Source organism: Loxodonta africana, chromosome 3 (genome assembly GCF_030014295.1).
Source record: "Loxodonta africana isolate mLoxAfr1 chromosome 3, mLoxAfr1.hap2, whole genome shotgun sequence".
NCBI classification, from domain to species: Eukaryota; Metazoa; Chordata; class Mammalia; order Proboscidea; family Elephantidae; genus Loxodonta; species Loxodonta africana.
This window is the reverse complement of record NC_087344.1, coordinates 31,558,889-32,059,669: the sequence shown is the minus strand read 5'-3', so window position 1 is coordinate 32,059,669 and position 500,781 is coordinate 31,558,889. Positions and strand designations below refer to the sequence as shown.

General features: G+C 49.9%; 13 protein-coding genes, 2 long non-coding RNA genes and 1 other non-coding gene across 42 annotated transcripts; 8 read left to right on the top strand and 8 right to left on the bottom strand.

Annotated features, from left to right (window-relative positions):
* Nucleotides 1-11,383: 11,383 nt before the first annotated feature.
* Nucleotides 11,384-33,862, bottom strand: TMEM38A (transmembrane protein 38A). The gene is made up of 6 exons (XM_064280923.1): nt 33,695-33,862; nt 19,282-19,438; nt 18,169-18,353; nt 15,365-15,452; nt 14,269-14,386; nt 11,384-13,581 (listed from the first exon to the last, which is right to left on the bottom strand). The coding sequence occupies exons 1-6, from the start codon at nt 33,816-33,818 to the stop codon at nt 13,360-13,362; spliced, it is 894 nt and encodes a 297-aa protein (XP_064136993.1). The 5' UTR covers nt 33,819-33,862; the 3' UTR covers nt 11,384-13,359.
* Nucleotides 33,863-34,897: 1,035 nt separating this feature from the next.
* Nucleotides 34,898-45,281, top strand: SMIM7 (small integral membrane protein 7). 2 transcript variants are annotated; one of them, XR_010321255.1, is made up of 6 exons: nt 34,898-35,050; nt 35,134-35,175; nt 35,656-35,711; nt 41,313-41,403; nt 42,865-43,029; nt 45,126-45,281. XR_010321255.1 is itself a non-coding variant. In XM_010593240.3 (5 exons), the coding sequence occupies exons 1-5, from the start codon at nt 35,025-35,027 to the stop codon at nt 45,139-45,141; spliced, it is 231 nt and encodes a 76-aa protein (XP_010591542.1). In that variant the 5' UTR covers nt 34,922-35,024; the 3' UTR covers nt 45,142-45,281. The 2 variants fall into 2 exon arrangements, 1 of the variants encoding a protein (XP_010591542.1); XM_010593240.3 differs by lacking the exon at nt 42,865-43,029 and having other exon boundaries at nt 34,922-35,050.
* Nucleotides 41,876-41,946, top strand: TRNAE-UUC (transfer RNA glutamic acid (anticodon UUC)). The gene has a single exon. It is a non-coding gene; the product is annotated as a tRNA-Glu (tRNA).
* Nucleotides 45,282-57,527: 12,246 nt separating the features above from the next.
* On the top strand, nt 57,528-108,607 carry MED26 (mediator complex subunit 26). Its single transcript, XM_003413037.4, has 3 exons — nt 57,528-57,744; nt 103,929-104,003; nt 104,485-108,607. The coding sequence occupies exons 1-3, from the start codon at nt 57,673-57,675 to the stop codon at nt 106,126-106,128; spliced, it is 1,791 nt and encodes a 596-aa protein (XP_003413085.1). The 5' UTR covers nt 57,528-57,672; the 3' UTR covers nt 106,129-108,607.
* On the bottom strand, nt 99,142-108,705 carry LOC135230677 (uncharacterized). The gene is made up of 3 exons (XR_010321254.1): nt 108,594-108,705; nt 102,956-103,151; nt 99,142-102,856 (listed from the first exon to the last, which is right to left on the bottom strand). It is a non-coding gene; the product is annotated as an uncharacterized LOC135230677 (long non-coding RNA).
* Nucleotides 108,706-109,116: 411 nt separating this feature from the next.
* Nucleotides 109,117-119,465, top strand: SLC35E1 (solute carrier family 35 member E1). The gene is made up of 6 exons (XM_064280920.1): nt 109,117-109,534; nt 109,804-109,874; nt 112,474-112,611; nt 113,780-113,905; nt 115,203-115,448; nt 116,980-119,465. The coding sequence occupies exons 1-6, from the start codon at nt 109,117-109,119 to the stop codon at nt 117,208-117,210; spliced, it is 1,230 nt and encodes a 409-aa protein (XP_064136990.1). The 3' UTR covers nt 117,211-119,465.
* Nucleotides 119,466-129,270: 9,805 nt separating this feature from the next.
* Nucleotides 129,271-145,493, top strand: CHERP (calcium homeostasis endoplasmic reticulum protein). Of its 3 annotated transcripts, none has more exons than XM_003413038.4 (17): nt 129,271-129,402; nt 129,700-129,873; nt 134,841-135,025; nt 135,680-135,817; nt 136,080-136,231; nt 137,817-137,928; nt 138,017-138,106; nt 139,096-139,327; nt 140,059-140,234; nt 140,867-141,305; nt 141,413-141,651; nt 142,193-142,326; nt 142,862-142,948; nt 143,209-143,352; nt 143,449-143,565; nt 144,018-144,112; nt 144,327-145,493. In XM_003413038.4, exons 1-17 carry the CDS (start codon nt 129,378-129,380, stop codon nt 144,518-144,520), a joined length of 2,733 nt encoding a protein of 910 aa, XP_003413086.2. In that variant the 5' UTR covers nt 129,271-129,377; the 3' UTR covers nt 144,521-145,493. The 3 variants fall into 3 exon arrangements, with proteins under 3 accessions (XP_003413086.2, XP_010591548.2, XP_010591547.2); XM_010593246.3 differs by having other exon boundaries at nt 137,784-137,928; nt 144,069-144,112; XM_010593245.3 differs by having other exon boundaries at nt 137,784-137,928.
* C3H19orf44 (chromosome 3 C19orf44 homolog) lies at nt 143,518-164,898 on the bottom strand. Of its 6 annotated transcripts, XR_002786618.2 has the most exons (10): nt 164,778-164,898; nt 159,514-160,279; nt 158,652-158,955; nt 155,262-155,335; nt 153,581-154,094; nt 151,230-151,325; nt 147,089-147,255; nt 145,859-145,937; nt 145,499-145,694; nt 144,338-144,447 (listed from the first exon to the last, which is right to left on the bottom strand). XR_002786618.2 is itself a non-coding variant. In XM_023552258.2 (9 exons), the coding sequence occupies exons 2-8, from the start codon at nt 160,276-160,278 to the stop codon at nt 145,866-145,868; spliced, it is 1,992 nt and encodes a 663-aa protein (XP_023408026.2). In that variant the 5' UTR covers nt 160,279; nt 164,778-164,898; the 3' UTR covers nt 143,518-143,627; nt 145,859-145,865. The 6 variants fall into 6 exon arrangements, 4 of the variants coding, with proteins under 4 accessions (XP_023408026.2, XP_023408027.2, XP_064136989.1 ...); XM_023552258.2 differs by lacking the exons at nt 144,338-144,447; nt 145,499-145,694 and adding an exon at nt 143,518-143,627; XM_023552259.2 differs by lacking the exon at nt 145,499-145,694 and having other exon boundaries at nt 144,341-144,447.
* Nucleotides 164,899-165,068: 170 nt separating this feature from the next.
* Nucleotides 165,069-182,790, top strand: CALR3 (calreticulin 3). The gene is made up of 10 exons (XM_064280921.1): nt 165,069-165,215; nt 165,425-165,526; nt 167,748-167,951; nt 171,503-171,597; nt 175,008-175,196; nt 178,978-179,085; nt 179,184-179,315; nt 180,411-180,503; nt 181,397-181,560; nt 181,667-182,790. Exons 1-9 carry the CDS (start codon nt 165,125-165,127, stop codon nt 181,538-181,540), a joined length of 1,158 nt encoding a protein of 385 aa, XP_064136991.1. The 5' UTR covers nt 165,069-165,124; the 3' UTR covers nt 181,541-181,560; nt 181,667-182,790.
* A 1,447-nt stretch (nt 182,791-184,237) lies between these two features.
* EPS15L1 (epidermal growth factor receptor pathway substrate 15 like 1) lies at nt 184,238-292,932 on the top strand. Of its 12 annotated transcripts, none has more exons than XM_064280906.1 (25): nt 184,238-184,325; nt 210,933-210,974; nt 211,477-211,566; nt 212,025-212,072; nt 215,128-215,223; nt 215,404-215,466; nt 222,638-222,763; nt 224,044-224,103; nt 224,929-225,162; nt 228,076-228,233; nt 231,390-231,546; nt 231,948-232,033; nt 233,850-233,922; nt 245,294-245,455; nt 248,167-248,364; nt 250,010-250,147; nt 255,033-255,156; nt 256,472-256,522; nt 257,814-257,950; nt 263,947-264,007; nt 264,892-264,974; nt 270,503-270,635; nt 273,446-273,493; nt 286,151-286,356; nt 292,291-292,932. In XM_064280906.1, exons 1-25 carry the CDS (start codon nt 184,293-184,295, stop codon nt 292,435-292,437), a joined length of 2,754 nt encoding a protein of 917 aa, XP_064136976.1. In that variant the 5' UTR covers nt 184,238-184,292; the 3' UTR covers nt 292,438-292,932. The 12 variants fall into 12 exon arrangements, 11 of the variants coding, with proteins under 11 accessions (XP_064136976.1, XP_064136980.1, XP_064136978.1 ...); XM_064280910.1 differs by having other exon boundaries at nt 286,151-286,249; nt 292,291-292,408; XM_064280908.1 differs by lacking the exon at nt 292,291-292,932 and adding an exon at nt 288,518-290,274.
* A 17,089-nt stretch (nt 292,933-310,021) lies between these two features.
* On the bottom strand, nt 310,022-316,668 carry KLF2 (KLF transcription factor 2). The gene is made up of 3 exons (XM_064280917.1): nt 316,526-316,668; nt 315,025-315,844; nt 310,022-314,334 (listed from the first exon to the last, which is right to left on the bottom strand). Exons 1-3 carry the CDS (start codon nt 316,598-316,600, stop codon nt 314,159-314,161), a joined length of 1,071 nt encoding a protein of 356 aa, XP_064136987.1. The 5' UTR covers nt 316,601-316,668; the 3' UTR covers nt 310,022-314,158.
* An 80,734-nt stretch (nt 316,669-397,402) lies between these two features.
* On the bottom strand, nt 397,403-400,327 carry LOC135230676 (uncharacterized). The gene is made up of 2 exons (XR_010321252.1): nt 399,606-400,327; nt 397,403-397,650 (listed from the first exon to the last, which is right to left on the bottom strand). It is a non-coding gene; the product is annotated as an uncharacterized LOC135230676 (long non-coding RNA).
* Nucleotides 400,328-414,056: 13,729 nt separating this feature from the next.
* Nucleotides 414,057-445,828, bottom strand: AP1M1 (adaptor related protein complex 1 subunit mu 1). 4 transcript variants are annotated; one of them, XR_010321248.1, is made up of 13 exons: nt 445,695-445,828; nt 439,901-440,057; nt 438,423-438,490; nt 436,773-436,903; nt 435,564-435,711; nt 434,204-434,239; nt 425,833-425,959; nt 424,727-424,869; nt 424,175-424,246; nt 423,552-423,710; nt 415,545-415,670; nt 415,003-415,170; nt 414,057-414,877 (listed from the first exon to the last, which is right to left on the bottom strand). XR_010321248.1 is itself a non-coding variant. In XM_064280904.1 (13 exons), exons 1-13 carry the CDS (start codon nt 445,734-445,736, stop codon nt 414,855-414,857), a joined length of 1,308 nt encoding a protein of 435 aa, XP_064136974.1. In that variant the 5' UTR covers nt 445,737-445,828; the 3' UTR covers nt 414,057-414,854. The 4 variants fall into 4 exon arrangements, 2 of the variants coding, with proteins under 2 accessions (XP_064136974.1, XP_064136975.1); XM_064280904.1 differs by having other exon boundaries at nt 415,003-415,078; XR_010321249.1 differs by lacking the exon at nt 434,204-434,239.
* A 2,595-nt stretch (nt 445,829-448,423) lies between these two features.
* Nucleotides 448,424-454,879, bottom strand: FAM32A (family with sequence similarity 32 member A). 3 transcript variants are annotated; one of them, XR_010321250.1, is made up of 6 exons: nt 454,750-454,879; nt 454,503-454,641; nt 451,782-451,835; nt 449,937-450,987; nt 449,800-449,843; nt 448,424-448,684 (listed from the first exon to the last, which is right to left on the bottom strand). XR_010321250.1 is itself a non-coding variant. In XM_003413040.4 (4 exons), exons 1-4 carry the CDS (start codon nt 454,821-454,823, stop codon nt 448,616-448,618), a joined length of 336 nt encoding a protein of 111 aa, XP_003413088.1. In that variant the 5' UTR covers nt 454,824-454,879; the 3' UTR covers nt 448,424-448,615. The 3 variants fall into 3 exon arrangements, 1 of the variants encoding a protein (XP_003413088.1); XR_010321251.1 differs by lacking the exon at nt 449,800-449,843; XM_003413040.4 differs by lacking the exons at nt 449,800-449,843; nt 449,937-450,987.
* An 18,007-nt stretch (nt 454,880-472,886) lies between these two features.
* CIB3 (calcium and integrin binding family member 3) lies at nt 472,887-478,294 on the top strand. The gene is made up of 5 exons (XM_023552266.2): nt 472,887-472,937; nt 473,134-473,168; nt 475,185-475,296; nt 476,664-476,811; nt 477,918-478,294. Exons 1-5 carry the CDS (start codon nt 472,887-472,889, stop codon nt 478,187-478,189), a joined length of 618 nt encoding a protein of 205 aa, XP_023408034.2. The 3' UTR covers nt 478,190-478,294.
* On the bottom strand, nt 472,908-500,531 carry HSH2D (hematopoietic SH2 domain containing). 3 transcript variants are annotated; one of them, XM_023552268.2, is made up of 7 exons: nt 500,402-500,529; nt 489,545-489,688; nt 487,055-487,144; nt 485,599-485,764; nt 484,794-484,928; nt 483,889-483,975; nt 472,908-482,084 (listed from the first exon to the last, which is right to left on the bottom strand). In XM_023552268.2, exons 2-7 carry the CDS (start codon nt 489,667-489,669, stop codon nt 481,515-481,517), a joined length of 1,173 nt encoding a protein of 390 aa, XP_023408036.1. In that variant the 5' UTR covers nt 489,670-489,688; nt 500,402-500,529; the 3' UTR covers nt 472,908-481,514. The 3 variants fall into 3 exon arrangements, with proteins under 3 accessions (XP_023408036.1, XP_023408037.1, XP_023408035.1); XM_023552269.2 differs by lacking the exon at nt 487,055-487,144 and having other exon boundaries at nt 500,402-500,531; XM_023552267.2 differs by lacking the exon at nt 500,402-500,529 and having other exon boundaries at nt 487,055-487,838; nt 489,545-489,658.
* Between the last annotated feature and the right edge of the window lie 250 nt (nt 500,532-500,781).

The following is a 500,781-nucleotide window of genomic DNA, read 5'->3' as shown; positions in this document are numbered from 1 at the left end:
GAATGGTGAGACGGTAAGTTCCCATTCTTTAAAGCCACCCACCTGTGGTATTTCTGTTACAGCAGCACTAGGGAACTAAGGCAGTGAGGAGATAAAATGCACTTACACATACAATGAGTCTAGCACCGTGCCTGGCTCGTGGGGAAAAAAAAACAAAACCAAACCCTTTGCCATCGAGTAGACTCCCACTCATGGTGACCCCATGTGTTACAGAGCAGAACTGCTCTATAGAGTCTTCTTGGCTGTAATCTTTACAGAAGCAGATTGCCAGGCCTTTCTTCTGTGAAGCACCTATCTGTCTGGGTTTGAACTGCCAACCTTTGGTTAGTAGTCAAGTACAAACTGTTTGCATCGCCCAGGGACCTTGGCTCATGGGAAGGGCCCATGACGTGTTGGCCATTGTTAATTACTATTATTACTGCCTCAAGTTTCACTCAACAAGTGGTGGAGCAAGGAATCCAACGCAACTCTGCCTCTAATGTCAATGTTCCAGCCAGGCTTATTTAAACCTAAATCTCTAGGGCTGGGCTTCCCAACCTCAGCACTGGTGACATTTGGTTCCAGAACATTCTCTGTGGTGGGGGCCGTCCTGTGCACTGTAGGGTAGCAGCATCCCTGGCCTCCACTGGCCCAAGTATCTAACCAAAAATGTGTCTTAACGTCACCAAATGCCCCCTGGGAGGAAGAATCATGCCCAGGCGAGGACCCCTGGGTTAGGGGATCCCACTGACCCCCAAGAGACTCTGTGCCCCGTAATCGTCTAGCCTACTGAAGTCCTACGATGCTGCACACCTTCAGATCCACACACTGAGTGGAGAGGGAGAGAGGAGGGAAATCACAGAAGCTGGAGGGTCACCCTGGTTTATATCGTCTAACCCACTGGAATTTATGCCAGTGTATTGTGTGAGCAGGGACAGAATTCAATTTTTTGCTAAATAATTAATACAGGGTGTCTTCCCCTTGGCATTGCTGCCGTTTGGGGCTGGATTATTCATTCTCTGTGGTGGGGTCACCCAGTGCACTGTAGAGTCTGGAGCACCCACTCGATGCCAATAGCACCCCTCTCCCCAAATGTGACAACCAAACATGTCCCCCAGTATTGCCAAATGTTCCTTGGGGCAGAATTGCCCCCAGTTGAGAACCATATCCTTAGACCTAATAATAATAATGTTATGTTTTGAGGGACTCTTAAGTTTTGAGTACTTATATACTGTCTTTAATTTTCCCACCAACTTGGGGGGTTCACTTTACTACCCTGGTTTACTGATCATGAAAATAAGCCTCAGAGGAGTTAAACAGTTTCCTCAGTCTCATAGGATGTGACAAAGCTGGGGGAGGGGGAAGGTCAAACTAAATTGTGATTCCAAAGCCCAACAATTGCTGGTGAAATCGGAATCTGTGGATATTAAAGAATAATGGGCCAAGTTTTCTAAGTGTGATAATAGTATCGTGGTTATGATTTTTCAAAGAGTTTTTATCTTTTAGTAACACATAACAAAATATTTATGGGATGATAAAACACCCGTTCCTTCAAAAGAATACTGTGACTAGTCATTAAGGAAACACCAGTCAAAACCACGATGAGATTCCATTTCACATCACTAGGACGTTGAAGATTTAAAAAAAAGGCAGAAAATAACAGGTGTGATTATAAGGGAAGATGTGGAGACATTGGACCCCTCATCCACTGCTGATGGGAATGCAAAATGGTATAGCTGCTGTGGGAAACAGTTTGGTTGTTCCCCCAAAAAGTTAAACATAGAATTTACCATATGACTCAGCACTTTCACTCTTAGGTAGAAGAACTGAAAGCAGGAACACAAATAGAAACCTGTACACCTGTGTTCATTGAAGCATTTTTCACAAGAGCCCAAAGGTGGAAACAACCCAAGTGTCCATCAACAGATGAATGGATAAATATGATGTGCTTCATCCATACAATGGAATATTACTCAGCCATAAGGGGAAATGAAGTCCTGTTACATGCTATGACATGGATGAATCTTGAAAACATCATGCTGAGTGAAATAAGTCAGACACAAAGGGACACACGTCTTAGGCTGTGTTCTCTAGAGAGGCAAAACTAGCGAGTTGTGTATGTATATATACCTAGAGAGAGAGAAAGAGAGATTGAGATTTATCTCAAGGAAATGGCTTAACACAGTTGTACAGGCTGGAAAGTCCCAAGTTCGTGGGTCAGGCAGCTGAAGGTTTCTTCTGACTCACGTAGCTGAGTCCCAAGATTGGCAGGTCAGAAGGCAGGCTGCTGCCTCACAGGCTAAAGAGGCCAATGAATCCCAAGATTGGCAGGCAATGCAGCAAGCAGCTGGCTCAAGTCCCAAGAATCAGAGGTCAGATGACGACGAGCCAGATGCAGGATCCAGAGCAAGCAAGCGAGCTTTGCCAGAATGTCCATACACATATATTGGATGTAGGTCACACCTCTGAGGAAACTCCTCTTACAACAGATTGGCTGATCACATCATATCACATCATGGAGGATGACTACATCGTTACATAACTGCCAAATTACATCATTATATAACTGCCAAACCACATCAATACATCACCACCAAACCACTGAGAATCATGGCCCAGCCAAGGTGACACATAACTTTAATCATTACAGACACATATTGTATGATTCCAGGTATATGAAATACCTGTCGTTGTCATCAGGTGCTGTCGAGTCAGTTCCAACTCATAGTGACGCTATGCACGACAGAACGAAATACTGCCAGGTCCTGCGCCATCCTCAGAATTGTTGCTTTGCTTGAGTCCATTGTTGCAGCCACTGCGTCAATCCATCTTGTTAAGGGTCTTCCTCTTTTTTTGCTGACCTATCTAGAATAGGCAAATGCATAGAGTCAAAAGAAGACTGGAGTCCCTAGATAGTGCACACTGAACATGCTCGGCTGCTAATCAAAAGCTTAGAGGTTCGAGTCCACCCAGAAACTCCTTGGAAGAAAGCCCTGATGACCTACTTCTGAAAAGTCGGCCACTGGGGAAAAACGTATGGGGCAGAGTTCTACTCTGACACACGTGGTGTCGCCATGGGTCCGGGTGACTCGAGGGCAAGTTTTTTTGTTTGTTTTAGGAGGATTAATGGTTGGGGTAGTGGGAGGGATGAATAGGGAGATAAAAAATAATGCGACGAGTTGGACAAGGGGATGAGGTGATGGTGGTCGGGGCTGGGGCTGGGGCTGGGGCTGGGTGGGGGGTCATTGTCCTATCCTATGTACTTTGGGGAGTGTTTGGAATTCTCCACAGTAAAAGCGTAAAATATGATCGCAATTTTTTGAGTAGGTGTCAAGGCCCAGCTCAGGGGTTTACCATACCTCCTCTGTCATCCCTGCAATGCTAAAATTATTCCCACCCCACAGAAGAGGAACCCAGGCTGAGAGATGTTTAAAAATGGAACTGAAAATCTCAGCAGGAAAGGAGGTGCCTGGGCTCAGCATTAACGGGAAAGCAGCACCCCTGTGAGGCCAATTCGGGAACTGCCGCCTGGATGGATTGAAGAAGCTTGACCCCACCAACCTCCAGGGCCAGGAGTAGGGTAAGGAGAGTGAGGCACTCACCTCCGCCACAACATTGGGGGCCGGGCGCCAAAAAATCCAGCAATCAAGATAAATAATATTTTAATGCAACTTTTTTTTAAAGTATTATGGTGAAATATGTATAACAAAACATTAGTCATTTGGGTCATTTTTAGGTGCACAATTAAATAACATTGATAATGTTTGTCATGTTGTACAACCATTCCCACTATCCATTTTCGAGTTTCTCATCATCCTTAACAGAAACTTGGTAACCCTTTTCCCTCTGACTTGCCGCTGGTAACCACTGATAAACTTTTGTCTCTGGGCGTTTGTCTATTTTAGATCCTTTTTTTATATGAATAGGATCATACAATATTTGTCCTTTTGTGGCTGACTTATTCCACTCAGCATATTTTAAATTTTCATCCACACCATAGCATGTATCAGAACTTCGCTACTGTTCATGGCTGCATAATATTCCACGATATGTCTTTTCCAAGGTTACATATATATTTTGTTGTTAGTTGCCATGGAGTTGATTCTGACTCATGGTGACCCTATATGTGCAGAGTAGAACTGCTCCATAGGGCGTGCAAGGCCGCAGATCAGAAGCAGATTGCCAGGCCTGTATTCCAAGGTACCTCTGGGTGAGTTTGAACCACCAACGCTTCGGCTAGTAGTTGAGCACTTAACTGTTTGCACCACCTGAGACTCCGACCCTCTACCAGTCATGATGTCCTTTTCTAGAGATTGGTCTTCCCTGAGGACATGTCCAAAGTAAGTGAGTTGAAGTCTCACTATCCTCATTTTTAAGGAACATCTGGTTGTACTCTTCCAAGATTGACTTGTTCCCTCTTTTGGCAGTCTACGGTACATTTGTATGTTCAATATTATTTGCCAAGACAACAGTTCAAATATATGTATATACATGACACAAATGGTTAAACATTCAACTACTGAGAGGTTGGCAGTTTGAATCCACCCAGAGACACTCAGAAGTAAGGTCTGACAATCTACTTCTGAAAAGCCAGCCATTGAAAACCCTATGGAGCGCAGTTCTACTCAGACACACATGAGGTCACCAGGAGTTGGAATCGACTCAACAGCAATGCCGTTGAGTCCATTTCAACCCCTGGCCACCTTGTGTGTGCAGAGTAGAACTGCGCCCCATAGGGTTTTCAAAGCTGTCCCCTCTTGGAAGCTGTAGTGCAAGGGATTGCTTTTTTATGGCTTTTTTCACTATGGTCTTGTAACTCCCACCAAATGACTGGGTGGGACTATACAAATAAAGTGCTTGTGGTCCCCCAAGGGATTGGATAGATTGCTAATAATGCAAATAAGGTGCATGGTACCCTTGTGGGAGTGGGACCATGCAAATAAGGTGTATGGAACCCTAACAAGGGGAATGGCCAGTTTTGCCATCCCATTAGGCTTAAAATGAACCATCCCAGAGGCGAACGGTGATGGGGGGAGTGGAGTGTGTCATTTGGACCTGGGGTTTCTGCACTGAGAACTTCCTAGACCCGGGAGATGGAGACAGAACTGTAACACTAGAGACAGCACAAGATGGTGAGAAGTGGCAGCAAGCATGGCAAAGAACCAGTAGCAATAGAACCAGGAGACCAGGCAGGAGATGGCATGGTGGGCTTCCCTGCCTACAGAGCAAGAAAGTTGAGTGCCTTCGGGTAGGAGGCTTGCTGGAGGAGTGGGATACCTCCAGGCACTCCAGAGCTTTTTAACACTTGCCAGAGTGGGGCAGAGGCCAGGCCAAGAGGCCGAAGGCCAGAGAGAAGAGAGAGAGGCCTGCCTGCAGGCATGGCTGAGAAGCTGCCCTGACCAAAGAACTGTACCCTGAGTCGTTCCTGATCCTGAATTGTAACATGTTACTTCCTTTTTAAACCCCATAATTGTGGTGAATATGGTCTGTGAGTCCTGTGTGGCCATTGCAATTAATTACTGAACCCAGCAGAGAAGTAAAAAGTGCCATGGGAGGTGTCAGAATTGGTGAAAAGGTTGAAGGGTGCAGGTATGTTTGGCCTACAACTCACAGGGATCAGCCCTGGGCTGATGTTGAAGGTGATTTTCCCTCCCCGTTGTGAAGTTAGCCAAGGAGGTCCAATGCCCCAAGCCATTTTTGCAGAAGCAGATTGCCAGCCCTTACTTCCAAGGTACCTCTGGGTGGGTTTGTGCCACCAACTGTTTGATTAGTAGTCTAGAGCTCAACCACTGGCACCACTCAGGGATGCATATATCCCTAATCCCTCTATCCATGAATGCATATGACCCTGTTTGGGAAGAGGGGTTTTCTTTTGTGATGTTAATGAGGTCACACCAGTAGGGTGGGTCTTAAACCTAATCTCTTCTGAGTGGTGTCTTGTAAGAAGAGCAGAACAGAAACAGAGAGACATATACAGGAGCAAGGCAGACATCAAGGAACACCAACAACACCTGGGGCTACCAACAAGAAATGACCCTCTCCTAGAGCCAATGCCCTGATTTGGACTTCTGGCCTCCAACACCATGAGATAAGCCGTTCCTATCCTTTAAAGGCACCCACTTTATGGTATTTTCTTCTGGCAGCCCTAGGAGACTAAGAGTCTGGGATGCTCTTCCCCCATCTTCTAATCTTCCCTGTGTATTTCAAAGCCCCTCCTCCAGGAAGCCTTCCTTGATCCTTCCAGGCCCCTCTGCGTCCCCATGGCACTTTCTTCCCTCTCTCAGGGAACCACTTGAGGATGAAGAACGGGCCCTTGCATCTCTGTGCTCAGTGCCCCACATACGGACAGACACGCCATTTGTTGAATAAATTGATGTTGACTCTGATTATGGTCTGTTTTCTTTTTTAGTTGTCTTTTTTTATTATTGTGGTCAAAATATACACACAAAAACCTTCGACAACACAACTTCTGCATGTACAATTCAGTGACATTGACTACATTTTTCATGTTGTGCTGCCATTATCTCTATCCTTTTCCTAAATATTCCACCACCATTGACACAAACTCACTGCCCTCCCCCCAAAACAAACATTCCCCCTTTCCCTCTTCCCTCCCACCCCTGGTAACCACTCATAAGCTTTGGTTTCTACATATTTGCTTATTTCACAGAAATGAGATCATACAGTATTTGTCCTTTTGCGACAGACTTACTTCACTCAGCTTGAGATTTTTAAGATACAGTTCATTTCTTCTATGAATTTTCACATTTTTTAGAGTTAGAAAGAGTCCTAGAAAGCATCTAGTCCAAGGGTTGGCAAACGGTTTATGTAAACGGCTAGAGGGGAAATATTTTCAGCCTTGCGGGTCAGGTGGTCTCTGGTACAACTACTCAATGCTGCCATTGTACTGAAAAAGCAGCCACAGAGAAAACGTCAATTAACGAGTGTGGCTGTGTACCAATAAAACTTTATTTACAAAAACAGACACAGGGCCAAATTTGGCCTGTGGGCTGTAGTTTGACAACCCCTGACCAAGTTTAACATTTTCATTTGACAAGGGAGAGATTTGCCTGGGGTTACACGGGAAGTTAATGGCAGAATCGAGACTCAGTGCTCAGCCCTGCCAACTCTCTTTGTGTCTTCACTTGAACTTCTCAGCTGGCTTCTGTGGGCTCCGTTAGGATCTCGTTTCCTCTGTTAATTAAGCTGGAACTTTTCCGAGATCCTGCAGGCAGGTGCCAATGAGAAGGCCCGATGTAAAGGCAGTGATAACAGCCCACGTCTGTGTAATTGCCGGAGAGTTGCCTGAGAAACACAGAAGCAGGATGGGAACTTACCTTTGCTCAGCAATTGCCCAGCACCAGGGGTTGTGCTTAACTCGCTCCCTGTGTGCATCTTAAACCAAAAAAATAAACTTATTGCTGTTGAATTGATTCTGACTCATGGCGATCCCATGTGTTACAAAGTAGAGCTGCTCCATAGGGTTTTCTTGGCTGTAATCATTACGGAAGCAGATCTCTGGGCCTCTTTTCCATGCTGCTGCTGGGTGGGTTTGAACCGCCAGCCTTTACGTTAGTAGCAGAGTGCAAACCATTTGCGCTACTTGGGGACTGGTACATATCTTACGCTTCCCTAAAAAGATGTGGAAAAATTATGCACTCTGGAATGAGATGGGTGTGGATTTTAATTCTACTCTACCATTAGCTCTATGGAAACCCTGGGGGCATAGTGGTTAAGGGTTATGGCCACTAACCAAAAGGTCAGCAGTTCGAATTCACCAGGCGCTCCTTGGAAACTCTATGGGGCGGTTCTACTCTGGCCTATAAGGTCACTATGAGTCGGAATCGACTTTACTGCAACAGATCATTAGCTCTATGCAACCAAGGCCAAACTACTTCACCACTGAGCCTTGATTTTTGGCCATAAAATGAGGGTAGCAACCTACCTCAAAGACATGTTACTGTTGTCAATTGGCATGAAGTCCACTCTGACTCCTGGTAACTTTATGTATTTGTAACAGAACAAAACGTTGCCCAGTCCTGCGCCATCCTCACGACTGTTGCTATGTTTGAGCTCATTGTTGCAGCCACCCCATCAAGCTCAAAAGACTGTATGTAAAAAATCTGCTTCAGGGTTTGGCATGTTGTGAGCACTTAGTAAAAATTTCTAGGCTTGGTCTTGGCCTGGATTCACTTACGAGACTGGGAAGGAACCTCTAAGATGACCCCATTGGTCCCTGCCTCCAGCCTTGTATCATCCCCTCCTGTCTCAGCTTCCTAGTGGCTTTAAAGAACATAAGCTTATTTTCTCACAGTTCTGGAGGTAGAAGTCCAAATCAGGGTCGATTCCTTCCTTGTTCGTAGTTCTGGTCGTTCCCTGGTGCCTTGGCTTGTTGATGATCCTCACATGACCTCTGTCTTCTCTCCTGTGCCTGTCTCTGTGTTTATTTTGCTCTTTTTATAACTCAGAAGTGATGAGGTTTAGGACCTACCCTCCTCTGGTATGACCTCATTCACATCACAAAAGAAAATCTCCTTTTCCCAAACAGGGCCATATGGACAGGTACAGGGGTTAGGACTTCAACACATATGAGGGGGGACACAATACATAACAGACAGTCACATGATGATGGAGGCAGCTGTTGGAGTGATACAGCCACAAACCCAGGAACACCTGGGGCTACCAGGAGCTGAAGGAGACAAAGACACCTTGATTTCGGACTTCCAGCTTCTAGAACTGTGACGGTAAATTTCTGTTGTTTAAGCCAAGTCTGTGGTCAATTGTTACGCAGTCCCAGGATGCTCGTACACCCCTCCTTGGATTCTTGCAACAAGGAGGAATGTAAGACAGATTCAGTGCTCATCAAAGGGCCCCACGCAGCCCTGGGACGGTGGACACTACTCTTTCTTGTTGGTATTAGACCCAGGCACCCCATGGCTCTGCATCCACCTCATCTTTCATGCTGCTGAACCTTTCTGGATCTTCCTCTCCATTCGAGAAAAAAGGAAGCTACCAAGCAACTCCTGCAACTAAAACCAGCCTGGATTGAGAGCCAGGCTCTGAGTCCTCGCACCTCTGCGGGTGCCAGGGCCAGCCAGTGGCTGCCCACCCCCTTCCCGGAATAGGTCGGGGAGCTATGTTGGTACAGTCTGTGCTCCCAGACGGTGAAGTCCCAGAGCATTCGTGAGGGGAGGCTGGGAGCAGCTTATCTCACCCTGCCTGGTGCCAGAGGATCCCAGGCAGGAGGTCTCTGGGCACTTCACAGAGCTGGGTCTGCAATCCCCACCCAGCCTCCTGCTGATGCCAAGGGCTTTACAGAGACCCCACCCAGCGAGGAAACTGAGGCTCAGGTAAGGGGGGGTGTCCACCCAGTATACACCGTGCAGGGACAAGGCCAGGATGTGAGCCGGCCTCGAAGGCTCCAGAGCTGTACTAACCCCCCCTTTCTTCATCTCCTCCTCCTCCTCTCCTTCTTTCCTTCCTCCTCCTCCCCTCCTCCTGCTCCTCCTTCTTTTCCGCCTCCTTCTAATTAAGACATAACTTAAGCAAGGAAAAACAAGTTGCTGTTGATTTCAACTCACAGCAAACCCATGTGTTATAGAGTAGAGCTGTGTTCCATAGGGTTTTCTTGGCTAAAATAGGGGCCTGGCTGGCACAAGTGGTTTGTGCTTGACTACTAACCTAAAGGTTGGTAGTTTGAACCCACCCAGCAGCACCATGGAAGAAAGGCCTGGCAATCTGCTCCCGTAAATATTGCAGCCAAGAAAACTCTACAAAGCAGTTCTACTTTGTAACACATGGGGTCGCCACATGTTGGAATCGACTCGATGGCCATGGGTTTGGTTTTTACTTTCTGGTTTAATCTTTATAAAAGCAGATCCCCAGGGCTTTCTTCTGTGGTGCTGCTGGATGAGTTTGAACCATCAACCTTTAGGTTAGCAGTTCAGCAAAAACTGCTTGTACCACCCAGGGACCTAAGGTAGAGCTTACATACACAGCAAAACTCACCCTTTTCAGAGTACAGTTCTGCAAGTTATGACAAACACGTACAGCCATGGAGCCATCACCACAGTCAAGGTACAGGACAGTCCCATCACCCTGCAAGTCCCTCTGGGCCCCTTTGTAGTCAACGTCTCCTCCCACTTCCAGCCTGGCAACACTCAATCTGTTCCCTGTCCCTACAACTTTGTCTGTTCCAGAATGTCTTAATCAATGGGATCACACAGTAAGCAATCTTTCGAGTCCCGCTTCTGTCCCTGAGCAAATGCCTTTGAGATTCAGCCTCGTTTCAAGTATCAGCAGCTCATTCCTTTTCACTGCTGAGTAGTGTTTCATCTCGTGGCTGGACCACAGGTGTTTACCCACTCACCCGTTGATGGACGTTTGCTTGTTGTTTTCAGTTTTGGGGGATTACTAATGCTGTGAACATTTGTATACAAGTCTTTGTATGGACGTGTGTTTTCATTTATCTTGAGCAAATACCTAGGAGTAGAATTGATGGGGCATATGGCAGGAGTGTGTTTAACCTTTTAAGAAACTGCTAAGCTGTCTTCCAATGTGATTGTACCATTTTACACTACCCCCCAGCAGTGCCTCAGAGTTACAGGTGCTCCTTATCCTCACCAACACTTAGCATGGTCAGTCTTTTCAATTTTAGCTATTCTAGAAAATTTTTTTTTTTTTTTAGTAAGGGCACTGGTGGTGCAGTGGTTAAGTGTTTGGCTGCTAACCAAAAGGTTGGCAGTTTGAATCCACCAAGCTGCTCCTTGGAAACCCTATGGGGCAGTTCTACTCTGTCCTAAAGGGTTGCTATGAGTCAGAATCAACTTGAGGGCAATGGGTGGGTACCCTGACAGGCAGGAGTAATCACCACCCCTTTTTTCCCGAAAGCGAACTGACTCAGAGAAGAGGTGATGAATTAAACCCAAGCAAAATCCATTTCTGTCTAGTCAATTCCAACTCATAACAATCCTATAGGACAGAGTAGAACTGCCCCATATGGAGTAGAACTGCCACATAGGGTTTCCAAAGAGTGGCTGGTGGATTCCAACTGCCGACTTTTGGCTAGCAGCCGAGCTCTTAACCACTATGCCACCAGAGCTTTGTGGCAGCCACTAGAAACTACGAAAAGAGCAACAGAATTGTTTCTCTCTCAAAGTCTCCAGAAGGAATCAACCTAGCCAAGACCCTGATTTGGACTTCTAGCCTCCAGAACCATGAAACAATAAATTTCTGTTCTTTAAAGTCACCCACTTTGTGGTGTTTTCTTATGGCAGCCCCAGGAGACTAACCCAAACCCCTTGTCAAGTTGATTCTGACTTGTAGCAACCCTATAGGACAGGGTAGGGCTGCCCAATAGGGTTCCCAAGGCTGTAATCTTTACGGATGCAGACTGCCACATCTTTCTCCCGTGGAGCAGCTGGTAGGTTTGAACCACTGACCACCTGGTTAACAGCCAAGCACTTAACCACTGAGCCACTAAGGCTCTTTTAGTAGACTAAGACAGTATCTAATTTTGGCCTTAGTTTATTTCCTTAATTACTACCAGGTTGAATATCTTTCATGTTTGTCAGCCTAATCTCATCTCAGAATTGCCCGTTCACACATCTTGCCCATTTTTCTGTTTGCTTTTCTTTAACTAACTTATTTGTAAAACTTTACATAATTTGTGTATAAATAATTTCCTTGTCAGGTATCAGAATAGCTCAGTCTTTTCAATAGCATCTTGTTCTTTTCTAATTTGAATCCTTCGTTCGCCTTCAATCACTTAAAGTGTATTTACTGCATATTATATTTATGCATCCGGTAATTCTTTTATGTGAAGTTCTTGAGGATTTGAAATTGCTCTACAACACTGGGATTCGAACCCAGGTCCACTTGACCCCAAATCTCACAGACCTCCCCCACTGCCACCATCTTCCCCTGCAATCCACAGCTACCTTGAGCGTCACTCCAGCAGAAGGTCAGAGCATCTGGGGATACAGACCCCACCTATGTCACTCTGTCTTCAGGGTGAGAGCATGACAACAAATCAGACCAGCATCAGGGTTCATTCACAACGGATTTATTTGCCGACCCCTCACAGACATGCAAGAGGACGAACTTGCGGCGTGACAGCCTCAGAACCCACCCAGCTTCCAAGTACCACCCAGAAAAAGGCACTTTCCCAATAGCTGGGCAACCCTTGGGACTGCCATCAAGCTTTGGCCAACCTTGTGCCAATCTCTCGGTTGCCCCCAGCTGCTGGTGGACGCCCTGAGCATGCCCTGAGCACCTACTTATAGCTCTAAGCCCAACCCCCCACCTGAGACTGGAGATGCCCAACCCCTACCTGGACATCTCATGCTATTTGACCTCTCCTGGCAGCCAAGGACCACCCCCTCCCCCACACAGAAGCAAGTCCTGGCCACCCAGCAGCAGCACAAGGCTCAGCACAGAACAGGCGTCAAGATGTTTGTTGAGTTACTGAAAGAGCCACAGTGAAGAAGGCCAGTATGAGGGAGGCCTGACACTTCCAGGGCCCACAGGGAGAGCTCTCCGGCTCCTGCCAGAGCTGGGTCTTAGAATAGCAGCCCAGCCTGCAGCACTTCTTGGGTTCAGGGGCAGCGAAAGGTCAGAAAGAGTCTTCGTCATGCCCCAGGCTCTCAAGTCCAGTCTTCTGGAGGCCTCCTCTGTGCCAAGTTACTGGTGGGCTCCCCCATCTGAAAACTCAAACGATCTAAAATGCAAAGCTGCTTTCAATCATAATTAACAACCCCTCCCAATGTCACTGAGCCTATGAGCTTTTAAAGCTTTTTCATGTCCACTTGAAGACCCTCTCTGGCCTGGTGGCCCTGCCTCCATCAGAGGTGGGTGGGAGGTTCCTGCCCACTGTACAGAGGAGGAACAGGAGGCTCAGAGAAGGCAGGTAACTCCCCTGGGGATGCCCAGTAAGGGCTGGAACTTTCTGGGCACAGGGAAATGGTCCAGGTCCTAGGGAGCCTGGGCAAGAAGAGACTTCGAAATTGTGCCAGGGCCTCTGTGCAGGGAGCAGGGCCTGTGTCACAGCAGGGACTTAGGAAATATCCATCAAATAAATGACTTCAGAGTCCCTTAAAATTCTTTGAGTCAAGATGTGATTTTAGGAAAAAGTAGAACCAAGAAAATGACAGCAGGATTTTTGGTTGGAGCTGCTCCTGGGATTCTGTACGGCTCCCCGAAAGCTAGGAGCCTGGCAGAAAGGGTGACCCCCAATCCCTGTACCCCCATATCTTACTTAATATCTTCAGCTAAGGGAGTGGGTAGATGGCCCCAGTTTACAGACAGGGAGTCAGGGCCCAGAGGGGATAAGCCAAGCCCAGAATGCCCGTTTCCCAGTACCCATGGCCCCTGGGCAGCCCACTAATCTGCTTTCTTGGCCTTCTTCTTCCTGGACCCCTCACTCAACTCCTCCTTGGACTTGGAGGGCAGGGCACCTGGGCTGCTGCCAGGGGACGCCCCATGCCCCCCCTGGTTGTCATGGTGATCATCGCCCTCCCAGGCTTCCCCAAACAGCACAGGGCAGATGTAGCCCTCCAGGACATCAAAGGGGGATCCATGGGAGTGGGTGGCCGTCAGGAACACCTGAAGAGGAATATGGAGGCAGGGAGGCAGGGAACAGGAGGGGAAGAGGGGACAGAAGGTTAACAGGGTCAGGGGTGGAGGTAGCCCAGCCTGAACTCTGGCTGCACACGGGGGACCCACCATCCTGGTGGGGTCCTGGGATGCAGGACTTCTGGTGGTAAAACCAGGACCAGCATACCTGCCCCCTTCCCCAGGGGTTTCCAATGGGCTCAGAGAGGTAAAGGGAGTGGCCTGGGGTTGCACAGCAAACAAGGGGCAGAACAAGACTTGGACCCTCTGCTTCCCTCTCCTCCTCCCCTGAAATCAGGGCTTATGTCAGGGGAGGACACACCCTTGTGCTGGGGCCTTCCATCTCAACTTGGGGTGAGTCCCCTCATGGGAGGCACTAGGCCCAGCATGGACCAGCACCAGCCCTGGTCTAAGTGCCCCAGTGCCTCTTCCTCTGTTCCCTGCAACCTGAGACTCCAGTTCCTCCCGTTTGCCAAATAAATCTGGCATCCCCAGGGCATACCCTCTGCCGGAGTTCTTCTCCCTCCCCCATCCTCACCCTACCCACTGGACCCTGCTCTTCTGAGGCCTCCCCTCAGCCCACAGGGAGACCCTGCACCAAAGCTCCTCCCCTTTCTGCACTGGCCACCCTGGGCCAGAAGTGACATACCCTGAGCCCCTCTCCCAGCCCTAGCTTACCTTGCAGGACACCATGAACATGGTGAAGATGAAGATGAGGCTGGCTTTGGAGACAGGGAGCCAGCGTGTCTGCTGGAGGGTGAAGAGCACAGCTCCGTACAGGCTGGCTTTGGTGGGGCTGGAAGGGAGGCACACGGCTGACCGATCAGGGCTCCACAGAAAACCCCCCACCCCACTCCCACCCCAGCTTCTCTTGAGTGTGAGGTGGGGACGAGCACTGGCAGCTTGGATAAGGTGATGTTGCTCTGCTTCCTAGCAAGTGACAACCGCTCTGGGTCTATGTCCTCATCTTTGGGCTGAGGACAGGACAGACTTCTCACAGGGAGGAAATGAGGTACCCCATGTTTTCCAAAGAGTAGGACGGGAGATGATTTTCATTGGTATATGGGTGAGAACTCTGTCATATTTTAATGGCTATGGCCTTATTTATTATGTATTGAGGAAAATGTAAGTAGCCCAAATCTAAAATATTTTTTAGTAATGTGTGAGGCTAGATGCAATGTGGTGCCCTGGGTTGGGTCCCGGATGCTGCCCCTGGCCTGCCCACTGCTTCTCACCTTGTTCTGGCCACACTCGCCATCCAACCCCATGCCCCGACCTCATCCCAACCAGACTCCCCAGCTCACACACCCCACCCAACCCCACACTCCCACCCACACTCCCAACCCCATGGTCCCGTCCCATGTACCCCACTCAACCTCATGCTCCCAACCCCACTCTTACCCCATGCACCCCCCGAAGCCTATGCTTTCCCCCACACTCCCCCTCATGCTCCCCACCCTTCGTGTCTCACCCAACCACACACTCGCACCCCAATCTCCCAGCGCATCTCCTCTGAACTAGACCTTATCTCTTCTCTTTCCTGACTTGCTGCTTTGCACAGCTGGTGACTGCAGGGCTCCTTCCCTGCTGAAAGCCCTGCTCTCTCTTCAAAACCCAAATCAAGCATCACCTCTTCTCTGCAGTTCTGCCAGTCCTCACCCTGGGCCACGGCCCCCCTCTGGGCTCCCCTAGCCTTGCCCTCTCCAAGTTGCCTAGCCCAGGGTGAGGCCCGAGGCATCCATGAACACAGGAGGGTGGGCGGGTGGCTACTCACAAGGACATGTGCAGGATCTCATTGGTCTCCGGCTTCCAGACGCCCCGAAGCAGCTGCTCAATGTTGGACATGAGGGCGACTCCAGAGCCTATGGGCAGGGGGCGTCTGAAGGAGCCACCCCAGCTCTAGATTCCCGAGGGTAGCCTTCCCGCCCCGGGACTTCCCCCAAGGGGCATGCAGCCTGGGTGTGTGTGATCACCAGGTGCAGGTGGGGAAACAGAGGCTCAGAGGGTCACATGGCACATTTAGAGCAGAACCAGCATGAAGGAGTGTTCCAGATTGAATTGTGTCCCCCCCGCACAAGATATGTGTAGGTGCCCTTGTGGTGCAGTGGTTAAGCGCTCAGCTGCTAACCTAAAGGTCAGCAGTTCAAACCCACTGCCACTCCATGGGAGAGTGATATGGCAGACTGCTGCCCTAAAGATTTACAGCCTTGGAAACCCCATGGGGCAGTTCTACTTTGTACTATAGGGTCGCTATGAGTAGGAATTGACTTGTCGGAGTGGGTTTGGTTTTTTTAAAGATGCATATGGAATCCTAACCCCTTTAACTGTGGATAGGAGTCCCTGGGTGGCACCGTTAATGGCTTGACTACTAGCCAAAAGTTTGGCAGTTTGAACCTACCCAGAGGTGCCTCAGAGGGCTTGGAAGACCTGCTTCTGAGAGGTCACAGCCTTGAAAACCTTATGGATAGTTTTACTCTGACACACGTGGCATCACCTGACAGCAACTAACAACAACATACCTGTGGATACGATCCCATTTGGGAACAGGGTTTTCTTTGTTATGCTAATGAGTATCAGTGTAGGATGGGTCCTAAACCTAATCACTTCTGAGTTAGAAGCGGCAGCATAGATACAGAGGCAAGCAAGCACAAACAAAAGAAGACAGATGTCCCATGGAGATAGCCAAGGAACACTAAGAAGCAGAAAAGCTGAAGCAAGGACCTTCCCCTGTAGCAGAGAGAACCTTCCCCTAGAGCTGGCACCCTGAATTTGGATGTCTAGCCTCCTGAACTGTGACAAAATAAACTCCTGTTCACTAAAGCCACCCAATTGTGGTACTTCTGTTATAGCAGCACTAAGAAACTAAGACAAGGAGTAATGGTTGTATCTTTCCCCCCTCCCCTGCCAAGGTGGGTTTCTCCCCGCTTCTCACCTCCTTGGGCTCTGAGTTTTCAATCTTTCCTAAGCCATCCACCCTCTGGGAGGCATGCTATACCCCCGAGGAAGCTGTAGTAGAGACTTCCTGGAGAGGGAGAATAAGGAGACCCAAGTGGAGAGACGATGGTTAAATTTCTGGAAGAATCTCCCCCATTTACCCCAAAGGAATTGGCTAATGAGTTGGCTTGGGCACCCCCACCTGGAGGAATAGGTAAGCCAACTGGGGGGGTGGGGCTGATATGTACAGGGGGTTCAAACTATACCTCACATGGGCTCTCAAATGGGGGGCAGGGAAAATGGTAACACCTGGAGACATTTTTGGTTGTCACAGTTGGGAGGGTTACTACTTGCATCTAGTAGGTAGAGGCTGGGCAAGCTGCTCAACACCCTACAATGCACAGGATGGCCCCCACCACAGAAAATGATCCAGCCCTGTTATGGATTAAGTTGTGCCCCCCAAAAGAAATGTGGAAGTCCTAACCTCTCTACCTTGAATGTATCCCTGTTTGGATATAGAAGTTTTCTAGGGTGGGTCCTAAACCTAATTGCTTCTGAGTGGTGTCTTATAGAAAGAGCAGAAAAGACACAGAGACACACACAGGGAAAGACAGATGCCAAGGAAAGCAAAGGAACTCCCAGGCTACCTAGAGCCAATGCCTGGTTTTGGACTTTCAGCCTCCAAAACTGTGAGACAATAAATCCCTCTTCTTTAAAGCCACCACTTGTAGTATGTTTTTGTCACTGCATCTCTAGGTAACTAAGGCCACACCAAAAACCAAATCCATTGCCGTTGAGTCGACTCCGACTTATAGCAACCCCATATTCAGAGTAGAACTGAGCTCTATAGTGTTTTCTTGGATGTCGTCTTTACGGAAGCAGATTGCCAGAACTTTCTTTCGTGGTACCATTTGGTGCATTTGAACTGCCAACTTTCAGGTTAATAGTCTAGCACAAACCATTCGCACCACCCAGGGACCTAACCAGCTGGCAATGAGTAGATTCCAACTCATTGTGACCCCATGTGTGTCACCGCAGAACCGTGCTCCATAGGGTTTTCCACTTCGTGATCTTTCAAAAGTAGATTGCCAGGCCTTCCTTCTATGGCCCTGCTGGGTAGGTCAAACTACCAACCTTTAGGTTAGTAGTCGAGTGTAAACTGTTATTGCCACTCAGGGACCTAATCAGTTGCCAATGAGTCGATTTCAACTCATTGTGACTCCATGTGTGTCAGAGCAGAACAGTGCTCCATAGGGTTTTCCTGGCTGGAATCTTTCTGGAAGCAAATTACCAGGCCTTTCTTCCACAGCCTTGCTGGTTGGGTTCCAACTGCCAACCTTTCAATTAGGTAATGAAAACAGGCCCCAAGTATTAACATTGCTGCGGTTAAGAAACCCTGCCCTAGAGACATTAGCTATCGTTGTTGCAGTCATCATTGTCCTATTTACCTCTGGTGGTTAAGTTTTCTGGAAGAATCTTCCCAGGTACCCCAAAGGTATTGGCTAATAAGGAGACGCGGGCTCCTGCTAGAGTTCTGCCATCCCCCCAACCTGGAATAATAGCTGTGCCAATGGCGGGCCTGACTTGTACCACTTGGGTGGGGGCCCCCGACGGGGGCCATTTCATTGTTGCTGTCCTACTTACCTTTGACCCAGCCGGTGGCGATCATGACAAACCAGCCATGGTGGTAGTGGTGGTGCGCATGGTGGATGCCCACCGCAATCTTGCGGACCCTCACCACCTCCTTCATGGCCACAAAGATGAGCTTCACGGGCAGGAAGCAGACGCACTTGTAGAAGAGGTCCATGGGGCAGAAGAAGATCAAGTACCTTCGGGGAGAGAATACCATGCATCGGGGGGTGGCTGGGGCCTTGGGAGGGGAGGTGGTGTCTGCAATTTCATTTTCTTTAAAGGCTGAGTTGACACAGTTTTGAGGCCCTGGCTGGAGGCTGGACTGTCCACCCTCTCTCCCCTCCTCTTTTATTTTTTTTTTTTTTGTAGAGTAGAACTGCTCCATAGCGTTTTCTTGGCATGATCTGTACAGAAGCAGGTCGCCAGGCCTTTCTTCCTCAGCATATCTGAGTGATTTCAAACTGCTAACCTTTAAGTTAGCAGCCAAGCTCAAACCATGTGCACCACCCCAGGCACCTTGTATGAAAAATGCCGCCTTCAAACACTAGAATCACCCTCGGGAAGCTGAGGTCCACACACCATGACAGGCATATGAGAAGTGAGGCCAGTTTGAGGGGATAGCAGGATCACAACTTGCATCTAATGCTTATGTTGTAGTTAGGTGGTGTTGAGCAGATTCCAACTCATAGCGAGCCCACGTGACAGAGTAGAGATGCCCCATAGAGTTTTCTTGGCTGTAGCCTTTACGGAAGCAGATCACCAGGCCTTTCTCACCAACCTTTCACTTAGCAGCTGAGCGCTTAATTGTTTATACCATCAAGGCTCCTAGATGCTTATATACCCTGAGAACAAATATATATGCAAAATTCAGTTCCATTCCATAGCCGACCTGACTCCTCTTTCCTGTGTCACACCTGACTTACCATGCCACAGATTTGTCGGAGCTTGTCCAGACCCCGCCTTCTGCGATGCGTGGGGCCTGGGACAGACCTGGGCGTGGGGCACAGTGGTTGGGGTGACCCGTGTTTGGTGTGCGAGGTTCCAGTTCTTCCTGCTTCCTGGATACCCAGCCCAGGAGACACCCCCACCCCCAGCCCGACTCTCCACCGCCCCATAGCTGCTCACCAGACGGCCGAGGCCAGCAGGACACTGGAGTTGTTGCTGAAGTAGTCGATGAGGGGCTCCCCGAGCAGGAGGTCAGCCAGGATGTAGCTTCCGAAGCAGTGCAGCATGGCGCAGAGCCAGGACGCGACAGGGTGGCGCCGGGAGAGCTCGACCGCTCCTGGGGGGCACAAGGGAGTCCCCCACCATCGGCCATCAGGAAGCCGGGTACATGCTCTGCCCGCACGCCTGCCCATCAGCCCAGCATCAAGGCCCCTGCCCATGCCAAGCAGTCTCACCCATTCCAGACAGAGAACCAATGCTCAGAGAAGTTGTGTATGTGGCCCAAGGATACACAGCAAGTAAAGGCAGCACTAGGTCAAGCTCCTTCCTCCTTGCTCAGTGGTTTGGCTTGAATTGTGCCCTCCCACCTAAAAGGTATGTTAAAGTCCTAACCCTGGTACCTGTGAACCTGACCTTGTTTGGAGAAACAGGAGTTTTGTTTACAGATGTTCGCAGTTAAGTTACTGAAGTCATACTGGAGTAGGGTGGGTCCTAATCCAATACGACTGGTGCCTTATAACAGAGAAAGACACACACACAGAGAAGACCATGTGCAGACAGAGGCAGAGATAGAGTCATGGGGCCACAAGCCAGGGAACACCTGGAGTCACCAGAAGCTGGAAGAGGTAAGGAAGCATCTTCCTTCAAAGGCTTTAGACAGAACAAGGCCCACAGCCGTGGGCACCCTGATCTCAGACTCCCAGCCCCCAGAACTGTGAGGGAATACATTCCCCTTCTTATAAACCATCCAGTTATTGGTACTTTGTTACAGCAGTGCCTTAAGACAGATACAAATGTTAAAAGGACAACAAAGAAAAACAGTATAACTTATTTTACAGTTTCTGCAACCAAGGATACAAATCCCAAAACCCAGTGCCTTCCAGTCAATGCTGACTCACAGGGATCCTATAGGACAGAGGAGAGCTACTCCTTAAGGTTTCCTAGGCTGTAAACTTTACAGAAGCAGGCTGCCACACCCTTTCTCCCAAGGAGCTGCTGCTGGGTTCAAACCACTGACCTTTTGGTTAGCAGGCGAGCACTTTAACCACTGCACCACCAGGGATCCTCACAACTAAGGATACATGCCAGTAAATACTATTAAATGAACTACTACAAACTCAAGGCGACCAAATACAAAGGGGCTGGCTGAGTGAGCAGCAGCTCAGAGCTTGGGTCTTGGATTGTTCACTGAAGTTTTATCACAGGTGTAGTAGACTCGAGTGGCCACACTCAGGATACAGGATGGTGCCACAACCACAAGGAAACTCCCTTTGTGGTTAGATCCTCCTCCCAGCCCGCAGCAAAAAAAAGCAGACCAGCTGCCGTAGAGTCGACTCTGACTCGTGGTGGCCTCATGTGTGCCAGACTAGAACTGGGCTCTGTAGGGTTTTCGATGACTGATTTTTGAGAAGTAGATCACCAGGCCTTTCTTCCGAGGCATCTCTGGGTGGACGTGAACTTCAGCTATCAGCCAAACGTACTCACCATTTGCAAAACCACCCACCTATTCTCCATCAATATGCTTTTGTCCCTTGAAGACTGTTACGTAAATGGAATCGTGCCGTATACAACCTCTGAGACTGGCCATTTGCATGAGGGATAACGCCCTGGCGATCCATCCAGGTTGTGGCGCATGTGACCGTTGCTGTTAGGTGCCGTTGAGTCGGCCCCTGATTCATGGTGACCCTATGCACAATGGAACAAAACGCTGCTGGGTCCTGTACCATCCGTGGTCAGTTAAGGAACGGATCGTTTAAGGATCCATAGGGTTTTCAGTGGCTGATTTTCAGAAGTGTATCATCAGACCTTTTTTACTAGAACGTTTTAGCCCGGAAGCTCTGCTTAAACCTGTTCAGCACCATAGCAACACGGAAGCTTCTACTGACAGATGGTTGGTGGCTGTACCTGAGGTGCGTTCATTGGAAATCGAACTTGGGTCTCCCACATGGGAGGCGAGGATCCTAACACTGAACCACCACCGCCCTCATCCATTGCACGTACAAGTTGCTAAAGAAGGTCTGTAGTTCATAGTATTATACCCATCTCAGTGTCCTGGTTTTAATATTCAGCTGTGGTTACATAAGATCTTGTCATTGGGAGAAGCTGGGTGAAGGGTACAGGGAACTCTCTGTGCCATTTTTGCAACTTCTTGTGAGTCTTAACTGATCTCAAAATAAAAAGTATTTTTTAAAATTTCTACATTAAATGGGGGGCACTCCCTACAGCCATAAAGAGAAAGGAAGCTTTAATACATGCTACAACATGGATGAACCTTGAAAACATCATGCTGAGTGACAAAAGTCAGACCTAAAAGGATAAATACTGTACGATCTCATAAGAAACAGACAAATGTATAGCAACTAAAGCTTATTAGGGGTTATTAGGGGTGGGAGGGAGGCAAGGAGGGAATCATTGCTTGGGGGGCACTGAGTTTCTGTTAATGGCGGTGGGACAGCTTGGAAAAAGGTAGCGGTGATGGTTGCACAGCACGATGAATGTAATAAATGTCAGTGAATGGTACATGTGATAAACGTGGAATTGGAAAACATTTTGTTATATACACTTTTCCACGATTAAAAAAAAGCAACATAACAACAGCAACAAAAAGGGGAGGGTCTGGCTTTTTATAAACAAGCTTACAAAAACACGACACTGGGATGCAGGAATGATATCTGGTTATCAAGTTCTTCCATTTTGTATACCCATTTAACGTCTTTACACTCTTTCTAAGTGGATAGGTTATATCTTCACACTAATACCGTCACAGACTTTTAAAGCCACACCCTAGAGTCTGAACCTGGGTGTCTGCCTCCCTAGGTGTGACAACTGATTTCATCATATTGATTCCCTCCTTCCGGCACTAGTTTCATTTTCCAGGAAGCAACCTCAAGATTGAGTTGTATGGAACACCTACTTGGCTCTCACTGCCACAGGCTAGACACGTTGTTCCTATCGTGATTGTCAGCTGCAGTCTACCTGGCACTGACTCATGGTGACCCCATGCACAACAGGATTGGCCCGTTGTGTTCCATAGCGTTTTCATTGGCTGATTTTTGGAAGACTACCAGGCCCTTTTTCCGAGGTGCCTCCAGGTAAACTTGAACCAAGTGCTTAACCATTTACACCACCCAGGTGTATCCCCAAAATTCATGTCCACCTGGAACCTCAGAATGTGACCTTATTTGGAAGAAGGATCTTTGCAGATACAATTAAGGAGCTCTGGTGGTGCTCAGCTGCTAAATGAAAGGTTGGCGGTTCGAACCCACCAGCCGCTCCACAGGAGAAAGACGTGGCAGTCTGCTTCCATAAAGATTTACAGCCTTGGAAACCCTAGTGGCAGTTCTACCCTGTCCTATAGGGTCGCTATGAGTCGGAATGGACTAGACAGCCATGGGTTTTTAAAAAAAATTTTTAGCAGATAATTAAGGTAAAGTTCAAGATGAGATCATCCCAGACAAGGATTTTAATGACTGGTTTCCTTGTAAGAAGAGGAGAGAACACAGAGATGCACAGAGAAGAGGGCCATGTGTGGATGGAGGGAGAGACTAGAGTGATGTGGCCACAAGCCAAAGAATGTCTAGAGTCACCAGAAGCTGGAAGAGATAAGGAAAGATCCTCTCCTAGAGCCTCTGGGGGACACATGGCTCTGCTGACACCCTAAATTCGGACTTCTGGTCTCCAAAACAGTGAGAGAATAGATTTCTGTTGTTCCAAGCCACCCAGTTGTGCAATGTGTTATAGCAGCCCCAGGACACATATACACCACCTGACAGATGAGGAACCTCAGGCTCCCCAAGGTCAAGTGCCTTACCCAAGGTCACCATGCATCCCACAAGTATTTCTGAGCAAGTATGCCAGGACTTTGCTAGACGCTGGGGGTGCAGCTGAAAGCAAGTTCAGTCGTTGCCCTCCTGGGATTCACAGCCTGGCAGAGATGCAGCACAATCAAGTAATCCCACAATCGAATGTCAACTTCCATAAAGGAGAGGCACAGGGCGCAGTGAGTGGGTCTGCCTGGGGGCTTGGCCTAGGGAAAGCAGTCAGGGAAGGCTTCATGTAGGAAGCGGTGCAAGTTCTTAAATTTCATAAAAAATGGTGCCATACTGAATATATCCTTCTACAGCTTGTTTTTATCCACATTGTTTTCAAGATTTATACACATTGATTCACACTGCAGCTGCATGTCTGTCTGTCTCCAGAGCTATTGAGTCAACCCCAACTTATGGTGACCCCATGTGTATCAGAATAGAACTGTGTTCCACAGGGTTTTCAATGGCAGAGTTTTCAGGAGCAGATCACCAGGCCTCTCTTCTGAGGCACCTCTGGGTAGATTCAAACCTCCAACCATTCAGTTAGCAACTAAGCCTACTAACTGTTTGCAGCACCCAGGGACTATGCATACGTACATCATGATAATTTTGACTGCTGTATAGTATTCCACCTTAGGACTAAATCTCTACTGAGCCATTCCCTGGCAGATAGTACATTTTATAATTAGGAAACATGCCCAGTAAAAGTTGTTTTCAAGTAAACAATCAACATACTCCCCTCTCTCTTCACCATCCCCACCAAATAACCATGTGAACTAGACCAAACCATTTCTTCTCTCTGAGCCCCTTCCATTCTTTGTCAGGTGGGGACCCTAAATCTCCCTTCCTCAGCTCCTAATGAGGGCTGGAATCGAATTTTTCCTCCTCTAATCTCATCCTCCTGGCAACCCTACATGCGTCTGAGTAGACCGGCTCCATGAGGTTTTCAAGGCTGTGACCTTTTGGAAGCAGATCACCAGGCCTTATTTCCAAGGCGCCTCTGGGTGGATGTGAACCACTAACCTTCTGGTTAGTAGGCAGGCACTTAACCATTTGCACCACCCAGGGGTTGCCATGAGTCAGAACAGACTCCATGGCAACTAACAACAATCTCACCCTGGAGTTACAAGCTCAAGTGCATCTTCTCCGCACCCTCAAGGTTCTCTTAAGTCTCGAAATACACCAAGGTCCCCGAGTAGGAAGCACAAAGTCTCTCTTCTCTGATGGGGTTCTATTTAAAACGCTGCCCGCTGAGAGTTAATCCTTTGAACAGCTGGTGGACACTGGGAACCTGAGTTTAGCAGAAATGGATACGTCTCCATCTAAAAATAACCCCAGGGGTTGAATTCTTTCCAGGGCTTTTGCTGTGCCCTCTGGGACCGTCCTAGGGACCAAGGCTGGGATGTGGATATGGAGGCTGGGTTTGTATGCTTGACGCTCCGATCAATGGGCTCTGGGGTGTGCACCACTCCTGCACCCTGACAGAAAAGTCCACGCTCAGGTGCTACTCTGCCACTCCCTCTGGCCTTGGGCTAATAACCCCCACCTTGAGTTTCCTCCATGGAGCCCTGGTGATACAACGGATAAGTGCTCAGCTGCTAACCCAAAGATTTGAACCTACCTGCATCTCCACAGAAGAAAGACCTGGCAATCTGCTTCCATAAAGATTACAGACAAGAAAATCCTGTGGGTCGGTTGCACTCTGTAACACATGGAGTAACTAAGAGTTGGAGTCAACTCAATGGCACCCAACGAGTTTCCTCCATCAAAAGGAGAGAATGAAAGCATCCATCCTTACAGAGTCAGGATGATTCAGCGAGGTCATGTGGTATTATCATTACCCTTTTTATACTAACTGATACCCTCCCAGTAAACCTGGGAAGGAGAAGTCTCCCCATTGCCACAGATGAGAAGACTGAGGCTGACGAGGGGACCCGATGGAGTTTCCACAGCACAGTAGTAGCCGAGAAACCAATTCCCAAGCTCCAAAGCCCTTTCCTTTTGCTACATTCCTTCTCAGTTTCCCCTGCTGGGTCTCAGTTTCAAACCCAGGCTTTGTGTCAAATCATTGGGTGGGCATGGGTGAATCTCCCTCCTCTCCGGGCCTCAGTTTGCTTATGTGTATAATGGGATGATACCTAGGGTGACTAGGCCTGCGAGTGGCACAATCAGTTTGCGTTCGACTACTAATCTAAAGGTTGGAGGTTTGAACTCAGCCGCGGTGCCACAGAAGAAAGGTCTGGTCATCTGCTTCTGTAAAGATTATAGCCAAGAAAACCTCATGGAGCAGTTCTACTCTGTCACACACGGGGTTGCCATGAATCAGAACAGACTTGACAGCAATGGACTATATAGGGTGATCAGCCACCCTGGTTTGCCTGGGACCCAGGAGTTTTCTGGGACTTGGGACTTCCAGCGCTAAACTCAGGAAAGTGTCGGCAAACCTAGAGGAGGTGGTCACCCCAGTGCTATCACTCATTTTGAAGGGCTCTTAGAAGGATGAAGAGAAATTGCTTGGTGCTTAGCAATTATGCAAGCAACGTTCCTGGAGCCAAAGTGAGACAGAAGTTGCCTGTGGATGGAAATTTCTGTATACGGATTTTTTAAAAAATGAGCTCTGTCTTAGGAAACATGGGTCAGTTACCCACCCCCCAACCTCAGTTTGCTCATGTGTATAATGGGGATGCTATCTAGGGTGACCAGGTCTGTGGGTGGCACAAATGGTTTGCACTCAACTGCTAACCTAAAGGTTGGCGGTTTGAACTCATCAGTGGTGCCACGGAAGAACGGTCTGGCAATCTGCTTCCATAAAGACTATAGCTAAGACTTTGGGGCCCTAGTCTGGCCTGAGATGGGCTCTGTGGCTTTTCCTTGCCAGGGTCAGTGTCTCACTTCCAAATGGCAGGGCAGTGCTAGAAGGTTCTCAAAGGTACTGTCAGCACCGCCATTGTTTCCTGCTACTTAGTCTGAGGTCTAAACACATGTGGTCTATTGGAAGACTTTCCCAGCGACTCTAAGTACTATTCTCAGCACCTCCCAGCTCCCTCAGTTTCCTCCTCACCAAAATGGAGATGGCAGCTCTGCTTACAAGGTTGGAGGATGGGCAGTCCCTAACCCAAGGTCACGGATCAGAGATCCACGGGATGTTCTCTTTGGCTCTTACGGTGTTTTAAAAATGTTAGGACAGCTGACATATAAACATGTTGTTAGCAGCCATTGAGTATGCCCCTGACTCATGGCAACCCAATGTGCAACGGAATAAAACATTGTCCGGTCCTGCATCATCCCCATGTTCGTTGGTCTGCTTGAGTCCATGGTTGTGGCCATTGTGTATTTTGAGTGCCTTGCAACCTAGGGGGCTCATCTTCCAGCACTGTATCAGACAATGTTCTCTTGCGATCCATAGGGTTTTCAACTGGCTGATTTTTTAAGTTGATTGCCAGGGCTTTCTTCCTAGTCTGTCTTAGTCTGGAAGCTCTGCTGAAATCTGCTCAACATCCTAGCAACACTCAGGCTCCATTGACAGACTGGTGGTGGGTGCACATGAGGTGCACTGGCCGAGAATGGAACCTGGGTTTCCCACATGGAAGGCAAGAATTCTACCACAGGACCACCACTGCCCTTGCCATATAACAAGGGAACTTCAAGTCCAGATTTCCAGCTTCTCTGGAAAAATCAGCCTTGGCAGTTCTAGCCATAAGCACGTAGAGACGCAGGTTGACTCCCCTGGGGTGTCCCCACCTGACTCATTTCACTTGTATCCCCTGCCTGGCCCCTGGAGGCATTTAAGCTTAAGACCCCTGGTCTAGTGGTTCTCAACTGGAGGTGGCTGTGTCTCCTGGGGGACACTTGGCACTTGTGGGTGTCATGAAAGGGTGGGATGCTCCTGGCATCAAGTGGGTGGAGACCAGGTACACTGCTCAACACTCTACAATGCACAGGACAGCCCCCACCACAGAGAATGATCTGGCCCCAGATGTCAATGGCACCACAGCTGAGAAACCAGGGTGTAGAGAATTGTTCTCAAGCTTGGCTGCATGAGGAAGGTGGGTCAGGAATCGGAAATGCTGTCACCATGAACATCTGCTTCCTGTGCCATGAGACCGGAAGAACTGGATGGTGCCTGGCTACCATTATTGAGTGTTTTGATCTAAAATTCTGTAGAAGAATCCTAATCAAAAGGGAGGAGACAGAACAGAATTACAAATTCTCATGGAATCCAGACCTTCTGGAGCCATTGAGGCTGGATGAACACTCAAAACTATTGTCCTGAGATAATCTTTAAACCTTAAACCTCAAACAAAAACATGTCTCAGGAGTCAGCTTTGAACCAAACAATCATTTAGCCTAATTACTAGTTAAAGTATGTCTGCCTTGAGCATTGTGCTCTCTCAAAGATTTATCTGCGCAAGATCAAATTGACAACAGCATCTGGAAAAGTAACATGAGAAGCTTAGGGGACAGTGACTTTGCGTTCATGGCGGTGGAACAATTTGGAAAAGGATAGTAAGAATAGTTACACGAAGAATGTAAACACTAAACTGTACCTGCAGAATTTGTTGGAATGATATATCCTTTACTGTGTGTATTTTCACAAAAAATAAATAAAACTGGGCTGCTCACTGGAACCATCTGGGGAACTTTGAAAGAGAGTGACTCCTGGCCCTACCCCAGGAGACCCTGATGTACGTGGTAGAGGGGTACAGTTTGGACAGAAGGAGTATGAAAGCCTCCCCAGGTGATTCTAATGTGTACCCAAGTTTGAGGACCACTGGTCTGGAGGATTCTTTGGCTGAGTCAGGGTTTAAGGTATCCAGCATGTCAATTCACTCATTCATTCATTCATTCAAACACAGGGCTGACACCCACTGCTTCCTCCTCTCTCCCCTGTCTGAGACTAGGGGTCCCCAAGATGAGCCAGATCCCAGCCTCCCTGTCCTTAAGGAGCTCCAGGTTTACTTCTTCCTTTCCAGTTTGAATGCCTTTTATTTCTTTTTCTTGCCTAATTGCTGTGGCCCAAATTTCCAGAGCAATATTGGATGTCGTTGTTGTTAGCTGCCATGGAGTGGATTCTGACTCATGGCGACCCCATGTGTGCAGAGTAGAACTGTGCTCCACAAAGTTCTCAAGGCTGTGAGTTTTTTGGATGCAGACTGCCAGGCCTTTCTTCGAGGCACCTCTGGGTGGGTTCAAACCACCAACATTTCAGCACTTAACAGTGTGTGCCACCCAGGGACTCCTCAGGAGCTCTGGGTTTAATGAGCAGCTCTTGCCTCTTTTACTCCAATATGTATGAGCGAGCCTGGGATCTTGTTCAAATGCAGATTCGGCAGGTCAAGATGGGGTCTAGGAGTCTGCATATCTGAAGCTGCGAACCTAAGGACCACACTCTGAGTTTTGTCCCCATTTTAGGATTCTCACGAAAGCCTGCCCCAGAAAACGCATCTCCTACCCAGCCTTACAAATAAGGTGCACGTCAAGGTGCCCCAGACCTACTGCTGAAGGTTTTCAAAACGTCCTCACAATAACCAGGAAATGGCCACAGGGATTATTATACTGATGAACCCATTTTGCAAATGAGCAAACTGAGACTGAGGGCAGTGAAATCACCAGCCTGGAGTTTACCCAATGGTGGAGGGCAGGAGGAGGTCCCTGGGTGGTGCAGACGGTTTCTGCTGAACTACTAATTGAAAGGTTGGTGGTTCAAACCCAGACATCAGCACCACAGAAGAAAGGTGAGGCAATCTGCTTCCATGAACATTACAGCGAAGACAATCATATGGAGCAGTTCTACTGTGACACACATGGGGTCGCCATGAGTCAGAACCAACTTGATGGTAATGGATTTGGGTTTGGGGTTTTAGAGGGCAGAAGTGACTCCTAGTTCAGATATCTTTCGTTCAGGCCAGCTTAGTTCTCAGAATCAGCCAGAGCTGGTTACCCAGGCAGCTGACCTGTGCAGATGCCCAGAACAGTGTGATCAGAAGAACCCCATACTTGGTTTAATGCTTTGCTGTCGCCATCTTGGAGTTGCTGGGTGGTGCCAATATTGAATGTGCTCGGCTGCTAACTGAAAGCCTGGAGGTTTTGAGTCCACCCAAAGGCACCTCGGAAGAAATGTCTGGCAATCTGCTTCTGAAAAGTCAGCCACTGAAACACCCTATGGAACACAGTTCTACTCTGATACACACAGGGTTGCTGTGAGTCCGAGTCGACTCAACTGTAACTGGTAGTGATGGCCGCCATCTTGAAGTCCTCAATCTCAGAGCCAGTGGCCCGGAGTTTTCATTTTGCACCGGATCCTGCAATCGGCACATGAATTCCAAGAAGAAACATTGGTAGTGGTTAAGATTATATACCAAACTGGGGGCTAACCACTCAATCCAATGCCTTGCTCTTTTAGTAATTGTGGTGATTTCGTGAAGTCGAGCAAGCTGGTACTTAACCTTGCTAAGCTTCGGTTTCCCCAGTTTTGAAACGAAAGGGTTGAACTGGGCTGGGGGTTCCCAACCTTGGCAGGCTACTAAAGTCACCAGGAAGGAGGTGCTTGAAAAATGCTCAAGCCTGGGCCCCACCCCAGACCCTCTGATTTAACTGGTCTGGGGTGGAGCCTGAGCCTAGGGAAGAGGGGATTTAAAAGCAGAGACTCTAACAGTACTTGTAAACCAATGTTCAAAGCAGCATTATTCACAATAGCCAAAAGGAGGAAACAGCCCAAATGCCCATCAACAGATGAATAAAATCAACAAACGAATGGATAAAGAATATGCAGTCCATCCACACAATGGAATTAGGCCATAAGAAAAAATGAAGAACATGCATAAATCTGGAGGGCATTATGTTAAGTGAAATTAATGGCAAAAGGACAACTATGAGACTGCTATTATAAAAACACATGAAAAGGTTTAAACACAAAAGAAAACATTATTTGATGGCTATCAGGGTGGGAAGGGAGGGAGAGATGAATTCACTAACTAGGGAGTACACAAGAAACATCTTGCGTGAAGAAATGGATAACACACAATACAGGGGACGTGAGCGCAACTGGACTAAACCAAAAAAAGCTAAGAAGTTTCCCGAACACAACCAAACACTTCACGGGACAGAGTAGCTGAGGCTGGGGTCTGAGGACCATGGTTTCTGGGGACATCTAGGTCAACTGCTGTAACAAAGTTCATTAAGAAAATGTTCTGCATCCCACTTTGGTGAGTGGCGTCTAGGGTCTTAGAAGCTTGTGAGTGGCCATCTAAGATACATCGATTAGTCCCAACCCACTTGGAGCAAAGGAGAATGAAGAACACCAAAGACAGGGAAAATGTTAGCCCAGGAGGAAAAAGGGCCACAAAAACCAGAGACTCTATCAGCCTGAGACCAGAAGAACTAGATGGCGCCCAACTACCTACCACCAATGACCACCTTGACTGGGAACAGAGAGTCTCTTGATAGCATGGGAGAAAAGTGCGGAACAGAACTTGCATTCACATAAAAAGACCAGACTTAATGGTCTGACTGAGACTGGAAGAACCCCTGAAGCTATGGGCATGGGACACTATGTTATTTCAGAACTAAATCCATTCTCAAAGCCCACTCTTCAGACAAAGATTAGACTGGACTATAAAGCCCAAAACCATAAAACATAAAATAATGCTCGCGAAGAGCGTGCTTCTTGGTTCAAGCAGATACATGAGACCAAATGGGCGGCTCCTGTCTGGAGCCAGGATGAGAAGGCAAGAGGGGACAGGAGCTGGTTGGATGGACACAGGAAACCTGGGTCTGAGCTGTAAATTTCACCTAAAGTACAATAAAAAAAAGAAAAAGAAAAAATGAAGTCCTGATAGATGCTACGCATGGATGAACCTCAAAAACATGCTCAGTGAAAGAAGCCAAACACAAAAGGACAAACGTCGTAGGATCCTACTTATGTAAAATTTTTAGAATTGGCAAGTGCATAAAGACAAAAAATAGTGGTTTCAGGGACTGGAGGGAATAGGGAAATGAGGAGTTATTGCTTAATGAATACAGTTTCTATTTGGGGTGATGAAAAAGCTTTAGAAATGGATTGTGGTAATGGTTGCATAACATTGTGAATGCAATTGATCCCACTAAATTGTACAGTTAAAAATGGTTAACATAGCAATTTTGTTATATATTTTTTTACCAGGAAAAAGAAGAAGCCTCAGAAGCTTCAAATGTGCAGCCAAGGTTGAGAACCACTAAATCTTCTCAACCTTTAGGAACTTTCAGGAACCTTCAGGCTCCCGTACTTCTAGCTCAGGTGATTTACTTCTGTGGGCATCTCCCGACCCCTCATCCTGCTCTCCTGGCATTAGGACCTCCGTGGCCACGAGGCTCTTGCCTTCCATTGCTTTGGGTTCTGCTGGTCTCTGGGCAGCATAAATGGTGTGCCCTTGGCTACTTACCTAAAGGTTGTAAGTTCAAACCCCCACCGGCACCATGAAAGAAAACCCTGGCGATCTGTTCCCATAAAGATTATAGCTAAGAAAACCCTACGGAGCAGTTTTGCTGTGTAACACACGGGGTCGCCATGACAGAATCCACTTGCTGGCAAGGGGGTTGGTTTGGTTTTACTGGGTTCTGCACTGGTAGGGGGTCCTGGCCTGAGCCACCAGGTCTTCCCCAGACAGGAAATACAGCCCCTGTTCCCTCTAAGACAATACAAAGCTTATTTTGCTTTGGAAAGTGGCTGCTTTCCAGAATAGCTTTTAAAGACAGACTCTGGGGTGTAGGTAGGCAAAAAAAAAAAAAAAAAAGAACAAAAATTGCAAGGGAAGGAGAGTATCATCCTATTTGCATAAGACCAAACATTATACCTATAACTACATAGGTACAGATGTGTAGGAAGGTCTGGAAGGGTGGCCGCCTGTGATGTTAACTATACTTATCTTTTTTCCTTTGCGCTTCTCAGTTTTTTCTTTTCTATAAATAAACCTGAGCACCTATTTTTATCATCTGGAAAAAAAAAAGCTATTTTCGTACAGAGAAAAAAATACAGAGGTAATTTACATGTAAGAGGGAGAAGGGATCACAAAGTTTTGGGTTGATTGGTTGACTAGCTAAATGCTACTATTCATCTCAGTGTGCTGAAATAATTAAAATACTAGGTAAAGAGAAACATTTGCTCCAGGGAAACTTGCACAAAAATAGAACACAATCTACAGAGGTCATTAATCCTCATTTTGGAAATGTTTATAAAAATCCAGAAGCAGTGTCTCCCCTCCTGAGAGTCCCCAGTAGAGGTCTAGGGCAGGGGGAGAAGGCTGACCCCAAGTCACCCTGCCCTGGGGCCGGCTCCACTCGGTTTAAGTGTAAAGGGTTGGCCAGAGCTGGAGGAATTCGCGCGGCCGGGGCGAGGAGATCCAGCGGCCTGGGTAAAGGGAAGGGAGGGGAGGGCGCCCACAGCGGGGTGGGGACACCGGTGTCACTTGTGCTTAACTGGATCGCAGCCCCCAGTACTGCCAGACCTTATATAGACACTCAGTTGTCGCTCCCTCTCCGAACACCAGGGACAAGGAAGGAGAGGTCACGGCTGGGGGGGCTAGGACATCTGCCTGGGCCCTTGCCGCGACCTGCGCCCCCAGCCCACGACCTGCGCCCCCAGCCCACGACCTGCGCCCCCAGCCCACGTGGGTGCAGTTGGCCTGGCCAGGACCACTTGACCTTCGTCCTCACCCCCAGCGCCTGTTTCCGGTCTTCTGAAAACTCTCCTCCATTTCCCTCCGCCTGCACCTGCTCCCCCTCCCCCAGCCCCTCTGCCCCAGCAAACTGTCCTCGGCCCTCCAGCCCGCGCCCCAGAGGGGAGCACCCTACGATGCCAGAGCTGCCTACTCCCACGAACCAGAACCTGTCCCCGGGCAGAGGCGTAACGAGGGAGGATGGAGGTGGGGGGTGGAGGGGGGCACTTGCCCTGGCGCAAGTCCGAGGGGGCTCCTCCAGACGAGGTGCCAAATGACATTCCAAGGCACCATAAATATGAAAGGTGCCTGACTGAGGAGGCTGGACAAGAAGGGGGGAAGGCGTTTCTGCTGACGCTTAACCGCTATTAACGTCTATTAATCTTGAAATGGGGGGGGCACGATTTAGAGATTGCCCCTTGGCGCTGGAATGGGGGGGCGCAGCTTAGAGATTGCCCCTGGGCGCTCCTTATCCTGGCTACTGTCCCTGTCCCTGGGTCTCCCCACCCTCATCCTCCTCGAGACCCTGGGTTGGGTTGGCCCCCCACCCCCGTCACCTCCCCGGCCCTCATCTTAGGGGGAGCACTCCATGATGCCAGCACTGCCTACTCCCGCAAACCGGCTCCTGGGTCTCTCCACCCCATCCCCTCCGGACCCCCGGGTTGACCCCCCAACCCCTTCACTCGGGTTTACTCCCGCCCCCCCCAGGCCGCCTCCACCCCCAGCCCACGCCCGAGGGGGCGAACCCCACGATGCCAGCGCCGCCTCCTCCCCGGAACCAGTCCTTTGGTCTGTCCCCCCAGGGCCCCCGGCTGTCCCCCATCCCATCCCCCGCCCCCCATGCCAGTCTCTCCACGCCGTCAGTCAGCTCACCTGGCTCATACTTGAGGTAGACAATGGAGACAATGAAGTAGCTGAGGTCGAAGACCGGGAAAAGCGGCACCCGCGAGAAGCTGAGCGCCAGCTCGCCCAGACTCAGCGCCGACAGCAGATCCATGGCGCCCGCCCGCCGGGTCGGACCCCAGCCCCTGGCCGGGCAGCGCGTCCAGCAGCAGCAGCGGCGCCCCCGCGCAGGGCCCGCCCCGCCGCCAGGCACCGCCCCGGCCCGGCCCCGGAGAGGAGGAGCGACGGCCGGCCTTACAGCCCACGTCCGCGACCCCGTTCGGCCCAGCGGGGCGGACTACGGGCCCCCAGTGTTGGGTGAGTCGGCGCGGGCGGCTGTCCCTTCTGGGGGCCTGTCCCTCAAGGAGCCCACCCAGCCGGGACTCCTGTACTGCTGGGGTCGGTTAGGATACCTGTTCCCTGTGGGACCCAATCCATCTGGATCCCCGCTCCTATGGGGCTCAGTTAGGACCCCCGTCCCCTGTGGGACCCCTTCGGTGGGGACTCCTGTCCTCTGTGAGATCCACTCCGTTGGGAACATCGTCCTCTGTGGAGACTGATCAGTCAAGACCCCTGTCTCCGTGGGTCCGGTAGGTCAGGATCCCCGTCCTCTATGGAGCTCAGCTGGGACCATCGTCATCCGTGGAACTCCACAAGTCACGATTGCCATCCCCCGAGGGACCCGCTTTGTCGAGACCCTCGTCCCTCGTGGGATTCGCTCGGAGGGGACCCCTGTCCCCTGTGGGGCTCGCTCGGTCAGGACCCCTGCGCCCACGGGGACCCGCCTGATGGATGCCCACGTCCCCTCTAGGGCCTTCTCGGTGGAGACACCCGCCCCTGGTGGGTCCGCACGGTCGGGGACTCCTTCTCCTTTTAGAGTACAGTGAGTCAGGGGATCCTATCGTGGGGTGCCCACTGCGTCAGGACCCTCGGCCCCTGTGCAGCTCCATTTCTCCAGAAGCCCAATCCGGGTTCCGAGCAGAGAAGGACCCTCATCTGAACTCATTTTCCGCCCGCGGAACCCTCACGCATGCGCGGCTCGCTTCTAACGCGAGGCCCAACCCCGCGCCAGGTGGCTCCGCCCTTAGGTAACGTCACATCCTAGCCCCGCCCCTCCTCTGGCGCCCCTCGTCTCCCGGGGAGGAGGGGGCTCGCTTTCACCTAGGGGGCCTGGCCTGCAGGGGGCGGGTTCCTGCGTGCCTCGGCCTTCGATTGGACCAGCCCTCGCCAGTGTTGTTTCGGTATTCCTCGGCTCCTGCCCTTTTCCCTTCCCTCCCCCGGGCTTCCGCTTCCGGTTCTGACGGACAATTCGGCCGTAACGATGATCGGGGACATCCTGCTGTTCGGGTAATTGGGGGGGCCCAGGGAATGGGGAGAGAGAGCCAGACCGGGCGAGGGGCGGCTCCGGTAACCGCATTCTCCCTCCGCAGAACGCTGTTGATGAACGCCGGGGCCGTGCTCAACTTTAAGCTGTGAGTAGGCCGCTCCGGTCCGCGGCCCCACTCGGGACACTCGTAACCCCGCCCCCACATGCGTAAACCCGCCCCACCTCGCAGCCCCGCCCACAACCCAGGCCCCGCCCTTGTCTCAGCACTTCCCCGGGAACACGCCTTCTGGTAGCGCTTCTGTTCCGCTGTCCTCTTGTGACCCTCTCCGGGCCTCCACTCAGTACCCCGGAGAGTTTCAGACCTTTCTCCCAACGGAACCCCCTCGATGCCACCCAGAAAACTTTTAGCCCTACCCCGACGTTCCGTCCACCACCCTGTCGCCTTTCAGCATCGTAAGTGGTCGCTCAGAGAGAGTCATTGAGTCACCCGAGGTCACACGGGAGGTCAGCAGCTGGGCTGCAGCTGCAGCTGCTGCGTCTCCAGGGGCCCTCTGAGCCTGTGTCAGGGCCAGGGCAGTGCATGTCCTTATGTCCCATCGATAGCGAACACTGCTCCTTTTTGTAGGAAAAAGAAAGACACCGCGCAGGGCTTTGGAGAGGAGTCGCGGGAGCCCAGCACAGGTAAGACCTCTCACCTTCCAGTTCTGGTGGCCGCTTGCACTTCCAGCTGGAGGCCCTGGAATCACATTGTCCATTTTGGAAAGGACAGTTCTTTCTCATCAAGCCTTCTACTCACGTGTGTGCGCTCGTTCCCACGAGGTCTCTAGGTGGCTTAAATGGTTTGTGCTGGACTGAATCTAAGGTTGGTTGTTCGAACCCACCCAGCAGCATGGCAGAAGAAAGGCCTGGTGGTTGGCTTCCATAGATTAAAGCCAAGAAAACCCTGTGGAGCATAGTTCTACTCCATAACACATGGGATCACCGTGATACAGTTGACTTGATGGTAACAGGAAGTGGGGGAGAAGACAGAGCTGATACCTGGTGAAGTTTGGGGGGGAGAGGGAGACAGAGGGGATATTCTGGAGGAGGGGACAAGCTACTATTTTTGTCAGGTGCCATCGAGTTGGTTCCATCTCATAGCGACCCTGTGCACGACAGAATGAAACACTGCCCAGTCCTGTGCCATCCTCACAATTGTTGCTGTGTGAGCCCATTGTTGCAGTCACTGTGTCAATCCATCTTGTTGACAGTCTTCGTCTTTTTCACTGATCCCCTACTTTACCACGCATGATGTCATTTTCCAGGGACTGCTCTTTCCTGATAACATGTTTTCTAAGGAGCATTCTGAGTGTCTTTCTTCCAGGATGGATTTGTTTGTTCTCCTGGCAGTCCATGGTATATTCGATATTCTTCACCAGCACCACAGTTCACATGGATCAATTCTTCTTTGGTCTTCTTTATTCATTGTCCAGCTTTCACATGCGTATGAGGTGATTGAAATGCCATAGCTTGGGTCAGGAGTACCCTCATCCTCAAAGTGACGTCTTTGGTTTTTAACACTGGAAAGAGGTTCTTTGCAGCATCTTTTTTCAATGCAATATGTCATTTGATTTCTTCGCTGCAGCTCCCATGGGTTGATTGTGGATCTAAGTAAAAGGAAATTCTTGACAACTTCAGTGTTTCCTCAGCTTATCATGAAGTTGCTTATTAATCCAGTTGTGAGGACTGTTGTTTTCTTTATGTTGAGGTGTAATCCATACTGAAGGCTGTAGTCTTCGATCTTCATCAATAAGTGCTTCAAGTCCTTTTCACTTTCAACAAGCAAGGTTGTGCCATTTGCATATCCTAGGCTTTTAATGAGTCTTCCTCCAATCCCAGTGCCACGTTCTTCTTCATATAGTCCAGTCTCAAATTATTTGCTCAGCATACAGATTGAATAAGTATGGTGAAAGGATACAGCCCTGACGCACACCGTTCCTCCTTTTAAACCATGCAGTATCCCCTTGTTCTGTTTGAAAAACTGCATCTTGGTCTAGGTACAGGTTCTGCGTGAGCACAGTTAAGTGTTTGGAAATCCCATTCTTTGAAGTGTTATCCATGATTTGTTACGATCCACATAGTCGAATGTCTTTGTGTAGTCAGTAAAACACAGGTAAACATCTTTTTAGTAGTCTCTGCTTTCAGCCAAGATCCGTTTGACGTCAGCAGTAATATCCCTCCTTCCATGTCCTCTTCTGAATCTGGCTTGAATTTCTGGCAGTTTCCTGTTGATGTACTGCTGCAACTGCCTTTGAATTATCTTCAGCGAAATTTTACTCGTGTGTGATATTAGCGATATCGTTTGATAATTTCTGCATTCTCTTGGATGACCTTTCTTTGGAATGGGCACAAATAAGGATCTCTTCCCCTCAGTTGGTCAGGTAGCTGTCTTCCAGATTTCTTGGAATAGAAGAATGAACGCTTCCAGCTCTGAATCTGTTTGTTGAAACATTTCAGTTGGTATTCTTGTCAGTTCCCAGAGCTTTGTTTTTTGCCAGTGCCTTCAGTGCAGCTTGAATTTGTTGTTCAGTACCATAGGTTGTTGATTATATGTTACTTCCTGAATTGGTACAATGACTCTTTGTATTCCTTTCATGTTCTTTTGGTGCATAATTGAATATTTTGCCCATAGAATCCTTCAGTATTGCAACTCGAAGCTTGAATTTTTTCCTCAGTTCTTTCAGCTTTAGAAATGCCTAGCGTGTTCTTCCCTTTTGGTTTTCTAACTCCAGGTTTTTGCACATTTTATCATAATACTTCAGTTGGCCTTCTCGATCCACCCTTTGAAATCTTCTGTTCATCTCTTTTACTTAATCAGCTACTGTACGTGGTGCAATTTGGGGGAGATATGACTCCCTTCCATGTGGGAGACCTGGGTTGATTCCTGACCAACGCACCTCATGTGCAGCCACCCCCTGTCTGTGGAGGCTTGCGTGTTGCTATGGTGCTGAACAGGTTTCAGGGAAGCTTCCAGACTATGATGGATTAGAAAGAAAGGCTTGTGGATCTACTTCTGAAAACCAGTCCTAATGATCTGATCCACAACCAGTCATAGGGACGGCGCAGGTTTGGATAGTGCCTGGGGTCGCCATAAGTTGAGGGCTGACTTGACAGCAACGTGTTTGATTTTTGGATTTGTGTTATGTGTGTTAGGCCTGAGAATGTGATGTTCCTCCTGCCCACCCCTGCCCCACTTTTCTCCCACCAGACTTCCCCAGACAAGTCAGCAGTTACTTCTCTTCCTACAGCTGTAATTTTCTTTTTGGATGCTGTTGTCTCACTCACGTCTGCTCTTGCACTTGATCTGTAAACCAAGAGAAGAGGCCTGAGACTTTCAGGCTCCCAGTCTCAGCGCTCCAACATGCAGGAATGAATGAATGAACGGATGAACAGCCTCACAAGCAGTTCTTGATTGTGGTGTGATGGACTGATGGATAAATGCAAACCTGTTTTTTGGCCTACGTGATGTCATTTTCTTGTTTTTATTAAGAAAAGCAAATCCACTGGCGTTGAGTCAACTCTAACTCATATCAACCCCACGTGTGCAAAGTAGAACTGCCCCATAGGGGTTTCTTGGCTGTAATCTTTACGGAAGCAGATTGCCAGGCCTTTTCTTCTGCAATGCCGCTGGGTGGATTCAAACCGCCAACCTTTTGGTTAGTAGATAAATGCAGACCATCTTTGTCACCCGTTAGATGTCAACATTGCTAGACTTTGAATAAATTGTGACTCCTGCCCTGATTGAAAATCAGGTGTCTTGTTTTCCTTGAAAGATGGGCCCATCCTGAAGCTCAGGGTTCAAGTGACTTCCTGGCAGCTGTTGAGTGGGGTTGAGAAGCCAAAACAACTTCCAGCAGGGCGAGGGACCTCCGCCTCACCCCAGGTCCCATCCCCTCATATTCGTAGATCTCACTGCCTGGCCCTTGGAGGCCCTGGAATTTGTACCACCTGATGAATTGATTCCTGTGACTCTTTGGAGTCTAACGAGACCTGCTCATGACTGTTGTGTCTATTCATGCATTCGTTCATTTGCCAGATGCTTATTGAGAACCTGCTGTGTGCCAGCCATTGGGCAGGGTGCTGGAGACACAGCAGGGAATAAGACGGTGTCCCTGCCTTGTGGGACTTGCCATGGAGGAGCAAACAGTTCCAGGCGGGTTAAGTGCTGACATGGAGTAACAGGATGGTGAGGGAGTGCCGCTCCAACTGTGTTGTGCCAAGGGAAGCCCCCTCTGAGCAGGCAGTGTTGTAGCCCAGGCATCCATGCCAACATGGAGCATTATACAAGGTAACTGGACCCTGAGGGAACTGTCAGACAGCTGCCGTCCCCTGGGGCCCTTCCCACTGGGGAGCTGCTATATTAGAGGCCTTGTATAGGTGTTTCACCCCGTCTCCTGACCCTGAAAGGTAAGGGTTGTCTTCCCATGTGACAGATGAAGAAGTGGGCTCAGAGGTGTAGCTCAACGTGCTAACAGCGAATCTGGGTCTTTCTGGTCCAAGAGATTGTAATCGTGACCACTGACCAACCCTTCATTCATTAATGCATTCAGCAACTATGTATTTTTGTTGTCAGCTGCCATTGAGTTGGCCGGGACTCATGGTGACCCTGTGCAGAGTGGAATGAAATGCTGCCCAGTCCTGCGCCATCCTCACGATCAGTTTGGATTGGACCATTGTAATTCATAGGGCTTTTATTGGCTGATGTTTGGAGTAGAGTGCCAGGCCTTTCTTCCTCATCCATCTGAATCTGTTGAAAACGGCTTGGCATCCCAGCAACACACACTGCTATGTATTGCCTACCCGCCATGCTGTGTGAAAGACTCTATTCCAGGCCTTGGGGTCGCATCCTCCGAGTCTGAATTGGAGCCGTGGTGGGCGAGAGATTGGGCATGAAGGCTGGGAGGCGATGAGAGCCCATTCGGTGATGGGTTGGCTGGCATGGCGGCTGTGCCCTGACCCTGGCTCCCCAGGCTCTTCTGGCTCGATCTTTTTTCACTATGCTTTGTTCTCCTGCAAGGTTCATTCTGGTTGTCTGAGGAACGCTGTTTCTCCTTCCTCTGTTCTCTCAGTCTGACTGACTCTTCCTGCCTTAGCAGCTACCTTTGTGGAGTGCCCCTGTGTGTGGGCACTGTGCTGAGGTCTTATCGGCACCCCCACTTAAATGGGAGAAAACCCAGGCGCACAGAGGCCAAGGGCTGGCTCAGGGTCCCTAAACAAAAGGGCAGAGCTGGGCTTTGAGCCCGCACTTTAAGGTCTAGCTCACAGGGTCCTTGTAGAGGCATCCTCTGACCTGCACCCCTGGTACACACCCTTGATTGGACCTCCCCCGCCACCCAAGTGTAGGTTATTAGGGCACCCTGAACTTTTCCATCTTAGCAGCCATCCTGGAAAATAACCACGTATGTGATTAGTTGTCTAGCATTTGTCATTCCTGTGAACTCCTGGAGGGCAGGGTACCTATCTTGTTCCTCCCTGTGTCCCTAGCACCTGGCTGTTGCCTGGAACCAGGGACCTCAGAATCTGTTGGTGGCAGGGGATCCCATTTACCAACCCTGGCCCCAGGGAAGGAGTCCCTGGGTGGTGCAAGAAGTTAATGTACTCGCTGGCAACCAGAGGGTTGGAGGTTTGAGTCCACCCAGAGACAAGTCAGAAGAAAGGCCTGGCACATTACTTCTGAAAAGTCAGCCATTGAAAACCTTGTGGAACACAGTTCTAATCTGACATGCAATGAGTTGCCAAGAGTCAGAATCGACTCAGTGGCAAGTTATTTATTTATATGTGTCTTAACAAAATATTCTCTTGGTTTTCTTTAATATTAAAAAATGTAAAAACCGTCCTTACCTCACAGGCCGTATGGAATCAGGCAGTGGGACACATTTGGCCCGTGGGCTATGGGTTGCCAACCTCTGCTGAAAAGACTGGGCTTTCAGTTCTCCCAGCTCAGTAAACCTGGCAGAAAGCAAATGCCCTTTTCCTAACTGTTGGGGCAAAAGTCCCAGGGCTGGGTCTCACTGGACAGGCTTGGGTCACATGTCCCTCCCTGAGCCAATCAGGCTGGGGGCTCAGTGCTCTGGGGGTGGGTGTCAGTGGCACTCTAGGCGTGTACGCTGAGGGAGAAGATGTGGAGGCCCAGAGGGGAAGCTGCGGCAGTGGGCACCAGGTGGGCAAAAACCGAGTAGGCCCACCACGGCCATTACAGCAAAAACGCTAGCCGTGTTGTAAAAACGGTTTTTCACTTTCCAGGTGACAACGTGCGGGAGTTCTTACTGAGCCTCAGATACTTCCGGGTCTTCATTGCCCTGTGGAACATTTTCATGATGTTCTGCATGATCGTGTAAGTCTGACGTTTACTTTCTCAGTGTCCTTCTCCAGAACGGCCTGACCTGGTGGTCTTTCTCCGCCCTCACAGTATGCACTTTGTGTCACACTTCTTGTCTTCAAAGTAACATCTCTCTCAGTCAGTCTCAGTCAGTGAGGAGACCGGGGACCCATAGGGAGGGGTAAGCCATGGTGCCACGGTCCCATGAGCCAGGCCGGAGCTGTGGCTGGGACAGGGTGTTCTCTGAGGTCTGCCTGTGTCAGGTGCCTTGTCATGCGCTGGCCAGAGACACCTTACCCTAGTCCATGACCTGGTCATTTCACACCAGTGTGGGACACGTTGCTTATGTGGCCAGTGTGCCATGGTGTCCTGCTTCAGCTCTGCTGAAAACCAGCAGAAACGTATTTAGACTTTATTTTTATTTTCACACCCGTTTTCATTTATGCATTAGGCTAGCAAAAAAAGACCCCAACAGATTGGTTTGGGGGCTGTGGTGGTTCAGTGGTAGAATTTTCACCTTTCACGTGGGATACCCAGGTTTGATTCCTGGCCACTGCACTTCATGCATGGCCACCGCCCATCTGTCACTGGAGCCTGGTGTGTTGCTGTGATGCTGAACAGGTCTCAGTGGAGCTTCCGGGCTAAGGCAGACTAGGAAGAAAGGCCTGGCAATCAGCTTCCAAAAATTAGCCAGTGAAATGGCTGTGGATCACAATGATCCGATCTGCAGCTGATCATGGGGATGGCACAGGACCGGGCAGCGTTTTGTTCCACTGTGTGTGGAGTTGCCATGACTCAGAATAAACTCGAAAGCAGGTGTTTAACTGGTGGGAGGGGAAGAGTCCCTCAAGGAAGGCCTCTACTGGGAAGCAGTGATTTGCTTCCCAAGATATTGAAAAACTGGAAACCACCTAAATATTCAGGAACAAGGGAAGGGTCAGGTAACTTGACGGACGTCTATTTGACCAGCTGTCATGACACCGTGACTGATGACGTTCCGGAAGGTTCCATCTGCAGGGTGAAATGTTTTGAAAGTAAAAACAGCTGGATGATGCCTGTATTCACGGCCTGAGCTCAGATGAGGCTTGCTCTTGGTAAACATGGAGTAAATATTGAATGAGTGCCTGAACGATGTGAGGGAAATACAGCTCAGTGAAAGTGCTAGGAGGACCTGCCCCAGCTGGTCCACGGAGGCGATACCCTGCCATTGCCGAGGAAGCTGGTGGAGCTTGGGGGATGGTTCACTTTTCCCTTCGTCCACTTCTGTGCTGTTTGTCCTGAACTATTTTGGGAGTTTGTTGTTGTTGTTGCCTGCCATCAAGTTGCCCCCAACTCATGGTGACCCCATGCACGATGGAACAAAATGCTTTCCGGTCTTGTGCTATCCCCACGATCAGTTGCAGATTGGACCGTTGTGATCTGTAACGATTTCATTGGCTCATTTTCAGAAGTAGATCACCAGGCCTTTCTTCCTAGTCCCTCTTAGTCTGGAAGCTCCACGGAAACTTGTTGAGCATCATAGCAACATGGACAGATGGACAGCTGCACATGAGGTGCCTTGGCTGTGAACTGAATCCAGATCTCCCACATGGAAGGGGAGAATTCCATCACTTAACCACCAATGCCTTATTTTGAAAATCTGTAAGTCATGAAAAACTTTGAAATGCAGGGAAAAACATGTTGAACTGTTTAGGGTGAAGTGTACCGATGTCTGTGACTTATTTCAAAACACATCAAAAAATAAGGTGGAGGATGGGTGGATAGATTCATGATAAAGCAAAGTGTTAGTTGTAGAACCTAGGTGGTGTGTATGTGGGTGTTCACCAAACTATTAACTCTTCTATATGTTGAACTTTTCATGATAAAATATTGGGGGGGAAGTAGGGAGAAAATGAGGATGTCAAAGCATGGAGTATATACAAGTAAAAAGTGAAGGTCTGTCTTCACAATTCAATATTTTTTAATATGTAATCTAATTCCAGAACATTCTCAATACCCCACACAGAAACCTTATACCCATTAGCAGTCATTCTCCATTCTTCCTTCTCCGATCTCTGGCAAGTCACTAATCTGTTCTCTGTTCTGGGTATTTCATGTAAATGGAATCACACAGTACGTGTCCTTTTGTGTCTGGCTTATTTCATTTCGCATAATATTTCAAGGCTCACCCATGTCATAGCATGTGTCAAGACTTCGTTTCTCTTTATGCCTGAGTAATATTCCATTGTTTGGATAGTCCAAATTTTGTTTACCCCTTCATTGAGATATTTCCATCTTTGGCCACTGCAAATAGTACTGCTGTGAATGTGTACAAGTTTTCGTGTGGTTGTGTATTTTTCATTTCTCTTGGGTGCATACCTAGGAGTGGAATTGCTGGGTCATGGTAACTCTATGCTTAACTTTTTGAGGGACTACCAGACAGTTTTCCAAAGCAGCTGCATTTTAGGTCACCATGAGCAGTGTAGAAGGATTCTGTACATCCTCACGAATGTTTGTTATTGTTATAACAAATAACAATTTTTTTAAACTGTTACTTTTTTTTTTTTTAATAGCCATCCTAGTAGGTATGAGGTAGTATCTCATTGTGGTTTTAATTTGTATCTTCTTAATGATTAATGGGAGACCTGTGGTGCAGTGGTTAAAAGCTTGGGTGCTAACCAAAAGGTCAGCAGCTCAAGTGCACCAGCTGCTCCTTGAAAATGCTATGGGGCAGTTCTACTCTGTCCTGTAGGGTTGCTATGAGTCTGAATTGACTTGGCAGCAAAAGGTTTAATGACTAAAGATGTTGAGCATCTTTTGATGTGCTTATTGGCTATTTGTGTATCTTCTTTGGAGAAATGTGTATTCAGATCCTTTGCCCCCTTTTTTTTTTTAATTGTTATTTTTCTACTCATTATTAAGAGTTTTTTCTATATGCTAGATATGTTTCTTATAAAATATATGACTTGCAAATATTTTCTCCTATTCTGTGTGTTGTCTTTTTACTTTTTTGATGGCATCCTTTGAAGTAACACAAGTTTCTAATTCTGATGAAGTCTCATATCTATTTTTTTCTTTTGTTGCTTATGCGTTTGGTATCATATCTAAGAAACCATTTCCAAATCCAAGGTCACGAAGTCTTACTCCTATGTTTTCTTCTAAGAGTTTTATTGTTTTGGCTCTTAAACGTTTAGGTCTTTGATCCAGTTTGAGTTATTTTTGTGTATGGTGTGAGGTAGGGATTCACCTTCATTCTTTTGCATGTGGTGATCCAGCTGTCCCAGCATCACTTGTTTTCGTTTTGGAAATAAATGTTTTTTGGAATGGTTTTAGATTTGTAGAAAAGTGGCAGAGCTAGTACAGAGAGTTCCACTACTTTCTTTTTAATGGAAATTGGTTTGCCACTGTGAGGCTGAGTCATAATTTATGTACTCATTCTCTGACTGATAGGCATTTATATCATTTTCACATTTTGCTTTTCTAGATTTTTCTTCAATGATCAGTGGCCTTGGGGGGAAAAATCAATTATTTGTTTATTTAAAGTTCTTTTTTATTCATAAAGTCACCACTGACTTGAGGTAATAGAAAATTGACTAAAATGGTATAGGTTTATATGAAATTTTTTTTTTTTAGAGTTACTTTTAAAAATCAGGAAATAAGATAATCTACGTAATAGTAACATAAAATAACTTATAAAAGTGTTTCTAGAGCAGTAACTACCTACTTTCACAGAACTTTCTGCCTTCTGACTTCCCCAGGCTGTTTGGCTCTTGAGCCTCCTGATACGGACCTAGGATCACACCTTCCCAGGTGTCGACTCTGCGCTCCTCTGTTCTGATGACTTCAAGAATGTTTTTGGAACATTCCAGCGACCTGCCCAGAAAGTTCAAGTTCGTGGTGGGTGGATAAATGTTCTCCAAGATGCCAATGATTTCCCAGCCACACCATTTTTTCCTTTTCGTTTCTTTTCAAAGATATTCTCACTTTGGTCTCTGAATTGCAATGCTGTCCACTTGACGAGTGTCAGGAGCGCTGATAAAATTGCATCCCCCGTAGATGAAAAGAACACGTCTAAATCATTTTATCGCACTGGAACCCCTCTTCCACCAAGCCTTTACTCGGTACCTGTTTCTGGATATTTTTTGGTTTCTTTTTAATAACCATTTTTTGGTTAGAATCAGGCAGGTGTTTTTATCATTTTAACCTGGGGATCTGAGCCCGTAAGTTTGACGAAGCCTTTCTTTTGGACAGTGTTTGTTTGGAATAAGTAAGTTGGGAGTTGCTGGGTCCGACAGTGGATCTAGGAGCAGTGAGGGGCCTGGTGTCCGAATTCCTTTCCCATCCTGACAGGCTCTGCTAGGCCCCTCGGTGTACCTCAGGTCGTCCTCAGGACTTTAAAGAGCAGGGGACACTGATTTTCCTGTTTAAACACTAAACTGTTAGCGAGTGGCATGAGATGATTACAGGTGAAGTATTACTGATTCCCACGGGACCGGGGTGGGTGGGAGTGCTGTGTGAAATCTTGCTTTGCCTTGAAGCCCTTTGTGAAATAAAGTAACTTTGGGGCCATTACTTTTACACTTGCCAGAATGAGTGATTTACATGGTGATATCGAAACTGTGTTCTAGAAGCTTGAGTTTATGGGTCTTCTTTTTCAAGTTGGTGATTTCAAGGTCGAGAAACAATTAGCCTTGTTCAGGAAACATGATGATTTCCACATTGTCTTCGAGAGGGGGTCCTGGTTTACTCACCAAAGTGAAATGCCTGCAGTCAGTTGCCCAAATCCCGGAGGCTTTTGATTTGCTTGCTGTGTTTTTTGAAATCTTGACTTGTAAGTAAACCTGGAAAGGGGAAAAGAAGTAAATACACAGGTTTCTAGCACTAAATAGCATTGAAAGTAAAAGCTTGTTTCTAAAAGGGACCTTTTGCTTGTACGTTTTTTACCAAGAAGCCGACTTCAACTTAAGTCGTTTCTAATCGTCCTTTGGAAAACACCTAGGATTCACTTTGGAGGTTGTCAAAAAGCCAAGAGTTGAGGTTAGTTTTTTTTTCTTTTCCTTTTGGATTTTGCTAAATAAACGGTTGATAAAATTTGTACAAATATGGTTTTGACCCAGGCTGCTGCTAGAGGTCATGAAAGTGCCTGGGATTGCTGTGGAGTTTTGCTACACCAGGGTCAAGCCCATTTCTACTTTTGCTCAACTAGCATAAAGGAGTCCTTGGATGGTGTAAGTGGTTAAGCGCTCAGCTCCTAACTGAAAGGTTAGAGGTTTGAGTCTACCCAGAAGCGCCTCAGAAGAAAGCCCTGGCAATTTACTTCCAAAAAATCAGCCATTGAAAACCCTACAGAGCGCATTTCTGCTCTCACACATGTGGGGTTGCCGTGAGTTGGGGTCAATTCAACAGCAGTAGGTTTAATATAATTCTGCTTCATTACTTCTATAATTTTTTCTCCTGTCAAGTCTGGGCCAAGTGTCACCTCATGGCCTGTGAGTACCAGGGATCATAGCTGCTGAATCAGTCACCACCCGGGCCCATGTTCTTGTCCGAAAGAACAGATGGGCCAAGGTCTTGGGTGGCCCGTCTTTGAGGTGTGTGAATGGTGAGAGGGAAACCTTCCACCTTAGTCTCATTGTAACGATGCATTTATTCGTTACGGGGATGAATTATGCTCTAAGAATAGAATGCTGTCTTGAGAATTTTGTCTCAGTTGTTGTATCTTTCTCCTGAGAACTGTTGCCTCGTTGTTCAGTTCTTATGAGCAGCGTAGCTTTTCAGGATGCGGTAGGAGGCTGCCACCATCCCTTGTTGGTGCAAACAGTGTACGTGCTTGGCTGCTAACTGAAAGGTTGGAGGTTCAAGTACACCCAGATGCACCTCGGAAGAGAGGCCTGGCAATCAACTTCTGAAACATCAGCCATTGAAAGCCCTGTGAAATACAGTTCTACTCTGATGCACCCGGGGTTGCCAGGAGTCAGAGTCAACTCCATAGCACCTGGTTTTTGGATTCATAAATGCCTTCTGCTGCTCGCTCTGTGATGTGGAGTCTCGTATGTAAACAATGAAGGAAGGCTGCAGTTTGGAGTTCCTGCCCTTGCCATGTTTTGTTTGGGAGTTCATGTTTGAAACTCTCTTTAGTTCGTCTGCACTTGCCACCTTGAGAAGTGGAGCATGTCTCTCCTTTGTGTGGGTTTCTCATTGTATGTCAGTTTCAGCCGCTGTAGGACAGCAGTTGGCAAACTGTGGGCCACAGGCCAAGTCTGGCCCATCACTTGTTTTTATAAATAAAGTTTTATTGAAACACAGCCATGCCCACTTGTTTATGTATTGCCTGTGGCTGCTTTTACGATACAACAACAGAGATAAAGTCGTTGTGACATAGACCATCTGGCCTGCAGAGCTGAAAATATTGACTGCCTGGCCCTTTACAGAAAATATTTGCTGATCCCTAAGTTAGGAGATGACAGAGAATCTTGCGGTGCCCCTTCCGGTAAAGCCACCCAGATGGATTCATCACCATGCCTTGTGGTCTTATTTTTCTTCCCATGGTTTTTTTTTTTTGGTGGTGAGAATATACATAACAAAACATGCTAACTCATCATTTTCCACCTGTACAATTCAATGACGTTGATTATATTCTTCAGGTTGTGCAACCATTCTTGCTGTCCGCTTCCAAGTGACTGCACCACCATTAACTTAAACTCAGTGCCCCCTAAGGAAAAACTCCCCCTTTGTCCCCTCCCTCCCACTTCCGGTAATCACTAATAATCTTAGGTCCCTATGTATTTGCCTGTTCTAGGTATTTCATGTAAGTGGGGGCATACAGTATTTGCTCTTTTGCAACTGACTTATTTCACTCAGCATGATGTTTTCCAGGTTTACCCACGTTGTGGCATGCATCAGGTCTTATTTTTCTTTATGACTGAGTAGTAGTACGTTGCAGGGGTGGACCACATTGTGTTTATCGGTCATCTGTTGATGATATTTCAGGTGTTTCCACCTTTTGGCTATTGTGGTGTTGATTTTAGCAAACACATTTTCAGACATGTTCTTCAAATTTGGTGAAAATCCAGCCAGCCATTTTCAAGTGATGTGGCTAATGGGCCAAAACCCAATTTTATTTTTCTGGATGGGTGGGTGGGTGGGTGGATGGATGGATGGATGATGGGTGGGTGGATGGGGGAAAATCCCTCTTGGGCTCCTAGGGACTCCTCATAGCAGCTCAGATGAATATGATAATGAGCTCAGATCTCAGGAAGTAGTTAGATTTCAAAAGCAAGCATGACCGTCATTAGTGATCATTTTCCCTTCATTTCAACCACTTCATTATCTCTTTCTTAAACAAATGTGAATTTATGAAATACTCGGCAAGCTTCCTAACGTTTTATTGTTGATGATCTTGTGTTGATGGAGAACGGGTGCTGTTTGTGTATCAAGCTGAAGGCCTGCTGTTAAACAAACAAAGACGGAGATTCTATTTGGGGCTTGTTTTCCCCTATTCCCTTGATTACTAGTGCTATGCAGAGAAAGACTTGATCTGCATCAAGCCCCTCTCTTCTCGTGAGAGTTTGTGGAAATCAGAGTGTTGGTAATCCCAAGTGTTCCTGGATGAGAAATCAGGCAAAAGGATCAGTACCAGTTTCTGTTAAGTGGATTTGACTCCTAGCGACCCCATGTGTATCAGAGTAGAACTGTGCTCCATGGTTTTTGATGGCTGATTTTTTGGAAGTAGATCACAGGCCTTTCTTCCAAGGCACCTCTGGGTGAACTCGAACCTCCAACCTTTCTGATAGCAGCTGACTGTGTTAAACATTTGCACACAGGGACTCCAACCAGTTGCCATTGACTCCAACTCATGATGACCTCATGTGAGTCAAGGTAGAACTATGTCCAATAGGACTTTCAGTGGCTCATTTTTTTGGAAGTAGATTATTAGGCCTTTCTTCCAAGGTACTTCAGGGTGGACGTGAACCTCCAACCTTTCATTTAGCAGCTGAGGACTTAACCATTTACCACCTGGGGACACAGTGCAGCTACCTCGTAGTTTTTACCAGTGTTGCTGCTTTTATTGAGAGACATGTTCAACAGGGTTTTGTGAGGTTGAAATGAGATAGCCGAGTGTGTGGCTTGCAGTAAATACTCAGCAACTCTTGGGCTGGTAGTATGGCTTTGAGGCATTAAAAAAAAAAAAAATCTGTGGTCTAGGAAAGTCCCTGAGTGTGCTGTGAAGGTCTTTGTCTCTGAATGCTCCACGTTAAGGTCTTTATGTTGTAGTGGGCTTAAATATTGTCCGAGGTTTTATGGGGTCAAATATTTTCCAGAGCCCTCTTTAAAAAAAAAAAAAAAGAATAAAAATTCCAAATATAAAACTGCAGGACCTCAGAAGGGACCCATGAAAGTGAGCTTCAGTTGCTTCCTGGTATATCCACTGCCTCTGGCAAGAAGTATTCAGGTAGGGCAGCTCCAGTGCAGGTTTATCCAGCCACTCACCATCCTCAGTATATCGGCCCAACCTGATGCTTGCTTCTCTTGTGGTTTCAACATGGTTGCTTCATTCCAGCCATCACATCCAGCATCCCAGTGTGGCTACATCCGGAATGAAGAGGCCATCCTTTCATTGAGTCTCTTTGTAAAAGTGTGGAAACCTCATACAGAACCACCCCCTCCTCCAGCAGGTGTCCCTTCAGGTCTCGTTAGTCAGAACTAAGTGACAAGCCCACCTTTAACTGTTCCCTGAGAAGGCAGTGTTATGGCCATGATTGGACGAGACTGGCAGGATTCACCCCCAAGCAGGTGTTAGGGAGGTCAGGAATGGGTGTGTGTCTCAGCCACCAAAGTAAATGTGAGAATGTCTTCATTCCTTATTTGTGAGCTGAGTACAGAGTTGATAGCTGCAACCCAGTCATTTATCTTCTGAGCATGGCCCCTAAGGACAGGGACAATGGGAATCTTGTTTTAGTTCTTGGAAATATATATGCACGATTGCCATTCTGGTATTATTTATACAAGAGGGAATTTGAAAATGACTAGAATGTCCAACCTTTGGGGGGATGGTCAAGTAAACAGATACATCCTGCAGATACCTGTACTATTCAGTGCCGCCATGGCCACTAGCCCCACGTGGCTGTTTAAATGAACTCAGTTAGCCCAGTGCCTCAGAGCAACCCCATTCCCAGTAGCATTTCACGGCAGGAAGCTCTAGGGCCAGGGCTGTGTCTAGAACAGAGGGCCTCTAAGGGCTGGTATGAGTTTTCAGTGGCTGCTGCAACAAAAGATCACAAACTCAGTGGCTTAACATTCTGGAAGCCAGAAGTCCAGATTGGGTCTCCCTGGGCTAAAATCAAGGCATCAGTCGGGGGCCGGTTCCTTGCTGGAGGCTCCGGGGAAATTCCGTTTTCTTGCCCTTTCCAGCTTCTGGAGGTCACCCACGTTCCTTGGTGCATGGTCTTGTCCTCTGTCTTCAAAGTCAGCAACATCGGTGGAGTCTTTCTCATGACACCATGTCTGACCCTGACTCTTCCTGCCCCGTATAAGGACCCTCGTGGGGACATTGGGCCCACCCAGATAACCCAGGAGCATGTCATTTTGTGGCCAGCTGGTCAGCATCCTTAATTCCATCTGCTACCTTAATTTCCCCTTGCCATGTGAGATAATGTAGTCACAGATTCCAGGGAGTAGGACGTGGACATCTTTGTGGGATCCTTGTTCTGCCGACCACGGGGGAAGATAGTAAATGTTTTTACCCACACATCACACACATGTGCCACACACACATGCACAACACACATGCACACGTGCCTATCACATGCCACACACATTGCATATGCCGACACGTGCACGTGCCTAGCAAATGCTGTGCGCCCCACGCGTATCAGGCATACACACGGCACACATCGTACATGACAGAAACAGCACACATGCTGCATGTTCCTCTTACCACATGCTACACGTCACATAGCACACACCACACACGACACGCACACATGGCCCTTACACACGTATCGCCTTGCTCAGACCCTTTTCAGATCGGAGGACGTCTGCTGGCTTCCTTCTCCTGGCCTCCCCTTGTGGAAACTCACTGAGATTAGAGCATTTCGTAAAGCCATTTGGCCTTGATAGGACACTGCCGTTCTGAAATTTGCTTTTAGAAAAGTGAACTGTAGTTGGCAGCATGGTGTGGGGAGGGAGGGAGCATTGGGAGTTGGGGGGTTCCCTGTCTGACGACTTGCCATCGAAACTGCACTCTGATCTGTGAGTCTGTGACCTAGGTAACCTTGGAGAGCCAATGGCAGGATGCCTGTGGTTCAGGAAAGGCCAGGAGGAATCTTGTTAAATGGCTCCGTTTGTGCGTGTGTGTGTGACATGCATTTGTGTGGCACATGTATGCTGTGTGTGGCATGCATTGGGATGTGGATGTGAGTGGAATATGTGTGATGTTTGTGTGGTGAATGTGTGTCATTGTGAGACGTGTGGTGTGTAACATGCAAGTGCGATACATGTGTGCGGTGCACGTGTGTGATATGTGCATGTGTGGCATGTACGATGTGGTATGTGTGTTTCTGTGTTATGTGGGGTATGTGTGTGTGGTGTACACAGGCTGTTACAGATTCTGGCTTGCTGCCCCCTCTTGAACTGCGCTTTCTCTTTATAAGCTCAGAACAGCCGCACTTCCTGTGCCAGGGCCTATATATTCACTGCCTCTAGCATGACTCAAGGCTGTAGGGAGTATTGGCATCATCTGGCTGTCCCCATGGGAAGTGGAAGCCAGGCCTAGGGGAGCTGGTGTGAACCCTGGCCCCCTGGCCCTTCTCCCTCATCTGCTCCGCTGCCTCCCCACCTGGGATCTTTCTGGAAAGTTGGGGGCCAGTTGTCTTTGGCTCAGTATACCACCATCTGGGCTTACATCATCAGGTGCTGAGGAGGTTTGGTGAGCTGCTGTGATACCCAATGCATAGTAGGTCCTCAGGAGACACCATTTGTAGCTGCGGCCCCTCCAGAACCCCTTGGCACCAGAGGCATTCCAGAAGTCAGAATTTGCTGGATTTCTAAGAGGTAGCATGATGCGTGGGTTCCCAGGTGGCACAAACAGTTTGCAATAGACCACTAACTGAAAAGTTGGTAGTTCGAACCCACCCAGCAGCACCATGGAAGAAGAGATGTGGTGATCTGCTTCCATAAAGTTACAGCCAAGAAAACCCTATGGAGCTTAGTTCTACTCTGACACACAAGGGGTTGCCATGTGTTGGAGTCACGGCAACTGGTTTTACTGTTTAGGCAAGAAATTTGAGGGGGCATGGTGGGGATGGCTTGACTTGGATTCCTAGAGTGTCAACTGGCGCCAGGACTAAAGGGGACTTCTTGACTCATATGTTGGAGTCTCACCCAGGTATTTGGAGCTCCATCATCACTGCTGAATGGGTTCCTTCATCCTCCATGATGGCCCAGGGCCCCTCCCCTCAGCACATGGCCCCTCCTACAAGGCTGCCAGCCTTCTGACATAGCAGCTTGGTACTCCTAGGACTGCAGATTTGGAAGCTGCCAGGCATCCTCCCCCCCCCGCCCTTTTTTAACCGTTTTATTGAGATCTAACTCATGTACCATAAAGTATATGTTGAATGTGTACAATTCAGTGGGTTTTAGTATATTCAGATGGTTGTGCAACCATCACCATAATCTAATTCCAGAACATTTTTGCCACCATAAAAAGAAACCCCATGCCTGTTAGCAGTCACTCTCCATTTTCTCCTCCCCTTCCATTCCCTAGACAACCACTAATCTACTCTCTCTCTCTACATTCGCCTGTTCTGGACATTTCATTTAAATGGAATCATACAATATGTGTGCTTTGTGTCTGGCTTCTTCCAGTTAGCATGACATTTTCAAGGTTCATCTGTGTGTAGCATCAATCAATACTTCATTCCGTTTTATGGCCAAATAATATTTCATTGTATGATTGGACCACATTGGGTTTACCCATTCATCTGTTGATGGACACATAGCTATTGTGAAGAGTGCCTCTATGAACATTCGTGTACAGATCTTTGCATGCATGTGTGTTTTCCATTCTTTTCGGTTGATTCCTAGGAGTGGGGTTGCTGTTGCTGGGTCATGTGACAGCCAGGCCTTCTTAAGTCACTAGCCTGGAATGGCCAGAGCATTGCTTCCACTGCATTTTCTTGGCTGAAGTGAGTTGCAGGCCCAGCCCAAACTCAGGGGAGGGGCTGGCACAAGGGCCTGAATATCAAGAGGCGGGGTTTGTTGAGGGCCTCATGTAAAGTTCCCAGTGTGGAACCTGATACCCACACTAGGTGCTTAGTAAATGTTACTCCCTGTTATGCTCTTTATTATTAAGAACAATAATATAAAACCAGGGCAGTAAGGAAAACTCAAACTGTTAGGAATCAGATCTGCATCCACCCTCAGCATTTAGGGATCATTGGTACCAGAGCATGGTACCAGATCCACATGGTGAGAACTGTGAAGCCTACTAGAGGTCAGAGACAGACCCCAGCACTTGACAAGATGCATAGGAGGCAATACGTGTTCATTTAGAAAATATGGAACTATAGGAAAAAAATGTAAGAGGAAAATAAAATCAGCTGTCATTTTATCTGTTGGAGATAATTACTGTTAATATTTTGCTTTCTTCCCTTCCAGTATTTTTTCTGTGTGTCGTGTATATAAGCATACGTATTTTTTATGTGCCTTATATGCATGAGCATATAAACAAGACTTCCTGCAAACACAAGCAGAATGCTGAACCCCATTTCTAGGTACTTCTGAGATAACTGACCTGGTTGAATGAGTTTATATATGAGAAAGTGCCTTTTAAAAATTCCCACGAGACTGTTAAAATCAGGACAAACTTATGGGTCAAAGTGGGTTTTGTCACGTTTATTTTTCCCTATTAATCACCAGAGCCTTACATGGCTTATTAGGGGAAGTCCAGTAACTTCCTCTCCTTTAAAGTGCCCAGGACTCCCAGGGACTTAGTATGTCTAGAAGGGCACAGCTGCTGCCGACTTCAGGCTGGCCTGTTCCCACTGTTGCTCCTTACAGCCACATGGTGTCATTGTTGAAGACTGATCCTGCACGGTTTTGGTAGCCAGGCCACTCACTGCTTTCTTACCCAGATTCTTGCTTGGGTCACAGTGTTTCATCAAGGGAGAAAGATCCGACTCCTGTAGTGTGAAACTTGGCTGAGAATGCTCTGCACGTGGGCTTCTGGAAACTACCTCCCCAGCCACTTCCCAAAGCAAGAGCAAGTCATGGACTTAGAGCTACTTACTTGCTCTTCCTTCCTTCTTAGGGGCCACCTCACTATGAGACAGCTTTTTCAAGGGTGTTCAGTACAGAAGTTCTCTCAGGACCACCACCACACAACCCATCCTGACTCATAGCGACCCTGTAGGACAGAGTAGAACTGCCCCATAGAGTTTCCAAGGGGCGCCTGGTGGATTCGGACTGCCAACACTGGGGACAAAACTCTCTGTACCCAGATAATGAAGGGATACATTGCTGGGGAAGAACCATTATGGTGAGAGGACTTAAGACTTTCCACCTAACCTTTGTGTAACTGACAGGAGTCATTTCAAGTGTCCTTTCTTTGTAGCAGAAGGTCGGCTAGGTGAACTGCAGTGTCTACCCTGGACCTAGGAGGAGCTGCTCACACTTTCAGGACTCCTGTTCACTGCCTGTTTTATTTAATCTTTACCATTACAAACACCTTTTTATAGACAATGTTAAATGAATAAAATTATGTATATGTATTTACAGATGTGCGTGTGCACGTGTGTGCCTGCATGCATATACAATATGTATTACATCTTATGAAATATTTCACTCATTGAAGAAACATTTACTGAAGCACCCTGTGTATCCAGTGTCCCTAGTGTCCCTGGGTAGTGCAAATGATTTGTGCTGTACTAGTAACAGGAAGGCTGGAGGTTCAAACCCAACCAGTTGCACCGTAGAAGGCCTGGAAATCTGCTTCTGTAAGGATTACAGCCAAGATTACAGCCTTGTGGAGTGGTTCTGCTCTGACATACATGGGGTCAACGTGAGTCAGAATTGACTCGAGAGCAATGAATCTGGGTTTGTGCGTGTGTGTACCAGATCTATGGAACTGAAAAGTTTGTGTATGTGTGGGTGTGTGTATACAGTTGTCATGTATTTGAGGACATGTTCATTCACTTATTCCACAAATAGCTAATAAGCACTTTTTGGAGTAGAACGCCAGGCCTTTCTTCCAAGGTGCCTCTGGGTGGACTCAAACTGCCAGCTTTTCATTAGTAGCCAAGCATGTGAACTGTTTGTACGACCCAGACACTAATAAGCACTTTTCTATCTACTGGGGATTCTGAGGCAAGTCAGTACCCTCATGGAACTCACAGTTACATTAATGCTGCTTCTTAGTTTAAAACGAACAGGTAAGTTGAGTACTTTTCATAAAACAACCTTTCCTGTGCAAAACAAATTATTTCTATGTAATCCTTGACTTTTCAAGGAGACGTTGTACATCTGAGTTGGAAATTCATAGAGGCAGGACCGGCATATGCTTGGAGGGAAGGCTTGTTTATTTTGCTTATCTGAAGTGAGATAAAGACTATCTCCAAATGGACCATTTTCCAACTTAGACCATATATGCAAAGCACCTCATTTTAGAAGAGAGTAAAGGGAAGTATTTTGCCCTTGTTTAGTTTCTCCTACAAGAGAGATGCAGAACTTTTCACATGTGCAGAAGCAAGAAACCACAACCACGTGCAGAAGCAGCAGTTTTTGCACATAAAAAAAGCTTCCCAGAAACATGACAAATGCAAGACTAACAGGTGTAGCACAGATTCAAGGTGCACATGTGGTTCTCATCAGCTGCCGCCCTTGTGTTTTAAACCTAGGTCTTCCTGTAACAACAAAGTTATTTCCCTGAGGCTGGGGTTGGTAATCCTCCTTTCCACCCCTTCTCATAACAGCATTTCTTACAGAGCTTCCACAGAGAGGAGAGACAGCCAGTAATTAAAGAAGGCAGCTGGGAGGGATGAAAGGGGGGAACCCTTCGACTTGACATCAGCAGTTCTGGGTTTGAACCGGAGCTCTCGGGGTGATCTTGGGCCTCAGTTTCCTCCTGTCATTCAGAGGATGAGGTTTCAATTTTCTAGCACCCCCAAGCAAAGCAGGGTGGAAGGAGCCTTTTAACCAATGGTTAACTGCTCCCCAGGGGACATTTGTGCTTGTCACAACTGGGGAGGGGGCGGTGAGGAGGCTACTGGCATTCAGTGGATAGAGACCAGGGATGTGGCTAAACATCCTGCAAGGCACGGGTGGCCCCAAATGTCAATTGTGCCAGGTGGGAAAACCCAGGTTTGCAACTTCGAGGTCAGCTCAAGGGGGCTGGTGTTTCAGCTTCCCGATCTCTGGTGGCAGCTTCTCCGAGGCGCGTTGTCTTCTCCCGTTAAAGCGTCCTAAGACCGACCCTCGCCTCACACCCACGCCGCACTAGGAGAGGCGGGGACACGGCCCTACGCAAAGCTGCTCAGGTGAAAACCCTGCTGCGCGCAAAATCGCAACGGGGACGTCTGTGGCCTTGCGTCCCCCAGAAAAACCGCTCGAAGGGCTTGGAGGGTTTCCGCGGATGCTCGCGACAGCCGTCCTCTGCCGTCCTGAGGCCAGAGTCTCGATCTGACCCGCACCCCCGCGGTAGCAGCCTAGCGCGCCGGGTTCAAGAACTCGGCGGGCGCGCACGCGCAAAAGGCGCGTTTCCGTAGGAAGCTGCCGGCGCGCGACGGGGGCGGGGCCTCGGGCGGTGGCCGTTGCCCCACCCAACCGCTTCCTAACGGCCCCCCCCGGCCGGGCAAAGGGGCGGGGCGGGCAGAGGGCGAGTGCTCTTGCGCGCGCATGCGCGCGCATGCGCGCGCATGCGCGGAGACACGGGGCGGAGCGCTCGCTCGGTCCCGCCCCAGCCCGGCGTCTGTGCCCGCCCCCATCTCCCAACCTCCTCAGCGTGGCGCCGACGCTGCGTGCGGCGCGGGTTACCCAGTGTGCTCCGCGCGGGGGCAGCTCACTGGAGTTTGCTTCTCGAGGCGGCGGCTCCGGCGACTCCGGCGGCTCCTCCTCCCTGGTGGCGGCGGCGGCCCGGCCCGAGCGCCGGCCCCGGCTCCCCTCTCCCGCCACCCCGCGCGCCCACTCCCGCCCCGGCGCCGCGGGAACATGCGGCTCCGCTCCCGGAGGCCGGCGAGTGAGTGACCCCCGTCCCCCGCCTCAGCCCGCCCGCCCGCCGGCCCGGCCGCTCCCCCCCGCCTCGCCCAGGCAATGACAGCGGCTCCGGCGTCTCCGCAGCAGATCAGGGACCGGCTGCTGCAGGCCATCGACGCCCAGAGCAACGTAAGTGCCAGCCGCGCGGGCCGGGACGGAGGCCGCGTGCGCCCGGGACCCTCCCCCTCCCCAGTCTCCCGCGCCCGCCGGGCCCAGGTAGACGTGCCCGGCGCCCCTCTTCCCCTGAGGGTCGCTGCCATCTCGCTCTCTTGCCTCCTGGGCCCGTACCGGGGCCAGGTGGGGCAGCCCGGCGTCTCCCGGTACGTGAGGCCGAGGCTTCCGTGCGGCCTGGGCGGAGGGAGCCGACAGAGGCCCAAGCCAAAGCTTCTCCTTCCCTGGTGCTCAAGCTCCTGGACCTTCACTGCTCCGGACGGAGCTCGGCAGCCTTGCCCTGCCCCCAGGCCTCGAGACCCCCCGGGAAGCCCTGTCGGCAGGGGGGAGGGGAGGGAGAAGGGCTGTGGAGCAACTGGTGTCTGGGCCGTGACTCGGGGAGCCGGTGCCTCCTGTGTGTTGGCCTTCTGGATGACCAGGGAAGTCTTTTTCCCTCGCCTCCTGGCTGTGAACACCTGACTGGCTACAGAGGGAAGTCCTTGGTCTGCTTTGCCCCCAGCCGAGTGCCCAGGGCGCATGGAGAGCCCCCCTCCGTTCTGCCACTGGACCTGCCTTTGCGGGATCTCTCTCGGGGTCGCTGCGGAGGGAAGATGATTTGGGGGGATGGGGTGGGATCCTTCTTGTTTCTTGTCTGGGCATAGGTGACCGTTGTAGATATGACCAAACCCTACTTTGTGGTAGTGAATTAGAGGTGGTGGTTTTCTCTCCCAGTCCCCCAACAACCCTGCTTTGGGCCACTCCGCATTGCCCCTCCCGGGGGTCAAACCCTGAAGGGTGATTTATGTTCGGAGATGATCAGGGTTAACTCCAGGGTGCTGTTTTCTCAGGTGCACCTCCTCGGAGGCTATTGTTTGTAGAGGGAACCCTCCTCTCCTATGTGTGTATGTAGGTGAAGATCCATGGTGTTCGTCTCATATTTTCCCACAATAGTTTATTGGCAGTAGGGCTCATTTTTCTCTGTGACAACAGCAGGTTGGGCGATGTGGCAAGATGCAGTGGTAGCCAGGTATGGAGTGAACTCCTGCATTTATTGTGTGGCCAGGAAGTGGCCATTGAGGTCAGTTTTTAATGTACTGGGGATGGAAAAAAAAGTCGCCCTGGACTTGGCCAGATAACTCAGATTTTTCTTGTTGTAATAGCTTTAGTTTTTCCTTTACACGAGCTTTGCTGCTTAGCAGTATGCCTTGGTGCTGGTGATTTTGGAATAATTCATGTTGAGTTACCCTGGTGGTGTGGTTAAGTGCTATGGCTGCTAACCAAGAGGTCGGCAGTTCGAATCCGCCAGGCGCTCCTTGGAAACTATGGGGCAGTTCTACTCTGTCCTGTAGGGTCGCTATCAGTTGGAATCGACTCGACGGCAGTGGGTTTGGTTTTTTTTTTTTTTTTTAATACAACTGTGGTAGAAATTGAGGGGTTACGACGTTTCTAAGGCTCTGATTTATGTGTCATAGTAATTCTGTTGCCCTTGGGCGTTAGGTTCCACTAAGATTGACTAGTAGTAATTATCTTCAACAAACGTGGTAGATGTTTTTGTTGTGATTTTGGGGGTGGAGTAGGCATACACTACATCAAACCTTCCAGAATGCCCTCTTTGCGGTGAACTGGTGCTGCTGCAGTTCATAAGACTGAGATATTAGAGGATAAAACAAGTAACATGAGAAATGTAGTCTTGGTGACTTTTGCATCTTTTGTTGAGCCGCAGTCTGATTTCTTGAATTCCACATGCTTGCTTTCCCAGACTCCAAGAGACCTCTAAGGTGTTAGCACTGATCCTTAATGCTGCTGAGGAGAGCTTTGGGATCAGGAGGCACTCTGACAAGTGGTCACAATGCTGTAGATGAGGTGGAGCAGTGATCACAGAGGGTTCCAGGATCTGTCGGGCTGTCACCTAAAGAGTTCTCAGGAGTAGAGGAGGGGAAAAAGGAAGGAGGGCTAACTAAGGGTCGGGAGGGAACAGACTTTAGTTTTGTATGGCTAAGCATGTGCAAACAAGTCGTATTCATTCGTACTGGCCTGTGGTTACATTGCACGGTTTGGCATTCATATTTCTTGTGGCTCATTTTAGGGAGGCTCTGGTGATAGGTATGGAGGTGCTTGGCTGTTAATCAAAAGGCTGGAGGTTCCAGTCTACCCAGAGGTGCCTCAGAAGAAAGGCCTGGCAATCTGCTTCCCCAAAATCAGCTATTGAGAATCCTACGGAGCAGAGTTCTACTCTGATACACATGAGGGCGCCATGAATCGGAACTGACTCAATGGAAACTGTTAGTGATGGGTGTGTTTACAGTCCTGCTGAAGTGTGGGGGATGGAATTGGGAATATGAGGTATGATAAAAGCGCCTCTTTTAAAAACTGCCGTTATCAGTGGTCATCTGTGAGCGTTTTTAAAAGCCACTTGACAGGAGCATGGCTTTCAGCGACCACTGAATAGGAACCTCAGAGCGGTGGCAGAATAAGTGACCTGAGGAGGTGGTGTGAGCCCTGGCACGTGCGTGAGTCTGCAGTTTCGTTCAAGTTGACCTGGCTCAGGTAAGAGCAAGGTGGCACCAGTATAGGCCTTGCTGGCACACAGCTGCTCTCCTGCACCTTGCCCAATCATGAATCTCAGTTCTGGAGAGTTGGTTGACACATATTTAAGATGCCCATGAAATAAAAACAAAACAGAAAAAGGGACAGTGTTGAAGAAACAACACTAAAATTAAACCTCTTCTGAGAGAAGCAAGAAGCGGTAGAGAATTGTGTCGTGTAATGCTTACCTTCATGGGCATGCAATTATGGTTAAGAAACCTAGCTTTTGCTGGAAACAGCAGTCAGGCCGCTGACCTAATATCCACAAGTATCTGCAAAGTTAGAGCTACAAGGCAAAGTAACATTTGCTGACCACCATTCCCTTGAAGGCCCTGCAAGGGGAAGGTTGTTTCTTTGTTCTGAGTTCTAACCTCTGGAGTGTTTAAATTTCTACAGCAGCAGGCTCTGAGTTAATAATTTGTGCCAACTCAGTGATAAAGCAAATCCTCTGCAATCAGTTGTAAAAAGCAGCTAACAGTTTTTCAGAGCAGATGAAGCCTTCTCTCTTCGTGGTGTGCATTAGCCCAGAGGGTGGAAGTCTCTCCAAGGTGCAGTGTACATACTTGTTCCAGCTGAATCTCGTTTCATGATGAGCAGAGTCCAGGGCTGTGCCTTCCTCTCCTGCAGAAGTCATCATTTGTCCACTGGAGCACTGGCTCCCCAGCAGGCGACTGTTCCAGTTTGTCTCAGCATGCGTTGTTTCCCCAGTGTACAGGCTCTGCCTCCTGACCAGAATGCAGGCTGCTTGTGGAAGCCGCGTCTCGCCTCCTCTTGCTCAAGCAGAAGCATCCAGCGCACAGCTAAGTGCTTGTTAAACAGGCTGTACTCCAGGCTCCTACTCGGACCTGTGACTCTGGAGCTCCGCCTGAGCCCCTTTTTACCTGAACCCTTGGGACTGCTGGTTGCCCAGAGCTCCATTGTGGAGTTGTCTAACACTGAACTTGGAGAGTGGGGGAATCACTGATGCCTTGAGACCCAGTTTTGAAACCAGGAGGAAGACGAATGTCAAACAGTGTCTCAAATTTGAGAGACGTCTGACTGAGACAGGGAACTGTGCAGTGTATCCCTGAAAAAGTGAAATCACAGCACTAGGCAGGGCTTGCTAAATGCCAGGTGAAGGCTCTGTGTGTTCCAAGCAGGAGGAGACTGGAGAGGGTGTTGTAGAAGGAGAGAGTGTTGAACTAGCCCTGGACATCCACATACATACTTCTCAAGCAGGAACCTCCTCAGTTGCTGATTCCCACCCCTTACTCCCCCAAGTGTGCAGACATTTAGATAAAGCAATTGAAGTTCTGTAGTGTCCACCTAGAAAATAGAAAAGTTGGTGGCCTCCCTGACAGAAGAGGACAGGCCCCTGAGGGGTGGTTCTGGGTACATTCCTGGTCCTTGCTTCTCAGGGCCATTAGGAGTTCACGTTATGGTGATTGCAGTGACCACAGGGCCTCTGCAGAGAGACATACACAAGAAGAACCTTCTCCCACCTCGGAAACGGAGGGTCAGGATGTTGGCCTAGCTTCGGCTACAGACCCCTCATCTGAAAGTGGGGTTGGAGTGGAGGATCCTTCTGGATCCAAGGCTCCAGCTTTGGAAGGGGCAGCAGGGGCTGAAGTAGGTTGTGATAGAAGGCAGGTTTTTTGTTTTATTTTTTAAATATCTATGTGAGGTGCCTTGTGTGAACCTTCTAAAGAAAGCAGTTCTACGCAGGATAGGCAGGTTACCTCTATCTGTATAGCACTTCAACAGAGTCTCTTTGTTCCATCCAGGAGCCCTGCAGAGGGAGCTAGGGGGAGTATCTAAACCCTATAGTCTCCCCTTTTTGCAGGTGCAAAAAGCGTTGTGATAATATTGTTAGCTGCTGTTGAGTTGACCACCAACTCCTAGTGACCCCACAGGAAGTGGATCGAAATGCTACTCAGTCCTGCGCCATCCCCATGATCGGCCGCAGATCAGACCTTTGTGCTCCAGAGGACTTGCACTGGCTGATTGCCGAAAGTAGATCACTAGGCCTTCCTTCCTAGTTCATCTTAGTCTAGAACCTTCTCCGAAACCTCTGCAGACTCATAGCAACCTGCAAGCCTCCACTGACAGATGAGCGGTGGCTGCGCATGAAGTGCATTGGCAGGAATTGAGCCCAGGTGGTGGGGACCATTGATTTGGTGTCTCCTGTGGCCAGGTAGCAGATAGGATGCTTTTGTTTCTTACTGAGTTAATGTTAAGTGACTTACCAAAGTTAGGGCTGTTATTAAGTGACGGTGCTTCTGACCAAACTCCACCACAGGAGTCTCTGGGTGGTACAAATGGTTAAACACTTGACCACAAGCCGAAAGGTTGGCAGTTCAAATCCACCTGGAGCTGCCTTGGACAAAAGGTCTGGCGATCTGCTTCCAAAAGGTTACAGCTTTGAAAACTCTGTGAAGCAGTCTACTCTGCACGCATGGGGTCACCGTGGGTCAGAATCAACTCAGCAACAACTGACAACAGCAACAATTCACTGCTCACTGCTCTCAAAAGAGAGAGGCGGCTTCAGAAGAGGCACTAGGGGCAGCTCTCTTGCTGGTAAGAAAAGCTGTGGGAGCCTCTTGTGTCCCACACATACTTACATGAATTATAGCTTGGGTTAGATTTACCAGTGACACAACTGACAGGTTGGAGATGTTAGAAGCCTGTCCTGAAACTACCTCAGATGGATGTCCCGCACAGACTCCTGGGCCTGCCGGGGTGGGAACTGCCGCTGATGGCAATTTTCATGACTCTTGTCTTCTAACTATGTTGTCTGCTCCAAAACTAAAGCACTTTGGAAACGAACTTAAAATGCCTCTGATCCTGCAGAAAAGAGGGGTCCTATAAACTGCAGAACTTCGATTCTTGAGTAGAATAGATCTGAAATCTAAACACGCAGCCTCAACAGCGGTCCAGTTGCCCACTTTTGGTGGCTTTCCTGTCTTGCTTTTTGTAACTGTAAGCAGAACATATGAGGAGAGCAGTGTGTCGTTTTTTGACTCTGGGAAAAGAGCAGGGAAGAGTGTCAGTTGTCAGCAGGTGTCATTCCTTGTTTGTGCCTCACTCTCTCCCATGGAAAAAGGTGGACATTGTGCTCTGTCTGCCCAGAGGCCTCGAGGTGGCTCTCTGACATGTCTTTGAGGCAGAGTGTGCCATCCTGGCTGGTGGTCACAGAGTCATGGTGGGCTATCTGGCTGCCTGTGGGAGAGGCTTTTGTCCTGGATAAAGGTGTGAAGGGTATACATGGTCACCTGGCCCCTGGGTTGGAGACACAGGGTGTCTGGTAGGACACTGAGCTTTGGGCCAGGTGGAGAGGCTGCACGCTGTTGTCAAGATTCTGGTGTCCACGGGGCATCTTCACAGACAGAGCACTTCTTTAGAACCGGTCCAGCCCATCTTGGGTGCCTGCACCCACTGGGTGGGCGCCCCCCTCCGGGGATGCCTTCTGGAAGGAAGCTGGTACTTGCTCTGTATTGTAGAAATGGTGCTTTCTCCTTCATTCCTGATAGAGCTGTCCAAGTTGGCTGCTCCCTCTGGGGTCCTGACGCTGAGAGTCACGGGTTTGAGTGGTGGTCCAGCAGTGACTGCGTGGATACTGTGGGTTCAGCCTGGCCTTGCTCATGCCATGCCCAGAGCAGCCTTCTGAAATGGCTACTCTCTGGCCTTGGGCACATGTATGTGGACACGAGAGTGCCTGTCCTGGGGCATCCTGTGATCTCAGGTACACATGTGTGGACACAGGGCTCCCTGCCCTGGAGCATCCTGTGATCTTGGGTATTCGTGTGTGAACACGGGGCTCCCTGACTTGGGCATTCTGTGATCTCGGGTACATGCATGTGGACTGGGGCTTCCTGACCTGGGGACATTCTCCTGAGTCGGGAAGCTGCCAGTGGCCTGCCTGCCATCTTCGAAAGTGCTCTTGGGTGGTTCCAGCTCTCCGGAGGCAGAGTAGCTCCATCTCAGTCACTAGCTGTACCATTGTGTGGAGAAAGAGGGTAAACTGGGAAAGGCAGTTCTGCAGTTGAGTAAACCTTTCTAGCAAGTGCTTCTGCGGCTGGGGGCAGAGGAGGCAGACCCGAATCTGCCCAGCACCTGCCCTCGAGGGTCTTGGAACCTCCAGGGAGGAGGGCAGGGGAAGAGCTAGTCCCGGGACTGGGTCTGAATATTCGGGTGGAGGTGGTTCGAGCAGGATGCTGTGTGAACACCTGGGCGTGGGGCTGGGGGTCGGTGCAGCTCACGGGGCTATAGGTGTTATGTCCAAACAGAGCAGTTCTTCATTTGTTTTATTTCAAGATGGTTTAGAATTCTTAAGAGCAGGAAATGACTTTCCAGACTGTTTTATCAGTTGAGTGTTCAGAGTCTGGTACAAGAAGTCAATTCTTGATTTGTGCCTGGTGAGGGAACCAGTTGCTGATGAGTTGATTCTGATTCATGACAACCCCACGTGTGTCAGAGTAGAACTGTGCTCCACAGGGTTTTCAATGGCTGACCTTTCAAAAGTAGATCACCAGGCTTGCTGGGAGAGGTGCTCTGAGTGGATTCGAGCCTCCAACCTTTTGGTTACCCAAGCACTTTCACCTTTCCATTACCCAGGGTCTAGTGGGAGGGGGAGGAAGAGCTCAAAAGAAGGAATGGCTGGTGGGTCCTTGAACAGTTGTGCTCTTGGCCAGGGGACGGAGGTTGATGGGGCAGGCGTCAGACTCTATCTGTGAGCCCAGGGGTGAGCATGTGTGTGAGCCAGCCGTCTAGCCTGGGTCAGGTTTGTGCTGGGTCAGGTTTGTGCTGTGTGGCTTTCGGGGGGACAAACCTGGGTGAGGAGGTGGGGAGCTGCTGGGAGGTGGGCCCTGGCTGCTCTGAGGGAGGCTACTGATTGTAGTCGGAGCCGGCTCAAGGCAGACTCCCAGGTGCAGGGATGCGCAGAGCAGCCTGGCTCTCAGACCTGCAACCTTCGCGTGCCTTGCGTTTCTGTGATTCTCTGTGGAGCATACTGAAAAGGGAGTATTGCGCCAGATGGCCCTCAGGGACCCACATCTTGGGGACTGCCAGGCCTTTGAAGCCCCTAGGACTACAGCAGCGTTTCTTGGGTTTACCCACTAGAGTAACGTCAGAAGGCCCCTGAATTCGGTTGCGCTCAGTTCTCACGGGGAGCCTGGTCCCCAGCTATGGGCAGAGGAGGCCGGGAGGAGCAGGGACTGGGAGCTAGTGCCATGGGACGTGCTCGGTGTCCCTGCATAGTTCTCTGAACCCCTCCTGGGAGTAGGGGCTGCTTCCTCGTTTGGGGGTGTTTTTCCGGGGTCACAGGGCAGGGCATGGTAGCTCTGGATCTAAATCCAGGCTGATGAGCTCTGAAGCAGCCTGTGGGTTTAACGAGGATGGCTTCCCATCTCCCACACAAGTGGGCCCAAGAGGAAGGTTAAACATGAATGCGTCTTCTAAGTTTTAATCTTACAAATGTGACATGATTTTTAAATGCTGTTTTTTGAATTTTCATTTCTTTCCCATTTCTTACCATGTTTTCTCCTTAAATGCTTCTAGACTGGTGGCTCATAACCTTTTTGAATGTGAGGGTCTATTTTTATTATCAAAAACTTTCCAGAATTTCCACATAATGACAGTTGTACTTGGAGTTGGTCCCTGGATGGCCCAAACGGTTTGCGCTCAAGTACTAACCTAAGGGCTGGCAGCTTGAACCTACCCAGTGACACCCTGCGAGAGAAAGACCTGGCAGTCTGCTTCCATAAAAATTACAGCCAAGAAAGCCCTGTGGAGCAGCTCTCTGTCGCATAGAGTTGCTGTGAGTTGCAATCAACTCAGTGGCAATGGGTACTTGGAATAACTGTTTTTTGAGACAATTCAAGGACAAAAGCTACTCCTAATGCAACCATGCTTAGATGAAATTAAATCTTGTCATCCAAGTGCTATCTACTGAAGTGTGGGTTGGCGTGTGGGGGGTCACCTGGTGGCTCCTGAGGTAGCTGACTGCCCTCCTGCTGTTAGTCTGGCTCCCCTTGATACCACTCGTTTACCTGTCAGCTCCCCGCCCTGGTGCATGGGCAGGCGCTGGTGGGTGGCACTGCTGTGTAGGCAGGTAGTACTGAGGTATAAGCAGTACCACTGACATGTAGGTAGGTGTGTAGTACTGAAGTCAGCATGTAGTGCCCACAGCTGGCGTGTAGACACATGGACTGGCCCAGCTGACCCCGCTCACAGATCGTTTCACAGCGTTTCCTTCAGGTATCCTGTTAGGTGGTTTGCCTGCAGAGTGCCTGCTCTCCTGCCTTTATTCAATTTTGTCACCACTTCTGCATCCAGTGCTGCTCAGGGAAGGTTACCCTGTGCTGGTGATGAGCCTGAGCGGCAGGGGGCAGAGCAGCGGCTATGCCAGTGGGCCCACGGGTGGTCTGTTCTCGGGAACGGCTGGCTTTCCAGTCTCCATTTCTCCTCTGTCCTGTTAGCCTCACATGTAGGTTGTGCCCCAGCCTGCAGCATCAGGTCCCTCCAGTGAATGTCATCTAGGAAAAGGAGAAGGTGACTTTACCAGAAGCCCCTGCAGTACTCTCTGTTACTTCCTGGGGCTCGATGAGACTGTGTGCCAGCCATGACCTCGGCACCGGAGTATGCCAATGGCCCCCTGTAAATCTGGTGGCGATGACCATTTCCCTAGACAACCAGGCTCAGAGCAGACAATCTCCCAGGACCATTAAAAAAAAAAAAAGAAAAAACCCAAACCCGTTGCTGTTGAGTTGATTCTGACTCATAGCGACCCTATAGGACAGAATAGAACTGCCCCATAGAGTTTCCAAGGAGCCTCCTGGAGGATTCAAACTGCCTACCTTTTGGTTAGCAGCCGTAGCACTAAACCATTATACCACGAGAGTTTCCCCAGGACCATTAGGGTCCTGTTAATAGGGGAGGGGGTGGTGGCTGGGGGAGAGCCGGCTAAGTCCCCTCACTGCCTGCTGACTTAGTGGCCCGTCTGATGTGGAGATGGTCATCAAATAGACGTCATGCTGGCAAGAGTGGGTTCCAGAAGACAAAATCGGGCCGCAAAAAAGGCGCAGAGGAATGGGGGATGGGCTAGGTGGCGTGCACGGAATTGTGAGCACTTCCTCTACTGGAAGAGCTCACTGACTGCGACTGCCCCAGGAGGGCCCGGGCAGGGCAAGGCCCTATGGTCCAGGGGCTGCCCCTGTGCCCAGGCAAGAGCCAGCACTGGCCCACTTTTCTCAGCTCAGGGGCGTAGACAGCAGGCCTGACTTGGGCCCGGGAGGGCCGGCCGGATCCAATTACCCAGCCTGTTTCCTGCCCACTGCTGAACCTGGGTGACTGGAGGCTGGTTTCCCATTAGGTTAGCTGAGGGGTGGTGTCAGGGATTTTCAGGCCTCCTGAGGGCCCTGGATGGAACCTTGAGGCCAGCCTGCACCCCAGGTGTGGCTTCTATTCTCAGTTTTGCTGCAGCTACTGGTCTGGCCGCTAGTAAAGTTTGTGTGCGTCTTATCAGGAGAGGAGGTATCTGGGTGACACAAAAGGTTTGCACATTACTGCTAACCTAAAGGCTGACGGTTTTTGCTCACCTAGCAGTACCACAGAAGAAAGCCCTGGTCATCTGCTTCCATGAAGATCACAGCCAAGGCAGTTCTACTCTGTAAAGCGTGGGGTCACCATGAGTCAGAATCGACTCCATGGCAACAGGTTTGGTTTTTAGCTTTTTATCAGGAGAGGCCTGCCAGTGGACATTTCACTTTCACTTCCACTAAGGAGCCTTTCAGGCCTTGTAGGTTGGTCCATACAGATGTGCTACCGACTGTAGGGCGTTACCTCTGAACAGCAGGCGTGTCGCCCTGTGTGGTGGCGGCTTCCCACCTTGTTGGTAGCCTTCTCCTCCACGCATTCAGTTTAAATGGCTGCTTAGGGGTGGGAGAACAGATGAAAACTGGCCTGTTTTTCTGTCAGTGTCCCTGGTGCCGTGTGTGCCTGCATGTCTGTCTGTCTGGTTGTGGACAGGTTTCCTCCACCCTGTGGGACGCACCGGTGTTCCTGAGCTTGACCTGTTGAAGGTGAAGTATTGAAGATGGAGGGACACTCTTTCCTGCATCCAGTCTGCAGACTCCTGAAGAGGTGCCCTGGCCTGGCCAGGGTGGCGGGAGGGGCATGAGAGGGTGGCAGTGCCCGCAGGAAGTAGGGGGAGGCGTTTCCAAGAAGAAGCGAGTCTGTCTGTGGACAGAAACAGTAGGTGTCCACAGATCACTGTGGCCCCAGGTGCCGGGATGAGTACAGTGGGGACACTGGGCTGGCAGGTAAGGGTTGTGGCAGCTTAGATTCGCTTTGATGTTTGGCAGTTTTTATCTGCAGTGTTACCAGTCCACCCTCACCCATCTGAACACACTGTCAGCCCCACGTGGATCCCAGTGACCGAGGGGCAGCTGCTTGTCTGTAACCCCTGGGACAGTGCTTCTGTGTGGAGAGTGAGTGGTTGGGTTCTGCATCAGGATGGCAGGGACATGTCCAGGTTTGGAGTAGGAAGTACATCACTGCTGTGGAAATGAGCGGCCTTGGCCATGTGGGGCCTTGTGTTTGTCATCCCAGGACATCTCCTGGCTGCTGCACTGCTCTCCAGCCCTGCCACAGGGGCAGTGCTGAGTGCACTTATCTGGTGAGTGAGTGAGTGCATGCGTGTGTGGGTGAGAGTAAATGAATGCAGGAGCCCTGCAGGCTTGGCCCTGCTCAGCCCCATCTGTAGTGCCTTCCCTGGCCTCTCACAGCCTTTTCCCAGGTGCTCGCAGAGCCCATGGGCTCTGACTTGGCTCCTGCTGCCCAGTCAGCACCTGCTGCTCTCAGTGTGCTGTGTGTGTCTGTCTGCAGCACCCCAGCCACCCTGAGGTCCTGGCCCACCGCTGCTTCTGCCTCCCTGTGCATGCTTCCCTGTGCTGGCCTGGAGGTGTCCCCTTCTGTGGGGCCATGCTGCCGATGGCCAGTCTAAGCATTCTGGGTGGCCTGTGGTAGAGAAGACAGTACTTCATCTGGTGGAAATTCAGGCCATGGAGCTGGGCAGAGGTGAGTTCACCTGCAGCCCCGGACAGGTTAGGGCCTCACCTGTGTGAATACCTTGCTGCTGCAGAAACTGTGAAACAGGGACATGGCCCGTGCCAGATGTCCTGGATGTGCTTGGTGATGGACAACTGTATCCTCAAGCTATCATCCTGGTGCTGGCCTCTGCTTCCATGTTTCCCTTGGACAGCTGCCCCTTTCTTCCTGCCTCCCTCCTTCCTGCCCATTGGACAGTGTGACCCCATCTAGTGAGTCCTGGGATGGCATCTTTCTGGCCAGTGATTGGTTCAGGATGTGCCTGTGAGAACGTATCCTGGATGTGCTTGGTGACGGACAATTGTCCCCTTGAGCTATCATCCTGGTGCTGGCCTCTGCTTCCATGTTTCCCTTGGACAGCTGCCCCTCTCTCCCTCCCTCCCTCCCTCCTTCCTGCCCATTGGACAGTGTGACCCCATCTAGTGAGTCCTGGGGTGGCATCTTTTTGGCCAATGATTGGTTACAGGATGTGCCTGTGAGAACGTTCAGTCCGTGTGTTCTAGGACTCTGCTAGGGGCACTGGGGAGACTTGGATGGGACAGGGTGGAAACTTGTATGGAGATGCCAACCCAAGGGTGGGAGTGGGGCCTGGTGCCGCTGGCATGGTGAGCCTACCCTGCACTGGTCAGTGTGGTGAGCATGGCTTGCTTTCTTGGTTGAGCCCATCTGAGCTGGATTTTCTGTCACTTGCAACCAGAAGGTCTGGGCACATGCTCGCAGCCCTCTGTTCTGCATGTTCCCACTCCCCTCCTGTGCCCGCCTCGCTTGGTGGCTCCTCTCGCAGCCCCTGACCTGCTTGGGGCTCAGAGCCTGGGCACCTCCCAAGGCTGCTGCCAGCTGACCCAGGAGTGCCACCAGCAGTACCTCTACACCCCCGTTGGTCTTTTCTCCCTGGTGGTAGTAGTGGGGTCTGTCTCTGCTTTCAGCGGTGCCTACACTGCAGGGCTGGGCCAGGCAATGGCAGTGCTTAGCTCGAGGAGAGTGGGCATTGCAGTGGCCAGACTTGACTGGGCTCCTGGAGGACATGGCCCCTGTGGTGGCTGCTTGGCCCTTGCTCAGTATCCTTCCTGTGACATGGAGTATCAGGGGCTGCACACGTCACATGCCTTCCCAGTGTCCTGCTCAGTCCTGGAGGTCTGGGAGTGCCAGGGACCAGACCCTGGGTCTGGCTCTTGCAAAACCACAGAGAGGGAGGCAAGGGGGAGTGGGATGGGGTGGGTAGAGGGAGTGAACAGCTGGTGAGTTCCCCAGGCTGCGCTGCCTCCCTGGGAACCAGGCCTGGCCCGGGCCAAGGTTTCGTACCTGGCTATGCTGTGAGTGTGTCCAGCTGCAGGGCCTGCACTGGTACTTCTGCCTGAGTGGCCGGCGGGGTATTGGGTAGTGTACCTGGGCCTTAGACTTTACTGGTAACCAGATTGGCAGTCACATCACCTCGTAGTGGTGCCCTGAGGGACATAAGATCTGTTGTGGTGGTTAGTCAGTGGAATGGTCGTGAGGGAGATGGTATTATCTCCATGTCGCAGATGAGGAAACTGAGGTAGGGGGTTGTCTTTGCCTGAGGCCATGAGTGAGAAGGGACTAGGTAGGACTCCAGCCCATCAGTGACAAAACCTGCAGGGAGTGTTCTGTTGCTGAGCCCAGGGATGCTGGTGACCAGCTCCCCCTGGATAAGCCAAGTGCTCAGTATCCTTTGGTGTCAGTCTTCATAATGTCCGTCTCTCCGGAGGGAGTTCTCTTTGGGCCCCTACAGAAACAGTCCCGAGGACAACAGCATCAGTGTTCACTGTGTGCTGGCACGTGCTGGGTGTGATCCCACTTTCTAGATGAGGACACTGAGGCTGGGTGGGGTAGCTGGCCTCTGCACTGCCAGCAGATGGCCAGGAGCCTGCGTCCATCTGGCCTCACGGCTGTGCTGTTCACCACAGGGCCCCAGTGACAGGAAGAGGGTGTGGGACTGCTGCTCTCTAACTGGCCTTTGAGCACTGCTGTCCCACAAAGCTGTGAGGACGTGTTGCTCTCTCTCTTATCCCGTGTGGCAGCCACATGGGAGAAGTAGACACTTAACAGGTGATGAGGACAACTGAAAAACTAATTCTGTGTCATTTTACTAAACCTAAGTGGAAATGGCACCTGGCACTAGTGTTCAGGTGACTTGGATAGCATGGTTCTAGGGCCTTGGGTCCCACGAAGAGGTGGGGAGAGAGGCTGTGCCCAGCTGGCTGTAGATGCAGGACAGGGCTCTTGCCCTGCCCCTACCCGAGGCTCTGGTCTCCCTAATGTCTCCAGAGCCTCTGAGCCATGTTGGGCCAATTCATGAGGCCAGAGGTGGACTCTGGGTGGCACATACAGTTAAGCACTCAGCAGCCAACCAAAAGGTTCACAGTTCAAATCCACCTGGGGGCACCTTGGAAAAAAAGGCCGGGCAATCTGCTTCTGAAAGGTTACAGCCTTGAAAACCCCACAGAGCACAGTTCGACTCTGACATACGTGGGGTCACAATAAGTTGGATCAATTTGATAGCAACTGGTTTGAGATTTTTTTTGTCTTCCAGAGAAGAGGGCTTTCCGCCCATTCCTTAAGTGCAGTCTGACGAATGGGGTTTAGCCACCAACTAGAAATCCTCTGACCTCTGAGCCCTTCCTCCTCAAAATAAAAAAGACGGAAGGGAGAGTATTATTTAACGTGTGAGGCGTCGAGAGTCAGACCTGGCTTGAGATCCCAGCTCAGTATTTTAGCTGTGTGTTCTCGGACAGATTACATAGACCGTACGTCGTGCCGTTGTCTGTAAAGCGAGACACCCCACCCTTCTGTGGTGGTTTGTTGGTTCTGATTCACGGTGGCCCTCTGTGTGTCAGAGCAGAACTGTGCTCCACAGGATTTCCAGCGTTGATGTTTCAGAAGCAGATTGCAAGGCTTTTCTCCCGAGGCACCTTTGGATGGACTTGAACCTCCAGCTTTCAGTTAGCAGCAAGTGTGTTAACCATTTGCGTCACCCAGGGGAGGGGGCTTAAACCAAAACCAAACCAGTTGCCAAAGTCTATTCTAACTCCTGGCCGACCCCGTGTGTGCAGAGTAGGAGCTGCTCTGTAGGGTTTTCAAGGCTGTGGCCTTTCAGAAGCAGATCACCAGGCCTGTCTTCCGAGGTGCCTCAAGGTAAGTTCAAACCACTAACCTTTTCGGCTGGTAGTCATGGTTTCCCATCCCACCCTACTGAAGGCTAAATAGTCCCTGAAATAAAACTGCTTCACACAGTAGGCACGAAAGTGCAAGCTCTCCCCTTTGGTGTGTGGGGAGGGGGGCTGTTATTCCTCTGGACGAGTTCGCGGATTTTTAACTTGGGTTTCCACACATTCTGTGCTTTCTCAAAGATAGCCTTTCCTGTAGAGTTAGCAATGAGCAGTTACAAGATAGCATTGCATAGTCTCACACATGTCTAAAAGCTCCCTGGGGGAAAAACAGGAAGAAATAGATGGTATAATAGAATTCCAGAGGAAAAAGTGCCCTCCTTGGCAGGCGGGCTCGGGTTGAGACCCCTAGTCAGGTATACAGCCTTTTTTCAAACTGCTCTGTGCTACGGCTGGCAGACGGTGTAATCAGAAACCACCTTCGTGTGTGAGATTTCACGAAAGTGGTATCCTTCCCACGTGGAGCCCTGGTGCCGCAACTGGTTAAGTGCTTGGCTTCTAACCAAAAGGTTGATGGTTCATATTCACCTAGTGGCTCCACAGGAGAAAGACCTGGCAATCTGCTTCCTTAAAGTTTACAGCCTAGAAAACCCTATGGGGCAGTTCTGCTCTGTAACATGTGGGGTCACTGAGTTTTGGCACCCAACAGCAACAGCAGTCCTTCCCGTATGGAAAACAGACTCAGAATGAAAACGCGTGAGAGCTCCACAGCATCACTGAGCAGAGAAACACTGATACACTTGATAAAGAGAAAACACGCCTGGTACTCAGACCTGTGGGAAGAATGGTACAGGCAGGAAATCAGGGCTGACCGAAAGTGGCTTGTTTATTTTATCTACTAGCCCACTCCTCTCACGACCCCTAAACCCATACCACCCAGTCGCTCACCCTCTTGGAAACCATATATGTAGCAAGGGGCATAGACATGTTCACGCCCTTTGACCTGGTAGTTTTACTCTTAGAAATTTATTCGGATGTTTGATGACTTTTACTCACAGTTACAGTGGATGTAGCAGTATAATCATAATCATTGATGTTATTAATTACACGGCCCGGCAGCCACCTGGGAAACATGGCCTATCCACCGAGTTAAAGGACGGAGACCTGGAGGGTGGGACACCCCACCATGAGGAGGAAATGAGGGTTCTCAGCCATGGACATCTAGGAAGGGAATGTATGGAGACGCAGAACCCCGAACTCGGTAAAATCGGATGCACTTGTGTTGGGGTGGTGGGAACTTTTTCTTCCCCCCCGCCATGCTCCATTGTCTTTTCAATTAAACATGAAAATAAAAATCAGGTGCTTTAGCCTGAAGAGCACTTGAGAGCTATCAAGAGCAATCAGATTGAGTGGATTGTGGGCCTCTGTGTCCTGCAGCCCTTGGAGAGGAGAGGATTAGTGCCCTCTTAGGCATTTCCATAAGGTTCGAAGCAGCAGCGTGCAGTGCCTTACCACAGCAAGTCCACTAGCCGTGTTCTCGGAGGACTGGGGTCTGTCCCACCATCACAGGATACAGGTGGACTCGCAGGCCTTTTTGGTAGTAGTCAGTGGTGCTGCCTCCCAAGGCACCATCTCCTCTTGTGCTGTTAAAGTACCAGAAGTCATCATGGTTCTTGTTCTCCTCCCACCTTAGTAGGTCTCATCCATCTGTAAGTCCTAGTGGCTCTCCTGCCAAAATATATCTTCTCAATTCACCCTTTTTGTGCGAGCTGTTTATGCTGGACCACTGATCTAAAGGTTGGTAGTTCAAACGCACCCAGCAACACTGCAGAGGAAAGGCCTGGTGATCTGCTTCTGAAAAGATTATAGCCAAGAAAACCTTATGGAGCAGTTGTACTCTATAACACATGGAGTTGGAATCGACTTGACGTCAACAGGTTTTTTGTTTTCTTTATCTCTAGTCTAAGCCCAGCCATCTCCCTCTTGGATAGCATCCTCTTGTCCCTTCCAAACCCGTCTCAGATGTCCCTTAAAACACTCCCATGGCTTTCAGAGTGAACAGCCACACTCCTCTTTGTTGTGGCTGCTGAGGCTGTGGGATCTGGGCCCTTCTCTACTTCTTACAGCAGATTGAACCTATCTTCCGTATTCGGACTCTGCAGCCCACCAGCCTTCTTGCCTCTGGCCTTTCACATTTTTGTGCCTATTCCAGGCCTCCTCCCAGACATGGGATGATCAGCCTGTCCCCCTCCACGCTGTGACACTGCTACCTCCAGCCTCATAGGAAACGATCGTGTGGGCACAGTGCAGAGGTGACTGGAGGTGGGATGTGGAGGGGCACATGGGTGTCCCACATCTTCAGAGAGATTACAGGGGAAGTAAAGTTGAGATGCTGGGGGCACATTTAATACTGAGCATGTATAGAATTTCCGAGTAATGTTGATTTTAAAAACCGGGAGAGCACATATCTGGGAACATAACTTAGATAAATCAGGCTTTTTTTTTTTTTGCTTTTCAACTCGACACTAAAATTTTGTTTGCCCGAGGAGGTGGTAAAAAACTTAGAACGTTTTTGAGTAAGCATTCAGAAATTTACGAAAATTGGCATATCTAAAGAATCTAGGTTCTTCTCTCTTTGTTCACGTGTAAAGTTGAAATATGATTATGCAAATGGATTTGTAGTTTCGTTCAAACCTTTTTCAAGTACTTCAACATAACGGAGAAGGTATAAGTTACTTAGTGTGCATACGTAGGTAGAGGCAATAGTGTGTGGCTAAATGTTTGCCAGCTGGCTGGCTCTTTGGGGGAAAATGTATGCAAACGCATGCGTATATACCAGACACCTCAAAGCCATTGCTGTGGAGTCATTCCAGCTCATGGGGACCCCATGTGTGTCAGAGTAGAACTGTGCTCCGTAGGGTTTTCTCGGCTAGTTAATCTTTATGGAAGGAGCCCTGGTGATGCAGCGGTTAAGTGATTGGCTGCTAATCGAAAGGTTGGTAGCTTAGACTCACCCAGCGGCTCTGTGGGAGAAAGACCTTGCAATCTGCTCCTATAAAGATTCCAAACCTGCTGATGTGCCATCAAGTTGATTCAGACTCAGCGACCGTATAGGGTAGAGTAGAACTGCCCATAGGGTTTTCAAGACTGTAAATCTTTACAGAAGCAGACTGCCACACCTGTCTCCCACGGAGCGGCTGGTGGGTTCAAACCACCGACTCTTCAGTTAGCAGCTGAGTGCTGTAACCACTGCAGCACCAGGACTCCCTCCTGTAAAGATTACAGACTAGGAAACGCTATGAGGCGGTTCTACTCTGTCACATGGACTCACTGTAAGTTGAAATCGACTTGAGGGCACCTAACATCAACAATCTTTATGGAAGCAAGTTGCTGGGCTTTTCTTCCCCGGTGCCGCTGGGTGAGTTCAGACTGCAAACCTTTAGATTAGTAGCTGAACACCAACCATTTGCATCATCCAGGGACCTTACATGTACATTTGCAGTGCCATGGTTTGCTTTTATATGGCCTTTCTTGCCGTGATCTTGTAACGCCCACCAAATGATTGGGTGGGGCTATGCAAATAAGGTACATGGTGCCCTTGTGAGGGGGTGGGACCATGCAAATAAGGTATGTGAAACCCTAACAAGGGGATTGGTCAGTTTTGCCATCCCAGAGGCAGAAGGCAGGACCTCACTACCACCAAGAAAGAAGAGCTGGGAGTGGAGCATGTCCTTTGGACCTGGGATCCTTGGGCTGAGAAAACCTCCTGGACCCAGGTGACCAGAGAGAGAGCTGTAACACCAGAGTCAGCAAGAAATGGCGAGAACCAACGATAGAAACGGCAGTAACAGAGGCAGCAGAACCTGGAGACAGCATGGTGGGCTTCCTGTCTCAAGGAGCAAGAAAGCTGAACGCCTTTGGGCTGGAGGCTTGCTGGCAGTGGGGTTCCTCTGGACACTTGGCAGAGCTAGGCTTGCCGACCTATGGAGCAAGAGAGCTGAGTGCCTTCAGGCTGAGGCTTACTTGTGGAATGGGGTGCCTCTAGGCACTTACCGGTGGAGCTAAAGAGCTTTGTAACACTTGCCGGTACGGGACAGAGGCTGGGCCAGCCCAAGGAGCCGAGGGCCAAGAGGATGAGGGCCAGGGAGAGACCTGCCTTATAGGTACAGCCAAGAATCTGTGCTGACCAAAGGACTGAATCCTGAGTCATTCCTGATCTGAATTGTAACCTGTTATTTCCCTAATAAACTCCATTTTCATGAGTACCCTTACTCCTCACTTATCGGCTGCCTCATTATCCAAGATTTCGCATTTAGGACAATATTTTAAAAACTTGCTATCCAACTATTTTGCTCATTAATGAGGTAGCGGGCATGGCGGCAGTGGCTGCAGAGTGTCCCCTACCTTGAGGAGGATCTCCAGGCGGCCTCCGGGAATCTGGGCTGTACTGCCCCACGCCCTCCATGCCCTCCTGCCGGCGCTGTGTCCAGCTGCCGCACAGGGCGGGCCTCCTCTGTGGCCACAGCCTCTTGACAGACACTCTGGCAGCACCGAGCCAGCAGGCGCCAATTCTGGGTTCCCAGGCTGCTATGTGACCTGAGGCCCTGCAGCTCAAAATTGTGAGGTGGGGAGGGAGGAAAAAAAGAGGCAACAGAGAGGGTATTTAGAAGAAATGTGTGTGAGTTTAATGATACTGCAAAGTGAGCCAAACTGGGCCTGAAGCCTCCACCTCAGTGGATCCGGGTGCACAGCCAGATTCCCAGCACCATTGCAGGAAGCCCCTAGCCTCGGTGACTCAACAGGTTTGGAAGGTAGAGCAGGCTCTGGGATCGTGAATGCAAGGCTTTCAGGAGTGGGAGTGGAGCCCTGAAGGCAGCTCTGCAAAGGAAGCTCTGACACAGCACAGGAAGAAGGTGAAATGGTTCCGCTGTGGGCTCCTCCAATTGCGCAGCCTGGCTTTATCCAGCTTTGTCTCCTCCAAACCTCCTTCTCCACAGAGGAATAATCCATAACCGGACTCATCACAATGATGAGCACATTAGCAAATCTTAGCTGGCGTTATTTCTATGCTCATATTTTCTAAATTTAGGGAAAAAAAGGAGAAATGGATGGTCTGAAAACAGAAAAAAAAAAATCCTCCATTTTTGCCTAACGCCGGTTTTCACATAACAACCTGGTCTTTGGAACCTAACCATGTCGATAAGCGAGGACTAGGTATATTGTCTGTGAGTTGTGTGTGGCCATTACAAAGAATTGTTGAACCGAGGAGAGACTGCCATGGGAAGGACAGCTGGTGTCAGAATTGCTAAAAAGGTTGGAGAGAAGAGGTATGTCTGACCTCCACTTCATAGGAATCAGCCTTCGGGCTGTTGATCTTGATTGTCTCTCCTCCACCTCCTGAAATTAGAGGGGTCAGACGCCCTCACCATGCCACCATTTTTTTAACGTGTTTATAAATTTTACTGATATGAAGGATGGCTAGCATACAATTCACAGACGATAGTGAAATACACAGCACTCTTTTAGCATAAATTTCATATAGCCAGTTGGTTCTCCCAGACTACTTTTATTGATTTTTGCTGAAGTTTTGTGTCTATAGTCAACTTTCTATTGTGGTTGAAGAATGAGTGTTCTGATATGAATGTGGGTTGATATTTTTGTTTATGTTAATGAGTCTGCTGAATCAGATAATAGTTTTCAAATAATGGAAAAAATTTCCTCAGCTTTTTGTGCTAGTCACAGTGTAGCGGCTACAGGCCTGACACACTTTTAAGTTTAATCTGCGTTACTGACATTTTCTCCCATCACTTTTTTAATTCGAAAATACACATGACAAGAACATACGCCATCTCAACAATTGATTACATTCTTCAAGTTGTTCAACCATTCTCGCTATCTTTTTCCGAGTCATTGCACTACCATTAACGGAAACTCATTGCCCCATAAGTAAAATTTTTTCCTTTCTTCCTGCCTCCCACCCCTGGTAACCACTAATAATCGTTGGTTCTATATATATCTGCTCATTTCATGTAAGTGAGATCATACAGTGTTTGTCCTTTTGAAACCAGGGCATCAAACCTGTTCAGTCATGGCTGATGAAGCAAAATCGGAGCAGAGCAGACCCAAATTTTTAAATTTTGGTGAAGTGGACCAATAATAGGAATGGGAAAAATTATGGGTCAGAGCCCTGGAATGGGAGTCTTGGAAGAAATGTAGTGAGCCCTTTCAGGAGCCTGATGCAGGAAATTGGATTATCGCCAGAGCTGTGGAGGGTGACACACACTCACAGTGGTGAGGTTGGCGGCCATCTTTGAGCTGAACACTGCTGTTTCCAACTCTGCCAGTCAAGAGAATTGGTTGCCACGCAGCACGCACGCTGCCCATGTTTTCTAAGAGGGAGATTAAGCTTCTAGCAGGGCTTCGATCTGTAATTTTTCCTGTTCTGGGTAGCAGTCTAGTTCACCTACATTTTAAAAATTGAATCTGTTTGGATTTCACTTCATCAGCCATGATTGAACTGGACAGAACAGTTTGAAGCCCTGTTTACTACAACTGACTTATCTCGCTCAGCATGATGTTTTCAACGTTCATCCATGTTGTAGCATGCGTCAGGACTTCATTTCTCTTTATGGCTGAGTAGTATAGTAGTCCATTGCTCCATCACTCCCTTAAGTCTAGACCCTAGGAGTTGGCAAACTTCTTCTGTAAAGGGCCAGATAGTAAATATTTTCACCTTGAGGCTCCCACAGTTTCTCTGTGCAACCCTCCCACATAGCACACAAGCAGCCATAGACAACATGTAAACAAATAGGTATGGCTATGTGCCAGTAAATCTTTACTGACAGAAACCAGCAGTGGGCTGGATTTGGCCCAGGAGTTCGCAGACTCCTGGTCTAGAGTCCATCAACAAAACAACAAAATTAAGCCCTGGTTTTTAGCGTGTGCCAACTGCGATGGTGTAAATACTCCCAACATGGCTGATTTCAAGCTGGTAAGGTGCTATCACTGAATGTGGAGTTGGGAAGAGATACTGAGTAGCACACCATTCCCACCGCACAGAGCCTAGATAATAGTATAATGTGGTGGAATAATTAGAATAAAAGTAATGAGTTTTGAGTATTTCATTACCTTTGTTATAATGTAGCATATTTAAGTATATGTCATTTGATTGTTAATAATGGCTGTGGTTAACAGCTGGCTTCTGAGATTCTTGGTGGGAGGCAACTCCAGCCCCTCTGGTAGAATCATTGTCCTAGCTGACTTGGATGCTGCTAACGGAATGAGTGTCAGGGTGTGCGGATGGAGATCTGGGCCCAGGGCTGACTGTTGGAAGGCTCTCTTGGTAGTAGGGTGGCTCATCAGCCATGCTCCACGCCCCTCGGTATATGGTAAGCCAGCTGCCCCAGGTTCACTGTGGCCCCTTGGGGCTGAGGTAACACTCTCCTGGCCCGACAGTTGGAAGGGAAGCTTTGCTGTTAGCATGTCACACTGTTTATCTTCGTCGTAGCTGTTAGTACAGTCACAGTATCTTTTCTGCTGGTCTCTCGCCTGCCTTCCCTGATTCCCCAACAAGGACATGATTGTAAGCCCCATGTAAGCATGTAAGCCTCACCTAAGCCCTGTGAGGGCCAGGCCCCATCTGCCCTGCAGCAGGTGCGTGGCACACTGCTATGTCTTGGTACGTAAGTCACTGGGATGAGCCCTGGGCCGCCTCCTCACTTGGCTGCAGCAGCTCCAGTGTGCAGGGCGGGTAGCTTGGGCTCCCCCTGCAGAGGTTTTTCCTGGTGTCTGACAGTACTCCTTTGGGGTGTGTGCCCAGGTCCTTCCCCACCCCCCAAACTTGAGCAGCCTTGTCTTCTGGCTTTCTCCCCAGATCCCATGGGCTACCCTTGCTAACTTCACCAGGCCATAAACTCTGCTCTTGGTTCAGCTTAGCTAGTGGCATGTTAGCTTCTTTCCCCCAGAAAAAGAGAGAAAAAGCAGGCCCAGTGCCCTTTGTGCTGCCTTGTGCTGCCCGCCCACCCCCTCCCATAAGGGACCAAGTGCTGTCTAAGAGTCGTGGTCCCGAGCGCTTGCCTGGCACATCCTGCTGGGTTAACACTGAGGCCAGAAGGACTGAGCACACGCCCTTCATCCCCATGTGGACTGAGGGACTTGTATTCCTGGGGAACCAGAGGAGGCACCACATTCCTGATCTGTAGGGACCAGGCATGACAGTCCAGGAGGGGCTGCGCCAGTGCAGTCTCCAGAATGTACCAGCTCGCAAGTGGGCCTCAGTGTGCAGACTCTGGTTCTCCCTGCTGAGGTAACTGAGAAGCCGCATCATCACTGCCGAGCTGACCAGCATGTTGGTGCTCCCAAGCCTATTCCTTCACAGGCCACAGTTTCCGGTGAGGGGAGATATGAAGTGTGAGGGAGGGAATGGAGTGTGAGCATAGGGGAGCGTGTGCACACGGACATGTGGCGTGCACGCGCAAAGGTATGGGAGCGCACACATAGTGGAGTGTGAGTGCGCAGAGGTGTGATTTGTGTACGCAGAGGGGAGTGTGTGCACACAGGTGTGGAGCGCATGTGAGGAGGTGTGGAATGCCTTCACACAGAAATGGAGAGTGCCCAGAGGCAGGCAGGGGAGGAAGGAGAACTTGCTGGTTGGATTACCGGTGCAAAGCAGTCAAGAGCTCCAGCCTTGTAACTGGGCCATCGCTAAGAAGACACATGTGGAAGTGCTTGTTACCGGCAGGGCATTGTGAGAACAACATCACTGTGTTTCTGGGGCCTCCTGTTCTAGGATTCTTCCTGGGACCTTTCCCCCTCTCCTGGCTCCCTTCTCCTGCAGCATCTCCCGTTGGCCCCTTTTTCCAGCACCTTTGCCCCCATCCTGCAGAGGCTCTCTGCCCACTCCATCCAGACCCCTCCCCTCTCTTCTAGTGCAGACTGAGTCAGTGAGGACACTGCGCTCCCAGCCTTGGAAGCAGGAGGCACCTTCCAGCAGTGTGTACCCATTTGTGTGTGGATGTCTGTGTGGGTGTTGGGGGCAGCCTGGCCCTCCTACCTGCCCTCCAGGAATCTGGGTGGCTGTGGGTGTTTCCCATCCCTACCCCAGTGGGGGCAGGCTCCTGGTCTCTCTGTGTTTTCTGACATCTGCTCCTTGTGATGCGCATGTTTCATTCACTTCGTCCACTCCTGGCATGTCTCGTTCCAGCATGAGGGCCTTGTGGCCTTGCAGATGTCCCTCCCTGCAGATGTGAAGGTGTGTGTGACATTGCTGAGGGAGGGTGGTGTCTGCCGTCCCTCACTTGGCCGAGTGGGAACCAGGGGTGTCAGAGTTGGGGCAGTGGTGCAGTACCAGGCAGCCAGTCGGAGTGAGCAGGAAGGGCTGGGGCACCCAGAGGGCTCAGTAGGGCCCCCTGTCTCAAGCAGCGCAGGTGGGGTAAGATTCGCATCCATCTTGTCTGGTTGTCAGTGACCTCTGGGGAGTGCTGTGCATCCACTGTCTCCAGCCTACGGGACACACGCTGCGACTCAGCTACAGGCAGGGGACCCTTCCCAGTCCTCAGTCCCCAGTTCCAGTCTGAGGCTGCTGGCTCTGAGCCCCAAGTCCTGTGTGCAGAATGGCTGGGAGCGAACAGAGATGGGCGATGGGGTGGGGCTACAGCCCAGCTCAGCCTCCAGCACTCCTGCAGCAAACTCTCAGGGCGCCCAGCCTGCTCCCCTCAGATCATCCCAGTCCTTGTACGCCACAGGCACTCCTGACCAGTCCTCCCTGGGAGCCAGGAGCCTACCTGACTCACACCTTGGAGCCTTTGCCAACTGGCCCCTCTCTGCAGGGCCTGCCTGCTGGGTGGGCATTCTTCTCAAGTCCCCCTCCGCCACATGGACTTGGGGTGGCCAGGGCCTGTCCTCAGCTCCGGGCAATGTTGCTGCCCCACTTTTTGCAGGTGCCGGGATCTGTGCCCCTTTACCACATGTTCTTCTATAAATGCAGGGACTGCTGAGGACAGTCCCAGGTGTCCCTCTGATTGGAAAGGGCTAGGGTGTCCTTGTGTCCCATTGTCGGCATGGAGGCAGACATGGTTTCCTTTTTTGGTAGCTGTGCCTCCTTTTAGTGGGTACTAGAAAAACTAGAACCAGCTTGGCAGAGGTGAGATTTCCCAGGTTGCATTACTTAGGACAAGAGTCAAAAAAAAAAAAATTAAAAAAAGCAACTAAAAGAGCAGGGTATGGTAGCAGGTGGCTTCCTCCCCAACACCTCCCCCTGCCCAGCCCAGGGCCGCACAAGTCTGCAGGAGCTGTCTTTAGGATATGCTTGCCTCCATGGGGAGGCTGAGAAGTTTGAGGGGACCAGGAACCCGGAATCAGTTGTTTTCCCAGTCAATGTACTATATTTTTTATTTACAACTTCAGTGTTCTTTGCTGTAGAAGTTCAAGTTCGTATTCAGCAATATCACCAGTTCTCAGCCACAGCGAAGCTTGACTTGCTTGTCATTGTGAGTTTCACCTGACCCTTGTCCTAAGGCCCCCTGACAGGCAATGTGCTCAGCACTGCCTGCCTGCTGCACCCCCTTTGCATGGGGCCTTCTCGATTCCTGCTGTAGTTGAGTGGCCTTTGTGGGACCACGGGTTGGTGGGAGGCAGGTTGGGGACACTGGGGGTGCAGGCTACAGGGGGTACTCTGACTGTCAGTGGCCATGCAGGAGGTGTGGGTTGCTGAAGGGACTCCTCAGAGGTTGTCAGTACTGCGGGTTTGTTTCTGCTTTGCGGGGGGCGGGGTAGGGTGGTCGGGGTTCTGAACCCTGCCAGGCGGGGTGTGCGACCAAAGGGGCCACTGGGTTAATGAGGACAAGGAGGGCATCAGCAAGAAGCACACCAGGCACACTGTCATTGTGTGCCCAGAACCTTTGTGGGACCGGGGCCACAGGGGCAGTTTCATCTGGAAGCTCAGGGAGGTGGTTTCTCATCAGACTTCAGAGAGCAGCCGGGTGGAATGCAGCCTACAGGGCTGGGGTCCCAAAGGCCAGGACAGGAGAGGGCCAGCCCCTCTTCCTTGTGAGTGTGGGCTCTTCAACATTTTCATTGTCAGTTTGTGAAAAGAACTCCCCCAGTGCACATGCACCACGAGGGTCTCAGTTGTCTGTTACCTGTTTCTCATCTCTTGTGCTGTGTATCTGGGCAGGACAGCAGGAAACAGTAGTGGTGAACTGACTACTCAACTCCACAAGGTGCTGCCAGAACCCACTGTGAGGAGTCTGGAAAACTGGGCAGTGTGGGCTATCAGCAGCTGCGGTGCAGGCTCTGCATGAGCCGTGAGATACGGAGTCTGACCACCATGTTGGACCCAGCCTTGCCCCCTCCTCTCTGAAGTGGGGCTGCCAAGCCTGCTTTGGAGGATAGATGCTTTGAGCTGAGATCATGGTTGTCACCGGTGGCAATGAGAAGTGAGCAGTGGCTTCAGGGCTGTGAGTGGACTCTGCCAAGGTCTCTGGGCCTGGCGGGCACAGCTTTGGGCACTGCAGTGGTGGTTCTGAGGGCCTTGCAGCATTGCTTGTTGCCCTCGTTGTCCTCCCCGCTGTATGGGCTCAAAAGGGCCAGAGTCTGTGCTCTGCTTATGGCTGCGTGGATCTTCATGCCCGACCTCTCTGCAAAGTTGTAAAGATCTGACTCCCCATGCTGCCCCCGCTGTTGCCTGCTGCTGTCCTCATACAGCCTGAATCCCGAGTGCCTCTGGGGTGTGGGTGAGGAGGCGGGCCAAGTGGGCAGGGCTGGGAGCTGTGGCCCCGGAGGCTGTCTAGGCTCAAGCCCAAGTTCCCCTGGGAAGTCTGAGAGGATCCCCCAGGTCCTGCCACTTTGTTTCTTTTTTGGAGGGGGGTAAGATGCCATGTGGGAGGGGCTGGGTCTGCCCCTGTCACTTCCCACTTTGAGCTTGCCCAGGGTCCCAGGATATCTATATGTGTCCCACAGGAATTCTTTGACCTTCCCAGGTGGAGTGATAGTCAATAACTGACAGTTGCCTGTCCCCTCACCACTCTCCGAGCTAGTCCTGGGGGCAGGGAGTCTGTCTTCTCTGCAAGGGGGCCGGCCATGCCTGCGCTCTGATGCAAGGGTGGGGTGCAGTGACAGTAGTGTCAGCGGTGTGGGTCGAGGCTCCAGAGGCTGTTTTCATGTGCCTGTGCCAGGTTCACTGTCCCTCCCCGCTGGCCTGCATGTTTGGATTCACCGACCAGAGCCAGCGGTAACAGGGATCAAATGACGGCCCAGCGCTGGGGCAGGGTTCACCAGGCCTAGGAGGGTGAGGGGGGCCCCTTGCCAGGCCTCTGTGGGGAGGCAGGCCAGATCTGCTTTCCTGTTCCCCTTTGTGAGGGGCTCACAGCCTTGTGGATCTGAGAGGGAAAGACAACTGAAGCAGTACCAGTTGACACAAAAACACCTGGACCATTGCAGCAAAGCGTTAACACCTGGGAATCTCTTCCTGAGGAAGAGATGAGGGAAGGAAGTTGTATGTTTGAAGATGTTCTTTGCACCTGGAAAGAAATGAACTCTCCAGTGCTGAGAGGAGGTATTTCATGATGGCGTGTTAACACAACGTGGTCGTTGTGAAGATGACGCAGCAATGAAAAAAGGAACAAGCATCGATGATGCAGTTAGAGCTATGCAATTTTGACTGGTTCTGGACTGGGCATGAGAGCCACCCAGAAAGTGTTGCCAGCGCCCAGGCTGGCAGGAGTACACATCTACACCCCAACTTTCCTCTCGAGAAATGGGATGCAGAGCTTGGTTTTATCTGAGGCCCTGGCAAGGTGTCTGCCCTGCCTGAGTCTCCGCGTCTCCGATGGTAAAGTGGTGTTTGTATCTGCCTCTGCCTCTGGGCTGTTGGGGTTCAGAGGGCCCCTGTCTGATGGCAGTGGTGGCCCAGTAGATGTTCTCAGAGGAGGGCAGACATTCAGGGCGATGGGAGTGACTCCTCGACTTGCTTCCTTCAGTGTCCTGCGTTCTCAGATTGTAAAACGTGCCAGAACCATCATGCAGACAGGACCATGGTACAGACAGACTCAGAGAAAATTAATGCCCAAAGCTGGGCGTGAGGGCAATAATCAGAAAGTAGAGCCCTCCTGGTTCATAAGTACACCCTGATGCGTAGGTTCATAGTGCCTGAAAAGTTCACAGTAAAAACCAGTTGCTGTCGAGTTCACTCCAAGTCATGGCAACCCTGGGTGTATCCGAATAGAACTGTGCTTCACAGGGTTTTCATTGGATGATTTTTCAGAAGTCAATACCAGGCCTTACTTCCAAGGTTCATCTGGGTGGACTTGAACCTCCAATCTCTCTGTTAGCAGCCGAGCATGTTCACTGTTTGTAAACCCAGGGACTGTAAAGGCCATATTAGGAGTTTGAAGTTGTGGTTAAAGGAAGCCTCATGTGATGGGGTTAGTGTAGGTGGGTGCCGGGGGCGGGGGACGGTGCGAGAGAAAGGGATGATGTGTGGTCTTTAGGCTCACCCTGCCCCGAGGCTGGAGATGCTGTTCCCCAAGGCACAGGTGGTACAGGAAAATGAGTCAGAGAGATGGTGAGTGGTTGGGGCATTTGCTGAGATAGAGACAGTGTTGGGCAGTTGGTCCCTGGGGAGGACCTGGGGCAAAGTGTGGATCTGAAGTTGTCTAAGATGGGATTGTCCAGGAAGAGCTGGGAAATAAAGTGAGAGAGAGAGAAAAGGTCTGGGGTGGGTGCTTGAGCTCTGAGTGGAGGTTGATGAGGGTGCACAGGGGGCTGCAGAGATGCAGGGGGTCCAGAAGGAGGAGCTGCTGTCCAGAGGTTAGGTAGAAGGACTGATGGGTCCTTTGCCTTTGGTGGCAAAGGTAGCCTCAGAAAAGCTGTTTGTTTTGGTGTAGTGATAGGTAGGGATGGGAGCCAATACGTTGAAAAATTTGTAATGCTATTTTAGTTTGTTGTGCAAACACAGACCACAATCCCCTCCCTTAGGTGCACTGTTGCATTTATGTTGCTGTTGTCTGGCTTACTTGGAAAGGATTACACACTGTGTGTAGAGAGGATGAAAGTACAGTTTGAGGAAAGGGGCAAAAAACAGACAAACATGTTGAACGGTAGATATAACAGTATTAAGGAAGCAATGTCACAAATGATGTATGGAACTAAGGTGATGTATGGAAGGAACTCTGTCTTAAAAGCTTGCAAGCGGCCATCTAAGATACAACTATTGGTCTCTTCCCATCTAGAGCAGAGGAGAGTGAAGAAAACCAGAGTCAAGGAAGCAATTAGTCTGAAGGATTCATAGCCCACATGAACCACAGCCTCCTCTAGCCTTAGACCAGAAGAACTAGATGGTGCCCGACTACCACTCCTGACCGCTCTGACTGGGAACACAATATAACGTCCTGGTTAGAATGAGTGAAAAATGTAGAACAAAATTCAGATTTATAAAAAAAGACCAGATTTACTGGTCTGATAGAGACTAGAGCAACCCCTGAGACTATTGCCCTAAGACGCCCTTCTAACTTGGAACTGAAGCTACAATCCTAGAGGCCACCTTTCTGTGAAATAATAGACTGGCTTATAAAATAAACAACACCTGAGAGGAATGTGCTCCTTAGAACAATCAACTGTACGAGACCAAAAGGACAGCATCTGCCCAGAAGCAAAGATGGGAATGCAGGGAGGAGCAGGGAAGCTAGATAAATGGAAACAGGGCACCTAGGGTGGAAATGGGGAGAGTGCTGACATACTATGCAGCCAGTGTCGCAGAACAATTTGTGTATGAATTTATTGATGGGAAAACTAACTTGCTGCGTAAACATTTGCCTAAAGCACAATAAAATGTTCAAAAAAAAAAACAGAGAAAGTTCCCCTCTCCCAGGTCTCCTGAGTGCTCTTTGCCCTCATGCACTTAGAAGAAGAAAAAGAATGACTGTCTTACCAGATTCAGGGGTCTCTTGGCACCCTGACAAGAGCCATACCTCTTCCCCTCCTTGAACATCTGAGAATGGAAAGCCACAGGGTGAGCTTTCTGGCTGCAGTGGGTTCTTTGCCTGCCCTCCTCACCTGTGGAATGCTTAGGGGATTTTATGTGTGTGGGAAGTACGGCGGGGCCCACTGCAGACTAGCGGGGGGCTGACGGCTGCTGTTTGGTGGCTCAGGTCACCTCTGGGACACCCCAAGGCTGCTCGGCCCCCACAGAAAGGCTGGGAGGAAGCAGTTGATGTGGATCTTGGTGGCTAGGGACCTCAGGAACCGTGGTGCCACCACGTGATGGGCGGCTCTGCCACCAGGGTCGTCACAAGGGATCGTGGTGTCTGGCTCCATGGTGTCCTAATGTCTGGCTACAAAGAAACCTCTCATGGCTCCCCTCTTGCTTTTTACATAACCCTTTTGGAATAATTTCAGGGTTGCCAAGAAGGTGTGTTTGAGAAAACATTTGTAGTTGTGGTAACTTCCAGGAACCACTAATATGAAAATGGAAGATGTTCTGAGAAGCTGTTGGGTCTGCCTGAATGAATATCTTTGCCTGAAAGAATCAAAGCCCATGCTACCCCCTGGCTACAGGCCGGGGGAGACAAGAGAGGCAAGTGCTTAGAGGCGCAGGTGTACTCAAAGGTGGCCAGTGAGAAGCCTGCCCTTCCTGTGTTGTCCCCAGTATGTGACACCACCCCCCCAGCCTGTCTCTCAGTGGTCTACCCCTCCTACCTGACCTGTGTCTCTGCGGCCCACCCCAGGGTGGCTCCCCTGTCCTGTCTTTCACAGAGCTGTGTGAGCATCACCAGGAGTCACTTCTGTGTGCTCACGATGCTCCTGGAGTGGCCAGTGCAGGCAGCAGCTGGAAATGGGACACAGCACGTTTGCTTCCTAGACACTGACATGCGTGACCACAATCCAGGCTTACCGCGGACAGAAAACTCGAAGACGTTTGTGATACTGGAATAGCACGGGGCCCACAGCCGAGGACTTTCACATGGGGTGCCACTCGTTCATCCATTCGTTCATATGTCTCTCCTTCCGTCCATCCATCTACCCACCCATCAACCATCTACTCATCTAATCACCCACCCACCACCTACCCATCCATCCCCCATTCACTCATCCCTTATGCCCCCAACAGTTAGTATTACCAGTCCCTTCCTGTGTGCTCTGTCCCGTCTGCCAGGCTGTCATGGTGTGGGGGCTTGCATGTTGCTATGATGCTAGAAGCTATGCCGGGACTTCAAATACCAGCAGGGTCACCCATGGTGAACAGGTTTCAGTGGAGCTTCCAGACTAAGACAAACTAGGAAGAAAGGCCTGTGATCTACTGGAAATCAGCCAGTGAAAATCCTATAGATCACAACAGAATACTGTCCAATGTAGAGTGCTGGAAGATGAGCCCCTAGGTTGAAAGGCACTCCTAATACACAGTGGCTGGCTGCAACAATGGATTTGAGCATACCAACAATCGTGAAGATGGCCCAGGACCAGGCAGCATATCCTTTTGTTGTGCATGGGGTCACCATGAGTCAGAGCCAACAACAACAACAAATTCTATGTGCTGGGCACCATTCTAGGTACTTAGGACATGACTGTAAAAATGGTGTGGCAGGGGCAACTGACCTCCTCCTCCAGCTTCACAAGGGGGAAGGAGAACCAAGATCAGTAGCCTGAGGCTGATTCCTGTAAGGCAGAGGTCAGACATACCTGCTCTCACCAGCCCTTTTTTTTTGACCAATTCTGACACCAGCGGTCCCTCCCACAGTGCACTGGACTTCTCTGCAGAGTTTGATAATTTGTTGCAATGGCCAGGCAGAACTCACAGACAGTACTCAGGATTATGGGATTTATTAGGGAAGTAACAGGTTACAATTCAGGTTCAGGAACACTTAAGGGTATAGTTCTTCCATCAAGACAGCCTCTTCTCAGCCATGCAGACAGACAGGTCTCTCCCTGGCCCTTGGCCCCTCAAGCCCTCGTCCTGGCCTCTGCCCTGCTCTGAGGCAAGCATTACAAAGCTCTTTTAGCTCTGTCCAGAGTCATCCCACTCCGCCAGTAAGCCTTCTGCTCACAGACACTCAGTTTTCTCCCTCCGTGGGCTGGGAAGCCCACCGTGCCATCTCCTGCTAGTCTCTTCCAGCGCACTGCTGTGTCCTGATTCTGCTGAAGCTGTATTCTGCCACTGCTTCTTGCCATCTTTGGTGTTAAACCTCTCCCACTTTAACACTCTATGTGCCTCCTTTTAAGCCTAGGGGGATGGCAAAACTGACCAAGCCCATTGTTAGGGTTTCATATACCTTACTTGCATAGTCCCACCCAGTCATTTGGTGTGAGTTACGAAGACTATGGCTAAAAAAAAAAAAAAAAAAAGGCTATGGCTAGAGAGGCCATATTAAGTAATTCTCTGTACCTCAGGCCACACCCTGGCTCTTCTAGCCATTGACCCTTTCATACTTGAAGGATTAACTTCCCCTTCCCAATCATTTTACCAGTCCAAAACAGCCACTAACAATTAGTCCTTCAGTAGGGCAAAGACTCCTCAGGGTGAGGTTACTCAGGTACCAGCCATTCAGGTCTGCGGCAGGTGTCTATCCAATCTGGTCATGTTCTCTAAAAGTTTGTCTCGCCTTCACCCTTTTCTGGCGTCTGATGAAATTTGACTGAGAGAAGATTATTCCCTTGCTGTGAGCCTCACGAGTTATCAGCATAGCCAGACCTTTAAGGGACGTCACGTCCGGCCACTGTACTCCAGTCCAGCAGTGCCTCCCCCTTAGTCCACACACAGCTTCTACAATTATAGTTTTTATAACCACAATTACCCTGTTAACAATCAACACTCACAACTGAATCATATAATCCTATCAGCATCTCCTCCAGCTTTTTCGTCCCTAGACTCATCAGGAAAAGAAGAGTCTATTCAGTGGGGATCCTCCCTTGTCCTCCTCATTTAACGTAAGTATACGAAAGTATGTAAGCCAGCCACTTCATGCCTTTATCTCCCCGTTTTAGGTAGCCAATTTCTAAATTCCCCGTCTTTTTTTTTTTATCAAACCAGTACTCTGAGGAGACAAGCATGTTCCTTTAAATAGTCTTCTGTTCCAGTTGGAGCTCTGAGCATGTGCATCTGTAACCAAAGTCCAGTTCGGAGCAGACCATCCAACTGTAGCAATCTACACCAGTCCACAGTGTCAAACATCTTTCTCTTCTTTGGTCAGGTTCTGGTCAGCTCATCCCTAGCCATCTAAGCTAGTTCACAATGGGTACTGGCCATAGGCTCAGGAGTTCACACATACCTCCCTGCACTTCAGACCAGCCAGCCCTTTCTCTCTCTCTCTCATCCCTAGCTACCATGGGCTAGGTCAGTGTGACCGCATAAGCTCAGGAGTCTGCACAACTCCTGCACTTCTGACAAGCCAGCCCTTTTCTCTCTCTCATTCCTAGCCCCTGTGAGCTAGGTCAGTGGATGCCAGTGGAACATTGTCCAAACTCAGCCTGTCTCTTTATTGCTTCATTTCCACTTTTCCACTCATTGAGTGGGCCCAGGTGGTCACCTGAGGTGAGCATACCATGCTGTCTACTTTCCAGCTCCCTTTAACTTCGAGTCCTGGAAGGGGGTTCTGATTGGCACTGTCTCAGTGCACTCAAATGCAAACCACTTGCTTACTGGAAATCCAAAAAACAAAATAGCCATTTTCTTTTTCTTCCAGTCCTTCCTTTAAATGCAAATCTTATGTTCTCTCAGCAGTTCTGGATAGGTCTGCATGTCTTTACAAATGCAAACTTCCCTGACTCTGCAGGGTTAAGATGGGGCTCAGGTATATACAGGGCTGCTGCATTGAAATGAACAAGACTGTTTCTTTTGGACAAATCTTAGTTCCCCTTTTAGCATATCCAATTAGGTATTGGCTGAAGACAGAGTTACATGTTGTCTGTAATCTGTAATATCCAAAATTCGTTTCTATCATATATTTAGTTCTGCTTTACAACACTAGGTAGAAGGAACATTCAAAATCCATATCCAAACCCACTGCTGTTGAGTCGATTCCTGCTCATAGCGACCCTATAGGACAGAGTGGAACTGCCCCCATAGAGTTTCCAGGGAGCACCTGGCGGGATCAAACTGCTGACCTCTTGGTTAGCAGCCATAGCACTTAACCACTATGCCACCCGGGTCTTCTCAGTATCCATAGTACATTCAAGTAAACACATAATCCTAAGCGCATAACCGTTTTAAAACATTCCAGTTTTATCTTCTCCACCCTTTGACTATCTTCCCATCCATATGCATATGGCCTCAGGCCTCTGGCTAGGTGGAAACAGAAGACCTTGGCACCCCATTTTAACCCACCTGGCCCTTGTCCAGAGCCTCTCCAGATGTGTCTTTTCTCCCCTTGGCTGTAGCATAACATCTCTCACTTTCCTTTCAGCCATTACAGATAGCAACCAAACTAACCATCTAAGAATCAAAAGTTTCACTTCCCACACTCTTTCATTCTTTTCTTACAAAGTGCCATGTCTCCATGAATCTGGAGTCATTGCAGCCATCTCACTTTTGACACCAACTGCAAAAAATGGCATGGTGGAGGCATCTGACCTCATATAACTTCACAAGGAGGATGGAGAAACAAGATTAACAGCCCAAGGTTGAGTCCTATGAGGCAGGGGTCAAACATACCTCGTCTTGCCAGTCCTTTTTTTTTCCTTTTTCTTTTTACCAATTCTGACACCATCTGTCCCTCCCACAGTGTACTCTATCTCTGCTGAGTTTCATAATTCTTTGCACTGGCCACAAAGAACTCAGTTATGGAGTTTATTAGGAAAGTAACAGGTTACAGTTCAGGTTCAAGAATGTTCAGGATACAGTTCTCCAATCAGGAAGCCTCTTCTCACCCATGCCCTTAGGCAGGTCTCTCCCTGGCCCTCGGCCCCTCAACCCCTCGGCCCTTCATCCTGGCCACTGCACGAAGCTCTTTTAGCTCTGCCAATAATTGCTAAGATGCACCCCACTCTACCAGTAAGCCTCGACCCGAAGCTCTAGCTCCATGGGTCAGCAAACTAGCTTCACCAAGTGCTTGGTGGCATCCTGCTCCACCAGCAAGCCTCCTCCCTGAAGGTGCTCAGCTTCTCAATCTGTGGACCGGGAAGCCTGCCATGCTGTCTGCTGCAGTATCCTGGTTCTGCTGCCAGTTTCAGTGCTACTGTTTCTCGCTGTCTCTGATACTATAGGCCTCCCTCTGTTTTCCGTGTTACAGCTCCAGTCTGTCTCTCTTTGTCTCCCTTTAAGCCTAGCAGGATGAAAAAACTGACCAATCCCCTCATTAGTGTTCCATACACCTCATTTGCATAGTCCTACCCAGTTATTTGATATGAGTTACAAAGACTATGGCTAGAAGGGCCATATTAAGTAACTCACTTCACTGCAACAACTATTTGCAAGACACACACATGCCTGGCGTGTGATACACCTGTCAGGCGGGGACAGGCAGCATGTCGAGTGCAGAAAGACAGAGCCAGTGTGTAAGTGGGCAAGTGCACAGTACTCGCTGGACAGGCCCTGCTCCCTGAGCAACCTGGCCAGTATTGAGGCGAGGTGTGGCCTTGCTCTGCTCAACCTGGGAGGGGCCCCAATGACTTTTTCCTAACTTTCAGGTCAGTTCTTGTATCTGTGCGAGATGTCACCAGAGCTGTTGAGGTCATTGCTCATTTGGGAACTTGACACCCAGGCAAGGAGGGTGTCCTGTTTCCCAAAGGAGGTGGCCTCCCACACAGGCACTTGTCTGCTGCTGCCCTGGGTGGAGGTCCCGTGGTGCCCATTACCTGGGGTGTAGCTGGGTGAGCGTCAGTCCACCATATTCCTGCCTGCAGTAAATGACTCCAAGCACAGGCCAGTGCCTGGCCGAGTCCTGAGGTGGGAAATGTGGGAGTGAGTCTGTATTTTAGGTGATGTATGTTTAAAGACTTAGGGTATGTGACACCCTGGCAGCTGCTGCCATTTGGACAGTTGTATTGTGCCCAGTGGTTTGCAGGTGGCTGCTTGGCACTGAGAGAGCAACATACCAGCGTTGGACCTGGTCGTGAGGCCAGCCCACAAAGACATCCCTGATGTCCACTGGAGCAGAAGTGGAATTGTCTCAGAGACCCTGGCTTGGGAGTTTGGAAGAAGGGGGAAGAGCCTGGTAGGGTGAGGCAGGGCCCTGGTGGCCGGAGGAGGGGTGAGTGCCATGCTGGAACAGGCTGCTGCTGTCTGTCCGGCTGCCTGTTTGGAAGGGATGCATGTGGTGTGATTTGCTAATGTTGCACCCACTCTGGATTTTGGGTTACCACCAGGGCTACACGATGCCACATCTGAGAAGGGCCCTGTGACCTGGTGCTCTGTGCAGGTGGTGCTGCAGCATTCTCTGGGAAGGGCGCAGACTAGCCACCACAAAGGATGGTACCATTCTGCCACGGGGTCACGGGGCCTAGCAGACCCCACTGCCTCTGTCAGAGTGGCATCCCTGTCACCTGAGGTCTTATCCAGGTGCAGACTAGGCCCCTGGGGGTCTGTGATGGTGGAGCTGAGATGGGGAGGAGGTCCATGCCTGGCCTCTGGCCTCCTTGGAGAGTAGTGAGGGTCTTGGTCAGCTGTGGGGGGAGGGGGAGGAGAGTGGTGAGGAGATCAGGGTCTCAACCAGATTTCTATCCCAAGAGATTAGTTTCCAGGGAGTTAAACCATGCAGAGCAAGGAGGAGTGGAGCCGCACCAAGGGCATTTTGGCATGGGGGGAGATGTCAGCTGTCCCTGTACCAGCTGCTGTGGTGGGGGGCATGTTGTTGTAGGCTGGATTCTGCGTGTGTCTGTGGCTACTGCCCCATGTGAACCTGAGACATCAGGCACCCCCGCTTCCCTCGTGGTCCTCACAGACCTGTAGGGGGCTGACACGGGCGCCAGTCAGTAAGTTCAGCCTGTGGGGGCTACTGAGCATTTTATGTCACAACGTACAAGACTGTGCTGCCCGTCTTAAGCTACAGTGTGTCCTGAGGGTGGGCCCAGCTCAAACCCAGGGTCAGCCTTCACAAACCGAGAATTGAAAGCTCTTCTGTGAGTACTCTGTGCATTATCACAGTGCAGTGGGATGTCCAGGCCTGGGACCCCCACCTCCACTCCTGTTTTTCCTAGGACCTTGTTATTATCTGTTCTCCGTGTCCCATGGTTTTTTAAAAACAGCTTATTGGCATGTAATTGACACACGATAAACTGCACACATTTAAAGTGTACAATTGGATAAATTTGACCTATGAATAATATATGTGAAACCATCACCACAGTCAGGGTAATAAATGTATCCACCATTTCCAGAAGCTTCCCTGTGCCCCTTTGTAGTCCTTCCCTCCTGCCCTGTCTCCCCGTTGATCTGCTTTCTGTCGCTAATAGATCATTTTGCCTTTTCTGGAATCATGAAACACGACCTCTCTTTTATTTTATTTTTTTGATCTGGCTTCTTTCATTGAGCACATTTATTTTGAGACAGACGCATGTTGTGGTTTCAATAGTTCAGCCCTTTTTATTGCTGAGCAATATTCCATTGTATGGACGATTTCTCTATCCATTCACCCGTTGTTAGGCTTTTGGGTTGTTAATGAATCCGCCAAAGCGTTGCCAAGGTGATTCTACCATTTTTACACTCACCCCAGCAGCGTAGGAGAGTCCCAGGTGCTCCACATTCTCATCAACACTTGGTGTGGTCAGTCTTTTTAATTTCAGCCATTCTAGTGGGTGTGTAAGGGACCCTGGTGGGACAATGGTTAAGCCCTGGTCTGCTACCCGAAAAGTTGGTGGTTTAAACCCACCCAGGGGCTCCACAGGGCAGCTCTGCAGGAGAAGAGACCTGGCGGAAGATGACGGCCAAGAAAGCCCTATGGAGCAGTTCTGCTCTAACACGTGGGGTCATCATGAGTCAGAAGCGACTCAGTGGCCTCCGACAACTACAGCAGCGGGTGTGTAGTGGTATATATCTCATGGTGGTTTTAATTCGTGTTTTTCTAATTAGTCATGATGTTGAGCATCTTTTCAAGTGTTTTTTGCTATCCAAGTCTCTTTGGTGTAGTGTCTGTTCAAATCATTTGCTCATTTATTTCTCCTTGAGCTCTGTAATTAGTTTGTACTGTATAGCTTATCGTGTATTGTATTATAGGTATATCTTCTTAGATACATGATTTGTGTGTCTTTTCTCCCAGTCTGTGGCTGACTTTTTCATTTTTGTAACAGTATCTTTTGAAGAGCAAAGGATGTTTCATTTTGATGAAATCCAACTTATTCTTTATACTTTTTGTGTCATGTTTTTAAAATCTTTGCCAAATCCAAGTTTTCACCTGTGTTTTCTTTAGAAATTTTATAGCCTTAGCTGTTACATTTAGGTTTATGGTCCTTGTTGTGCTTTCCCATCACCCTTAACAGAAGCTTAGCAGTACCCCCACCCACCCACCCACTCCTGTGAGCTGTGATGGAAGAGTGAATCCTGAGCCTGTCAGGTGGCTGGGCCCCTGTTGCAGTGGTCTTCGGCCTGACACTGTGGTGCCCTGGGCATCCAGCCCCAGCACCTCTGCCCCCCGTTTGTCAGGCAGGGTGTCCACTAAGGGACCATGAAACTGAAACGAACGGAATGATTTCTGACAGCTTTTCGTTGAAGTATAAGAGGCAGGTCATGTGCAAGTCCTACATTTTACATCTCAGTGACTTCTCCCAAACGACCCCCACCCAGCAGGAGACACATCTTCAGGAACCCCCAGCTCCCCACCCCTGCCCCAGTACACCTCCTTGACTCTGTTACCACAGAGACGTCTGGCCTGGGGCTGAGCGCTCATCGCTTTGCAGTGCAAGGCGATGCATCTGCGGGGGTGGCGGCACTGTCATGGGCTGTGCTGGTGTCCTTGGTCCTCTCTGCCATGGCGCTGTTGCAGGAGTGCCCACTGAGAGATCCCCTTGCCTACTGCTCACCCAGTCCCCACGGAGGCCAGGAGCAGCAGTGGGGCACCCGAAAGCTGCATGGCTGTATGGTTGCGTGGCAGCTCCACGTGCGTATCTCTTGTCACCTCCCAAAGTCTATGGGGCCATCCCACCTAGTGGCTGAGGGGAGAGCAGGGGGAGGTTGTTGGCTGCCCTCAGGCCCCCGGGGCTCCCCTGCTTAGCTGAGGCTGAGGCGTCTGTGGTGCTGTTTGATCTGTCCCCCTTGGTGGGACTGGCTCCTTCCTTCTGCCTTCCATTCTGTAAAGCTCTTAGGAGAGAGAGGCTGGGACAGAGAAGCCCTTCACCCCAGCATCCCAGTGTGCCGTCACCTAGGACCTGCGTGAGCATCCTTAGGAATACAGAGCCGAGCCTGGCCTCCTAATGGTGCAGTTGGATCAGTGAAGGAGCGAGCCATGTTCTCCATGGGGCTGACTCCCAGCAGAGGAGATGCCAGGGTTAGGTCCTGCCAGGAAGGGCTGCTCAGACTTAAGTGGTGGCAGGGCCAAGCCACCACTGTCCCCTCCCAAGGCTTTGTAGCCCGACACCCATCTGCTCTGTGGGGCACAGCTAGTGCCAAACCTGCCTGGTCCCCTTGTCCTCTGGGCCTGGCCTAGGAGCCATTTGCAGAGTCTCCACGGTGGTGGTGGAAGTCCCCGGGCCAGGTCTGATTCTCAGTTGCGTGCCCTCCTGGGGGTTGTACATGCCCATGGGAAGCAGATGGCCCATGGAGAGGAAGCGCTTCGTAAGTGCTCAGTGGCTGGCGTTCTTCCTCTTGCAGCCCTGGATGGAAGAGCTGGCTCCCCACAGGGTGTGAGGCTCGGTGGGGCCTCTGGGGAGGAAGGCGCCTGGATGAGGAGTGGGGGTTGGAGCCGCTTGAGGAAGACCTGCTCCCTGCACTGCTGTGGGGCCTGGCCAAGGGGGGATCAGGAGGATGGGCCTGTGCTCCCTCAGGGCCTGTGGGCGGATGTAAAAACATTGTCGGGTAGCATCTGACCTCCTGTCTCTTCACAAGGGGGAGGGAGAATCGAGATCAACAGCACAAGGCTGATTCCTATGAGGTGGAGATCAGACATGTGCCTCTCTCTGCCTTCTTTACCAATTCTGATGGCACACGCTACTGCTCGGCTGAGTTCGATAATTCATTGCAGTGGCCACACACAACTCAGACAGTGCTCATGATGATGGGGTTTATCAGGGAAGTAACAGGTTATAATTCACATTCAGGAATGCCCAGGATACAGTTTTTCCATCAGGACAGCTTCTTCCCAGACGTGCTCCCGGGCATGCCTGTCTCTGACCCTTTGCCTCTGCCCTGCTTAGGCAAGTGTTACAAGCTCTTTTAGGTCAGCCAGTAAGCGCCCAGAGGCACCCCACTCTGCCAGTAAGCCTCCACCCAAAGGGTTCAGCTCTAGCTTTGTGTATCAGCAAACCTAGCTTCACCAAGTGCTCGAAGGCTTCCTCCAGGAAGCCTCCTGCCTGAAGGCACTCAGCTTTCTAGCTCTGTTGGCCAGGAAGCCCCCCACACAATCCCCTGCTGCTGGTCTTCCCTGCCGCTGTTTCTCTGCCGCTGCTTCTCACCATCTTCCATGTTACAGTTTGCTTTCTCTCTCTCCTGGTTCCAGGATCTTTTCAGCGCAGGGATCCTGGGTCCAAAAGACAGGCTCCACTCTTGACTGTTCTTCCCTGGTGGCAGTGGGATCCTCTCTTTCATGCCTCTGGGATGGCTCATTTTAATATTACCAGGCTAGCAAAACTGACCAATCCCTTTGGTGGGCCACAGTTACCTTTTTTGCACAGTCCCACCCAATCACTTGGATGGGAGTTACCAAGACCATGGCGAGAAAGGCTACATAAAAGTAATCCATCACACTGCAGTGGGGTTGGTCAGAAGCAGGGTCTGTGGGGACACAGAGGGGCACCTTTACTGGACCACCACCTCTGGTGCCACGTGTGGCGGGTTTGGGTTGGACAGAGAGCTGGTTTGCTGGTGAACTTCAAGTTAAATGGTCTTTGTAAATTCTAGCCTAAACCATGCTGCATGAAACCACGAAGCTGGTTTACACGCTGGGCTGCCCTGGCTTGTCTGCTGCCCCTACCGCCTGGAGCCCACAGGGCCAGCAGGTGGGGGCTAGAGGACATGAGCTGGGCTGGGGATGTGCTGGGGCTCCACAGGGGGATAGGCTGGGTAGAGGTCGGGGCTAGGGTGCTCCCCGACCCCATCTTTAAACTTGGAGCCTTGGGGTGCCTACAGCCCCTGCCAAGATGGCAACACCCAGCCTCCCTCTTCGGAGACAGGCCTAAGACCAGCACAGGTGCTGCCGAGCCTGGAAGCCACCAGCTCAGGGAGGCTGGGAGCTCTGTGACCACTGCTTTTCCCTGGGGTGATGTGGCGTCACTGTGGCCTAGTGGCACCAGATCCCCGCATCCACCTGGTGAAGCCTCAGACATGGCTTGTGGCGAGGGAGGCCTGCCGCCTCCAGCAAGACAAGCCACCTGCCCCAATGCCAATATCCTTGTCTGTCAAGTGGGTGTGAGGGTGATGAGGAAAGGGCTTAGCCCCTGGAGCCCCACAATGATGGCTGCTGCTCCTCCCCCACCCCACCCCACCCACTCCTGCCCATGGGCCGGGGTCCCCCTTCCCAGTGCATCTGCACACCTGCTGTCAGTTCCCGGAGGTGGGGCTTTCTGCAGGGGGCCTTTTGGGTATGGAGGGGGCGGTGAGAGTGCACGTCTATGCAGACATTAGAGCCCTATCTCTCGGTTCCTGTTTCAGACCGACCCAGAAATCCCCCTATGTGGGGGCTGCTTTCAGTGTTGGGGTCTGTCCCAGCCCCTGGGGCCAGGCTCTGGGCGGATGATCTGACTTGGGAAGCAGAGGTGTGAGACCTGTGGTGAGGGTTAGCTGCGGACTTGCTCAGGCGGGGTTTGTTTTGGTGGCACATCACTTGCGTTGCTGTGGGCAGGGTTTCTCAGTGCAGCCCGCCTCCTGGTCCCGGGATTTCAGAGGGAGCAGCTCCTTGGGTTCGGGATCCTGGGCTTGGCGGAGGCCAACAGGACCCTGGATTTTTATGCAAGTGTTGTCGTTGGCAGGGGCCAGGACCTCCTGGGATGGGCAGGGCTGGAGCAGCAGTCACCCTTTCCCTGCGTCCTGTCTTCCAGCAGAGCAGGGTGGATGGACATAAGTGAGTGGGGCAGGCAGAACTGTGCTCCAGTCATTATGCCCATCTGGCCGCAGGCTCAGACCTGGCTGGTGTGTTTCCTATTCTTTAGGAAAGCTGTTTGGCATGTGGTTTCCAGAAGTTTATTTGACTGGGACATGTCCTGGGGAGAAGTCCAGAGGGGCAGGGCCTGACTAAGGCAGCAGAACCACTAGAAACCCCCTAAGGGCCACACTGTTATAAAGAGCCGGATCGGAGGGACGGAAGTGTACAGAGACCGTGGTCTGTGGGGACCCGGGCAGGCAGGGTGCCAGCTCCTCACCTTCATTCCCCAGCCTTGCCCACTTCCCCATTTGGTAGGTCAGTTGCCCTCTACCCCATCGCTTGTGGACACACACCCTGTATTCTGTCCCCCTTCTTTCAGCTGAAGCTTCCTACCCTGCCCTCTTCATGACCTACCTGTCCTGCCCTCAGCCTGACAGTTGGCCTGCCCTGAGTGGTCTGGGTGGGGCCCTCCCTGCAGTGCCTTGAGCGCCCCCAGGGCCTCCCCGTAAGGGTGGTGGAAGGGCAGAGGGCCGTCCCCATCTCAGTCCCCTGGGGCCCAGCCCCACTTGGTGCTGCCCATGCCTCTGGGGAAGGCTCCTCCACTATGTGGCATTGCCAGGAACCCCCACCCCAGCAGGCCCCATGCACGGACTGCAAGCTGTGGGAGGCTCTGGTGGGGGAGGGCCTCAAGCCAGACCCTTCTCCGGGCAGCCTCCCAGTGTACTCAGGGGGGTCTGCTTTGGTCCTGGGGCGGGGGAAGGGGGCAGCTGCATATATTGGGACTGCCAGGCTGGTGCTCCCACGCTCCTCCGTGTTTCACCATCAAGCAGGCAAAAGGCCATCCAGACAAGCAAGGCAGGACGTCTCTCCTGTCCCAGGCCCTGCTGGCCTGGATGCTGAGAGCAGAGCTCAGGGGATCAGGCCAGCTGATCCTGAACTTCCAGGCAGCCACAGCCCCCGACTCCTCAGTGCCAGCACCCCAAACACATCATAAGAGCTGAAGGCCTCTGCTCTGCCCGAGTACAAGGGCACAAGAGCACGTAGTCGCTGCCTAGCTCCACTGCCTATTACCTGACCTTCACCCCCACGGCTCCCAGCTGTCCTGCACCAGTTCCAGCCATTTTCAACGTGCTCGCCTGCTTTGCCCAGGTGTTCTGCCTCCTTGCCCGTCTGGCAGCAGGAAGACATCCACCCAAAGACAAGGACACTCTGTGCCGCCGGCTGGCTGTGCCTGGGCAGTAGTGCTTGCCCTGCGGGACCTGGCTCTAAATATACCCGTGTGAGGTCACCAGGATGGGACCCGTCAGTGCCAGACCCAGTCTCTGCTCGCTGCCCATTGAGGCATCTCACCTCAGATCACCTCCCGCTGATGCCCCTTAGATATGCTCACAGACATGGCCCCACAAGGAAAGTTGCAGGGTAGTCTCACCTAGGAGCACATGGACCGTGGGTGGAAGGGCAGCTTGGCAAGTGGCCTCTCAGTTGGCTGTGGTCGCTGGGCACCTTTACACCTGGAGGGGACACCAACACCCTGGTGCAGAAACACATACAGTTGGCAGGCTAACTCCCCAAGACACCTGTGTCCTGGTCCTGGGAGCCAGGCATGCGGCTCCTCCCGTGGTAGGAGGCTATGGGGATGTACTGAGATGGAGAGAGGAGCTGAGATCATCCCAGCAGGTCGGAGAGACGAAGCAAGGACTTGGCTACACTGCTAGATTGAAGATGCAGGAAGGGCCAGGCTGAGGAATGGGGCCACATCCAGAAGCTGAACACGGCCTTCAAGGGACAGCCAGTGAGAAAACGGGGACCTCAGCCCAACAGCCACAGGCGCTGAATCCCTCCACCACCTGACTGAGCAGGGACTCAGACCCTCCCTCCGACCCTGCAGGTCCGGCTCTGCCCGCCACACCTGCCTCCAGCAGGTGAGACCCTCACCCACTTCTGTCTGCCCAACCGAGAGAGAATAAACGCACGTTGTTTAAGCCACTAATGTGTGATGGTTTTGGCAGTGACAAGAAACCCACAGCACACGGTCCTGTGAGGACAGGGTTGGCAGGGGGGACAGGCTGATGGCCAGCCCCACCTGACGGGATGTGTTTCTCTGCTTACGCTTGGTCAACCCAGGTCACGGCTGGGGAAAGCCATCACTGCGACCTCATCTGTAGTGGCTGCGGAAGTGCACCCAGGTGTCCCTGGGATGAAGAAGGGCTGGGCCAGGTGTCTACGCATGCTGATGTACGCAAGGAATGCTTCTGGAGTCACACAAGGCGATGCTGAAGTGGCTGTGGGCAGAGTACACTTCACTGTGTGCCCTTTAATGCCACTTTAATTTGTACGACCCAACTGTAGCTGAAAACAAATTCAAGTGATTGGGGGTGGGGAGTGCTGTGCTCACTGCTACTCACAGGGGTGCAGCAGGGGCCTCCTGCGACCACGCCCTGCCCCCAACAAGCCCTCTTGGCCCTGCCACAAGCCCCCAGAAGCCTATAGCTGCTGGGGTTATTGTTGAGTCTGTGGGAACTTTTTATATAGTGTGGATCCAAGTCTTTCACCGGGTACTTGTTTTGTCAGCGTTTTTCCCCCAGGCTGTGGCTTGCCTGCTCACTAACAGTAGTTTTTACCAAGCAGAGCTTTCTAATTTTGATAAAGTCTAGTTTGTCAGTATTTTCTTCCTACAGTCGGTGCTTTGGGGCCCCTGAGAAGTCTTTGTGTACCCCCAGGCTGCAAAGATGTTCTCCTATGCTGCTTCTACAATGCTTTTAGAGTTTTAACTTTTACATTTGAATTTGTGTTCATTCCTAATTACTGTTTGGTGTTTGATGTAAATGGAATCAGACAGTGTGTATTTTTGTGACTTTTCACTCAGCATTGTTTACGATTCATCCTTGTTGACGCAGCTGTGGCTCGCTCATTCCCATTGCTGGGCACACTTCCTCTCAAGTCAATGTAGTCGAGTCCTTCAGCTCTCGGTTACCCTGTGTTGTGATCCTGACCCCTTGTGGTCATTGTGGCTGCAGTGTCATGGGTCTTCTCGTTCACGTCTCTCAACCCACAGAGTAGCCATTCTCCTCAGGGGCAAGGTCCTGGTCGCGATCAGGGCTTTGGAGGAGACAGCGGCCTTTCTGGACACGTTGTTTCTGTCTGCAAGATGGGAGGGTGGTTATGACTGAAGGAGTTAACACAGGTCAAGGGCTTTGAGCGGGCCGGCAGACAGCAAGCATGGGGCAGGGATAGACTCACTGGGGCCTGGGGTCTGTGCGTGCTCAACTTCACCAGGTAAAGCCACGCTGGTTCCTGAGGCTGGCTGCACCCCTACGACCAGGTATCCCAGACACCACTTCTACCAGGTTCCTGTGTATCTGTAGTGGTCTTAATTTGCACTTTCCTGATTAATAGGGAGTAAGCCTTAGCTTATTGGTGTTGAAATGTTTTGATCCTGTTTTAAGAAATGTTTTGAGACAAGTTAATGGAAATGAAACAACTAGAACAGAAATAACAAGAATGTTGGCACAGTGTGAAGAACATAACAGTGTCATTGGTCATTATGTTTAGAAACTGGAGTGAGAGCATGTATATTGTTCTCACCAAAAATAAAATATTAATTAAAATGAAAAAAAAAAATTTTTTTTTTTTTAAGATCAAATTCACCACTTTAGGCCTATAAAAGTACAATTCACTGGGCTTTAGTCCATTCATAGTGTTGTGCAGCCATCACCACGATCTAGTTCTCAAACAGTCAGACACTCCAAGGAGAAACACTCTCCCTCCTCCTCCTCCCCTCTCAGCCCCACAGCCCCCACTCCACATCCATCTCTGTGGATTTGCCTCTGTAGTCTGGGCAGTTCATGTAATCTGTCCGCCTCTTCGTGAGGTCGCATGTCCCTGCGGCTCGTGTTTTCACACTGTCTTGGTCTCTTTGGAAGGTCTGGATTTCAGTATGATCACAGTGATCGGTTTATTGCACATTGATCATTTCCTTTAGGCTTTGTGCCAAATCAGATGGCACACGCAGGCTGTGTACGTGATAACTGCATGCAGGCAGGGGTGTGTCTGGGTCCCAGTAAGCCAACCAGGTAGAAGCTCGGGGGGGGGTGCGGGGGGGGCCATGTTAGCCCCTAGGGGCAGGTAGGGGCTTGGGCGCTGCCAGCTCTGCTTGCCCTGAGCTGGGGTAGGGGAACAGGGGCAGGCACTGACAGCGGCTCTTGTCTTACAGATCCGGAACATGGTGGCGGTGCTGGAAGTCATCTCCAGTCTGGAGAAATACCCCATTACCAAAGAGGCACTGGAGGTGGGTGCTGCTGCTGTCCTGGGTATGCGGGAGCAGGGGCGCTGTGGCAGGGCACAGGTTCCCCACTGTATCCTCCCTGGCGTGCCCGAGCCCCTAGGTCTCTACCCATGAGTTAGGAGGTTTGTAGAATGTGCCTTACTGGCCTTAAGAGGACTGAGCGAGGTGCCATCCCGTCAGAAGCCTCAGGGTGCCGGTGTGCTCCAAGACCGAGTTGTCACATAAAGCACTGCAGGAACTGGGTGCTCTCACCTGAGATAGGTGGGGCAGATCCTGGCCCATGTGAACTGCACACCTGGGGTGGTCCTCTGCTCATTGGAGGCCCTTGCCTGGAGGACTAGGTCCTTGGGTGGCCGTGGCTTTGCCATCCATAGCCTGTGGGCCCCAGGGAGCAGGGTTGGAGGTAGAGCTGTCGCAGAGCTCTCATGTTGGGAGGCCTCTCCCGGGCCAGGAACCCCGCCCCTCACCACCCACTCTGTTGCAGGAGACACGGCTGGGGAAGCTTATCAACGACGTCCGCAAGAAGACCAAGAACGAGGAGCTCGCCAAGCGGGCCAAGAAGCTGCTGCGGAGCTGGCAGAAGCTCATTGAACCCGTGCACCAGGGTGAGGCGGCGCTGCGGGGGCTGCCTGGCACCGCCGGCTCTGCCAACGGGGGCGCTCACAACTGCCGGCCAGAGGCGGGGGCAGCCGTCGGGCCCCGGAGCATCCGTGACCTAAAGAGCCGCAATGACATCCAGAGGCTGCCTGGTCAGCGGCTGGACAGGCCGGGCAGCCGCAAGCGCCGGGGAGACCAGCGTGACCTTGGCCACCCTGGGCCACCACCCAAGGCCAGCAAGACCAGCCATGAGCCTCTGGCCCCCAGCTCTTCCCCCCTGCCCACCAATGGGATCAGCGGGAGCCCTGAGAGCTTCACTGGTCCCCTGGACAGCGGCGGCCACACAGGCCCTGAGGGCAGCCGCCTGGAGCCTGGCGAGAACGACAAGCACAGTGGCTGGATCCCGGTCAATGCCGTGAGGCCGCACACCAGCTCACCAGGCCCAGGCCTGGGGGCTAAGGCTGCCTCACTGCAGCCACTGGACAGGGTAGACGAGACCCCAGGGGCCCCCCACCACAGGGGCCCCCCCCGCTGCTCCTTCAGCCCTCGGAACTCACGGCATGAGGGCCCCTTCGCCAGGCAGCGGAGCCCATACGTGCCCAAGGGCTCAGTGCCCAGCCCCTCACCACGGCCTCCGTCAGTGGAGGCCACACAGGCGCCTTCACCGCTCCCACTGGCCCAGCCCCCCACGCCCCCTGTCCGGCGGCTGGAGCTGCTGCCCAATTCAGAGAGCCCGGGGCGTTGGCCTGACCAGCCCGAGGGCCACCAGCGTTTGGCGGGGCCTGGCTGTAAGGCGGGGCTGCCCCCGGCCGAGCCTCTGCTGCTACTACCACGGGCAGGCCTATCCCCAGACTCCTCCAGGGCAGACAGCGATGCCGCTTCCTCGGGTGGCTCGGACAGCAGGAAGAAGAAGCGGTACCGGCCGCGTGACTACACAGTAAACTTGGATGGGCAAGGGGCTGAGGCAGGTGTCAAGCCTGTGCGGTTAAAAGAGCGCAAGCTCACCTTTGACCCCATGACAAGACAGATCAAACCCCTGACGCAGAAGGAGCCTGTGCAGGCCGAGAGCCCTGTGCGCACCGAGCCATCCCGGACAGAGCTGGACGCGCAGGAGCCCAAGGGTGGCCTGCAGAGCCCCTTCGAGCAGACAAACTGGAAGGAGCTGTCACGCAACGAGATGATCCAGTCCTACCTGAGCCGGCAGAGCAGCCTGCTGTCGTCGTCAGGCGCACAGACGCCAGGCGCACACCACTTCATGTCGGAGTACCTGCGGCAGGAGGAGAGCGCCAAGAGGCACAGTGCCCGCGAGACACATGTGCTCGCACCACACAGCCCGCCTGCGGACCTGCCAGGGCACACACGTGAGGTCACACAGGACGACCTGGAGCGCATCCAGGCCCACCAGTGGCCGGGCGTGAACGGGTGTTACGACACACAGGGTACCTGGTATGATTGGACGCAGTGCATAGCACTCGACCCGCATGGTGACGACGGGCGCCTGAACATTCTGCCTTACGTCTGCTTGGACTGACTGCCTGAGGGGCGGCGGGTGGGTGTGGAGGCCCAGGAAAGGCACCTGGGGCAGGGCAGGCACTCCTGTGTTCTGCCCTCGCAATTCTCCTTCTTTTGTGAAATGCTGCTACCAGTTTACTAACAAACTTGCATAGGAAGGACTGCGGGAAGGACGGCAAAGCGAGTTCCAAGCACTCCAGTATCCAGCTAGACGGAGTGCAGGTCCCGCCTGGAGACAGTGCAGATACCCTGGCCGCATGGGCTGGGCGCAGCTGCAGGCAGGCACAGAACACTTGTGGAAGAAGTTACCTTTAATGAGAACCGAAAGCACGCTGTCTTATTTATTTGCATTTGTTTGTGTTGTCATTTGGCCCGAGATGTCTGGGAGGGTGGGCAGGAGTATGGCCTTTGTACGGTGTGTGCTCGGTCCAGCCCAGTCACTGCTGAGCCTCGTTTTGGCATGGGGTGGCCAGCCCACTGGCCACTAGTTTGACCCCACGTTTCCCGGGCAGCCACACATTTTTATCTGGTTTCAGTTACAATCTTGTTTCTAAAGAAATGCTGCAAAAATTTAATTTTTCAAGAGTTCATTTTCTCCCCCGTTTCATCCGACCACCAGCCAAACAACTTTCCTTCCTTTCTCTTTTCTCATTCTGTCCCCTTCCTGCACATCTCTAGAAGCTGTCATCTTTCTAGAGTGCCCCACCCAAAAAGCCCCACAGAAGTCACCGCGGGTGCTACAGGGTGTGTGCTGTTCTAGGCAGAGGCAGCCTGTCCGGGCTGGAAATACTCGTGACCATTCCTTTAGAGTTGTTTGCCTTATGGTCATCTGTCAGAAACGCGGTTTGCAAAAACAAGGAGCCTTAGTGAATGTACAGTACCTAGACTTCTGGGTCCCCAGGACGCAGAAGGGGCAACTTTGCTATTTGGTCCAGTAAGTGGACACCTTGTGATATAAATGTGGAAATAAAAGAAACCATTTGCACAAACCAGCCTGCAAGTCGTTTCTGATTTGGTCCTTGCTACAACCCGGCCCCTCACACAAGTCTGTTCTTGGAACCCGGATGAGCCAGAAGGCCTGGCCCCCTCTCTGAGATTATGCCCCGCCCCCAGCCAGAATGGGAAGCAGGGCAGGTGCCAGCAGAAAACTGGCCATCTGCTTTCCACGTAGAAACTGATGTCTCCCCCTCTGCAAAGGCACATGGTGCCCCTCCCACCTCTGAGGTCACCTGCTAGATTTGGGTGGCAAACATAGGGCCACATGGAGACATGTTACCCTGTCTCCATCCATACCCACCTGGCCCACAGACACCGGGAAGCAGGCTCAGGCCCAGGTCTTGGTGAGGACACCAGGGCAGGAAACTAGACAGGCCCCACTGTGGGCATCTCCTTCCCTGCCCCCCACCCCCACCCCCAGATCAGAGACCCTGGGGGCAGGAGGCTGTCATGTGGAAAAGTCAGAATCTGAAGGGGTAAAGGTTTCATGGCTCCTTCCCACCTTGTGTTTTTTCCCCAGATGTACTAGGTGTGCCGAGGCTGGACCACCCACCCTTGGCCAGGCCACAGTCTGCCTTAGTACCAGGCTGGTGTGTCCATTGTTTAGGAACAGTTCTCCTTTGACTGGAAAGTGAGCAGCTTTTCGTTCCTCCCTCTCATTACTGAAACCCTAAGTAAGCCAAGACTTCGGCTTTCTAGATTTCTTCATTCTGGAATAGGTCATCTTGCCCACATCTACTTACTCTCCACCCATGAGCACACGGCTCCCCTTAAGAGGGACAGCCTCACGGCGCACACCCAGGGCCCAGGAACGTTCCAGCCTGCAAGACCGCAGCCACCCCAGAACCTGGGTTTCAGAGCCATCAAGGCTTTTAACCTCAGCTTGGTGCACAGCTGCAGCCTACCAGCTGCATGGCTCTGGGCCAATCACTTCACGCACATGTCCCCACTTGAGGAACAAGAGTGCCTACCCCAGAGTTGTGAGCGCTTCAACGATGAAAACTGAACACACCGCATAAAACTGCTGCGGAACCAATATGAACCTCAGCGCTGCAGAAAGCCTGTAATTAGGTTCCTAAGCCCACTGTGCTTGCCTTCTCACCAGAGATGGAGAAGAGGAGCTGCCCTGCGAAAAGTAACATTACCCTAACAGAGGTCGCAGGTGTAGCCGGAGGATATCGGGTTGCGGAGGTTGGCGCTCCAGGAGCATCTCTTCGTCCTGGGCTTTAGGACAGGCCGCTGCTCCCCCGCCCCCACCCACAGGGTGTCCTGAGTCCCCAGTAAGCCCCAGGGCACAGGTATCTCCCGGCTTTAAGAAAGCAAGGATAAACTACGATTCCCCGCAACGCCTGGAGAATCAAGTTGAGGTTGCCACTTCCTAATTAGCCAAGATTGTAAAAGAGAATTTTAACCATCCCTCCCCCAAAAAATAGCTGGATACACGTGATTTTTGGAACAAATGAAAATCCTTTTAGTAGAATAACATACTTTTGCTGGAAAACACCCTCTCGCCTTCCTCCGCTGGGCCAGCTGGTACCGGGACGCCACGGTCAGAGCCGGCATGTCTCGGCCTGCAGAGCCGGGAGCCCGACGGGCCCACGGGGGCTGCCGGGGCGCCTGCCCTCTCTGCATGGGGCCGCCGCCAACTACCACACGGGGCCTGATGTCCCGGGCGGCGGCCCTCGGACATGCTCCGGAGACGTCCGTCCCGGTCTGCAGAAAGAAGGGCGCTTTCACAACCCGGCTTCTTCCCCCAACCGCCCCTCCCGCCGCTCGCCCTCCTCGCTCCTCTCAGGACCCACTGCCCGCCTTCCGCTTCCGGCCTCGGCCGCGTTCTCCCCGGAAGCCCCCCGGGAAGGGCGGGGTCTGCGCTCGCGACGTGGTGGTGGGCGCGTCGCTCGGCGCGCGGGCGGTGGCGTAAGCGGCGGCGGCCAATGGGAAGCGGCGTTGGCAGCGTCCCCCGCCCACTGCCCGGCCCCCGCGTCGCCGTTCCGGGGGCCGGGAGGGCAGGATGGCGGCGGCGACGGCGGCGGGCCCCGGGCTTCCCGGGGCTGCGGGCCCGGGCGGTGGTGGCGGGGCGCGCGAAGGCGCGCGCGTGGCGGCGCTGTGCCTGCTGTGGTACGCGCTGAGCGCGGGCGGCAACGTGGTCAACAAGGTGATCCTGAGCGGCTTCCCGTTCCCGGTGACCGTTTCGCTGTGCCACATCCTGGCGCTGTGCGCGGGGCTACCGCCGCTACTGCGTGCCTGGCGCGTCCCCCCCGCGCCACCCGTGTCGCCGCCCCTGACCGGTCCGCACGCGCCTCCCGGCCCGCTGCTGCCGCCGCGCTTCTACCCGCGCTACGTGCTGCCACTTGCCTTCGGCAAGTACTTCGCGTCCGTGTCGGCGCACGTCAGCATCTGGAAGGTGCCCGTGTCCTATGCGCACACCGGTAGGTGTCGGCTCGGGGGCGCCTGCTTGGGGCCTCCACGCTCGGCTGGGAGTGCGTCAGGGGCCAGCTCGTGCCCCCTGAGCAGGAGAGGATGGAGCTGAGCAAGGCGGGCCACAGCATTTAGGGTAGGGTGGGGGGTAGCCCTGCAGAAATAGAAGGCCGAAGAGGTTTAAGGAGCAGCCAAGCTGCCAATCCCGCCCTTCCCCTTCCGGGTAGATGGGACAGGCTCCTAGGGCGGGCTCCTGAGCGCCCCTTGCCTCTCTTTGCAGTCAAGGCCACCATGCCCATCTGGGTGGTCCTCCTGTCCCGAATCATCATGAAGGAGAAACAGAGCACCAAGGTAAGGGAGGTTGTGGCTGCTGGTGGATCCAGGGCTGCCTGCTGGACCTCACCAGGTGACGTGGTCCAGGCTCCCAGGCTGCCTGGTTCCTGTCAAAGTCAGTGCATGGCTTCTTGGAGCTCTTTTACTACTGTTCTAGAATCCCTTTGGTCAGTGGTGGAGGGTGTGTGTGTGTGTGTGTGTGTGTGTGTGTGTGTGTGTGTGTGTGTGTGTCTCTAGGGTGGCTTTGTGGTGCCTCTACTGTGTGGTCTGGGGGATGCTGAAGCCCATGTGTCCTCCAGGTTAGCAGGTAGGCTACAAGTAGCTTCTAGGTGATGGCATGGTTGCATCTTTGCCCAACACCCTTGCTCTCCAGCAGGACCACATTTGGAACTCCTGGTCCCTGCCCAGCACTCTTTGTGCTGTAGTTTTTTTCCTTGCAAGAGAGTTGGGACAGTTAGGGACCTTCTGTAATAAGAAAGGAGGTGCTAGTCCAAGGAGTCTGCTTTTGACAAGATCCAGCCCAGTTTTGAGAATTTTGATCGTTCTGGGGATGGAAATGCAAACATCATGCAGACCTAGGACTGCCTTAGGAAGGCAGTCCTGACACAGCCCAGGGTCTGTTCAAGACGCCAAGCCAGGGTGTTTCCTAGTTGGGGCAGGTGGGAGAAGCTGGGGCCTCAGCCAGAGACATCCGCCTTCCCTGGCGCCTTGCTGCCCTAGCTGGAACCCATTTCCATGCTGGACAGAGCCCTCTTCCACAGGTGGTCAGTTTTTGCCTGGCATGGTGGTTTTTTGGTAACTCAGAATGGTGGCCGTGTCCTGGATCAGTTTGTAAAATTGGGCCACCTCTGGTGGGTTTTCATTTTAATTTTAACCTGTTTCTTGATCCTAGCAGAGCGGTATGTGTTCTGCTGCCCGCCCCTGGGTGATGTCAGGTGGGTGGGTGACTGTCTCGCCTGGGCGGTGTGTGGCTGCGTCAGTCAATATCACATCAAGTTTATCAGGTTTCCTGGTTGCACGTTGCAGGGGACATTGTAGCCAGCCTGGGCATGGCTTGGGCCAGAGCCGGAAACTGCACAGCCAGAAAGGGCCCTCCTAGGCAGGGTGAGGAATGATAAGTAACTTTGACTAGACTCCCCACCACTACCGTTCTCCAAGACAAATAAAGCAGGTAATCAGATAAGGGGACTTCAAAGGGGACAGTCACATGCCTGTGGGCTGGCACTTCAGTGGGGAGCTGGGGTCAGGGCTTGGTGGTGACAGTGCCCCCAGGGCATTGCAGGCTTGAGCGTTTTCTTGCTAAGAATTGGGAGTGGAGCCCATTTTCCTGGAAGTTGAGCCTTTTTGCACCAGAGCTCAGGAGCCATCCCATGCACTCACCCTGGACTGCAGGACCTCTGGTCACCTCCTAGCACTGCATCTACCACACGTTCATTCAGTCAGCAGGACTGAGCGCCTACTGTGTGCTGGCACCGGGATAGAACAATGAACAAGGGCCTGCCCTGATGGAGTAAACATTAGAACACAGGATTAAATGGGCAGTTATGATTTTGGGGGCAGTTGTGACTCGGTGGTAGAATGCTCGCCTTCCACGCAGAAGACCTGTATTTGATTTCAGGCCAGCACTCTTCATGAACAGCTGCCACTGTCAGTGGAGGCTTGCATGTTGCTAGGATGTTGGACAAGTTTCAGCAGTGCTTCCAGACAAAGGAAGAAAGGCCTGGCAATCAACTTCCAAAAATTAGCCAATGAAAACCCTAAGATCACAAGGATCCCATCTGCAGTTGATCACGGGGATGGCGTAGGACCAGGCAGCATTTTGTTCTGTTGTACGTGGGGTCACCATGAGTCAGGGCCAAGTCGACAGCAGCTACCAACGACGACGTTGGATAGAGCACAATGCCACAGGGGAGGCACAGGCAGCAGTGGGAACCCATAGCAGAGGGCCACTCGGGGCAGGGGTGGAACGGGGGATGTTCTGCTTGGAGTAATGGGGGAATTGAGACCTGAGGGGTGACAGGAGGAGCGGGTGGGATGGCATGGGGGTTGGGGGTGTCCCAGGCAGGTGAGATGGTGTGTTTGAAGGGCCCAAAATAAGAGGGAGTAGGGACCCTACTAACGTTTGTGCAAATGGGGGGGCTCCTGGTGCAGACTGTGAACGTGCTTAGCTGCTAACTGAAAGGTTTGAGGTTTGAGTCCACCCAGAGGCGCCTCGGGAGAAAGGCTGGCAATTTGCTTCCAAAAGGTCAGCCATCGAAAGTGCAGTTCTACTCTGCCACACATGGGGGTACCAGGAGCAGGAGTAAACTTGACAGCAACTGGTGGTGCCCATGGAAGTCTCTGGGACGTTAGGGGTTTCAGCTGCTTCTTTGGCAGAGGACCTGAGTGGGGTGTGGAATAGGGGATGGGGCTGCCCATGGCAACACAGCCCTGCCCCAGATGTGTAGCCATCTGCTTCCTCCCCTACCCCCAGCATCCCTGTCAGTTTCCCAGAGTGGGGTGTGGTATCCCTCTGGGGTGTCATGCTGGAGAAGGAGGAGACAGTAGCTGAGGCTTTGCTCAGGGCCCCTATAACAGGTCCCAGGAACCAGGTGTCAGCCCCTGCCTTCCTTCCCAGGTGTACCTGTCCCTCATCCCCATCATCAGTGGCGTGCTGCTGGCCACTGTCACGGAGTTGTCTTTTGACATGTGGGGGCTCCTCAGCGCCCTGGCAGCCACCCTGTGCTTCTCACTTCAGAATATCTTCTCCAAAAAGGTACTGGGTCACCGTCAGGGTGTGCATGGTGGGTGAGGGCATGCGGGTGGCCGCTGACCAAACGTGAGGACGAGGCCAAGTAGAGATTTCTCTGTTAGTGCAGGGAAATGCTCATTGCCCTCTGCAGGCTCTCTGTTTGTCATTTTATTTTTTAAAGGGTGTATGTTTTTCTGTTGTAAAATTGGCATTTGCTGAATGTGAAGCAAAAAAAGAAAAACCCAATGAAAAATCGAAGATTAAGGACCTACCGTGTGGCAGGTAACATGGAGGCTGCTGGAGACGAAGAATCAAATGAAACCTGTCCCCTGCCCAAGGGGTTTCCAGTACCGTCCCTTAAGGGCACTGCTAATGGTTTTTCTTCCTGCGCATGTATTGGAGTTACACTATTATAGCTATGGAGCCCTGGTGGCAAAGTGGTGAAGAGCCCAGCTGCTAACCAAAAGGTTGGCAGTTCAAATCCACCAGCCGCTCCTTGGAAACCCTATGGGGCAGTTCTACTCTGTCCTACAGGATTGCTATGAGTCGGAATTGACTTGACAGGAGTGGATCTGTTTGTTTGTTTTTTTTTATAGCTGTATTTTAAAATTCTGCTTTGTTTGACTACTATTACAACGTAAGCGTTTCCCCATATCAGTAAAAATTGCTTCTCTTTACTGCTGCAATAATTACACTCTTCTCAGGGACCACAGTGAATGCAGTCGTGTTCCCTACTGGAAACACAGCTTGTTTTCAGCTGTTCCTTATAAATAACACAGCCACAGACGTCATTGTACGTAACATTTTCCTGCCTCTCAGGTTATTTTCTTAGGATGCGTTTCCAGTTCTTGGGTCAGAGGATATGAGAGTTTTATGGCTCTTGAAATCCTTTGCCTGGTTTTACTTCAGAAAGGTTACACCATTTTATCCTTAAACCAGCAATATTTAAGAGTGCCTCATTCACTGCAGCTTTGTCAGCATTGAGTATTACCTTTTTGGGGGGGGGGGGCGGTGGGGGGCGGTCCTTCATAAAACAGTGCTTGTTTCAGGTCCATGCTGTGAATAAGCGCACTTGTAGGTTTGGTTGTCGAGTTGAATGTCAGGGTCAATGTGCGTTCATCGTATTTGGGATCTGGCACCCTCTTTCCGTTCATAGTTGCAATCAGCCTTTAAGGAGACTTTCTCTTATCAGGTGTTGAGAGATTCCCGAATCCACCACCTCCGGCTGCTGAATATCCTGGGCTGCCACGCTGTCTTCTTCATGATCCCCACATGGGTTCTGGTGGACCTCTCGGCGTTCCTGGTCAGCAGTGACCTGGTGAGTTGGCTGGCCCCAAGCACTCGCCCTTCTCCTGACTGATTTCAGAGTCGATGCTTTGTTGTGGTGTCACAGCTCTGTGTTGACTTTGGGAGTTTTTGGCCTATGTACACGTCTGTGTGTGCGCATACCCTCTTTTTTGTGTTTTGCTTGAGATTTGGCAGGGCATTTTCACAGCAAGGACTGGGCGAGCTGAACAGGGATCAGTCTGCCCCTGTTGCATGGATAATGTCTTAGTCTCTAGTGTTGCTATAACAAATACCACAAGTGGGTGGCTTTAATGAACAGAAATCTATGTTCTCACAGTGCAGGAGGCTAGAAGTCCCTGCCCTGGCTCTAGGGAAAGGCTCTCTCTCTCTCTGTTGGCTCTGGGAAAAGGTCCTCACTTCAGCTTCGTTTTCTCAGTTCTTGGCAGTCCCCACATGACATCTGTCTTTCCCCAATTCATGCATGCCTCTGTGCTTAATCTGTTTTTTTCATATCTCAAAAATGCTTAGGTTCGAGATCCATCTCCGCACTGATACAGCCTCATGAACATGACAAAGAAAACCCTATTCCCAAATGGGATCACATCCACAGATGAAGGGGTTAGGATTCCAACACACAGTTTTGGGGACAAAATTCAATCCATAATGAACAAGGAAACAGACTGAGAGGGTCGAGCAGCTTTCCCGGGGGCTCCCAGCCCAGGGCACATTCATGTCCATGGGTTCTTCACACACTCAGGAGCTCCCTCCTGGGCGCTCCTTCCTGTTCAGTGCAGACTGTCCAGTCAGCTGACTCATGTTCTTCCGAACCCAGAGCTCCTGGCACTTCACTTCCAGGGATGAGGGGGGGCCCTTTGGAGCCCTTTATCTCGCCAAGCCTCTGCCTCCTTGGTGGGGTGGTCGCTATGAGTTAGAATTGACTCAGTGGCACACAACAATGTGGCTATTGTGAAGTGTCACGTGGGTCAGAGGTGGCGCGAGTGGTTAAGTGCTTGGGTGCTAACCAAAAGGTTGGCAGTTCAAGTCTACCCAGAAGCACCTGGAAAAAAAGGCCTGGCTACCATCAGCCATTCAAAACCCTATGGAGTACAGCTCTACTCTGACACACGTGGAGATGCCAGGAGTCGCGGTTAATTCAGCGGAAACTGGTTTATTGTGACACACCTGGGTATGCTACCTTCCAACTGTGGGACCTTGGATAAGATACTTAGTTCCCACACCCCGTCTCCCAGCCTGTTCCTATGCTGTGAGGCAAGGTGGCTGTGGTGCTGCCTCCATCCCCAATGTGCTATCTCGTTCCCCACCTGCAGACCTACGTCTCCCAGTGGCCCTGGACGCTCCTGCTTCTGGCCGTCAGCGGCTTCTGCAACTTTGCCCAGAACGTTATCGCCTTCAGCATCCTCAACCTCATCAGCCCCCTGAGCTACTCGGTTGCCAACGCCACCAAGAGGATCATGGTCATCACCGTGTCTCTCATCATGCTGCGCAACCCGGTCACCAGCACCAACGTCCTGGGCATGATGACAGCCATCCTGGGTGTCTTCTTGTACAACAAGGTGAGCTGGGGGACAGGCTGCCCGCCAAGCCCGGGGGCTGCACGTTGAAGGGGTAGAGGGGAAGGAAGGGGCCAGGTGCCAGCTTTGCCGCTGATGGGTGTATGATCTCTGGCACGGCCCCGTCCCTCACCGGGCCTCCTTCCCCTCACACAGGGACCTGAAGCCCCGGGCCTGCCGTGCTGTGACTCTAGTGTAAGGGGGCTTTGGCAGCTAAGGAGGCGAGGATTTCTCTCCTTACAAAGGCTCTGTTTAGTCTGGTGTAAGGTGCGTAAGGAGCCCAGATGGTGCACATGGTTTGCAATGGGCTGCTAATCCAAAGGTTGGCCGTTCAAACCCACTCAGCCATTCCATGGAAAAAAGGCCCAGTGAACTGCTTCTCTAAGGATTACAGCCAAGAAAATCCTATGAAGGACAGTTGTACTCTAACATATGGGGTCACCATGAGTCAAGGGCCGACCGGACGGCAGTGGTTTTGGGTTTTTTTTTTTAAGGTGCATGATGATGGCCAATAGGACTTGCTTTCAAGTCTTTCTGTCCTTCATGGCTTCATTAACTGTTCGCCAGCCACGCCCAAGCTGCTCTGGCTGAGACTTGAGTCTCCTTGAAGAGCTGATTGGTTGGATGGACTCAGGAGCTCCCTCTGTCAACTGGGCCTGTCCTGTGGACTGAGCCAATGCAGTAGCGTCCACGTTGACAGTCTAGCGACACTGACTGCATTTTTCATGTTGTGCCACCACCATCATGTTGTCCTTTCCCAAAATATTCCACCACCTTTAACATAAACTCATTGTCCCCTATCCTTCTGACCCCTGGTGACCACTAATAATCTTTGGTTTCTGTATATTTGTTTCTCTCATATAAGTGAGATAGTACAAGTCTTGTTCTTTTGTGACTTCACTCAGTATGATGTGTTCAAGGTTCGTCCGTGCTTCGGCGTGCGTCAGGACTTTATTCCTCTTTACAGCTGAGTAATATTCCGTTGCGTGGATGGATCACATTCTGTTTGTCCATCCATCTGTTGATGGACGTTTCAGTTTTTTTCCACCTCTCAGCTATTGTGAGAAGTGTTGCAGTCAACACAAGTGTACAGGCTTCTGTTTGTATTCCTGCTTTTGCTGCTTCTCGGTAGGTACCTAAGAGTGGAATTGCTGAGTCATGTGGTAGTTCTGTGTTCAACTTTTTGAGGAACTGCCAAACCGTCTTCCTTAGCAGCTGCACCATTTTACATTCCCACCAGCCGTGGATGAGGCTCCAGTTTGTCTACCACCTCACCAACACGTTTTTTTTTTTTTTAATATTATTTCCATTTTAATAGGGGTGAGGTGGTATCTCACTGAGGTTTTAATTCGTATCTCCCTAATGGCTAATGACGTTGAGCATCTTTTCACGTACTTGTTGGCCATTGGATGTCTTCTTGGTGAAATGTCTGTTCAAGTCCGTTGCCCATTTTTCAATTGGGTTGTTTATCTTTTTGTTGTTAACTTGTAGAAGTTTTCAGCTGGATAGTTTTTAATTGCTCTTTCCCTTGCAGACCAAGTATGATGCCAACCAGCAAGCCAGGAAGCACCTCCTCCCCATCACGACGGGGGACCTGAGTGGCAAGGAGCACCCCCGTGCCATGCTGGAGAAACCCCAGAATGGCCTCCTCTTCCCCCAGCACACAGACTATCAGTACGGCCGCAACAACATCCTAACAGATCACTTCCAGTATGGCCGGCAGAGCTATCCAAACACGTACAGTTTGAACCGATATGACGTGTAGAGTCGGGAGCACAAGGTTCCTTCCCCCACCCCCAGCAGTACCGAAAACTTCTGACAACCAGAATGTAAAGAGAAAGGAACGGTGCAGAACCATGGGGTGTCCCCAGCCCCTGGGCTCCTGTGCTTCCATGGGCAGCGGGAGGACCAGCAGAAGTGAGAACTTAAAGGACTAACCCAGGCAAGGAGTGGAGCAGGTGCCTGTGACCATTATTAAAATAACTCCAGCAACAGAGAGGGACCCAGTTCCCCCCGGCACCCCGGGGGCCATTTGCAATTACTGGCAAATGGTCTGCAGTGAAAAGCAGTTAGTATTAAGTTCCTGTCGCCTAATTCTTTGCTGTGCAAGTCAGAGTTGGCATTGGCCCAGATTTGTAGAGGAAAGGAAATTGTTTTCTTCTCTCTGCCCCATTCTGCCCTTGCCGGAAGCAGGACGGGTCTCTCCTCCAGGGTGGCAAGGAGGAAGTGAAAGTGGGGGAGCACCCACGGTTAAGGAGGAGGAAGAGTCTGGGAAAGTCTTGCTCAGTGTCTCCAGCTGTTCCTGTCATCCTTGTTCTGTCTTCTGATGTGTTTTTATCACTCCTGGGATGACTCGGTAGGACGGTTCATGGGGAGGAGCTTGCATTTTTCTAGGGGATATTTTGTAGTTGTGTATTTTTATGCCTTGGTCCCCACTAGGGGACCCATGAGGACTGGCTTGTGGATGGAAAAAGCATTTTGTTTTTACATGGTTCAAAAGAAGAAACGTTCCTACAGGGGAGGCCTACCTACCACATCCTGGTGTTTAGTAGGAAGCAATGAAATGTGAAGCTCCTCTCGGATGACCCCAGGCATCGAAAAAGGAAATGAATCAAGGATATGTCTGCAATATTTTGTGTGCTTGACAAGATCACAATGTTTGGACCACGCGATCTGGTTTTGTGTTTTTCACGTTTGGATCTGAATCATGTCCTGGATTAGGGGAAAGGGGGCTGTACCAAACTAGGATTTGATTTGCCAAATCAGATTCTTTGGCTGAGAATAAGTCTGACTTTGAACAGAATCATGTCATGAGGAAGATGGTAGATCACTCCTGTGTGCTGAGGGACGGGTGGGCTCACTGAGAGGACCACCCGCTTGTGGGGTCCTCAGTGATGGCGGCGTTCTTTGCTAAGCCTTGTCACCAGCCTCACAGACAGGTGCTGGTAAGTTTCCCTGTTCAGACTGGAAGTCCTGTAGCTCCTGCTCGACTCTGGTTTTTTATAATTGGCATTTTACATGTATGTGTCTGTCTCCCTGTTGTCAGTTGCCCTCGATTCCAACTCCTGGCAACCCCACGTGTCAGAGTAGAACTGTGCTCCGTATGTTTTCTAGGCTGTGACCTTTTGGAAGCACGTCACCAGGCCTGTCTTCTAAGGTACCTCTGGGTGGGTTCAAACCCCCAAACTTTTGGCTAGTGTTCGAGCGCTTAACCCTTTGTGCTACCCAGGGACTCCTGGCATTTTACACTTACAAGGTTAAATTTTGTCAGCTTATGCGTGAACTCTGAGTGGTCCCTGGGTTGCCACAGTTTGTGCTCAGCTACTAATTGAAAGGTTGGCGGTTCAAACCCATCCAGTGGTACCTTGAAAGACAGGCCTGGTGATCTGCTTCCATAAAGATTACAACCAAGAAAACCCTAGGGAGCACAGTTCTGTAACACACGGGGTCGCCGTGAGTTGGAGTCGACTTAACAGCCACACGTTTGGGTTTGGGTTTGGTTTTGGGTTTGGTGTGAGTGGACCGCCCCGGCAGGGGTTCCGCTGCTCACCCATGAGTTTACACACCATTTGCCCTAGAGTCCCTCCGTTTGTTTATCTGTCCTTCGCTTGCTTTAAACACTTCCGTCCCACATTTTAAGATAATTACCGTGCAAAATGAGATGCACCAGTCCTGAAGGGCATAATTTGTGACAAGATCTTTCTGAGCCCTTTCACCAGAGGCAGCAGTCTGGTGGGATTTGTCTCATGGCGAATACCAAATGGGGATAATTTTGCACCACGAAGATATTACCATCGTCAGGTTGTCTTTATGATTATAGTAACTGCTTCTCTGAGTGTATAATTGAACTCCAAAATGAGTTATGCCTCTATTCAGGTTGAATGAAATTTCTGATGTTTTTGAAATTTGTACACTACTCTGTTTTCTTTTTCCAACAGAAAATCTGCTGATGAGGGGAAATCACTGTCTGCTTTTATGATTTGTAAATTAATAAATGGTATATTTAATTCTGTACATAAATTTATAGCGAGTACATACGCTGGAACGATTGAGACAATCGTATTTGACCAAATCAGCGGATCAAAAGACAAAGACATGTTTTTGAGACTTGCAGGTTCAGAACTGCCATTGACCTCCTGAAGGCCAGTGTTCCCAGCCGTTCACTACCGCTGCCCGCCACCTCCCCCAGCCCCCCGCCCCGCAGCCCTCACCCCACACCCACAGTCGCATCTTGCGCCCTTATCACTGCTGGGGTTTGTGGTGGAGAATGTCGATTACTCATCCATGGTCTGATCTGGCCTCGGACACTGACTATAACTCAACTCCTTCATTTTACAAAAGAGGAAACTGAGGCTGAGGGGATTTCTGAATAGTGTTGACTCACTATTGTGAGACTCAGTGTGGTATTTTTAAGTACCTTATTTTAAGTCAGCTATCATCAGGAAAGGAGTACCTGGGTGGTGTAAATGGTTAAATGCTCTACTACTCACCAAAAGGTTGGCTGTTCAAACATACCCAGTGGTACCTCGGAAGACAGGCCTGGTGATCTGCTTCCGAAAGGTCACAGCCTTGAAAACCCTATGGAGCATTTCTACTCTGCACACTTGAGGTCACCATGAGTCAGAATCAACTGGTCAGCAATGGATTTTTTGGTTTATAGTTAAGGAAAACAAATCCCTATTATAAATGAGACAAGCCACACGTTCAAGTGAGGAAGCACTTAAACTTCCTGAGTACTTGACATATGTCACGCAACAAGCCTTTTATTATTCCTGGGAGGGAACCCACCAGATACTTTAGGGTCTAACAGCCTTAAAGGCATAGAACGTTAATTATTAAAGGACTGAAAACTTAATTTTTTCCCCCCAATTGTCATCTGTTTCCAAGACTCAAATGCTATAGACTGTTCTTTGGGAATAATATTGTGTATATTACTGATGCCATTTACCAAAAATAAACAGTCCTGAGGGACTGGAGGTTGGTTCCGATTTGTCAGCTAGGGCCTCTTGAGATTTCGGAGTGACCCTGTCTTCAGCTACAAAAAGTACAAAGTGAGGTAGAAGGAGCAATGTGACTGGTACTTCGCTTTTTCATGTACTGCAGTGGATGTATGGCTTTTTTTTTTAAGCCAAAAATTAGGACATGTTATTTGAGTATTTATGAGACAGTAGAATAAAAACAATTGACAGCTCACCAGTTAATAATATGCCTTTATTGAATAACCTGGAAAATCCTGGAATGTTCTGGTGGCTGTGACTCTGAAGCATTTTTTTTTGTGTGTGTGTGTAATTTCCCTCTATTTATTTATTTAGTAAAGAAAATGCATGCACATATTACAGTGTTACAAGGCCTATAACAAAATACACACCTTCTCCTTATCAACTATCTCGTTATCCGACATTTCACATTGACAACAATAGTAAAAAAATCTACTATCTGACTATTTTGAACATTAATGACGTACGTCTGGGCAGTAACAAGTGCTGAGGTGCGAGGCAAGAGTAACATTGGCTTTGATGGTTGAAGTTATGTATCAACTTGGCTGGGCCATGATTCTTAGTGGTTTGGCAGTTATGTAATAATTTGGCATTTATGTAATAATGTAATTTGGCAGTTATGTAATTTGGCAAGTTATAATAATATAATTTGGCCATTATGTAATGATGTAGCCATCCTCCATTTTGTGATCTGATGTGGTCAGCCTCCATTTTCATGCAACACTGATTTTGTATAATGACCTGGTCTTTGGAAACGAACCATGTAGGTAAGTGAGGAGAGGGTGTAGTAACAACTGTCCCTTTCCTTACCCTTGAGCCCCACTTCTCAGGGGTACCTACTTTTAACTTTTCTAGGTGTTTCTTTTGGTATTCGCTTTTGTATTTCTATGCGGTAGGCTTATATTGTTTTTTGTTTTTTTTTTTCAATCTCATCTGTTGACTTCTGATGGGGGTTAAATCTGGATGGCACCTTAACAGAGGTGGCTTATACATCTGAGTTAGCTTGATAGAACAGGATGACCCGGCCGTAGGTTCAGGCAGCTTCTCCTTTCTAACAAGGCCATGTCTTCAACCAGCTTGCATCCATTATTTCAGAGATGTTCCCTGGCCCTTTGGACCTATAAAGTAGAGCATCAACAGGGTGGAACCCCTTTCTACGGGAATACTAGCCATGGTGCCTGCACACTGTCTACATGAATAATGCAATTCAGAGGATTGCCTGTGCTCTACTGCTTCTCTGCTTATAAGTTTTTCCCCCATAAACCCTTTTTTATATCTGACATGTAGCGCTAAGGTGTAAGTCTCTGGGTCGTTTGCACAACAGCTTCCTCTTGGAAAATATTTAGTTGTCTTACATCACCCTTGAGGCACTCATCATCTCCATACATTTTTAAAGCAGTGATAGGTGGGCATGCTTGCGGAGGAAACTTCAGTAGCTATACCAATCTTGTCCTTTCTGTAGCCCTCTGGGCCTTAACTGATTGGCTGCTTTGGAAGGAGAATGATACCTAGTCCCTTGAGACCTGGCATCCCCCAGGGAGCTTGGCTCCGTTTTGTTCCTCCAGGGGCAGCCTTTGCCCTGGGGTGGGTGTAGGGGACAAGGCAAGGGTCTGCTCCAGCCCTGTGCTGCCTGTGACTAGGTGGTAAATTTGTGTAATTCCCAGTAGTTCAGTATTAGTACACACATTTACTGAAGATAAAAGCCATATCTGCTAACGTAGCTTCTAATAGTAACAAAGATGATATTTTAGCTCCCATACTCCAACTACTATGCCTTATTTCTAAGTTGCAGAACTTAGGGAAGAAAAATGCTGTTTAATTGGCCCCTTCAAAGTTCCCCAAATACTTTTTTAATTAAATCCAATATTTGGGGTTTTCATTATTATGAATATGCAAATATTACTTGTGACTAAGCCATTGTTATTACAAAATGAACTCAACCTAATTTTCTGATGTGTTTGATGATTATTGGCGGTGTGTTTTCTTTTACTTTGCACGCATCTCTCCTGGAAAATTCAATGCTCCTGATGCATTAATTTCTAGACCTGATGCCACCTATCCTTCTATATCACCCCAGAATTTCTTTTGCCTTTTTTAAAATTTATCTTGGAATCCTTGTTTCTTAAATCATGCGTTTTTCTCTTAGTTTATGCCTTTGTTTTGATGGAGCACATACTTCAGTAGTGAAGCATATTTTTGAGTAATAAGAACTGATACTAAAGCATTAGTAGTTAAGTGGTAGAATTCTCGCACTCCATGCGAGAGACCGGGGTTCAGTTCCCAGCTAGCGCACCTCACGCATAGCCACTACCTGTCTGTCACTGGAGGCTTGTGTGTTGCTGTGATGCTGAACAGCTTTCTATGGACCTCCCAGCCCAAGAGGGACTGGGAAGAAAGGCTTGCCAATGGACTTCCAAAACCGGCCAGTGAAACCCTGTAGATCACAACAGACGGGACAGCATTTTGTTCCGTCTTGCATGGCGTCACAGTGAGTCAGGGACCGGCTCAATGGCAGCTAACCACCACGTGCCAAAGTGGTGGCCTTTTCGCACACAATCCTTACGATGCCTTTGCGTTAAGTTTTATGAAGCTTGTTTTACAGATGAAGAAAATGAGGCCCAAGAGGGTTAAGTCATCTGTCTGGGATTACAAGCTACTAGGCCTGACTCCCAAGCCCCTTTCTCCCATATCACGCTCCTCAGAAACCATTCCCAACAGAAAATTTCCTTCAAACATAGTTGGGACTGAGGAGTGTAAGTTTCTGCTGAAAAACCTGCCCACCACATCCTTTTAATTCATAGTCCTTTTGTTCAGTGATTTACTGAGCACTCGATTCATGCCAAGTAACAGGAAACAGATACGGCAGCCTCCCGCCCTCAAAGCCCTCAGCTTTATTTATCAATGTGCCACTTTCAAGCTGCATACATGGTACCGCGCTGGAGGTATGTACAAAATACTAAGGAACGTATGGGGCAGTTATCTGAGGGGCATCTGGGAATGCTTTATTTGACTTGCATTTACAATTCACAGGGTATTTGCGCATTTTGTATTCTATACAATGCCTCCTTTAGTCATCAGAACCCAAGACCAAAAACCAAACTCGTTGCTGTCGAGTTGCCAACTCATAGCAACCCTATAGGACAGAGTAGAAGTGCCTAGTAGAGTTTCCAAGGAGCACCTGGTGGATTCAAACTGCTGACCTTTTGGTTAACAGACGTAGCTCTTAACCACTACGCCACCAGGGTTTCCAGAACCCACAAGGGAGATGGAATTGGCCCATTTTACAGAGAGGGAAATGGAGGCAGAGGAGGTCAGTTGTGGGCCTCTGGAGCAGGCCTGGAACCCAGGTGTGGACTCCAAGCCCCTGGCTCTGTGCCCTGCATAGCAACTGTGATAAAGCGTTCTCACCTTTCCTGTAGACTGACTGCTAGGATTTGGTGTGAGCGAACACGTATCCCTGCGTGTCACTGGCCTGGACCTCACTGCCAGTTAGACCCAGGAGGAGACCATGTTCTGGCAACCTCGGTAGTTCCACAGTCTGCCACTGTGATTAGGACAAGGCCTCGGGAGGTGCAGCCCCCGCCTTTTGGGTCACTGCCTGGTTTAGGGATGGCTTCTTTGTTCATTCCCCAGAGACTGACAGCCCAGCCAGATAGTAGAGTCCAACTCATACTCAGGGATGTTCTCAGAGATGAATACTTCTGTTTGTCCCTCCAGGGCACCTTTGTGATCAGAAGTTTGCTTGGTGACATGTGGACACAAACAACCCTGAGGAACATGCCTTGCTCCAAAACCGGGACCCTCCAGCATCCCCAGGTCCAGTCTCTCTCCCTGGGATGGGACAGGACCTGCTCCCACATTCTTCCTCCTTGGAGTCAAGTAGAAGCTGACTGGCACAAATGGCTTGTGATCAGCTGCTAACCAAAAGACTGGTGGTTCGAACCCACCCAGCAGCACCATGAAAGAAAGGCCTGACAACCTGCTTCTGCAGATGACAGCCAAGAAAACCCTATGGAGCATTTCAGCTCTAAGACATGACATCATCATGAGTCAGAACTGACTCAATGGCAACGGATTTACTTTTTGGGTTTGGAAGCTGTCGTGGCATCAGCTAGCTAACCACTGTAGGGTTCAGTTACTGAGGAGATGAGGTGATGATCACAAAGCTTTGGCTTTACTGAGACCCTGGGTTTGGATGCGTCTGGATTTCCTCTGTCATCCACCACTTTTCTTAATAACTTTTATGTCTGTTCTCTTTAAAGTTTGGGAAGATCATTAAAGCAAAATAAAAACCAACTATACTATAACCCGAAACCTGTTGTCAAGTCAATTCAGACTCATAACGACCCTATAGGACAGGGCAGAACTGCCCCATAGGGTTTCCGAGGCTGTAATCTTTACGGAAGCAGACTGCCCCATCTTTCTCCCTCAGAATGGCTCGTAGGTTTGGACCACCAACCTTTCAGTTAGCAGCCGAGTGCTTTAGCCACCGCACCACCAGAGTTCCTTACAACTATATGGATGCCAAAAAAAAAGGGAGCTAAATCCCTATGTATAGACTGAACATTTTCCGAAACATATCATTGAGTAAAAAAGGGAAGAGTGAGGTATATAAATGATTTGCCTGCAAAGCACAGCTCATCTTGGGAGATACCCAGATACTCTCTGGGGACGAGAGTTTTCTTCTTCATTAATATTGGCATATTGCACATACGTTTTGTAGTCTTTTTTTTTTTTAAAAGAGGAATACACCAGAAACATTGCCCCAGAGTTATTAAATACTCTCACTTATCTTGACTTTAAGGAGCCCTGGTGACACAGTGGTTAGGTGCTTAGCTGCTAACTGAAAGGTTAGCAGTTCGAACCCCCTAGCAGCTGGGCAGGAGAAAGATATGACAGTCTGCTTCTGTAAAGATTACAGCCTTGGAAACCCAATAGGGCAGTTCTACTCTGTTCTATAGGGTCACTCTAAGGAAAGACTCGACGGCAGTGGGCTTGGTTCCTTTATCCTGATTTTGTTTGTGTATATGGCACTGTAGTATCCTGTTATAGGGACTTGCTAGGATTTATTTAACCAACCTCTACTGCTAGATGTCTGAACAGTTTTTACCACGTTTTGTGATAAGACTGCAGTGAACATCGTAGCACCCATTTCTGATTTTGTTGTTAGGTGAAGCTCAGCGGTTCATATCCACCAGCCACTCCTTGGAATCCCTATGGGGCAGTTCAACTCTGTCCTATAGCCTCAGAATCAACGTGACCATTTCGGATTATTTGGATAAATTCCTGAAAGCACACCTGCAGCATTAAAGTCGGTGGTGGTACACATGGTTTTAAACTTCTTCCCATTTTGCTTCGTAGGTGGGCTCCCTCAGCAGCCATCTCAACTAGATGGGTGTACACTTCACTTGTTTTACTTAAGAGTCTTGCAGTTTCTAGGTTCTTGGAGAACTCTGCAACAGCCTGTATTTGGATCAATTCTATTTTCTTCTGACCAGGGGATTCTGATTTGGCCCATGAAATAAGTTTGAAGGTGGCCCCTGTGGTACTTAAATATTCTCTCGCAGACAAACACCCTTTTAAATACAGCAAAGGAAGTTATATTTGCTGCATCCAAGTATAAAATTCAGTACATACATATAGTTAGTTGGTTAATAATGGCACATATTGTTTCCTACTTGAAAATGCAGAAGATGAATTCCTTATGTTTTTAGACATTTTAGGAAGTTAACATTATTGGATTAGCTGTATGTTAAATACCAGGATAGGGAGGCATAGGGCGGGGTAAGGGTTGGAAAATGCCACGGATTGTAGGATGATTTTAACCTAAGGCAGCATTCCATTTCTCAGAGTTTTCTCAGTACGTGTAGAATACTGACTTCGGCGGTAGCGAGGAAAGGTCTGGAGACAGGCAGAAAGAGACAAAAAGAAATGTGTCAATTACAGAAGAGAGAACCTTGGAAAAAGCAGAAGAGCCTAAAAGAGTATTTCAGGAATGTTTTATCACTCTGTCTCCCGTGAAACTGCAGTGAAAATATACATTATCAATGAAAAAAAAAAAAACTGCAAAGAATGTATGAGAGGCTCACTGGATGGACATCTTTCCAGTAGGCAGGTGAGCACTATCAGTACTAAATGTGCATACTCAGCACAAGACGCATATAAAACAGTGTTTGCTACAACACTTTTAATAGTAGTCTGAAGTGGTCTGCTGCAGAAGACCTCTTGAAAATCTTAAAAAGACATCACTTTGATGACTAAGACGTGCCTGACCCAAACCATGGTCTTTTCAATCGTCTCATACGCATGTGAAAGCTAGACAATGAGGAAAGAAGACAGAAGAATTGATGCATTTGAACTGTGGTGCTGGAAACAAATAGTCAAGGCACAATGGACTGCCAGAAGAAGAAACAAATCTGTCTTGGAGGAGGTACAGCCAGAATGCTCCTCAGAAGTAAGGATGGCAAGACTTTGTCTTGCTTACTTTAGACAGGTTATCAGGAGGGACCAGTCCCTGGGGAAGGACGTCATGCTTGGTAGAGCGTCAGCGAAAAATAGAAAGACCCTACAACTACTATTTTGAGGGCACAGGACTATAGAATATTTCATTCTCTTACACATAGGATCACTGTGAGTCAAAACCAACTTGATGGCACCAAACGACAAAGCTGGAAACAACCCAAGTGGTCAGCAGTATAGATTCTTGCTTAAATAAGGAACAGTAAATCCACACCACAGAATCCTATGTCATCGTTAAGAATAATGACAGACTCATTAACCTGTTCTGGTTCATAAGTCCTATTAAGAACCTGATGGATGCTGTGTATCTTCAACCCATGAAAATGCATATATACACAATATTTTGACCCCAATACTTGGATCCATGAAGTCCATCCAGAGTCTCTAGGTGGTGCAAACAGTGAGTTTCGCTGCTATCTGAAAGACTGGGTTCAAGTCCACTGAGCTGCCTTGGAAGATAGGCCTGGCAATCTTCCAAAAAATTAGCCACTGAAAACCCCATGGAGCAGTTTTACCCTGACACACATGGGGTCATTAAGAATTGGAATCAACTTGAGGCAATTTGGCTTTTGAAGTCCATCCATGCTGGATTCCAAGTTTAAAACCTCTTGATATAGATCTTTACTGGCATGGAAAAATGCCCTCACTATCCAGATTACTGATCACTATACGCAGTACATGCTGTTCCTTCTGTCCAGTGTTCTCCCCCGACTCTCACATAGCTGACTTCTTGCTCAGGTCTCAGTGCGTGCTGAACAACTTTATCAGGGTCGGCCCTTACTATTGTCTCAGCACCCTGTTCTTTTTCTTAATGACTCCTTGTGAAGCTGTTGTTTGTTTACTGATCTGTAGCTCTCTTCTCTGACAGGCAGTGGGGCTGGCCGAGTTTAGGTCTGACTTGTGCCTAGCTCCATCTGCAACCACATCCAGCCTGCCACATGGTTTTGTAAGGCCTGAGATCCAAGAATGGTTTTTACAAATGAACATGAACTTTGGCAACTAACTTGATGACTGGAAAGACTAGTTTTGCACTCCAATTAAGCAAAATGTTATCCCCCCAAAAGAATTCCATTCTTCTCATTAAACCTGTATTTCAAAAAAAAAATTAATTATCTTGAATCTCCCCAGTAAAGATTTTGTGGACACATTCTTCTGTTCTGTTATGCAAACCAGTAAAGGAGTTGTTGTGGAGTCGACTTTGATTCACGGCAACCCCATGTGTATCAGAGTAAACTGTACTCCACGGAGTTTTCAATGGCCGATGTTTTGAAAGGTTGCCAGGCCTTTCTTCCAAGGTGCCTCTGGATGGACTTCAACCTTTGGGTTAGCAGAGAATGTTATTAATGGTTTGTGCCACCCAGGAACTCCTTTGTTATGTAAACACCTACATAATATCCTGGATTTTGTCTCTCCGCCCTCAGAGCCTGAAATATTTGCTACTGGGCCCTTTATAGAAAAAGTTTGCTGACTTCTGGCCCAGAGCAATACCTGCGCACCTATTTACATACAAAAATTGGGAGACACAGCCAACAAAGCGTTCACAACAGTGGTCTCCAGAACTCTGATGATGGGACTTCAGCTGTCTCCATTGCTGGAGCGTTTGCAGCTTGTTATTTTTTCCCCACAGTTAGTGTGGGTTAGCTTCACCGTTTTAGAAGCAAGGTAATTATATCCCTCGGTATGGCACGGGAACCTGTCGCACGTGGTCCTTCTAGAAGGGCGGTCGTGGGCTCCCATTCCACTGAGGCACTTCCGAGGCCGGCGCAGGTGGGGAAGGGTTCCCTGCCCCCAAGTCTTTTTGTCCAGAACGTTGGGCAGAGCAGAAGAAACTGAGGAGAACCTTTTGGGCCCAAATCAGCCCGCGTTTCCAGGACCGTTGCCTCCTAGCTCTGCGTCCACCGCTGGGCCTAGCTGGCCTAGCAGTCGTGATGGGATCGCGGCCGGGGCACCTTCCGGACGCACCTCGGACTCTAAGCCACAGCGACGCGCGGAGGAAACGGAGGCACCGATAAGGGCAGGAACTCCCGGGAGCATCTTGGGCTGCGAGGATGTCTGTCAGGTCGTGGCTCTGTGAGGACGCGGCCCTATGAGGACGCCCCCGCTGTAGCTAACGGCCATCGGGGCCGTTCCACCAGTCCGGTACGTCACGCCCCAACGGGGCTCCTCCGCGCCGGCATGGGGAAAGCTCTGCGCATGCGCCTGTGGCCCCCCTGCAGCCGCCCCTGGCGCTCCTTCTTCCCGCCCGCCTCCTTCCCTCACTTCCGTCGTTTCCTGGCGACGGCCGTAAGTTGCGGGCGGAAGCGGCCCGCGAGGCCCGCCGTAAACGGCCCCACTCGCGCCACTTCCGGCCGGTTTCCTCAGACAGCGTTGGTGGGAGATCGAGAGGCGCCGCAGGACGTTCCCCGCGGCCGGAGCCATGGAGATGCCGCTGCCGCCCGACGGTGAGGCCCAGCCCGACTTGGGGACCGTTTCTCTGTTCCCCCGGAGTCCGCTCCGCCTCCTTGGGTCCCTGCGCCTGCGAGGGGGCGGGGCCCGGCCTCCCGGGTTGGCCTGCGGCCTCTCCGAGGGTCCCCGCGTTCCCCGCGCGTGGCTGGCCCCTGTCGGGATCCGTACGAGGGCTGCCTCTCCGCGGCCCGCCCCGAGCGACCCGAGCCTGGTGGACCGGGCCTGGAGCGCCAGACCCCCGGGTTTGGGCGGTCGGCACTGACGCACCGCGTGGCCTTTCCTCCTCCCTGCAGACCAGGAGCTTCGAAATGTCATCGACAAGCTGGCCCAGTTCGTGGCTCGCAACGGGCCCGAGTTTGAGAAGATGACGATGGAGAAGCAAAAGGATAACCCGAAATTCTCATTTCTTTTCGGAGGAGAGTTCTACAGTTACTACAAGTGCAAGCTGGCGCTGGAGCAGCAGCAGCGTGAGTCCCCTCTGCCCTCCGGCTACCTCCTTGTGTGATTCCCCGCTCAGATTCCACAAACCGCCGTCTTATGAGTCTCTCGCGCTTTCCCCGTGCATTGGGGCAGCTCAGTCTGCACGATCTCATCTGCTGTCCCCAAAGCCCTTCACGGAGCGGCTGCACGGGTAGTGTGATGGAGAATGCGGTTATCGATCCGCGCCTGGGCTCTGGGTCGGGCATTCAGCTGTTTTGCAGGCGTGAGGACTGAGGTCCGCTGATGTAGAGCAACTTGTTTTGTGTTTCCCAGGGAGGAAATGATAGCGCCTGGACTGAAACCCTCAGGCGCCCGGGCTTTTTTTGTGTGTTCTAGAGGTCCAGCAGGGTTTTTGTGCATTTCAAATGCCTGCAGCCTTTCGGACCAAAAAGAATTGGTTATCTTTTCTGGTTTTTTGTTTTTAGTTGCTGTAGAGTTGATCCTAAATCCTGGAGTCTCCATGAGTGCAGAGTAGAAATACTTCATAGGTTTTTCTAGGTTGTGGCCTTTCAGAAGCAGATCACCAGGCTTTTCTTCCGTGGCATTTCTTGGTGGTTTCGAACCACCAACCTTCTGGCTCGTGGTCGAGCATGTAACTTTGTGCCACCCAAGAACTCTATTCTGGTTTTAGTTTTTGGCAAACATTTATCAGTGTTTGCTCAGCTGGGCATCAGAGATTCTGGCCCTGCCCTCGAAGAGTTTGAGATGGGCCTGGGGAGACACAGCTGGCCTTTGAATAATGAATAGTCACCAGGTGGTGAGTTTCCTGAGGGCAGTTTTCTTACCTGTCTGGTTCAGTAGCAGATCCCTAGACCCTAGATACATTGTTAGAATAAGTTGTTGCTAGCTATTTGCTGACAAGTTGATCCATGACTCATGGTGATTCCCATGTGTAAGGAATCAGATCATTATAATCCATAGGATTTTCAGGAGTAGATTGCCAGGCCTTTCTTCTTAGTTAGCGTTAGTCTGGAAGCTCAGCTCAAACCAGTTCAGCATCACAAGCCTCCATGGGCAAACAGGTGGTGGCTGTGTGTGACATGCATTGGCCGTGAATTGAACCCTGCTCTCCTTAATGGAAGGCAAGAGTTCTACTCTGAGCCACCACTGCCCCCTACCAAATGAAGAGGGGGTTGCCATGTCTTGGGGCATTGAAAGGGGTGTGTTCTCTAAAGGCCAGACAGACCTGGCTGGAGTCCTTGTTGTGCATGTAGCATGCTTTGGACATGTCATCAGGAGGGCCCAGTTCCTGGAGAAGGACATCATGCTTGGTAAGGAGAGGGTCAGCAAAAAAGAGACCTTCAATGAGATGAATTGACGCAGTGGCTGCTGTGATAGATTTACGCATAACAACGATCACGAAGATAGTGCAAGACCAGGCAATGTTTTGTGCTGTTGTACATAGGGTCCTTATGAGTTGGAAGCTACTCGATGGCATCTGACAACAAGAGCATGTAGTACAAGCGAGTAGGTGTTTGTATGGCAGATGGACTCGGGCACAGCGTGTGTAGAGACATGACAGCCCCAATGAGCACAGAGTCAGGAGAGGCCCACCATAGCTGGAGCACAGAAAAAAACAAAACCGGTTGTCTTTGAGGTGACCTCTTGTGTGTCAGAGTAGAACTACACTCCATAGGGTTTTCAGTGGCTGGTTTTTCGAAAGTAGGTCACCAGGCCTTTCTTCCAAGGTGCCTCTAATTGGACTCGAATCTCCTACCTTTTGGTTAGCAGTCAAGCACATATACTATTTGTACTACTAAGGTACCAACTAGAGTGTGTGTACGTGGGAAGAGTTTGATTCAGGAAGTTACATGTCAGGGGGAAGGTTGGGTTTTCTCTCTGGTCCAGGGATTCTTCTGGTCTCTGGTGAGGTTTGAGGTGGGAAAGTGAGGCAGCTGCCTAAAATCGATGGTAAAATGTTAACGTATGCTTGTGTGTTTCTGGAGTGGTTACTGTGCAGCCCCAGCACGCCAGATTTACAGCTGCTGCTACCGGCAGTGGGAAGTCTTGGGAGTTTTAGGCAAGGGAGAGATGGGTCGGGTCTGTGTGGCGCGTCTTGGTGGCCAGTGTGGAGGGCAGGCTGGAGAGAGTGTGAATAAAGGCTGGGGCCCAGTGTGGAACAAGGCTGGCAATGAACTAACTGGCAAGAGATGATAAGGTCTGGGTTAAGTCAGAGGGCACAGGGGCAGGTGGGGCTTAAGAGGTCGAATCAGTTGGGTGCTGATGAGGGAGGCATACAAGGAGCGAGAGGAAGATCCCTGGGACGGTGTCTGGCTAAAGCAATCGGGTGGTAAGAATGACTTTTGCAAGGGGGCCCATGTTTGCCCTTCCTCTGGAAGGCCAAGAATCAGGAGCTGCTCCAGGGCTTGGTGCTGTAACGGGAAGGATGGGGGGTGCTCACCGCCAGGGAGATCGAGGTTGGGACGAGCTTGCTGCAGATGCTGTGTCCTCTGGGACCTCAGGACTGTGTTAGAGTTAGCCAGGTGCAAAACAAAGATGGAAGAGTGTCCCAGGCAGAGGGACAAGCCTTTGACTGGCCTAAGAGTGGGGTGAGCCAGGGGAGGACCCTACAGCTCACTCCAGCTGGAGCCCAGAGGAGGAGGGACCCCTGGGAGGGTCAGAGGGGAGAGTGCCAGGAAGTGCCAGCTGCTGAGGAGTTAGGCATTTGTCCTGAGAGCTTTGGGGAGCACTGCAGGGGTTTCAGATGGACTGCAGACCCAGGGCTGTGTTTCAGAACAGAGCTGCCCGTCACCCTGTAGTCAGAGTCTGAGACCCAGACCAATCAAATGGCGCTAGCAAATCCCCATGGGAAAGGGCTAAGCTGTGTTTTGTTTTTTTTTTTTCACATTTCCAATGCGGCGTGGGCCCATCCTTTTATAAATACGTTGTCATTAGTTGCAGTTCAGTTGATTTGGGTTCATGATGATCTCACGTGTGCAGGGTAGAACTGCTCCATAAGGTTTTTAAGGTTGTGCCTTTCAGAATCGTATTGCCAGGCCATTCTTCCAAGGCATCTCTAGGTGGATTTGAACCTGATAAATAGCCCAGTGCTTAACTATTTGTGCCACCTAGTATAATAGATGTATGAAATATATAATAAATGTATGAGATAGTAAATTGCTATGAAAGTCTCAAAACGCTCCCTTTCCAGATCTGCACAGGTCTGGTTTTGGTATCAGCCTGGGGTGGGGCACGACCCACATGCTGAGCTGCGGAACGGTGGCGATGTAGAGGGGACAGAGGGGCAGCCTGGGCTAAGGAGACCAGTTGTAGAGGTGATGCAGGTAGGGTCAGGCGCGGATGGCAGGGGTGCTGACAGGTATAGGAGTGTCATCCAGGCAAGACAAGCCAGGTGACTTGCGAGGGACAAGGTGCAAGGGTGAGGGGAGTCGCATGTGTCTGCGGGTTCTGGCTCAGGTGTCGGGATTGCTGCGGCACTCAGGAGCTCAGGAGGAGGAGGGGTTTGGGGTGTGGAGCATGAAGGATGCGTGCTGGGTGTGAGGTGCCATGGGAAACCTGTGGACCTATCTGCTCAGTGATTAGACCCAAGGCTGGAGGAGCCCAGGATGGAGATAACGGGCTTGGGAATCATGGCTTGCAACTACAACTGCTGCTCCACACCCAAAAACCAAACCGGTCACTGTTGATTCCGACTCATGGTGACCCCATTGTCACGGAGTAGACTTGCCCGTTAGGGTTTTGTTGGGTGTAACCTTTATGGAAGCCGATCTTCAAGTCTTTTTTCTGTGGCTCTGCTGGGTGGGTCAAACCAACAACCTTTAGGTTAGCAGCCGATCGTAAACCGCTTGTGCCATCCAGGGACCTAATAACTGCACCCCAGGGTATGTTAAATGCCCCTGGGGAGCTTTGTAGACAGAGCTTTGGAGCTCGGGATACAGGCCGGGCATTCCAGCATTTCGGGTCAGACAGACAGGAACCAGCAGAGGGGACTGAGGAACAGCCAGAGGGGGACGAACAGACAGGAGAGCGTGTCTGTGCAGCCAAGGCGAGGGGGACAAGGACCTGAGATGGGCCACACTGGGCTGGGTAAGGATGTCCTGAGCCGCCTGTCATGGGGGTGGGAGCTGCAGAGCCAGGCTACCTTGGGTGGGTGCAGTGAGAGGAGTTGAAGGTGTCTTGGCTATAAGTTGCTGAGAGGGGCATGGGTTAGATTTTAAAGATGAAAGACTCAGGTTATTTAGCTGCTGCTGGGGAGGAGCCAGCAGAGAGACAGACAGACACATACACACCGGACTTCATGAGGCGTTGTCCCTGGGAGGATGGGGGAGGGGGGCAATACTAGTCGGGCTTGGCCCACAGGGAGCCTTGGGTGCATGTTCCAGAAGGGCTGAGCAGCTCAGGCTCCTGTGTTGGCCAGGTGTGATATGTTCACCTGTGTGCTCTGCCGGCCTCAGCTTGGCCTCATCTGGCGCTAGTGCCCTTGCAGGCTGCAGCAGGGCTGGGTCACATTCAGATTCACGAGGCCCAAAGGCCGGGGGGGAGAGCACCTTGTCTAGGGTCCCTTTCCCCATTCGCCTCCATGGCTAAATCAGGATGGGTGTCCAAAGCCAGCAGGGATCGACCGAGCCCTGAGTAGTGGGGCCCCTTTCTTGAGGGTAGAGATGGAAACAACCAGAGTCCAGGGTAGGGAGAAGGGCAGGGGGCAGCAGTGTGTGCTGGGGGGCATACTGGGGGGGCTCGGGTCGACAGTGGGGCCAGGTGGGGCAGTGTTGGAGCAGAAGTGGCCAGGAGACAGCCCTGAGGCGCTCCAGGGAGTGGAAGGGCTCAGAGGCAGCAATGGAGCACAGAGGGTCCCTGGGCCAGGGCCTGCGAGATGAGGCAGGTGGTGGTGCGGTTCTGAGGAGCTGGCGACTGCATCTGGCAGCAGAGGCCCTCGGTGGATCAGGTCTGGCGGAGAGCCCCCTTCTCATGGGTCACCTGTCCTCTCCCCCAGTCATCTGCAAGCAGCAGGCCCCTGAGCTAGAGCCGACCGCAACCCTGCCGCCCCTGCCACAGCCCCCGCTGGCCCCTGCGGCACCCATCCCGCCAGCCCAGGGCACCCCATCCATGGACGAACTTATCCAGCAGAGCCAATGGAACCTGCAGCAGCAGGAGCAGCACCTGCTGGCCCTGCGACAGGTATGGGGCCCCCGCCCTGGCCCTCTGACAAGCGCCTTAGGTGGACTCAGGACCCTCTTTCCCCTCTTCTCTGGGTCCTGAGGTAGTATCAGGAGCTCACAGAACCTTGCCCAGGGCCCAGCCCTCTGGGTCTCCATTTCCCACCTGCAAGTTGGAATTGACAGCATGAGGTTTCATTAGCCTGGAGAGCGTGCCTCAGCCAGACCCTGTCTACAGTCTCACGGGTGGTCTTGCACCTCTGGTCCCCATGGCAGCCTGGAGAGTGGCCTCACCTTGCATTTTGCCAGACTGACAGGCAAACATGCAGCCTGCTGTAGTCTTTGTCTCCCTCATTCTCCTGAGGTTGCTCTCCTCACTGCTTTCCTGACCTGCGTTTCCTCTCAGCTGTCTGCTCATGGCTGTCGCTCAGTGTCTTCCTTCCCTCCTCTCTTAAGTGGATGTGCAGGGGCACTGTGCTCTTCTGGGTCTCGGTCTTCGCCTGTTACATGGGAGCACAGCTCTGTGTCCTGCCTGGCTGTGTCCTGTCTGCCACCCAGGCAGGCATGTAGGACAGGGTCTCCTATGGCAGGGGTGGTGCACTGCTGGGCACTCAAGAGTGCGTCATCAGGCAGGCCAAGGGCCCCTCCTCACCATCTGGCCCACCTGACCTCCCAGGAGCAAGTGACAGCGGCTGTGGCCCACGCGGTGGAGCAGCAGATGCAGAAGCTGCTGGAGGAGACCCAGCTGGACATGAATGAGTTCGACAACCTGCTGCAGCCCATCATTGACACGTGCACCAAGGATGCCATCTCGGTGAGGGCTGCCCCAGGCAGCGGAGGGGGGCCCCCAGAGCTTGGACCCCTGACCATCCCATCTCGTATCCGGGAGCCCAGCACATCCTGTCCAGAGCTGTGGGCCTTTCCCTTCCTTGTGGTTGGCCAGCCTCAGGTTCCGAATCACCCATCCATCCACGTGGTGCTGGCCTGGGCCGAGGGCAACACACACATAGGCAGGTGGGCCCACTGGTGTGGCCTTCTCCGTGGGGACTTGTCCTCATACCACCTGGCCATCACAGGCTGGGAAGAACTGGATGTTCAGCAATGCCAAGTCACCGCCGCACTGTGAGTTGATGGCCGGCCACCTGCGTAACCGTATTACAGCTGACGGGGCACACTTTGAGCTGCGGCTGCACCTTATCTACCTCATCAATGACGTACTGCACCACTGGTGAGTGGGACCGCACCTTCCACCTGCCCGCCTGCCACAGCCTTTTGTCCATGCCCTTTGGGGAGTCTGTCTGAGACCCTCCCTCCCCTTGGAGGTCTGAAGCTGGCCGTCCTCACCTACCCATCCACCACCTTGTCCTACAGGGGTGTTCCTCTCCTGCCTCAGCCCCTTCCCCAGACCCCAAACCCCGTCCCCTCTGCCCCTTGCTTTCCTTGGGGTAGCCTCCGGGCATCTCAGTGAGTCAGGCCTCAGGCTCTGTCCCCAACCCCAGCACTAGGCCTGGCTCAGTGAACCTCATGCTCTTACCTCCTCACTCCTCTCAGCCACTCTGGCTCAACGCTGGCCACTCGCTCGCTCACCTTTACACTCTCAGCCTGTGTTGTGCTCTGCTGCTGGGACCCGCTGGGGCCTGTGCTCACCCTCAGTTTGAAGCTGCTGCCCACCAGCGTCCTCACACAAGAGCCTTCCCACCTCCTGAGTCCAGACAGAGCTGTGTCTGCTTGGCCAGTTGGCCAGGACTTTGGCAACTTGGGAGATAGGCTAATAGGGAGACCAGGAATCTGGACCAGAGGAAGGCCAAGGGTGGGGATGGCGCAACTATGCTGCCAAAAGGTTGGTAAGGTGGCTGCAGGGTCAGCTGGACAAGCAGGGACTCCTTGGTTATGGGCACAGCTCCTGTGAGAGCGGAGGAGACTGAGCCAGGCCTCAGAGGAGCAGGGTTTCTAGCCTGTCTGTGCAGGATCCATGTCTTGCCCACCTCCTGCCTCATCTACAGCTCGGGCCCACACCCCCTCTCCTGCACAGCCCGGCCTCTCAGCTTCACTGTCTGCCACAGCTACATCCTTCCCTTATTTCTCTCCTTTGAGAGAAGCAACCATCCAGAACTTTCTCTGTTCTTGCCATATTTTCAGTGCTGCAGACCTGCCTTCTGAGTTTCCCCAGTGATGCTCCTCTTTAGCTCTGGCCAGTGGTTAATGGCGGCTCTCTGCTTTGTCTGAGGCCGTGTGCTACTTTTGTTTTGTCCCTCTTGGCACAGGGCCCTGCTCTCTGCTGGGTTCCCTTGGGCGAGCTCAGCCTTGGGTGGGGTCTGAGATGCTCACCTGGGCCCTGCACCCCCCCAGAGCACCTGGCGGGGGAGTGGGAGCCCATGGTTTGGCATCATGTGCCCCCTGTGGCCCGGCTGCAGGGGCTCCCCTTGCACAGTCACTCCTGGACTCAGGCCCGTCTCTATAAGGCAGGGTTGAGACCTGGAGGCCTGGGAGATGGGCCCGTGCAGAAGCCTGTGCACGTAGTGGTGACCAGGGCTGGCTCGGCAGTCATCTGCAGGCCCGTGGCACCCTTCGACCTCTCCCCAGCAGCCAGCATGGTTCCCCATGAAGAGCCCAGCATGAGTCGCTGGCTCCCACGGGTCTGGCCTGCCTTCCCGCTCCTATTGCTGCCCCACAACCCGTGGGCCCTGACACCAGCCCAATCTTGCCCTGAGTCCCTAGCCAGCAGAGGGCGTGGTGGCTGGAGCCGCGGTGTTGATGGGCGCGTGGCCGGGTCTCGCTAGGGCCCTGACGCGCGGAAGGTCTCTCCCTCACAGCCAGCGTAAGCAGGCGCGGGAGCTGCTGGCTGCCCTGCAGAAGGTGGTGGTGCCCATCTACTGCACCAGCTTCCTGGCCGTGGAGGAGGACAAGCAGCAGAAGATTGCCCGGGTGCGTGCTGGCATGGCACAGCGTGGGGGTGGAGCTGGGCAGGGACGCCCTCACTCTCCTGCTAATGTGGCTCCTCTCCACATACCAGCTCCTGCAGCTCTGGGAGAAGAATGGCTACTTCGACGATTCCATCATTCAACAGCTGCAGAGCCCAGCTCTGGGGCTTGGCCAGTACCAGGTGGGCACCCAGGCAAGCATGAGGGGCCCTGCTGCCTAGCATGTTCCAGGAGCCAAGAGACACGTGCCTCTTGTCTGCGCCAGGGAGCCCAGGGACAGCCAGTCAAGCTGGTGGCCTCAGAGCCCCAGGGCTATAAGTGGGGGGTGTTGAGCATCGGCCTCTTGGCTGCTTTCGTCCCTCCCCCCACCTGTTTACCTGGCTGTCCTTGCTGTCCTGGCTATCGCTCTCAGGTGTGGAGGAGGCGTGGTCTGTCCTGCCTCTGCTTGGGCCTCCCAACAGCTTCTGTGTACAGGACATGAGGACAGCTGCTGTGGTGACCCCAGCATACCCTCTGTGTCATCAGGCCAGACTGGGGGAGCTGTTCACTATCCCTCCTGCCTCTCTCCATGTCCTCTGAGGCAGCGTCCACTCCACAGCCCTGTGGCCTACCACTCCCTCGTCTGGTGTGCGTACCAGAGGCTAAACAGTGACTCCCCCCGCCCACAGGGGGAGGCCCAGCGCTCAGAAAGGCCATGGGGAGCACACAGCGTCCCCTTCTGTGGTAGGGTAGGGTTGCTCTCACGCACCAGGCATACAGTCCCTGTCCTGATGCCCCCATTCACGTGTACCTAGCTCCCTCACATGGCCCGTTCCTGTGTCTCTGAGTCCTCCCAAGACTCTCTGAGGCCTGTCCTGCCATGAGCCCTGCTTTACAGATGACGTTGAAACTCAGGGCGACTGCATGAAGTCACGCAGCCTGTGAGCAGGCTGACAGCATATGTCCGCCTGACCAGGACTTGTCCCTGTCACCCGGGTATCATAAACTGCCAGATCCATCGCCCTTTATGCTTGTTGTGGCCGTGTTTACTGTCTAAGTGATAACCACCACATATCCTGGGTCTTGATACCCATGAGCATGCTTCTCGGGGCATTCCCAGAGGCAGGGGTGTTGGGAGTCTGGGTGGGAAGCTGAGCCATACGCCCTGAGTGCCAGCCACCCCCTCTGCCAGGCAACACTCATCAGCGAGTACTCATCAGTGGTGCAGCCGGTGCAGCTGGCCTTCCAGCAGCAGATCCAGACACTGAAGACCCAGCACGAGGACTTCGTCAGCAGCCTGGCCCAGCAACAGCAGCAGATCCCGATGGCCCAGATGGACACGGAGGTCAAGGCCACGCCACCGCCTGCTGCCCCGCCCCCAGCCCCCACGCCCACCCCAGCCATCCCACCCACCACCCAGCCAGGTATGTACCCCCACTCCGTCGTCGTCACACTGATGACTCTTGGGTGGCACGCTTCTTTGAAGTGGGGGGGGGCCCGTCCTAGAGACAGCTTTAGTCTCTTCACAAGCACTGGGTCCAGATGTGTCCCCAGAGTCTTAGAAGCCAGACAGATTGAAGAGAGAGCCCAAGACGAGGAAGGCTTTCATACCAAACTGGAGGATGGCACAATGTTGAAACTCATCTAGGGTCGCTTCTGAACAAAGACACAAGAACGCTACATGAACAGTAACAGGTGGAATTTAAAAATCAAAATGACCAAACTTGTTGATACTGAGTCAGCTCCAGCTCATGGTGACCCCCTAAAGTGGGGTATTTAGAAAGTATCTGGTGACCAAATAGGGTTTTCTCCAGGAACAGAAGAATGGCTTAATAGAAAACCCCGTGATGAAACGATAGGGGAACTTGCTCTTTTAATTAGATGCAAGGAAGGTGAAGTTTCCTGATGATAGAAATTATTTTGGAAGCAAACATTAAGATAGTAGAGATGGTTTCCACTTTCAGAGAAGTCCAGCACGTACTTGTGCAGGGTGAGTGGTGGTGGCAGTTTTCAATGGGGTCATCAGGAAAGAGTTTATTTGGAGTGAAGCCCCAGGTAGCCGGCCTGGTCTGGTGGCCCCAAGGTGGTGGTGGATGTCATGGTCAGGTGGCGCCCCCTGCCAGCAGGGCCTCTAACCACCTCTGTCCGGTTCCAGATGACAACAAGCCCCCCATCCAGATGCCTGGCTCTTCTGAGTACGATGGCTCGGGAGGGGTCCAGGATCCTACAGCTGCTGGCGCCCGGGGCCCCGGGCCCCACGACCAGATCCCACCAAACAAGACCCCCTGGTTTGAACAGCCGCACCCCGTGGCTCCCTGGGGCCAGCAGCAGGTAGCTGTGGGAACTTGTGGTGGGGGCGGGTAGGAAACACTGGAGCCACACAGGGTGGATGAGGCAGCAGATAGGGCAGTGGGCAGGAGTCCAGACTAGGGGAGGAGCGCGTGGCGGTAATCAGTCTTCCAGAGTGGGGGCCTCATCCTTGCCATGTGGCGTCTGTCCTGCGCTGGCCCTGCACTCCTGGCCTCAGACTGCAGGGGGCAGCCATCTGCAGAAAGCAGTCGTCTGTGTTTGGCTTTCCTTAGCAGTGGTCCTAAATAAGGATTCAGGACAAATATGGCTGTGAAGTGCCCCAGGAGACAGTGTTGGGGGTCAAGTGAGGCAGGGTAGGGGCCAGCCTGGGGGTCGTGGGAAGCTCTTATGTGGGTGTCAGGCTCTACCAATCAGGTCCTTGGGGAGACAGCACAGGTGGGCCAGGGAGCTGGATACAACCCACCAGACCTGTCAGTCCCAAGGACTCCATGGTCCCAGCACATTCCGCCTGGTCGGAAGCCTGGCACTGCAGCCATGCAGAGGGACTTGCACCGGTGTTGGTTGCCTTGTTGGTGCTGTAGTATCCGCCGATCCCCCGCACCCCAGAACTGGCTCTGCCTCACGCAGTGCTGCTTGCTCTCTGTGCCTTGCAGCCCCCTGAGCAGCCCCCGTACCCACACCACCAGGGTGGGCCACCCCACTGCCCACCCTGGAACAACAGCCACGAGGGCATGTGGAGCGAGCAGCGTGGTGGTGACCCCGGCTGGAGTGGGCAGCGTGAGGCACCCTGGAGTGGGCAGCCTGAACCTGGCTGGAGCGGCCAGTTCGAAGGGCCCTGGAACAGTCAGCACGAGCAGCCGCCGTGGGGGGGAGGCCAGCGTGAGCCACCCTTCCGCCTGCAGCGCCCACCGCCCTTCCGCGGGCCGTTCCCACCACATCAGCAGCATCCTCAGTTCAGCCAGCCACCACACCCCCACAACTTCAACCGCTTCCCGCCGCGCTTCATGCAGGATGACTTCCCCCCACGGCACCCCTTCGAGCGGCCCCCCTACCCGCACCGCTTTGACTACCCACAGGGCGATTTCCCAGCTGGTGAGTTCGCAGGGTTTTGGGGGGTGGAAAGACAAGGCCCACAGAGAAGGCCCTGGTACAGGCGGTGGCATCCCAGCTACCCCTCAGCACACATTTCTGTCTTGCAGAGATGGGGCCCCCGCATCACCACCCTGGCCACCGCATGCCGCACCCCGGGATCAACGAGCACCCACCCTGGGGTGGGCCCCAGCACCCCGACTTCGGGCCTCCCCCCCATGGCTTCAACGGGCAGCCCCCCCACATGCGGCGGCAGGGCCCCCCCCACATCAACCATGATGACCCCAGCCTGGTGCCCAATGTACCCTACTTCGACCTGCCTGCAGGGCTGATGGCCCCCCTCGTGAAGGTATGTGGTCAGCCTCTGGGCCTCCTTCCAAAATGCTGGTGGGTGGGGCCCTTCCCTGTGTGGGTCCCCGCCCCTGTGGGAACCTGAGCCTGCTGGAGGGTTGGTGGAGAGTGCCTGAGCCCATGTCCCCATGCTGTGTGAACAGCTTGTCGGTCCTGGCAAGGTGGATGGTGGGGGTGGGACAGCAGTGGGGAGCCAGGATAGGGCCTACTGCAGGGGGGGCCTGCTGGTTCTGGGCAGGGGGCTGAAATTGGTGACTTAGGTTTCGTTGTCTACAGGGCAGTGGCCTGCAAAGTGCCTCAGACCCAGCGTGTGTCTGGGACAGAGTGGAGTGCTCTTCACTGCCTGAGCTGGGGGGATCGTGCCTCCTGGGTGGCGTCTGGGGAGAGCCTTGTAGCTCCCCTACCCTAGGGCCTTGACCACTGCACTGTGGTACATCTGAAGCCGGGGAGGGGTAGGGCTCACCAGGAAAGAAACATCAGGGGCCCAGGGGCCTACTTCCTCCACCCCCAGTTGTGGTGATACAGGTTTTCTCATGCAGCTGGAGGACCATGAATACAAGCCATTGGACCCTAAAGACATCCGCCTCCCACCTCCAATGCCGCCCAGTGAGCGGCTGCTGGCTGCCGTGGAGGCTTTTTATAGCCCCCCATCCCATGACAGGCCCAGGAACAGGTACAGGCCAGGGTCTTGGCACGGGAGGATCCCTGTGGAGGGTGGAGCAGTTGCCATCTTAGTGACCCATGCAGCATCCAGGCCTCCACCCAGGGTGTATACAGCTTGGGGAGCTGTGCCAGGTCCCATGTCAGGTAGGGCCCTGCACAGACACAGACAGCAGGCCCTTGGTTGAGGGGGTTTAACTGAGACACACAGAAGACATTAGCACAGACTTGGCGTGTGCCACAGCCGACCTCCCACAGGGTCTCACTGCCTAGCAAAGCTGAGAGCCCCTGCTTTACGCTGGGCGCAGGCCTGTGTTTGTGAGTTGGAGCTGCCTGCCACATAGGCTGGCGATGGGTCTTTGAGTCTCCTCGGCAGAGCAGCCTGTTACGGGGAAGGCTGGGCTCGCCCTCAGCATTAGAGTGGGTCGTCTCCGCTGTGCACCGAGTGGCAGAGGGAGGGGTCCTGGGCCACAGGAGGTCTGCCAGGTGCTGTCAGTCCCTGGCACCCCCTATGGGGGGCCAGTCATGGGAAACGCCCTGTCTTGCAGCGAAGGCTGGGAGCAGAACGGCCTGTATGAGTTCTTCCGTGCAAAGATGCGGGCCCGGCGGAGGAAAGGCCAGGAAAAGAGGAACAGGTGAGGGCATCGGGCCCCTGCAGTTGGACGAGGGTGTGTCCTGTGGGAGTCAGCTCTGGGCACACCCCACCCTGTCGTGCCAGCAGGCCTCGGCCTGAAACCCAGGATGAAGGGACTGCCCCTGGGGAGAGAGGTGGTGTGGGCTGTTCGGCAAGACGTTAGGGATGTGATGTGGCACCACGGCCGAGGTGCTGTGACCAGATGCTGCATGGGCCTCAGCCGCCAGCATCCCTGGTTTCCTGACACTGCCTCTCCCACAGTGGGCCCTCCAGGTCGCGGAGCAGATCCAAGAGCCGAGGGCGCTCTTCCTCCCGATCCAACTCGAGGTCCTCCAAGTCATCTGGCTCCTACTCGCGTTCCCGCTCGCGCTCCTGCTCCCGCTCCTACTCCCGGTCCCGGTCCAGGTAGGCGGGGCTCCAGCTGGTGGCAGCTCATAGTGCCGATGTTGTTGCTCATGTCGTGCCCGGTGGAGCCACTCACGGGGCTCTTTCCCACCGTAGGAGCCGGAGCCGGTCACGGTCCTCACGAAGCCGGTCGCGGTCCAGGTCCCGGTCGCGGTCCAAGTCATACTCCCCTGGCAGGAGGCGTCGGTCCCGGTCACGGAGCCCAACTCCGCCGTAAGATTTCTGTCTTAACTGTCGTGTGGCCAGCGGGTGGAGCTGGATCCTCCGGTGCCCAACTGTGAACATTTAAACAGTGGGCATTAGAAGACACACATGGCTCTGGGTGAGGCAGACCCTCGGGTGGCTGCCTCCCCACTGCCATGTGATAGTCGCACCTCCTCGGTCACCTGTATAGAGCCCAGGCAGTGGCTGGGCTGCCTGCTCTCTAACCATTCTAGGGGTGCCTGTGACCTGCCCTCGATGCTAAGCTTGGGGCGGGGGTTGTCCTCTGAGGGAAGCCCCTTATCTGGCTGAAGAAAAGGAGAAAGAAGAACAGTAGAAACCCAGGATATGTGTGTCCATCCTGTAACGGTGAACGTCCGTGTATGCCACACGCTGTAACATCCTAACCATTCCAATAAATGTGGCTGTGACTTTTTGAACACCGTAACCTGTCTTGGTTTTAGTTCCTCGGCTGGTCTGGGTTCTAACTCTGCACCGCCTGTCCCCGACCCCAGGCTCGGAGAGGAGAACAAGGGGCACCAGATGCTGGTGAAGATGGGTAAGGCCCTGGATCCCTGTGGGCAGCACACTCTGTAGTGGGGTATCTGTAGAGTAGGGGAGCTCTGAGAGGAGTGGCGGTGGCTTTGCCGGGCAGTCCGTCTCTGCGGCATCAGTTGCATATTCGTGAGGGGCATATTTACGAGTGGTTAATGGGTCGGGGTACACACGCACTTAACAGCTGGGTTGTAACCTTGCACCTGCCTTCCTTCCAGGCTGGAGCGGATCCGGTGGCCTCGGCGTGAAGGAGCAGGGCATCCAGGACCCCATCAAGGGCGGCGACGTGCGGGACAAGTGGGACCAGTACAAGGGCGTGGGTGTGGCGCTGGACGACCCCTACGAGAATTACCGCCGCAATAAGAGCTACTCCTTCATCGCCCGCATGAAGGCCAGGGATGAGTGCAAGTAGCGGCCGCTGCAGCACTCGACCGCCGGAACCGTCCACTGAGGGGCAGTGGAAGCTTCCGAGATGGTCATGACAGTTGGCTCTGACCCAGCTTCGTCCCTGGGAGGAGGTGCCCAGGCCTCGCCTGCAGCCGCCTTTACACAAGGACGCGCTGCCGGTGTGACGCCAGCCTCTGGTTTTCCTTACAGCGAACCGAGAAACACCAGGCCATCCCCTGAACACGGACACACAAGGCTGCACATCTCCCCCGGTCAGCTATGAGCCTCATGGACCAGCAGGCACCCGAGAGGAGGGCCCAGCTACCAGGGGGCCCGCCACCTGCTTTCAACCCCCAGGTGCAGTGACAAGAACCAAGGCCAGGCACGCTCACCGTTCCCATTTAAAAATGGAAGCCAAAGTTGAACTGGGTTTTCTTTTTTGCTCCAAATGGTTTAGTTTTAGAAGCAGGTGTGTTGACCTGAGATCATCCTGTGAGACAATTCGGAATCTTCCCCTTAAGAGACACACTAGCCCAAACTTCAGTTCTTTCAGTTGCAGAAGTTGGCATTTTTTCCTCAAACACTGGCCATTGGCTGTTATCTGGGAAGCAGGTTCTGAGGAGCACATCTGAGCGTCTTTTGGGGTCCCCAGTACCCACAGTGGTTCACCTGGAGGGCCGGCCCCACGCCCCCAGCCTCCCTGTGTCCTCTACCCCCTCTGCCCGCCCATGCAAGGCCGGGCCTCTGCACTGAGCGCCTGCCGGCAGCTCGGTGCAGCACTGTTTGTACAGAACCGTTTTTGAAAAATTCTTTTCAATAAGATGCAAAACCTTTCCAACTTTTGACCCTGATGGGATAAAACATTTGATTTTGTTTTAGATTTCCTGTAGCTGTGAATAGTTTGAAAGTGTCTGATTCAGGATAATACATAAACACGTGCTGTTAACAATTTGTGAATTTTACTGTTTTGCCTTCAAATAAAGAATTTTTTTAAAGAACTTACTTTTTAAACCCTGCGTGTTTTTCTGAAGTGTGTTCAGGCAGATGAGCAGGCGGGTTCTGTGCGGTGGAGTTTGAGGTTGAAGGCTCTGCCCTGGCATCTTTGCACAGGTGTCCCTGCATGTAAACACCCTAGCCCGGTGTCTTCCCCAGGTCTCTGGGCATGGTGGCTGAGGTCCACCTGGGCTGTCCCCACAGACCTGTTTGGGGTCCTACAGGCATCAGGCACAGTTCACTTACCCGGCAGTCACGTAGGAAGTGTGGGCAAGCTCAGCCTGCCCTCCCTGCCACCCCCTGTACACATCATGTGGAGACGATGACAGACATGTGAGCGTCACAGTCAAGCACACCGGGCCGGCCTTACCTTGTGCTCATGGCTCCTTCTGTACCTTCTCCAGGGCATCCTTCAGGGACAGTGGAGCCGGCTTGTGGCGCCGGATGTACTGTGGGTGGAGGACAGATGGATGGCCATTAGCACATGCAGATGGGGACAAAGGCACCATCTCCAACCTGGTGTGTTACTGAGGGCTAGGGAGATGCCAAGCCAGTGTTGACATAGGGCTCCTGGGCCAGCTAACAGGCACAGTGACAGCGAGGCTGCCCTTGGCATGCAGAGCAGGGACGTGAGTGCTAGGGTGACAGAACAGCCCTGGAGTTTGACAGGAGGATGGCCTCGGCTGTGAGAGGGGCTGGCACTGCTCTTGGTCAGACCTGGGGGACAGTGGGAGCCTGGGTGCTACCAGTGGGTGGCACGGCCAGATCACCCTGGCTGCCACGTGTCCAGTGGGATGGGCAGGGTCACAGCAGGTGCACCATTGTGGTCCAGGAGTGGGGCACTGCCAGAGAAGCAACCTGTTACACAGAGACGAAGTGCAAGGAGGGGCTAGCCTGGCAGTGGTTCTCCCAGGTGCCTGTACCACTCTGTTGTGACCTCTGGGGGGGCCCTGTGGTCTACACCCCATAGGCCCCGAAGGCCCTGACGCCGCTCAGGCTGGAGAATCACTGACCCAGAATAAGAGATAAAAGACACCAAATAGTCTGAACTTGCAGACTTTATCTTGTAAGAAAACGTACAACAGCCGAGACAAGTGGCCCATGGATAAACCAGTTGCCATCAACCCCGTGTGTGTCAGAGTAGAACTGTGCTCCATTAGGGTTTTTGTTGGCTGATTTTTCAGAAGTGGATCACCGGGCCTTTTTCTGAGGCAACCCTGGGTAGACTTGAACCTCCAACCTTGCAGTGAGCAGTTGAGCACGTTCACCATTTGTGCCACCCAGGGACTCCATAAATTAAGTACACGCTTATGTAATTGCACACAAATTTAAGATTTTGGAGAAAGGAAAGGCAGGAGAGCATGACACCCCTCGGCTGTGCCCCCCTGGGAGAGTGGGGGCACTGTGCCCCGCACAGAGGAGAAGACTGTGTCACCCAGGCTGGGCCACAGCTGGCCCGAGGTCACGCAGAGCTGAGGTAGGCTTCAACCCTGGCCCACCTGGTACCAGCCTCAGCAGGCCCACCAACAGAGGCTGAAGGTGCCAGCCCTGATGCCCAAGCGCCACCCACTGACTGGACGCACATCCCCCAGCTTGTCACCTCTTTGGCCTCCTCCAAGGTGTGGTAGTGGAACGTGTCCTGGTCCAGCGACGCCAGGAGCGAGGTGTGCAGGTGCCGGTTGGCCTCCAGGAACTGCTGCGTCAGGGCCAGCTGCTGCCTCAGCAGGTCATTCAGCGCAAACACGGCTGGGCTGTGGGCTGTCAGGGCTACACCGCCATCGCCGTGTCACTCAGCAGCCCTGCACCCACACACCCACTGTCTGTCCCCACTTGTGTGCAGGGAGGACAGGGGTGGCCACCCACCACTCCTGCAATGCCGGGATGTGCTCTGGACCCACCGCTACTCTCTGGAGAGGTCACGGCCTCATCTAGTCTCACCTCTGTTTCTACCCGGGAGGAAGGGGTTGCTTCCCACTGGGCTGTACAGGGACTTCAGGAGCTGCCTACGTGCGGCGCCCAGCTGCTGCTGGTCAGAGACCGAAGGCTTGACCTGAACGTCTGGCCTCTTAAAGAGAACCGACCAACCAGTTATTAAGTTGACTAAGCTATGGCGACCCCGTGCATGTCAGAGCAGAACTGTGCTCCACAGGGTTTTCAATGACTGATTTTCAGAAGTTGATTGCCAGACCTTTCTTCTGAAGTGTCTCTAGGAGGACTCAAACTTCCAACATTTCAGTTGCAACTGACTGTATTCACCCTTTAAACCACCCAAACCAACAAAACCAAACCTATTACTGTTGAATCGATTCCAACTCATAGTGACCCTATAGGACAGAGTAGAACTGCCCCACAGGGTTTCCACCTCTTTATGGAAGCGGACTGCCACATCTTACTCCCGTGAAGCTGGTGAGTTTGAACTGATGACCTTTCAGTTAGGAGTCTAGCACTTAACTACTGTGCCACCAGGGCTCCTTTAAAGCACCCAGGGACTCCTTTATAGAGAAAGGGGTCTATAAACTGACACAGGAAGTCTGCCACTGTTAAAGATGGCCATTACTAGAACCACAGAGTAGCTGGAGAGTCTCTGAGAAGGTACAAAGTTTACAAAAACCAGAATGTAAACACTGCACTGGCATTTAATATTTTGGTAACTTGGTATTCACTAACAGACAAGGTAAAGGGAAGGACAACACACTATACAGGGGAAGTCAGCACGACTGGACTAAACCAAAAGCTAAGAAGTTTCCTGAACACAACCAAACACTTTGAGGGACAGAGTAGCAGGGGCGGGGGCCTGGGGACCACGGTTTCAGGGGACGTCTAGGTCAACTGGCATAACAAAGTATATTAAGAAAACATTCTGGATCCCACCTTGGTGAGAGGCATCTGGGGTCTTAAACGCTAGCAAGCGGCCATCTAAGATGTATCAATGGGTCCCAACCCACCTGGAGCAAACGAGAATGAAGAACACCAAAGACACAAGGAAAATATTAGCCCAAAGGACAGACGGGCCACATAAACCAGAGACTCCAACATGGCCTGTGGACTCTCTGTTAATCCAGAACTAAAACCATTTCCGAAGACCACTCTTCAGACAAAGATTAGGCTGGACTATAAAACATAAAATAACACTCGTGAAGAGTGTGTTCCTTAGTTCTCATAGATACACGAGACCAAATTGGCAGCTCCTGTTCAGAGCCAGGATGAGAAGGCAGAAGGGGACAGGAGCTGGTTGAATGGACACGGGAAATGCTGTCACATTATAGGGATTGCAACTAGGGTCACATAACAATGTGTATACATTTTTGTATGAGAAACTAACCTGAGCTACAAACTTTCACCAAAAGCACAATTTAAAAAAAAATCTCATGACTGAGTGGCCATCTAAGGTACTCCACTGGTCTTGCCCCATCTGGAGCAAGGGAGAATGAAGAAAACCAAAGATACTAGGGAAAGATTACTCCAAATGACTGATGGATCACAAGCAATACAGTCTCCACCAGGCTGAGTCCAGCACAACTAGATGGTGTTCAGCTACCACCACCGACTGCTCTGACAGGGATCACAATAGAGGGTCCTGGACAGAGCTGGAGAAAAATTTTAACTTAAAAAAAGATCAGACTTACTGGTCTGACAGAAACTAGAGAAACCCTGAGAGTATGGCCCCTGGACACCCTTTTAGCTCAGTACTGAAGTCACTCCTGAGATTCACCCATCAGCTAAAGATTAGACAGGTCCATAAAACAAAATAATACTAAAGGGGCACATCAGCCCAGGGACAAGGACTAGAAGGACAAGAGGACAAGGACAAGGACAAGAAGAGGACAAGACAGCTGGTAATAGGGAACCCAATGTAGAGAAGGGGAAAATGTTGACATGTTGTGGGGTTGGTAGCCAATGTCACAACACAATGTGTACTAATTGTTTAATGAGAGGCTAGTTTGTTCTGTAAACCATCTAAAGTACAATATTAAAAAAAAAAAAACTCATGAAGTGAAGGAAAAATTTGGGGGCAGAAACACAACCTGTATAAGGCAGGGCCATGGTAGCTCCACAGACACATGCAAACTCCCTGAGGAACCAAATTGCTGGGCTGAGGGCTGTGGGGACCATGGTCTCAGGGAACATCCAGCTCAATTGGCGTAACAGAGTTTATAAAGAAAATGTTCTACGTTCTACTATGGTGAGTAGTGTCTGGGGTCTTAAAAGCCTGTGAGCAGCCATCTAGGATACTCCACTGGTCTCACCCCTTCAGGAGCAAGGAAAAATGAAGAAAACTAAATATACAAGGGAATGATTAGTACAAAGGACAAATGGACCATATCTACCACAGCCTCCACCAGACTGAGTCCAGAACAACTAGATGGTGCCCAGCTACCACCACTGACTGCTCTGACAGGGATCACGATAGAGGGTCCCAGACAGAGCTGGTGAAAAATGTAGAACAAAATTCTAACTCAAAAAGAAAGACCAGACTTGCTGGCCTGACAAACTGGAGAAACCCTGAGAGTATGGTCCCCGGACACCCTTTTAGCTCAGTATTGAAGTCACTCCTGAGGTTCACCCTTCAGCCAAAGATTAAACAGACCCATAAAACAAAATGAGACTAACGGGGCGCACCAGCCCAGGGGCAAGGACTAGGAGGCAGGAGGAAACAGGAAAGCTGGTAATAGGAAACCCAAGGTTGAAAAGGGAGTGTTGACATGTCACGGGGTTGTCAACCAATGTCATAGAACGATGTGCATACTGACCATTTAATGAGAAACTAGTTTGTTCTGTAAGCTTTCATCTAAAGTTCGATAAAAAAAAAAATTGGGGGGCAGATAATGGTGATGGTTGAACACCATGATGAACATAATGTCACTGAGCTGTACGTGTAGAGGTACAGAAACGGCAAATGTTCTGCTACGTATACAAAAACCAAAGCCTAACCTGTTGCCATTGAGTAAGTCCCTGACTCATGGCAAACCCGTATGTTACAGATTAGAACTGCTCCAAAGTGTTTTCTTGGCTGCAATCTTTATGGAAGCGGACCGCCAGGTCTTTCTTCTGCAGTGCTGCTCAGTGGGTTCAAAATGCCAACGTTAAGGTTAATAGTTGAGCACAAGCCATTTGCGCCGCTCAAGGACTCTTATTACATATATATTTACAAAAAAACCCACAACTAAAAAAAAAAAACTTATAAAAAAACTTGAAAGGGTAAAAAGAGGATACCAGATATGCCATGACTTGTGGCACACCCGCCTCCAGGGGCCCCATGGGGGATTTGGCAAAGTCCAGACTCTCTGAGGTGGCTTCTGGGGTACCCTCCTTACAACTCAGGCTAGGCTAGGACCCAGGAGGCAAGTGCTGTGTCCACCTGGCCCTTGGCTGGGGAACAATATTGGTTACATAAGTGTCGACAGGGGAGAGGCTATGAACGACCGAAACAAGGACTCGAAACAAGGACTCAGAAGGGACCATACAAAATGCAAGTGGCCTTGTGGGATGGTGGGCTTACAGGCGGACCCCTCATCTACCCAGTGGTATCGTTTGACCAGAGAAAGGCGGAGCTCAGGGACATGCCAGGCTGTCACTGGGGTTCGTGTGAACTGTGGAACTGCCTTGGCTGGAGTGATCCCTGCCAATGGTTTCCTTGAGCCCAGCACTAAAGGAGCACAGAACCCCCAAGGGCGAGCATCAATTTCTGAGTCCCATGCATCACCTATGGTGGGGGAGAAGGGCCACTGGCAGGTCCTCACCTTCTATCGCGTCTGCGCTGACCACGTGACTGGCGATGGGCGTGGGGTCCACATAGGCGCTTCCAAGGGCAGGGCTGATGGCTGCCACACTGGCCGCTGTTCAAGGACAGAAAAGGAAGGGTCAGTGAGCAGGACACAGGGCAGAGGAGTTTCTCATCAAAGGACATGACATGGAAACAGACTGAGCGAGTCCCTTCTGTCCTCTCTCTGAGCACGACTGCACTGCTTGCTTGCTTTTCTTCCTCTTTTGTTGCTTCTCAAAAGTGGCCTCCCTCTTCCTCATAGGATTCCTTGGCTTGATGGATCAGTCAATTTTCCCAGGTGAAGCAGTCACCGTGGTTATGTCCACATGGTGGCCCCATTTGTTACGGAGGATAACTGCTCCATAGGGTTTTCTTGGGAAGCAGATTGCCAGGCCTTTCTTCCCCAGTGCTGCTGGGTGGGTTTGAGCCATCGCCCTGTAGGTCAGTAGTAAAGTGCACACCATTTGCTCCACCCAGGGACTTTCCTTGGAGCCGGCTAGGCCAGTGTTTACACGGCCTTTTCCTCTCGCCTCACTGCGAGGCCTTATCTAGGAAAACGGCACCAGCCGAGTTTTATGTCGTAGGAAGTTGCAAAACAGTGGACAGCTGCTGACCAATGTATCAGGAAGGCAGTGCGATGGCGCAGAGGGGAAACAGAAGGGGCTGAGTCACAGCCCAGGTTTAAAATGCCTGTGTAATCCTTCCAGTGATCTGACCCGGCAAATCTGATTGGTTTTCCTCCTGGGAAACTGACGATGGAACTGCCAAGAATGGAACAACCCCAGCAGCTGTAATGCGGGTCAAGTGAACGCCACGTCTCCTTCTGTTATGGACTCAATTAAAACCCAAAAACCAAACCCATTGCCGGTCGAGTCAATTCCGACTCATAGCGACCCTGTAGGACAGAGAAGAACTGCCCCATATGGTTTCCAAGGAGTGCCTGGTGGACTTGAACTAACCTTTTGGTTAGCAGCCGTAACTCTTAACCACTATGCCACCAGGGTTTCCATGGACTGAATTGTGTCCCCCAAAATATGTGTTGGAATCCTAACCTCTGCACCTGTGGATGTAATCCAGTTTGGGAACAGGGTTTTTGTCTGTCATGTTAATGAGGCCACACCAGTGTAGGGCGGGTCCTAAACCTACTGACTCCTGAGTGACAGACAAGCCAGCACAAACAAGGGAAGACAGATGCCACGTGGAGATCACTAAGGAACGGAGGAACAGGAAGAAGCTGAAAGAGACAAAGATCTTGCCCCAGAGCTGACAGAGACCTTTGCCTTAGAGCCGCCGCCCTGAATTCAGACTTCCGGCCTCCTAACTGTGAGACGATAAATTCCTGTTCATTAAAGCTGCCCACTGTGGTATTTGTTCCAGCAGCTGTAGGAGACTAAGGGGCCTTCCAGAGTCTGTGAGCATCCCCTGTCTACTTTGCAGTTGTCCGTCAGCTGAGAAGACAGAGAAGGTGATGAAAACACAGGCCCTTCCCTCTGGAACGACCAGGTACAGCTGGGCTGAGAGGATGCTTGAAGGGCCCTGTGAAGGTGAGGGGAGAAGACCCTTGTCCACCATGTCCTAACAGAACTGGAGCCAGACCAGCAGCACTGGGAATGTCAGAGCTGGTGGCCACCCTGCAGAGAAGCGAGTGAGGGACTGCTGGCCTAAAGCGCAGGGCAAGTACTCCCCAAGGAGGTATGAGGGGTCAAACCGTCAACCAAGCCCAAGGGGCCCCTTGCATAGGCCCCACATGCCGGGACCCCAGGTGGCTGCCATGGAGGGTAGAGGACTGCGGGTCCAGCCCGCCTTGGGACATCTTGAAGGTCCCTGTGTGCACCGGTCCCCAGCTGGGCAGGTCATTAGACACACAACGTTGCTCGTTTTCCTTCATGTAGGTCTCCCTGACCAAAGCACTGCTGACGTTTGGCTCCGGAACATTCTCTGTGGTGGGAGCTGTCCTGTGCACTGTAAGGTGTTGAGCAGCATCCCTGGCCTCTACCCACTTGATGCCAGTAGCACCCCCACCCCGACTGTGATAACCACAAATGTCCCCTGGGAACAGAGTCACCCCTGGGTGAGCACCTCTGCCCTAGTCTTTGATTCTCAAACTTTTCTGGAAGCTTTAGAGCTAGAAAGGCTGAGAAACACCCAGTGCAGAGGCCTCTCCATGCAAGAGAAAATGGGGTGCAGGGCCTCAAGCTGCTTAATGAAGAAAGCCCAGAGCTCCAGAACCTGGGCCCCTGCCAGTGCTCAGAGGGGGCTGTGGACGACAATGGAGGACCTCCCAGCTGTGCCCCCACAGTCTCGCCCTCAGGCTGGCTCCCTACTCACCCTCGGCCCACCAGTAGGTGAAGGCAGGATCAGGGGTCTGCACAGCCATCTCCTTCACAATCACTCTTGTCACATCCTGGCCCCGCTTTCTGCTGGTCTTGGGGGCTTGTGGGGGACGGTCCCTTTCCTGGCTTGAAGAGGATTCTGACAGAGCCTCTGATGTCCTGTCAAGAGACGCCTCAGAACAGCCTGTGGGCTCGGAGGTAGTCAGGCCTGGCGATGCCTCAAAGTCATCTGAGTAGGCTGAGCTCACGGTGGGGAGGTCCTCCTGGCCATCCAAAGATGCCGAGCTCACACTGCTTGCCGAGGGGTCTCGGGACAATGGTGGCTGGCTGGACGCACCCCCCTGCCCGGCGCTCAGACGCTCGGAGACCTCGCTTTCGATGGCGGGGCCCTCCTCACTGTCTGAGAACGCCGTGCTCCAGGCCTGGACGTGTCTTGGCAACCCCTGCCTAGCAGGCCCTTCTGCCCGTGAGCCTGGGCTAGATGGCTTTTCCCGCCAAGCACCTTCTCCCTGAAACAGAGAATGGCAGAGGTAACAGAGGTGCTCTACATGAGCGGCTGCTCAAAGTACCACAGCGTCCATATGAACAGGACACCTGGTAGTTCCAGCAGGAATTGGGGGTGGGCCTCCTTGAGGCGTGGGCAGCAGGTGTGACCCACGGACAGACCTTCAGAACCCTCCTGGCGTGCGCCACACACAACCACAAGGATGCCAAGAGCAGTCAGGCAGTGCACGGACAAGGCTTATTAAAGTTTAATCACGGTGTGCTGTGGAAGCGCGTGCTCAACAGTGCGTGGGTTACCAACACATAAGAATCCTGACAGCACCCTTGGAGGAGCATGTGTGGGCACAGCTGCGCACAGACATGTGCTAGGGAGCGCTGTAAGTGGGGCGAGCTGTGACCATGAGCTAATCGCTCAGCCGATCCTGCGTCACCTAAGACAGGGCTTCACCTTGACACTGCTGACATTCAGAGCTGAACCATTCTCTGCAAGGGGGCTGTCCTGGGCACTGTAGGGTGTTGGGCAGCACCCCTGGCCTCCACCCACTCGATGCCAGCAGTGCCCCTTTGTGGTGACAACCAAGTGTGTCTCCAGACATCCCCAAGTGTCCTGGGGGCAAAATCACCCCCATCTGAAAACCACTAGAGTGAATAGATAGATCAATGGATAAAAAAAAAAAAAAAAAAAAACCCACTGCCATCAAGTCGATCTTGACTCATAGTGACCCTATAGGACAGAGTAGAGCTGCCCCATGGGGTTTCTAAGGAGCAGCTGGAGGATTTGAACTGCCGACCTTTTGGTTAGCAGCCGAACTCTTAACCACTGTGCCACCAGGGCTCCCATGATGGATAGATAAGATAGATAATAGTCAGACAGACGGACAGATGGGGTCTCTCCTGCTAAGGGAGGTTCTCAGCCTTGACAGTATTCACGGTTGGTTCCAGATAATTCTCTGTGGTGGGGCCAGCCTGTCCACCGTAGGTTACTTTGTAGCGTTCCTGGCCTTCAACCAACAGATGCCAGTACTCTCCCAGTTGTGACAACCAAAAATGTAACCAGACATCATCACCTAGTGTCCCCTGGGGGGCAGAATCACCTTGGTTGAGACTGACTTAAATAGCTTCTGCCTTAGATGACACACGACCACCTACAATTGAGAATTCATTGTACTCACTTCCTGTTCCAGGTCTAGCTTCTCACTGATGGCTGGAGCCAAGTCATCAAGGGATAGAATATTGATTCTAAAATCTGCAATGAAAAAAAGGAGTGTGACAACGTTGTTTGTGCACTTACTTCCAGAATGTCAACCCTTGAGCTGCAGGCACAGGGGATGGGTAAGGACAGGCCCTGTGGTCAGTAAGCTGGCCTGGGTTGGAGTCAGGGGCCAGCAGACTTTCTCTGCAAAGGACCAGAGGATCAAGATTTCCAAGCAGTCTCTGCTGTGACCCCTCAACCCTGCCACAGATAACACCTCATGAACAGGCGTGGCTGTGTGCTGATAAAACTTTATTTATACAAATAGGCAGTGGGCCTGCAGGCCCTGGTCCAGGCAGATGGTCAGAGAGGCTGTAAGAAGTGTGGTGATAAGTGTGCCTGCATGCCCAGGGTTTCAAGGTTGGCCTGAGAGGGATGGGCAGGGCAGTGGGGGGTATCCGGGGGTCCTGGGGACTGTGGTGTGAATGGGACATGGGCTCAGAGCCGCCTGAGCACTCACTCAAAGCCAGTTCTATGGCGCTGAGACCTAAGGTGAGTGCCGTGCTGGCGTGCCCACTGGCCAGGGCAATAGAGCCTGAATTGCGTGCACTCGAGTTAGGAGCACTGAGACCGGGTGAGGGTGAGGCAAGGCCCTCTCTGGGGACTCCACTGCCTGAGGCCGCTCAGTACCCCCAGGAGTAGGAGCTGTAGGATGGGGTGACCTCCAGGGCCGGGGGACCTCATAGCCCTCAGAGGTTTCCTCTCCCTCCTCCCACAGTTAGCTACACAAGAAAGGATGCACTGAGTACAGCTGATGCCTGGAAGGAGGCCCAAGGTATTCCGTAGCCCTGGGGGGAGGGAGGGAAGGATCTTCTAGAGGAGGTGGGAGGCAGAAGGGAGGGGCCTGTCTGCAGACAGCGATCTGCCAGCTCGGGAAAGGTCAGCTGAGTGATGCGGCTGCGGGTCTGCAGCCTGTCTGCCTGTATAAAAATGGCTGCAGGGCATTGTCAGGCCTCCGCTAACTTCAGGGAGAGGGAATCACCATCTGCCTCAGCCCAAGACTGATTCCTATGAGGCGGAGGTCAAACATGCCTACACCCTCCATCTTTTCACCAGTTCTGACACCAGCCATCCCTCCCACAGCACTCTCTATTTCTCTGCTGCGTTCAATAAATCGTTGCAATGGTCACACAGAACTCACAGACCATACTCACAGTTATGGGGTTTATTAGGGAAGTAACAGGCTACAACTCGGGATGAGGATCAGGATGCGTGTAGGCAGCGTCTCCCTTCTTCAGTTCAGGACAGCTTTCTCAGCTCTCTCACCCTCCTGAGGATAGGCTCCTCTTACCCCCCTGAGGACAGGATCCTCTTGGTCCGCTCAGGGTAGGCCTCCTGTCTTGGCTCTCGGCCTGACCTCTGCCCTGTTCAGGCAAGTGTTACATAGCTCTTTTAGCTCTGCCAGTAAGCGCCCAGAGGCATCTCACTCCACCAGCTAGCCTCCTGCCTGAAGGCGCTCAGTTCTCTCACTCTGTGGGTTGGCACGCCCACAGTAGCCGCCTTGCTCAGTGGGCCAGGGAGCCCATCACAGGCATTCTTGTATTGGTCTCCTGGTTCTGTTGCTGCTGTTTCTAGGGTCTAGGAGGTTCTCAGCACAGAGACCCCAGGTCTAAAAGATTTGCTCTGCTCCCAGCTCTTCTTTCTTGATGGCAGTGAGGTCCCCCCTTCCCGCCTCTGGGATGGCTCATTTTAAGTCTAGCAGGGTAGAAAAATGAACCAATCCCCTTGTTAGGGTTCCATACACCTTATTTGCATGGTCCCACCTCTCAAGGTTCCATGCACCTTATCTGCATTATTAGCAATGCTGTCCAGTCCTCTTGGTGGGCCACAAGCACCTTGTTTGCATAGTCCCACTCAGTCATTTTGTTGGAGACAGAAAAGCATGGCGAGAAAGGTCATATAAAAGCAATTCACTGCACTGCAGCTCCCCGCTTCCCCAAAACTCCCTGTGGCTCCATAAGACCCCAGGTCAAACCCTTCCTCACCATGGACCTTCCGCTCTGTCCCTGACTGTCAACTACATTTCATGGGGCAGGAAGCACAGAGTTGAAAAGATGAGGCCTCTGGGTTAAGTCACCCAGCCCAGCCAGGGCCAAAGTGGTGGGGAAAGTTCTAGACTCTCCACCCTGGGCAATGGTGGCTGAGGAAGAGAACATCACCACCATAGCGGCCAGCCCTCCCTTATGCTGACTGTGAGCTGGGGCCTGTGAGGACTTTGCCTCTCTTACCTTGCTGGTGCTGAGCCCCACTCTGGGGCACATTCTACCCCTGTCCCCATGGTACAGGGGAGCAAGGGGCACAGAAAGCCTGAGGTTGCCCAGCCAATTGTTGTTGTTAGTTGCTGTTGAGTCAATTTTGACTCATGGTGAATCCATGTGTGCAGAATAGAACTGTTCCATAGGGTTTTCTAAGCTGTAATCTTTACAGAAAAGGAGCCCTGCTGGCACAGTGGTTAAGCTTTTGGCTGCTAAGGGAGGATTGGCGGTTCGAACCCACCAGCCACTCCGTGGGAGAAAGATGTGGCAGTCTGCTACCGTAAAGATCACAGCCTTGGAAACCCTAGAGGGCAGTTCTGCCCTGTCCTGTAGGGTCACTGTGAGCTGGAATTGACTCAGTGGCAGACAGCAACAATCTTCACAGCAGCAGGTCACCAGGACTTTCTCCCACAGGGCCACCGCGTGGGTCTGGACCTCAGTCTTTGGGTTGGCAGCGGAGCACTTAACCCTTTACAGGACCAGGGCTCCTTATTCTAATGCTGAACAATGTTGAAATAATAAGAAATATTCTAATCTTGATTGGGTAGAGTTATGTTTCCTCTTCTGAATTTAAAAAAGAGACAAATTCCTCTTTTACTAAAAGAAAAACTGAGAAGGGTTTTTTTTCAGGTTGCCAAAAAATAACTCTAAAACCTAATCCATTGCCGTTGAGTCAATTGTGACTCATAGTGACCCCACATGTGCAGAGTAGAACTGCTCCACAGGGTTTTCAAGGCTATGACCTTTTGGAAGCAGATCGCCTCCAAGGGCCTGGCCTGTCTTCTGAGGAGCTTCTAGGAGGGTTTGAACCCTTAATATTCTGGCAAGTAGTTTAGCACTTAACTGTTTGGATCACTCCCTTTTTCGAGTTATCGGCCCATAATTGGTCAGAGTTAGTGGACGAAGATTTTACAGGCAGAACAAAAATCTGACCTGCCCCCTCAGCCACAAAAGGAAGCTGAAGAACTGGGGTGTGACAAGGCGGCCACCCCCTCTCTCAGCAGCACCTGCAACCTCCACACCCCCCTGACTCTGTGCACAAAAATGCTGCTTACCGAGGCTGTCACCGGTAGTTTCGGAAAGCGACTCCTCCTCCAAGGGCCTGGCCTTACTCCTTCCGAGGGAAGACGAGAGTTTGGGGTGCCTGGATGAGGTGCCTGTGACCGAGAGCACTGACGTGCGGGAGGCTGGGCCACCAGAATCGGGAGTCTGTGGGGAGGACATTCTTGAACCGATGTGGGGAGGGGTCCTGCTGCCTGACCGTGACGTTGGTGGATGTGGCTTCCAGAATGGCTTTGGGCTGGGAAGCTCCTCGCTGGGTACAGACAGACCTCGTGGCCGAGCTGGGATCTGATCCGACTTTGACGGAAATAAAAGAGATGAAATTACAAATGCAGGATAATCAAGTCCTTATCATGCCACACGCAGAGCTGGGGCTAGTGGGGTGTGTGACCAATGCCTCACCAACTGAGCTGTTAGCTCTCCTCACCCCCTTTCTCTCCTCTCCACTCATTTCTGGGAATCAAGGTACACGACTTAGATAATAAAATGTTGGGATTGGAAAGAAATCCTTATTTCCCACACTGGGAATAAATCCACAATCAGTAGTATCACTTTACCTTCAGATACATGGTATTAGTTACACATTTTCTAAATTAGAGGGCCGGTGTGCAAAGGATTAATACATTCAGCTGTGAACCAAAAGGCTGGCGATTCAAGTCTAACCAGAGGTGCCTCGGAAGAAAAGCCTGGCAATCTAATTCTGAAAGAGCAGCCATTGAAAGTCCTCTGGAGCAGTTCTCTGACACATGTGGGGTTTCCACGAGTCAGAGCTGACTCAGCGGCAGTGGGTTCACTGGCTACAACACGAAGAGGGCAGATGCAAAGGCTTTGTTAGAAACAAAAATAAAAACTTACAGAGAAGAGTTCCATTTGCTTTTTCTCACTGACTTTAGTGCTGGTGAAACCCTGATTCATACGTGTTTCTTTTTCTCTCGAAGGCTCCATCAGGCTTCCCAGTAACTTTTTCATTTCCTCTTTGTCGCTGTCTGGAGAGTCAAATGTTCTAGCAGGTTCTTTCTCCTTGGGTGTCGAAAAACTGAATTTTTTCCCAAAATGTGCTTCAGGACAGATATTTTCAGTGGGCGGCTCTTTCTTCTTGAGGAACCTCGTGCCCTTCCCACTTCGTGCCTGGCTCTCAGCAGCGGGGATTTTGCCGGCATATTTCTGGGAAGTTTTGTCCGTGTTCTGTGAAGGAAGTTCAGCTACACTCCTGGTGGGGACCTCATCGCCCCCCTTTGGAAGGCTGGTGTCAGAGGTCTTCAGGTCAGACTCCACATCGGACAAACTCCTCTGTGCCTTGCGGCTCCTGATCTTGGTCTCTATCTGGGCCAGCTTCAGCAGTGCAGCGCTTGCCCGGATCTGGGAGGCGGTGGTCAGGATCCGGCCTGAGGAGGGCCTGGGCCCAACCCCCAGGACGGGGCTCTCTTTCGGGAATAGGTGTCTCTCACTCACTGTCTGGTTTCTTTTCAGGAACCTGCTCTGATTGCCTGTAATTTTGGTAAGACTGCTGCCAATATGTAAGTTTCTGATTGCTTCCATTTTTGAATCTTCTAAGGAAATATCGCTGAAGTCACCAAACATGTCCTGCACGGAGTAGCTGGCTTTTCTTGCTAAAGCCATTCTAGGGAGAAAAGAGAGACAACTTATGGTAGGAACAGCTCTGTTCATATTGTGCATTCAGTTCTCTCAAAGGTGCCCACTGCTGGGTGGGGGTCACGGCCCCCCCTTTGCAGTCTGGCCCTAGCCACCTTCCCTTCCGGCCCAATGAAGATGATGAGAATGACTAGCTACTCGGTTCCAGTCACTGCCACCACCCATCTGTCAGTGGAGGCTTGTGTGCTGCTACAATGCTGAACAGATTTCAGCAGAGCTTCCAGACTAAGATGGGCTAGGAAGAAAGGCTTGGCATCCGACTTCTGAAAATCAGCCAATGAAAACCCTATGGAGCACAATGGTCCAGTCTGAAGTTGATCAAGGGGATGGCACAGGATCGGGCAGTGTTTCGTTCCACTGTGCACAGGGTCGTCATGATTCAATGACAGCTAACAACCCCACTAAGTCAACTACCATTCAGCTCCAGGTATTAAACGAAACTCATTCAACATAACCGTTGGCGCCTCTGGGACTAGGTAGCGAGTTGGCCATCCGCTTAGCACTATGGTATATCATCTCCTCTCATCCTCATAGCACTTCTGTAAGTTGGTTACCGTCCTCCCTGTTTTACAAGGAAGTGGAGGAGATGGAAGCTCACACAGGTAGGTGACCAGCCAAGGTCACTGGCTGGGGAATGTTGGTGTTGTGCTACCCAGGCGATTCCGACTCATGGCCACCCATTTGACAGAGTAGAACTGTCCCATAGGGTTTTCTAGGCTGTAATCTTACAAGAGCAGACAACTAGGTCTTTCTCCCATGGAGCCACTGGGTTCTTTTAAGCGCCGACCTTTTGGTTAGCAACCAAGTGCTTAACCATTGCACCACCAGGGCTCCTTGGCTTGGGGGGTAGCAGAGCCAAATTCAAAGCTCGGGCCCAATTTCAAAGACCACACTGCCAACCACTGCACTTCTGGCCTCACCTGATCCCCACAACACCCCAACAGAGCCCTGCTCCCGGCCGCAGCCGTGCATCAAAGCAACCTCAGCTCACTCACGACAGCAACTGAAATGCAATGTATGTTTCACAAGGTCCCCAGAAACTCTTCTTACACTTAAAGTAGGACCACTGCCCTGGGTAGGGCCGATGGGCAGATGCAGCATCCTGCCCCCTAAAATGTCTGCAATGTGCTGCATGGGGATACCGGGTGTACTTTTCCGGGGAGAAGGGTGAGCACTTACATCAGATTCTCAGGGTTCCATTGAGCCTCTGTAATACATACCAGCCACTGCAAGATCTACAAAGATTTTAAAGATTTAGACCACAGCATGAGTGGGTATGGGCTCCGGCTCCTTACGTGCTGGCATCCAGGAATTCCACCCCAAGGAATTTACCTGAGATTTCTCTTTCAAAAGTGCACAGAGAGACCCATAACCGGTAAGGGTCTAACATTCAAAATATATTTTTAAAACTTCTACAACTTTACAACGAAAAGACAAACAACCCAACCAAAAAATGGGCAAAGGACTTGAACAGACCCAACAAGTACATGAAAAGATGCTCAACATTAGCTATTTAAACTCAAAACCCGTTGCCGATGAGTCGATTCTGACTCATAGCGACCCTGTAGGACAGAGTAGAACTGCCCCATAGGGTTACCAAGAAGCGGCTGGTGGATTTGAACTGCCCACCTTTTGGTTAGGAGCCAAGGTCTTAACCAGTGCACCACCAGGGCTCCCGTTAGCTGGTAGGGAGATGTAAATCACAACTTCAGTGAGATACAACCTCACCCCCATTAGAATGGCAGTGATTTAAAAAAAAAAAGGAAAACAGCTGGTGTTGGTGAGGTGGTAGAGAAACTAGAGCCCTCATCCATTGCTGGTGGGAATGTAAAATGGTGCACCTGCTGTGGGAAATGGTTTGGCAGTTCCTCAAAAAACTGAACATAGAACTATCATATGACCCAGCAATCCCAAACCCAGGTATCTACCTAGAAGTGAAAGCAAGAACGCAAACAGAAACCTCTCCACCAACATTCACTGCAGCATTTTCACAACAGCCAAAAGGTGGAAACAACCAAAATGTGTCCATTGACAGATAAATGGATAAACACAATATGGTATATGCACACAATGGAATAGTCCTCAGCCATATAGAGAAACGAAATCCTGATGTGCGCTACAACATGGACAAACCTTGAAAACATCATGCTGAGTGAAATAAATCAGTCACAAAAGGAGGAATGCCGTATGATCTCACTTACGTGAAACAAGCAAATATATAGAAACCAAAGACTATCAGTGGTTGTCAGGGGGCGGGAGAGCAGGGAAAGCAGTGTTTCTGCTTAGGGGGCAGTGAGTTTATGTTAACGGTGGTGGAACAATTTGGAAAAGGATAGCAAGAATGGGTACACAATTTGAAGAATATAATTAATATCACTGACTTGCACATGTCGAAGTTGTTGAGATGGTATATGTTTTAGTGTAAATATTTTCACCACAATTAAAAAAGCGTGGGGGAGAATGAAGACGTATGTTCAAGGAAACTCATGGCAGCATTGTTTGTGTTCACCGAAAGCCTAAATCCATCCCTAGAGAACTGGTGAGGTCCAGGAGACCCATCCAGACAGTGGACGACTATACATCCATTAAAAAGGAACAAGGGAATCATCTATATTAGACTAAACAGTCAACATTTACCCTAAGGCAAAGATGAGAAGGTAAGGGTGGTGGTGGGAGGGGGCAGGGAACAGGGAAGCTAGATTAATGGAAACAGAACAACCAGAATGGAAATAATGAGAATGTTGACACATGGTGAAAAACGTAACCGTCACTTAACAGTGTGTATAGAAATTGTTAAACGGGGACCTAATTTGCTGTGTAAACTTTCACCAGAAACACAATAAAATATTTTTTAAAAAGGAACGAGGGAAAACCATCTGGCAGTTCTTCAAAAAGCTGAACACAGAACTACCATATGACCCAGCAATTCCAGTCCTAGGCATATACCCAAGAAAACTGAAAATATATCCACACAAAGACTCATATGCAAATATTCATGACAGCTATCATTTGTAATATACAAAAAGTGGAAATAACCCAAATGTTCACGAACTGACACATGGATAAACAAATTGTGGTCTAGCCATACAATGGAATACTATACAGCCATAAAGAAGAACAAATACAGATATAACAACATGGATAAATCTCAAACACATCATGGTACAGGGAATGAAACCAGATGCAAAATGCCACATAGGTTATGATTCCACTTGTTTGAAATGTCCACAACAGGCCAATTCATAGAGACGGAAAGTAAATTGGTAGTTGCCTGGGACTAGGGGTGGGAAGGATGTTCTTTGGGTGATGGAAATGTTCTAAAGCTGGAGAGGGGTGGTGGCTGCTAAACTTGGTAAATTTACTAAAAATAATGGAATTGTACATTTAAAAGGAGTCCCTGGGTGGTGCAAACAGTGAACACGCTCGCCCGCTAACTGAAAGGCTGGAGGTCCACCCAGAGGCACCTTGGAGGAAAGGTCTGGCGATCTACTTTTGAAACCTCAGCCACTTAAAACCCTATGGGGGGGGAACCCTATGGAGCACGGTTCAACACTGATACAGCATGGGGTCCACAGGAGTAGGAAGTGATTCTATGCAACTGATACAGGTACATTTAAAATGAGTAATTCTTATGTAAATGATACCTCAATCTGCGGCATCACTTGTGTTGGAACTGCCCAGTGTGGTACCTCACGGTGTCACACCCCCACCCCACCCCCGGCCGGAGTGGGCGGGGCTGGCCGCGAAACCCCCCCTGGTTGGAGGAGCAGCCAGGCTCGGCCTGTCCCCACAGCTCCTCCCCTTTCCCGTGGGCCAAACTCTCCTTTTCGCCCTATGGCAGGTACCAAGACCCAGCTGCTGATACCTTAACTGGCGGGTGAAGGGGGGAGTGACGAGTTACCGCACTGGGTGACAGGTGAATCCAGCCCTAGTGACGCCACCGCGTTGACGGCCCCTGCCCCAGCTGCATCCGTGTGCCCACCGCCTCGGACCCTGGGGTCATTTTAGAGTCACCCTCTCTAACAGTGCCCTCCTAGTGACACCACTAACCTCAATGAAACCAAAAAACCAAACCCGTTGCCGTCGAGTCAATTCCAACTCATAGCAACCCTACAGGACAGAGTAGAATTGCCCCACAGAGTTTCCAAGGAGCGCCTGGTGGATTTGAACCGCCAACCTTTTGCTTTGTAGCGATAGCTCTTAACCACTACGCCACCAGAGTTGTCAAAATAAATAAACCAAACTTTGAAAACACTGCCGCTGCTCACACCATCCCGGCTCTTCCCCCAGACCCTGGGTGCCACCTGCACCGGACCACGCTCCTGAGTGGGGCCCAGGCAGAGAAACTGAGGTTCGCTCTCTCCGTCGCCCCCAATCCCAGCTTTGAAGAGTGCCCCCATTTCCTCCCAGTCATCTCCCGAGCTGGAGCGCCCCTCGCCCAGCTGCCGCCCACCGGCCCCTCCGACCTCCTCCCACGCTGTCCATCCGCGGTGGCCGCCGCCGCGCTCAGGCCTGGCACCCAGGCCGGAGGGGACCGTTGCCCGGGCAACAGCACTGGGGAGGAAGAGACTAGACTACAACTCTCGGCATGCACTGCGCTGCGGAGACTAATAGCATAGCCAGTCACAATCGCGGGGCGTCATGGGAGTAGTAGGTCTGGGGTAGGCCCGGCGTGCACCGCGCGCAGGGGACCAATAGGACGCCGGGTCATAATCACGGGGCCTGCCGGGAGTTGTAGTTTTGGGACGGGGCGGCAAGCTGCGCGGAGGCTGCTGGGAGCGAGGAGCAGTCGTAGAGGCGCCACCTGGCCTCCATGGCGGCGGCTGAGGTCCAGCTGTGGGTGGTTTGCTTGCTGCGGGTGGCGCTGGCCACCGTTTACTTCCAGGAGGAGTTTCTAGACGGAGGTGAAAGGGGCCACGTCCGCTGGCGAGGGCGTGAGGACCCCCCACTTCGCTGCCCAACGGACGGCCGTGTCGCCGTTGGCCCCAGGCCCCTTGCTGCGGGGTTGAGGGTGGCGGAGCCTCGATGTTTCGAGGCCTCGAGCGCCCCCTCACCCTCCCAATGACACAAACTAATAGTTTTCAGCCCTCACCGGTGTTGTTTCCCCCCACAGAGCGCTGGAGGAACCGATGGGTGCAGTCCACCAATGACTCACAATTCGGGCATTTTAGACTCTCGTCGGGGAAGTTTTATGGTCATAAGGAGAAAGATAAAGGTTAGTGTAGGGATCCTGGGAAAATGAAGCTAAATGCTTAACGCCCCTAGCAACTTTGCAAGGTAGGTGTGGTGACCCCTCCAACACCTGTTACATCTATTTTACAGGTGAGGAAAGGAAGACAAGGACTTTAGGGAGTTGTTTTATGAGCACTTGTTAGTTGCCTCCCAGTCAATTTCCACTCGTAGTGACTCTACAAAATGACAGAGAGAACTGTCTCCTAGGGTTTCCTAGATTGTAATCTTTACGGAGGAGCCTTGGTAGCGCAACAGTTAAGAGCTCGCTGCTAAGCAAAAGGTTGGCAGTTGAAATGCATCAGCTGCTCCTTGGAAACCCTGTTAGGGGAGTTCTACTTTGTCCTATAGGGTAGCTGTGAGTCAGAACCAACTTTGCCGCCGCTGGGTTAATCTTTACTGAAGAAGAGTGCCAGGTCTTCCGCAGAGCCTCTGCGTGTGTTCAAACCACCGACCTTAAAGTTAGCAAAGGAACGCTTAACAATTTGTGCCACCAGGGCCCCTTTTGGAAGGACAAGGAGTCTGAATCAACTCAGTGGCAACTAACAACCATCGGAATGAGTCCTTGGGTGGTGCAAATGGCTAAACACGTGACTACTAACTAAGGAATTGGTAGTTAGAGCCTACCCAGAGTTGCCTTGGAAGAAAGGCCTGATGAGCTGCTTCAAAAGGTCATAGCCGTTGAAAACTCTGTGGTGCACCGTTCTGTTCTGACACACATGGGGTCGCCATGAGTCAGAATCAACTTGACAGCAACTGGTTTGGTTTTTTGCCTGGTGCAGATGGTTAAGCACTAGGATGCTAACAAAGTTTAGCTGTTTGAACCCACCCAGTGGTACCTCGGAAGAAAAGCCTGTCAATCTACTGCCAAAAAAATTAGCCACTGAAAACCCTGTGGAGCAGAGGTCCACTCTTGACACACATGGGGTCACCACGAGTCGGAGCTGACTCAACAGCAATTTTTTTTTTTTTTTTTTACTTCCATGGAACTTGTCAAAAGACAGGAATTTCCACTTGGGCTACTCCTCTGAATCATTTGGGTTCTTTTCACAATTTTTTCCTTTCTCTCATTTGGAATTCTGAGAGTGCATGTTCCATTCATTCCCTGGGCACATGACTACTGAGAGCAGACATGGGGACACCCAGTAAAAAGGCCCTGTCCCTCCTGGTCTCCTAGGACCATGACATTGAAGCCATGAATTGGAAGATGAGTAGAATTTAGCCACAATGAGATGGGGGCGGTGCTGAAAGGGTGAAGGGGCACCAGAGTGGGACCAGACACAGTGGGAGGCAGAGACTCAGTTGGTCTTGGGGGATTGTCTAGATGGTGGGTGGTAAGAGAAAGAGAGGGGTCACGAATCCCTGGGGAAGGGGGGGAGCGGGAGGGGAGGAATGGACCAGAGAGAGGGGGTGTGGTAGTAAGAGGCAGTTATTAGTTCAGGTTTGGACATATTGATCCCTGGGTGGCACAAACAGTCTGTGCTCAGCTACTAACCCAAAAGGTTGGCAGTTCAAACTTGCCCAGCAGTCGTTCAGTCACCTCCAACTCATGGCGACCCCACGCACAACGGAATGAAATGCTGCGGAGTCCTGAGCTCTGTCCGTGATTAGTTGCGGATTGGACCATTGTAACCCATAGGGTTTTCATGGGCTGATTTCTAAAGTCATTCACCAGACCTTTCTTCCTGGTCTTTCTTAGTCTGGACATTCTGCTGAAACCTGTTCAGCATCCTAGCAACGTGTAAGCCTCCGCAAACAGATGGGTGGTGGCCGCACGTGAGGTAACTCTGCTGGGAGTGGAACCTGGGCTTCCTGCATGGAAGCCAAGAATTGTGCTACTGAACCAAAACCCTCTACACTTATAACAGCACTGTGTTAAGTACAAAAATGTCCAGGTGTGTGAACTGTAAGGTCTGTGGAAGCAGAGAGCCAGTGAGCAGTATGCCTGTTTGGTATTATTTGCTACTGAAATAGGGGTGGTACAGTGGAAGAAAGGCCTGGCAATCTGCCCCCATAAAGATTACAGCCAAGAAAACCCTGTGGAGCTGTTTGCTCTGTAACACATAAGGTTGCCATGAATCAGAATGGACTGGGCAGCAACAGGTTGTTTTCCATGACGTTTATTATTGGGGTTGGGGGGACAACATCGTTTCACTTTCCTGAGTCCAGTGTCATCCTAATCCTACATTAGTACTTTTCATTGAAAGGTCTGCAGACCACCCAAAATGGGCGATTCTATGCCATCTCTGCACGGTTCAAACCATTTAGCAATAAAGGGAAGACCCTGGTGATTCAGTACACGGTGAAACATGAGCAGAAGATGGACTGCGGAGGGGGCTACATCAAGGTCTTTCCCGCAGATGTGGACCAGAAGAACCTGAATGGGAAATCACAGTACTACGTTATGTTCGGTGAGTTCACATGTGTGCAGTGCAGCCATTCCTAGAGCCCTGGAAAACCCTTCCAGCTGGGTTGAGCTGTAGACTAAGACTGCCTAAACACCGTGAGGTCAGCATAAGGGCAGTATTGAGTGTAACTGACCAAAGGTTTTTAAGCCCTGTTAAATCTCATTAGTATTATTAAAGGAGCCCTGGTGGTACAGTGGTTAAAGTGCTTGGCTGCTAGCTAAAAGGTTGGCTGTTTGAACTCACCAGCTGCTCCGGCAGGAGAAAAATATGGTAGTCTGCTTCCGTAAAGATTTACAGCCTTGGAAACCCTATGGGGCAGTTCTACCCTGTCCTATAGGGTTACTATAAGTCTGAATTGACTCAATGGCAGTGAGTTTTGTATAGTGAGGAATCCCCAAGACTCTTGCCCTGAGATACTCCTTAAATGTTGAAGGGAAACTATTCCCTGAGATCACCTTTTAACTAAATAGTAAGTTAGCTCAAATAGTAAAGAATGTCACCCTTGGGTATTTATATGAGGTCGAGTGAACAACAGTTAAAGCATAGATGAGAGGGTTGTGGGCCATGAGACTAAGGTAATGGGAGAAAACAACTAGAAAGGAAATAATGGGAATGTTGACACAGTGTGAAGAATGTAACCAATGTCACTGAAAACCCTGTGGAGCAGAATACTGGGTAGAAGCTGTTGAATGGGAGTTCGTTTTGCTGTCTATATTTTCACTAAAAATACAATAAAATGTAAAAGAAAAAAAGACCAATGTACCATCCTGTCATGCTTTTGAGGAAGCTATTTATTCAACATTAATAGAACCCAGAGTGCATGGAATGTATCAGGAGTTGGCAAACTATGGCCTGTTTTTTGCCACTTGTGAGCTAAGGGTAGTTTTTACGTGTTGCACTATTTGAAAGAAATCAAAGGAAGGATAATATTTCATGACATGAAATTTACATGAATTTCAAATATCAAAAACGTCAACCTATATGAAATTCAGACTTGAAAAAAATTAAGTTTATTTCCAGTTTCTATAGATAAAGTTTTATTGGCCCATAGCCATGCTTGTTTGTTGAGATTTGTCTAAGGCCCCTTTCCTGCTATAACAGATAGCAGAGTTGAGTTGTTGCCACAAAGGCCATTCACCCACAAAGCTGGAAATATTTCCTGTCCGGCCTCTTACAGGAAAAGTTTGCCAACCCCTGATATATATGCAGTTTCTCCTTACACCGAGGGTAATTGATGAAAGTATGTCCTAAAATGGGGAAAAGATGAAATGGATATAACTGAAGGTGGTGGGTTCCAGACGCTAGGCGCTCCCTCTCAAAAGAAAATCTTTAGGAATAGATGTACTTTTAAAATGTCCACCCATGGTCCAAATTTGGGGAATCATTCTGTAAAATCCTTTTCTCCCATCTCCCAACATGAATGGCTTGCGGAGATTTTCCTCCCTAGTGTGTTTTCCTGGTGCTTATCTCTGGATTTATTGCAATCAGCAGCAGGTTTTGGACACCTGGTTGTACTGTTGTTATGTTTATCTGCTCTGCTGGTCATCGTGTTATTTAGAATCTGAGCTTTAGAAGTAGAGTGTTAGAGATGGTGTGATCCCACTCTATGGGATCACATTTATGGAGTACGGGATTTCTCCAAAGTGACAGAATTGGAAGCAAAGTCTCCACAGACAGCATAGACCCCAACTCCCTGGCCTGAGTTCCTTCAGCTCTACTGTGTACTCTTGAATTCACTATCAGCAGTGAAGAAGGTGTCTATTTTGATTCAAAAAGAAATTTAAAGGTCTTGGTTTTGTTGGTGGTTGTTACTCTCTTTAAACAGGATGGCAAAGATAATCCGGCAAAAAAATGACCTGTTGAATTAGAGACTTGTCACTATTAAAGCCCAGATGTCTCAGCTCTAGCTTTTGGTATGAGGAGAATCTGATGATTGGCAGGGTGCTGAAGGGGAAGAGGAGAGAAGCCCATTGTATTGAGCCCTTGCCGGGGCCTTCATATGCAGTCTTAGGTGATGTATGTAAAACCCCAGAAAATAGGCCTTACCACCCCCATTTTGCAAATAAGGAAACTGAGGCTTAGATGAAACTACATGCCCAAAGTCAGATCAGCCCAAGTTCAGGCCCTACATCCCTTCCTGACAAAAATCCATTTTGTGCTGATTTTATTATTGCCATTAAAAGAAAACCCCAGATTTCCTTGTCATTTCTGATTGTGTCCTGAAGCTTAATTCAATATGGACAGTGTATAGGTGCTGAGGAATAGAGAGGAGGAAAATTCTGGCCAGTTGTGAGGGAAAAATAAATCACACATCTCAATTCTGAGAAAGTCGAATTTCACAAAAATAGCATGCGTGCCATAGCTTTTGTTTTAAAAAGCAGACTGGGATGTTTTCCAGCGATGGAAACAAAGGAAATGAAGCACACATCCTTTGAGAACACTCAGTGTTCTTTGTGAATGCTTCACAATTTCATTTCCAGGTTCAGTGTAGCATCTCCTTGTAGCCAATTGCTAACATTCTGTAAGTGCTTATGTGCAGCCTGAATCTCCCTTTACTCTGGGGTTCATCACTCAGCGTCCAATAGGAAGCTGATGTGCTTGTGTTTATACTCGTTTGGCCAGACAGAATACCCCAAAGTGGGCGCCCAGTCCAGGGGTGTTTTGGAATGTTCTATCTGAGATGGGAAGAACAAGTGTGTGCTTGAGGCTAATGACTCGCAGGACAACTCCAAACATCATCAAAAGGCTGGATGTAATTCCAGTTACACCCTGTAAGCCTTGGTCAGCATGTTCGGAATGACAGAGTGTTCAGAACGACAGATCTTCGGGGAATGGCGTGTTCCACAACATTCCATGTTCTTAGCAACTTCATTGGAACCTATGAACTGAGTATAACCTCTCATTTATCATTTGGAGTTATCATTAAGTGTGCGTGTGTAGATATATAAGTGTAAATATGTATTGTTTTAGAGTATGATGATGATAATACGTAATGGCACAAGTCCTGAGCTTTGCCACATTGGTTTATGTAGGTATAAATCTTCTTGGAATATAATAGTGGCAATAATAACAGCACAAACCCTGAGCTTTGCCACACTAAGTGCTTTACATACATCAGCCCATTTCACTGGCATAATACATTATAAAGTCAGGATTAACATCCCCATTTTATAGATGAGGAAATCAAGGCATGGGGAAGCTGAGTAGCTGCCACATGTCTCAGCCCCTGAACTGCTACTTTGGGGTTGGAGCCAGCCTGGGCAGCTCTGACACCTGAACCCTACCTGACCACAGGTGCTTGTGTCAGAGTCGGGGCGGGGCAGGCAGCACAGGGACACCTGTTAGATGACTAGGCCTGTCATCTCTTACTCACAGACTGACTTGTGCTTGAGACCCAGGCAGCTGCGATTTCCAGAGAAGGGCCTGCCAGTGGGGGGTGTCACCATAAAATTCTGGGCCTTGTACATTTAAGGAGAGTGGTCAGGAGGGGATACTGAATGGTGATGCATAAATTATGGAAGAAAATTGAGAGCAGCTCATATCTTTTTTTGTAGGACCCGATATTTGTGGATTTGATATCAAGAAAATTCATGTCATTTTATATTTCAAGAATCAGTATCATTCAAACAAGAAGTCAATCAGGTGTAAGGTAAATGCTCTTGAACCCAAATCAGTGATTGTGTTAACTCTGTTGCCTGACCGTAACCACATTTAGAGAAGATAGTTTTGGTTTTAAAGTATTTTGCCAAGCCAAAGCCAGGTCCGAGCGAACATAACTCCCGCCCCTGGTCTCCAGGCTAGCGGGTCCACTAGAGAGACTTGTCGACTCTGCCTGGTTTGTTCCCCCGGATGTTCTGACCTTACCAGTAAGGCACAAGTCCCTTTTACTGTGAACCATTGTCTCATGCTGAGTTTTCTAGAGAACCAAAACCAGTGAAGCATTTATACGTAAGTAGAGAGAGATTTATCTCAAGGAAATGGCTCACACAGTTGTGGAGGCTGGCAAGTCCCAAATCCGTGGGTTAGGCATCATGCTGGAGGCTTCTCCTGACTCACGTGTTGCAGGGGCTGAGGAACTCACACTTGGCAGGTTAGGCGGCAGGCTGTTGGCTTACAGGTTTGCGGAAGCTGGCAAATCCCAGAATTGGCAGTTCAGACAACAGGCTCAAGTCCCCAGAACTGGAAGTCAGGTGATGATGAGCCAGGTGCAGGATCCAGAGCAAGGGGGAGCCTTGCCACAGCATCCGTGTATATGTGTGTATGTGTGTGTGTGTGTACATATGTGTGTATATGCTTCAGGTCACACCACCAAGGAAATTCCACCTACATCAGAGTAAGGGTGTGACTTGCATAATGCTGTGACTTGAATCACACCCTCTTAAAAGCTTGTGCTTCAAGATAAATCCACACTAATCCTGCCTCATTAACACATACAGGTTAGAATTGACAACACATAAAATAGAGGATAATTATGTAGTATCACAAAATGGAGGACAGCCACACATACTGGGAAGCATGGCCTAGCCAAGTGACACATGACATTACTGTCACAACCATGTCATAAGCCTATCTGGCCCCTGAAGGGTTATGGCAGGACCCTCATGTTTCATCCATATCCATTATCACCAACGATGCAACATTCAGGATGAAAAACACCTTCTGGAGAAATTAAGCATCTTCAGAATACTCAAGCATTTTCAAAGGGGAGTGTTTTTAAAGTGAATGCATACCATCTTGCCCTCTTACTGAGGTGACCTGAAAATAGCATCATCTCCATTTTTCAGGGCAGAGGCAGGAGGTGACACCGTAAAGGCCACTGGGCCCAGCCAGGAAGGTGCCAGGGGCTTCCTCTGTGGGTCTATGGTGCCGTGTAGGGCCAAGACTGCAGAGGCCAGGAAACCACAGCTGAGGGTCGGCATGTCTGTGCTGCCCTGAGTGCCATTTCAGCCCACTGGCCCCAGGGAGGATCGTGTAGTGCCTGTTTGAGAGTGGCATGGAGCCCCTCGAAGCTTCTTGGCACCGTAGCGCTCTTAGAGCATGGCCATCTTTATGGGCTCCGACACACCCTGGGTATTGGAGGGGCGGGGGAACCTTGCCGGTGGCAAGCCAAGGTCAGCCACTAGGGCGTCCCAGAAGGGGCCTGAAAAATGTTAGAGAATTATCTCTGATGTACCTAGTGGGGGATGGTGGGACTGTTGGGCTAAGGCCTTGGGCGGAGTGCTGGAGGAGCCCAACCTGTGACTTGGAGGTAGTCTGGGGCCCACAGCCTGGGGGAGGCCTGACCTATGACCCAGAGATGGGCTGCGGGGCCTGGGGAGGCCTGACCTATGACCCAGAGGTGGCCTGGGGCAGGGCCTGGGGTCCATTTACCTGTGACCTGGAGATAGGCTTATCAGTGCTCTGTAACAAGGGAAGACTGGAGCTGAAGGTAACCCTCTGTGGTGCTGTGATGATCCACATGGCCAGGCTGTGTCTGAGTGGTGGGCTGCTTGGTCCCGAAGGGCCTCCGGGGCAGTTGGCCTGCAGAAGTGTTGGAAACTCAGGCCAAGCTCTAGGCTGAGGGTTGAGACCAAAGGTGCAAGTGTTGGGCCGTTTGCATCTGTGTGGACATGGAAAACGGAGAGTAGCAGCAGTCAGTCAGGAGGGTTTGTCCCAATGACAGAATCATGGTGGGCCAGCATTGGGGCTGGCGGTGAGCCCAAGGAGAGCATTTGGTGAAGTAGGTGCTCCTGTCACCTTACCCTGCTGAGGGAGGCTGAGAACGCAGAGCTGGCCGAAGTCTTGATCCTGAACATCTGGTGTAGGCTGTAGTGGCCGATCCCTTGGCAAAGCAGATGGTGGCACAGGGTAGGGAGGCCTGTGGGCTTGGCTGTCAGTAGAGGGGCTCATGGGATCATAGAGCGTTTAAGATGACAGGGCAGTGGTTCTCCCGCCTGAGCAGCATCAGGACTCCAGGACGTGGGGGCACAAGCTGTGGCCCCTCAGAGGTCCCAGTGGAACCAGGTGGGCAGCCTGGGGATGGACATTTTTGCAGCGTCCCTGGTATTGCTGGTGCTGCTGGGCCGGCACCATGGAGAGCCACAGCGGAGTAGGATGCAGGAGTCCCGGCTGGTGGGACAGGCAGGCAGGCCAGGACCCACCCTTCCACCTTCCTTCCCACATTTACTTCATATGTACTGAATTTTTCCCTTGTTCAAGGAGCCCTGGTTTGACAGAAAGATGTGGTAGTCAGCTCCTGTAAAGATTGCAGCCTTGGAAACCCTGTGGAGCAGTTCTACTCTGTCCTAAAGGGTTACTGTGAGTCGGACTTGATGGCAAAATGTTTGGTTTTTTGGCACCTAGTTTCCCCTCACAGGGCTTGAACAGTTGGACAGCTCAGAGCATTAGAAAGTTCCCTCCCTGTATTGACAAACAGATGTATTCGAGAGCAGCCATTGCCTGGCATCTTCCGGAATAGAGAACAGTTTTTTCATATGGCTCCTCATAAGTCAAACAGCCCAGCAGCCCCTTAGTTCATACCGGCTGCCCCTTTGTGATTTTCTGTGAGTTTTATAGATGGGAGCCACCATCTTTCTGCCAGGGCAACCAGCTACCCAAGAGAAGGCTGTTAATAAAGTGAGGAAGTATTCTGCAAGACGGCGGTTACTCGGTTGTTGTTAGTTCCCATAGAGTCAGCTCCGACTCACATGAACCCCACGTACAACAGAAGGAAACGTTGCCTGGTCCTGTGCGACATTCATGATCATTGGTATGTTTGAGCCCGTTGTTGCAGCTATTGTTTCAGTCCATCTCGTGGAGGGTTTCCCTCATTTCACTGACCTTCTACTTTACCATCCATGCTGTCCTTTTCTAGCAATTAATCTTTCCTGATGATGTGTCCAGAGTAAGTGAGTCGAAGTCTCTGTAGGACACCCTTTATCTTGTAATCATATCACCCTATCCACCCAGAGTCTGTCTCCTTGCTGATTCTAACAAGGCTACGGCTAATGAACAAGTAAACTGAGTGGGGCCAAAGCATCCAGGGATTTATCGTTACCCTTTCTCCTCTGGAATTTGCAGGTCGATGCCTTTACACACCTTTACACTCTGATTTTAAGACCAGATCTGACTTACGACGTGAAAGTTGATGGCCAGTCAATCGAGTCAGGCAGCATCGAGTATGACTGGCAACTAACATCCCTGAAGAAAATGGAAAAATCTTCAGCAGAGTCTAAGGACTGGGATCAGGTTACAGACAGCAAAACTCAGGTTTGGAATCTTCCCGAACATCTGTAAACCAAACCAGTTGCCGTCGAGGCAACTCTGACTCGACTCAGGGCGATCCCCTATGTGTCAGAATACAACTGTGATCCATAGGGTTTTTAATGACTGATCTTTTGGGAAATAGACCACCAGGCCTTTCTTCCGAGGCACCTCTGGGTGGACTTGAACCTCTGTCCTTTTGGTTTGCAGCCTAGTGTGTTAACCATTTGCACCACCCAGGGATTCCAAAATAACTATAGAAAGTATGAAAGTATACTTTGTGACTACCCAGCTACAACTGCTACATGAGTGGTAATTGTGACAATAATACCATAATAATCAAATGTCCTCCCCCCAAGCATATACCGCTTTTACCAGCCACACAGGTTGCACATTGCAAGGTATTGTGGAAGAATTTTATAATAGGTGAGATGAAAGCAAGTGGGCTTGTTTTATTTTTACCAATGTAAAAATAAAGGATATGGCATCAGCAACCTTTTTAAAAATGATTTTTTTTTTGTTATTTTGCATTTGAAAGTGAAGTATTTTCTAAGCATCATACTTGTCGTGGCTGACAACCAGGAATTGGTTAACATAACAGCTATATGTTAATTTTCAAGGGCTGTCATAACAAATTATCACAATCTGACAGAATAAATAGAAATTTATTCTCACAATTCTGGAAGCCAGAAGTCCGAAATCAAGGTGTCGGCAGGGCAGCGCTCTCTCTCGAGGCTCCAGGGGAACTTCCTTCCTTGTTTCTTCCAGCTTCTGGTGCCTCCAAGTGGTCCTGGGCTTGTGGCTACATCTCTCTAATCCCTACCTCCATCGTCACATGGTCGTCTTCCCTGTGTCTTCTCTTCTGTCTCTTGTAAGGAACTTGTCATTGAATTTAAAGCCCGCCTGAATAATCCAGGATGATCTCACCTTGAGTCCTGTCTTAGTCATCTAGTGCTGCTGTAACAGAAATACCACAAGTGGGCGGCTTTAACGAACAGAAATTTATTGTCTGACAGTGCAGGAGGCCAGAAGCCTGAATTCAGGGTACCAGCTCTGGGGGGAAGGCTCTCTCTCTGTCGGCTCTGGGGGGAGGAGGATCCTTGTCTCAGCTTCTCTAGCCCGATGTTCCGCAGCTCCTTGGCGATCGTTATGTGGCATCCGCCTTCCCCTGTTTGTGCTTGCTTATCTCTGTGCCTAATCTGCCTCTTGTTGTATCTCAAAAGTGATTGGCTTAAGACATTGTACATGGAGGTGGCTTCATTAACAAAGAAAATCCTATTCCCAAATGGGATCACATCCGCAGGTATAGGATTCAGAGTTTACAGCACATATTTTGGGGGGACACCATTCAATCCATAACAAGATCCTTCGCTTAATCACACCTGCGAAGACCCTTTTTCCAAATAAGGGCCCTTCCACAGGTTCCAAGATGGGGAAATATCTTTTGGGGAGCACAGTTCTACCCACCACAAGCTGCCATAATACTTGGTGTCTAGTGTGTGCCAGGCCCAGCACTGACACAAGTCCCTCCAGTAGCCCCCCCGAGACTATATGATGCTCCCCAAATGGGGAACCGAGGCTAAGAAGGCAGAGAAACTTACCCTGGAACTGTCCTGAAATCTCGCTGGCTCAGAGCTCCACGGAAGCCTCCCCAGGCCTGGTGAGCAGTGTGGGGTGGGGCATGAGATCCAGTTCCCAAGCGTCATTGAGCAATCCATTTGGAAGTTTACCCTAAACTGGGTAATTCTTGTCCATATATCTAGTTTTGGGTGAGCTCTTAAACAGAAATGAATTCTGGAATTATACCGTGAGAACCCACAATTATAAGGAGTCGGCTACTTGGATGGTAACTTATTTCCTGGATCACAACTCAGGAGGGTCTCACCTGCTACCAGTTGGGGTAGAGGGAAGGGAACAGGAGGGGAGGCAATGAAATCCATGCCTTGGCCAGTGAGAAGTTAGAGTCACCATGGAAAAGCCACAGCCCAAGGGCAGAACCTGTGCCATTGGCAGTCACTCTCAGAGAGAAAACCCGAGCATACAGGACATCAATACTCTTCCTGAGGTGTTTATCTGAATATTAGTTAATCTCAGCTACTTTTCTCATGCATTCACTTACTCAACAAATATTTATTAAACAACTACTAAGCCACATATGGAGCCCTGGTGGCACAGTGGTTAAGAACTCGGCTGCTACCAAAATGTCCGTAGTTTGAATCCGCTAGCAGCTCCTTGGAAACCCTGTGGGGCAATTCTCCTCTGTCCTATAGGGTCACTATGAGTTGAAATCAACTCAACGGCAACGGGTTTGGTTTTGGCTTTTTAAACCACATATATATATATATATATATATATATATATATATATATATATATATATATATATATATATATACATATACGTTGTTGCTGTTAGGTGCCATTGAGTTGGTTCTGACTCATAGCGACCCCTGTGTACAACAGATTGAAACATTGCCTGGGTCCTGTGCCATCCTCATAATCGTTGCTATGTTTGAGCCCATTGTTGCAGCCACTGTGCCAGTCTGTCTTGTTGAGGGTCTTCCTCTTTTTTGCTGACATTGTACCCACCATATCTTTCTCCAGGGCCTGGTCCCTCTTGACAACATATCCAAAGTACATGAGATGAAGTTTTGTCATCCTCTCTTCTAAGGAGCGTTCTGGCTATACTTCTTCCAAGACAGATTTGTTTGTTCTTCTGGCAGTCTGTGGTGTACTCAGTATTTTTTGTCAACACCATTGGTACATTTGAATTATGGTGTTGGCGAAGAATATACATGTGCACATATAAATGGAGCCCTGGTGGTGCAGTGGTTAAGAGCTTGGCTGCTAACAAAAAGGTGGGCAGTTCGAATCCACCAGGCACTTCCTGGAAACCCTGTGGGGCAGTTCTGCCCTGTCTTACAGGGTTGGTATGAGTTGGAATTGACTCGACGGCAATGGGTTTGGTTTTGGTATACACATAGAAGTATACACATGTGTATATGTATATGTAGGACTCCCTGTGTAGTGTAAATGGTTAATGTGCTCAGCTGGTAAGGAAAAGTTGGCAGTTCAAGTCTACCTAGAGGTGCCTTGGAAGAAAGGGCTGGCGATCCACTTCTAAAAAATCAGCCATCGAAAACCCTAGGGAGCATAGTTCTACTCTGACACGCGTGGGATTGTTATGCGTCAAAGTTGACTCAACAGCAACAGGTTAACATGTACATGTATGTTTATATACATGTATACATACAGATATATACATGCATATGTACACAGACATAACCACATACACGTGCACACACACGTATATATATATACATATTACTCAATAATGTAACTGCTTTTTTCCTGCTACCGTGCAATCCCCATAAATCTCAGAACATTTCTTAGTTATCCCACTTCTCTTTCTGGAACACTCCATCTGTGACCATACCATAGAGGACACACTTAATAGGACCTGAGCTGTGCTAGATCCCTCCCCGACCATCACTTATATTCCACTTCGTTTTAAGTCAGCCATTATTTGGACTGTTCACACTGCTGTTCCTTTCAACAGCATGGAAGAAATAATGCTGAAATCACGCAGGGGGTTACAAAGAAAAACCCAGCCATGTGTTTCTTGAAGCACTCAGTGGGATTAGAAACCCTGAGCACTTGGCCACCAAATTGGAAAGGAGAGGAGGAAATTGCAAGGGGGCCAAGTCCTGCCTCACCCTGTCTCCTGGGTTCTAAGAATTCCCTTTCTCACGCCTGATCACCCAACTGAGTTTTGGGTTTGTGTTCAGGACTGGGAGAAACATTTTCTGGATGCAAGCGCCAGCAAGCCCAGTGACTGGAACAGTGAGCTGGATGGTGACTGGCCAGGGCCGATGCTGCAGAAGCCTCCATACCAGGTACAGTCTCCCCCATGCCCTGGCATCTTGGATACCCTTGGGCTGCCCCTCCTCCCCCCCATATCATGCCAACTACCTGTGTGTGTGGTTTGTTGCAGGACAGCCTGAAACTTGAGGGGATTGATAAAGACGTGTGGCTCCACCAGAATATGAGAAGCACCAACTATCTGACAGAGTACGACCTCTCAGAATTTGAGAATATCGGTGCTATTGGACTGGAGCTTTGGCAGGTCACTGGGTTTTAAGTTTGCTTTCATTAAAAAGTGTGAATTTCAGCAGGTTGTTGTTTAGCTGCCATTGAGTCGATTCAGACTCGTGGCAACTCCACATGTTACAGAGTAGGACTGCTCATAGGGTTTTCTTGGCTGTAATCTTTACAGAAGCAGATTGCCAGGCCTTTTCTCCCACGGTGCCACTGGGTGGGTTCGAACCACCGACCTTTAGGTTTGCAGTCAAGTGCAATCTGTTTGCGCTACCCTGGGACCTTATAACCAAAAAAACCAAACCCTTGCTGTCAAGTTGCTTTGGACTCATAGTGACCCCTGTAGGACAGGGTAAACTGCGCATAGGGTTTCCAAGGGTGTAATCTTTACAGAAGCAGACTGCCACATCTTTCTCCTGGGGAGGGGCTGGTGAATTTGAACCACCGACCTTTCAGTTAGCAGCTAAGCACTTTAAATGTTGTGCCACCAGGGCTCCTCTCAGGGACCTTATAGATTCCTTTAATTCAAAACACTGCTATTCAGTGAGCATCTACTATGTGTCAGGCCCTGGTGCCCAGACCCTAAGACACAGTTGTAGGCACAACCGACACGGGTCCTGCCTTCTTGGGGCTTCTTGCCCTGCAATCGTGCCCCCTGGGAATGCACCTCCCAGGCTACTACTGGCAATGTCAGCCCTCATCTCAGAGCTGATCTGGGGTGCCCGTCAACTCCAGAATAAGGTGGCAGGATCTGGGTTCTGCACTCCCAGCAGGCTCCCAGCGATGCTGCTCCTGCTGGTCTACATCCCAAGCCCTGTGCAGGAAGATTCCAGAGCAGTGGCCTTCCACCATGGCCTCGATGCCCAGGCTGTGCCCTGGACTGATCACTCAGCATTTCATGGGTGGGACAGGCATCCAGAGAGTCTGTAAACGCTCTGGGCGACCCCAGTTTGCAGGCAAGTTTGAGAACTAGTACCCTGGAGGAACTGGTGGCCTAAAAGTGTGTATAAGCACATAGGACTGAGAACTAATCACCGTCACAGTACTGAGCACATAGCTGCTTCTCTGTGGACAGTGGTTATGTATCTCAAGTCACTAATGAAGCCCCTGATTTTATCCACAGGTGCGATCCGGAACCATCTTTGATAACTTCCTGATCACAGACGATGAAGAGTATGCTGAGAATTTTGGGAAGGCCACCTGGGGTGAAACGAAGGTATGGTGTTCAACCCATGCACGCAATTCACTTTTTCTTTCATTGTTGATTTCTATCTTTTTTTTTTTTATTGGAATCTAACATTTAGGAAAAGCAGTCTCTGGGTGGTGCAAATAGTTAAGCACTTGACTACTAACCAGAACGTTGGAGGTTCAAAGCCACCCAGTGCACCTCGGAAGACAGGCCTGGCAATCTGCTTCCAAAAGGCCATAGCCTTGAAAACCCTATGGAGCAGTTCTACTCTGCACACATAGGGTCCTCCTGAGTCAGAGTCAACTCATAGCAACTAACAACAAAAGCAACATTTAGGAAAGGGTTTGATGAATTTTTACCAATGAATACCTAGAGATGCCTTGGAAGAAAGCCCTGGCGATCTGTTTCCAAAAGATAGCCTTGAAAACTCTACCGAGCATGTTCTACTCTGATACATGGGGCACCATGAATTGGAATCAACTTGACAGCAACTAACAAAACAGCAACATTTAGGAGAGGGCTTGGTGGCTTTTTATCATTGAATACTGCAGGTGCCTCAGAAGAAAGGTCTGGCAATCTGCTTCTGAAAAATCAGCTATTGAAAACCCTGTGAAGCCCAGTTCTACTCTGACACACATGGGAGCTCTGTGAATTGGAGTCGACTTGACAGCAAATGGCTTTTTTGGTTTGTTTTGTTTAAATAACATTGAAGACCCAGCCACATAATCCAGGATCAGCTTCCCATGCCAACATTCTTCATTTTATTCCATCTGCAAAGACTCTTTTTCCATATAAGCCACACCCACAGGCTCTGGGGATTAGGACCCCGAATCCCTGGGGACCGTGATTCAGCAGGGGGAGGGTGGGGAAGCTGCAGGCTGGTGATCCCCGGGTGGTGGGGCTCTCGTGTCACCCTCCAGGGCCCAGAACGGGAGATGGATGCCATCCAGGCCAAAGAGGAGCTCAGAAAGGCCCAAGAGGAGGAGGAGGAGGAGCTGCTGGCCGGGAACTTTGATGCAAGGCAAAATTTCTTCAATCGATTTCACAGGCGAGATGAACTGTAATTGTGCAATGATCAGTAAAGGTACTTGGTGACACCTTGTTTCTATTTTAATCTAATTTAAAAGCTCCAATGTCTACACAGTCACTTCTCTGGTTTTCTTTCAAACACATTCTGTTCCTGCGTGCAGGTCTCAGTGGGGTTGGTGACGTGTTCCCCAGCGACCTCGGTGCACCCAACAGTGTCTTCTCAAGCAACACGCACAGCAGAGCCCACGTTCTGTGGGGTTTCGGCCCCAAATGCATGCTCCTTTCTTAACCTTCCAAACGTTTTTATGAAAGTTGGTAAAACTTACCGTGAGAAAGGAGAATGGTGCTTGATTTTTTTGAGTTGTGAATGACTCATAGACACAGACATTTCCTCAGGTGAAAGGTGCTGGTGTCCGTCTCTGACATCAGAGGTTTGTTGCGTTGTTTACTCGTCAGCTCTTTCAGGAAACACGGGCACTGGAGCAGAAGCATGTGAGGCGCAAGAAAGCAGCTGGTGCTTTTGCACTTCGGGACCCACTTCTGTGGCCATCAGTTCTCTGTAATGTGTTGTCAGCTGTTGTCGAGTCAGCCCTGATGCGTGGTGACCCCATGCGTAATGGAACAAAATGCTGCCTGGTCCTACACCATCTTCACAATCATTGGTCTGCTCCAGTCCATTGTTGCAGCCACTAGATATTTGGAGTGCCTTCCAATGTAGGGGGCTCAGTGTCCAGCACTCTACTGGACAATGTTCTATTGTGATCCATAGGGTTTTCATTGGCTGATTTTCAGAAGTCAATCGCCAGGCCTTTCTTCCTAGTCCATCTTAATCTGGAAGCTCTGCTGCAACCTGTTTAGCATCATAGCAACATGCAGGCCTCCGCTAACAGACAGGAGGTGGCTGTGCATGGGGTGCACTGGCCGGGACTTGAACCTGGCTCTCCCACATGGAAGATGAAAATTCTACCATAGAACCACCGTTGCGCATTCCTTCCCAGTGGTTCCAAGCTGGGGCCCTGGGACCAGCAGCATTAGTACCACTTGGGAATTTGCTAGAAACTCGGAATCTAGGACCTTACCCAGACCTGCTGAGCCAGAATGAAAGCCCTGGGCTGTGTCGAATGAACCCTCCAGCTGATCTGATGCAGAGTGGACTGGAGACCCTGTTTGAGACCTCTGACTGGGGGTGGAGAGTGTCCAGGTGGCCTAGGCTGGAGCACCTGTGACAAGGTATGGCACCCAACAGCATGTGACGAGTGACCCACACAACACCCAGTCCCTGTCTGAAGGACACAAGGCCTGTGAGTGGCTGGGAAGGGGGCAGGAGGCAGTGTCCACACCATAGACCCTTCCCTGCCTGCCTGAAGACCCAAGGTGACCCTGACTGACTGGTGCCACCATCTGAGACAGGTAAGGCAAGGCTGGCCCGCTCTGGCGAAACCTGCCTGGCCTGCCTTGCTCACCTGGATGTGGAAATAGCTCTGGACACGTGGGCACCCCAAGTGTGTGACAGAAAGGAACATCAGTGTGTCCACACATAGACACTTCTCCTGGTGGGCCTGTCCCCATGACAGTCCTCCAGCAGGGCTCGTCGATGTGAACCCCGCAAATGCATATCACTCACCCTTCCCTCTTTTCAGAAGTGCGAACTGGGAGTCAGAGAGGCTGGTAAAGTGACCTCCCAGGTCACAGTGTTAGAAGGTGGTGGCTGGGATGTCACCCAGGGCATGGCGGCTACTGCTGTAGCACAGAGAGGTGACATTTCTGAGCTCACCAAAGCCCTGGGGGCAGACCCAGAAGTGGGACTTACGCTCATACTAACACACACTGTCGTGCTGGGAACAGCATACCTTGCTGGGCTGGGTGGGTGACAGCCTTTCCACAGAGGTGAGGTTCTCCCATAGAGGTCACAACCTCCCAGATAGGGGTGATGGCCTTCCAACAGAGGTGAGGGCCTCCCTACAGAGGCTATACCCTCCCCAGAGAGGTGAGAGCCTCCCCATAGAGCACATACCCTCCCCACAGAGGTGAGATCCTCTCCACAGAGGTGAGGGCCTCCCCATAGAAGTCAGACCCTCCCCACAGAGGTGAGGTCCCCCCATAGAGGTCATACCCTCCCCACAGAGGTGACAGCCCTCCCACAGAGGTGACACCCTCCCCATAGAGGTGACGGTCTTCCCCCAGAGATGAGGTCCTTCCCATAGAGGTGACAGCCCCCCACACAGAGATCACACCCTCCCCATAGAGGTGACGGCCTTCCCTCAGCGATGAGGTCATTCCCATAGAGGTGACGGCCTCCCCAGAGGTGACACTCTCCCAGTAGAGGTGATGGCTTCCCCACAGAAGTGACAGCCCCCCACATAGAGGTCACACCCTCCCCATATAGGTCACAACCTCCCCACAGAGGTGAGGTCCTCCGATAGAGGTCACATCCTCCCCACAGAGGTGACACCCTCCGCAGAGAAGTGACATCCATAGAGATGACACCTTCTCCACAGAAGTGAAAAGTTGGCATATGGCCGGGGAGGCAGGACCGGCGTCGTGAAGCTTTGCCGACCATCCGCAGATACCCCGACCCACGCGCTGTCCCAGCCCCGCTCGCCCCGCCCATGCCGGTCTGCGCCTGCTCCGCCCCGCCCCCGACCCTGCCCATATCCTCGGGCCAGTCCGCGCGTGCTTAGCCCGCCTCCTCGAGGGCTCCGTTGCGCGCGCACCGCCCCTTTCCCCAGTGCGCGTGCTCGGCCCCGCCCCCGGTCGGCGGCGCTCAGAGCCCGAGTCCGCGGGAAGATGGCGGCTCCGCTCATCCCCCTCGCCCAGCAGGTAGGGGCTGGGCGGGCCGGGCCGAGGCCGGGGAGGCCGTGGGGAGGTCAGCCGAGCAGGGCAGCGAGGGGCCTGCCCAGGCGGCGGCGGCTCTCGCAGGAGGGCTCTGGAGGGCGGACGGCCCTGAAGGTGACAGGCTTGCGTGCCCGGCCCGGGCGACCCTTGGGGCGGCGACGAGGCGGGCGGGTGCGAGTCTTCCCGGGCCGGCGGTCCCGGAGCTCCGGGACTTCTCAGGGAGGTGCCAGGGAGCGAGCATCTCGGACCGGCCACGGCTCCTCTAGCCTTTGTCTCCCGCCGACCCGGCACCGGGCGGACGGCGTCCCTGGGGAGCGCAGGTGCAGGACTGGGTCCCTGAAGGCAGGACCCTCTGCCCCGACCCAGCCCTTCCTCCCCTGGGAGCTGCTTCCGCCGCCCCGGACAGTGCGAGAGGGTGTCGCGCACCCCTGGCGCCCCTTTGCGTTCTCACTTTCTCCCGAAGCTCTTCCTAAAGGGCAGCATCGGTGGCACGACCGAGATGTGCAATCAGGGGCCGTACACTGGCCGCCCCGCCTTCTGGGACAGACGTCCATTCGTTCATTCATCCTTAAATGTGTGCTAGGAATGCAGCAGTCACCAGACAGGCAGCAAGGTCGCTGGTCTGGTGGAGGTGACACTTGTGGAAACCAGTAACTACGTCAGTCACCCTCTCTTGTGTCTGTTAATGTTGTTGCTATCAGTCCGTTCCGACTTACGGCGACCCCATGCAGAGCTTCTGGGTGGCGCTAACGGTTAAGCATTAAGCAATGACTTTTAGGTTGGCAGTTCTAACCTACCCAGAGGCGCCTCAGAAGAAAGGCCTGGCAATCTGCTTCCGTGAAAGGTCACAGTCTTGAAAACCTCATGGAGCTTAGTTTTACCCCGACACACGTGGGATTGCCATGAGTCTGCTAATAGCTGGCTTTTATTTTCTGGGTACCGAGTCCCTGGGTGGCAAAAATGGTTAAGCACTGCAGTACGAACTGAAAGGTTTGCACCCACCCAGAGGCACCTCAGAAGAAAGGCCAGGTGAGAGCGTACATGCATTCCACCATGGAATCTGAGCAGCGGTTTTAAAATCATATTTGCCAGATACCTGCTTTGGACCAAGCACCATGTTATAAGCGCTTTGCCAGAATTTTCTAGCATAACCTAATGATTAAGAGTGAGGGTGGAGGGAGGTGTCAGATTATCTTGTGTGCAAATCCTGGCTTCAGCATTTACTTCTCTGTGTGTCCTTGGAGGAAGCTCTTAGCTTCTCTGGCCTCAGTCTCCTCATTTTAAAAATGGGAATATAAACATCTCTTTGGAATAAAAGGAAGATTAAGCATGTAAAACGCTTTGAATAATGCCTGACACATTGTATGCACCCAGTGATACTCTATTATCATTATTTAATCTTTGCCACACTTAGACATTTGGGAAGAGAGAACACCAAATCAGGTGCTAGCTGATGGGTTCATCAGCTGATCCAGGGAGAGAGACTGAGCAGGCCTGTTCAGTCTTGCAAGAACTAGCCAATTTGCAACACTGTCAGTAAATTAACAGCATTAAAGACCAGCGGTTATTAATTAACAAGTTCTTGTAATAGATATGAAGGTGCTGTGCAAACTGTTAAGTGCCCTAGGGAGTCAGATATTATTAGTGGGAGTCAAGAGGTACAGCACTGACGGTTTTTTTTGGGTGGCGGGGGAAGACCTTCTTTTGAGGGGGGGATATCTTTGGTTAAAAGTTTAAAGATTATCTTAATATTGATGAATAACTTCACCAAGTCCTTGGGGAAATAGAGAGCAGTGCTGCTATTGGAGAGCCTAGTCATCTTCCCCTGGGGGAAAGCCTCCTAAAAGTACCGAATCAGACAGAAGAAAAAGGTATGAGACGTTTGTGCTCCTCCTTCCACTGAAGGGTCACTAGGCTGATGCTTACTGTTATTATTGAATTCTTCCTTGCCACCAACACAGAACCCTTTGCAGTGTCCCACACATGGTAGGTCGTCACGTCAGTGCTTCGTGATTGCATTTACAGTCCCGACAGTGTCCAAGTACAGCTACTTTGACTGAGACAACAACAAAGTCACAGAGGGAACTTTTTCCCATGGTGTTTGTCAGAAAGGTCAAGAAAAAGCCTATGGCAACAATTATGTATTTTTCCGTGTTCCTCGTCCTGTCCTTTGCACAGCGCCAGGCAATGGGTCAGGACAGTGACTGTGGGGTTGCTCCTTCTCCCATCCTTAATGAGCCATGTTTGGGGGAGTACTGACCAAGCATTATTACTGCGGTGAAAAGTGAAAACAAAATGCCCTGGAAAAAGATGGGAAAAAAAAGTTTAAAGATTATCTTAGGGCAATAGTTTTAGTTCATCCAACCTTCACAGCTCCATGAAGTCTGAAGTCCATGAGAATTTGAAACTCTGTCCTGCATTTTCCCCCTTTTGATCAGGATTCTGTTCCGTAATGGTAGCCAGGCACCATCCATTTCTTCTGGTCTCATGGCAAAGGAGGCAGTTGTTCATGGAGCCAGTAGGGGGATCTTTTTAAAACTTCCTACCTAATTTGGGGGGTGGTGGCAGTAGTAGTTCAGCGGTGGAGTTCTCAGCCTTTCAGGAGGGAGAGCTGGATCCAGTTCCCAGCCAGTGAACCTCATGCACAGACACCCCCCATCTGTCACTGGAGGCTTGTGTGTTGCTATGGTGCTGAACAGATTTCAGGGGACCTTCCAGACTAAGATGGACTAGGAAGAAAGGCCTGGGGATTGACTTCTGAAAATCAACCAGTGAAAACACTCTCCGATGCACAGCAGATCATGGGCAGCGTTTTGTTCCATTGTGCACGGGCTCACCATGAGTCGGGGGGACTGGGCAGCAGCTGATAACGTCGAATTTAACACTTGCTCTGATTTGAACTTTGTTGATTACAAAAGCTGATGTTTATTGAGTATTTTCAAGTTTATAGAGTGCTAACATGTAGTCTCTCATCCACACAACAGGCTGGCAATGATTTTACTAATTTTACTGATGGAGGATTTGTGTCAGAGAAGGGGGGTGATTTGTCAGTGTCACAGCTAGTGAGGTAATGAATGAAACCTTGAATCATGTGACTCACCTGCTAAAACCTTCCAGAGGTTCCTCTTTGCTTTTGTAATAAAATCCAGATTCTTTCCCAGGAGCCATGGCCTCTTCTGCCTCGTCTACTGCGTTCTCTCTGGCACCCACATTGTGGCCCCACTTGCCAATTTTCAGTTCCGATAGTCCAAATTCGCCCTGTCCCCTGACTTTTCCTGATGGCCTTCCTTCTCCCTGAACTGCTCCTCTGTTTCTTCCATGGTGCTGCCAGGGCCCGGTCCCTTTCTTCCTTCAGGGGACAGCTCACTGCCATTGTTCCCAGAGGCCTTTGCTGATGACGTGCCACAGGTAGTCCCCAATGACCTGTCTCCCTTACTCCACCGACGATGGGCCACAGACGTCTGGCTGCTTGGGCTTTGGGAGAGCAAGGTCGGCCTCATGCCTAGCTCCTGGGAAATGCCAATTAAATGTGTGAAGTGGGGCCCAGTGGCCTGCACCCCTTAGCACAGTCACATGTGGCTTTTCTGCTCTATGTGGGATGGGGGCAATAGTAGGAGCAGGATTGAAGGAGGGGCAGTAAAAAGATACCTCTGGTAGCAGGCACATTCACAGTCACTGATGGCTGGGCTGGTTCCTTTCCTCTCCTGATGCATTTAGCCAACAAAGGCCTGGTCAGGTTTTCTTCCTTCCAGTAATTATGTCAGCTCTTCTTAGGCCTGTTCTTGAGTGAGCCTCTGCACCAGGTATTCCTATTGACCCAGGTGTGCAGCTCGACCCTGCCAGGTGCTTACAGTCTAGCTGTGGTGATCACACATTCACAGATCATTACAGGGAAGCATGTGGTGATGACAGGATCATTTCTGTTGGGGCTGTTGGGGAGCCCCTTGGAACTCGAGGTGGTGGTCTTCTTGGGCAGAGATGTAGGCCCAGGTGGAAGGTGGAGGGCCAGTTGAAGAGGAGTGAAGCCATTGGCCAGCTCATGGCACGGTAAGGGGGTGTTGCCCCCTCTGCCCCACGCTGTTTGAGCTTTTTTTCCCCCACAGCTTTTCCCGTCAGCAACTTCTCTGGTCTGCGCTCTACTCCCTGACATTGTCGCTGATGCCTCCTTCTTCATAGCTTTTTGTGAGCCTGAGTATAAGTGTTATACCTTGGAGTAGTCTGTCGTTGGTTTGTGTTTCCCCCGCCTCACTGGAAAGCCTCCTGTCATGTCGTCAAAGAGCCATCTTTGATTGCAGCCTACCCTAGTTCTCTCTCTGGGAACGCCCGTTGATGTTACAACTGCCCTAATAGGTCACCAGTCTGCTGCCTGTTTGTCATTGTGTCATACTGAGGTGGCTTGTGTGTTGCTCTAATGCTAGAAGGTGTGCCACTGATATCTCACATACCAGTAGGGGTCAGCCATGGTGGATAGGATCCAACAGAACTTCCAGACTAAGAGAGACTAGGAAGAAAGGCTTGGTGATCTGCTTCCAAAAAGCCAATGAAAACACTATGGGTCACATAGAACATTGATACAGTGCTGGAAGGTGGGCCCCCTAAGTTGAAAGGCAGTCAGATTACACAGTGGCCACAACATGGACTTGAGCATACCATCGATCATGAAGATGGCGCAGGACCAGGCAATGTTTCGTTCTCTTTTGCTTGGGGTCGACATGAGTTGGGAGCTGACTTCATGGCAGCTAACAACAACAAGGTTACCAGTAACCCTGCCATTCTAACCCTGGTGGCCTGTCCTTAGACTGTGTCCCCATGACTGCTGCAGCACTCGGTCCCAGAGCCCCTGTCAGCCCTCGTACTTGGCGCTCTGTCCATTCACACCCTCATGTCTGCCCCCACCACACCCCTCCTCTCTTGTCCCACCTTTGGGCCTTCTGTGCAGATCACTCTTAAGCCTGCCTCCCCCAGCTGTCCTGATGTCTGGCGGCCTCCTGCTCCTCCCTTCTCCTCAGCTGCCTCCTCACCACACCCACAAGTTCACTGGGGATGAGAACTGGGTTATCCAGCCACTTCCTACTCCCAGTTCATCCTACACACCGACCAGTTGCCTTCGAGCTGACTCTGACTCATCGTGAGTCCGTGTGTGTCAGACTAGAACTGTGCTCCACAGGATTTTCAGTGGCTGATTTTTCAGAAGTAGATTGCCAGGCCTTTCTTCTGAGGCAGCTCTGGGTGGTCTCAAACCGCCAGCCTTTTGGTTAGCAGTCAAGAGCCTGCACCATTCGCACCACCCAGGGCCTCAGCTGTTCTAGGAGGCTTTTATTCACATTTTACAAACAAGGAAAATGAGATCCACAGAGGCGAAGTCATTTGCTGAAGTCCTGCAGCTGGGGGTGAGAGTGAATCCACGTTGTCTTATGGCAGAGCCTTGCTCTTCCCACTGTTCAGATAGCCTGCAGGGCACCCAGCCCAGAGCACAACTCGGTACATGCTCCTGGAATGAATGCTGAGTGCTCGGGACACTGTCCTTTAGTGCCTTGTTTTTTTTTCTCTGGAATACTTGCTTGTCTCTGTCTGCTAGAAAGCTAATTGTGATGCTGTGGAAGCTGGTGGCAGAGAGGAAAGACTTTAGAGTAAAATGGACCCACCCCATAAGATCTAGAATTCCTGTGTCATCCTTTTGTTTTTTATTGATCTGCATCAGCCTGGCTTTGATGACTGAATAGGTCCTGATCAAGCAAGAGTTGTGAGGGCCGTGGTGGTTCTGTGGGAGAACCCTTGCCTTCCGTGTGGAGACCCAGGCTGGATTTCCGGTCAGTGCTCCTCATGCGCAGCCCTCACCTTCCTGTCCGTAGAGGTTTGCATGTTGCTGTGGTGCTGAATAGGTTTCAGTGGAGTTTCCACACTAAGATGGACTAGGAAGAAAGGCCTGGAGATCTGAAAATCCGCCATTGGACACCTTGTGGATCACAACGGTCTGATCCGCAATTGATTGTGGGGATGGCACAGGACCGGGCGAGGTTTTGTTCCACTGCATGGGTAACCGTGGTTGGGGCCGACTCAGGGGCAACTAACAGAAATCAAGACCAAATGAGCAGAAGCAAAAGGCCGGAATTCTCATTCAGAAGGCTGAAACATGAGGCTGGGGCTGAGACCTGGGAGGCCTTGAGTAAATGGGTCCACATCCCTCTTTTAATTAGGGTGACTTAGGGACAAAGGGAGGAAGGTGGTTTGGTAAATGGGACGCTGGAGGCTGTGCCTACAAATTGGCGTGAGACAAAAGGACCTGGCGGGGTGACTGCCTGCCTGGATCATGGCAGGTGGCAGGGAGAGATGAGACCAGGCCAGGCTCCCCCAACTTAGCGCACAGAGCGGGGCCCTTAAGGTTGCCCCTGCCTGGAATGTACCCCATGAGCTCCAGCCTCTTCAGGCTCAGCCCTCACTTTACAAGCTATAGGAGGCATGTGGTGGCCATGATAGCTACCCCACAGCCATCTCCTCGCCAGGCCTGATGGCTCTACTGCCTGAGTGCATGATTTCAGCCTTGATAGCGGAATCGATTTACTGGCAAAGTTTCAGTCAGCTCAGTATTCAAGGGAGCTCTCTACTTCTTGTCCCCCAGCCAAGAGCTGGCATCAGGAGGCAGGGCCATTTCATCCCTGCGGACCAGACCCAGCCCTGCACCTTCCCTGCTCTAGGCTCATTTGTCTCAGGCCTACACAGGTGATGTGCCCTCTTGCCTCAGGGTCTTTGCATTCTTCTGGAATGTTCTTCCCTCCTTATCTCCAGACTCATTCCTTGTTATTTGCCATCAAGTTGATTCCCACTCATAAGGACCTTATGTAGCTTTTGCTCTGTTGTAAGTAAGGTCCTGCACCATCTTCATGAGTCTTCATGATTGTTGGTATGTTTGAGCCAGTTGTAGGGTTCTTGTGTCATGTGTCAGTTCATCTCATGGAGGATGTTAAAACAAAAATCATATTAAGCCAATAATAGAAATTGAAGTTTATTTAATGTGTGATTTGCAAATCAGGGTAACTTTTGACTAGAGAGTCAAAAGATGTTTCCAAGAGAAGAATTTCCAAAATTCTTGTACCACATTTTATCAGCATTTCCATGGAAAAAGGGCTGGAACAGAACTGGATAAACAATTTGTGCTCAGGAGGAATTTCATACAGCATTGTCTTGAAGAGCAATTAAAATAATTACTGGTTTACCCTAAAACAGAGCTCCCAGTCTGACCGAATTCTTCAAAAAAGCACAATGCCTGAGGCAAAATGGTCTTATCTGTGAAGAACTGGCTGCTAACCAATCCACCAGCCATTCTTTGGAAATCCTGTGGGGCAGTTCTACCCTGTCCTGTAGGATTGCTTTGAGATGGAATCCCATCCTAGGTAATGGGTTTGGTTTTTTGTTTAGACCATTGTTTGATTCAAAGGTGACTTCTTAGAAATCAGTTTCTTTAAAGTTCAAAGTTCAGAAGGACATCTAAGGGCAAATGGCCTGGGTAGTCACCCCAACTCCATGGACTCTAGAAATCGGGATTCCGGGAGAATTAAAACGGTTTCTCAAGGGTTTCCCTCATTTTTGCTGACCCTCTTAGTTTACCAAACATGATGTCCTTTTCGCTAGTTTTTCCTGATGACCAAAGTAAGCCAGCTGAAGTCTCACCATTCTCACTTCTGAGGAGCGTTCTGATTGTAGTTCTCCTGAGACTGATATGTTGATTCTTCTGGCAGTCCACAGCTGGTCACTCCCCTTTGTCTCTCAGCCCTCCCGACAGACCAGCTCAGTCACTGCCCTCCCGACAGACTGGCTCGGCTGCTCTGGGGTTGCTTGTAATGACACCTGTGCTTTTCCACAGGCCAGTCTGTATAGGTATTTGGCTGGTGGTCTGTCTCCCCCTGCCTAGCCTGAGGCTCACAGGGCTGGGGTGGGCCTGTCCTGCTCACCCATGTACCCTTCAGAGTGAGGCGGGTGGTCATTACCTGTGGAGTTGTTACGAATTGAATTGTGTCCCCCAAAAAATATGCTTTGGAATCCTAATCCCAGTACCTGTGGAGGTGATCACATTTGGGAATAGGGTTTTTCTTTTTATGTCAATGAGGCCCTATTGGTGTAGGGTGGGTCCTGAACCTACTCACCTTTGAGATACAGAAAGAACAGATGAGGTACAGAGAGGTAAGCACACAGGGGAAGACACATGCCACGTGGGGGTCACCAATGAACCAAGGAGTGCCGGAGCTATAGAAACTGAGAGAGATCTTCCCCCAGAGCTGACGGAGAGAGAACCTTCCCCTAAGCCGCGGCCCTGAATTCTGACTTCTAGCCTCCTGAACTGTGAGAACATAAATTTCTGTTCATTAAAGCCCCCACTTGTGGTACTTCTGTTATAGTAGCTTTAAGAGACCAAGGCAGGAGTGAAGGTATGAGTTGGGTGGGCCAGGTATGGCACGCACCAGGTACGACAGGCACCAGGTACGGCAAGTTTATGAGCAGGGAGGTGCCATGTTTAGATGCCTCTGACAGCTTAACAGAGGGAGTGCTGGGCTGGATCCTGCTCAGAGATGCTGGCTACAAGGCGGGCATGAGGTGATAGGTTGTGACTGGCCTGAGGTTATTTCAGGAAGGGCTGGAGGCATTGGTGATCAAGGGGACTTATGGGTTGGCCATTGGGGCTGGGGTCCTGGAAGTGGAGGGAGAAGGCAGGATCCCCCACAGCCACGAGGTAAACCTGCACAAGCATCAGGGATAGGGACGGGGCAGGTGCGGGGCAGGCAGATGGTGTGCAAGTTGAGACAAGAGGTCGTCAGACCTTCACGACGCCACCAGCTTGCCACAGGCCACCTGGGAGAAGCCTGACTCCAGGGAGAGATCACAGGTTCCCTTAGCCGAGGTACAGGGTGCCAGTGAGGGGTGGTGGGAGCCCAGGGACGGGAGTCCCTGGTGAGTCCTGCACCTACACTTCCTCTGTCCCCTCACTCACTTATGTTCTGCACCTGGGCTCCTGCCCCCTCAGTCACTCACTCGCCAGTAACCTGAACCTTGGCTCCTGCCTCCTCAGTCACTCATTCACCTGTACGCTGCACCTGGCCTCTCACTGCCCCCTTGGTCTTACACCTGCACCATGTACTTGGGCTCCTGTGCCCTCAGTCACTCATCTGTACCCCTCAGCTGGGCTCTCACAGTTCCCTTGTCTCACACCTGCACCCCACACCTGGGCTTCCATCCCCTCAGCCACCTACCTGCACCCCGCACCTGGGCTCCCACTGCCCTCTCAGCCACTCACCTGCATCCCAGACCTGGGCTCCCACCGCCCCCTTGGTCTCACATCTGCACCCCTCACCTGAACTCCCTCTGCCCCCTCAATCACTCACCTGTACCCTGCATTTGGGCTCCTACTCCCTCCTTGGTCTCTCACATGCACCTCGCACCCGAGACACCCCTTTGGTCTCTCATCTGTACCTAATACCTGGGCCCCCTCCTTGATCTCTCACCTGCACCCACACCTGGGTTCCCCCCTGCTTCCTTGGTCTCTTACCTGCACCCTGCACGTGAGACCCCACTTTGTCTCACACATGCACCCGCACCTGAGCTCACCCCCACACCCTTGGTCTCACATCTCCACCCTGTACCTGCCCCCCTTGGTCTCATACTTGCACCCTGTACCTGGTCCCTCCCCCTTTGTCTCACATCTGCACCCTGAACCTGGGCCCCCCCAGATCGGTCATTGGTGTCTTTCTCTGTTTTGCTCATGCCACCACCAAGTGTGCTTCTGTGTCATTATATAATCCATAGGAAAGTGGTGTTTCTTATTCTGAATAGGATTTGCTCCTCATTGACATTTCCCTGGCAAAGAATGCTGTCTTATTTCAGGCTATTTTTAAAGGGGAAAGGTGAAACAGGGGGGAAAAATGGTGACGATTAGGTGCTCACGTGGAGAACTATTTAACCAGGACTGTAAAGTTTGGGGAAACTCTGGTGGCGTAATGGTTAAGTGCTACGGCTGCTAACCAAGAGGCCGGCAGTTCAAATCCGCCAGGCACTCCTTGGAAACTCTATTGGGTAGTTCTACTCTGTTCTATAGGGTCACTATGAGTTGGAATCGATTCGAAGGGAGTGGGTTTGGTTTTTTTTTTTTTTTTTTTTGTAAAGTTTAGGGACTGACTAGCCCTTAAGTTCCCTCACACCCTGAGAAATGACACTGTTCATGGATGAAAGTCCCACACGTGGTCCACCTGGGTATACATTCTCATGGGCGCCTCTCCCTTTGCCTGGTTTTCTTTGACAAGAGTCAGAATGGACTTAGGATACAGCCCTGAGTCATTCTGGAGACTTTCTCCTTCGAGAAGAGGATTCCAGAGTGGAAACACAGACCCTGCAGGGCTGAGCGGGCAGGTTAGTCTGTGTCCCCTGTGTGCAAATCAGGGCTGGTGTTGGCATCTCACCAGCCCCCAACATGGCATTTTCTCTCAGGCTAAGTAAGCTCTTTGTGTGCCCCTCGAAGCTACCTTGTAAATGGAGTGCTTGTTGATTTTTAGCCACTAAAAAAGCTCCTTTAATTCATAGCCCAATAAGTAGGTTTTTGTAGGTATGTAGTCATGTATAGGAGCCCTGGTGACATAGTGGTTGGTCACTCAGCTACTAACCAAAAGGTTGGTGGTTTGAACCTACCAGCAGCTCCATGGGACAGAGATGTGGCAGTCTGCTGCCATAAACATTTATAGCCTTGGAAACCCTATGAGGCAGTTTTTTTCTGTCCTATAGCATCGCTATGAGTCAGAATCAACTCGATGGCAATGGGTTTGGGTTTGGTTTTATTAACCTATAAAATTGGAGTTTTAACAAGTGACAGCTGAGACTGTATGAGTTTTCTGGGGCTGCTGTAACAAAATACCACAAATTGGTTGGCTTGTAAGAACAGGCATTTGTTGTCTCACAGTTCTGGACGCCAGAAGCCCCAAATCAGGGTGTGAGCCATGTGGATTCCTTCTGAGGGCTCTGAGGGAGACTCCATCCCATGCCTCCCTCCCAGCTTCTGGTGACAAACAGTGATCTTTGGTGTTCCAGTCTTGGTCATTTTCTTTCTGTGTGTCTCTGTGTCTCTTCTCCTCTTATAAGGACCCTACTCAGATGGGATTAGGACCCACCCTACTGCAGTATGACCTCATGTTAACCTAACTGGTAGCATCTGCAAAGACCCTATTTCCACACAAGGTCATGCTCACAGGTACTGGGGTTAGAACTTCAACATATTTTGAGGGGGACACAATCCAACACAAACAGAGACTAAGCAAACTGGTGCAGTGTTGGTGTTCTGTTTTAGATGCTGGGGACAGCTTAACCAGTTTTAGTGAGGGAGAAAATGAGCTCTGTACGTGCTGTAATGAATCTGGCCTTTGGTGAAATATTTTACTACTTGGCGAAGATCATTTGCCAAGGCGGGCTGTAAGGGCTGTGGTTTTAGGCCTATACCACATGTCTCCATCAACAGCCTGGCCTGAGCCCCCCACCCCTGTCCGCGATTCTGTAAGAATAAAGCCTGTACCTTCTTCTCAGGGGCAGTGGTGGTTCCATGCAGGAGACTCGGGTTCGATTTCTGGCCGATGCACCTCGTGCACAGCCACCACCTGTGTGCCCGTGGAGGTTTGCGTGTGCTGAGCAGATTTCAGCAGAGTTTCCGGACTAAGGCTAGGAAGAAAGGCCTGGTGATCAGCTTCCAAAAGTCAGCCAGTGACAACCCTGTAGATCATAACAGTCCTGTCTGCATCTGACCGTGGGAATGGCCCAGGACTAGGCAGCATTTTCTTTCACTGTGAGTGGGGTTGCTAGGAGTCGGGGGCCGACTTGACAGCAGCTAACGACGACACTTCTGTTAGATTGTCAGACACAACGTCCCTGTGGCAAGACAGAGCTGTGGGTATGTGGGAAAGGAGAGATTCAGGGGCTTCCTAGAGGAGGGAGGTCAGGCCAGAGCAGGGGGAATCCTTGTGGCAGACGGGGCAGGAAAAGGCAGAGTCCCCGGAGGAGAGCACCAAGGGTGGGCAGGGCAGCGGGATTGAGGGCTGTGCGAACAGGGAGTGGGACCAGCCTGGCACAGAGGAGTGAGGCTTGGGGGGCTCCCAGGGCCTGCGGTTTGGACTTTATATTTCTTCAGGAACTGCAGGGGCTCTTGCAAGCCGGGGAGTGACATTGTGCCCCCTGAACAGGAGAGGAGGACACCAGGCAGTGGGGCGTGGAGGGCAGAGAGTAGGGCAGGAAGGAAGACTGACTCCTTGCAGCTGTCTTCCAGTAGGGATATCCCCTTTTCTCATCCTTGCCCAGAGGCCTGTCACTGCACTTGCTGTCACGTGTGTGCACGTGTGTGTGTACAGGCAGAATGCAAGGGGAGGAGAAGCTGCCCAGGGCAGTGTGCCATGGGAGGCTGGGCTGCTTTTTATTTTAATTTGCAGCTTTAATTTCTTCAAAGTAGAGCAAGAACTCAAAGACATGGGTGAAGTAATCTGCATGCCCAATCCTTGAATCTCTTACAGTTATTTTGTTTTTAGAGACTCGTTCTTGAGTCTAAAGCATTTGTGGTGCGGTGAATTACTTAATATGGCCCTTCTAGCCGTGCGTGGTCTTGTGAGTCCTACAAAATGATTGGGTGAGACTATATAAATAAGGTGTTTGTAGCCCACCAAGGGGATTGGACAGCATTGCTAATAACGCACACGAGGTGCTTGGAACCCTTTGATGGTGGGCCCATGCAAATAAGGTGTATGGAACCCTGACAAGGGGATTGGTCAGTTTTGCCATCCTGCTAGGCTTTAAGGAAGACATGGAGAGAGCGAAGGAGCTGCGACATGGAAGTCAGTGAGAGATGGCGGCGCAGCAGTAGCAAGAGCTATAGCAGCATGAGATGGCAGGAACCAGGAGACCGACCTGAGAGGCTGTGGTGGGGCTTGCTGACGCACGGAGCTAAGAATTGTAACACTAGCCCGAGAAGGTCCCAAGCGGGGCACAGCAGCAGAGGGCAAGAAGAAGCTCTCCTGATGGAAGAACTATATCCTGAGTTGTTTCTGATCCTGATACTGAATTGTACCCTGTTAGTTCCCTAATAAACCGCTTAACTGTGAGTATGGTTTGTGAATTCTGTGAGACATTGCAAGGACTTAGGGAACCCAAGACGAGAGGGAGAGTGCTGAGGGGAGGGGGAGTAGTTGGTGTGAGAGATGATGAAGAGCAGCCTGGAGAAGCTGGACCTTTGAGACATCTTTAACCTCTGCCTCATAGGATGCAGCTTTGTGCTGATCCTTGTAAGAGAAGTTACACATTTAGCCATCAGCTTTGTGTTTGTTTATCTGAAAATGTCTGTCTTTACTCTCTCTTATTTAAGTTGTGGTAAAAATAAATATAACGTGCCCCATTGTCAAAAGATAGCAACATTTTGCTAAAGCGTCTTTTCACCTTTCTACCTCCCCTTGGCTCCCCCACCCAATAGATGTTCTCATTTCCTGGAAGTTTTTTTTTTTATAATTTTTATTGTGCTTTAAGTGAAAGTTTACAAATCAAGTCAGACTCTCACACAAAAACCCATATACACCTTGCTACACACTCCCAATTACTCTCCCCCTAATGAGACAGCCCGTTTTCTCCCTCCACTCTCTCTTTTCATGTCTGTTTCGCCAGCTTCTAACCCCCTCTACCCTCTTATCTCCCCTCCTGGCAGGAGATGCCAACATAGTCTCAAGTGTCTACCTGACCCAAGAAGCTCACTCCTCACCAGCATGCCTCTCCAACCCATTGTCCAGTCCAATCCGTGTCTAAAGAGTTGGCTTTGGGAATGGTTCCTGTCCTCGGCCAACAGAAGGTCTGGGGGCCGTGACCACCAGGGTCTTGCTAGTCTCAGTCAGACCATTAAGTCTGGTCTTATGAGAATTTGGGGTCTGCATCCCATTGCTCTCCTGCTCCTTCAGGGGTTCTCTGTTGTGTTCCCTGTCAGGGCAGTCATTGGTTATAGCCGGGTACCGTCTAGTTCTTCTGGTCTCAGGATGATGTAGCCTCTGGTTCATGTGGCCCTTTCTGTCTCTTGCGCTGGTAATCACCCTGTGTCCTCGGTGTTCTTCATTCTCCTTTGATCCAGATGGTCCTGGAAGTTTTAAAAAATCCTAGAAAATTATTTCAATATTCACCTCTAACAGTAAAGACCATTTTTTTTATATATTACCTCAAAATCATTATAGCACCTTACAAAATTAATTAAAATTACTTAGTATTATCTAAGGAGCCGTGGTGTTACAGTGGTTAAGTTCTCAGCCACTAACCCAGAGGTCGGTGGTTGGAACTCACCAGCTGCTCCTCCGGAGAAGGATGGGGCAGTCTGCTTCTGTAAAGATTACAGCCTTGGGAAAACCCTACTCTGTCTTCTAGGGTTGCTATGAGTCAGAATCGACTTGACGGTTAAGGGTATTACCTATACCCTGTCCATATTCAGATTTCCTAGTTTGTCTAAAATGATCACCTTGCATTTGGCTGTTAGGTCTCTTAAGTCTTTCTCTTTTCTTTCTTTACACTTTTTATTTTGAGGTAATTGTAGATTCACATGAAGTTGTAAAAAACAGATATCCTGTACCCTTCATCCTGTTTGCTCCAATGGTAACATCTTGCATCACTGTAGTCAATACAATGTATTGCATTGGTCAGATCTGCTGCAAAAGACCTCTTTAAAGTGTTAAAAAGCAAAGATGTCAGTTTGAGAACTAAAGTGCACCTGACCCAACCCATGATATTTCCAGTCACCTCATATGCACGTGAAAGCTGAACAGTGAGTAAGGAAGACCGAAGAAGAATTGATGCCTTTGAATTATGGTGTTGGTGAAGAATATTGAATATACCAGCGACTGCCAGAAAAACGAACAAATATGTCTTGGAAGAAGTATAGCCAGAATGCTTCTTACAAGCAAGGATGGCAAGACTTTGTCTCATGTACTTTTGACATGTTATCAGAAGGGATGAGTCCCTGGAGAAGGACATCATGCTTGGTAAAGTAGAGGGTCAGTGTAAAAGAGGAAGACCCTCAACGAGGTGCATTGACACGGTGGCTGCGACATTGGTGCAACATTGGGTTCAAACATAATGATCGTGAGAATGGCACAGGACGCGTCAGTGTCTCGTTCTGTTGTACACAGGGTCCCTATGAGTCAGAACTGACTAGACAGCACCTGACAACAACAGTCACTATCGGGGTTCCTGGGTAGGACAAGCTGTTTGCACTCAACTGCTAACCTAAAGATCGGTGATTTGAACCCACCTGGTGAAACCCCAGAATAAAGGCCTGGCCATGTTAAAATACTAGTGTGTAACACATGGGGACACTGTGAGTCAGAATTGACTGCAGCCAGCCACAACAACATAGTTAATATCACAGCCAGCATACTGACATTGATATAGTCAAGATACAGGGCGTTCCGTCCTTGCAGGGATCCCTCCTGTTGCCCTCTTAACAGCCACCTTCCCTCCCTCCCTTGTTGTTGTTGTTAGTTGCTGTCGGGCTGATTCCATTTGACTCATGGCTACCCCACATGCTACAGAGAACCCTGTAGGGTTTTCTCGGCTGTAACCTTTACTGAAGCAGATCTCTAGGTCTTTTCTTCTGCAGTGCTGCTTGCGGAGTGTGAAACACCCACCTTTGGCTAGTGGTCAAGGGCTTAACTGCTTGTAGCACCCTGGCAGCCACTAATCTCCGTTTCTCTACTTTGGTCATTTCAAGAATGTTACATACATGGAATTGATACAGTATGTATGTTTTGGGGTTTGCTGTTTTTACTCAGCATAATTCTCTGGAGAGTCATCCGGGTTGTTGTATGTATGACAGCTCATTCCTTTTTATTGCTGAGCAGTATTCCGTGGTGTGGACGGGCAATGGTTTGTTTTAACCTTTTACCTTTCGAAGAACATCTGGCTATTTCCTGTTTTGGGCCATTATGAATAAAATGGCTGTGAACATTTCATGTACAGGCTTTTTTGTGAACATAAGCGTCGTCATATCTCTGGGGTTGATGCCCAGGAGTGCAGTTGCTGGGTTGTCTGGTAGTTGTGTGCACTTTTTTTTTAAGAAATTGACGAACCGTTTTCCAAAGTGGCTGCGTCATTTTACATTCCCACCGGCAGTGCGTGAGTGATCCAGTTTTGCCACATCCTCACCAACATTTAGTATTAAATACTTTTTAATTTTGCCATTTTGATAGGTGTGCAGTGATGTTGTAACCCAACGAGTGTTCTTGTCCTGTCTTATTAGTCAATAGAAGTAAGACGGACGCCATACCACCGGTTGCAGAGGAAACAAAGTGGAAATTTATTGTTTGTGCAAACAAGGAGCAACATAGTGGCTTAGCAGCTCAAAGACCACACTCCCCCAGTCCCAGGGGAGCTTGGAGCTTTTAATGCCCTCCAGTCTCCAGGGGGTGGGATTGGCGCCCAAAATCTGATACCCTGGTCCCTCCTATGTCCATATTTGGAGATCCAGGTGCTGAGTCTTTTTCGAAGGAAGGGAACTTTCGATATGCAAATAAGCTCGCATGCAGCTGTGCGCCAGAGACTCTTCCTCCCCAGCTAAGTTCAGGTTCGGGGTCAAGCTGGGGCTATGGCTCTTCAGGTCCTGCGCATGCGCTGAGATCTTAGTTTGCAGATGCACAGGATTTTTGTGCCAAATTCAAACCAAGGTTAGGGCCTGCGGCGCTGTCGGGCCAAACCGCAGTTAGAAGCCAGGGCTTGGTGGGCTGTGGGCTGGGGGGGCGGGGGTGGCCTGCACAGAGCAGGGAAAGTCTTGGGGGCCGCTTCAGTGTCTCATTGTGGTTTTAATTTGCAATCCTCTAATGGCTAATGATATTGAACATCTTTTCCTGTGCTCATTTGCCACCTGTATATCTTATTCAGTGAAATGTCTATTTGTGTCTGTTGCCAATATTCTAATTAGATTGTTTGCTTTTTTATTGTTGAGTTTTGAGAGTTCTGTATATTCCAGATACTACTCCTTTGCCAGATAGGTGGTTTGCAAATACTTTCTCCCAGCCTGTAGCTTGTCTTTCTACTTTCCTCTCAGAGCAGCTTTGATGAAATCCAAGTCATCAGTTTTTCCCTTAATGGATCGTGCTTTTGGAGTCCCGTTAAAGAACTCTTTGCCTACCCTGGGATCCTGAAGATTTTCTCTTAAGTTTTTTCCTCAGAGTTTCATAGTTTTACATTTGCATTTAAGTCCATGCTGAGTTGATTTTTGTGTCAGCTGTGGTCTCTAGATTCGAGATTCCTTTTCTGTCTGAGGATGTCCAGTTGCTCCAGCCTCATTTGTTTGCAAGATGTTCCTTCCCCCATTGAATTGCTTCTGTACCTTGTCAAAAATCGGTCGGGCATGCTTGGATGGGTCTATTTCTGGTTCTCTGTACTGTTCCCTTAATCTCTGTGTCTCTCCCTCCCCAGTACCATGCAGTCTCGATTACTTTTGCTGTTAGCTGTCATCCAGCCAGCCTCCAGCTTATGCACAGCAGAGTGAAACGCTGCCCCATCCCATGCCATCCCCATGACTGGTTGCAGATTGAACTACTGTGATGATCTGTAGGGTTTTCACTGGCCGATATTCAGAAGTTGATCACTAGGCCTTTCTTCTTAGTCCACCTTAGTCTGAAAGTTCTGCTGGAACGTGTTCAGCGTCCTAGCATTGTACAAGCCTCCACTGACGGATGGGTGGTGGCTCACTTGAGATGTATTGGCCGGGAAATGTACCTGGGACTCCCGCATGAAAGACAAGAATTCTACCACTAAACCACCACTGTACTCTCCTTGATTACTGTAGTGATAGCCTAAGTCTTGAAATTGAGTAGACTGATTTCTCCTTCCCTATTCTTTTTTGAAATTGCTTTAGCTATTCTAGTTCCTTTGCCTTTCCATATACATTTTAGAGTAATCTTGTCTGTATTTAGAAGCCTGGGTGGTACAAGTGGTTTGCAATTGGCTGCTGACCCCAAGGTTGGGAGTTCAAACCCACCCAGTGGCCATGGGAGAAAGACTTGGTGATCTGCTTCTATAAAGATTACAGCCAAGAAAAAACCCTATGGAGCAGTTTTACTCGGTCATGTGGGATTGCCATGAGTCAAAATGGACTCGACGGTGGTGGATTTGGTCTTCTTTTGGTTGCGTGTATCTACAAAATCTCTCTCTGGGATTTTGGTGGGACTCACCTTCAGCCTGTTTTGGGGGGTGTGTATTTTAGCACATGCTGCCGACTTGCCCTCCAGAGAGGCCCGTGACCGTAAGTCCCTACAGATGGCAGACCCTTTGCTAGCCCTGCTCAGCACCTCTCTTTAATGTTGCCAATCTGAGAAAAACTGGCATCTCCTTCTTCTTTGCAATACTTGCCTCTGTGGTGAGGTCACACATTTTGGTGCTACTGTGCGTGCATACATGCATAATTGTGTTGCATTTCTTCCCGCACTGCCTTTCTCATATCCTGTGCTCTTGTTTCCCGGTTGGGCTGTGCCGTGTGTCTTCTCACTGGTGATTGATTCATGGCAGCTCTTTCTCCCTTCCCAGTGCCTTACCTGACCTGTGGTTTAGATACGTTGTTGTCGGTTGCTGTTGAGTGGATTCTGACTCATGTGACCCCATGTGTGCAGAGTGAAACTACTCTGTAAGGTTTTCAAGGCTGCGACCTTTTGGAAGCAGATCACCAGTCTGTCTTCCAAGGTGCCTCTGGGTGGATTTGAACCACCAGCCTTTCGGCTAGTATTGAACGCTTAACCATTCAGGTCACCCAGGGACAATTTGAGAAGTTGGGCAATGTGAGAAGCTGTCCTTTTTGGGAGATTCCAAACACCCCAGTGTTCCCCTGACACTGCTGAGCACGGCAGGTCACAACCTGGTTCTGCCTCAAGCTCCCATGTGACTGAGCCTCGTGTCTTCACCTTTGACGGCAAACCACCTGCCCAGAAAGCCAGACCCCTGCACAGTCGTGGGCTGTGCAGGCACCGGGGGAAATGCCCCATGGAAGGTCATGATGCCAAAATGATTAGGGGAATGTTCCCTGGGCTGCGTTTCCATGTCCCCATCTGTGTTCGCAAGTGGGAGCTCAGACTGGGATGTCTCTCGGTGTTATATAATGAACTTCCTGCAGAACTTGGCAACAGCACGTACAAACGCAGCCACTATGGAGCATCAGTTTTCCTGGGAAGTCGCAGGCGTGCTGATTTCCCAGGAGATTCATGTGCTCTAGCCAACTCCTGGACTCTGGCCTTTTCTGTTTAATAAGATGCACCCTCATGTGACCACTGCCGCACCTCTTCCCAGTCTCATGCCTGTGTGGCCACCTCTGTGGGGTGCCATCCCCGTGGGGCTGGTCAGGGGAATGTGGCTTTGTGGCTGTATTGATTTGCACTCGACTACTATTTTTTTACTAACCTAAAGGTCTGTGATTCGAACCCACCAGCAGTGCCATAGGAGAAAGGCCTGGCAATCTGCTTCCATAAAGATTACAGCCTAGGAATCCCTATGGGGCCATTCTACTCTGTCACACATGGGGCCAGCCTACGTACTCCTCAGGCCCTGTGACTTCTTGGCTGTGTGACCTTGGGCACAGTGGCCTCAGTTTCTCCACTTGCAAGTTGGGGGTAACAGTCGTCCCTGCCTGTAGCATTGTTGTGAAGATTAAATAAGTTTCCGGATATATAACATTAAGAAAAAAACCAAACCCATGGCTGTCAAGTCAATTTCGACTCATGGCAACGCCACGTGTTACAGAGTAGAACTGCCCCATAGGCTTTTCTTGGCTGTAATCTTCACAGAAGCAGATCGCCAGGCCTTTTTTTCACAGCATTGCTGGTGGGGTTCAAACTGGCAACCTTCAGTGTAAACAAGTGTGAACTGGTTGCACTACCCAGGGACTAAGCACCCAGAAGATGTGACCTACCCTTTATTCAGTCTAGGAACTCTAGATATTCTTTTACAAGTTTTAAGAGAAAAATAGGTTTGCTTTGCAAACATGCCATTTCGAAACAAGGCAAGGCTAGTTTCGCATGAGAGTTCACGCTTCCTGCTGGGAGGATGGAGAGGGGAATATCCTGGTTCTTGCCTGCCCTAACCAGGGTCTTTTCAGTCGCCTCCTATGCATGAGAAAACCGGACAGCGAAAAAGGAAGACCTAAGAAGAATTGACGCATTAGAACCGTGGTGTAGGCAAAGGATATAGAGTATACCGTGGACTGCCAGGAGAACAAACACATGAGTTTTAGATGAAATTCAACCAGAAGTCTCCTTAGAAGCAAAGATGGAGAGACTTCGACTTGTTTACCATGGACATGTCTTCGGGAGGGACCAATCATTAGAAAAGGACATCATGTTTAGTAGAGGGTTAGCGAAAACGAGAGAAACCCTCCATGAGATGGATTGACACGGCAGCCACAGCAGTGGGCTCAAACTTGCCAGCGATCATGAAGATGACGCAGGACCAGGCAGCGTTTGGTTCTGTTGTGCGTGGGGTCGCCATGAGTTGGAGCCGACTCGACGGTGGCTAAGAAAGTCAGCCTTCGAGGAGGAGGAGGAGGAGAAGACATCCCGGTGCAGAGGACGGGGGGAGCAGACCCTGCCAGGGTGGGCAGGACAGGGTGTCCATGGCACACTGGTTCTCAGAGGGCCTTCCAGAGCAGTATCGTCCCAGCCGGCTTGCTCCGAAACTAAAGCCGTGTGCCTGCGTCAGTTGTGGTACTCAAGGCCTTCCGCAACTGAAGCTTGTGAAATTATCCCCTTCAGTGGCACCCCACTTTCAAATTACTCCTAGTCTGGAGGATAAAACACAAGGCCACGAGAATTTTTCATGTTAGACCTCGTGGTGTTTTATGAAATGCTGAGCACTGAAGGGCAGAATTGAGAGCTATACTGGGCTCATCAAGAGCTCAGACCCTGCAGAGGCAGAAGTGGCTCTTAGAGCACCTCCCCCCGCCCCCCCCCATTCATTCTGGCAAATGTCGCTGCAGCCTCTTCTCCCTGAGGGCTGCCTCTGGCCCACTTGTTCCCTCTGCCTTTAGCTCGGCCTGGCCCTGGGCTCACTTGCAGTTATATGTGGGTGGGGGCAGTGCTGTGCCCACCCCCAGCTCGAGGGGGCTCCTTCCTTACAGCTGTGAGGCCTCTCCTGAGCTGCTGCCACCCTGCAGGAGCCCCGGGTGTGCTCACGGCCTAGACACAGGGGCTGAGTCGTGGCCAGCTGTCACAGGAAACTTGGCGCCTTCTCAGCACATGTCTTCATCTCTGTCACAAGGACCTGCTAGGGAGGCGGATGTTAGGTGTGATTCCTGCTCCCATGAGGAAGCAGTGTGGTAAGAGGAGGCACGCCTAGTCAGGTTCCCCCTTCTGCCCGCTCTGGTTTTGCAGGACCGGAAATGCGTGCAGTGAAATAGGAACTTCTGCTGTTGTCACTGTCCAAGCACACCCAAATTGGTCCCCTCTGTAAAAAAAAAAAAAAAAATTTTTTTTTTGTCTTAGTTATCTAGTGCTGCTACGACAGAAATACCACAAGTGGGTGGCTTTAACAAACAAATTTATTTTCTTACAGTTTAGGAGGCTAGAAGTTCGAATTAGGGTACTGGCTTTAGGGGAAGGCTTTCTCTCTCTGTCAGCTTGGAGGAAGGTCCTTGTCTCTTTGAGCTTCTGCTCCTGGGCAGTCTTCATGTGGCTTGGCATCTGTCTTCCCCATCGCTGCTTCTCTCACTTGCTTAATTTCTTTTATATCTCAAAAGAGATTGATTCAGGATACACCCTACACTTATCCTGTGCGTTAACATAACAAACAACTCCTTCCTAAATGGGATCATAACCACGGCATGTTGTTGTTGCTATTGGGTGCCGTGGATTGGGTTCCAACTCATAGCGACCCTAGGTACGACACAAGGAAACACTGCCCGGTCCTGTACCATCTTCACAGTCGTTGATATGCTTGAGCCCATTCTTGCAGCTGCTGTGTCGGTCCGTCTCATTGAGGGTCTTTCTCTTTTTTGCTGACCCTGTACTTTACCAAGCATGGTGTGTTTCTCCAGGGACTGATCCCTCCTAACGTGTCCAAGATACGTGAGACAGGGTCTCGCCATCCTTGTTTCTAATGAATATTCTGGCTGTACTTCTTCCAAGACATATTTGTTTGTTCTTTTGGCGGTTCATGGTATATTCAGTATTCGCCAACACCATAATTCAAAGGCGTCAATTCTTCTTAGGTCTTCTTTATTTATTGTCCAGCTTTCGAGTGCATATGAGGTGATTGAAAATACTGTGGCTTAGGTGGGGCATACCTTAGTCTTCAAGTGGCATCTTTGCTCTTCAGTTCTTCAAAGAGGTCCTTTGCAGCAGATTTACCAATGCAATGTGTCTTGATTTCCTGACTGCTGCTTCCGTGGGTGTTGATTGTGGATCCAAGTAAAATGAAATCCATGACAACTTCAATCTTTTCTCCATTTATCATGATGTTGCTCATTGGTCCAGGTGTGAGGATTTTTGTTTCTTTATGTTGAGGTGCAATCCACACTGAAGGCTGTGGTCTTTGATCTTCATCAGTAAGTGCTTCAAGTCCTCTTCACGTTCAGCCAGTAAGGTTGTATCATCTACATAACACAGGTTGTTAATGAGTCTTCCTCCAATCCTGTTGCCATGTTCTTCTACATATAGTCCAGGTTCTTGGATTATCTACTCAGCATACAGGTTGAATAAGTATGGTGAAAGGATACAACCCTGACGCACACCTTTCCTGACTTTAAACCACACAGTATCACCTCGTTCTGTTTGAACGACTACCTCTTGATCCTAACTACAGGCGTAGAGGTTAGAATTTACAGTACATATTTTTTGGGGACATAAGTCCGTCTGTAATACCTTAGTTCTAGAGGGAGGCAGTGGTGGTTCAGTGGTAGAATTCTCATCTTTCATGCTGGAGACCCTGGCTTGATTCTCAGCCAGTGTACCTCATGCACAGCCACCGCATGTTTGTCCCTGGAGGCTTGTGTGTTGCTGTGATGCTGAACAGGCTTCAGCGGAGCTTCCAGACTAAGATGTCTAAGAAAGGCCTGGCGATCGACTTCTAAAAGTCAGCCCATGATCCCTGTGGATCACAATGGTCTGATCTGCAACTGATCACAGAGATCACAGGGATGGCGCAGGACCAGGTAGCGGTTTGTTCTGTTGTGCATGGGGTCTCTGTGAGCCAGGGCGAGCTCGACAGCAGCTAACAAAAACAGCAGTTCAAGAGGAGTGCTGGACCACACCTCAGGTTTTCCATCGGTGACAACTAACGTAGGGTCTGAAGTGGCCCTCATGGATAAGCCTGGCACAGGTTTGGGTGGATGCTTGGTAGCTTTTCCAAAAGAGTCGGGGTCTTGCTTTCTGGATTGAAGACCATGGCACTCACAGACTTTGGGACATTACGAGACAGCTGATAACCCCGTGTGCCCCAAATGCCGTAACTCTGTCTCTAGAATTCTGATCATTGGGAAACCTCTTTCTTGCCCACCCTCTGATCTGAAAACAACCACTGAAAATGGACTTCATGCACCTCTTGGCTTGTGGACAGCAGCAAGACCTCTCAGTTGAAGGTGAGGCCTCTGGGTCCCTGTGTGCCATTCCAGGGAGCCAGTGATGGGGACTTGTTCAACAGAGAGCAGCCAACCAACTAGAAACAGTATGCTGCACTCACGTCCTCTTGTTGGTTTTCACTCTTCTGTGGAGATATGTCCTGAATACATGGCCTGTGTTGGAGCATTGACCCCAAGGGCCACGCAGGCTGAGGTGTGACAAACTAAGGGTGACAGCTACCTGAGCCGCTGAGGCGCTGGTGGTCCTTCTGCACTGGTCCCTGGGAGTACGTGCAGCAGATGGCCAGGGCGCCGTTGTGGCTCTACACCTAAAACCCGCTGCTGCGGATTTGACGGTGACTCGTGACGACCCCGTGTGTGTCGGAGTAGAATTGTGCTCCACAGGGTTGTCAGCGGCTGAGTTTTCAGAAGTAGATTGCCAGACCTTTCTTCCAAGGTGCCTCTGGGTGAATCAGAACCTCCAACCTTTTGGTTATCAGCCGTGTGCATCCACCATTGCACCACCCAGGGACTCTAGCTGGTTGCCGTTGGGTCAGTTTGACTCAACGGCACCCTCATGTGTGTCAGAGTAGAACAGTGCTCCATAGGGTTTTCAGTGGCAGGTTTTTCGGAAGTAGATTGCCAAGCCTGTCTTCCAGGGTGCCTCTGGGTGAAGTCAAACCTCCAGCCTTCTGACTAGCAGCTGAGCACATTCACCGTCTGCACCACCTAGCAACTCTGGCTATATACCTGTGTCCTTCTAAATTTTCTCTCGGTGTCTTTGTCTTTTCCTTCTCAAGATTTTTTTTTTTTTTGCTTCTGTTTTTCACACCACTCTGTTTTGTTTTTTCTGCTTTTCCAGGATTTCCCCTCTCTTTGCCCCTCTTTCTTTTTTCTGTTTGACTTTCCTCCTCGCTCCTTTCTTTTCTGTTTTCCATCACGTCTCGACGTTTTGCTCTGTCCCTTCGAGTCTTCATATGTTTGCAGGTGCTGGCGTCCCCTGGAGGCTGGCTGTGTTCCTGCTTCACTTCTCACCTGACGGGTCTCTTCATGCAGCCAGCATGGGGGCACCATGGTCAAATCTGGTGATCTTAACCAGAGGGGCGCCACCTCCCCCAAGTTTTGTTTGTTTTTGAAAATAATATGACAGTAGACAAATGCATAGAGACCAGAGTTTATTAGTGGTTACCAGGGGTGGAAGGGAGGAGCCCTGGTGGTGCAACAGTTAAGTGCTCAGCTGCTAACCAAAAGGTCAGCTTGAACCCACCAGTGGCTCCCTTAAAGATTACAGTGATCTGTTCCGTTAAAGATTACAGCCAAGGGAGCCCTATGGGGCAGTTTTACTGTGTCCTGTAGGGTCGCTCTGAGTCGGAATAGGCTCAATGGCGCACAACAACCACCACCATGGAGGGGGCGGGGGAGTCATTGCTTATGGGGCACAGAGTTTCTGCTAATGGTGGTGGAATAATCTGGAAAAGGATAGTGGTGATGGTTACAGAACATGGTGAACGCAGCTACCAATGTCATTGAATTGTACATGTAAAAAGGGTTGAAATGGCAAATGTCCTGTTTTATATATTTTTATCACGATAAGACAATAGCAGTCGGATGGCATTCGAGGCATCTTTTAAGAGACCAAAGAAGCCGTCATCGCTGCCTGTGGTTTGGAATTCTTTCTCCGTCGTGCCTTCTCTTTAGCTGCCTATATACCAGACCTTTTGTACAATTAGCATACTTGTTCATTCTCCTCGTTCATTCAGTTAGCAGCAGGGTTGCACACTGCTTGAGTTTCCTCCTCCCTTCATAAAACTCCTGCAGTTCTCCACATCAGACTTTGTATGGCCAACGGTTGAGTGGTTGCTCAGTGTCACCCCGCCTCTTTTCTCACAGGGAGCGTCTCCTGAGGTCAGGGAGTGAGGCTGTGGGGGATGTAGTGGGGAGTGGTCAGCATTGGCCGCAGACCAGGCAGGATCCAGGCATGGCCCTAAAGGGCCTCACACAGGACAGTGACCTTCTCCAAAGGGTGAAGTCTTGGGGTTCCATGGGGCTGCACCGAGTCCTTGGACCCCCTTCCTGTGGCAGGGAGTGATCTGTGTCTGTCTCACGCCTAGGGGTTGGCCCTGGCCTGGTTGCCTTTGGAGCAGCCACTCTGATGGCTGTGAAGGATGTGGGAACAGGACCTGGGCAGTGTCTAGGGTCTGGTCGGAAGCCCGCAGGGTCCTATGACTCGTGTTTCTGGTGCGCAGAACCCCCAACTCTGACTTTGGAGCCAGAGAACAGCCTCAAAGGGCCGCGTGCCTCTTCCCTTGTGTCCAAGGGTGAGCTGTAGCCATTGGCAAGTGAGTGGACTTCAGCCTTCGGTTGCTGCCGTTCCCAAGTGACTGTGTCATTTCTGCTGGAATTAAGATTTCGTGGTGCAAACGGTTAACTTGCTCAACTGCTAACCAAAAGGTTGGAGGTTGAAGTTGACCAGAGGCACCTTGGAAGAAAGGCTTGGTGATCTGCTTCCAAAAAATCAGCCACTAAAAACCCTGTGGAGCACAGTCCTACTCTGATACACCTAAAGTCACTATGTGTCGGAGTTGACTTGTAGGTAACTGGGTTTTGGAGTCCCTGGGCGGCGCAAACAGTTAAGTGATTGACTGCTAACTGAGAGTTTGGCAGTTCACACCTACCCGGCAGCACCATAGAAGAAAGGCCTGGCTTTCCATGAGAAGCAAGATCTGCGTCCAGAAAGATTACACCCAAGAAAACCCTATGGAGTGCATTTCTGCTCTTAACACTTGGGGTTGCCCTGAGTCAGAATCAGCTCGACAGCCACTAACAACAGCAACAAAGAATATTAGCGTTTACTTTATCTGTGTCTGCAGATAAACCAACTCCGTATAAAGGATGTTTAATAAAGTATGTGGATTTTGATTTTCACTCCTGTGCATTTTGGTAATGACAAAATTGAGGGGCGACACTTCTTTAGAGGGAGTTTGTCCACTTTTGACCAGTATCTATTTTGTTTACAGATCCCCTCTGGAAACCCATTATATGAATCTTATTACAAACAGGTAAGCTCAGCACGTTTTTAGATTGAACTAGCGTGTGATCAAGGGGCAGTGGTGGTTCAGTGGTAGAGTTCTCACCTTCCATGTGGGAGACCTGAGTTTGATTCCAGCCAATAAATCTCACGTGTAGCCATCAGTCGTCCGTTAGTGGAGGCTTGAGTGTTGCTACGATGCCGAACAAGTTTCAGCCGAGCTTCTGGACTAAGACAGACTAGGAAAAAAGGCCTCGCGATTTACTTCTGAAAATCAGCTGGTGGAAACCCTACGATCCAATCCACAGCCAATCATGGGGATTGCTCAGGACCGGCAGCATTTTGTTCCATTGTGCTTGGGGCCACCATGAGCTGGAGGCTGACTCAACCACAGCTAACTACAGGCATGTAATGCAACTGGAGAGAAAGGTCTGCCTTAAAGCAGCATGTGGCCTCTGTCTCCTTTCCTCAGGTGCATCACCTGCCACTTCCCTGGTCGGAAGGTTTGCTCAGGGGTTGTTCTCCCATTGCAGGTAGACCCAGCGTACACAGGGCGGGTTGGGGCAAGTGAAGCTGCACTTTTCCTGAAGAAATCTGGACTCTCAGACATTACCCTTGGGAAGGTACGTGCAGAGCAGCAGCAACTTCCTGTCAGTCACACCTCAGCTACCCCAGTGGATGGAGGCCAGCTGTGAACAGAGCCCTTCATATAGGGAGTGGTCAGGGCATCGTGTGTCTCTTGGGCTGGAGCAGGTAGATCCAAACTCGGGGATGGCAGCCACGCCCTGACGTGGCCGAGCTGTCCTGTGTCCCGACAGCTTATTGGTTCACAGCTGGACCTCAGGTTGGAGTGACCACCACTGCCTGTGGGATGAGGGGCATGGCTCTGCCACTGGGGAGCTGTGTGCCCTGGGCAGGCCATGTGCCCTGGGCAGACTGTCCACCTGCTCCTGGCCTTGGAAGCCTGTTGGTTTGAGACCCTTGGCCCTGGCAGATGGGCAGTCAGCAGTGGCTCCCGCCCTCATCAACAGACAAGAAGTGGTTAGTGGTCATGCTCACGATCATTTTTGTGTTTCCACAGATATGGGACTTGGCCGACCCAGAAGGTAAAGGGTTCTTGGACAAACAGGTACATACACAGCCACAGAGTAAATGGGGCAGCTCGTCCTGAGCCCCACTGGCTGTCTGACCCCATGATCTCCCCGCCGTCTCCACTGCCCCAGTGTCACTAGACCAGGATTCCAAACCAGTTCAGAATGGTTCAGTAATTGTCTTTGTGAACAAGGGCCACATATGCATTGCATAGCAACCAAATCTGTTGCCCATGGTATTTTGACCCTAGTTGGAAACAAACAGTGGTGCCCCACTCAAAGATGGTGGCCGTCTATGCTGCTTTGAGTATATGCTCCTCTCCACAGTCCTCCCAATAATGTTGCTCTTCAAAAGTCCTGCCACAGTCCTTCCTCCTGAAAGTTTCAGGAGCACGATATGGGAGATGAGATTATTGGCAGGACTGTGGAGAGCAACACACATCCAAAGGGGCACAGTTGGCCGCCATCTTTGAGCAGGACACAGCTGTTTGCTTCGGTCAAAATATGACGAGCAAAAGGTATGGTTGCTATGCAGTGCATACACGGCCCTTGTTGACGGCAGCAGTTATTGAACCATTTTGAACTGGTTTGAAGCCCCGCACTAAATACAGATGCAGGGAGCACACTGTTAGTACTAGTACGGGGTGCTTCAGTGTCCAAATAAGGGCCTTTTAACACTCAGAGCCGTTCTTCTTGGCTCGTGTGTCTCTTAATATTTTGTTGTACTTAGTTGCAAGTGATTACAAGTTTTTTATAGCTTTTTATTTTGGAGGTTATCCTTGATTCTCATAAAACCAAAAAAGCCATTGTTGTCAAGTCAGTTCCAACTCACCGTGACCCTATAGGACAGAGTAGAACTGATCCATAGGGTTTCCAGTGAGAGGCTGGTGGATTTGAACTGCCAACCTTTAGGTTAGCAGCCGAGCTCTTAACCACTGCACCACCAGGGCTCCCTTGATTCTTATAAAAAAACCAAAAAATAGAAGTTGCAAAAACAGTGCATTCCTGTGTGCCCCACCAGCTCCCCCTAGTGGTAGCATCTTACATAGCTGTGGTGCAGTTACCAAAACCAGCAGCGGTGGATGGTGGTGCCATGCAGAGGTCAAGACCATATCCAGACTCTACCAGGTTTTATGTGTAAACACCTGCCTCCCCGCCACCCCCCGCGTGTATATTTCTGTGTAGTATTACCACTTGTTCAGATTCATGTCACCATCACTACAGTCAGGACACGGAACTGTACATCACCCTCTGGAAACTCACTCGTGCTACCCCTGGCAACCACCTCTCTGATCCCCACCACGATCACTTTGTCACTGTGAGAATGTTCTATATGTGGAATTCTCCAGTATTTGCAGGTGACTTTATTTTTTCAATTTATTTGATGATGTCTTTATTGTATTAGCAATAGTGATAAAGGAGTCCCTGGGTGGCGCAGGTGGTTAAGCATTCAATTACTAACCAAAAGGTTGGAGGTTCAGACCTAACCCAGAGGCAGCTCAGAGACAGGCCTGGCGATCTGCTGCCAAAAGGTCACAGCCTTGAAAAGCCTATGGATCAATTCTCTGCACCCGTGGGTCGCCATGAGTCGGAATCCACTCAACAGCAATTAACAATAGTGGTAACGTAGTATTGATTAGAAAATATAAATTTAGTATAATTTTGGAAGGTGGAGAAAAATTAAAAAGAAGCCCCTATATAATCATTCATAATCCCACTACCAGAAGGCCAGTAATGTTAACATTTTTTTTGTAATTCTTTTACAAGTGATTTTAAATGGTTCTGGATTTAATATGGAGCCCTGGTGGTGCAGTGGTTTAGAGCTTGGCTGTTACCAAAAGGTTGGCACTTTGAATCCACCAGCCACTCCTTGGACATCCTATGGGACAGTTCTACTCTGTCCTGTAGAGTCACTATGAGTTGGAATCAACTTGATGACAAGAAGTTTGGTTTTTTTGGTTTTGCATTTAACCCAGTCCAGCTTTTGCCAAAATTGTAATCCACAGGACATGGCTTCTGGGGGCACGGCCTGCGACCAGATGTGCCAGGAAAGCCCCACCAGCTCTTCCTCCCTTCCTCAAGGTCCTCAGGATCCTCATAGGACAATTCTCTGCCTGGTGCAGTTCCCCCAAGCTCCCTGGGCCCCTGGGTGCAGGTCCCTTTGTTTCCCTCGACTTAGGCATGCAGCAGGCATCCGCCTGGGAAATGCTGACCTGGCGCTCATCCATTTGAAGACGTTTTTAAGACTAGAATTGCATTTATAGCTTTAAAACGGTCTGAATTCTTAGGCTGGTTAATTGTCTTCATTTGAAAAAAATTAGATGATGCCACATGTGCTCGCTAAGCCTGTGGCGTGGCCAGCTCTGGGTGAGAGGAGGCTGGGCGGGTGGGGAGTAGAAGCACCTGACTGTCTGGCTCTGACCCTGTGTCCCCACATGGAGGGTACAGTCCACATTGATCCACAGCGAACACAAACCCTGAGAGGGTGCTCTCCTCGGGGGCAGGTGGGGATCTCAGCGAATATTTCATATAAATTCCAGAACAGCTGTGTCAGTTTCAAACCACTTTTAAAAACAACACATCTCCACTCCATAATTCGTGGTCTGACCCATGTTAACTCCACTACTTCTGCAGTCTGTCATTTCCTAAATGTTACAAAAAAAGCAAACCCATTGCTGTTGAGTCAATTCCAACTCATAGCGACCCTAAAGGACATGGCAGAACTGCCCCATAGTGTTTCCAAGAATTGCCTTGTAGATTTGAACTGCAGACCTTTTGGCTAGCAGCCGTAGCTCTTAACCACTATGCCCCCAGGGTTGCTAAATGTTAGGAGACCCTTATTGTTGAAAATACATTTAGTGAAATTTTGCAGTGCTCAAGATGACCTAGGGTAAGTCAGTTCTAGCACATTCCTTTAAGTGGCATTCCCAGGGCAAGCCCCGTCAAGTCCGAACCTGTAGTAACGTTTGCACATACCGTCTTGGAAGTGGGAGCGAGGTCCCCCATCCCCAAATGCCGTCTGGCACAGACCACCCTCCAGGGCTGTTGCCATTTGCACAGTGTTTATCCTTCATCCCTCTGTTTGGTCTGCAGGGTTTCTACGTGGCACTAAGGCTGGTGGCCTGCGCACAGAGTGGCCACGACATCGCCTTGAGCAACCTGAACCTGAGCATGCCGCCACCCAAGTTTGTAAGTGCCCCAGTCCTTCCTCTTCGCATCCTTCTAGCACCACGTGTCTGCCTGTCTGTCTGCTCCCCTTGTCTGCTTCCCCCATTTAGAAAGCAGTTTGAAACTTTTATTCTTTCAGTAAATGCATGTTCCTGTGATTTAGTTCTACACCAGCAACACGCCTGTCCCTTTTCTTTTTAGCACGATACCAGCAGCCCGCTGACGGCTGCCGCGCCCCCTGCTGAGGCCCACTGGGCCGTGAGGGTAAGTAGATGATGGGACAGCCCCCACCGTTCTTATCACAGGATTGTGCAGACTGTGGGTGGTGTCACTCAGAAACGTTCTGTAGGATGGTTGTGTCACCCGTTCTGCGTGAGTGTGAGTGGCTGCCGGATTCTGACAAAGTGCCTTTCAAACCGAAACTCTTTGAAAAGCCATGGCCCTTTACTGTGATAGCATGTCCCCTGCTAGGGCAGTGAGCTGCATTTCAGGAGTTGGATTCTTAAGAACCTGTAGTTTAAGTCTCATGTTTTTAGGTCATTTTCTGTGGTTTTCCTGTTCATCGGGATTGTTGTTGTTGATACCTGCATTGAGTCAGCCCCTGACTCATGGCGACCCCATGCACAACAGAACAAAATGTCAACTCCTGCACCATCCCTGTGATCGCTTGTGGATCCGACTGTTGTGATCCATAGGGTTTCGATTGGCTGATTTTTGGAAGTAGATTGCCAGGCCTTTCTTCATAGTCTATCTTAGTTTGGAAGCTTCGCTGAAACCTTCATAGTAACACCCAGGCCTCCACAGACAGACAGGTAGTAGCTGAGTATTAGGCACACTGGCCAGAAATCGAACCTGGGTCTTCCACTTTGAAGGCAAGAATCCTGCCCCTGAACCACCATTGCCTTCTGTTAATCAGAACAGGAGAGAAAAATGTGAGAACTCCCAGGTGTGAAGATTCCACAATATCTCATCTTCTTTCTTATTTCCAGCCAATTTACACGTTATTATTCTTTCTTTTCTGATGTGCTCATTGCTCTTTGAAAAGCCTAAGGCAGAGGACGTGGTTGGACAGATGTGCCACTGTTCCTAGAATGAGAAGAATAAGTGGTGTCTCCCAGTCAGTGCATAACTGCCCCAGTGGAAACAGGTAGGGGGCATGGAAACGTGTCCCCAGATAATGTGAGACTCATCTTAAGATGAAGTAGAAAGAGATTTTCACATTGTCTCCTTTTTATTTGGCTTAAGTGTTAATAATGATCTTGCTGTGAAATAGCAGTGGCAGTCGTGGTTTGGTGGTAGAGTTCTCACCTTCCATGCCAGGAGACCTGGGTTTGATTCCAGTTAATGCACCTCACACACAGCTACCACCTGTCTGTTAGTGGAGGCTTGTGTGTTGCTATGATGCTAAAGAGTTTTCAGCAGAATTTCCTGGACTAAGACGGACTAGGAAGAAAGACCTGGCAATCTACTTCCGAAAATCAGCCCATGAAAACCCTATGAATCACAACGGTTTGTTCGCGTAGGACTGGGCAGCATTCATTCCACTGTGCACGGGGGGTTGACTCGACAGCAACTAAAGCATCTAAAAGGACGTGGTGGCAGAGGAGCTTGTGAGGGATCGCAGGAGGAGCTGGGGAGTGCAGGGTAAGCGTGTAATTGGGGTAGACAGTTTTAAAGAGCGGTTTTACATACCATTCATGGATACAGAATGAAAAAAAAACCAAGTGCTGTTTTCACCCATGTATATTCCTGGGCTTCTGGAAGCCCTGAGTCAGCAAGACTCACAACTTAGGGCAAGGAACCCTAGAGCCTCAGGAGAGATGCAGCATTTTGACACTTCTGGCTTTCAGTCACTGCTCAGGGCCTCTGTTCGTCGTCAGTCTGTGGCCCCGAGGGTGTTGTTCTCCATGCCCTCACAGGCCAGTGTGCAGTCTCAGTGCGCTGAGTCCAGGGGCGGATTACCCAATAGGCAAGGTAAACTTAGTGCTTACTTTGCTTACCAGATCATCTATAGTGAACAATTTCACGTTTTTTTCACTACATCAAAGATTCTGCTTTAAGAATGGCTGGCATCTATCTCTCTTCCAGCCCCACAGCACCTTCCTACAAAATCAAAGCCTCTTTTCAAATTTACAATCCCTGACAGAGTGGATGACCAGTTTCACTACAGATTAGTAAGTAAGCACAAGTAAGTCTGTGCTTACCTTGCTTACTGGGTGACCTGTCCCTCCGTGGAAAGGCGTGCTTTCTCTCAGTCCACTGGCTGAGAGCGTTGTTTCCACAGGAGGGCATGCTCTGCCCCGTGGTGAGCGAACATGGGGCCAGGGCTGGTCCTTTTCGATATCTCCTTGGTGTTCTGTTGCCTTCTTGATTTCAGGATGGCAGTAGCTGCTTACCCTGTGTTTAAGTGCTGCTGGGCCTTCCCTCCGTTCATGCAGAACTTGTATTACTGGTTTTTGTATTGTTGGGTCCCTGGGTGGCACAAACGATTTGGACGCAACTACTGACCTAAAGTTTGGCCATTTGAACCCACACCCAGCAGCACTAACAGAAGAAAGGCAGGTGAACTGCTTTCGTTAAGATTACTGCCAAGAAAACCCTATGGAGTGCAGTTCTATTCTGTAACACATGGGGTCTCTATGAGTCAGAATCTACACAATGGCAACAGGTTTGGTTTTTGGTTTTTTGGTATTGTTAGGTCCAGAGGACTCCATGGGTTTTAAAGCTGATCTTTTTTATTTTTTATTGTGCTTTAAATAAAAGTTCAGAAGTTTACAAATCAATTCAGTCTCTCATACAAAAATTTATATACATCTTGCTGTGTACTCCTAGTTGCTCTTCCCCTAATGAGATAGCGCACTCCTTCTCTCCACCCTGTATTCCCCGTGTCCATTCAGCCAGCTTCTATCCACCTCTGCCTTCTCATCTCACCACCAGACAGGAGCTGCCCACGTAAGTCTCATGTGTCTGCTTGAGCCAAGAAGCTCACTCCTCACCAGTATCATTTTCTATCCCATAGTCCAGTCCAATCTCTGTCTGAAAAGTTGGCTTTGTTAATGGTTCCTGTCTTAGGATAACAGAAGGTCTGGGGACCATGACCTCTGGGGTCCTTCTGGTCTCAGCCAGACTATTAAGTCTGGTCTTTTTACGAGAATTTGAGGTCTGTATCCCACTGCTTTTCTCCTCCATCGGAGATTCTCTCTCGTGTTCTCTGTCAGGGCAGTCATCTGTAGTAGCCGGGCACCATCTAGCTCTTCTGGTCTCAGGCTGATGTAGCCTCTGATTTATGTGGCCCTTTTTGTCTCTTGAGCTCATAATTACCTTGTGTCTTTGGTGTCCTTCATTCTCCTTTGCTCCGGGTGGGTTGAGACCAATTGATGCATCTTAGATGGCCACTTGCTAGTGTTTAAGACCCCAGATGCCGCTCTCCAAAGTGGGACGTAGAATGTTTTCTTAATAGATTTTTAAAGCTGACCTTGACAGTTAATTGCTAAACTAGTTGGCTTATATTATATATAGTTCTGCACATCTTTGCTTCAATTTTTCATATTCATGTTGAGATTTAGCTCTTTGTCCTAAAGAGCTGTCATCCGTTCAAACCTTTACCTGTCTTACCCTAGTTTGCTACCTCCTGGGAGGTGGATAAGAGTAGTCTTTGCCTCCACTGCAGAGACACTGCTGGCCCCTGCTCCACTGGGCAGTAGTTGAGGTGAAGAGCAAGGCTCCAGGACCAGCCTCCCCCATTAACTTTGACCTCTGGGTCCTCACTGGGGAGTTGTTTTGATCACAGCATAAGTTCACTTTTTTTTTAATAGACTTTATTTTTAGAGCAGTTTTAGGTTTAGGGAAAATTTGCACAGAAAGTAAAGAGCTCCCATATAGCCCCTCTTCCTTTACACACAGTTTCTCCTGTTATTAATAACCAAACACCAGTTGCTGTCGAGTCCGACTCCTGGCGACCACAAGCGTGTCTAAGTAGAACTGTGCTCCATAGGGTTTTTCCTTCTAAGGCATCTCTGGCTGAACTTGAATTCCATCCTTTCCACTAGTGTTGAGCATGTTAATTGATATTGCACCACCCAGTTGTTTTTACTGTGTTCCATCGAGTCAATTCCAACTCATAGCAACCGTGTAAGTCAGAGTAGACCTGCCCCATAGGGTTTCTTAGGGTGTTATCTTTATGGAAGCAGATCACCAGTTCTTTTCTCCCAAGGAGCAGAAGGTGTTTTTAAACCGCCAGTCTTTTTTTTTTTTTTTTAATTTTTATTGTGCTTTAAGTGAAAGTTTACAAACCAAGTTAGTATCTCATACAAAAACTTATATGCACCTTGCTATCTACTGCTAGTTGCTCTCCCTTCAATGAGACAGCATACTCCTTCCCTCCACTCTCTATTTTCATGTCCATTCGGCCAGCTTCTGACCCCCTTTGCCCTGTCATCTCTTCTCCGGACAGGAACTGCCCACGTAGTCCCATGTGTCTACTTCATCCAAGAAGCCCACTGTTGACCAGTATCACCTGTCTGAAGAGTTGGCTTTGGGAATGGTTCCTGTCTTGGGCTAACAGAAGGTCTGGGGACCATGACCTCCAGGGTCCTTCTAGTCTCAGTTGGACCATTAAGTCTGGTCTTTTTATGAGAATTTGAGGTCTGCATCCCACTGCTCTCCTGCTCCTTCAGGTGTTCTCTGTTGTGTTCCCTATCAGGGCAGTCATCGGTTGTAGCCGGACACCATCTAGTTCTTCTGGTCTCAGGATGATGTAGTCTCTGATTTATGTGGGCCTTTTTGTCACTTGGGCTCATAATTACCTCGTGTCTTTGGTGTTCTTCATTTTCCTTTGCTCCAGGTGGGTTGAGACCAATTGGTGCATCTTAGATGGCCGCTTGCTAGTGTTTAAGACCCCAGACACCACTCCCCAAAGTGGGATGCAGAATGTTTTCTTAATAGATTTTATTATGCCACTTGACTTAGATGTCCCCTGAAGCCATGGTCCCCAAACCCCCGCCTCGGCTATGCTGGCCTTCGAAGCATTCAGTTTATTCAGGAAACTTCCTTTGGTTTAGTCCAGTTGTGCTGACCTTTCCTGTATTGTGTGTTGTCTTTCCCTTCACCTAAAATAGTTCTTGTCTACCATCTAATTAGTGAAAACCCCTCTCCCTCCCTCCCTCCCTACTCTCATAACCATCAAAGGATATTTTCTTCTCTGTTTAAACTATTTTTCGAGTTCTTATAATAGTGGTCTTATACAATGTTTGTCCTTTTACAACTGATTTCACTCAGCATAATGCCTTCCAGATTCCTCCATGTTATGAAATGTTTCACAGATTCATCATTGTTCTTTATTGATGCATAGTATTCCATTGTGTGAATATACCATAATTTATCCATTCATCCATTGATGGGTGCCTTGGTTGCTTCCATCTTTTTGCTGTTGTAAACAGTGCTGTAATGAACATGGGTGTGCATGTATCTGTTCCTGTAAAGGCTCTTATTTCTCTAGGATATATTCCAAGAAGTGGGATTGCTGGATCGCATGGTAGTTCTATTTCTAACTTTTTAAGGAAGCGCCAAATCAATTTCCAAAGTGGTTGTACCATTTTACATTCCCACCAGCAATGTTTAAGTGTTCCAATTTCTCCACAGCCTCTCCAACATTTATTATTTTGTGTTTTTTGGATTAATGCCAGCCTTGTTGGAGTGAGATGGAATCTCATCGTAGTTTTGATTTGCATTTCTCTAATGGCTAATGGGAAACCCTGGTGGCATAGTAGTTAAGTGCTACGGCTGCTAATCAAAGGGTTGGCAGTTCAGATCTGCCAGGCGCTCCTTGGAAACTCTGTGGGGCAGTTCTACTCTGTCCTATAGGGTCGCTGTGAGTCGGAATCTACTCGACAGCATTGGGTTTTTTTTTTTTTTTTTTAATGGCTAATGATCGTGAGCATTTCCTCATGTATCTGTTAGCTACTTGAATGTCTTCTTTAGTGAAGTGCCTGTTCATATCCTCTGCCCATTTTTTAATTGGGTTATTTGTCTTTTTGTAGTTGAGTTTTTGCAGTATCATGTAGATTTTAGAGATCAGATGCTGATCAGAAATGTCATAGCTAAAAAGTTTTTCCCAGTCTGTAGGTAATCTTTTTACTCTTTTGGTGAAGTCTTTGGATGAGCATAGGTGTTTGATTTGTAGGAGCTCCCAGTTACCTGGTTTCTCTTCTGCATTGTTAGTAATGTTTTGTATACTGTTTATGCCATGTATTAGGGCTCCTAGCATTGTCCTTATTTTTTCTTCCATGATCTTTATCGTTTTAGATTTTATATTTAGGTCTTTGATCCGTTTGAGTTAGTTTTTGTGCATGGTGTGACGTATGGGTCTTGTTTCATTTTTTTGCAGCTGAATATCCGGTTATGCAAGTACCGTTTGTTAAAGAGACTGCCTTTTCCCCATTTAACTGACTTTGGGCCTTTGTGAAATACCAGCTGCTCATATGTGGATGGATTTATGTCTGGATTTTCAATTCGGTTCCATTGGTCTATGTATCTATTGTTGTACCAGTACCAGGGTGTTTTGGCTACTGTGATGGTATAATGGGGTCTAAAATCAGGTAGAGTGAGGCCTCCCACTTTGTTCTTCTTTTTCAGTAATGCTTTACTTATCCTGAACCACCAGTCATTAAGTTAGCAGCCGAGCACGTAGCCATTGTGCCACAAGGACTGCTTGAACCACTCAGGGACTCCCCGTATTACTAACACCTTGCATTAGTGTGGTACGTTTGTTATAATTGATGAACCAGTCTTGACAGATTATTATTATTGACTAAAGTCCATAGTTTATCTTAGGGTTCACTCGTCGTGTTGTATGGGTCTATGGGTTTTGACGAATGTATAACGCCATGTGTCCACTGGTCCCTGGGTGGCATAAGTGCTTAAGCACTGGGCTGCTAACCTAAAAGTTGGCAGTTTGGACCCACCCAGAGGCACTGTGGAGGAAAAGCCTGGTGATCTGCTCCCATAAAAATTAAAGCCAAGAAAACCCTATGGAGTGATTCTATTCTGCCACGTGGGGTCATCATGAGTTGGAGTTGACTTGATGGCAGTGAGTTTGGTTTTGGTCTTATGTGTCCACCATTACAGTACCATACAGGATAGTTTCCCTGCCCTAAAAATGCGCTGGTACTCCCCATTCATCCCTCCTCCCTCATGCCCCTGACAACCACTGGTCTTTTCACCGTCTCTGTAGTTTTATCTTTTCCAGAACATCCCAAAGTGGGAACCACACAGTGTGTAAGTTCACCTCTGCAGCTCAGTGTCCAAGCCTGCTGTGGTGGTCCTGTGCCTTCAGGGAGGGAAGCGGGTGCCCCAGGGCCATGTCACACAGCCTCGTGGCAGCTCACTGTGACACCCACACAGGCAGTTTACTCACCGGCTGCTTCTTCCCAACCAGGTAGAAGAAAAAGCAAAGTTTGACGGCATCTTTGAAAGCCTTTTGCCTATAAATGGTCTGCTGTCCGGGGATAAGGTCAAGCCCGTCCTCATGAACTCCAAGCTGCCACTGGACGTCCTGGGCCGAGTGAGTGTTTGGGTCTGGCCCTGTCACACTCTGCCCCACTGCTGTTCTCTGACCCCGGAGCACTTGCAGGCTGGCGGCTGGGCTGCCCTGGGTGCCGTCAGCAGGGGGCACAGGTTGGCCATGGGACCTAGATGGTCCCCCAGAAAACCAAAGGGACAGGCCTAGCGGTCAGCTGGGAGGCACTGGTCCCTGCGGGGTGGCAGAGCTGGAGAGGAGGAGTACCTAGCAGAGCAGCATCTGTGGGCTGTAGTTGCTGGTGATTGGTTGGGCTGTAGAGTGTCCCCAACAGACACGCCCAACATTATCTGCAGCAGGCAGATGTGTGTCTCAAGATGGCTGTACGCAGATTAGGGAGCCAGCACGTAACCACTGACACAGGCCAGTAGCCACCCACCTTGCCTCAGGGTGCCGACTGTGCCCGCCGCCTTTGGCAGCCCCTGCCTTGTTGGGGACATGGCTGCCTCGTTCGCTGTCATGGGAGAGGCCTGCTACAGGCATGCCTGCAGCCCTGCCCACTGTACCTGAGAGAGCAGGCAGATTTTGTGTGTTTGTGTTGAGCCTCTGTTCAGAGCAACAGTTGTGCCAAAATCAAACCCATCTCTCCTATTTAAGACCTATTTGTAAGACAGTAGGCATCCTGGTGGTGCAGTGGTTGAGAGGTATGGCTGCTACCCAAAATATGGGCAGTTCAAGTCTGCCAGCCATTCCCTGGAAGCTCTATGGGGCAGTTCCGTTCTGTCCTGTAGGGTCGCTGTGAGTCAGATTTGACCCCACAGCAATGGGTTTGGTTTGGTTTTTTGGGTAAGACAGCGAGGTCCCCAGGTAGCACAAGTGGTTTGTGATTGGCTCCTAACCTAAAGTTTGGTGGTTTGGACCTATCCTGTGGCACCATGGCAGAAAAAGCCCTGGCTTTTGTAAAGATGACAGCCAAGAAAATCATGTGGGACACAGTTCTACTCTATAACACGTGGGCTCGCCATGAGTTGGGATCCACTTGATGGCAACGGGTTTGGTTTTTTGTAAGAACGCAAAGACAAAATCAGGGAGGTATAAAGGGCAGCCTGGGACGTGGTCACCATCACGATCATTTATTGGAGAAAAGGAGCATCATACCACGAATGGGCCTGGGGTGACAGGGCATCGTCAGACGAGGGTCTCTGGGGACACCCACAGCTGCGTTTTCAGATACGAGTGGTGGCCATTCCCACCCCCGGTGGACTCTGCGGACCCTGGGGACAGTGGCTTTTCCTCCTGTAAGCCCACTGGTCTCTCCCTTGCAGGTCTGGGACCTCAGTGACATCGACAAGGATGGGCACCTGGACAGAGACGAGTTCGCTGTGGTAGGCTCCTGGTGGGACCCGCACTACTGAGGGCACGTGCATTCACAGGACGTGTGCAGTCACGGGGGCGGGGGCACTTCTGGATGTTGGCCTCTTATTTCTCTAATTTTCAAACTATTTGTTTTGACATAATTTTGAAGAGAAGAGAAGTTGCAGTAGTGCAAAGAATTCTTTTCAATACCATTCACTCACATTCCCCAGTGTTGTTCTTTTACTGTTTGCTTTATCCTTTCCTTCCCCTATCCCTCCCTCCTTTCCTCCCCGCCCCCCCCATATGTCTTTGTGGATGTCTGTGTACACATGTGTGTGCGTGCAAGTTTTCCCTTCAAGCCATTTAGAGTAAGTTGTAGATGCGACACGATGCCACTTTCTCCAGCAATACTTCAGAGTGTATCTCCTAAAACAAAGGAGTCTCTGACGTGAGAGAATTGCACAGTTATATACAGTTGTACAGAACACAAGGTCAAGAATTAACTATACCACTCAAAATAGGAAATTAGAATAGACACATACTAATATCCAGCCAAGGATACTGTTCAGATTTAGCCAACTGTCCCAAAAATTTCATGGTGGTGAAAGAAAACCAGCCTCGTGTGTGACCTTCCATCACCTGCCCCTCAGTACCCTTTAACCCTGAGCTACCGCTTTGTGTGTTCAGATCTTGTGGTCTTGACACGTTGAAGCATGCTGTAGCTGTTCTGTGGCATGACCGTGGTGTGGATGTGCGTCCAGGGTGGTGCTTCTGTGGGGAAAGAGTAGGAGTAGGGTGGGTGGAAGGGAGACACTGCATCCGCCACTCCCCTGACCGTGCCTCGTCAACCCTAGGCCATGCATCTGGTGTACCGCGCCCTGGAGAAGGAGCCAGTGCCTGCCGTCCTGCCCCCGTCCCTCGTGCCACCTGCCAAGAGAAAGAAGACGGTGTTCCCAGGAGCTGTGCCCGTGCTGCCTGCCAGCCCCCCACCGCGGGACAGCCTGCGCTCCACGCCTTCCCACGGCAGCGTCAGCAGCCTCAACAGCACCGGCAGCCTGTCCCCCAAGCACGGCGTCAAGCAGGCCCAGGTACAGCCCCTGCCCAGCAGCTCCCCAGGGCGGCAGTCCCTGAGTGTGGCATGGCATGACTGGGGACCTAAAACGGGACGTCGATGATGGAGTTTGTGAAAATATTTATCATCGGGATTCATGTCTTGCTCACTCATGTACGTATAGCTGCTTCTCATTATACAGGGTAGTTGTGTTTTGTAAGGAGTCCCTGGGTGGTAAAGATGGTGGACATTTTTGGTAGCTAACTAAAAGGTTGGAGGTTCGAGTCCATCCAGAGGGTGTTGGAATAAACGCCTCGTGATCTGCTTCTGAAACATCGGCCGTTGGAAACCCTATGGAGCACAGTTCTACTCTGACACACTTGGGGTTGCCCGGAGTTGGACCCCGCGGCAGCTGGTCAAGTGTGCGGGAAAGTGAGATCCTCTGGGATCGTGTTTTGGTTTCTGCTTTATCTGTGGCTTTAAAGGCAAAGCAACAGTGCTCGGTTGTGACAAGAGAGGCCAGCTGGCAGCTAGCACCATCCTGTGGCGATGAAGGATGAGCTGCACACGGACAGACAGTTGTTTCTTGAGAGCAAATAACCTGTTTGTAAAGCGGAGTGGATTGTCAACTCGGCAGATGCTCCTTGAGGGCCCTGTGGGACGGGAGGTGGTCGGAGAGGATCAGGGCAGCTTGGCCACGGGACTGGGTGGGGGATGTGGCTGGCTCCTGTTGCTGCCCTGGCTGGGTCCAGGGGTGAGGCTGGCAGGGTTCACATCCAGTCCCAAGCCCAGTGTTCAGATGGCCCAGGTGGCGTGTCCACCAGCCACCCATTGCGTTTGGCACTACCAGGGGGCCAGGGACACAGTGACAGGGCAGGGGCCACAGGGGAGGAGCCAGTGGGGGGTGTGTTCCTATAGATCAGTGAGGTGATGTCTGGGCTGACACCTAGGTGATGAGCAAGGAGATGGGAGGGCAGCCATTCTGGGGCTCTGGGGCAGGAGGGCTTGGTGCATTGTAGGAGCAGGAGGGGGGCCAGGGCGTCCCAGGGGGCGGAGGCAGGGCTGGTGAGTACCTATAGGAGCTGTCGATTTTCACACCAACAGCACCTCGCCCAGGTTTACATTAAGTATCCCAGGTGAGCTCAGTGTAGCTGAGGAAGCAAGCGGCGCCAACCCCTGAAGGTTAACAGACCAGTGCTCCTCATCCCTCCCTGGTGACCTCTAGCCGCACCCCCCCCCCCCCCCCGTCCCAGGGGCACTACTTTGGATCACTTTGACTAGACTGATTTTGTTGGTGGCTAGGGGTGGGGTGGGAAGTATATCTCCTTACGCACAGAAGGGTTGGCTGCTGGAGTCATGGGCATGAGAACTGGAGTTTCTGGGGCTGCAGTTGCCACACCCCCTACCCTTAGACCATCACTGCTCTGCCTGGGCCCCTGTGGGCCTGGCGTGTGGTGGTGGCCGCTCCCACCCTGGGTGTGTCTCTACTTCCTGGGTGCTGGCACTTGAAAACCCACCCCTCTTGGGAGAGCCTCTCACCAGTCTGTTTGTATGTTGACATAGGCCAGAGCAGGTGGCCTGTCTGGTCACCCAGAATGTGGTCTCATGGGACTGTGGGCATGAGGCCGGGTCCGCCTCAGCTCACTGCTCTGCCCTGGCGACCGTCCGCATGGCCTAGCCTCTGAGGCCATATCTACCCTGGCCTCATGCACATAGCAGGTCCAGGTGGCTCAGAAAACCCACCTCGTAGGACGTGACAGGTAGAGGCAGGCATTGCTTGCTCTCTGACCTCTCACTGTTGAAATTACATCAGTAGATTGGGAGACATTTTTGCATAAATTCCCTGCTCTCCTAAGTCATCCGACTCACTGTGCGCCAGGGCCGAGGTGGGCTGGGTGATGTGGTGCCCCCTAGATACACATCCTGGGTTCCCAGCATCCCAGTACGTTCTCCTGGACGGTGAGAGAGACTACTTCATGAGAACCTGACCTGAGGACAGACATCATGGAGTGTGGCGTGAGGGGAGAGCGGGGTCCAAGGGGATGCATGCAGGTGGGTCAGTGGAAGGGCCTGTCCTGGGCTAGGGTCCCACCTGCTGCCATGCTTGAGTTGGTCAGCAGACAGGGCACCAGCAGGCGCACGGGAGCCTTTGTCACAGTGCTAGTGAAGATTGAGTGTGGAGGGCACATGTGCCTTGAGGGCCCAGCCACATGTGGCTGAGTTCGCCCTGCGCCTAGGCTCTCAGCTCTGTGCTCTGGAGCAGACCCGTCACTCGAGGTGGCCCCTTGCTGGTGTGGATCCCTTGCTGCTGGAGACCCCTCCCGAGTGGTTGTCAAGCATTTTAGAGGCTCAGGACTCTTCCACCCTGGTACTGGGGGCCCTGCCCTTCTGTCCTGCAGGTGCCGTTCTGTCTCACTTTGCTTCTCAGTGACATGTGAGCTGACACCTTCCAGGTGGGCTCACTCTCAAAGGAGCAGACTCAGGGACACAGAGGCATGGCAGACAGCACCCTGGGGGCTGAGGAAGAAGCCATAGGCGGCGTGCACACCGACCAGGCCTGGTGTCAGTGAACCAAGCTCCCAGGAGGCAGCTAGGGTCTCCTTGAGTACCTCAGCCTCCCAGGAGGGGTCCGGGCTACCCTTTGTGCCCCAGAAGCAGGGATGGAAGGGCTGTGGTAGGTGGGCTGCTGGGCGTCTGCCCCACTCTGATGTGCAGGAGAGCAGTGGGGAGGGGGCTGTACAGTGGTGCAGAGGCTACGGCAGGCCCAGCCATGTCCATTCTGTCTGTCTCGGCCTCAGTGTCCGCGCTGACACAGCAGGGGTCCTGGCTGCTTCCTTGGTGATGGTGTTGTAAGGTCTTCAACTCTGCAAGGTGCTGCTGCTCTGCTGGCACAGGTGTGTGTTGTGGGCATAACACACTCGGGACTGACCATGGTACACATCCCCTGCAGCCTGCAGTGAGCTGGGTGGTGCCTGTGGCTGACAAGATGCGCTTTGACGAGATCTTCCTGAAGACGGACCTGGACCTGGATGGTTACGTGAGTGGCCAGGAGGTGAAGGACATCTTTATGCACTCGGGCCTCACTCAGAGCCTGCTGGCGCACATCTGGTGAGTGTGGGCAGGCGTGCAGGCGGATGGTGCTGGGAGAGGGGTGTGGGGCGGGTGTGGCTGTAGGGGCTCAGAGGGGCACTGTGTGAATGAAGACGTGAATGTTCTGCTCTGGAGGGTGGGAGCTGGTTGAGGAGGGCTGGGCCAGTGCTGTGGTAAAGGCGGGTGGCTGTGTTCCCTGCAGCAGGGCCCTTAGATCACCTCCAAAGAGCTCTCTGGTGATCAGTGTGGAGAGCTAGGGCCATACTGGCTGCTGGCTGATTATACCAGGGGCCACACCTCAGGTGGTGGGGGTTCAGGGGCTCAGCCTCGCTGGCTGGGGGGACAGTAGCCAAAGGCTCTTACATTCCCGCACCGAGAATTCAGGACTGTGGCCACCTCTCCACAGAGGCTGCTTCCTGGAGGTCAGTGTCTCGGCTCCCAGGGAGGATGAGCTGTCTGCGGGACTCTAGGCTGCAGCTGGGGCACCCCGAGGAGCCGGACTCACCGTCCCCTCTTCCAGGGCTGACTTCCCAGGGTAATTGAGTAGTGGTAAAGTCAGCTTCTGGGAGCATTGGTGGTTTAGGGGTAGAATCCTCACTTTCCATGCGTGAGAGCTGGGTTCGATTCCCAGCCAGTGCGGCTCATGTGCAGCCACTGCCTGTCTGTCAGTGGAGGCTTTAGTGTTACTGTGATGCTGAACAGGTTTCGGTGGAGCTTCCAGACTAAGATGGACTAGGAAGAAAGGCCTGGCAATTGACTTCCAAAAATCAGCCAGCGAAAACCCTATGGAACTCAGTGGTCTGATCTGCAACCGATCATGGGGATGGCACAGGACTGGGTGACATTTTGTTCCATTGTGCATGGCTTGTCATCAGTTGGGGGCCGACTTAATGGCAGCTAACAACAACAACATAGAAAGTCACCTTATAGCTTTTTTGTCAGAGTTCTAGGGCCTGAAAGGGCTCCCCAGGGGAGTTGTAAGGAGGAGAGAGTTTCCGTCTGAATCCCTATGAGCAATGAAATCCCGCGTGCTGCTGGGTGGCTGGTTCACATGGGGCGGTGAGGGCTCCGCCCCAGAAGGCTGGCCAGCCCCTAAAGGGGTTCTTAGCACGTGGTGAGCCAGGCTCCAGGACAGTGCTCACCCTAACTGGGGGCCCAGCCACTTCTGTGGAGTGGGCACTTGGTGCCAACACCATCAGAGCCAAACGAAAAAAAAAAAAAAAAAAACCACCTGTCGTTCAGTTGTCCCTGATTCATGGTCACTCCACGTGTGTCAGAGTGGAGCTGTGCTCCATACGGTTTTGAATGGCTGGTTTTTGGAATCAGATCACTAGGCCTTTCTTGGGAGGCACCCCTGGGTGGACTTGAACCTCCAACCTTTTGGTTAGCAGCTGAGAATGTTCACTATTTGCACCACCCAGGGGCTCGTTGAACCTTGGGCCCCTGTACCGACCTGAAATGCCAAGGTGGTGACAAATACCTGATTGTCACGTAAGGGGACAGCCAAAGAAAGTAACTTATAGCATGTATTTTACACGTCTGTGACATGGTGGTGGTGAAGACTCAGTGAAGTCACGGGTATGCTTGGACTCAGAAGAGGAAAAGCAGAAGGCGTCCACACTGGGAGCGAAGGGAAAGGAAGGGCTGGATGGATACTGTGACGGTGACTGGGAAATTGATGGAGAGGGTGGGGGCCGGGGCAAAGCAGGGACAGCATGTGGGGTAGTGGGGGGAGGATTAGAGGTAGCACTATAGGCCGGGGACGAGTGACATCGAGGAGCAGCTCCCCATGAGGACTGGAACCTGGCCAGCAGGGATGGTAGCAGGATAACCGTGGACAGAGGCACCCTAGGAGCCCAGGCCTTTCTCGACACCCCCACACCGTGGGGCTCAGGGTTGTCACAAGCAGCAGAGAAGGGACGACACCATGGACAGGAGGGATGTGGCTAGGGTGCTTGCCAGCCTTGGGCCTCTGTGTGCAGTGGGGCTGGCCATCAGCGGCAAACTGCAAACGGGTCGAAGCCATCACACTGAAACCACTGCCTGTGCCAGACCCTTATACAAAGCGCACAGGCAGCACACACGTTCTCAGGTAGCCCTGTCTGAGGAGCCCAGTGTCTATGCACAGGTGGTACTTGGGCTGCAGCTCCCCTGCTCAGACTAGGCATCAGCCACGCCACCTCCACAGTGACCGTGCCATGGGTCGTGAGCTGTGTGGTGCAGCTGCCTGTGGAAGAAGGTGCTGTTGCAGGTGCTGAGCCCATCCTTGCTGCACCCTCCCAACAGGCCTGCTCGAGGGCCTCCTGTGGGCACTCAGGCCCTGTGTCCTGCGGCACCTGGTCAGGCTGGATGTCAGAAGACCAGGCGGGCCAGGACACAGAGCTGGGGTTCAGTCCTGTGCTCTGTGGCCAGGTCTGTGTTCTGGGTCCAGGGCAGCACCTCCACCATCATGCTCACAGCCATCGATGCTGCTTTACCCCTACATTGCCCCCTATTACCCGACCTGTCCCTGCATCCTCACACCATCTCATCATCCCTGCATTTCACCCACCTTGTCCCCACATCACCCCATGTGGTCCCCATTTGGTCATTCCCCCATCAACCTCCCATTGTCCCCACATCACCCCTATTCTTCCACATCCCCCATCACCCTCGCCCTGTCCCATCCCCCAGCTGCCCTCCATAAACCTCCCCATCTCCCCCACATGGCCCCAACTGAAACTCCACAGCTCTAGCTACAGACTTGGCCAAGCACCTTGTCTGTGGGCTTGTCACTCTGGCGCTGGCTCCCTTGGAGGAGCCTGTCCCCAGTGGACATGGAAAGTGCTGGAACCACTACACACGGTCAACACAGGGAAGAAAGCCAAGCCAGCCGCATATCCCCCAACCTCAAGAGATCCTGAACAGGGTCCACGCCTGGGGCTGGGGGATGTGGTGGCCGCTGCCTCCCGCTCCTGCTGGGCGATGGCTTCTTGGGCACTCTGGTGGGGTCAGTGGGGGCCATGCACCGTGGTGCCTGCAGGGGTGGGGTGCCTGAGGCCCGCAGTCCACAGATGTTGAGCGGGGAAGCAGCAACCTTTGCCAAGCCACGTGTGTAGGCTCGGCGGCATGTTTGCAATGGGCGATGGGTTATCCGTTTGTGATGTTTAATGAGCGTCCCCATGTCTCTCCCAGGGCCCTGGCCGACACAAGGCAAATGGGGAAGTTAAGCAAAGACCAATTCGCGTTAGCTATGTATTTCATTCAGCAGAAGGTCAGTAAAGGCCTCGACCCCCCTCAAGTCCTGTCGCCAGACATGGTCCCGCCCTCAGAGAGAGGCACCCCAGTCCCGGTGAGTAGCCCTCTTCTGTGTACATGCAGTTCCCACGCCTACAACCAGGGGGCACTGGCAGCCTGTGAGGCAGCTGGCTGCAGGGGCCTCCCTGTGGGAGGGTGCCCTAAAGGAAGGGGTCCCATGGATGAGCATCTTGTGGGAGGGCTCCTGATTGGAGGGCTCCCTGTGGGAGGGTACCCTGAGGGGGTGGCTCTCTAATGGATAGGCGCCCCCACACAGGACCCTGGGAGGGTAGCATGGCCACCCAGACTTGTACTGGGCTGGTGGCTGGCAGTTCTACCGCCTCCTTCTGTGAACCCGAGACAAGACAGCTTTGTCCCTGTCCTAAGCTCTCCTGCCCCTGCTCTAAGGTCTTGTCAGGTTGCTAATCTTGATGTCCTGTTTACATTTGGTCCCAGGACAGTTCAGGCTCCCTCGGCTCAGGGGAGTTCACTGGTGTGAAGGAGCTGGATGATATCAGTCAGGAGATAGCGCAGTTACAGAGGTACGTGGGCATCGGCTCCATCCCCTCAGGTCTGAACCGAACACAAACCCCACCACAGGTCATCGCTGGCACATCAGAACCCGAAGGACGTGGAAATTGGTTATTGTAAGCTTATTGAAAACAGGAGTGGCACAGATGCTTTTGAGCATCTAAATTGCTCTAATGAGCTCAGATAACTCCCTTGTCCCCTCAGTGAGCATCAAGGGACAGCGGTGGCTCAATGGTAGAATTCTTACCTTCTGTGCAGGAGACCCTGCTTCAGTCCCCTCAGGTGCAGCCACCCCCCATCTGTCGGGGAGGCTTGTGTGTTGCTATGGTGCAGATTTAGCGGAGCTTTCAGACTAGTGATGAACTAGAAAGAAAGGCCTGGCAATCAGCTTCCAAAAATCAGCCAGTGAGAGCACTATGGCTCACAGCGGTCTGACTCAGGAACTGTTACCGGGATGGCGCAGCACTGGGCAGCATTTTCAGCCTGGGGTCACCGAGAGCTGGAGGCCGACTCCACAGTATGCGTTAGTACCAGCCCAGCCCAGCGCGCATGCCACAGTGTGGGCCATGGAGATGGCAGTGTCATCTGTGCACAGATAACCCCCTGGGTCTCTCGTGGTGGGTGTGTTTGTTTCTTAGCACACAAGGGCCAAGCCATGGCGAAGAGGCTTTGTACCCACATCTCCACCTCTGCTCGCCCCACCGCCTCCCTGGCTCCCTCAGGTGTGAGCATGGGGCTTCCGTCCAGAAGTACGCTTTAAGTTCCGGGCGTAAATAATTAAATTTGCTTCCGGTAGCCTCTCTGATTTCTTTAAGAGCAGCATCTCCTTTCTGGTTAATTGTAGGTGCACACGGACTCTTGTTATTTTGGGGTGGCAGGCTGACACAGAGGGCCGAGAGGCTCTCTGTCTGCCATGGGGTGGGGCTTGGTACTTGGCCAAAATCAAAAGCAGCGTTGCCTCCGAGGCAAGTTCTGGGTCCGCTAGTGGTCACAAGACCGCGGGGTCAAGGCAGGAGGCCCTGGGGCCTGCCAACCGCTTGAGCCACTGTAAGGGGTCTCAGGCCAAGGTCAAGGCGTCAGCCCAGAGGGCCCTACTGGGAGTCGTCAGTAGAGTTGTTCTCTGAGGCTCGGGGGAGAGCCTCCCCCAGCCCCTTCAGGTGCTGGCAGAGCCATGCTCCTCCCAGCTGTAGCTCTGAGGTCCTGGCTTTCTTGGCTCTTGGCCAGGGCTACTCTGCTTTAAAGCCACCTGTGTTCCTTCTCAGGGACCCCTCCATGGTGTGTCAAGTCCTCATCCCTCTCAGAGTCTCTCTGGCTTCCTCCTCTTTTACTCAGTGGAGATAAAAAAAAAAAAAAAAAAACCAAGTGCCTTGCTGTTGAATTGATTCCAACTCTCAGGAACCCTGTAGGGCAGAGTAGAACTGCCCCATAGGGTTTCCAAGTCTGTAAATCTTTATCGAAGCAGACTGTCATGTCTTTCTTCCACAGAGCAGTTGGTGTGTTCAAACTGCTGACCTTTTAGTTAGCGGTCGAACACTTAACTACCGTGCCACCAGGGCTCCCCACTCAGGCAGAGACAAGTCCCTGCTTTTTAAGGCCCCTGCGGTCGGATTGGGAAAGGGGCTCCCTCGCCACAGGTTCCACCCACGCTCAGAGTGGGGCACAAGGCCAGGCAGAGTCATTGGGCTGGGCTCAGGGTTCCTACCACCCCAGAGAGGGATCGGTGCCAGTTATTGTGGGGTGGGCTGAGGGGTCCTGAAAGTGGGGATGGACAGTTCTCTTCATTCATCAACTCACTAGCGCTCTCATAAAATGTTTCTAAACTTTCAGGGAGAAGTATTCACTGGAACAAGACATTAGAGAGAAGGAAGAGGCAATCAGACAGAAAACTAACGAAGTTCAGGTAAGAACCTGCTCCCCTCGGCCAGACCTGTTTATGTTAGATGTAGTAGAGGAAAATGTCCTTTTGCGTGAACAACACCAATGCAGGGGACTGAAAGGAATTTTTCTGCTTTTCCTTTAACTGTAGACAGTCAGCTTTTTAATTGAGGTATTATTCACATAACATAGCATACAGTTCATTGGCATTTAGTATACTCACCATGTTGTACAACTACCACTTCTGTCTAATTCCAGAACATTCTCATCCCCCCCAGAGAAACCCATCAGCAGTCACTATGCCATGGGGATCATTAATCTACTTTCTGTCTCTGGATTTGGCTATTCTGGACATTTCATATAAGTGGGATCTTACACTCTGGGGTCCTTTGTGTCTGGCTTCTTTCACTCAGCATCATGTTTTCAAGGTTCAGTGGCTTCTAAATGGTTTTTGGGACAGTCCTGCTTGTAGTATCTCTTAAAGCATGGTGGCGGCCAGCAGAGACTGGAGTCAGACCACCAGGGCTCAAACCTGGCCCTTCTTATCAGCGGTATGACCTCAAGCAAGTGACTTAATACCTCGACATTGGCAATGAGTGTTCTACTTTCCCCAGGTGGTTGTGGGGCTGGGACATGAGGTCTACCACGTTCTGGGCCGGCTCTGCTGTTCTTGCCATCAGAGCCCAGAGGACGCTGTGCTGTGACTTTGGTTCCTGCTGCCTTTCCCAGCTGGGCCTGGTCTGGCGAAAATCAAGATGCACCCACTAGGATGGCCATCCATCATGGTCCTTTGCAGCACAGGAGGTCTTTTGTCGTCAGGTCAAGTTGGTTTTAAGCCATGGAAGCTTTGCCTGTTTCTTATCCCCACTGTCCTGTCCTTCCCTCACCTACCCAGCCGTCCCCACCCTGGGGATAGTCTCTATTTCTATGGCCACTGTCCCAATGAAGGCTGCAGCTGCTCTGCCTAGGTTGTTTGCTGTTTTTTTGTTGTTGTTTTTATAACAGCTTTATTGAGATACAATGCACCTCCGTACAATTCACCCACTTCAAGTGTACAGCTCAGTGGTTTGTAGTGTACTCACAAAGTTGTTTAGCCGTCACACAATTTTAGACCATTCCATCACCCCAAAAACAAACACCATACCCTTTACTATGACCTTTTCATCTTTCCATCCCTCCCAGCCCTTGTTATGGTTGTTAGTTGCTGTTTAGTCAGCTCTGACTCATGGCAACCCCATGCACAAACGGAACAAAGCATTGCCCGGTCCTGTGCTATCTCCACAATGGTTGCACAAATGACCACTCTGATCCCATAGGGTTGTCATTGGTTGATTTTCCAGATGTAGATTACCAGGCCTTTCTTCCTAGTCTGTCTTAGTCTGGAAACTCCACAAAAACCTGTCCACCGTGGGTAATCCTGATGATATTTAAAATACTGGTAGCATAGCTTCCAGCATCATAGCAACATGCATGCCACCACAGCAGGACAAACTCACAGACGTGGGAGGACCCCAGCCCCTGGCAACCACTAACCTACCTGCTTTCTCTCTGCATTTGCCTGCTCTAGGCATTTCATCTAAGTGGAATCATACAATATGTGTCCTTTAATGACTGGCTTCTTTCACTCAACATAATGTATTTGAGGCTTATCCATGTCCTAGCATGTGTCAAACCTCTGTTTCTCTTGATGACTGAGTAATATTCCATTATATGAATGGATCCCATCATGTTTATTCATTTGTTGGTGGACACTTGGATTGTTTCCACCTTTTGGCTATCGTGAATAATGCTGTGAACGTCCGTGTACAAGTTGTGTGTGGACCTATATTTTCATTTCTTTGGTTATATGGGTAGGAGTGTAATTGCTGGATCAAATGGTAACTACGTTTTGAAGAACCACCAGAATGTTTTCCAAATCGACTGCACCATTTTGCATTTCTCCACATCCTCGCTAATGGTTGTTGTCCTCTTTCTTTTCGATTCTGGCCATCCTGGTAAATATGAAGTAATATCTCATTGTGGTTTTGATTTGCATTTTTGTGATAGCTAATGATTTTTTTTAATGATTGCGAGCCTTTTTTTATGTGCTTTTTGGCCATTTGTATATCTTCTTGGAGAAATGTTTATTCAGATCCTTTGCTCATTTTTTAATTAGATTATTTGTCTTTTCATAATTGAGTTGTAAGTTTTTTGTATAGTTCATGTGTATATATAGATATGAGAATTCTTTATATGATTCCTTTCAGATAAATGATCTGCAAATATTTTCTCCAATTCTGAGAATTGTTTTTTCACTTTTTATGATGTCCTTGGAAACCCTGGTGGTGTACTGGTTAAATGCTACGGCTGCTAACCAAAAGATTGGCAGTTCAAATCTGCCAGGCGCTTCTTGGAAACTCTATGGGGCAGTTCTATTCTGTCATATAGGGTTGCTATGAGTCAGGTTTGGTTTTGGTTTTTTGGATGATGTCCTTTGAAGCACAAAAGTTTTAAATTTTGATGAAGTCCAGTTTATCTGTTTTTCTTTTCTTGTTTGTACTTTTGATGTCGTATTAAGAAAGCCTGGGCAAATCCAAGCTTGTGAAGATTTGCCACTATGTTTTCTTCTAATAGTTTAGTTTAGTTTTTACATTTAGGTCTTTAATACATTATAGGTATTTTTCATCTGTGGTATGAGGAAGGGGTCTAACTTCATTCTTTTGCGCGTTGAGATCCAGTTGTCCGCCATCATTTTTTTGAAGAGACCATTCATTCCCCAGTGAATGGCCTTGGCACCCTTGCTGAAAATCAGTTGACCATAGATGTGCGGATTTATTTCTGAACTCATTTCTACTCCGTGGGTCTATATGTCTGTCCTTATGCTAGTACCACACTATCTTGATTACTGTAGCTTTGTAGTAAGTTAAATGAGAAATGAGAAGAAACAGCTGCAAACATCCATTAATAATTGGAAAGGAGAATGTAGAAAGTATGAATCAAGGAAAATTGGAAGTTGTGAAAAATGAAATGGAACCCTTTAAGATCAATATTCTAGGCATTAGTGAGCTGAAATGGACTGGTATTGGCCATTTTGAATCAGATAATCATGTGGTCATTATGCTGGGTATGGCAAACTGAAGAGGAACTGTGTTGCGTTCATGGTCAAAAAGAACATTTCAAGATCTATCCTGAAGTACAACACCGTCAGTGATAGGATAATATCCATACGCCTACAAGAAGACCAGTTAATATGACTATTACTCAAATTTAGGCACCAACCACTAAGGCCAAAGATGAAGAAATTGAAAATTTTTATGACTTTCTGCAGTCTGAAATTGACCAGACAAGCAGTCAAGATGCTTTGATTAATTACTGGTGATTCGAATGCAAAAGTTGGAAGCAAAGAAGAAGAACCAGTATTTGGAAAATATGGCCTTCGTGAGAGAAATGATGCTGGGGATTGAATAATAGTATTCTGCAAGACTGGTGACCTATTCATTAGAAATACCTTTTTTCACAACATAAATGATGACTGTAAATGTGGACTTTACTGGATGGAATGCATAAAAATCAACTCGACTACATCTATGGAAAGAGATGATGGAAGAGCTTAGTATTAGTCAGAACAAGGCCAGGGGGCTGACTGTAAAATAGGCCATCAATTGCTCATATTCAAGCTCAAGTTGAAGCTGAAGAAAATTAAAACACGTCTACGAGAGCCAAAGTACAGACTTGAGTACATCCCACCTGAATTTAGAGACCATCTCAAGAACAGATTTGATGCATTGAACACTAATGACTGAAGACCAGAAGAGTTGTGGGATGACATCAAGGGTATCATACCTGAAGAAAGTAAAAAGATCATTCAAAAGAGAGGAAAGAGAGAAAAGACCAAAATGGATGTCAGAAGAGACTCTGAAACTTGCCCTTGAATATAGAGTGGCTAAAGCGAATAGAAGAAATGATGAAACAAAAGAGCTGAACAGAAGATTTAAAGTGGTGTCTTGAGAAGACAGACTAAAGTATTATAATGAAATGTGCAAAGACCTGGAGTTAGGAAACCAAAAGGGAAGAGCATGCTCGGCATTTCTTAATCTGAACGAACTGAAGAAAAAATTCAAGTCTCAAATCGCAGTGCTGAAGTATTCTATGGGTAAAATGGGGCATCAGGATTGGAGGAAGACTCATTAACAACCTGTGTTATGCAGGTGACACAACCTTGCTTGCTGAAAGTGAAAAGGACTTCGAGCACTTAACTGATGAAGGTTAAAGACCACAGCCTTCAGTATGGATTACACCTCAACATTAAAAAAAACAAAAATCCTCACAACTGGACCAATAGGCAACATCGTGATAAATGGAGAAGAGGTTGAAGTTGTCAAGGATCTCATTTTACTTGGATTCACAATCAACACCCATGGAAGCAGCAGTCAAGAAATCAAGCAACACATTGCATTGGGGAAATCTGCTACAAAGGACCTCTTTAAGGTCTTAAAAAGCAAAGGTGTCACCTTGAAGACTAAGGTGTGCCTAACCCAAGCCTCGGTCAAGCCACGGTGTTTTCAATTGCCTCCTATGCATGAGAAAGCTGGACAGTGAATAAGGAAGACCCAAGAATTGACGCCTTTGAATTATGATGTTGACGAGGAATACTGAATATATACCATGGACTGCCAAAAGAATGAACAAATCTGTCTTGGAGGAAATACAGCCAGAATGCTTCTTAGAAGCATATATTTTGGGCATGTTATCAGGAGGGATCAGTCCCTGGAGAAGGACATCATGCTTGGTGAAGTAGAGGGTCAGCAAGATGGGTTGACACAGTGGCTACAACAGTGGGCTCAAGCATAATGATTGTGAGGATAGTGGAGGACCGGGCAGTGTTTCATGCTGTTGTACAGGGGGTCGCTATTAGTCGGAACCTATCTCAACGGCACCTAACAACGTGGGCAAAATATTGAATGACACAGGAAGCGTCAAAAGAAGATGGAAGGAATAAAGAGTCTCTGTACTAAAAAGAATTGGTCGATGTTCAACCATTTTAGGAGGTAGCATACGATCAGGAACCGATGGTACTGAAAGAAGTCCAAGCTGCACTGAAAACAGGTGAAAAACAAGGCTCAAGGAATTGACAGAATACCAATTGAGATGTTTCAACACTCGCCTATGCCAAGAAATGTGGAAGGTAGTTACTGGCCAACTGACAGGAAGAGATCCATATTTGACCCCATCCCAAAGAAAGGTGATCCAACAGAACGTGGAACTTATCCAACAAGACCATTAATACCACATGCAAGTAAAAATTTTGCTGAAGATAATTCAAAAGTGACTGCAGCTATACATCACGACAAGGAACTGCCCGAAGTTCAAGCTTGATTCAGAAGAGGATGTGGATCTCGGCTGAAAGTAGAGAATACCGGAGAGATGTTTACCTTTTATTGACTGTCTAAAGAAAGGCATTGGACTGTGTGGATCATAACGAATTATGGGTAATGTTGTGAAGAACAAGAATTCTAGAACACTTAATTGTGTTCATACAGAACTTGTACATAGATCAAGGGGCAGTTTTTTGAACAGAACAAGAACATATTGCATGGTTTAAGATCAGGAAAGGTGTGTATCAGGGTTGTATCCTTTCCCCATATGTATTCATTCTGTATGCTGAGCAGATAATTTGAGAAGCTGGACTATATGAAGAAGAATGGGGCATCAGGATTGGAGGAAGACTCATTAACCACCTGCGATATGCAGATGACACAACTTTGCTTGCTGAAAGTGAAGAGGACTTGAAGCACTTACTGATGAAGATCAGAGACCACAGCCTTCAGTATGGATTACACCTCAACATAAAGAAAACAAAAACCCTCACAACTGGACCAGTAGGCCAACATCATGATAAACAAGGAACAGTTTGAAGTTGTCAAGGATTTCCTTTTTCTTGGATCCACAATCAGCACCCATGGAAGCAGCAGTTAGGAAATCATATGATGTGTTACATTGGGCAAATCTACTGCAGGAGACCTCTTTAAAGTGTTAAAAAGCAGAGATGTTACTCTGGGGACTAAGGTGTACTGACCCAAGTTACGATATTTTTAATCACCTCATATGCATGTGAAACCTGGACAGTGAATAAGGCTGTGCAACAATGGACTGAAGCCTACCTAACGTTGTGAGGATGGTGCAGGACTGAGAGCATTGTGTTTTCTGTCACACACAGGGTCTCTGTAAGCGGGAACCAACTCGAGGACACCCAACAATAACAACATAGTAAGTTTTGAAATTGGGAAGCTTGAGTCATCCAGTCTTTTTCAAAATCGTTTTTGCTTTTCTGGGTTCCTTGCATTTTCGCATGAATTTTTGGATCAGTTTGTCAGTTTCTGGAAAGAGGCCAGCTGGGTTTCTGATAAGATTGTGTAGACTCTGTGGATTGCCTGAAATCGTGTTTTGTTTCGTGTTTTTTTTTTTTTTTTTTACAGTAAAAGCACTTACCCTTTATTATTATTTTTAAATAATATTTTATTGTGTTTTAGATGAAAGTTTACATAGCAGACTAGGTTCCCATTTGACAATTTCTGTACAAATTATTCAGTGACATTAATTACATTTTTCACAGCGTGTCAACATTCTCTTTAATTGTGTTCTGGTTGTTCCATTTCTGGTACTCTAGTTTCCCTGTTCACTTACCTTCTTGTCTTTGCTTTAGAGTAATTGTTGACCTTTTTGGTCTTTTTTTTTTTTTAATTGTACTTTAGCTGAAGGTTTACAGAATAAACTAGCTTCTCATTAAGCAGTTAGTATACATATTGTTTTATGACATTGGTTACCAACCCCACGACATGTCAACACTCTCCCCTCTCTACCTTGGGTTCCCTATTACCAGCTTTCCTGTCCCCTCCTACCTTCTAGTCCTTGCGCCTGGCCTGGTGTGCCCCTTTAGTCTTGTTTTGTTTTATGGGTCTGTTTAATCTTTGGCTGAAGGGTGAACCTCAGGAGTGACTTCAATACTGAGCTAAAAGGGTGTCCGGGGACCATACTCTCAGGGTTTCTCCAGTCTCTCATGCCAGTAAGTCTGGTCTTTTTTTGTGAGTTAGAATTTTGTTCTACATTTTCTCCAGCTCTATTCGGGACCCTCTATTGTGACCCCTGTCAGAGCAGTCAGTGGTGGTAGCTGGGCACAATCTAGTTGTACCAGACTCAGTCTGGTGGAGGCCGTGGTAGATGTGGTCCACTAGTCCTTTGGACTAATCTTTCCCTTGTATCTTCAGTTTTTCCATTCTCCCTTGCTCCGAAGGGGTGAGACCAGTGGAGTATCTTAGATGGCCCCTCACAGGCTTTTAAGATCCCAGACACTACTCACCAAAGTAGAATGTAGAACATTTTCTTTATAAACTATGTTACGCCACTTGAGCTAGATGTTGCCCAAGACCATGGTCTCCACAGCCCTCAGCACAGCAGTTCAGCCCCTGAGAGAGTTTAGATGTGTCTGTGGAGGTTCCATGACCTTGCTTCGGGCGAGTTGTGCTGGTTTCCCCAGTGTTCTATACTGGCTTACCCTTCACCAAAGTTACCACTTACCTGTTGTCTATTTAGTGTTTTTCCAACATATAGATGTTTTTTTAATGGAGCACTGTATTCATGGATAATATCTTTTGTTTTGTGTGCCAATCTGGTGTTTTCTAAAAGGTGACCTGGGGTTGCTTTGGTTTAAGGTTTTAGGAGTATCTCAGAGTGATAGTTCCAGGGAGCCCTCTAGTATTAACTGGCCCTGTATTTCTGGACTTTCTAAGAATTTGAGTTCTGTTCCGTGTTTTTCTCCCGTTCTATCAGGGTCCATCTAACGTGGCCCTGATCAGAATGGTCGGTAGTGGTATCTGGGCACCATCTAGATCTTCTGGTCCCTGGGTAGATGAGGCCATGGCTCGTGTAGGCTATTAGCTCTGTAGACTAATTTCTTGTCTGAGACTCTGGTTTGCTTCTTTCTCTTGTCTGGGTCCTTTTTGTGTTACCTTTGTGCAGTTCCTCTTTCCCTCCCTGCCACCAGTGCCCTGAGTGTAAGCTGGTGCGCTTTTGTCCGCCTGATGGCTCTTTCTGCATTACAGATGAGGCCCAGTGCCTGGACATCCCAGGCCCCTTGGTGTCCCTGGCCACCACACTGGGCCTCAGCTCCGTGCCTCCTTCACTGCCCAGCCTGTCGCTCTCAGTTCTCTTAGATGTGGCTAACGCATGTCCCTCATTTCAGGTATTCTGTGTGGTCTCCCTAGACGTGCCTGACTTGGCACCCCTGTTCAAGGGTTCGGAGATACAACCTTTGTCACGTCAGTGGCCAGCACTCCCCACCTCTTAGCAGGTGTCTACCACAGGCGACCCAGGAATGGTTGTGGTGCGGTCAGTTGCTCCGTGACCTGAATGAGCCATCCCGTTTTCCTACAAAGAGAAAACTATTCTATGGGGTGCCGGGGGCTGTGCAGCAGTGTACACAGGCTGACTCATTGCAGCAGTGCAGCCCCAAAATGCAAACACTTATACTAGAAAGGATTGGTTCAGGCCTTTAAAAATCACATGCATTCATTTCTTGGGTTGATGTTTCATGGAGAGGGACAGCAAGAACGTTGTTGTTGCCGTTGAGTCAGCTGCGGCCCATGCCAACCTCATGTATGACGGAGTGTAATGCTGCTTGGTCTTGCACTATCTTCACAGTCATTGGCATGTTTGAGCCAATTGTTTAGGTTATCGTGTTAATCCATCCCATGGAGGGTTTCCTTCCTTTCCTGATCCTCTACTTTACCAACCATGATGTCTTTTTGTAGTGATTGGTCCCTCCTGATGATGCATCTAAAGTAAGTAAGCTGAAGTCTCACCATCTGGCTTCTAAGGAGTATTCTGGTTGTATTTCTTCTAAGACTAGTTTGTTCTTCTGGCACTCCACGGTGTAGTCCATATTCTTAACCAGTACCACAGATCAAACACATCAGTTCTCCTTCTCACTTCCCATTTTCATTCTCCAGCTCTTGCATGCATAAAAAAAACAAAACCAAACCCAGTGCTGTCTAGTCGATTCCAACTCACAGCGACCCCGTAGGACAGAGTAGAACAGCCCCATAGAGTTTCCAAGGAGCGCCTGGTGGATTTGAACTGCCGACCCTTTGGTTAGCAGTTGTAGCACTTAACCACTATGCCACCAGGAGTGATTAAAAAGACCATGGCTGGGTCAGGCACGCCTTAGTCATCAGGGTGACATCTTTGCTTTTTAACACTTTAAAGAGGTCTCGTGCAGCAGATTTGTAAGAATGAAGAAGGAGAAAAGAGAGGGAAGAGAGAGCAGAGAGAGAGGCAACTCAGTCTTCTGAGGGCGGGCTTACACCTGTGGGCCCCTGCCCTGCTTCCGCATCCCCAAGCACCCTGTCATAGCGACACTTGGATGCAGTCTTGGGGGGACATACCTGGCAAGCCTGCCTTCTCCCTGTTGCTCCTCATATCCCACCTCTCCCAGCACTGTGAGCAAACCATGAGACACGTGCATCTTGTTGTCATCTTTTTAAGGGAGAGGAAGGCAGGAACTTTTGTGGGTGCTGGATCTTCAGAGCCTGAGTCTGCGGACCCTGGCTGTGCGTGTGTGCTGTTGAGAGGTCAGGCTGCACTTGGCAGTGGCCCCTTGGCAGGCTGGGTCAGAATTAGGAGTTGAGGTACATGCTCCAGACTGGCTTAGCACTCTGTTGGGTGGGCACAAATGGCCTTGGATGCTTGTTGGCTGCTTCCCTGCACCCCTGGGACATTCCATCCACCTGCAAGTGTAACCCCCTCTCTGCTGGGGCCCCATGTCTGTGTGCTGCTGCTGCCTCTGAACCCTGAACCCTCTTGGCCTTCTTCCTGCATCTCAGGCCTAACGTGCCCAAGGTGACCCCTCAATCAGCACCCCTGGAGTCTGCTCCCTGAAGAAAGGCTGAGGCAGAGCGAGTAGGCAGTAGAGACCCAGCCCTCAGCGCCCAGCACCACTCAGAGATGGTTCTGTCTGGAATGGAGGAACTGAGGCTGGGACGCTTTGTCCTCAGACCAGGGAGGGGGCCAGCTTCCCCAGGCGTCCTCGTCTCTCGACATGGCTCAGGCCTCCTATCATCAGTCAGGTCACCTGGATGCTGGCCCAACACACTCCCCCTCGCACCCCTATTGTTATTAGCTGCAGTCGAGTCAGAGATGACTCATGGTGGCCCCAGGCACAAACAGAACAAAATGCTGCCCAGTCCTGCGCCATCTTTAGGATTGTTGGTCTGCTCGAGACTGTTGTTGTAGCCACTGTGTATTTTGAGTGCCTTCCAACCTAGGGGGCTCATCTTCCAGCACTGTATGAGATAATATTCCTTTCCCCTCATGCTTCCCCCCAAATCCACCCTGGATCCCTAGGACTACCCCAGAGGCCCTGTTAGCTCCTGTGTTTGTATGAAAGATGACAGCACACCCACATGGTCGGGAATCACAGCAGGTGGTATGCTGGTCTCCGGGAGGCCTTTCAGAAATGGGGGGGGCACATGAAAAGAAAGGCGTCAACACCTTCTCCTTGCGCCGGAACACTGGTCCACACATGGCACCATCTGTTTTCATCACGTGGTCACTCCATGGTGTGGCAGTTGAATCAGGCCCCTGCCAGATGGATACTTGGGCCATTGGCAGCTTTTTCCGCAGTACAAGTTTTGTGTTTGCTGCGTGTCCAGGGTGCTGTCGAGGAAGTGGAGTCTCCGGGTCATGGGCCTCCTGTGTTTGGCTTTGCTGGGTGCTGACACGCTCTGGGGCTCGAGGAGCTGAGGGTCACAAGGCCCCCTCCACATTCAAACACCCTGCAGTGCCTTGTCCTCACCGTGGCTACAAGGGTGGCATCTGAGGCCCCCTCTCTCCTCCCTTCCCCATACACATGGCTAGGTGTGAATTCGACACCCCTGTCCTGTGTAGTCTGCCTGTGTAGTACCCCCTGCTGGGCCCCTCCCCTCCAGCTCCTCACCTGGTTTGCACTGTCTGCCCTAAGCACACCTCTACAGAGGTCTCTTAGCTGTGCAGGGTTGACTGGCTGCCTGGGTTCCAGTGGTGCTGTGCTGTCTCCTTGGGGTGTCCCTCGTGTGCTTCTATCTGGGGACCATCTTCCTGCCCCTGCCACCCTTACTGCAGACTTAGCAGGGAGAGAGCTGATCTCACGCTGGGCATCCAGTCTCAGTATTTGCTGAGGGAGCTGGTGAGCGAGGGAGGACACTGAGGGCTGCAGGCAGAGGTCAAGGCACTCGCGGCAGGTGTATATGGAGGGTTGGCCCAGGCCAGATGGGGAAGGTGGATCTGTGGGGTGTCTTGGCGGCACTCACCTGGGCCCCGATGGCATGATCTCAGACGTGCCTCCTTTTCCCAATCTCTTGTAAACCCACACCACTCCTTCCTAGGAATTGCAGAATGATCTGGACCGGGAGACGAGCAGTCTGCAGGAGCTGGAGGCTCAGAAGCAGGACGCTCAGGATCGCCTGGACGAGATGGACCAGCAGAAGGCCAAGCTCCGTGACATGCTGAGCGACGTGCGGCAGAAGTGCCAGGACGAGACACAGATGGTGAGCCGCGTGCTGGGGTGCCTGGCAGTCGGGGGTGTCCCTCAGGCCTCAGCACTCATGGCACCTTGAGACAGACATGAGACAGCCTGTTAGCCTTTGTGGTTTGTTTATTTTTGTGCTTTAGGTGACAGTTTATGGAGTACTTTAGTTTCTCGTTCAACAATTAATACACAAATTGTTTTGCGACGTTGGTTGCAAACCCCGTGATGTGTCAACAGTCTTTCCTTCTCTATCCTGGGTTCCCTGTTTCTATTCGTCCAGTTTTCCTGTCCCTTCCTGCCTTCTCGTCTTTGCTTTTTTGGGTAGGCGTTGCCCGTTTGGTCTTGTACACTTGATTGAGCTATGAAGCATTTTCCTCAGGTGTGTTACTGTTTTATAGACCTGTCAGATCTTTGGCTGAAGGGTGAAATTTGGGAGTGATTTCGGTTCTGAGTTAAAAGGGCGTCGGGGGGCCATATCCCTGAAGTTCCTCTAATCTCCGTCAGACCAATCAGACTGGTCTTATTTTGTGAATTTGAATTTTGTTCTACATCATTTTTCTCCTGCTGTATCTGGGACCCTTTATTGTGATTGCTTTTTTTTTTTAATATTATGTTTAAGGTGAAAGTTTACACAGTAAATTAGGTTCCCACTTAACAGTATCTACACAAGTTATTCAGTAATGTTGGTTACATTTTTCATAACGTGTTGTCATTCTCATTCATCCCATTCTGGCTGTACCATTTCCAGTACTATACTCTAGTTTCCCTGCCCCCTTACCTTTTCGTCTTTGTTTTAGAGTCATTTTTGACCATTCGGTCTTCAGTAGATGGTTTTTTAAAGGAGCTCATTACTCATGGGTGATAGTCTTTATTTTATGAGTCAATCTGTTATTTAGCTAAAAGACAACCTCATGGGATAATTTTGGTTTAAGAGTGTCTCAGGGCGATAGTCTCAGGGAGCCCTGTAGTCTCAGTCAGTCCATTAAGTCTGGACTTTTTAGGAATTTGAATTCTGTTCCACATTTTTTTTCCTGCTCTGTCAGGATACATCTATGTGGCCCTCATCATTGGTAGCCAGGCACTGTCTAGCTTGTCTGGATTCAGGGTAGATGAGGCTGTGGTTTGTGTAGACTACTTTCTTCTCTGAGTCTTTGGTTTCCTTTTTTCTCTTTTGTTCCAAATGAGTAGAGACCAATTTGTATCTTAGATGGCTGCTCACGAGCTTTTAAGACCTCAAACACTACTTAACATGTTGTCATGTAGAACTTACGCTTTCTGAACTGTATTTTGCCAGTTGACTGTGTTGACCCGTAAGACTATGACCCTAAGCCTTTAAACCCAGAAAACCAATCTCATGAAGTGTTTGATTATGTCTAAGAAGTATTTGTAACTGTGTCTCCTGTGGGTTCATTATGTATACGAATATGCGTGCATATACATGCATACCTGTCGGCTTTTATGTTGTTGTTAGCTGCCACTGAGTCAGTTCTGACTCAGGGCGACCCCCTGTACAACCAAATGAAATGTTGCCAGGTCCTGCGCCATGTTGACGATCATTGGTGTGCTTGAGTCCTTGGTTGTAGCCACAGTGGATTGGCCACTGGGTCTTGGATCAGAGAAAAAAAAATAGGTATAAAGGACATTTTGGGGACATATGAATCTAGACTATGTATAGATAATAATAATGTATTGATGATAAACTTATTAAGTTTGATCATTTCTCTATGGTCATAAAAGAGAATGTGCTCATTTTTGGGAAATACATAGTGAAGTATTTGAGTGTAAAGGGACATTATGGCTGCAGCTTATCCTCAAGTGTTTCACCTTACCTCAAATGTACAACAGAACAAAACATTGCCATCTTCACGATCATTGGTATGCTCAAGTCCGTAGTTGTGGCTGTTGTGTATTTTGAGTGCCTTCCAACCTAAGGGGGCCCATCTTCCAGCACTGTATCAGACAGATGTTCTGTTATGGTCCATAGGGTTTTCATTGGCTAATTTTTAGAAGTAGATCACCATGCCTTTCTTCCTGGTCTGTCTTAATCTGGAAGCTCCAACAAAACCTGTCCACAGTAGGTGAACCTGCTGGTATATGACATACTGGCGGCATAGCTTCCAGCATCGTAGCAACACACAAGTCACCACAGTATGACACACTGACAGATGAGTGGTGGCTGCCTTTAATAGAGTTGCTTAAAATACCACTTGGGAGAACATCAAAGCATTTTGCAGACTGATCTCATCTTCCCTACCTGTGTGTCTAGAGACCAGGCCGTATAAGTGAGGAGGTGGGTCTGGGGTGGGTTATAGCCCTGCAGACACCCTACCACGTTGGGGCACTGCCACCCTGCACCTCACTCCCATCCACTGCCGCCTGCACAGCACGCTGGAAACCAGGGGACTGTGGTGTCCATGAACTTTAAAATCCTTTAGGTCTTGTGCAGCACATTCAGCCCCACAGGACACGGGCAGATGGCCACCCTGGTTCCGGGTCAGGCCCTGCTCCTTCTAGAACCATCAGTGTCAATACGTTAGGCGAGGATGTCTGTCCGTCTACCCACTCCTTTGTTCCAGGTGCAGGATGGGGCTTTGTTGTCCACCAGGAGCTCAGGCTTTGTGCTTGGTCTTCCATTCCCCAGCTCAACTCATTCTGAGTGCGTGGGCGGAGACTTCTTCCTCTGAGCCATGTTTCACCTTGGCGCGCGGCCCCCCTGCAATCCTATTTCAGATTTCGTCACTGAAGATGCAGATCCAGTCGCAGGAGTCAGACCTGCGGTCCCAGGAGGACGACCTGAACCGGGCCAAGGCTGAACTGGGCCGCCTGCAGCAGGAGGAGGCACAGCTGGAGCAGAGCATCCAGGCCGGGCGTGCCCAGCTCGAGACCATCCTTAAGTCCCTTGCGTCCACGCAGGATGAGATCAACCAGGTACCGGCGGGTGGGTCCCCTGTGAGTGCCCCGTGTTTGGGCGGGCGGCAGGCCAGGGATCAGCTTGGTGTGCACATGGTTGCTGGGATGTTGGGCTTGCCGCCTGCGTGTAGCAAAGACTCCCTCAGAGACTGTTACCCGGAGGTAGACCCCCTCAGAGACTGTTAGGCCTACCCAGTGTGCCGCACCTCAGACTGACCTCAGTTTTGCCTCCACCTTCCCTCCACTCTGGGCTGAGATCATCGAGTGCAGGTGGGGGCCTCAGGGAATTCAGTCAAGGGCTCCTGGGGAGAGCTTGGGTCTTGGGGTGCCCTCTCTAGTCTGGGGCTTGTACAAGGAGGGGACAGGACGAGGGGAGGTGTTCCGACCCTTTCCTAGGTCTGGTTGAAGGACAGATGTCAGCCAAGGGCAATGAGTCCTGTGCCAGGCATTGAGGGGCTACCTTGTAACCAGCATCACCCCACGTGGGCTCTCCATCCCTGCCACGTGGGGCCCCATCTTGCCACATGGGTCCCCATCCCCCGCTCTGCAGGTCCCCCATCCACCCCATGTGGGGCCCCCATCCACCCCATGTGGGGCCTCCATCCCCCAGTACAAAGGCCTCGTAGCCTGCATGGTTTCCAGCCGCATATGGCCTTTCCACATCTAACCTGTGGAGTGGGTGTGGCACTGCCCTCGGCAGACACCTTTCCTGACTGAGCTGATCTCTCAGCTCTAGGATTTACAGCCAAAGGCTGATCCCAAACATGTCCCACTCATTCCTTCAAAGGAGATTTAATTCTCTGAGTTATGCTCTGTTAATTCGTATCTGCAGGATTACTTTTCTTTTCCTTCCCACCCCTGAGTTTGTAAAATTCAGGTAGGAGCCCAGACATAAGTATATACTGCTAATCATAATAAGAATAATAATAATAGACCAGGAAAAACTACTTGCTGTTGAGTCCATTTCAACTCCTGGCGCCCCTGCCTGTGTCAGAGTAGAACTGTGTTCCGTAGGGTTTTCAGTGGCTCAGTTTTCAGAAATAGACTGCCAGGCTTTTCTTCCAAGGCACCCCTGGGTAGGCTCGAACATCTAACCTTTCAGTCAGCAGCCGATTGCATTCACCATTTGCACCACCCAGGTACTCCAAATGAGGTAACCACAACTCCATCAGAAAGGAGGACTGCTGAATAGCATTTTGAACAGATCGTTGACCTGGATTTGTCTGTTCAGAATCAACACGTTTGAAGGTCCCTGAGTGGCGCAAACAGTTTGCACTTGACTACTAATGTAAAGGTTGGCAGTTTGAACCCATCCCCTCGGCTCTGCAGAAGGAAGGCCTGGCGATCTGCTTCTCTAAAGATTACAGCCAAGAAAACCCTGTGGAGCCCAGCTGTCTGTAACCATGGGATGGGATCTCCTAAGTCACGGATCACCAGCAGAATCAACACACGTGTCTGCACATGGGCCCTCCCTCCCCAGGGCTGCTGATGCAGGGCAGCCTGGTGGTTGGCAAGAAGAGTCTTCTCTGGTTTTGAGCTCTTGGTCTCACTCCTGCCTGCCCTAGACCCCATGAGCGGCCTGGGGCTGAGTCTGAGGGGAAGCATTGTCCTGCCCGACACAGCCCCAGCTCACATGTGACATGGAGGTGTTTCTGTTACACAGGCGAGAAGCAAGCTCTCCCAGCTGCATGAAAGCCAGCAGGATGCCCGCCGCGGCCTTCCCCCAAGTGATGAGGTCCTCAATGGGGTGCCCAGCCTCACCGACCTGACCGAGCAGGGCGGCTTCGGAGCCACGGTGCAGGTCGAGTAGCTGCGTCGTGCCCTTGGAGTGGCCTCTTTTGGTCACCCCCAGCCCTGGACTTGTAAACGGGCCGCTCTGCATCTGTGCAAGGGGAGGGGGCTTCCAGTTACTGCTGCTGCTTTGTGTTCCCCCATGGGCCTGTTCCCAGTGGGTGTGACTGGGCTCATCAGGGCCCAGAGCGAAGGACAGGCTGGAGCCCCTGTCACCTCATCCATGCAGGAGCATCTGAACAAGCTGACCCCCCAAATTCAGGGGGCTTCTCCAAATTGAAAAGAATCAGATCCATATCTGCACACATTGTGAAACCCCAGGGTCTACTCATTTGGGGGATTGGGAGGAATGTGCGTGTGTGTAGGTATAGTGCTTGACGTGTGTGCACATGTACCTATATGTGGGGGTCAGTGTTCACATGCGTGTGTGAGTGCATATGTGTATGTGTGTTTCCAGAAGAACACCTTGAAAATCAAACATATAAAGACAAAGAAAAACGACAGTCGTCCCTCACTAGGTTTTGCTGTCTCAGCTACGAACCAGCTTCTCCAGAAACTCGGGCCACGTTTAAAACCTCCTCCCACCCTTTCACACCTCGTGACCAGGGTGCGAGTCCAGGCCTGGGGCCGTCAGCCTCCTCACTGTCTGTGGACTCTCGTGCCCTTAACGTCTAGATACATTACCTCTTCTGCCAGGCCACCCGAGCCAGGAAGGGGTGCGCGGTTTCCACTTCATCTGGTGGGTAAGAGCATTGTGGGGGCTGTCCAGGGAGTGGGTCACACATGATCCATCTTGATGTTCCCAGGGCTTCTGCCACTCCTCGATCTTCCTGGTCCCCTGTGAGCCCCCTCCTCCTGTCCTGGCCCAGCCTCTGGGCTCCTTTCCTCCCTCACCACACTCCAACTTGGCCCCTCGTGCCCATTTCTTAAGACGTTTCTCTTCTTGTCACCAAGTTACTCTGTCTGGAGGACCTAAGGGGAAACATGCCTTCCCCGAATCACTGCAGAGCCACTGTGGACACTGCCTCTGCCTTGCCTCTTGGCTGACCTGGCCGTGCTGCAGCCCTGTCACCCACACGTCTCTTTCCCTGTGGGGTATGAATGGGGCCTTTCTCATGTGCTCTTGGGCCTGTCATCAGCTTTATTGTTCCCTTTTTTCTTTCTTTTTTTGATGACGAGGTTTCATTCTCTGTGACTTTCACAAGCTGGGCTATCCCATTTTCTTCCTGGCTACGCTCAGTGTGCGTGTCAGCTTCAAGCAGGGCTCTCACCTTCTCCGTCTGCCTCTCCTTGCACACAGCTCTCAGCTCGCCCTGTTCACCCTGGTTCAGGAAACGGCACACTCTAAAATGCCCTCCTCACAGGTTGTATAAGATGGGCTCCTTGGGTGCACGTTGGCAGTGATGGGGCAGTTTGCAAGTGGCCAGTGATTTTCCATGGATTTTGACCTTCCTTGTTATTTTTGTTTATCTTTTAAGTAGAGCAAAGTTTACATGATAGTAAATTAATCTTGGGATGTGGACATCAGAGATGTTACGTATAAACCTGCTATCAGTGTCTGAAAGAAAAACTATTTATCTCATTGTACAAATACAGATTTTAAAGCATCTTTTGGTTTGTTTCTATTTCTTAATAAGCACTCGGAGGAGGGGTTTTTGTTTTCTCCTGAACATTTCCAGACTGCTCCTCAGGAGAGAGGGTTCTCCAAGTTCTCTTTGGGGAATGGTGGCAGAGAGTAGCTTAACGAGAGGTGTATCTAGAACTTTCTGAGTTACTAAGTTTATCCTGTCTAGCATCAAGTTTGTACAATGTTAGTTTGCCCAAGTTACAGAGCCCTCAGGCATCTCTTTTTACCTGCCTGAGAATAGGACTAGCTTTCCCACTTTGGGAAACCATGTGGCTAGAAGTTCCAGGTGTCAGAGACACAGGATTCTTAAGGCCTTACTTATTTCTTGTCTCTCCTCGGATTATGAGGAGATTGGCCTCTTACCCTTGGAGACAGATCCAACCAGCCCGTCTGGTGAGATACCAGACCACAGCTACTCCCTGTGTGCCAGAGTAGAACTGTGCTCCGTAGGGGTTTTGATGGCTGACTTTTCAGAAGTAGATCGCCAGGGCTTTCTTCCAAGGCACCTCTGGGTGGACTTGACTCTTCAGCCTTTAGGTTAGCAACCCAGCATGTTCACCATTTGCACCACACAGGGGCTCCGTGGAGTGGAGAGAAGGTCTTCAGTCAGCACAGACCCAAGCCTCATTGAGAACTGGCCCCGGAAGATGGCCACCCACCAGTTGCATGCACCAGTGCCAACTGTTACGTTGGAATCTTCCTGGCTGGTTGTTAAACCCTTGATAACTTGAAATCACCTATAGCGGGAGCGTTTACACCACAGGAGCTTGACAGAAGCTACAGATGGGGGTGTTCTCTTTCACAGCCCACCGCTGCCCAGCACCCCTCGTAGGGGAAGGCACGTCCCAGAAGTGCCAGCGCCCTCCTAGCGCTGCCTCATTCCTCAGAACCTGACTGGTTGCTGATTTTGTGATCCAAGATATCTTCCCTCTACAGTGGGACGTGTCATCCTTCCCTAGGGGTGGCTGCAGCACTCAGGTCTCATGGGCTGGGAGATGGGTCAGTTCTTGGAGATGGTCAGTGGATGGTGGGGTTTGTGGCATCTTTGTAACCCGGGGAAATCTAGTTTTCTAGATTTCTGAGTCAATGAAATGAAGTTGAAGCCACACAAACCCCGCCATTATTGTCTTCAGCCTGTCCTTTGAAGGAGAATATGTGGTGGCTGCCTCAAGTGGACAGTCACTCCTGAGAATCATGGCAGAACTGACTCTTGGTTCAGGTCCTGGCGGTCTAGGCACTGGACTCTGGGCTGGAAGCCCCAGAACCGCAGTGTCTCTCCTGCCGTGTGACCTGTCCACCATCACTTGGCAGGTTTCCAAGCGATGATTGAAAACATTTTATAAAAACCTCACACTTACAATTAAATGCCAATTGAGAGCTAAATAGAAGCTTCCCGCCTGTGGCCAGGCTGCCATTCTTAACACACTGTTTCTTCCCAGCCTTCCGTCTCCCTGTCTCCTCCTCCTGGAACAAATACCCCTGCCCCCAGTGGTGCAGTGGAAGGGACATGCTTCCCACCCTGGCCTCCTCGCCCCCTTAGGTTAGGGCTTTTCTGCCAGGGTTTGGCCGTGCCAACAAGCAGCATGGCTCACTAGGAGGGCGTGTCCATCCATGTCCATTAGTGCCACAGAATACGCCCTCTGTGGCAGGGGCGGTGCCTACAGGCACCTCTTACTTGCCAAGTCTGACTTGGTTTCCCCACCATGGGAAGCCTTGTGTGGCTGGAGGCTCCAGATACTCTCCCCCAGGTAAGAAAACACAGTTCACTCTTCACCAGAGGGCAGAGGGTGTCAGCTCATTCTCCCAAAACAGGCTGAAGGTGCCTCCAGGGCCCAGACCTTGCAGCCCACCACAGGCTGGCGCCTCGTCAGGAGACTCCATGGGGCCTCCGCTGTCACTGCCCTGCCCTTTTGCCAGTGGATCCACAGATACCCCAGCTTGTTTTAATATCTTGGGTTTGTCCATCACAGTAACAAATGATTTGCTAGCCATGTGGGTGAACCATCTTGCCAAGTCTAGCGAGGCACCTCCACATTCTGATATCACAGTGACATCTATGTGCGTGCCCGGTTGTTTCTTCACCAACCAGAGCCCGCTCTGTTCCCCTTCTGTGGATGGCACAAACCAAGCCCCTTCAGGTGGTTTTTTTTGAAACAATTTTTATTGTGCTTTAAGTGAAAGTTTACAAGTCCAGTCAGTCTCTCACACAAAAACCCATATACACCTTGCTACACACTCAGAATTCCTCTCGCCCTAATGAGACAGCCGGCTCTCTCCCTCCACTCTCTTTTCATGTCCATTTCGCCAGCTTCTAACCCCCTCCACCCTCTCATATCCCCTCCAGGCAGGAGATGCCAACATAGTCTCAAGTGTCCATCAGGTGGTTTTATACTCTAAAAATGCGCTCTTAAGCAAATATTTTTTCATCTGGTCCAAATACGCTTGCTTGTTCCTAGAGATAAGCACCTTTTTCTTTGCGTGTTTGAGGCCCCGGATTCAGGCCCTGGCATCTCTACTTTGTACTTTTGGAAACCCTGGCAGCATAGTGGTTAAGAGCTACGGCAGCTAACCAAAAGGTCAGCAGTTCAAATCCACCAGGTGCTCCTTGGAAACTGTATGGGACGGTTCTGTTCTGTCCTATAGGCTCACTGTGAGTTGGAATCAACTTGACAGCAACGAGTTTTTTCTTGAACATAAAGTGTTGTAAATGCTCGAGTAGTTCCACCCGTGTACGTGCTTGTTTCCCTGTAGATTGCATACAGCTGGCACATCTCTTGGCCTTGAAACTGCGTTTTTATTTAAAATGCCCACCTAGGTATTTCTTGGAGAAAAAGGTGCTCAAGGGTGGTCTCACATTTGCAAGCAAGGCCTGTGTTGATGTTTGAGTGGCTCTTCACATTTTATCTGGGACACTTGCAGACACGTCTTCTGTTCATTTAATGGTTTTAATTACCTGTTTTAGAATAGCCTTAGATTTACAGAAAAGTTGCAAAGATGATGCAGAGGGTTCCCATCTACCCCAGACCCCATCTCCCCTGTTGTTATTATCATCTTACATCATATGGCACATTTGTCACAGCTAACAGACCAGCCTCCATACCTGGCTATGAACTAAAGCACATACTTGGTGACCCGATGATTTTAAAAACCCTTTTAGAGTCACCCACCACCTAAAGGGGGAGTGCGAGTTAGACATGGAGCTCTGTATTTTGACCACTTTAAATTTGAACTAATAAAATCCCTATCTTGTCTCTCCACAAAATTATAGGATGATCCTTTCAAAAATAAAGCCTTGTTATTTAGTAACAACACCCAAGACTTACACCCGGACCCCTTCCAAGCTGAAGACCCTTTCAAATCTGATCCGTTCAAAGGAGCTGATCCCTTCAAAGGTATGTCCGCCAACACTAAACTTCTTGCCACGAGATTGTTCCTTTTATCTAAATTAAAAAAAAATTTTTTTGTTTTTAATTCTGGTGAAAAATACAACAAAACACACCATTTCAACAGTTTCTGCGCGTGCAATTCAGTGACGCTGATGACATTCTTCACATCCCACAGCCATTCTCGCTATCCTTTTCCATATCGTTTCACCACTGTTAACCTAAACTCAACGCTCCTGAGCAAGAGCTCCTTTCCTTTCCCCTTCCCTCCCACCCTGGTAACCGGTGTACGTTTTCCTGTTCTAGACATCCCATGTAAGTGAGATTACGCAGTACTCATCCCTTTGTAACTGGCGGATCTCCCTCAGCATAACGTTTTCAGGCTCCGCCATGCTGTGGCGCACGGCGGGACGCCATCTCTCTTTGGAGCTACATGATATTCTGTTGTGTGTACGGGCTATGCTGTGTTCGTCAGTCTACCTGTTGATGGACATTTCAGTGCTTTCCACCTTCTGGCTGTCGTGAAGTGCTGCAGCGAACATTGTTTGCGCTCCTGCCTTCACTCCCGGGTAGATAGATACCTAGGATTGGAACTGCTGGGTCACGTGGTAGCTCTACGTTCAGCTTTTTGAGGAATGGCCAACGTGTTCCCCACAGCGGCTGCACCATTTGGCCGTTTCTTTTATGCCATTCTGAGTGGCTTAGCGATAGAGAAGGTAGGGACACCCTAATCTGAAATGGAGGGGGCTGGGTTCTTTTGAGTCTGATTAATCTTTGAGTTCCTTGCCTCAGCCTGTTAACTGGTGAGCTGTGGCCTTGAGTGAGACACCCAGTCAGAGGGCGGCTCAGTCAGGCCCCTCAAACTCTGCCTGCTGCACTTCCCAGCTTGTCTGCAGGAGAGTGAAGCCCTCAGTGCTCCCCGCACAGAGCTGATAATCATCTGCACTAAGGTGGAGGGTGGCAAGTGGAGGGTGTAGATGGAGAGCAGCAGGAGGAGGGCCACGTGCAGGTTGAAGGTAGAAGGTTGAGGGCCGTGTACAGGTGGAGGGTGGAAGGTGGAAGGCCACGTGCAGGTGGAGGGTAGAAGGTGCAGGGCCGTGTACAGGTGGAGGGTAGGAAGTGGAGGCCATGTGTGGGTGGAGGGCGGAAGGTGGAGGGGTGTGTACAGATGGAAGGTAGCTGCTGGTGGGCTGTGTACAGGTGGAGAGCCATGGGAGGATGGAGGGTGGAAGCCATGTATAGGTAAGCTACTTCACCTGTTCTACCTCTGTAGAGCTAAGCATTTCTCTCCTCTATAACCTTTTTTTTTTTTTTTATAACCTAGGTGACCCTTTCCAGAATGACCCTTTTGCAGAACAGCAGACTGCTTCAACAGGTAAAAGAAATGTTTTATGGACTAGTCCTCAGAATGTCCCATCCCTAGCTAAAGTCAAAGAAAACAGACAACCACCTTCCAGCTTCCTCTGCTAGGTTTCCTAGTACATGGTGGTAGGGAGTTAAGTTTCCAAAGGAACCTGGAAATGACATCTTCTCTCCTTTTTACAGTTTTGTGCCCCTTCTCGACAATTTTCCAGCATGTCAAGAAGCTAAACTACAAAAGCATCTCCCACTAGTGAGGTGATTTTGTGGACATGCCTATGACAACTTGGTCACTGGGGTCAGAGACACCCCTGGCGTTTGTATCGGTGTTCTGTGCGGTCCCTATACACAAGGGACTTCTGTCCACAGACCCCAGGAAAGTCAGGGTGCACACTGGGAATTTTCGCCCCCTTTGCGAGCAAGCCTGGTCTCTCGTTTGCTTCTGGTGCCTTCTCTTCTCCCACCCTCCATGCCCATGCCCTGTCTGAGTGCTGGAGCAGAACACAGCATGGGTACCATGTTGAGATCACACTGTTTATTTTTACTGTATTTTAAATCAGCTTTATCAAGAGGCATAATTTGTACACAGCAAAATCCACCAATTTTGAGTATAATTAGGTGCCTTTCGACAAAGTGGGGAGTCACGTAAGATGTACAACAGCCCATCACCCCAAAAGGCCCCCTTTTGCCCCTTTTTTATCTTTCCTGCCCTTGCCCCAGCAACCACTGATCTGCGCTCTGTCTCTGTAGTTTTACCTTTTCTAGAATGTCCTATACCTAGCATCAGACAGACGTGTTCTTCTGGGCCTGGGTTCTTTCCCTGAGCATGTTGTCGTTTTCAGTTGTGGTCAGGTCAATTCCAACTCATGGCAACCCCACGTGTTACAGAGTAGAACTACTCCATGGTATTTTCTCGGCTGTAATCTTAACGAAGGAGTCCCTAGGTGGCGCACATGGTTAAACCCTGAACTACTAGACAAAAGGTTGATGGTTCAGACTCACCCAGAGGGGCCTCGGAAGAAAAGCCTGACCACCTGCTTCTTTAAGGTCACAGCCTTGAAAACCCTAATGGAGCAGTTCTACTCTGCGCATATGGGGTTACCATGAGTCAGAATCAACTTGATGGCAACTAACAGTAGCAACGACCGTCTTAACAGAAGCAGATTGGCCAGGCTTTCTTTCTGAGTACCACTGGGTAGATTCAAACCGTTAACCTTTAAGTTAGTAGTTACATAAACTGTGCCACTTGGACCCTTCCCCAAGCACAGTGTTGTTTATTCATGGGATATTTTTCCTTCACTTACTAGATCCATTTGGAGGGGACCCCTTCAAAGAAAGTGACCCATTCCGTGGATCTGCCACTGATGACTTCTTCAAGAAGCAGACGAAGAATGACCCATTTACCTCAGACCCTTTCACGAAAAACCCCTCCTTGCCTTCCAAGGTGAGTGTTTCTGGGCAGGACCAGGTGATACTGCATGTTCATTCGTATGCATGAAAACTACCCTTCCCTTCAGCACTCCCCCCTAGAAGGAGCCGCTGACTGAGTCTTTCCTAATCGTCCTGTCAGTGTGAGGAACACAGGTGGTGCGTGTGCCCACTGAGCCGGTCTCCAGGTGCTGGTCACAGACCTCATACTTGGATGGGGAGGGGCGGTCATGCTAGGAGTTGCCTCCAAGGTTCTCAGCCCATGAACCAGGTGTCTCAGCAGTGACCCAGGGGCCCCATGTCGGGGTGAGAAGTTCCCCTGCATACTGCTGATACCTGTCTCCCTTTCCATCCCATCATTACTCAAGCTTAGTCCCACCTTTATGGTTTCTCTGCCTCAAGTCTTCGACCCCGTTACTGCTCTGTGTCCCAACAAAAACAACTACTCCCACCCCCCTCCCACACACACAGGCAGAACCCCGCCCCCATGATCTTTCAGCAACTGTCTAGCACTTGGGGGCAGGTCCCTGTTGCCTGCAGGAGAAAGTCCAAACTCTCGGCCTGGCAACTTCATCCAGATGTTTTGTGTTTATTTGTCAGTTGGCCTTGAGTTGGCTCTGACTTATGGCCAACTTAGGTACAACGGAACAAAACGTTGTCGTGTCCTGTGCCATTTTCATGACTCTTGACATGTTTGAGTCCATTGTTTGAGCTGTTGTGTCAGTCCATCTCATTGAGGGTTTCCCTTGTTTTCACTGTCTCCTTTATCAACCATGATACCCGTTTTTAGCAATTGGTTCTACTTGACGATGTGTCCACAGTAAGTGAGCCAAAGTCTCGCCATCCTCACTTCTAAGGAGCATTCTGGTTATGTTTCTTTTAAGATTGATTTGTTTGTTCTTCTGACAATGTTCTTTGCCATCACCATAGTTAGAATGCATAACTTCTTCCTTGGTCTTTCTTTTTCATTCTCCATATCCGGCGATGGACAAGACCATGGCTTGAGTCAGGCACACCTTAGTCCTTATAGTGACATCTTTGCTTATGAAAACTTGAAAGATGTCTTTTGTGGGAGATTTGCCCAGTACACTACATCATTTAATTTCTTGGCTTTCATTCCCTTGGGTGCTGGTTGTTGATCCAAGGAGAATGAAATCCTTGACAATAGTCATTTTCACCCAGATACTTCTAATTAACTAGAGCCAACTAGGAGGGTCCTTCCTGACAGGCCATAGCATGTAGTGTGTGTGGCATACATGAGCAATATCAGTCTGTGATAGGCCATGTGTTCTGAACGATGTCAGGCACAACTGACTTTGTTAAATTTGTGTCAGACAGGATTTAAAACCAAAGGGGGCTTGACCATGGTGTCTTCTGCAGGGACTTGTCCACCCTGATAACATGTCCAAAGTATGTGAGATGAAGTCTTGCCTTCCTCACTTCTAATGAGCATCTGATTGTACTTCTTCCAAGACAGATTTGTTCAATATTCTTCGCCAACACCATAATTCAAATGAGTCAGTTATATATATCAGTATATGTTCAATATATGACAATACCATAATCCAGAGGCATCAGTTCTTCTTTGGCCTTCCTTATTCATTGTCCAGCTTTTGCATGCATATGGGGCGATTGAGCATACCATGGTTTGGGTCAGGTGCACCTCAGTCTTCAAAGTGACATTTTTGGTTTTTAAACTTCAAGGAGCTCTTTTGCAGTAGATTTTCCCAATGTAATACGTTGTTTGATTGCTTGACTACTGCTTCCACTGGTGTTAATTGTGAATCCAAGTAAAATGAAATCCTTGACAACTTCAGTCTTTCCTCTGTTTATCAGATGTTGCTTATTGGTCCAGTTGCGAGGATTTTTGTTTTCTTTATGTTCATAGAGATGTAATCCGTACTGAACTCTGTAGTCCTTGATCTCCATCAGTAAGTGCAAGACCATATTTTCCAGCTGCTGATCCTTCTTTGTTTCCAACTTTCACATTCCAATCACTAGTAATTATCAGTGCATCTTGATTGAGTATTTGATCAATTTCAGACTGTAGAAGCTGATGAAAATCTTCAGTTTATCTTTGGCATTAGTGATTTGTACATAGATTTGAATAATAGTCGTATTAGCTAGTCTTCCTTGTAGACTTATGGGTATTATTCTATCATTGACAGCATTGTATTTCAGGATAGCTCTTGAAATGTTCTTTTTGATGATGAATGTGACATCATTCCTCTTTGATTTGTTATTCCCAGCATAGTGGACCATATTGTTGTCTTATTCCAAATGGCCAATACCAGACTATTTCAGCTCATTAATGCCTGGGATATTTTTATTTTTATTGTGCTTTAGATGAAGGTTTACAGAACAAACTAGTTTCTCATTAAACAGTTAGTACACATATTGTTTTATGAGATTGGTTAACTACCCACGACATGTCAGCACTCTCCCATCTCAACCTCGGGTTCCCTATTACCAGCTTAATGCCTAGGATATTGGTCTTCAAGTGTTTCATTTAATTTTTGACGACTTCAGTTTTCCTTGATTCATACTTCATACATTCCACGTTCTGATTATTAATGAATGTTTGCAGCTGTTTCTTCTCATTTTGAGTCATGTCACATCAGCAGATGAAGGTCCATCCATGTCATTAAGGTTGACTCTACTTTAAGGAGGCAGCTCTTCCGCAGTTGTATTTTGAGTGCCTTCCAACCTGATGGGCTCATCTTCCAGTACTATATCAGACAGTGTTCTGCTGCTATTCATAAGCTTTTCACTATCTAACTTTTTCAGAAGTAGAGTGCCAGGTCCTTCTTCCTAGTCTGTCTTAGTATGGAAGCTCAGCTGAGACCTGTCCACCATGGATGACCCTCCTGGTATTTGAAATACCAGTAACATAGCTTCCAGCATCACGGCAACATGTAAGCCACCACAGTACAACAAACTGACAGATGAGTTATGCTTACTCTTTGCATAATATATCTTTTTTCATCCATTTACTTTTAATCTGCTCGAGTCTTTATATTTGAAGTATGTCTTTTGTAGATAGCATAGAGTGGGGGCTTGCTCTTTTATCCAGTCGGGAGAAGCTTATATTGGGGGCTTACTTTTTTATCCAATCTGGAAATCTCTGCTTTTTAAATAGAGTGTCTAATTCATTGAACATTTAATGTAATTACTGATATAGTTGGATTTAAGTCTACTATTATTGCTTTCACTTTTTCACTTGTTTTTGTTGTTGTTCCTCCATTGTATCAATTGGCTTTTTTACTATGCCTCTTTACATTGTTTTTAGAGGATGCCGTAACCTATTAACCAGTTGTAATCGAATTGACCCCAACTCATGGTGACCCCACGTGTTTCAGAGAAGCACTGTGCTCCATGAAGTTTCCAGTGGCTGATTTTTCAGAGTTAGATTGTCAGGCCTTTCTTCCAAGGCAGCTCTAAATGGACTCATACCTCCAACTTTTCAGTTAGCACCTAAGCCATTAAGTTAACTGTTGGCACAACTCAGAGACTCCAGAGAATGATGTAGGGATTACCATATACTTTCTTTTCATAGACTACTTGGAGTTAATATTGTATCACTTCATGTAAAATGTAGACACCTTCCAACCATATAGGTCTATTTATCCACCCCCACCCCAGCATTTTTTGTGTGTTATAGCTGTTATATGAATTACATCCACATACATTATCCCAAAAACCCATTGCTGTCAAGTCGATTCCGACTCATAGTGACCCTATAGGACAGGGTAGAACTCCCCCATAGGGTTTCCAAGGAGTGGCTGGTAGATTTGAACTGCTGACCTTTTGGTTAGCAGCTGAGCTCTTAACCATTGTGCCACCAAAGCTCCATAGGACAGTGTTATAATTTTTGCCTTGATCCATTGTATGTATGTATTTTAAAGAAATTAAGAGGAAAATGTAGTCTGTTTTTACCCAAGTATTTGTTATCTCAGTGTTCTTCATTCCTTTCTGAATTCTGCTTTTTCCCCATTATCATTTTCCTTCAACCTGAAGAACCTCCTTTAGCATTTTTTATAGTACACGTCTACTTTGTCATCATTCTTGGAGGATATTTTTGCTGGGTATTCTGAGTTGAAAGCTTTTTTCTTTCAGCTCTTTTAGGAATGTTCCACTTTCTTCTGGCACCTATTGTCTTTGATGAAAAGTTATCAGTATTTTGAATACTTGTTCTTCCTGTATATAATGTGTCACTCTTCTCTAGTTGCTTTCAAGATCCTCTATTTTTGGTTTTCAGTAGTTTTACTATGAAGTGTGTGGGTGTGGTTTTCATTGTATTTATGCTGCTTGGGGTTTGCTAAGCTTCTTGAATATATACATCTATGTCTTTCTCTGAATTTGATCAGTTTTCGGCCATTATTTCTGCAGATTTTTTTTCTGCCCTGTTCTCTCTGTTCCCTCTTTCTGAGATTCCTGTTACACTTACCTTAGACCTGCTGATATTGTCCCATAGGTCCCTGAGGCTCTATTTATTTTCTTTTCACTTTTTTTTTTCCTCCTTCAGATTGGACAGTTTCTATTGCTCTGTCTTCAAATTCACTTACTTTTTCCTCTGTTGCCTGCATTTTGCTGTTTAGTAAAAAAAAACAAAAACAAACCAAACCTGTTGCCATCGAGTCGATTCCGACTCATAGCGACCCTGTAGGACATTGTAGAACTGCCCCATAGAATTTCCAAGGAGTGCCTGGTGGATTTGAACTGCCAACCTTTCGTTAGCAGCTGTAGCACTGAACCACTACACACCGGGGTTTCCGCTGTTTAGTTAACCCAGCAAAATTTCTGTTCTAAATATTAACATTTTCAATTCTAGAATCTCCATTTGCCTCTTTTTTATAGGTTTGATTTTTCTGCCAAGATCTCCTGTTTTTTCTTTTGTTATAAGTGTGTTTTCCTTTGTCTCATTGAGCATAATTATGATTACTGCTTTAAAGTCCTTATCTAAAAATTCCAACCCCTGGGTGATCTTGGGATTGACTCCGTTGCTGTTGTGTGCCATTAAGTGGATTCTAACCAGTAGTGACCCTGTGTGACAGAGTAGAACTGCCCCACAGGGTTTTTGTATGGTGTAATCTTTACAGGAGGCGATTACTAAGTCTTTTCTCCCATGGAGCTGCTGGTGGGTTCCATCTACCAACATTTTGGTTAATAGCCAAGTGCTTAACCATCGCTCCACCAGGGCTTCTTTTTTCCTTGATAAAGGGCCACATTTTCTGGTTCTTTGTATGTTGAGTAATCTGGAGATTTATCCTGTGCGTTATGAGTGCTGTGTTGTGAGGACGAGACTGATCTGTTATATTCCTCCATAGAGTATTGATGTTTTTGTTTGAGCTGGTCATGAAGTTAGGCTTTCACTGCAGGCTCTCTCACCTGCGGTAGGCAGAAATTCAGATCTTGGTTGAGGTCTTTCAGCCTTAGCTGGCAAAGCTGCTTTGAGTTTTCCCGTGCACTTGTGGCTCAGGAGTCAGCCAGAGATTTTGGCTGGAATGGAATTCAGGGCTCTCATCTCTGCCTCTCTCCTTTCTGATGCCCTCTGTCGTGCCCATGGCCATGGCTGTCCTGATGCTCCTTCCTCTGGCTTCAGGCCAGAAAGACAGAACATGTCCTCCTGGAGTTGTAGCCACCCCGCACCGCGCTGCAGCTGCTGTCTGCCCTCAGATTGTAGCTGCCAGAATAGAAAACTCGTCTCGCACTGGTCTATTCAGCCAAGTCCCAATTCTCCTCCAGTATCTCCCTGCTGTGGTTCGCTTTCTGAGCCTTGAGGTGGCTGCTTTTGTATTTTGTCCAGAATGTGTAGGTTTTACTTGCAGGAGAGTTGGTCTGTGAGGAGTTTACTATGCCATACTGAGAGCAGAACTCCAGGCTTAATTTATTCCACGTTCTTCTCCCCACAGCTTGGCCCTGGGTGTGCATGACAGGAGACGTGTGTGGTTAAATGAATGGGTGGTGGACAAATGAACTGCTTCTCACTCTCTTTTCTCTCCTTTCCCTCAGCTCGACCCCTTTGAGTCCAGTGATCCTTTCTCATCCTCCAGTGTCTCCTCAAAAGGATCAGGTGAGCCTGACGGTTATTTTTCTTCCTGACTCTTCAATGGGCAGTGGAGGAGTCCACCCAGTTAGTGCTTCCCTTTCGAAACCTAGTGTATCTTCAGTGCTCATGTCATCAGTCAGCGATTCTCATGCCCTTGCCCAAGATAGTGGGGCCAAAATGAGTATTGTATCCGCTGCTCATCTTCCTGAGCAAGAGCCGGCATCCTTCTGGAAAGGAACTTGGCAGTGAGAATTCAGTAATAACTCTGATGTTGTCGGCTACTATTTACTCATTCCTCTTTCTAAATCGTTGGCTTGTGTCTTTGGGTTTTTTTCCTGAAAGAACCCAAAGTTCAGTCGAGGGTGCTGATTTGTGTGGTGGGTGCTGTGTGTGAAGGAGCCTCATCTTACAGGATAAGACATACAGAGGGGGTCATGTGAGTGGACCACCACTGCCTTTTGGGAGCTGCCTGGCCTGGCAGCCTGTACTCCAGGTCAGTGGCCCGCTGGCTCTCCTAGAGCTGCCTGTCCTGGCAGGAAGGCATCTCATGCAGATGGGTAGACCATGAGTGGGGATGGAGGAGGGGCCTTGTTGAGGCCCCCCACAGGGCAGGGGCTTTGTTGAGGACCTCCATGGGCCTCGTTGAGGATCCCCATGGCTGGGACCTTGATGAGGCCCTCCATGGGGCAGGGGCCTTGTTCAGGACCTCCATGGGTCTCGTTGAGGATCCCCATGGCTGGGACCTTGGTGAGAACCTCCACTCACATGCATGTCTCTAGCATATCAGTGCGACCTTTCTGAATGGCCCGAGTCAGGCTGGCAAGTACTAGGAGGTGACATCCCCCCAACCCTGGAAGGCATGTCCTATTGAAGACCTGTAACTCTGACTCTGTTGGTGCCACTTGCAGATCCCTTTGGAACCTTAGACCCTTTTGGAAGTGGGTCCTTCAACAGTGCTGAGGGCTTTGCCGACTTCAGCCAGATGTCCAAGGTAAAGCCCCCACTGTGCCCCTGGCTCTGCCAGTATCCTTTATCATGGTGTGGGCTGCCCAGTGCCACTGTCTATATCACATATGTGTGTATGTCACTTATATACCTGTGTCACTTCTGTACTTTCCGGCACCTTCATCCTGCGATTGTGACAGAGAGGACAAGGCCTGGCAAGCTGTTTCCTTTCCTCTGAGAGAAGGAGCCAGAGCCAGGATTCCTCCGTGTGAGGTGTGGCCAGGCCCTGGATGAAGGCCCCTTGGCTCCTCTGGCAGCTCCACAGGTGCCCGATGGCCATCCAGCCTGGGCGATGCAGCTGCTGGTGTGGCTGAGACAGCCCCAGGGTGGGGCGGGGAGCACTGGGCACAGACATCCAGGGGTCTGGGCAGTGGGCCTGCAGGTGTGAGCATGCGTCTAGGGAAAGTGACCAAGGCGGGCGTGTCTGGAGCTCTGTGTGAGGTGTTGGCAGGCCTGAGAGGGGTGTGGAGAGAGGAGTGTGGAGGAGGTGAAATGTGCTGTTCCGGAAGGAGACCAGCCATGGGGCGACATTTGGCCGGACAGTATCTGCGTGGACATAATTATGTGTATGCCGCCTGTGGTGCTGCCCCCAGTGTGCTGTCGCTTTACCGAGGGGCTTGAGGGGGGCATAGTCTGAGAGCTAAGTCTTCACTGCAGCAGGAAGCCCATCAGTGGGTCATGTTCAACACAGACAAATCGAGAGATAGCAGCAGAAGCCTGTGATTTATGAGGCAAATTCCAGAGGAAACTGCTAGAAAGTTGGAAATGGTATCTATGGTATGTGGGGATGGGGGTGAGTGAGGGTCAGCTCTCTTTCGGTGTGACTTTCAGTAGTCTTTGGTTTTAGTGATCGATCAGTGTTTCTATGATGAAAATAAAGGTCCGTCCCCTGCCCCCTCGGCCTCTGGCCACGTTCTTGGTCCTCCACTTACCTCTGCCCCTTCTCATATAGCCCCTGGGCAGTGGGGGGGGGGGTCCCATGCGCAGGTGAAGGGCTTCTGCGGTCACTCAGCAGAGGGGGAGCCCTGTTCTCCTCGTTGACTCCAGCGATCCCTACCACATGCCTGCCTGCCCTCCTGGAGCCTGCCTCCTGGTGGAAAGGGGCTACACAAGCCCAACTTCTGTGTACAGCACTGTGGGAGCCATGTGAGCCCCTCCCCCGTGTCCCACAGACCTGCACCTCACCTCATGCCTGTTACACTTGGTGTCTTTGAGGGGAGTGAGCACGGCCCTTGAGTGGGTGCCCCCCAAAGCACTGCCTACCCCCCTGCCCCAGCTCCATCCTCATTCTCTTAGGAATCCCCTAGTCGAGTGGGTAGAAACTGCCCCCTGAAATCAGAAAACTAATTGGGGCTGGTGTGTGACTTGGGCTCCTGCCACAAGGTGGCAGCAGTCTCTTGGGAAGGGGCTCAGGGGTGTCCTGAGCTGTCAGGGCCCTCTCCTGGGCACAGAGGTGGGGGCTACAGAGACTCCACGTCCCCCTTACTGTCTACAGAGGAAGCATGGGCCCACGTGGCTGGAGCCAGACAAGGCTGAGAGCCAAGTGAGGACCCCTGTTTCTAGACGAGTTTGAATGGAGTGGATATCTCTGAGGGCCTTGCAGGTAGCCAGTCTGGGGACTCTCAGTTCTGGACCATGGGAATGGCCCTTCCAGACCCTTCCAGGCCTGGCATTCCCCATAGCTGCTGAGACCACCTGGGAAGATGGTCAGAGCCCAGCTGCTCCTGGTGTCCTGCCCATCTCTCCCTGAAATCCATTTCCTCCTTCCAGCCCTGGCCCTCTCCCTGGTCCTCAGCCCACTTCTTGTCCACGGTGGTAGGCCAGGCCTGTGCTGGACAGCGCCAGGGAACATGTGTGCCTGAACTGCCTTGTTGTGTCCTGCGTTCCTTTGCCCCTGATCTCACGACGCTCACATGCCTGGTAGTGGCCTTCCCGCATAGTGCCTTATTTTTGCCTGTGGGTTTTCTCTGTTTTTCAAGAACAACATCGTGGGTATAAATAAAATGCTGAAGGAAGCGAAAGTAAGGTGGCGAGAAGGTGGCTTTTTTTGGTTGTTTTTTTACCTCACTAGCTCTCCCCCATCAGAGTGGGTGGGGAGGTGGGGGTGGGGAGGCAGTGCCGAGGGAGCCTGCCCTTGCTCTAGGACCCTCTGCTTGGTGTAGCTAAAGAAGAGCAAGCCGGTTCCAGTAGGTTCCTCTGGGAGGGTCTTTACACCTCCACTCTCAGTTGGGGTCCTCCCCAAAGAGATTTTTCTAGATAGTACCTAGGCTAGATTAATTTAAAAAAAAAAATTCCCCACTAAATTATACATGTAGGAATTGTTGAATTCGTGTATGTGTAGTTGTGTATATTTTCACCACAAAAAATAAAATTCCCCAGCGCTCATCCACAGATGCGTGGATAAACACAATGTAGTACTTACATACAGTGAAATACTACTTAGGCACAAAAAGAGGAATGAAGTGTCCTGATGCTTGTTACAAAGAGGATGAACCTTGAAGACGTGCTGCGTGAAGTCAGTCACAAAAGGACAGATAGTGTATGATTCTGCTTAGGTGAAATGTCTAAGATAGGCAGATGCATAGAGAGCAAAGTTTATTAGTGGTGACCAGGGGTGCAAGGAAGAGTTTCTGCCCAGGGGAAGCTGAGCTTCTGTTAACGGTAGTGGAACCCTTTGGACAAGGATAATGAGAATGGTTGTACAACATGATGAATGTAATCAAAGCCACTGAATTGCAAAAGTAAAAATTGTTGAATGGGTAAATGTTTTGTTGCTTATATTTTTTACCACAATTAAAAAAAAAAATCCGTCAAAATCTATCCTAGGAAGCATTTGAGGATAAAAAATAAAAAGTCTAAATTATGTCGCCGGCACCACCTTCCCCAAAGAAAATATCAAGAACTTGGCATGATTGGCTTCTGCCCATTTTTAATGACTTTTCTACCTTTTTTTAAAGCCATGCCTTTGTATTTAGGGCTGTTTGAAAAAAAATGACTTCCGAGTCATTGGCTTTAAACCAGTTCTTTTAAAATGTGAACTCAGACCTGTCTCTCTGGTGACTACTTCTCGCAATAGCTTTTCATTCGGTCCTGTTTTTGAAGCCTGCTACATTCCTGCCCACCCGAGAGAGGCACTAACGTTTTTACTGAAACTGCTCTAAAAATAGTAACTTTCCTTTAAGCTGAAGCTCTAGTAGGAAAGGGCTAGGTCCCAAAGGAAACTTCTTGGGAAATTTCAAGTAGTGAAATTTAGGATTTGGAAATGACACGGGCTTGGTGGTTAGAGTAGTGATGCATTCCCCACGGCAGGGGAGACCCTCCTGCCCTCCCAGGGAAACAGACAGGCTTGGGCATCACGCAGATGTGGGTGGGGTAGAACCGGCTTGTCTGCCCAGGGCTCCAGCACTTGGAGTCTCAGCATGCTGATAGCTCTCCCCTTTGATGAGTTCTGAGCTGAGTGATGTCAGCCAACCCAGTACTGGAGCCTGCAGGTGCTCGGACCCTGACATCCTCCAGGCGCTCCGTGAGTGGTAGCTCCCAAGGGCAGTAGAGCACCGCCCCAAAGGGTTGGGAGGGGCAGAGGATGCAAGCTGGATTCCTGGTGAACAGGGCGAGGCTTCCAGGGAGCTCCTTTCCCTTCTACCTCGCCTCCTTGTGCTTCTTCCTCCCAAGCTAGCCTTCCCCAGCACCCAGGGGTGGGGGTTGGGCAGAACCTCAGGGTGTATCTCATCACCTTTCCGCAAAGAAAGTAGTTGTAGCTCCTGTGGCTGTGTCTCAGGACGTGACTGTGATCACAGGGGGGACCTTGTGCAAGGTGTGTATGTGTGTTCCAGAAATGGCAGGAGTGCCCTGTGCCTCGTTGGTTCCCTTCCTTATCCTTCTCTCCCAAACAACAGCTCCAGATCACTCATTTCAAAATTCAAAACCGAGCCCCCAAGTCCCTACCTTCAGAACTGCTGCAAGTACCCCAGGGGCAGTGGGCACAGCGTCCTGGTGTGGCTCTGTCTGCGTGCCTGGCACCTGAGAATCCTGGTGCTGGCTCTGTCGGCCTCTCTGGGCCCAGCGCTTTGTGTATGGATATATTTAGTTCCTGCCACAGCCCTGTGATGTGTGTCCTGGAGTCATTGTCACTTTGCAGGTGGAGAAACTGAGGCATTGAGCAGCATGCAGGTAGCAGGGCTGCGGTCCCAGGCTGCCTCTGACCAGGCAGGTGTTGTGGAAACCGAGCAGCGATGTTTGAAGAGATTCACCAAAGGACAACTGTCCACAGAGCCAAGGGGGGCGGGGCAGCCCGGGTAGGCGGAGAGGGTTGGGGAAGGGCAGTGCTTTGAGGGCTGGGGAGGGGTACGTGGCTGGTAGGCAGGGCGACCACCTGCTACAGCCCCTCCTTGCCCACTTGCCTGCATGGCCTGCCCTGCGAGGCCCACTGTCCCTCACAGAATCTTCCCAGCAGGCGGGTGGTCTTAGTGCACAGCCTGCTCAGAAGGTGTCTGAGGGTGATCCCATCTTCTTTGGGACTTCTCCTGCCCCTGACCCCTTGCACCTGCTCTGTCCTTTGTTCACATCCGTGCCCTGTGTGTCCTGTGGCCAGATCCACCCATGGGGGTGGGTGGGTCACACCAGCTGAGGATGGTACCAGGAGGCCAGCTGGCTCCTCCATTGATGGCCACTTTTCCACGCCTCAGCTTCTCTGTGGGTAGAATGGAGATGCTGTCAGTAGGATCCCTCCCAAGGCTACAGCTGGCAGGGGAGGAAGGGCATCAGAAGGTGCCCCTGGGGAGTGAGGGTGCTCCAGGAAGAAGGGGTGGCTGAGCTCCCGAGCAGGAGACCCCATGGCACAGGAGCATGGAGATGGCAGCTAAGTCCAGCAGGCAGGAAGTGGAGGTGGCAGGAACTGGGTGATGAAGGTCCGTGCCCTTCAGGATGCTCAGAGGCTGTTTTATTTTTATTTTCTTATCTATGTATTTAAAGCTGGGGGCTGTGACCTGATTAGACTGAGAAGATGGGTGTGTGGGGGGAGGTGGCGAGAGCCTCTCTGAGGGGCTGTGGCCCAGGCGGGCATGCGGCTGCATGAGGTGGGTCTGGCTCAAGTTGCTGGGGGGCACCGGCACCCACCCTGGCCCAGGGGGTGCAGAGGGCCCAGAGGTCCCTTCACAGCCCAGCGCTTGACCAGGAAGTGGCACCTGGAGGGTCCGCACCAAGCATGTAGCCGGCCCAGGGCGGCGGGGGCGGGGTGGGGGTCTGAGAATGTTTCCCGGAGCTACACCTCTAAAGTATAAGCAGGAGGCGGGGTAGGGGGCACAGGGGTCCTGCACGAACACCTGGCATTGGAGCACCCAGGATGCGGCAGTGGGTGCTTTGTACGGCTGTGTCGTATGTATCCGGCTGTGGACAGCAGAGGAGAACAGGCTATATGGCCCAGGTCCAAGCTCCCGTGCGTATGTGCATGTGTGGGCAGGCGCTGTGCCTCCGTCCTCATGGCTGATCATGCCTCTCTCGTGTCCTCTTTTTCAGCCCCCACCTTCTGACCCGTTCGCCTCCTCCTTTGGAGGAGCAGGATTCTCAGAGGATCCCTTTAAAAGTAAACAGGACACTCCCGCTCTGCCTCCGAAGAAGCCCGCTCCTCCTCGGCCCCACCCACCCAGCGGTCAGTACGCGCGCCCCCCACTCACTGCCCCAGCCGCTGCTGTCAGACTGGGGGACGACAGCCCCTGCTGACCCTCCCAGAGCTAGAGCGGACGCACTGGAGTTGCAAGCTATGCACAGCGAGAAGGGCTCACTCGTCATCCAGGCCCACATCCGTGCTCAGCGCCCCGCACCCACCTCGCCTGGCCTGGGGTCCCAGCCGCAGGCTCATGGGGGACATGGCATCTGTTCTATGTGGAGCTGCAGGGTGTCTCAGAGCTGGAAGGGCTCTGGCCAGGGCTGGGCAGCACCCCTACTGCCCTGGGCGCCCTGGTGCTCTGACAAGCCCAGGGAACCCTGTGGTCCTAGAGCTCTCGCCTTTCTCTTTCCATCATCTTCCCGAATCAGCAGAGGGGCTAGGGGTCAGGATGGGGTGGGGAGTGGGGTCCTTCCACGCTCTGACCCCCTGGGATAGAACCATGGGTGAGGAGGAAGTAGATGGCTCTGTGCGCCCTCCTCCTTCTGCCTCTTCAGCATCTCAGCAGACTCAGAATGGGGGTCTCTGCTGTAGACCCCACCTCTTCTTTCTGTGTCCCCAGAGGGTCTGAGGACTTAATCCAGGCATGGGTTTTAGACAAGAATCTCCTGGACAGCAGAGTCAGGCTGGCAGTTGAGTGTGCCAGTCTAACGCAGGAAGCTGTGGCTCCACGGACAGAGGTTCATGTGGATCCCCAGCCATGCAGTCTACCCCCATTGTTTGTTTTACCAGTACACAGCCTGCGGTGTCCCTTCTGTCCTCTCATTTCTAGACTGGGCCTCACCTGAACTGCCCCAAGATTGTGGTAGCCGGTGGGAAAGCCACTCTCTTCCATGTGGCCCACCCCAGACAGGCGTGTTTCCCACGATTCCACCCCCTCTGTTGCTGTGGCACTCAAAACCCTTCGAGAAGGTTCCATCTGCACCCAGCTAGCTGATGACGAGTAGTAATTGACTCAAGACCAGCTGATTATCCCCTCTGTGGGCCACAGACCAGCAGAGACCCCCCTTTCTCTCATTTGGACCACCAGCCCTCCTCAGGAGGACAGGGCCCCACCTGCGGTGCCATGTACCTCCTTGCAGAGGACTCAGGTGAAAGTATGGCCCACGCTCTTGTGTTTTTACAGCACTAACTTGCTGTGAGCAGAAACAGATGAGTAAGGAGACAAGTTCTGTCAGCCACACATCAAAGGTGTTTCCCTTAAAACAGAGGAGAAATGACAGCAGAAGACTCTCTCCCCCCAGGAGAGGCCACAGCACCTCCCACAGAGGCAGGGCTCCTGGGGTCCCTGGTGGTCTCCTGATGGGCTGGCCTCAGGCTTCCTCCTCTGCCTGGGAAGTGGGAGGGCCTGTACACGTGCACACATGTTCATCACATATAGACACACGTCTACACATAAGCACATACACGTTCGCACACACATGCATACATGTGCACACTTGCATAAATTCACATGTGCAACATCCTCACATGCTTGTACATGTGCACACATGCACAAATTTACACTGCACACGTGTTGCTTACCTGTGCACACATGCATAGATTCACATGTGTGCACATGTCTGTGTATGCACATACCCACACTCACGTGTGCATGTGCCCACATGTACACACCCCCATATGCACCCATGTGCAGTGCAACTCGCACATGCGTGCACAAGGCACAGATTTCATGTGTGCACGTACACACTTGTACATGTATGCACACAGGCACAGATTCACATGTTCATGTACACTCTTGCTCATGTATGCACACAGGTACAGATTCACGTGTGCATGTACACACTTGTACATGTATGCACACAGGCACAGATTCACGTGTGCATGTACACACATGTATGCGCACAGGCACAGATTGACATGTGCATGTACACACTTGCGCATGTATGCATGCAGGCACAGGTTTCATGTGTACATACACACACTTGCACATGTATGCACCCAGGCACAGATTTGCATGTGTACGTATACACTTGTACATGTATGCACACAGGCACAGACTCACATGCATGTGTGCACTTGTAGCCACGTGTGCACATGTATGAATTAATACATGTGCACATGTGCTCATAGGCTCGTGCATGGGTATGCTTTCACACACACAGCAGTGCACATTTGTTGGGCCTTGAGGAGCCAGCCACTCCCATAGTTCACAGGATGGTGCTTCATCTCAGTCCCTCTCACGGAAATGTCTTCTTTCCCACCTCATCACCTGTCCCCTCCACTGTGTCCTCCTGCAAGCCATACACCCCCAGGACAGGAAGTTTGTTCAGAATGTTCAGTAGCAGGGGCTTTGGTGGCTGCCTTGGACTGGCCTCAGTGCACAGGCGTCTCCGGGAGCCTTCTCCCTCTGTGAGATGTTTCGGCCACACCTGCGGGTCCTAGGCTGGGTGAGGGCCATCTTGGCTCCATAGAGACCCACCTAGGCCTCCCCCTGCTTTGCCTCAGCCAGTGGGTGATCAGCCCCCCTCCCCCCAGCTTAGACATACCATGTTGACACTCACTGGCCCTCAGGAAGCCCCTGCACAGCTGTAGTCTCATTGGGGACCCATGTGATGGGCAGGGCTGGTAGGGGAGCAGCCACTGCGATCCCCCAGAGGGGCCAGGTCTGGACTGAAGGCCCATCCACCACCCAGGCCTCCCCCATCTGCAGCATCCCAAGGGCTGAGCTGAGAGGCCTGAGAGCCCTTGGGAAGTGGTCCATGTCCGTGCAGGGCTTTTCATCTTTGGGCAGTGGCGGCGGCAGCCTGCCCATGTGCTGGGCTTAAGTGTCTCCTTTGGTCTCCTTTTTCCAGAAGAAATGGCTGAACAGAAAAACACTGCACTGTACTCACTGTTGGGCGGTAGGTCCAGACTGTGGGGCGGGTGGGGTGCTGTGTCTGCCGATTTCACGTAACCACTAACAGCCTCAATGTAGAGCTGCTGCCGTAACCCTGCTTACGTGAGCGGCTGGTGTTTTGGTGAATGGCGTCTGGTGGAGCTTTGGCTTCTGGGGGACTTTGAGGAAGGTGTCTGCCTGCGTGTGCACACCTGAGACCCGGGGGCTCTTGCTGGTTTTCTGACGGGTACAGGCCGAAGCTCTGCTCAGAATGCATGTTGTGAAAACACGGGTGCTTCTGCCATCTTTTCGGCTATCTGAGATAGGAGGCAGCCGCTAAGATGTCTGAATTCTTTCTTTTAAGCAAACGTTGTTAGCTGCCATCAAGTTGGCCCTGTGCCATCTTCAATGATTGTTGGTATGTTTTACCCCATGTCGTGGCCTCTGTATTGTTTCATCTCATGGAGGGTTTGCTTCACCTTCGCTGACCATCTATTTTACCAAACATGATGTCCTCATCCAGCAGTTGGTCTCTCCTGATGGCATGACTCAAGTAAACAAGTCAGAGTTGCAGACAATATTCTGTGATCCATAGGATTTTTGTTGGCTATTTTTTGGAAGTCGATTGCCATATCTTTTTTCCTAGTCTGTCTCAGTCTGGAAGCTACACTGAAACCTGCCCACTGTGGGTGACCTTGCTGGTATTTAAAGTACCAGTGGCATAGCTTCCAGCAACACGGCCACACGCAAACCACCACAGCATGACAAGAAAATACAGTGTGCGATGATTTGAGAGTGAGGCCTGTGCCGCCTTCTCCTCTCACTGCCTGGCCCTTCCCCACCTGCACAGCTCTGCATGGAGGTGTAAATCGTGCCAACTCCATCCGTCGTTCAAGGGCCTTTGTAGCCCCAGGGCATTGTGGGGTGACTGTCAGTCATAGCATGGGTAGTGGGGGGAGGAGGGGTGTCCTATTGCCCAGGGGCCCCCTCAGCCCTGTGGGTGGTCACGATTTGTGGAGAGAAGCTGGCGAAGAGATCAGCTCCTTTGGTGGTGATGGTTTTCCCTACAAACTCTTCAAGTAGTGTCATCCCTGCATCCACAGGGTCAGATGCTGCCATGTTCTCAACCAGGGCTGGCTGTCTATGGCGACCCTGCTAGGCCGCTGAGCTCAGAACTGACCGAGCTTTTATGGCCAGGATGTATGGATTGGATGCCACCTCCCTCGTTCCACTGGCCAGAATCCAGGCAACTCCCTGACCAGCATGGTTTGCACTGTGGAGTGAGGGCCCAGGCCAGGCTCTGGCCCCACTGCTGCCCCGGTGGTGCTGTGAGCCAGCACCTTCACCTCACTGAAAGCAGAGACCTCCTACGACCTCATAGGGGCTGTGTGTGTCTTGCACCCTGCACAGTGATCAACCCTTGCCCTTTAGTGCCTGCCTCCACAGAGGAACAGGCTGGGAGGGGCTGCCGTGGCCAAGGGATTAGGCACAGAGTCCTGGGCCACGGCACATTTCCTGGATGTCTTAGTTATCTAGTGCTGCTGTAACAAATACAACAAATGGGCGGCTTTAATGAACAGCAATTTATTATTTCACAGTTCAGGAGGTTGGAACTCTGATTTCAGCGCCGGCTCTAGAGGAAGGTGCTCTGTCTGCTCTGGAGGAGGATCCTTGTCTCAGCTTCTGTAGGCTGGTGTTCCTTGGTTCCTTGGTGATCTCCACACGGCATCTGTCATTCCCCCACTGGTGCTGGATTCTGTGCCTCATCTGCTCCTTTCGTATCTCGAAAGTGACTGGCTTAAGACACACCCTACACAGATATGGCCTCAGTAACGCAATGAATAAAACCCTATTCCCAAATGGGATCACATCCACAGGTGTTGGGGTTAGGATTTACAACACATTTTGGGGGACACAATTTAGTCTCTAACAGGCGAGGGTGAGGGAGGCAGTGCTCGCCGTATGTGCCATGAGGGAGGAGGGGTCTTTTCCCGTAACTAAGCTTCAGTTTAACAGAAACCTCTCTGTGGAAGGATGCTGGAGTGCAGTGGGCTGAGGCTCAGAACAGGCCGGGGTCCTGTGTGGAGAGCTCGGCCGTTGTTGAACTAGGACCGAGGCAGGCCAGGTCTTAGTCACATGTGCAGTGGTTGGGATTCTCTCCCAGGCAATAGTGGGTGCGGTGTTCTACAGCGGTGGGGACCGTTTTTGTTTTGGCTTTTGATCTTGACAGAGGTCAAATTGACATGTGATAAGCTGCTCACGTTTAAAGGGTGCGGCTGGATACACGTTGCACGCACATGTGAAACCACCACCACAGTTGTGTAGAGAGCACCCCCAGCTCAGCTAGGAGCCCACTTAGCTCCCTGCTAGAGTTGTGCATGCGTGTAGATTTTTATACTTAGTTCTTGTGACCCAAGCCAGGAGCGGCACTCCCAGTGGCTGTTGGGAATCGTTGTCCAAGGCACAGAGTCTTGGTGCTGTCATTAGATTTTCCGTGTTCGAAGGGCTTTTCTAGAAAGGTGTTACCAGGGTGGAGTCCCTGGGTGGTACAAATGGTGAACGCACTCGGCTGCTCACTGAGAGATTGGAGTCCACCCAGAGGCACCTCGGAAGAAAGTCCTGGTGATCTGCTTCTGAAAAATCAGCTGCTGAAAGCCCTACGGAGCACAGTACTACTGTGACACCCAGGGGTTGCCCTGAGTGGGGGTCGACTCGACGGCAGCTGATTTGATTTTCAGGGTGTTGAGTAACAAGCAGGTGAGCTTCTGGGGCAGGTTGGGTTGATGTCTCAGGCAGCTCTGAAACCTGCCGGTTAGAGCTCACTCGTGCACACACCTCCCCCAGGTAAACAAGGCGTGTTTTCTGCAACGGACGACAGATTGGAATCAGTCAGCAGTCACCGTGGAGTAGTTTCTAGGTAAAAGTTGTTGATTTGCAAAGAGAGAAACAGATTTTTTTCAAGCTCAGGAAACGGCTGTGTGGGTGTCAGTGATTGGGGCGAGCAGAAGCCCTTAGGGTCCTGCAGGCAGCCCCACCCTCGCCACTTCCTGTGCACGGCCTCGCGTCGTGGTTTCCGCAGCACCCCGGTGGCACCATCTCCAGCACCTTCACCGCTAACCAGTCCGTAACCTTTAACCTCTCCCCAATTTAATGATCCCTTTATTACTCCTTAATGACCTTTTCACCTCCGAGTGGAGCCGCCCACCTGATCGTGAAACCCTTCCTCCCCTTTCCCGTTCTGTCATGAGCAGGGATGGTGAGACATGGTGGAACCTGCGGCCCATGGGCCTCAAATGGTTCTCCAAAAAAAGCAACCCATTTTCTGTTGCCACTGGCCGAGGACACAGCCTGATCACTGTTGAGGCCACCCGGTTGTGAGGGTGACGTGGCTGCCATGCAGATGCCGAGTTTTAAAACACACCAGCTCACAGGGGCATCCTTTCCTCTGCCCGCATTGGCATGGATGTTGGAGCCGAGTGGCCAGCCCCTCCTTCTGTGTGTCCCCGTTTATGGCACAGCACCCACTGTTACATGGCATCCCCAGCTCCACCATGCGGTTAGCACCTTGGCCCTGCAGCTAACTACTCCAATTCCGTTCCCACGATGATCTCAGAGAGATAATCTGCTGGCTAGAGCAAAGGCTTCACCTGGAATAGTCAGCTCACAGCCCTTGTGAGAGGCCTGGCGTATCCTGCCCCTGCGGCCAGTGTGGGGCGTGGTGGGGGAGTGGTGTCCAGAGGGGCTGGACCTGCAGCTGGGGGCCCGCCTCCCCACCCCCCAGCTTTGCTGGTGTGAAGTGAACCTCAGTTTCTGACACTACCCCCCAGTTCTGGAGGGGTCCCTGCTTTCATGGGAGGAAGGAATGCAATTTTTTTTGGCTCTCACACCCAGAGCACCTGCAGACGTATTGCCCCAAAGGGCCATCTCTGTTCTGCAAAGCTGCTTGGGTTTGAAAAAAGCAGCATTTGCCTGGCTTGGTGCACACCCATCCTCCTGCACACAAAAAGGTGGGCTGAGTGTCGTGCGACACACTGTCCCTGGGCCGGTGGTGCCCGAGCTGAGGGTCTGGAATGGGGGTCGGCTCAGCCAGCCGGGGTCCCAGGGGAACCATGGGGTGGGACATAGGCCTGGGGAGCTGGATTCCTGTCTGCGCAGGTGAGAGTTACTGCCCTGCAGGGGCAGGGGTCAGGGTCATTGGCCTGTGCTTCTCCCCGGGTGCAGGGGCTCAGCAGCAGGGCTTCAGGCTACACTCTGGGTGGGAACCTCTGTGTTCCTGACAGGGTGGACATGGACCTTGTTGAAGGCAGAGACACACAGGCAGGTGATGAAGGTCAGGCCCTAGAGAGCAAAGTGAACCCCACCCCCACACCGTGGTCAGGCTCCTGAGTCTGCAGAGACTGTGGGGCACTCTCCCCACCAGTGTCTCCGCCCTGCTCCCTCCACCCAATAGGGGTCTTCTGCCCCCTCACACACTCCCCAGCGCACATGACTCCTTGAGTCTCTTGTTCTGCTGCAAGTGCCTATCCTGCAGCTGTGTTAATGTGGGCACGTGCCTGCCCCCAGCCCCCGCAGAGGCAGCTTCCCGGCACGTGGCAGACGCAGGGCTCCCCCACCTGTCTTTCTCCTGTGATAGCATCTCCCATTTCCCTGGGTGGTGGGCACCCCAGCCCCTCAGAGGAGGGGGCCCCCCGGGGCAGGAGCAAGCAGGTGCGTGGCAGAATGTGTCAAAGGAGCCACCAGCTAAGGAAGGGGATGTTTCCGAAGGCGGCAGAGTCGTGGGCTGTCTGTGTTGTGAAGATTGATTCATGATTTGTAAATCCATTTCCAAATCATGCCCTCCGCCTTTTTTGTAGCAGAACTAACGTTGCCTCTGCTGGATGTCACCTAAATTTTGTAGGAACTTTTGGTGGCAGCCTTGAAAATGGCTGGGTTGTCACTCTAGATGACATACTGGTCTTTGGAGAACTGGGGAACGTGGCTACTTTATCCCCCCACTCCGACCATTTCCTTCTCTTTCTTTCCATAGTAGGGCGACCCCATACTCATGGAACCTGTGTGATCAGCGCGGTCCCCACGACCCTCAGACCACGCCCTCGTTGTGGGGCACCTGGGCTCCACACTGATAATAAATATTTGTTCAGCTTTTCTCAGTTGCTCAGAGCCCAACCCCATCCTGTTCCCTTTCAGGCATTAGGCCGTTTTCTGAAAATGCAGTAAATATTTTCAGTGGAAAATCTCAACGCCACGATCGCGGGAACCTCAGATGTTATCTCCGGGCCACGCTGCCTGGCACTGCTTTGATCTCTCGGCTCTGCCATCTCCTCACATCGGCCATGGGGAGGGAGGGCGGGCAAGCCGGGCGGTAGTGCTGCTGCAGGGACCCACCTTCCTTTATGGACCCCACAGCCCCACTCCAGCAGCTTGGCCACGTGCTTACAAAAATGAGCCTTCCCCACGGTGTGGCTGGGGATGGAGTCATCGAGCGAGGCACAGATCGGGGGGTGGAGAGTCCCTGAGAGGTGATGGCTCAGGTGCTACCTGTGCAGATGTTGTCTCTCTTGCTCCCCCTTCTCCAGCTCAGCTTTCCTGCTGGGGGACAGGACCAAGTCAAGGCTGAGGAGAGATGTCCCTCCCCAGAGTTTGGTGTGACTCGAGAACCTGACGCTGTGTGAGCGTCCTGGGCTATGTGGGCAGGTGGCTGAGGCAGGGCAGCTGTCCCCACCACAAAAGGACATGTCTTTGGTTTTTATGTTTTTGGTTGGTTTGTTTTTCTTGTTTTTCTATCTATCTGTCATCTATAGAACCCCGTTTTCCAACTACAGCAGAGAATTTATAGTTAGAGCCCAGCAGGTGTCTGATTGGGATGAACACACACAGATGTGCGTACACATTCACATAATCCAGACATGCATGCACGTGCACACAACACACATGGGTTCACACATAGTGTACACAGAGATACATGCATATACATACTTAGCACAGACACCCATGCACACACAGCACAGGTGTGTGCACACAGCACACACACAGATGTGCATGCACACCAGACATCCATGCACACAACACACACACAGACATGCATGCACACACCACACACAGACGTGCATGCATACGCCACACACACAGACGTGCATGCACACAACACAGACGTGCATGCACACACCACACAGACGTGCATGCACACACCACACACACAGACATGCATGCACACGACAAGCCCATGCAGACACATAGAGGAATTACATACACACCATATATTCGTGTGTATTTCGATGCTTTTATTAATTGCTTTATTGACAACCATAAACCACTGGGAACTTTTCTCTCCACCGAAGTAAAGATTTTAAAACGAGAGAGACTACCTTCTCCTAGTTTTCGTATTGTCTGACTTTTTTAAGACTAGGGCGTGTGCGTCTATATTTTATTCCATTGTTTTTCCGTGATGAAGCGGTGGCTGCTGAGGGACTTCCAAGCGAAGGGTTTCCTGAAAAGCGCAATGGAAAAGGCAGGATTTCTGGTTTGCTTTTAAACAAACCGTCCAGGAGGGACGCCCCCATCCTCGCCACGACCCCCAGGTCTGTGCAACTGGGGCCCGCACGGGTTCTAAAAGTCAAGAACCAGGCGAATAAAACACAAACTCCCAGGGTGGGGCCGGCCCCCGCGTTTTTCTCGCAGTACCGAGCTGTGGTAAACCATCAGGTTCATATTGTTTTTGCTAAAGTCGGCCCTGGGTGTGGTTTCGGTGCACCGCTTGGGTAACTGTCGAAACTGCTGTGGTTTCAAAATAACACCCATTTTAATGCCTTTTCTTCAATCTTGAATTCCTGTCCCCCTGCCAATGAAACCCCCTCCCCCATGTGCCCTCCAGAATGATTGCGGGGAGTAGGTTGCCAGCACCAGCTCCCAAGCCCAGGGTGGGGGGCGTCTTCATTTTGTTCCTCTTCATTCCATGGCATCAGGCTGTTCACACCCTCGACATCTAGGAACAAGGCTACTAAGCCGTAAGCCAGGCATCAGCTTGGTTAGTTTATATAGAAATTTTGTTCCTTTTTTTTTTTTTTAAATGCTTTTTGTTCCATCCTCTAAAGTGTACTCTCCTAAAAACCTCTCTGTCCTCCTGATGCCTGGGATTGCGAAAAAGCATCAGGTCCTGGTCCTAGGGAGTCTCTGAGTGGCGTAATAGGTAAACAATGGACTACTAGCTGAAACGCTGGCAGTTTGAACCCACCCAGAGGTGCTTCAGGAAAAAGGCCTGGAGATCTGCTTTTGAAAAAAATCACCCATTGAAAACCCTGTGGAGCAGCTCTCTGCACACATGGGCTCACCAGGAGTCAGAATCAACTCTATAGAAACAACAGTAACACCCGGCCCTGGGTGATCTGCAGCAGTTCCTCTCAGGGGCACGGAGGCAGGCAGAATTCCTCCGTCACCTTGCAGATAAGCTGCCCCTCAGAAAATCGGAAAAGCAATCCAGGAGTTAGCAGAAGTGGTGACATAAAAGCAGGAACTAGACTGAGGGTGTTTTAAAAGCACGGCCACTAAAAATAAACGAGCGTGCAGGGTGGGGAATCGGGACCCAGGGCAGTGGTGGAGCTGCCACGGCCGAGCTCTTCTCTGCAGAAAACCCTGATGGCACGCGCAAGCCCAGAGCCAGCCAGGGAGCCCACCCTGCACCAACACGCGCAAACAGACCGAGAGACCGTTTTTTTCTCCGAAAACCAGGCACAGGCGTTGCTGTGCCCCGGTTTCGTAGGAGCACAGTCATGATTTCTAAACAACAGTGGTTTCGGCCACAGCAAAACAGGGCGCGATGTGAACGGTGCTCTCCATCGCGCTGAGAAAATTACTCACCTGGCAGAGTTATAGGAGGCTGGGCTCCCAACCCCCAGAAACAATTAAAACCATCTAGCCCCTAAACTGGGGGAAGGAGTCCCGGAGTGGCACAAATGGTTAACCGTTCGACTACTAGATTGGCAGTTCACACCCATCCAGAGGCGCCTCGGGAGACGGGCCCGGCGATCTGCTTCTGAAAGGTTACAGCCTTGAAAACCCTATGGAGCAGTTCTACTCTGACATATATGGGGTCTTTATGAGTCAGAATGGACTCCACCGCAACTACCAACAGCAACAACCCGGGGGCGGGCAGGCTTCTTCATATAAAGAAGGAAGAAGCAGCTCAGGAGGAGATGATTTAATAGAGCAGCTGTGCCCTGTGCTTGCCTCGGGGCCCGGGGCTGAGGCAGGGGCCTGTGTGGACTCAGCCGCCCTTTGCCTGGCTGGCGCAAACAGTTTACCCTCAACTACTACCTGAAAAGTTGGCGGCTCAAACCCAGCCGCAGTGCTGCAGAAGAAAGGCCTGGTGATCCACTGCCATAAAAATCACAGCCAAGAAAACCCTATGGAGCAGTTCTACTCTGTAACACATGGGATCGCCATGAGTCGGAACGGACTCGACAGCAGTGGGTTTGGTTTTTTGATTTTCCTTTTGTCCAGATGTGTACAGTTGTGCCTGTGCCCTCTCTAACCAGACCCTGTAAACGCTTCCCCAGCCGTCCACACAGGAATCCCTGCGATGCTGAGGGCTGCACCCCGCCTTCAGCCTGGCCCAGGCAACTCTTTTCTTTCGCCTCCACTAGACATTGCCATGTGGTCCAGCTTTATCATTCTAGCTGCCAAGAGTCAGCCCAGGGTGGTTGTTAGCTGCCTGGAATGAACTCCAACTCATGGCCATCCCAAGTGTTACAGGGTAGAACTGCCCCATAGAGTTTTCTTGACTGTAATATTTACAAAAGCAGATTACCAGGCCTTTCTTGTGCAGAGCTGTCGGGTAGACTTGAACCTTGAACCTGTTAGTTAGCAGTCAAGTGCTTAACCATTTCTGCCACCCAGGGATCCAGCCCTAGTGAATACTGCATCTTCCTGCCAACGAGAGTGGCCAAGTCCCTTCTTGCTACCCAGAGTAGTGGACCCCAGGAACCCCAGCCCGCAGTCCGCGAGGCCTGGCTGACACTGGCGCACCCTTAGGGAGCCACTCCTTGGCCATGGGAAGCTGACTGGTACAGGACCAGTGCCCCGAGGCAGGCAGAGCCCTGAGGGGGAAGTGAGGCCCCTCTGGGAGGTGGTGGGGGCATGAGGGCAGGGTGCAGGGAGAGTGTGAGGGGGCCAGGTGGCCTGGACACTGCAAGGTGTGGGCAGGATGCCAGGTGGGGAGTGGGTGCTGGGCAAGGTCCTGCAATGTGTGGACCCACGTCTGTGCAGTGGGACCTGAGCCTGTGCATGCTTCAGGACATGAGTCAGGAGCTTGAGGGGCCCGAGCAAAGGTTCAGGCTGGAAATTGCATCTTGGTTCATCTACCTGTGGTGAGGTCTCTAGGGGTTTAGGAAGTGCCTTGTGGGCCTTCTGCTCTTAGCAGGCGTCTCCCACCGTCCAGGGATTTTGGAGCAAGGCAGGCCACTGTGCCAGAGCGTCCCACGAGGTGAGGTCCGCCTGGGAAGGGAGGGCAGGGGGAACAGCCAGTGTCTGACCTCTGCGTCCGAGGCCCTAGGTCAGAGCTGATAGCTTTGATGGCGGTCCTGTCTTCTGTGGGGTTTGCAAGGGGCCACACTGTCGCCCCATCCTTCTCGGCTGGCCCAGAGTGGGGCCTGGTGATCCCTCAGCCCCTTGGTAATGATGTCCACAGGTAATGAGGCATCCCGCCGAGGACTTGAACCCAGGAGCTGGGAGAAATTTTCGGTAAAGGGCCAAAGAGCAGATAATTCCTGTTTTCTGGATTGCAGTTCTTTGTCCTAAACCCTCAGCTTCCCTGAGTGGCTGGTGGTGACCCACAGGGCTGGGTGCTGATAAAACGTCATTTATGCATGAGGTGGCCACTTACCCTCCTCTAACTTCTGGTCCTCACAGGAAGGCCCCCTCATCACCCCTCTCATGGGTCTGGATGCTGGGATGGGGACGGTTTGGTGGGTGCAGGCCAGGATCGCAGAGTGCCTTCTTGGCCCTGCGTCACAGCAGGCTCCCCCACAGAGCTGAACTTGGGCAGTCCATGGGAAGTCATGGAGGGCTCCCGGAAAAGGCGACGGTGTTTGAGTTGGGTGTGCTTCTGGAGGGGGGCAGATGTGGGGGCTTCTGGAGAGGGAGGTGCTGTGGGGGTGTCAGGAGGCTGGGGGAGTCTGTGGGGACATTGGGGCCGAGAGCACTGTCCAGAAACTTTTCTAAACTTTGGCACTACTCTGGGCCATAGGGACATAACCTGGGCAAATGGGCCCGCCAGTCTGGCAAGAGAGAGGGAAAGAATCCAAAGAAACAAGGTGTGGAGGGGCATCTCAGCAAGAAGTGGGACGGGATGGCCACTGTGAGCTGGTGGCATCCAGGCTGAGCAAGCCAAGCAGAGGAGAACATTCCAGGTCGGGGAGCAGCAGGCACAAAGAGTTGGAGCTGGGGGGAACAAGGCGGCGGCTGAGGCAGGCAAGGCTAGAAGGGAGAAGCCAGGAGCCTGAAACCCCGCTGGAGGGTCAGAACAGGATGACAGGTGAGGGTTGTGTTGATGAGGTGCTCACTCTGGGTCATGGGGACAGTGGGGAGAGGCTGCTTACCCCGAGGCAGGGGTGGCAAAGAGAGCAACTTGAGGGCAATGGGGGACTGATGGGGGAGCACAGGGCAGAGCACCCTGCCCCCTCCTGCCTGTGGCACCCTGGGTCCCAGCTGGAAGGTGAGGAGGGGGCAGCGATGGCCCTGGCAGGCCCTCCTCTTCCATTGCTCTAGCAGCCTGGGCAGCCCAGGTCCAGATGGGAAGAGGCCCATGTGGGAGGTGCTGTGGGGCAGTCAGGGAGGCTCTGCCTTCAGTCATCCCCAGGGTCACAGGAGGAGGTGGGAGGAATGGTTGAAGGCACTGACTGTGATTCAGGAAGGAGAGAGAAGGGACAAGAGGGCAAAGACCGAGGCTAGAGACAGCAGGCAACAGGGCTCACCGGCGCTAATTCTGAGGAGTTGGCAGCTGTGGGGAGAGACCCTTGTTCCTGCTGTGTGGTGGGATGCCTGGCCGGGGCTAGACACTCAAAGGCAGTGCTCACTGTCCAACCCAGCCTGTTTGTCCCCACTGCACAGATAAGGAGCCTGTCCTGGCTGGGCTCCCAGGGCTCAGAGTGATAGGGGCAGCCTGTGACCCCCAGTGAATGTGCACAGCTGCTAACCGAAAGGTTGCCAGTTCAAGTCTTCTCCCCAGAGGTGCCTCAGAAGAAAGGCCTGGCTATCTACTTCCCAAAAAATCAGCCACTGAAAACCCCATGGAGCACAATACTGTTCTGAGACACATGGGGTTGCAATAAGTCAGCGTTCACTTCACTCGGCGCCAACGGGTTTTACTGGTGTGGCCCCCGGAAACGCAGCCAGGGTGGTCAGTCCGCAGGGACAAAGCCTCGGGGAGGAGCCATCTTAGAGTTGAGCTTCACAGGCAGCCAATACACCACGCCCAGGTGCTGCAGGGAGGCAGGTACAGCTCTGGACCAGAGGCCTGTTTGGATGTGCAGCTGGGTGTCCAGGCCGACATGGACAGTTACATGTGGCTCTTGGTCTTTTACACACATTAGCTCTGAAATAGGGGGTGTAAATCTAAGCGTGTTTCTCTGTGGCTAACAATTAGAAGTTCGTATTGGGCGTTGTAGCATCTAACCCAGCTGTGACGTGGTTCAAGTCAACCAGATGGAAGATCACACCCCGGCATCCCAGCAAATGGAGGGGCAAATGGAGGAGCCGGGTCTGTCAAACCAGCAGACTCCGGAGGCCTCCAGTTCCCAGCATAATGTTCCGTCATGTTGGCAAGACTTGTTGGAAGATACCACCCGCCCTCAATTATACATACCTGGCCCCCTACGGGTGAGTCTGCTTGGCAAAGGCCCCCCAAAAAACAATACCTGTTGTTGCTGAGTCACTTCTGACTCATGGTGACCCTATGTGTTACAGAGTAGAACTGAGTTCCGTTGGGTTTCCCAGGCTGTAATCTTTATGAAAGCAATTGCCAGGCCTTTCTTCCACGGTGCCACTAGGTGGGTTCAAACTGCCAACTCTTGGTCGTCCAGCACAAACCATTTGTACCACCCAGAGACCTTGGCAAAGGCCCAGAAAGGCACCAACCCTGCCCCCTTGAGTTGCCAAGCAGCATCCAAAGTAGAACCTAAACCCAGGACCGCTGAGTGGGGTGTCTGATGCACTGCCTCCAGGCCCTGGTGACTAAGGTGCCTAACGCCATCCCAAGTCCTGAAACTAACCACACCCCGCTTTTTTAACTGCTGGAAGCTCGCCGTGTGTTTTTCTGCTCAGCCATGGTGTTTAGTAACCCCGTGTGATGGTGAATGTCTTGCATGTAAAGCGCATCACTCGGAAGCATGCCTGCACGTGGACTCCTTACAGGCACCTCCAAGCTTTCTCCCCTGGGAGAGGGGCTGAAGTGCCTTTCTTTGTTGCCCCTGGGGTAAAGTGAGGGAATGCTGACCACCCCGCCCCCCCCGCCCCCCCCGCCATGGCAGCCCAGGGTATCCCACCAGCCGCTCCCATCTCTTCCCAAAGGAGAACGGTTTCCCGTGAGCACCAGCGTGGGTAGCTCGGCCTTGCCTTGTTGCAGTGAGTAACCTGTCTCTCTCTTTTTTTTTTTTCTTTCTTTCTCCTCTTTTTCTCTTAAACCTTCCAGGTCACAGTACGCCTGTAAGCCAGCTCGGCCCAGCCGACCTTCCTGAGCCCCCCGACCCCTTCCAGGCACTTGGGGCTGACAGCAGTGACCCGTTCCAAAGTAAAAAGGGGTTTGGGGACCCATTTAGTGGAAAAGACCCCTTTGCTCCCTCCTCTGCGGCTAAGCCTTCTAAAGACTCCTCCTTGGGGCTTGCAGACTTCACCTCTGTAAGTTAAGCTCCCCGCCGCCACTGCCGCGCCGCCCCCCTGCCCTCCGCTTGCAGCCGCTTGGGGTTCTTACGTCCCCCTCAGACACTCAGAGCAGGCTGCTATCCCTGGGCACCTCCTGCGCCCGTCTGCCCGCCCGCCCGCGTTATTTATTCTGTACCACCGCTTCTGTAAGCAAACACTTCTCAATAAAAAAGAGCTTCGGTTCGGATACTCTGAGAAGGGCGCGTTTTCTTCCAGCAGGGCGGGATCAGTGCCGGCTGATAACGTGCTCTTCCTGGCGGACTCGTCCTGTTTCTGGTGCATGGAGGCAATTTTGTTTGTTGGTTTTAGGGAGCCAGGATGTCAGACCTTTCAGAAGCCTGCAGACAAGACTGTGAGCATGACGCCAGGGTTTCGCTGGCCCCAGGGACGAGGTCTCTTCTTGAAAGAGGTTGAAAGCCCCGATACGAATTACGCGATCCCACTGTATAAATGGTTAAGCACTCAACTACTAGCCAAAAGGTTGGTGGTTTGAACCTACGCAGGTGCCTCAGTTGAAAGGCTTGGCAATCTGCTCCGAACAATTAAAACCTTGAAAACCCTTTGGAGCAGTTCTCCTCTGCAACTAGCAACAAAAACAGGCCCAGTGCACAAATGAACAACTTGATTTTTTTTTAACTTTTATTTCAATTATGACCTACCCTAAAACAAGAAATGCAACCTAGAGCCAGCACCCTGAAGCCCTTTTCTGTTGAAAAGAAAGGAAAAAAAAAAAAGTCATCTTGCAAAGTGAAGGGCCTTTTTTTCAGAAGCTAATATGGGATTCCGAGAGTCTGGCTGTGTTTCTATGTGTGAGAAACGGGATTTGAAAGATAGTGCAGCAACCGTTGGGTGTTTTCAGTACTCTGCTCGGTCCACAAAAACCTTGTTCTCAGAGGCTCAGATGTTGTCGTCTTCTCAGAACAGGTTTCACTCTCTCTTGTGCAACCATTTTTTTTTATAAAGATCTCTTCATTTGAATTTGCAACGTACCTCGTTCCAGCGCTGGGTGTGAGAGTTATTATTTATAGACGTTTCAGCTCCCAGAATATCCGTTTTGAAGAGAGCTTTGCAAAATCAATGCACAGTAAACACCCAGTTCTGTTCCAGATCCTTCTTGGCAATGTCTGCCAGGCACTGCTACCTTGTGGCTTATTTAAAAATTCCCCACGATCCTGAGACACTCCCGGCTCGTGTAAATATTTCACGACTGGAGTAGTTGGATGCTGTTGACCGCGGGTGCGCCCTTAGAATGTGCACAAAACGGTGACGTTGCTAATAAAAATCAGACACAAAACCCGCCTCATCTAGAGTTTCTTGACTAGCACTCCGTTTATTTTTGGGGTGGAAAATATTAAGTGCTTGTGGAAAAAGTAGAGCCCTTTCATGCACGACTCGGGCGCCCTGCTTCGGGGAGGGGAGAGGGGCAAGTGGAGTTGAACAGCAATGTGAAGAAATGATTGTTCTTTTTCTGAAAAGCACAGTTAGGTTTCCTGTGAAACCCTCCCTCCCTCCCCCGCCCCAGTCAGCTTGTTTAGAAAGCTTTTTTTTTTTTTTCAAACCCAAGTTTTCAAGCTCTCACTTGGCCTGACAGTTCTCTGATTCGCCTATCCCAAGCAGTTGTTAACATCAATTTGAAAACCCACCTCGGTTGTTAATGCCCAGCTGAGGTGCCAGCCTGCTTTTACTGTCTGAAGTCACCTTCCCTGCTCTGAATGGCCCAGTTTCTCACGAGGAAACCATGAGATAGTAAGAGTCAGTGCCTGTGGACAGGCAGGGTGGGCCAGCAGGGGGGCGCATCTAACTGGCTCAGTCTATCCTCCTCAGTTATAACCAGCTGCCTTTGAGTTGACCCGGACTCATGGTGACCCCACGTGTGTCAGAGTAGAATTGTGCTCCAGAGGGTTTCCAGTGGCTTGATTTTTCAGAAGTAGATCACCAGGCTTTTCTTCTGAGGCACCTTTGGGTGGACTTGAACCTCCAGACTTTTGGTTAGCAGCCAAGGGTGATCACCAGTGCACTACCCAGGGACTCCAACCAGTTGCTGTCAAGCCAGCTCTAACTCATGGTGACCCCATGTGTGTCAGAGTAGAACTGTGCTACAGTGGCTGATTTTTCAGGAGTACTTTTTTTTTTACAGCATCAGTCCTTCCCAGGCGCCCGTCTTTCGTTTAGCTGCTGAACTCATTAACCATCTGCACCACCGGGGGACTCTCCCTCTTTTATATCATCGTCTGAAAACATGCAAAACGGCCCCCTCTCAGGGACTCAAGATGCCTTGCCATTGGCCTGGTGCTGGGGGCTCAGTGGCCCCTGGGTTCATGAACGTCAAAGATTCGTGCTACCTTGGAGAGGTCAAAGCTGGTGCCTTCGGTTTGATTATTTCTGCTCCCCCAGTGAATGCCGAAAGCTCTCCAACCTCAGCCCCGCTGACCTACAGCCATCATGAGACTTGGACATTCCATGTTCCCAAGCACATTCAAGACGCCTTGTTATTTGTCCAAAAGCGATCGGTCTACGTTGGATCTAGGGAAGCCAGTCTCACCCACAGAAGCTGCTCGTTGCCCCTGTTCTGGCTCTGGCCCTGCAACTTGGAACCTTTTAATTTACGAGCCCAAGTGTCCCTCAGTGGGATGTTTACGCCTGTTGCTGTGCATGGAAACCCTCTTCCATCCCTGGCGTGTCTTGAAAAGCAGGCCTTTCTGTTCACTGGGAAGGCGTGTTTCCAGGGGAGCAGAGCAGCTGTTTTAGAGGTCCGCATCAAGAGCAGGCTGGATCTCAGGTTGGATGAGAGGCGCTGTTGATACTGAGGGAGTTGGGTGCAGTTTCTGCGTCAGGATAAGCGAGCTCACTGGATGTGGCTAAAGGGTCCCCTGCATGTCTCCATGAGGACTCTGTGACCTGCAGCAGCGCGTGGGTGCAGATACCCCCGAGGGCCACCAGGTCTACCTGGAGCGCGGATGTCCCCAAGGAGACCGCCAGAGCATAGCTGGTGGGATGATCAGAAGGGCAGATGGAAAAGGTTGTTCTGTGGAAGCTGGGCAGCTCCTGTGGGCTGGGCACACCGGCCCCCTCCCCCACTGCACTGCCCCAGTCGTGATGGAACTCCTCCTGGTGGCACCTCATCAGACAGGTCTGAGAACTAGAAAGTGGCCATCACGGTATCCCTCCAAGGCTGGAAGAGGATTCTCTCTGAATTCCAAATGCAACGAGAGCCGAGCCGTAGAAAACGCCTTTCTTGAGTCCTCTTCCGGAACCCCAGTTGAACTTGACCCTTATGGGCATGTAGATCCCTGTATGAGATCTGGGCCAAGATGGAGTCTTGGCCTGGTGGCCTGCAGGTGGCGGGTGTTTACGTACGCAGTTAAGGGTTTATCTGGGTGTCGCAGGTCCCCTGGGCAGGGGCCTAGGCAGTTCAGGAGGCAGATTTAGGGCCTTGCGGGCTCGATTCCAAGCTGGAACCAGCTCTGGTGTGGACCAGCCTCCCAGGACCCCCCTCCCATCCCCGCTGGCTCCGTGCTGTTGACGGGTTGCTGTCACAACTGCGCTGTGGAATGATCCCACCAGCATGTGTTGTTTTTTCCGTGTTTTTCTCCCAGCGAGGTGTTGGAAAGTTCCCCGAGGATGGTGGGGAGGGGATTCCCTTATCTGTGGCCTGGTGGAAACAACATGCACTGGTGGGAGCCAGCTTTCGGGTCCAGCCCGGAACCACCTGCTGAGGAGCAAGGGACCAACCTGTTTTCCAGATGGTCTTGTCTTCGCACTGACCCTGTTCCCTGCCTGACATCCAGGCCAGGTGGAAGGGGCGTCCTGGATTCTACTGCCACCTCCTTCCCCTCCCCCTCCCTACTCTGCTCCTCCTCACTGCCACATCTGACTCCAACCAAGGCCTCTTTCCTCCATCCCTCCTGCATCTGCCCCTTCCCCCATCCACCCCATCTGCCCCATCACCCTTCCCCCATTCATCCCTTCTGCCATTCACCCTTATCCACCCCTCCCCCACTCACCCCCTCCACCCCTCTTCTTCTCTGTTCATCCCATCTGCCCCTACACCATTCACCCCCATTCTCCCCTTTTATTTCTCTCCTCCCCCACTCACTCCCATTTGCCCCCATCCATCCTCTTCCATCTTTTCCCACCCCTCCCCCACCCAGCCCCCCTCTCTGCCTGGCCCAGGCCCCATTCCACCTGCTCTTCTCTCCCCGCAGCCATCAGTTGTGAGAGGTCGGAGCTGCCAGTCTCATCAGGCCCCACCTGCTGCCCTCCCCTCAGCCTCTGTGACACCACCTTGGGCCCCTTTCTGCACTCAGACCCAGGGAGGTTGTCGTGTGTGGCTCAGCCTGCCCCCTGTAGGCCAACCTGTCTTCCCAGGTCCCTCCATGTCCCCAGGTCCCCAGCTGGAGAGGTATCAGTGGTCCCCTCTTCCCAGCTGGCACAGGAACCCAAACTGCTGGAGTTCTGCAGGGGGTCTTCCAGCTCGTGCCAGCTGTCTGTCTGCTTCCTGGGCACCTGTGGAAGGGCCGGCCCATCTGTCTTTGAGGTCATTCCAGTGCTTAGGGGAGGGTGGGCCAGAGCCAGTGTGTGGGTTCATGTCCCTCACACACAGTGCCCCCATTCCCACGTGGCGCTGGGGCTGACGGGCTGTCGGGGCAAGGGGCCATTTGAGGAGGGTCTGCAGGGTTTGCCTCTGCTCTACAAAATGTTTTTTCTAAGTTGAACATTTTAGAAAAGCACCCCAAGGATAAAAACCCCTCGACCCAATGGCAGCACGAATGCCAGGGCTCTTATAAGTGTTCAAGGGCAGGTGACTCCTCCAGGGTCCCAGAGCTCTCTGGAGCAAGCCCTGTGCTCCACTTTGGAGTCCTCTGCATGTTAGACGCTCAGATGAGCACACCAAAACTTCCCAGGCCAACCTGCTCACCTTGCCACGTGCAGTTGCTGCCGAGTCTGGGTGTATGGCTCCGCCGTCCAAGCTTCTTGGGGCTTGGCTGACCTTTGCTGCTTTCTCGGACTTGCCTGCCGTCCTCCCTCTCGTACCCCCACTGAGTGTTACAAGACTGTGCTCTTGGGAATTGCCAGAACCTTCTCTATTTCCTGGGCATTGCTTATTGAGGGCCCCTGCAGAAAAGGCTTCTCAGTTCTCTGGGGCCCGAAGGCAGTGGTCACACTCGGCCCTGCCTCTCTGTGCCCAGGTCCCCTCTTCCTCTAAACCCTGGGTGGGGGTGGGGGGCCATATACATGTGGCCAGCAAACCGCACTCAGGCCCACCAGAAGGTAGGTGCCTTAGTTATCTAATGGTGCGGTGACAGAAAAATTCTGACCTTTTGCTCCTGGGTGATCACCATGTGGCTTGGCCTGTGTCTTCCCCCATCTCTGCTTGCTAGTTTGCATTTAATCTCTCTTATATTTCAAAAGAGAGTGACTGGAGATACACCCTATGCTAATCCTGTCTCATTAATTTAACAAAGACAACCCATTCCCAAATGAGATTATAACTGCAGGCATAGAGGTTAGGGTTTACAGCACATATTTTGGGGGGATACACTTCAGTTTGTAATGGTGGGTTTCCGATCTGGCCCACGCCTCGACCCTCCACGGGCCTGACCCACACCCAAACTCACAACAGGTCCTCAGCCTGCTCCCTGACCCTCCACAGGTCCCACCTGCTCCCAGACCCTTCATGGGTTCCACCTGCACCCGACCCTCTATAGATCTGACCTGCCCCCTAACCCCCTGTGGATCCCACCTGCTCCCTGATCCTCCACGGATCTGGCCTGGTCCCTGACCCTCCACAGGTCCCACCTGTGCCCCGACCCTCCGCAGGTCCTCGGCCCTGACCTCTCCACACCCCCACCCCGTGCTTGGTGGCTGCAGCTCCAGGCCAAGTAACTGAGCTTCATGTTTCCCTTGCAGTTTGGCAATGAGGAGCAGCAGCTGGCATGGGCCAAGCGGGAGAGTGAGAAGGCGGAGCGGGAGCGGCTGGCGCGGCTGCGGCGGCAGGAGCAGGAGGACCTGGAGTTGGCCATCGCCCTCAGCAAGGCTGACATGCCAGCTGCCTAGACTGTGCAGGGCAGGCACAGCGGGTTTGCAGAGGCAGGAACACAGACGTGCATATGTGTACACCCCATGCAGGCACACGACGGACACCCGCAGGGCAGGGGCTTGGGCTCCAGGCGGCTTGCTCAGGGCGCAGGACTCGCACGCCGCTGCCCGTTCCTGCCTCCTCTGGGAAGGGCCTGCAGGAGAGGGTGCACCGAAGCCAGACGTCCCCCTTCCCTGGGAAAGCATCTGGTACAGGTGGTAGAGTCGCCTCCTGCCGTGAGACCCCTGTCAGGGGACTGTGTCCCCCACCATCAGAGCCCAGCACATAGGGATGTGGGGCAGAGCACACAGCACACTCTCCTTGTATCTCATCGCCCTCCGAGGATGCTCAAGGTGACGGTGCCTGTGGCCCCCTGCCCCCATGAGCCGTCTGACTGCAGGAGACACCCCCCAACACTGTATGCATTTGCTGTACAAATTACATTTGAATGATTAATATAAAATATTTTAATACAAATCCGGGGCTGGTGTTCCTCACTGATGCGCTGCTGCCGGAGCTGGTGCCCTCCACCATACTTGAGAAGCAGGTGGGCCACAGGCGGTGTGTGAGGGAGACGGCAGCTTGGGCCCCAAAGGAAGCCAGTTTGGGAAGTTTACAGGGTCCCCTGGTCTCCCAGGATGCACAGTGATTTTAGAATAGTTGGCTGTGACCTCGTTTGCAACAAGGCTGGGTTTGCAGAGAAAGTGTTATATACAGTTGACAAAGACCAAGTCTGCAGGGAAAAGGACTGCAAGGCAGGTCACACTGTGACCTGGGCTGCTCCTCCTTCCCTGCCGGATGGACACACACAAAGACCCACATGCACACTAATCCATCCCCACTCCCAGTGGCTGTCTCTGCCTCTTACGTGGCAGAGAACACACACGCCTTTTCCTGAAAAGCAGACTGTCCGATGTTTTAGGTACCCTGAGAACTCCCAGGCATCACAGTGGAGAAGAGAACGCTAAGCCCATCCTCCACCCCAGCATCAGACCTTGTCCAGACTCCACGTTTGCGCCATTGGTCCCATGCCTCCCCTTTCCTTTGGCAAAGTCTTTCAAAGCAAACTGTGTCCTCCACAAACCTGAGTAGACCGCACTAAAAACCCTGGGATCTCTTCACGTAACCACAGTGCCCTGAGCACGCCAGGCAAAATTCACAGCAATTCCTACTGGCATCAGCTACAGCTTTCCCACAGCCCGCGACCTGTGGCTTCGCAACGTCATTCGTGTTTTCTCTCTTGAGGGTTAGAAGGTTTTTCACTTTTGAGAGGTGATATCCCCTGGCTCCCTTCCATGGCAGCTGGGTCCCCATGGACTGCCCATGAAGACCCCATTTAATCCACCCCTTTGCCATAAAATCAGTTCAGGTTGAGACTGTTGGTATTGTTGTTGGGTGCTGTCGAGTTGATTCCGACTCACGGTGATCCCGTGTGACAGAACAGAACTGCCCCATAGAGTTTTCAAGGCTGTAATCTTTACGGAAGCAGATCACCAGGCCTGTCCTCCGTGGAGCCACTGGGAGAATTGGAACCTTTTGGTTAGTGGCCAAGCGCTTAACCATTGCACCAAGGGCCAGAGTTGGTTGGCCTGAGCAGCATTTTGGAAGATGACTGATTCTCGGCAGCCCCCTGAGTAAATAAAATCAGGTCTTCAAAGCCAGCGTTGCATGAAGGTACATTCTCCTCCTGGAACAGCCAGAGAAAGCTATTTTTAAAGCCGTACAGGAAACTTCTGGGAAACAAAGGGCCTGCCTCTCAAAATAATGCAGTAAATATTTCTAACCCCTTATCAGATCTGCTTCCTTTGAAACATGCTACTCTTACCCACCCTCCCCCCAGATTTTCCCCAATAAAAGTTCCTAGGAGCCGTACAAACTGTATCATGAGCTGTTGTTGGAAAAACACAAAGGAAATGTGGAAATGGGATCCTTATCGCACGTTTATTCCAAAGAAGATGTGACGTAATGTGGGTGTGCACAGGCAAAGTTGTGTTTACGTTCGGTCTTTAAAAAGGGCCCTTTGATTTGCTTTCTCGCTGGTGTGCTGTGCATTCTTTGCTCCGTGACCTCGGGCCGTTACTTAACCTCTCTGGGCCTCAGCATCTTCATTTGGCCAAAGAGTTGGGCCTAAAAACCCTGATGAGTATGACTGAAGTCCCTAAAAAGACACACATTTTAAGATTTCAGGTAACATTAAAGAACAAAGTAGGAGAGTTGAATTCTATTTGAAAAAAAAAAAAATGCTGTCAAGTCGATTTTGACTCATGGCAACCCCATGTGTTACAGAGTAGAACTGTTCCATAGAGTTTTCTGGGCTCTTACAGAAGGTCATCAGGCCTTTCTTCCATGGCACCACTGCTTGGGTTTGAACTGCCAACCTTTATTTTATTTTATTTTATTACTATTTTTTTTAATTAATTTTTATTAAGCTTCAAGTGAACATTTACCATTCCAATCAGTCTGTCACATGTAGGTTTACATACATCTTACTCCCTTCTCCCACTTGCTCTCCCCCTATTGAGTCAGCCCTTTCAGTCTCTCGTTTCGTGCCAATTTTGCCATCTTCCCTCTCTCTCTATCTTCCCATCCTCCCTCCACTCAAGAGTTGCCAACACACTCTCCAGTGTCCACCTGATTTAATTAGCTCACTCTTCATCAGCATCTCTCTCCCCGCCACTGACCAGTCCTTTTCATGCCTGATGAGTTGTCTTCGGGGATGGTTCCTGTCCTGTGCCATCAGAAGTTCTGGGGAGCATTGTCTCTGGGATTCCTCAAGTCGCAGTCATACCATTAGGTATGGTCTTTTCATGAGAATTTGGGGTCTGTATCCCATTGGTCTCCTGCTCCCTCAGGAGTTGTCTGTTGTGCTCCCTGACAGGGCAGACATCGATTGTGGCCGGGCACCAACTAGTTTTTCTGGTCTCAGGATAATGTAGGTCTCTGGTTCATGTGGCCCTTTTGAACTGCCAACCTTTTGATTGTGCCAAGTGCAAACCCTTTGTGCCACCCAGGAACCACCTGGGTGGTATTAGCCAGGCATCCTATTAGCCTCGTCTTTATTTGTCCCATCTTGACAACCATTTGCTAGCTAAGGGAGAAACAGTAGTAAATGAACAATTCCGTCAATTTTCCAGTGGTTTTCCTATGCTAACTGTCACCTAAAAGCCCTTTTTGTAGGCCAGAAGCACAATGGCCTTTGCCACAGTGGTCTGCTGGTGAATATTGTTTCTTTGTGTAAAGACAAAGGGCAGAGTTTCCATTCCAAGAGCCAAAAAAAGACCTAAGATGTAGCAATTGTTCAACAGTAAACACACTTCTTCAAGGAAGTGTAGGAATCTTGATTCTAAGAGAACAACATGGCAAACCAGGTCCCTGATTTCCTTTCCAGTTTTAGGATAAGAAACCTGCGGCTTCTCTTCCCCTAAGGTAGGTCAGAGAAGACACCAAGATTAGGAAGAAGCCAGCCTTGGAGTCAGATGGTGTTTAAGCCCGGCTCCTCCACATGATGGCCGGGTGACCTTGGGCTCAACTCTTGGGGTCTCCATTTTCCTCATCTGTTGGTGTTGGTTGCTGTCAAGTTGGCTCCAACTCATGGCGGCCCCAGGCACAACAGAATGAAACTTTGCCCCAGTCCTGTGCCATCTTCACAATCACTGGTATGCTTGAGTCCATTGTTGTAGCCGCTGTGTTTTGAGGGTCTTCCTTCCTAGGTGGCTGTATCACAAGCTTCTCACAGCTTTTTTTTTTTTTAAATCGAGTTGAAAATAGACATAACACATTCACCACCTCTATAATTTCTACGTGTCCAATTCAGTGACATTGATTACATTATTCAAATTCTGCAACCATTCTCGATATCTTTTTCCAAAACATTCCACCACCATAAACGGAAACTCAGCGCCCCCTAAGCAAAAACTCACCCTTCCCCATCTCCCTGGTACCCTCTAATAAGCTTTGATCTCTATGCATTTGCCTATTCTAGATATTTCCTGTAAGTGGGATCATAGCATGATGTTTTCAGGGTTCATCTACACTGTAGTGTGTATGCCTGCTTCATTCCTTTGTGTGACTGGGTAATATTCCATTGCATGGATGGGCCACATAGTGTTTATCCATTCACCTGTTGACGGACACTTGGGTTCTTTCCACCACCTTTTGGCTGTCGTGAATAATGCTGTGAGGAGCATTGGTGGGCAGGCTTGTGTTTGCATTCCTGCTTTAAAGTCTTGGGTACATACCTAGAAGTGGAATTGCTCAGACATATGGTAATTCTATGTCTAACTTTTTGAGGGACCGCCACACTGTTTTCCGTAGCCCCTGCACGATTTTGCATTCCCACCAGTAGTGGATGAGGGTGTGAGAGCAATTTTTGAGATTTTTGTCTTTAGGGCATTTGCCACATTTCTGGCAACTCCTTTTCTCTATCTCCAAAGGCCTCTCTCTCATCAACACCAACCCAAATTCTTGGAAACACCTCAGTGGATACCCCTGAGCCCTTTTTGGGTGCACACTGGTTGATGCTGTACCCCAGCTCTACCATGTGTCACCCCAGTTCTGCAAAGTGTAGTCCTTGCCATAGAAGTCTTCTTTGGAAACATGGTTGACCAGAGTAGTCGTCTTCCTCATTTATGTGCTGGTCACCCTCCCAGGAGCCAAACCAAAGCCCCTCCCCCAACTGACTCAGGGCCTTCAGGGGACAGTCCACAGGGACCCAGCTGCCACTGTGGGAGCCAGGGGCATCGCCTGCCAAAGGGGGAACGACCTTCCAGCCATTAGGAAGATAAACGATGCTGAGAAGTCAAAGGTGAGTTGGCATTCCCTTTGGGGTGCAGGGACCCTGGGCAGACAGACAGGGGACTTGGGCAAGGCCCACTTGCAGTCAATTAACCTACGGCGAAGTCTATTTTCCCCAAATCGCTGCCCCCAGGTTACCTGAGAGGCTGGAATTGCTTCCTCTAGCCCGGGAGCCAGGAGCCTTCGTCCCCATTTAATCCCATGTCTTCTTCCCAGGAGCCTCCGAGGTGCACAAAAAACCAGTTCCATAGGGTTTTCTTTTTATTTTATTTGTGGTGAAAATTACACAGCAAAACCCGCTTCCTTTCCACAGTTTCTAGACATAATGATCAGTGACATTGGTTACATTCTTTGCATTGTGTTAACATTCTCGTTATTTCTGTTCTGGTTGTTTCACTCGCGTTGGCTTAAACTTCCTGCCCCACCCCCAACCTTCTCATTTATGCTGTAAAATAGCTGTTGTCCATTTGGTCTAATAGAGATGAGCTTTTAAAAGAACGCAATACTCAAGGGTGACAGTCTTTACTTTTTGAGCTAAACTGTTACTTAATTTAAAGGTGGCTTCAGGGAACAGTTTTGATTCAAGGTTTGAAGAGTAACTCTCCGTAGGGTTTTCAGTGGCTGATTTTTTGCAAGTAGATGCCAGGCCTTTCTTCCAAGGCACCTCTGGGTGGACTTGAACCTCCAACCTTTCAGTTAGCAGCTGAGCACTTAACCATTTGCAACACCTGGGGACTCCAGCCCCACTTTACAGACGAAACCAGGAGCAGAGCCCAGAACTGCCGTATATCCCAGGCCCGGAGTCCTCATCCCACTGCCTCTCCAGGCTGCCTCGGCACCCTGATCTGGCAGGGTAGGGACAAGCGTACCCCCACGCTGCTTCCTGACATAACACAGATGCAGGGGGAAGGCTGGGGGGAATGGGCTGGGCATAGGGACAGCCGCCAACTCCTGAGATGAGAAACCCTTCCTCTGACAAGGCTCATATGACTCAAAGCGTGCCGACGAGCCCCCCATCAGGTGACCTGAGTCACCACGGCTGTGGAGGAAGTGAGGTGTCAGGATGTGCTTGGGGTTCGGGGTCAACGGATGCACGTGGGAATGGGGAGCAGAAGCCTAGACCTGGGACGGATGCCAAAAAGCTGATCTCGGAGCAGGTGGGGTGTTGGGACTCCACTTTGACCCCCTTTTCTATCCTTGCCTTGGACCATACAGAACCCTGAGAGGTCCCTGTAGAGAAGTGTGTCCCCTAGAGGGCCTCTCAGTCTGGGGACAGTCCTCTAAAGACCACCTCAGGGTCAGAGAGGAGATCCGAGGTGATGGAGGGAGGCGGTACGGCAGGGGGAAGAGATTCTGGAAGTGACCACATTCGAGAGCTCACAACAGTGTCCTGAAAAGGGACAGTCCAGCACCTCGAATCTGGAGAGTAGCCCTCGTGAGCTAGGACAGGGACTCAGCCCAGCCTGAAAACCCCCAGGTCAGATTCTACTCAGCTACAGGAGGGAGGAGAGGACAGAGCAATCGCTGCGGGAAAGGTCAGTTCAGATTTAAATTTATCAACAACAGAAGGTGAAGTTATGACTCAGAGAAAATGACGAAACTACCTCCATGTCCCATCGACACCACACATCTACAGACCACCCACATCACTGGGACAACCAGGCCCAGACTCCCTGTTTCGTCTACACCGCATGTCCACACAGCACCCACATCGCTGGGACAGCCAGGCCCAGACTCCTTGTTCGGTCTATACCACATGTCCCACAGAGCCCCCACATCTCTAGGACAACCAGGCCCAGATTCCATGTTCTGTCTACATCGCACATCCTACATGCACCCACATCACTGGGATGACTAGGCCCAGACCCATATTCCGTCTACGCTGCATGCCCCACAAAGCACCTGCATTGTCAGGATGACCAGAGTCAGACCCCATGTCCCGTCTACATCGCATGCCCCACACAGCACCCACATTGCCAGGACAACAGGGTCAGACCCCACATTCCGTCTACACCACACACGCCCCACAGCCCCTGCATCGCCAGGACAACCAGGCCTGGACCCCACTTTCCAACTACACCATACATCCCAGAGTGCACATTCATCTTCTACCCCTCTCTTGGGGTCAGATATTCTGTTTCCAGGAAGCTCCTTGAATTCGTATTTCATTCTGTTCAATTGTTCAGAAGCAAAGCCCCCACAATTGTTCCTGCTGATCACTTCACCCAGTGTCCCCATCCCTCAACAGCCTCCTGGATGTCCACTCCTGCCCTGTCTAATCAGGGGTCTGACCCAGTCTCAGACACACCCAGTCCACATGGTCCTGGTTGGCATAGGTTGGAGGATGGATCTACAGGCAATCCAAGCAGACTTCTCAGCAGAGGTGATGGTTGATGAGGGTTTCCCACATGGACAAATAGGAAAGGCTTTTGGCATCAGGAGCAGCCAGTGCCTGGGTAGAGGACAGGACGGCCGTGGATGTTGGTGGACTGAGATTAGGCCGTGAGTGGGCTTGTGTTGGGGAGAGGTGGGAGTTGAGGCTCAAGCAGGGACCCCAGTGGACTCTTAAGGGTAAGAAGGCCCTGTGAAACAGTGTCCAGAATGTTCTAAATGAACAAGTGAAGACTAGGGGCTAGACAGCTGTGCCTGCATCATGTAGTTACTGACTGTGGGCTCTTATGTTGGGTCGCCCTGCCAGCCTGAGCACCCATGGGAGCTGCCCTTTGGGCTCTGGCAGTGTCTTGGGGCCCCCATGTGAGGTCAGGCTTACTCCCTGAGAGCCACGATCTCGCAGCTGCCCCAGGACCTGCCCAGGGGAACCAGGGTATTTTATGAACATCCCTGAGCTGCTGATGGAGTCCTGGGTGCCCCCAGCACCCCCAGCCAGTTCCCCTACCCTGGAGCTCAGAGCTGGGACAGATCTGGCTCGGGCAGGGTTTGCTGAGTCATCCTCAAAGCAGGTTCTCCCTGCATTAAAAAAAAAAAAAAAAAAAGCGGGCGGAAAAAAGGCTTGTCGATAGAATGTTCTGTCCACGTTGTTCTAAATTATAATGGGCTGGGGCCTGCCAAGCTGTGTTGTGTTGACTAGAACGAAGCAGGGAGGCCAGCTCCCAGGGGATTTGGGTTTGCAGCTTGGCTCTGCCCCTTAGGAAAGCTGAGGTCTGAGGAAGGCCGCCACCCTGTGTCTGGAATAAACAGTGTCTGCCTGAGTGAAGACCTGGGCACTGACCCTGCTGAGGACCTAGAGCTATCCCCACTGATGCCAACCCCACCAAGGACCTGGACACTGACCCCACCAAGGACCCGGGGTCCAACCCTGCTGGGGACCCAGATGCTGACCACACTGAAGACCCGACGCCGACGCTGCTGGAGACTCAAGTGCTGACTCTGCTGAGGACCTGGGTGCCGACTCTGCCTAGGACCTGGACTGACCCTGCTGGGGACCCAGATGCTGATCTCAACTTGCTGTGTGACTCTGGCCCTGTGCTTGCCCTCTCTGGTTCCCTCTTTCCTTCTCTTTCACAGGAGCAGTCCCAGGTCAGACCCCTCACAAGGTGCCTTGGGCACCAGGTCCATGTGGAGGAGCCTGCTGTGCGGATGTTGCAGTTGGGGAGGGCGTGCCGGGTGTGAGCAGCACCTCGACCGCGGCCCGTCCAGCTCCCTGGCCACGCGCTGCCTTTCTGCACAGCTCAGAGCTGCTGTGAAACCGCATTTCCAGGCAGCCCCCAGAAGCCGGGCCACCAGCCAGCCCTGCCTGGCTATACCCCATTTCTCCGAAGAAGAGTCCAAGGCCCAGAGTGGTAGCTGCAGCTGACCACAGGGAGCTAGCAGTCAAGCTGGGACTCGAACACTTGACATTTGCAGATGCCTCTCTGGGAGCAGGGCCCGGACAAGACCTCTGAGAACAAATTTTTAAAAAATTTAAAACAGTGTATTTTATTTTTGTCTTTGTTGTTGAAAATATACACGGCAGAACATACACCAATTCAATAATTTCTACATGTATAATTCAGTGACATTGATTGCATTCTGTAATTTGTGCCACCATACTCATCCTACTTTTCAGAATTGTTCCTCCCCCATTAACATAAACTCACTGCCCTTTAAGCTTCTTATCTAATCCTTCAAGTTGCTGTTGTCAGTTTAATTCCATATAGATAGTTCTTAAAAGAGGACAATGCCCACTTTATTTATTAAGCTGAACTATTCTTTGGCTTAAAGAAGACTTCAGGGGATATTTCTGGTTTAAGATTTAAAGATTATCTCAAGACAACAGTTTTAGGGGTTCATCCAGCCTCAACGGCTCCAGAAAGTCTGGATTCCATGAGCATTAAAATTCTGCTCTAAATTTTCCCCTTTTTGATCAGGATTCTTCTATAGAGTCTTTGATTAAAATGTTCAGTAATGGTAGCCGGGCACCATCTAGTTCTTCTGGTCTCATGGCAAAGGAGGCAGTTATTCATGGAGGCAGGTAGCCACACATTCCATGGCCGCCTCCTCTTCCTGAGCCTCCTTCTTCCTCTGTTGCTCCAGAGACCAATTGTTGTACCTTACATAGCAGAGAGAGCAAATAAAAATGCTAAAAGGAAGCAAGTGATGGGAAAGGGGAGGTTGGGGTTGGGGAGGGTGCAGCCCTGGCCATCTCCACACTTTGTGTGCCTTTGGGCAGGTCCCTGTCCCATCTGGGGCTTAGTGTCACCTCCAGAGCACGGGGCACCTTCCCTGGTCTCTGTCAGCCTATACCTGGCTTCTGTCCCCCTAATCCAAACCAGCCAGAGCCCCCCCAGATGCAATGTGGAAATGCCTAGAGAACCCAGAAAAGGACTCAGAGAATTCAGAGGCTGTCTTAGTCTCCTAGAGCTGCTGTATCAGATATCCCACCAGGGGGTGGCTTTAATGAACAGAAATTTATTTTCTCACAGCTCAGGAGGCTTGAAGTCTGAATTCAGGGCGTGGCTCCGGGGAGGTCCTTGCTTGTCTATTTCAGCTTCTATTAGCTGCCAGCAAGGCTTGGCTTCCTGGGTTTGTAGATACATCTGCTGTGTGTCTGTCTTCATATGGTGTCTGTCTTCCCCCATGTGTATGTCTCTATTCTGCTCTTTTTATAACTCAGAAGTGATTAGGTTTAAGACCCACCCTATGCTGGCATGACTTCAACTGACTGATGGATTACATTACATTGCATTCTGGAAGGTGATTGCATTACATTACATTAGATTACACCCACAGCTATGAAAAATTAAAAGCCCGTTCGTCGCCGAGTCAACTCCGACTCACAGCAACCTCGGTGTTTCAGAACAGAACTGCTCTGTAGGATTTTCTAGGCTGTAATCTCTATGGCAATAGATTGCCAGGCCTGTCTTCTGAAACGCTGCTGGGTGGGTTCAAACGGCCAACTTTTCAGTTAATAAAAAAACCAAAACCTGTTGGCGTCGAGTAGATTCCAACTCATGGCAAATCTATAGGACAGAATAGAGCTGCCCCATAGGGTTTCCAAAGAGCGCCTGGTGGATTTGAACTGCCAACATTTTGGTTAGCAGCTGTAGCTCTAACCACTAGGCTACCAGGGTTTCCTTTCAGTTAATAGTTGAGTGCAAACCCTTGCCACCACCCAGGTATAGGGGTTAGGATCCCAGCACATACTTTGAGGGGATGCAATTCAATCCATAACAGAGTGCTTGAAGGACGGGCCCAAAGCTTATGGTCATCACCTGCCTTAATCCTTTCATGGCTCCCTATTGCCCTGCAGACCAAGTCAAGCTCTTTGCTCCTGTATCCCTAGCCTGGCCCAGCTGTCACACATGACTGACCTTGTGCCCAAAGCTCCCTCAACCCTTCCCAGTCCCTGGGTGGGTCAGGTCCCCCTCACAGAGCCTGTGTAGATGCCACCTCCCCACCGTCGGATGGTGAGCCCCCAAGTGCAGGGCCAGCCAGTTCACTGTGGCCCCCACATGAGCCAGCACTCGTGGGGCACTCAGTGAATATTCTGGGGTCAGGTTTTGGGAGATTGGAATGGAGACAGGGCATCCAGGTGGCCTGGCCAGCATCAAGGTCCAGAGGTGAGAGACCAGGAACTGTGAGACAATCATGAGCCCTAATGTTGAAGGCAGGAATGTGGGGCCCCGTGAGGCTGGGAGAATTAGCTGTGGCCCCAGAGTGTGTGAAGGAGGCAGGTGGAGGCATGGAGCCTTCTGGAACTTTCTGGGCAGGGCAGCCACTGGGTCTGCATTTGGGGGTGTTTTGGATTGAATTGTGTCCCCCCAAAATATATGTAGGAATCCTAACCCTATCCCTGTGGAAAGGACCCCTGGTGATGCAGTTGTTACAGCACTTGCTGCTAACTGAAAGGTCGGTGGTTCGAACCCACCAGCCACTCCGCGGGAAGATGTGGCAGTCTGCTTCCGTAAGGATTTACAGCTTTGGAAACCCTACGGGTCGGTTCTATTCTGTCCGTATGCTGTGAGTTGGAACTGACTCGATGAGAGTGGGTTTGGTTTTTTTGGTTTATACCTGCGGATGTGATCCTATTTGGGAATAGGATTTTCTTTGTTACGTTAATGAGGCCGTATCAGTGCAAGGTGGGTCTTCAACCGACTCACTTTCGATGCCTGAGAAAATAGATGCCACGTAGAGACTGCCAGGGAACAAGACAAACACCTGAGAAGCTGAGGCAAGGGTTTTCCCTCAGAGCAGACAAAGAGAGCACCTTCCCCTGAGCCGGTGCCCTTAATTTGGACTTCTAGCCTTCTACACTGTGAGAACATAAATTCCTGTTCTTTAAAGGCACCCACTTGTGGTATTTCTGTTGCAGCAGATCTAGGAGACAAAGACAGGGGTCTGGGTAAGGCACACTCTGCCCTCCCTGCTGTGTGATATTGGGTGAAGCATGGCCCTCTCTGATCCTCCGTTCACCCCTTGCATAGAGAGGGCCTGCCTCTCCCCCAGTTCCACCCACTCCACTGACGTTTGCCACATATCTCAGGACTGAAGGAGCTAAATCATTTGAACGAAGTCGATGAGTGTATGGCATTGAGTTCTCTGTCTCAGGGTGTGGGTGGGTGTCAGCTGTGTGGTCAGAACCCTAATGGACGAGGAGAGGTGGCTACTGGAAGAATGAGGGGAACAGCATTCAGGCCGCTGGGACAGCAGGTGCAAAGGCCCTGAGGCAGACCTGAGGGGTGGGTGCGTGTGTGTGTTTATTCCCAGAGCCATAGATGGCACAAATGTGCCCTGTCCTGCCCTCCCCATGGCAAACAACAACAACAAGAAAAATTGAAATAGGTGAAAGCTGGGGCATTGAGAATTTCTCTTCCTTTTCTGCCTCCTTCATGGGATGGGTGGGAGACTGACCATTCGGTCTGGCACAGCTAAGGAAAAACCCTAGTCTTCAGATAACTCAGGGTTGAGTCCTGGCAGGATTCCTTAGGTGATGCAAATGGTGAACACCCTCGGCTGCTGACTGAAAGGTTAGAGGTTCAAGTTTCGCTCATAGGTGCCTCAGAAGTAAGGTCTGATGATCTTAAAAAAAAATTTTTTTTTTTTTTAAATCAGCCATTGAAAACACTATGCAGCACAGTTCTACTCTGACACACAAGTCAGAATTGACTCACTGGCAACTGGTTTGGTTTGGGGTCCCGGCACCACTGTGTGACAAGGAGACACCTCTGGGCCTCAGTTTCCCTGTCTGTGGGCACGAGCCAACGGTGTCTCTGAGGGCTCTTCCCAGGTCATGGTCTTCAATGGAAGGAAGGTGCTGAGGTTGAACCTTGTGGGTCAAAGCCAGGCTCCAGCTTCTTCCCCTCCACTCTTGGCACAGCCATCTGGGGCCTGGCCTCACCTGGGGGCCCTGGCTCTGGCTCTGAGGCTCTGAGGCTCTGGGGCTGCAGAGACGCTGCCGATGCCCCTTGGATGGACTGACACTTGGTCTGTGAAATCGGGCGCAGGGAAGCAGCCATGATTTTAGGCGTGCCCATGGGGTGCCTTTGCTCGGCCAGGGTTCACCGAGCTGGGATTTTGGGCCTGCCCTGGGCTGGGCACTGGTGAATGAGGCAGACCTGGCCCTGTTCCAGAGATGTTCGCAGTGTGGGGCCGTTGGAAGGACACAGATGATAACAAAGGACCATAGAGGAGAATTTGAAATAGTAGCAAGTGCAGAGGCACCTGGGTGGCACAAACTGTTGGCACTCCTCTACCAACATACAGGTTGGCAGTTTGAACCCACCCAGCAGCACCACAGAAGAAAGGCTTGGCAATCTACTTCTGTAAAGACTTGTTATCGTTGGATGATGTTGCGTCAATTCTTTTCTCCCACCGAGTCACTGGGTGGATTTGAGCTGCCAACCTTTTGGTTAGCAGCTGAGCACTTAACCATTGTGCTACCAGGGCTCTTCATAAAGATTGCAGCCAAGAAAACCCTAAGGAGCAGTTGTACTCTGTAATACATGAAGTTAACACAAGTCGGGATCAACTCAACGTCAACAGGTTTTGTTTTGTTTTCAGTGAGTGCAAAGGAGAAATGAAAGAGGTTGATGGCTACGGGGTTGGGTAGGTGGTCAGAGAGCACCTCACTGAGGCTGAGACATCTGAGTGGGGATGTGGGGGCTAGGAGGGGTGGGTGCAAGAAGAATGGGGGGAACAGCATTCTAGGTCGAGGGAACAGCAGGTGCTAATGTCCTGAGGCAGGACTGGTGGGCATGCTTCGTGGACAGCAAGAAGGCTGGTGTGGCTAAGTAAGCCTGGGGTGGGGTGGGCGCCATGATATGTTTGGGATTGTTCTAGAATGGTGGGGAGTCTCTAGAGGATGGTGTCTGATTTTACTGGGGAAACCAAACTGTCCCCAGGATGGGGTCCCTGTACAGGAACCATTGGGTCCAAGGCTCACATGCCTTTCAGATGGAGAAACAGCCCCAGGCCATCAGTGACTGCCCATCGTGGGCAGCCCGGGGTGGCTGTGGGAAAAGAACATACCATTTCAGGCAGACCTAGTTCCAATCCCTGCTCCAGCACAAACTCCCCGTGAGGCTCAGCTAAAGAGGCTTACCTCTTCAAGCCTTCATTGTCTCATCTGTACAATGGGCATGACAGCAGGATCTACTTCAAAAGGTCAAAAAAGAGGTTGCTGTTGTTAGTTGCTCTCAAGTTGATTCCAAGTCATGGCAACCCCATGAACAACAGAAGGAAACACTGCCCGGTCTTGTACCATTTTCATAATCATTGGTCCGTTGTTGTGGCTATTTGTGTCAGTCCAACCCATGGAGGGTTTTCCTCATTTTCACTTATTTACCAACCATGATGTCCTTTTCTAGCGATTGGTCTTTCCTCATGATATGTCCATAGTAGAGGAGCCCTGGTGGCACAGTGGTTAAGTGCTCGGCTGCTAACCACAAGGCCAGCAGTTCCCACCCACCAGCTGCTCTTGTGGGTGAAAGATGTGGCAGTCTGCTTCCGTAAAGATTACAGCCTTGGAAACCCTATGGGGCAGTTCTACTCTGTCCTCTAGGGTCGCTATGAGTCGGAATTGACTTGTTGGCAACGGAATGGGTTGGGTGTCCAAAAAAGTGAGTTGAAGTCTCACCATCCCTGTGTTTAAGGAGCATTCTGGTTGTATTTCTTCTAAGACTGATTTGTTCTTTCCTCTGGCTGTTGTGTGCTGCTGCGTTGGCTAGGACTCATGGTGACCTTGTACCAATATGAAACATTGCCCGGTCCTGTACCATCTTCATGGTGTTCGAGCCCACCCTTGCAGCCACTTCTGGCAGTCCACGATATCCTTTGTCAATACCACACTCCGCAGTTGGAATGCGCCATTTTTCTTTCATCTTCCTTTATTGTTGTCCAGCTTTCGCGTGTATATGGGGCTATTGAAGAGCCCATTGCTTAGGCCAGACACACCTTAGTCATCAAAGTGACAGTTTGGCTTTTGAAAACTTTGTAGTTGTTGTTAGTTGCTGTTGAGTTGATTCTGACTCACGTGACCCCACGTGTGCAGAGTAGAACTGCTCCATAGGGCTTTCAAGGCTGTGTGACCTTTCAGAAGCGGATCGTCAGGGCTTTATTCCGAGGCGCCTCTAGGTGGGTTCAAACCACCAACCTTTCAGCTAGTTGTTCAGTGCTTAACCGTTTAATTCACCCAGAGACCCCATCTTAAAACTTATAAAGCAGTTTTTTGGAGCAGATCTGCCCAATCCAGTATGTCATATAAAGCCCTATGGATCAAACCGGGTAACATCCATGTCTTGGTGGTCTACTGCTGCTATAACAGAAATACCACAAGTGGATGGCTCTAACAAAGAGAGGTTTATTCTCTCACAGTCCAGTAGGCTAGTAAGTCCGAATTCAGGGCGCCAGCCCCGGGGAAGGGTTTCTGTCTCTGTTGGCTCTGGAGGAAGGTCCTTGTGATGCATCAGTCTTCCCTTGGTCTGGGAGCATCTCAGCGCAGGAACCTCAGGTCCAAAGATGTGGTCTGCTCCTGGCACTGCTTTTTTGGTAGTATGAGGTCCTCATTCTCTGCGGACCGCACCCCAGGGAAACTCCCTTTACATTGGCTCAGGGAGGTGACATGTGTGAGGGTGGTGTTACAATCCCACCCTAATCCTCTCAACATAAAATTACAATCACAAAATGGAGGACAACCACAGAATACTGGGAATCATGGCCTAACCAAGTTGATACACAAATTTTTGGGGGGACGTGATTCAATCCATGACAGCAGCCCGTGAGACTCTCAGCCCATGGTAATCTCCAAGCTGACCTGCACTCCTGTCCCCCACCTCCCACCTGTGGAAAGTCCCCACTGTCCTCTGGGTTATTATTCTAGCTCTTCAGCCCCCTGGCCCCTGCCCCGGCCCAGGCTTGCTCTGGAGCCTGCGTTTCTAACTACTCCTCCTAGCCGAGATTTTCCTTGAAAATGAGCTTCCCAGGATGTTCAGCTGGGAACACCAAGAAGGAAACCTCGAAGGAACTTAGCAGGGCTTCCAAGACCCGCAGATCTGTGTGTGAAGAAGTCGGGGTGCCCGATTCATTTGCACCATGAGGGAGAGTGGTGGAGGGCAGCAGGCAGCCCCAGGTTCAAGCTCAGCTCCACCACCCACAGCAGCTTGGGGCCTCTGGATAAGCCCTCCCCTCTCTGAGCCCACTTCCTGCTCAGTAGAATGGGTGATCCTCCTTTCCCTGGGCTTGTTGAGAGGACTGGAGGGGAGAATTTACTGGAAATGCCCGAGTGAGAGGAGCTGCTCCAGCATCTGAGCGCGACACCCGCAGCCCCGGGAAGCATGGGTTTTAGTCACGCTTGCTTGTCACTTGACAGTGTTTGTTGACATTGGCTCTGGGCAGAGGCTCAAGGCTGAGTCAGCTCTGAGTCACTTCTGCTTCTCTGAGATTCTCTGCTCCAGGCACCTGGAGTGTCTGCTGAATGAATGGACGTGGGGGGCGGGAGTGGGGAGGGTGAGAGACAGAGAGGGAGGGGGAGCAAGAGAGGGAGGGTGAGAAAGACAGAGAGACAGGGACAGAGACTACACACTTGGAGTGCTACTGAAGGAATGAATGGGGGGAGAGGGAAAGACTGAGAAAGAGAGAGACAAGGAAAATGAGAGAGAGCACGAGGGGAAGGGGGAGAGAGAGGGATGGAGAGACAGGGAGGGAGGAGAGAAGAAGGAAGAAAGAGAGAAGAGGGAAAGAGAGAGACAGAATGACAGAGGGGGAAAAGAGAAAGAGAAGAAGGAGGGAGAGAGAGGGAGGGAGGGATAGAGACAGAGACACAGAGAGAGACTGCAGAAACAGAGAGAAAAGAGAGAAGAGATGGAGACAGAGAGAGAGCAAGTGCCTTGAAGTTGGCATGCCACCCTCATTAGGGCTGACTCACTGCCAGCCCCACCTCAGGGCTGGGTGCTGATTTGTCATTTCATCCTCGCTGCAGTGTTCCCACTTTCTATACGAGGAAACTGAGGAAGGGAATGCCACACAGCAGATCCGAGGGATTCCATGGGAAAGAATTGGTTTGCCTAAACAGTGATCCTCACCTGTAGCAACTCTGCCCCCTGGGGACATTGGCAAAGTCTAGGGACATTTGTGATTGACACAAGGGGGGAGATTGTTACTAGCTTCGAGTGGGTGGAGGCCAGGGATACTCTCAACACCCCACAGTGCACGGAACCGCCCCCACCCCAGAGAATGTCCCAGAACCAAATATTGCAGCATGACCCAAAGAATTAGGAGCTGCCGGCTGCTGGTGCCTCGTCAGCTGGCTCTCCTGCTGCCTCCGTGCCCCTGGGTGCTGAGTCAGCTGAGCTGATGGGACAGGCACTGTGTCGGGGTGGGCAGGTCCCCACCTTGCTTTCTGACAACTCCCCTCCCCCTACACAAACCCTTCTGCAGCCTGGGTGCCCAGGGACACCTGGGATACAGGAATCAGCTGGCAGAAAAGGGCTCTGTCACTAGGGGTCCTTCCCTGGCCATGTCGGAATCCCCCACCTCTGGAAGTCCAGGGGACAATCTGAAATATGGCCAAATATATATATGTGCACAGTGCCTGCATGACTGTGGTAAGAAGCAATCAGAAACAACCCAATCGTCAGACAGCAGAGGACCACCTGGATAGCCAAATGCAGCCAGGAAAAACGACAACCACGTGTTGTGGTTGTTGTTAGCTACCATCAAGTCAGCCCAATTCATGGGGACCCCATGCACACCTGTCCTGTGCCATCCCCACCATCAGTTGCAGATCAGACCATTGTGCTCCACAGGGTTTTCACTGGCTGATTTTTGCAAGTCAATCACCAGGCCTTTCTCTGTAGTCTTAGTCTGGAAGCTCCACTGTTTAGCATCCTAGCAACATGCAAGCCTCCACTGACAGATGGGTGCTGGCTGCGCATGAGGTGCATTGGCCAGGAATAGAACCCAGTTCTCCCACATGGAAGGCAAGAGTTCTACCACTGAACCACCACCACCCCCAACAAAAACTACCAAGAAAAATGCTTGTAATTTTGAGGGGAAAAAAGATATACAGGTTATCACAGCCAGGTGAAAGCAATTCAGCCACTGACCAGATTCCACCCTCCAGAAAATGTCTGATTGGGGTTGAGTTGAAACATAGAGGGTGAATTTGCTCTTTCTTTTTTGATGTTTAGCATTTTCTTTAATAGCCATGGACACCAGGACTTCTTGAACACAGAGGGAACGGGTCTAGGTGCCCTGCGTTCACTCTCACTTGGATCCTGAGAGTGCCTCTGACCGTGAGGTTTTATTAAACATGTGCCTCTGGGTTACGTTCGCCAGCAAAGCTTGCTTCCTGGGACAGGCCTGCCTCCATGTTACCAAAAGCAGAGCTGACTTTTTAGGATCCAGAGCAGGTTTCAGCCACTGCCTCACTGACATTTGGTTCAGGAACATTCTCCGTGGTGGGGGCCATCGCGCGCACTGCAGGATGTTGGGCAGCATCCCTGGCCTCCACCCACCAGACGCCAGTAGCACCGCCCCCCCAAGTATGACAACCCAAAAATGTCCCCAGTTATCGCCAAATGTCCCCTGGGAGGCAGAATTGTCCCTGGTGAGGACCCCTGGGTTAGGGGATTCCACTGACCCCCAAGAGACTCTGCATCCCCTAATCATCTGACCTACTGAAGCCCTGGGAAGCTGCACATACTCAAATCCACACAGAGTGGAGAGGGAGAAAAAAAAAAACCAAAAAACAAAAAACCCCCGTTGACAGAGTAGAACTGCCCCATAGGGTTTTCAGTGAGCAGCTGGTGGATTCCAACTGCCGACCTTTTGGTTAGCAGGTGACTACTTAACCACTGGAGAGAGGAGGGAAATCACAGAAGCCGGAGGGTCACCCCGGTTTATACCGTCTAACCCACTGGGAGTTTATTCTGGTGTATGGTGGCAACGGGGACTGACCTTGTTTTTTCTAAAGAATTCATGCAGGGTTTCTCCACCTTGGCACTGCTGACAGTTGGGGCTGCACTGTTCTCTAGGCGGGCGGGGGGGCTGTCCTGTGCACTGTGGGTTGTTGAGCAGCATCCCTGGTCTCCACCCACTCGATACCAGTAGCACACACCCCTTGAGTATGACAACCATGAAAGTCTCCAGACATTGACAAGTGTCCCTAGGGGAAGACCAAGCCACCCCTGGTTGAACCACAGATCCAGGAGATATTTAATGGAAGTTGCAACTGGGGATTCAGGAAAAAACCCAAAAACCAAACCAGTTGGGGGTCAGTGGTCAGTTCTGATTCCTGGCAACCCCACGTATTTCAGAGGAGAACTGCTCCATAGGGTTTTCAGTGGCTGATTTTCCAGTTAGGTCACTAGGCCTTTCTTCTGAGGCACCTCTGGGTGGACTTGAACCCCTAACCTTTCAGTTAGCAGCTGAGCACATTCACCATTTGCACTACCAAGGGACTCTGAGATCCAGGAAGGGGCCAGCCCTTTGCCTGACCCTGTGTCTCCAGCTCAAACACAGCTGCATTAGAGGGTGACATTTTCTATTTGGCACGTTGGGTTGGAAGCTCTCAAAAAACAGAAACTCAACAGCTTCAGTCCCGTTTCAACTGGCCTCTCACCCAGTTCAGGTGCCGCAAGGGGAACCCTGGGCGGTGTTTTCGAACAAGCAAGGAAAATAGCTTACACTGTTAAGTCTAAACTCATTAGAAAGCCTGGAGACCCTTTAAAAATGTCTTTAAAGTCCGTTTTCAGTCTGTCTTCTCCTCCAGCGCCCCAGAGCCTGGGTCTGAGCTGGGAAGTGTGTTTCCAGGGTCCCAGGCCACCGCTGTGTTCTGGGACTGTTTCTGCAGAAGCTGCACCCAGAGAGCACAGGCAGCTCAAAAACACACGCGTCCTTCAGCGCCCGCGGAAGTGGGCCAGGGCTATTTACCCGAGAAAGATGAATCAGATTGTCATCCCCATTTCTGCTTTTTGTGGATTACCCAACGCCCTCAGCTGTTTCCAGGGGGAGGAAGGAGGGAGGAAATCCCAGCCTCTGTCACAATGGGGGCGAGAGTTTTAAAAACAGGTGCTGCTTTAACAAGCTATTTTCACTTTCTGAAAACGACTTGTGCAATGGTTGGCAGCCATGGGGACCCGGGGCACAGAGAAGGGGGTGGCAGGGGGACCTGCCAGAGAAGACTCTTGGGGTGGGGACTCCAGGACAAATTACTCAATAACCACGGTACGTAGAGGCTTACTTGTGCTTCCTTACTTACTTACTTACACATTTTCACGTGGGTTTCACCACATCAAAGATGTGGTGAAAAACGGGTGAAACTGTGCACTACAGATTAGTAAGTAAACACAAGTAAGCCTGTGCGTACCTCGCTTACTGGTTAATCCTTCCCGGGGTGGGGTGCAGGGGTCTTCCAGGGGCTCTGCCATCTGTTGTGATGCATTTGCACAACGACATCTGTGGGGGGGGGGGTAGGGTGGGGGAAGAAGCAACGAAGTCACAATTCCTGCTGGTGAAGCTAGGGGACCTTCAGGAGGCAGACAAACCTGGGCTGGCCCCTAACTCCATGACTCCATAGCTATCTCATTTGAGCCTCAGTTTTCTCATTTGCAAAAGGGCACCATGCCTGGCCCTCCAACGTGGGTTTCTTTTTCTAACAGGACGGGAAGCTTACCACTAGAAAAAAAAAAATCCTATTAAAAGGCAAGATGTTGTTGTTGTTAGTTACCCTTGGGTCAATTCTAACTCATGTCAACCCCATGTGTGCAAAGCAGAACTGTGCTCCATAGGGTTTTCGAGGCTTTGAACTTTTGGAAGCAGATCACCAGGCCTCTTCCAAGGTGCCTCTGGGAGGGTTTGAACTGCCAACCTTTTAGTTAAGTAGCAAGACTAGTAAAAGACAAAGCTCATCAGAAACTCCAAATATTACCCATAAATTTAAGCTCCCTAGGAAGACTGGAGAAAACGCTGGTGGCACAGTGGTTAAGAGCTACGGCTGCTAACCAAAAGGTAGGCAGTTAGAACCCACCAGGTACTCCTTGGAAACCCTATGGGGAAGTTCTACACTCCCCTATAGGGCTGCTATGAGTCGGAATCGATGCGATGGCAGCGGGTTTGGTTTGGTTTGGTTTTAGGAAGATTGGAGATCTGTGCCTGCACACTCCCAAAGTTTGGCTAAAACCGCAGAAGCTTTCAGAAGGCGGCTTTTTTCAGTCCTGAGGCTGCCACGTCAGTGGGACTGGCCCTTTCTCCAGGGAGGCAATTTATGGCCCAGGGAACAACCTTAAAATAACCCTCCCTCAGTCTTAAAATGCAGTGTTTAAATTTATAGGGAAACCCACAGGTTCCTGGCAGCTGGGCACTGCAGATGGCAACCCTGGGCACAGGTCTGGCCAGAACCATGCAACACTCTTCTGCCAGGCGACCCTCCACTAAAGCCCTCCCCAGGCCCCAAGCAGGCAGACTAGCGCTGTGATTTTTGGAAAGATGCAAAACTTTTTTTTTTTATTTTATTAAAAAACAGCAAAAAGTTTTTTTCTTATAAAAACGAAACAGGCGTTCAAAGTGCCCACCGTCTTCCTATTTACATTAATACCATATCTGTCAGAGTCGCTATGTACAATATTATATAAAAAACGTCGCAGACAGTACACATTAAGGCTGTATTTCTCACAAGGCGTAGAGCGTCGAGCCTCGAGCCTCTAGTGTAGACCCGGAGCAGGGAAGAAGACACTTAATTATTGCACCATTTTGAAAACAAAACTCGTCAAGGAGGATGTGGGCGTCTTCTCCCACCGGGCCTTCCGTGGGGGCCAGGGGCCGGGTGGGCGGACCCGGGGAGCCCCTCGGTGGCCACGCTATGCCGGGCCCGGTCCTCTGGGCCTAATAAATACCAGTCACAGTCAAGAAGGGGCCGCGCCGGCGTGTGGGACCTGCCACAGCCAGCGCGGGGGGCGGGGGGCGTCCTGGCTACATGTGCCTCTTCATGTGCAGCGCCAGGTGGTCTGAGCGCGAGAAGGCGCGGTCGCACAGGTGGCACTGGAACGGCCGGTGGCCCGTGTGCTTGCGGTAGTGCCGCGTGAGCTCATCCGAGCGCGCGAACTTCCAGCCGCAGCCGTCCCAGTTGCAGTGGTAGGGTTTCTCGCCTGCGGGGAGGGGGCAGGGCGAGCCTCAGTTTCCCGCTTTTGTCCCCCGGCGTTCGCCCCACACCCAGAAAGTGGCTACCCTGGTACCCGGAAGTACACCCTCCAATGTTCTGAGCCCCTAGGGCTCCTCAGCATGCGCCCCTCACTCCCCAACCTGTAAACCTCGCCCCTAGAGAGTCCTAAGCGCACGCCCCCTCCTCAACGTTCTGAGCCACGCCCCCAGAGGAGCATCAGCCTGGTCCCAAGGGATGCTAAGTGGACACCTCTACGCCCACCTCTTGAGCCACACTCCGAGAGGGTCCTCAGTCTCGCCCCCAGGGGGGTCCCCAAAGGGCTCCTACTCTACCTCCTGAGCCACGCCTCCAGGGTGGTCCTCAGAGTGCCCCTACCCTCACCTCCTGTGCCACGCCCCCGGGGATCCTCAGCCTCGCCCCCCAGGGGGTTCTCAACCAGCCGCTGCCCCCACCTCCTGAACCTTACTCCTAGGCATTCTCAGTCTCGCCCCTAGCGGGGGTCTCCAGTGGGCTTCTACCCCACCTTCTGAGCCACACCCCAGGAAAGTCTCCAGCATGCCCCTACGCTCACCTCCTGAGCCACGCCCCCAGGATCCTCAGCCTCACCCCCAGGGGGTCCTCAACCGGGCCCTACTCCCACCTCCTGAGCCCCGAAGAGGTCCCCAGTGCGCCCCACCTGTATGCGTGCGCAGGTGCGCCTTGAGGTGTGAGCTCTTGGTGTACGTCTTGCCACAGCCGGCATAGCTGCAGGTGTGCGTAGCCGTGCGCTTGCGGGGCCAGGAGCGGCGGCCGCGCTTGGGTTTGGCCTCCAGCAGCTCTAACGGCGAGGCGGGCGGCGTGAGCAGCCCGCGGGCGGCTGGCGGCGCCAGGCCGAGTGCGGCAGCAGCTGCAGCCGCGTCGTCGAAGAGGCCGAAGGCGGCGGCGGGCGGCGCGAAGTGTAGGCCCGACGCGGGCGCGGTGCCAAAGCCTGGGCCCCCGAAGGGTGGCGGGAAGGCGGCGCGCGGCCCGGGCGCAGGCAGGCGCGAGGGGCCGTCGGGGCTGAGTGGCGGCGTGTCGCAGGGCGGCGGCCGGCCCACGGGGCCCCGCAGGCAGGCGGCGCCAGGGCCTCCCTCGCGCTTGAGGCAGCGCGGCCCGCGGGCCAGGCTGGGCGCGCAACCGTAGGCGCTGCCGTCGGCCTCGGGAGGTTCGGCCTTGACTGGGCGGCAGGGCGGCGCTAGGAGGAAGCGGCCGTGCACCGCGGGCCCCGGCGGTGGCCCCGGCGGCGGCGGCGCGTCCAGCTCCGGCCGCAGTAGCTCGGACACTAGGCCGCCCGCGGGGGCGCCGTAGGGCGGCGGCGCGCCGGGCTCCGGGTAGTAGAAGGCGGGCGGCTGCGGCTGAGGTGGCTCCGGGGCGGCCTCGGCGCCCAGGCCGTCCAGCCCCATGGACAGGATGAAGTCCAACACGCTGTTGAGATCGTCGTCGGTGCCACCCGTCTCGGGTTCGGCGCGCGGCCAGCGCTGTGGGCGACAGGGCGACAGGGACGGGCGTGAGCGCGCGGCGGACCCCCGGTTGCCATCGCTGCCGCCCCCCGCGCCCGCTATTCCTGCTGTCCCTGGTCTCACCATCCCCTTCCCCGCTGTCCCTAACTCGGCTCCCTGATGTCCCTGCAATTCCCGCCACCTGCGTTCTACTGCCCGGCAGTCCCGAAGCCCGCTGACCCGGCTGCCTCTGGTCCCCACCTCCCGCGCTCGCCGTCCCTGCCACCCGTGTTCTACTCGCCCGTCCCAGCCCCGATTTTCCTGCGGTCCCCGATGCATCCCGCGCTAGCTGTCCCCCCTCCCCGCGGTCCCTGCCGCTCCGACCGCCCGCTGTCCCCCGTCCCGCGTCCCCGCTGCTCAGCGCGCCTGCTGCTCCCACAGCCCGCGTTCCACTGCCCCGCCTACTCCCGTCGGGATTTTCCTGTCGTCCCCGCGGCCCGCATTCTACTGCCCTACCGCATCCTGCGCCCAATGTCCCTGCAGTACTCTGTGGTCCCTGCCTTCCCCGCCACTCCCCCCGCGCGCAATCTCTGCCCCTGCAATCTCCGCCCCTGGCTTTCTATTGCCCCCAGCGCCCGCCACCCTGATGTCCCCGCCGCCCGCGTTCTACTGCCGCGCCCGCCACCCGGGCCAACCCGGCAGCCCGGGCCGCGCCCTCACCTCCTGCAGGCCGCGCTCGCGGCACGGGCTGGCGAACGTAGCAAAGGACGGCAGGATGGGCTCGCTCAGCGCCATGGCCCGGGCGGCGCGGACGCGGACTGGGAGAGGCGAGCGGCGAACGGGCGGGTGGGTCGGGACGCGGGCGGGACGGCTCTGCGGCCGCCGCGGGCCCGCCCAGCCTTATAGGCGCGCGCGCACGGGGGCCGGGCCACGGCGGCGGCGGCGGAAACGCGTCCCGGATGGGGACGAGCTCGGGGCGCAGCCTAAATTTAGCCGCAGTATATAAGCCGGCGGGCGGCAGCCGCTGGGCCGCTGCGGCCGCCGGGGCTCTGTGCTAGGCCGGCCAAGCCCCTTTAGCGCCGCCAGGCCCCGCCTCCTGTCCGGCCCGCCCCCGCCCGTCTCCCCGGCGACGGCGTCAACACGCGCGCATAACAGCGGCGGGACGCCCAGGGCTCCCCGGCTCCCGCCTGTGTGAGGCCTGGGAGAGCCGGGAGGGGACCCGGTACCCCGACTGCCACATAGACCCCTGGCTTCCCCAGACTCCTGCTGGCTTGGGAGACTAGTCGCTGCGACCTTGGGGCGGGGGGGGGGGGGCGAATGTCCCCGGGGCTGCTGATGGTGGCGAGACGCCCCGCCCCCCTGGGCCCCTGATGGTTGAGGTGAGCCCACTGCTCTGGAGTGGTTTCCGAGGCCCCTGGTGGATGGGGAGATTGGGAGATTGGGCCCCGCAATCTGGTTTCCAAAGGGAGGGGTGTCCCTGGAACCCCTGATGGATGGAGCACCCCACAGCTCTCCAGTAGTTTCCAGGACCCCTGGTAGATGGGAAGGTTGGGTTCTGCAAGCCTGGGAGCGGCAGCTCTGGGACCCCTGATGGTGGGGAGACAGGACCCCACTGCCTGTGAGGGGGTCTCTAGGACCTCTGATGGTTGGGGAGATGGAAGCCACATCCCTCGAGTGGTTCCTGGAGCCCCTGATGGATGGGGTGATGAACTCCCCTCCCTTCAAGATTCCTGATGGGTGAAAGGACTGGGCCTCCGCTTCTGGGGGGGATCCAGACTTGGAGGGAACTTTGAGGGGGGACAGGGCCCCCAGTCTCTGAAAGGGAGGCCATCGGCCCAGCCCCCTGATGGCCTGTGACCATCACCCTGTACAAAACTTACATGATACAACTAGAAACGTTTAAAAGAATCCCTCCAGACCATAGAAACTGAGGCCTGAGGGGCTGGGAGGGGCTCCCAGTCCACCCCAGTGTCTTACTTCCTTGGACAAGTGAAGAGACTCAGAGGACAAGTAACAGTCATTCCTCCACCAGGGTCCCAGCACCAGGTGGACCCCCTGGTGGGTGCCCTGTACACACAACCTCTTTTCCTCCTTACTCCAGCCTGCAGGCCAGGGACTGTCACTCTCTCGCTGTGACTGTGTGAGGCACCATCCAGACACTTGGGACACAGCAGCCAACTGAACAGACCAAATGCCTGCCCTCAGGTTTCCGCTTTGTGGGGGGAGACAGAACAAACAAGAAATTAAGGTGTATCCTGTGTTGGCTGCTGGTGGGAATGTAAAATGGTACAACCACTTTGGAAATCGATTTGGTGCTTCCTTAAAAAGCTAGAAATAGAAGTACCATAGATCCAGCAATCCCACTCCTTGGAATATATCCTAGAGAAATAAGAGCCTTTACACGAACAGATACATGCACACCCATGTTCACTGCAATACTGTTTACAATAGCAAAAAGAGGGAAGCAACCAAGATGCCCATCAACGGATGAATGGATAAATAAATTATGGTGTATTCACACAGTGGAATACTACTCATTGATAAAGACCAATGATGAATCCGTGAAATATTTCATATAGAATAGAAAATGATACTGGTGAGGAGTGAGCTTCTTGGTTCAAACAGACACATGAGACTATGTGGGCAGCTCCTGTCTGGAGAGGAGATGAGAGGGCAGAGGGGAACAGAAACTGGCTGAATGGCATGGGGAATACAAAGTGGAGAAGACTGTGCTGTCTCATTAGGGTGAGAGCAACTAGGAGTATATAGCAAGATGTATATAAATTTTTGTAGGAGAGACTGACTTGATTTGTAAACTTTCACTTAAAGCACAATAAAAATTAAAAAAAAAATGTATCCTGTGTTGGGATAGGACTCATGGAGACCCCATGTGTGACAGAGTAGAACTGTGTTCCATGGGTTTTTCCTGGGTCCCTGGGTAGCACAAAGTTTGTGCTAGAGTACTAACCTAAAGGTTGGCTGTTTTAATCCACGCGGCAGTGCTGCTAAAGAAAGGCCTGGCAATCTGCTTCTGCAAAGAAAACTGTGGAGCTGTTCTGCTCTGTAACACATGGGGTTGCCACGAGTCAGAATCGACTTGGTGGCAACAGATTTTTTTGGTTTGGGGAACTTCATGGAAGGAGATCACCAGGCCTTTCTTCCATGGCACTGCTGGGTGGGTTCAAACTGCCAACCCTTCTGTTAGTAGTTGAATGCAAACCATGTGCACCTCCCAGGGATTTGTGTTGGGATAGAGTTCAGAAAGAAAAATAAGTCAAGGATGGAGATATGAAGTGAGTATGTGTGGGGGAGGGGTGGTGAAATTTTGGCTCCAGGGCCTCATGGAGGAAGTGATACTTGAGTTGAGACCTGGAGAAAGTAAGAGGGAGCCACATGGGTATCAGAGGGAGGGCATCTCAAGGCAGTAACCTGGTGCTGGGATCAGATGTTGGCCTCTGGAGTTCAGGATCTACTCCTCTGGGCTGCAGGTGTCCTGGTTGCCATCAGCTGCTGTCCCCCACTCATGGTGAGGGGTGGAGGCAGTCCCTGCAAGCTGATGTCATCTGATCAGAAAGGTTGGACTCTCAGCCCCCCATGCAGATGACTCTGAGCCTTCACATGGTCCAAGGCTGGGGGTGCATCAATGGCTCCAGGCCCAGGTTCTCAGAGGAGGAGATGAGGCCAGGAATGGCTCTTGGCATTCTCCCCCAGGCCTCCCCTTCCTTCTCTGGCCACTTTGCCTTCTCTGGGGCGAGGATACCAGCTGAACCCAACAGCCAGGGCTGCTGGTGAAGATAGCACAACACAGAGACCAAGGATCCCCTAGGCCCACACCTAGACCCTCCTGGGCCCACCTCTGCCGTGAGTCAGCCAACTGTGTATTCAGCAAACACTTGTTGATAAGCCCTATTTGCTAGCAGTGGGGACCCAAAGGTGCTGAAATGCCAGGCACAGGCACCTAAGGGGGTGAGAATCCCCTCTGAAGCCTTCCCACCAAGGCTGGGCTCCTTGGGTCGGCCTCAGCCACTTACCTCTCGCTGTGTGAACTTGAGCGAGTGGTTTTGCCTCTCTGGGCTCACCACTTTCTCATCTGTAAAACAGTTGTTAGCTGCCATTGAGTTGGCCCTGACTCACGGCAACCTCGATCGTGCACAACAGAGCAAAATAATGCCCATGATCAGGTGTAGATTAAACTGTTGTGCTCCATAGGGTTTTCACTGGTTGATTTCTAGAAATAGATCACCAGGTCTTTCTTTCGAGGTACCTCTGGGTAGACTCAAACCTCCAACCTTTTAGGTAGCAGCCGAGCGGGTTAATCATTTGCCCCACCCAGGGACTCCATGCATATGCATGTACATATACATAGTCGTCGTTGTTAGCTGCTGTCCAGTTGGCCCCCGACTTGTGGCAACCCCATGCACAATAGAATGAAATGCTGCCTGGTCCCGTGCCATCCCCAGGATCGGTTGTGCATCAGACTGTTGTGATCTGTAAAGTTCTCATTGCCTGCCTTTCAGAAGCAGACCACCAGACCTTTCTTCCCAGGTTGTCTTAATCTGGATGCTCTGCTGAAACCTGCATCATAGCAACATGCAAGCCTCCACTGACAAACGGGTGGTGGCTGTGCGTGAGGGCACTGACTGGGAATGGAACCTGGGTCTCCCACGTGGAAAGCGAGAATTCTACCACTAAACCACCACTTCCCCATCAAGAAAATGATAGTTTCCTTTCCTTCTCTTGAAGTGTCATTGATTAGTTCCTGAAGGGTGGGGACCAGCTCTATGTCTGTGACCCTGTACTCCCCTCATACTCTCATTTTCATTTTTTTTCCATGTCCCTTCCACCTTTAATAGTCTGGGTCAAGGAGGCAGGTCATTTCTCCCTTGTTGTTGTTGTTGTTAGGTGCCATCGAGTCGGTTCCGACTCATAGCGACCCGATGCACAACAGAACGAAACACTGCCCGGTCCTGCGCCATCCTTACAATCGTTGTTATGCCTGAGCTCATTGTTGCAGCCACTGTGTCAATCCACCTCTTTGAGGGTCTTTCTCTTTTCCGCTGACCCTGTACTCTGCCAAGCATGATGTCCTTCTCCAGGGACTGATCCCTCCTGACAGCATGTCCAAAGTATGTAAGACGCGGTCTCGCCATCCTTTCCTCCAATCCATTGATATTAATTGGTTTCATTCAGATTCAGCAGGGAAACAGTGCTGTAATTGACTGGTGATGTCTGTCATAGGCAGAGGATTGGATAAGTGGTACATATGAAGCTTCCTGTTTACTATTTTAGTGGGTTCTTTCACTGTGATGAACATTGAGCACCGTCTCTGCTGGTGGACTTGGAGTGGAAGCTAAAGACGTATATGGCCTGTTTCCGCCCATAGAGAGTTTACAATCTACTTTCCCTGTGTCCTGGCCATTTCTGTTGTTAGCTGCCCTCGAGCTGGCTCACACTCACAGCAACCTTATGTATAACGGAATATAACGTTGCCTGGTCCTGCGTCATCCTCACAATTGTTGCTATGTGTGAACCTACTGGGAGCTATAGCTGCTAACCAAAAGGTCAGTCGTTCGAATACACCAGCTGCTCCTTGGAAATTCTATGGGGCAGTTCTAACTCTGTCCTATAGGATCACTATGAGTCGGAATCAATTTGCTGGAAAGGTTTTGGTTTTTTTGGTTGAACCCATTACTGCAGCCACTGTGTCAATCCATCCCATGGAGGGTCTTCCTCTTTTCTGCTGATGTTCTACTTTACCAAGCATTCTAGTATCCCTTAATTTTTTTTTCTTATATATACATATATATATTTCCTAGATGTCTTCTATAATGCAGCCCTTCTCTCCCCTTACCAACCAGCTGCGTGGGTTTGGTACAGCAATTGTGTGCGCTTCCTTGGCCCAGCCTCTAAGAGCAAGCACTCAAGCATTCTGCAGAAAACACGTCATGTCAAATACAGCTGAGCTTTCAAGACAAGTTCTGCACAGTCTGGAGGGTTTATAGTCATCATCACATTACAGCAACACTGGGCAATGACTCCCAACGGCCTCGACCACGTGTTTCTGCTTAGGTTTGCGCAAGAGTTTCACAACATGTTGTCAGAGTTGGCTCTCCTGTTGCAAAGATGTGCGTTTCTCGAGGACGCGCTGGGACACCTCCGCGAGCCAGCTTCTTATCGTGGGTCACCACTAGTCACCAAGGCAACACTTGCCCATTCTCCTCACTGTCTCTGGGGTTTCCTTATTGCTCTACGAACAATTAAACAGCCTTTGTGTGGGGAGGTGCGGGATTTCTGTTCGGTGGATGGCGGATGGATTTCTTCGAGAACCCCTCACCAGCTCCTCCCCAGCCGGGCAACACGTGCTCTGGTCTTGTTGATGCTGAAGACAGGAGGGAGTAGGGAGCAACATTTATTAAGCACCTACACTGTGCCAGGTGCCAGGCCCCACGTTGAGTTGTTGTGTGTGTTCTGGTTTGATTCTTACAGTGGGACGTTCAGCAGGTTGATAAGGATGAGAGAGGGAGTTCTCAGCTGGGAGCCTTGGCGTGTTGATCGGGACCTGAACCCAGGTCTCCCACATGGAAGGTGAGAATTCTACCACTAAACCACCACTGTCCCGGTCAAGTAAATGGTGATTTTTTTCTCCCTTCTTGCTGCTAGGTGACCTTGAATGGATGACTTTGAGTAAATGACCTTCCCGTTTCAAGCCTCAGCCCTTCTTCCATCCAAGGGGCAGGATAACACCGCCCACTCACATGTTTATGGAAATAGGAGACGTCATACACAAAGAAAAAGGCCCCAGAAAAGGCCTTCAGTATTTTTTATTTAGAGTCCCTGGGTGAGGCAAATAGGTGGGCAGTTCAAGTTTACTCAGAGGTACCTCAGAAGAAAGGCCTGGCCACCTACTTCCAAAAAATCAGCCACTGAAAACCCTACGGAGCACGGTTCTCTGACACACATGGGGCCACCAGAAGTCTGAGTCAAGCGGGCAGCAACTGTTTTTTGTTTTTTTTAACTTGGTCTGGGGGAGGGTAAGAGTTTGGAAAGACCTTTTAAACAGAGACTTGCGGGCGGAGGGGTCTTGTTCAGGAGAGTGATGGAACTGAAGACGCTCTTTTTTTCTTTATTGTGCTTTAAGTGAAAGCTGACAGTTCATGTCACTTTCTTATACAAAAACTTACACACACAGGGTTATGTGACCCTAGTTGCTCTCCCTATAATGTGACAGCACACTCCTCCTTTCCACTCTGTATTTCCCATGTCCATTCAACCAGCTCCTGTCGCCCTCTGCCTTCTCGTCTTGTCTCCGGACAGGAACTGCCCATGTAGTCTCATGTGTCTACTTGAGCTAAGAAGCACGCTCCTTGCCAGTATCATTTTATGTTTTAGAGTCCAGTCTAATCTTTGTCTGAAGAGTTGGCTTCGGGGATGGTTCCGGGCTTGGGCTAACAGAGAGTCTGGGGGCCATGTCCTCTGGGGTCCCCCCAGTCTCAGTCAGACCATTAAGTCTGGCTGATGACATTCTTTAGGTCTGTGGTTTGGATATTGTTAGGGGTGGCTCATGTACCTCGTCCTGAAGCTACAGTTCATTATGAGTAAAGACCCACTCAAGAGATTTTTTGTTCATTTGTTTAAACGGAGACTTTTTTGTTACCTGTTGGCTGTGACACCTAGGCCAGCAGTTGCATTTTTGGGTTTTGTTTTCTTTTAACAGATTCATTAAGGTATAATTTACATACCGTGAATCTCAAGCGTGCAATTCAATGATTTTTTTTTTTTAGCGAAATCACAGAGTTCTGTGACTGTCACCACAATCCCACTTTAGAACATTTTCATCACCCCGAAAAGACCCCTCCTGCCTCTTTGCAATCAATCCCCGCTCCGACCCCCAGCCCCAGGTGCCACCGATCTTTCTCTGTGTTATTATTAGTTGCTGTTAAGTCGGCTCCAACTTATGGTGACCCCATGCGCAACGGAATGAAACATTGCCCGGTCCTGCACCATCTTTATGATCATTGGTATGCTTGAGTCCGTTGTTGCAGCCATCGTGTCATTCCATCTCATTGATGGTTTCCCTCATTTTTGCTGACCCCCTACTTTACCAAACACGATGTCCTTTTCTAGCAATTGGTCTATTATTACCAGTTGCTGTCAAGTCAGCTCCAGCTTGTGGTAACTCCATGTGTGTCAGAGTAGAGCTGTGCTCCACAGAGTTTTCAAATGGCTTATTTTTTCGAAGTAGATCTCCAGGGCTTTCTTTCAAGGCTCCTCTGGGTGGACTCAAACTTCCAACCTTTCAGTTAGCAACCAAGTGAATTCACCATCTGCATCACTCGGGGACTCCTGATTGGCCTGTGGATTTGCCTTTTCTGGACACTTTACGTAAATGGAATCAAACAATACGTGGTCTTCGTCTGGCTTCTTTCCCTCACGTCACGTGTTTGAGATTCATTCGTTTTGCTGTGTCTATCAGTGATTCTCTCCTTTCTGTTGTGCAGTGGTGTTCATTTGTTGGGATGGACCACAGCTCGTTCATCTGTTCCCTTGATGATGGATGGTTTTCACCTCGAGTGTCCTGGCAGCCTGCCCCGTGTTGGCCCTGGGCTCATCCCTTCAGTAAGCAAGCAGTCAGACTTGTCGGCCTCCCTGGTGCACCCTACCAGGCAGAGAAGGCTGGCATCCTGCCCTCTCTGCTGGCCTGTGTGTTCTTGTGCTCATGTGCTGGACACAGCAACCCTTCTGACTTAGTGGGGAGAGGATCGGTGGCCCCTGGGCCTTGGTCCGGTAGCAAGAGCTTGAGCCCCAAGAGGCTAGGGGACCCTTGGCCTCTCCCTGAAAGCTGGCACTGTTCCCTCAACTTGCCTCCTACCTTCAGGGAAGGTTGAATCCTCATTCCTACAGATAACAAGCTGTAGGAAGCCACCCCCACCCCAGGGAGTGTCCCCTCTGCTCAGGCTCCTGGCTGTGCTTTTGTCAGCAGGTGGAGGAGCTGACCTCATTTTGGATCCTGATTCTGCACCTTCCTGGAGAACAGCTTCGAGCATGTTGCTCAACCTGCAGCACCCTCCCCTTCGAACGTAATAGGGCGGAAGATCATAATGACATTATTATATCATTATATACTCATTTATACATTATCATAATGATGGGACTGCCAAGAGATAAGCTTGATTTGCTTGCTGTAAATTGCTCAACGACTTCATCTAAAATTATTCAAGTTGTCCATCTTTCGTGGCTGGGTCTTTCTGGGTGCCTGAAACGGTTTCTTTTGAGAGCAAGGGTGCGTAAATATCTTTTGGATCCATTTTTTTTTTCACTTTGCAGTATTTTTTATTGAGATATAACTCACATAATTCACCGTTTTAAAGTGCATGATTCAGTGGCATTGAGACTATGTTGTGCAACCACCACCTCTGTCTAATTCCAGAACATTCTCTTCACCCCAAAAGGAAACCTTGTACCCATTAGCAGTCACTCCCCATTCCTTTCCCTCAGCCCTTGGCAACCATTAATCCACTTTCTGTCTCTTATGGATTTGCCTGTTCCGGATGTTTCATAAATGAAATCATACACTATGTGGTCTTTTGTATCTGACTTCTCTCACTCAGCATGTTTTTGAGGTTCATCCAGGTCCTAGCATGTATCAGGACTTTGCTTTTCTTTATGACTGAGTAATAGTCCATTCCCCCACGTGTCTGTCAGTTTGTTGTACTGTGGGGGCTTGCGTGTTGCTGTGATGCTGGAAACTATGCCACCAGTATTCAAATACCAGAAGGGTCACCCATGGTGGACAGGTTTCAGATGAGCTTCCAGACTAAGACAGACTAGGAAGAAAGACCCGGCAGTCTACTTCTGAAAAGCATTAGCCAGTGAAAACCTTATGAATAGCAGCGGAACACTGTCTGATATAGTGCTTGAAGATGAGCCCCCCAGCTTGGAAAGCACTCAAAAGATGACTGGGGAAGAGGTGCCTCCTCAAAGTAGAGTTGGCCTTAATGACATGGATGGAGTCAAGCTTTCAGGACCTTCATTTGCTGATATGGCAATGACATCCATTGATAATCAGAACCTGGAATGTACGAAGTATGAATCTAGGAAAATTGGAAATCGTCAAAAATGAAAGGGAACGCATAAACATCGATATCCTAGGCGTTAGTGAGCTGAAATGGACTGGTATTGGCTATTTTGAATCGGATAATCATGTGGTCTACTATGCTGGGAACAGCAACTTGAAGAGGAATGGCATTGCATTTATCGTCAAAAAGAACACTTCAAGATCTATCTTGAAGTACAAGCTGTCAGTGATAGGAAAATATCCATACGCCTACAAGGAAGACCAGCTAATATGACTGTTATTCAAATTTACACACCAACCACTAAGGCCAAAGATGAAGAAATTGAAGATTTTTACCAACTTCTACAGTCTGAAATTGATCAAACATGCAATAAGGATGCACTGATAATTACTGGTGATTGGAGTGTGAAAGCTGGAAACAAAGAAGAAAGATCGGTAGTTGGAAAATACGGCCCTGGTGATAGAAAAAAATGCTGGAGATCACATGATTTGAATTTTGCAAGACCAACGACTTCTTCACTGCAAATACTCTTTTTCACCAACATAAATGGTGAGTATACATATCGACCTTGAGAGATGGAACACACAGGAATCAAACTGACTACATCTATGGAAAGAGACAATGGAAAAGCTCAATATCATCAGTCAGAACAAGGCCAGGGGCCGACTGCAGAGCAGACCATCAATTACTCATGTGCAAGTTCAAGTTGAAACTGAAGAAAATTAGAACAAGTCCACAAGAGCCAAAGTACAGCCTTGAGTATATGCCACCTGAATTTAGAGACCATCTCAAGAATAGATTTGACGTGTTGAACAGTAATGACTGAAGACCAGACCAACTGCGGAATGACATCAAGGACATCATACATGAAGATAGCAAGAGGTCATTAAAAAGACAGGAGAGAAAGAAAAGACCAAAATGGATGTCAGAAGAGACTCTGAAACTTGCTATTGAACATCAAGTAACTAAAGCAAAAGGAAAAAATGATGAAGTTAAAAGAACTGAACAGAAGATTTCAAAGGGCAGCTAGATAAGACAAAGCAAAGTATTATGATGACACGTGAGAAAACCTGGAGATAGAAAACCAAAAGGGAAGAACACTCAGCATTTCTCAAGCTGAAAGAACTGAAGAAAATATTCAAGGGTCTAGTTGCAATATCGAAGAATTTTACAGGGAAAATATTAAACGATGCAGGAAGCTTCAAAAGAAGATGGGAGGAATATACAGAGTCACTATACCAAAAAGAATTGGTCCACATTCAAACATTTCAAGAGGTAACTTATGATCAGGAACCAATGGTACTGAAGGAGAAAGTCCAAGCTGCACTGAAGGCACTGGCCAAAAACGAGGTTTCAGGAATTGATGGAATATCAATTAAGATGTTTCAACAAATGGATGCAGCGCTGAAAGTGCCCTCTCGTCTATGCCAAGAAATTTGGAAGACAGCTACCTGGCCAACTGACCGGAAGAGATCCATATTTTTGACTATTCCCAAGAAAGGTGATCTAACCAAATGTGGAAATTATAGAATAATATCATTAATATCACATGCAAGCAAAATTTTGCTGAAGATCATTCAAAAGCAGCTGCAGCAGTTTATCAAGAAGGAGCTGCCAGAAATTCAAGCCAATTTAGAAGAGGACATGGAACCAGGGATATCATTGCTGATGTCAGATGGATCCTGGCTGAAAGCAGAGAATACCAGAAGGATGTTTACCTGTGTTTTATTGATTAAGCAAAGGCATTCCACTGTGTGGATCATAACAAATTACAGATAACATTGTGGAGGATGGGAATTACGGAACACTTAATTGTGCTTATGAGGAATCTATACATGAATCAAGACACAGTCGTGTGAATAAAACAAGGGGATACTGAGTGGTATAAGGTCAGGAAAGATGTGCGTCAGGGTCGTACCCTTTCACCGTACCTATTCAATCTGTATTCTGAGCAAATAATCCAAGAAGAACGGAGCATCAGGATTGGAGGAAGACTCATTAACAACCTGCGTTATGCAAATGATACAACCTTGTTTGTTGAAAGTGAAGAGAACTTGAAGCACTTACTGATGAAGATCAAAGACCACAACCTTCAGTATGGATTACACCTCAACATAAAGAAGACAAAAATCCTCATAACTGGACCAATAAGCAACATCATGATAAACGGAGAAAAGATTGAAGTTGTCAAGGATTTCATTTTACTTGGATCCACAATCAACACCCACGGGAGCAGCAGTTGAGAAATCAAAACACCCACTGCACTGGGCAAATTGGGGGCAAGAGATCTCTTTAAAGTGTTAAAAAGCAAAGACGTCACCTTGAGGACTAAGGTGCGCCTGACCCAAGCCATGGTGTTTTCAGTCGCCTCATATGCATGCGAAAGCTGGACAATGAATAAGGAAGACCAAAGAAGAATTGATGCCTTTAAATTGTGGTGTTGGTGAAGAATATTGAATATACCATGACCTGCCAGAGGAGTGAACAAATCTGTCTTGGAAGAAGTACAACCAGAATGCCCTTTAGAAGCAAGGATGGCGAGACTACATCTTATGTAATTTGGACATGACGTCAGGAGGGATCAGTCTCTGGAGAAGGGACTTGGTAAAATATGCTTGGTAAAATAGAGGGTCAGCGAAAAAGAGGAAGACCCTCGACAAGATGGAAGACCCACACAGTGGCTGCAACAATGGGCTCAAGCATAGCAACAATTGTGAGGATGGTACAGGACCAGACAGTGTTTTGTTCTGTTGTGCATGGGGTCGCTATGAGTCGGAAGCGACTTTGCGGCACTTAACAACAACAACAATATTCCATTGTATGGATGGACCACACTGTGTTTATCCACTCAAGTTGATGGACACTTGGGTTGTATCCACCTTTTGGCTGTAGGAAATAGTGCTGCAATGAACACTGGTGTATAAGTGTCTGAGTCTCTGTTTTCAGTTCTCTTAGGCAGACACCTAGGAGCAGAATTGCTGGGTCATATGGTAATTCTATGTTTAAATTTTTGAGGAACCTCCAGATGGAATCCATTTCAAAAGCGCAGCTGTGCTGGAGAGAGTGCTGGGGTCTTCTAGACATGCTTATTTTTTCCCCCTCCCTAGAATACTTATTCTTGGAGGACATTTTTTTTGATTATGTATGTACACACACTTGTTTCTTCTCTCTATCCCTACAATGGTTCTCTCTCCCCTACACATATTCTCTCTCCCCCTTTTTCCAGGGACAGACGCTTCTCACCTCTCCCACCAGGAACAAACCTACGGGCTGGCCGAGGAGTGTTGACCCCATCCCCTTGCTGTCAGGCCAACCAGTTGCCGTTGCATTGACCCCCAACTCATAATGACCCCATGTATCTAAGAGTAGAACTGTTCTCAAGGCTGTGACCTTTTGGAAGTAGATTGCCAGGCTTTTCTTCCAAGGTACTCCTTGGAGGTGACTTGAACCTCCAACCTTTCAGTTAGCAGCAAGCATGTTCACCGTTTGCACTACCCAGGAACTCTCTTGCTATTGGACAGGTGTCATGGATTGAATTGTGTTCCCCAAAAATATGTGTGGACTTGGTTAGGCCATGATTCCCAGTATTGTGTGGTTATCTTCCATTTTGTGATTGTTGTATTTTCCTGTGTTGTAAATCCTAATCTCTGCCTGTGGTTAATGAGGCAAGATTAGATTGTGTTAAAGAGGATTAGGGTGGGACGTAACACCCTTACCCTGGTCACATCCCTGATCCAATGTAAAGGGAGTTTCTCTGGGGTGTGGCCTGTACCACCTTTTCTCTCTCAAGAGATAAAAGGAAAGGGAAGTGAGCAGAGAGTGGGAGACCTCATACCACCAAGAAAGCAGTGCCAGGAGCAGAGCGCATACTTTAGACCCAGGGTTCCTGCTCAGAGAAGCTCTTAGTCCAGGGAAAGATGGATGAGAAGAACCTTCCTCCAGAGCTGACAGAGAGAGAGAGCCTTCCCCTGGAGCTGATGCCCTGAATTTGGACCTCTAGCCTACTAGAGAAACTTACTGTGAGAAAGTAAGTTTCTGTTTGTTAAAGCTACGCACTTGTGGTATTTCTGTTATAGCAGCACTAGATGACTAAGACAACGGGGTGGGTTAAACACTACACACACTTGAATGGATGCTGGTGATGTCAGCTTCCTTTGCAGATGGGGAAACTAAGGCTCAAGGTGGGGTTTGGGACCCGGGTTTGTCTGTTCCCCCATCACACCTCACTCTTCTCTCTCTCTGGTTCTTCACTTCCCAAGTGGTTTTGGAGTTTTTCTCACCAGCTCAGGGGAGGGGGATGCTGTGTTTGCCCAGGTGTCCAAGACACGAGAAGAGTGAGGGAGGGGAGAGGTGGGCCTTCTGCTTTGCCCTCACCAGGTCCTCTGTGGCCATCACCAATCTCAGGACGAGGAGCTGGAGAGCCACCGAGCTGTCTCGTCCTGGGCAGCAGGAGCACCTGCAGCACTATCGGAAAGGAAGCTGCCTCCTCTGAAAACGAGGAGCAGTGAAAGTGACCCTGGAGGGTGTTGCCACATGGTCCGAGCACTGTGACAACTTTCCCAGTTGAATAAGGGAAACCGATGGACCCTGTTACCATCAAGCTGATTCGGACTGATGGCAGCCCGTGTGTTAACAGAGTAGAGCCACTCCATGGGGTTTTCTTGGCTGTGATCTTCACAGATGCTCCTTAATGGTCTAGCATGAGTTCCCTCCCATAATGCCTTAAGAACATCTCCAGTATGCATCAGATAATGTTTTTTCTAGGTCATTAAGTGGTATAATTGGGATCCTATCTATCCATGCTGAAACGAGGATATCTGAGCGTCAGTGTTGCTGCCTACACACTTCACAGGCACCAGGGAGAATTATTTGCAACTATGTTTTTTTGCCCCATGACCTGGCTACCACATGTGGCAAAAGCTGGAGGAAAAGCCCGTTTAATAGAACATGGACCAAGATGTCTAACACGTGCTCAAGTCGCCATGGTGCAACGCAAGTGAAGGCTGGCCTCGCTCGCTGGCTGAGGTGGGATCCCACAGCCTCTCCAGTCTGCTGAGGGTGCACCACCTGCCCATCTCACCCACTGCACCAGGGAGATGGAACATGAGTGCACATCTTAGGACCAGAGAGATAGTGAGCTTTGCCTGGGCAGGGGGAAGCCAGAGGAAGAAATGAAGTCAAAGAGCTGAACAGAAGATTTCAAAGGGCAGCTCGAGAAGATGAAGTATGATAGTGAAATGTGCAAAGACCTGGATTTAGAAAACCAAAAAGGAAGAACACACTCAGCATTTCTTAAGATGAAAGAACTGGAGCAAAAATTCAAGCCTCGAATTGCAGTATTGAAGGATCCTATGGGCAAAATGTTGAATGACGCAGGAAGCATCAAAAGAAGATGGAAGGAGTGCAAAGTCACTGTACCAATAAGAATTGGTCAATATTCAGCCATTTCAGGAGGTAGCATATGATCAGGAACCGATGGTACTGAAGGAAGAAGTCCAAGCTGTACTTCAGGCATTGGTGAAAAACAAGGCTCCAGGAACTGACAGAACACCAACTGATATGTTTCAACAAACAGATGAAGCACTGGAAGTGCTCACTCATATATGACAAGAAATTTGGAAGACAGCTGCCTGGCCAACTGACTGGAAAAGATCCATATTTGTATTCATTCCAAAGAAAGGTGATCCAACAGAATGGGAAATTATTGAACAATATCATTAATATCACATCCAAGTAAAATCTGGCTGAAGATCATTCAAAAAATGAATGCAGCAATACATGAACAGGGAACTGCCAGATAAACCAAGCCGGATTCAGAAGAGGACATGGAAACAGGGATATCATTGTTGATGTCAGATAGATCTTGGCTGAAAGCAGAGAATACCAGAAAGATGTTTACCTGTGTTTTATTGGCTATGCAAAGGCATTCGATTGTGTGGATCATAACAAATTATGGATAACATTGGGAAAAATGGGGATTCCAGAACACTTAATTGTGCTCATGAGGAACCTGTACATAGATCAAGAGGCAGTTGGTTGAACGAATAAGGGGATACTGTGTGGTTTAAAATCAGGAAAGGTGTGCGTCAGCGTTGTATCCTTTCACCATACCTATTCAATCTGTATGCTGAGCAAATAATCCGAAAAGCTGAACTATATGAAGAACGGGCATCAGGATTGGAGGAAGACTCATTAACAACCTGCGTTATGCAGATGACACAACCTTGCTTGCTGGAAGTGAAGAGGATTTGAAGCACTTACTGATGAAGATCAAAGACCACAGCCTTCAGTATGGATTGTACCTCAACATAAAGAAAACGAAAATCCTCAGAACTGGACCAATGAGCAACATCATGATAAATGGAGAAAAAAATTGAAGTTGTCAAGAACTTCATTTTGCTTGGATCCACAATCAATGCCCATGGAAGCAGCAGTCAAGAAATCAAACAACGTATTGCATTGAGCAAAGGTGCTGCAAAAGACCTCTTTAAAGTGTTAAAAATCAAAGGTGTCACTTTGAAGACTAAGGTGCGCCTGACCCAAGCCATGGTATTTTCAATCGCCTCATATACATGTGAGAGCTAGACAATGAATAAAGAAGACTGAAGAATTGATGCCTTTGAATTATGATGTTGTTAGGTGCTGTCCAGTCGGTTCCGACTCATAGCAACCCTATGCACAACAGAACAAAACATTGCCCAGTCCTGTGACATCCTCACAATTGTTGCTATGCTTGAGGCCCTTGTTGCAGCCGCTGTGTCAGTTCATCTTGTTGAGGGTCTTACACTTTTTCAATGACCCTCGACTTTACCAAGCGTGATGTTCTTCTCCAAGGACTGATCCCTCCTGACAACATGTCCAAAATATGTGAGAACCAGTCTTGCCATCCTTGCTTCCAAGAAGCTTTCTGGTTGTACTTCTCCCAAGACAGATTTGTTCGTTCTTTCGGCAGTCTAAGGTGTATTTGATATTCTTCACCAACACCACAGTTCAAAGGTGTCAGTTCTTCTTCAGTCTTCCTTATTCATTGTCCAGCTTTCACATGCATATGAGGTGATTGAAAACACCATGGCTTGGGTCAGGTGCACCTTAGTCCTCAAGGTGACATCTTTGCTTTTCAATACTTTAAAGAGATCTCTTGCAGCCGATTTGCCCAGTGCAATGGGTGTTTTGATTTCTTGACTGCTGCTTCCGTGGGTGTTGATTGTGGATACAAGTAAAATGAAACCCTGACAACTTTAATCTTTTCTCTGTTTATCTTGATGTTGCTTATTGGTCCAGTTGTGGGGATTTATGTTTTCTTTATGTTGAGGTGCAATCCATACTGAAGGCTGTGGTCTTTGATCTTCATTAGTAAGTGCCTCAAATCCTCTTCGCTTTCAGCAAACAAGGTTGTGTCATCTGTATAACGCAGGTTGTTAATGAGTCTTTCTCCAATCCTGATACCACATTCTTCTTCATGTAGTCCAGCTTCTCAGATTATTTGCTCAGCATACAGATTGAATAGGTATGGTGAAAGGATACAACGGTGACACACACCTTTGACTTTAAACCACACAGAATCCCCTTGTTCTGTTCGAACGACTGTCTCTTGATTCATGTACAGATTCCTTATGAACACAATGAAGTGTTCAGGAATCCCCATTCTCTGCAATGTTATCCATAATTTGTTATGATCCACACAGTTAAATGCGTTAGCATAGTCAATAAAACACAGGTAAACATCTTTATGGTATTTAAATATATTGTTGTTGTTGTTAGGTGCTGTCCAGTTGGTTCTGACTCCTAGCGACCCTACACACAACAGAATAAAACACTGCCTGGTCCTGTGCCGTCCTTACAATTGTTGTTATGCTTGAGCCCATTGTTGCAGCCACTGTGTCAATCCACCTCATTGAGGGTCTTCCTCTTTTCCGCTGACCCTGTACTTTACCAAGCACGATGTCCTTCTCCAGGGACTGATCCCTCCTGACAACATGTCCAAAGTTTGTAAGATGCAGTCTCGCCATCCTTGCTTCTAAGGAGCATTCTGGTTGTACTTCTTCCAAGACAGTTTGTTCTTTTGGCAGTCCATGGTATATTCAATATTCTTTGCCAACACCACAATTCAAAGGTGTCAATTTTTTCTTTGGTTTTCCCTATTCACTGTCCAGCTTTCACATGCATATGATGGGATTGAAAATACCATGGCCTGGGTCAGGTGCACCTTAGTCTTCAAGGTGACATCTTTGCTTTTCAGCATTTTAAGGAGGTCCTTTGCAGCAGATTTACCCAATGCGATGCATCTTTTGATTTCTTGACTGCTGCTTCCATGGGTGTTAATTATGAATCCAAGTAAAATGAAATCCTTGACAACCTCAATCTTTCCCCATTTATCATGATGTTGATTATTGGTCTAGTTGCAAGGATTTTTGTTTTCTTTATTTTGAAGTGGAATCTGTACTGAAGGCTGTGGTCTTGATCTTCATTAGTAAGTGCTTCAAGTCCTCTTCACTTTCAGAAAGTAAGGTTGTGTCATCTGCATAATACAGGTTGTTAATGAGTCTTCCTCCAATCCCGATGCCCCGTTCTTTTTCGTATAGTTCAGCTTCTCGGATTATCTGCTCAGCATACAGATTGAATAGGTATGGTGAAAGGATACAGCCCTGACACACACCTTTCCTGAGTTTAAACCACTCAGTATCCCCTTGGTCTATCTGAACATCTGCCTTTTGATCTATGTACGGGTTCCTCATGAGCACAGTTAAGTGTTCTGGAATTCCCTTCTTCTCAATGTTATCCATAATTTGTTATGATCCACACAGTCAAATGCCTTAGCATAGTCAATAAAACACAGGTAAACATCTTTCTGGTGGTATTCTATGCTTTCAGCCAGGATCCATCTGACATCAGCAAAGGTATCCCTGGTTCCACGTCCTTGTCTGAATCTGGCCTCAATTTCTGGCAGTTCCCTGTGGATATACTGCTGCAGCCATTTTTGAATGATCTTCAGTAAAATTTTGCTTGGGTTTGATATTAATGATACTGTTTGATAATTTCCGTATTTGGTTGGATCACCTTTCTTGGGAAAAGGCGTAAATATGGATCTTTTCCAGTCAGTTGGCCAGGAAGCTGTCTTCCATAATTCTTGACATAGACGAGTGAGCACCTCCAGGGCTGCATCCATTTGTTGAAACATCTCAACTGATATTCTGTCAATTCCTGGAGCCTTGTTTTTGGAGAGTACCTTCAGCGCAGCTTGGACTTCTTCTTTCAGTACAATCAGTTCCTGATCTTAATTAAGCTACCTCTTGAAATGGTTGAACATCGACTAATTCTTTTTGGTATAATGACTCTGTGTATTCCTTCTATCTTCTTTTGATGCTTCCTGCATCGTTTAATATTTTCCCCATAGAATCCTTCAGTGTTGCAACTCGGGGCTTGAATTTTTTCTTCAGTTCTTTCAGCTTGAGAAACGCGGAGCATGTTCTCCCTTTTTGGTTTTCTATCTCCAGCTGTTTGGACATGTCATTATAATACTTCACTTTGTCTTCTCAAGCCGCCCTTTGAAATCTTCTGTTCATTTCTTTTACTTCATCATTTTTTCCTTTTGCTTTAGCTGCTACATGTCTGAGAGCAAGTTTCAGAGCCTCCTGACATCCATTTGGTCTTTTCTTTTTTTCTTGTCTTTTCAATGACCTCTTGCTTTCTTCAGGTATGATGTCCTTGATGTTATTCCACAACTTGTCTGGTCTTCGGGCACTAGTGTTCAATGCATCAAATCTGTTCTTCAGATGGTCTCTAAATTCAGGTGGGTTATACTCAAGGTCATATTTTTGCTCTCGTGGACCTGCTCTGATTTTCTTCAGTTTCAACTTGAACTTGAATATGAGCAATTGATGATTTGTTCTACAGTCGGCCCCTGGCCTTTTTCTGACTGATGATATTGAGCTTTTCCGTCGTCCCTTTGCACAGATGTAGTTGATTTGATTCCTGTGTGTTCCATCTGGTGAGGTCCATGTGTATAGTTGCCGTTTATGTTAGTGAAAAATGGTATTTGGAATGACGAAGTCATGGTCTGGCAAAATTCAATCATGTGATCTCCGGCATTGTTTCTATCATCAAGGCCATATTTTCCAACTACCAATCCTTCTTCTTTATTAAATATATATATATATATATATAAAACCTATGCCTTTGAATTGTGGTGTTACTGTGTATTGAATATACCACGGACTGCCAGAAGAACACACAAATCTGTCTTGGAAGAAGTATAGCCAGAACGCTCCTTAGAAGAGAAGATGGTAAGAGACTTCCTCTCACATACTTTGGACATGTTGTCAGAAGTGACCAGTCCCTGGAGAAGGACATCATGCTTGGTAAGGTACAGGTCAGCAAAAAGGAGGAAGACCCTCAAAGGGACGGATTGACACAGTAACTGCAACAGTGGGCTCAAACATAGCAATGATTGAGGACAGTGTGGGCCCTGGCAGTGTTTCGTTCTGTTGTATATCAAGTTGCTATACATCGGAATGGACTCGAAGGCACGTAATAAGAACAACAGCTATCTTATAGAAGCAGAATGCCAGCTGTTTCTCCCACGGTGACACTGGGTGAGTTCGAACTGTCAACTTTTTGATTAGTAGCCTAGAGCAAACCATTTGTGCCACCCAGGGACCTGAATTCAGTGGGAAGGTAGAAAAATCTTAAAGAAAGACAGGATCTAATGGAAAATAAAAATATCCGCTTGAGAAGGAGAGTGAGGCATTGGTGGTTCAGTGATAGACTACTCTCCTTCCATGTAGGAGACCTGCGTTAGATTCCTGGTCAGTGTACCTCATATGCAGCCACCACCCATCTGTCCGTGGAGGCTTGCATGTTGCTATGATGCTGAATATGTTTCAGCAGAGCTTCTAGACTAAGACTAGGAAGAAAGGCCTGGTGACTGATTTCTGAAAAGCAGGCCATGGAAACCTTATGGGTCACAACGGTTTGATCTGTAGCCGATCATGGGGATGGTGCAGGACTGGGCAGCATTTTGTCCCACTGTGCATGAGTCACCATGAGTTGGGGCCAACTCCAGCAGAGCAAGAGAGAGGTGGTCACAAATTTCATGTCTGCTGCTGCTCCCACAGTGTCGTGGGATGAACTACTTCCCCCCAAAAGTTCTGTTCACCTGCTAACCCCGCTGTCTGTGAGTACGGCCTTACTTGGAAATAGGGTCTTTGCACATGTCGTCAACTTGAGGGTCTTGGGATGAGATTCTCCTGCATTTAGGGTGTGTTCTAATACTATCTGAGTAGTGTCCTTATAAAAGAGAAGAGACAGATACACACAGAGACGATGGCCGTGTGACGAAGGAGGCAGAGATTGGAATGCAATCCCAGGAACAGTAAGCCAAGGACTGCCTGGAGCCACCAGAAGCTGGAAGAGACAAGGAAGAACCCTCCCCTAGGGCCTCCTGAGTGAGCATGGCCCTTGATGACCCCTTGATTTCAGACTTCTGGCCTCCAGGACTATAAGAGAATAGATGTCTCTTGTTTTAAGCCACCCAGTGTATGGTACGTCGTCGTCGTCCTTACTACAGCCCCAGGAAACTGCTCAGACACACAGACAGGAGTTGGCTGGCAGGGGGAGCAGAGGTCTCCGACTGTGCTGGACTCAGGGCTGGGCACAAGAGGACGCAGGGTGTGTGCCACACCTACAAACAGCCAGGGTGGAACAAAATAAATGCATGAAAGAGATGCAATTATCATCATTACCGTCATCATCATTGTCATTATTATGAAGTCATATCAGCATCTGTAAAGAGGGCAGCTTGTTACCTCCCTCCCCGCCAACCCCTCCTCTCTCCTCTGTTCCCCACCCCAGTTCACTGAGCCTGCTTCACCTAGGCACCTAATCCAGACACCTGCCGCTGACTTGGAATCCCATCCCCCATGCAGTGGGGACCTGAGTTCCACTTCTGCTACTGCCTGCATTAGGGTCACCAGATTTAGTAAATAAATTCAAGGACACCAAGTTAAATGTGGCTTCCAGATAAACAAGGAATGATTTTTTTTTCATATAAATATGTTTGAAATAGTGCACGGGATTTTTTTTTTTTTTTAGTGTAAGTATATCGCATGCACTCTTTGAACTACAGCGGCATAGCTTCCAGCATCCTGGCAGCCCTCGAGCCACCACAGTGTGACAGACAGACAGACAGACAGGCAGGCAGTCAGGCAGGCAGATGGGCGATGGCTTCTTATTTTAGTGTTGTTTTTGGTGATGTTTGAAAATAAAATTTCTATTTTGAAAAAACTTGGAATTTGCAGAAAGGTTGCAAAGATGCAACAGAGTGTTCCCAAGTACCCTTCACCCAGCGTCCCCCAAGGTTAACATCTCAGCTAACCATGGTGCATCTGTCTAAGAAACTAAGGAACCAACACTGATACAAGACTATTAATTAAACTGTCGGGTCCTTGAAACCACATGCAAGGCAATGGGCCAAATCCCAGAGTCTCGTTCCAAAGAGACTGTTGGAGGGGCCAGGAAATGGATTTGAATTTTGTTAAATTTAATTTGGAGTCCCTGGGTGATGCAAATGGTTAATGTGCTTGGCTACCAATCAAAACGTTAGAAAATTGAGTCCACCCAGGGGCACCTCGGAAGAAAGTCCCGGTCATCTACTTCCAAAAAATCAACCATTGAAAACCCTATGGAGCGAAGTTCTATCCTGACACACATGGGGTCACCATGAGTTGGGGTTGACTTGATGGCAAATGGTTAGTAAATCTCTGTATGTAACAAAGCATTTGCCATTTCAGCGTTCTTCTCATGTACAGTTGAGTGACATTACTTTTTTCATCATGTTCCTGGATTTTTCCATTGGATTGGGGGAGCATGGATGGAGAAGAGCCTGGCCAACTGCAGAGCCTGGTCACAGGTAACAGGTGGTCTTACCCTCCTGATGTGGAAGCGTCACGGCCTCAAGTGAGCAGTAATTCTGAGAGAGGCTGACACCCCTGGGGGGCTTGCCTCAAGTGTATTTCTCTAACCTGTGGCTTAAAGAACACCACCCAGGCCATTTTAATACCCAAAGTTTATTTAATCCACAGGACATCTCTGCAAGGTTTTCCTCCCCATCATCAAAGAGAATGGAGGCTCAGAGGGCAAGGTACCTACTGAAGGTCACACAGCAATTTGAGTCTGCCTGCACCTCTGACACGCCTCCCTGCTGGGAGAGGAAGGCTCTGTGGTTAAATTTCAACCCCAGAATATATTCTTAGATGGCGGGAGTGAGAAGTAGTGTACGGGGGCCCCTAAGCAGAGTTTCCCAGCTTGCACAATGTTGACATTTGGTTTCCGATCATTCTCTGTGGTGGGGCCATCCTGTGCACTGCAGGGTGTTCAGCAGCATCCCTGGTTTCCACCCGCTTGATGCCAGTAGTGCCCCTCCCCCAGTTGTGACAACGAAAAATGTCTCCAGACATCATGAAGTGTCCCTAAATGGCAAAATCATGCCTGGCTGAGAACTACTGGAATAGACAGACAGGTTTTCTCACGATAAGGTAGATTTTCTCAGCCTCAGCACCGCTGATATTTGGTTCCAGATCATTCTCTATGGTGGGGCCATCCCGTGCACTGTAGGGTGTTGAGCAACTTCCCTGGCCTCCACCCATCCAATGCCAATAGCATCCCCCACTCCCAGTTGTGACAGTTGCAAAAGTTGCCTGACATTGCTGAGTGTCCCCTGGGTCAGAGGAACACTGGAATAAGATAGACGGATGGATGGGTGGGTGGGTGGGTGGATGGATGCATGGATGCATGGATACATGGATGCATGGATGTTGTTAGGCACCATCGAGTTGGTTCCAACTCACAGTGACCCTATGCACCACAGAATGAAACCCTGCTGGGTCCTGCACCATCCCCACAATCATATTCCTGAGAATATTTTAAGTCACTGTACCGTGGCAATATTGGTGTATACATTGTACCATTGTTGTTCTTGCTGTTAGTTGCTGTTGAGTCAGTTCTGACTCACAGTGACCCCATGTATGCAGAGCAGAACTGCTCTATAGGATTTTCACGGTTGTGACCTTTTGGAAGCAGATCGCCAGGCCTATCTTCCGAAGCACCTCTGGGAGGGTTCCAACTGCCAACCTTTTGGCTGGTAGTCGAGTGCTTAACTGTTTGCATCACCCAGTTGTTGTTGTTGTTGTTAGGTGCTGTCCAGTTGGTTCTAATTCATAGTGACTCCATGTAAAACAGAACAAAACACTGCCCAGTCCTGCGCCATGCCCACAATCATTGTTATGCTTGAGTCCACTGTTACAGCCACTGGGTCAATCCATCTCATCGAGGGTCTTCCTCTTTTTCATTGACCCTGTACTTTACCAAGCATGATGTCCTTCTCCAGGGGCTGATCTCTCCTGACAACATGCCCAAAGTATGTAAGATGTAGTCTCACCATCCTTGCTTCTAAGGAGCATTCTGGTTGTACTTCTTCCAAGACAGGTTTGTTCTTTCTTTTGGCAGTCCATGGTATTATTCAGTGTTCTTCGCCAACACCACAATTCAAAGGTGTCAATTCTTCTTCGGTCTTCCTTATGTATTGTCCAGGTTTCATATGCATGTGATGTGATTGAAAATACCATGGCTTGGGTCAGGCACACCTTAGTCTTCAAAGTGACATCTTTGCTCTTCAACACTTTAAAGAGGTCCTTTGCAGCAGATTCACCCAATGCAATGCGTCTTTTGATTTCTTGGCTGACTGCTTCCATGGCTGTTGATTGTGGATCCAAGTAAAAAGAAATCCTCGACAACTTCAATCTTATCTCTGTTTATCATGATGTTGCTTACTGGTCCAGTTGTGAGGATTTTTGTTTTCTTTATGTTGAGGTGTAACCCATACTGAAGGCTGTGGTCTTTGATCTTCATTAGTAAGTGCTTCAAGTCCTCTTCATTTTCAGCAAGCAAGGTTGTGTCATCTGCATAACGCAGGTTGTTAATGAGTCTTCCTCCGATCTTGATGCCACGTTCTTCATATAGTCCAGCTTCTCTGATTATCTGCTCAGCATACAGATTGAAAAAGTATGATGAAAGGATACAACCCTGACACACACCTTTCCTGACTTTAAACCAATCAGTATCCCCTTGTTCTGTCCGAACAACTGCCTCTCGATCTGTGTAAAGTTTCTTCATGAGCACAGTTAAGCCACGGTATAATGACTCTGTGTATTCCTTCCATCTCCTTTTGATGCTTCCTGAGTCGTTTAATATTTTCCCCATAGAATCCTTCACTACTGCAACTCAAGGGTTGAATTTTTTCTTCAGTCTTTTCAGCTTGAGAAACGCCAAGCATGTTCTTCCGTTTTGGTTTTCTATCTCCAGCTCTTTGCACATGTCATTATAATACTTTATCTAGGGTTGCTATGAGTTGGAATCGACTCGACGGCAGTGGGTTTTTTTGGTTTGTCTTCTCGAGCCACCCTTTGAAATCTTCTGTTTAGTTCTTTTACTTCATCAATTCTTCCTTTTGCTTTAGCTGCTTGACATTCGTGAGCCAGCTTCAGAGTCTCCTCTGACATCCATCTTGGTCTTTTTTTTTCCTTTCCTGTCTTTTCAATGGCCTCTTGGTTTTTTCATGTATGATGTCCTTCCACAACTCGTCTGGTCTTCGGTCACTAGTGTTCAACGCGTCAAATCTATTCTTGAGATGGTCTCTAAATTCAGGTGGGATATACTCAAGGTCATATTTTGGCTCTCGTGGACTTGCTCTGATTTTCTTCAGCTTGAACTTGCATATGAGCATTTGATGGTCTGTTCTACAGTTGGCCCCTGGCCTTGTTTTCACTGATGATATTGAGCTTTTCCGTTGTCTCTTTCCACAGATGTAGTCAATTTGATTCCTGTGTGTTCCATCTGGTGAGGTCCATGTGTATAGTCACCATTTATGTTGGTGAAAGAAGGTATTTGCAATGAAGAAGTCATTGATCTTGCAAAATTCTATCATTCGATCTCCGGCATTGTTTCTATCACAAGACCATATTTTCCAACTACTGATCCTTCTTAGTTTCCAACTTTCGCGTTCCAATCACCAGTAATTATCAATGCATTGATTGCATGTTCGATCAATTTCAGACTGCAGAAACTGACAAAAATCTTCAATTTCTTCGTCTGTGGCCTTCGTGGTTGGTGTGTAAATTTGAATAATAGTTGTATTAATTGGTCTTCCTTGTAGGCATATGGATATTATCCTATCACTGACAGTGTTGTACTTCAGGATAGATCTTGAAATGTTCTTTTTGATGATGAATGCAACACCAGTCCTCTTCACGTTGTCATTCCCACCATAGTAGACTATATGATTGTCCAATTCAAAATGGCCGACACCAGTCCATTTCAGCTCACTAATGCCTAGGATATCAATGTTTATGTGTTCCATTTCATTTTTGATGCTTTCCAATTTTCCTAGATTCATACTTCATACATCCCAGGTTCCAGTTATTAATGGATGTTTGCAGCAGTTTCTTCTCACTTTGAGTCGTGTCACATCAGCAAATGAAGGTCCGGAAAGCTTGACTCCATCCATGTCCTTAAGGTCGACTCTACTTTGAGGAGGCACCTCTTCCCCAGTCATCTTTTGAGTGCTTTCCAACCTGGGGGGCTCATCTTCAAGCACTATATCAGACAGTGTTCCGCTGCTATTCACAAGGTTTTCACTGGCTAATGCTTTTCAGAAGTAGACTGCCAGGTCCTTCTTCCTAGTCTGTCTTAGTCTGGAAGCTCAGCTGAAACCTGTCCTCCATGGGTGACCCTACTGGTATCTGAATACCGGTGGCATAGCTTCCAGCATCAGAGCAACACACAAGCCCCCACAGTACGACAAACTGACAGACACGTGGGGGTCCATCTTTTGGACACTGCAAATAATGCTGCTGTAGATATCCATGTATAGGCATCTGTTTGAGTCCCTGATTTCATTTCTCGTGTGTATATACCTAGAAGTAGAATTGCTGGGTCTGATGGTAATTCTACGTTTACCTTTTTGAGGAACTGCCAAACTGTTTCCAACAGTGGCTGCACCATGTTACATTCCCATCAGCAATGTGTAAGTGTTCCAGTTTCTCCACATCCTCGCCAACACTTGTTGTTTTCCATTTTTCTGGTAATAGCCATCCTAGTGAGAGTGAAGTGCGTTCATTTTGAAGCATCTACTATGTGCAGGCTCCATCCGGTGCTCTGGGGGACTCTCTGGGCCAGAAGAATTTCCAGTCTAGGGTAATAGTTCTGAACCTGAGGGGCATTGGGAGAATGAATGGCTTCATAGGGAGAGGTAGGCACCCAAGAGGGCTTCCTGGAGGGGGTGGTGGGTAAGAATTGGTTTGAAGGCCAAGGATCTCAAACTATGGCCCGTGGGCCAGCTACCTGATTTTATAATTTCGTTGGTACACATCACACCCATTTGCCTGTGTATTGTCTGTGACTGCTTTTGTACTCTAAGTGCAGAGTTGAGCGATTTTGACAAAGCCTGCATGGCCCACAAGGGTGAAAATATTGTCTATCAGGCCCATTACAGAGGGCGCTTGCCAACCCCTGGGTGTGGCCGATCTGGGAGGAGAAGGAGTAAGACTTGTGTCCCCCAGACTCACGAGTAGCTGGTGCAGTTGGGAACTATGTCCTAGTGTTTCTGTCTGATTTGATGTCCAGTGCCTGGGGGAGCACGAGCAATGAGGCTAGGTGGAGAACACAGGGGAAGCCATGAAGCATTTCGTACTCTTAGCCATGCTAGCATCTTCTGTCTGCCCCTTTGGCCCCACTCTCTCCGCTTCCACCTTGCACTGGCTCTGGGACCTGGCCCGGGTTCGGGCAGTGGGAGGCCCTGATGGGATGGCTGAGGGCAGGAACAAAGGGACTAGGGAACTGGTCCTTGGGCTCCCTCCTGTAAGGAGGCTTTGGGTGGCTTCATCCGAGACTGATGATCACAGTTCTGTTAGGTGGCCATCCTGCATCCAATATCCCCTCTCCCTCGCCCATCAAGTCTTGGGGGAGTAACAGCTCCCCAGTGTTGCTCATCTTGGGTGCTGCACCAGCCCTGTTGGCTTTCAGAAACTTGTCGCCTTGTTCTGCTTCCCCAATTCTGCTGTGTGGGCATCCACTGGGTCCTAGGGGCTTTAGTCACCCTGCATGAGTGTCCACTGGGATGCTGGAGGCCTCAGTCACCCTGTGTGAGTGTCTGCTGGGTCCTGAGGGCCCTAGTCACCCTGTGTGAGTGTCTGTTGGGTCCAGGGAACCCTGGTCACTGTGTATGAGGGTTCACTGGGTTATGGGTGGTACAAGTCACCTCATGTGTGCGTCTGCTGGGTCCTGGGGCCCCGGTTACCCCATGTGTATGATCACTGGGTTATGGCTGGTACCAGTTACCTTGTGTGAGTGTTCACTAGGTCTTGGGGGTCCTGGTCACCCTATGTGAGTGTCCAGTGGGTGCTAGGGGCCCCATTCAGCCCATGTGAGTATCCATCTGGAAGGAAGAGGGGTATTTTAAATGAACAAAGAATATCACCCCCATGAATCTGCAAGCTATAAATTTGTATCCAGAAAATCACATAGCAATGAAATGTATAAAGCCAAAACAGTTACAAATACATGGAGAAATACTCAAGACCATAATCATAATAGAACACTTTAACAGACCCCTTAGAAGATCACAGGTCCAATAGGTAAAGGTAAATGAGGACTAAAATAAAAACCAAAATTTGTTTGCCGTGGAGTCAACCCCTGGCTCATGGAGACGCTGTGTGAGTATAACTGTGTTCCATAGAGTTTTCCAATCACTGATTTTTTGGAAGTAGATTGCCTGGCCTTTCTTCTGAGGTGCCTCTGGGTAGACTCAAACCTTCAACCTTTCAGCTAGCAGCCAAGTGCATTTGCTGTTTGCACCACCAAGGACCTCTTGAATATGTTGTTCTTGTTGTTAGATCCTGTTGAGTCAATTCCAGCTCAGGGCAACCTGTGTGACAGTAGGATGTCTCCACAGGGTTTTCTAGGCTGTAATCTTTATGGGAGCAGATCAGCAGTTCCTTTTCCTACAGAACCACTGGATGGGTTTGAATTGCCAACCTTTTGGTTAGCACTTGAATGCTTAACCGTGGCACAACCAGGATTCTTCAAACAAGGATAGAGAGGATGAAAATAACATCAACATGCTGAATTTTCTAGAAAGATTACCTCTGTAGAGTTGTACCCTGATTTTTTCTTTTTTAAAGTGTCTGAAAACAACACAGTTTTATCATTTCAGTTTCTGTGGGTCAGGAGTCCAGCACAGTGTGGCTTGCTCCCCTGCTCAAGGTCTCACCAAACTGACATCAAGGTGGTGGTGGAGCTGTGTTCTCATCTGAGGCTCTGGATCCTCTTCTGAGCTCACTGGTTGTTGTCAGAATCCAGTTCCTTAGTAAGACCGAGGCCCTCCACTCCTCCAGGTGGTTGCCATGGCTTTTTCAAGATTTGAGGGAAAGTGTCTTCCTGCTGCTTCAAGTCTCTGACTTTTAGGCCCTCTTTTAAAGGGCCCACCTGATTAGATCAGGCCCACCCAGGGCATGATGAGTGTCTCCCTACTGCTTCAAACCTCTAACTTCTAGGCCCGCTTTTAAAGGGCCCACCTAATCAGGCCAGGCTCACCCAGGATGTTATGGGCATATCCCTGCTGCTTTGAGTTTCTGACTTCTATGTCCTCTTTTCAAGGGCCCACCTTCTTAGTTCAGGCCCACCTAGGATACTCTTTCTTCTGATGAACTGAAGACCAAACGATTTGGGAGCTTAATTACACCTGCAAAATCCTTTCACCTTTGCTATATAATGTAACCTAATCCAGGCCCTACCCCTTACTCAAGGAATGATATAGGGTACGTGCACCAGGAGACAGGCACACGAGCCCCACCTTATCCCCTGCCTTTGCCCGTGGAAAGCTTTATGCAGAGATGAAAGCATGGCTCAGGTTCCCACTGGGTGGAGTTGGGGGAGAGGATGGGGCTATGACTCTGTCTTTTCCCTGGGTTTTAGTTATCTAGTGTGGCTGTAACAGAAATATTGCAAGTGATGGCTTTCAAAAGCAGAAGTTTATTTTCTCACAGTTCGAGAGGCTAGAAGTCCAAATTCAGGGCGTAGGCTCTAAGGAAAGGCTCTCTCTGTCAGCTCTGGAGGCATATCCTTGTCTCAGCTTCTCTAGGGCTCTCAGCTTTCCTCCTTTCCTTGGTGGTCACCACGTGGCATCTAATCCCCCCATTTGTGCTTGCTTGCTTCTGTGCCTCGTCTGCTTTTTTTTTTTTTTTTAAAAATGGATGCATTACTGGTGAACATACAAACAGCAAAAGATATACCATTTCAACAATTTCCACATGTGTGATTGCATGGCACTGATTCTACGAGTTGTGCAACCATTCTGACTCTCCTTTTCTAAATCATTCCACCATTAACATAAACCCACTGCCCCCTAAGCTACTCATCTAACCTTTGGAATTGCTATTCTCAATTTGACCCCCTATAGACGATTCTTTAAAAGAGTACAATGCACAAGGCAGACATACTTTACCAATTAAGCTAAACTACTGTTTAGTTTGAAAACACTTCAGGGGGTGGTGTTGTTAGGGGCTGTCCAGTCGATTCCGACTCGTAGTGACCCTGTGTAGAACAGAAAAAAACGCTGGCTGGTCCTGCGCCGTCTTCAAAATTGTTATCTTTGAGCCCATTGTTGCAGCTATTTTATTAATCCATTTCTTTGAGGGTCTTCCTCTTTTTTTCTCGGTTCTAAGGAGCATTCTGGCTGTACTTCTTCCAAGACAGACTTGTTCGTCCTTCTGGCAGTCCATGGTATATTCAGTATTCTTCACCAACACCATAATTCAAAAGCATCCATTCTTCTTCCGTCTTCCTTATTCACTGTCTAGTTCTCGCAAGCCCATGAGGCGGTTGAAAATAACATGGCTTGAGTCAGGCTCACCTTAGTCCTCAAAGTGACATCTTTGCTTCTTAACACTTTAAAGAGGTCTTTTGCAGCAGATTTGCCCAACGTGATACATTGTTTGATTTCTTGACTGCTGCTTCCATGGGCATTGATTATGGATCCAAGTAAAATGAAATCCTTGACAGCGTCAATCTTTTCTCAGTTTATCATGATGTTGCGTATTGGTTCAGTTGTGAGGATTTTTGTTTTCTTTATGTTGAGGTGTAATCCATACTGAAGGCTGTAGTTTCAAAACTTCAAGGGATAGTTTAAGGTTTAAAGATTATCTCAGGGCAATAGTTTCCGGGTTTCATCCTGCCTCAATGGCTCCAGAAAGTCTGGATTCCATATATGCCAAAGGTGATTAGATTTAAGGCACACCCTACACCCATATGGCCTCGTTAACATAACAAAAAAGCCTTCTTCCCAAATGGAGTCATATCCACAGGTATAAATAAAAAAAATTTTTTTTTTTTTAGTAGAATTCCAACTCGTATTTTGGGGGACACATTTAATCCATCAGGGACACAGTACCCTGTCCTCTGGGTAAAGACGACATGTATTGAGACAGAGAAAGTGTTTGTCCTCCAGGCTGAGCACCTCAAAGCCCCAGTGAGCGAAGCCCCCAGGCAAGAATGAAGGACGTTTGTGCAGAAAGCTCTCTGTCCCCAAGCACCCTCTCCAAGCCACCACTATTCACCTTCAGGGACTTAAGAAGGTCATGTGGCTATTATGAATTGAATTGTGTCCACCAAAAGTATGTGTTGTAAATCCTGACCACTGTACCTGTGGAGGTAATCCCATTTGGGAATAGACTTTTATTTGTATGTTAATGAGGCCATATCAATGTAGGGTATGTTTTAAGCCAATCACTTTTGAGTTATAAAGAGCAGGCTGGGCACAGAAGAAGGCAGGCACAGGGGGCAGATGGACACTGATCTGAAGACGAGAACAGTGGACCAGTCTACAAGCCCAGGAACTCCAAGGTGGCCAGCTAGAGAAGCTGAGACAAGGACCTCCCTCCACAGAGAGAGCCTTCTCTTAGAGTTGGTGCTCTGAATTCAGACTTCTAGCCTCCAAACTGTGAGAGAATAAATTTCTGCTCTTTAAAACCATCTACTTGTGGGTTTCTCTTAGAGCAGCTCTCAGAAACTAAGGCTCTGGCTGTTGGCATTTCACTCTTGTCAGGCCAAAGGGGCCATCAGGGAAGGTTTTTCCGAGGGACTAGCCAGGCCAGTCTGAGGGCTGCAGCCCTGTGACTCACGTGTCTTGGAGGCAGCGGGGTCAGGTATGAAGGCTGCAGGCTGGCAGCTCCCAGACACACCTTGTCCTGTTGAGCAATGATTCACCAGGGAAGCCGCAGGGGCAAGGCCATGTCTGAGGGGCCGCCCCAGAGGCCCCCACAGGCTTGTCAGTTTCTTCAGGGACAAACCTGGATGTTGAGATATGTTGTGTGCTTGAGATGAGTCTGGGGACCTTGGGCAAGTGGGGCTTAGTGGGGTGTTGGAAGAGGTGAGGGCAAAGCCTGGTGCATACAGAGCTCTCACCTTCATTGTTCCTGCTTTCAGTTCTTTGCATCTCTACCTTGGAGTGGAATTGCTGAGTCATGTGGTGGTTCTAGTAGTCCCTGGGTAATGCAAATGGTTAATCACTCCAGTACTATTTAAAAGGTTGGCAGTTAGAACCCACCCAGAGGTGCCTCAGAAGAAGGACCTAGCAATTTGTTTCGGAAGGCTCATAGCCATTGAAAACCCTGTGGAGCACAGTTCTACTCCGCACACGTGGGGCTGCCGTGAGTCGGAATCGATGACAACTAGCAACGATAAAAAAGCCAATGGTAATTCCGTGGTTAACTTTTTCAAGAACCATCAAAATGTTTTCTACGGTGACTGCACCATTTTACACTGGATAAGGGTTCCAATTTCTCCACCTCCTTGTTTTCCAGCATTTTCTTTTTTTTATTATAACCATCCTAGTAGGGGTGAAATGGTATCTCACTGTGTGTGTGTGTTTTAAATTGTGGTAAATATACATGTAAGAAACCATTTGCCATTTCAACCATTTTTATATGTGCTTTCAGTGACATTGATTACATTCGTCATGTTGTGCCACCATCACCGTTTCCAGAATTTTCCATCGCCCTTAACAGAAGCTCAGTGTCCCCTAAGGAATGAGTTTCTTTTTCCCCCTCCCTCCCACCGGCCCATTGAAACCACTAATAAACTTTGGGCTCTATTTGGAAAAAAAAAAAAAAAAAAACCCAAACCCATTGCCGTTGGATCAATTCTGATTCATAGTCATAGAACTGCCCCATAGAGTTTCCAAGGAGAGCCTGGTGGATTCGAACTCCAGCCTTTATGGCTAGCAGCCGCAGCACTTAACCTCTATGCCACCAGAGTTGCCAGGGTTTGGCCTCTATACACTTGCCTATTCTAGATATTTCATGTAAGTGAAATCATACAGTATTTGTCCTTTTATGACTGACTTATTTCACTCAGCATAATGTTTTCAAGGTTCATCCATGTTGTAGCATGTATAGGACTTCATTTCTCTTTATGGCTCAGTAGTATTCCATTGTATGGTTGGACCGCATTGTGTTTATCCATTCATCTGTTGATGGACTCTTGGGTTGTTTCCACATTTTGGGTCTTGTGAATAATGCTGCAGTGAACATTGGTGTTCTCTTTGTGTTCCTGCTTTCAATTCTTTTGGGTCTATACCCAGGAGTGGACTTGCTGGGCCATATGCTAGTTCTAGGAGCCCTGGTGGCACGGTGGGTAAATGCTAACTGAAAGGTTGGCAGTTTGAACCTACAAAGTGGCCTCCGGTGAAAAAGACCTAGCAATCTGTCCCGTAAAGATTACAGCCTAGAAACCCAAAGGCACGGTTCTACTCTGGGGTTGTTATGAGCTGAAACGGACTGGACAGCACCTAACAAAAACAGCATGGTAATTTTATGTTGAACTTTTTAAGGAGCTGCCAAACGGTTTTCCTCAGTGGATACCATTTTACATTCCTACAAGCAGTGGATGCGAGTTCCAATTTCTCCGTAACCTTGCCAACACCTGTTGTTTTCTGAGTTTTTTTTTGTGATCATAGCCATCTTGGGGAGGGTGAGCGTGAGGTGGCATCTCGTTGCGGTTTTGATTTGCATTTCCCTAATGACTAATGCCTCCACCCTTCTGTTGCTGTGTGGTGGCTTGCATACTGCTCCGATGCTAGAAGCTGTGCCACCTGTATTTCAAATACCAACGGGGTCACGCATGGTGAACAAGTTTCAGTAGAGCTTTCCAACTAAGACAGACTAGGAAGAAAATCCTAGTGATTTACTTCCAAATATTAGCCAATGAAAACCTTATGAGTCACAACAGAGCCTTGTCTGACTTGCTTGTTTTGGACATGTCATCAGGAGAGATCAATCACTGGAGGAGAATATGGTTTAGGTGAAGCAGAGGGCCAGGAAGGCAAGTGAGATGGTCTGACACACTAGTCACAAGGGTGGACCCAGACATACTGGTGACCGTGAGGATGACGCAGGACCGAGCAACGTTTTGTTCTGTTGTACATGGGTCTTGGTTATCTAGTGCTGCTGTAACAGAAATACCACAAGTGGGTGGCTTTAACAAACAGAAATTTATTTCTTCACGGTAAAGTAGGCTAAAAGTCCAAATTCAGGGCGCCACCTCCAGGGGAAGGCTTTCTCTCTGTCGGCCTTCTCATCAGTTTTGCCCCAGACTGGGAGCCTCTCTGTGCAGGGACCCCTGGTCCAAGGAACTTGCTCTGCTCAGGATGCTGCTTTCTTGGTGGTATGAAGTCCCCCCTCCCTGCTTGCTTCCCTTTCCTTTTATCTCTTGAGAGATAAAAGGTGGTGCAGGCCACACCCCAGAGAAACTCCCTTTACATTGGATCAGAGAGAGTTTTATTTTCTGAGAGGAGAAACTACTAAATTGAGTTGAGGAGAAAAAACTCAAACTTAAATTGAGACAATGACTCAACATCAGACCCTTTAAAAGTCACTCATGAAAACATTTAATTTTACATACAAGTGCTTTATCATTATATTCACAAAACTAATTACAGCACTGATAAAGTGTTATGAATTTTGTGAGGGGGGTGTGTGTGTGTGAGTGCACGTGTCAGGGGGTGTAAACCTCCCTACTACAACCAAATTTTTCTGTCTTTTCAACAGAAACATTCTTTTTTAGATCACCAATAAATAATTTTCCAACATGGTTGTACCATTTTATGAACAAATTCTTATTAAAGTGAAACACTCAACTGTCCATGAGCACTGAGGTGGTCGTTGTTGTGAGCTGTGGTCCAGTCAGCCCCCGACTCATGGTGACCCCGTGCACAACAAAACGAAACACTGCCCGGTCCTGCACCATCCCCTGATTGGCTGTAGATCCATTGGGTTTTCATTTGCTGATTTTTGGAAGTAGGTTGCCAGGCCTTTCTTCCTAGTTCACCTTAGTTTGAGAGCTCCGCTGGAACCTGTTCAGCATCAGAGCAACACACAAGCCTCCGCTGACAGACGGCTGGTGGCTGCACATGAGATACGCTGGCTGGGAATCAAACCCTGGGTCTCCTGTGTAGAAGGCGAGGATTCTACCACGGCTGAAAAGACTGCTTGCTCCCTAAAATCACAGCCCTCAGAGTCTGCAAAAAGAAAACCTGGTCTTAAGTGCATGTTGCTAAGAAATAAGCCCATCTGAAAAAAGCTATGCACTGTGTGATTCCAGGTATGTGACATTCTGGAAAAGGCAAAACGGTAGAGACAGAGAAAAGATCAGTGGCTGCCAGGGGTTCATGGGAGAGGGGAGGGGTGACTAGGTGGAGCACAGGGCATTCGTTGTAGGGTGGTGAAACTATTCTGTATGACACCGTAATGATGGACATGTGACATCATGCATTTGTCAAAACCTTTAGGGCTGTACAACGCAAAGAGTGAACCCGAAGGTACATATAAACCTGGTGCAGTCAGGTCGATTCTGACTTACGGCAACCCCATGTGTGTCAGAGTAGAACTGTGCTCCATAGGGTTTTCAGTGGCTGATTTTTCAGAAGCAGATGGCCAGTTCTTTCTTTTGAGGTGCCTCTGGGTGGACTGGAGCCTCCAACTTTTCAGTTAGCAGCCGAGGGCATTCATTGTTGGCACCACCCAGGGACTCCAAAACAAATGATGGACTTCAGTTAATGTATCCATATTGGCTTATTGATTGTAATAAATGTACTACAGGAAAGCAAGATGCTGATAATAGGAGAATCAGTGTGCATGGGGAGAGAGGGGTTAGGGCAACTCTCTGACTTTGTGCACAAATTTTCCGTAAACCTAAAACTGCTCTAAAAATGTAAAATGTATTTAAAAAATTAAAAAAAAGAAAAATCTGGAACACAATACCTGACCAGTATTTGAAGGCATCATTGGCTGCCTTTGGGACCAAGCTCAGCAATAAAGCCTGGTTGACTTTTGCGAAACAGGACATCGGTGCCAAGCCTGAAGTGACCAAGGGTCCCCCACTTCACATGACTGCAAATTTCTCAGGTCTTGACTCCAGAATTGGCGGAGTCTCTGAGGAAAATATCAGGGTGAGTGAGGTAAAAGGGTCTTCTTGAATGTGGCTCTGGTCCTGCCTTCCTTTCTCCACAGAATTCCTGCGTGGTGTAAACGGTGAACGCACTTGGCTGCAAACAGAAAGGTTGGAGGGTCCAGTCCCCCCACAGATGCACCAGAAGAAAGACCTGGCAATCTACTTATGGAAAATCAACCATTGAAAGCTCTATGGAGCACAGTTCTACTCTGACACACACGGGGTCACTATGAGTTGGAGTTGACGGCAACTGGTCACTTCGCTACTCTGTGTCTTGGGGTTTTGCATCCTGTAAGTGGGAGATAGAATGGGGCTGTGGTAAAACACCCAGGGGGAATCAGGGGGCGCTAATATAAGGTATGCAGTGGGTGCCCCAATGCACATGTCCAGATCTCAGCCCACCCGTGGCTGGTGGAGGAACCCTTCCCACGAAATTCTGCAATGATTTACAAGAACTTGGCCTTGCTAACGTATTCCAAATATGCACTTGGCCTGCCAACCCCTTATCACGTCCGTGGAGGAGTTAGGAATTCCTGCCAGAGTTCCCTCTCCCTTCTCACGTCCTACCTCGGCCAACTCCTTGCTTGGCCCGGCAGCCGGGGGAGGCGCCTCTATTTGTTTCCAGGGCCATTGCATAAACCCCAAGTTACGTAAGTCCTGAATTGAGTTTTGGAGAACTCCCTCTTATTTTCCCCCCTAGAAGGTTTTTTTTCAGCATCACCCAAACACCCAGCTGGGTTGAAGGTGGGGAGCTGTTGTTTACAGTTCTGGGTCAGAACAGTGTGTTTGAAGGCCGGGGAGAGAGAGGAAGATGAGATTGTACGAGTGCCTTTGAGAGTGGAAAAACAACTGTGACTTGAGAGAAAAAAAAAAAAAAAGGAGAAGAAGGAAAATGAAACAGAAAACAACTGCTTGTAGAGTGAGCACTTGGAGGCCCCGGGCTGGCCGTGTGATTGCGGATGGCTTGGAAAAGAATGTTCCAGAATAGTCCGAGAGCCTTCTTGTGTTCCTGGCAGGCTGACCACTTCTGTGCGCCCCCCTTCCCCCCCGTAGTCACTTTGGTCTCTCTGGACACGCTGACGGGGACAAACAGCTTCTATTCTTTTCCTGGGCCACCGGTCTCAGGGGACACAAAAATAGCCACTCATTTATTGCAGACCTAAGTTCAACCATTAGGGTTTTTCTGAAGACAAAAACTTTTCCACCGAAAGGGCAGTTTTCGAAAATATGTGTAGTAAGAGGGAATTTTCTCTTTTTTTATTTTTTTTTTTTCCTTCCTGGACAAGATGTGAAAGTCTTGAGTTGAAAATGGCTAGCTCAGTGTTTATGTGGATGTGTGTGTGTTTTTAGTTTTATTTATTTATTGTGGTAAAATTATATACAGCAAAACAGTTAACCATACAACATTTTTTACGTGTGTAATTCAGTGATGTTGATTCGTACATCATGTTGGGCAACCAGCACCACTATCCTCCTCCAGACTCTTCCACCACCACTATCAGAAGCTCAATGCTCCCTAAGCAATGACCCCCCATCTCCACCTCCCTCCCACTCCTTGTAATCACTACTAAACCACTAATAAATTTTGGTCTCTATGCATTTGCCTATTGTAGATATTTCATGTGAGTGAGCTCATACAGTATTTGTCCTTTTGTGACTGACTCATTTCCCTCAGCATAATGTTCTCTAGGCTCTTCCACGCTGTGGCGTGCATCAGGACTTCATTTCTCTTCATGGCTGAGTAATACTCCATTGTGTGGATGGAGCACATTGTGTTTATCCACTCATCTGTTGGGAGACACTTGGGTTATTTCCATGTTTTGACTCTTGTGAAAAGTAATGCAAGGAACCTTGATGGACAGGGTACGTGTATGCGTTTTGAGAGTTTGTGGTGACAAAGGGCTGTGGAACAGGAGAAGAAAACACATTGATTAAAGACCTACTATGTGCCAGGCCTGGCCTGGAGTCCCCTTTATTCATGGGACTGGGGGAGCCAGTGATAATCTCCCTGTTTTATAGGTGGAAATTGAGGCACAGCAAGGCCCCCGATGCTCACAGCTGTCCTCACTGAGCCTGGATTTACACTGTCTGATTCTGGAGCCCCTGATCTCGGCCCAGATATCTTCACCTGCTGAGCCAGAGAGGGTCCGCGGCTGTTGTTAGCTGCCGTGGGGCTGGCTCCAACTCATGGCGACCCCACATACAACAGAAGGAAATGCTGCCTGACCCTGTGCCCTCTTCACCATCACTGGTATCACTGAGTCCATGGTTGCGGCCAGTGTGTATTTTGAGTGACTTCCAACCTAGGGGGCTCATCTTCCAGCACTATATCGGACAATGTTTTGTTGTGATCCATAGGGTTTTCACTGGCTGATATTTGGAAGTAGATCCCCAGGCCTTTTTTCCTAGTCTGTCTTAGTCTGGAAGCTCTGCTGAAACCTGTCCACCATGGTGACCCTGTTGGTATTTGAAATATTGGTGGCATAGCTTCCAGCGTCACAGCAACATACAAGCCACCACCGTATGACAAACTGACAGGTGCTGGAGAGGGTCCACCCTTGTAACCTGTTGCCATTGAGTCGATTCCAACTCATGGCAACCCTATGTGTACAGAGTAGAACTGTTACACAGGGTTTCTAGGCTGTGACTTTTCAGAAATAGATCACCAGGCCTTTCTTCCAAGGCACCTCTGGGTAAGTTTGAACTGCCAACCTTTTGGTTAGTAGTTCAGTCCCTGGGTGGAGTCCCCCACTCAGAGACTCTGTGGAGAGGGTCCACAGACACCCTGAAATTGAATGCAAATTGTTGATGAGTTTATTTATAATGGAGCCGTGGTAGTGCAGTGGTTAAAAGCTACGGCTGCTTAAAAAAAGGTTGGCTGTTTGAACCCACAAGACACTCCTTGGAAACCCTACGAGGGAGTTCTACTGTGTACTATAGGATTGCTGTGAGTCGGAATCTACTACAGCAACGGGTTATTTATAATGGAAAGTGTCGACAACTTTCAGCACCCAGGGACCCAGGACATCAAAAAGATACAAACCCACCAGGCCCAAACAGGGGCCTAGACCTTGGCCAAATAGCTTCAGTTTTCCAAGCCTCAGCATTGCCATCTGAGAAATGGGTTGTAGCTCCTGGCACGTGCTGGATCCCTGATCCCCTGTCCGTCCCAACATCTAGAAACATAAAGCAGGACCCACCAGATGTTGATTGGCTTACAAGTAAGGAACTTTTGCTGGAAAATATGTAACAGGAGCGTCTTGATCTTTGCTGGAGAAGGCTGGGGCTACATTTGGATGTTCGAGGCCTTAAACGCTTTTGCTTTTGCCTTAGATCCCTGCCCAGCTATGAAAGTTGACAGACGTGAAAGTCGACAGATAAAACCCAGGGTACCTGTTAAATTTGAATTTCAGGTAAGCAATGCATAATCTTTAGTATGAGCATGTCCATAATCCACCACCCATCTGTCAGTCTGTTGCACAGTGGTGGCTTGTGTGTTGTGATGCTCGAAGCTATGCCACAGGTATTTCAAATACCAGCAGGGTCAACCATGCTGGACAGGTTTCAGTTGAGCTTCCAGACTGAGATAGACTAGGAAGAAAGGCCTGGTGATCTCCTTCCAAAAATTAACCAGCGAAAGCAATATGGATCACAACAGAACATTGCCCGACTCGCTTGCTTTGGACACATCACCAAGAAGGATCAATCGCTGGAGGAGGACATCATGTCTGGTGAAGTAGAGAGTCCGCGAGGGTGAGGGAGACCCTCAGTGAGGTGGGTTGGACCAATAGCCACCATGATGGACTCGAACATGCCGGCGATCATGAGGACGAAGCAGGCCTGGGCAACGTTTTGTTCTGTTGTACGTAAGGTCTCCATGAGTCTGCATCAACTCAATGACAGCTGACAGCAACACCTAAAAAAAAAAACAAACCAAATCTGTTGCTGTCCAGTTGGTTCCAACTCATGGCGACCCCGTGAGTTACAGAGCAGAGTTGCTCCACAGGGTTTTCTTGGCTGTAATCTTTATGGAATCAGGTTACCAGGCCTTTCTTCTGTGGCGCTGCTGGTTGGCTTCAAACCATCAACCTTTAGGTTTGTAGTAAGTGCAAACCATCATGCCACCCAAGAACCTTCCAATAACAACAACAAATGACCACAAATATCCCAAATACCACATGGAATGGGACAACTTCCTCCATAAAAAAAAAAAAAAGTTCAAAATAATTTAATAGATTGTCATGGGCCTTAAAAAAATTTTTTTTTCCTGATGTGAGAAAAAAAAAAATACAACTTTTTTTTCAACCCTAGAAGCTCACTTTTTAAAGCTGTGATTTTAAAAGAAATTACAACATTTCCGTGGGCCCCTGAAAGCTGGATTCTTTGAAAAATTGAGGGGTAGTGTCACTCCTGGGGCCAAGGTGCCCCTCACAGAGACGCTTCCGGCTCTGAGGAGCCTCGGTTGAATACGTGGAAGTGTGAATCAGACCCTGGTGCCCAGGAGTCAGGACCTGAGTGAGGTGGCTTTTCTCGAGGCAACGCTTTGTGCTCAACCCCTTTGCTCACTGGCCTTCCGGCTGCCTGGGGCTGGGGACAAATTTAGACCATTTGTCATCTGAGCAACTTGGACCTTCAAAGATTTCCCAGGGTCTTAACAAATTGTAGTCACCAGGCCTTTCTTGAGGAACCTGTGGAGAGATGGAGCCGCCAAAAAAACCTATGGAGCATTCCATTCTGTCACATGAGGTCACTATGAGTTGGAATTGACTTGGCGGCACCCAACACTAACATGAGAGCTGGCAGTCACAAACGTCAGGTGGCCAGATTTAGCAGATGAATTGCAGGAGGTCCAGTGAAATCTGAATTCTAGATAAGCAATGAAGATATTGGCAAATCTGCAGCCAAAGACCTCTTTAAAATTTTAAAAAGCAAAGATGTCACTTTGATGACTACGTGCACCTGACCCAAGCCATAGTATTTTCAGTCACCTCATGTACATGTGAAAACTGGACATTGAATAAGGAAGAACGAAGAAGAATTGATGCCTTTGAATGATGATGTTGGCAAAGAATATTGAATGTACTGTGGACTGCCAGAAGAATGAAGAAATTAGCCTTGGAGAAGGTACGGTCAGAATGCCACTTAGAAGCAAGGATGGAAAGACTTCGTCTTGCTTACTTTGGACACATCAGGAAGGACCGCTTCCTGGAGAAGGACATCATGGTTGGTAATGTAGAGGGTCAGCGAAAAAGAGGGAGACCCCCCGTGAGATGGATTGACACAGTGGCTGCAACAATGGGCTCAAACATAGCAGCGATCATGAAGATGGTGCAGGACCAGGCAACATTTTGTTCTGTTATACATATGAATTGGAGCTGACTCAATGGCACCTAACAACATATCCCAAATAGTGCATGAAATGGGATATAATTATGCTAAAGATTGCTTCACTGTTTATCTGAAATTCAAATTTCACTGGGCGCCCTGTGCTTTATCTGGTACCCTACACCAAGGAGAAGGTGAAGATTAGGGAGACGTGGGAGTGGAGGTGATCTCGGCTTGAGGTCCTACTGGATGCCAGGACACTGTTGGGGGCATTTCCTGCATCGTGTCCTTAAAATGTCACCACATCCTGATGTCCCGGCGGGGAAGCCAAAGGCTGAGAGAAGCTGGCCCTGCAGGAAGGCTGTTCCTGGTGGAATGGAGGGAGAAGTGGTGTGGACATCCTGTGCGTAAAAGGGGCATGGGAAATTTGGGCTTAATCCCGCCAGGGTCAAAATTGGGCAGGGTAAGGGGGCAGTGGTGGTTCAGTGGTAGAATTCTCACCTTTCATGTGGGAGATGATTCGAGTCCCGGCCAACGCACTTCATGCGTAGCCACCACCCATCTGTCAGTGGAGGCTTGCGTGTTGCTACGATGTTGAACAGATTTCAGTGGAGCTTCCAGACTAAGACAGACTAGGAAGGAAGGCTTGAAGATTGACTTCCAAAAATCAACGAATGGGGAGAAAAAATTGGGCAAGGTCCCTCAAAAAGTTCAACATAGACTTACTTGTGATCCAGGAATTCCGCTCCTAGGTACTTACCCAAATGAATTTAAAGCAGGTGTTCACACAAAAGCGTGAACACACGTGTTCACAGCAGCACTATTCACAATAGCCCAAAGGCAGAAACAACCCAAAAGTCCATCAAGTGATGAATGGATAAACACAATGTGGTCCATCTCTACAGTGGAATGTTATTCAGCCGTAAAAAGGAATGAAGAAGTGATACATGTTACAATGTGGGTGAATCTTGAAAACGTTGTGCTCAATGAAATAAGTCAGATACAGAAGACCACATATTGTGTGATTCCATTTGGATGAAATGTCTAGAACACACAAATCCATAGAGACAGGAAGTGGATTATTTTAGGGAATGGGGAGCAAGGGGAATGGGGAGTGACTGCTAATGGGTATGGGTCTCCTTTGGGGATGATGAGAATGTTCTGGAACTAGATAGAGGTGGTAGTTGCACAACCTGGCGAATGTACGAAATGCCACTGAACTGTACACTTTACAGTGGTTAATTCTATGGTGTGTGAATTTCATCTCAATTTTTTTTTTTTTAAAGCAAAGAAAAGAAGACACATCGGGCAGTGGCCGACTAGAAGGAAGCTCGGACTGTGGGCAGGCCAAAGGCTGGAGCCCCTGAGAGGGGGACATAGGAGCAGAGACCCTCTTTCTATGAACAGCTGCTGCAGGGTACCATGTGAGGTCCCATTGGGCCCTGGACGTGGAGACCACTGCTGTGTCCCATACAGAAGAGGACACTGAGGCTCATGAGGTCAGAAAACTTAGTTTCTTGGTGTGTGGTCAGCTGGGATGGCAACCTGGGTCTGCCAGATACCCAAGCCCAACATGTCCTTCCAGGGAAATGCCATTTACAGGCCCGGGATGGTGGTGCGTGTACAGGGGCAGTCCCTGAAGGGAGTGGACCCATGGGAGAGCCATCATGGTACCTGCCCTTGCCTAGGACTTAGGGCTGTGGATCCCACCCCAGACGGGGGCCAGCCCCCAGTCAGACCCTGCATTCAGGAACTGAGACGTGCCTGGTAAAGAGCTGGGATCCCCCAAATCAGGAGATACTTGGTTAAGACCCTGGTTCCTGGAGCCAAGTGCCACCCGTTTGGCTGGGTGAGTGACTTTGCCTCTCTGAGCCTCAGTTTCCCCTCTGTGATGCACAAGGTGCTCACTGGGCATCAGCAGAAGGGACTGAGACCCCTGCCTGGGGCTTAGCTGAGATCAACACCTCGAGAATTCAGTACCCCCAGACATCTTAGCGGGAACTTGCAGCCCCTTCCGGGAGGGGCCTTGAAATCTGTTTATTTTATTTAATTAAGAACATTGGATGGCAAAGAACATCAGTTCATTGGGAAGCATTTGAAAGAGACAAAAATCACCTTACTTTTGTGGGGACGCAGAAGGGCTAGGTGGGTGCTTTTGGAACGAATGAATCAATCAATCAATCAATGATGACATTGTCCCGATTTAGTGAAGAAGAGGCAGCAGAGCTGGCTGTCTTGTTCCTGGAGTGGAAGGGCTCACCCTGTGCGGGCACAGCTGTGTAGACGTCCCGTGGGAGAGGTGCTGAGACAGAGACAGAGAGTGAGAGAGACAGGAAGAGACAGAGAGTGAGAGAGAAACAGAGAGCGATGGAGGGAGAGGGAGAGACAGAGACAAAGAAAGACAAAGAGAGTGAGAGAGACAGGAAGAGACACAGACAGAGAGCTAGAGAGACAGAGACAGAGAGAGACAGAGAGATAGGAAGAGACAGAGACAGAAACCAGAGAGAAACAGAGAGACAGGGAGAGACAGAGAAAGAGAGAGACAGGAAAAGACAGAGACAGAGGGTGAGAGACAGACAGACAGAGTGACAGAGACAGAGAAAGTGAGAGAGACAGAGTCAGGAAAAGACAGTGAGAGACAGACAGAGACAGAAAAAAACAGAGTGAGAGAGGTAGAACTGTAGAGAGAGAAAGTGAGACAGTCGGAGTCAGAGAGTGAGAGACAGTGATAGAATTAGAGAGAAAGTGAGTCAGAGATAAAGAGACAGAGACAGACAGAGAGAGACTGTGACAAAGACAAGAGTCAGAAGCAGAGATAGAGACAGGTAGAATCAGAGACAGAGATAGAGACACAGTTAGAGAGAAAGAACAATACATTCAGAGACAAAGAGGAAAGAGAAACACGGAGACAGAGAGACAGAAAAATAGAAAGCCAGAAATAGAGAGTGAAAGAGAGAGGGCAACAGTGCGGAACCCTGAGATCTGTCCCTGGTGCATCTTTGGAATTGAAGCCCGGAACAGCGGGGTCTTCATTGACAGATGAGGAAACTGAGGCTGAGCTGTTACTCGGGGCCTCCTCTCTCCATGGCCCAGGACCATGGGTGCTGCACCATGCGAACCCCTCCCCCTCAGCCTGCCCATGGCCGCACACACACCCCCTCCACTCCTACCGTGTTCCCCCAACCAATACCGACACCCCCTACCAGTTAAAAATAGCCCCGGTTTCAGAGCTGGTAAGCTTCTGAAAGGGGCGTCAGAGCCAGGGGCCATGCTGTACAGGCCGCAGGGAGGGACGGAGCTAATTGTGGCAACACGCAGGGCACAAAGGAGCCATTCAGGGAGCCGGCACGTCTGGATCGGATTTCTGGAGAGCAAACGTTTCTTTCATTTCCCCCTAGCACCAGCAGGGAATGGCAGAAGAAAACATCCCCGTGGAAGGGAATAGGATCTCGTTTTGGGCTGGGGGAGCTTGGTGCCCTTCTGAACAGATGGGCCAGCAGTACATAGGCAAGTCCCAAGCACACCCCATTGCAGCCCCCTGTCTAGAATGAGTTGGGAAGTGTCCCCTCCTCTTCAGTTTTGTGAAGATGTTGAAGCACTGATGTTATTTCTTCCCTGAATGTTTGGGGAAATTCACTGGCGATGTCATTGGACTTGGTGTTTTCTTTGTGAGAAGGTTTTTACCTACAACTTAAAAATCCTATGGAGATAGGGCTATGTTGGCTTTCTATTTCTTCTAGCGTATGTTTTGGCCATCGTGTCTTTCAAGGAATGTGTCCATTTCGTCTGAGTCATTGAATTTATTAGCACAAAATTGTCATAACAGTGCTTGTTATCTTTTTTTATAAATTAAAAAAAATTTTAATGGTGCTGAAAATATACATTAAAAAACACGCCATCTCAACAGTTTCTACACATACAATTCAGTGACATTGATTGCATTCTTAAAGTTGTGTGAACATTCTCACTAACCTTTTCCAAGTCATCCCACTATCATCAACATAAACTCATTTCCTCCTAAGCAGAAACTCCCACTTTCCCCCTCCTTCCCCTCCCTGGAAACCACTATATATTTGCCTATTTCATATAAGTGGAATCATACAATAGTTGTCTTTTTGTAACTGATTTATTTCACTCAGCATGATGTTTTCAAAGTTCATCCAAGTTGTAGCATGTATCAGGACTTCATTCCTCTTTGTGGCTGAGTAATATTCCGTTGTGTGGGTGGACGACATTGTGTTTCTCCATTCATCTGTTGGTGGAAAAGCACTTGGGTTGTTTCCACCTTCCATCTACTCCTATAAAAATTGCAGCCTAGGAAACCCTATGGGGCAGTTATACTCTGTCATATGGGGTTGCTATGGGTTGGAATAGACTTAACAGCACACAACAATAACCTCTTTCTAGCTCAGAACATGAAAAAGCTGCCTATGAAAGAACAAACATCCATCTCCCTGCCATGTCCTCCTGACTCCCTAAATATAATTTCTAAGCATAGAGCAGAAAGAAGGCAGGTCTGAAAATCAGGAAGACCCTGGTTCAAATCTGTTAACTTTTCATCGGGGCTGGGAATACGTTGACATTTGTGAGGCGCCCAGTGTAACATTCAAAGGTGTGGAATGAAAGGTTGGAAAAAGTTCCCTGTGGCTCCCTGGCTGCATGGTCTTGGGTCACTGCGACATCATAGGATGCTGAGCCTCTATTGTTGCACCTGTGAAATGGGGGTGACAATAGAACTTACCTACTGGGGCTGAGGTGTAGATTCAATGAGATAATATATGGATGTGCTCTACCCAAGGAAGCAACCACATATTGCTGTTGCGTAGATTCTGACTCCTGGAGACCCCATGTGTGTCAGAATAGAGCTGTGCTCCATAGGGTTTTCAGCAACTGAGTTTTTGGAAATAGATCACCAGGCCTTTCTTCCAAGGCACCTCTGGGTGGACTCAAACCACCAACCTTTCAGTTAGCAGCCTAGAGTATTAACTGTCTGTACCACCCAGGGACTCCAGGGAAGGAAAGGCCCTGAAAATAATGATAATAATTAATCGTAATTCTTAGCCCTTTTATACCACCCATTATAGCACTTCTAAATGTTTGATGCTTAAAGCAATATAGGGGCTATTTTTGTATTTGTGTGGAAAAATACACATAGCATACCATTTGCTACTGTCACCATTTTTAAATGCACAATTCAGTGGCATTAAGTACATTCACAATGGTGTGAAACCGTCACTTCTATCTAGTTCCAGAATGTTCTAACCCCCATAGGGGACTCCATTAACCCCTTCTCCTGGTGAAAAAAAAGGTGTGTAGCCCCAACTCCCAGCTATTCAGGCAAAGGTTTGTGTTGGTGAATTTTTTTTTTTTAGTGTTTCTGTTTTTAACTTTAGTAATTTAGTTTTTACTGAGGTGAAATTCACATAACATAAAATTCACCATTTTAAAGGGCACAGTTCAGTGGCATTTATACATTCACAACGTTGTGAAACCACCACCTTCTAGTTCCAGAACATTCTTATCACCCCAAAAGGAAACCCCCTTTCCATTTTTTAATTAGATAAAAGAAACATAAATTTTACCAGTGTGGTCATTTTTAAGTGTACAATTCAGTGGCATTGAATACATTCAGGATACTGTACAACCTTCGCCTCTATTCCCACAACTTTCTCATTACCATAAGGACTCTTTGCTTCCATAAAGATTACAGCCAAGAAAACCCTACAGAGACCAGTTCTACTCTGTCACACCGGGGCTCGCCATGCATCAGAATCGACTAGATTGCAACGGGTTTAGCGTTTTTTTTTTTTTTATTTCACTGAATGTAATGTTGTCAAAGTTCATCTACGTCATAGCAGCTATCAGTACTTTATTCCTTTTTTTAAGAAAAAGTTTGTGCGTATAAAGGTTCACTTCATGTTTTGGACGTATCGTTTTAAAATATCTTGTTCGTGGTGGGGCTCTCGTACAAGCTTAAATAAATGTCTCAAGGCAAAATAAACAAGATGTGGTATATTAAAAAAAAATTTATTGTGGTAGAATATAACAAAGCACTTGCCATTTTATTCACTTTTAAGTGTACAGTTCCCTGACGTTAATCACATCACCATGTTGTACAACCATCACTACTATCCGGTTTTACAGAAGGGTAAACTGGGGCCCAGGGGTTCAGTGGTGGAGCTGAGACTCGAACCCTGGCTGTCAGCCCTCAGAGCAGAAGCTCCTAGCCAAAAACCACAGCCTGACAGCTCCGACTTCATTTCCCCTGGCAGCTTCTTGAGGTTGCTTTCTTTTCTGGAGAAAAGTGATTTAAAACAAAAACAGCCACAGAGTCCCTAGACTACATTCTGGAAGTGTGGTGGCCTTTGGACTCTTGACTTGGCCGATGGCTCCAGGGACTGGGTTTGGCCCTCTTTAGGCCAGAAAGCCACCTGCTTGCTAGGCGGCCAGCCACCAGGCGGCCAGCACGAGTGAGGGCGCGGGACCCTCGGCCTTCTTTATATACCGGGGTTATTTTTAACCAGGGCCTCCCAGCATATGACGGAGCTTCCTCTCTCCGACGCGCAGGAAACCCTCTTGGCTGAGGTTCCTGCTAACACGCGCGGCCCGGCTCCCAGGCCTGCTGAGAACAACAGGCCTGAGACTGCTCAGCTCTGAGGAAGAAAACCTGCCCCCTTTGCCAGTCCTGGCAGGAACGCTTCGAGAGCCCTGGCCCCTAGCCAGCCAGAGGACAGCACCGATATTGGTGACAAATTGGCCCAAGATTGTGGCCCAGGGGACCCTTGCTTCCATGGCCCCTTCACATGGTGGAAAAAGTGTGAGCCTCCAGCACCAGCTGGGCAGATAAATGTTTGTGGTAGTAGATTTTTTTATAGTTCTATTTTTTTAAATTAATTTTTACTGAGCAGAAATTTATGTAACATACAATTCACCATTTTAAAGTGCACAATTTGATGGCTTTTAGTCCATTCACAATGTTGAGGAGCCAGCACTTCCATCTAGTTCCAGAACATTCCATCACCGCCAAAAGGAAACCCTGCACTACATATTAGGAGTGACTCCCTATCCTCCAAGGCCCCCAGCCCCTGGCACCACCCACTGATCTACTTTCTGTCTGTATGGACTTGTATGTTCTGGCTTCTTGTGGGTGGAAGCTGGAAGGCTGCTCAACACCCTACAGTGTACAGGACGGCCCTTACCACAGAGAAGGAGCCTGAACCAAAAGTCAACAGTGCCAAGGCTGAGAAACTCTGCCTTAGCAGGAGAGGCCCTGTCTGTTTGTCTGTCTATTCCAGTTGTTCTCAACTTTTTAATTTTTTCCACTTCTAGGGATGCTTGGTGATGTCTGGATACAGTGTTGTCACGAGTGGCTACTGGCATCAAGTGGGTGGAGACCAGGGGTGCTGCTCAACACCACAAAGAATGATCCAGAACCAAATATCCACAGTGTTGAGGCTGAGAGACCCTGTCTTAGGGTGGGATGATAAAACCTATCTATCTGTCTATCTTAGGCTGGGTCCTCTAGAGAAGCAAAACCAATAAAGCTTATAAATATATATAGAGAGAGATTTATATTAAGGAAATGGCTCATGTGGTTGTAGAGGCTGGAACGTCCCAAGTCTGTGGGTCAGGATAGAGGCTTCTCCTGATTCACGTAGCTGCAGGGGCTGGCAAGCCCTAGATCAGCAGGTCAGACAGCAGGGCTCTGGCGCACAGGCTGCGAAGACTGATGAATCCCAAGATCTGCAGGCAAGACCGCAGGTAAGCTGCTAGCTCAAGTCCCGAGAGCCAGAGGTCAGACGAACAGGAGCCAGCTGCAGGATCCAGTTCGAGCCAAAGCCCGCGAACCTTATCAGAATGTCCATTTAAATTTGATGCAGGCCACACGCCCAAGGAAACTCTCTTTCAGCTGGTTGGCTACTCACAGCAGATCCCATCATGGAGGTGGTCCAATTATATCAAATCTCATCAGGGAAGTGATCACCACATCATATGACCACCAAGCTATATCATAACTACCAAACCACTGAGAATCATGGCCCAGCTGAGTTGACATACAACCTTAACCATCACACTATCTAAGAAGTTCTCAGTTGGGGGTGATTTTGCCCTCCCAAGAGACACTTGACAATATCTGAAAACATGTTTGGTGATCTTATCTGGAGACAGTTCTGCCCCCAGGGGACACTGGCAATGTCTGCGGACACTTGTGGTTGTCATAATGGGATGGGGGGTGCTACTGACATCGAGTGGGTGGAGGCCAGGGATGCTGCTCAACGCCCTACAGTGCACAGGACGGCCCCACCACAGAGAATGATGCGGAACCAAACATCAGCAGTGCTGAGGCTGAGAGACACCTGGAATCCAAGTGGACGCTCAGATGTCTCTAACAGAAACTACGGAGTCCTGTGGGCTGGACCCCATTAGCCTCTTACTTCAAGTAATCCTCCCCAAACCCTGAGAGAGGGGAATGGTTATTCCCACCTTTGTAGGAGGAAACTGGGGCCTAGGAAGGTGAGGGCCCTCAGTGTGAATGCGGAGAAGCTCGGGCTTCAACCTGAGGGTAGTAGGGAGCCATGAGAGGTGTTAGGGCAGGGGAGGGACATGGTTGGACCTGTGTTCTGGGAAGATCCCTCTGGGGCCAGGGTCTGGGCCCAAAAAGAGGACCCAGGTGGGAGACTGGAGGACTCCCAGAGGGAGGGATGAGGAGGAGGGGCTGGTCTAAGAGGCCGCAGGGAGATGGGGGGGGTGGGGAGTCCCTGCAGGGAACAGCGTATGCAAAGACCAGGAGGCCCAACCAAGTGGGGAGACAGCCCCAGTCAGCCCGGGCAGGGCCTGGGAGTCTAGACTTGACCCAAAGGACCCAAAGGCCTCGTAGAGGTTGAGAGCAGGGAGAGACGGAGTCACACAGCGTTCTGGGACAATTCGTGGGGAGGAGGGGACCCAGTGCCTGGTGGGGGACCATTGTCTGGTTGGCTCCCTTGGCCCAGGGGAACCATGTGCATCTTCTGGTCTCTCACTTCTGTGGCCGCCCAAATGTGGCCTGTGGTGAGATCGTCCCGTGCACTGTAGGATGTTGGTCAGCACCCCTGGTCTCCACCCACTTGATGCCAATAACACCCACTCCCCTAGTCATGATGACCAAAAATATCTCCAGACATTGCTAAGTGTCCCCTGGGAGGCAGAATCACCCCTGGTTGAGAACCACTGCTATAGAGTCACACCTTTTTTTATGAAAGCTGTTTAATATTCAAAGTGACAAACAGACCTTCTGTCAGTTTGTCATCCCGTGGGTGCTTACATGTTGCTGTGATGCTGAAAGCTATGCCACCAATATTTCAAATACCAGCAGGGTCACCCATGCTGGACAGGTTTCAGCAGGGCTTCCAGACAAAGACAGACCAGGAAGAAAGGCCTGGCGATCTACTTCCAAAAATCAGCCAATGAAAGCCCTATAGATCACAACAGAACATTGTCTGATACAGTGCTGGAAGATGAGCCCCCTAGGCTGGAAGGCACTCAAAATACACAGTGGCCACAACCGTCAATCCTGAAGATGGCGCACGACTGAGCAATGTTTCGTTCTGTTGTGCGTGGGGTCGCCATGAGTAGGAGCCGACTCCAGGGCAGCTAAGAACAATATTCAGTTTTATGAGTACATGCAATGCCTGTTTAGCTGTTTCTGTACTGACGTGCACCACGGTGGCTTCCAATTTTTTACCATTATTAGGAATGATGCAATACACATCTTTGCATGCAACACTGAATCATATTTTAAATCACAAAGTCACTGACATAAAAGTCATCCGGTTACATGGGGGAATACAGTATCCACCTACAGCAGGGTTTCTCAGCCTTACACTGCTGATATTTGGTTACAGAACATTTTCTGTGGTGGGTGCTGCCTGTGCTCTGTAGGGTATTGAGCGGCATCTCTAGCACTTAATGCCACCAACACTGCTCCCCAGTTGTGATAACCGCAAATGTCCCCAGACATGGCCCAGTGTCCTCTGGGCGCAGAATCACCCCCTGACCTGGTTTGATGGAGGTGGGAGAGACACAGGAGACCACCCCCTCCTCAGAAGGACAGGCATAATCCTGACCCAGGACAGACTAAGGACTGGCATCCCGTTGACATCTCATTGCCCTCCTGGAGGTGTGAACTATTTATCCCCTTTGCTGTTGTATCGGAGCTCTGGTGGCGAAGGGGTTAAGAGCTCGGCTGCTAACCAAAAAGTTCGCAGTTTGAATCTACCAGCTGCTTCTTGGAAACACTGTAGGGCAGTTCTACTCTGTCGTATAGGGTCGCTATGAGTCAGAATTAACTAGACGGAAATGGGTTTTGGTTTTTTGGTTTTACTGTTGTTGTTAGGCAACTTCTAGTTGGCTCCGACTCCTAACGACCTTATGTACAACGCAACGAGATGTTCCCTGGCCCTGCACCGTCTTTATGATCTCTGGTTTGTTTGAGCCCATTGTTGCAGCCGCTGTATCAATCCATCTCATGGAGGGTCTTCCTCATTTTTGTTGGCCCTCTACCAACCATGATGTCCTTCTCCAGCTATTGTCTTTCCTGAAGACATGACCAAAGTAAGCGGACGAAGTCTCCCCATCCTCCCTTCTAAGGAGCCTTCTGGATTATTTTCTCCAAGGCAGATTTATCTGTTCTGGCAGTCCATTCAATATTCTTCACCAACACTACAGTGCAAATGGGTCAATTCTTTGGTCCTCTTTTTTCATTGTCCAGCGTTTGCATGAGTATGAGGCTACTGAAAAGTGTACTTGGGTCAGGTGTACCTAAGTTGTCAAAGTGACATCTTCACTTTTTAACACTTTAAAGAAGTCTTTTTTGCCCCTTTATCAGATGGGTAAACCGAGGCTCAACAAGGGAAGCCAGTAAGCTGTCCTCCCGATCCCTGCCTTGGAGCCCCAGCACAGCTCTCTCCCCCAACCCCAGCGCCCTCTGAGCAGCAAAAATTACAGCCCTCCAATTCCAAAATAGCTCCTCTCTTCCTGATTTCGAGGCAGCCTGGCTGTGGTTCCAACTCCAAAGCTTGAGGATAAAATAAGAGATTCTAGTCCTGGACCCTGGAGATGATAAAGTTCAGAGGAACCAGAGCGGTCTGGTCTCCATGATGGGAAAACGAGTGTGGTTGCCTGCCATGCGGGGGAACCACCACACATCTGATGTCAAAAATAAGCCCTGAGCAGGGATCAGAGAGCCCCTTGGGGCTGTCCTGTTGGGGGAGCTTAGAGTGAAGTCCCCACAGACTTTCTAGCGAGACCCTAGGGTGGCACTGGGAACACAAGGGTGGTGGTTCCCCCTGTTTGCAGGGAGTGGCTCAGGACCACCTCCTCCAGGAAGCCTTGAGGATTGTTTGTCCCATCTGGCCTCACACAGTCCCCTTTACACCCTTCCTCAGGGTCAGTGAAGGGTCTCAGCTGACTATGGACTCCTTGCCTGGCCAGACAAAACACTAGGGTGAGGGGGCCCTGAGATGGAAGAGGGGAGTGCTCAGAGGGGCTTTGCAAATTTTCTCTGCCTTTGCAGAGAAGAGGTTTAAGGACGTGGTTCCCAGGTCTGCTAACTCATGCGCGTTAACAGTTTGCACTTGATTATTAACCTAAAGGTTGGTGGTTGGAATCCACCCAGCCATGCCACAGAAGAAAGGCCTGGCAATCTGCTTCCATAAAGATCACAGCCAAGAAAACCCTATAGAGTAGTTCTACTCTGGTGTTGATACATGGAGTCGCCATGTGTTGGAATTGATTCAACAGCAATGAGTCTGGGTTTTTGGCTTGGGGGAGTTTTTTGTAAAAATATTGATTCCACCACCTGAACCACACTGCTGCCGTTAATGTCAGCAGCAAGGGGACAAATGGACACTAGACGCCTCTGGATATGACACACTGAGGAGGTGCCATCGTCGCTTCTGGGACACAACCCATGTCTGGTCACGTGGGAACAGCAGAACCTCTGATAAGGGAACTGTGAACAAAACCACCTGGCCTCCCCCAAATTGTCAACACCATGGAAGACACGGGAAGGCCGAGGAGCTGTCTCTAATGGGGAGGCCGAAAGACACACAGCTAAATGCTGTGGGCGATACTGGGGATCCTAAACGAAAAAAGGAAAAGTTACCATAAAGGATTTATTGGGACAGTTGGGGAAATTTGACTATAGAATGTAGATTCCTACTGTTGTTAGCTGCTATCAAGTTGACTCCAACTCATGGTGACCCCATGGACAACAGAATGAAATGCTGCCTGGTCCTGCATTATTGTCACAACTGCTGGCATGTTAGGGTCAATCACTGTGGCCACATTGCTGGCCCTCTGCTTCCCTGAACATGGTGTCTTCCTCCAGAGATTGAATCCCTCCTGATCATGTGTTCAAAGCAAGCAAGTAGGGCAGTGTTCTGTTGTGATCCATAAGGTTTTTAGTGGCTGATTTTCAGAAGCAGAGAAGTAGGTGCCAGACCTTTCTTCCTAGTCTCAAAGCTCTGCTGAAACCTGTCCCCCAGGGATGACCCTGTGGGTGTTTGAAATACTATAGGCATAGCTTCCAGGTTCACGCAAGCCACCACAATATGACAAACTGACAGGCAGACGGTAGAGAATGTAGATTCGTGAGATAATGGTATTTCTCAGTGGGAAATTTCCTGAGTGTGACGTGTGTCCTGTGGTTGTGTGGGAGAATCTCTTTGTTCTTCAAAGAAGCTCGAGGAGGGATTTAGGGGGGGTAAACGTACTTCAGTGTACTCTCAAATGTTTTAAGAAATTTTACACACACGCACACATACAGGAGTGAGGGAGGGAGTGAGAGAGAGAGAGAGAGATGGGGAGTGAGAGACTGGGATAGATCCGAAGAGAGAGGGAACGGGGTAAAATGGTAGCAGTTGGCAAATCTGGGAGCAATGTGTAAAGATATTCTTGCAACTTTTCTGTAGATTGCAATGATTTCAAAATAAAATATGGAAAGAAGTGAAATAGAACCTTCATTCTGTAGCCCCACTGTCTTAGTCATCTAGTGCTGCTGTAACAGAAATACCACAAGTGGATGGCTTTAACAATGAGAAGTTTATTCTCTCACAGTCCCGTAGACTAGAAGTCCGAATTCAGGGCGCCAGCTCCAGGGGAAGGCTTTCTTTCTCTATCAGCTCTGGAGGAATACCCTTGTCATCAGTCTTCCCTTGGTCTGGGAGCATCTCAGCGCAGGAACCTCAGGTCCAAAAGACACACTCTGCTCCCGGCTCTGCTTTTTTGGTGGTATGAGGTCCCCATGTCTCTCTGCTCGCTTCCCTCCTCTATACCTCAAAAGAGATTGGCAGAAGACACTACCTAATCTTGTAGATCTCATCAATATAACTGCCGCTAATCCATCTCTTTAACATCATAGTGATAGGATTTACAACACATAGGGAAATCCCATCACATGACAAGATGGTGGGCAATCATACAATACTGGGGTTCAGGACCTAGCCAAGTTGATACCTACCAAGCCCGGTTAAATCAGCGTCTCTGGGCGTAAGGCTGGGCATCTGTATTTTTTAAAGCAGCACCCAGGGTTCAGAACAAGTTAGGCGACATGAGGGCATCCAGGGTTGCAGCAGGAGGCAGGGGACAAGGGTCCTCCTCTGAGGTCTGCTGTGGGGGGTGGACCTGGGGACATAGGGTCCAGGCCTGGGCAGAGGGCCTCCTGGGCTTCAACTCCAGCCTTGACTCTTCCCTGCCCCCTTACTCCCCACCTTGGCCGGTCGTGTCCACTTAGCTGTCTAATCCCCAGAGCATCCCTGTGTGGTGTGTTAGCTCCATTTCACAGATGTGGAAGGTGACACATCTGTTGCTATAAGCTGCAGTGCTATGTGTGCCTGAGCCTGGAGAGGCTGGGGGTCTGCCCACCCTCCAGGGGATCCTCTTGCTTATTGTCTCCTCCGTGAGCCCCCCAAGAAAGGACTCCCAAGGGGCTGCCTCAGAAAGCACCAGAAGGGACTTCTGTCACTTCTCTGCTCACTCAGCTTTGGTGGCACCTGGAAGAACGTGGGAAGGTCAGGGGCCACCTCCTCCACGGAGCCTTTGGGATTGCATCCCATCTGCCATTACACAGTCCTGTTTACGCTCCTCCTCAGGGTTAGAAAAGGGTCTGAGCCATCTGTGGTTCCCCTTCCTGGCTGGACAAGACGTCAGAGTGAGGAAGCCCTGTGGGTGAGCTCAGTGGAGGCAGTGGGGTATGGTGGATTTGAGTTTGAGGTTCAAACCCGTGTTCAGCCACGTGAGTCTGTGAGCCAGTTAGCTCCCTCCCTGGGCCTTGGTTTCCCCACCACCAACAACGTTAGCCAGCCTCATGAAGCCAGTGGAGAGGTAGCTGAGCAGGAGATGGCAGTGGTCTCTCGGAGACCTGGCCTCAGCCTCCATATTCCACGTGCAGAAGAATCGAGGCCCGAGACCTACGTGGCTGGTCTACGGCTACCAGTCGTACACTGACGGACCAGGAGGACTCAGACTGGGCCTCTCTATCTGCAGCACACCACGAGCCTTCCAATTACATTGTGTTTTTGTAAAACTTGAGGTGAAACGCGGCATACGATTCACTATTCTAACTTGCACAGTTCAGTGGTATTTATTACATTCGCCATGGTGTGCAAACACCACCTCTACCAAGTTCCAGAACATTCTCGTCACCCAAAAAGGAGACCCCATGCCCGTTAGCGGTCACTCCCCATCCCCCTCCCAAGCCCCAGGCAACCACTAATCCACTTTCTGTCTCTACGAATTTGCCTGTTCTGGACGTTGCGTATCAACGGATAATCACCGTTTGGTCTTTTGTGCCTGGCTTCCCTCACTGAGCGTAATGTTTCTGAGGTTCTTCCACGTCGTAGCATGAATCAGGACTTTGTTCCTTTTTGTGGCTGACCAACTACATTACTTTTTTTAAATCTGAGTTTTGCTTATAGAAATACAACATGCTATATTTGGCAAACATCAAACAATGTTTGTTTTTGTTGTTTTTTTTAATCTTCCCACAAATAGCTTAAAATCAGCTCAAGCTACTGAACATCACACGCCCCTGACGCTTTGCCACATACCCATGGGACTCCAGTGAAGGGGTCCCGGGGCCAGAAGCCTCGGACTGGCCCCTTAGTAATCACGTTTTAATTAAAATGTCATACGATAATAACAGACTCTCAATGTCAACTCCCAAGTGGCCACGGCCGGGGCCTGGCAGGGCGAGGGCCATGCCTGACATTCCAGGCCAGCCTCCCTAGGGCCCCAGCGGCCACAGCAGTGCCCGAGCTGGGCCAGGAATAGTTCTGCCTTTTATTTGGAAAGAGAATTACAGGGCAAGCAGCCCAGGCCCGAGCGCAGTGCTTTGGAGCCGTATTTTTGAGTACAACCATAACCGCACGCTTGCTTTCGATCTTCCCAGCCAGGCTAAACACGGCCAGCTGCCTAAATACTTGGCTTGCGGCTTTAAACACAGGTTCCTTTTCATCCGCATTTGAAAGGCTATCCCAGCTATTTCTGTGCAAAAAATGTATTTAAAATCTCAATGGCCCAGGGGCCCCTGGCAGCCAACAGGGATGTCGTCTTTTGTCTGCTTCCCCCTACAGATCTCAGGCCTGTCTTGTCCACGTGTGTTTTCCTAGCTGGAGCGCTGCCTCTGTTTCCCAAAATGCTCCATGGTCCGGGAAGCGTGGGGCTTGGGGGTTGACAGTCCCAGGGGTCAGGTGGAGACAGTGAGTTCTTAAAGCAGAACTGGAGTTGCAGCCAGCAAATACAAGGTGCATGATGGGAAAGAAAATGATTCTATGGTCACAGTGGTTGAGTCTGGATTTGAACTGGGCACTGGTTACTTGAAAGTCACAGTGTGCAACAATGTTTGAGCCCTTGATGATGGGTATGTAGGATGATGCAGCCACTGTGGAAAACAGCTTGGCGGTTCCACAAAAAATTAAGCCTAGAACTACCATATGACCTAGCAGTTTCACTGCTGGGTATATAGCCAAAACCTTGAAAGCAGGGACTCAAACAGATATGGGTACAACAATGTTCATTGTAACATTATTCATGATAGCCACAAGTTGGAAACAACCCAAATATCCATTATCAGATGAATGGATAAATACAATGTGGTCCGGTCATACAATGGATTATTATTTTTTAAATTTATTAATTTTCCTTTATTGTGCTTCAGATGAAGGTTTACAGAGCAAATTAGTTTCTCATTAAACAATACACATATTGTTTTGCGACATTGGTTGCCAACCCGAGTTGTTTTTTTTAAAACAACATTCTCCCTTTCTCGACCTTGGGTTCCCCATTTCCATTTGTCCAGCTTTCCTGTCTCCTCCTGCCTCCTCGTCCTTGCCCCTGGGCTGGTGTGCCCATTTAGCTGAAAGTTGGAAAGAAAGAAGCATCTGTAGTTGGAAAATACTGCCATGGTGTTAGAAACGATACCATATACCTGGTTGAGCTATATGTATTATTGTTCGTTTTATGGGCCTGTCTAATCTTTTGACTACCTCATGTGTCTGTCAATTTGTCGTACTGTGGGGGCTTGAGTGTTACTATGATGCCGGAAGCTATGCCACTGGTATTCAAATACCAGCAGGGTCACCCTTGGTGGACGGGTTTCATCTGAGCTTCCAGACTAACAAGTCTAGGAAGAAGGACCTGGCAATCTGCTTCTGAAAAAAATTTGCCAGTGAAAATCTTAAGGATGGCAGTGGAACATTGTCTGATATAGTGCTGGAAGATGAGCCCCTCAGGTTGGAAGGCACTCAAAACATGACTGGGCAAGAGATGCCTCCTCAAATTAGAGTCAACCTTGGTGACGTGGACAGGGTCCAGCTTTCTGGACCTTCATTTACTGATGTGGCACGACTTAAAATGAGAAGACACAGCTGCAAATATCCTCAATAATCAGAATATGGAATGTATAAAGTACAAATCTAGGAAAATTGGAAATCATCAAAAAAGAAATGGAATGCATAAGCATCAATACCCTAGGCATTAGTGAGCTGAAATGGACTGGTATTGGCCATTTTGAATCAGGCAATCATATGGTCTATTATACTGGGAATGACAAATTGAAGAGGAATGGCGCTGCATTCATCATCAGAACAGTTTCAAGACCTATCCTGAAGTACAACGCTGTCAGTGATAGGATAATATCTATACACCTACAAGGAAGACCAGTTAATACGACTATTATTCAAATTTACGCACCAACCACTAAGGCCAAAGATGAGGAAATTGAAGATTTTTACCAACTTCTGCAGTCTGAAATTAATCAAACAAACATGCAATCAGGGCACATTGATAATTACTGGTGACTGGAATTCGAAAATTGGAAACAAAGAAGGACTGGTAGTTGGAAAATATGGCCTTGGTGATAGAAACAATGCCAGAGATCGCATAATAGAATTTTGTAAAACCGATGATTTCTTCATTGCAAATACCTTTTCTCAACGACATGAATGGTGACTATACACGTGGACCTCACCAGATGGAATACACAGGCATCAAATTGACTACATCTGCGGAAAGAGACGATGGAAAAACTCAATGTCATCAGTCAGAACACGGCCAGGGCCCGACTGGGGAGCAGACCATCAATTACTCATATGCAAGTTTAAACTGAAGCTGAAGAAAATTAGAACAAGTCCACGAGAGCCAAAGTATGACCTTGAGTATATCCCACCTGAATTTAAAGATGTGTTGAACACTAATGACCAAAGACCAGAGAAATTGTGGAATGATATCAAGGACATCATGTGTGAAGAAAGCAAGAGTCATTAAAAAGACAGGGAAGAAAGCAAAGACTAAATGGATGTCAGAAGAGCCTCTGAAACTCGCTCTTGAATGTTGAGTAGCTAAAGTGAAAGGAAGAAATGATGAAGTAAAAGAGCTGAACAGAAGATTTCAAGGGGCTGCTTGAGAAGACCAAGTATTATAATGACATGTGCAAAGACCTGGAATTAAAAAACCAAAAGGAAAGAACATACTCAGCATTTCTTAAGCTGAAAGAGCTGAAGAAAAAACTCAAGCCTCTAGCTGCAGTACTGAAGGATTCTATGGGCGAAATACTGAACAGTGCTGGAAACATCAAAAGAAGATGGAAGGGATTAAAAAAAAAAAAAACCAGCGCCATCGAGTTGATTCTGACTCATAGTGACCCTATGGGACAGAGTAGAACTGCTCCATAGAGTTTCCAAGGAGCGCCTGGTGGATTCAAACTGCTGACTCTTTGGTTAGCAGCCGTAGCGCTTAACCACTACGCCACGAGGGACACACAGAATCATTATACCAAAAAGAATTGGTCGATGTTCAGTTATTTCAGGAGTTAGCATATGATCAAGAAGGGATGATACTGAAGGAAGAAGTCCAAGCTGCACTGAAGACATTGCTGGGAAAAAAAAAAAAAAGCTCCAGGAACTGACAGAATACCAATTGAGATGTTTCAACAAACAGATGCAGCCCTGGAAGTACTCACTCATCTATGCCAAGAAATTTGGAAGACAGCTACTTGGCCAACCGACTGGAAGAGATCCATATTTACGCCTATTCTAAAGAAAGGTGATCCAGCTGAACATGGAAATTATCAAACAATATCATTAATATCACACAAAAGTAAAATTTTGCTGAAGATCATTCAAAAGCGGTTGCAGCAGTACATCGACAGGGAACTGCCAGGAATTCAAGCCGGTTTCAGAACAGAAAGTGGAACAAGGAATTTCATTGCTAATGTCAGATGGATCCTGGCTGCAAGCAGAGAATACCAGAAACATGTTTACCTGTGTTTCATTGACTATGTGGAGGCATTTGACTGTGTGGATCATAATAAATTATGGATAACGTTGAGAAGAGTAGGACTTCCAGAACACTTAATTGTGCTCATGAGGAACCTGTACAGAGACTGAGAACAGAATAAGGGAATATTGGGTGGTTTAAAGTCAGGAAAGGTGTGCATCAGGGTTATAGCCTTTCTCCATACTTATCCAATCTGTATGCTGAGCAAATTATCTGAGAAGCTGTATTATATGAAGAAGAACAGGGCATCAGGATTGGAGGAAGACTATTAACAACATTCAATATGCAGATGACACAATCTTGCTTGCTGAAATTGAAGGAGACTTGAGTACTTACTGATGAAGATCAGAGACCACAGCCTTCATATGGGTTACACCTCAGCATAAAGAAAACAAAAATCATTACAACTGGACCACTAAGCAGCATCATGATAAACGGAGAAAAGACTGAAGTTGTCAAGGATTTTGTTTTGCTTGGATCCACAATCAGCATTCATGGAAAGAGCAGTCAAGAAATCAAAAGACGCATTGCATTGGGCAAATCTGCTGCAAAAGACTCTTTAAAGTGTTGAGAAGCAAAGAAGTCACTTTAAGGACTAAGGTGCGCCTGACCTAAGCCAGGGTGTTTTCAATCCATGGGAAAATGGACAATGAATAAGGAAGACAGAAGAATAATTGGCACCTTTGAATTGTGGTGTTGGCAAAGAATATTGAATATACCATGGACTGCCGGAAGAATGAACAACTCTGTCTTGGAAGAAGTGCAGCCAGAATGCTCCTTAGAAGTGAGGATGGTGAGACTACACCTCACATACTTTGGGCATGTTATCAGGAGGGATCAGTTCCTGGAGAAGGACTTCATGTTTGGTACAGTAGAGGGTCAGCAAAAAAGAGGAAGACCCTCAATGAGATCGTTTGACACAGTGGCTGCAACAATGCACTCAGGCATAACAACAATCATGAGGATGGTGTAGGATGGGGCTGTGTTTTGTTCTGTTGTACACAGAGTCACTATGAGACGGAACCCACTCGACAGCACCTAACAACAATCTTTGGCTGAAGAGTGAACTTCAGGAGTGACTTCAGTACTGAGTTAAAAGGGTGTCTGGGGGCCATTCTCTCAGGGTTTCTCCAGTCTCTGTCAGACCAATGTCTGGTCTTTTTCCTGAATTTGAACAGTGGAATATTATTTGACCATAAAAGCAATGAAGCTCTGATACATGCTACAATGTGGATGAACCTTTGAAAACACGCTCAGTGAAAGAAGCCAGACGCGGAAGGACACATAGCATATGGTTCCATTCATGAAATGTTCAGAACAGACAAATCCAGAGACTGGAAGTAGATTAGTGATTGCCTAGGGGATGGGGACGGAGGATGGGGAGTGACTGCTAATGGGTACGAGATTTCCTTTTGGGATGAAGAGAATGTTCTGGAACATGGTAGAGGTGGTAGTTGCACAACATTGTTTATGTATTAAATGTCATTGCATTGTTCACCTTAATATGGTTAATTTTGTTGTTGTTAAAGCTTCCCTCAGGTTGATCCCTGACTCGTGGTGACCCCATGAACGACAAAACGAAACTCTGCCCAGTCCTGTGACAACCCCATGATTGATTTCGGATCAGACCCTTGTGATTCATAAGGTTTTCACTGACTGATTTTCGGTAGTGGGCTGCCAGGCCTTTCTTCCTAGTCCTTCTTAGTCTGGAAGCTCCCCCTGAAACCTGTTCAGCCTTCTACAACACACAAGGCTCCACTGAGAGATGGTAAGCTATGTGAATTTCACCTCAATTCAAAAAAATCTCAGCCTTGCCCTTGGGTTCAAGGAAACGAAGTGCCTGCGAGTGGGCGGGGAGATAACGGAATATCAGCAGCACCTGTGAGAAGAACGGCAGGGTTCAGTTGGTGTGGTATGACTCAGCTGGGGGGCGGGGGCGATGCCTGCGGTGAGTCTCGGCCACATCAACAGAGGTAGACAGTGAGGAGTGCTGTGTCCTGCTCAACCCTGGACAGACCACAGCCCAGGAGTTGGGCTCCAATCTGGGGGGAGAGGCAAGACAACGGGGGACATGGGGAGGCACCCAGCAAGGCTGAGAAAGCTTAAAAAGCTCATCCCTTCCAGGAGGAATGAAGTCTGTGAGCAGTGCAGATGGCTAACGCACTTGGCTGCTAACCAAAAAGTTGGAGGTTCGAGTCCCCCCAGAGACGATCTTCTGAAAAATTAGCCATGGACAACGTCATGGAGCTGAGTTGTACTTTGACACACATGAGTCAGAGTTGACTCCCTGGCAACTGGTGTTTTTTGTTTTTTTTCTGTCATCATGAATCTGAGATTCCACCGCATGGTTGAACGGATCAGTTTGTTTCCTTTTCTTGCTGAGTAGTACTCTGTGGTACGGATGGGCTGTTTGTCCATTCGCTGATTGAGAGATATTTGGGCGTTTCCAGTTTTGCAATTACAAATAAAGGTGCTCTGAACATTCCTATGGTGAGTGCTTTCATTCTGCTCAAGTAAGTACCTAGGAGTGGAGAACGGCTGGGTCACGCTGGTCACATCATAAGTGTATGCTTCACTTTTCCAGCAGCTGCCAAGCTGTTGTCCAAAATGCTTGCACCATTTTACCTTCGTGCGAGTGGAGTTTGAGAGTTTGGGCTGCTCCACATTCTCAGGGCAGATTTTTTATCTGCCGGGTTCACTGAGATCCAGTCCAGGCTCAAGCAGGTGCTGATAAATATTTGTTAAATAAGTGAGTGGCTGAATGAATACGATCCTTCGCCTGGGGCAGCTTCCACGCCGTGTGGATGGGGCCTGGACTTCTGTGCCTTGGAAGGAGGGCTTGGGCTGAATTAGCTGAGTGCTGAAGGAGACGGGGACCCCTGAAGTCTGGAGACCCCAGAGCATCTGGGCTGCAAAGTAACTCATTTCTCAGGTGTCTGCCATGTGCTGGGCACAAAGCAGCCTCCACTGGTTGGCTCTAAATGTTCCATTTTACAGGGTGGGGTGGGGGGGTGGAGAGTCCTGGGCAGTGCAAACAGTTAATGCAATCAGCTGCTAACCGAAAGTTTGGAGGTTCCAGTCCACCCAGAAGTGCTTTGGAAGAAAGACCTGGCAATCTACTTCTGAACGATCAGCCATTGGGAATCCTGGGGAGCACAGTTCTACTTTGACACACATGGGGCCAACAAGAGTCGGAGTCGACTCAATGGCAATTGGTTTGGGACATGGCAGGGGTGGGGGGGACTGAAGCTCAGAGTTCCCCTGGACAAGCGGCATTGGTGAGGACTCTTTGAGCATCCCAGATGCAGCAAGAAAGGCCCAGCCTTCAGAGGGATGGGTACAGTGGTCAGCTTGGTTCCTGAGAGGCCCAAGTTCAAGTTCCAGTAGTGCCGAAGTCACTGAGAGCCACACCACCTCTCCCAGCCTGGTTCCTCCTCCACTGAGGATTTGTGGAGAGTCTTCTGTGCAGGGGTCTCAGCTGCCACTGGGAGACCCTGTCCCAGGGGGTCAGATTTTGGGAGGAGAGACAAAAGCGGAGGGTCCAACTGGGGCCCTAGTGGGCCTTTTGTCTCTTTTTAGTTTTTTTAACCATCAGTTATCCCCTATCCTTGATTTTCATATTGTTGTTGTTAGTTGCCATTGCGTCAATTCTGGCATTAGGTGTATGTGTACTTATATACGTATTATATATGTATTTCACATGTGCATAAAGGAGCCCTGGTGGAGCAGTGGTTAAGTGCTTGGCTGCTAACCAAAAGGTTGGCGGTTTGAACTCACCACACTCTCCATGGGGGAAAGATGTGGTAATCTGCTTTCATAAAGATAACAGCCTTGGAAACCCTATGGGGAAGTTCTAGTCTGTCCAATAGGGTCGTTATGAGTCGGAATCGACCCTACAGCAAAGGGTGTGTGTGTATATGAAGTCCCTGGGTGGTACAATTAGTTAAAGTGTTTGGCTGCTAACCGAAGTGGGAGGTTCACGTTCACACCGAGACATCTCAGGAGAAAGGCCTGTTGATCTACTTCGGAAAAATCAACATTGAATACCCTATGGAGTGCAGTTCTACTCTGCAACACATGGGGTCGCCATGAGTCAGAGTCGACTAGATGTCAACTGGTGGTATATAACATATAAATATATATTTATGTATTGTGTTTTAATAAATGTAGTATATATATATATGTTTCAATATATGCGTTTTCATTGTTTATTTTAATCAGGACCCACACCACTGCCACCTGTGGTTGAACTGAATCCTCTCCTTTAACCACAGCCCCTCCCTCCCTCTTTCCCTCTTGCTCTTTACCTGTGGAAGCCCCGGCCCCTTGTCCTGCAGTCCCCACCATCTGGGTTTGCCGGCGCCCCCACCTGCTGCGCGCCCTACCCCGCTGTCCCCATGGTCCCATCAGGGTGGGCTCCCAGCACACCCCACCCTCCTTTGAGTTGTCCGGTGGGTCAGTGGGGCACCCTCTTTGGTCAGACAATTTACACAGCTTCCCCGATTCCCTGTGGGGGGCTGCATAGCTGTCCTGTCCAGTGGTTTCCTTCCCAAGAGATGGGGGGGCTTCTCTCCCCTGTGGGGGCTTAGGTACCAGGGTCTGTTTGGTGCTGCCCTCTCAGGGTGGAGACTAGGGTGAGGGCAGTGAGATGAATCCCACAAAGACCCCATCATACCCGTCTTGGTTTGAAATTAGGATGTTTTTTCCATTGTGCATGTTTTTGCACTCATTTTAATTTTTCAAGAACATTGCTGATGGCCCAACAGTCAACAATTACTTGAAAACAAAGATGAGAACGTAAGGGGGCAAGGAAACTAGATGAGTGGAAACTTAACAACCAGAAGGGAAATAATGAGAATGCGCACACATTTTTAAGAATGTAACCAATGTTACTGAACAGTTTGTGTGGAAATGGCTGAGTGGGGAGCCTAAACTGCTGTGTAAACCTTCACTGAAAACACAATAAAATGTTATTAAAAAATTTATATATTGCTGGCGGAAAAATCTGGAAACAGATAAGGATGATGGTTGAACACCATGACAAACATAATGTCACTGAGCTGTACACGTGAATAACACTGAAATGGCAAATGCTTTGTTACCTGCAAGGGCCTGGGTGGCACCAATGGTTTGCATTCAACAACTAACTGAAAGGTTGGCAGTTTGAACTCACCTACCTGTGGTGCAGAAGAAAGGCCTGGCAATCTGCTTTTGTAAAGGTGACAGCTGAGAACATCTCATGGAACACAGTTCTCCTCTAACACACGGGCTCGCCATGGGTCCAAATCAACTCCATGGCAATGGCTTTGGTTTTTTGATAGTGAAAACTCGCTGCTGTGGAGTCGATTTTGACTCATAGCCACCCTATAGGATAGAGTAGAACTGCCCCCGAGGGTTTCCCAGCTTGTAAATCTTTTCGGAAGCAGACAGCCACATCTTCGTTGGAGCGGCTGGTGGATTCGAATCGCCAACCTTTTGGTTAGCAGCCGAGCTCTTAACCGCTGTGCCACTGGGGCTCCTTTTTTTGTTGGTACTACATACGTATTTACCACAATTAAAAAAAAAAAAAAAAAAAAAGAACAAAAATATATTACATTGACATGGTTATTTGGATAACTGAGATTTTTGGTCAGTGGGGCCCCCTGCTCCCTGGGCCCCACTGCCTCCGCCTTCTGGGACACCTGGCTTTGTTCCTCTTCGGCAGAGAAGAATAATCTCTCTTTCCTTTGCAGGATGGGGTGAGGCCAAAATGAAGCCGCAGGCAGGAACGTGTTTTTAACCTATGCCCCCTCAGTAGGAGGTGTGCTGGGAGGAAGTGGTTCAGAGGGGAAATTGAGAAAGAAGAGGGTCACTGGGGTGGGGGGCCTCAGGGAGGGGTAGGGACAGAGGGCCGGGGCCTGAGGACATATTCCTACCTGCCCCGACTGTGTTTCTGTGTCTGTAGCCTGGGGTGGGGGCCACATTCTTGTCCCACCTCCCGATCTAAAGACTGGGCTTCCCAATGTAAACTCAGTGTCCCTGGGTTCTCTGAGCTTACCGTTGTTGACAGTTGCTCTGGAGTCATTCAGTTCATGACGACTCTGTGTGTGTCACAGTAGAACTGTGCTCCATAGGATTTTCAATGGCTGTGACCTTTCAGAAGCAGATCGCCAGGCCTTTCTACCTCGGTGCCTCTGGGTTGACTTGAACCACCAACCTTTTGGCCCAGAGTTTACTGAGCATCTGCTATGTGTCACATTCGGTCCTCAGTCTTGGGAACAACGCAGAAAACAGGACAGACTCAGTCCTGTGTCATGGAGCTGACACTTGAGGGGGAAAAGACAGATGATAAGCATGGAATTCATCTGAGGATTATAGGTTGTGATAAAAAACGGCGAAACACAAACAGGGGAGGGAGAAAGGAAGGAATTGGGGGCTGTTTTAGCTCAGGAAGGGCTTCTTGGAGGAGGTGGCCTTTTAACTGAGGCTGGAAAGAGGTGAGGGAATAAGTGGTGTGAGGATCTGGAGGCAGGGCATTCCAGGCAGAGGGAGAAGCATGTGCAAAGGCCCTGTGGTGGGAAGGAGCCAGGTTTCCAAGGAGCTGCAGGGAGAGCCATGTATCTGCAGCAGAGAAAGCCAGGGGGGTAGTGGGAGGAGGTGGGGGCAGGGAGGCTGGCGAACTCCAGGAAGTCAGGAGTTTACACAGGGAAGAAGATGCCAAACCGGTTCCAAGTTGTAACTCGTAGTGTCCTCCCTCTGGCCCACCAACCACCTCATACCTCTGTTGTTAGTTGCCGTCAAGTAGATTCCAACTCATGGCAACCCCCTGTGTGTAGTGTGGAACTGTGCTCCATAGAGTTTTCAAGGCTGTGACCTTTCGGAAGCAGATTGCCAGGGCTTTCTTCTGAGGCGCCTCTGGGTGGTTTCAAACTGCCAAGCTTTTGGCTAGTAGTCAAGCGCTTAACCATTTGTGCCTCCCAGGGGCTCCTCATACCTCTGTAGCCCTCTGCCTGCACCCCCTAAAGGACCAACATCGCTCCAAAGAGAGAGCATCTAGCAGATAGTAATTTGCCACCTGTCTGTCAGTTTGTGGTACTGAGGTGGCTTTCACGTTGTTGTGCTGCTGGAAGCTACGCCACCAGTATTTCAAATACCAGCAGGTCACCTATGCTGGGCAGGTTTCAGCTGAGCTTCCAGACTAAGACAGACTAGGAAGAAAGGCCTGGCGATCTGCTTTTGAAAATCAGCCAGTGAAAACCCTATGGGTCACAACAGACAATTGTTGGAAGATGAGCCCTTTAGTTTGAAAGGCACTGAAAATACACAGTGGCTGAAACAATGGATTTGAGCATACCAAAAATTGATGGCCCGGACCAGGTAAGATTTCATTTTGTTGTACATGGGGTCACCATGAGTGGGGAGCTGACTCGAAGACAACTAACAACAATGACAACAATAGATAATAGTAATAATTGGGAGGAGGAAAATATGAACACAAGACAACACTTTTGAGCATTGATTGCAGGCCAGGCCTGTTCTAGTGTTCTCCCTACCCCCATCTGATGGATGGACAAACTGAGGCTGGAGGTGGTAGGTAACACACCCAGGTCTCGCACAGAGAGGATTCCAACCCAGGCCTTGTCTAGCAGCTGAGCCATGCTCTACCTCAGCCCAGCCTCTGGTGTTTTCTTGGCCCAGACAGGGATAAAATACCACACAGCCCCCATCTTTGGCTGTGTGTCAAGGAATGAAATTGTCCTCTCTTGTCATGGATCCACCTGTAAATGCTCAATGCAGGGGCAAGAGGAGGTGGTAAGCTTGTTGCCCCCAACTCCCAAGGTTTCAGGCATGGTGGAGTGGCAGGAACTTTGAGGAGAGCCCCCAGCCCTGCCAGGGTGAGTGAGTGTGAGTATCTTGGAGGCCTTCCTGGAGACTGTGGCCAAACCTAGGCAGATTCCTAAGCTGTCATGCAGGGCAGGGGCTTATCAAACGCTCGGGTCTGGGGCTCCTCCCCAGGAAGGCCAAAGATTTCATAGTCCCCCCAACCCGCGAATGGAAGAAATGATGAAGTAAAATTGCTGAACGGAAGGTTTCAAAGGGGAGCTTGAGAAGACAAACTATTATGATGACATGTGCAAAGACCTCGAGATAGAAAACCAAAAGGGAAGAACACGCTCAGCATTTCTCAAGCTAAAAGAACTGAAGAAAAAACTCAAGCCTCCAGTTGCAATACTGAAGGATTCTATGAGCAAAATGTTGAACAATGAAGGAAGCTTCAAAAGAAGATGGAAGGCCCATACCTCACTCCATGCACAAAAACTAACTCCAAGTGGATCAAAGACCTAAACATAAAGACTAAAACGATAAAGATCATGGAAGAAAAAATAGGGACAACCTTAGGAGCCCTAATACAAGGCATAAACAGAATACAAAACATTATCAAAAATGACGAAGAGAAACTAGATAACTGGGAGCTCCTAAAAATCAAACACCTATGCTCATCTAAAGACTTCATCAAAAGAGTAAAAAGACCGCCTACAGACTGGGAAAGAATTTTCAGCTATGGCATCTCCGGCCAGTGCCTGATCTGTAAGGTCTATATGATTCTGTTAAAACTCAACCACAAAAAGACAAAACAACCCAATTAAAAATTGGGCAAAGGATATGAACACACACTTCACTAAAGAAGATACTCAGGCACATGAGAAAATGCTCTTGATCATTAGCCAGTAGAGAAATGCAAATTAAAACTACGATGAGATTCCATCTCACTCCAACAAGGCTGGCATTAATCCAAAAAACACAAAATAATAAATGTTGGAGAGGCTGCGGAGAGATTGGAACTCTTATACACTGCTGGTGGGAATGTAAAATGGTACAACCACTTTGGAAATCTATCTGGCGTTATTTTAAACAGTTAGAAATAGAACTACCATACAACCCAGAAATCCTACTCCTCGGAATATACCCTAGAGAAATAAGATCCTTCACACGAACAGATATATGCACACCCATGTTTATTGCAGCTCTGTTTACAATAGCAAAAAGCTGGAAGCAACCAAGGTGTCCATCAACGGATGAATGGATAAATAAATTGTGGTATATTCACACAATGGAATACTACGCATCGATAAAGAACAGTGACGAATCTGTGAAACATTTCATAACATGGAGGAACCTGGAAGGCATTATGCTGAGCGAAATTAATCAGAGGCAAAAGGACAAATATTGTATAAGACCACTATTATAAGATCTTGAGAAATAGTAAAAACTGAGAAGAACACATACTTTTGTGGTTACGACGGGGGGAGGGAGGGAGGGTGGGAGAGGGTTTTTTACTGATTAGTTAGTAGATAAGAACTACTTTAGGTGAAGGGAAGGACTATACTCAATACACGGAAGGTCAGCTCAACTGGACTGGACTGGACCAAAAGCAAAGAAGTTTCTGGGATAAAATGAATGCTTTGAAGGTCAGCGGAGCAAGGGCCGGGGTTTGGAGACTATGGCTTAAGGGGACTTCTAAGTCAACTGGCAAAATAATTCTGTTATGAAAACATTCTGCATCCCACTTTGAAATGTGGCATCTGGGGTCTTAAATGCTAACAAGCGGCCATCTAAGATGCATCAATTGGTCTCAACCTGCCTGGATCAAAGGAGAATGAAGAACACCAAGGTCACAGGATAACTAAGAGCCCAAGAGACAGAAAGGGCCACATGAACCAGAGACTTACATCATCCTGAGACCAGAAGAACTAGTTGGTGCCCGGCCACAACTGATGACTGCCCTGACAGGGAGCACAACAGAGAACCCCTGAGGGAGTAGGAGATCAGTGGGATGCAGACCCCAAATTCTCACAAAAAGACCAGACTTAATGGTCTGACTGAGACTAGAGGAATCCCGGCGGTCATGGTCCCCAAACCTTCTGTTGGCCCAGGACAGGAACCATTCCCGAAGACAACTCATCAGACATGGAAGGAACTGGACAGTGGAGAGGAGAGAGATGCTGATGAAGAGTGAGCTACTTGTATCAGGTGGACACTTGAGACTGTGTTGGCATCTCCTGTCTGGAGGGGGGATGGGAGGGTAGAGAGAGTTGGAAGCTGGCAAAATTGTCATGAAAGGAGAGACTGGAAAGGCTGACTCATTAGGGGGAGACTAAGCGGGAGTATGGAGTAAGGTGTATATAAACTTATATGTGACTGACTGACTTGATTTGTAAACGTTCACTTGAAGCTCAATAAAAATTAAAAAAAAAAAAAAAAAGAAGGCGGAAGGAATACACAGAGTCACTGTACCAAAAAGAGTTGGTCCTCCTTCAACCATTTTAGGAGGCAGCATATGGTCAAGAACTGATGGTCTTGAAGGAAGAAGTCCAAGCTGCACTAAAGGCATTGGCAAAAAACAAGGCACCAGGAATTAATGGAATACCAACTGAGATGTTTCTGGATTCAGAAGAGGAAGGGAACCAGGGATATCACTGCTGATGTCAGATGAATCCTGGCTGAAAGCAGAGAATACCAGAAAGATGTTTACCTGTGTTTTTTATTGGTTATGCAAAGGCATTTGACTGTGTGGGTCATAATAAATTATGGATAACGTTGTGAAGGGTGGGAATTCCAGAACACTTAATTGTGCTTATGCAGAACACATGCTTAGACCAAGAGGCTGTCTTTCGAACAGAACAAGGCGATACTGTGTATTTTAAAATTAGGAAAGGTATCAAGGTTGTATCCTTTAACCATATTTATTCAATCTGTATGCTCAACAAATAACACGAGAAGCTGAACTATATGAAGGAGAACGGGGCATCAGGATTGGAGGAAGACTCATTAACAACCTTCGATATGGAGATGACACAACCTTTCTTGCTAAAAGTGAAGAGGACTTGGAGCACTTACTAATGAAGATCAAAGACCACAGCCTTCAGAAGGGATTACACCTCAACATAAAGAAAACAAAAATCCTCACAAATGGACCAATGAGCCACATCATGAAAAATGGAGAAAAGATTGAAGTTGTCAAGGATTTCATTTTACTCGGATCTACAATCAACACCCATGGAGGCAGCAGTTACGAAATCAAATGACATATTGCATTGGGAAAATCTGCTGCAAAGGACCTCTTTAGAGTGTTAAGAAGCAAAGATACCACTTCGAGGACTAAGGTGCCCCTGACCCAAGCCGTGGTATGCTCAATTTCCTGATACGCATGTGAAAGCTGGACAATGAATAAAGAAGATCAAAGAACTGTTGCCTTAGAATTATGGTGTTGGCATATATTGAATATATATTGATGTATATAATTGATGCCTTTGATTTATGGTGTTGGTATATATATTGAATATACCACGAACTGCCAGAAGAATGAACAAATCTGTCTTGGAAGAAGTACAGCCAGAATGCACCTTAGAAGCGAGGACAGCGAGACTTAGTCTCATATACCTTGGACATGTTATCAGGAGGGACCTGTCCCTAGAGAAGGAAATCCTGCTTGGTCAGCAAAAAAGAGAAAGCGGCTTGAGGAGATGGACTGACACAGTGGCCGCAACAATGGGTTCAAACATAGCAACGATTGTGAGGATGGCACAAGACCAGGCAGTATTTCGTCCTGTTGTATATAGGGTCGCTATGAGTTGGAACCAACTTGACGGCACCTAACAACAACAACAACAACCACTCCACAGTGCGTCAAGTCTGGACTGACAGTGGGTGCTCCCCGGGCCACCAGTAAGAGCGCTCCTGGCAGCAGCACAAAAGGGCCTGAGGTAATGTGCCTTTTTTTCCTTCCTGTCTGGGGACTGTCTGAAAGAGGAGGTGGTGGGTGGAGGGGCTATGGGCTGGCGGCTGGGTAAGGCATTGGGGGTGGGGGGTGTTCCTGAGGGTTGTTGCTCAAAGTTTGCTTTCTGGAGTATGGAGCGAAGGGGCTGGACCCAACCGGACCCCTCCCCAAGCAGAGAAGTTTTTTGAAGTTTCAGGTTTTGTTTTGAAATCTCACCTGAAGTTTTCATTTAACTCCTTAATGTTTCCTATGAAAAACTGAACCAAACCCATTGCTGTTGAGTTGATTCCAACTCATGGTGACCCCACATGTTACAGAATAGAGCTGCTCCATAGGGTTTTCAAGGCTTTGACCTTTCGGAAGCAGATCACCAGGATTTTCTTCCGAGGTGCCATTGGTGAGTTCGAACTGCCAACCTTTAGGTTAGTAGTCGCGCACAAACTCTCTGTGCATTTCCCATGACTTTGCTATAAACTACATGCAATTCTCCCCTTGAACCTGCCTGCACAACTTGTGGACTCCCTTCCCAAATCATTTAACAAATATTTGCCAAGCCCCTTCTGGGCATGGGGGATGGGCTAGCCCTCTGCCCTTGTGGAGCTCCCAGGCAAGATGAGGGAATAACCCAGGAGACACAGAAGGAAGCAGTGGTAGAATTCTTGCCTTGCATGCAAGAGCCCCAGGTTCGATTCCTGGTCAGTGCACCTCATACACAGCTTCCGCCCGTCTGTCAGAGGTTTGCATGTTACTAGGTTTCAGTGGAGCTTCCAGACTAAGACTGACTAGGAAGAAAGGCCTGGCAATCTACTTCTGAAAATTAGCTAATAAAAGCTGTATGGATCACAGAGGTCCGATCTGAACCTAGTCGTGGAGATGGCGCAGGACGAGGCAGCGTTTTGTTCCGTTCTGCATGGGGTCGCCATGAGTAGGGCCGACCTGAGCACAGCTAACAACAACCTGGTTTTTGGCAGCTGACTCCTCCCTCCCTCTCCCAAGTAGAGTCACGCAGCTCACAGGCCACTCCACTGGACCCATGTTACCCCCAGGTGGAAGCTTGGAATGTGAGCAATGATTGGTTTTGTGGCACAGAGTGAAGCCGACTTGACCATAGCTAACAACAGACACAGGATGGAATTCCAGGTGGGTGGTGCTAGGGAGAAGAATAAAGCTGGGGTTTTTTTTTTTTTTTTTTTTTAGAGAGAGGGCTGGTGTGCTTGTGGGTGGGTGGGAGAGTCAGGGAGGACTTTTTGGATGAGGGGGCACTGCGGGGAGATCTGGGAACAGTGACCGGGACTGAGGGAACAGCCAGTTCAAAGGCCCCATTCTTCCAGTGATCCCACGTGGGCATGTTTTTATGCCCATTGCTCAGATGAATAAATCAAGGCTTGGCTGTCCTAGGGGACCCCCTGCAGGCCGTAGCAAAGCCAGGCTCTGTCCCTGGCTTTGTTTGATCCCAGTTTCTAGGATGGGTTTGGACTGGGACCCCTTCCCGGCCTGTGAGTCTGAACACAGGGACTTGGGTGGGGGTGAGGCAGGGCTGGGCCAGGCTGGAAGCAGGGAAGTCAGGTGCCAGGCAGGCAGATAGATGGGTGGCTGGTGCAGCCATGCAGGAAGTGGCTTCGCAGGTAGACAGGTAGCAAAAGCACGGAAACCCCAGCCGGGCTGCCATCAGCCCCGTGGGCGGGTAGGGGGCCCATCACCCGATGCCACATCTGAGGGGCAGACCCTGGCATGGGGCCCTGCCGGCGGAGAGGGCGGAGCAGCCGGGTGGCTGGGGTTCCCAGCGGGGGCCCGGCTTGTGTGATGTGGAGCTCTCTACCTCTCTCTTTGAGGCCCCAAATACCCCTCGCTGGGTCAAAGCTGTTCCCTGGGCCTCCTGCTCTAAGCAGGGAAAGACTTCCTTTCTTCCTTCCTTTCTTTTGTGTCACTTTCTTTTAAAGAGCTCTATTGAGCTAGAATGCACCTACTATGCTATTAGCCCATTTAAAGTGTAAAATTCAACGGTTTTAATACCTTCATAGAGTTGTACGACCATCGCCATTACCAATTTTAGAACATTTTCACATCTCAGCAAGGAACTCCGCACTCTTTAGCTGTGGGGACATTGCTGGCTCGGTGGTAGGATTCTCGCTTTCCATGCAGAAGACCTGGGTTTGATTCCTGGTCGACGCACCTCATGGGCAGGCCCTGCCCATCTGTCAGTGGAGGCTTGTGTGTTGGCTGTGACGCTGAACAGGTTTCATCAGAGCTTCCAGACTAAAATGGACGAGGAAGAAAGGCCTGGCGGTTGACTTCCGAAAACAGCCAACGGGAACCTTATGGATCACGACTGTCCCATCCGTAACTGATCGTGGGGACGGTGCAGGACTGGGCAGCAGTTCGTTCCATTGCACGTGGGGTTGCCATGAGTTGGGGGCTGATTCGACAACAGCTACCAACAACCGTACGATTCACGCACTTAAAGTGTACAAGTCAATGGTTTTCAGTACATTCTCAGGGTTGTGCAACCAACACCACAGTTGATTTCAGAACACGTTCACAGCTCAAAAAGATAGCCCGCACCCTTTAGCTATCACTCCTACCCTCTCATCCTCACTGCCCCAGCCCTAAAAAAACAATTTTTGTGGCCACAACTCTGCTTCGTGGGGGCCCCATGCATGTCAGAGTAAAACTGCGCTCCATAAGGTTTTCAATGGCTGATTTTTCTAAAATAGATCTCCAGGTCTGTTTTCTGAGGTACCTCTGAGTGGACTCAAATCTCTAACCTCTCGGTTGGTAGCCAAGCTTGTGGGGTTTAAGCCAGGAGCAGGGAGGTTAAGGAACCTCCTGAGTAGTGCAAACAATTGGCGAGCTCGGGGGCTAACTGAAAAGTTGGCATTTCAAGTCCACCCAGAGATGCCTTAGAAGAAGGGCCTGGTGACCTACTTTCATAAAATCAGCCGTTGAAAACCCTGTGGAGCACCATTGTACTCTGATGCAGATGGGGTCGCCGTGAGTTGGAATTGACTTGATAGCAACTGGTTGGGGTGGGGAAGTTAAGAGCAAGGTGAGGTTCAGAGCCCAGCTCTGCCCTCTCCATGTGATGGGATGCGTGGCTTCCGCACTGAGCCTCAGTTCTCTCATCTGTGAAATGGGGGCTGGGAGGGACACTCACCATATGGGAGTGCTGTGAGCAAAAAACGAGGTGGCACAGGAATGGCATGAGGCAGAAGCCACTAGCAGTGACTGGCGGGAGAGACTGGGGAGGGGTTGGACCAGAGACACCATGAATAAATGAGGACAAGGACTTCAACAGAGACAGAAAGTAGACGAGTGGTTGCCCAAGGCTGGGATGGAGTCCTCAGGTAGTGCTGGCAGAGTCCACCCCGACCCTATGCACAATGGAACAAGATGTCTCCTGGTCCTGTACCATCATCACGATCGGTTACAGTTCAGTACAGTTTTCTTTGGCTGATTTTGGAAGTGGATAGCCAGGCCTTTCTTCCTAGTTTGTCTTAGTCTGGAAGGTCCTCTGAAACCTGTTCAGCATCATAACAACACACAAGCCTCCGCTGACAGCTGGGTGGTGGCAGCGATGAAGTACGTTGGCTGGAAATGGAACGCAGGTCTCCTGCAGGGGAGGCGAGACTTCTATGACAAAACCACCACATATAAATGTACGCAGTGGCATCACCTAAAATCTTTGAGGTGTAGAAATGTGAAACAGGGTAAGTGGGTGGGGCAGGACTCAGAGTTATTTTAGCTGGGAAGTTCAGGCAGGGCCTCTCTGAGGACAGTACATTTGAGCCAAGACCTGAAGGAGGCGAGGGAGCAAGACGTGGGAATGGCATTCTTGGCAGAGGGAACAGCCGGTGCAAAGGCCCTGGGGCAGGACCGTGACTGGCGTGATCAGTAGGGGAACTAGTGTGGCAGCAGTGGGAGGAGATGGGGTTTAGGGTGGTCGGGACCAGGTCACAGAGACTTGTGGGCCTCAGTGATGGGTTTGGATTTTATTCCAGATATGACTGTGGACACGCCCAGGACCCAGGATGCCACAGCAGCAATGAAAATATTTGCTGGAAGGGGACAGGCATACAGTGGACCTGGGCCTGCTTTCTCAGCCTCAGGGACTTCATATCTCTTCTCAGAGGCTTCAGGGTACGGTGAATTCGGGTCTGTGCAAGTCTTCCTGAGGAAGTTGGAACAGTGTGAAACTACGTGGAACAGGGCAAAGGCATTCTGGAACCTGAGGCTCTGTTTCCAGCTGGGCCAAGTTTTATGGGCTCCTCAGAAACTGAGTCCTTGGCAACCTTCCTCCAGCCTGGAGCGTGAAGCTGGCCCCAGAAAGACCAAGCTGCTCCCCGCACATCGCCCCTTCACATGAGTCGACATCCTAGGCAGAAGGACCTAGCCTGCCGCCCAAACAACCCACAGTTTTCCTCCGTACAGCCTCGGGTCTGACAGCGGACTCACTTTACTACCCCACCCCTGCCTATAAAACTGTGTGTTTGATGCCCATCTGGCAACTGACACCCATTGGGCCAGGCCCAGGAAGGGGGCACAGGACTGACCAGGCCTCAGGTTTCCCTATCTGTGAGATGAAGTCCTGTGTGCACGATATTGACACTCCGCTTTCATCGAGCATTGGGCACCCCCACACCTTGCCCCCTGTGCCCCAAGCACCCGACACCTTGCCCTTTGCCCTGGCCACAGCTGCATCAGGCACTGTTTGCTGTCTCTCTCTGCTCACCTGACCTGGTGCCACCTCTGTGAAAACCACAGCTCGGGTGCCCTTATCAGATATCGGCGGCAAGCGTGGGTGGTTTTAGGCCTCTCCTCCCGCTTCTCAGAAGAGCTGGTCCACGTAATTATAGGATGGTTGGCACAAAACAGTCCCGTTATCAGGCCCCCATCTCGATGCTGGCTGATGAGGGCCTTCAGTGCACCCGACGGCTTGTTTACTAGGGTGTACGTTGGAGGTTCTCAGGCCCTGGGGCCTCCTGGGTCAGGGCTGGGAAGTGGAGAGGCTGGGACTTCCAGAGAGGCTTCCTGGAGGAGGAGGCGTTGGAACAGTAGGTCTTGGGGATGGACGTGAGGTTCACTGCAGAAGGTGGGGAGGGCAGGACACACTTGCCTGGGCAAAGGCTTGGAGGTGAGAAGCCTCTAGCAGGTTCTGGCTAGTGAGCTGGGCTTATTTGCAGGGCAGTGGGGCCTCTGCGGGATGTGAGGCAGGAAGGGGGAGGTTAAGGAGTGCATGGGTGGTGCAAGTGGTAAAGGACTCAGCTGCTAACTCTAAGGTCAGTGGTTCAAATCTACCCAGAGGTACCTTAGAAGAAAGGCCAGGTGATCTGCTTCCAAAAGGTCACGGCCATGAATACCCCATGGAACACAGTTCTACCCTGCACTCATGGGGTGGCCAGGAGTCAGGGTCGACTCACTGGCAACTGGTTTGGTTTGGTTTTTGTCAAATCTAAGGAATCAACACTGATCAACCCTTATTAACTAAACCCCAGACTTTGTTCGAACGTCACTGAGTTTCCCACAACGTACTTTTTCTGTTCCAGGACCCCATCCAAGATCCCACACTGCATTTAGCCATTCAGCTGTTTTGAAAATAGGAATTATATGTATTGTACACCCGACTGTGAAGCTGGAGAAGACTAGGGAGAAGTAGCTGGGTGGTGTTTGCAAACGCCTGTCAGGCTGCCCCTGAGCAAAGGGCTTTCAAGGGGGTCTGGACCTTCTGGGGCCAAGGCAGGCTGGTAGAGATGGGAGGCAGATTGAGGCTCAGTATGAGGAAGAATTTTCTAACCCTGTCCAGGGGGAGAATCCCAACAGACTGCCTTGTAGGAAGTGAGCTCCCTGTCCTGCGGGGCATGTAAGGAAGTTCTTGTCTGGGACATGGAGATTTTATGGGATCCTCAGGTCTGTGATGGGATGACTTCTGGCCCAATGCTCCCTGTCAGGGCCTCTGGATTTGGGAAGAATTCTTTAGGGAATGTTCGTCTGCATTCTCTCTGTGGCATGCCCATGGCCCTCTCTGCCTTGGAGTCTCAGGAGCCGAATCACACTAGACAAGCGAGTCCCCCTCCCTGAGCCTCAGTTTCCTTATCCGTAAAACAGGGCTTCCACTACACGCCCTGAGGCTGGCTATAATAATTATAACAATGATAAAAAGAACAGAAAACAACAAGTGCTGACAAGGTTGTGGAGAAACTGTAATCCTCGTGCATTGCTGGTGGGAATGTAAAATGGTGTAGCCGCTGTGGAAAACAGTGTGGCAGTTCCTCAAAAAGTTAAACATAGAATTACCATGACACCCAGCAACTCACTCCTAGGTACGTGAAAACACACGTCCACGTAGAAACTTGTACACCAGTGATCGCAACGGCACTACTCACAACAGCCAAAAAGCGGAAACAACCCCAGTGTTCATCAAAGGATGAATGGACAATCCATACGATGGAATATTCTTTAACCATAAAAAGGAACGAAGCTCTGATACATGATACGACGTGGATGAACCTTGAGAACATTAAAAAAAAAGGGTGAGTGAAATAAGCCAGACCCAAAACGTCACATGGTGTATGATTCCATTGATAACCAAGTGTCCAGCCCAGGAAATCCAGGGGTAGGGGGGATGGGGAGTGACTGCTAATAGGTACGGGGAGTCTTTTCAGGGTGATGAGAATATTCTAGAACTAGACAGAGGTGGTGGTTGTGCAACCTTGTGGCTGCACTAAATTTCACTGAATTGTGCACTTTCAAATGGTATACTTATTTTATGTTTTGTGAATTTTATCTTCATTTAAACAAAAAATCAGTGCCAGCCACTGTGATCACCCCCCTAAAGCAGGGGTCCGGGGGTCCCTGCATACTGCCTCCTGTCCCTTCCTGCCCCTGCCCCTGGTCGTCACGGAGCACCATGGCCCCCGCCCACCTCGCCCAGGTGGCTGTGACCCAGGCTGGAGCGGGGGAGGGGGAAGCGATCTAGGGTCCTGGATTTGCATCGGCCACTTTTACATAAAAATCTTTCCAGGCTGTGCCCAGTGGGCCCTGAAGCCGGACGTGGGGTCAGGCCTGGGGGGTGGCCTTATGGGGGCTTCCGTGGGGGCTTCCGCAACACCCGGTCAGCCTGCTGGTTCCTGTTTTAGGGGAACGTTATCTCCACTGGCTTCTTAGAAAGAGCCAAGGTGGGGGAGTCTGCCAGCACCCTGCAAACCCCGATGACTGCCTATGCCTTCTTGTCCCCTGAGGAGGGGGGCAAGAACCTGTCCTGGGTCAGCAGGGGTTTGAGGAGGGGGGCCATTGACAGTGACTGCCCACCAAGCATGTACCACGCCCAGGCCCTCGGTGTGCCTCCAGTATTTCCTGGGACCCCTGGGAGCCGTGCCACCCCCAGACCCATTCTTCAACTGAGAAAACGGGGTGCGGGGGCTCTCAGAAGTGACAGACAGGCTGGGGTTTGAGCCGTTGCCCTGGTCCTGAACCCAGGTTTTTTTTTTTTAATTAAAAATGGGGGACTGTGTTATCTTTAGTTTCATTTGCATATTGGGAAATAATACAGACTGGTTTGATATGAATTTCTCAATATATCCCAGATTTTGATGTAATTTATCATCTCTACCTATGTCTTAGGAGTCCCTGGTGGTATAGCAGTTAAGAGCTCAGCTGGTTACCAAAAGGTCGGCAGTTCGAATCCACCAGCCCAGTGCTCCTTGGAAACCGTATGGGGGCAGTTCTACTCTATCCTATAGGGTCCCCATGAGTCCGAATCAACCTGACCCAACGGGTTTGGTTTGGGTGCCGCAAATGGTTAAGCACTTGACTACCAGCCAGACGGCTGGTGGTTCGATTCCACCCAGAGGTGCCTCGGGAGATAGGCCTGGCAATCTGCTTCTGAAAGGTCACAGCCCTGAAAACCCCGTGGGACAGTTCTATTCTGTACACATGGGGGTGCCGTGAGTTGGAGTTGACTCGATGGCAATGAACAACAATCACAACCTTTGTTTTGAATCTCCAGTTCTTTTTATTTCCTTCTTTTGTTCTCTTCTTATTGTTATTATTGTGGCAAAAATATACACAACTCAGCATACAACCACTCAACAATTTCTACCCGTACAACTCAGTGACATGACTATCTTCTTCAAGGTGTCCATTCATGCTTGCTCTCCTTTTTTCAAATCATCCCACCACCGTGAACATAAACTCACGGCCTCCTGAGCAAAAACTCCCCTTCTGCTCCCTCCTGCGCACCCCTGGAAACCATGAATAATCTTTAGTTTCTATTTGCTTATTTCATATAAGTGAGATCAAACAATATTTCTCCTTTTGCAACTAACTCCACTGAGCATGATGTTTTCTAGGTTCATCCGTACTGTGCTATGGTATGCATCAGGAGGTCATTTTTCTTTATAGCTGAGCAGTATTCCGGGAGGAGCCGTGGTGGTGCAATGGTTAAGCGCTCGGCTGCTAACTGAAAGGTCAGTGGTTCAATGAAAGAAAAGACCTGGCAATCAGCTGCCGTAAAGATTACAGCCCAGGAAACCCTCTGGGGCAGTTCTACTGTCCTATAAGGGTCTCTGTGAGTCGGAGTGGACTCGAGGGCACACAACAACGACATTCCTTTGTATGGATATATCACATTCTGAGCCCAGGACTTTGAGACAAGATGGAAACAGGTCTGACACTGTTGTTCAGGCTACGAATGTTTACAGAGCACTTCTGGGTGTTGGGGGCAGGCAGAGGCGGTCCCATTCTCCAGGAGTGCAGGGGACAGGCAGTGACTCCAGAGAGGTGGGGTGGAGGCATGAGGCCCTGGGCGAGGAGGTGACATTTGAGCTTGCATGGGTGATGCTGACATTGGTGATCTGAAGTGGGGAGAGAGGCCATCCCTCTGTGCTGAGGTGGAGGCTTGGGGGAGCGCCCTGGGCAGAGGTAGCATGTGCAAAGGCCCAGAGGTGGGAATGGGCTTCGTAGGACCCTGAGCCTTGGCAAGTGGCACAGGGGACGTGAGGGTGCCTTGGGGCCCAGATGGTGTCCCCGAGTCCCTCCAAGCTCCCCAGGGTGGGCACCTCATAACAGGAGACCCTTTCTGCCTCTCTCTTTCCTGCCTTAGTTTCGCCCCACGGCCCACATTTGCATGCTCAGGACATTTCTCCTTTTTCAACCCCTTACCTTCTGTACTCTTCCTGCTCAGCGTTGTATTTGGCTTGGGCTGGGAGTGCCACCTCCCCCTATCCACCACCACCACCGTCGGGCAAAGAGTTTCTTCCTGGGCTTCTCAGAAAAAGCGACCTTCATCCCAAGTGGGACAGACTCCCCTCGGCTGACTCGAGCTGGAATCACAGTGAAGACAATATGAAATGTTGTTAGCTGCTGTGGAGTTGGCCCCGATGCCTGGTGACCCCGTGCACAACGAAACAAAACGCTGCCCAGTCCTGCGCCATCCCCATGATGGGTTGCATATCTGACCGTTGTGATCCATAGGGTTTTCATTTGCTGATTTTTGGAAGTCAATTGCCAGGCCCTTCTTCCTAGCCCATCTTAGTCCGGAGGCTCCACTGAAACCTGTTCAGCATCCTAGCAACACGCAAGTCTCCACTGAGACGGGTGGTGGCTGGGCATGAGGTGCATTGGTGGGGAATCAAACCCTGGTCTCCCGCATGGGAGTTGAGAATTCTACCATTGAACCACCAGCGTCCCTTCCCTTTTGGCAATATTGAATACTCATTGTTTATTGAGTACCTCCTGGAGGCTGCCTGGGGAGGAACCCATGTTACCCTCCCAGTGTCCCATATTACAGATGAGGACACTGAGGCCAGCGAGGTCAGACTGGGACTCGAACCCAGAACCCAGGACATTCTTGTGCACAGGGATCCTGCTCACCCTCCAGGCACTTGGGGGAGACTTGGGGCAGTGGGCTGGGAAGAAACACGTCAAGACAGCTGGTCTTGGCTTGAGTTGTGCCCCCATCACTTACCTATAGGCATACAGCCTGGCCTCACTGGGTCTTAGTCTCTTCCTCTAGCAAATGGGCTAATCACCCCTACCCGGCTCAGGCATAAATGCTTGACCTCCTGTCCGAGGCCGTGGTGACCTTTAAATGTGTCCGCTCGACCTTGTCTGCCTCCACCTAAACTTCTTGGTGGTCTCATGCTGATCTAGAGGTGAGGTCCCTGAGTCCAGCTGTGGCTTTCGAGGCCCTGCGTGGCCTGTCCTGTACACCTCCCACCCCAGCCACAGGGTCTCTGCTGGGTCATCAGACGCAGCAGGCTCCCTCAGGACCTCAGGCCTTTGCATGTGCTGTGTCTGCTGCCTGGAGCGCTCTTCCTGCCTCCATCCGCCCCTACCCCCTACCCCCTCTCTCCCCCGCGCATCCTTCAGTCTCAGCCCCCCTTCCGAAAGCTGCCTTCTTTCCTTTTCCTCTTTCTAAACTTTTTAGTGAAGTATATAACATTTATACAGGAAAGTGCCCAAATTCTAAGTACAGCCCGATAACTTTTCCCGAAGCGAGCATGTCCGTGTAACCAGCAACCAGATAAAGAAACAGGGCGTTCCTAGCTCTTCGGCCCCCACAGCAAAGCTCCCTGGTGAGGCTCAATATTACGGATGGATGATGAATGGTTACGTGAGGGCCGACTAGCTGCTGGGTTCACGAGTTGCATTAATAGAGGTATAGGCTCCAGAACGTGGGAGGTGATTTCTCTCCCCATTCTGGGCTGGTCAGCGCAGGGAGGCAGCTGTCTCTGCTACTTTGAAGTGAGACAGGCAGATGGCAGTGTGCCTGGTGAAGACCACCTTTGTGCATATGTGTGTGAACTGTGTGAGTTGCGTGTGTGTGTATATGTGGGAGTAGTATGTATGAGTGTGTAAGTGTGTACATGAGGATGAGCGTGTGTGCATGTGTACAAGTATGCATGTGAGTGTGTGGCAACTGTGAGTGTTGGTATGTGCATGAGTGAGTGTGTACGTGAGAGTGAGTGTGCACTGAGTGTTGTGTGCATGCATATGTGTGTACATGTGAGTGGGTGTGAGCATGTGCACGCATGCTCCCAGGTGGTACTGGAGGCAAATCTGCTGCAAAAGACCTCTTTAAAAGTATTAAAAAGCAAAGATGTCACTTTGAGGACTAAGGTTTGCGTGACCCAAGCCATGGTATTTTCAGTCGCCTCATATGGGTGTGAAAGCTGGACAATGAATAAGGAAGACAGAAGCCGAATTGATGCCTTTGAATTATGGCATTGGTGAAGAATATTGAATGTACCAGGGACTGCCAGAAGAACAAACCAACCTGTCTTGGAAGGACAGCCAGAATGTTCCTTAGAAGCAAAGATGGCGAGACTTCATCTCACGTACTTTGGACATGTTATCAGGAGGGACCAGTGCCTGGAGAAGGACGTCATGCTTGGTAAAGTAGAGCGTCAGCAAAAAAGACGAAGATCCTCAACGAGATGGATTGACACAGTGGCTGCAACAGTGGGCTTAAGCATGACAACGATTGTGAGAATGGCGCAGGACCAGGCAGTGTTTTGTTCTGTTGTACAGGGTCGCTATGAGTCGGAACTGACTCGACAGCACCTAACAATAACAACAACAACCTGGAGGACAGACCCAGGTCTCCATCACCTGCTCCAGGTGGCTGGGCACAGAGCCAGGATGGATGTGGTCCACTCAGGCAGAGGTGGTAGTGAGTGTCCCATCAGCAGAGGGATGCTGGCCTGATGTCCCCTTGGTAGCCAATTGAGTAGGTCCTCAGGGCCAAAGCTGGACAAGAGGGAGCTGTCTGGCCTCAGACAAGAGAAGTGCCCACCAGGCCTTGAAGACCAGTGTTTGGGTGGGGAGGGAACTGTAGGGGACACATGGTCACTCTGAGAACCTTGGTGGAGGGAGCCCAAAGCTCAGTGCTGGCCACAACCAGCTTTCCAGGCATGCAGAGCTTCAAGCTCTGGGCTGGGCGGAGATTAGGTCGAGTTAAATCCAGTATGGCCGGCCCCTCAGGCTGGCTGCAGCTGCCAGGTGGGCCCCCCCGCCCCCCCCCCCGGCACGCTCCACCACCCGCATTGCCGAGCACTGCAAGTGTGGGCCGGCCACTTTACATGGCCATGCTTGGTCTCCCCCGCCTGGCTCCCCAAGAAAGGGCTGAGGATCTGAGCACGGAGCCGCTCCAGCCCGCGAGCTCTCGGGTTTGATTTCACTTCTGCGTTTCACTTTTACTGGCCCCGGTGAAACATGCATGTGAACCAGGAATGGATTGTAGTTACTGGGCCTGATGGCTCTGTTCTGACCAGCCAGGGGTCGGGGAAGTGGGTGGACCCAGGTCGGAATCCCACCCCACCACCAGCCTCAGGAGCTGGGCTTAATCTCCTCAACCCCTGAGAAGGGCGTGAGGTAGGGGAGGAGCTCCCAGGCCTGGGTCTGGATTTGGTTTTGGCTTTGGCCTTCTGTGTGGCTTCAGGCAGGTCTCTTGCCCTCTCTGGGCCTCAACTCCCTCTTCTGTATAACGGAAACAGAGTCCTTGGTGGTGCGAGCAGTGAACACGCTTGGCTGATAACTGAATGGTTGGTGGTTTGAGTCCATCCAGAGGTGCCTCTGTAGAAAGGCCTGGCTATCTATTTCTAAAAAATCAGCCATCAAAAACCTGACTTTTTTTTTTTTGGTTTACGATAGGAATGGCTACAGCCGAGTCCATGTTGTTCTAATTAAACGTTTGGGCAGGGCTGGGCTCGGGGCTTGTCCAGGGGGCTTTTCTGGGCTGGGGAAAGGGGAGAGGAGATGTAGGGAGTCCTGGAGAGAGGCCGGGGGTGGGGGCTGGACAGGCTGTATGTTCTTGAACTTGAGAAACTGTGGTGCTGGGTTTGAAAGGCAGGTTACTGGGCCTGAGGTGGGGAAGGGGCATGTTGGCCCCACTTACTTCCCCCCAGAACCTTCAGAAAAGGCTCTGGGCCCCGTGAGTGTGTTTGGAGTTGGTTCTGTATTCTGGCACAGGGCGAGGTGGGCTGTAGGGAGGGGAAACTGAGGCACAGGGAGGTGAATGTGCCTGCCACGTCACTCAGTGAGCAAGTGGCCACACCAGGAGTGAACTGAGGTCTGCTTGACCAGAGCTGGGACCTTGGGCCTGCAGCAGTGGTCGGGTGGTCCCCACCCCCGCTGTGCTGCTCCGAGTCAGGACCAGGTCCCATGTCCCAGCAGCTACGGGGCACCGGGGACCGCCAAGGGCCATGCAGCCAAGGTTTCCCGCGGGAGTGGGTAGAAGCTGAGCTGGGTTTATATAGCGGCTCCCAAAATATCTGGCCGCGGATAGGCCGAGGCTGGCGCGGGCGCGGCCGGGCCAATGGCCACGGCTTCCTGTACTGCCAAGATGTTTCCTGCTGATAGCCAGGCCAGCGGCTTTATCTGTGACCCTGTGCCTACTGGGGGGACAGCCCTGCCCCCCGGGGGACAGGCTGTCCTGGCCAGGGCTAGGGCTTTAGGGATCCCAGGAGTGGGTCAGAGTGAGAGCCCGCAGGGGGTGGTGGGTTGTTTGGTGAACACACGTGTTTTGGGAAGGAGCACTGTACTGAGAGTCTGGTCGTCCCAGGTGGAGTGTGGCTCTGTGGTTTGATGGTTGTGTGACCCCAAGTCATTCGTCCAGTGAGGATAGTACCACCTCCATTTTCATCAAACACCCCCCAGTACCCCTCAGCCCTCAAAAAGCCCCCAATGTGGAGGTAACAGCTGGCCACAGACACCCTCGGGCCTGCAGCATCAAGGCTTGGCTGGAGGAAGGGCAAGGAGCTGAGGGAGTCCCGAGTGTCGGTCTGGAGGAGGGGCGTCACAGCCGGGCTTAGCAGATATGTAGGGTTCCCTAGGCAGACGTGGTGGAGGCGTTGACCAGACGGAGGGAATTGCAGATGCAGCTGCTTGGAGTCAAAGGTTCACTATCCCCATTTCACAGATAAAGAAACCTAGATTCCAAGAGGAGGTGATACGGTGGGTCTCCTGCCTGGCTCTTCCCCTGCACCCACTGACCAAGACCCAAATATCTGGAGGAAACACATTGGGTCCTCAGTGATGAGCTTGGGACCTGGAAAATGGGCTCTAAGTTGGCTTCTAGGGTTTTCACCTTTGTCTCATCAGCCCAACCACAGTGGCCAGAGAGTCCTCAGGGCCCTGGCGGCCGGGGCTGGGGTCTGATGAGAGCTTCAGGGGAGGGGCGGGGGTCAACATGAGTCCTAAGACCCAGGTGTGCTTGACACCAGGTCCTGGCTCTGCCTTTCCCTTGTGGGTGGCTTTGGGGAGCTCCTAGCACCCTCCAGGGCTCAGTGTCCCCGTTTGACCAGATGCTGCCCAGTTTTGAGACTTTCTGAGGTTGTCCACACTGTCCTGCCCTCGCAGGGGCCACCGTGTCCCAGGGTGCTGGCTCCCAAGGATGGTTCACCCCGAGAGCACAGCCTCTGCCTCTTCTTTCCTCCCTCCCGCCCTCCCGCCCTCCCTGGCTCAGGTTTTGATCTTTTGTGTCAAGCACAGGGAGACAGGGAGGGTCGATGGGGCTAGAGATGAGGCGACCGTTGGTTTGGGCTCCCCTTTACTGTTTCTCAAGAAGTGTGAGCGAAATGTGGAACTTGGGGCAATAAGCCAGCATCGCCTCTGTAGGACTGAGCCACCGGGATTGCCCAGTCATAGGCCATGAAAATGTATGTCAGAGGAACCCCAACAGATATGTCCACAGCACCACTGGGGAAACACCCTGGGTGTCCAACAACAGGTAAATGGAGAAACACAATGCGGTCCATCCATACAACGAAATAATACTCAGCCATGAAAAGAAATGAAGCACTGATACATCCTACAACATGGATGAACCTTGAAAACATGATGCTCAGTGAAAAGAGCCAGACAGGAAAGAACAAATACTGTATGGTCCCACTTACATGAAATATCCAAACTAGGCAAGCGGGTAGCGACCAAAGTTTACTAGTGGTTACCAGGGGCTAGGAGCGGGGAGGCGGGGGGGCAGGGATAGGAAGGTATTGCTCAAGGCCTACGGGGCACTGGGTTTCTATTTAGGGTGATAAAAATAAAAATTAGAAATGGATAGTGGCGACGGTTGCACAATCAGATGAACGCAATTGATGTCGCTGAATTGCACAATGTCAAATGTTTGGTTATATATATTTTATCACAATAGAATTAAAATAATAATAAAAAAAGAGGAATGAAGTTCTGATACATGCCATCTTAGTTATCTCATGCTGCTATAACAGAAATACCACAAGTGAATGGCTCTAACAAAGAGAAATTTATTTTCTCCCAGTCTAGTAGGCTAGAAGTCTGAATTCAGGGCATCAGCTCCAGGGGAAGGCTTTCTGTCTGTCTGGAGGAAGATCCTTGACAGCAATCTTCCCCTAGTCTAGGAGCTTCTCTGCATAGAAACTGCTGGTCCAAAGGATGCACTCTGCTCCTGGTGCTGCTTTCTTGGTAATATGAGGTCCCCCTGTCTCTCTGCTCACTTCTCTCTTTTATACCCCAAAAGAAATTGGCTCAAGGCACAGTTCAAACTTGTAGATTGAGCCCTGCCTCGTTAACGTAACGGCCCCCTAGCCGCGCCCCCCACGCCCCGCCCCCGCCGTTAACATCACAGAGGCAGGATTTACAACACATAGGTAAATCATCAGATGCCAAAATGGTGGACAATCACACAATCCTGGGAATCATGGCCTAGCCAAACTGATACACATATTTTTGGGGGACACAATTCATGACACACGCTGTAACATGAACCTCACAACATGCTGAGTAAAAGCCCACATAGTGTCTGATTCCGTTTACATGAATTGTTCAGAAGAGGCAAATCCACCGAAAGAGAAAGAAGGTTCACGGTTGCCAGGGGCTGGGGGAGAAGGGTACGGGGAGGGACTGCTAATGAGTACAGAGCTTCCTTTTGGGGTGATGGGATGTTCTGGAACTAGGGGGCTGCACAACACGTCACTAAAAGCCACTGAATTGTGCATTTTAAAATGGTGAATTGTATGGTACGTAAATTTCACTTCAGCTAAAAAGAATTTTAAAAATGTGTGGCAGTTTCTCAGGGGTGGTTTCTGGGTGGTTTTTCCCATTTTAAATGATTAACTTTTGGGTGCTCTGTGTTCTGATTGTCTTGACTATAGGTGGGAACCCCTGCTTGATGGGAAGGGCTGTTCCGAAACAGCCCCTGACCTCCATCCCATCCCCTTGGTGAACTACAAGGCCTTCAGCCCTCTGGGGCCTACACACGTCCCCCATGCCCTCTCACTGAGCCTCCTTGAGAGGTAGGGGCCAGGCGAGCCCATTTCCCAGGTAGGTAAACTGAGGCTCGGGATGCCCTGGGGTCGGGCGGCTCCAGCGCCCGGGTGTGCTGTGGCGCGGTGGGGGCTGCAACGTGACCGCACGCCTGGCCTGCACATACCACCCCCACTCACACTGCCCAGCTCCTGCTGCCAGCCCTGGGGCTGCTGGGAAGCACTACCAGGTGCAACCTGTTTCTCTTGGACTGGAGCGGAGCCAAAAGCATGATGGGAAGTGCTCCCGAGTCCGGCCCTTCCGAGGGCAGCGGGGCAGGGGAGGGGCTTCCCAGGGACCGCCCAGAAGGAGGCGGGGGCATTCTGGGCTTCGGCCTCTGGTCTCAGGGGCTGAGACGGCTCGCTTCTCCTCTCCGACCTCAGTTGTCTTCTGTGATGTCTCAGAGTGGATCTGAGGGGCAAAGGAAACCAAGGAGGGACTGAGCCGAGGGCGGGAACTGTGCTTGGCAGACGGAGGTGGGAACAGGGCAGGCTGCTGGGGTCCGAGGTGGGAGGACTGGGAAACCTCCCAGTTTTAGGAGCTCAGCTTCACTGGAGGGAGTTGCCAGACGTGTCCTTCTGTCTGGAGTTGTTGTTGGTTGCCATCAAGTTGATTCGGACTCGTGGCGACCCCATGTGTGACAGAGTAGAACTGTGTTCCACGGGGTTCTCAATAGCTGATTTTTGGGGAGTAGGTTGCCAGGCCTTTCTTCTGAGGCACTTCTGGTTGAACTTGAACCAGCAACCTTTCGGTTAGCAGAGGAGCACTTAACTGTTTGTCCCATACTTGTTGTTAGTTGCTGTAGAGTCAGTTCCAACTCCTGGTGACCTCAGGTGTGCAGACTAGAACTGCTCCATAGGGTTTTCAAGGCCGTGACCTTTCAGAAGCAGATCGCCAGGCCTGTCTTCTGAGGAGCCTCTGAGTGGGTTTGAACTGCCAACCTTTCAGGTAGTAGTTGAGCGCTTAACCATTTGTGCCACCCAGGGACTCCATCTGCCTGGAGAACGCCTGGCAAACTCCAGCTTATCCTTCAAAACCCAGCTTCAATGCTCCCTCCTCCAGGCAGCCCCTTCTGACTTCCCAGGACGATTCCAACCCTGCTTTTGGGCCCTCTTTCTGGGTCAGCCCCAACTCCTCAAATTGGGGATGTCTGGCTCAGTCAGGGGATGAGGTAGAGCTGGGAAGAGGGGCCTGGAAGCAAAGAGCTCTGCTTGGACAGTGAGGCAGCACTGAAGGGGAGGGAGACTCAGGGGGGGAGGGAGCGTAATAGGAATTATTGATGCCTCCCCTCCACACCCCTGGCTGTGGGCCTATTTCTGAGGAGCCCCTACGTGGGGGCAGAGTGGGGCACGCGTCATGTGGTCAGGACTGGGCAGTGTCAGAGGGGCAGAGAGGTGCATTTAACCTTGGCTCTGTGACACCCCCACCGGACCAGGGCCTGGAGGGGCAACTAGGGGCCCTGGGGGAGGAGGGAAAAGAAAGGCGTAGGGTGTGTCAGCCAGCAGGTGTCTGCCAAAGGCTCAGAGCCTGAGAGGAGTGTGTGTGTGTGTGTGTGTGTCTGTGGGTGGTGTCCCTTTGTGTGGCGTGTATACTATCTGTATGTTGTACATGTATCTGTGTGTTGCAGGTGTGGCTGTATTATCTCTGTGTGTCATGTATCTATGTGTGTGTCTGTTGTATGTACATCTCTGTGTTATATGTGTGTTTCTGTATCATGCATGCATTGTATATGTTGTATTGCTGTGTGCATAGTGTGTGCTGTATGAGTGTGTTGTACAGTGTGTTCTATATCTGTGTGTTGAATTGTATTCTATGTCTGTGTGTGTTGTGGTCTATATCTGTGCATGTGGTCTTATAGCATGTTGTACTCTATGTCGGTATGTGTTGTACTTTGTGTCTGTGTTGTAGTGTGTTGTATTGTACTCTTTGTCGGTGCGTGTTGTATTCTGTGTGTGTGTTGTGTGTATGTGAGCACGCGTGCACGTATGTGGCATTTTTGAGGAACTGAATCTGCGGGTCAGATGTGTGTGCTGCCCCTGCAGGCACCCTCACCCCACAACCTCCCCGCCCACAGTCTTGCTGTCCTCAAGCCTTCTGAGCTCACTCTCCAGCTGCACCCGAATCCCACCACTTCTCGCCATCACCCCCACCCCACCGGCCCCCTCGCTGCTCTCCTACGAGCCTGTCCTGTGCTCCCCTCTCCCATCTGCTGCCACCAGAGGAAGGTTTGAAGCCCTAACACCCTCCATGGCTCCCTGGCACCTCAGAGTGGCCCCTCCTCACACACACCTGCCCCAGTGAGGTCTCGCCTCCTCTCCTCCTCCCATTGGCTCTCCCTCTTCTTCAAATGCCACCTCCCCCAGACTCCAGATCCTTTTCCCGCAGCCCCTCCACCTGGAACCCTCCCTTCCCATGCCCAGCGGGTGGTGTCTGCTCTCCTCAGTCTCAGCCTCAGCAGTGTCTTCTCTGCTCAGGGTTGCATGTCCTCACTGCTCCCTACATAGCCCCCTGCATGCCACGCGGTGATGTTTGATACAATTTGTCACCCCCACCTCACCTCTCTGCTCTGAGGACGGGTGTGTCTGTTCGGTTCATCATGTCCCAGCATCTGGAACAGAACCTGGCATACAGCAGGCACTCAGTATACACTCAAATGAATGAATGAATGAGGTCGGGGAGGGGCCAGAGAGATCAGCAGATGCTGGGGCAGGCAAGGGCTCTCCTGGGGCCTGGTAAGAGGGCTGGATGCTGGGAAGTTGTTGAAGTATTTTAAACTGGGCACTGCATTATCTTAGCAGGACACTTTGGTGTGAGTTGGTGAAAGGGGTAAAGTTGGGGGGACCCACCAGGAGCTGGACTTGTTCAGGGGGTGACAGTGGTGGCTTGGCCGGGCAGCAGAAGGGGTGTGGAGAAGCAGGTGGAGGTGAGATGCAGGGGGTGGCCAGGGCAGGACTGGACGGGGTAGAGAGGGTGAGCCTCGATTTCCTGTTTGTGTGATGTGGTGGCTGGGGTGCGTTCACCGAGGTGGGAGAGGGCCCCAAGGCTTCAGAGGAGACGTGGTGTTTGGGGGCAGATATGGAGTTATTTTGGGAACCCCCAGATTCTGTGGTCAATTCCGGGGAGGTGGGGGATACCTGAAGACTCAGGCCCAAAGGACACCCTCCTTTAAAGAACAAGATGAGACAAAGGGTCCAGCTGAGGGGCTGGAGAAGGGGCAGGCAGACAGGTGGGAGGAAAATGCAGAGGGAGAGGGTGGCTCAGAAGCAAGGGAAGAGGGGTGTCTCAAGAAGTGGGACACGGCCAATACCCCACTGGATTCAGTATCAGAATTGTCAGGGAGCCTGGTGGGTGGGCACAGGGTCCAGATTGCAGTGAGGCTGGGACGTGCAGGGCCCACAGCCCCACCAGTAGGGCTGCAGTGAAGAAGTCTGATAACATAAAGTGTTGACAAGGATGTGGAGCAACTGGAATGCTCATCCAGTGCTGTGGGGGCAAAGTGGTACAAGCACCTTGGAAAACTATTTGGCAGAATCTACTAAAGCTGAATGTTGTTGTTGCCATCAAGTCAACTCTGACTCATGGAGACCCCATGTACAACATACCAAACATTGCCTCATCCTGCACCATCTGCATGATCACTGGTATGCTCCAGTCCACTGTTGTGACCACTGTGTATTTTGAGTGCCTTCCAACCTAGAAGGCTCATCTTCCAGCACTATATTGGACAATCTTAGGTTGTAACTTACAGGGTTTTCATTGGCTGAGTTTTGGAAGTAGATCACCAGGTCTTTCTTCCTAGTCTGTCTTAGTCTGGAAGCTCTGTTGAAAGCTGCCCATCCTGGGTGACGCTGATGGCATAGTTTCCAGCATCACAGCAACCCAGTACTACAGACCGACAGATGGGTGGTAGAACGGAACATAGGCCTCCATTATAACTCAGACATTCCAACTTGGGTGTGAAAACAGCGTCCCCAACAAGACCTGGACACAAACACTTGGAAAAGCCGTATTCATAATGCCCCAAACTGTATACCACACAGATGCCCATCAACAGGAGACCAGGGGAACAAACCACAATGCAGAAGCACCAGGGAACAGTGGACAGCAAGGAAAAAGAGCAACTGTTGCCTATCCGAAACAGCATGGGACTAAATGAATCTGTGGTGGTTTCTGCTGGGAGGTAGCACGAAGGAGCCTGGGGGACGATCAGAGCATAAAACCAAAAAAAAAAAAACAAAAAACCAAACCCAGTGCCATCGAGTCGATTCCAACTCATAGCAACACTATAGGACAGAGCAGAGCTGCCCCGTAGAGTTTCCAAGGAGCATACACAGAGGCAAAAACACATCAAGCTACACACTTACAGTCTGAGTATCTAACACTCAGTGGTAGACTTCTCACCTTCCACAGAAGACCAGAGTTTGATTGCCGCCCAATGCACCACATGTCTGTCAGTGGAGGCTTGCTTGGTGCTCTGATGCTGACAGGCTTCAGCAGAGCCTCCAGACTAAGATGAACTAGGAAGAAAAGCCTGGAGATCTACTTCTGAAAATAAGCCAGTGAAAACCTTATGGATCACAGCGGTCCGATCTGCAACCCATCACAAGATGGCGCAGGACAGGGCAGCAGTTCGTTCCATTGTGCATGGGTCCACAGCAGCTCACAACTGTATGTTATCCCTCAATACGAAAGTGAATATGTATATCCACTAAAGCAAACTAATTTGTTGTTGTGAGCTGTTAAGCTGATTCTGACTCATAGCAGACACTATATGACAAAGTAGAACTTCCCCAAAGGGTTTCTGAGGCTGTAGTCTTTGAGGGAGCAGGTCGCCAGGTCGTTTCACCCGCAGAGGGGCTGGTGGGTTCAAATCGCTAACCTTCCAATTAGCAGCTGAGCACTTCACCATTGCACCACCAGGGCTCCTTAAAACAATTTGAGCGGTGCTAATTAAAAAAAAAAAAAAAAAAAAAAAAAGCAGGATATCAGTAGCATTAAAACCATGAACTTAGGGACCAGCAAGCTTCTTGTTTAGAATGATGGAAACATTCGGGAATGGTTAATGGTGATGGCTGAACCACATAATGAATTTATTGAATATCACTTAACTGTACACGTGAAGACCATAGCAATGGCGAACTGGCCAGAAACTTCCAGGCACTATATTCTCAGTTTGGCCAGGGACTGTGGCACTGAGCTTTATAAGAAATGACCACCACTCCTGAAGTCCAGCTTTCAGCCAAACATTAGACAGGCCTATGAGACAAACAATAACGCACGTGAGGACGGTGCTTCTTAGATCAATGAAGTATAGGAGACCAAATGGGCAACACCTGCTCCAAAGCGAAGATTTGAAGGCAGGAAGCGACAGGGAAACTGGATGAACGGACATGGGGAACCTGGGGTGGAGAAGGAGAGAGTGCTGACACATTGCGGGGATAGCACTTTGTGTAAATAAAAATTAAAAAAATTAAGCTAAAATGGTAAAATTCCTTGAAAAGTTAAACATAGAGTTACTGTAAAAAACCCACTGCTCTCGAGTCCATTCCGGCTCATAGTGACCCCACAGGGTTTCTAAGGCTGTAAATCTCTACGGAAGCAGACTGCCACATCTTTCTCCCGCAGAGCTGCTGGTGGTTTTGAACCACTGACCTTTCGGTTAGCAGTCGATTGCTTTAACCACTGCACCACCAGGGCTCAATTCCATTCCTATTTATACACTTAAGAGAACTGAAAACAGGAACACAAGTAGGTATTTATACACGAATCATCAGAGCAACACTACATTATTCACAATTGCCCAAAACTGGAAACAACTCAAGTGCCCATTAACAGATGATGGATAAACACAATGTAGTCCATCCATGCAACAGGATAGAGAGAACGAAGTTCTGGTACATGCCACGACATGGATGAACCTGGAAAACATTATGCTGAGTGAGAGAAGCCGGGCACAAAAGACCACATATCGCAAAATTCCATTTCTGTGAAGTATCTAGAACAGACAAATGCGTAAAGACCAAAGTTAATGCGTGGTTGCGAAGGGCTGGGAGAGGGGGGACAGGGAGTGACTGCTAATGGGCATGGGGCCTCCTTTTGGGGTGACTGAGAATGTTCTGGAACTAGAGAGAGGTGGTGGCTGCACAACACTGTGAATGTATAAATACCACTGAATTGTTCAGTGAATTTTATGTAAATTTCACCTCAAAAAAACAAACACCAACCGGCCAGTTAGTGAATTGCACTGGGGTCTTTGCACCTTCTAATACGATCTTCAATAGACTCACAGCAAACCAACTGGATGGCACCTAACAATAGGATCTTGGTGCTTTGGGGAGGGCACTGAGGGTTCTCACTTGGTTGACAATGACAGAACCATTTCCTCTTTGAAAGACTCTTCTAATGAAATGGCATGCGGAAGCCCCACACCCAGAGAGGTTAGGAGCCTGCTCAAGGCCACACAGCGAGGGGGGCCTCCCCCCTCTGCTCCCCTCCATCCTCAGGGCCAGACCCCGGGTGTTTCTTGGGGTGGGGGGTCTGGTCTGGGCTTGGGCTCCCAGAGATCCTGAGTGGGTGGGGGGCAGACCCAGTGCCCTTCTGTTAAACAGGGAGCCGAAAAAAGTGGGTGAGGGGTCCCGATTGCTCCCTTCAACTTGGCCCCCATTCCCCACCCACCAGCCCTGGCTTCTGGTTGGGGGGCAGCTGGAGAAGACTTGAAGAGCAGTACTGGGCGAGGGGAGCCTGCTCCTTGTCTCTGGGCCTCAGTTTCCTCATGTGCATGGTGGTAGCTGCCAGGGTTCTCCAAGTCCAGAGGGTCTGCCCGACGTCTGGCTAGCCTGACTTGGTCCTTCCAGCCTTCAGGTGCCACCTTGGGGTCAGGGCTTCCAATGCCCCTGCTGACCTTCCATTGTTGAGTCCCCGGCAATGTTGGGTGGGGGGTGGAGATGACACATTCGGTCAGTCCAGAGCAGTGGTCTGAGGAGGATGATCAGAACCTGTGACCTTTTCAGGCCTCAGTTTCCACACCTATCCTGGTCAGGTGAGAACCTGCAGGAGGGACAGCAGGGGTCTGGGCCTCTTCCCCTGAGCTCAGAGAGGGCCTCTCCTTCCCTTCCCCTGGGACTGTCCTGCATCTGTCTCCCTGTGGCTTCAGGTCTCTAGCCCAGCAGCTCTGGGGCTGCAATTCCTGACCTGCGGGTGCCCCCTGGTGGCTACAGCTGCCTGAGCAGCGTTGGCACCTCCTTGGGTCCTGGTCCCACTCCCAGCCCTGGGGTCACAGCAGTGGCAAACCAGATTGGGGGTGGGGGCGGCTACCCTTAGGGGTCTTCTAGGAAAATAGGGACACAGGCAAATGTAGGACAGATGCCAACTGTATGCGGCGACAAGCTGGCATGGCCAGAGAGGAAGAAACATCAAAATTGAGGCCTGGGTGTCAGCCAGCCAAGGGAAGGGGGTAGCGGGTGGGGGCCCTGCAAGGACAAAGGTTGAGAGGTGAGAGTGGGAACAACGGAAAAGGCAGAGGTGGGGGTGGTGGGACGGAGAGAGAAGGGTTGATGGGGTCGGTGCTGCAGGGTGAGGGGCTAGGGTTTTCCTCTAAGGGTACTGAGAAGCCATGGCAGAATCTTGAGCAGGGGAGGAGCCCGATTTGGTTCACAATCATTATTGTGGCCTGAGGTCGTCAGAGAAACACTGGCGATTATGTAACAAGCATCCACCTCTGCACCACTGAGCAGAAGAAATTAAATTCGACAGATGCAATGAGGACTAGGGTCCCAGCCCTGTTCCTCTCCAACCCCAGAGGGCACCACTGGCCGCAGTTTGGAGTCTTTCTGTTTTATGACATACTACAGGAGGACACGTCTGTCATTTTGTCATACTGTGGTGCTTGCGTGTTGCTGTGATGCTGGAAGCTATGCCACTGGTATTCAAATACCAGCAGGGTCACCCATGGAGGACAGGTTTCAGCTGAGCTTCCAGACTAAGACAGACTAGGAATAAGGACCTGGCAGTCTACTTCTGAAAAGCATTAGCCAGTGAAAACCTTATGAATAACAGCAGAACATTGTCTGATATAGTGCTGGGAGATGAGCCCCCCAGGTTGGAAGGCACTCAAAAGATGACTGGGGAAGAGCTGCCTCCTCAAAGTAGAGTCGGCCTTAATGACGCGGATGGAGTCAAGCTTTTGGGTGCTTTATTTGCTAAAGTGGTATGACTCAAAATGAGAGGAAACAGCTGCAAACATCCACTAATAATCGGAACCTGAAATGTACAAAGTATTTTATTTTGTGTTTTCTACTTACCGAGAGGTGGATATGGAGTGCGTGTCCCAAACATCTTAGTGCAGTTTTAAGAGCTATTTAAAACTTAAGACTGCACTAAAATCTTCGAACGCCCTGTATTTATCCTGATTTTTCTATGTTCTTTCTCTTTTCCTTTCTCCTATTGGTTTGTTAAAGTTTTCTTTAAACTCTTCCCTAACCACTGGTTTGAAAGTTACACAAGCATACGTGGCTATTTTAAGTCAGTCTACTTGCTTCCCAAATAGTACAGAGACCTTATGAGCCATTAACGCCAGTCACCTAACTGCTATTTTGCAGGATGGAGCTGGACCACAGTGTGGCCGTGAGGAAGGAACACCGGGTCTGACGGGGGTCCCTTGGGAGGTAGGCCATCAGGGTTTGCTGCTGACTGGGCTGTGGGCAGGGAGGGAATGAGGAACAAGGTACGTCCAGGGTCTCTTTCCACTGCTGTCAGGGAAAGATGTGGGGAGGCCAAAGGGTCACTCTGGCTGAGACCCCTGGGAGGCGTCAAGCAGAACGTACAGGCATGCAGTTCCTGGGGGCTTGGCAACACAGGAGAGGGTGGGAGAACTCTGAGAGCACAGCGCTAGGAGGCAGGAGGCATGGCGCTGGCGGACAGGCAGGGAACCTGGGCATGGCGGCGGTGGGGAGCCAGTTCTTCCCTGCCCACGTACGTCTCCCCTCCTCACACAGGTGATGGAGTGGTAGTTCTCACATGTTAATGCTTGCACAGGAGTAGCTCTGGGCCCACCCTCAGAGATGATGCAGCAGGTCAGGTGGGGACCAGGAACCCACATTTCCCCAAGCCCCCAGGTGCAGCTAATTTTGCTGGGCCTAGACTCCAACCTGAGAAGGGCCATCAGCTGGGGAGGGCAGGGGACCAGCTGCTGGTGGTCTGAGGGTGGAGGTGGTGGCAGCAGCGGACTCCACAAGAGGATGAGTTCGCTTGAGCCCTCCCCACACCCACCAAAGCCCAGGAGGCAGTGCAGGGGTGACCATGGTGGAGCCGCCGTGCAGTCAGTGCAGCGTCCCCCACCAAGGGCTTGTCCTTGTTTCCCATACTGGGGATGTGGAGGTGCTGGGAGGGATGACCTCCTCAGGGCCATGGGGAAATCATGCAAGCCTCAGAGGCAGGCAGGACGGCATCGAATGAATGGAATTTAATGGAATCATGACCTGAACACACAGGTTGGCAGGGACCAGGCACAGACAAGATGGCCTGGGCTCTCTCGTACCCTTGGTGGGAAGAGACAGGGCGAGCCCCCCGTCAGAGAAACACTGATGTGGCTGAATGTGGTGTGGGTGTTGCATGGGCTGGCCCTGGAAGGCACTGCCGTCACAGCACGAGATGGGGCTGGCAGACACGCATGGAAGTCCAACCCTGCAAATAAGCCGACCCATCAGCCGCATGTGAGGAAGACGAGGGAGGGGTGGGGCTGGTTTTTAGGAGGAGAAGACTGTCCCTGCCCTTACTAAGTGCTGTCTGAGCCTGTCACGATGGGGTAAGCGGGGACATGGGAACAGTGGTCCTGTGCGGCCCTGGGGGAGTGGGCGAGACAGCAACCAACAAGTAGAAATTCATAAACCAACAAACAACGTGAACGGAAACAGCAACAGCACGACACCCCCAAGATCCCAGCAGAGCCACGTGCCCTGGTGGCAGGTGGTGACAGGTGGCGCATGCGGCCAGCATCTGGCACGTGTGTCTTGATCGTTTTGGTACCAGGGAGCCCACGGCAGAACAAGCCATTAGTGACTTCCCCAGTCGGACGTGGATGGGCGGAGAGACAAGATGTCCCAGATGAGACTATGTCCACCACCCAGAGTGCTGAAGGCAGGGTGGGGCCCGCGGGGAGGTCCGGGGGACTGGGGAGGTGCCGGATCCAGACACTCCCTCCTCCATCCAGCTGCTTGGCAGGTGCTTCTGGGGGTGGGTGTGCCCCTCACTGGGTACGGAGCTGGTAGTCTAGGAGATGAGGCAGAGGGAGGAAGGGTCGTTTTCCCCTCCTCACTGGGACCCCCGCCCGCCCCACTGGGGCAGGAGGGCAGCCCCAGGGACCTCCCAGCACCCCCACAAGCGGCCATACTCACCTCCGTTCTGGGTGATGTAGCGGACCCAGGGCAGGGCCTGGTAACCGCTCTTCTCGATGATCTTCAGGTAGCGCACCTGGGGGCATAGGTGCCGGGCCCTGAAAATGCGCAGCCCCCCATGGCCTGCCTACCCCTCCACAGGTTCAGCCCCCCTCTGATCCTTCTTCCCTGGATGGGAGGTGAGCACAGACTGTTGGCAGGGGAGGGCTGAGGATGCAGAGGGGTGAGACACCTAGAAGACCTGGCAAAGCCTGGGTCCTGCTTGCAGCCACACTTCTCAGTGACCCCAGCAGCCTCGGGCTTGTCGTGAGTGGGCCCCACCCCCAGGCGTGGGATGTGCCTGGGCCTGGTTCTGGGCTCTGAGCCAAGTGCAGGGCCAGGGCAGGGTTGAGGCAGGGCTGCTCTCTGACATTAGGCCTGGCTGCCCGGGCAGAGGTCAGAGCCTGGTGAGCTGGGTCCACCACTTGCAACCCTCAGGGCCCAGGATGACCCTGGGCCCTACGTGGCACCTGGCCCATCTACCCGCCCACCTGGCTGCACACCTGGATGCCAGAAGTGGTGAAGTAGGGAATCTCGAACTTGACGCTGATTGGGGGCTTGCCCTCCTTGTCTTCTGCCTCTACGCTGGGCAGGCCAAAGTGCGCACGCATCAGGTACTCCTTACCACCCTGGTGGGGGGACAGGTAGGGGGCGGTCAGGCCGGGCAGTGCCCCTGGAGAATGCCATGGGCGCTGGAGTCAGGCTCACCACCACACTGGGCCTGACATTGAACCCTTTATGTGTGTGGGCTGCAGCCCCCCAGCTCCAAGACACCATCATCCAATGCCCCAACTCCCCCCACTCTCATGCTCCCAGCCCGGCAGCCGTCCCCCACACAGCCCCCACGCTGTGTTCCCAGCCCGGCAGGTGTGCCCCCCATAGCTCCCACCCTGTGCTCCCAGCCCGGCAGCCAACCCCCACCCCACAGCCCCCACTTCTGTGCTCTTAGCCTGCAGTCATTCTTCCACACAGCCCCCCCGACCCTGGCTCCCACCCTGGCAGCCGTCCCCCACACAGCCCCCAACCCTGGCTCCTGCCCTGGCAGCCGTCCCCCCACAGAGCCCCCCAACCTGGCTCCCACCCTGGCAGCTGTTCCCCCACACAGTCCTCACCCTGTGTGCCTGGCCTGGCAGCTGTCCCCCCATGCAGCACCCCCAAACCTGGCTTCCACCCTGACAGCCATCCCCCCACACAGCCCCCCACACCCTGGCTCCCAGCATGGTGGCTCATCCTGGCCCCCATGTGCCCCAGCTGCGAGGATCAGAAAAGATGTGCCAGGAGGCTATTTCAGAACACATGCCAAATTCTAAGGAGCAGAAGGAAGTTTTACAAGCTCCCAGGGAGGAAAACCTAGTTGCTACCAAGGAGTACAGGATAGACTGGCCTAGGGCAGGAGGAAGGGAGGCAGGGCGTGTACAGGTCCTCTGCCACCCAGGCCAAGAGTGTAGTGGTTATCCCTCCACACTCAGCCTCAGGACGACTTACAGCAAATGAAAAGCGCTAATCTTGTCATTATAGAAAGAGCTCTTGGAAACTAAGAAAAGGACCAAACCTGACAGGAAAATGGGCAAGAAACACCCAAGTCCCCATGGGAAAAAAAAAATGCAAGTGGCCCTTAGACAGGAGAAAAGTCACTCAACCTTTGTTCCTGATGAGAGAATGGCAAAATGAAAGCTCGACAGCAACTATGCTGGTGACACCAGCAGAACGCAAAATGGTGCAAGCCCTACGTGGAGAGTCTGACCTGACCCAACAGTCTCAGCATTGTATGATCCCACTCCTGACACCTAACCTGAAGCTACACCTCCATGAGCACCAAGTGACACAGGCACATTCTCTAAAGCATTCTGTCTACAGCCAAAGATCATCAACAACTAAACATCCTTCCACGAGGGATGAATGAACAAAGATCAAACACTCCACAGAGCAGATGCCATGTGGCTGTAAAAAGGAATGAGGGGCACCTCTTTGTACTGACATTTCTCCTAAATGGCTAAGAGAAAAAGGTACAGTACAGAATAGTATATAAAATACCCCACTTCTGGGTAGGCAAGGAGTAGGAGTAGTAATATACACGATCTTATACACTTTCTTTTACCAAAATCCTCATTGGAGGGATGAGAAACACATGAAAATGCTTCCCCATAGGGGAAGAAGTACAACCAGAGTGTTCCTTAGAAGGAAGGATGGTGAGATTATGTCTCACATACTTTGGACATGTTATCAGGAGGGATTAGTCTCTGGAGAAGGACATCATGCTTGGTAAAGGAGCAGGTCAGCGAAAAAGAGGAAGGCTCTCAACGAGATGGATGGACACAGTAGCTGTAACAATGGGCTCAAGCACAGCCAACAATTGTGAGGACAGTGCAGGACTGGGCAGTGTTTCGTTCTGTCGTGCATGGGGTTGCTATGAGTCGGAACCGACTCGATGGCACCTAACAACAACAAAAACATAGTAGAAAGAGCAGCTGGGAAGAGGGACAGGGATGGAAGTGAGACTTCAGAGTCTCTTTTTTATAGTTTTGACTTTGAACCATATAAAATAAACAAAATCAAACCCATTACTTTTGAGTTGAACCAGAGCCATGAAAACCCCATGTGCGACAGAGTAGAACTGCTTCACAGGATTTTCAACGGTTGTAATCTTACCGGGGAGCCCTTGGGTGGCGCCGCAAACATTAATTGCTGAGCTGCTAACCAAAAGGTCGGAAGTTTGAGCCCACCCAGAGGTACCTTGGAAGAAAGGCCTGGCAATTTGCTTCCCCAAAATCAGTCCCTGAAAGCCTTATGGAGCACAGTTCTACTCTTAAACACACGGTGTCACCATGAGTTGGAATCAACCTGACGGCAACAGGTGGTTAATCTGACAGAAGTAGATTGCCGGGGCTTTCTTCTGTGGCACCACTGGGTGCATCTGAACTGCCAACCTTTCAGTTAGCAGCTGAGTGCAAACAGTTTGCACCAACCAGGACCCTTGAACCGTATTGCCTTATATATTCAAACACACTGAATAAAAAGAGCCAACCCAGAATATAACCGCCTGTTGGGGTGCTAATGTGGAGAATTTAAGAGTAAGAGGAAGGATACAAATGCATGTGTCTATTTATGATTTTCCTTTTTATCCTTAGGGCATGTCATTTGGAGTAACTGTGTGGTTGCCATCAACTGTTAAATTCATTTTGCTTTTAATTTTTAGGAATAACCTTTTTTTTTTTTTTTCATTTTAATTTCATTTTATACTCATGAGAAACACTTACATGGTTTCAAAGTCAAACCTACAAAACAAAATAGAGTCCATGCCGGCCACCTTCTAGCCCTCAGCCCTGCCCCCTTCCTCCCCTTGGAGGTACCCATGCTATTTATTTTATGATCTATTCTTCCGCTGTGTTTTATAGTATCAGCAGTACTGCCAACTGTGAAATCTAGGGAACAAAGGAAATAGCATGACAGTCCTGGATGGAGATCACGCCTCTGTAGAACATTGTATCGCTGCCAATGATGACTGCCGAGAAGATAGTCAGCAATTTGGAAATGAGTGGAAAAGAACACAAAATTGGCTTCGGTCCTTGTTTACAACTACATAAAACAAAATTACACAGAAAGAGAGATTAGAATGAAACACGCCAAAAGACAAACAGTGTTGCATTATGGCAGTGGAATGATAGGCTTTTCTTTCCCTTTCTCTATTTACTACATTTTCTGTATAAAAAACCAAACCCATCGTCGTTGAGTCAATTCCAACTCATAGCGACCCTACATGACAGAGTAGAACTGCTCCATAGGGTTTCCAGGGCTGTAAATCTTTAAGGAAGCAGTCTGCCACATCATTCTCGCACAGAGCAGCTCGTGGGTTCGAACCGCTGACCTTTCTGTTAGCAGCCAAGGGTTTAACCACTGTAGTGTAATTATATTGTATTGAGGGAAAATACAAACAAAAAATTCTTGCACTTGAATCACTGCATATTCCAGTTGGGCCTGTCCCCAGAGTTCTCCAGGGATCCAGGCAGAGAGAGAGGGGGAAGGAGGGGGAGAGAGAGAGGCAGATGGGGAGAGAAAGAGACAGAGAGACAATGAGGGACAGAGAGTCAGAGATGAGAGGGAGAGACACAAAGAGACAGGGAATGGAGGACAAGGGAAAGCAGTGACTGCCAAGAAGCCTGCGTGAACAAGTAGGTCAAGATGTCCTATCGGCCCCGCTGCACACACACCTGCCTCCCAGCACTCTGGGCACTGTTCCCACACCCAGACTCCAGCCCTCAGAATCATTAATGCAGGCCCAGGCAGTGGCCCCCAGTAGATGTGAGTCGGCCACGGAAGATGCAATTACTGTCCTGGAACAAGTGCTGGATTCTAGAAGTCTGTGCTGTTCCAGGCTAAAGGCTGTCCGTGCCCCAAAAGGGAGTCAATCTGAGCCCGCCTAGGGGAAGGCCCTGCATGGTGGGGAACTAGCAATCCCTGTTTCCCAGGTCAGGGACATCAACCTGCCTGTCACGGATTGAATTATGTGCCCCCAAAATATGAGCTGTAAATCCTAACCTCTATGCCTGTAGTTTGGAAACCCTGGTGGAGTAGTGGTTAAGAGCTACAGCTGCTAATCAAAAGGTCAGCAGTTCAAATTCACCAGGCGCTCCTTGGAAACCCTACTCTGTTCTATAGGGTCACTATGAGTCAGAATTGACTCGAAGGCAATGGGTTTGGTTTTTTTTTTTTTTAATGCCTGTGGTTATAATCCCATTTGGGAATGGATTGTCTTTGTTACGTTAGCGAGGCAGGATTAGTGTAGGGTGTATACTGAGTCAATCCTCTTTGAGATATAAAAGAGATTAAACAAGTGACCAGAAGCAGAGATGGGGAAGGAGCTGCCATGCCACATGAAGGTTGTCCAGGAGCAGAAGCTCAAAGAGACAAGGACCTTCCTCCAGAGCCGATGGAGAGAGAAAGCCTTCCTCTAGAGTCGGCACCCTGAATTCAGGCTTCCAGCCGCCTAAACTGTGAGAAAAAACACTTGTATGTTAAAGCCATCCATTTATGGTATTTGTTACAGCAACATTAAAAAACTAAGACAGAATTTGGTACCAGAAGAGGGGGGTGCCGCTCTAACAGATACCTAAAATGTATAAGTGGTTTTGGGATTGGGTAATGGGGTAGAGGCTAGAAGAGTTTTAAGATGCCTAATAGTAAAAGCTTAGATTGGTTTGAAGAGACTGTTGGTAGAATAAAAAACCAAACATCAAAGGAGATTCTGACGAGGGCTCAGAAGGAAGGAAGGTGAGCCATAGGGAAAGTCTCTATCGTCTTAGACGATACATATGGCGCCAGCAACAGAATGTTGGTAGAAATGCAGATGTTAAATGTGCTTCTGGTGAGGCTTTAAAAGAAAATGGTGACCATCTGATTGGACATTAGAGGAAGGGTGATGCTTTTTATGCAGTGGCAAAGAGTTTGTCTGAATTATGTTCAAATATTTGGTGGGAGGTAGAACTTGTAAGTGGTGAACTTGGATATCTGGCTGTGGAGATGTCTAAGCAAGATCTTGAAAGGGGTTGTGTGATTTCTCCTTGCTGCTTACAGTAAAATGCAAGAAGAAAGAGGTGGGCTTAAAAATGAACCGTGCAAAATGAAGACAAAGCTTAAAGATTTGGAAAATTCTGTTGTACAAACTAAGAACACGTGTCCTAGAATGTTCACCAAGGATGTGACTATACAATCTTTTGTTGAAGAGATGAAACCTATGACTGATGGATCTAAGCAACTACCACAGCAGAGAACACATTAGTTCTGACCAAAGGGGACAGAGAAAGAATAAAAGAATGCTGTCTGCCTCTTGGAAGTCTACAGGCAGGAAACAGACCAAAGGAGCTGCATCTGTTGTCGTCCAAGAAAAGAAAAGGACCATCCCTGGAATACCTCAGAGATCAGTAGAACTGCTGGAAGGAGCATGGGAAGCAAGGCTGCATCAGTTTCAAAGGGTAGGGCCACAGCCTCCTATGTTTAAAAGAGTCAGATCATCACCAACTTGGTTTCAGAGCATGGGGCTGCCGTTCAGGAGCGCCAGGGGGATGTGCCGCTGCCCAAGGCTGAGGGGGAAGGGCTGCCACGCCCAAGAGGAAGAAGAATGGGGCCTGCTAGGGCCAAGGGGGTGGGGTTTCCACTCAGATGGACTAGTAGAATGGGGCCGCCCAAAGCCAAAGGAGCAAAGTTGCTGTCCCAGTGGGCCTGGAAGGCAAAGCTGAAACCCAAGGCTGAGGGACCTCCACCTAGAATTCAGAGGGCATGGACAACACCCAGAGTCTGGAGGGCAGGGCCATTGCCCAGATGGTCTCAGAGAAGAGATTATTTTCAAGGCTTGAGAGCTAATGTAAATTGTTCTGCTGGGTTTTAGACTTGGCTGGTGCCTGTTATCCCTTTTTTTCCCTCTAATCTCTCCCATTTGTAATGGAAATGTCTACCTTGTGCCTGTTCCACCACTGTACTTTGGATGCAGATAACTTGTATTCTGGATCTCAGAGATGACTAGACTTTGTCTCGTGTATTTCAGACATGTTATCAGGAGGGATTAGTCACTGAAGAAGCACATCATACTTGGAAAAGGAGAGGGTCAGTGAAAAAGAGGAAGACCCTCAACAAGATGAGACGGACTGACATAGTGGCTGCAACAATGAGCTCAGACATAGCAATGACTGTGAGGATGGCACAGGACCTGGCAGTGTTTTAGTCTGTTGTTCATAGAGTTGCTGTGAGTCGGAAATGTCTTGACAGCCCCTAGCAGCAACACCACACACAGATGAAGAGGAATTTTGCCCCAGGGGGGAACATGCCTAAAGTCTCAGCCGTATTTGATTTAGATGATTCAGATGAGGTTTTGGATTTGAGCTGATTTAAGACTTTTGGGATGCTCTGATGGGGTGAATGTGTTTTGCATGTGTCAAGGACATGAATTTGTGGAAGGCAAAGGGTGGAATGTTATGGATTGAATTATATTCCCGAAAAATATGTGCTGCACACAGTACAGGGGAGGTCAGCACAATTGGACTAAACCAAAAGCAGTTTCCTGAATAAACTGAATGCTTCAAAGGCCAGCGTAGCAGGGACAGGGGTCTGGGGACCATGGTTTTAGGGGACATCTAAGTCAATTGGCATAATAAAAACTATTAACAAAACATTCTGCATCCCACTTTGAAGAGTGGCGTCTGGGGTCTTAAACGCTAGCAAGCTGCCATCTCAGATGCATCAATTGGTCTCAACCCACCTGGATCAAAGAAGAGTGAAGAACACCAAGAACACAAGGTGATTACGGGCCCAAGAGACAGAAAGGGCCACATGAACCAGAGACTACATCATCCTGAGACCAGAAGAACTAGATGGTGCCCGGCTACAACTGATGACTGCCCTGTCAGGGAACACAACAGAGAACTCCTGAGGGAGCAGAAGAGCAGTGGGATGCAGACCCCAAATTCTCATAAGAGCAGACTTAATGGTCTGACTGAGACTGGAAGGACCCCGGTGCTCATGGCCCCCAGACCTTCTGTTGGCCCAGGACAGCAACCATTCCCGAAGCCAACTCTTCAGACATGGATTGGACTGGACAATGGGTTGGAGAGGGATGCTGGTGAGGAGTGAGCTTCTTGGATCAGGTGGACACTTGAGACTATGTTGGCATCTCCTGCCTGGAGGGGAGATGAGAGGGTGGAGGGGGTTAGAAGCTGGCGAAAAGGACACGAAAAGAGAGAGTGGAGGGACAGAGCAAGCTGTCTCATTAGGGGGAGAGTAATTGGGAGTGTGTAGCAAGGTGTATATAAACAGGTTTTTGTGTGAGAGACTGACTTGATTTGTAAACCTTCACTTAAAGCACAATAAAAATTATTAAAAAAAAAAAATAGGTGCTGTAAATCCTAACCTCTATGCCTATGGTTATAATCCCATTTGGAAATGGGTTGTCTTTGTTATGATAATGAGATAGGATTAGGTAGGGTATATTCTGAGTCAATCTCTTTTGAGATATAGAAGAGATGAAATAAGCGAGCAAAAACAGAGATGGGGAAGAGAGATGCCAAGCCACATGAAAATCACCCAGGAGCAGAAGCTCAAAGGGACAAAGACCTTCCTCCAGAATCAACAGAGAGAGAAAACCTTCCCCTAGAGCTGGCACCCTGAATTCAGACTTCTAGCCTCCTAAACTCTGAGAAAATAAATCTGTTTGTTAAAGCCACCCATTTATGGCATTTCTGTTATAATAGTGCTAGATAACTAAGACACTGCCAATGCTAGGGCCCCTTTTGGGGGATGAGGGAGGCAAACTGCAGCGGGACACAAGGATCCTGATCAGGGATTTCTCAGAGGGAGAACACCACCTGCTGCTGACAACACAGCCACCTCACAAATGAGAGGGTGTGGGGATGTTGTGAGTCTGGGGCCAGCCCGTTGTTCCCGCTTTGCCTGGACACAGACCGGCCTTCCGAGTTCCCAGCTCCTCCCTGTGGCAACGCTTCCAGCACCTGCAGGAGCCTCACCGGGAAGGACTTGATGGACCACACAATCTCACTGTTCTCTGGCACCCACTTGACGCTGCCCACAGTGGTCTTGAACTTGGGCGAGTCGGCATCGTTAGGCACTGGGATGTGGATCTCCACATTGTTGGCTGTTGAACGTCGTTTGAACTGGCTCTTAGCCTAAGCGAGGAGATATGGCTCCTGAGGCTCCCCATATGGACTGCAGAGCTTCAGTCCTGCCCCATCCCCTAGGACTGAAGGAGGCCCTCCTACCAGTCCAGCGCCACCTCTTAGGATATGCAGTGTCCCCTGCAGATGAAGCTCGGCCTGAGGGATGCACTCCAGGAAGGTGTTCCTCCACACATCCTTCCTGGGTGCCAGCTGCAGGCTCTTCCCGTGGTGGCCGCACATCCAGGCCAGACCAACTCAGCTAATGAGGAGTACACCCCCTGCTGCTCTAGGCCCCTCCCATGTCAGATCTTACAGTGGGGTCACGGGGCCCTGGGTGGACAGGCCAGGGATGAGGATCTCACAGTGGGGGTAACGGGGTCCCGGGTGGACAGGCCAGGGACGAGGATCTCATAGTGGGGGTCATGGGTGGACAGGCCAGGGACGCTGAGTGCCTCCCCACCCTGTGCACACACCTTGATCATGTACTCAATTCGGCTGTGTGAATGCTTCTCAATGACAGATTCGATCCATATCAAGGGCTTTACCTGTAGGGAGAGTGAAGGCCACACTCACACCACATTGAGTTTCACAAAGCCCAGTTTCACAGTAGGGAAATTGAGGCCCAGGCCCTGGACCAGCACCTGCTCTCACCCAGCACATCACTTCCCCAGGGCTCTCGGACAAGTCCACAGCTAGTACCAGGGCATAGGGGCTGTGGGGCTAACGGGGTTGGGCCCTCAGAGGGCCCCCGGAGCCTGGGCAGCGGTGGGTACAGGTGCAGACCCTGAGCACCCAAGGGCCTACTCTCCTGGGTTCTCATCCTCACTGCTCCTGGGAGCAGGGCCACTCCCACCCATGTAAGGAGGACAGCAGGGTGGTCAAGGCAGAGGACTCAGGGTGACAGGGGCACTGGAGCCTCCCACTGGTCCTCAGCCTTGATGGCTACCCTGCAGGTGAGGGGCCTGCCCCTAAGGGGGTCTGGGTCGGGGCCTGGTGGGCTCCCTTGCCCTGGTCAGCTGACTCACGTGTGTGTTAAGGCGGTAGGACATGAGCTCGAACTCGCCATCAGGAGGGATGAAGGAGATGGTGCGATCATTCTCGAAGCGTGAGAGCCGCACGCACTGGTGGAACTTCACGTCCTCCAGCTCCACGGACTTGCTCTTACCACCTGTGGGGAGGGGGCATGGTGAGAGCGGCCCAGTGCAAGACAGACCTGGGCCTCTGGGTGACTGTCAGCAATGCTCCTACCCCTGAGCGCCCTGGCAGAGTGGAACCCCAGATCTGTGAGAGCCCCTTGGCCATGAACTCTGAGGTCCTAGGTTCCAGGCGCCCCATCTCCCACTCCTCCTGTACTTCCTCCATGGCCTGGGCCCCATAAGAACCGGCCTGGATGCCACAGTGTCCTGGCCCGGGAGCAGTTCAGGATTCGTCTGTGAGTGACTGAGGAACCGGCAGAGGTGCATGGGGCTGGCTTGGGGCTCCCCCAGGCCCTGGCCCCATCAGCCCTCTGGCCCTGTCTCAGTTTCCCCTTCGGAAATAGAGGGGCTGGGGAAGTCGGATTAGCCAGTCTCTGCCCTGACTACCCCAAGGAATGGTGGCTACAGGTGTGACCATGACCTCATATGCTGCCACCCCTGCCCCCCAGGGCCTAGTGGTAGTAGGGGGTGGGGAACAATTCACAGACTGGAAGCCCCCAGCCGGGGGAGGAGATGTGACTTGCTACCTCAGCAGGGGGTGGTGGGTGAGGTCAGGAACTCAGGCCTAGCTGCTCTGCCCCTCACCAAAGAGCACGTTGCATCCAGGCAGGTGTCGGAGGACAGGGCCTGGGCTGGCGCCTGCCATGGAGACAACCCAAGGCAGGGTCACGAGGCCTAGCTGTGCGTCTAGAACACTCACGACATGGCCCTTGGCAGGGACAACAGTGCGCATCACTACTGGGTTTCCACGCTCCTGTGTCGCCCACATCCAGGCAACAATTCTCACAGTCACCTTCCACATTATGTAGAGGTGTTTCTAAAGCCCTGCTGGAAACCAGCCTCCTCCTCGGGGCGCCTGCCCCTGAGAGGACAGGGTACAGTCAGCGAGGCCCACCTTGCTTGCCCTACCCACGCCCAAGGGCCCGGGTACTCACGGCCTGTGTTGTCGAAGAGCACCTTGTCATTGAGGCCCAGGCGCAGCTCAGGCATGCCTGACAGGAAGACCCGCATCTTGATAGAGCCCACAATCTCACTGCGCAGCACGTTCCCGTTAGCACTGACCTAGTGGGGCGGGTGGCATGAGGGGAGACCGCGCCCTGCATCACCCGCCATAGCCCACCACCCTCCACCCTCACATTGGGACCTCCCAGACCCCCACCTCCACGCCCTTCTCCTCTTCATCCTCTCTTTGTGTCCCCTTAGCTGGGGAGCCTCACTAGTTCCCACCCACCGCCCCAAGCCCCTCACCACCCTAAGCCTGGAACTGCCTAAGTCGCTAAGCACCCCAACCCCATCTCTCTCATGCACCCTCGTGGCTGGTGCACAGCTGTCTCCTCCAGGGAGCCCTCCCAGACCTGCGGCTCAACCTGGGTCTCCACCTGCACCTGCTCCCCTGACAGGCCAGACTGACTTTTTTTGCATCTACCTCTCTGGCCTGGGTCTGGGGAAGCCTTGGCCATGCCTCCTTTAAGAATGAGGCTTCTTGGCCTGAATGCCTTCCTGTTCTCGGGATTCCAGGGAGTCTGACAACCACCACTGATGTAAACTGGGAATCAGTGTAGCAAGAGCTTCTCCTCTGCACCAACAACCCGCAAGGCCACATACAACTGGGGCGACCCGGCCTCATGTGAGTGCCATTCCACACCACTGCAGGATGGGTACCCAGGGTCCTGGGAGAGCGGGATAAGTCCCTCCCCATGCCTACTTTCAGGATGGGGACACCAAGGTGCACCAAGGGGCACTGTGGAGTCAGTGAGCAGCTGGCACACTCCCCACTCCACCACGAGCTGGTATGTCCACACTGGCCAGAGGCCTGGGGGTTGCAAACTCAGGCCCTACAGGACCGCCGACCAGTGCCCACCCTCACCTCTCATCACGGCCCCCCTCACTCCACTTGGCCGTACTGCCCACAGTCCCCCACACCTGATGTGCTCCCCGAATGGTACATCATAGCCCCTTCTCCTCTCCCTCCAGCCTGGCCCTGCTACCCGTGGATCCTGAGTGTCAGGGACTGATCCATTTGCATTTGTGCCCTCACTGGATAAAGCTGCTAGTTAGGGACATGCACCACCTAGATTCTGAAATCTGGGAGCAAAGACTGCCTTGGCCTTCAGCTGGACAAGCAGGCTCAGGAGGGGTGTCTGAGCATGTGGCTGGGCCCAGTCTTGGCCACAACCTGGGTGGAGGAGTGGGGTCCTCCAGGCGACACTCTGTGGCTGGGGTGCCCCGCACTCCCAGCATTCTCCTGTCCAGTCCTTCCAGGAGTGCTCCCCTCCCCTGGAACAGCCCAGAGCCAGGCAGGCTATGTTTTGACTCAGCAAACAATTCAGATGAAAGTCCCCAGGCCAGAGAAGCAGATGGGCACATGGTCGCCGAGGCCATCTTGCCTCACAGCTTAAAAGGCAAAAAAGCAAACAGGCTTACATTTAGTTCACGGGAAGCATCCATTGGGAAGCACCTGCATCAGGATTCCACGTCAAAAATTCCAATCTGGACAAGATGTCCAATACACACATTGAGAATACCCACGTAGGCCCACTCAGTGTCTGGGATGGCTATGAAGGCCCACTCTGGTGTCCAGGACGGCCACACAGGCCCACTCCGGTGTCCAGAAAGGTCATGCACACCCACTCTGGTGTTCAGAACAGCCACACAGGCCCACTCCAGCGTCTCTGACAGCCACGCAAGCCCACTCCAGTGTCCAGGACAGCCACGCACACCGACTCCGGTGTCCTGGAAGGCTGTGGAGGCCCATTATGGTGTCTGGAACCCCATGCATGCCTGTTCCGGTGTCTGGGAAGGCCATGCAGGCCCATTCTGGTGTCTGGCACAGCCACACAGACCCAGTCTGGTGTCTGGTACTCCACACATGCCCATTCCGGTGGCTGGGACAGCCATGCATGCTCATTCTGGTGTCTGGGTATCCATGCAGGCCCACTCCACGTTGTATATAAAACATTTCGACATGGACATATCCAAGCCACCTGCTTTCTAGGATCAGGAGAATCAATCACGGTCCATCCAGCAGAATCCAGATATTGCCAAACAAGGCCATATACAGAAACCAATCAATCACGAGCCATCCAGATATTGCCAAACCATGGGGCAATCCAACATAGAAACCAGCACGCAACTCCCTCTCTCTGCCACTGGCCACCAGCTAAAACTATAAAAACTTGGGCAAATGCTCGGGGAAACCATGGAGAAGCTGGAAAGTGAAGGGAAACATTGGGTCGGGGAGAGGCCATTGCATGAGCTGAGCACCCCTAAGGGTCAGTAGACCCTGGATGCAGCACCATAGTGCAGACAGGGAGCTTCAGGAAAGTGGCTCACTCTGGCTCAGGACTGGATAGGCTCCTGACACTCAGAGGTGGTACACGAGTCTCTCTTCCCCTATCTCATCTTCTCAGGCTCAGGCCACCCCAAGGCTCGAGCCACAGTTCCAAGAGGGTAAGGCGAACCCCACTGTTCTTTTCTCTGTCCTCCTCCACCTAGGTCAGGATGTGGCCCAATCACAGACGTGTGTGACAGAGTGGGGTAACTGGAGCTCCAAGTGTTTGGCTGCAGAGCTGAAAAGGAGTCCCAGGCAACCAGAAAGTACCGGAGACCACAGAGTGGGAGGAGCTTGGGAAAGAGACCCTGTAAAGTTGAGTACAACCCTGGGACTCTCCCCAGAACTGATACTCACAGCCTATGGTGGGTGGTTTGGAATGTGCAGCCTTGACCTAGCCAGACTGATTGCTGGCTCAAACAAAAATATTGTCTTCCATATAATGTAAACAAGACCTAGAAACTTAAAATGTAAAACTCAAAAAGTCCAGGATACAATCCAAAATTACTCAGCATATGAAGAACCATAAAAATTCCAGCTCCCATGGGAAAGTACAATCAAAAGGCACCAATGCTGAGATGGCAAGAGTTGGAATTATCCAATGAAGACTTTACATAGCTATTACAAAAACCGCCAACACTCTTGCAACAAATGGTAAAATAGATTGTCTCGGCAAAGAATGGCTGAAAACGTCTCAAGTTTAGTGAAGGATATAAATGTTCACATTCCAGAACCTGAACAAATCCTAAATGGTATAAGCTCAAAGATATCCAAACCCAGACACAACATAATTTAACTGCTGAAAATAAAGACAAAGAAAAAAGCCTTAGAAGCAGCCAAAGAAAAGCAACATATGACCTAGAGGTGAAAAATGATTCAGATAACCGTGGATTTCTCATCAGAAACCACGGAGGCTAGTAGGAAGTGACTCAACATTTTTAACGTGCTGAAATAAAACTGTCAACCTAGAATTCTACAACCAGCGAAAAGATCCTTCAGGAATGAAGGTGAAATAAAGACATTGTGAGATGAAGGAAAACCAAGAGAATTTGTAGCCAGGAGACCTGCTCTAAAAGAAATGCTAAAAGAAGCTCTTTAGATGGAGGGAAAGGATATCATAAGGAAACCTGGAACATCAGGAACGAAAGAAGAGCTGCAGAAAGGGTAAACATCTGGGTAAACACGACAGACTATTCTTCTCCTCTTAAGTTCTTTAAAGTCTGTTGGACAATCGAAAGTAAAAATTATAACTGTTTGATGGGATTTTAATGTATGTAGATCTAATATATAGAACAACTGCAGTATAAAGAGGTAGTAAGGTTTCTACATTCCAATTGAAGTGGTAAAATACTGATTCTAAATAAACTGTGAAAAGATAAGTACATATTTTATAATCCCCAGAGCAACCACTAAAAAAACTATACAGAGATATAGTCAAAATTGCAATACGTAAATCAAAATGGGATACTAAAAACATTCAAATAATCCAAAGAAAGATAAGAAGGAAAAACAGAATAAGAAACAGAAAAAAAAAAAGAACAAAAGCCTTAATCCAAACAAATCAGTGTTACATTAAGTGTAAATGGTCTAAACACAGTGGTTAAAAGACAGATTTCCAGAATTTGTAAAAAGAAAAAAAAGTATGATCCAATTATACACTGTCTGCAAGAAACTCTTCAAATATAAGGATATAAGCCAAAAAAAGCAAACGTGTTGCCATCGAGTTGATTCCGACTCATAGCAACCCTATAGAGACTATATAGGACAGAGCAGAATTGCCCCACAGAGTTTCCAAGGAGTGCCTGGTGGATTCGAACTGCCAGCCTTTTGGTAAGCAGCCGTAGCTCTTAACTCCAGGTTTCCATAGGCTAAAGGTAAAAAGAGGACAGGAAAGAAGTAAAAGGATGCAAAAAATATGCCACACAAACACCAATCAAAAGAACGCGAGAATGGTAATGTTAATATCAAAGTACGCTAAAGAGAAAAGAAAATTACCAGGGATAAAAGGCACATTACATAATGATAAAAACTTTCATAATGTTAACCAAGAAAACGTAACAATTCTAAATTTCTTTGTGCCTAACAGCAGAGCTTCAAAATACATGAAGCCAAGACTGACAGAACTAAGTGGAGAAATGGACAACTTCACAATTATAGTTGGCATTTCAACACTCCTTTCTCAGTAATAGAATTGGTAGACAGAAAATTAGCAAGGATATATAAGAAATGAATAACGCCACCAACCAACTGGATTTAACTAGCATTTGTAGAACACCCAAAATAAAATTAAAAATTAATGCCAAAAGATAACATAAAAATCTCTAAACACTTTGAAACTGAACAACACACTGTAAAATAATCCACGGATCAAAGAGGAAGTCACAAGAGAATGTGAAAATATTTCAAACTGAACAAAGTGAAAATTCACTATATAAATAGTGAGATGCAGCTAAAGCAGTTCCTAGAAGGACACGCACGGCATTAAATGTCTGCATTAGAGGAGAAGGCAGGCTTGGAGCCAATGTCTTCAGTTTCTACTTTAAGAAACTAGAAAAAATGAGAAATTAACTTGAGCTGTAAACTTTCACCTAAGCATAATTAAAAAAAAAAAAAGAAAGAAACTAGAAAAAGAAGAGCAAAATAAACCCAAACCAAGGAGAAGAAAAGAAATATTAAATGTAACAGCAGAAACTGATGAAACTGAAAACAGAAAAACAATAGAGAAAAATCAATGAAATCAAAAGCTGATTCTTTGGGAAGAGCAATATGTTGATAAATCTCTAGCATGATTGATAAAAAAAAAAAGAGAGAAGACAGGAATTACCAATATAAGGCATGAAAGAGGGGATATCCCTGCAGACATTGAAAAGATAATGCGGGAATACTATAAGCAACACTATGCATAGAAAAAACTTAGTTGAAATGCACCAATTTCTTGAAAACAAATTACCAGAACTGACCCAAGATAAAATAAACTGAATAATCCTGCAACAATTAAAGAAATGAAACTCATAATTAACAATCTTCTGAAAATAAATCTCCAAGCCCAGACAGCTTCACTAGTGAATGCTATCAAATGTTTAAAGAATTAACACCAATTCTACACAACCTCTTCTGGAAAACAGAAGAGGATGGAACACTTCCCAACACATTTTTTGAGGACAGCGTTACCTCCATACCTAAACCAGACAGAAACACTGTAAGAAAAAATAACTATAGGTCAATATCTTACAGACCCCCAAATCTCCAATAAATTATTAACAAATGGAATCCAATAATGTGTAAAGAATAATACACCCCAGTGGGGTTTATTCTAGAAATCCAAGGTTGGTTCAATATTTAAAAAACAATCAATTCAATCCACCATGTTAACAAGCTAAAAGAAAAGAACCAGATGATCATATGGACTGATGCAGAAAAAACAAAATATAACATCCTTTCGTGATAAAAACTTTCAGTGAACTAGCAGCAGAAGAGAACTTCTTCAACTTGAAAAAAGACATCTACATTAAACCTACAGCAAACATCCTACTCAATGGTGAAAGACTGAATGCCTTCCCTCTAAAATCTAGAAAAGGCAAGAATGTCCACTGTTACCACTTGTATTCAACATTGTACTGGAAGTCTTAGCAAGGGCAATAAGTCAAGGAAAAAGAAATAAAAGTGTTACAGATTGAGTTGTATTCCCCAAAAGTGTGTGTTGGAATTGTAAACCCCATACCTGTGGATGTGATCCCATTTGGGAATAGGATTTTCTTTGTTATGTTAATAAGGCTACATCAGTGTAGCATGTGTCCTAAACCTAACCACTGCTGAACTTATTTCCAAACCCAAGGCACGTAGATTTTCTCCTAGAAGTTTTATAGTTTTAGATATAAAAAAAGGAGATATAAAAAAAGATTAGGCATACAAAAGTAGGCACAAATGGAGAGGAGACACAAAGAACCAAGAAATTCCAGGTCTACAGAAACTGAAAGAGATCTACCCCCAGAGCCAACAGGGAGCCTTCCCCTAAGCCGAGGACCTGAATTAGGACTTCTAGCCTCCTGAACTGTGAGAACATAAATTTCTGTTCTTTAAAACCACCATCTGTGGTATTTCTGTTAAAACAGCACTAGGAAACTAAGACAAGAAGGCATACATATTTGAAAGGAAGAAATAAAACTGCTTGCAGACAACACATTTATGTAGACGATCTTAAGGAGTCTACAAAAAAAAAACCTACAATAAGTGAGCTCAACAAGGTCAAAGGATGCCAGATCAACACACAAATATCAATCATATTTCTATTACACTAGCAATGTCCAATTAAAATCTGAAATCTAAAAAAAAAATTTTTTTTAAATGAACAGCTTTAAAAAAAACGAAAACTTCAAGTATAAATCTAATAAAAACAACACGTACATGGTGAAAACTACAAAATGCTGATTGAAAAAATCAAAGATGACTTAAAAATATGGCGATATATACCACTTTCATAGACTGGAAGACTCGATATAGTAAAGGTATCAATTCTCCTCAAACTGATCTATAAATATAACACAATACCAATCAAAATCCCAATACTTTTTTTTTTTGTAGATAAAATCAAGTGGATTGGAAAATTTATACAGAAATACAAAGGAACTAGTTGGAGGGAAGGAGTGTGCTGTCTCATTAGGGGGAGAGCAATTAGCAGTACGCCATAGCCAAGGTGTTTATAAATTTTTGTCTGAGAGTCAAAAAAAAAAAAAAAAAAAAAAGGACCAGAGTTACTGGCGTGACAGAGACTGGCAAAACCCTGAGATTATGAACCCGGGACACCCTTTCAGCTCAGTAATGAAGTCACTCCCGAGGTTCACCCTTCAGCCAATGATTAGATAGGCCCACAAAACAAAACAAGACTAAAGGGGCACACCAGCCCAGGGGCAAGGCAGGAGGGGACAGGAAAGCTGGTAATATGGAACCCAAGGTCAAGAAGGGGGCGTGTAGACATGTTGTGGGGTTGGCAACCAATGTGACCAAACAATATGCCTACTGTTTAATGAGAAGCTAGTTCTGTAAACCTTCATCTAAAGTACAATAAAACAAACAAAGGAACTAGAATAGCTAAAACAATCTTGAATAAAAGAATAAAGTTGGAGGAATCATACTATCTGATTTTCAGGCTTATCAGACAGTTACCAAGACAGTGTGGTACTGGTGAAGGTAGAGATATAGATCGATGGAACAGAACAGATTCCAGAAATGGCTCCACACGAATATGCCCAACTGACTTATGGCAAAGGTGCAACTCAGTGAAGAAAGGATAGTCTTCTCAACAAATGATGTTCTAACAATCAGGCATACGTATTTAAAAAAAAATGAACTTGGAAAAAAATCTCACACTTTATTTTGGATCATGTATCTAAATGAAAAATCTAAAACTATAAAAACTTCTAGGAGAAAATCTATGTGACCTTGGGTTTGGAAATGAGTTCTTAGACATGACACCAAAAGCACAATCCATAAAAGACTGATATCTGGACTTCATCAAAAATCAAAACTTTTGCTCCATAAAAGTCACAGCTAAGAAAATAAACAGGTGAGCTACAGACTGGGAGCAAATATTTGCAAATCACAAATCTGACAAAAGACTTATATTCAAAGTATATAAAGAACTTTCAAAACTCAACAATAAGAAAAGAAACCACCCAATTTAAAAATGCTCAACGGACATGGAGAAATACTTCCCCAAAGAGGACGTAAGGATGGCAAAAAAAGCACATGAAAGATGTTCAACATCATTAGCCATTAGGGAAATGCAAATTAAAACTATGAGTAGACACCACTACACACCTATTAGAATGGCAAAAATAAAAATACAGACAATACCAAGTGCTGGCAAGGACGTGGGGAAACTCAAACCCCTGTACATTACTGGTGGGAGTGCAAAACCGCACAGCCACTCTGAAAGAGAGTTTGGCAGTTTCTTATAAAGTTAAACATACACTTACCGTATGACCCAGCAATCCCACTCCTGGGTATTTACCCTAGAGAAATGAAAACTTATGTCCACACAAAAACCTGGACACAAAATGTTCATAGCAGCTCTATTCATAATTGCCAAAAAAACTGGAAAGACCCCAAATGTCCTTCAGTGGGTGAATGGATAAACAAACTGTGGTGCATACATACCACAGAATATAAAATAAATGTAAATAAATATAAAAAAAGCAAACAAACTTCTGATACACATAACAACTTGGATGAATTGCAAAGGTATTATGCTGAGCGAAAGCAGCCAGGCTCAAACGGTCACATGCTATGTGATTCCATTTATACGACAATCATAAGACAAAACTGGAGTGATGGTGGTTGCCAGGGGTTAGGGACAGGGTGGGTGGAAAGTGTAACCACAAGGGGGCAGCACAAGGGAGTCTTTTGGGGTGATGGAGCTGTTCTGCATCCTGATTATGGGGGTGGGTATACAAAGCTAGGAATGTGCTAAAATTCATGGGAAAAAAAAAGGCAATTTTACTCAATGATAATTTGAAAAATAAAATTAAAGAAAAAATCCAAACATGCATAAAACAGCAACAAACAACCCAAAAACCAAGTTGTAGGAGAACTACATGTTGTGGTTTATTTTAGAGGGAAACAACACATGTTTATAATATCAACAGAATGAGATCTGAAAGGATGACATTAAGTTCTTAAAGGCAGGTGGTTGTTCTGATTATGGGAGCCCCGTGCTTTTTGTTTACACGTTGCTTTTTTTTTTTTTTTTAAACAATGTGTGTGTATTAATTCTAACTCAGAGCAAAAGCCACTGTTACTGTTAGTTGCCACTGAGTCGATTCCGACTCATGGCGACCCCAAGTGTTACAGAGTAGAACTGAGTTCCACGGGGTTTTCTTGGCTGTCATCTTAATGGAAGCAGACTGCCAGGCCTTTCCTCCCTGGCAGTGCCGGGAGGGTTCAAACCACCAATCTTTAGGTTAGTAAAAACCTGTTGCCGTCAAGTCGATTCTGACTCACAGCGACCCTACAGGACAGAGAAGAACTCCCCCGTGGGGTTTCCAAGGAGCAGCTGGTGGATTTGAGCTGCCAGCCTTTTGGTTAGCAGTCAAATGCTTATCCACTACGCCACTGGGGCTCCTATAGGGTGGTAGTCAAGTGCAAACTGTTTGTGCCACCCAAGGACAAATGCCAGTAAACCTAAACCAAACTTGTGTTCCAATGAGTGGCCTGAACTGAATCCTGCCTATCTGATACTCACGTAGAACCTAAGCATTTCTCAGGGCTTTGCTAGTTTTAAGTCTGGTTATTTTTATCATGGAGAAAACAAAACTTAGGGAAAAAAAAAAAGCCTACCAAGAGGTTGACTGACTCGATGACATCCAAAAACACCTCGTTTTTCCGGTACTTGATGCCCTCGGACCTCCAGGATACTGCATTGGTGACAGTGGCTGGGGGCCGCGGGGCCCCCGTCTCCAGCTTGTGGCCCTCCTGAGTGATGTACCTTTGGAACAAGCTCAGAGTTACAGCAGTGTCACCACACAACCTCTCCCACCCTGGGCATTGACACTTTGGGGGTGAGTGGCAGAGCGGGACAGGTGGCATCTTGATCAGCTTGAAAACAGCCCCCAATGTATCAGGCACTGGAAGGCAAGCTCTGGATTCACCTGGGGCTGCTTATAAAGGAGTACCTTGTTTGGGGGACAGTGAGGTGGTGTTAATGGTGGTAGGGTATTTTGGAAAAGGATAGTGATAATGGTGGCACAGTGTGAAAAATATAATCAATGTCATTGAACTGTAAATGTGGAAGCTGTATTGACGAATGTTTTGATGTGTATATTTTCATCACGACTAAAAAAAAGAAGGAATATCTTACCACTTACAACAAACAAACACACTCAAGTGACAAGGAACCCAAAGTGGTCACTTTGTGGGGCTCAAAGAGACGGTGCTGGGGTTGAAAACACGAACATGGCCAGGCACCCCCTTGCCTGGCCTGTGGGGGCCTGACCCTCAAGAAGCGTGCCGTGGTGACCCCACCCCAGTCTGTCAGTTAGGGCCACTATCGGGTGTGTGGCTCCCTGTAAAATGGGGAGGTGGCCCTCAGATTGCCAGGCTGTGTCAAGTGCAGGGAAAGCACTCAGCACAGTGCCCGTTCAAAGTTGGGGCTTAATAATTGCTGTTGTCTGAAGGGCTGGATTCCAAAGAAGGAAGTTGCTAGCACAGCCTCACTTGTGACTGTCAAAACGAAGGCTGCTAACAGCAAGAGATGAGAGACCCTGTGTGGACGGCGAATGAGAGCCGGAGAGGGAAGACACTCTGGTTACACAGGGACATCAAGTGGGAAAAGGACCCACACCGCAGAGAGCAGCTCTGTAAAGCCCATGCCAGCTGCGGATGGGGGTGCCACCATGTGAAGAGACAACTGCTTCTCCCATTTCCAAACACAATGACATCAATGCTACGAGGCTGAGGACTGTGGGGCTGGAGACCAATGAGTGAGCACGGCTGTCTCCAGCCCCCAGTGCTGCGCCAGGCTGCTCCCCGCCCCCTCCCCGCACTCACTCCTGCAGGATCTTGCTATCTGTGGTCTGTGGGTAGCCGAAGTCCATGAGCTCGTCCAGCAGCTCATAGATGATTACAAAGTTGTCGCGGATGCTCTCCTCCTCCAGCTCCTTGAAGTATTCGGAAAACACCTGGGTGGGGGCAGGCAGGTGTGGACATGGGGAGGGGAGAGGACGAGATGGATGGACAGATGAATGAATGAATGCATGCACGCACAAACTCATCTGCCCCTCAGGCCCTGAAGCCCCTTCCTTCACAAGCTGACTCTGCCTATCCCCCAGAATGGGATGTGGGCTCAGGGACGGGGGCAGGGAGACAGGAGACTGAGACGTAGGCAGGCACCCCCTGAGGCCTGGTTAGAACCCCCATTCCCCTCCACAAATACTGCTCCTCCCCCCAGGCCTGAGGCCCTTCCCAAGCCTCTCTTTAATTCTGACTGTCACTGTCGCCTTTGGCCCAAGTCAAGGGTGACGTTCCAGACTCTTCTGGCATCCTGAGCTGCCAGCCTGGACAGCAGTATGTGGATGCACCTTGCCCAGTTCAAGGGACGGTTAGGAGGGTTCAAGGATGGACACAGGAGTGGGGGGCTCGTCAGAAGCTCTGTCCGGCACTGGAACTGGAAGTAAGCCACTAGGGCAGAAAGGAATACCGACCACTGAACACAAGACGAAGAGGCCCTTTTGCTTCCTGCCTCTGGCCTCCAGGACCTCCGTTGCCGACTCTGCTCCACAACAGGCAGCATAGCCATCCCTGTCCTACCGGAGATGGCAACATGGCCCCAAATCCTCAGCCACACATGGTCCTTCTCGGGTGAGCTTGCTGCTCTTCTCCCCCCACGTCCCCGCTCCCCACTGTTCTCCCAGGCAGCTCCCAGGCTGGCTGCAGTGGTGAGGCATCCACCTGAGTCCCTTGGACCTGAGTTTCCTCCAGCCCCCACCACTTCTCTGTTGGATCCCATAGCAGCCTCTTCACTGGCTTCCCTGCTGCTTTCTAGTTCTTTCTCTACTCATCAGAGAGAGTGTCTTAACCAAGTCAGGCCACTGTCAGCCTCCCACCTAAAGCCTTGCAACAGCTTCCTATCAGACTCAAAATAAATCCACTCTTCCCGAGGCCTTCCAAGACTCTCCCTACTGAGGTAGGCCCCATTCACCTGGCTGACCTCAGGCCTTGCTCCCTGTAATGGGCCTCTGGCCTCCCTGATGGTACCTGACCCCGCCATGATGCACCCCTGCCCCAGGACCTTTGTACATAATGCCTTGTTTCCCAGCTCATGCTCAGGCCAGGCCAGGTGATTAACATTCCTTCTGGGTGAATCTCTAGGATGAGCCTCCGGCCCCTATGTCTTTAGATCCCTGTGGAGATGCTGGGCTGGCTCAGCCCTGCCCTCCTGTTGTTATCCCATTTCCCTGACCTCTGAGTGTTAACTGGGGACCCACTGGGTTGGGGGACACATCTGTCACCCCAGGGTCACCAGTAGCTGTTCCCAGGTCAGGCGGGGTGTGGCAGGGGCTGGGGTCAGGGTGCACACACCTGCCTGAGCCTCCCCTTCTCCTACCCATGTGCCTCCCCTCACCAGGGCAGGGGAAAAAACAAGGTTGCAGCCACATAGAGCACAGAAGAACGCCCTCCTATACCCTGTGCTGGACTCACCTGCACCACCTTGTACAGGAAGGAGAACACCAGCGACACACACGCATTCTTCTTGGAGGTAGCAACCACTGCAAAGAGGGCTAAGGAGCTTTTGGAAGCCAACTGCTTTTGGAGGCAGAGGAAGCAGAGGGAATAATGGAGGTACAGGTCTAAAGGTGGTAGGGGCGTGGCAGGGTCCAGGGACAGGAGCAGGGCCACCCTAGCCTTTTCTTCCCAAGCTGTGTGCCCACTGCAGCCAAATACCCAGCCTGCTCTGCAGAAGTAGCCAGGCTAGTTCCTACCATGCCCTTCCTGGCCTGGCCCTGAGCACTCTCCCTTTAACCCAGGTTGGTCTTCCCGCCTGCTCAGTGGGTGATGCTATAACCCGTGGCCAGGGTGCAGATTCCCCCCACTGCATGGGCAAGCCCCTAGCACAGGGCCCCATGTGTGAGCAGTTCCTCTTCCTCTGTGTCCCCAGGTTCCTGCCCTGCAGGCCCGAGCAGTTGCCCTGACTTCCCCATTGGCCGCACGCCCAACCTGCACTGGCTCCCTGCTAAGCTGTGTGCTCTGGGGGCTGCCCCTCATGCCCTGCCCCATCTGTGCACCTTGCAGGTGCCAAAACAGGTGCCAGTCAAGTCAGAGAAGCAGGGCCACCCCCTCTGGCTCTGGCTCTTCGGGCGACAACAACTCCAGGGGCTTGACAAGGAGGGCCAACAGGTATACTGGCTGCCTGGCTGGGGCCCTGCTGGAAAATCCCCCTCCCCACCAATGACGCAATGAGTAGGCAGGCTGGGAGGGAGGGGACGCCACTCATGCAGGGCACCTTGGGCAGGGGCACCAGAAGGAGCCTTTGCCATCTCCCCTGGCGCCCGGGCACCAGAAGGAGCCTTTGCCATCTCCCCTGGCGCCCACGCAGGGACACTGGGGCCTGACTGAGAACAGGTCTACCCAGTCCTGCTGAGCTCAGACCACAACTGCCACCCCCACACACATGCTGGGCAGCCATCACCACTAGGGAAGCCTGACCACCTGTGCTCTCAAGGTGCCACAGGCTGGGACGTATGAGCAAAGTGGGACTTGGCAGGGCTGAGGGGTTCCTGACCACACAAACCCCCAAGCGCTCCCTGATACAGACCCGACTGGGCGGCTCTGCTAGTCCTGAGACTCCGGTTTACAACCATCTCCCAGGGCTGCTGTGGCTACATTTGCAGAAAAAAGAACTGCTTCTGTGGGTTGATTCACATACACCAGTTCCGCTGACACTAAGGGCCCTTTGAGGAGGGGTGGGGCGTCAGTCCCAAGAGGCAGACAGGAGGTGAGAGGCTGGGCCGGGATGCTAGCAGTGCCGCTGGGTGCAAAACCAGCTTTCCCACAGTACCAGGGCCTTGGAGAGGAGAGTTATAGCTCACGGACGCAGACATGCGGTCTTAGCCACACACAGAAATGCACACACACTGGCACACAAATGCACACACATGTGCCCTCCATCAAAAGGACACGGTAGAGGTTGTTGTGCTTGATCCACATGAAGCGGACACCGCCGTGGGCCAGGATGGGCGACAGCATGCCCTCCTCCTCTTTCTCCATCAGAATGGGCATGAAGTGCTCCACCTCCGACATGTCCACATCGCCGCGGTAGTTCCGGCAGATGAGCACCTGGGGGTGGGGAAGAGAGGGCGGTGCTTTTCATTTTCAGTTCTACAGCAGGGTACCTGGGACAGAGGGGAGCCCCCTGATCATGGCTCTGTCCACGGAAGAGACAAGGGGCCATCCTGATCGCCCTCTCTCAGGGAATGCTGCACGGAGAGCGTGTCCCAGAGGGAACTCCATAGGGGAGGGCCCGGGACTGGAGTGGCTTGGAGCCCTGCAGGCCACATCAGAGCCCCTCGGGGATGCCAACAGAGAGTCTGAGTTTGCCAAACTCACCTGGGGCAGAAAGAGGAGACCCTGCTCCTGGCCGCTCTTTCACAGACTGTGGACGAGGGTGCTGAGCACCTGGAGCCCTCGTCCACTGCGGACACAGACATACAATGCGACAATCACTTGGGAAAAGTCTGGCAGTTTCTCAAAAAGTTATACATTCGCCACCATGTGACCCAATGGGTCCCTTCCTGGTGTCTGCCTCAAAGCAGCTTTATTTTCAATAGATACATATTGGAAACAACTCAAATATCCCTTGACAGGTGATGGGAGGAACAGTGTGTCTGCCAGCAGTGGACAGCACACGTGACAACGTGGGGGAGGGTCGGATCCTGATGCTAGCATATGTTGTATTCAATTCCAGACCACGGTGACAAGAAACAGCCACAGAGCCGTGCTGCCTGGGGCCAGGCGGAGCAGATGGTGCAGGAAGCTCTGGGGAGATGGAGCAGTGTGGTGTGGCCTCCAGGGGTACACTTGTGAGCACACGAGTATGCTTCAGGCGCCTGCGGCTCCTTACATGTAAATCACAGCTTAATGAGGCACTGAAAGGGAGGTTTGGAGACACCTGCCAGGTACGTCTGGAGCTGCCGCAGCCAGGGTGCCATTGCAGATCACTCGCCCACACTGCCCCTCTTTGAGACACCAGGTTCAGGATGAAATGACTGAGAGAGTGAGACGAGAGCACGCGAACAAGCACCTTCCCTCCTAGTCTTTGTCCCCTCACACACATTCTCCCCCGCTTTTTCAGCCTGTGTCTCGGGGACCCAGCCTCCAGTAAGGGTGGCGCAGCCAAGGGCTCCGCGTACCCCTTACATTCTCCTTGCTGCCCCATCACGAGGAGTGTCGTTCTCTCAGAGGTGGCCACCTGCCAAGGTCACTCCACGAATAAAGATGCACCATCGCCCATGCCCTGCAGGGACACCGCTGCCGCTAAGCCCTGTCACCGGCACCGGCAGGAGCCCCAGCCCGTCCTCAAAGGGATGGTGGAGGAATGTGTGTGCTCACCCTGGGTGCGCCTGTGCAGAGGTTCACACACTCAGCACACGCCTGTATAGGGTGAGCCACGCATAGCCAGGGGACAAGGCGTGGCCAAGACTGACCCAGGACCTCTGGGGGCCAGAGGCTCAAGCTCTACACCAAGGGGATGGGGGCTGAGGCCCATGGAGGGAATGAGGATGGCCTCAAAGTGGGGACTGTCAGCAGCAAGTGGGCTCCGAGACAGGACAGACTGGAGGGGGTCAGTCCTACACCCACTGCCACTCTTGACCAGCCCCACAGTCTCTTCTCCACCAAAAGTGAGGGGGCCGTCTTAAACCAGTCAGGTCAGGTCTCCCTCCTGCTGACACTGCTGCCCAAATGGCCTCCCCTGCACTAAGAACACACCCGGAGCCTTGTCCCCATGTCTGCGGGGCCCTGTCTGGCCTGGCCCCTCATGGCCTGCAGCTGCTCCTCGGCTCTCCCTATCTACTCCACTCCAGCCCCGCTGGCCTCCAAACACACCTGTCCCTGCCCCAGGGCCTTTGCCCTTCACGCTTGCAGGCTCTCACCCCACTCTCCTCCTCACTCCTCAGCCTCAGGGTTCTACCCAGCTCACCCTGGCTGGAAGACCAGCACAGCCCCCTCCACCCCAGCCCTGCTTCATGCATCCCAAATGCCCCCACCACACTGCACTTTTACCAATTACGTCCTCGCGTGCCGTCTGCTGGCCCCGCTGGAGTCGCATGTTCCCCGAGAGCCATGACCACCTCTGTCAGGTCATGGCTTCATCCCAGCACACAGACAGAACCCAGCCAATACCATGTGGGGTGAGCCCTGGGTGAGGAGGTAAAGGAGGCAGAATAACGCCCGGGTTTCTGGCCTGGGCAACCGGATTGGGGGGGTGTGACTCCTGAGGTGCGGACACTAGAGAGAGCAGGTCTCGGGGCGACTGGAGTTCCTTTGGGGAAATGCCGAGTGTGCGGTGGCCATGGGGCCTCTAATGAGTCCAGAAGCAAGTGCTTGGGTGGGCAGAAATTTGAGAGTCACTGACACACCCAGTCCCTGAGTGGCACAAATGGTTTACACTCTACTTACTTAAAAGTTGGTGGTTTGAACCCACCCAGTGGTGCCACAGAATAAAGACCTGGTGACCTGCCTACATAAAGATCACAGCCAAGAAAACCCTACAGAACAGTTCTACTCTGTAACACCCAGGGTTGCCATGAGTCAGAACCAACTTGACAGCAACTGGATTTTTTTTTGCTGGCACACCAAGGAGAGGTGCAGTACAAGAGATATGCTCAGGCCTGAGCCGAGGAGCCCCAACACACAAGGGGAAGCAGATAAGGAGGGTCCGAGGAGAGAAGCAAGAGAAACAGGGTGACAACTAAGTGTGGCACCACAGACACATGCTAAAGGAGGTGGTTTGCGGTGTCAGGAACTGCGAGAGGCTGGAAGACAAGGGGGGAGCAGGCTCTTGGCCATGCTGATCTCCCAGTGGTTGGAGGCTCTGAGTAGCAGAGACGCGTGGTCATGAATTGCTTCAGGTGTTATTCACTTAGTGTTGCTTAAACACCATCTGCTCAAGAGGCGAGCTTTCCAGGCATGAAGTCCACGGTGAGGGGAAGAATAAATGTCGTCTTGGTTGCTGAAAATGAGCTTCCGAAAGGCAAGACTGGTCATGCTTCTCCCAGCCACAATTTCCCTGTGGTGGCTCCTCCTCCCTGTGTCCTTCTGTCCCCTCTTCCATCTGTACATCTCAACACCCACAGTCCCCTTGGTGCTGCCCTCCATGCACCAGCATTATGAGGGATGACTGGCTCTCCAGCCCCAGTGGCTGCCCCTGACCCCCGTGCGCCCACTGGACTGCCTCCCTGTTAACCTGACTGCCACCTGGTCACCTTCCCAAACCCAGACCTCCTCCGGGAGCCTTCTGTAACCACCTCCCTTCCTGCAGCCGAAGTGAGGTTGAGCAACTGTGGCCCCTCAGGGCTTGTCCCTGCCCTTGTGGCTGCAGGATTTGACCATCCGGTAATGTATCTGCTGCCTGGTGTGTCTCCCAGCTGGACTGAGGGCTGTGGACAGTAGGCTGGGCATGGGGCTGAGCCTCGCATATCGCTCAGCAAGTCCCGACAACATCCCCGAAACGGACTCACTTGATCAATGAGGAAAGTGAGGCCCAAGGGGAGGTGCCTGCCAAGGCCACACACTGTGCTGCAGGGAAGGGTGCTGAGCTCGCCCAGGCCCCAGGGCCAAAGGGGCCCCCTGTGCCTGGCACAGTGCTCAACACGTGCTAGGTGCTCACATAACATTTGCTAAAGCCATGAGCCAGTGAGACGGGCCAGGGCGGAAGCAGAACACAAGCACAAAGCCTCAGGGTACACTGCTCCTCCAGTCCTGGGGTGCCCGTCTTCCCTGCCTCTGAGAAGGCTGGGCAAGGAAGCCAAACAAGGGAGCCAAAAGCTGTTGACTCTGGGTGGCATCCAAGGAGGGGAGCCTCAGGCCATCCACTCATGGGAAAGGTGTTGGGGGTGGAGGGAGAGGCAGTCAGGTCACCTCTTGGCTCCTGTCTGCTTCTGTGCTAACTTTCCTTCCCTCCCCCAGGACCTGACACCCACGTCCCTCTCAGTGATCAACATCAGACTTGTCTGACATTGTTGTATCTGTTTTTGTCACTCCCAGATGTAAGAGGTCAGATGGCCATTGCCTCTCCACCACTGGGTGGGCTTGGGGGAGGACAGCAGCCCACCTCTGAAAGGCTTTCATGACCACTCCTTTAAGCAGCTCTCTCAGACACCCCTAAGGTCCCTGAGTGACTCAAGCAGTTTGTGCTTGGCTGCGAACCTAAAGATTGGCAGTTCAAACCCACCCCACAGTGTGGCAGAAGAAAGTCCTAGTGATCGTCCATATAGATAATAGCCAAGAAAACCCTGTGGAGCTCAGTTCTTTGTAACACATGGGAACGCTGTGAGTCAGAATGGACTTGACGGCAACGAGTTTGGTTTTGGTTTTTTGGTCAGACTCTCCTGGAAAGGCACCTGGTTTCTGGAACCAGCATAAGCTCCTGATCCAGGCATGTCCAACACTCCCTCCCACCTCAGTGCACTTGCCACTTTTTTGGGGGGCCTCCTTGATCCCTGAGTTGAGGTGGGACCTCCCTACTATACATGGTCATCGCTCTTCCACTGCAGTGCATATTGGTTTGTGTTTTTTGAGGTTACTGCCCAACTCCCCTACCAAACTGTGGGCCCCACGGGACAGGGACTGCTCCCCCTGCTTGGCGCTAGTCCCTGAGTAGTGCAAACGGTTACACTAGACTGCTAGCTGAAAGGTCGGTGGTTTAAAACCACCCGGCAGTGCCTCGGAAGACAGGCCTGGCAATGTGCTTCTGAAAAGTTACAGCCTTGAAAATCCTATGCAGAACAGCTCTATGGGGTGGCCATGCGTCAGAATTGACTGGCAACTAACAACCTGTAACATTCTGGAATCCCTGGATGGTGCAAATGCTTTACAAGTTTGGCTGCTAAGTGAAAGATTGGTACTGAGTCCATCCTGAAGCACCTTGGAAGAAAGGCCTGGCTATCTACTTCAAAAGGTCACAGCCTAGAAAACCCTGTGGAGCACAGTTCTGCTTTGCACTCATTGAGTCATCGTAATTTGGAGTGGAGAAACCAGAACAGCAGCCTGGTCTAGCGCTCAGTACCAGTCCTACAAAAATTAGCTGAGCCAATGGGTGATTCTGGGTTTGCCTCCTGGGATCGAGGCCTCCACCTGCCATTTCTCTGCGACCCGTGTGACCTTGGGTGGGTGCTTCAGCCTCTGTGCCTCGGTTTCCCCCTCTGCACATTGGCGCTTCCACTGCCCACTTCACCTAACTCTTGTACAGACTCAGTGTCACCATGGACGTTCCTTGAGCAACGCCTACCGGGTCTGGGACAGAAAAGGAGCCCGCTGAACTGTAGCGGCTGCGACTCCAAGAGCGGAACGAACCCCAGGGCATGCTGTTCTCGCCACGCCTCGCCACTTCTGGCCAAGGGTCGCGCGGTCCCTCAGCGCTGGGCCTGCCCTCCCTGAGGGCTCCCGGGCCCCCACGGAGGCCTGAGTTCCCGAGCCTCGCTGAGAGGCGGGGAGGGTGGTGAAGCCGGTTACCTGGCGGTTGCCAACCACAAGGCAGCCCACTGCATTACCTAGCAACAGGCCGGGGCTCGCGGGCAGAAGACCCCGCCTGCTTCTCCAGTAATAGGGTGGAGTCCTCAGGTGCGGCCCTGCAGCCTCCCGGCCTCACACCTTGGTGGGGCCCACTGGCCAGTCACCTAGCAACGGGGTGGGTCCCCGAGGGGCGAGGCCCCCGCCGGCTTCCCGGCAACGATGCGGGTGGGGAGCCCTGAGTACCTTGCCCTTCAGGTCCAGCACGTAGACGGCGCTAGCGGACATGGCGGCTGCCGGAGGCCTCGGCGGCGGCCTCAACAGCAGCTGCGGAAACAGCCGGGCGTTGATCAAGGCCGGCGCCCCGCGACAGCCCGCCTCCACTTCCGGTCTGGGAGCCGCGCGCGGACCGTTATGTCCGGCCTGGGCGGAGTTGCCAGCATCGCGCAGGCGCAGAACGGAGCGTGCACAGGCGCAGAAGCCCGGTGCGAGCCACGTTTCCCACCCCCGCCTCCAGAATCCAGAAGTCCGCGCCTAGTTAGGTGCAAGATGTCAAAGGGGGCCCTCACCTGGGGCCCAGGCTTTACGGAGCCGCAGTCTGATGTGGGAGTCTAGAAGGCTCCGTTGGGAGGGGAGAGGTGGCGATTTACTTGGAAAAAGGTCAAGGAAACTCTCTGAAAGGCAGTTACGCCTTACCGCGGTCACTGTCACCTGTCATTACTAACGTTCGTCAGTGGAAAAGCGTGGTTTTCTGCTTATTGCCTGGAATGATCTCGTGAAAACCACGCCCTCACTGAACATAGATGAAAAGAACAGTCTGTTTTATTGTGGTAAAAATATGTAATATTTACCATTTCAATAGTTTTTACATGTACAATCAAGTGATGCTGTGTTCATCATGTTGTGCAGCCATCACAGTTTCTAAATTTTTCCATCACTCGTAACAGAAGGGAAACCCTGGTGGCCTAGTGGGTAAGTGCTATGGCTGCTAACCAAGAGGTCGGCAATTCGAATCCGCCAGGCGCTCCTTGGAAACTATAGGGTCGCTGAGTCGGAATCGACTCCACAGCAGTGCGTTTGGTTTGGTTTTGGTTTCTTAACAAAAGCTCACTGCTTCCTAAGAAATAACTTCGCCTTTTTTCCCTCCTCCCATCCCTGGTCTAAAAAAAAAAAAAAAAAGCTGCCATCAGTTCCGACTCATGATGACCCTATCTGCTCCACAGGGTTTTCTTGGCTGGTGGCACATACAGTTACACACCCAGCTGCTAACCAAAAGGCCGGCAGTTCAAACCCAGGCAGCCGCTCGGCAGAAAGACCTGGCCATCCACCCCCATAAAGACTATCGCCAAGAAAACCATATGGAGCATTCCACTATCACATGGGGTCACTATGAGTTGCCAATGCCTCAGTGGCACCTGACAAAAAATCTCTGTGGAAGATAGCTGGGCTTTCTTCTGGGTCGCCACTGGGTGGTTCTGAACCACCTTTAGTGGTCCAGCACAAACCATTTGCACCACTCAGGGACCTTTTGTTTTTAGTCCTTTAAGGTATTGTCATGGATTGAATTGTGTCCCCCCAAAACACGTCTATCAATTTGGGTAGGCCACGATTTCCAGTATTGTGTGATTGTTCACCATTTTGTCATCTGATGTCGTTTTCCTATGTGTTGTAAATACTATCTCTATGATGCTAATGAGATGGGATTAGTGGCAGTTACGTTACTGAGGCAGGACTTGATCTACAAGATTAGGTTCTGTTTTAAGCCAATCTCTTTTGAGATATAACAGAAGCAAGGGATGGCGGGGGTATGACTCATAACACCAAGAAAGCAGCACTGGTATCCAGGGTTCCCAGTGCAGGGAAGCTCCCAGACCAGGGGAAGATTGATGACAAGGACCTTCCCCCAGAACTGGTAAAGAGAGAAAGCCTTCCCCTAGAACTGGCACCCTCATTTTGGACTTCTAGCCTTCTAGACTGTAAGAGAACAAATTTCATTGTTAAAACCACCTACTTCTGGTATTTCTGTTATAGCAGCACTAGATAGCTAAGACAGGCATGCACACCCTTCATGTGCGATAAATTCAAAAGGCCGCCTCCCGTGTGGAAACCAAACAGCTTATAACTAAGACACACAGACTCATTTAATAATTGGTTGTTGCTTTATTCTGCAGTTCACATGTAACAGCCTCAAGCCCCACACTTGATTTTTGTCTTCTCGCTTTGTTACTCTTTCAGAAGCTGGGTCAGCAGAGACTGTCTCCCCCAGTATACAGATTGAGCCTCATCCAATAAACACAGGCCCCCAAAAGACCCTGGCTCTCCACCGCCAGTAATGGGGTCCTTCTGTTTGATCACATACATGTCTGTCTGTGCTGGAGTTCAGCCCTGGTCATGTATCAACTTGGAACCCTGGCTGAGGGGTGAGTCAGGTGGTATCTGGGCTCCATTACAAAGAAGGCTGTGAATGATTTGCAATGTCTGCCACAGGGGCCATGGTGACACCCATTAGAAGTGTCTGGGATGGGGAAACTGGGAGAGGGGCTGCAAGCCAGTCATGGGCTCAGAAAGGGACCAGGTGGGATGCTTCATCCCTGCCATAGGCAGCCATCCTCTGCGTCCCAGGCAAGAGGGCTGTGGAGGTGGTTGGAAGACCACAAAGCCATGGGTAGCTTCCCTGCATCCTGGATGGAAGAGCTTAAGCCCCAAGCTCATGGGAGTTTAGAAGGGGAGCCTACATATAAGGGGGTCTGCACACTGCAGGCCACACCAGCATTAGCTCCTTATCCTCTGGAGTCAGTTTTATCTGGATGAAGAGAACTGGTTGGTTGTCCTCAGAAGCTTAAATGCAACTCAGAGAACTAAATATTCTTACATGGCACTTACACAGCAACGACTTGAACCTCTGGATAAACTTCCAAAGCTTTCCAGCCCACACTAAAAAGATTTATATTCTATGGACTACCAAGAAACCAAAATTGAGTCAAAGGACAGTCTTACTTTAATCAAGTTCTAGAACAAGGAGACAGTTTCAAAATGCACGGTTGCAGCAGAAAATGCAAAGGCATGGGTAAAAGAATGTTTCTAGAAAATGCCAAAGGGACCCGACTTAACCCCAACTCTGTCTTCTGCTTCCCCATGAGGCCACGCCATGCCCAGGGGCCAGGAGGCTACTTGGTCCAGCTGACTTTGGGGATGTCATAATGTTCTGTGAGTGTGTCCAGGTGTCTGTTGAAGTCCTGTGAAGGTCAAGGAGAAAGCTCGTCTCAGCACTGACCCATGCAGGGTGTGAAGGGCACACAGCCTTGCCCACACCACCTCTTCCATGTCCTGCCTCTCCTTTCCTACTCTCCACTCAAACCCAACTTGCCAGGTCCTATAGATGCCTGAACCCTGGGCTCTCCCTTGAATGACCCTGGGAGGACCCTGTGGTGGTTAATTTTGCATCAACTTGGCTAGGCGATGGTGCCCAGTTGTTTCATCAAACACCAGTCTAGTTGTTACTGTGGTGGTTCAGCGGTAGAGTTCTTGCTCTCCATGTGGAAGACCTGGGTTCCATTCCTAGCGAATGCACCTCAAGCGCAGCCACCACCCATCTGTCCGTGGAGACTTGCATGTTCAGCAGAGCTTCCAGACTAAGACGGACTAGGAAGAAAGGCCTGGTGATCTACTTCCAAAAATTTGCCAGTGAAAACCCTTTGGATTACAATGGTCCAATCCATAACAAATGGGGATGGTGCAGGACTGGGCAGTGTTTGGTTCCATTGTGCATGGGATTGCCATGAGCTGGGCGTTGACTGAATAGCAGCTAATAATTGTTTTTATCAGCTGGTCTTAAGCAGATTACCCTCATAAGGTGTGTGAGCCTCATCCAAGCAGCTGAAGGCCTTACGAGCAAACCACAGGTTTCCCAAGGGAAAATTCTGCCTCTAGACTATTCTGTCAGAATCCCCCTCTCCCCAGCTGCCTGACTTACTGATTTTGGGACAGAATACTGCAGGAGTCTACAGTCTATCTCCTGACCTATGGATTTTGCATTTGCCAGCCCCCCAAAGGTTCATGAACCAATTCTTCAAAATAAATCTCTCTTTCTCTGTGTGTGTGTGTGTGTGTATGTGTGAATACAGGTAGTCCCCAGGCTACGCACGAGATCCATTCCTAACTCTGTCTTTAAGTCGAATTTGCAGGTAAGTCAGAACAGGTACATATGATTCTTATTTAGTGTCAGTCAAATGTTTGTCTTAGTATATATTTTACCTTTCTATGCATATAAAACCCTTAAATACTTCCAAATACACTAAAACATCATGAACGTAATACAGTACATAATACGATAATAAAAATAACTACATACAATACTGTACTGAAGAGAGAATCTGTGTGTGTAGGTATACAGCACTGTAAAAAAAAAAATTAAAGGAACAGTTCTTAAAACAGTTTAGATAGAAGAAAAAAAAAGAAAAAAGATCCTGATTAAAGGTTAACACTTACTCTTGTTCCATCAGTGTCTTGCATACCGGAAGGGACATTCGTGAGGCAACATTATAATGTTAACACCGGATGATGCGGGAGAGGATGATGGAAAGATGGCTACTGTTGAAGATGATGGGCCTGCTGTTGGAGAGAATGGACCTGGGGCCGGAGAGTCAGGGTCTGATTCTGCTGCTGGAGAGGGCAGTTTACTGCTGGAGTCAATTTCCTGAAACAGGCATCAGGGAGGTTTGCACAGAGCTTTTTTCCCCTCGTCATAGATGGCCTTGTAGCAGCTGAGGCCCTCAGTAACTGTATGGTAAACTTTGCTAAACCTCTCTGTATTCGGATCTTGCTCCTTTAACTTTGCCATCCCTGCTTCAATGAGATGAAAGGCTTCAGCTAACTCTCTTGTCGAAAACTTTTTTGGTACTGGAGTTTTTAGGTCCCGGTCCTCTTCCTCAGATGCTATCATTGGCTGCTCTAGTTCCAGAAGGTCTTCACCGGCTGGTTCTTCAGCACGGGAGGCGAGTAACTCCACGTCATTTTTCACCATTTCAGGAAAATCCCTTGCAGCACTTACACTGGCACTCGCTGCTTCACCTCGCACTTTAATGTTAAGTAAATTTGCCCTCCCTTTGAAACGATTGAACCAACCCCTGCTTGCAACGAATTCTTCATCGCAAGCACCTCCGCTTGCTGCACGTGCAGCTTTTAAATCATTGAAAAGGCTTCGAGCCTTTTGTTGCACTGAAGTAAGGCTGATAGGCATATTACGCTGATTTTGATCGTCTAACCAAATTATCAACAGCCTTTCCATTTCGATAAGTAAACCACTGCGTTGCTTAGTTATAATTGTAGCTTTCATCGGGGCACAGCCTTTCACGTGCTCCATTATTCTCACTTTATCCTTTAAAATTGTTCCAACCGTTGACCGGCTGTAGCCGAACGCTTTTCCAATGACCGACGGCGTCTCTCCCCTTTCCGAGCGCTTTATTATTTCCACTTTGTTTTCGATCGTGATCGTTTTCCTTTTCTTTGATGCACCACCAGCACGTGCATCGGATTTACACTTTGGAGGCACGGTTACAAGGGTAAATAAGAGGAAAATTTAAGCCAAACACAAAGTTACACAGTCAACACAGTGTTAATGGCAACATGATCCGACTTAAAAAGGCGGATGGCATTCTCCTTCCTTGAGCCGACGAACCTCTGAAGATGCTCAACGTTTTCATGAGCGTCACAAGGCAGTGCGTGCGTCTGTTACTATGAACCATTTAACTCAAATTTTTAATGCAACAGGCTTTATGGAAGTTGTCCATTTGGACGTTCTAAACCTGGGGGCTTACTGTAAATAGATATTCTGCCAGAACTCCCCTCTCCCCAACCACGTGACCTACCGATCTGGGGACACAAGACTGCAGGAGTCTCCAGCCTGTCTCCTGACCTATGGATTTTGAACCTACCAGCCCCTCAAGGTCTAATGAGCCAATTCTTCAAAATAAGTCTCTTTCTCTCACTCTGTGTATGTGTGAATATATATACATCTGGATAGTACTGTTAGCTGCCACTGAGTCAGCACCCAACTCACGGCGACCCCGTGCACAATGGAACGAAATGCCACCCAGTGCTGCGCCATCCTGACTGGTTGCCGATCGGACCGCTGTGATCCACAGAGCTTTCACGGGCTGATTTTCAGAAATAGATCATCAGGCCTTTCTTCCTAGCCTGTCTTAGTCTGGAAATATATATGTCTGACTGGTTCTGTTTCTCTAGAGAACTCTAAGACTACCCCTCCCTGCCAACACTCAGTGGCCCCCTCTGCCTAGTTTTTCGCCCGCTGTGACCACCAGGCCCCTGACTGACCTCCACTCTCTGCTTGTGGGTTTTAGATGCCTTCTTCAGGATCCTCTCCATTTGCTGAAAGAGATGAGACGTGAAGTTGAGTTTACAGGCTCAAATCACCCCAGGCCAGAAGGGGATGGGAAAGGAGGCCTGGACAGCCTGGCTCTCACACCAAGAATGGCTGGAGTTCTCAGGCTGCACACCAGGACCTCCCTCAATCCCATTCTGGCTGATCCAACAGGGAGGCCCAGCCTGACACATGCCAGTCGACATCCAGGCCAGTGGTTCCCCAGTCCTGGCCTCCGGCACCAGCCAAGCGCCTCCCCAGGGAGCAGACTCAGCTCCAAAGGACACCGCTTGCCACTTGCCCCTTGCTTCCCTCCTTCTTAGATGCTCCTCCCTCCAAGGCTCCTTGAAAGTTTCTTCTCTGCCACCCTCTAGTCATGAATGCCATAGAACTTAGCTCTCAAACCCAAAATCCCTATTCTGTCAACGTCCCTCAGAGGGTTTCATCCAGTGCCACAGTGATTCCCACACGTTGATCAGTGCCCAGACCTCTCCTCCACACTCAGGCTCAAATTTCAAACTGCCTACAAGAAACCTCCACTTGGATTTCCAACAAGTATCCCAAACTTAACCTCTCTATAACTCAAGTTCTGACTGCCTCCTCTATGAAAGCTGCTTACCAACTGTGGTTCTTTTCATCTCGGTAACCGGCACCTTCATTCAGCCAGTGCTCTGGCCAAGCATCCTGGTCACCCCTGATTCTTCGTTCTCAGCTTGCATCTTATCCGTCAGCAAACCCTGAAGATCTTCCTTCAAAATCAGTCCTGCACCTGATACCTCCCACCAGCTCTGCTGTGACCACCCTCCTCTGAGCTCCCAACACTGGTCACCTCTATGGCTGTCAACCTCTCCCCCAGCCCACCTGGGCTCAGCAGTAAAATTCCAGCCCTGCCTCTGACTGTGACCTTAGGCAAGAGACTGAAGTTCATTCACTTGTCAAATCCTCACCATAACCCTATGATGTAGGAGCTTTAGGCCCACTTTACAGATGAAGAAACTGAGACTTATGGGTCCGCTGACTTGCCCAGTTACTCCACTAACAAGCAGTGGAGACAAGGTCAGAACCCAGGTCTGTCTTGCCAGAGTTACTGGTCCAGCATTTTCTGTATGACTCAATTAGGCCTGGGTGTAATGAGTTAGCTTTTCCTGATGTCACTGGACTAATCACCTAGACCAGGGGTTTCTCAGCTTCAACACTACTGACATTCGGCTCCAGGTCACTCTCTGGAATGGGGATGTCCTGTGCACTGCAGGAAGCTGAGCACCATGCCCAGCCTCCACCCACAACAGCACTCCCCTCCCCCGGTTGTGACAACCAAAAAAAGTCTCAGACATCATCAACATCCCCAGTCAGAATTGTGCCAGGTAAGCAACCGTGAATTAAGGGGTCCCACTGACCCCCAAAAGACACTGCGATCTGATGTGCTAGGATGCTGCACACATTTAAATCCGGACACTGACCAGGGAGGGAGAAGAAAGGGAAATCACAGAAGCTGGAGGACCACCCTGATCTATACCACCTAACACACTGGGAATTTATTCTGCTGTACACTGTCAGCAATAACCCAGCTCAAATTTTTCCCAAATAATTAACTCAGGGTTTCCCTACCATAAGCCCTGGTGGCACAGTAGTTAAGCACTGGACTATTAACCAAAAGGTCAGTGATCTGAAATCACCAACAGGACAAAGATGTGGCAGCTTGCTTCCATACAGATTAGCTATGAGTTGAAATTCACTCGATGGCAGTGATTTTGATTTGGTTTTGTTCACATTTGGTTCCAGATCATTCTCTGGGGTGGGGACCATCCTGTGCACTGTAAGATGCTGACCAGCATTCCTGGCCTCTACCCACAAGATACCAGTAGCACCCATTCTCTGCAGTTGCGACAACTGTCTCCAGACACTGCCAAGTGTCCCCTGGGGACAGAATCTCCCTCAGTTCAGAACCACTGACCTAGGCTTACATGACCCTGGCCTCTCTTGTCCCAAACTTCAAATTTATTAAGTGTTTAATGCAGAGAAAAATCACTCATCAGAACCATAAACAACATATTTGAACCTGCCAAGCAAAGTGCTCATGGTGACTTACACCAGTGAGCATGGCCACTGAGCACTTACTTTACACCAGACCTAATGCCAAGTGCATTACCTGCATTACTTCTCCTCGTAAAAGGTGGTACTATGGTGACCCCTACAGACGAGGAAACTGAGGCACAGGGAGAAAGTCCCTGGTCCAGCGTCTCGGCAAATGAGCGACAGTGCTGGGATCCAAGCAGGGTCTCTAGCACTGGCTGTCTCCTCTGCGGTCCACTAGGACCAGAGGAGCGTTCTCGTTCTGGAGCTGCCCCCCCCAACTTTGGCCCCGAGGGGGCCTCCTCTCTCCCTCACACAACACCCTCTCCCCGAAATTAAGAAATTTGATTCCTTTGAAGTCCTGGTAGAGTAGAGGCTAAGCGTTCAGCTGCTAACCAAAAGGTTGGCAGTTCAAATCCACCTTGGAAACTCGATGGGGCAGTTCTACTCTGTCCTACAGGGTCGCTATAGGTCGGAATCGACTTGACAGCAATGGATTTTAGGTTTTTTTTTTCTGGCCGCTCGCCCTCTTCTAACGGCCCAGAGCGTACTCCCCGCCGGGACTCCGCTCCCTGTCCCTCCTGCTCAGGCCCCCACCTCACCCGCTTCTCCTGCATCTTCTCGAAAGCCGCCTGGGCCGGGGTCCGCTTGTCCAGGCCCCGCCGCTTCTCCTCCTCGTTCTTTTTGCTCGTTCCCATCGCTTCCAAAAGTTTCGCCTTGTCTTTGTCCTTTTTCTTTTTCCTGGAAGAGGGCACACGGAGGTAGGGGTTAGTGTGGGTCCAACGGCAAGAGCCCGGGGCCCCGGGGAAAGGCCTCAGGAGGCGAGGGACAAGTTCCCGCGGAACTCACCGCTTGGTCACGCCGAGCTCTGCGACGCCTTTCAGTTTCAGAGGCCCCTTCTGGACCTGCTCGTAGGCCGCCATTGCACACTCCAACAATCCGTACGTAAACTACTCTACTTCCTGTTTGCTAATACTGTTTCCGCCTGAGTGCCCGCCTCACTTCTTCTTGATTGGCTGAGCCCAACGGCGCGCGTGCGCTCTTGATGTTGTAAGCCGGGCTGAGAGTCTGCAGCACAAGCGTCTTTGTTTCCCCTCCCCTGCCACGCCTCCGTCTTGACGCCCACTTGAGTTTCTCAGCACTAAGGCAGGGCTCTCTTGCTGGTCTTTTAAAGCCAATTTGGCAAAAATCCGTTTTTCTAAAACCTGGCGCCTTTTTGAGTGTTTGGCCTACATTTGGATGTCTTTTCTCTTTTTTTGTAGATTGTGTTTTGGGTGAAACTTTAGGAAGTAAATTAGTTCCTTATTCAACAATTTATATGCAGATTGTTTTTTGACATTCGCTGCAATCCTCGAATGCGTCAGCACTGTCCCTTTCCACACCCCAATTCCCCATTTCCATCGTCCATTTTTCCTGTTCCTTTCTGTCTTCTCATCAATGCTTTTTTGGGTAGCTTTTGCCCTTTTGGTCTCGTATACATGATTGGAGGTTCTGGTCAGCATCTCCAGCTTTGCATTCCTTCTTTGAAATATCTCGGTTGGTATTCCCTCAATTCCCTGGATTTCAACAGTGCCTCCAGTGCATCGTGTACTTCTTTCTTCCATACCATCAGTTCTTGATCATATGCTATCTCGTGAAATGATTGAACGTCAGCTAATTCTTTTTGGTACAGTGACTCTGTGTATTCCTTCCATCTTCTTTTGATGCTTTCTGTGTCCTTTAAGGACACCCTGGTGGGTAGTGGTTAGGAGCTACAGCTGCGCATCAAAAGGTCGACAGTTCAAATCCACCAGGCACTCCTTGGAAACTCTATGGGGCAGTTCTGCTCTGTCCTATAGAGTCGCCGTGAGTTGGAATCAACTCAACGGCAATGGGTTTCGTTTTTTTTTATGTTGTTTAATATTTTCCCAGTAGAATCCTTGGATATTGCAACTCGAGGCTTGGATTATTTCTTCAGTTGTTTCAGCTTGAGAAATGCCAAACCTGTTCTCCGTTTTGATTTTCTAACTCCACGTGTTTGCACATTTCATTATAATACTTTGTCTTCTCCAGCTGCCCTTTGAAATCCTCTGTTTAGCTCTCTTCATCATTTCTTCCCTTTGCATTAAAAAAAAAAATTAGTTACCGTATATTCAAGAACAAGTTTCAGAGTCTTCTGATATCCGTTTTGGTCTTATCTTTCTTGTCTTTTTTAACGACCATTTGCTTTCTTCATGTATGATGTCCTTGATGTCTTCCCACACCTCGTCTAGTCTTCAGTCACTAATGTTCAACGTGTCAAATCTATTCTTGAGATGGTCTCTAAATTCAGATGGGGTATACTCAAGGTTGTATTTTGGCTCTCGTGTACTTGTTTTAATTTTCTTCAGCTTCAACTCGAACTTGCATGTGAGCAATTGACAGTCTGCTCCACAGTTGGCCCCTGGCCTTGTTCTGACTGATGATATTGAGCTTTTCCATCATCCCTTTCCGCAAATGTAGTCAATTTGATTCCCATGTTTTCCATCTGGTGAGGTCCACTACTATGGTTGCTGTTTTGTTGTTTCTTGTTAGTTGCTGTCGAGTCGGTTCCGACTCATAGCGACCCGATGCACAACAGAACGAGACACTGCCCAGTCCTGTGCCATCCTTACAATTGTTGTTATGCTTGACCCCATTGTTGAAGCCACTGTGTCAATCCAACTCGTTGAGGGTCTTCCTCTTTTCTGCTGACCCTGTACTCTGCCAAGCATGATGTTCTTCTCCAGAGACTGATCCCTTATGACAACATGTCCAAAGTATGTAAGACCCAATCTCGCCATCCTTGCTTCTAAGGAGCATTCTGGTTGTACTTCTTCCAAGACAGATTTATTTGTTCTTCTGGCAAAAAAAAAAAAAAAAATTTTTTTTTTTCTGGCAGTCCATGGTATATTCAATATTCTTCACCAACATCACAATTAAAAGGCATCAGTTCTTCAGACTTCCTTATTCATTGTCCAGCTTTCACATGCTTGTGATGTGATTGAAAATACCATGGCTTGGGTCAGGCGCACCTTAGTCTTCAAGGTGACATCTTTGCTCTTCAACACTTTAAAGAGGTCCTTTGCAGCAGATTTACCCAATGCGATGTGTCTTTTGATTTCTTGACTGCTCCATCCATGGCTGTGGATTGTGGATCCAAGTAAAATGAAATCCTTCACAACTTCAGTCTTTTCTCCATTTATCATGATGTTGCTCATTGGGCCAGTTGTGAGGATTTTTATTTTCTTTATGTTGAGGTGCAATCCATACTGAAGGCTGTGGTCTTTGATCTTCATTAGTAAGTGCTTCAAGTTCTTTTCACTTTCAGCAAGCAAGGTTGTGTCATCTGCATAACGCAGGTTGTTAATGAGTCTTCCTCCAATCCTGATGCCCTGTTCTTTTTCATATAGTTCAGCTTCTTGGATTATTTGCCCAGCATACAGATTCAATAAGTGTGGTGAAAGAATACAGCCCTGGCGCACACCTTTCCTGACTTTAAACCAATCAGTATCCCCTCGTTCTGTCCTAACAACTGCCTCTTGATCTATGTAAAGGTTCCTCCTGAGCACAATTAAGTGTTCTGGAATTCCCATTCTTCATGATGTTATCCATAATTTGTTGTTTATGTTGTTGCAAAAAGGCATTTGCAATGAATAAGTCATTGGTTTTGCAAAATTCTATCATTCGATCTCTAACATCATCTTTTTTTTTTACTTTTTTTTATTGTGCTTTAAGTGAAATTTACAAACCAAGTCAGTCTCTCATACAAAAACTTATATACACCTTGCTGTATACTCCTAGTTGCTCTCCCTCTGATGAGACAGCCCACTCTTTCCCTCCACTCTCTGTTTTCATGTCCATTTGGCCAGCTTGTGACCCCCTCTGCCCTCTCATCTCCCCTCAGGACAGGAGCTGCCCACATAGTCTCATGTGTCTACTTGATCCAAGATGCTCACTCATCACCAGTATCATTTTCTGTCCTACAGCCCAGTCCAATCCCTATCTGAAGAGCTGGCTTTGGGAATAGTTCCTGTCTTGGGCTAACCGAAGGTCTGGGGACCATGACCTCTGGGGTCCATTAAGTCTGGTCTTTTTACAAGAACTTGGGGTCTGCATCCCACTACTCTTCTGCTCCCTCGGGGGTTCTCTGTTCTGTCCTCTGTTGTGTTCATCTAGTTCTTCTGGTCTCAGGCTGATGTAGTCTCTGGTTTATGTGGCCCTTTCTGTCCCTTGGGGTCATAATTACCTTGTGTCTTTGGTGTTTTTCATACTCCTTGGCTGCAGGTGGGTTAAGACCAATTACTGGATCTTAGATGGCCGCTTGCTAGCATTTAAGACCTGGACGCCACTCTCCAAAGTGGGATGCAGAATGTTTTCTTAATAGATTTTATTATGCCAATTGACTTAAATGTCCCCTGAAACCATGGTCCTCAAACCCCCACCCCTGCTATGTCCAGCATCCTTTCTATAACCAAGGCCATATTTTCCAACTACTAATCCTTCTTTGTTTCCAACTTTTCACATTGCAATCACCAGTAACTATCAATGTGTCTTGATTGCATGTTTGATCAGTTTGCAACTGCAGAAGTTGGTAAAAATTTTAAATTTCCTCATCTTTGGCCTTAGTGATTGGTGTGTAAATATGAATAATAGTTGTATTAACTGGTCTTCCTTGTAAGCGTATGGATATTATCCTATCACTGACAGCATTGTACTTCAGGATAGATCTTGAAATGTTCTTTTTGACAATGGACGCAACACCATTCCTCTTCAAAAATTTGTCATTCCTGGCATAGTAAACCATAGGATTGTCTGATTCAAAATGGCCAATACCAATCCATTTCAGTGCACTAATGCCTAGGATATCAATCTTTATGCATTCCATTTCATTTTTGATGACTTCCAATTTTCCTAGATTCATACTTTGTGCATTCCACGTTCTGATTATTAATGGATGTTGCAGCCGTTTCTTCTCATTTTGAGTTTTGCCACATCAGCAGATGAAGTTCCCGAAAGCTTGACTCCATCCATGTCCTTAAGGTCAACTCTACTTTGAAGGGGCAGCTTTTCCCCAGTTGTATTTTGAGTGCCTTCCAACATGAGGGGCTCATCTTCCAGCATTATATCAGTGTTTCACGGCTATTTATAAGGTTTTCACTGGCCGATTTTTTTCAGAAATAGATGGTCAATTTTTTCTTCCTAGTCTGTCTTAGTCTAGAAGCTGCACTAGGACCTGTCCACCAAGGGTGACCCTGGTGATATTTAAGATACAGGTGGCAAAGCTTCAAGTATCCCAGCAACACACGAGCCACCACAGTACATCTGTCATGGATTGAATTATGTCTCCTAAAAAAATCTGTCAACTTGGCTAGGCCATGAGTCCCAGTATTGTGCGATTATCCACCATTTTGTTATCTGATGTGATATTCCTATGTATCACATCACCTCTATGATGTTAATGAGGCAGGATTAGAAACAGTTATGTAAATGAGGCAGGACTCAATCTATAAGATTAGGTTTTGTCTTCAGTCAATCTACTTTGAGATATAAAAGAAGTAAGCAGAGAGACAGGGGGACCTCATACCACAAAGAAAGTAGTGCCAGGACAAGAGCACCAGGAGAAGAGCATGTCCTTTGGACCCAAGGTCCCTGCTCTGAGAAGCTCCTAGTCCAGGGGAAGTTTAATAAAAAGGTCCTTCCTCCAGAGCCAACAGAGGAAGCCTTTCCCTGAAGCTGGCATCCTGAATTTGTCCTTTTAGGCTCCTAGACTGTAGGAGAATAAACCTCTGTTTGTTGAAGGCATCCACTTGTGGTATTTCTGTTACAGCAGCACTAGATGACTAAGACAATGTCAGACTGACAGACTCATGGTAGGCTTGTTGGATAACTAGGCTTAATTTTGTAAACTTCATAGGCACTGATTAATTTTTCAGTTTTTGGTAAATGACAATATTATGTGAAATATATGTCCATGGTAATTTAAAAAAAATTTTTAAATAAACTTATTGAGGTATAGTTTAAAAAAATATGGTAAAATATGCCATTTTAGTGTAGCCTTGTGGGTTGGGTTCATGAGCTTTGTCACATTTGCACAAGCTTGTAACCACTTCCACAATCAAGACATAGAACATTTCAATCACTCCAATTAATCCCTCCTCAGGCAACCAATGATCTGCCTTCTGTCATTACAGATAAGACGTGTCTTTTTAAAATAGTCAAGTAATGGGATAAAAACGTAGAACAAAAATCAAATTCCTAAAAAAGGGCCAGACTTACTGGACTGGTAGAGACTACAGAACCCCCAAGACCGTAGCCCTGAGATACACTTTAAACTTGGAACTGAAGCCACTCCCAGAGGTCACCTTTCAGCTAAACAACAGATTGGATCATAAACAATCTCTCCAGTGAGTACTGAGCTTTTAAAAAATCATCTATATGAGACCAAACGGTCAACATTTATCCTAAAGCAAAGATGAGAAGATAAGAGGGGGCAGGGAAACGATTAATGGAAACGTAACAACCAGAATGGAAATAATGAGAATGTTGACAGATTGTGAAAAATGTAACCAATGTCCCTGAACAACATATACAGAAATTGTTAAATGGGAACCTAATTTGCTGTGTAAGCTTTCACCAAAAACATAATGAAATACTATAAACATTTTTCTTATAAATAGAATCACACAACATATATTCTTTTGAATTAGGGTTCTTTCACTCAGCATGATGTTTCTGAGATTTCTCCTACTATTGGGTATATAATGGTTTGTGCTCTGCTACTAACCTGAAGGTTGGCAGTTTGAACCCACCCAGAAACCGCAGAAGAAAGGCCTGGAGATTTGCTTGCATAGAGATTACAGCCAAGAAAACCCTATGGAGTAGTTCTCCTCTATAACACACGGTGTCTCTGTGAGTCAGAATTGACTCCATGGCAACGGGTTATTTTTAGCTTATTATTTTATTATGGAAAACCCTGGTGGCTATGGCTGCTAACCAAAAGGTTGGCAGTTCAAATCCACCAGGTGCTCCTTGGACTCTATGGGGCAGTTCTACTCTGTCCTTCAGGGTTGCTATGAGTCGGAATTGACTCGATGGCAATGGTTGTTCTATTATGAGGCATTGGTGTTCTGTGATCCAATTCTCCTCTTCCATGAGGAGGCCCAGGTTTGATTCCTGGCCAATGCACCTCCTGCGTAATCACTACCCATCCGTCCACGGTGGCTTGTGTGTTGCTGTGATGCTGAACAGGTTTCAGCAGGGCTTCCAGACTAAGATGGACTGGGAAGAAAGACTGGCAATCTACTTCTGAAAATCAGCCCATGAAAACCTTATGAATCACAACGGTCCTATCTGCAACTGATCATGGGTATAGAATAGGATCAGGCAGCATTTCACTCCATTTCAGGAGCCATGAGTCTGGAGCCAACTCCACAGCAGCTAACAACAGGGACATAGATCTGTGTGACGTCCTTTTTATCTCTGCCCTCAGCTGTTCACTTAATGAAATGTCACAAAACTCTACATGGAAGTAAGTACACCTCCACCCCACCCTCCTCAAAGTCTTGGCTGTCCTGTGGCTGCGTGAACCCTGCCTGAGTGATGGCCATTTTGTTGTCGTTGTTAGCTGTTGTCCAGTTGGCTTTGACTCAAGGCGACCCCATGCACAACAGAATGAAACTTTGCATCTCCCGTGTCATCTTCGCAATCTTTGGTACTCTCTGGACCATTGTTTCAGCCACTGTGTATTTTGAATGATTTCTGCCATAAGGGGCTCATCTTCCAGCACTATATGAGACAATATTCTGGTGTGATCCATAGGGTTTTCATTGGATGGTTTTCAGAAGTAAATCACCAGGCCTTTCTTCCTAGTCTTAGTCTGGAAGCTCTGTGGAAGCCTGTCTACCATGAATGACACTGCTGGTATTTGAAATATTGATAGCATAGCTTCCAGCATCTCAGAAACATGCAAGCCACCACAGATGGTGGTGGGATGGATATTTAAACCCCTTGCCATCAAGTCGATTCTGATTCATGGTGACCCCATGTGTTACACACCCAGAAATCTTGGCCAGCATTTGCAAGTGACCTGAATCTGTAGCTTTGGAATTGCTGGGTTTAAGCACATGTACATTTGTGCATTTTAGTTTGAACAATGATTGCCCAGACTGTGACAGGGAGGGTTACTTTGGGGGAGGACGGAGAAGAAGCAAGCCTTCCCAAATCTGGAGGCCCCAGTAGCTGCGTTCCCCAGGCCTTCCTGCAGGTGGCAGCAAGTGGCTGCCCAACTCTTGAGTCACTGGTGCAATCCCTGGAATTCCAGAATTGGGAAAGACTATGCTGGGAGAGGAGGGGCTTCCTGGTACATGTGGATGGGGGCTGCCAGCACGTTTATGTTAAAAGAAAGGCAGCTTTGCTTGGGCCAGCCTACTGGTGGTGCCATTAGTGAACCAAAATCAATTCTCTCCAAGAAGGACAAGATAGACCCAACGCAGATACTGCAGCCTCCAGATTTGGGAAGGCTTGCTTCTTCTCCGTCCTCCCCCAAAGTAACCCTCCCTGTCACAGTCTGGGCAATCATTGTTCAAACTAAAATGCACAAATGTACATATGCTCCCCCCCACCCCCTTCAAGAGCCAACCCTGAAGCCTGGCCTCAGGGGTTAAGAGTGAGAGGCAATGATAAAAAAAAAAAAAGAAAAACAACAGGTGTTGGCGAGGTTGTGGAGAAACAGGAATTCTCATCCATTTCTGGTAGGAATGTAAAATAGTGCAGCTGCTGTGGAAAACAATTTGGCAGTTCTTCAAAAAGTGGAACTAGAGCTAACATAAAAAAAAAAAAAAAAAATACCGCCCAGTAATTCCAATCCTAGGTATCTACCCAGAAGAAGTGAAGGCAGGAACACAAACGTAAACCTGTCCACCAGTGGTCATTGCAGCACTTTTCACAATACCCCAAAGTTAGAAAAAACTAAGATGTCCATCAACAGATGGATGGATAAACACCATGTGATATACACATACGATGGCATACTACCAGCCAACCAACAACCTGTTGCTGTTGAGTCAATTCTGACTCATAGTGATCCCATAGGACAGAGATGAACGGCCCCACAGGGTATCCAAGGAACAGCTGGTGGATTCAAACTGCTGACATATGATAAGCAGCCAAGCTGTTAACCACTACACCAGCAGGGCTCTACTCAGCCATAAAGAGAAACGAAGTTCTGATGCATGCCACACATGGAGGAACCTTGAAAACATTATGCTGAGTGAGTTGCCAAAGGACAAATAAGTCAGTTGCCAAAGGACAAATACTGTATGATCTCACTTATATGAAATAAGCACATATATAGAAACTGCTTTAGGCTGGGTTCTCTAGGGAAGCAAAACCAGTAAAGCGTGTATATATATATACATTGTCTGCCTTCCTGCCTGCCCGCCCGTCCGCCCATCTGCCTGCCCATCTATCTATCTGGGGCCCTGGTGGAGCAGTGGTTAAGCGTTTGGCTGCTAACAAAAAGGTCAGCAGTTTGAATCTACCAGCCGCTCCTTGGAAACACTATGGGGTGGTTCTACGCTGTCCTATAGGGTCCCTATGAGCTGGAATCGACTTGATGGCAATGGGTTTGGTTTTATACATATATATACACATGTATCAAGGAAATGGCTGCACAGTTACAGAAGCTGGCAAGTCCCTGTCCACGGATCAGGGTTCAGGCATCAGCATCAGGTATCAGGCTTCTCCTGGCTCATGTAGCTGCAGAGGCTGACAAACCCAAGATCCACAGGTCAGATGGCATTTGCTGGCTCACAGCTGCGAAGGCTGACGAATCCAAGATCGGCAGTAAGATGGCAGGCTTCTGGCCCAAGTCCTAAGAACTGGAGGTGAGATACTGATAAGCTGAATGTGGGATCCAGAGTACATCAAAAGCCAGCAAGCTTTGCCAGAAAGTTCACATATATTGGATGCAGGCTACATCCCCAAGGAAACTCCCTTTTAACTGATTGGCTACTCACAGCAGATCTCATCATGGAAATGATTACATTAAATCAGATCTCATCATGAAAGTGATTACATCCTAACAGGACCGTCAAACTACATCATGACTCCCAAACCACTGAGAATCATGGCCCAGCCAAGCGGACACACAACCTTAACAATCACAGTTGTCAACTTGGCACCGGCACACAGCTCCTTCAACCACATGTAATCTCTGAATAAAGACAATGTTAAAGTCATACTTGAGCCTAACATGATACAACTAACATGTGTACAACTGAAAATACACTAGCACTGTTTACATTTTACATTTTATAAGTGAAGAAAACAAAAATATTTGATGCATACATGCAAGGAAGAAATACTCATGACAATGAGAGTCCTCGTTTCTGCAACTGGTCATGCGTGGCCGTAACTGGTATTTAGAACTACCTTCTCTGACCACCCATTCTACATCCCCTTTGCCCTCAGCAAGGATCTCAGCTGGTCATGGTTCTCCACCTGGTAGAGTGACCCAAACCTTCATTCCTGAAGGGTCTAGGCCATTAATATTCATGTTGGAATTGGGTTGCTATATTTTTCCATTGACTTTAATCACAGGGCATGGTATTACTAAGAGATGTCCTAAAGAGTATCCCGCATTCCAGACAGACTCCTCTTCACCTCCATTATGTAATATCAATCAGATTCCTCTTGGCAATCAGGACCAAACACACCAGCCAATACGGTAACTCCCTTCTTTGCCTGTTGATCCAGAGGTATAAGGAGCCCAAAGTGGCCAGGTGGCATTCTTAGCTTCCAGTTCAATGGACTCAGTGATGTATCTCCAAGTGGGAGCACTACTCCCTTTGGAACTAACACCTCTCGACTTGCAGAGTACAGGATCGAGAAGACAGGAAGCAAATATTTTTCAAGTATGTCACTAGGGGTAGTAGTGAGTGAAGCCACTCCCATTTCCACCCCTTGATTCCTGGGCCCATGAATCCTGGTTATGGGAGAAACAGCACCATATATTGGATGCTGGCTTAGAGAATATACAGGCTCCTAAAGAACGTTTGCCCCAGCCCTGCAAGGTATTGCCACCTATCTGGTGCCGTAATTGTGTCTTTAGAAGGCACAATTGTTCCATCAAGCCAGCTGCTTCAGGATGATGGGGAACATAGTAAGACCAGTGAATTCCACGAGCATGGCCATTGCCACACTTCATTTGCTGTGAAGTGAGTCCCTTGATCCAAGGCAATGCTGTGTGGGACACCGCGACAGCGGATAAGGCAACCTTTAAGCCCACAGATGGTAGCTTTGGCAGAAGCATTGCATGCAGTGAAGGCAAATCTGTATCCAGATCTATTATAGTAACAACCAAATGCTGCCCTTTCCATGATGGAAGTTGTCCAATGTAATCAAACTGTCACCAGGTTGCTGGCTGATCACCTCGGGAAATGGTGCCATATCAGGGGCTCAGTATTGGTCTCTGCTGCTGGCAGATTGGGCACTCAGCAGTGGCTGTAGCCAAATTGGCCTTGGTGAGTGGAAGTCCATGTTGCTGAGCCCATGCATAACCTCCATCTCTGCCATCATGGCCACTTTGTCCATGAGCCCATTGGGCAATGACAGGAGTGTCTAGAGAAAGAAGATGACTGGTTTTCACAGAACACGTCATCTTATCCACTTGACTGTTAAAATCCTCCTTTGCTGAGGTCACCCATTGGTGAGCATTCACATGAGACACAAATACCTTCACTTCTTTGGTCCATTCAGAGAGGTCTATCCACATACCTCTCCCCCATAAATCCTTGTCTCCAATTTCAATCACGTTCCTTCCAAGTCCCTGACCATCCAGCTAAACCATTGGCTACGGCCCATGAATCAGTATACAGTCATACATCTGGCCATTTCTCCTTCCAAGCAAAGTGAACAGCCAGGTGCATTGCTCGAAGTTCTGCCCATTGGGAGGATTTCCCTTCACCACTGTCCTTCAGGGAGGTCCCAGAAAGGTACATAGTGCTGCTGACGTCCACTTTCGAGTGGTACCTGCATATTGCACAGAACCAGCTGTAAATCAGGCATGAGTTTTCTCTTCTTCAGTCAAATGATCATAAGGAACTCCCCATGAGACCATAGTTACAGACTGGAAGATGGAAGGTAATGTGACAAGAGTGGAGACCATGGGTATTTGAGCCACTTTCTCATGCAACTTACTTGTGCCTTCAGGTCCTGCTTGGGCCCAATCTCATACATACCACTTCTGTTTAACGATGGAGTGCTGCTGTGCATGTCCAACTTTATGGCTCTGTGTGTCAGGCAGCACTCAGTTCATGATGGGCAGCTCAGGCCACATGGTGACTCGGCAGCCTGTGGATAAGCTTTCAGTCTTTATTAAGGCCCAGTAACAAGTCAAAAGCTGTTTCTCAAAAGGAGAATAGTTATCTGCAGACGATGGCAGGGCCTTGCTCCAAAATCCTAAGGGTCTGCCCTGTGATTCACCAATAGGGGCCTGCCAAAGACTCCAAACAGCATCTCTCTCTGCCGCTGACACTTCAAGCACCATTGGATCAGCTGGATCATATGGCCCAAAGGGCAGAGTGGCTTGCATGACAGCCTGAAGCTGTTGTAGAGCCTTCTCTTGTTCTGGGCCCCACTCAAAACTAGCGGCTTTTTGAGTCACTTGGTAAGTAGCCCGGAGGAAAACACTCAAATAAAGGATACGTTGCCTCCAAAATCCAAAGAGGCCCACTAGGGGTTGTGCCTCCTATTTAGTTGTGGGAGTAGCCAGATGTAATAATTCATCCTTCACTTTAGCAGGAAGGAATATCTCAACATATCCCACACCACTGGACTCCCAGAAATTTCACTGAGGTGGAAGGCACCTGAATTTTTGTCAGATTAATTTCCCACCCTTTCTCATGCAAATGGAAACCTGGGTGCAGTGGTTAAAAGCTACCGCTGCTAACCAAAAGATTGGCAGTTCGAATTCACCAGGCGCTCCTTGGAAACCCTGTCGGGCAGTTCTACTCTTCCCTATAGGGTCGCCATGGGTCGGAATTGACTCGATGGCAGTGGGTTTGGTTTGGTTTTTTTTTGGTCTCATACAAGTTTTACCAATAAGTCCAGAGTCATTGTCACTTCTTCTTTTCTAGGTCCAATCAGCATAATGTCATCAATGTAATGGACTAGCGTGATGTCTTATGGAAGGGAAAGGCAATCAAAGTCCCTGTGGACTAAATTATGACATAGGGCTGGAGAGTTGATATAGGCCTGAGGTAGGACACTGAAGGTATACTTCTAGGCTGGCTAACTGAAGGCAAACTGCTTCTGGTGGTCTTTTGAAACATGGAGAAAAAGACATCAGCCAGATCAGCAGCTGCATACCAGGTGCCAGGAGATGTATTAATTTGCTGAAGCAATGAGACCGCGTCTGGAACAGCAGTTGCAATTGGAGTCACCACCTGGTTAAGTTTGGAATAAACCACTGTCATTCTCTAAGATCCATTTGCTTTTTACACAGGCAAAATAGGTGAGTCGAATGCGGATATGGTGAGAATCACCACCCCTGCATGCTTCAAGTCCTTGGTGGTGGCAGTAATCTCTGCAACCCCTCCGGGAACATGGTATTGCTTTTGGATTATTATTTTCCTAGGTAGGGGCAGTTCTATTGGCTTCCACTTAGCTTTTCCTACCATAATAGCCCTTACTCCACTTGTCAGAGATCCAGTGTGGGGGTTCAGCCAGTTACTGAGTATAGCTATTACAATTATGTATTCTGGGACCGGGGAAATCACTATGGGGTGGGCTCAGGGACCCACTGGACCTTTTATGAGACGGACATGAGCTAAGGCTCCATTAATATCCTGACCTCCATATGCTCCCACTCTGACTGGCAGGCCACAGTGACGTTTCGGGTCTCCTGGAATTAGTGTTATCCAGTAATCCCCAAAAAGACTGATTTATTTCCTTTCCCCAGTGAAGAGTCACTCTCATAAAAGGCCATAGATCCCTTTGGGGAAGGCTGGGAGAAAGATTAACGGTATAAATTTTTTTGCAGTATTGTTGGGTCCTTCTTCAAGGGGTCCTGGCCTTCATTCAAGGAATTGTGGGTCTGTAAACTGGCTTTAGTCTGGGAATTGGTTGACGGGCTGTGACTCTCTATTGTGGTGATTTGCGTTATGCTGCTGTTCACTTGACCTAGAAATCTTCTGCTTGTACAGACCAAGTAAATATTTAGTGTACTTCCTATCTTTCTCACTCCCAGGAACGCCATGACTAAGTAGCCAATGCCTGAAGTTCATACGAGTTAGACTATTCTGATTACTGCTTTGACTCCATTGTCCATCATGGTGATCATACCCTTGTCTTGGTTGATTGACTGTCACCACTTGGTCCCTACCACCAAGTGGTCTGATCAGCCCCATTGTAATTAACTGTCTTAATTCAGTTAGGGCAGTTCCCACTGTCAAATCTGACTTACATAAAATAGCAATCACAGCAGCCATCAAGGATGCTGTGGCACCCTTCACAAATTTGTTCCTCATTGTTGTGGTAAAAGGTGTGTCCTCTGGGCACTCCATGTGTGGGTTTGTTGCTCTAACCTGATAAATCTACTCTAACATGCCAATTTCCTTAAGTCTTTGCATATCCTCTTCTGTAGTACACTAAGGCGGGACTGATACTTCAACTTGATTTAGTGTAGGCCACCATGTAATCTAAGTTTCAGCCACTCAACCAAATAAACTATTAGATCCTTTTCTGACTTCTCAAGGTGAAGCATTGAATGGAGAATCTGTGCTTAGTGGGCCCATATTAGTAAACCCAGACTGATCCATTTTTATATTTTTGCACTATTATCCCACACCCTTAATAGCCATTCTCACACATATTCCCCAGGTTCCTGTTTGTACATATTAGAAATGTCAGACAGTTCTTTTGGAGTGTAGCATATCTCCTCCTGGGTCACATTTTGAACTTCATCTTTTGGGGCTCACTTGGACTTAAGTCTATAGGTCTAGAAGCCAAAATAGGTGGTGGGGATGTGTTTTGAGAACATTCAGCATTGTCTTGTAAGGCATTTGCCTCAGGCGATGCCCCAGGCAATGACTTAGCCAAGGGATGACTCAGATGACACCCCAGGTGGTATTTCAGACACAGCTGAAGACTCATCAGATGGTGATGGAGAGGCTAATGGCTTTGTTGTTGTTGTTAGGTGCTGTTGAGTTGGTTCCGACCTTACATACAACAGAACGAAACACTGCCTCGTTCTGCATCATCCTCACAATTTTTCTTATGCTTGAGCCCATCGTTGCAGCCACTGTGTCAATCCATCTTGTTGAAGGTTTTCCATCCTTTCTTAAGGATGGTGAGACTACGTCTCACATACTTTGGACATGTTATCAGGAGGGATCAATCCCTGGAGAAGGACATCATGCTTGTTAAAGGAGAGGGTCAGTGAAAAAGAGAAAGATGGACTGACACAGTGGCTGCAACAATGGGCTCAAGCATAGCCAACAATTGTGAGGACAGCACAGGACCGGACAACACTGGATCCTGGATGGAATTCTAAGAGAAAAAGGACATGACTGGAAAAACTAGTGAAATATCTCAGACCACAAAAAGTCTGGGATTTAGTTGTCATTGTTGCTAATTGCCGTTCAGTTGATTCCAACTTATGGCAACCCCATATGTGCTCCATGGGGTTTTTAAGGCTGTGACATTTTGGAAGGAGATTGCCAGGCTCGTCTTCCAAGGCACCTCTGGGTGGGTTCGAACCAACAATCTTTTGGCTAGTTGAGCACTTAACAGTTTGTGCCACCCAGGGACTCCCAGGAATTTAGTTAACAGTATTGTAACACTGTTAACTTCTTAGTTATGACAAATGTGTGGCAGTCATGTGAGATGTTAACATTAGGGGAAGCTGGATGAAGGGTATACGAGAATTCTCTGAAACTTTTCTGTAAATAAAAAATTAATCCAAAATCAAAAGTTTATTAGGAAAAAAAAGAATCTGAAAAAGAATTAAGTGCCACTGGGGCTGGGGTTTCCAGCCACCTTTGCAATGACATCAAGCCACTTGCGGGATGTAGTGAAGTACATGTGATTCCACACACCTCCACCCTCTACATCCTAGGGGATTTTTTTCCAAGCCATTGGCTTCCATTCTGTGAGTTTGGAAGCTGGTGCTTTTAATATGTGTGCATATGTAGGCAGGGACAGTGGGCCAACAGTACTTATGAGATGCATTTTGATTTTAGACATATTAATCTCAAGACCCAAAATATTTTCTGCTTTGAACTTTTTATTGATATCATGTGTTTTCATTAATGGAAGCATGCTGAATCAATGAGTGTTGATGAAGTTTTGGTAGGTAGTATGGGGTTTTTTTTTTTCCACCCCCTCCAACAATCCTACCCTCTAAGTCCTGAGGGACATACATTGTCCCACTAATTCTACCCCAGATGCTCCCTAGAGTCCAGAAAGACATATGGTGTCTCAAAGAAAAATTTTCAAAATTTTTCTTTCTCCTATCAAAAATGCACACACCTCATACAACACCCTATAGAAACGATTATTTGCAGCACACACCCATTTTTTCAGTTTAAAACAGTCATAAAGGCCCCTGCCTTGTGGCAGCATGCACTGTCAGTGGGAAAGCAGGCTCCCAATGAACCCAAGAGGTGGAAAAAGTGGGTGGGCAACCGTATATTCCAACGGTCATGGAAGGGTTAAAATGTAAGGAAGTGTGTATCACAGAATGGATGAGAAGGTGTTCAATATTGCAAGGAGTGGCATTGTGGAAGAAAGGCCTGGTGATCTGCTTCCATAAAGATTACAGCCAAGAAAACCCTACGGAGCACAGTTCTACTCTGACACACATGGGGTCGCCATGAGTCTCAATCAACTCAACGGCAACGGGTTTTGTTTTTTTTGTTTACTGGTTAGAAGCAAGTCACTAGATCCTGCCTACTCTCCAGGAAAAGGGATGTTTTAGTTTCCTAGAGCTGCTGTAACACAAAGACCACAAGTGGATGGTGTTCTGTTTTTATTGTGTTTTAGGTGAAAGTTTACAGTACAAATTAGTTTTTCATTCAAAAATTGTATACAGAAATTGTTTTGTGACATTGGTTGTAATCCCGGCAATGTGTCAGCACTCTTCCCCTTTCCCTTTCCACCCTGAGTTCTCAGTGTCCATTCATCCAGTTTTCCTGTCCCTTCCTGCCTTCTCGTCTTTGCTTTTAGGCAAGTGTTGCCCATTTGGTCTCGTATACTTGATTGAACTGAGAAGCAGGTTCCTCACTTTTGTTTTTGTTTGTTTTATAGGCCTGTCTAATCTTTGGTTGAAAGGTGGACTTTGGGAGCGGCTTCAGTTTTGAGTTAGCAGGGTGTCTGGGAGCCGGAGTCTCAGGGGGGCCCTCCAGTCACTATCAGACCAGTAAATCTGGTCTTTTTTGGTGAATCTGAATTTTGTTCTAAATTTTTCTCCAGCTGTGCCTGGAACCCTCTACTGTGATCCCTGTCAGGGCAGTTGGTGTTGGCGGCCAGGTACCATCTAGTTCTTCTGGGCTCAGGCTGGTGGAGGCTGTGGTTCTTCTGGTCCATTAGTCCTTTGGACTAATATTTTCCTTATGTCTTTGGTTTTCTTCATTCTCTTTTGCTCTGAACGTGATGAGACCAAGAGATGTATCTTAGGTGGCCACTTGCAAGCTTTTAAGAACCCGGATGCTACTCACCAAAGTAGGATGGAGAGCATTTTGTTTATGAACTATGTTATGCCAGTTGACCTAGATGCTCCCTGAGACACAAGTGGGTGATTTTAAAGAACAGAAATTTGTTTTCTTACAGTTCAGCAGTCTATAAGTCCGAATTCAGGGTACTGGCTCTAGGGAAGGGTCTCTCTCTGTGGGCTTTGGGGAAAGGTCCTTGTCTCTTTTCAGCTTTGTTCCTCAGTTCCTTGGTGATCTCCACGTGGCATCTATGTTTTCTCCACTTGTGCTTGCTTCTCTCTGTGTCTAATCTGCTCTTTTTATATCTCAGAAGTCTTTACATTTAAGGCCCACCCTACACTGATATGACTTCATTAACATAAGAGAAATCTCTATTCCCACATGGGATTATATCCACAGGTATAGGGGTTAGAATTCCACTACATATTTTTGGGGAGACGTAACTCAATACATAACAAGTGAAACCCAAAAAACCAAACCCGTTACCATTGAGTTGATTCTGACTTATAGTGACCCTGTAGGACAGAGTAGAACTGCCCCATAATGTTCCCAAGGAGCAGCTGGTGGATTTGAACCGCCAACCTTTTGGTTAGCAGTCAAATGCTTAACCACTGCACCACCACCAAGGCCCTCCATAACCAAAAATACAAAAACTAAACCTGTTGCCGTCGAGTCGATTCTGACTCATAGCGACCCTATAGGACAGAGTAGAACTGCCCCATAGAGTTTCCAAGGAGCGCCTGGTGGATTTGAACTGCTAATCTTTTGGTTAGCAGTCGTAGCACTTAACCAGTACACCACCAGGTTTCCGGGCCCCCCAAAACAGGTAGGTACTAATAAATTTCCATTTTACCTACAAGGCTCAGAGAGGTCAAGCAACTTGCCCAAAGCCACACAGCTAGTGAGCAGAGAACTGGACTTTGATCCAGGATGCACCCACAGCCTCTCTGCCACCCTGCTTGTCCCTCAAAGATGTCCCAAATCCTCAGCCTCACCTAGTGGTGATGGACATGGTCCCCCACTGAGGGCTGCTCTGTGACCTCCCACAGCCCTTCTTGCCCCGGTGGCTGGGGACAAACTCAGGTGGTTGCCCGGAGAGCTTGCTGTAACTTGAGTCTCACCCAGGCTGGGGGTGACGGGCAGGTGGGCAGGTGACAGGCAGGGCAGAGTTATTTGCCCAGACACTGGTGTGCAGCAGCCTGGCAGCCCGTCCGGCCCTGAGAAGACCCAGAAAATTTGGGGACTCATTCCAGGGGCCTGGAAGTGGTGCTCGCCATGGGCAACAAGCAGGCGGTCTTCAGTCATGAGCAGTTGGAAGCCTACCAGGTAGGGAGTGGGCTGGGCCCGTGGTGGGCTTGGCAGCCTCAGTTCTCTGGCCTGAGACATGGGGACAGCATCCTCGCGTCCTGGGTTCATGGTGCGGCTCTGGGTGCAGCATCCGACACAGAGGGGTGAGAGCTGGCAGAAGAGAAAGTGAGTCCCAGAAGTAGGGTCTGGGCCGAGCCAGCATCTCTCTCCACAGGACTGCACCTTATTCACGAGGAAGGAGATCATGAGGTCAGTCTGGTGAGGAAGGAGGGAAGACATAGAAACGCCTTTCTGTTCATTCTGGAGGAGATTTGGAATTTGACAGGCTCATTGTCAAGGTTAAAGTGCTAATGGTGGGGAGGGGGTGGCACAGGCACGGTCAGGGGATGGAGGCGGAGAAGGGGAGGCCGAGAAGTTGCATCTTGTCATATTAGCACTTATGACCTGGAAACAACTTACTACTCACTTCTGGAGGATATTTGTAATTTGACTGGCTTGATGCTTTGCGTCAAGGTTAAAGTGCTGATGTGGGGTGGCTGGTGGAGGCATGGTCAGTGGAGGAGGCAGAGGGGGGAGGCTGAGAAGTCCCATCTCATCATGTTACAGTGGCTTCCAGGCTGGTGGGCTTGGGCTTCTCCCAAGGGTGCCGGGGAGCCACAGCAGGAGAAGACATGGTCGGTTAGTGTGTAAGAAAGACTCCTCGGAGGCCAGTGTGTGGAGGCTGAGACTGGAGGCTGGGAGCTCCAGCAGGACGCCAGAGCCAGGTCTGGGCTATGGGTTGGCATCAAGGTGCAAGAGCAGGGAGGTGGCCCAAGCCTGAGGCAGGGCTCTGGCATGAGCCCAGGGTGTACAGGCATGTCACCACTCAGCCTGGGGGGCCATTGTCTGGAGGCCCTGACCATGAACTTGGAGCTGTGAAACCCAAGCTGGCCAGGGTTTGGCTGCAGCATGATCGGGGCCAAGGCCTCAACTGTGTGGGCACGGACATCCATTATTGATGGCAGCACCTTTCGCCAGCAAGTCCCATTGTCTGGGTGAGGACAGCTCGCAGGTCACCCTGGCCATCATGATCAGATTACTGATGGGGAAACTGAGGCTTAGCTAGGGCTGACTCTGAGTCCCAGGGCAGAGGGGCAGAGGGCCAACAGTTCATTTGCCCCAAGCATCTCTTTTTTTGGACCGACTAACCAAGGCCCAGAGGGGGAGAGAGTCCTGCTCAAGGCCACACAGCAACCCCAACCCAGCCTGTCCCCTGAAGGGACACAGGCAGGGGTCTAGGTGGTTAGGACTGAAGTTTCAAACCTCCCCCACAGTGAGTTCCTAATCATTATATGACCCAGGGGGCTCTGTGCCCTCTAAGAGACAGTTGCTAGAGCCTTGGGGACCCCAGACTCAACAAGGATGGCCTTTGGAAGGCTGTTGCTCAGTATGCCCCAATGAAGGTATGGCATCACCAGGTGAGGGCACTGAGTGGAGAGCTGGTCTTACAACTGAGGCAGTGTATGTGGCCTCCACTGGTGTTTTCCAAAATGCCTTTCTTGTGCTCTTTTGAGAAAGGTCACATGAGCCCTTTTTCTCTGCTCTGCTCTGCTCTGCTATGCTCTGTTGGGGGAACCCAGCCTGCTGTTACAGAAGAAGGAAAGGAAGGTATGTAGATGGGGGTCTTCAGAAGCAGGGTCTTGCAGACACTGTGACATGTCCAGAGATTCATAGATGAACTCGGATTCTCTGAATGCTTGGTGTGAAATCAGGATTTAAACACCCTCCCTTCTGCCAATCCCATCTGCCTGGTAAACTCCTATTCTCACTTCAAAGCTCAGCACCAATGCCCTGACCTCCAGGAAGCCCTTCCTACTCCCTGGAATGTTTCTCACACTCCAGGCTCCCCTAGGCCTGGGAACCTAGCCATCAGGGGCTTTTGTGTCCCCTAACAGATAGTTGCTAGAAGCTTGGGGGCCCCAGGCTCATGAAGGATGATTTCTACAAGGCTGCTGCCCAGCATGCCCAATGACAGTATGGCATCACCAGGTGAGGGCACTGAGTGGCGAGCTGGCCTCAGAATCTAGGTAGTGCTAGGCAGGTGGAGTTGTGTGTGTCTGGCTCCGACTGCTCAAGGGCTGGGTCCAGGGCTGATGGCCCTTGGGGGGGCAGGGGGCAGAGCATTCTTCAAGGTGGGGTGTGTAGTTTCAATAATGAGAGAGGAGGATGGAGTTCTATGTCCCTTCCTACCTCCCAGCCCTTCCTGCTGTTTCCCTCCAACACTAGGCTCTTCTACCGCTACCAGGACCTGGCTCCCCAGCTCATCCCTCTCGACTATACCAGCTACCCTGACGTGAAGGTGCCCTATGAGCTCATTGGCAGCATGCCTGAGCTGAAGGTATGCCCAGGCCAGAGGGCAAGCAGGGAAAAAAAAATAGTAGGATGTACCGTAACACATTCCTGTGAGGTGGGTGCTACAATGACCTCCTTTTTACAAACGTGGACACTGAGGCTCAGAGAGGGCAAGACATTTGTTCAAAGTCCCACAGCATAGAGTGGCAGAGACAGGATTCAAACTCAGGATTGTTGGGAGAATGGAATGAGATAACACAGGTAAAGGGCGTGTTGTGTGGCAAGTGGTCAGGGAATGTTAGTTCTTTTTAGAGTTGCTGTTGTTGTTAGTTGCCATTGACTCAGCCCCCAACTCATGGCGACCCAAGCACAACAGAATGAAACGTTACCTGATCCTGTGCCATCTTCACGACTGTTGGTATGCTTGAATCCATTGTTGTGGTCAAGTGCCTTCCAACTTAGTGGGCTCCTCTTCTAGCAATATATTAGACAATATTCTGCTGTGATTCATAGAGTTTTTGTTGGCTAAGTTTCAGAAGTAGATTGCCAGGTCTTTCTTCCTAGTCTGTCTTAGTTTGGAAGTGCTGCTGAAACATGTCCACCATGAGTGACCCTTCTGGTATTAGAAATACCAGTGGCATAACTTCCAGCATCATAGCAACACACAAGCCACCACAGTACAACAAAGTGACTGACAGATGGTGGTCTTTTCATAGTAAAGAGCTGTTAAAGGCAGGTCCTTCTCAGGTGGATGTTTCACCCATGATTTGTGCCTCTGAACGGGGGTTGTATGGTTAGTAACTGACTGAGTTGAGATTATTTGATTACAAGTGACAGAAACCTCATTCAAGAGAGACAGAACAGATCAGTTTATGCAAACAAAAATAATCCAGGGCAGGGCTACTTTCAGGTACTGCTGGAACCAGGATCTTGATGTGCCTGGAAATCTCCTCCCACTTCTTGGCTGCTTTCCTGCCAGGAGACTTTAGTTTCAATCAGCCTCTCCTCTTGAGATAGTGAGGGGAGCCCCCTGCCCCGTGAACCATGCTATCCTCTGCCAGCTCTGCAACCATCAGAAAGCAGCCATCCATCCCTATTTTCCTGAGAATGTCCCAGGGCAGGCTTTCATTGGCCAGTCTGGGTCACATGCCTACCCCAGAGCCAATCATGGTGGCCGGGTAAAGGGAATGCTCTGATTGGCCTTCCCTGGGTCCTGTACTACCCCTGGAACCAGAAGTGGGTCAACACTGCCCAGACCACACAGGTAGAGGGTGAAGTTGCCTGAAGTCCTCTCCAGGGACCGTGGGAGGGAGTGAACATTGGTGGGGGAACACGTGGAAGTTCCCGGGAAGGTGGATGCTTAGAGTGAGACCACGTGGCCCCCTGGAGACCCTGGTTCCCTCCTATCCCCAGGACAACCCTTTCCGCCAGAGGATTGCCCAGGTCTTCTCTGAGGATGGCGACGGACACATGACTTTTGACAACTTCCTGGACATGTTCTCTGTGATGAGCGAGATGGCTCCCCGTGACCTCAAAGCCTACTACGCTTTTAAGATTTACGGTGTGTGCACAGCCCCCAGGGCAGGGAGCGTGGGGAGGGATGGGATGAAGCTGGGTCTGCAGGCAGGGCTGTTCTGCCATCACAAGTGTCTCCCCTGCCCGCTGCCCCCACCCTGGTACCTCCAGACCTCACCCCTTACTCCCTCCATTCCAGCCACACTGGCCTCCAAAGTACGCCTGCCTCCAGGCCTTTGCCTCTACTGGGGTTCTTCCTGGGACACCTTTGTCCTGGCCCCTTCCTGTCCTTGAAGGCTCAATGGTCCCTCCTCAGAGGGTCTTCCCCAGTGTCTCCTGTCAAAAGTAGCCCCCATGCCAGTCATGCTCCACCCTATGATCCTATTTCTCTCTTGGCACAGAGCAAGGCTAGTTAATGGCTTGTTCATTAATCTGTTCACTTCTTAGCGACTTTCTGTCTGATGAGGCCCGAGGGCAGCGATGTGTCTGTCTCGTCCGTCATCTGTCCCCCCATACCTGGCACACAGCAGGAGCTCAATAAGTATTTGTTGAACGGATGAACAAATGAAAAGCAATTATTGCAGTGCCTGGTACATAGTAGGTACTCAATAAATACTGAATGAATGAATGCTTGTTGAGTGAATGAATGAATAAATTAATGAATGAAAGATGAAAAGAACTGCCTGGTGCATAGTAGGTGCTCAATAAATAGCTGGGAAAGAATGAATGCCTGTGGAGTGAACAAAAGAGTGAGTGAATGAATGAATGAAATAAAGTCACCACAGTGCCCAGCACATAGTACATGCCTATTTTGATACTCATATTCACATTGAATGAATAAATGCTTGTTGAGTGAGTGAATGAATGAATGAGTGAAAAACAGTTGCTGCAGTGCCTGGCACTAATAGGTTGGTGCTCAATAAATACTTGTTAGATGAATTAATGAAAACAGTCATCACAGTGCCTGGCACATAATAGGCGTTCAACAAATACTTGTTAAACTGTCCCTGGCTAATCCCAAAGCAAGACCCAGATTCTGCCCCAGGGTCCCGAGTGACTGCCTGGTGCCTCAGTTTCCCCCTCTGTAAAATGGGATAAGACGTGCTCGTGCCAGCCCAGCCTGCCCGCTGCCCCACCTGTCCCACCCCACAGACTTCAACAACGATGATTACATCTGCACGTGGGACCTGGAGCAGATGGTGACCAGGCTGACACGGGGGGAGCTCAGTGCTGAGGAGGTGAGCCTGGTGTGCGAGAAGGTGCTGGACGAGGCAGACGGGGACCACGATGGGCGGCTGTCCCTGGAAGACTTTCAGAACATGATCCTGCGGGCACCCGACTTTCTCAGGTGCCGCCCCAGCCCGGGTCCCCTACCATATACGGAGGCAGTTCACGAGCTCTGTTTGAGTTTCTTCATTCACTGAAAGCTGAGTGGTTGCAACAGGGACCATAGGGCCCGCAGAGCCAAAAATATTTACTACCTGGCCCTTTACAGAAAAAGTTTGCCAACCTCTGAGTTAACATACAGAAAGAATTTAAAGCAGCGCCTAACACACAGTAGGTGCTCAATAAGTGCATGTTCTCGTTACTGTTGTTGCTGTTATTATTGGTTTGCCCTGTGCATGAGCTGGGAAAAAAAAAAAAAACCACTAGTTGCCATCGAGTCAACTGTGACTCATGGTGACTCTATGTGTGGCAGAGTAGAACCGTGCTCCACAGATTTTCAAAGGCTGATGTTTTGGAAGTAGATTGCCAGGCCTTTCTTCCAAGGTACCTCTGGTTAGCAGCCGAACATATTCACTGTTTGCATCACCCAGGGACTCCACAACTCATGCTAGCAGGAGGAAGTCCCTACCACTGACGGACACCTTCTGTGTCTGCCCTGTGCCTTTTCCCCTTAGCCCTCTTTCACGGCCCTATGAAGGAGGGACGGTGGATATCCCCCTTCTACAGAGGAGTAAACTGAGGCCCAGAGAGGGAGAGCCACTTGCTCAGAGTTCCACAGCAATTTTGGGGTAGAGCCGTGATGCAAACTCTGACCCAAAAATTATGCTCTGCATCCCTGTGGGGTTTGGAGGGTCTCAGTCTAGGGCTCCTTGAGGGGTTCATCTCCCATCACCCCATGCAGCTTCCTGCCTGACTTGGGGCCCTTGGCAGGAGTGTTGGGGAGGAGGGCAAGTGGAGGTTACTCTGCCTGAGACACTGACTGCTGTTCCCTTTGCACACAGCACCTTCCACATCCGAATCTGAGATGGGCTGAAGGAAGGGCCAGGCTGACGAGGGCGGGGTGCCCCCACCCAACAGTGGACTCTGGTTTCTGGGCTCCAGGAATAAATATGTGTTACTGAGTCACGCCTGCTGCGAGGACTCAACCTGGCAGGTGGGAAGGAGGAGACTGGATTCTCACCCCTGCCCTTGCTATGTGACCCTGTGTGTGGACACACCCTCTCTGGTCCTTGATTGCCCCATATGTACAAGGAAGGGGCTGGGTGTATTACTTCTAGGTATCGCTCTACTGTGAGGGTTGGAAGAGCCTGGCTACAGGTCTCTGTGGACACAGATAAGGCACTAAGATCAGGCTCACACTATCCTCCCTGCTGGATCCCTCAAGGCTGGAACCCCACCCCTGAAAGCTTAAGCCCCCTCTTTCTTTTCTCTCAATCCTCGAGTCCTTCCAAGAGACCAAAACCTTTATACTGATTCACTCGAGCTGCTAGGGGAGGTCTCTGCAGAAGTGGTGGGAATGTCATTCGCTGAAACAGGTACAGCAAGTCACAGTTTATGAAGAAACTGAATCTATGACATACTGCAGGGTTGGTGGAGGAGCAGCCACACCCAAAGGCGTGCTGCAAGTCATTTGCAGCAGCAGGACTTGAACCCAGGCCCACCTCGCTCCAGATCCCAGACCACTAAGCCCAAACCAAACCTGTTGCCCTTGAGGGACCCCAACTCATGGCGACCCCATGTGTTACAGAGTGAAACTGAGCTCCATAGGATCTTCTTGGCTGTAATATCCACGGAAGTAGGTCGTCAGGCCTTTCTTCTGCAGCACTACTGAATGGGTTCGAACCACCAACCTTTCAGTTAGTAGTTGAGCGCAAACCATTTGTGCCACCCAAAGGAACTCTCAGATCACTACACCTTGTGAATTTGGGAAGCCCAACACCCACTCCGCCCATGATCACCCTGGGAGTCCTGTGTATGGTTCCAGCTGGTCCAAGAAATGGTCATTTCTGCAACTGAGACCAGCCCCCAGAGACCTTCCCAGACACCCCAATTGTGTGCCATTTCTAGAATGCTCTCTCCCACCCTACCCTCATTTATGAAGCACCTACTCTCTTAATTCACTAAGCACCTACTGTCTTAGTTTCCTAATTCTCTGGGTGGCGCAAACAGCTTGTGCTCCACTACTAACTGAAAGGTTGGCAGTTCAAACCCATCCAGTGGGCACCATGGAAGAAAGGCTTGGCAACCTCCTTCTGTAAAGATTACAGCCAAGAAAACCCTCTGGCGCTCAGTTCTACTCTGTAACACGTAAAATCGCCATGAGTTTGGAGTCCACTCGATGGCAACGGGTATGGTTTTGGTTTGTCTTAATCTCGTAGGGCTGCCGTGACAAAGTATGAGTGAGTGGCTTGAAGGAACAGGAATTTATTGTCTCACAGCTCTAGAGGCTGAGTCCAAATCAGGGTCTTGGCCATGTCAATTCCTTCTGTAGGCCTCTCTCCTCGTTGCCAGCGGCTGCTGCAATCCTTGGCGTGACTTTGCTGCTTACAGATGCATCTGCCTCCGTCTTCACACGTCCCCCTCTGTGTGTGTGTCTATTCCTGTTTTCCCTTTTCATAGGACACCACTCAGAAGAGATTAGGTATAGAACCCACCTTGCTATGGCATGACCTCATTAACATAACAAAAGGAAAACCATATTTTCAAACAGGGTTTAGGACTTTGACAAATCTTTTGGGGGACACAATTCAAGCCATAACACCTCCTATGCACCAAAGCCCCAGGTTTTACACATATCCTGCCAGTTCACCCTGCAAAGGAAGGACTGATCTTATCACCAATTTCTCCAAGATGAGGAAACTGAGGCACAGAGAGGTCCAGCACTTCCCCAAAGGTCACACAGCACCACAATCAGGATTCCCTCCAGAGCCTGTCCCCACACAACACTGCTGCCTCCTCCCTTGTTAAAGGAAAGGGGCTCTTATGTGTCTCTTAATACTGACACTAATGATGCCCAGAGCACTTGCTGTGTGCCAAGCAGTCAACACACCTCACCTCTTTCCCCTGCACAGGACCCGAGAAGAAGGGCCCATTTACAGGTACAGACATACTTGGCATTGAGCTCAGGTGCAGCCCTGGCTGGCAAGAGTTCCTGCTATGTGATTTTAGACCAGAGAACAGATGATGTGAGGAAGGAACTTGGCATGCCTCTTCTCCTCCCCAAGCCTCAGTCTCCCCTCAAAAATGCAGAGAATGGGCTTACCTGGTGGGCCTGCTCAGGAGCATAAAAGCATTAGCAAACTCAGAGGCCAGGCACAGAGTAGGCGCCCCACACCATTGCTGGTACTCTGATGGTGACGATTAAAATAACCAGGTCATTTTCAAGCGCACGACCAGATCCAAGAAACATCTTTATTTCATTCCCAGGTTCCTATGGGCTGGCTGGTGCAGTGGCAGTGAGCAAGGTGGTTCAAAGGTGGGCAGCCACTGGCATGAGGGTCCCAGAGCCAGGTGGACCCTTCTCTAGCAGTATCCAGGGGCAAACGGCGGTGGTGGGAGGTATTCTTCGGGGAGCCAGTCCTGGGGTTCTACCAAGCCCCTCGTGTCCTGCTTGGATACCTGCTGTGATTGAGACCTCGCTACCGCTTGGTGCAGACCTCTGTCCCCTGGGGAAACTCTGCTCCAGCTGACTGACCTCAGGGCCTCTCTGGAAAGGGCATTTCTGTCTCTGGGGGGTTCGCAGGGTGCCTGGGACCCCTCAAAGGAGTCGGTATAGGCGTCGTCCTCCCAGTTCGTAGCACCCGCATCCTCATGGCTGCTTGCCCTGGCCCCCGAGCTGTGAGTTGTTGTGGACCACCTGGTATCTGAGAGCAATGGCAAACTCACGGCTGCCAGGTGGGATTTCAGCTGCTGCTGGACCCTCTTGCCCGTTTGGGGGAGTGTCTTGAGGCTCTTCCAGAGTTTCTGGCGGGTGACCCCGAAAGGGGCTTTCGTGGGGCAGGAGGAGGCGGTGCTCTCCAGGGATGCTCTGTCCATCTCTGCTGAAGGCTTCCTTTCCTTTGGCCAGCGGAGCAGGACTGGCTTTAGTGAGGCCTAGAAGGAGGGGCTGGTAAGACTCAAGTCAGCCTGTCCGCTGAGCCTCTGCGTCTGGACTGGAGATGGGGGCCTGGGTCCCCCCGACTCACTGTGGCTGAGAAACATCCTGTATAAACCCCTGAAACTGATCCCATGCCCCATTCTTCCCATCTTAGTAAACAGCTCCATCTTCTAGGCAAACCAATAAACCAAACCCTTTGCCATCGAGTCGACTCCAGCTCATAGTGACCCCATGTGTTACAGAGTAGAACTGCTCCATAGGGTTTTCTTGGCTGTAGTTTTTACAGAAGCAGATTGCCAGGCCTTTCTTCCACAGCACTGGTGGGTGAATGTGAACCACCAACCAGGGGCTGGAAATTTTTTTTTCTGTAAAGGGCCAGGTAGTAAGCATCTTCAACTTTGTGGGCCAGACGGTCCCTGCCACAAAGACTCAGCTCTGCCTTATAGCGCGAAAGCAGCCATTGAGGATACGTAGAGGGATGAGCGAGGATGTGTTCCAGTAAAATTTTATTTAAAAAAGAAAATCAGCTCATGGTGACCCCATGTGTGTTAGAGTAGAACTGTGCTCCATGGGGTTTTCAATGGCTCTAATCTTATAGAAGTAGATTGCCAGGCCTTTCTTCTGAGGCACCTCTGGGTGGACTTCAACTTCCAACCTTTCAGTTAGGAGCTGAGTGAATTAACTGCTTACACCACCCAGGGCTGCCAAAAGCTTTATTTATGGACACGGAAATTTGAATTTCATCCATTTTCACATATCACAAAATATTATTCTTCTGTTGATATTTCAATCATTCAAAGATGTAAAACTCATACTCAGCTCAGGGGCCATCTGAAAACAGGTGGTCAGCTGGATGTGGTCTGTGGGCCACAGTTTGCCGACCTCTGATCTACCCAGCTGCTACAAGGTTGCTATGAGTCAGAATTGACTCAATGGCATTTTTTTTTTTTTTTTTACTAACCTACAGGTTAGCAGCTGGAACCCCCCAGTGGCATCAAGATTACAGCCAAGAAAACTTTATGGGGCGGTTCTACTCTGTAACACACGGGATCACCATGAGTTGGAATTAACTCTGTAACAGCCAACAACAACTGCTTCCAGGGGACACAAACCACAACAACATCCCACTTCCTTTCACCCTCCACCTCCAAGCCATTAGCAAGTCCCCTCCCAAAACATGTCCTGAATATCCACTTTTTTCTCCAGCCTCAGGGTGCCCACCCTGGTCTAGGCCACCCTCTCCCACCTGGATGCTGCCCCCACCACCTCCCTGCCACCTGGGCCCCTACCCCCAGCAGCCCCTCCGCCACCATCAGCCACAGAGAACATTTAACACCATCAATCCGGTCATACTCAAACTCTCCCATGGCTGCCCAGCACACTTGGACTAGAATCCCACCTCCTCACTGGGCCCCAAAGCCCTACAGAATCCGCCACTACTGACCTCGGCCCCTCACCTCCCAACAAGCTCTCTGTCACTCATTCCACTCCGTCCACACACTGGCTTTTGTTTTTCTTTGGCTTCTCTCATACACTGAGTCTCAGGACCTTTGCACATGCTGTTCCCTCTGCCTGGAATACTCTCCCTGAGTCTCTCCATGTGGTTGACTCTCTCCTTGCACATCCCAGCTCGATGCCACCTCCTCCAGGAGGCCTTCCCTGATGCACCCACCTGCACACCCACTAGTTCCCACCATCGTCAGAAGTACCCTGCTGTGCCCAACCCCAAGAAGCTGTGGAACATTCATCGGTTCATCCATTCATTCACTCGTCTACTCAGCAGACTCACTAAATGAGCACCTTCGATGTGTCAGATCCTCTTGGAGGGGCGGGGGACGCAGTGGTGAACAAGCCAGATGGATTCTCAGTCTTCCCGGAGCTCACAGTCTGAAAGGGGAGGCAGACAAGAAACATGGAAACCCGCAAATAAACGAGACCTTTCTAGATTGCAGCAAGAGTTCTGTAGCAAATAAATACAGTGATGTGATGGGAACATGGAGGGCTACTTTATTTATTTTTATTGTACTTCAGATGAAGGTTTAGAGAGAAAATTAGTTTCTCATTAAACAATTAATACACATATTGTTTTGTGACATTGGTAGCCAACCCCATGACATGTCAGCACTCCCCCCTTCTTGACCTTGGGTTCCCCATTACCAGCCTTCCTGTCCTCCTGCCTTCTCGTCCTTGCCCCTGGGCTGGTGTGCCCCCATTTAGTCTCATTTTGTTTTATAGGCCTGTCTAATCTTTCGCTGAAGGGTGAACCGCAGGAGTGACTTCATTACTGAGCTATAAGGGTGTCCGGGGGCCATAACAGAGGGCTAGTTTAGACCCCACAATCGGGGAAGGAGACACTTGAAGTGAAAACTGAAAGAAGAAGCTTGGCAGGGTAAATCTGGGAGCAGAGCACACACATCAGTGCAAAGGCCCTGAGGCAGGGCCAGCAACTGTAAAGGCCTTTGGTGGGCTTGATGGGCCCAATTAACAGAAGGATGATAGAGGTGCTGGGGCTGGGTGGGTGATGGGGAGAAGTAGGAGCTGATGTTGCAGTTTGGAACCTTGGGAAATCAGTAGAAGTTGTTAAGCACCAAGCTAGGGATCCTACCCTCATTCTAAAAGAGTCTCCTCTGGCAGCTGTTGGCCTCTTTATACCCTGCTCCTCCCCTACGCCAGAGGAGCCAGTCCCCACCCCCTCTCCCGCATACCTCTTCAGGTGTGGCTGCCTGGCAAGGGGAGAGCCCCTGGTGCCGTCTGGGGTCATGGGTGGGGCTGGCGGCTTCTTCGCCCAATGTGTTGGAGTAAAGGAAAAGATCCTCATAGTCCACGTTTGCCAGATCCTCCTGTGGGGCAGAGTGCGCCTGGAGCTCAGCCCCAAGGAGGGGAGAAGGGGCGGGACTGGGGCCCCTGACAACCCCCCTGGAAGGCGGGGCCTAGGGATGCCCTGCCCAGAGTTCGTGGGGGAAAGTATGCTCCACCTACTGGGCTTCGTTAGGAAGTATGCCCCCCCCCCACAGCAGCGTCTAGGCGTTGGTGCCGCCCACTGAGTATTGTAAGGAAGTATGCCCCTCCCACAGTAGCTTCAGGGTGTCTAGGCCACGCGCGGGAGCGCATGGATCAGCCAAGGTTATAGCACACACGACCGCTTGTAAAAAAGAAGCCTCGTCAACTACACCTTATAAGGATATAAGCTCCGCCCACAAGTGCGTGGGCTCTTTCCCGGCCACTGACCCTTGATCACGTGCTCCCCACTGCACTACTACAGAAATTACACCACCCACAAGCCACTGATGGGTGCCCTGTCCACAGCCCTTGTAAGCCAAGAGGGAGCCTCAGCGGGAGACACATGGTCCAGGCGGGGGAGGGACAGGGACCAGGAGTCGCGAGGTTGTAGGGGATAGGAACAAAGACAGGCGGGCTTGGGGCAGAATCAGGAGAGGCTGAAGGGGTGGGTGGGGCCAAGGGGTCTGAGGCCTGGTCCTGGAGGGGCTGTGCCCTGGCTGGGCCCCTCACCTGCCCACAGGGCTGGGTCAGCAGCTCCCCATATGGCCGCATCGGCTCCTGCTGGTAGAAGGTGACCAGGGCGTCCAGCGAGGCGTGGGCTGCGTTCTCCCCAGGGATCACAACGCTCCCGTCGTCCAGGAGCTTCACCATGAAGTGCCGGCAGCAGCCGTGGGCCCTGGGGGAACATGGCCGGGGTGGGATACTCCCACTGGACATCCCACCCCAACCCCTCCAGCCAGGACACCCCCACCTCCACCGCATCCCCAAGCCGTGGCAGCCTGGTTGCCCAGCTCTCACATTGGCTTCTCCACTAACTAGCCGTGTAACCCCTCACTGTGCCTCAGTTTCCCCCATATGCATCATGGGGCTTCTGAGGCTGACCCCATGAAGTTCTTCTGAGGATGCAACAAGCTACTTGAAATCAAGGCAAAAGCTCTGGGTGCCTGGCTAGGGGTCAAGATCAGTAGAAACAATAATGACTATTGGAGTCAGGTCCCAGCCTAAAGCTGTGTGCCCCGTACACAGAAGGTGTTCAATAAATGTTCCAATAATCAGTGCATGCATTTACTAATGTCCTACTGTGTGCTTTCTAGATCTCATTTAGTCCTCACATCAAGACTGAGCTAAATCTTCGTTGTCATTGTTACTTGCTGCTGAGTCAATTCTGATTCATGGCGACCCCTTGTGGGCAGAGTAGACCTGCTCCATAGGGTTTTCAACGCCGTGTGACCTTTTGGAAGCAGATCACCAGGCCTTACATCCTAGGTGCCTCTGGGTGGCCTTGAACCTCCAACCTTTCAGTTAGTAGTCCGATGCTTAACCATTTGTGCCACCTAGGGAGTCCCGAGTTAAATCTTAGCATTCCTATATTAGGCATGTGAACTTTGATGGATGCTCAGAGAGGTTGAGTGACTTGCCCCAGGTCACACAGCATGTAAGTTGCAGAGCTGAACCTTGAACATGTGTGACCACGAGACTCAGAGCTCAAGCTTTCCTACTGTGGGTAACTTTGTGATTGAGCTATTGGACTTTTTATTCCTTTGACCAGGAATTTTTTGGATTTGCCTTTTGAACAGTAGTTCTTCCTGAATCCTCTGAGATGTCAGATCAGGATTTGAGGCCTCAAGCAGCCAGGCTGCCCTGGGTCTCTGTAATACCTGTGGCCCATTGGGTTGGAGTCAGGTTGATGGTGGGGCAGTGGGGGGACAGCTCTGAGACTCAAGCAGCCCTTCTTGGGAAACAGAGCCCCAGTTGCAACTGGACTTGTGACTGCTGGTTACAGCCAGACCTGCATCCACTCGCACTGCAGTTGGATCTGGCCAGACCCCCATGCTGATTGCTCCCTGAGATGTTATGGAATGAAGAACCCCTTGTACCCTGCCAAGGAAGCCCTGGAGCCCACCTGCCCCTGGCCCTGCCCCTGCCCCTGCCCTGGCCCCGGCCCCTGCCCCAGCCCCAGCCTTACTTGTAGGAGAGCGTGTAGCCCACATGGCTGTGACTGACCCTGATGAGAAAGGATCCTGGTGGCTGTGGCTCCAATAAGTTCTCGGCAGCCCTGGAAGGGCACACACAGGAGGGAAATCGCCATAGTCCAGCCACCCAGCTCCCAGGCCAGACTCCGGGTGCACCTGTCACCCCAGGACTGACACCCCTCCAACCCTGCACCATGAAAGGTGAAGCCAAGCCAGTTGCCATCAAGTCATCTCCAGCTCATGCGAACCCATACGTGTCAGAGTAGCAATGTGCTCCATAGGGCTTCCAATGGCTGATTTTTCAGAAGTAGATCTCCAGGCCTTTCTTCCAAGGCACCTCTGGGTGGACTCAAACCACCAGCCTTTTGGTTAGCAGCTGAGCATGTTCACTGTTTGTACCACCCAGGGACTCCTCTAAATGAACAAACAACCTAAAAGCACTTTTTCTCGGTGGCTTCAGACCTTGGGATGTCCAGGGACAGGGATGTCCCCCCAAGAGGTGGCAGGAGGCCTCTGAAGTCCTTCTTCCACCCCAGAGTGGACTTCTTCCTACCTCCTATATCCCCTGTCTGCCTTTTCAGTGCCTGAAGTCCCTCTATTAATGGATCTTTGGGTAGATCAAGGTGTCACCGGTAGTAAAGCAGGATCTGCCCCTCGGATGCATTTGGGTTCAACACTCGGCTCGGCTGTTCAGTTAGCTGTGTGACCCTGGGCGAAGCTCTGCCGCTCTCTGATTCTCAGCTTCTTCAAGAGTAAAGTAACTCCTCACTCTCAGGGCTGATGTGAGAATGGACAAAACACAACAACGTTGTGATATTGGGATTGTTACCTCATACGCTGTTGTTATTGTTACTACTACTACCTATTGCCATCAAGTTGATTTGGACTCATGGCGACCCCATGTGTTACAGAATAGGAGTGCTCCATAGGTTTTTCTTGGCTGTGATCTTTATGGAAGCAGATTGCCAGGCTTTTCTTCCCAAGTGCTCCTGGGTGGGTTCAAACCACCAACCTTTCGTTAGCAGCCAGGTACACACTGTTCGCATCACCCAGGGACCATATTATTGTTATTACTCTTATTATTATCATGATCGCTACTGTTATCTGGGGTTCACAGAGGGTAAGGGACCTGCGTGACAAGCTGGGGAGCTTGCAGGCCTCACTGCCTGATATGGAGGACCCTGGCCACACGTAGCTCTTGAGCGCTTGAAACATGACTGATCCAAATCAAGTTATGTGTGAGTGTGAAATATGTGGATTTCAGAGACTTAGAAAAATTAAAAGAATGCAAACTACCTCATGAATAGGTTTTTCAGTATTAATGACATGTTGAAATGATAATATTTTAGATATGCTGGGTTCAACAAAATATATATTCTCTGTTCTCTGTATATATGTTAAATATGAATATGTGTTATGAATATGAATGTGTTATAGAAACATATGTTAAAATATGATTTAAATAAACCAAGCCCATTGCTGTTGAGTCAATTCTGACTCATGGAGACCCCATGTGTTAAAGTAGAACTGCTCCATAGGGTTTTCTTGGCTGTAATCTTTACAGAAGCAGATCCCCAGGCTTTTCTTCCATGGCACTGCTGGGTGGATTGGAACCGAGGCCTTTAGGTTAGCAGCTGGTCACAAACCACTTGCACCACCCATAAACCCGTCACCGTTGAGTTGATTCTGACTCATAGAGACCCTATGGGACAGAGTAGAACTGCCCCATATGGTTTCTAAGGAGCATCTGGTGGATTCGAACTGCTGACCTTTTGGTTAGCAGCTGAGCTCTTAACCACTATGCCACCAGGGTTTTCTTTGCACCACCCAGGGACCTTAAAAATATATGATGACATGATAATATATGAAAATTAATTTCACCCATTTCATCTTATGCTTTTCGATGTAGCTACTAAAATATTTTAAATTGAATATGTGGCTCGCATTATAGTTCTATTGGCCAGTCCTGCCCCAGAGACTATTTCCAGTTCCTCCGCTCTGTGGTCTTCCTGGGATTCTCTCAATTTCCTGCATGCCGAGGGTAGCACTAAATGTTCTTTCCTTCATCTGTTTAGTCCAGGCCCTGGGGATGCCTGATTAGGGGGATTTGTTTATGTCCTCAGAGGCCACAGTCTAATGTAGAGAGGAACATCACTGGTGGATTGAGAGCAGCTGCTTGGGGCATTGTATTAAGAAGGATTCTGAGGCCATCTTGATTGCCGAAGCCTGGCCTAGGTGAAGGACGTGGGCTGCCAGGTTCCTGGCAGCATGTGGTGTGTGGACATTTGTATACAGAAACATCAGAGAGGGAAGCAACTTGCCCAAAGTCACCCAGCAAATCCACAGGGGAGGCAGGAGTCCACCCTAAGTCTGCATGACTTCAGAGACACTGAGTTGAGCTCTGAATTCTGCAAATCAGCCTGGGATGGGGGCAGGTGGGGAAGAGGGCGAAGGGAAGGGTGAAAGGTGGGGTGTGTCCTCACTCTCTAGAGATGGCACCATGGAACCATTCAGGGATGCCACCTTGGGCCAGCTCGCCAGCCTGGGTATGCACGAACCAGTCGAGCCGTGGAGGCAGCGGTGGGGGCAGATTCCTGATCTCCATCATGGCTCCCTGGAAGTTGCACCTGGGGGAGGGAGGAGAGAGAGTCAAGGCTGGTCTCCTCCCACAAACCTTTGCTGTCTTATTGTAGCTTATGTTGCCACCTCCTCCGAGGAGTCCTCCAGGCTGGACAGAGAAGTGGGCTTAAAATTGGCTTGTGTTTGTCAAGAACCTACTGTATGCCAGAGACTTTCTCTACATTAATTCATTGACTTTTCCTAAATATCCTCCAACAATTTTTTTCTTTGCCTTTTATTCTTGTTGCTGTTGTTGTTAGCTGCCATCAAGTCAGCCCCAACTCATGGAGACCCCATCCACAACGGAATGAAACACTGCCCGGTCCTGTACCATCCCCACGATTGGTTTCAGGTCACACTATTGAGATCCACAGGGTTTTCATCAGCTAATATTTGGAAGTAGATTGCCAGGTCTTTCTTCCTAGTCTGTTTTAATCTGGACGCTCTGCTGAAACATGTTCAGCATCGTAGCACTACATGCAAACTCCCACCGACAGACAGGTGGTAGCTACAGATGAGGTGCACTGGCTAGGAATCGAACCTGGGTCTCCTGCATGGAAGGTGAGAATTCTACCACTGAACCACCGTGTCCTCCTTTTTATTCTTATCACGTCATTAATATGAGTGCTAGAAAGTTCGCTTTAAAACAGAGTATTTAAATTTCAGAACAGGAGGCGGGGCCAAGATGGCGGAGTAGTCAGATGCTTCTGGTGAACCCTCTTACAACAAATACCCTAAAAAACAAGTGAAACGATTATATTCATGACAAGCTAGGAGCCCTGAACATCAAATGCAAAGTTAGAAAACGGACCTAATGGCAGGGGGAGAGACGGTTCAGAAGTGGAGAGGAGTTGCTGGACCCGAATCCAAGAACCCTCACGCACCATTCCCGGGAGCAACTGCAGCAGGCTGGTGGTAGCTTTCAGCCACAGTTTCCTCAGTGAGAGACAGTCAGCCACACAGCCTACTCACATCTCTGGAACCAGAGAAGAATGGTGCTCTTGGCAAAAGCTAAGTATTTGCATATATTTTACCACGGCCCCCGCCTCCAAGCATGCTTCAGTGGCTTTTGATTTCCCTGAGCCCGAGATAGGTCCGGAAACCCTGGTGGCATAGTGGTTAAGTGCTACGACTGCTAACCAAGAGATTGGTGGTTCGAATCTGCCAGGCGCTCCTTGGAAACTATATTGGGCAGCTCTACTCTTTCCTATAGGGTCGCTGTGAGTCAGAATCGACTCTATGGCAGTGGAACACGAACATGAGCTAGGTCCTGCTAAGCACTCTGAGCCATTCTCTCAGCCTTGGAGAAAGAATAAATTCACAACTGGGGAAAAAGATAATCTGCCAGCTCCACTAACCTGGGGAGCTCAGGACAGAAGCAGCTCCTGTCCAGGCATAAATGGTCCATGGACTTTGAATAACTTTCCCCCCCTGCATGGACCTGTGTGGGCCTATTTCAGGAGAATAGACCCTTGTTGGCAGACTGCAACTGTTTCAGCTGTGCGGTGGAGAGGTAGGTGTTTCATGTTTGACACCACTTTGCCTATTAAACAGGGTCCTCACCTCCCCACATCAGGGGCCTAAGGACTGGTGGCTCCATTCACATCATGCAGCCACCCACGACAGGGGTCCAAGGATAACTGGTACCTCCCAGTCCTTACAATCAAAAGCACTGGGTGCCTATGGTCCATCTGCAGAACCCACCCGCCTGTGCACTCTAGGGAACAGGAATCATGCTTTCCTCACAGACACTCAGGAGATGGTTGTCAGCCCCCTGCCTTGTTCAGACCATGACCCCCTGCTCCAACCAGATACCTGTACATACACCAATCACCCCTGCCCCTCTAAGACTGGAGGACAGAGCCTGTACCACACACTTGATGACCAACTACCTGGATACCTGAGCTGAATCCATACAAGAAAAGTGAATGGATTCCTAGGCTGATATGCCTGGTACCAGCTCTAGCCATCTGGTGACAGCATGTCAGAGCTCCAAAGGCGAAAATAATCAAGATAGCTCACTCAAGCAACCTATTTGGGCACATTAAAACAAAACAAAGGAAGAAGCTAGGATACAGTAAGCAAACATAAAATAAACTAACACAATAACTGATAGATGGGTCAGAGGCAACAGTCAATATCAAATCACATAAAGAAGCAGACCATGATCACTTGTACAAGCTCTCAAAACAAAGAATCAAGGATCTTCTGGATGAAGGTGCCTTCCTGGAACTACCAGATGCAGAATACAAAAGTTTAATATACAGAACTCTTCAAGACGTCGGGAAGGAGATCAGGCAATATGCAGAACAAGCCAAGGAACACACAGATAAAGTAGTTGAAGAAATTAAAAAGGTTATTCAAGAACATAATGAAAAATTTAATAAGCTGCAAGAATCCATAGAGAGACAGCAATCAGAAATTCAGAAGATTAACAATAAAATTACAGAATTAGACAACTCAGTAGAAAGCTGGAGGAGCAGAATTGAGCAAGTGGAAAGCAGAACTGGTGAGACTGAAGACAAAGCATTTGGCACCAATATATTTGAAGAAAAATCAGATAAAAGAATTAAAAAAAATGAAGAAATCCTAAGAATCATGTGGGACTCTATCAAGAGAAATAACCTACGAGTGATTAGAGTACCAGAACAGGGAGGGATAACAGAAAATACAGAGAGAATTGCTGAAGATTTGTTGGCAGAAAGCTTCCCTTATATCGTGAAAGAGGAGAAGATATCAACCCAAGAAGCTCATTGAACATAAGGTAGATTTTAAAAGAAAGTCCCCAAGACATATAGTCAAACTTGGCAAAACCAAAGATAGAGAATTTTAAGAGCAGCTAGGGATAAACGAAGAGTCACCTACAAAGGACAGTCAATAAGAATAAGCTCACACTACTCGGCAGAAACCCTGCAGGCAAGAAGGCAATGGGATGACTTATATAAAAAATTGAAGGAAAAAAATTGCCTGCCAAGAATCCTATATCCAGCAAAATTGTCTCTCAAATATGAAGGCAAAACTAGGACATTTCCAGATAAACAGAAGTTCAGAGACTTTGCAAAAACCAAACCAAAACTGCAAGAAATACTAAAGGGACTTTTCTGGTTAGAAAATCAGATATTAATCCCAGACTAGAACACTGGACAGAGCAATCAGATGTCAACCCAGATAGGGAAATCACAAAAATAAATCAAGATAAAAAAACCCTCAAAACAGGGAAATAGCGATGTTATTATGTCAAAGAAGAAAACATTAAAACGATAAAGAGGGACTAAGTAATGTAGTCATAGATCTTTCATATGGAGAGGAAGATAAGGTGATATAAAGAAATAAAAGTTAGGTTTAAACTTAGAAAAACAGGGGTAAATATTAAGGTAGCCACAAAGGAGATTAACAATCCTACTCATCCAAATTAAAAAAAAAAGAGACTCAGCAGAAACAAAATCAACAACGAATAAGAAAAGGTAATATATGAAGATAAACTACTCAGCACAGAAAATTAAGTGGGAAAAAGAAACTGTCAGCAACACACACAAAAAGACATCAAAATGGCAGCACTAAACTCATACCTATCCATAATTACGGTGAATGTAAATGGTCTACATGCACCAACAGGGAGACAGAGAGCGGCAGAATGCATTAAAAAACAAGATCTGTCCATATGCTGCCTACAAGAGACACATCTTAGACTTAGAGACACAAACTAAAACTCAAAGGAAGGAAAAAAAATATCAAACAACAATCAAAAAAGAGCAGGAGTAGCAATATTAATTCCTGACAAAATAGACTTTAAAGTTAAATCCACCACAAAGGATAAGGAAGGACACTATATAATGACTAAAGAGACAATATACTAGGAGGATATAATCATATTAAATATGTATGCACCCAATGACAGGGCTGCAAGATACATAAAACAAACGCTATCAGCATTGAAAAGTGAGATAGCTCCACGATTATAGTAGGAGACTTCAACATGCTACTTTCGTTGAAGGACAGGACATCCAGAAAGAAGCTCAGTAAAGACACGGAAGGTCTAAATGCCACAATCAATCAGCTTGACCTCATAGACATATACAGAACACTCAACCAAGTATACTTTCTTTCCTAGTGCACATGGAACATTGTCTAGAATAGATCACATACTAGGTCATAAAGCAAGCCTTAGGAGAATCCAAAACATTGAAATATTACGAAGCATCTTCTCTGACCATAAGGCCATAAAAGTAGAAATCAATAACAGAAAAAGCAGAGAAAAGAAATCAAACACTTGGAAACCGAAGAATACCCTGCTCAAAAACGGTTGGGTTATAGAAGACATGAAGGATGGAATAAAGAAGTTCATAGAATCCAATGAGGATGAAAACAGTTCCTATCAGAACCTTTGGGACACAGCAGAAGCAGTGCTCAGAGGTCAATTTATATCAATAAAGCCACACCCCCCCCAAAAAAAAACCCCAAAAAGAAGGGCCAAAATCAAAGAATTATCCCTACAACTTGAACGAATAGAAAGAGAGCAACAAAAGAAACCCTCAGGCACCAGAAGAAAACAAATAATAAAAATTAGAGCAGAATTAAATGAAATAGAGAACAGAAAAACAATTGAAAGAGTTAACAAGACCAAAAGCTGATTCTTTGAAAAAATTAACAAAATCGATAAACCATTGGCCAAACTGACAAAAGTAAAACAGGAGAGGAAGCAAATAACTTGAATAAGAAATGAGATGGGCAATATTACAAGAGACCTAACTGAAACTAAAAGAATCGTATCAGATTATTTCTAAAAATTGTACTCTAACAAATTTGAAAACCTAGAAGAAATGGATGAATTTCTAGAAACACACTACCTACCTAAACTAACACAGAGGTAGAATAACAAAATAAACCCGTAACAAAAGAAGAGATTGAAATGGTAACGAAAAAACTCCCAACAAAAAAAGCCCTGGCCTGGATAGCTTCACTGCAGAGTTCTACCAAACTTTCAGGGAAGAGTTAACACCACTACTACTAAACGTATTTCAGAGCATAGAAAAAGATGGAATACTCCCAAACTCATTCTATGAAGCCACCATATCCCTGATACCAAAACCAGGTAAAGACACCACAAAAAAAGAAAATTACAGACCTATATCCCTTATGAACTTAGATGCAAAAATCCTCAACAAAATTCCAGCCAATAGAATTCAACAACATATCAAAAAAATAATTCACCGTGACCAAGTGGGATTCATACCAGGTATGAAGGGATGGTTCAACATTAGAAAAACAATTACTGTAATCCATCGACAAGAACCACACGATCTTATCAATTGATGCACAAAGGGCATTTGACAAAGTTCAACACTCATTCATGATAAAAACGCTCAGCAAAATAGGAATAGAAGGAAAATTCCTCAACGTAATAAAGGGCATTTATACAAAGCCAACAGCCAACATTACCCTAAATGGAGAGACTCTGAAAGCATTCCCCTTGAGATCAGGAACCAGACTAGGATGCCTTTATCACCATGCTTATGCAACATTGTGCTGGAGGTCCTAGCCAGAGCAATTAGGCTAGATAAAGAAATAAAGGGCATCCAGATTGGTAAGGAAGAAGTAAAAGTATCTCTATTTGCAGATGACATGATCTTTTACACAGAAAACCCTAAAGAATCCTCAAGAAAACTACTGAAACTAATAGAAGAGTTCAGCAGAGGATCAGGATACAGGATAAACATACAAAAATCAGTTGGATTCCTCTACACCAACAAAAAGAACATCCAAGAGGATATCACCAAATCAATACCATTTACAGTAGCCCCCAAGAAGACAAAATACTTAGGAATAAATCTTACAGGGATGTAAAAGACCTATACAAAGAAAACTACAACACGCTATTGCAAGAAGCCAAAAGAGACCTACATAAGTGGAAAAATATACCTCGGTCATGGATAGGAAGACTTAACATTGTAAAAATGTCTATTCTACCAAAAGCAATCTATAGATACAATGCAATTCCGATCCAAACTCCAACAACATTTTTTAATAAGATGGAGAAACAAGTCACCAACTTCATATGGAAGGGAAAGAGGCCCTAGATAAATAAAGCATTACTGAAGAAGAAGGATAAAATGGGAGGCCTCACTCTGTCTGATTTTAGAACCTATTACACCACCACAGTAATCAAAACAGCCTGCTACCGGTACAACAACAGATACATAGGCCAGTGGAACAGAATTGAGAATTCAGACATAAATCCATCCACATACGAGCAGCTGATATTTGACAATAGTCCAAAGTCAGTTAAACGGGGAAAAGACAGTTTCTTTAACAAATGGTGCTGGCATAACTGGATATCCATCTGGAAAAAAATGAAACAAGACCCATACCTCACACCATGCACAAAAAACGAACTCAAAATGGATCAAAGACCTAAATCTAAAATGATAAAGATCATGGACGAAAAAATAAGGACAATGCTAGTAGCCCTAATACATGGCATAAACAGTATACAAAACATTACTAACAATGCAGAAGAGAAACTAGATAACTGGGAGCTCCTAAAAATCAAACACCTATGCTCATCCAAAAAAAAAGACTTAACCAAAAGAGTAAAAAGATTACCTGCAGACTGGGAAAGTTTTTAGCTGTGACATTTCCGATCAGCATCTGATCTCTAAAATCTACATGATGCTGCAAAAACCAACTACAAAAAGACAAATAACCCAATTAAAAAATGGGCAAAGGATATGAACAGGCACTTCACTAAAGAAGACATTCAGGTAGCTAACAGATACAGGAGGAAATGCTCACGATCGTTAGCCATTAGAGAAATGCAAATCAAAACTACAGTGAGATTCTAACTCCAACAAGGCTGGGACTAATCCAAAAAACACAAAATAATAAATGCTGGAGAGGCTGTGGAGACTGGAACACTTATACACTGCTGGTGGGAATGTAAAATGGTACAACCACTTTGGAAAGCTATATGGCACTTCCTTAGAAAACTAAAAATAGAACTACCATACGATACAGCAATCCCACTCCTTGGAATATATCCTAGAGAAATAAGAACCTTTACACGAACAGATATATGCACACCCATGTTCATTGCAGCATTGTTTACAATAGCAAAAAGATGGAAGCAACCAGGGTGCCCATCAACAGATGAATGGATACATAAATTATGGTATATTCACACAATGGAATATTATACATTGATAAAGAACAATGATGAATCCATGAAACATTTCGTAACATGGAGGAATCTGGAAGGCATTATGCTGAGTGAAATTAGTCAGCTGCAAAAGGACAAATATTGTATGAGACCATTATTATAAGAACTCAAGAAATAGTTTAAACACAGAAGAAAATATTCTTTGATGGTTACGGTAGTGGGGAGGGAGGGAGTGAGAAGGTTTTTTACTAATTAGATAGTAGATAAGTACCATTTTAGGTGAAGGGAAAGGCAACACACAGGATAGGTCAGCACAACTGGACTAAACTGAAAGCAAAGAAGTTTCCTGAATAAATGGAATGCTTGGAAGATCTGCGTAGCAGAGGAGGGGGTTTGGGGACCATGGTTTCCGTGGACATCTGAGTCAATTGGCATAATAAAATCTATTAAGAAAACATTCTGCATCCCACTTTGGAGAGTGATGTCTGGGGTCTTAAACGCTAGCAAGCGGCCATCTAAGATACAATTGGTCTCAACCCACCTAGAGCAAAGGAGAATGAAGAACATCAAAGATACAAGGTAATTATGAGCCCAAGGGACAGAAAGGGCCATATAAACCTGATACTCCATCAGCCAGAGACCAGAAGAACTAGGTAGTGCCTGGCTACAACCAATGACTGCCCTGACAGGGAACACAGCAGAGAAACCCTGAGGGAGCAGAAGAGCAGTGGGATATAGACTCCAAAATCTTGTAAAAAGACCAGACCTAATGGTCTGAGACTAGAAGGACCCCAGAGGTCATGGTCCCCAGACCTTCTGTTAGCCCAAGACAGGAACCATTCCCAAAGCCAACTCTTCAGACAGAGATTGGACTGGACTGTGGGATAAAAATGATACTGGCGATGAGTGAGCATCTTGGATGAAGTTGACACATGAGACTATGTGGGCAGCTCCTGCCCTGAGGGGAGATGAGAGGGCAGAGGGGGTCAGAAGCTGGCCGAATGGACACAAAAATAGAGGGTGGAGGGAAGAAGTGTGCTGTCTCATTAGGGGGAGAGCAACTAGGAGTATATAGCAAGGCGTATATAAATTTTTGCATGAGAGACTGACTTGGTTTGTAAACTTTCACTTGAAGCACAAAAAAAATTAAAAAAAAATTCAGGACAGACTTTATTTAATACTAAGTAAATGTCAATGTCCCTGGCGGGGTGTGAATGAGAGGCAGCTGATAAACAGTGGGTGCACACAAGGTTGCCACAACGTGGTGAAACACTAGAGAAATGTGGCCGAAAGCAGTGGCCTTGCCACCAATGTTGCCACAAGCAACAGCCACTGATAGAGTAACTACAGTGTGTCAGGTGTATTGTTAGTCCAGATGCATGTTCTCAACAAGTTTGATTTAAGCTCAAGGTCACACTGGGCTTTGTGAACCATTTACAAGGAGCTGGAGAAGGAGTCCCTGAGTGGTGCAAATGGTTAAGCGCTTGACCGCTAACCAAAAGGTGGCAGGTTCGAGCCCACCCAGAGGCGCCTTGGAAGAAAGCCTGGTAATCTGCTTCCTAAAAATCAGCCACTGAAAACTCTATGGAGAACAGGTCTACTCTGGGGTTGCCAAGAGAATCGACTCGAAGGCAATGGGTGTTTTGGTCTTGTGTGCCAGGCAGAGCTCCTGGGTGTTGCAAATGGTTAATGCACTCAGTTGCTAACCAAAGGGTTAGCAGTTCAAATACACCCAGAGGCACCTTGGAAGAAAGACCTTGCAATTTGCTTCCGTAAAATTGGCAGTTGAAAATACTATGGAGCAGTTCTACTCTGACACACATGAGATCGCCGTGAGTTGGAATCAACTCAACGGCAACTGTTTTGGTCTAGAGAAAGAAAACAGCACCAATTTGCGCAAAGATATTAAATCACTGTAAAACCAGCAAAAGGGTCATACCCTGCTAGGTGAACCACATAAGACCCATTCATACCCTTAATTCTGTCCTCACATTGGAGCTCCAGGCCTCCCCCACTGGCCCCATCTAAATTTTCATTGTCGAAGAAGATTACTGTTGCTGGGCTGTTTCCTCTGGGAAGGGGTGTGTTGATCAACCTCAGTCAATATTGACTTTCTTTGCCAGAAGAAAGATGATCAACCCACCCTCTGGGGAGGGGCTGAAGGAGATTCTGGGCCAAGTGTAATGAAATGGATATTTTAAGAAATATCTCATAAAGCAGGACAACAAAGCGATTAAGAGCCTGAAATTGGAGCCAGATGGCCCAGGTTCAAATCCCAGCCCTCTCACTTACCTGTTGTGTGAACCTGGGCAAATCACTTAACCTCTGTGCCTGTTTCCTCATCCGTAATTTGTGGATAATGGTGCTATTTACCTTGGAAGGTAGTTGGAACAGAATAAGCATTGTATGCGTATAATAAATATTTATGAACCCAGTCGTGACCTAGGTTGGGGTAATGTTTATAAAACAAAACTTGTTGCTGTAGCGTCGATTTCGACTCATGGAGACCCCATATGTTACAGAGTAGAACTGCTCCATAGGGTTTTCTTGGCTGTAATCTTTACAAAAGCAAATCGCCAGGCCTCTCTTCCAAGGTGCCGCTGGGAGGGTTCGAACCACCAACCTTTAGGTAGTAGTGGAGTGTGAACCATTTGTACCACCCAGTGACCTTGGTAATGTTTATAGGCTTGTTCTTTTTTTCTACCTGGGAGAACTCCTATTCACCCTTCAAAACCCAGTAAAAATGTCCCTTCCTCCAGGCAGTCTTCCTGTCTCTCCCCCTAGAATAAGTCCTGTCTCCCCTCTGTCCTCCATTCTCCTTCTGAGACTCCTCTCTCTTTTCTGGCCCAGCTCTGACTCGACAGAGCTGGTGTGTCTGTGTCTGACTGTCTCTCCCAGTCTGAGGGTTTTCAGTGGTCTGGGTCCCTAGCACCACACGATGCTGTGCAGGTACAGAGGAGGGTGCAGAGTATTTGCTGATAAATGATGATCTAGTTCCAGACCAAATGAATGAACCCATTTGATGTTGCTAGTTGCCATTGAGTCTACTTTGACTCCTGACAACCCCTGCGTGCAGAGTATAACTGTGCTCCATAGAGTTTTCAAGGCTGTGACTTTTTGAAAGCAGATCGCCAGGCCTTTCTTCTGAGGTGCCTCTGGTTGGGTTTGAACTGCTAACTGCTAGTAGTCGAGTGCTTAATCTTCTGACACTGCCATGGGGGCCTCTTCCACCTCCCTTTTCCTAAATCCAGCCCTAAGGACATGCTTGCCCTGCTCAAAGCTGACCAGGCTCTCTCTCTCTTTGCCTGACTCCAGCTCCATTTTCTAATGATCCCTATAATGTCCCCTCCTCCAGTAAGCACCCCCAGCATCCCTGGGCCCTCTGGACCGCACCAGCCCCGTTCCTCCTCTGGCCCATTCTGGCACCATGCTCTCTCTCCTCAAGGGCCCAGCGCGGCTGAGGCTCTGGGGGGACTCCCTAGACTCACCATCATGAATGGCAAAGAGGTATTCCTGAGAGAGGGCCCCAGGCTGAGCCCCGTCTCAGCCCCGCCTGACCACATACCTGGGAAGCCCCGGGGTGGCCGAAGCCCTCGCTGGCTGTGCCTCACTACCGGCGCCGGTTTCATTTCAGGGTCTGTGCGTCAGTAGGGCGGGGCGGTGCCCAGGGTGGTTTCTGTTTCCTGGAGCAGGTGTGCGCCTGGGGGCCCTTTGTCTGCAGAGTCTGGGGAGGCCGCTCAGCCAAGGGGGCGGGGGGATGCCTGGCTCTCATCCAGCCACCCACAAGTCTTTATTAAGCACCTATTATGTGCCAGATCCTGGGGGGACACAGGGGTGACCCTGGGACAGGTGCAGGCCCCGCCCTTCTGGCTTTTATAACCTAGAGAGACTGAAGAGGTATGAGACATTATTCACATCATTGTCACCAAGTGAACACCCTGTTAG

Bases quoted from the DNA above. Each gene is read 5' to 3' on its own strand.
- TMEM38A (XM_064280923.1), bottom strand. From the start codon at position 33,818: ATGGATCTGCTGTCGGCGCTGAGTCTGGGCGAGCTGGCGCTCAGCTTC. The intron at 14,387-15,364 runs GTGAGTAGCCAC...CCTCCCTTCCAG, and splicing joins GAGATCCTGCACATGTCCTT to CCCCACCAAAGCCAGCCTGT. The intron at 13,582-14,268 runs GTAAGCTAGGGC...ATTCCTCTTCAG, and splicing joins TGTTCATGGTGTCCTGCAAG to GTGTTCCTGACGGCCACCCA.
- SMIM7 (XM_010593240.3), top strand. From the start codon at position 35,025: ATGATCGGGGACATCCTGCTGTTCGG. The intron at 35,051-35,133 runs GTAATTGGGGGG...CTCCCTCCGCAG, and splicing joins GGGGACATCCTGCTGTTCGG to AACGCTGTTGATGAACGCCG. The intron at 35,176-35,655 runs GTGAGTAGGCCG...TCCTTTTTGTAG, and splicing joins GCCGTGCTCAACTTTAAGCT to GAAAAAGAAAGACACCGCGC.
- MED26 (XM_003413037.4), top strand. From the start codon at position 57,673: ATGACAGCGGCTCCGGCGTCTCCGCAGCAGATCAGGGACCGGCTGCTG. The intron at 57,745-103,928 runs GTAAGTGCCAGC...CTTGTCTTACAG, and splicing joins CCATCGACGCCCAGAGCAAC to ATCCGGAACATGGTGGCGGT. The intron at 104,004-104,484 runs GTGGGTGCTGCT...ACTCTGTTGCAG, and splicing joins TTACCAAAGAGGCACTGGAG to GAGACACGGCTGGGGAAGCT.
- SLC35E1 (XM_064280920.1), top strand. From the start codon at position 109,117: ATGGCGGCGGCGACGGCGGCGGGCCCCGGGCTTCCCGGGGCTGCGGGC. The intron at 109,535-109,803 runs GTAGGTGTCGGC...CTCTCTTTGCAG, and splicing joins CGTGTCCTATGCGCACACCG to TCAAGGCCACCATGCCCATC. The intron at 112,612-113,779 runs GTACTGGGTCAC...TTCTCTTATCAG, and splicing joins AGAATATCTTCTCCAAAAAG to GTGTTGAGAGATTCCCGAAT.
- CHERP (XM_010593245.3), top strand. From the start codon at position 129,378: ATGGAGATGCCGCTGCCGCCCGACG. The intron at 137,929-138,016 runs GTGCGTGCTGGC...TCCACATACCAG, and splicing joins AGCAGCAGAAGATTGCCCGG to CTCCTGCAGCTCTGGGAGAA. The intron at 141,306-141,412 runs GTGAGTTCGCAG...TCTGTCTTGCAG, and splicing joins ACAGGGCGATTTCCCAGCTG to AGATGGGGCCCCCGCATCAC.
- C3H19orf44 (XM_023552258.2), bottom strand. From the start codon at position 160,278: ATGGCTTTAGCAAGAAAAGCCAGCTACTCCGTGCAGGACATGTTTGGT. The intron at 154,095-155,261 runs GTGAGTACAATG...TCTCTGTTTCAG, and splicing joins AGCTAGACCTGGAACAGGAA to GGAGAAGGTGCTTGGCGGGA. The intron at 151,326-153,580 runs GTGAGTAGGGAG...GTCCTTGAACAG, and splicing joins CACCTACTGGTGGGCCGAGG to CGGCCAGTGTGGCAGCCATC.
- CALR3 (XM_064280921.1), top strand. From the start codon at position 165,125: ATGGCGGCGGCTGAGGTCCAGCTGTGGGTGGTTTGCTTGCTGCGGGTG. The intron at 175,197-178,977 runs GTTTGGAATCTT...GTTTGTGTTCAG, and splicing joins TTACAGACAGCAAAACTCAG to GACTGGGAGAAACATTTTCT. The intron at 179,086-179,183 runs GTACAGTCTCCC...GGTTTGTTGCAG, and splicing joins TGCAGAAGCCTCCATACCAG to GACAGCCTGAAACTTGAGGG.
- EPS15L1 (XM_064280906.1), top strand. From the start codon at position 184,293: ATGGCGGCTCCGCTCATCCCCCTCGCCCAGCAG. The intron at 255,157-256,471 runs GTATGTCCGCCA...TTTATAACCTAG, and splicing joins AGGAGCTGATCCCTTCAAAG to GTGACCCTTTCCAGAATGAC. The intron at 270,636-273,445 runs GTCAGTACGCGC...TCCTTTTTCCAG, and splicing joins TCGGCCCCACCCACCCAGCG to AAGAAATGGCTGAACAGAAA.
- KLF2 (XM_064280917.1), bottom strand. From the start codon at position 316,600: ATGGCGCTGAGCGAGCCCATCCTGCCGTCCTTTGCTACGTTCGCCAGC. The intron at 315,845-316,525 runs GTGAGGGCGCGG...TGTCGCCCACAG, and splicing joins GCGAGCGCGGCCTGCAGGAG to CGCTGGCCGCGCGCCGAACC. The intron at 314,335-315,024 runs GTGGGGCGCACT...CCCTCCCCGCAG, and splicing joins GCACCTGCGCACGCATACAG to GCGAGAAACCCTACCACTGC.
- AP1M1 (XM_064280904.1), bottom strand. From the start codon at position 445,736: ATGTCCGCTAGCGCCGTCTACGTGCTGGACCTGAAGGGCAAG. The intron at 435,712-436,772 runs GTGAGTGCGGGG...CTTGTTCCAAAG, and splicing joins GATAGCAAGATCCTGCAGGA to GTACATCACTCAGGAGGGCC. The intron at 424,247-424,726 runs GTGAGTCAGCTG...CTCTCCCTACAG, and splicing joins CCTACCGCCTTAACACACAC to GTAAAGCCCTTGATATGGAT.
- FAM32A (XM_003413040.4), bottom strand. From the start codon at position 454,823: ATGGCGGCCTACGAGCAGGTCCAGAAGGGGCCTCTGAAACTGAAAGGC. The intron at 454,642-454,749 runs GTGAGTTCCGCG...GCCCTCTTCCAG, and splicing joins GAGCTCGGCGTGACCAAGCG to GAAAAAGAAAAAGGACAAAG. The intron at 451,836-454,502 runs GTGAGGTGGGGG...CATCTCTTTCAG, and splicing joins AGAAGATGCAGGAGAAGCGG to CAAATGGAGAGGATCCTGAA.
- CIB3 (XM_023552266.2), top strand. From the start codon at position 472,887: ATGGGCAACAAGCAGGCGGTCTTCAGTCATGAGCAGTTGGAAGCCTAC. The intron at 472,938-473,133 runs GTAGGGAGTGGG...CTCTCTCCACAG, and splicing joins AGCAGTTGGAAGCCTACCAG to GACTGCACCTTATTCACGAG. The intron at 476,812-477,917 runs GTGTGTGCACAG...CCCACCCCACAG, and splicing joins CTACGCTTTTAAGATTTACG to ACTTCAACAACGATGATTAC.
- HSH2D (XM_023552267.2), bottom strand. From the start codon at position 487,284: ATGGCAACTGGCTTGGCTTCACCTTTCATGGTGCAGGGTTGGAGGGGT. The intron at 485,765-487,054 runs GTAAGGCTGGGG...ATGTTCCCCCAG, and splicing joins GGCTACACGCTCTCCTACAA to GGCCCACGGCTGCTGCCGGC. The intron at 484,929-485,598 runs GTGAGGGGCCCA...TCTGCCCCACAG, and splicing joins TGACCCAGCCCTGTGGGCAG to GAGGATCTGGCAAACGTGGA.